Genomic DNA, 576716 nt, shown 5'->3' on the forward strand with positions numbered 1-576716 from the left:
GGGCTTAACGTATTGTCTGTGCAGAGCCTAAGGTGACGCTGTCTCCCATACTTTATGTCCTTACCTCTTTTAGCAACAAACTGTTCTCAGGAACATTGCTCCTTTTAAAAGCATTGCTTTCAAACTGATGTCGTTCCTTCAGGAGCCTCGCTGTGTCACAAACAATACGGCACGTCCTGGGACTTGGTGCTGGTGGTGTGCTTTATAATATGCACGCCTATAAAAATACCTGCAGTTGGCCCCTTGTGTCTGAGATCAACAAGCCGAGGCAGCCTGACCTAAGAAGTTAATGCTGAGGAGTCCAGGTTGTGACAAATTTATTTCCTAAACAGGGCTGAAGAATTCCAACACCTCAGTGAGCACCAAGGCTCTTTTTGTCCCAGGTCTGCAGCTTCAATCTTCCCAACACAGCACAGCCAAAGTAGTATGAATTTGAGAGCAGTTCGGGACATACCGGATAGGAGGATTAGTGGGGAGATATCTAGAACCAGTGTTCCAGCATCTCAGTTTTGGGGCCCCTGTCTTGGAGCAGATAGAGTTGGGGGTTTAGGTATACCGTAATTGCAACTTGCAACATAATAAGAAGTTTGCTTCAGCTTTTACCACCATGCTCCTATTTCTGCTGTGTTTCCTTCTGCCCTGGTGAGGCTTTGACTCAGTCGTCACAGAAGACGATCTATCATTCTGTACACCTTTGCAGAACGCATAGCATATAAAGGCCCTGACCTCACTGGCATGAAACTATGATTTCCCCCTAAGTGCAAAACAATGATGTTTCATTAATCATCCATAACAGAAATCCCCGTTCCCCAGACTACTGGCAATAATCTACATTTTTGCTTGTCTAGGAACTTGAATTAAAGGGGAGAGAAATGGTTTACAACAGCCCGTGGCAGTGATGTAGCAAGAGACTTTATGTAAGAGCTGGCGGAGAGCTGACGGTGTGAGGGTGAGGCGAGCAGCGAGCTGCTGGAAGGATGTTTCTCTGAGGTGTGTTCTGTGCCGGAGCTGGGAACAGCAGTCTCAAGGGCACAAATTCCAGTGCCTGAATGTGCTTGGTCTTGTTCAACTGATTCATTTCTTACAGCTATACCAAGCTGAGCTGTAAAATCGCCTCCTGCTTTTACTCAAAGGCTTTCGCAGCTTGTCGATAAATTATTTTCCAATTAGCTACGTGCTGGCTTGGAGCTGGAGGCTCTCAAAAGATGCAGCAAGGTGAGGGAATAAAAACAGTCACAGCCTTTTGCAATGCTCCCACCAAGGAAAAGAGGCTCTGGTTTCTGCTCTGACGTGGTGCATCTCGGTGGTGCTTCCCAGAGCAGTGTGGGGTGAGTGCAAAGCCCATCTGCAGGTGCATCTGTACAGCTGACAGGTAAGCACCGACAGTGCTAAGGGCTTTCCCTTTGATTTGACAGCGTTGTAAAAGAGCAAGCTTTTGCTTTAGTACATAATTGATGACTAACTGCTCTGATTCAAGCTGTTAAATCAAGTTAAACTTGTAAGTCCCAAGGTTTTCCCTAGTTCAGGGAATCACCCATTCTGAGTCTTCTAACCTGTGGAAAGGGCTGCAGGGTAGAAGCTGTGCAGCACACTGGATGCTCAACAAATGACCTGATATTTCCTGTATTAGTGGCACCTTTTTCCCTGATCCCCCTGTGCCATGAAACCTCTCACTGCTGTGGAAGATTATATGTGGGAAGCATTTGATTCTTTGTTGGTGACACTGCTTTGTGCCTCTGCTTTTACTGAGTTCTTTTCATTGGCTTAATCTGCAAATTGAGATATATTTTTTCCCTCTTAACAAGTGTTATCTAATGGAGTTTTTATTTGATCTCCTTGGGAAAAAAAAAAACACATACTAAACTGCTAAAGCGTTTGTATGAGATTCTAAGATGAACCTTACCTTTAAAGGAAACTCTAGAAGATACGGCTGGCATTTGCTGTAAAGCATTAAGTAAGCATAACCACACACCTGCTGCCTGAATTCAGCTACAACAAAAACTTAAGACTCCAAAGGAAGACACTGAATTGATCAACAGGCAGTTAAAACACATGAATACAATACAGCCAGGTGATGGAGCCTTTGCACAGGCTCTGTTTGGGAATAATCCCGCTATGGGTTCTTTGTATATCTTTTCCTTTGGTTCCTCCTTTCAGCATGGAGGGAATTGGGGTGAACCATCGCATGGGAACTGAGGAGCTCAGCTGAAATCAGGAGCCTCGGCCTCAGTCTGTTGTGTGAGCTGATGAAAAAGGAGCATCTCCTTTTTGCTGCTAACTGTTATAATGAAGTCAAGTGGAAAAGTGCTATTTACCCTATAATAATAATAATAATAAACACATCTATTGTTCGTAGAACGCAGTAATAAATGAAACCTTGTCCTTCAGGCTGCATAAACCAGTCACTTATGTAACAGAACACGGTGTAATTTTCCACTTACAATTTCCAATGCTGTAATAAGAAAGCGATCAAAGCACAAACAAGAAAGCCCTTTAAGTGGTGCTGCAGGTAATATTTCCGTAATGGCCGTCCCAGCAATTGCAACTGTTTCCTTTTTTTGTCCCATCCCGTTTCACATCATTTCTACTTATCGCAGTCATTTAATTAAAAGAAAATCAACTTAAAGCTGATGAAGGGCCGTCACGTCACGCTCGCCCCCGCCATGTTGCCATGGCGACGCTCCCCACCCCATGCGGACGCGTCCCCTTGTTACCATAGCGACGCCGATGCCGTTTCCATAGCGACGTGGCCCCGCCCCCTTATTGACGCGTTGATCCCGTGCCCTGCCCGACGCGCTCGGCGCTCTCGCGAGAGTTGCGGGCCTTGCTGGTGCCGCCATGTCTACCGCTATGAACTTCGGCGCCAAGAGCTTCAAGCCGCGGCCGCCGGACAAGGGCGCCTTCCCGCTGGATCACTTCGGTGCGGTAACCGGGTCCCGTTTCCCTTCAGCGCCTCGAGGGCTCCAGGCCGAGCCCGGCGGCATCGCAGCCTTCCGCTGTGTGTTGCAGGGGAGTGCAGCGCCTTCAAGGAGCGCTTCATGCAGTGCCTCCGTGACAGCGGCTTCGAGAGCGGCCTGTGCCGGGAGCGCGCCATGGCCTACCTGCAGTGCCGCATGGACAGGCAGGTGGCGGCCGGGGGGTTCCTCTATGGCAAAGAGTAGGAAATGAAAGCAGAAAACGATGCTGTTCGGTGATAGAATCTGCTCCGCAAACTCGTTGTTTCTGTTGTTCCCAACGTAGGCAGCTGATGGCTAATGAACCGCTGGAAAAGCTGGGATTTAAGGATCTGATAGAGGAGAAGTCGGAAGCAGAAGCTGGGAAGCTGTGAGGAAGGAAGGCAGCTTTACCGCTCACATGGACAGGAAACGAATCTTCTGTGTGGTACAGCTCACACCCGTGTTGCAATAGGAAATGCTTTCCTGAAACAGGATTGCTGCAGTGAGCCAAAGCACTGCCTTCCTTTACTTTCCTCAGGTGTCTCTAAGCTTCTTCCTTTTAAATCCTCCAGCCTGCCCTTAGAGATCACTGATTCTGCTTCACATGGCAGAGAACTGTGCTTGCCCGAGCTGTTCTCTGTGTCTGCAAGGGCAGTAAACTCTTGCAGCAGCAACACAACAACCCTCCACCTCTGTTGAACACCTGTAGGTTGAGGTTATGTGGGCATTACTAATGTGCTTACAGTACACACTTTTCAGGTGGAAATAAAGCTGTTGTAGTACTTGCAAATTTCTATTTATTAAATGCTGGCGTTAATTTCCTTCTCTGGGATGATCTCCTTCTCACCAGGCTGTTGTTCCAGCCTCCCCAGTAGTTATTCTTTTATTTCCTATGCAAACGTTTGACCTTTATTTCATCATTTAACCAGAAGTCTTTCATTACAGCTGTCTTTGTTTCTCCACGTAGTGCTGCCATGTTATTTTTCACATCCATGTGGTGAAACCGAGGGGAAGATTGCAATGGTATTTATTTGCCTTGGAAGTAAATGTGAATTATTTATATAAATGTGTCTGGACTTTTCTTTTAGAAGCATGTTTTTAGGGATGCACACACTGTGCTGGTGCTGTTCTATGCTTCCTTCTTTGTTCAGTGTCCTCTGGTACATCCAGCCATTCCTGTTTCTGTTTTCAGAGAGATCCAGGAAAGAGTAAAACAACACGCTCTGCCCTTTTATGTTGGTGGGTGGAAATGAGGTTTAAATAGTTGCTCAGGTCTGATCTGATTGATAGGAGTGCAGGCAGCTCAGAGCAGATCTCTGTTTGAAAAGAGAATTCAGTTTGCTTGCTGCAGTGTGTTTTTGTCTGCTTCATTCCGCTGCTTGAGGTCTGTCTTTTGATTAGATTAGTACATTCACAGAAAAGAAAGCAGAGGTTCTATTGCTGAAACAGATGTTAAAAGACTTCACATTAAGCCGCTGAACAAAAGCTTTCTTTTAGTGCTGCCGAATAAAAATTAAAGTAATTGCCAGCATCTTCGGCTGAAAGCAATCAAATTTCATTTTCCCTGCCCCGTGATTGTTGCAAAGTGACACACCTACAAGGGATTCAGAAAACCAGCAGCAGTGGGGAATAATCAGAGGTTGTTACTTCTTTCCTGTGTTACTCTGCACAGGAATACGAGCAAGGGGTTGCTTCATGTTTTTCTTGAGACAGTTGATGCTGTTACTATAGAGTAGAAGGGGGTGGTGGTTCAGAAATCTTCAGTGACTGAATGGAGCCTGCTGAGCTGGAGTGACACAGTGCACTTAAACAGCAGCTGAGATTACATGCTGAGGGAGCAGCCATGTGGGCTCTTCTCAGGGTGGCTGAGGCCCAGCTCTGGACCTGCTGCAGGAGGGACTGTGGGAGCAAAAGTAATTTCTGAAAGCTGCTCTCCATACCAACAGAACAGTGCTTTGTGCTGCCTGCAGTTCTCCCACAGCACCTCGGTGATGTGGCCAGCAGGACCCTGTAAGTATGGGCTGACTGTGCTGCTGACCTGCCAAATGGGAATAGTGTGCTTCATCCTTCACACGGTAACTGCAGAAGTGGTCACTGCCATCCTAGCAGGGGCTGCTGGGGTTGCAATTCTGCACCTCTCACCAGCCTGTAGAAGAGATAACATCATCCAGATCCATGAGTACATCTCATCCTGCCTTCCAGCGAGGTGAGTCAGCTTCACAGTGCTGTTCCTTTCATGCCAGGACAAGACAAAAGGCTGTGAGTAGATGGATGAAAACTCAGGAAATTGACAGGAGCATCTATTTCCTGGCTGTGAGGCATTAGCTGGAGAAGATGGTATGTTCTGTGGAATTGTGAGGTGAGTTCAAAGTTGGTGAGGGCTATCAATTTTTTCAATTGAGATCTAATGTAACTGAGAGGTGGTGGAAAAATAGGTCATTAATCAATGCTGAGCCTGGGGTCAGACAATCCTGACTTGCTCTGGGGACAAGTCACTGCAACACCAGAGCCATGTGGGGGAAGTTCCCGGAATTCTCTTCAATTTATTCCTGCCAGCACACAGACCATTCATTAAAACCTTCCTCTAAAATTTGTTTATTTTAGCTTTGCTCGTGGGATCAAGTTTTGTGCTCCTTTACAATGACAGCAGTACATTAAGCCAAACAAGTCATAAGTTTGTGGCTAATCTTTCCTATTTCTGTACTGAGGGGGAAGCTCTCCAGAAGCTGACGCCAGGTTGGGTAAGTTTATTCTGGAAGTGCTGAGCTGAAGCTCAGTGTGTGTGGTACGGGAGGAGGCAGTTTTGTCAGGGATGCTGATTTATTTATGTAGCTGTTCAGAGTTAACGAGCTGCTCTGCTACGTGTGGCACCAGGAGCGAGGTGAGTCCTACACAAGTGTATTAATCTTCATGTGAGAAGCTGGTGAGTGTGCCTGCTTGCACTGTGCTGCCTTCCAAAGGCTGCTATGAAGCACCACCTGCTGACAGTCCCTGGGACTTGGAGAAATGCAAACGGTTGCAAAATGATGTTCAGCTCGGATTAATGTACAAAATGCCTGTTGAGATGTAATGGTACAGGTGTGGATGGCATAGCCTGAAGCAGGAGGAAGTGCTGACTGTGTTGGAATGAAGATCTATGTAAGCTGTTAAGCAATAATAGAAAACAGTAAGTAAGGAGGCTGTGATAGTCTTTCCTAGAGCTTTTATTCCAGCCAAACCTCTATTATAAAGTAACTAGCTGCTCTGCTGCTTGGGATCCTGTGCTGGGGAGTCCCCAGAGGGCTCCAGGTCAGCAGTGCTGTGTGTGCTGGCACTTAGGAAAACCTTGCACACACAAACCCTCTTTCTTTGTTCAGATTAGAATCAGTTCAACCACAGAGTTTAACCTTGGTTGTTACAGTTATTTACAGAAAGAGAACGTTGCTGCAAGCCAACCCTCTAGGTCTATCTGCAAACAATAGCAACGAGCTGCAGAACAAGGAATAGAGGGTTTAATAAACAATTCCAAGGCTCTAAGAGTTCTTTTGATTAAAAAAAAAAACAAACAATTAGAACCAGAAAATCACACAAGTCTGTGCAAAGAGAGCAGCCTGCTGTTGTGCTGGAAGTGGGCCATGGCCTCAAGTCTTGTACGTTCAGCTTGTGCCTCTGTGGTAAGGAAGGGCTGCCCCCTTGGAAGAGGGATAGCAGGTGTAGCAGAGGGGCTGTGCAGTCAGTGCAGTTATGGACAGGCAGTGGGTGCAGCCAGCTGTCCTTGCAGGTCTTGAATCCTCTCCCAGATTCTTCCCAGTTTGTTCTACCTTCTCAGATTGACTCAGATTAAGAAAGCAAAAGACTCGGAGAAGGTACCTGCAAGGGTTATTTTCCCTTTCCTGGGTGTTTCAATGGGGATTGGATGTCTGATTAATCTTTTCCCGGTTCTTTTATTCTTTTAATGACTCTGCTTCTCTGAATAGCTGGTAATGCTGCATTTCCGTCAGGATGCAGCAGTTTTCTAGCTAGCAGATTTCAAGACAAAATGCTTTCCGTCTGGTGCCATATGGCTTGAAATGCAAAAGTGATCACTGCTAGAAATGAGATCTTAGAAAGTCACCTAAAAGTTAACATGCGTGTACAGGGGACTTGATAAACCTTGGTGCATCTTTTTATTTCCTGGGACTGATAGTGACACAAGGAGAGGTTTCTTCTGACTTTGCATAGACATTGACGTTCTCTCCCTAGCACTGCACAGACTGTTTCACTGCTGGATTCTTCATTCCCTGTATTCCAAGAGATCTTGGGACTTGCATCAGCAGGTACATCAATTGCATATCTGCTGATTCTTGCTGGGCTTGGTTGCATGAAAGGCACCCCAGACAAGCGTGGCATTCACCACGTAGCCCAGCAAAAACCAGTTAGCTGTGATTGTAAAACAGCTCTGGTGGGCTGAATCCAGTCAGTGCTGTTCCAGCTCTGGTGGGATGTGTACCTGTCTGCATGAATAGTCTTCCCAGCTTCCACACAGAGTGAGGCAGGTTCTGCTGACGTGGGAGGGACGTTGTGGTCCATCTGGCTGCATCCTGCTGGCTGATAATGAGCAGTGCCTTACACCACCCAGTGCCGCAGATGCTCTTCTATTCAGGTCATAGGAATTATGACAAACTGATGGCAGCAGTGATGTAAAGTAGCCTCACGAAAAGAAAGCAGGGTAGTGAAGTAAAGGAGAGAATCCAGAATGACTCAGGCTTCTAACTTTATCTTGATGATTTTAAAAAGTAGGCAGTGGTGGCAGCTTCTGCAGCCGTTCCCTTTGGGCAACTGAGATCTTTAGTAACTTTCTAGGAGCTGACAGCTCCAATTTCTGGTGTCCTCGATGCTAGCAAGCCCTGTTCCAGCAAGAAATCGTTAACTCGCCTGGTTTTAATCATTCTTGCAAAGCTGCCAATGGAGGAGGGCATATGGGAAGGCAGTCGCACAGAGGAAGTGCTCTGGAAAGCAGTCAGGCCCAGTTTTGGGTCGTTCAATTTGCATTTCTCCATTATCAAACTGTTCTGAGTTTCAACAAGCTTAGGAGGCACTGCATCCCTCCTCAGGACAAGGCAGGAGATCGCAGCGCTGCAGAATCTGGGATGCTGGCACTGCTGTGAGGATTTGATGTGATGCTGTGGGATGCTTCAGACCTTGCAAGTGCTCAGCTGAATCTAATGTCAAATCCTGACTTTCTTGAGAGGAGCGGGATTTATGGAGACCTCACTAGAATCAGTGCCCCTGTGTGGATCATCTGCTCTCGTACAGACTGTACTCAGATTCTTTTCTCTGTCAGAGGTGGTGGAGCTGCTGCTTTGCGGGTGAGATCCTGTGCTCATAAAGCTGCCGAAGAGCCAGGATTTAATTCCCAGAAAGCAGTTCTGGCAGGAGGTGCATGTGGCTTCCTCATATGGGGATGTGGTTGGTGGGGCCATCCGTGTACAGGACAAAGACACGGTCAGGTACCACACAGCTTTAGTGATTCAAGGTGTACAATTTCTGCTCAGAGAATCAAATGCTGAGCTTACGGTCTGCTGAAAAAGAACCAGGTGGGTGAAAAATGAGAGTGAGTTCAGAACATCTCATTCCACCCTTTCAAGGCTCACACCAGGAGACCTGCAGGTGTGGTGGTGCCTGCTAGAAGGACTCACTGAAGCAGAGAGATGACTGGATTGATAGCTTTATTTTGGCTTGTTTTAGCAAATTAGTAAGGGGGAGGAGAGATGTTTATCACTGAAACTGATGCTGCTCTAATCACAGCTCTAATAGGTTGGACTGGCTGAGACTAAATCATATTAGCAGCACTAATAACACATTGGCTGGTGCAGCAAATCTGCTATGGCAGCTCTAAGCTGGTCCTCTGGTTCCTTGGTTCAGGTTGGTGCCAATGCTCAGGGCTGGTTTGGTTATTAAAGCTCTTTCACAGAAGTCACCTGGGCAGCTGCTTCAACTCAGCACTAAAATGGCTGTTCTGTCACTCTCCCCTGCCATTCCCCAACCTGGCTTGGGCTTGTTTTATAGCCTGCCATAAAGTTGTTTATTTTTGCACCTGCTTATAAAGGCTTTTCAGCCACAGGGGTCTCATGATGTTGTTTTCATGGCTTCTGGAGCAGGGCTGCTCTGTTGTTGCTAGAAATAATTGCTGTTAATTAATTCTTTGCTGATTTTTTCTTTGGCAAAGCACACTGAAGCAAACAAGCGAACAGCACGTTCTGTATACTGATGCTGTGGGAGCTGTTACAGGGTGTGCAGTGACATCCAAACAATCCCATCAGCAGCCAGAGGAAGGGAAGGACATAGTCCTTGACTTCCCATGGACAAAGCTGAGTTGGGGGAGGCTCAAATACCATCTTGAGCTGTTCAGCAGCTTCATCCTGGCTGTCATTTCTAATCTCTTTCTAGAGAAAGAACACAGCTTTGTTTCCACATAATGCCTTATTCAAATCACAGCTGAGTAATCTTACAGAAAGTGATGTGGTCTCAAACCCCTGAGCTGGACGGGCTGCTGAGAGCAGCAGCCCATCCCAGGTGCTGTAGCTGCACCCAGTTTCTCTTTTCCTGTGTGCCCATTTGAAATGGCTGGTCTTCTTTCTGAGAGCCTTGGTTCTGCTGCAGGGAATTCCAGACCAGAAGTGATATGTTGAGCTTCTGCTCCTTTCTTGCTCTCCAGCAGTCCTATGAGCAGCTTCTCCATCGTTCCCTTTGCACTGAGTCCCCTGGGCTGCACAGCAGCTGCCTTGTCTGCTTCATTCTACACCCCACAATGGGGCATCACGCAGTGCTGTCTCCCACTTGAATGTCTCCAAGCTGTTCCTGGAAGGATGAGGCATTTGAGCCAGGAAGAAATTAAGTTATTGGAACTGAGCAAAAGCAATTTCCATGATGAGTATTTGCCCTGCAGTTTGCATGTCAAACCTGTCCCTGATTCAGGCTGAACTGATGATGGTAAGCTCTGAATAACTGCTTGCTTTTCTCGGAGGAGCTGGGGCCCTGATGTATCGATCTCTTCACACATATGTTGGCTTTCTCTGTTCAGGACTTCCTCAGACCTAAGTCTCCTAATTATTGTATCAGGAATAAGGCTAAAAGCAGTGGTGTAATGTGGGTGTAGGTGAATTATTGACTACATTGGTCTAATTTAAACTTCTCTGAGTGTCATTAGGCAGCACAACTCCAGTCAGGTGCACACAGCAGCTGCCTCAGAGCCCATTCCCTGTGCTGTCCCTCTGTGTCCTATGAAATGGATGCACTACAACTGCAAAAGGAGATTTGCAGTGTTGTTTGTTTGTTTTTTCTTGTTTTGAGACTTTCCTTTGTGCAGCAAACAGATCCAAATCCCCAACACCCTCATGCTGCTCCCCAGGACACGTCTGGGTCCCCAGCCATCCAGCAGTGTGACAGAGCAGCCCCTGCAGCCCCGGTGAGGATCTTGCCCCTCTGTATACTGATTCCAAAACCAGCTTGTTTCTGCACTGAGCCCAGGGGAAAAGAAGAGCACTCATGCTGAGGGAAGAAACAGCACAGGCCTGAGTGTGTGATGAGTGAGCTGAGAGCAGTAGTTGAGGTTACTTTCCTTTCTGTGGCAGTGTGGTTGCAGGAGAGCAGCTCTGAGCTCCGGGGTGTAGCCATGGAACAAAACTTGCAATCAATGAGAGTTGCAGAAACCTGAAAGATAGTGCCCAGGTAAATCAGCAGGGAAATTCTGCTCTGCAACCCCTTCCTGTTCTCACTCTCCCTGTTTTGTCTCCCATGAGTAGGAACTCGCTGGGTTGGTGGTGCACAATGTTACCCAGGCAGACAGTAAGTGATGGGAGGAACAGGCTGCTTTTTCACACTGCTTGCTCTGAGCTTTGCAGCAGAGTTGGCCACTGTGCAAATGTGGTGAAACTTTGAGTTGCAAATCACTCCCCGTCTCTGAGAGCTGTGTGACACCTTTTTGTCACTGGGGGCTGCTGCAGGTGCAGAGCTGCTCTGCAGGCATAGGTGTTGGATCTGCTATTTGAGCAGTCTCATACCATTTTCCCTTGCATTGTCCTCCTCAACTCTGTCAACAGATCCCAAACAAGCACACACTGTGCTTTCTTCCTGTCCTACAGAAGGAGAAAACCCTGCAGGGATCCATGCAGCAATTTGCTCAAAATCAAAGAAAGTTGGTGCTGGTATCAGGTTTACACGTCGAAGGTTTGCAATTGCCCTGCTCTGAGCTCTCTGCTTCATGGCATTCCTCTCCCTCCCAGGCATTGCCAGTCTTCATTTAGCTCCATAACCCAATAAATTACATATACACACACATTTTAGTACAGACAGCTGTAAAGGTTTATTTATATGGAGGGGATGCCTTTTTTTGTTCCTTTTCTTTTTTCATTTGAACAGGAAACCACGCTGCAACTGAAACGAGTTGCTTTAGCATGGGAGCGGTCAGTGAGTGCTACAGCTTGTGCACACAAACCCTGAGCTGCAAGAGCTGCCTCTGCTGTAGTGCTGAGGAAGCAGAAGGGACCGAGGCTGCTGTATCTGCTGCTCCAGAGTTGTGCTCGAATGCGGTTGCAGTGGCATGAATTATTGATATTTCTGTTAGGGTTTGCTGTTTGCACAGGAATTTTTAATGTTGTTGCAGTGTGAATGTGCTCCCAGGTCACATAAGGGGCCGAGTTTAATACCTGTGTGTTTGAGTGACTGTGATACTGACAGAGCTGTGTCAGGGCTGGGGCTGCAAAATTAACTGAAAGCTATGGAGGGGCAAGGAGAACATATTCTGGGGAGAGCCTGGACGTTTTCATTGTGCCATCATGAAGATGAAGAGGTGAGCATCCTTTCTGAGCATCCCTTTTTCCTGCCCTCACGCTCCAGCATTTCCAGGCTGCCCTGGCTATCACTGTGCGTAGCACCTTGGGAGGTCGTATAGATATCGTCCGTTTCTAAGACAACAACCTTGTGATGTAGAAAAGACTGAGCTCAAAGTGTGGGTGTTTATAAACAAGCGCATTGTACACATAAATACATGTGTATCTGTGTGCATATGTGTACAGAATTATATCAGACTTGATGAGTCACTCAGCAGCGGAGCATCGGGTGCCATCTGAATGAGGATGGCACATTGGTACAGCTGATCCCCTGATGGTACGGCCAGAGGAGAAGTGGGACCAAGTTCATTAAACTCTCCTTGGCAGGTCCCTTCCACAGGGAAAGTGTGTGGAGAAGCTCAGGTGAGGCGTTGGATCCTAAGAGGAGCAGCGTGATGTGGGTGAACCTGAGCTGAGCTGCCACCAGCCCCTAGGATCCTCTAGCACCAGGAGTGAGCCTATGGAGGTGCCCTTGTTGTGGACAGGCTGTGGCTGAGCCTTGCATTCCCACTGAACAGATTATCTTCAATTCTGGGTGGTTTGGTCCTGTTCCAACCTCCCTCCATTCCCCCTCTGTCCATCCACTTGTGCTGTTTCCCACTTGGATGCTGGGAGCAGGACTTGCAGCGTTGCGTTTGTGTCGTGGGGTGCTCGGCGGTGGTGGTGGGAGCTGAGCGCTGCGGTGGCTGCGGGTTGATCCTGGCTGGCTCCCTTCAGCACCTCCGCTGCGCAGCCGCTCCTCTGCCAGCCGCTCCCCTCTCATCACTGACAACAGGCTCTGTTATATTTGATTTTATTACGAGATATAAATTCCTGTCTGCAGCCCTGGTTTCCAGCACGCAGAGAAGGATTGCCTAGCAACCAGGAGAACAAAAATTAAGAGAATCAATAAGACTTAATGGAAAGCTAAACAGAGACTTTACCCCCCCCCTCCCCCAGTCCCTGCCCCCCTTCAGTTCCCAATGACTCGCGGCATCCTGGCTGTTGTATGAGGCATTCAGCAAGTGTCTGCGCTGGGAAAGCTGGAGGGAGGGGACTGTGTTGGGGCTGAGGTGCAGGTGATAAACGTGCTTTATGATTTGGGTTTAGAGCTCTGCTCCTGTAAGCTTTTACACCGAGGAGCAATCCCACCAGCTCGACATGGCAGGGGTTGGGAGGACTGGGGCTGTGATACTGTGCTGGAACCAGATTAGCTCCTTGGCATGGGTTTAAGCCCCTGGTGGATGTTGGTGTTCTGCTCCAGGTTAGAGGGACTGAACAAGCAAGGTTGCTTGCAGCCACACCAGCTGGAGGCTGCGGCTCCAAACCTCAACAAAAGGGCTCTGTTTGGGATTATGCCTTTGGTTAGCATGGGAACGAGTTTGCAGATGTCATCAGCCTACACGTGTACAAGCAGCAACCCTCGGCGCAGTGCTGCACAGAGTCAGCAAGGAGCAGCCTGACGTCAGTTGGGAACAATCAGAAATTGACTCTGTTACAGTCGCTCGCCTGACAGCACAAATGCAAAGGTCATTCAGGAAAATGTATTCCAGACAAGGAGAGCATTGTTAACCCATCAGGCCGTGATTTTGCCCCTATTTAAGGCTGATTTTTTTCTTTGCACAAGGCGCTCCCTGGAACCTGTGGCTCTGCTCACATCCGTGTAGGCTGGTGAGATCCGGGCAGAGCTGCACTGCTGGAAGGTTTCCCAGAGCTACGTGGAGCCTCCAGGCGCTGCTGCCTTTGCCCCACAGCAGCACAGTGGGGCTTAAGGGAGCAGACAGGGCTGTGTGGACCACAAGCGCTCAGAGCAGCGTCACAGATGCCCACAGCCTGTGTTTGAGAGGAGGAATTCTGCAGGGGTGAGGACGGCAGCCTCAGAGATGCAGATCTGTATCCCTGCTCTCAGAGGGTTTCCCACATCACCACCCCGAGCTGTTACACGGCCTTCGCCCCTTGGCCACATGAGGTGCGAGGGTGGCCGCAGCCCTTGGCCCCAGCAGCGCAGCGGCGATGCCCCGGGGACCCTCACATCAGCCGGTGCCGGCGGTGTGCCGCGTCCCCAGCGCCCGGATGGGTGATGAGCGCCTGGAGGGGCAATCCTGCCGGGGGGCACCTGAGGACGGCGGTGAAGGAGAGCTGGTGTGCAGAGCGGGTGGGCTCGGGAGTCCTTCAAAAGACGTTACCGGGAAAGAGGCGGCCCCGACCAGCGAAGCAGCCCAAGGGCAGAGCGCGGCGGGGTACCGGGCACTGCGGGGCTCCGGCGGAGAGCGGCCGCTGGAGGTCGCGGGCGAGCGGCACGGGGAGCTGCCGGCCCCCGGGGCCTGGCGGAAGGCGGAACCGGCGCCGTGCCCGGCCGGGAGGGAGGGAGAGAAGGAGAGAGGCTGCGGGGCGAGGAGGCGGCCGCGGCTGAAACCGCCCCGGCGCTCCCCCTCCCGCCGTTCACCTTGCGCGGGGCGAGGGGCCGCATGGAGCAGCCCCGGCGCCGCCCAACGCGCCGCGCCCCGCGATGAGGTGCCGCTAACCGCGGCGGACCCGCCCGCAGCCCCCATGGCGAAGGAGAGGAGCAGGAAGGCGCTGGTCGAGCTGCTCCAGCGGCCGGGCAACGCGGCGTGCGCCGACTGCGCTGCTCCGGGTAAGCGCGGGCGGGGGCTGCGGCATCCACTCCTCCCCGGACCTTCGTCCGTACCCCGAACCCCCGCCGGCACCGGGTGGGGGGTCTCGGCTGCGTCGCGGTCGTCCGCAGTGCTGCGGCCGGACCGTGGTGCCATCGCGGCGGGTCCCCTCCGCCCCGCTGCGGCGCAGCGCCGTGCCGCCGTGCCATCGTGCCATCGTGCCGCCGCTGCCGTCCGTGCGGTAGGACAGGTGTCTGCGCTCCGACCTCCGCCCGGCGCTGCCGCTGCCTTGTCCGGGCTCCGCGCGGCGCTTCATCGCTGGGCTGCCCCGCTGGGAGCCGGGCTGCGGTGGGGAGGACGCGTTGGACATCGCTCCTCGCCCCCTGGGGCCGCGTGCGCCGCGGGGGAGCACAGCCCGGCCCTGGCTCTCGCTGGGCACCGCCTGCCTGGTGCGGCAGGACTGTCCTGGGGGAGCCTTAGGCGATCGCGTTGCCAATGACCCCCTCCCCCATCCCGTTTTCTTTTTCCCGATTACCGCATGGGAACACCGAAACGTGCGTGAGCTTACATGGCTCTAAAGGAGGCGCAGGGAAGGGATGTCCTTTTCAACCTCGGTCACGCTGTAGGTTAAAAACCTACCAAAAAAAGAAACAAAACCTGCTTCAGCGGAAGCTTTGCTTTTCGACCATCTGGGTATTGATTTATTTGGGATTTCGAGATCTGTCGGCTGCCACCAAGCAGCACCAGCGGTACCATTACCGGGTGTTTTTATGGCCACAGTCGACATCTCGTGAAGCCGCAGCTCGCGCAGCGCTGCGTCCCCGGTGCCAGCTGAGAGGACAAAGAACTTTCTGCTATTTAGAACTGCTGTTCAGGGCTGCTCCCACCCATCTGCGGGCTGTGGGGCTGCAGCTGCCCACCCCCAGCTGCCATGTGGGCACAGCAGTGGGTGTATCCCTGTTTTCCCTTTCCGGAGAGGGGAGATGCAGTGAGCCCACGCCGTGCGTTTCCATGGGGTGACGCTTCCTTGCCCTGTGTGTAGTGCTAAGCCCCTCTGCAAAATGGGGACTTCCTGAGCATCAGCAGGATAGAGATGGAGCTGTAGGGCAGTAAAACAGGGAAGATGGTTCTTGTTGAAGTCTCTAATTGGGTTTGTAAAGTAACAAAGCCGTCTTGCTTTTGGTGATTCTCGTGTGCAGAGATGTCGTGAAACTCAGAGAGAATTGGGGCCAGTGTCTTTTGTTAGATGAAGTGTGCTATATTAATACCATCCTGCCCTCTGTCACAGCATTACTTCCTTGGAACTACATCTCTGTTCTTAACCCCAATTTCTTTAGTGGTCGCTTTGCTTTGATGCCTTTGGTAAAGGTGAGCTGGTTGCTGTGCTGTAACATGGTCATCTACTCAGGGTGGCAGTGGACACTGGCTGCCCTGGGTTGTTCCACAGGGACTAAGAGGCATTACTGGCATCTATGGGTGATACTGAAAGTATTCAGGCTGAATCCTGTTACTCATCCTGGGCAGGGGCAGCAGGACACATCTTTCTGAGTCTGGTGATGCGGGACAGGAGACTGGAGAGCCTCCAGACTGCAGTGTGCATCTGTTATCTGTTCAGAAATGGGATATGCAGAGAGATAAGGGCGAGAGCTGGTGCCAGGCAGACAGGTAGGGATGGAAAAGAAATGAAGCAGACAAGGTGAAGTGAGAATAGAAAGAGTGGAGAATGAACAAAAGATGGGAAATCGTGCAGTGTTGTGTTCCCACACGGTTGTGCTGCTGATGTGGTGCAGCTGGGATAAGCAGCAGGTCAGGAGCCCTGATGGCTGTGGTTGCTTCTCAGCTGAGCGTGTTCCTTTCCCTGAAATCCTGGGCTGGAGCCGCAGTAAGAGAAGTCAGTCAGTGAAGGGATGCAGATAACAGGCTAGGATGGCTCTGAGGGATAGCAGGTGGAAATTCCGTGTCAGCCAGTTTATTCACGTGTTTGGAAACCAGCTGGGTTTTCTTCTGTTCTTGGGCATATTTCTTTCAGAAATGGACCCATCAGTGGGAGCTTTTTTTCCCTCCCTGCTGTCAAAAAAAAAAACCCAACACATTTTCTTTTGTTAATGAGACTCACCTGGGTGCCAGAACAGCAGCCACAGTCCTGGGCCGATGGCTTGCCCCAGGTGTGACAGGCTCATGCAACTAAAGCTGGGTTCCTGGCACAGAAGAGCTTGCACTGTTGTGACTAAGCTGTGACCATGCAAAAATCAGCCCCCAAATGGTTATGGAGCCCTGGCAGTGCCTTTTCTCTTGGTCTGTGTAAGGTTTTTTGTCCCCTGTAGGTCAGCTCTTGGCTGGATCCTTGGTGAGAGCTCCACAACGCCTACCCATAGCCTGGATCTGAGCCAGCATTTGCCATTTACTGAGGTATCCAGATCCTTGAACCGAGGCTATTTACTGTCAGATCTCAAATGGTGCTGAATCTGATGCTCAGCAAGATAAGGTCTGCGCTCTGTGCCTTCCCCAGGGCTGCTGTGTGGGCTGGCAGGAAAATCTCCAGTACAAAAGCCGAGCTTCCATTGAGTTCTCCTGGATGAGGTGTTGAGGGCATGTCTCAGGCTGAGGGAGCAGGGCTGTGGCGCTCAGGCCTGGATGGCTGGGAGTGTGGAAAGGATGCTAATACTGAAACTGAAAACAAGAGTGATGAAAAAACCACTGTGGCTGCTTCTCACTCATGCAGCTCCTGCTTGTCAAAAGGCTCCTAGCTTGGTTTTCATTAACTGTGTCTTTAAAGGACCTTAGTTTGCGAGGAAAGGTTGTTCTGAGTGAGAAAAATACTGAAGTTGCAAAACATGTTTGCCATCTGTAATGGATGAGACCGCTTTGGCTGCATTTGTGAGACCCAATGGTGGGGTCCCAGCAGTGCTGTTACCTGCAGGTAACATAGGGTGCTGTGCTGTCTCTCTGCTGCATGGAGGTTGGGCTCCCAGGGGCTCATTTGCGGCATGCTTGTTTGGGTGCATTACAGACAGGCCTATTTAAATGTATTTTTCTTCTTCCCTAAATGATTCTTTGTCTCAGGCAATCTTTCCTTGCATCACGAGATGAATGGTTATCTCAGAGCACAACCAGACCTTGAGTGCTTCTCCCTTTGTTCCATTTCTCTATCACTTAGGGCTGTGTTTCCACGGAGTGAGGTTCATTTTGCAGTGCAGGAGGACAGTGTGTCACTGCAGACATAAGGAGGAATCCCATTGAAGCAGTCCTGCAGTTCAGACCCTCCAGCAGTTCATGTGTTTTTTGGTTTGTCTTTAACATCGTTTCCATGTTCCTTATTTGGGATGGATTACTGCAACTTGGATCCTCAAGGGAGAATGGGGAAATTCAGCCTTTCAGGGCTTGTGTGAGGTGGGGAAGGAGCAGAGGTTGAGTGATAGAGGGGAGACTTGTATCAGAGGGGGTTTGGTGTCTTGGTGCTGTGGTATGTATTGGAGCCTGAGGAGGGGACTGTGAGCTGAGGTGGGTTGCAAACACCCTCCTGCAGCCCCAGCACTGTGTGATTTCTGGAGCAGGTGAAGCTTTTCCATTCCCTTGATTTCCTGAAATAAGGGAGATGATTAGAGGAGAGCAGCTGAGTGCCAGGGATCGCTTGATTTGCTCTGGATTAAGGAGGGCATCGAGAGGGTTGGATCTCAAGCCTCTTATTCCCTATCCACTCACTAGCCTAAAAACAGCAATTTGAAGGCAGGTGACTGAGCTGTTGGGTCCTGTCATCCACGCTGACATCCCATCCCTCTGCAGAGCACAGGGCTGTGTGCTGGAGCTCGTGCTGTCTCTTTGCCCCCACCACCTCCCACTGGAAAGCTGTTCCGAAGCTCGCTGCTCCAATGCCGTCTTTTCGTTCTCAAGCTAAAAGTGGAAACTTGTTCCCGCACCTCCATTGTCCTCCAGCTGAAACACTTCTTTTTCTTCCCAGGAATTTTCCAGCTCTTCTACCTTGGTGTAAGCAGAGCAGAGGGAAGGGGGTGTGTGTGTGTAGGGGGGAAGCTCCCATGGCAGCATGCTTAGCTTGATGCCACGTTGTGCAGGGAGAAGGACCTTCTGAAACAAAGGGCATTGAGAGGGGCAGCTCTGTCTGCTCCTGCTGGAGCCTGACAGCTGAATCTAAAGCCTTGGCAAGTTTAATGCCTGAAAAATGTTCCTTCTTAAAGAGGAGTGCTGGTGGGAGGCTGTTGGGCTTCACTTTTAGTGTCTTTTATTGTTATTTTTAAACACGCGTGACCAGGGCCTGCTAACTAACCTCCCAGGTTTTTCCCAAAGCAAACAGCAACAGAACTGCAGTGCTTTGCACGAGGTTCTCCTCACTGTGCTATTTTGCAAACCAACAGCAGTGAGTGGCAGCAGAAAGGCCTTTGCATATGTTGATTACATGGAAATCCCTGTGCTTACATCTATCACAGGACATGTTACCTTTCTTGTGCAGGGTGAGAAGAGGCTCTGCCTTCCTGGGCAGGTCCTCCTCTCTCCTCTTGTTGCTTCTTATTGCCTCAGACAGGAGAAGTTCTGTTTCCTCCAGGTCCCTTCTTATGCTCAGTGATGTTGGGTTGAAGCCGCAGCTGGCTTGCTGTGTGCTGGCTGTCCCTGGGCCTTGCTATAACAGCCAGGGCTGGTTTCTGAGTTAAGCTGTGTGGCCTGAGTGTTTCAGTTTTGCTTTGGGTGCTTCTCTGAGCTCTGGCCTTGTCTTCCCTTGCAGATGAACAAGATGTGAAGAAGTCACCCCCAGCATCCTTCTCTGGAGTTCAGCTTTGTTCATCTCTTTGTTTAACTTCAAGAAGCTGTATCAGGTTTTTATTTTTAAGGTTGCTCTCATCTCTTTGCAGGTGATGAAAAATCTCTGCCATGTTGTGCAGTGGAAGCCTTCTAGAGCAGACACCAGCCATCCTGCAGCAGTGATGCTGAAGCACGAGAGGCCTCCTGTGTTACAGGAGTGCATTTGGTGTAATCTTCCCTCACTCTTTGTTAGCCTTTACTCCTTTTGGCTTGATGTAATGGAATAAAGTCATTTGTGTGGCACTTAGGAATGCCGTGGAGTTTTCATTAGGCTTCACTGCTGTTTGTTTGATGCTCTGCAGGCTTAGAAAACGACTTGTCTTTTTTGATGATGGCCCAAGTTGTGAGTAGCGCACTGCGGTGGCAATGCATCATGATCTGGAAGAGGGAAGGGTGTGTGGCTGTGACCGTCTTTGCTGGATCAGAGCAGATGAAGTGGCTTAAATGAAGTCACTGAATTCCCAGTGGAGAATATGCTCCAGCCATGGAGACATCTGGCCATGCAGCAGCAAAAGTTCATTCCCTTGAGCTAAAAAGATGCCAGCAGATCTACACCAAAATTTCCCTTTCCAGTTGTGTAAAGACATGGATTTAATCATGTGCTTGATAAAACGTTATCTCAGAGTCTGTTTGTGCAGTTGTTTGAAGACTTGAAGCCTGCGATTAGACAAGGGTTGGAGACCTGTTGTTATTTGCCATAAGATGGGGTTTTTTTAAATGTCTTTTGTGCTGGAGAGCAGAAGCAAAGACAGAAGGAGACTGATGTGCTTGGGGAACTCTTCACTGCCATCATCTGCTCCCAGCCCCTGCATGTCTGTGGGCACAGAGGCTGCACAGTTGGAGTCTGCTCAAAACTGTGTCACAGGTGTGTGGGGTGTGTGTGCCAAGGGGACATGGTGTTGGTGCAGACCTCTAGAAGATGGAAAGGGGAATCCTGCACCCTCCTTCGTGCCTTTGGGCAGCATGGGGCCATAGGGATGCACCAGGATGAAGGCTTGCTTGGGTCTGTAACCCCCTGCCTTGTCTAGATGATGCTTACAAATTTGCTAATTGGAGTGGAAATGCTAATTCAGGGCTGGAGGCAGTGATGGAGCACCTGGTGGGAAGGCAGGGCCATCCCAGGGGAGCTCAGGTGCATGCAGTGCAATGCATTGAGTGGCCCGGAAGGTGAATCCAGAATCCACCCCTTCCCAGCCCTCATTTAAGGGCAGGCAGTGGAGGTGAGGGCATCTCACTGTTGATCCCTGTATTCCTAGGCTCTTCCAGCAATAAGCAGTTTTTCTTCCTTTGTTCCTGCATCCAAGGCTGCTACTTTTGGGACTGTCCTCATTTGCTGCAGCCAAAGACTTTGCCACCCTTCTATTTTTGCTTTCCTTTTCATCCCATTATAGTGTTATGCTAATTATTTTACCAGTGGTGTTTTGGAAAGACTTCCCTTAGCATTTGAGCTGGTTTTGGGGGTATTCACTACTTAGCAGTTTCTTGCAGGGTGCTAACTCAGTTCTTGGGGCTTTCTGACCTGCTGACAGGCACTGCTGGGTGCACCCTGCCTGCCCTGCAGTCTGTCTGTGTGCTGGGCACTGCCTGATGGCTGCCTGCAGCTCTCTGGGGAGGAATGTGGAGATGAGGGATGGGTGTTTAAAGTGCTTTGTGTGAGACATCAGCTAAGAGCTGCTTGCGAAGCACAGCTCTGCTTGGAGAAAGCACAGAGCTGCTACTGCAGCCTTTTGCCATTGCAGCAGGTGATGGGACTTGGCCTGGCAGCCCTTTCTGCATTCTCCATGCTGCGTTCCCACTGTAAAACAAAGAAAACAACCTCCCAGAATAAGAACAACCGAGGCAGGGAAGCAGCACAAGGGTTTCCCTGAGCTGCTTGTTTTAGTGGGGCTGTTCCTGCTCTGCACGGTGCTCACTGGGTGGACTCTGCTGGTGAAGGTTGGGTGCTTTGCTCTTTGTGTGAGTGAGGACTGACTTCTGGGGGAGTCTTGTGTGTATATCCTGTGTATTGAGTTTCTGTGACTAAGTGATGCTGCTGGGGTTGCAGGCCTGCTGACACTTATACCAATTATAGTGATAATTAGTATAAACTAACACCTATCTTCTACTTGTGTGTTAATCTGATGCCTTTGCAATGATGGAATTTGAACCCAGTGACTCCAGACCTCCTCTGCTGCTACCTGTCCTGCCCACTTCTCCTTCCTGTGCTGAATTTGATTCACCAAACACTTTCTCCTTTCCATTTTTCTCTCAGATCCAGACTGGGCATCTCATAGCCTGGGGATTTTCATCTGTTTGAACTGTTCTGGAATCCATCGCAATATTCCACAAGTCAGCAAGGTGAAGTCGGTCCGTCTGGATGACTGGGATGATGCTCAAGTGGAGGTATGTGTGTCTCAGGCTTGAAATGCCAGCAAGCATCGTGTCATTGCGTCTCGCATCACTGCTCTTAATGCCACCTCACCGGCAAAGCAGTAAAACTGAGTCCTGTCCAAAGAAGGCACAGCAAACATGATTCCCAGGGAGCATTTCTAAATTGAAGCCTGTGGTGTGTCATACTTATGAAAGCTGATTGAAAAATGGAATAACTATTCCACCAAGAGGTTGGGAGTATTTCCCCCACCCCTATAAATGATCATAGATTGTGTAGGAATTATTGATCCTAAATGGACCGTCTTCTGTTTCTCCTGTTACATCTGCTGTCTCCTGCTGTCCCTGCCCGGCTCGGCTGTTCCTGGCTCTCTTCCACTGAGCTCTGAAGGCTTTTAAACTCAGTGTCATAAAGAACTGTACCCTTGCAGTGCAAATCCTCTCTATTTATGTGCAACGCAACCAAACAGATTTTAGTGATGTTGCTGAATCAAACCCAACCGGGGCACCTGTGTACTTTGACTGTTCTTATCTTTAAGGGCACACAGAATGATTCCAGTCATTGATTTTTTTTCTTACGTTTTGTTTTGTACATTTGAGGTTTTTTTCAGAGCCGCAGCTCACAGTCATGTGTTCTATGAGAAAAATAGGCCTTTGTGTTGCTGGGGCTTTTCCTTCCCTGGTTATTTTGCTTTTTGTTTTGAGTCGGCTGAATATATAAACTCAAGAACCTCAAAAAAAGTGAAAATAGAGGGGAAAAAACCCATTGGAAATAAAGAAAACGACAAGCTTACCTGTAGTTCTGGTTGTACAGTTGACAAAACACATTTGTCACGGGACTGCCCGGAAGAGGATGTTTTTCTTAGGCTTATAAAGTGACTTTAATTAAGTAAAATTTATGAATAGGGAAAGATGTGGCCCCATCCCAATTAGTTTAGTGCTCTGAGGAAGCAAAGGAGGACGGGGGAAATAAACGCAAGCATTAACATTTCTTAATTCTTTCTCTTTATTCTCTTCTCTTTTACAGTTTATGGCCTCAAACGGGAACAACGTAGCAAAAGCAAAATATGAATCGAAAATGCCACCGTTTTATTACAAGCCAACATTTCTTGACTGTCAGTAAGTAAAGAGCTTTGCCGGTAAACAGCTTTTGCTTGTTTGTGCAGCTGCAGCCTCTGTTGTATTTTAGTTTTAGCGTGGTATGTTTTTCAGCTGCAGAGGGGATTGCGTTTATAGGAAGCCCTGAAAATCAGTGTTCTTCTGAGCGTGTGTGGTAGGATTTATTCCACGCGTGGGATCTTGTTAAAGAAGTCCTGTTGAGATGATGTGGAGAAGTCAATAGTTTGTCTGTTCCCCAGACTCTTACAAGTTCCTAAGGCTACAAAGATGCCAATTTCCACCCATTGATTTCTGCCTTTACAAGTAGCCTTTCTGCTCCAAAACGTAACTCGCTTTCCTGATATAGGAGAGGCTGATTACTTCTAAATGTCAAAAGGGCAGATTGTTTTTTTCCTTCTTCATTTTCTCTTGGAGTCACACATCTCCTTCTATGGGGACAAGGAAGAAGCTGCTGTATGCTGTATTCTGTAGTTGAGCCTCCCTGCTAAGCTGGAGCAGGCTTTGCAGAGTGAGGCAGCTGAGCAGGCAGGACAGGCTGCACTGAGCAGGATGGATGGATGTTGTTTGTTCCATGAGGTTGTTTTCTCTGACTCAATCCTGCAATGTACTGATGGGGGTCTGTATGTTTTTGTGTTGGCAAGCAGGTGAGTAGTAGCCTCTGAGAACCCTGATAGTGCTGCTTGAGCTGGGTGGTGTCAGCAGTGGAAGGCTTTGTTCAGCACTGGGCTATGGCAATGCCCAGTCTGTGTGTCAGGCTCTGAGATGCACCAAATGGAAACACTGGAAGCACTGGTAGGACTCCCTCTGTGAGATGTTGGCCCTGGGTAGGAAGGTTCTGCTGTGTTCCCCTGGTCCGAAATCACCCCGGAGGTGAGCTGAAGGGATTCTGAGCATCTTTTGCACCCTCAAGGTGACTTTGTACTCTTATTCCTGCATTTGTCTTCCTGCAGCATGCAGAAAGCTTTTTATTTATTTATTTATTTTGAAAAAGAAAGGACACCTGTCATCTCTGTGATATCCCAGTGGTGCATTCAGCAGTGCATCCATTCCCCAGGCTGGGAAGACCCAGGTATGAGCAGTGCTGCCTGGTATTAAAAAAAAAACATATCATTCCTTTGTGCACTGTTGGTAGATCTCAGTTTTGATCTAAAATGGCTCCTGGCAGCAGTTTCCACAGCATCTACAACTGCAGGAACGATTCGAGCATCAGCCAAACCTGTGTTGTGTTGGTTGTGTTGTGTGTGCTCTGAGCATTGATCTTGCCAGGGTTATTTTTCTTAAGGAAAAAAAATGCTTCCACCTCTTACCTCTCCTACTGCTTGAGCACCTGTGCTTTGTGGGAGGGAGCCCAAGGAGAAGCTGCCAGGAACCTTGCAGTCTCCGCAGTGTGCAGCATTCATCCCAGGGAGATGATGCACATCCAGCTCTACGTGGCAGCTCTGTTGTTTATTTTCTTTCTTCATTTTGGAGGAAAACTGGCTTTGATGAGAGCGGCTTTTCCCCCTGTTTTCCAAGGACAGGGCTTTGGCTTTATAAGGACTCGTGATGGAAAAACCATACCTCAAAGAGAGCTGATGGAGGAGGTGGAGGGTGCTGTCCATTCTACTACTCCATTCAAGAGACTGCTGCTGGAAATACAGTCTTTCCTTAATGATGTTTTTCCTTTGCTCGCAGTTTCTTGCCGTGTTAATTACTAAGACCTTTCTGTTCTAATTGCCAAAAAAAATGATGTCTCCCTGTAAGCAGCAGCCTGCCAGACTTTAGGTGAGCTGCTGAGGCTTTTGGACTTGATCCTGAAAGCTGCGCATCTCTAAGAAACACAAACTGTGTTTGCTGTGTGTCCCATCACCAGAAATACCGTAACATCCCAGCAGGCAAGTGCTGCAGTCACTTCTGTGATAGAGCTATTGAAATCAAAGAGGGTTTGTGTTGCAGGGTCTTGTATTGGGCATGTGATATCTGCCCTGGGTTGTTTTATGTACATCTTCACCTCAAGAAAAATACACTCGAACAAAAGCAGAGAATTCTGTCAGCAGCAGGTATCTAAGAGCCCCCTCAAGGCAGACTGACAATGAAATGGAGATCAGATCTGAAGTCTACTAGAAACAACGTGGAGACTATAGGACTTAAGGGACCTGAGACTTGGCCCTGCCCTCTGGCTGCCTTCAGATCCTGTAGATACCAGGACGAATTCCTGTCCCTGTTTAGATTCATACAAGCATTGCCAGTGATGCTGGGGTTTACCTCACAGACTCAACAGCAGCTTTTTATGGCAGGATTGCCTCTAGTCCTTTGTAGGAAGTATGGTCAAGTGCATACTCAAGCTCTCTGTTGCCGTAAGGGTGATGCTGGACTCCTTGCTGTCCTCTTTGGGTCTTTGTTTTGGTTTCTTCTGCTGGTTCTGCTTTTTGGAAATAACAACTGGAGCAGAAGCTGCAGCTACTGAGCTTGCACTGAACTGTCCCAGTGGTGAGCAGCTCTCAATGTGTGTTGACTTCTTGGGGAAATTGTAACTGAGAGATCCTGTGTTTGTGATGATGCAGAACAGAGGAAGAGCACGTGAGCTGTTTGAGAGTTGTGTGGGTTGGGAATGTGGTATGGCCGGGGTCTTGCCTACCTTGGGACTCGCCATTGGGACCACCTGTGGTCTGGCTTGAGTGCTGGAAATGTTATCAAGGGATTTTTGCAGCTTCTCAGGACACTCATTTGAACTGGCTGCCTCGTGGCTGATTAATCTGTGCTCTCGGGCACAACAGCTGTGGAGAGGCTGAACCACTGTCATTGACAGCACCTTGGGAAATAAGTCATTGCAGGACAGGGTTCCCTAAGGCGTGAGACCAACAGGGTGTATCTGTTGTAGTGTTTGCATGATAGAGCATGAGCATTTTCCTATTGCTGCATGTGAACCTTATTTAAGTGTTCACATTGGAAAGCTTTGGAACAGATGCAGCTCTTGCTGATCCACTGAAATCAGCTCTAACTGAGGGTGGTGTGAATTCTCTTCCTTATCGTTAAATCCCTGATTGTCTTGTTGAAAAGGTCCAAGTTTGGCTATGGTGATAACAAGCTGTCTGCAGCAGCAGGCTGCAGAATGGAAGGAACAGTTAGAAATTTAAGTACAGGTGTTGATTTTGTGATCAAACTTCAATGAGTGATAGAAGTGTAGGAACAGGTGACTGAATTCTGCTGTCGGGATCATCAGTCTTCTACACTTACAGCCTAATGTGGTGCAGACAATGTTGGATCCAGGAAGAGCCTTCTGCTCAACCCAGAAATCTCTGTGCATGTCTCTGCAAAACCCACGTGAGCCCCATGCGAGGATCTGAAGATGGGCTGTACTCAATCCAGGGTATAACAGGGTGACAGCAGAAGAGAGATGCCCCAGCAGCCGGCCATGTGCTCCTGGTCTTCTCAAGGCTTCATAGAATCATAGACTTACTCAGGTTGGAAAGGACCTCAAAGATCAACAAGTCCAACCGCAGCCTAACCATAGTACCCTAACTCTGATAACCCTCTGCTAAATCATATCTCTGAGTACCGCATCCAAATGGCTCTTAAACACATCCAAGGATGGTGACTCAGCCACCTCCCTGGGCAGTCCATTCCAGTGACCAGTGTCAGAGACCAGCTATGGCTTGAATTCCTATTATTGCTAGTTTGGGAGCTCCATGACACCTTGCAGTGAGCTCCAAGTCTCTTTGAGTCACAAGTGTCACCTATGGGCCATCGTGTGCGTACATCAGAGTATACCACGTTTCTATTCTCACAACAGCTTTAGCACAAAGATCTCTTTTTGTTTGTTTGTTTTCTCGTTTGTGGTTCTGTTCTTTTTCTCCTTCATTCATTGATCCCTTTTACTAAAGAATCCAGTCTGAGGAGCTTGGTTAGGATTGTTCGCGTGGTGAGGGAATTCTGTATGGAGGCAGCCTGGGTGGGTGGCAATGGGCTGTTGTGCTAAATCAGTAGATTTTCTTTAGTACAGTTCCAATAAGATAAGATGTGCAGGGAAACAATTGATTTGTTGTCTAACAGAACGTGGAGGGAAGCTCTTGAATCCGGAGTGTGCTATGTAACGTTTGGGAGACTTTTATATCCCAGTTGTATTTTGATTGCAGAATTAATGATTATGGATTCTTCCTCAGTTTATCTTGGACTTCTCTGTGTATTATTTTTTTCCAGGCTGCTGCGGGAACAGTGGATCAGAGCCAAATATGAAAGGAAAGAATTCATTCACAGCGAGAAGCAGGAGCCTTATTCTGCAGGTAGCCAAAGAAACGTTGGGCAGATCAGTGCTTTGATGTCCATCACCATCCCTTTTTCTTGTTGGTGTTCGTATTTACTTTGCGTTGATTATTGCTCATATGTCACTGAGGAAGTGTGATCTTTAGGGAAGGATTCATCCTGATGTTCCCTGTTTTTGATTGGGAAATATTGGAAATGTCAACGCCTGATGGGAGGAAGTCAATGGTTGGGAGTCTTTCTGTTGACTTCAGTTGGCTTTTCACCCACGCTCAGGTTTGTTCCTGGTAGCAGGAGGTGCGAGTTAAAATGGAGATAAGAGCTTTTGTCTTATCAAGGTTACTTTTGCTTTGAAAAGGATGAGGTGGCGTTAATGCTAAGTGCTAAGAGGAGGGGATGAGGCACTTTGATTTAACAAGGGCAGAATTTGAGGAGGTTCTGGGGTTTGGATGGGCTTGCTGTGTAGTTTCACCAGCATAAAGACTGGCATTTAAGGTGCCCGAAATTAATTGGACGCTGTTTTGCTAGATGCAAATGGACCTTAATTTATTCTGCATATTAAGTAGTTGTCACCAGCTATGTGCATGGATGACTCTGGGATAATTTTATTAGCAAGGACCATGTTCCAGATGAAAGGTTAAAATACTATTTTCGTGCTGCTTCTCAGGACTGATAATAAGCGGGTAACTCCAGCAGTTGGCTGCTATTAAAACTGAAATTAAAAATCTGCTCTCGTGCAGACTCTGTTTATGCATAGAGTCTTTCCACTCTGCTGTTCTGTATATATGAAACCTGCACATTGTGTATGTGTGCTATCTGTATTCGTGTACAGTACACTGCACATTTGTATTCTAGATTTTCAAAGCAATCTACTGGAGTTGGACATGTAGTATTGACAGCGAGTAATTGATTTCTTAGACAGATTTGAGATACATCTACTGACACGTGTATGATGTTCACCCAGCAGTAACGATGCTATTTTATACCGTGCGGCTTTTAGGTGTGAAAGCCTGGATTCAGCTGTAGCTTCTTCAGGCAGGTGCCCCATTCTAAGCACACAGAGTGAGCTGTGTCCTCCAGTGCTGTCTGGGCAGAAGGGCAGAGGTTCTGAGCCTTCTGAGAAATACTACAGCAGAGCAGTAGGGTTTTCTCCCCTCTTTGAAGTTCAGCCACTGTTAAATGTGGAAGAGAACATAGCGAATCATTTTAAACGAAGAGCCCTCGGAGGAGGGGAAGGGAAGGCAGGCTGGTGGGCATTCATAGGCTGAGTATTGATATTTTTAGTTATATATTTTCTCTGAGAATTGTATTGTCATTAAATCCAGCATAGGAGCTGTATAAGAGACCTGTGCAACGCTGACCAAGATATTGTTTGTTCATTCTTCTGGATGGGAAATTCCAAAGGGAACATTTGTCTGCTCCCTGGGTTGACCAGGTTTGTGTCACAACATAGCAAGGGGGAGATGGGGACCAAACTTCCACTGCCAACTTTTCCCTTCTACTTCACCATAACAACTCCAAAGTGTGGGTGCATGCCTGTGCCAAACTGTGCTGCTTCCTCTGGATAGCATGGCATAGCTCAGTTGGGGCACTGCTTTTCAGCTCTTTCCTTGTTAGGTTGGGATCAGCTGTTTCTCAGAGCTACGGCTTGTGTGGTATGTGGTGTTGGGCCACCCGTTTCCCATCTGGCGTGAAGCAGTGCCACCAAAGAGCTGGTCTGAACTGTGCCATCCATAAGCACTCCAAGACAGGCTGCAGTCTGGCACTTACAGAAGCAGCTCAGCCATATAATGAGTGCTGGCTCTGCCCATACCACAGCTGGCAGGGGTCGTTTCGGCTTGGCAGCCACAGCAGCAATTGGAAGATGCACTCTGTGTGGGGTGATCCTCAAGTGCCTGCTGGGAGCTGCAGAGCATCTGGGCCATTGCTTTCCATTTGTGACCTCCTGAACTGCACAGGGATGCACTGGAATGGGACCAGTTAAGGCCATTCTCCTGCCCACCTCACACCCTGAGTTTGAGTCTCGTTTAAATGTATTTCTTTTTATTTCCAGCACTGCCTTAGACCATTTTTTCTCACCATTCTGAATTCCCTGAAGGAGTGTTAGATTACCAATTTCTAAGCATGAAACATTTTGTTGTTAATAGAGACGTCAGTATCCATTTTCTGGTGTTTGCTGGAAGATTTAATTCCATTTTCCCATCCCAAGGGCAATTTTGCTTTCTGACACTCGCTCAACAATTGCATAAAAATAAGAAAATGCTGTTTTTGAGCAGTTCTGAGTAACATCCTTTTCCAGGCAGCCTGACGAAGCTCTGGTCAGAACTTCAGTGTCTTGCTTGCAGAAAATTCTTTGGGGAGAGACTGTCCGGAGTCTGTAGATGCCAAGCAGAATCTATTGCAGCTGAACTGACAGACTTGGGAGAAATGAGTCCCAGGATGGGAGTGTCAGATGTGCAGGTCAGCCGCTGAGAGATCACACAGGGCAGCCTGCCAGCAGGATGCAGCAAACTTGCTAGCTGTTGGTGAGGGGTGTAAGTGAGAGACAGAGGAGTGTGGGATGCGGAGGCAGTGCTTGGCTCTTACAGTTTGCCCCCAGGTGCTTTCATAGCCCCTGAACCAACGGGAAACTGCCCTGTGTGGTGGGAGGTGATGCAAGGCAGCAGAACTGGAGCTGGGAAGCAGAAAGACACCTTTCTCACACAGAAATCCCCGTGGTGGGCAATGCTGTGTTCAAGCAAGCTCTCAAGCTGCACCCCAGAGAAGTGCTGTAGCTGCAAACCCAATGGACCCCGCTTTGTGGATGTGCTGCTATACCTGCAGCCACAGCTGCTCTCCCTCAGCCCACCAGTTCAGTGCACATTCCTAGTTACAGTTCCTTGCTCTCACAGGAAGCTGATGGGCACGAGCACATGCACTGCTTGCAGCTGCAGCCTCCAGCTCCTCTGCCATGGCTTAGTTTTTCAGTCTCATTTTGTTCTTCCCAATGAGGTGTCGTTAATGAGTGTTCTGGCACCATTGATTTTAGTGTGAGGAGTTGGTGTGAGTTCAGGTAGTGCAGGAAGATTAGTAAAGCAGTGATTAAATGCTTCGGTGGTCCACTATCGATTCTTAAGTATACCCTGTTATGTGTTTGAGTTCTTAATTCTGCTCTCGTATTAGAGCTAAATAATTTGATTGTCTTAGCCTAGATGTTATGAGGCAAAGCATTATTTACACACCAGTAATCACGATTAACACGGTGTTTTTTCCTCTCATGCTGCTGATGAATCTGTTGTACAACAACACAGTAAAACTGATTTGGAGACCCTCACATTAGTGTGTTTGAGGTTAATTTTATCCCTTCTAATAAATGAACTGTCTCAGTTCCCGTCAGTCTCCAGCTAATTGTTCCCTCTCCAGGAGCTTAATGAGGCACAGGCACTGACTTCTCCTAGAAACAAAGGTTGCTGTTAGTTGCTCTCAAGTTAGGATTTGATAGTCCAGGTAGTTAAAAGGTTTGTGTGATTGCTTTTGAAAGGTTTGGATGTCCTCCCCTGCTGCTGATTGGCAGCAGTTGTAGCAACACCTTCTGAATGTCTTGCTGAAAGTTGCTTCATTTGAGTGCTTTTGATTGCTCTTTACCAGGTGGATTTATGTTAACCAAGGGAAGGTATGGAGAAAGTGTAATGGAAGAGTGGCTTTAGGTTTGGAGCATTATGATATTCTAGATTGTTAAAGGTACAGCTGATATAATGCATCTCAGGCCGTAGACAAGAGAAGGGGATGTGCATGTGACCAAGGGCTCCAAAGGGAGCCCTTGGATCCTTCAGACCTGGCTTTGGCTTCTGATGGACTTGTCTCATTTAGCAGCAGGATGCCAGGAGCACCCAGCTTTAACAAATGAAACAGGAGCCCTGCTTTATACTTGCTGTTCAGTCTCATAACTGTTGTCAGGAAAAATGGCCAATCTTTACAGTTAGGGTCAGGAAAGCACCTATCCTTGGGCTGAGTGTGGCTAGTGCATCCGGATGGAGCTTACGGGTATCTCCAGCAGTGGCCAATCTGTGTGAGAGGAGCTGGCACCTTTTTCTTGAAATCAGTGGCTTTGTCTTTCTGTAATCGGGTGTTACTTTTGGGTAAGTCCTGGATGTTCATGCAAACCATGCAGATAAAGTGCAGTGTTCCCCTGGCCTTGCCAAAGCCGCGTAGGTTGGAGCAGACTGTTCCCTTTGGGTCTGATCCCTGCACTGGTACCCTTCTTTCCAGCAGGGCTGCCCTTAGTGCTGTCCTCATTCCAGGTCTGCCACGAATCTCTGTTCTGTGGAGATGCTGTGAGGGAACCAGGTGAGCACTGTGGATACAAGGAGCAACAGCAGACTGGGCTGTGGCTCAACAGCAGTAGTGGCTGAGGCCATATGAAAGATCATTGGACCAGATACTTGTAAACTTTTAAGCAAAGGCAGGATCATCTCATTTGGGGGAGAAAGATCCCGACTCCCTGGTCTTCTTGAAGAGTCCAAGCACAGGAGAGCAGGGCTCACCAGTGAGCTGCAGATTTACAAGTGGTGTGTACTGCTAAGAGATGATTTATGCCATGTATTGTTATTTAATAGGGTCATTGAGATAGTTCAGTGGTGATTTACTGGCTCAGATGGGAGTGTAGTTGCTTCCCAGCACAGTGTGAACAGATGGTGAGCACGGGATGAACTTTGTGCAAGCAACAGCTTCACCAAGTGCAGCTTTCTGCAACTTTGCTGCAATTACTGCTCCCATGCACTTCCTATAAATAGGCCACGAGTCCTACTGCTGTTAATTTTGCAGACAGTGGAAGAGCAGTCAATAACAGGAGCAGATTCACAGGTAAAACGTGCCTCTACCAAACCTGTATGCCACTGTGATCACATCCTGCTAGGACTGGCTAATGGCAGCTCTCCCTTACTCACAGCAGATGCTGTTGCATCTCTTTCCTGTTGAGACACTTTCCATTCAGGATAGGAATGTATCATTTGGAAAGGATGTAAATGCTTGCAAGCATCATTGCTTCTGTTCTTTAGTCATGGGAGGCTGGAGCTCCTCAACTGGTGCAAATTGTCACAGGTCCCATAGAAACAGTGGAGAAATTCAGACTGACACCAGCTGAAGATGGAAGGCAGAGAAGACCTTGGTTGGTTGGTAGGTAAATACCTGAGGGTGGTGGCCTACTGCTCTGCAGGGTATGAGACAATACAGTGTTACTTCAGCCTCACGTAGCTTTGGCCTCTGCTGCTTTGTATTCCATGTATTTATGGCATGGAGTATTTATTTATGTATTTATGTATGTATTTATGGCTCTGTGGTTACTGAGGGCTGAGAAGAGTGAGCTACAGAGGGTGCCATTTGCCTGAGGGTGTTTGTTCACCTCACTGTGTTCTCTGGACACCCCGGGGACTGCTTTGCTTATGTGTTATTTTCTATTTGTCTCCAAATATGATAAATTATGAGACATAAATGAACGCCCTGAAATAGTGGAATCTGTTAATGTGCACTTTCTATTCCATGTGGCTCTTGCATAACTTGGGAAGCAATCCGAATTAATTTGTCCCCCAGCATTTGCACAGTTGGAAGGTGCTCTGAGTGCAAAGAGAAAAGGCACAGAACATGAATATGTTCCTTCTCACTGTGAGAAAGACACCCTTATTAGCTCAGCCTGACCTGCGGTGATGTAATGCAGTTTATTTTGGGCCTGATCAGACAAAGCGGTGAGCGACGTTGCAGTTTAAAGCCAATTATTTTAACTGACAAACCTCATCCTCTGCTGTCACTTCCTCGTTTCAGCTACAAGCCAGCAGTGCCATGGTGACACTGTGCTCCAGCGTTTCTCTCAGCCTCAGGAGCAATCAGAGCGAGGAAATAAAGCATCATTGGGATGCTGTTTGTTAAGACACTGATGCACACAGTCCTGAAGGAGAAGGGAGTGAAGGGGCTGAAGTGCTGTGTGAGTCATCCCCATCCCCTTGGCTTGGCGTGCATGGTGGGACCTGGCAGTGCAGGCAGAGGTGGACTGAACAGGGCTGAGTCCTCTGAGCTGTGGTTCTTTGTGAGATAAAGAGCAGAGAGAGAAGGGAGGAGAGGAAGGCAGCAGGGTTGCAGCTTTTCAGGAAAAGTGGTTGGGGGTTTTTATCTTTGTTTTGTCATCAGAGCAGGAAATGGGCAAGTTCAGTGAGTTCACAACCTCAGAATGCAGCCAGTGAATTAGCGGGCTTCTCATTTGCCCACCTTTCATTTGTGGGTGGAGTGGAAGATGCCCAAAAGGTCTCATATCCATGTGGAGGATGCAATGTTACAAGCAGTCTTTAAAGCCCATCCTGTATTGCGTGTCTGTAAAGAGAACAGAACCATGTAAATTAAGAGCTTTTCCCCCTTCTTCTGTTTTGATGCTGGCACGTTTCTCTTAATGCCAGAGAACTGAGAGTCTTGATTTACATCATACAGAGAAATTTAGGAAAAGCTCGGTTATAACGGGCTCTTCTTCTTGAATTTCTGAAGATACAGCTTAGCTCTGTCTGCAGTCTCCATCCAAAGACCTGAGTGTGTCAGGAGTTTCTGTGAAGGCAAATCTTTATTTAACCTCAATGCACGCGGGACAGATGGGCCAGCAGAGCTGTCAGAAGGCTTTAGTGAGCCTCAGTCTTAGCCCATGGAGAGACATTTTCAATACAAAGAGACCAGTTAATTTATTTCTGCTGACTAGCCTCCAAGTGGAGCTGCTGCTTTGCTCTGGCTGGTTTTTAATGTCACTGTTATCTGATGTTACTCGCAAAATGGATGAAACTCTCTTCTGATGCTTGAAAGGCTTGAGAATTAGAGCTCAGCTTTGAGCTCAGCTCCAGCACGTTCCACTTGTGTCCTTCTTTGCTGGATCCTGTGTTCCTGGGGCAGGCTGAGGCACAGCTGCAGTGCAGCAGGAAGGTGAGCTGTGCTCAGTGGTCTGCAGAGCATCCATCCCAGTCCAATGCCTTTAGTGCAGCCCTTCTAGCTTCCCTCTGCCATCGCTGTGAGCAGGTCCTTTATGGATGTGGAAACTGAGATGAAAAGAGGACTGCTGCTGAAAAGCAGCACAAACGAGGGCACACGGCGTTTTGTGGGGCTTGGTGCAGATTCCTGTATGCCTGAGCTTTGGACAGAGGAGAAGAGATGCTTTGTGGTAGGAAGACGCGATGGTGCAGTGTGTGCTGTTGCACACATCATGATTGCATCACCACTGCTTTCTGTTAAATCATGGTTTCCAGTAAATCCCCAGCAGCTGCTTCTGCTATTGGGCTCTTACTGGATTTCAGCAAAATCTTATTACAAATCTCTGTGCTCGATCTTGCCTTTCTCTGTAAGATCTTGGCTGCTCAGTCTCTAGCTCTGATAGAAGAGTAGAAAGTGCACCTGGAGCAGTGGGGAGATGCTGGAGGGCAAGCTGAGTGACTGAGCCCTGCAAGGACAGTGCAATTGTTTTGCAAATGATGTCACTGTATTTCAAGGGCAAGCATTACCCGTGGATTTCTACTTGGTGCAGAGGTGCAAAAAGTGCTCTTGCTCAGGCAAGATTATAATCAAAGAATGTTCAGCAGAGATGGGTATGTGGGTGTCTGTACTGAAACTGCAAAACCTGAATGTCTGCCAACACGATGCAGCTACTTTAGAGCTTTATTTATTTATTTATCCAAGCTGAATATCAAGGTTACCACAGTCTGGTGTGCCCTTGTCAGGAGTGGGTTAAAGCAGAAGCATCCCTCCAGCAAACAGCCTTGTGAAGCCTCCTTCTCATGTGGCCAGAGGCACAGAGAGCTTCTGTTCTCTGGCACTGACATCAGCTGCGAGTGGCTGAAAGGTGTGACATGCTGGGAGCCAGGCTCCGTGGGTACTGGCTTTGGGAGCACCTTCCTGAGCCCTGGAGCTGCTGGACATGGCACCGAGCACACAGTGCCTGTTCAAAGCCCATGTGCTCTTCCATGGCCGTGTCTGAACTGCTGGGAGGCTGGTCATGCACAAAACATTGATGGGAAGAGGAGTGCTGGTGTGCGGGTTTGGTCAGCATCCTTCCTGCTGGCCTGGCTGCCGTCAGAGCTGGTGATGGCACTCTGTGATTTGTGTGTGTGTTTTTCTTGGAGCCCAGATGTGGTGTTGTGTGGTCTGGGAGAAAAGCATGCTCTTTTTGAGCATCTTTCCCCAGCAGGACTGAGAGTGTTGGCATCTCTGCTGCTCGGTGCTTCGGTCCTGACCACGACAGCATCTGCATGGCCAATTGCCAATGCTCGGTCTCCTTTATATGTCTTCCTGGTTTAATCCTGCATTTAACATGACACAGCACCCCACCAGCACCTACTCCAGGAAACCTTTCCCCATCCTCTCCTTGGTTTGAGGACAATTCATGCAGTCACTGCTTCAGATCAAATGGCTGCTGCTGCTTCTTCCTCTGTGCATGGTACCACTGCTCCTGTTGGGCAGCAGGAGGGCAGTGTGGCGCAGGGCAGGTCAGCATGCTTGGCTGGGCTCACAGGGGAGGCATCCATCAGAAAAACATGCCCAAGGTAAAGCAGCACTGCATGTGGTTTCCAGCCAGATGTCAGCAGCGGATCCAGCCGGGGCAATGTGCAGAGCTGGGGCTGTTGGAGAGCTGCCTGCACAGCCCTGGCTCTGGGAGCAGCTGCTTTGCAATACAAATGGCTTAAACATCAAACACAGACCTCTCTGCAGCACAGACAAGGTGCATCAAAGAGCTGTTTAGCAAGCCAGACTGGAGAGAAGGATGCGATCACAGCACGGCTGTCTTCTTTTTGTTCCCAGTGACAGGGATGTGCCTGCGCTGTGTGTCCTGGTGCCAGGCAGGCTGTGTTTTGGCAGGGCAGTGCAATGTCATGTGCCCAGGGACTGACTCAGCCTTTTGCTGCTTTCCATCTGTGCTGTTAAGTGCTGATTCTCACACCCGCAGCCCCTCCTAAAATGTGATACCGCCTAATGAAGGTTCCATTCAAATCAAAGGGAGGTGCAATGCCCGGTACCAACAGCACGAGACAACAGAAAAAGCTGCAAGTGCAAAAGCTGGTATTTTAGAAATGCCTTCGGTGCATTTTGACTTTTTTTCTGGCTGTTCTGACTGAGCTGTGGTTAAAGGCTGGGGGCTGCTCTGTGCTCTCCAGGGACCATGAGCGCTGCAGTGACCCAGTGCTGGGGTAGGGGAAATCAGTGTTCCTCTTAAAGATAGCTGATGTGCGAGGAGTGCAGAGCAACGTGCTGATGGCTTCAGCTTCCCTAAAGCACGTGGGCAGTCAGAACAGTAGGTGAGAATGTGTAGCTCTGAGTGGGAGAGCTGGAGTTGGCCGAGTGGGGCATTGGCACTGCTGGCTGCGGGGCGTGCGGCTCTGCCAGCTGAGGCTGCGTGCTCACAGCTACCTGGGGCTCCAGCTGTAATGTTAACAGCTGGTGCTGTCAGGCTGCCTTCAACATCCAAGCTTCTATAATTAACAGCAGCAGCCGCTTTCTTGCAAGAATTGAAGCAGCAGCGTTGGGAGGCAGAATGGAGCGGGTGGCAAACCTCACTCCAAGTGCACAAGGCTGGCTGATGAAATGTTAAATAGCTGTGGTTTGGTCTTTTTTCTTTCTTTTTTCTTTCTTTTTTCTCTCCAAGTGCTTTGTACAAATAGTTTGGTCAGGGTTGGTTCTTTTCCCCTCCAGACAAAGAATGAGTAAGAGGTGCTCTTTCATTTTGCATCATCCCCGACAGAAAGATTTATATCCATCAACTCAACTCGAAGATGTTTAGTTTGTGGTCAGCTCGGCATCAGGTGTGTGTGCTGGGTTAGTTGGGCTTCTCATGGGATTGCTGCTCATTGGGGGCTGAAGGCATCGCTGTGTTTTGGGATGGGGAGTTCCTGGGGGTCCCTGAGCTGCTGTGCCTCTGGGCTCTCAGGCCGCCTGGTGAGTGTGGGCTGTGGGATCATGCGGTGTATGAAACACTGCTGTGACTGATGTCTGTCCTCAGTAGCTTTCTCTGGCTGGGACAGTATTGAAATACTCCATTTTAGCATTGCTCAAACTGCCTGCTCCTCTGATCTTGGGTTTCTACAGTCAATGAATTAATGTTTTAGCTGGAATAGAGCTAAAGAGAAAAAATCAGACTGGTTCTCTGTGCTTCTGGAGAAAGAACAGGCGAGGTGGTCCTTTCTGCATCTGGAGGTTTCTGAAAGCAGTTCTCTGTGTCCTGATCTCTGCAGAGCTTTCATAGCGCTGTGCCCTGGGGCCAGAAGGTTGCTGCAGCATCTTGGGTAGCAGAGGGGTGGGGATGGGGAGGAAGTAAGCTGTAACTCAGTGCATGGAAAGCGCTGGTTTCATGGCAGCGCATCTGAGCTTAATCGAATTGCTATTAAAGATCCGTTCTGTGTTGGAGACCTGTGCAGGCACTTTCTGTCTCTCACCAGATAAAGAACATTTTTTCAGAGTGATGTCATGTCTTTTTCTGGAGTTTGCCTGGGCTGTTGTTGTTGAGCCTTAAATCAGGCTCAGCTGAGAAGTGTGAGCACTTCTTAAAGCCTTTCTGCTCAGCACCAGCCCGTCTCCATGGCGGGTTTCCTAATTCTGTGCTCCTAAAATAAAATGCTGTGAGTTCTGTCATGCTGTGGAGGGATGGGGAAGGTTTGGCATCTGACGCAGAGCAGCGCTGCATGATGGAGGAGCAGGTCAGTGTGCTATGGGTGAGCTTATCGGGCCTTCAGCAGAGAGCTGCTTTGTAGTGTAAAGAAGGAGCAGCAGAGAGTTGAGAGGTGTGCGTTGTGTTTTCTCCTGCTGTGCGTAGTGTTTTCTCCCGCTGGCAAGCTTGTCTGAGTTTTCCCCTTGGAACCTGGGATGCAGCAGAGGGAGAATTGTCCACATCCTGCCCTCTGTTGAATGCAAAATGGGACTGGAAGGTGCTTCCATGGCTCTCCCAGTGGGACTGTTTCTAAAGATGTTGCTGTGGTCAGGGTGGGGGTGCAGCAGCTGCGTGGATGATCCTGGTTTGTTTCCATAGCCAGCTCTGTGAGCAGCCCTTGAGGGACGTGGTGGTGTGACACGCTGCTAACAGCAGCACATCCCCAAAATCATCTGAAAGGCAAGTGAGGTGCACTGCAGGGGGGCAGTTTCAACCTTACGCACGTTGAGGAGACTGGAAGGAGGAATTTTAGTGTAGTGATGTCAGTGGGAATCTTGCTCAATGATTTATTCAGGCCAGGATTGAGCCCAGATTTATGCAATTACAGGAGTTCATAAAGTGGGACCACCCTGCTATGGGGCTGAGGGGCAGCAGGTTCAGTAAAGCCGATGTCCAGATGTGTGCAAACATCCCCCTGCAGGCTGTGGCTGTGCTGCCGATGTCCCTCCCCCCATCCCACAGCACTGGGAGCATCCAGATCAGGGTTTTCTGGGGCAGCTGGGAGAGCAATGAGCCCTAAACCAGAAGTTCTCCATTCCCTGCATAAAGCAATAGCCCTGACTGTGAATGTGTCAGATGCTCAATAATAGATGATCAGGAGCTGTTAGCACTGCAGCAGATGTGCTCACAGTCATTTGGGTTTCTCTTCCAAGCAAACAAAGAGGAACGATGTGTGTGTGAGGATGGGCTTTCCTGAGTTATGGTCATGTTGCAGCACAGCCTGTGTGAGGGGATGCCCTGAAGGGAGGATCCTAAACTGCTTTGAAGTCACAGTGATGAACTTCTCTGCTGGCTGCAGCAAAGCTCTGGTCAGCAGTTAAGTTCCTCTCATCCTTGCTTGGGTTGATCGAGGGGAGCAGCTGCCCATGCTGAGGTTTTATTTGCTGGTACGGGAGACAGAAAATCCATCCAAAACTCTTTGGGGCTTGGAATGTATTTTGGCTTTTTCTGTGACCTGTGGGAAGCCCAGGCCTTCGGGTGCTGCTCTGCAGTCATTTGGAGCCAAAGCCTCAGCAGTGCACAGCTCAGCACAGCCCATCTGTGGTGCACCCTGAGGGAGGGGATGCTGCCCATCTCCACCACTACTGAGTGGGGTTTTGGGCATTTAAAGTTCAGTGCTTTCTTGCAGTCCTCACGCCTTGGCTTCCTTCTTGCCAGTGCATCCTTCTGTGCAGCTTTTGTGCGCTCAGTGACTGCAGGGAGGACTTGCTGGGATGCTCATGTCCTGCCCCGATCTCTGGTTTGGGCTTTTGCTGTAGAACTTCAGCTTGCAGCAGAGTTCCCTGCTGTTGTAGGGAAGCTGCCATGACTTGGTGCTGCGTGCCTATCCTTAAATGTCTTCTCTCCCAGCTTCCCTCTCAATCAGATCTCAGATGCATTCAGTGCTGGTAAAAGGGATGAGCATCGCACTGCCAACCTCTCAGCTTTCATCTCCCTTTTTGTAATAGCAGACTGGATTCACGAGATGAAGACGTGAAGGTTACTTACCTGTAAGTGGTGTTCTCTGAGCAGCCGGCAGCTCCCAGGTGGCCGTGCAGGAATGCCACTCAAGGAGGAAGCATTTGATTTCCAAGTAAAATTAGATTCCACGTTCAATTCTCAGTAACACAAGCACAAGGCTTCCAGTAAAGACGTGCTCTGTAGCAGGGGGTTTTAACCTCTCAATGCAGATACAATCTAATTGCACTGCAGCAGCTAACTATTGCCTTATCTTCAGTATGTAAACGCTTGCTCCGTAATTAAGTTACCAAGGAAGCTGTACTGTATCGATGATCAGTTATGAAGTAACTGAAGATAAAAGGGAGGATGCAGCTCTATTTTCTCCAGCACAAGCCAAACCTGCTCTGCCTACAGCGGTCAGGTAAAGACTTGGGGATTTTATGGCTCGTTATATTCCCCCACTGTTTGTTCCTCCGTAGCCTTTTCAGGGAGGGGAGCACTGACTGGGAGAGCAGCTTTACTCGCTGTATCCAGTGGAAGTTTTTCTCTGGTGAGTGTCCTTTGCACCTCCATCCCCACCAAGGTTGGCACCCCGCTGTCCCCATGTGTCTCAGTTTGGTCGCTCTCACCCAGGCAAGGTGTGATGCAATCCCATCCAAGATACCTTCAGGGAGCATTAAAAGCTGTATGAACATCTTTGTCACCTGAGAGCTACTCCGTAGGGAACGATAGCATGTGATTAAAGAAACAGGCTAGAAACAGCTTAGCAAGATGGATTAGGTTTATAATCTCTTATTATGGTTCCCTTTAGCTGACAGCTCAGTGAAAGAAAGGGGTCTGGATTACACTGGGAAACATCGGAATTGACAGGAGTGTTTTCTGACTGTTAGGCTTAGTGGTGTCATGAATGATTTTAATCAGATTTAAATGGCGGCAAACATCACAAGCTTAATGGATTTCGGCTTTATTATTGGGGCTTTGCTTAGAAGCAATTTGGATTTCCAGCCGTGTGCCAGCAATGCAAGTGTGTGACATTAAAAGAGACTGGAAACCCAGGGACTGACCTTGCATGTAAATACCACACACCATGTATGGGGACAGACTTTCTGGTTTTCCATCAAACTCAGGACCTGGATGCACTGTTAAGCTCAGTCCCATGCATTTCTTTCTGCTGAGGCAATGTGTTTGGCTCTGTTTCACACACTGATCCCCAGCGTGTGGGTTGTCCCAGGGATGATTGTACGACATTCTCTATCCCTTATTTTAGGAGGGGTGGGATTCTCTCCCTGACCATCCCATTGTAAGGCTTTGCCTTGGCTGTGCTGTGCTGCACAGAGAGCCAGGCAGGCTCTGTGAGGTTTGATCAGAGGCAAAGCAGTTACCCAGGGCAGTGCTACCTGTATTTCTGCACTGCTTTGGTAGTGGATCCCCACCTGTTTCTCTGTGCATCTTTTTTTACGTTGTGGGAGAAGTCACCTTGCAAGAGCTCAGCATGAAGAGAGTTTTTTAAGGCCGTGTTTGTTGGGAGGGTTGGTAATGGGAGACAACCTCGTATGTGGGGCACTTGTGGTTTGACTCTGAAGCTGCCAGGGGTGGGAATCGTCCACTGAGGTCTTTCTCAGCTGGTTGGTGCTGCCCGGCCTCAGGAGCGAGAAGGGGGGAAAAAGGGAACGTTGGCATTGGTGAGGTTCCCCCGAGCAGTAGCGTGTGGCATCGCTCCCTTCGTAGCTGTCCTTGCTCCTTGTGTGTGCCACCCCAAACTACCGAGCTGTGGGTTCAGGTACTCCAGGCTGAGTTGGGCGTTAATAGCGATGTTTTCCCCTGGCCAACGTGAGGTCGGTAAGTGTTGTCTCAATCATCACCTAAATCCCGGCTTTGTGTGTGATGTAGCCATTCAAGCGCTAATTGCCTTTGATTAAGTCAATCACTTGCAGAGTGAGTGGGTTAATTGGGTATTGTGGAAGCAATCAATCTAATCAGCTGCTTGCATCCATAGCTGAGGCACTACAATGCAGCAGGACAATAATTGTTTTATGAGCTCCTGGATGGCAGCAGAGGCAGACTGGATGGCAACGAGAAACCTTTCTCTGCAAAATGGCCTTTTAGGAAAGGTAATTTGCATGTTAAGTGCTCGTTAGGAGAGCACTGATTGATTAAGAGCTGGGAAATTCTCCCCTCTGTAATGTGTGCACGCGGTCGGGGTCGGCATGTGGTGGATCCCGGGCTGCGTGTAATGGGTTGGGGATGTCTTCTATTGGGGTGTGCTGAAGAGGTGTCTCAAGGGTGGAACTGCTGCCAGTGCTGCAGAATGGAGAAGCCCCACTTGGCAGGACATGAGATGTGCCGGGCACACATCCCGGCATAGGGCACACAACAGCTTTACCTCCATGGTGCCCTTCCTGGGGCAAGGACGCTGTCTGCATTGCAGGGTCACTCGACATTTGCCCCTTGTTGAGGCTTTTGCTTCCAGAGCACAAAGAAATGCTATTTTTAAAGCAATCAAACCAAACAATTGACACTGTTGTAACCAAACGAGGTTTGCAGTTCTTTCGGGGATGTTTGTTTGAAGTCTGTTCCATTGGGAAAGTGTGGAACGTGTCACTGTCTCTGTCCAGATCTCTGATTATGGACAAAACGGTTTATTGAAAGAAATATCCTTCAGATCCTTTGTGCTAAAAGGAGGCTGTGACATCACTCTCAGGGATTCTCCACTCAGCTGCTCCAAGTAATTACGCCGTTCCTTAACCTCGCAGAACGAGCTGGCACGTCATCTCCAGCGAGTTCCTCTCTCCCATTCTGGTTTAATTAACGCCTTATGATGTTAATACAGCAGATGGCTCTGCTTCTGACGTGCAGAAGTGGTGATGTGCACCCTGTAATTTTAGCAGCAAAGCGATGCGATGTAGTTATGCTTAAATCTTCTTCATCTACAGAGCTCTGAATTGGGGTCAGAGCACTTTGTCTGACTGCTGGGAGGAAGGAGAACCTATTTCTGGAGGTGGAGGTGCCCTGCTTGAACTCGAGGAAAGAGCAGTTGCTCTTGGATTGCATGTATGAGTAAATGTTTTCCTCTCTCTCAGCCTTCTATGCTCAGTCTGGCAGTGAGACCAGGAGAGAAAGACAGCACAGTAGTGCATTTGTTCCTTGGTGTAGTGCTGCCTTTATTACTATGCCTGGTTTGGGGTAGATGAATGTTTCTCCTCAAAGCACCAGGCCCTGTTATGCCACTGACCATCATAGAAACAAGTGGTGCCTCCATTCCCAGCTGAAATAGCAGATTGAGCACCAAAGAGACCAGAGAACAGATAGAGTTTAATTCCAAGTTTAGAATACTTAGTGGGATGAGAGAAAGCAAAGTCCAAGTATGTGTTCTTTTCTCCAGCCGGTGGATGCTGGATCTGATCACCCTCTTTCAGATTCATTTCTTGTTCTCTGAGAACAAAGGCCGAAACTGAAAGAGTAATTTTGTGTACTTCCTATAATCCACATGCACAGAGGGACTAAAAACCCTGTCAGTAACAACGTGCCATAACGGGGTTCTGAGGCTGGGGAAGTGGTGATATTCTTCTTCTTGAAAATAGGGAACTTGAACAAGTGGCTGGAGGAAGTTGGGTGGGAAGATGCTATCTATGCGAGACTGTCTTCGTAGCAAATCCTCTCACTTGCTTCCTCTGTGGCACTGTGATAAAGCTGGGTTAGGCTGAAGCACCCAAAGGGGTCTGGCTGTGTTCAGAAGCTGCAGACGTGCACTCAGCACAGCTGGCACAAGGCCGTCTTGTTTCTGGGCAACCAGTGTGCTGACCCCATTTTCCTTCCCCTGAGGAGCTTAAGCTGTGGTGGTGCGAGGAGTGTAGAAGTGGTGATTCCTCATTTTACCTTGGAAGTGACACAGTGGGTCAATTCTGGGGTGTGATTTCTGGTTATGTGCATGCCATTTGTTGGCCAACTGCCACAACTGCTCAGTGGGTTCTGAAAAGCCAGGTTTGTGCCAGAACTGCCCAACACCAAAGCAGCCCAAGCATAGCGATGTTATTTCTGAACAGTGCTGGCCTTCACCAAGTGTCCCTTTGGCACTCATGGCTGTGTGCTGGTGGCTGAGCACGATGCCAGCAGGCGGCTGCAGCCTTTGTTCTGCCCCTGCAGGTGCTGTGTGCCCCAAAGCTGAGCTGCTGGCTGTTTTGCTTCATCATCATGGGAGCAGCCCTGATGAAGGTCTGGGTTTGGCTGGATTGCTCTGAACTGGAAGCTGATGCTGAGGCAGGGCATCCCATGGATGTGAGGAGCTCTGATACGTGCAGTGGGAGTTCTGCATCTCCAGCATCCTGCAGTTCTGCTCCTCAACACCTTCTCTAGCCATTTGTGCTGTCTTTTAGATCAGGATGTTGAGGACACGTCTTGCTGACGTACTGATTGCCTGGGGAAGCTGGATGAGTTCATGTTCAGTTCATGTCCAGTTCGTTGTGTTTTGCATTTATCAGCATTGACAGGGGAGCAGGCAGCAAGTTTGGGCAGAGCACAGGAGCAGCTCCTGAGGACACAGCCCTGGAGGAAGGAAGGAAGGAAGGAAGAAAAGAAGCAAGCAAAGGATTTAAGGAAATCTGTGCCAAAGTACAGCAAAGTTAGCAGCTGGCTTTGTCAGAGCAGCCGGGAGCTCTTGTGCAGAGACGGTGGTTCTGGAAAGTGCCAGCATTCTTTTCTTCTTTTTTAGTTTCTCCGAAGGAGAACAGAGTGGAATTAATTCAGATGCTGTGGTTTGGCTCGAAGGGCTGGAAAAAAACAGAGATCATAATGATGAAAGTGTCCATACATAAGAGGGCATGGAAGCCTTGGTTTCCAGCCTAGCTTTGACGCTGGCTCATAGTATTGCCCTGGGCAGCTCTCCAGCCCTCTTCTTGCTTTCACTTTCTCATATAAAACCATTGGGGTGCCAGTCTGACAGGGGTTCACTTTCAGTGAGCTTCATACATTTGCAGCTCTTGGAGATCCTCCTTGGGGAAACACCGAGTTTTAGTTTTATTCCATTACCCCTTCAGTGTTAAGAGAAAGTACAAGAAATGTTATTGCAGAGAAGAGAAACAGGGCACCCTTACACCCTGTGCCATTTGGATACTCATAGCGAAGCACTCTGGATGAATGAATGAAGGCAACCCTCAGCCAGGGCTTGCGCAGGGAGCCGCTGTCAGGCTGTGCAGCTGAGAGCTGAGCGAACACAGGTGGGTGTATTTCAACTAAGAGGTTTCTACCCACCAGCATCTCTCCCTTGTGTAAAGCAAATCTTCCATTTGGTAACCATGTCAGCCAGGCAGAATCTGCTGCCTGTGCCTGCTGTCAGCCCCATGTTATACAGCCCTTATCCCTGTTCAGTTCTGTCATCTTCAGCCACTACTGAGCACGCAGTGGTTCTGCTGACACAGCCTGTCAGAATGGTGGTGTTCCCTATGCTGGGAGAATTAATGTGTGCCATAGAGGTGATAAGAGGGGGTCAGCCAGCGCTGCTGCCCTGGGCTGGTTTTGCTGCTTCCACTTGCTCAGACCAAGGATGATTTTGCTCTGTGTGTTTCTTTCTCGTGCTGTGAGTGCCTTCCTAGAGGCTGGTTGTATTTTGTTGTTGGGAAATGTCCACAACAAGTTTGCAGCTGGTGCTGAGGTAGAGTAGAATGGATTGGCCAAGTTCATCAGTGCTGCTTGTGGCTCTGGAGGGGTCTCTCCAAAGCCTGGAGGGTGGTTGGTTGGGCAGGGTAAGAGTTCTGCCCTTGTAATGCCCCCGACATCTCTGGTTTTGGTGCTCAGGTTGCTGGGCTGGTGTCTGTGCAGTGCTGCCACTGGATGTCAGTGCCCTGAGTACCCAGAGTGTGTGTTCTGCACTGCAGGGCTCTAAGTGGAGCTTTGTGCTTTAAAAGAAAGCCCTGCTGCAACGCGTGACCCATATTAAAAGAAGAGCCAAGGGAAGGACTGCTGACAGCTTTAAATATTTCCATTGCTTACATCTGCACCAAGCAATGAGCCCATTGGCAGCAGTGTGTGCCAGCAGCCTGCTGTGCAGCCCGTGGTGGTGAGGCTCTCTGCAGTTGGCATCCAGCATTCGCAGCAGCACAGCGTTTGCCACGGCACTTATTGATGCCAGATGTTGACAGCTTTGCCTCGCGTTCCGCAAAGGTCTCCGAGGATCTGGAGAAAGCATTTTGCAGAGGATTTCATGCATCCAAGTGAAAGAAAGCGGTATTTTTGACTGTCAGCAGAGGCAGGATGGCCAGGCAGGCACTTTCTCTTCAGCTGGCGTCATTAGCTGCTGTCTGTGCCACTCTTACCTTTGTCTGCCCTGATGCAGTGTGTGTGTGTCTGTGCATTTCTTATGGCACGGAAACAGTTTGTACTGTAAGGGTGAGCCCTGAGGGTTGGCTGGGGGATTTCTGTGCATCTTTTAATCTGTTTTTAGTAAACGAATCCTGCATTACTGCACGTCATACAGACCGCGGCCTGAAGAGCTGCTTTGGGTGAAGGTTTTCTGCACATCCTCACATCCAGGTGTTAAAAACGAAGCAGCAAGTCGTTGTAAATGTACAGCTTGAGAATTTTACCTCCTGAGAGCCTGAGCCAAAAATCTGAATGGATTGAAACCAACAGGAAAGGGAACAGCTTTTACCATAGGACTGGTGTGTAGTCCTGCCTCGGACAAATGGGAGGCAGCTCTTCTTTTCCTTACCCTGCCCCTTTGCTGAATGGCAGCTCTCTGTGCCGCAGGGTATCGAGAAGGGTTTCTGTGGAAGCGGGGCCGGGACAACGGGCAGTTCCTGAGCCGAAAGTTTGTGCTGTCGGAGAGGGAAGGTGCACTGAAATACTTCAACAAGAACGACGTGAGTTCCTGGGGCTGCTGTGGGGCTGGGAAGTGGTGCTGTGAGGGCATTGATGGGACATGGCTTTTATTGGTAGGTTCTGGAGTTTCCATAGGTGTTGTGTCCCCTGTGGGTGGAGCACAGCCCAGTTGGCTGCCTTGCTGTGCTCTCATCCCCAGTCACAGTGGTGGGGAGATGCTGACCAGCCACCCACCTACTGTGTTGCCCTTGGCTCTCATTCGCCACCAGTGATGAACTTTTCTCAGTTCCAACCCAACTGATGTGGATTTTGTACCCATAGGTACCTTCTGGGGAGGAAATACTGCCTGTGGCACCACCTCACGGCCCTCAGGATTTCCTCTTTCAGTGCCACGCAGTGAAGCATTCATCCTTCTCCCCAGAGCAGGTTTCATGTACTGGAATGGAGATACAGAGCTGTCACCATGAAAACTGCCCTTGTGATTGATTATTGGATAGGTGTTCTGCTATTCTGCACCGCATAATAGGGGGAGCCGAGGTGTTTTTATGACCTTTTGGTCTTCTCTGGTACCTATAACGATCACCTTCAGAGAGGATGATGCTTCCATCACAGCTGTACGAGCTTCCAGCTCCAGTGGAGCCCTGAGAGCAGTTCAGGCAGAGCCCCCATCATGGCTGCAGCAGTGGTTGTGCTGGATTCAGCTGCTGTTAGCTCCAGTAGCTTGAGGCTACCTGCTGTGCTACCACACTGCCTGTGAGTCATGAAGTTGCTCTTAGCGCAGCATCCTTGCTGTCTTTGAGACCTGACCTATCTGTCTTGCTTCTGGGCTGAAATCTTTATCTCCTTGAACTCTGCTGAGTTTTGCAGAGCAGCGGAGTGTTTTGCCATGTTGGCAGAAAGCATTCGTTGGTGCCCAAGCAAAGGTCCAGCTGTGTTACCACCAGGCAGGTCTGTGGGCTGAGCATCGTATTTTAGGTGATGCCCTCAATTGTGAGGTTTATTTTTCCTGACACGGTAAACTGCTTTCTGGTTTAAAAGCCAATCCTCAGGTGTTTGCTCACTCAGCTGTGTTTTCCAGGCAAAAGAACCCAAAGCAATTATGAAGATTGAACACTTAAATGCAACTTTCCAGCCTGCAAAAATCGGGAACCCGCACGGCCTACAGATCACGTACTTGAAGGACAATAGCACAAGGAACATCTTTGTCTATCACGAAGATGGCAAGGTGAGAGCATGAGGGGTAACAGGGCCCTGTGTGTGCTCCTGGGGGATGGTGCTACATGCAACCAGTCTGGGTCCCACCTGTCTGTAACCCAGCTGTGAACTGTGGGGCTACGTAATGTGGAAATCAGCGGAGTGTTCAGGAATGTGGGGCTGTTGTTTGCCCAGGGAGGACGTGAGACACAATAGCCTTTGCAGTGAGAGTCCCATAGTGTGCCCAAGGGGTCAGCCCAAGTGGAGCCACTGTGCTTGCAGGGCTGTGCTGCGGTGATGCAGTGTATGTTGTGGCTTCATAGCCAGAAGTTAAACAGAAGCCAAAGGAAGGAGCTCTTTCCTGTAGAAGCTGCATCTCACCATTGTGCTTCTGTCTGTGGTTTGTGACAGTCAGACTGCGTTTTTTGGGTTGAAAAAGCTGATTTTTCTGCCAGATGCCCACGTGGAAGGAGTGCTTTGTGGCATGCAGGCAGTTGCTGTGAGCAGGGCTGATCTCACGGGTCGAGCATGGTTGCTCCTGCTGCCTACCCAGTGCTTGGGAAGGCAGCTCTGTTGCCACCTGATAACACCTCAGCTGAATTTCTCTCAACTTGCTTGAAACTGCTCTGCCCCTTTGGCTGAATGAAGATACAAAACTCATCACCGGTGATAGCCTTCACTGAAATGAGGCAGCTAGGGAAATTGAAGCCAAAAGGACAACCTGGGTTGCCGTGCTGCTGCCCCAGAGCATTGCAGGATGGGGCAGCTGTATGCAACTGAGGGCTTCTTAGGATGTGCTCATCGACCAGATGGACCGAGACCATTGGGATGAGCCATCCCAGGCTGAAGAGACGCCCCATCCCTGATTCCCTGTGCAGTGAAGTGCCAGTCTCTATCACAGCCATGGGAGGCAGTGATGCATAATGAGGGTTGTAGCTTGAGAATACATGTGGAATGAACCCAAGATGCAGATTTCAAGTAACCAGGTCATCCCACCAGTAGCATTCCTCTGTGCTTCCTTTTGCATGGTGGGCACAAATGCTCTCAGGCGATCACTTCATTGTCACCAATGGGGTTTCTGGCTCATCAGCTGTGCTGAGCTCCTTTGAAATGAAGAGCAACATACCTGTTGTGTGTGGGAGGAGCTGAGGAGCTTTCAGTGTCTGAGAGCACTCACAGCTGGTTGGATCAATGCAGCTCCTGCATCGCACTCTGTGGCCATTTAACAAAGAGCACAGACCCAGGTTTCCACCTGGCATCTTTCTCCAGTGCCAACAAAGCCTCATCAGGCTCTGTTTTGCTGGGAGCACGGTTTGTTAAAGGGCACTCAGCCTTTGGATGGCCTGAACTGCAGGTGGGGAGCAGAGGAGAGAGTTGCTGGAGTTCCATTTCTCAGGCTCTGTGCACTCGGACCAGCTCTGCTGGCTGAAGGCAGCAATGCTGGCAGGGCTTCAGGCGCACACCAAGTGCTGAAGCTGATTTCTCACCACGCTGAGCTCCTGCCCGGGGCTGAAGCTCCCTCTGCAGGACTTCTCCTGAAGCCATCACAGGAGCAGCTCAGCCTGCTGCCTTGTGCTGCTGCCATCCCCAGGGTGACCATCATCCTTAGCATCCTCAGAGGCTGCATCTCCAGGAAAGGCCTCTCTTCGCTGTGCAAACCAATATCTTTGAGTCTTTTCTGGACAAATGAGCTGGGCGCTCTTCTTTGATGTTCCTGAGCTATAACAGGAGCTTTCAGAGTAGGCAAAGGTGGCATGGGGGTCAGTCTGAGCAGCAGGAGGAGCTGACTTCAGGACTGATGAGATGGAAGAGCAGTGAAATGATGCACTTTCATGCAGGGTTGCTTGCCTGGCACTGCTATGGCTGTGCAAGTGGCTCAGGCATAGAGCAGAGGCTGTGCATCCTGGCTTTGCTTACATAGAGAGATGCGATGCAGCAATGGATTGTCCTGGCTCTAGGAAACAACTGATGGTCTGAAATCAGTGAGAGATTCATCCTCTGCTTTCTGCATGGCGGGACCTGCTGGTCTGAGAGGTGACCCCCATGTAGCACATCATGAAGCCAGAGTTGCCTTCCAGTCGGTGATTGTGTGAATCATCACCACTTTAACATCACAGCTTCTTTTTCATTGCTTCCAGCCTGTAATGGTCATCATTAACTTCAGGAGTCTGTTCCTCTGGCTGATCCTCTTTGTGCTGCTATCTGGGGTCTGCTTAGCTGCTTAAGATAGAAAAGCAAGTGATAAGTAAAAGCTCAGACAAGTAGGTCAGAGTTTTCCAGAGCACTGTCTGTGTGTGTCCTGGTACGTTTTCTCCCCTCTCATTATGAAGCAGGTTAACCAGGCAGAGCAGAACACGGGATGGAGCTGTTAAGGATAGCCGTGGATACCACAGACCATTTTTGAGCACCTCAAGTTGGACTTCTTATAAATGAGACCTCCAGAGTAACGTGTTAAAGAGCCTGATGTTTGTGTGGGGGGTGTTTTATTTGTTTAGCTCAGTTGGTTTTTGAGAATGTATCTGTAAATCTTACTGAGGGCTGAGGTGTGCTCTGACAGAGGGTTAGAGTGGGATAGGGTCTGTGCCAGGCTCCAGTGTGCCTCAATAACACCTGCACCCATAACAGCCATCTCCTGCAGCTCAGAGTGCACACAGGTGCAGCTGTTGCACTCCCTGCCTCTCGTTTTCCAGTGAGGACTCCAGATGCAAATCAACAGAGGAGTTCAAAACTGAGTTATCCAAGCTGTTTTGGAGAGGAAAATAAAAGGGAAAGAGATTTTTTTCCAAGGAAGGAGAGAAGCGCTGCAGCATCTGGGCATCGAGCTGGGTCTTGGGTATTATGGGACTCGTGGGTGGGCTGCAGTGCAGGGATGAAGAGATGTCTGGCCACTCTTGCAGCAGGATCTGGAAGGAATTCTCACTGTGACCTGAGAATGTGGAAGACATCCTTTGTGTTCAGAGGGGAGAGGCTGGGGGTGGAGAGCAGGTGGTGGAGCTGTCAGCCTGGATTTGTATCTGTGTGCAGAGGGGATGCAGTGAGGGGAAAAGAAACCTGTGCTTACAGGACTGGGCTCACCTCTGGGCTTGCCATCTCCACGCTGGGTCTCACCAGCTCTTTGCCCATCACCCTGCCCGTGGTGCTGTGTGTTCTGCTGCCCCTCCTCCCGGAGCTCCCCAGCACTTCAGGCTCTGCTAATCCTGAGCGATGGCTCCGGGATCACCTGCAGTCTCATTTCAAAGCCACCAGCTGGATTTCCCTCTGCTGACCTTCCCCCTCCCACACCCGACTTAAACAGGAGCAGATGGGGAGTGGGGATGAGAAGCGCTACCAGGTCATCATCTTCATGGTTTGGGTTTTTGTTGTTTTTTGAGGGTTAGCCCCAAACTGCACTCAGGGCACTGGGACGAAAGGGATGGGAGAGCTGCAGTGCAGCAGGACGGCGTTGCTTTGCTGTGTGCAGGTACTCACTGCTTTCTGTTCCTCTTATTAGGAAATAGTGGATTGGTTCAATGCCATTCGCGCTGCACGTTTTCATTACTTACAAGTGGCATTTCCTGGAGCCAGTGATGCTGATGTAAGTTTTCCAGATCCTTTTTCTTTTTGCCTTCTTTTTAGCATCAAGCAGGAAAGCTCTGGGGAACATTCCGTCCTTCAGTGTGTGCTGTGCCATTACCGTGCCAAAATGATTGCGATGCGAGGGCCTTTGGGACCTCATTCACATTAAGGGTTAAATGAGCCGAATGCTAAAAGCCAAAGGGAACACCTCATCAGCCCACTGTGGGACCTGTGGTCGGCTCACCTGTGTGGAATTGCAGCCACTTGGTTGGGATCTGATGGTAGAGGGGTTGGTGGGCTCGGGCAGGTGCCCCCAACTGCCTCCAGCTGATGCTGTGCTCTCATTTCTCTCCTGCTTGGTTGCTCCAGCTGGTGCCAAAGCTCTCTAGAAACTACCTGAAGGAGGGGTACATGGAGAAAACAGGGCCCAAGGTAGGCTATAAGTGTTTCTGCAACACCTCCAAAACCAAGGCTTGTTCTGTATGGGATGGGGGTCTGCTGGTGGGACTTGTCCTCTCTGCAGAAGTGAAGCCTTAACACTGTAAGCACATTAATACGCACTTTCCACCTGAAGTTTGGGTTTGGAACCAAAAGACAGTGAATCCAGAAACATCTCACAGATGAACCAGCACATTCCCCTGCTCTCTGGCCATTACCACAGGCCCACCTGGCCTCAGCTGCCTTTCCCAGCCACCCCTTGCCCAGCTGGGTCCTCCAAACCACCTGAGACTGCTCCTGTGCCCTGATACTGCCAGGCTGCATTTGATAAGCAAAGCACTTCGTACTTTGGTGTGTAATTGAGCACTGTCTGACTCTGCAGCAAACAGAAGGATTCAAGAAGCGATGGTTCACCATGGATGACCGAAGGCTCATGTATTTCAAGGATCCCCTGGTAAGACAAAGGGGCCTGGGCTGCATACAGGGGATGGTCTGCAGTAAAGCCCAGGCTGATGCTCAGCAGAATGCATTAGGATTCTGTGTTGCCGGGTCTGGGCTGCTGCTGGTGGAGGGCTCTGTGGGACTGTGATGCTTTTGGTCTCAGCTGCTGCACTCTGTGCTCCTGGCTGCTGTCTTCTAGGATGCCTTTGCAAGAGGGGAAGTGTTCATTGGGAGCAAGGAAAACAGCTACAAAGTCCTGGAAGGGCTCCCACCATCCACACAGGGAAATCACTGGCAGCACGGCATCACCATCGTCACCCCGGACAGGAAATTCCTCTTTGCCTGCGAGACGGAGGACGACCAGCTGGAGTGGATTACCACCTTCCAGAAAGTCATCAGCAGGCCGATGCTGCCTCAGGAATACGCAGGTGTGTGCTCACGAGGTGTGGAGAACAGCCTCAGCCCCTTCATTTCCCATTGGTTGGAGTAGGGGATGGATGGACAGGGGTGAGGAGGGATGGGGTGACTCCTCTGCAAGGCTCTGTGCTTGGTGGAGGGGCAGTGGTGTTGTAGGACCATAGGATGGCTGGGTTGGAAGGGATCCAGTTGTCACCCAGCACTGAGGACAATCAGACCCACAGGGCCGGGCTGTCCTTGCTGGGGTTGTGCCCACAGCTTTAACTTGGATTTTCTGTTCTTTTGTTTCAGTGGAAGCCCATTTCAAGCATAAACCTTAGATGGGACTGGCTGGGCAGACCTGAGGAATGAGCTTCTGTTTACAACACAACATGGTTTTATTTGAAATGTTAAAAAAATAATTATTAATAATAATAACAGTAATAATAATAATAATACTTCCCTTTCCCCTCATCATTCACTTGATCATGTCGGAGACCAAGAAAGGCAGCAGCAAAACATGGGAGAAGATGCTGATCCAACCCAGAACTCATTTCTGCTCCCCCTGCACCTCGTGCCCGCGTGTCTCCTGCAGGTAGGGCACCGTGCTGCTGGAAGGGTCCCCTGCCCTGTGGTGAAGTCTCTTGGGGACGGGACACTCTTTGGACAATGTGGTCTGTGGTGCAAAACCCACACGGGTTCCTTGTGGCAAGTGATGGCTGTTGTGGGGGGTTGTGAGGCTGTGGCCCATCCCAGCAGCAGCTGGCTGCTGGGGCTGGTGCTAAGCTGCTTTTCCTCCTCCATGGCTCATTGCTGCCTCAGCTCACAGGGGATTCGGACTGGGCACAAAGCCTCCTGTGCTCTGGTGACGGAGCTCCCCCCACCTCACCTCACCAGGCTCAGCCATGGCCCTGCTGCTCCCTGGACACTGCCTGCCGCCCTGCTCCCTGCCAGCTGTCTCCAGGGGAGAGGGAGACCCTGAGATGCTGACACCTAAAAACAGGAGAGAAATCATTGTCTTTAAGTGTAGGAATCTACAGCTGAACTGGTGGGGGAGTTTGGAGATGACCGAAATGTGTCCTTGCCTGTGTCCTCCACACTCCCTGAAACTCAAAGGAGAAGCAGCACTGAGAGCAGCTTAAAACACCTCCTGGTAGGAAGCCCATCACCGTGTTACTCCCCATGGACATTGGTCCTGTGCAGTGCCCTGGCCGTTCCCAGCCCTCCACCCATGGGTGCCCACATCATGCCTGCTTCTGCCTTCCCAAAGGGGAGCAGGGGGTGACGCTCATCCCAGCTGAGGCCGCTGCTCTCATGGTGTCATGCAGGTGGATGGAGCCGGCCGTGAGGGCTGTGCTGGGGGTGCTGGTGCCTGCGGGCAGTGTGAGCAGGATGCAGCTGTTGGGCAGGTGTGCTCTCCTGATGTGTCCATGTTGCTAAATGACCGATCCTCCCGGTGTCATAGAGGTACATTACGAATAGGTGACGTCAGTGTGGGTGAGCATCGCACCTCCCAGGTGGTGGCAATGCTGTCTCTAGGCTGATTCTGAGCAGGGTGTAGAACTTCAGCTGTCTGTGTCGTTGGCCTCGTTAGCTGCTTACCAAAGTGCACAGCCCGGCAGTGCCCACTGATGGGTACCACGGGTGGCTGTGGGGCCGGGGGTTGAGCAGCAGGCTGGGCTGTGCCTACCTGTGTCCCTGCTGCCCTTGGCACGGTCCTCTGCGATCCGGTTGGTGCACTTTGTTTTCCAATAATTTTCTTAATATTTTATTTTAATGTTTTTGTTTTTTTTTTTCCTGCAAAGAACACAAAAGCTGCTTGAAGTGACATTTCAGCGCTGTGTTGAGCACTGTAACTGCTGGGTTGGGGGCCGGGGCTCAGTCCCTCCTGTCGGTGTTTGTAACCGAACCCCTCTCGTGGGCTGTGTCCGTCTGTAATGTCACTGGTAAGAACTGTGGTACTACGTGTCATTTGCACCAATAAACGCTGATGTCAGATGGGTGCTGGTGTTGTCTGGGTCTGGGGGGTGCAGGGAAGCAGAAAGGTTGGGGGTGGGAATACCTCCCTTTATGTACTGTATGTATGTGTGTGTGTGTAGAGCTGTGCTGTGTGGGCTGTGCTAGAAACACCTGCTCCTATGTACGTGTGTGTGTGTATGGATGGATGTGGATGCACACATTCACAAATGGTATTTTGTAGCACTCACCCCACTGCACCAACAGAGCACCTGCTGTGTTATGGGATCACACTTATAAGCACAGTGTGCAGAGATAGGCATTTATAGCAGTGTGTTTAACTGACAAGCATGGAAGGTAAATGTATTGAACACACATGGTGCTGCTTCATCTGCAGCCTGCACTGCTGCTTTTTAGTAACTAAATTAACATTGGGATGCATTTCTTATAATTAATTTGCAATGTATCAGTTTATGCATTGTCTGTAATTTAAGCTAAGTACGTGACGCAGAAATGCACGTATACGAGGTGTAGCTTGCTCCCTGTTTGTCTATGTATATATATAATTTACAGAATAAAAGTGTATTTCTTTTTGCTCTCACTTAAGTCAGCCCCATCACAAACAGTGGCTGTGGCTTCAGGCAGAGGGAGACAGACTGTGCGTGTGTGCAAAATGAGGACCTGTGTAATAACTACTAGAAGTTATAACTTATTAAATAGAAAAAGACTGCCCATACATTGTGGGTATGTTATACCTGTGATAATGAATCCTTCCTGGCTCAGGGCTGCTCCATACCACCATGCAATAACGCTGAGCAGGAACAGGCTGCAAAGCGAGGCCATTTGCAGCCATCACAGACTCTCAGAAAGCGGCCGGATCGTAGAGCCTGGTATAAAGTGTTTATTTGAGACGTCACAATTAACACAAAATCTGCCTTTCATCGCCTTCTTTTCTTTTTCGTACAGTCAGTAAAGTCTGATGAAGCCCTCCCTCCCCCATGCATGATTGCTGTTTATGAATCTAAGCCTTCGTATTTCCATCGTGAAAAAATAAAGCGTTTCCCCATTTCATTCGGTCGCTGCACCACCACCATTGGGTGGGCTGCATTAAAGAGGAGATGTGGAATTGCTATGCCTACCACTGGGGTTGAAATTACTCTGTTATTTATTGATTTATCCTTTTTACACAAAGTGTTAAATGAATCAATCAATCACCCGAGAAAAATAAATATATCATAGAGAACCAAAAGTTCTGCAGTATCCCTTTTCTTTACATGTAGCTGCAGTTCAAACGCAGACGTTGCTCGTGGTGGTTCACTGTCACATAGGGTTGTGAGCTCAGAATGAGAAAGTATGTTCCAAAGGAGCAGAGCCACCAGCCAGAGGAGGTATTTCAGCTGCCAAATTTTTAAGCCTAGGCAAGAGAGCTCCACGTGGAGCCAATTACCTGCGTTCCACTGATCAGCTTTTACTCGAGAGCAATTCAACCTTGTGCTTTTCAGAAGTACCAGCTAAACGCACACGTGGGCTCAGCCAGAGCCAGCTCACCAGACACAGGCAGTGCTGTTCTCACTGCAGCAGAGGGAGCTCCTGGTGTCACAGTGTGTCCTGGCTGTGCAGCTCACTGTGCTCCTCACAGCACTTTTGGCACCAGCCTCACCCCTCAGTTACACAGTGACTCACCCTGCTTTCAGGATGTTCCTTGCAGGTGGCAGAGGTCAGGGAGGCCTTCTTGTAACAAAGATGGTAATGGGTGGGTCGTGAAGCAGACCCATATTTATTTAGTTATTGTGCAAAAGGGAATACTGCATCAGAAACCGTAGAAGACTATATTTTAATCAAAGTCACCAGCTGCTGCATCGGAAACCTGCTAACAATCGCTCCCATTGGTTCTTTTGGCTACTTTTTGTTGGTTTCTTTCTTTTGTTTACATAAATAATATAGACCGAACATTATAAACATTTCAGCAACCATTTCTAAAAGACTGGAGGAGCCCTTTTAGGCGCCAAGAAACAACTGCAGGATTCAAATTCCAAAACTGTCTTTGGAGTCATCGAATCGTCAGATGTACGCGGCCCCCTATGGCAAAAATACTCAGTCCAGTTCAATAGGACTGCTGTCTTCCTGACCATCTTCTGTGTCATCGTCTTCTCCAGTTCCCATCAGACTGTTTAAAAGGTTTCCTAGAACCAAGTACATGGCAGTCAAACCTAACTTACCGGATCCATATTCTCATTAAAAGCTTTTTAACGGCTCTCCCACCATCCTGGTAGGGCTGGTTTCAATCACCAGAACTGTTGGCACAAACCTTACCTAGTAATCCTCCATAGGACGATGTCTGCTTGGGGGGGACGCCAAAGAAAAGCTGTCCTATTCTATCTAGGTACTGGAATGACACAAGATGGAGAACAATGTCAGGCTTCATTTACAGGTGGAAATAGCACAAAAGTGAGATTGCCTACTCCTGTCTACAAGCCGTATTCAAACATCCTGCTTCTCAATTTCTCTCATGTTGTTCTCATCAAGAACAACTGAAATGCCATGCCTGATAGATTGATTAATCTATCTAATGACCCACGTGGTTTGTACTCAGAATCATCAGCCATTATTTAAGTAATTCCATGGGCTACATCCTGCTTGCAGTTGCCGGTAACTCACCTCATTATACATGGGATCTCTTTTCAGGGATGGTTGATACTGTTCACACAATACTGTAAATACTGTTAGCTTTCCCCTAGAAAGGAAACAACCAAAAATGTGATCTCAGAAACAAATGAAAAGGAAACTGGGAGCAGAGTGAGAAAAATCACACCGTACCCATCGACAGCCAATAACAGAAACCAGATGAAGTTTAGCAGTGGTTGCACAAAGGGTGGACCCTTTTCTATTGAAGGATGTTTCTGTGTGTACGTTGTAAAAACAACTGAGGCGCTGGTCTTGTTTTTTAAGCAGAGAAATCTGCAAAAGGAAACAGAACAGGGGAAGTTAAAAAGCAGAGAAGAGTATAAAAAGAGTTGGGATGGTATCTGAGACGCTTCTTACATCCTTTACTGGCCTCAAAAATTGCCTCTAAACACTGAAAAAAGAATCCCTTACTTGTAACTGATACTCATAGAAACAAATACAGCATTAAGAGTCTTATGTACAGTGGACTTACAGAAGGGATTTTCTACCACTCACCATCACTACAATCTCTAGCAACCAACTAAGGAAAGCAGGACACATCCGACATGACAGCTGGAGGCTGCCAAGATGCAGCCTCACTCTCGCCCACTCCCTCTCACAGCACCTCCTGTCCGTGCTGCAGTCCTGCTTGCACCTCCTGCTCAGCCTCCCCCTGAGCTGCTTTCCCTGCCTGCAGGAAGCCATCCGCTGATTAAACTCAGTAAAATTGGCTTTGTCAGCCTCAATTGTAGGTGAGCTCTGCAAATGCACACACAAGCTTGCACTCCCACATCCTTCGAAATAAATGCTTCAAGAAAATGAGAGCCACCAGCAGTTCTGAGAAACCACCGGTCTGTGCTGCTCATACACCAGGGTGACACAATGTTAATAATCTCTTAGGACAATGAGACTGAGAGCAAGTCTTGTGCTGCATGTAAACACAGAGCCCATTTAGTCCCAGGCTTGGTAAGCACATCCAGGTAATTCCTAACTAACCAGGCACAAAGTAATGTTAACAAAAAGTAAGATTTATGCTCTGAGGTTCAAACAAATCACATTAACTCTTCAAGCTGTCAGCTTTTGACCTTAACACATTTTATCCCCACTCCACATGAGTTCTGAGATGGGTTTCTATTGCTACCACACATAGTGAGTTTTGGAACCTCTGGCCACTTTCTCAGGTTCCTCTGGAAGGACGTTCAGTTACCCCACAGTTATCTCGATCTAATTAGACTGGCCTCACACACAGCATCATCTCAACACAACAGTTCAAACAACAACACAACACCTACTGTAGGACTGCCTGTGCTACAAACATGTCCACCTCACTGCGATAGCCTCTGGACGAGGAGTATTCCACGAGCATGTTTGCACAGCCTTCACCATCTGTGGAGTGCAAGAAGTGATACCGAGATTCACTATAGTTTTGCTCTATAAAAGGAAAAAGAAAATGGTATTTAAGAAATCAGTTCATCATAGGTGAGCATAAAAACACATTTGCTAGGCTCAGAAAGAGCTGCACACTGTATATAAACAGGACAAGTAGCCAAAAGCAGGGGCACTTTTTCCCCTTGTACATTATAGACAACTGATGAAACCCAACAGCACCTTCAGCATCCTTCCTTCTACATGCACAGAAAGAAGGCATTCCCTATTTTTAGCATAGCCCACTCCTGCTATCAAAATTAACACTGCCTTCATGTTCTGAACAGAACAGCAATTATGCAGAAAAAAAGGTGCAAGAAATGAAAATGTTTTGTTAGAACTTGAAGCCAAGTATTGTGCAAGAGTAAGGCAGAGACAAATCATAACTGGAAACCTGCTCATTTCTGGAATTTAAAAGCTTTGTTTGAAAAATCACAGCCATTTCTGATGACTTCCAACAGCTACTAAGAAAACACACATTCTGATCTGCAGCAAAAGAAGGGCAAGCAGACAGCGATAGAACAGGGGTTGTTGCTTTCAGAATGCAACATTTCCTATGCTCATCACACCACAGCTTCTCACTTTAACACTGAGGAAAACCTTCCCTTGGAGGTGGCAGCCACTGCCAATCCCTGAGAACAGCCCTGGGTCTGTGTGTGACACACAGCCAGGCAATGAGCTGCCACACTGACCACTGTCACTGTCATACAAAGCCATGACCAGCAATCACAGCTCCTGAAGGACGTTAAGTAAACAAGCAATCACCTTGTACAGTGTTTAATTGATGAGAAACCATTAATTATTCAGCTGTTCTCATTCACCTTTCTGATTTGAACTCAAGACTTTAAAAACTGACTATGAAATACAATTATTTTGAGCATTTTGGTCTATTTGACATCCCATTACGAATGGGAAATGCCCGAAATAGGCAGCTCTTCAGCATCTCACGGATACCTGGTGGTCAGACGCTGTAATGTGTATCAATCTTCCTTAGGTTTATCAAGGATGTAATAATAAGCCAAGAGAACAGCCCTGCTCCCCAGCAAGCTTCCTCCTAATGATTCTTAGCCCAACTACCTCAGTGCCTAAAGGACCATCCCTCCTTTTACCAAAGAGCTTCACAGCAGTTGTGTTTTGGGGTTTGCACATAGACATTTATGAGCCTATTTTTTTTGTTAGTGACAAAACCCCGAAACCATCACTTTGTGATCAGCAGGCAACACTTGGAAATGATTTCATCTCAGCTTCCCTAAGTCATTCCCAAAAATACATCTCTTACATATTCTCCACATTTTCAAAATCAAACAGAAGAAAGCCAGTTCATTTTTCTTACCTTTCCACAGGGTAATGGCTAATAACTGGTGTAATTTCGGATGGCCGAGTTTTCCTGATCCCCCGCTAGACCATTTCAGCGCTCTGGATACAAAAGCCACTCTTTCAGGAGAATTTGGATCCATTAAACTAAACAGTTTAGCCAAGTTCTCTACAAGGAATAACAGTCACAAATACATAATGTTAACAGAAGTAGGAAGACCCTGGAGCACCTTCAAGATACGAACTCCTAATAAGATGAGCTCTGCTCTCAGTCTTTATAAGACATCATAAAAAACAGTGATTTTGAACTGCAGAAAATACACCACATCAGTCCCGTCATGGTTTGGGACAGGGAATCTCTGAGCTTCAAGCAGCCCCAGGGAATAGTGACGGCTTTTGGCCACAGGAGTGCTTGCCATTGACAGGGCAGCAGACAGAAGCCTGCAGTTCCAAAAAGGACCACCAGAAGTCATCGGTGGGATACAGAAAGTCAGAGCAGAACTAAGGCAACAACCAAGGGTCTGTCCCAGCACTCTGCTCCTTCTGCCCCCACCCACACTGCAGCCCAGCAAGGCAGCTCTTAAGGTCTTCCCAAACTGTCTGCTCACTAAGTCTCAACTGGGAAGAAAGTGCGAGGCTGACTGACAAGTACTACTGCTATGACAGACACTGCCATCCAACAAGGCCTTGGAGCTCCAAGTCACTGTGCAGACAACACACTCCTCCTGCAGTGAGGAAAGGAGGATGCTACAAGACGGCACATTGATTCAAAGTATATCCATTTGCTCACAGCACTGTCAGTTATCAGGAATGCATTTTTTTCTCTAACAAATTTTTCCTCCCATCCATTTCTACTACCCGGCCACATGGGATGACATACAACAGTGATTTAAGGTTCCAGGAATTAATGCTCACCGAGAAGTGAGAACACCTAAACAAACTGAGTGTAAAGGTCACCATACCTAAAAGGTCATCTGTTACTTTTGCATCTGACTTCTCCAAAGACTCCAAAACCAACATGGACAGATCAGCAGCACTGTTTTGCTAAAAAACAAACACACAGTGGTAGCGATGAATGTAGCAGTGAATCAAAGGAAACATCATGAAAGAGTTCATTTCTCACACAGAATTTTGTCAGAGGCACATTAGTACTTTTATCCGCAGTTACAGGTAAGGAAAAACAGGAAATTTCAGTTGCCTCGTATGAAAGTTTACATTAATTTGATACCAACACATAGAAGCCTCCAGGAAAGCAAAACAAATGTGGTTCAGATTATGTTTGGACATTCACAGTTCCAATTTGGAAACATCTTTTTTTATGGAGAGAAACCCAACAAAGAGATAAAGCAAAATATCACAAAGCAACCACCCTAACATTTGCCACTGGGAATTCACTGCTCACCCCATAAACCCCCAACATCACACGAAAACATCAACATACCTGGTTATGACTGAAGAACAGCAGAGCCCCTGAGTACATTAACTCTCTTGCTTCTGCATATTTTCCTTGTGACATATACCTGGAAAAAACAGCAAAGCCTTGATAGAAGTTACTACAAACAAGTTGCATAAGCATCAATTAATTGAAAAGATTAAGTTATTTGATTCTGCAGCCACTGAGGCCATCAGCCATCCACGCTGAAACCATGCAGCCTGTCTCTCTGATGGCAGGCAGCCTGCAGGCTCTTCTACACCCCACATCACAGTGTTCTCTCAAACACACCTGCAGCAGCTCCTCCCTTCCTCACTTAGGGGTAAACCAAGAAATGAAGGACAGAACTGGTTCCCAACAGTGACCCCAAGAACTGCCTCCTACTACAGCATGGTGATCAGTCTCCTGCACATCACCACAATGGGCAACTACAGCTCTTGGACCATCGCATCTCCAGGTTAGAAATGCAGCACTTCCTACAGAGCAGTTGAAAATAGTAGGGCTTTCTCTGACTAAGCACCCACAGCAGCTCAGAGCCACAGTAAATGCCTTGTGCATCAGTTGAGCAGCTCAGCACCTGCAGCATTTTGCAGCTGGCCTCACACCCAGGTGTGCCTCAAGGCTTCTAGCTCCAGACCTCTTCATAGATCCCCCTCCCACAGAGCCATTTCTAGGAGACTCCTGCTCTGGGAATGCCTACAGGTGACACTAATAAAGACTTTACAATATAAAACACATTTGAAGAACTGTTTTTTGAAATATATATATATAAAAAATAAAATAATAATAATAGAAATATTCACTCTGTGAATCTAAATGGCACTTAGAACCAAACAGTAACATTCTCAGAACTGAAATCCTGGGACAGATGATCCATACCAGACAGACCTACAAGCAATCAGGAAAACAGAAGTCAGTGTCACTACAGAGGCAGTAACGTTGAGCCTTTGATTTGACTTCCAGAGCACACACAGTGATGGGCTCCACCCCGCCTGCACTGCCCACATACTGCTGCATGGACAGCAGCAGCACCTTCCTCCTGCCATGAGCTCAGTAAGGGACAAGCACTGCAGGTTGCAGGTTTGTGATAATCCTTCCTCCCCGCCCTCCTCCAACCTCAAGCATATCTTGGCTTCTGCCTGCTGAAGCTCTGAGTCAGGATTTCAGGTTTGACTTGCACTGGATGACGAACAGACGAGCATTTACAGGCTGGTTGTGATCAAAGTGAATCAAAGCTGCACATCCCAATTACAATTCCACAGCTGAGATCACCTCACTCTGTGCTGATGTGTCTCTGGAAGACTGTTTACATTTAACAAACATTTACACAGGACAGACAAGAGCTGTCTGGGACTCCTTCCCAGTCTCAGTGACTTTCCAAACAAATCTCTGCCTCATTCTATCTGTTTGCCTGGAAGGAAATCCCCTCCGTAGCTACACAAATATCACCTTTCCCTTTAACTGAGCACCTTCCTTCTCTTGCATTTAAAAGGGAAAAGCCAAGAACTCTCACTCCGAATTAATACAGCAAGGCTTAAGCAAAGCATGTGAGCTAATGCGTTTAAAACACGAGATGTGAAACAACTGCTGAACAAAGTCATCTTCCACCACTGCAGCCACCACCTCACGTAATCCCTCCTATCAAATAGGCTGCACTATATCTTAGATTTATGTATATCCTCAAATACAGCTTAAGTCTTCAAACTCCGATGTTGCCCGCACTGATCCCACAGAAGACTAAAGCAGAGCAACCACTGCTGTGTGATGGTGCTCAGTACGTTGCAGGGATGGCAGCAATGGGAGGAGTGCACTGAGGACATTCTACCCATGGCTCCACAGCACCGAGTGTGCAGCACTCCAAGCCCCTGGCTGCTGTATGCCAGTGGTACCCACATACTGATCCCATTCAGCTCTGGGGACATAGGGTACAATGGAGCCACAAGGCTGCTGAGGGCAACATCCCAATCCTGGCACTAGCACAAGGGAACAAAGCCAGGGCCAACCAATGAAGCCCCTACAAGGGGTGCCCCGCTCAGGGCTCCTGGAAGGCACACAGAATGGTCTGTCTTTTAAACTGAATGAGAAAAAGGGTGACAACAGCAAGTCGCCGTGGATGTGAGCAATGAAAAGAAATACTGCAAAAGGTCATAGTAGTGTATCTGAGCATTCAGGTCTCCTCTACTTACTCACTGCCACATAGACAAGAAAGGGAGAGCATCTTCCCCTATATGTCTGGCCAGCCTAAAGCTGCCAGGGAAGGGCAATGGTGAAGGCAGCACCAGCTGCCCAGAGACAGCAACAGGCACAGCAGGACGGCAGCTGAGGAGCAGTGTGGAAACGGGTGCCAGGCAGCGAGCCGGCTTCCACAGGGGCAAAGCCTCAGTGCCTCCACAGTAATGCATGAACTTATAGCCCAATCTCGGGGCCAGGATATCCCGAACCGCAGCGAGACACAGCGGGATGCGTCTGAGCCCGGAGTGCTGCGCTGGATGGCTGCAGGCTCTGCAGGAGGGAGGTGGGGAAGGCCGCAGCGTTAGGGAAGGTCCGGCCCGCACGAAGCTGGGCGACTGAACGAGAGGTTCGGGTATCTGAGCAAGGATCGGGACGGAGGCCGACACGGGATCCGCGTCAGCAGCGCTGCGGCCCTCACAGCGCCGCGGGGGTCCCGCGGGCACAGCCCGCCTCCCCAGCCCCGCAAGCGACGGTTCCCCGCGCGGCCCCCGGAGCGCCGCGGAGTCCCCACGAGTGACGGCGGAGATGGACGGAACCGCGGCCGAACCCCGCAGCACACAGGCCGAGCCCCGCAGGCCGAACCCCGCAGCTCCGTGCCGCCCGCATCCTGCCATGCGCGCGCCCGCCCCGCCCCGCCCCCGCGCGGCCCAATGAGAGAACGAGAGACGGAGATAGACAGCAGCGACGGCCAATAGAGAGAGGGTGTGGGCGAGGCGGGCGGCAGCGGGGCGCAGTGCGTGGGAAGGCTCTGGAAGGCCGCGCGGGGGAGGGGCGGGCGGCGGGCCGGGCCGGGCCGTACCTGAAGAAGAGCGTCCGGTACATCTGGTGCGCCTCGTAGTAGTCGCCCTTCTCGACGCTGGCGCGCAGTTTGCCCTCCACGCGCTGCACGCCGCCGCGGTTCCTGCCGCCGCCCTTGGCCGCTTCCTGCTCCGCCGCCATAATCGCCGCCGCCATCGACGCGGAGCGCGGTCCGGGGGGGAGGGAAGGAAGGAGGACGGGCGGGAGGCGGGCGCAGACGCGCGCAGCCACGGAGCGACGTCGCGCCTCACTGCCCGGCTTCCGCCCGGCGCGACGGCGGCCCGCGAGGCTCAGGAGAGCGGCTGCGCGGAGTCACGTGGTGCCGATGGGGCGGAGCCTGGGATCGCCCCGCCCCCACCCGCTGCAGCGCCCCAAAGCCAAGGCGGCACTAGGAGGAGGGGGGTATTCATTACTTACACATGGAAGATACAGAAAAAAAACCAAACCAAACCTTTATTTTGTTTCAAATATTCCATGCACTTCCAAAAAGAAAAAAAAATAATAATTAAAACTCTTATTTATTTATTTAAACGTTTCAAATAGCATCCGGTCAGTTTGGAGGCAGCAAAGAGAAGAACAGACGATTGGAAAAAAGCATTTACAAAAATACATTGCACAAAGTCCTGTCTGGCTTTCTTACAAAATAAGTTAGTGTTATCCAAAATACTCCCAACCCCCCAATGCCCCGTTCCAATTTATACAGGATCATTCCAAGTTCAATATGTAACATATGAAAACAGCTGTACATATAAATGCAGCTCCTCTGCGCGAGCTCCGGTTCAAGGGAAGAGTTCTCCATGCAGAGACTGTGTTGGAACATCGAGGACTGTTGTGCAACACACAGAACTCTATTCGGAAAACCAGTCAGCAGCTCCGTGTGTAACAGTTCACAGGTAATACAAAGGCATGGGAACGGCCAGATCAAAGCTCTGCACACAGAGTGCACGCGGGAGCCTTGAATGCAAAGGATCCTGAATAGTAGTGATCCTAAAGGGGGTCCCCCCAGCAGCCTCAGCACGTGCTTTGGGGCTGAGCTAATGAACAGCCACACGGTACATCTCGTTCCATGTCCCCATGCTGCAGTACAACATTCACCGACCATAAAATGAACCACTGTAAGGAAACGTCGTCCCAAGGAGAGAATTATTGAGGAGTTCAGACAGCTCTTCTAAGGGCTCCGATCCAAATCAGCCTTGATGGACTAAGCGAGAAGAGCTGATAAAACTGTTCAACTGTGCAGTAAACATTCACGTACAGCAATTAAACAAGCTCATCAAGTTGCCGTGGTTAAAAAAACCCCTTAAAATAACTGGAAGTTATCCCTGAATTTTAAAGCAACTCATGGCCACAAAGTTACAGTAAAGCATTCTCGGTCGCTGGTGTTTACATTAATTTTGGTTGTGTTAACTTTCCCTGACAGCAATATCTATTATAGTCAACATTTATTGAAGAAGCCCTTTAGGATTCCCCCAGCAGGTCAAAACAAAGTCAACTGAAGGACACCGGTAGCCATAAGGCTGTTGAAACTGCACGGCATTATCTGGCTTGCAGTGCTAAGCTAACAGCAGGATGCAGCTGAGTCCTGAATTCAAAGAAAAAAAAAATCCTAGTTGCAGAAAGTGTGGTTTATTCTTTAAAAAAACAACAACAAAAAAAAACACATATACATTCATTTGTAATAAAATAGGAACCACCTGATTGCTAACTGGGCTTTGTGAACCAGAGCCGTTTGCATGCATTATTTCTCTCAGCATGGACACGAAAATATAAAGCTAACTGGCAATTACAAGCTGAGCATTAGAGCAAATGAGTTTTATTTTGTACAGTTGTGCTGACAGTCTTCTGCCTTTATCAGAGGATTGGTAACTCTGTAGAATCTATCTTGCATCCTCGTCCTTTAAAGATTCCAGTGTTCTAGGCTGTCCAGTATATACAAATTGGAAACAAAATGTACAACAAAGCAACCCAAGCTGTAGTGTAGGGGATTACTCAGCAGGTTTCCCATGCACTCTGAACCGATAAAGACAGGTATATTCCGCATGTCCCCAGTTAGAAAGGATTCTCAGTTCCACTATCTGGAATGCCTTTCCACTTTTCTCCTGAAGAAAGAAAGAGCAAATACACAAACCAGAGTTAGGGAACTTCACACCACTTTGAACAGAACCTTCCTAGTTTGTTTGCTTCTTGCTTGTTAAGGGAGCAGAATAAACGTGAAGCTGATCCTTTGTCAGTTTATCATCTTCACACCAGTTGTTTCTGCCATCTGGACACAAACATTTCCTCTTATCTATTTAGATGATGGCTTATGATGCAGATAGGCAAATACTTCCTACATCTGTTTTTATATTGCCCAGCAGAGAATGCAGCCCTTTTCTTCACAGGTCATTGAGTGCTGCCATAGAAAATGAATCTCTCCTGACACTTTAAATCGCATCACCCAGACTTACCACTGTAAATATCTGCAGCGGCTCCCCTTCTTGGTCATAGACAAACTGTCCAAGAAATGTGCCTTCCTCTTGATATTCATCATCTAAGCCCTGTAATGGGATAAAGATTTGTTTCTTTTAAATATGGAAATTGTAGAAGCGTATTTTTGCAACTGAGAATCAACAAGCAGCATCCAGAAATCTACCATGCAAGGATCAGAATGTTTCCTGCGCAGCTCAGTGCTTTCTCAGACAAGCTGTACATTACAGTTCCCTGTGCTCAAATACTTCTGCTGTGTTTGACTGTGAAAACGTACAAACTCCTTAATTTCTATAGCAGGAATTAAGGAGCAAATTTACTACTATTGCCCTGTAAAAGATGAACTGCTCATAACGAACAGAATCGTTACCTCCCTTCAAAGAAGTTCACTACTCTAACAAGCAAGAGGAGAAAAAATACCCCTCTAAACTACTTTCAGCATTTATTTCTGGATCCTGAAGCTCATCAAGAATATAAACAATTTTAACAGCAATGACAGAAACACCAGTTTCTTAGTTGCTCTCCCCTCATTATTTTTCAAGATATACGACAAATATTCCTCATCTTTACAACCATCAACAATGTAAATTTAAGAGACTTACGTATACTGAAAACTTCCTAGGAGCACTAGTGATATTTCCCGATGGTGAAAGTGATTTTGGTATGTGTTCCAATGAGAAGGCAGTCGGATAGATCTTCATGGAGAGTCGAACTACAAGGTATCCCTCGGATCCCTTGAAAGCCCAGCAGTTTCCTGGATACATGTCAGGCTGAACAGATTTCGGGCCAAGTAGACAGAGAGAACAGGACAAGAAAAACCATCACCGTAAATATTTTTGCTTTTTTTTTTTTTTTTTGCAATGAATTCTGAATTATTAGAGAAATTCTTACAATGATAACAAGTGGAAGAACAAGTTATTCGTTAACCAGTCAAACACACAATAACTACTGCTAATCACAAGTCCAATTCTGCCTCCAAACACCAAACGTGAAATGATACTTTGTGCTACAAAGACTACACAATAAAATAGCAGACATGGGTTGCACAGTTTTAATGGCATTCTTCACAGATGCAGCAGATCCACCTGAACTACCAGCACCCTCTTGAAAACTGCTTTCTAACAGAAACCCTCCCAGTGCTCACACTTTGCAGAAATCCAGTGCACCAGCCAAGGCTGCTATGAGAGCCTTTGCTTTGTTAAAGCAGGGCCTTAAGGAAGGCCAAGGACCTTCAAGAATAATCACACTCCCAGAACAAAGTACCTGACTCTCCCCACCCCTGAATTATATATCACAGATAAAAACATTCAGCATCCAAAAACCAACCCAGGACACTCAATACAAAATAACACCGCTCAACTTGTTTACTTAACCTTTAATTACCTGAATAACCACTCTGGGAGACTGAGAGAAGTACCACAGAGGAATTCCAAAGAGGCTAATTAGGGCTGTTTTTGTCCCATAGGTTTCAGAACAGCGAGTACTCAAAATGCTGCCACCTTAAAGATAAAAATCAGGTTAGCAGAAGTAATCACTCATTCCTTCCTAAAGGCTTTTGAGTCCCCCCTCCCCCCCCATCCCTTACAAAACAATAACAAAAACTCAACCTAATATTAAAGGCATTGTTAATCTCTAATTTCCAATTCTCCAATGCTGTGCTTCTATCAAACACAATGCTATTGTAAGTACATAAAGATTTTTCATTCCATAAGACTGAAAGATATACACATTCTATAGTAGGTTCACTAATGCGTACACTCCACAGTTACATAGACATTCAGAGGATCTATTTTTATTAGAAGAGACTATAATATTAGAGAAAGTAGTATAGATTTCCTCTATTTACCTCCAGATTCTAAGGCAAAATCCACCATACCAGTCTTGTCTTGAGAGTACAGCTTCAGTGCATTGTTTACAATGATCTGTGCTTGCTACAGATGGACACAGAAGAACAGAAAGGAAAGATAGCATGAAGAGATGACACATGAACATATCAGTTTTTAAGCAGCAAACATCCTTTTGAGATGCTGTACTCTATCACAAATCTTTGAAAAACTCAGTCAACATAAGGTTTGCTTTTAAGTACTTGACTGAAAGGCTCAACAGAAATTCATACCACATCTTGCCTGATGTTTTTTGTCAGAATTGGAATTTTCTCCCCTCCCCCCACCTACTCACATCACTGGGGAATTCTGTACTCAAGATAACATACGTTTTGGGGGGGGCAAAAGCAGCACATTCAGAGTAGACAACATAACTGCTGTAAGAGTGCACTCAATTTTCCATAGTTCTGCCCATTTCAATTTATTTTTCACGCACCTCCTAAAATCATTAACATTTACATAGACAGTTGTGTTCCACTAAATGCATGTAAAAGAGAACTTTATTTGAACTTCTCTTAGCACTTCAGCTGACTCACTGCTTCTGTGATTCCAGAAATCCCTGCGTTGTTCACAGCATTTGTTACTACTTCTGATGTTATTCTTTGGTTTGTTACAGCCATCTGCAGAGTAATATTCTTGAGAATTTGTAACTCCAGATCCTGCAGTACAGTTTGCAGATCACTTCTGGTCACAAAATTGGATGTAAGCCACTGGAGAAGCGATTCAGGAAAGTCCTTGTGTTGATCACCAAAAAGCATCATCTTGACAGATTCTTTAACTTGGGCATCTACCTGTTCACCAACAGTTACAATAGAAATGATTAGTATTACTTAATGGTTTATGATGACCACCTAGTAAGCAAACATGAAAGTCAATATATCCTTCCAGTACTACAGAGAAACCTAGCTTTTACACGTGATTTAACTACACTGACTTACACTAGAATAACACAACAGGCAAGTATGCAGAAGACTGGATGAACAGGATGCTTCATTGGTTTGGTGAGCAGCTAACAAAGTCCTGCTAATGAAGGGCTTTATGTTAGGAAGCCTGACTGATGTTTCAGAACAGAAAAGTCGACTGCAACAGTTCAAAGGGACTGTGGCAACTTTAAGAGGAGCAGCAGACTTATCAGGCCTAGTTAAGCAAGTCACTTAAGTGTACACTCACCTATGGCATACTTTGATTTCATACACACAGATAGAATATCTCGTGATAACACTGGAATACCAACTTGGACTAAAGTAAGAACTTAAAGACTACTGCATTTTCTTGACTACATTCAAATTGAACCTTACAGATGTTTATTTTTAAAGCATGATTTTTTTAAACATAAGTTTCAGATGACAAACCTAGCTATTGCTTTTACATGAGTTCCTTTTCCGTATTTGCATGAGTTGGCATGCTATGTCAGCTATAACAGCAAAGTACAGTACATTCAATTGATACTGCATTATCTCAAATGCAAATGAAACTACTGTTGTGAAAAACAAACCACAAGCTCACCTAGTAAGGTGCTACCTAGTAATGGGGAAAAAAAAGATCATAGCACCACTTCATAGAGCACTACTGTTTTTTTTCCTTAGATGATTACTCCTATGTAACTTTTAGAGTGCCTTTAAAAAACTTTGTGCACAAAATCTAGTCTGAATTTTACTAGGATGGTTACCAGAACTTACTTTTTCATGAATGACATCTATTTTCTCACAACTTGTCTTCGCACTTTCACCAGTTAATAGCTCTGATTTCACTTGAGACAACTCTAGTTCCAGCTTTTTAACTCTGGATAAGAGTTGATTATGTTCGTCACCATTTCTGACAAAAACAAAGTCAAAAATTAGGAAACAATTAATTTCAATCATTCCATCAAATTCTAAAGGCATGAGAATGTATTTGTCTAACACAAAGTGCTCTCCTAGTTCACTTATCCATTGAGATGGATATCATCCATCTTGCTTGCAGTTCCTTGGAGGCTTTCAGACACTTAAGATGAAGATAACAGAAGCAGGATATTTCAAAGTTCTGAACAAACCCAGAAGCAATGACTTTCAGAACATCTCACTGACAACTTAGAAACCCCAACAAATATAGATTTCTGGTTTGACAGACCAGCCAAGCTTTAATTGCCTGAGCTGGCCACTGATTAAAGCAAGTTTCAAGTCACCGCCTATGAAGTTATTGTTTTCAGATGAGCCTGTAAGCAGATTACACAGCTACTACACATGAGCATTCAGAGTGCGCTATGGAAAAAAGTGCTAGCCAGCATTCCAAAGCTATTTCAATTAAATGTAAAAATAGGAATTCACAGTGTTTTCTCTTCCCAACAGGGAACCAGTCAGTGAAATTCTGTGCTTTTTTTTCCTGCTATTACACTGTGTGTTAGCAGACAGTAGTATAGCTGACAAACCAAAACCACAGATGAAAGCTAGAGTTGATAAGATTATTTTATATATATATATATATAATATTATATATATATTATATATATATATATGTGTGTGTGTGTGTAAGATGCATCAAAACCAACTACTGTGTGCTAAGCAGTTTGAGGAAGAAATCTTATGCATCTGTAAAAGCACAAGAAGTCTGTCAACAACTAATAACCAATAGCTGTACTTCAAAAATGCCCATCACCATTAGTTAGCTTCAAAACTAAAAAAAAATTGAGTGCTCATACCTTATTGTTTTTGCTTTGGCTATTTCAAGCTCCTTCTGAATGTCCTAAAATGAGGAACAGAAGTTTGGTTTAACACAATAATGCAAGTGACAGAGAATAAAAAACATCAAGTGAGAAAGTGAGACATTCTAGCACCAGCTATACGAGGCTGCATTCCTACTTCATTTACATTTGTGCCTCTGTATAGTAAGATTTTATCCCAAAAAACACCCATCTTCCTGGTCAAGAGAATAATTATTAACCTTTGAACTGAAAACACTGCCAAGAATGAAGAAAAAAGAGAACACTAGCAGTGAGACTGGAACAAGCGTTCAGAGATAGAGTGCAGTATACCAGATTTGGGGATAGAGGAAAATAAACTGTTTGTTGTCTATTTCATCAGAACATCACCACAATATTTAGTTAGAAAAGCTAACTTTCAATACCTTGGATTCAGCAGAGAGTTTTCTTAGAAGATCTTCTAATGTTATGATGCGCAAGTTGTGCTCTTGATGTAAAGCCAAGAAGTCAGTCTTAAAAACAGGAAAGAAAAAAGCAACGTACTTTGAGTACAAATAAAACACGGAGATTTGCTAAACACAGCACTTCTTTCATTCTGTGACCACGACTTTCAAGAGTGCTTATTACACAATAAATAACAGGATAAGTCAATTCCGCACCAGAAAGATAATCACTAATAAACTGCATTAATAAAACAGTGCTTTGATCACCCTCAGAAACTGTCAGTAATCAACTTATCTTTACCTTTTCCTCCAGTCTCTTCTCTTTAAGATGCTGATCCATCACGTTTCTTATTAGCTTCAATATTTCATTTCTGTCACCCATCTGGGCAACCTGATCTTGAAGATTATGGAGTAGAAGCAGCATTTTGCTATATTCTTCATCGTGATGATGGCATCTGTCAGACACGAAGGCCATCTGCTTCTCCAGCTCACTTATCCGAGCAGAATCAAATATATTTATGGTATCCTAAGGTGTAAAGATTTACTTTTTTAATTTTTAAAAATAATTTTTATTACTCTTGGGTGTCAAGTGGTTATTGTAAAATGCCAAAGAGAGGGGAGTTAAGAGGTCTTAAGAGGAAATTCTTGCTTAGACTGTTCTCCCTTACCTTTGGAGGCTTTACAGAATGAGAAGAATCAGGATGTGGATCAGGAATATAAGTAGAGTAATCTGTGCTCTGGACTTTATCAATTCTTGTCCGGTTCAACAGAGGCAACAATGCAATAAATCTGTCAAACCCCCAGAACCATAAACCTTGAGCAATGAAAAACAAAAGCAAAAAGGGAGTTCAATCTACAAATTGCGTTTCTATTTACGGACAGAAGTTACCTTATGTTTTGTCACATAGTAAACGCTACTCCAGCTGCAGTAAGAGTTAAATACTTCAAAACTATTAAGTCAAGCACCCAAGAGCATTAGGCAGCATTAACCAGTACCACTTACAGGTGACTTCTGCTTATATATTATGCATTCTTAATCTTATACTACTGCTTCCCTGGGACACAGATTTCATCTGTTGAATAAGACAGGCCATACTAACAACTTTTACCATACTGGAAAATATTTTTGCACTACACCCTATTTACTTCCTACCACATTGCACAATGTCTAAAAGAAGTTGGAGAAAGCTTATGCTTCCATGAAAACACAGAATCTGATAAAGATGATACTTATTTCTGCAATATTTTAGTGAGAAGAAACAGCATTTTCTACACAGCATAACTTCTTGCTTTCTCATCCTCATACAACTCCTTACGTTTCTGAAAGAAGTTTTTTATGATATAAAAAGACATGAAAATGCTTCTCAAAAAGAATTCAATAATTTCAGTAAATACTTTAAATAGGAGTTTCTTTCAAAGAAGACAACTGGCCTGGAACATTGCCAGCTAATCTGTCTAAGATAGCGGTATTTCAAGCAACTTAAGTATGGAGAAAAAGAATGCTTTGGGATTTTGGGAATAAAAAGCCATAAACACACTTTCATGGAGACCGTCAGCAACCAAAAGCAATCAGCTTTTATGCAGATTGACAACAATCAAAAGCCTACTCTTTATGAGTTCAATGTTGCTCCTATGAAAATGAATAAAGAAAAAGAGATTTCGGTGTTTTTACAATTACTTGCTATGTCTGAAAAGCTCCATGAAATTAAAGTTATTTCTTTCATGAGACAAGAGCCTGCTGACTCACCAGTACTTTGAAAGCGTTCACAAACTGTTCACAAACCAAAGCTTGGCCTTTTTAGCTTCTATATCATCTGAATGAACCCAGAGTCCAACTAGAAGTACTTCTTTGGTAAAGCAGTAAGTAAACATACACTGATTGGTAAGAAACCTGTACAATTCACATACCTATTAGAAACAGCAGTGGGATGAGAAACAGCAACAGCCTGGAAACCCTTGGAAGGCATCTAGAGAAGAAAGTTTGCAAGAAATAATATTATCATATTTCATATTATAACTGGGAATAGAATTTGCACACAGAAGTATTTGTAATTGATACATACTTTCTAACAATAAACACCCTCAGCAAAGACATCAAAGTAAGAAGTTGACTCCAGCCAGCTCTAAGCAACCTGAAGATGCCAGAAGCTGCTCTCCCTAGAAGACAAAAGAGGTGATGTTACTGCACCACATGTTAAAGGAAACCAAGCACAGGACATGCAGCTGTGGCTTTGAGTACATTGGAGAGCGGAGCAATGCATGAGCACAGGCAACACAGATTATTTACATCTAGATGCATATCACAGTATGGCAGCACTACAACCTCAGCTACTCAACAAAAATAACAGCCATGCAAAGAGATGAAATGCTCAGTGGTTACAGCAATGCCATCTTCCTGAAAATTCGGCAAGAAATGTTGAGTCCAAGTTATCATGCACTGAAGACCTCAGCACATTTCAAGAAGCACGCCGATTAGCAGAATGAGTTCACTAAGTGGAATGCCATGACAGGAAGCGAATACCAAACCAAACACACACCATTCTTCTCGACACCCCTTATCTGGGCTATTAACATGCTCACTCCCCCATTAAGCAGACTAGTTAGTGTCCCGCTATGTCTGTGAGCAGAAATATACTCTCTCACTAAGCATGCTTTGGTCAATAAGGCACAGCAGCTTGTGCACTTAAGTTATGAAAGCTACAGCCTAAGCACAGCAGAATTAATGTAAGCCACCTACTGCAAACTTCCTACTCGGTCAAGAAGGAACAGGCAACATACACAGACACAACACACACAAATCAGGATAGTAACCTGGGGAAAGAACGGCCAGCCAAAGTAGAGACAACACCTTCTGGGACACAAGCCCTCCAGCTGCTCCCACTGCTTGCAACACGTGCAGCACAAAGTAACCTAGATTATAACAAATTAACTATATGGCAACATATTAAAAAGCGTAAGGTTCTTTGCAATACATGCAGTAGAAAAGACTCCATCATCCCCCTACCATTACGCGTTCTGCACAGTATTAAACCACACCTTTCAATGACTTGTTTTTCTCAGTATTAAAAACCAAAACAAACCACCAATAAATATGAATCTAAGTAAAAGCAAGAAAATTTAGAAACAGAATTCTCTTGCACAGCAATAGATGCAATGGAGAACAACCTCTGTGTAGTAAGAAACCACTTCCTTCTTCACAACAGCCTAAGTTCACGTTTTGTAGCATGGCATTTAGATAAACATGCCAAGCGTAACAGTTAATGGAAAAAAAATTAATTCCATTAAAATACGCTTTAAGCACATCATTTTATAAGCATCTTTCTTGTTCTAGATTTTACATCAAGTTTACTATCCAGAGTCATGTTTAAAAAGAGGGGAATAATTACAGTTTAAATTTCTAGAGAAAAAAAATTGATAATGATATCCAAGATGTGCTGATAAACAGACATTCACTACTGGATGCAGGATGCAAGCAGCAATATATTTTCATTACATGGAATGCTCCCAATGACTCTCAGTATGAGTCTCTGAAAGCAAAACAAATGCAGCACACTAAGACAAAATGCAGTAACTGAAACCCCACAGAAGCCAACAGCTATTGTATCTACAACTAGGGCTGCTCACTCTACAGAACACACTACGTAATACCAACTTAGAAAGTAATCCTACACTTTTAGATTAGCAGCTATGTCTGGGTTAATCTGAGGGATTATAGATATACCAACCCAATATTTTGCAAAGCATTTAGGTGAAGGAAGGGTCTCAAATCATTTTCCTTTGCTGAACAAAGAGCATTCAGCAGATTCTTGATGCCTCTGCCATTCAAGCTAGGGAACGCTCATCTCACAGGGAAGGTTCTATTACTATATAAGAGTCCTGCAAAAATTGACTATCACTAGAACAAAAATAAGATGTTAAAAACCCTTTATTCAAATCATCTGCATTTCAATACCTCGTATCTTGCTTTAAGGCAGCTTTCCACCCTATGGAGAGTACAGACTTCCCCAAAACACGATAAGCTAACAATCTGAATTCTCTTTCTCAAACACAAGGTGTATACCTTCATCACACTTTAACTAGGTAAGCAGTCTACCAAGCCTGTACAAGAGCCAATATCAGCACAATAAGTCAAAATGACAAGCACGTTCAGTAAATCGATTTCCTGAACACTGTACATCTTAGTCTACTCAACAGATAAAGATAAAAACAACAAAACAACATGAATGATTAACAGAATGATGCAAAGTAAAAGCAAAATAAAAAAGGTCCAAGTCAACCTGCATAAGAAAAGATGTGCGAAATGGTCCTTGCTACCCTTTTAGCCCTGGAGGATTGCATGTGCTCTGTGGTGTGTATTTCAAGTTGTTTCTTCCCCTTACAGTCATCACCTGTTGATTGTGGTAACAGATGATTAATGCGACAAAGCCAGGATCAAATTAAGAATGTTACAAGACAACATGAACAAGTCTACTTCATATTAACAGTTACCAAGCCAAAAAAACAACAAGCAAATTCCAACACACTAAAACTTGTCTGGGACAATGGTACAAAATGCCAGGGAATCACTTTTCTATCCTTTGTGTTTAGGCTAGAAAGTAAGCATTTACTCTGAAGCTTCCACACAGGCATGAAGCACAAACCACTATCACAGCAACAGCGTAACATACAGCCCAAGGCTAAAGGCAACACAAATTGTTATACTTACATATTGATTCCTCATTTACATCAAGATGGCTATCCTCTCTGTAAAACTCCTTTATATTCATGCTTCCACAGTAATCTGAGTGAGCTGCAATATATCCAGAAAGGATCAGTAGAATATAATTCTCAACTTCAAAGCCTTTCCTATCAACAGATTTTAAACAAACTCACTTGGAGTGCTATTAGAAGCCAGGTTACCTGAAGGAAAACAGAAAAAGGATCCTGGAAGAAGCCTACCTTGTGTAATCCTGCTTTTTTCCTCTTTAAGAAAAAAGGGGCATTTTTTGTTGGTTTTGTTTTAAAAAGTTCTCTTTTCAATAGTAAAGCTAGTTTAAAAAAAATTCTAAGTAACAACTCATGATATCCTGAATCCCTATTCCCATCAGCCTGTCTGTCAAATGAGCCACATCCTTGTGCTGTTCCCAACAGAAACGTTCAGTAACTGAGAAGAGAGCACTTACGAGTTATAAAGCACTAAGGCAGAAAGGACCAGAATGAACGTCAAAAAGAGTTCCATACAATCACAAAAAAAAATAAATAAATCAATTCCTTTCTGCTTACAGCACTTGATTTCACTCAGAAAGCATATGATGTAGAAGGAAAAATGAAGAAGAATCGAACAAGATGTGCGGAGCAACAACTGCACTTTTAGCTTTGCAAGACAGATATAACGAAGCTCTGAGTATGCATTGGACTGAAGGGTAAGAAGGTACCCAAATGCTGACAGGAAAAAAGTTCAGGCTTCACGCTATGACAGAACAGTTTGGAAAAGCAACTTCTGCCATTTCCTAGTAAAAAAAGAAAAATCAACACATGAATCGTAACTATGACACTGATGTTTCTCACATGCCTGGATCCTGATAATTTGAAAACAGAAGAAAAATATTTAAAGTGTAGCAAAAGTGAGAAAGTTAAAAAATAATAATAATAAAAAGATAGAAGAGCAGGAGCCAGCCAGGACTATAGATAAACACCACAGTGCCATAGAAGTCCGTAAGAAGAAAAACACAACAAAAAGCACACACTGGTTTTGTGTGGAAACCAAGAAAGACAACTGAAAAGGTACCTTTAGATTCATAACTCTGCTTCAGCAAAACCATTTGAAATAGTTGCACTAATAGTGATGCAAGAGAAGCTGCAGTATGTTTGACCAATCGCAGAATCTTACTCATGTAGAAATAGGTGCCCCCTATTGAAAAAGAAGTGTGAACACAAATTATTTACCTGCAAAAAGTGCACCTCTACTTGCCCACGAGCTTTTGCTTGCAGAAAAGTGAGAACAAAGTATCAAAAGCTTCAGTTTAGCCAGGATACTGAACTTATGCAAGTTCAGCAAGCATGAACAAAGAAGTCTAGATGCATTCGGTATTACAGGCCAATGTTTTTGCATGAACTACTCAACCTGTCAAAAATGCCAGTGTTATCTGTCTTCAAGGCAAGAGTACCTTTTCTCAGTGAAAATTAAGAACTCCAGTGAATAGGAATGAAATCCTCGCTTACATAACTAAGGTTTTCTGATACTGATTTTGTGATGTCAAAGCTCCAAACACTATTGGTCTGAAAGGGAGATAACTTTTCATCTTCTCCTCCTCTTTACACTGGAAGAAGAAAGTTACTGCAATGGTCTGTCTCAGGTGCTTTACAGATGCTTCCCCTTTAAAGCAGCAGGAATGAAGCCCTCCATGCTGCTGCTTTCGTAGAAACAGCCACACTCCAGAAGCCTGCCATGATTCTGGGCTCCTCCATCCCAGCACCCATTTCACCCAAACATCAGATTCAAGTTCAGAAGAACATGTGAAGGTGAGTTCATTTTTCAGATTCTCCTTGGTGAACACACACTCTGGAACACAGAACAGCTTTTATCCGGTGTTGCTAAGCAGCTCATTATGTCAAGACAACAGAACTCCTACCTATGCCATACAATTGCCAAAAAGGAAAACTCGCCTCAAATATTTCAAGTTGCACCACATGGTCCAAAATCCAAAGATTTATAGCTCACTGAAATACACATCATTCAAGAATAACACATCTACGGAGTCCTAAAAGTGGCTATTTATTTATTTATTTTTAAATTTCAGGCCACTGGAGTAGTGATCATTGAGGACTACCAGCCATCAAGAAATTCAGGGTGCTATGCAAGAGGCAGGCAGACGCAGCCGAGACATGAGGCCAACTCTGCAGAGAATGGAGATTGTGTTGGAAAGGCAGAGCCTTATTTACAGATTTAGTTCCACGTTTCAGGAATGTAGTCACTGCAAGTCTACTTGAAAACAGTTTTACCCTTTGGAGTAGCTCTTGTAGTGGTTGCACTAGTTGAGGTTCAGCTCCTAAATAAACACTAAGTACACTATAAGGTTAAATGAGAAGAGTTCTTTCTCAGAAATTCCCTGGCCAACAGAAGCACTGCTTAAATAATGACTCTGCTCCATCTTGAAAATTCAAATCACATAAGAAATTGGGACCACACTGAAACAGTTCCTATTTGAAAATCCACGGAGGGACAAATGTAGGTCCAATAACAGATCAAGAGATGCTTAAATGCCTGTGCTGGATGAACAGCCCATTGTGTTCTGTGTCAGTTTAAGCATGTAATCTATTATGATACTAGGAGGTTCAATTGACACGTAAAAGGTATTTCATAAAAAGGTATTTCATAAAAAGAATCACAAGAATTTCATTATTGATGGGTAGGAAAACTACTTAATTAGCACTACGTAGAAAATGTACCAACTAAACCACATACTGTTCTGCTACACAGGGAAAGCACAAGAGAACATTACTTACTAGATGCATGTTTCTGGCTCCTGTCCCTGGAGTAAATTCTGGAAGATGGCACAGAAGAAGCAGAGTATGCTGTAAGAACCTCCTTCCGTTCAGAAAGCATGCTGCAGTCACTGCACGTGTACCCATTTATCATTGTTGTCTGCGTTTCTGCTGTTGCTATATCGCCATTTTTCTGCAAGAGCGTGGCATCACTACCTAGCAAACCAAGAGCAGAACGTTCAGTGCAAGAATTATTAACATCACTAATTACCATTAAACAGAACTCATGGAGAAGCAAAAGAAAAGCGCAGTTACCTTTAGGGTCACCATCATCATCAAGACCTTCAAAGAAGAAAGAAAAAAAAAATTGTTCACAAAGATAAGGAAAAGCCACACATCATAGTTGCTCATGTGATGTCAACACAAAGCAGGGGTCCTGCTAACTTTAAGACTGCAAAGAAAAGTCCCTTAAGATCTAATATTTTTACACCACATGACATGAGAAGATCCATATACTCACGTACTACTGTAGTGGCCTAACAGTTTATGATAAGTGTCCTGTCACAGAAGCAGCCAAGTATGGATGACAATTATACTTTCTCTTAGCATCCATTTCAATTAAAAGCAGCTGATTACAAGCTTACACTGTTTTTCTTGCTTAGTAACTACTTCTGAAACAGAATCTTAAAAATACAGTGCTACCACAGAGGAGTAACCCATGCTTTCTATTAAGATTGAAACAATTCTTCACATTGTCACCCTGGGACAGTCCCAAACATACTGATTAGAAACAAGCAGTCTGAACTGGGTGCTATAGTAAGTTGCTGATCTCTTACACGGCACTTTATGAAGGTGACTCTCACATTTTCTCTTCGGATGAAGAGGTTGGCTCCAGAAAAGAATGCTGATACATATTTAGGAAAAACTCCAATCATACACAAAAACCTCCCAGGAAATGTTGAGGTATCACTAACTTCACACTTTCAGATTAAGGTACTTTAAGTTCAAGCACATTTCTACCTGTAACAAATATGCTTTTCCTTTGGCTTTTCAAGAGAAATCTCACAAACGTAGATGTTGATAGAATTAACACTTTGAAGCAATAAAAACAGAAAAACAACTTCACTTTGCAACATGAACTATGTTGACTGTGCTAACAAAATCAAATTCACACAATGGAATGTGAATTTCCAGCAGGCATCTTAGTAAAGCAGACATCTACAGTAAAAGGAGAGGTACATATAGGGGGCATGATGGGAAAACAGGTGAGTGAGAGAGGGAAGATGCAAACATGTTCACACACAAACTATAAGCAGTCTTCACAAACCAATATGGCCAACAGCATTCATGACCTACCCCAGAAATGATCAACTTCTGTCTGCTCTCGAATCGAAGATTCATCCAGCACGGTGGATACCATTGACGTATCACTGGCACGGCTGAGGAAACTGCTTTGGTTAAAGATGGGAGAGCTGGACAGGTTTTTCCTTGGCACATCTCTCACACTGCCAGACTGTTTGTTTATGCTTTTGCGCTGCTTCACCATCCTAGGAAACAAAGCCATGAGAAAACAGAAATACAGCACTAACAGATACAAGTTTCTGTTTCTCTCACTTTAAAAAAAAAAGGCAATAAAAAGACAAACGTTTTCAACACTGACATAACCAGGCAGTCACTATCAGGTTTCAGAGAAAATTTTTACTTCTATGCATCTACACAGAACTTTTTGCAAAGTATTCACTGTAAAACACATACACTAAGTTCTGATGTTAAACACTGAGAACAAGAAACGAAACAGCAAAGAATCCATTTTTGCATTATCGTGTTCAAACAAGAATCCTCAAGACTCCAACCAAGAAATTATCTTGTGAGGAGAGAAAATGCTTACTTAGAAGACTGTTCCCTGAATGACACATTCCCGGTGTAAGAGCTGTCATGAAGGAGATCATTTCGGGCACTATCTGGTTTATTAAATCCTGCAGCAGCTAACCGTAAACTACGCCGTGACATTCTTGGTGAATCAAACACTGGATCTATTTTGTGTTCGATCTCAAAATCCAAAGCATCTGAAGAATAACTTGAACTAAAACAAAATAAGAACAAGAAAGTTAGAATTCAAGAGAAAACCCCCCTAGAAAGGAGCATGCACTTCAATTAAAAGCAGTTTTTCCAGGGTTATGGAGCAAGTTCCACAAGATACGCGGTATTACCCAGATAACTTGGGAGCACAAAGAGCAATTCCTGTTATAGGTTTAGCAACAGAAAGCAAACCACAGAAAGAAACAACTACCATGGAAACCATGTCTGCAGCTGAGGCAGAACAAGCGTTGTGCAGCCTCAGACACAGCACTTTTAGCACCAGTTTAAGAGATGAAACCATTTACGACATGAAGCTTCCTTCCCATGCCACACTGCAAATAACAAAAATCATGATGCATTCTAAGTCACAAGGTAACACTTGCCTTCTTTTACTTCATTTTTCGCTTGTTTTATCCCACAAAGGCAAATATATACGTAAGCTTCACTCCATTATCCCAGAAATCAAACCCACACTCGTACACTTGATTCTCTCAGAAGCTTCATAAGAACTCACAAAGACAGAGCATGCAATAGCAGAGCAAGGCAAATACAAACAGATTAAGCAGAAGAATCAATAAGACATGCATTTACTAAAACAGAAGTTTAGCCTAAAGCAGAATACTTGTTCTTGCAATGAAAGGAAACATGCAGTTATGTAATGGAGCAGAGCCTGTCATTACAGGACACTGTGCAGCAGAAGCTCGAGTCCTACAGCTGCTCAGCGTGGTGAAGCGAAGTATCACAACACAACTGCTCTAGGCCAGCGTTCATTGGAGTCTTCTTCCTCAGGGATGCACAGGGCTGGAACAGCAGTTACTTGAATATTCCTGGGGTTGGGTTCCCTTCTATTTCCCCTCCCCTCTCTTTTGTTTTTGAGAGAGATTAAAAAAAGAAAAAGGAAGAAAAGAAAACTGACAAGGTATGAAGTGTTACCTAAAGAGGATCCTGCCCCCAGGAGCTCCTGGAACAAGCAAATAAAGCTCAATAGATTCTACTGTGCAATCTGAATTTGAAATGGATGCTTTCCAGAATACAAACAGCTGCTGCAGAAACTATTTTTGCAAAAACAATCTTTTTAATGCAAATACTTTTCTTACGGTGTGTGAAAATCCCAGAACATCACCAAGTAATCATCTGATACATAATGTATTGCTTTACCATGCAAATAAATTAATGTGGGAAGTCCAAGCAGCAGCACTTGAAGCAGAGATTTGGCTTTGATGAGGCTGGTGCTTTTGAAGCGAGTTTCCTGACTTGCACATAGGATACGACAGAGTTGGAGATACAAATGGAACTTCTTCCACCTCAAAAGCCTAATCCTGACAGCACAGTGCAGGCAAACAGCTGGGTGCTCCTGCATGAAGCAGGCATTCAGCCCACAGGACTAGATTGGTTTGTCTGAAATAAGTCCTACTGCTCAGAGGTACTCGGATCTGGCAGCAGGCCCGTGGCACCACCTGTTCCACCTCACTGATCTGCCCTGCCAGTGCTGCCCATGCAGAGCACAACCTTGGGCAAGGCCAGAGTCTCAAACACTGCTTCACATCAACCCAGCATGCTTTACTGCACGAGTTGTGCTGATTGATATTTTGATATATTGATATTTGGGGTGAGGGGTAGATGAAATAGACAGGAGCTTCCTTGAATGAAAATAGATGTAGTTGATATATGGAAAGGCACAGAGTAACAATTTATACAGTGCTTTCAAAAACAATAAACGTAGGCTTGCATTCTGACAGAGCTGAAGTGAGAAGACAGGTCAAACATGGCTCTTCCTGTTGTCCATTTTGAAATTATCACAGCCTCAATAGTTTACAGTTGGGTCCCTCTCCAAACACTTGTTTCAAATCTCATTTTGCTATTTACACTTGCCACTGTGCATTTGCTTATCCTCATCTGCCCCCAGCATTTCTTACAGATACTCAATTCACAAGAACACAAAGTACACGGGGTAAGCTGACAGCTGAAACCAGCTCAATTTGTCTCTGTTTGTGAACACTTGTTGTTATTAGGTATCTCAATGAGCATTGATAACAGCTTGGGTTTCATACACAGCTCAGAGTCAGCCCTACCACCTTAAACAAAAACCTGACAACAGAAAGTCACTGTACCTTTTCCTCTGAGCTAAAAAGACTGTTTATGCAGGAAAATAACTCTCCTTATATTGAAAGAAAGTCTCCAAAGGCAGGACAGGACACCACTGATATTATTCCTACCAAATGCATCTGGCTAGCCAAAAAGCTTAATAAAGGCAGGATGCAATTGGCCTACGCTCCCAGGTAACCTGTAACAGTGCAGATGGGCTCCTTCCTCCTGGCAGCCAGCTCCCCATGGCTGCTGGCACACCTGCTGGCCTTACCAGCCTTACACCTATCCCCAGCTCCATAGCTGTGCTCTTGGTACCTCCTTCACACAGGCTCCTAACAAAGAATGCCCTAGACTCCAGTGGGTTAATTCCAAGTTATAACTTGGTAAGTGGAATGAAAACGATGCCTGCCAGTTTCAGCACACATAACCTTTTCTCTGCAGAACATGAAACATGATTTACTTTATAAGTACCCTTTGGAAAGAAGTGGGAAGTAAGGTTTGTGACTACTTAAGATTGTGATAGAAGAATGCTGTGCACCTAGGAGACCTAGATCTAAACAGACATCACATGCATATAAACTGTGCGTGCCCATTCATACGCTCTCCGAGGAGAGCATCACTTACATTAATTGACAAAGGACACCACCTTGAGTTGTAGTTATGGCTTTGGTCAGCCCCAGAATACGTGTAATAGAAATACAGATAGTCTTCTACCAATTCACTCCTACAGAAAGATGCATGTGATGCAATGCAGTGACACAAAAATTAAGCCAAAATCTCACCATGTTTGGAAAGAGAATAAAGTGCTAAAAGTACCAGAGAGGTACCAAAAAAGGCGTCCCAGAAGATGGGTGGCTACATAGAGAGAGTCTGAGGAGTGGGGAGGAAATTACATGTTGACAGCTGGGTGAGATTCACAGGTCAGACCTGTGGCTTGAGGAGGATAAAGGTTATTTATTACTTCAGTGCTTCTCTGATTTGAGCTGGAAGATTAAAAGCACAAAGCAGAACTGCTACAGTTATGAATACAGAGCAACCACTGTGAGTATTAATAGAAATCCTTTTAATAGGTTATAGCCAACTCTATTAATAGCTCTGTGCTATCTAACGTCAATGAACTTTCCCGCAAAGCTACACACACACAAGCAAGTTTCTATAGAGAAACTCCCAGATTTTGTCAAGATCCAATTGTCAATAGCAGAACAAGTGTTATCAGATACAAAGCGAAGCCAATGTGGACCAGGCAGGCAGGGCGAGGAGGAGCGAGCTTCAGCATAGAAACACTTGGGACTATCAGCTCTGCTGAACTCACCCTTTCCTCACATTACTCAAACATTAGCAGACCCAGCTGTCAAAGGACGAATTGAGCAGCACACTGTGTGATACACGGGGAGCCTGCAGCTCACCCTATGGAGCTCTGAAAGCAGGCACTGCAACAAGCAGCTTTACCCATTATTTTAACATTCTGGATATCTGACAATTTTCCAGGAGGAAGTTTTAGAGAGAACTGTCTGATCTATTCCTTCTGTACAAGGAAAAGTTACACTGATGAAATAATATCAGTACAACTGCATCTGCCTTCATTAAGCCCATTCTTAAACATCAGCTTAGCCAGCCATAACACTTAACGCAGTGAAATACAATGTCAAAAAGCTTAGGAGATGCAACTCTTCCCTTCCACAAAAACTTCTCCACAATTGCTCAGTTTTGCAACATAACCATCTTTGTTTATGTAGAAACTCAAACACTCCAGTTATTTTCTAGGCAATAACTACCACCAAAATGAACTGTACTCCAGATTTCTAACAGGACTCGCTCTGCACTTTCCCCTCCTGGCAGCCAGCCGTGCTCACACAGGATCCCTGCTCGGGAGAGAAGCAAACTCCTACTGGACAGTGGGCAAGAACAGCAATGCAGCTCAGCCTGGTTCCAGCCCCATAATAGTTTGAGCACTTCATCGAGCTTTATTTCTGTAATATTCTTTGGAAGACACAAAATAAGGCCCAGAGGTAACAACCTTCACTTAATATCGAGTTTTATTTTTTCCTCCTCCTCTGCAAGAAAAAAAAATGGTTGGTGTGGAGAAGATTGAAAATAATTGCGTGGTTGAAAATAATTGCATTGTTTCACACAAACATAAAACTGAGGGAAAGAAATCAAATAAAAGGGCAATTTTGCAGCTCTTTTTAAGAAAGAAACGCTCTGAAACGTCAAACCAACCCAACAAACTGCCCAAAGCTCCCAGAGAACCGGGGCATCTCCTGCTGCCCTGCACACTCTTTCCTGATGCTGGAAAGCACACCTGTATTAAGCAATGTGGCAGCGATGCTTTCTTAAAACCCTGGGGAACAGTTGCAATTGCTTTTAGTGGGTAAAACATTGATGCATTCGGTTTTGCAAAAATCGCTGCCATCAGCGTTTAGATAAGAAAATGATCCCCCCACTCCTCAAAATGAGCAGGCTACTCAGCTTCAGAGCCCACAAAAGGAAGAACTATTAATGGGCGATCTCATCATGACACGGTTTCGCCAATTCCTGGTTTACTGGCAAGAAGCCAAGCGCTCTCCAAACAAAACAGTAAATTAGCGCACATCAAATACACAGCGATGATATACAGGCACAGAGGAAACAAAACTCGCTCCATCTTAATGAGCAATCTTGTTTTCTAAAGCTGAAATTAGCCAAAGCACTCACTCAGACCCATTCATGCACTCATGGCTTCAAAACTCATTCAACAGGAAAAACGAGATGGACGCAATCCACAGCCAATCTGCTCTGTTAGCATTCAAAAACTCCAACGGGCATCACAACAATCATCTGCACTGCAGATTGGAGGAACCAGCAACCAATGCAGTTCTTTTTTAGAGAACTGAAATGATTTAAGTACAATCTAATGTCAGATTAATTAAAAAAAAAACACAAGCAAAGTTCATTAGAACACAGATTTTTCTATTCACACAACAAGCGGTTTTGTTTTGAAAGCGATCAGTGTGTGACTTCTAGACAGATCGCACACCAAGCAGCAATAAGGACGTATTAACGACATTAAAGGTCTATCAAACATGGAATAACTGGGTGACATTCTGAGAGAAAACACAAAGTGTAACTAGGTGGAGACTCATCTTTCCGTAGCAACTAAGAAACACTGAGTCATTACCTTAGTCACTGTCCCAGCAGTTCAGCACATACACTCTCCTGCACTGAGGACACGAGCCAATTCGGAACAGACCCATTAAAGCATGTTTCTGTATGGAGGCCGTCTACTTACCATGGGAGCTATTCCAGAATTAACAACATTTAGAGAACATACAGTTTCTCTATAAGAAGAAAAAGAAAAGTTCTCACCTGAGTGCATATGTATAGCCAGTGTTCTCTGGCACACATTGGGGAGGAGTGTACGTATGTAGGCGTGAAAAGTCCATGGTGACAGTTTCAAATCATACTGTAAAAGGTGAAAATAAAGCAATGCAATGACTTACAACTGTATAGAGCCAATGGAGGAGCCCTTGCATTGTTCAGCCTGTGTTTCCAAGTACTGAAATAATTCAAGTGACTGATACCAAAAATGCAGAGCTCTCAGTGCTTCAGCACACAGCTGCCAGAGCTGCACAGCCCTTATCAGCCCGGCACGAAGCTCAGCACACTTCCGCCTGCAGGCCTGGTGGTTTGGTGGTGGGGTTTTTTAATGACAGTCTATTTCAAGTCGTTTCCGAGTTCTCTGGAACCGTGCTGTAATATGAGCCAAGGCTTTATCACAGCTCAACTGCACCACTTCCATTTGGACTCACGATACTGACAGGCCCAGCAGCTCAGTAGCCAGATGTTGGCCCCTCCTTGCCGTGCTTTCAGGTCTCTTCACAGAGCTCTGCTTCAAAAGGCCACTGAGCACAGCACAGCTGTGTTACGCACCAACAAAGCTCAATACATGAAACTTTGAGGAAGTTTTTACATATATTCAAATCCTTTCACACTCTGAATGCCATTCGCCAGCAGCGAGGAAGCTTCACGTGTTTCACATTGACTTGTTCTATTTGTTAGCAGTTAACTGACTGCAGTAATAGAAACGCTGGATACACACCCTTACAGAAGAGCCAACTGCAAAATGACTCACGTTGCTAAAACTGTCCTCAGTGCCAACAGGCAAAGAAAAAAAACACAGTGCCCCCAAACACAACAGAAACACAAACAGAAAACCCTCTATGGAGCCTTCAAAAGGAAGGAAGAAACTGGCGGTGCCGTATCAAGAAACTTGTGTGACTATTGGTGTGGGGGGCCCGCTTTGGCAGGGGGCTGGACTCGATCTCTAGAGGTCCCTTCCAACCCCTACAGTTCTGTGATACTACGTAAACTGACCTTTAATTCCAAGGTATTTGCAAAACAAAAATCCTCCAGACTTTTTCTACCCACTGAGCCATAAGAAAAACACTGCTTTTCTAGAAGTAGTTCTTTGATAGCAGGTTACTCGATGGGGATCAGGCTGTTCTGGATGGGCACAGTGAGCAGGGCGGAATCCTGGCTATTTCCAGCTCATCTATGGCTCCCATTTCAACCACAGGAAAGGATACCCCACACAACTGCGCTGACGTGCCTAACGAAAATATAAATGTCCCTGGCTACGCTTTAATTCTTGTACGCAAAATATCAATGAGCAGCTCATTTTAGGGATGCTGCCCATGATTCTGAAATAGGAGTTTCTATTTGTACAGTAGCCTATGTGTAAAAAATAGAGAAAACAAGCAAGCGAGCCCCAGGCACAGCTAATGGCAGTTCAAAAGGGAGCCTCCGCACTAACACTGACACCCTTTGCCACTCCCTTTGCAGCCTCCAAACCCCGCTGTCAGTGCAGTAGGAGGACACTTCCTTTGCTGCTGACAGCCGAGCTTCCTGCTTGTTTTTAAATCACAACTTACAGACCCAAACGCTGCAGCTTCCTGAGCGCAGGCACCTCCCATACAGCTGTGGGGTTACAAGGAGTAAGGTCTCTCCTCTACTCTTTACACATTTGTTTTGGAGATCACAGAGATGACATTTCCCTTAGATGATCTTTCCCTAGATTTGCTTCACTCGTCCCAGAGCCATCGTGCTTTCACTGGCTTGTGTAACAATCGTGCTGCTTATTTAGTGGAAGCTTAAACCAATAGAGAAGTACGGGCAGGGCAGTCTGACTGCTGGAACAAGCACGGAATAGTGCAACAACACACAATTGCTGCTGTGCTTTAACAACAAACAGCACTGCTTTGAGACCAGAGGAAATGGAGATCTAAGAGCAACAAATTCCCCCTATGGTGAAAGTGAAAACGCAGTGAGTTCCAAGATGAGGGACACTGATAACGGACAGAACTTGTTTTGGACAACAAAACTGATTTCTCACAGATGTATCTACTGAAATCTCTAAACTAGGAGAATGGTTGATCAGCTTGAATTGGGACAGCACCCCTGTTAGTTTGTGCTGACATCCTTAGCCAACAAACCCAGCTCCTAACCGGCAGCTCAGCACCTGCTGTCACGCTTTTGACATCCAGCAGCATTTTCCCATATATTTCCCTACTTCCACAGCTCCCAGCTCCTCCCTGCTGCTCACCTGGATGGGGCAGCGGCAGACTTTGAGAAGTAACACATTGGCTCAGGCTTCTCCTGCTCTTTTCTCCCGTCCCCAAAGCCCTCTCACTACTTGAAATTAAGCGGTAGAACCTGAACTCCTCTTATTTGATAAAGTCTGAAATAGAACATTGAGCTCCATAAAGCGCACACTTGACAATGGCACTACCAAATGAAAAACCTTGACTATATTTATCCCTAGGTCTAGCAACAGCTGCTTTTCATAGCACCAAGATCCCCAGCGTGGGTAAGAGCTTCACCACCCCACAGCCAGAGATCCCCCTTACAAGGGAGCAATTTCATCTCATTCACTCTTCTGATTCTCTACAATTAACTCAGACTGAAAAGGAAAAAAAAACACATTTACTTCATAACTGCCTTCACTGACTTCAATACAACTTCTTCAGGATAATAAGCACGGTTTATTAAAAACAGGCACTTTAAATGTAACTATGAATCTGGACTTTCTTTTTAAACCTGGCTACCAGGTTCAGACTGATTCCAGAGAACCCGCTCTATCTGGAAGTGTTGTATACGTTACAGCCGTGCTATGGAGCAGAGCAGGTGTGGGTGGGAAGCAGTAACTCCCTCTAATTCGTCTGCTTGTGCTTGCCAGCACCCCTTTGTTCAACCAGCCCATTCATTCCTCTTGTTTACAAAACTTGCATATACAACTGAATTGAATAACTGGGAATTTTAAAGCCATGAAGCTTAGCAGGGGACCTGAGAGGTAGACAGAGCATAGCTTCAACATCTAGGGGCTCATGAGACTTACAGCTTAGGTCCCCATGGATCAGCCCGGACCAGATTAGACACAGCTTTATTGTCAGTTTCACTGGGCCCAAACTAAGTATACCTTTTTTCCTTCAGAAAGCCTATAAAACATCTAATTGCCTAAGAATGTACCAATAAAAACATGTAAGACAAGTTAAAAGCAACTGAAGAGAAGCATAAACTTCACCTAAAACACAGGCAGAGATTAGACAGCTGTGCCGTATCACTGCCACCGCTCTTCAACTTTTAAACTGGCCTCACTACTGAGGACACAGCTGGATTGGTGCTGCTTCTTGGGGAAGCAGATGACAACAATCATCTCAAGCATCAGCTCTCTTACAACTCAACCAGATTCCGAGTGGGGCAGAACACAAAGAAGCCCAGGGACTCCTATAATCAGTGCTGCAGAATCGACCTTTTAACAAAGTCCCGTGGCTGGAGAATGTGGAATACTGAGTGTCTGAGTGACACAGGGCCACGCCAACTAATTCAAAAGCCTGTTTACCTGATTTGATCATCACTTTCAGACAGCCTTCACAAAGCCCCAGCAGTACTGCAGCAAGCTTCCTTGGCTGTATTGCAGACAATGAGATGCTCTGATCGCAGCCTTGAAGCAGAGAAGGGTGAGAAGAGCAGAGGCAGCACCAAATGCATGCTGTATATGCACTACAAGCACGTAGCAAGGATAAGGGTGAGCCCCATCCTCATATGCTTCTTTGAGCACAGGGACAATTCTATCTCAGAACTTTCTGAAGTGCACCTTTGTGACAAAGGAAGAGATAAAACACCACCTCACCAAGTCAAACTACTCACCAGGAAGGTGTTATTGAGCAAGAAGCTCGGTTCTGGTTTTCTAAGTCCCAGAAATAACTGTTGTAATTGCTGGAGCATCCTGCAACTGGTGACTGCTGGGCCACAGCAGAGGGCACGAGGGAAGCAAGGCAGCACGTGAGCAATGCTTTGGCAATACCTTTTTTTGGGGGGTGGGACAAATACTAACAGTAAAATAAATCAACTGCCTGTAGCTTTTGCAGTAGCAACACGTTTAAAGCTTTAGAAAGATGCTGATAGTAATTCCTGATGTAGAGCCCGTTTAAATGAGCTTATTTGCTTAAGATTTCATACACTATGGCCTTACAAAGTGAAAGCAACTTTTGGACATAGTATTAACAGCAATGGAAGCAGAGCATGTAACGTACGGTTCCTGAGAGCAACCTATTTTTATTTGTAATTTCCAATTTTGTACTATTTGGAATAACCAAGATTCCTCTTTTTTTGGTATTAAACGCAGATTCCTCAGTCAACAGATGCTTCACGGAGTGTTCCCACACCTCCGGATCACTCCAAGTTCCAACAGGCTGAAGGGCAAAGAGCTCCGTGTTGCAGCAGGACTCGATTAAAACGCAACCGGCGTCATTTTAACAACAAAACACAACGACGCGGCCCAGCAAATTGACGTTTCCAACCGGAAGTTACGGGGAGCGCCATGGCCGCGCTGCTCACCGTGCAGGCAGCAGCTCCGCATTGCCGCGCGGGGCTGAGAGCAGCGGGCGGCGGTGGGAAGCACAGCTCGAAGCTCGCACACACACACACACGGCTGCCTGCCCACGAGCAGCCGGCACGGCGCTGTGCACGGACAGCCCGCCGTCTGCCCGCCCCGCAAAATGGCCGCCGGCCCACAGCGCCGCAGGGCCGACCGGCAAGGCTCGGAGCCGGCGGCCTAATGAGGGGAAAACGCTCTATTTCACGCTCGTGCAACGCGGTCCTCGTGCTGATCGAGCTCAGCTCGCTGAGGATAACGAAAGGTACGCGGTACCGGCATCCCGCATCCTTAGCGTTACTCATAAAGCAACTCCAACAGCAGCCGTCTACCAGAAAGAAAGGGATCCAGCAGGCTGACCGTGCACGGTGCACCTCCGAGCACCTGCGGTCCGTGCTACACGTGCAGCTGGGAGGAGTGACAGATGGCCAAGGGCACCCAGCACCTGCACAGCACCCTGCGGGGCTTACGTTCAGACAGCAACACCGCGCTGAAGGTGAGGGAGGCAACGAGGTGCTCACTCTGCAGAGCGCTGACCTCTAGCAGCGGGCTGCAAAGCAGGAAGGCAAGTCTTTTAAAAATAAACAAAATTAGCAAAAATAAAGACGTCAGGTTTGTTTGTTTGTGTCAGATGTTAATCTGGCAACCAGACAGCGAGATAGAGGGACTGCAAGCACCAAACCAGCACCGGCGCTGCTGTTTGCTGGTCAAGATTCTCTTTTTACCATAACAAGTGACACAGTGCTGCTTTCCAATACACAGCAGACACGCACCAAGGCCAACCGAGCGCTTCTTCCCCTCCATCAGACACAAAACTTCCCGAGCTCGCTCCAAAACAGGCACTGCTTCCAAACAGCTCGTTGCCTCACCGCGCTCCTGCTCCGCCGCTACCTGAGCGCCGCACCGACAGCACGGCGCCGTGCCCCGCAGCAAAGCTACTGTGGGAGCGCACTGCTGTGTTAGTGAGAGCAGGCAGCGCTACATGCAGGGCTGATGCCTTTATGCAGGAGCCCGAGGGGAAGAGGAGGCGCGTTCGGTGCCCCGCGGCTCCTCAGCTGCACGCGAAGCCAACGCTGAGCAACTCTTCACAAGCAGCGCGTGAAGCGGTTCTGGCAAGGAAAAGCTCCGAGATCCGGGCCGGGCGGTCACAACACGCAGCTCCCCGCCGCTCCGGCCTCAGCAGCGCGGATTCAAACAGCTCTGAGCGCCAAAGAGCCCAACGTCTGTCCGCGTCTCACAGCTGCCCGCCTCACGCCTCGCCAGCAGCGCGCAGCCCGCGGCGGGGCCGCCCCTCAGCGGACAAACACGGCGCGGGGACGGCCGGCACCACAAGGAGCCTCTGAGGAAGGGGAAACCGGCGAGAGAGAAAGGGGAGCCGCCCACCCGCCGCCGCGGAAGGCCCCGTCCCGTGGGCTGGACAGAGCAGGGCAGGACAGGGCAGGGCAGCTCCGCCTCGCGGCAGAAGGGCGGCGGGTACCGCCGGGAGCCCGCGGGCACGCGAAGCGGGGTGCCGCCGTCCGGGGCGGTCGTTACCTGGCGCCGGCGGAGCGGAGGAAAGGCCGAGCCCGTGGCGGCGGCGGCACAGATTGCCCGCGCTTCGCCCCGCCCGCCTTACCGACGCCAACGGGAGCCCCCGCCCCGCCCCGCCCCGCCCCGCGCCTCCTGCAGCCCCGCCCCGCGCGAGGATCGCCGCCCCCCGCCGCCCACCTCAGCCTGCCCGCCCCGCCCCGCGGTTTCCCCTCCGTGAAACGGGGCCTCGGGCGTCCCCGGCAGAGAAGGTTGCGGCCTGCGTCGCTGCGAAGCCCGTGCTCTGTCCCGTTCCCGCTCAGCCTCTGCCCCGCAGCCTCTTTGCGATTCCTTCCCCTCACCTCTGCCCGCGCAGCACCGCACCTCGGTGCCCGCCGGACACCTGCGCTAAAACAAACCGCAAAACAAAAGGCAGGTTCGGATCGAGCCCCGCCGTTCTCGTGTTCGGACAATGCACGCAAATAAGTTCAGCTGGCGATCCGTCCCTATCGCTTGTTCCTAAACCCCCCACACGGCGGTGCCGCGCTCCGAGCGGGGCGGGCCGGGAGCTGCTGGGGAGGAGCGGCACGGCCTGCCAGGAAAGAACGGCTCATAAGTACAGCGCTGTTAAATAAAGCAGCTCTGTGTCCTTGTTTGCGTACAAAACGGGCAAGAAGCTAACCCTAGGGAAACAGGGAGTTAATGAACGCGAGGACATCCAAATAAGATGCCAGCCGATGGCAAGCGGTTATTGTTTATCTTAAAAGCCGTACTGCAGTGATGTGAGAACCTGAGGGTGCTGTACCAAAGCTGAGCTGACTCCAGGGCACCTGGAAGCTGAGACGTGGTTTGTCACTAATCTCAGCAGGTGGGTCAACACTTTGCAGCGAGGTGAACCATCTCGCTCTTCTGTCCCTTCCCTTTCTGTACTTGGCACTTATTTTTGTGTCTTTGCAGTAGAAAAATGCATAACGCAGTCGGGACAAAAATCTTCCCTTACAGCTCCAATCTCCCTGCAGCCCGTTGGTGGTACCACACCAGGCCCTCCCGACATCTGTCTCCTCCCGTCACACTGGCGTGCAGCCAGGCCCGGCCCTGCTGTGCTCCGGCAGGACGAGGCACGCAGCGCTACCCGGGCACAAATCCAGCTCCCTGCGCTGCTCCCACTCTGCTCAGGCAGCTCTTTTTCCCCCTGGAGCAGGCTGAGAGGCTGGAGAAGGACGGCCCAGACTCAGCCTTCTCTCTGGCCATAAGGAGAGCCTTTGGGTCTTCATTAGAGAGAGCCAACAGGGAGCGTTTAGCTTCTAGAACTTGAGTGAAATTTGATCCAATATTCTAATTTAGTTAAAAGAAGCTGGTACGCATTGAGAGCTAATTATTTCCGTATTGCAGAAAAAGACTGCTGTGCAGAAAATAAACTTTATCTCCTCTTTTCAGCTCCCAACACCGAGCTCTGGACGTCAAATGGGATCGATTTTATTGGCTGAAGTCTGAAGGAAAATATTCAAGATGAATCAAAATAGATCATAGCAAACATGTTTCAGTTTTGATGCTCCAGAGGGCACTTTGGAATTTAGGGGGAAAAAGAAAGCCTTGTTGCTTGGCACCGGGTATTGGGAAACCACATGACATGGCCAAGGTCTGCATCTCTCAGTCCCCTCTCTTCTCACATTGCTGCTTCCTACCCTTCCTGTTCCTCCGTGATTCCCACTCTTATTCCCAGTGCATTCCTACACTCTCACTTAGCAGGCCTGTTCTGCTCTGTTCTTGCCCCTGCTTTCATCCACAAAGCTACAGGTGCCCACAGCAATTAAAGCTATGGGCTGGTTGTGACAGAGACTGGTGCAGCAAGGAGTTTCTGAGTGGTGATTCTGTGCACAGCATCCAGCTGTGCAGGTTGGCAATGCTGGGAGCACAGGGAGCTCAGCAGCACTATCAGTCAGTCACTGATCAGTCAGTGGTCAGTGGTGGCTGCAGGGCATTGCAGCAATGTGTGGCAGGATGTGCCGGGCTGGGGGACTCTATAGAAGCAGTTTTTAGTGTGAACAGGTGTGGGGATGCTTTTGTCCAAGGAAGGAGATGATGGTATATGTGCTCTAGTGCAAGAACTGGACAAAGCATCATGAAGTCTGATTTCTTGGTAATTAAAGTTTCCCACCAGTTTCACTGCAGTTTACGGTTAAACTGATAAGTGTCTCTTCTTCACATCATCCCTGGTGTCAGCCCAAGGAAAGGGATGCTCCGTGCAGAGCACTTAGGTGATCACTTAAGGGGGGGGCTGCAAAGCACTTCAATTCAATTTTACCACCAGATCCTGCCGTGGTCCTGACTTACAGGGGATTTCAGACATTAACAAGAAAAGCTGATTACATACAAGGCAGACTGACAGAGCAGCCGTTCTCCTCTCATCTGTTGCTTCAACTCAGTTACCGAGTCCCTGAGCTCCCCTGGGGGACTGATCTCACTAAGTGGACACAAGCCTGTTAACTGGACTTTTTGTTGAGCTTCAGCTGCCTAAAAAAAAGACTTTTATATTTTTCCCTCTCTTTAAAACATGGATAGAGTTTTGCTTGAAGGACTGAGGCAAGGAGCAGTCTGTTATGTATCCAGCAGGACCAGCTCTGACCCCGTCTTCTATGGGAAAGCCATAGAACGCATATGGGAAAGTGCTCATTTCCACCAATGGAACAGAAACTGCTTTTCTCAGGTTATGGGCGGATTTCCACAGGCCAGGATGTTACTTTGTGTCTGAAGCACTGTGTTTACTTTGCCTGCACAAAGGACTTCTCCTAAGCAAGGTAAAGCCCATGCAATGAGCCATCAGAACTCCAACCTGCATGCTCCACCGTGCGAGTCACAGCTCACTCTAACAGCTAGCATAGTGCTGGTGCTGAGAGCCACCGTTAGGAGATGCAGACTTTGTTAATAGTGGTCACCACACAGCATTCTGTGTCATGTTTGTCTGCTCTGTTAAAGTTACAGCTGCACTTCAACTGTTTTGTCATCATTAATTTCCACAAAGCTTCCATCCTAACTAAATCTGCCTCTTTAATTGCCAAATGTGGAAGCACAACCCAGCTCTAAGCAGGGTTTGGCTCTGGGGAGCGCAGTGAGCAGAGCAGTGCATTACTGCGTGGTGTGATTAGCCAACACGGGGCACCTCCGGCCCCCTGCAGGCACACTGCCTGCTGTCTGCCTAAGCACTTCCGAGGACATTTGCAGCTTACCAACAAAGACCCACATGGACGAGAGGTGGATGGATCTGAACACCCTTAATACCCAGCCTCCCCCAGAACTGCTCCCTTAAGATGTAGAGCTTCTCCCCAAGTAGAGGTGCACTACTTTACAGTGCTCTCAGTGTCTAATCAGTGGATTCTATTTAAGGTAGACAACAAACATTCGGGAGCCTGTACTGAGACAAACGCATACACTTACCAAAATCCTTTGGTTTTGCTGAGAATCCAGGTCCCAGGATCCTCCACAACAGGTCTTCTAGCTTGCAAGGACTGCAGGCAGCAGCCCATATGTTCATCACAGGAAGGGCGGGGCTAAGTCTGCTTATCTAAAGAGTCTGAAAGTTTGAGATAACCATTCTGCTCAAGAAAAACTGTCCTTGCTTAAAACTTATGTAATGAACAAAATAGGGCTATAAAATGAACCCAAATCAAATCTAACACACCGTAATAGATGAACCAGCAAGACTGAAAACAGATCTATATTTCAGTTGTGTGCCAACTGACACAGCAAAGGGCTGAATCAGAAGGACTGGAACCAAAATAACTTAAAAACCCAGGTTCCAAAATCATCCATCAGAGAATTCATCGTTATTCTGCACAGAGGGATCTGAGGAATTTAGGTTATGAGATGAAGTCTGCAAAACTACAACCAAGGTTGGCACATTGTTGAAGTTCTGTGCCCAGAACACTGTCTAATAAAGGGACGCAGTGGAGGATATTTATCATACATGCACGAACTAAGATCAGCTTCTGTCTTTAGAAAGGCTATCGGAATGCTTTGTTCACACAGCTCTGCTGGCTCTAAAGAAAAAAGCTGTTCTGTTGGATGAAACGGAGATTTTTGTTTGGGAGGCATCCCACAATGGACTGCCCTGAAAGATAACAGAACACGTGCAGACAAAAAACACTTCCCAGCCAACTGAGTATATTGAGCTTGGTGGATACTTCATCTCTGAACACTTGTAGTTAGCTTCAGGTTGCCTGTATTTCACTTAACATAAGATACTCCTTTCTCTCTTCCCTAATCTCATGCTTGAAAGCAGGTTTGTGAAGAAGATCACAAGAGTGATCTACGCTGCACATCACTTGTACTGCAGCTGTCCTGTTGAAGAATCTCACCTTCATCAATGCAGAAACCTAAAAACAATGTTCCAGTAGCGATGTCATTGAGCAGGATGTCTCTGGTGGACTTCCAAGGGAAATTTATAACAAGAACTGGTTTCTTGTTGCTAAAGCCAGACCTTAGGTTGTGCTGGGGGAGCCTGCTGCTTTGCAGTGCTTTGAAACCCTATCTTTTTGATAAATGAATGCTGAAAAACTCATCGGGTTCTGCTGGGATGGCCACGTCGTCTCCTGCATTTTCAATCATTGAAAGCAATTTCACCGAATCATGGAGCAGCTGAGGCTGGGAGGGACCTCAGGAGGGCATGTAATCCACAGCACTGCTCAGGTGGGGGCAGGTAGAACAGGCTGCCCAGGACCGGCTTAAGTCAGGTTTTGAATATCCCCAAAGGTGGAGACCCCACAACCTCTTTATTCCATGCAATTTTTTCTAGTGGTTATTTATTGTACCTTTTGGGAAGCTGAGCTGACCCTCTAGTTACGCTGAGCTACATACTTATAATAATTGTTTGGCAACCAAACCAGCACTCAGTACAGGGATATAGTCTGGCTTTTCATGAAAAGAACACCTTGAAGACCACATATAGAATCTGAAACGTGCATTCTATTCTACGGAAATGCCAAAGAGCTTTTGGACCATGAAGAAATTACTCCTATGTGCTGTATCTTTAGTGTCCCTTCTGATAGTGTCTTCAGAACAGCACAGTATTAGGCAGAGGAGAAGCCATGAGTTTTGCTTTTAGAGGAGGAGTAGGGTCTGCTTTCTGTATCTCTTCTCTCTCCAGTGCTTTTGGAAATGCAGTCAGGTATGAAAGCAGTTTGGTTACCAACTAGATCCTAAGTGTGAAAAAATGCATTTCGCTCAGAAAGACAAGCTGACAGGAGGACTTCCTATAGCATAAGGAGCATTGCCAAACCTTGCAGACCCTATTTTTAGACTTGATGCAAAGCCAGGGCATTTGGGAGATAGGAGACACAAAGCATGTTTGCCTAAAGAGCAAGTAATACAAAAAATCCTGATTTTCCACAACTTCTTTGTGTGTGCAATAAATAGCAGATGATCCACAATGACTTTGTCAGGAATCTAGAAGCTCACTTCATCCCACAGCTGAGAAGGTGAGAAAAGACCGACCACCCCAAACCTAAATCTCATTCAGCACAACGGTCTTAAAATCAAAACCACAAAAAATCGAGCAAAAAAAACCTTCCACCTAATCTTGGAGAATTTCACTGCCAAGTGGGATGTAAATATTGCTTGCCCTCCAAGGCTCTGCAGTATCAACATACAGGTGCAGATACTATATATTTAATTAAGGCAACATAAATACTGAAAGTCTAAATGACAAAAAGCACATTTTCTTCCACATCCAACCCTTAATTTACAAAATGTCAGCTTTATTCTCAGTCATAAAGCAGAATACAATGACAATACAAACCACCCCTTTGGTGACACCTACTCAGAAGATGTCCCTGTTATTGCAGCATAATGAGCACTCAGAACATCACGAAGATTCTGCTGCATTATGCAACAGAAGTTTGGCAGTCTCTATTTCTGGTAAAACCGAGCCTCACCAATGTGACTCTGCAAAGCCTGAATAGCAGCCGCAGTCTGAAATACTCCTTGGGAGACTGAATCCTCACCGAACAACAGAAACATACTTGACACTGGATGATCGCTTTTTAAAGTAAAGGATCTCTCTCCAACAGAAATGGTGTCAAATTCTTGAAAAATATTCCTCTCTTAAACCTTTTATCTAGAAAGTTTCCAATGCAAAGAGAATGGAAATGTTTTATTGCTAGAAAATACAAAGAACTGCTCATATGGCAAAGAATGTACAGTTGTGCCAACCTGAGTTATAAACGAGCTAATACTTGTAAAGAAAATAAAATCTATTTACTGCTCAGCCAACCTTGGGCAAGTGAAACATAAAAGCAATCCATAGCATACAGACTCCAAATGCAGCTCACTAAAAAGACTTGCAGAACTGATTCATGAAGCTGGTTCTCTGGTGCTCTGAATGTGATGCAGTAGTTGGTTACAATAGACCGGGGTTCGGTGCTTATTGATGGCCACTTCAACTTCTCTCACAAGCAGCTCAGGATACAAAGTGCTTCCTTCTTTTAATACTTCTGCAGAGCAAAAGTATGGTTTAAAAATCATCAGTTGCTTTGTGCTTTTTTATTCACACTCCCTCTCAAAGGAGCTGCAGCCCAACCTGGGGGCTGTTGTACACATAGAGCAGTCATGCTGCCCTTTCATTTGCTGAGGTCTGTGTATTGACATTGATATGCCTGAACACACAGTGATATGCCAATCAATTCCACAGCATTGAGGATATGGTCACATCCTGCAATGGATAGTGTCTACGTTCCATATCCTGTTTACTGCCTGTACAGAGTTCTGATGTATCCGATATGCTGAGTTATTCCCACCCTGGTGAACACTACATGAAACATTACATTCTGCATACAGGTGAAAGGTCTGAGCTCACCATCACCAAAACCCACAGGGAAGCTCCTGGTGACACCAGCCCACTCAGAGCAGCCTCTCCTTATCAATACTACTTTCATGTAACACTTGAAAGTGTTGTTTTTGAAAGTATTGTTATAAAATACAAATGGCCGGAAGTCTTACCTACGACTGCATTTTGGGTATCCGGATCTTGGTCATCCAGATGTATCAACAGCTCTTGGTACAGAAACTCAATGTGACTTTTCATTGCAGCTTTCACATCATTGTCCTTCAAGCATTTGAACCAGTCAGTCAAGGTGTGAGCGGCGGTCAGTCGTACATCAGGTAATGCATCATCCAGACGCTTTAAAACCTCTGGAAAGGAACACATACATAACCTCAGAGCAAACAGAGAAGTTACCTTTCCCTTTTTGTTTCAAAGTGTAATTCTATTTCGTAATCACTGGAATTATTCTCTAACGCTCTGCCTACGTAGCACGATGAATGCCTATTCATTAGCTGCAGAAATAGTACTTCTCTGTGGAGCACAGTATTTCTGTAAAACACTGCATTTTCAGTCAACAGATGCATCGCAGGCTACTTGAATAAGCAAGATGCAAAGACGTGCTTTGCTGATGGTCTCGTTATACATTTCACCAACATAAAGCCGTTTGTTGGTAAGATTTCTGCTGTCCCACGTCACAGAACAGTCGTTCAGATGCTCAGTTTGGGAGGGGCAGATTTATTTGTTTACATTGCTGAGAACATACACCCCGTCACATCGCATAGACTGTACTTCTCCTGACTAGTTGTTTAGCAGCACAACATCACCCCGGTAGGCACAGCCTACCTTTTCCTTTTGCTTTCCAAGCCAAATCAAGCCAACAAGTCCCGACCAACAACCCGCTACATATCCAGGTCTATTTATGGCACAGTGACACAGTTTGCTCTTGGCACTCTGAAACACTGCACGGAGAACAATGTGATGACCATTTATATAATGCATTGCTGCTCTGCTTTCACTATAGTTAGAACATTCTTTCATACTGACTAAAGTAAGAAGCAATGCAGATGAACCTCCGGTAAGCCTGGCAGACAATAACACTGACTGAAGTTCCATCTAGTGGTGTAATGTGTAACAACATCAAGAACATTTAACAGTTCCACTCAGTTGGGCATGAGGGCATCAACCTATCTGCAACACAAGGCCTCTGTGACATGAAAGCCTGCAGCTGAAGAGCTAACAGAGCAGGGCCTCACAATAAGCAAGTGCTGCTGGATTCATGCTCAGCAACACCTACTGAGGTGCCCAGCACTTTGATCCTCTAAAACGCACACCTCTGCTTCATACATTTCATGCAGTCTCATCCTAACAGTTTAGGGTTACGTCTTTAGGACGTTAAATGGGCTCTCACAGACAAAACTGTTGCTAACCATACGGTTTTGTACAACCCTTTTTCCAGTCCCTTAATATCTATAGAATTACTTTAGGGAATGAGTACCTGAATAGTTAAAATATACCAGGTAAGAGGATGTAGAAAGACCACCAGTATATATTTATGGGAATAAAATAAGCAGTCAGCATGAAATCTACCCCTGTTTGAAATTCAAACCGTGTAAAGGCTTTTTTTTTGCTCATTCCACAGTTTTAAAGCCATTTGATGCAGTGACATCACACAGACCTGGCATTCCCCAGTCTGTGTTAGTGCTTGCACTGCTAGCAGCCACAGCGAGCCTGCGGGTGAACAGGACAGTCTGCACAACGAATGCACCTACGCTCCACACAACGCCCTCAGTGTTACAAACAAAGCTACCAGAGCGTCCCAGGGAAAAGCAATTCTAACCACACAGTACGGACAGACCTCCCCAGCCCCAAGCTCCTCTACGTACCCGGGTAAGTCTTGCCAAGCTGGAATTCATCAAATTGCCTCCCACAGACTTTTAAAATACCACCAACAATGCGGCAGCCCAACAGCCGACTGATTTGGGAGTCCTCATCCATGGCAGCGATAATTTGGGGCATTAATGCATCCTTGACTTTTAAGATCTAGGATTAATGAAAAGAGCACAGAAGAACAATAGCATTTGGGTCACATTAAAGCACTACACCCATCGCTTACATAAGCTGTTATTTGGTCTGACAGATCCTGGCTTGCTTAATTAAAACAAATAAACAATTATACCTAAAATTCCTGAGTTTACACCGCTCCATTTTTGCCTGGCAGCAAGTTTGGGAAATAAAAACCTACCAACATATCACACAGTCTGTGAGCACTCGGTACACATGCATATGAGTTTTCTGAAGCTGATTTAAGCTCTAGACTTACCTGCCTTTTTATTTAATAAAGACCCCACAAAATACAAATCCTGGCAAGACATTCACTAATTCGGAGTGAGGCAACGTATGTTCCAGTATCACAGAATCACATAATTGTAGGGGTTGGAAGGGACCTCTTGAGATCATCGAGTCCAACCCAGTAGATGGTGCTCTTATTCTAAAAGGAAGTTCTTAAATAAAGACCATTTTATTGGAACACTTCTGGCAAGATTCATTGTCCTCAACATGTACGTTTACTGTAGGTTGATGCAAAAGGGCATCAACGTCGCCCACTGATTGAGAACAACATTTGAACACAACAGCAGCCTCTGACATCTCACACGTGCTTAAGGCCTTTGTTCAATTAAGATCTGTTACTGAGACTGTAAACATCAAATAACATTTAGCACATTCCCAATGCAGCATTTTCAAACACTGTTTTGTGAGCAGACAAGCTCCAACCCCCCTCTCCGATTCCACTGATCCTCCATCACTGTGGCACCCAGCATTTCTTTAAGGACACTCCCTGCCAGCTCTCTGCTTCAGTTTCCATAGATACCCCTCAGGTTCCATCTCAGCTCCTCCTGCCCTTTCCAGAAGTCCTTTAGATGATTTTCCCAAACATCCCCATGGGCTCCAAGGCAACCAGACAAGCTGTCATTGCCACGTGCCAGCAGCTCCAGTCCCGGCCATGTCAGCACTGCACTGATGAAGCTCACAGTGCTCTGTGTCAGCACTGCTGCTGTGCCAGCACAAAGCCCTGCTGTGTTTCGTGGTGGTGAGCAGAGCCCAGCACAGAGCAGGCCTTGGCTCTGCTACCAGGACCCATCATAACCTCACTACCAACCATTTCACTTCTTACCACTCTGTTGCCATTAGTTTAATTATGAAACCTATGCATCCATGTGAAAACATTACGAACAATACGGAGGTTATTTTTGTTTTTACACGTGTTTTCTTTTCCTGTGCAGGACTTCAGGGAACATCTGATAAAAAAAAGAATGTACCTCTTCTGGCGCAAGCATCTGGCAGTGAATAAGGGCCCAAAGGCACGACACAGCTGTGGTGCGGATGGCAGCTGCTGTCCTCCCAGCATGCCACTGCAGACTAGGAGCCAGGATGTCTTTTATCACGATCTCCAGGTAGCTGGGGAACAGCCTGCAGCCAAAAATCAGAAAGCAAAAGGAAGGCTCGCGAGGAAGCGGTAAAGAGACTGACAGGATGGAAAAGAGCATTTTCTGCCATAGAAACACAGGCAGAAAAGGGGAAAAAAGATTCTGTAAGAAAAAAAAAAGATCTTACTTGTCAACATGATGATGACATTTGTGATAAGCCCTTCGTAACTTAATTTTTTGAGGTAATATGTAAGCAAATACCTAACATGCACAGAAAGGAGAGGCCAGATTTCCTCCCACTTCAGACGATGCCCACGACTCACTGTTATCTGGGTGCTCTGCTTACCTTCCCTCTGTCTCATTTTCTCTGTCTGCAGGACTGAGATAACGCCCCACGTGAGTGCTGATAGGATTCTTTAATATCTGTTGGGCCCTTTGAGACTGCCCAGTGAAAAGAATTCACAGTGTGAGTGGTGTGAATGCGATTGCTGAGATCAGAACTGTGACACTGCAGGGAGCAGCCCACATACGTAGCTTTCCCCTGTTGCAGAAGCCCCACCTGCCAGCTTTGTAAGTGGATAACAGAGGCTCTGGTTGTCCACTTTGTCCCTATGCCCCGCACAGCAGCTGGGAGCTGCAAAGCACACAGACCACAGAGCGGTACCCCTCCCTGCTGTGCCAGACCTTGTCACAGAAATGCAACTGGGCACTGCCAGACCTCCAGCACCCACTGCACACACAGCTGCATGGTGGAAGCCCACATACCTGGCTGCTGCCTGCTCACCACAGAAAGGAGCAGTGCATGAGGCATCAATCCGTGCCTCGTGTCCAGCAGGTGGCACATAAGACTCAGTAATAACAAGAAATCCGTGGTCCCAATAAGCACACAGAAATTTGCCAGAAGCCTTCAGCTTTACTATTTTAAGCACATTTCTGAGAGTTCCTAATTCCCCATTCAAAAACTTGATAGCAAAAAATATCATTAATGATCACCATCATTCCAGATTTCCTTTTAGTTCCCAGCAGTTCTGCACTATCTGATCAGTAGCTGCTTCTGTCCTTAATAAAGTCTCTGTTAGAGTGCAAAGAAAAATGATCTGTCGAAACACAGAGGTAGATCCCATCGGCATCACGTTAACCACAAGAATGTCAGATTCAGGCAAATCTGATGATCATGTAACTGTGGTCAGTGTAACAACTGAAACCCTTCCTATCTAAACTGCTGTGCAGCTAAACAAATCACTGCCAGCAATGAATGTGATTCTGTAACCAGAACTTATTGTTATGACTCCAGTGACTCTTATTCTTCACCACACTCATCCCCACTAAGATGTACTTTTTGCTGCTTCAATGTGAGTAAATCCTCCTCTCTGTTTTCAAGTCTCACTGTTGTAAATGCTTGTAATTTGATGTGAAGTACGAACCAATTCCACGAGAGGACACACAGTGCTTGTGCTATTGGTGCTCAAGGACATGGTTTAGTGAAGGGCTGGTAGAGTTAGGCTGGCATGGTCAGGTTGTGGTTGGACTTGATGATCTTTAAGGGCTTTTCCAACCTGAGCAATTCTATGATTCTCTGTAGCCTATGCATATAACAACACACAGGTCTTACTAAAACCAAAAATCAGAGCTCTGCTCACCCCTGGGAATTGATGGTCTCATTGGCTTTCTGGAGCAACTCTGATAAAATAGTGAAGAGTTTTAAGCGCATCTGGGGATCTTTGTTTGGCTGCAGACACGTCTTAAGAATGAGAATAAAGTCATGGAGAACTTCACCTATGACAGGACCTAGAAAATGAACACATTAGAGTACAATTAGTTTCTATTTGGATGTTTCATATACAAGTCCTTTAAAATGAGCACTATGCCTGGTGTTAAAACAGCAGTGAACTTCACACTCACAGGAAAGGATGTGTTCAAAAGGGTCAGCCTCCAAACATGGGTAGTAAAATTACTGCAGTCATGTCATTTCTCCACATTTAAATAATGCTTCTGTGCATTTGACAAGAGAATCTAAAGTGCAGTGAATTCCTACAAGCTATTATTTGAAGCAAAAACATTTTCCAAATTCATGCCCTGAACTATTAACGTTATCACCTCCTCTGATGAACTGTTTTATCTCTAACCAAGAAGCCCCGAGCTGTCAGCCCAACATGGTTCAGGAGTGATTTTGTCAGGGGAAGGCGCTGCTCTTCTCCTTGACAACGGTTCATATCTGCGTGGTTTTGATGAGGAAGACACATGGACTGCCAACTCGCTTCATCCTGTGAGCTGCTTGCTGTGGAATGCTGCTTGCTGTGAACTAGAAACATCTCCAGCTTCACTTTCTTGTGATACACACTGTGCTCGACTCCCATCACTCAGAACCAGAACAAGACACAACACACAGGCCTTTCTGGTGACCAGAACGTCCTTCACATGTGAAATGCACAGACTGACGCATTCACCATTCCAAAACCAGTTCAATAGCATTTAGTAGTATCTGGGAATGTAATGATTAATTAAGAATGAAGTAAAATAAATCTCCGGTGTCTAGACTTAGGCAATATGGGGTGAAAGTTAAGCTGCAGTTTGCTAAATTTCCATGTCGACAAGTAGGTCTTTATTTTCTTAACATTCATTTGAGCTATATTGCCTCATGTGAGTTGTGGGGCATTCTAAGGACACTTATTATACCACACTGATAACACCAAATCCAACAGATGGGAAATAAACAAAATAATCTACCCTGCTTGTTTCAGAGTAAGCACACATTCCTGGAAAGCAGCGAAAACTGAGACATTGGAAATGAGTAAACCTGATTACACTGATTAAAATGCAGCATTCTGTGTGGGAACGATAAGAGAGAAAAGAGAAAAACAAACAAACAGGCGGATTAGCCCTGGGAGCTGCTGTGTTAGACAGAAAACCCAGACAGCAGCACATAACCAGCGTGGGGGGCAAGTCAAAACATCTGCCCAGACGTTTTATGATTTATTTGCCACTAAGGAGAAGCCAGACAACTGTCTAGGAGTTCCTCAGTCATGGGAAGGGGAACGCAAGCATGCAGGGAAGTTGGCTACTCAGAGCTTGCAATGAAAAAACTTCTTGTTCTTTGCACAGATAAGAAAAGGCTGTTGCTGTGCAAAGCAGCAAGCTGGTTGTTCACAGAGGTTTGCTGAGTTGCTGTGTTGGAGAATACATGGCAGGAATGGGTGGTACACACAACTATAAGAATGCAGGGATGCCTAAAAGAAGTGGACACACTTTTGGATACACAGACTACATCAGTTCATTTCCTCACAGCCCATACCCAGCTCACGTACCCCCAGGCACCCCGTGCTTCTGGCAGGTGTTATAGGCAGTTTGTTTAGCAGCAGTGATCAGTATATCAGTTTAAGGACCAATATATCAGTTTAGCAAAAGGAACCAATGAGTTCTAGGTTCTAAACCTTCCCATTTTAACTTTGCTGGTGTCTGTTCTCCTCAGCAACCCTGCCTCACAAGAAGCACCGGAGTCATAACAGACTGCTTTTATCTTTGCATCCATCAGGTGCAAGGACTTTCCACATATCTTGTTTTGGAAGTTGCTCGTGATGGCCCAACAAGCAAATCTGCCAAATTGAGGAAAAACAGCTAAAAGTTTGTCAGAAGTCACAGTGATGACTGTGATGATAGAAAAGCAGAGAGAAAGTAAGTGGTTATATGGCCACCTTAGATGCCACCGCTGGAGCACAGAGGGACATTGGCATGTATTGAGTTCCTGGAAAAGAATGAATATGTATGGCAGTGTGCTGCATATGTGTGTCTTAACTGCTTAAATGCAGAACCTGAACTCTGAGAGCACACGCTTGATTTGTCAAGTCTCCTGGTATGTACCGTGAGGAATAAAGGAAGGCTTTCCAACACCAAACCGGGGTTAGAGAGTTTTCTTCCCAGATTTCAGACGACAGAGGCTCCTTGCAGCCGATGGGTCCTTTTGCAATTGGAGCTGCCTGAACATTTCCATTTTTGCTTTTTCCTCATTCTTGTGGAGCTCCTGAACACCACGTTATCCGTTCTAAAATGCCACGTGTCTGCAGGCTACCGAGATTATTACTTTATCATTCCATTTTTAAGAACTGGATGGGCTATCACAGTACTAAATAAGTCATACCTGAATGAGTTGCAATGACATTGAACTGTAATATTTCTGGAGAATAGCAGGTCCAACTGTCGTGTGACACTGAGACCCATTGCAGAAGCTGAAGGATATGCTGTTTGTAGAGAGAAAGGAAACCATCCAACTGCTGCGCTTCAGCTAATGAACACATTGTTTCTTCTGCCTGTTAAGAAAGGAGAGATGAGATACTTCATCCGGAGTGATGTTTGAGAAACAGGTCAATCCTTGAAACTCTGTTTATTCAACAAGAAAGGGAAAGGATTCCCACACTTGCAATTTGGGTGATCAAGACCAATACATACAGTGCTGGCCTATAATAAATCCTGTAACTGACTTCAAGACAAATAGTTGTTTTGATCTCAGAACAAAATCATAAGGAGCACAGCAATGGAAGATCAAAATTACAGCATCTCTGATCCATTTGAAAACCCATTTAAAACCTAATGAAGCCATGAAACCATTCTTATTACTTTCAGCAATGCAGTGATTTTCTCTCAGCTTAACAATGCTTTAAAACATCTACGTAAAGGCAATTTCCCACACGGGCATCCAGGAGCTACCAAAACTCCTGCTGCTACTGCTCAGACAAGGCAAGGAATTCCCTCCTCTCCTCCTGCTCTTGTGTTTTGCTTTTTCCCATTTCAAGCTTTGATGAGGCAAAATGCCACGCAGAAATTGCTGCAGGCAGAGATGAGGAGCACAATGAAAGCACCACCTGCAGCACTACCAGCTTCAGCAGACAGTGAGTCAAAAACAAGGAGCCAGGCATGGTTGGGAACCCCAACAGGGAACAGCACATCCTCGGCACAGCCATCAGTTCCAGTAGGGAATGCTGGAGCAGAGTGCTGTGAGTGACATCGTTTGACTTTAAGAGGTGCAGCAGGACCATACATCACAGCCACATCTCTACTGGGTTTGAATTGAACTCCACCACACGTGTCAGCTAAAACATGCCTAGGACCATTGGAGTGTTGCTTGCCAGACAAAGGCGTTATTATGGAAGTGCCAGATGTGGAGAAAGTAAATGAGATTTTTAAAAGAAGTCAATCAATCCGGATTTGCTAAGAACAAAGGTGATTCAGAAAGCAGCTTTGCATGCCTCAAGCACACTGAATTCTTCTTTCTGGAAGCATTCTGTGAGGCAGTCAAAACAAAGCAGAATAGCCTGCGTGTAAAATACTCATTTATCAGTAAATAAATTGGAAGATGTTCTATGACAGAATGTGTCAAGAGAGAAACCATTCTCCATTAACCCCCACCCACAACACCTTTTGTTCTTTATTAAACAAAGGAGGCACAAAACAGCGCTTCGTTCAGAGGTGATTTAAAATAAACTATTAACTCGTTTCACATGTGCAATTAAAAAGGAGAGAAATCCAACATGCCAACAGGTTGCTGTGCATCCTCTCATTCAGAATTGTCTTGTAGTGGACAAAAAGAATAGCAAGGATGATTTTTCTTTCACATATTTGAAAGCTAGCAAGTTGAATGATGCATTATTTTCATGCTAGTAATCAACACATGTTCAGAGAAGAACTGAGACAGCACAGGATGCTGGTAACAAAACAAAGCCTTACCTTTAGGTCACCAGTTACAGCACTGACAAGCTCAAAACATGCCTGACTGACTGTAACATCTGATTTAGCTTCAGTCTATTGGGGGCTGTAAACCCTAACCCTCATCACAGTTCCTCAGTGCTCAGTTGGTGGTCCCGATCTCCTCCCTCAGCCCCAGGCAACTAGAAACACTGATGGCTGCAAAGCCGAAGGGCCAAGAATTAGCAAGCAGGAAGAGAGCAGACACCCATCAGCTGTGACCTCCACTATCACTCTGCTCTGCTGTCTTCTATCTTCAAGTCTGAACTGAAATTCAATAATGCAAATCTTTGAATAATCTCTTTTTACTCCCCAAATCTTTTGACCCTGAATTCAAAGACAGCAGCTGGGGAGAAAAGCAAAAAGCAGCAAGCTGGATTCACCTTGGTGACAAACTTGTATTGCAATTATGTAATCTTGTTGCCAGATACTCTATTTGTGTAGCCGAAATAAAGGCTAATGAGCAAAAAGATCCTCATCCAAAGTACTGTCGGCTTGAAAAGTCACCTGTAACTGCAGGAAAATCCTAAACCTTCAATAATCCTGAGAGATAAACTTTCCTGTCGATGAAAATCAGGATTTACCTCCATGAAATGGCTTCCTTTGCAGGAGGATGAATTCACATTGCTTACTTTAGAGACAGCTTAAGGGCTAAAGAGACAAGATACTGGAAAACATATCAGCTCACTCTGTCTGAGGTTTACTTGGACAGATTTTCTGTTAAAAAAACAAATATAAAAACCGCAAAGCCAAGAAATGAAATAAAATAAATCCTGCTCTCACACCGGCTCTCCATGAGACAGATCTTTATGCTGTACCTCTTTGTCCTTCAAAGCACTTTTAATACTTGTTCCTTTTTACCTCTTTCAGAACAGCTTTCTAAGTGTTTGCCTCATTGGAGGCAGCCTGTCAGCTGGGGGCCATAAATACTGATGGTGCACAGGCCTCTGGAATAGCATGCCTGGGAGCAAGAGCAAAGGAAGTAGAATAGCCATCACATTTAAGAAGCACATTTGAAAAAGACAACTTGGATGGGTCATGGTTATACTACACGAGGAAGGCTTGCTGATTTATTTAGTTCGAGGAACTAAGAGGAAGAGAAGAATAAGGGGGTGAGAGAATGTTTAGCCCAAAAGCTCATCTATTATCAGGACATCTATGGATGTCCTTCATTTTAAAGCATTCCTGCAACAACATTTAAGCTTTTTAGTTCTGGCCAGGGGTAAAAAGTTCAACTACTGTAAAATCAGTCAGATGTGTTTAAACAGAAAAAAAAAATAGAAAGAAATTAAAGTATTGATTTATTATTATTACTATTACTATTGTTGATAGTCCCACTTTCGCTCCTGCGCAATCTCAGACACTAAAAAAGAATTTACCCCATGTAAAGACTCTCTTGGTTGTCATAAAGAGTCACTGAGAGATGCACAACGGAGCCAGAGTTAAGGTCAGGCAATAGCAAATTTCAAACGGTACCAACCTTTGTGAAGGATTTCTGTGGTTTAAAGCCCAACAGCCTGACAAAAAATGACGGCTCTGTTTAGATAAAGCACTTTATCAACATTAAAATAAGGAAGCGCAGCAGAACATTACAACAGTTTGTAGCTCACCTCCTCTTTAAGGTACTGAGAACTCGGTACTGCCATCACTGTCACCAAAACCTTCATGAGCTGCAAGCAAATTTCTTGGCAGTCTTCCTGGCATACTTCGATCAGTGCTCGTACAACACAAAGCAATTGCTCCACGTAAAGGACCTTTTATTAAACAAAAGCATACATTTATTATGTTTATTAGAAAATAGATGCCTATAAGAGAGAGATAAGGGAAGTGATAAGACTAAAATCTGAGTGCTGTAAAGTCTGTTAGTCACGCTGACCATTCAATGCTAGTTCTCCTGATGACCTACATTCTACTTTCTACAGAACACAACATGATCTCCCTGCCTTGTCCTGGCAACAAAACAAACAATCCTGCCCTTAGCCACACCACCGCTCCATTGCGAATAAAGACATCAAAGCGTTTTGCTGTGCGCACAGATTGCACTTTCTCATTCTGAAGTGCAGTTTGTTAATTAATAACATTTATTACAACTCTTTCAAATATTATTCCATGTCTATTTTGACTGAACGGTAATGGTTAAATACATGAAACAAGAAAACCTGAGTATCTGCTTTTATCTCTGCCAATTATCTCACTTGCTGCAATATAATGCCTGTTATCTTGATCCAACTGATGTCAATTGAAGTCAATACTCTTGTCAGTTAGCTTGCAGTAACTTCTACGATAAAGGCCACTTGATATTCCATGAAGCGGTCAGACTACATCCAACTAACAGAAGGGGCCATTGTTATAAGTTTATTACCAAAAATAAATCAAGTCTAGGAATAGGTTAGCTATCCGTGTTATTAATCTCATGGACACGGTCAATCCTTAGCTAAACAATGTCTATGCAGCGTTTGTTCTCTATTTTAGAGATAGATTGTTTCCCAAAACCATAGGCTAGAACAGTTTCACAATTGCACCAAATGCTTCGACTCAGATGAATGCATCCTCTGTACACCACTACATGGAAACACAGAGCATAAGACCTCATAGCAATTCTGCAGATATACTTCAGGGAATTGTTATTTGAACCATCAGGTTATAGTGCTTCCAGTTATGTGAGTTCCTAATCATCCCAGGCTTCACGGAGATTAAGGTTAATTCTCTGCATCACTGGTGTATATTCCATTAGGGAAGAAACCTAGAATAACTCCACATGTATATCTTACACTGGCTCGGAAAGATAATTATGCCAGACTCAGTCTACACACATGAATAACTTTTGTAAAGGGACTTTTGAGTCTTGTGAAGTCAGAATTTTCTCAAGGCAACACTGCAGCCTTTTTTGGTCATCTTAAGAACAAAGGCCTAAGAAACTTGTGCTGCAACGAAAGGACAGGACTGCGTTTGTAGGGGAGATGGCGAGGATCCCTCACAGATCTATTTCCACATCCAGGCAAGTGGGGAGGAGAAGAAAAATAAAAGAGTAAGGTAAAGAAAATAATAATAATAATCCTGGAATTCATTCTCCATTGCACACTGAAGAGAAGCTCTCCCCTCCTTATATAGCAACTGATGAATATTCTTCAGCTGGCAGAATGGCACAGCCATTAGTAAAGGTCCATTTAAGAAGAGATTTCTAATTTATAAAGGCCTTCTTGCTAGAATTTAACTTAATGAGAAGCAACCAAGCTGAACAGAATACAGAACATGCTCTTAAATGTTCTGTAAGCTGCACACTGCTATCTTCTTTTTAAAATGGAAAGCAGTATAAAAATTAATACAGAACAAAAAGAAGAAATGACACAAAAAGGGAATCCTTCCCAGGAAGCCAACATGCCACTCTCTGTGGACTGTGGAAAGCTGTCCATCGCTGATGATGATTAAAACACCTTATCCTGTTTGGACTGTGAACCAAGGCATTCAAAGCATGGGTTAAATTCTGGCTGTGGATTGGCCAATGAAGAATGCTGTTCGTACAGCACATCCTGAACAGCTTCTTTTTCCTCCTCATGCCTTTCCATGTTCCTCCCACAATAAGAAGCATCCTACATCAGTTCTGAAACTTGAACCCACGTCTGCTAGGAGTGCCAGCAGTTTTTTGGGAATAGTTTGATCAGGAGACCACAAGTAGGAGAACACAACGAGTCTCAGGGATGACACATAAGCTCCTGTCATTGTCTCAGACAGATACATCCTGAGACAGAGTGGGCTGTGTGTGCGTGGGGAAGGTAAGGGAGCACCAAAGGAGAACAAATGAAGAAGTGTGTTTGCAAACCACTGGCCCAAAACTTGGAACTGCCACGTTTCCCTGAGATCCTTACCTCCTCAGATCGCTGACAGACTCCAGCCTGTGACAGCACATCGCCAAGATCCCTCAAATGAGGCTGCAAGATTTCTTTTGGGCTACCTCGAACCACTGCAGCGAGAACCATTAAACAAGACGGCTTAGGTGTCACCTCAAAGGCTGATGTGATTAATCTCAAAGACACTTTAGGACTGACAAACGTTCCGATCAATTCTGCTGCCTTCACACACTGAAAAAAAACAAACAAACAACGGCTATAGAGGATTCTTCTGGAAACACAAAGACCATTCAATAGACCATCAGGATTTTTCTTTTTATGATTCCAGATGTTTACTTTAAATGCTGCAGCACTTGCCTTGTAGGCCTTTTCCACTCACTCAGGGATGGTTACATGCATGAAGAAATTTTCTTGATGTGCGTCCAGTAAGCACATAATAAGGCATGCAAGCACCATTCTGGGCCTCAGACAAACTTCCATGAGAAAGTAACATACAGAAATGGGGTGTACAGCTTGCAGTGTAATAAAGCCTCTAGCTCAAAATAACCAGATGTTGCAGAATTACTGGTTTCAAGTCTTCTCCAAGTGCTGATCTCAAGCATGTGCTCTCAGAGCACCCACCACCCACTCATTCAAAGCATTGACAATAAACACATCAATGGGATTTTTTGCTATTGTACTGTACTTTGGCAGTGACATAACTGATTTGGCTTACTGTGGAAGCACCACCATGGAGCTGCTCACTGCTTGCAATCTCTGCTTTAGCAGAAAGGGCTGAAATTGCTCTCCATTCCCCGGGACACTTGCGCCCTTTGATCCCATCTCTGTCTGCAGAGCACGCTGTTCTCATGTGACATACCAGCACATCAGGCCTTACTGATGCCTAACCCCAACCAGGTGCATTACACAGACACACTTAACACTGTACCATCAACAGGAACATTTCCTCCTAACTCCTTTTTTGAGCAGTTGGCTCATTTCCACAAACACAAAAGCTTACTTTGCTTTATATACATCACTTTCACTTCAATGATTTAGCCACCTATGTTCAATTGAACCTAATTCACGTTCAAATCAAATCAGGAAAAATCAAGGGAGGGCAACAACAACTGGTAGTGAGACAGAGTATAAAGCCAACAAGAAGGAACTGCAAGGGAAAAACAAAGACTTGAAGAAGGAGGATCATTTCAGACATGGATTTCCTCAGTCTGTCTATGGCCAAAATAATAGTGAGAATGAAAAGAAAACCTTGATTTAGGAAATTCATTCTATTTAATGTAAGTTGGACTACTTGCATCCAGCAAGCAGAAAATGTTCTTCCAACTCCCCAAAGCAATACTATTTGCAGCTTTGAATTAAATTACGTGATGCTTTTGTTATATGCATGCTGTCTTGCTTGTGTAGAAAAACAAACAGATCTTCTCTAAAAATTGTAAAGACAATTTGCATCGTCTGTCTGCCCCCTGAGAAATTCATCTAGTCTTTCCAGTGACATGTATTTTATTGCCTTGTTATTGAAGCAAGCCTTGAGAGCAACAACTGTTTGATATACTATTAGATAAAAATAATACTTATTATTCCTAGGTGTGGAACAAGGTGGGTTATGCAGCAATGGGAGATGATCAGCTGAACCTGAACAGGCATGGCCTGAATGTGTTTTAAATGGAAAAGGCTTTTATACTTCAATCTCCTGCTTATGATTTTTATGGAGATCATTTTTGAAGTTCCATGGAGTTGGCATATAAACTAAACAGTATTTAAACAATTTTGTTATCAGTCTTCGTACCAACAATACAAGAATGCATTTACTTTAACTTAGTAATTGAATACAATTTATACATATTGTTAACACTCATTAAAAGCTGATTGTGATGTCACGGAGAAGCTGCAGTGACCCCATGGTACTGCCATCCCTCATACAATGCACCCAGGTGCACAACAAGTACTGTTTTCATCAAGCACTCAGCAGATACTTACATTCCTAACCACCTCACTTTCTCCATCCAAGCATGCTTGATACAGAGTTCTGAGAAGCAGCTCCATGTGCTGTGTGATGTGGTCCTCTGCATGCAGCAGTAACAAATACAGGAGCTGGGATGCTTTCACTCTCGTGTTTTCAACCCAGTCTGTCAGATCATGGCAGAGAGCTGGGAGGACTTTGGAGAGGTTCCTTGACACGAGTTCCCGACACCCCAGTCCTGGTCGAGTCACTGGAGGGGAAAAAAACCCCACAAATGGTTCACAACATAATGAGAGCCATGTGGAAGGAAAAGCCTCGGAAGAGCTTAGAGACTCCAAAACGAGCTCTGGGAATCTGCTGCAGTGGGGAAGAAGATATTCCAAATGCTGCTGAGGATTTTACACGTGTGAGCTGTATTTCTTTAGCAGAAACTGCAAAATTTTAACTTCACACCACTCTGAAAACATATACATATTTCTTACTACAAAGTGGTTTGAAGTTTATGCTTTAAATTGTTTACAGAAGGGGAAGAGGACAAAAACATACATGAGTACGGCACAGTGCCCACTTTGGAAAACGCTGCCTAATAACTTCCACGATTTCCTTTTAACTGTTCTGTCAGTACAAATGCCATTTAAAGAACTCACTGAATCCAACAAACAGAAGGACTCTTCTGTGCAAGCTCTGTGGAATCACTGAGTTAAATATTATTTAGAAGGGGAAAAGAAAAGGCAATTGCTCTCAGGTCATACACCTTTTTTTCCCCATTTTAAATGCAAGTTCTGTGCAATACTCACCTCCTTTGGGATAATGAGATGGTGGAACACTAAAATCCATCTTATCCTTCAGATCTTCTTCGTTCTCCTTCTCCCACTGCAAGCCTATCTTTTCCCAGTAAGTCCAAGCTAGTGTCCTAGGCATAAAATAAAATTCACAACTCCTAAAGGAAAACACTTTAAAATTAGACTTCTGGAAAATATGATTTCTTGAATACATTTGAAAGAATGGGAAGCATTCCCACTTAATTGGGACTATTAAGAGCTGATGCTTATGTACTCAGAGGTCACTTCTTCCAGAGGGTAATCCCAGCTCTGTCTCTCTTACAACCCTTACACTTACTTCAACATAGGATCCAAACAAAAGTCACCAGAGATTACACTATCAGGAATAGGCCTATAAATGTTTGGTTTTCCTCCACATAATTTATCTGTAAACACAGAAATATTTCCACGCAGAGAGAGTGGAGGGGGAAAAAAAAGAAAACCAGACGTATTTTGCTTACGTATTTTCAGGAATGTCATCAGCAACACTGCTGAGTAACAGAGGGATCAGCTTGTGGAAATAGGAGTATCTGTCGCGGAGGTGCAACAACCATTCCCCAATGACAGTTGTTACAGCCTGACGAACCTGTGCAGATTAAAAACAAAGGAACAAACAAATAATTAATGCTTTTAAAAAGTCAGGGAAATACTTCAAAAGATAAAAAGAATAAAGAATTGCATTTGGTATCTACGATTTGGTATCAAGTGCACGAACAGCCTGGGACAATGATGAGAGCCCAGGCTGCCTCGCTTCCAGCATCTCAGCACGACCCCGTGCTCCCCCTTGTGTTCTCTCTCTGACTCGGCCTCAGACTCAGTACTGCACAAACATCTCCAAGGAGCCAAGATCCAGCTCCCAATCAGAACGCTTTTACTTCTCATATTTAGCCTCTCTCTGAGAACATGAGAAATGTAAATTTCTCTGGAATTTGCAGCTTTCTCCAGAAGACAACTTTATCCATTTACTATAATGGAAGCCAAAGTTAAGTAACGTGAATGCGTCCACTCGAAAAATAAAATACTTTAGTTATGGTTTCATAGCATATTTCTAAAGGACTATTGCAGTTATGAAGGGACACAGACTGTGTTTGCTAAGTATCATAAAAAGCCATAGAACAAAATCCCAGAGTGATATGCCAGAAGAAGTTAGACAGAAGGCCTCCCTTAACATAGAGGTGCTGACATACTACAGCAGCGTGCAGAACTGGACAGCAGTGGAACAGGCTATCTGCTCTGCTTTTGGGTTGTCCACAGCTGAATGGGCCCATAAGTGACAAGCTTGCATACCTCAGATGAATGCAAGGATGCTGAAAACCAAGGGAAAAACAGAAAGCTAGAAACACCCCCCAACCCTCCCCAAAAAGAAGAAAACGGACACCTTGGGAATCTCATCAAATAATCGTTGGGCCAGATGAGACAGAACATCGTCCACAGACTTCCCGTTTCCAAACTGTATCACTGCTCCAGTAGCCTGAATTACATCCACACGAACTCTGTAGTGCTGGTGTGAAATGGTTTGCATTAAGGGCTTTATCAGAGATTCTGACTGCATATGGAAGTGCTCTGTTAGGAGAGAGACAGAAACTTCAAGTACTCCATTCTCTATGCGGGTGATGCAATTTGAGCAGGGTGGTTTCTGCAGCATTTTGAGCAGCAAGCTGATCAATGCTTACAATATAATGGACTTGAATGGCAGCCCACAAGCACTTCTCCCCCACTGAAACATCATAAACCACATGCTATAACTGCTCACAGAATCATACAACTATTTGAGTTGGAAGGCACTCTTCAAAGTCATCTTGTCCAACTTCCCTGCACTGAGCCAGGAAGGCACAGCTCCATCAGTGCTCAGATCCTGTCCCCTGAGCTTGGGTGTCTGCACCACCACTGTGGGCACCCTTTGCCAACACCTCGCTGTCCTTAATGTAAAGAACTTTCTCCTTATAACCAATCTGAATGTGCCTTGTTTTAGTTTGAAACAGCCTCCCCTTGTCCTATCACACAGGCCTTGCTAAATAGCCTGTTCCCTTCTTTCTTACAGCCTCTTCAGATACTCTTCAGGCCGCTCTCAGCCCTTCCTTTTCCAGACTGCACAGCCCCAGCTCTCAGCCAGTCCTTATAGGAGACGTGTTCCATCCCTCAGGTCATTTTGTGATCCTCCTCTGGTTCACAACCATGTTGCACTGAGGACTCCCCATGTGGACGCAGTACTGCAGATCACTCTGGGCACACCATTGATGCAGCCCAGTGTGTGGCTGGCTCTCTGGTCTGGGAGGCACAGTGCTGGTTCATGCCCAACCTACCATCCACCAGTACCCCCATGGATATCCCTGTACACTTCTGCTTCACCAGATCCTCCCTGGGGCTGACAAAGCACACCTGTGAGGGTGTGCACAGCGTATTTCTCTTCCCTGCTGCTGACTGCATCCCTGCAGGCCCCGGTCCCAGCCTGGCCACCCCAGGACACCGCAGCTCACTGCACACCGCGGTGACCCCCGTGCTGCCTCCGAGCCCCACCTGGCACAGCCTGAGCGCAGGCCACGGCGCACCTGCAGCTCTCCCGCCTGACCTCCGCGTAGTGGTCGAGGAGAGCGGCCTGCAGGATGCCGACCACATCGGACAGGTACGGAGCCACGGCGGCCCCGCCGCGCCGCAGCAGCAGCCCCAGCAGCTGGAGGAGGCCGAGGCGCAGCTCCTCGCACTGCTCAGCGCCCTGCGGCGGCCCGAGGCGCTGCGCCAGGACCGGCAGCAGGACGGGCAGCGCCTCTCCGGGCCGCTCGCAGCGACTCAGGCCGTGCAGGAGGAGCTGCAGGGCGAGCTCCCGGCACCGCTCCGCCGCGTCCCCCGCCAGGCAGCGCGCCAGAGGCCGCACCAGCTGCGCCTCGAAAACCTCCTGCACCGCCTCCGGCGAGAGCGGCCGCTCCTGCACCTCGGCCCGGATGGCCTCCAGAGCCCGCAACCGCGCGGCCCGGCCGCACTCGGGGCCCTGCAGGCAGCTCAGGGGCCGGCTCAGGGCCTGCGCCAGCTCTGCCGCCCCGCACGCCGCCATGCTGTCCCGGCGCTACGGAAGCGCGGCGCCGTTGCTAAGGACGCGGCCGCTTTACGACGGCGAGAAAGCGCTTTACGGCCGCGCCGGGCACACTTGGCTTCGCCTTCATCCCTCCCGCTGTTGATGAATTCTTTATGTACTGATTATATCGGACCGACAGCAGCGCACGGCCGGCTTCCGCAGCGGCACTAATCCCAACACACACCGAGTTCAAACGTGCTTCACTTCTATTTCTCAGCGCTTCTCACGTGCAGCCCACGGGCACCTGAGCGGGCGGCCGGGATCGCGGTGTGCGGTAACGCCGCCGGGCTCGGGGCGCAGTGAAGCGCGGCGCTGCCACACAGCGGCCCGGCAGCCGCCATTACACGGCGGTGAGGGGAGCGCCGCTGCGCTGCCCGGCTCCGCGCTGCCCGGCTCGCTGCTCCCCGCCGAGGAGGCCGATCCTGCGGCTGAGTGACAGCAGCGGCACTTCCTGCGGCCCGCAGCCTTTGTGTCCGCGTCCGTCCGTGTGTGCGTGAGGGAAGGCGAGCGGCGGGCCGGGCTGCAGGGGGTTCCGCGGTTCCGGCTCGTGCGGCGAGGGGAGGAGGAAGCGGTTGCGCTGCTGAAGCCGGCGGAGGAGCGACTTCATCCGTCAGGGCGGCACAAAGAGCCGCTCCGCCGGAGCAGCAGCCCAGGTACGGCCCGGCGGGCTCCCTGCGGCCGAGCGCGGGGCAGCGGCGATGCGGGCGCGCTCTGCTGGGCCCCGGAGGCCCAACGAAGGTCCGAGCCGGGCTGGGGGCGGCACCGCGGGGCTCTGTGCGGGGAGGTCGGCACTCCGAGGGCTGCTGCTGGGGTCTGTCCGAGCCAGAAATCCTCCTGAGACACGAACCCGGGTTTGTGTTGAGCGAGGGGGGAGGCTGCGATGGGACAGAAATGCGGGGCTTTAAAGCGGTGTTGAATGACTGCCTCTGAAACTCATGGCCTTGTGTGATTCATTGGCCTTGTGTGATTCATTGTGCCGTTATTTGTAGATGTTGAGGGGTTAAAATGCTAGTTTCGCAGTTAGCAATGTGTTGATCCTGTAGAGATGCCATGGTCAGCATTTCCAGAGCATTATAATGTTCTGATTTGATAGCTCTCGGGCAGTTCTTGTCTATCTCTGCTGCTCCTAGTTCCTCTGATAAAGAATTGTCTCTTTTTTACACCATTTTCATCACCCAGGTCTGTTTACTGTTTACAAGCCTTGAAGATGGCTGCTGCTTCTTCCTGCAGCGTGGAAGAAGACGAGAGCCTGAAGGGATGTGAGCTCTACGTTCAGAAGCACAACATCCAGCAGATTTTAAAGGAGTGCATTGTCAATCTCTGCATAGCGAAACCAGACCGACCCATGAAGTTCCTCAGAGAACACTTTGAAAAGTTAGAAAAGGTCAGTGATTTGAACATGGCTCAACTTTCTGATTTTAAGCTGAAAAGGTTGTTAAAAACATTTCTGATGTTCCACTGTGATTTTCTTAACTTTTGAATTAGCAAGCTATTGTTAAAAAATAAAGGCTGTTAGAAACAAGCAAATAAACAGCCCTTTATTTGCCGATGGCTGCCATGGTACTGTTACTGTCTGCAACACCAAGATTATGTATCTCATCATGTTGAACTTGTTACAAGTGCCCCAAGAACTTGGAAGCGTACTCTGTGTTGTGATGCATGACATTCTCAGCTCTCATCCGCGGGTAGAGCAAAAGATGCTGTTCCCTGTTCATTCTGGTGTGAGGTGAAGTGCTTTTCACATGCCCTTTAAACTGAACAAAGTCATGGAACCAGCAGGTACTTAAAACCATCAAAGTCTGTCGATTTAATTACTCTTTCCTGTATTGCATGTCCTGGTATCTCCAATATAGATGCATCCAGATAGGCTTCATATACTGTGGCTGTATTCAAAAGCAGCATAGTGGGGAAACATACTTTAAAACATTCTTAGGCAAATCTTTACTGAAGCATATTGGTGTCTTTTGCAGGTTGTGTGAGTGCTGCTTTTTGAGGGGATGGGGTTCCTCAAGAAATAGATGCACATGGGCACACAGAGCTGCAGGTTGTTAGGTGTACGAGTCCTTTATTTGTGTATTTAATGTAGGAAGACTGTTATTCTGTTTGAGGTTTTGAGTTTGTTTTCTTCCTAATTAAGCACATAACATTCGTAGGCTTGAGATCAGAGTTTTATGTGTATTATTTTCCTCCTAGGAACAGAACTTTGTAAGGACAGAGCAAGAACAATTAACTAGTGAATAATGCATAGAGCTGCTATGTTACTGATGATAGAATCGTTGTACGCATCTCTTCTCATTTGTTTGCTTTTCTCCATCTGTGGATATACGCTAAATTTGTGTAGCCTGAAAATAAATACAAACATTGTATCCAGGTGGAAATCCACAAAGAAGTCCTGGAATTCTGGCAGGGAATGGGAAGTACAGACTTTTTTTCATTGTACCATGCAGTATTTAAGAAAAAAACCCAAACATCTTTTGATTCTGCCTCTGCTAAACTCCTCGGAGCCAAAACCCATTTGAAGGGAATTAAACGTGTTGAATTTTCTTTGTTGTGAATTGTTATCTGGCTTAGTATATGCAATCCCACACTTCCTGCCCAGAAGGATAAGCACCGCTTTTGTCAAATGCATTCAAATATGCTGTAGTGTTTTAGAACATTCTGCACGGCTGGTGGAATTACTTGAGCTGCTCTGGGGGAGTTTGACTTTATGTATTACAGAAGAATTGACAGTTGTTGTCAGTTCCTACCCTTGGGTATTCTGCATTCTTTTATGTAATCTCCTGTTATTTCCCAAGGAACATCAGAATTCTGTAACTGAATATTGATCTGGATGCAAAAACAGAACTGATGCTTATCACAAGAGATCCTTCAGAAACAACCAGTCCCAGGGCAGCAAGTAGTGTGAATACGATGCATAGTATGGATGCAAGCAGAGATGCCATTGACTCCTGTAGGGCAGTCTGAGATCTAAGCTGCCTGAGCCATTAGGGTGCTTCTGGAGATGTCCTGCAGTATAATTCTTCTTCCTACAGCAGTTTGACTTCCTTGCTTAGCCATTTTTTGAGGACTTTCTTGAGATTAATTGCACTGTGGGGGATTTTCTGCTGAAGGATGGTATTTTGGCTTGGTCAGTTGCGTAATGCTGTTGGAGGAAATCTGCATCCCGGAGGAATAGCTGTCCCTTCTCATTGAGCTGTAGAACCAAAGGGTCTTCTGCAGTATTGTTCATCTTCTTCCTGCACAGAATTGGTCTCAGGAGAGCCATGCTTTCTGACTGCACAATGTCAGGTAGGAACAAGGTCAGTTATTTTTTCCAGCTGTGCAGCACTGAGAAGCAAAATCTTAATTTAGTGGAAAAACTATGAAAACAGTGAGTTTGCATGGACTAGTTGCAGAATCAAGGCTTAGCAGTGCAAATTTGCATTTCACATTTTGAATGACTTGTAATAATAGAGAAATCATTTAAACAAGTTTTATCCTGGTTTTGGACAGTAATTGCCATATTTAGTTACTCTGAGGAATCTTAATCGGACTATGAATTTAACTGTTAGAGATGTTTGTATGGGAACGTGCAGTACACTGATAGGGCACGTTTGCTGTTAGCTCAGCATTAGTCCTTTGCCTTTGCTCCCTTGTGGGGAGAAGGGTGAATTAGTTAATTACTAAGAAATTGCGGGCAAAGCTTTGTATTTTCATCTATACTGAGGCTGCAGAACTTGCATTGGTATCATGATAGGTGTCATGATTATAAGATCAGAGGTGGAGTTGTCTTGCCAGGCCAAGCTAGATTTCTGCTCCACAGAAAAACGTTATGAGTGGCACTAGCAAAGAAAATGGCACAAAAGAGAACAGCACCTTCAGTTTATCTTTAGAAATGACTAAGTATTCTGGTGGAGCCATTTTGTATGCCCTATATTTCAGTGCGGTATCTTTGCAAGCTGAGCCAGGCGCTCCACTACGACCTTCTGGATCTGAGTGCTCACCTGGTTCCTTCTATTGCCCTGTGCTCACACAGGAGGAATGCTGTTATGCACAGGCTGAACGTAATGCCGTGGCTTGCTGTGGATCAGCAGTGGTTTTATGGATCAGACTGATGCTGTGTGCCTTCAGGTACCATCCAAAAAATAAAGAGTTTTGGAGAACACCAGCCTGTACCACCTGAGATTAGATAGAGCAAAATGAGGTTGTCTGGGTAGCTCCACCTTGTGATATTAGACAGTATTGCATACATACATGATGAGAAAAATAAGGGCACGTGTGTGGCAAATTTGCTGTAAGGTAGGATGGAAAGACTGTTTCCTGCTAGTAAATTACAGTTCGTTTGTGTATAATGAAGAGTTTCAGTATTTGAATATTAAACTTTTCTTCTGCAGTAGCAATCCCTGCCAGTATTTGCCTTTTGTCAGAACTTTTCATTTTCTTACAGATGCCATTTCTCTAGCACTTACTTGCAGGCATGTTTCTTCTTACACCAGGTATACATGCACATGTTTGATATTTGGCTGGATTTTACACATTGAAGTGTTGATGACATAAGCTTTTACGTATCAAAATAAGGTCTGTTGTTTTATAAGAGAACATTCCTTTGTATACCTCATAGTGCAGTAAGCAGAGAAGAGGTGGTGATGGGCTGAGCTATTGGAAGACACTGGAAGGGAAGATACAAAGTGTCAACATGGTGCAGGAGGCAAAGGGACTCAGGAAGGCAAGCAGTGAGACAGAGATGCAGAAATGTAGGAAGATTTTTGGCAGGAGAATTCACCTAGATTGGAAATTGGGAATGAATGGTGCAGAGGAACCACCGAGGACACAGTAATGGCAGTTAGGGTGGAGGATAGGTATGAACTGAATGAATTAATTGGGGGGAGAATGTTAAACATTTTTTAGTGATGCTGTGGAAGAAAAGATAGCATTAAACATCCAGAAGGCAGAGGAATGGTGGTTAGGATTGTATGAAAGGTCTTAGGTTACAAGCCTGAGTGATCTGAAGAGATTATAGAGTTGTCTGCTGTGACAAAGAAAAGAGTGGGTAAGGCAGTTAAGATCCCCCAGATTTCCATCACATTCAGTGGTGGAATCAGTGAGCGCCATGCTTCCAGTTTGCTGTTAATCATTGTGTCATTCTCCAGAAATGAAGGGTTGCTGTTACAAACCTTCCTGTATTGACAGTGTTTCCTCTGGGTCAGTTCCAGTGCAAAGAGAGATTAGTTTACTTGTGCATGAACTAGGCTGTACATTTGGTGTTGATAAAATGAAAGCAGATTCCTGGCCTGTCAGTCAGATGACACTGAGCTTGAGAGGTGGGAGAGGGGGAAGAAAAAGAAAATATTTAATTTAGAGTGTGCTTTGTGTTGTTCCTTTTGAACACAGAAGTTGTAGGAAGCAGATCGGAGGTGGTGAGCTGTGATACCTAACAGCTGACTTGCTTTTAATGTCTTCCTGGAATGCTGTTGTAAAGCTGTGCAGTGATTTGGAGCCTTGTCAGATGCTATCCTTCCATGAATTTAAACACTGTGTTTCCAGGCAGTGACAAAGCCTGAAAGGAAAGATGAGGAGAGGAACTACTGGAAGCGAATTTCTGTTTGGAAAGGCTCCAGCTAAGAGACAGGAAAGCTGCTGGTGTGTGCTCTTGAGCAGTAGTCTGAAAGGATCTTGCTTGTCATTGTGGTCACTTCTCTTGCAGTATTTAAAACACATTAAAAACTCCTAAAAGCATTAATCAGGAGAGGCAATGACCCCACGTACTGAGGACAGCTTGCTAAATTCCTGTCTTTTATACATCAGCCTCTTGCAACGCCAGTGTCTTAGCCAGAGGGGAGCGTTCAAAAGATAAATGGGTCACTACTACAGATGTATGTGTTAGCTCTTTTTTCTTTGAGTCTGATGCAAAGATATTATGTTTTCTTTCCAATTTATGGCTTGGTTAGCATACCTAGTGAAGTCAGCTGTGCTATTCTTGTTTCCCAGTTCATCTCCACCAGAAATCACGGGGAGGTCTGTGACCCAGCTCCAGCTAGGTTTTTAATCAGTCACAACACTGCTTTCATGGAAGGGGAATTAGATTAGGTGGAAGTGAAGCAGGGCATTATTGTAACACAGCAGTGCTGGTTTGTACCTTTGGGGTGTGATAGTCAGTCACTGTTCAGCACCATAGTAGTGACTTCAGGCATTGGTCAGCTGTGCACACGTAGCCCCACGCTGCTATTTCAGGTCCCCAGATTGCACAGGCACTGCCTTGGGCTGGTAGGGATGGCACAGGGCTCACACTGCTGAACCATGAACTAAAAACCAGGCAATGCTTGCCTCAAATGGCATGGGCTGTGTATATGGATATCTGCATCAGACCCTGCGTTTTGGAGAGCTGCATCCTGTCCTGCTGCACAATCAGGAGCAGCTCTGCTGGCAGCAGTGCAGGAGGTGAAGAGAAGAGTGAGGTGCTCACTGCAGCTTGCTCAGAGGTCATCACACTGTATTTGCTGTTGTCTTCCATGCGTTTTCTGGAGTCCCTCATTTTAAGGTGGACGTAATTAGGAAATAGGATTTCTCTGCCATCATGAATTATCTGTGTGATTCAAATAGAGCGAGTTCGCTTGTTGTCATGACAACAAAAGATGGTGAGGTGTTTACTTGAGAGTGAGGTCTGCACAGGCATCCACACCAAGCTGTGCCTGATGGCTGTTTGGAGAACTGTTCTTCAGAGTCCGTTCCTCCTTTAACATATTTGCTGTATTTGTGCAGTTCCATCCTGGAGTATATGGAAGACGGCTCGGTGAAAGCTTAACCTGGGACAGAGTGTGCTTTTATTTTCAGAAGGCACTCTTTAGCTCAGTAATGGAAATCTTACCTAGACTACAGATAGCGGCATATGGAAAAGGCAGCCAGTCAACTATCTGCTGTTTATATAAAAGGGGTTTGTAGCGAAGAGCCTTCCTTTTAAAATGAATCATATGGTAACTCACTTTTATAATCCTTTAATATCTTTTTTTTTTTATTTTTTTTTTATTTTTTATTTTTTTACTTTAGAAGATATTTGGGTTTCAGAGCATGCTTTGTGATATTAATTTTTATCTCATCGAGCTTGCTTTCTTGTATAAATCCGTGCTGGGGCAGAGGAGATATTTATTAATTCCTTGGAAGTACCTTCATGCAGTGTGTGCTGAAGAAGTGTCTGTTTGATATTCAAATGTGGCAAGCTCTTGCTTTTCACTCTGAGCTGGTATTAAGAGATCTGCCTAAGAGCTGCATCCTCTAACTAGTTACCTGACTGCTGCCTTGTTACAGTTACCTTTCAGTGTACTTACAACTGCTTTCTGCTCTGAAAAAGTCTTCTTTACCTTTCAGTTAAGCTTATGAAGAAGAGACGTTTGGTTCCCTCGAGGCATAAAAACACACTGTTAACTGTAAAGAGATACAGAAACTGAAACACCAGTAACAATATTTCAAATTCTTCAGTCCTAGGCTTGGTTTTGATGGCTGGGTTTTGAATACAAGGAAAATAGATAGTACGCATATGTTTATCTATAATGTTTGTATTGCTGCAAATGCATAATTGTGCGAAGGGAAGCTAAGGGTAGTTGGAGAGGAGCTGTGCGTGGGGAAGAAGTTGATGAGAATGCTGAAATAGGGCTTACTGAGTCATTTATTTTTATTTTTATTTTTTTTCACATATTCTGTGCTATTATTTGAAATTTGAATTGGAAATGGAGAAGTTCCAGTAAAGATTTAATACATTTGAAGTCAGCTTGTTTGTTTGTTGGCTTTGTTTGTGGACATCATCTAATTCCGCTGTGCTACGGTCCAGCAGCTGTAGTTTAGCAATCCCCATTAAAAAAAAAAGCAAACAAAAACTGATACCAGAAAGAACTCAGTGCCTTCTGAGGCAGGTCGCCTGTCCAGCCAGCCCTCTAAGTGCTATCTCAGTGCCTGTTTCTCAAGTATTTTAGTCGTCTCTTAATCAAAATGAGTGTGTGGGGCCTGTTACTTTGCATTGTGCAGCATGGGAAATACTATTTTGCTGTTTATTTCTACTGGTACAACACACTGAAGGTTGGTATGAAAGCTCCTGAAGTTAATAACAGGGCAGTATTAGTGGTGGTGCAGAACGAAACTGGAATGAGACCAGAAAAGACAAATGGCATGACTGGATTTGTCAGACATTTGTAAATATGGGTGGCAAAACGTATATTAATCATTTGTTTTTCTTGCAAGCTTAAAAATTGTGAACTTATGCCAGTTTTCTGCGCCACTCTTCTGGTGTCATACCTGGTGAGTTAGCTCTAACTCATTTCCTGTGACAATGAGACCAACTGGCAGTGTTGGTGATTTGCCACGTCTGGTGCTGATGCTCCAAGATCCTTCCTCCTCCACTGACACCATTTGCTAGCTCAAATTGCTCGGTCTCGTCAGAAATTAGTTGTGTAAGACAGAGTTCGGGTTCTGGCATTGCTGTCAAAGGGAAATTGGCTTTGTTGGCTGTGCAGGGGCCTTAGCATTGCTGCATTTTCCTTTTTCTTTCACGTATCCTGCAGCTCCACCAGTCTGAGTTCTCTCACAAATACTGGAGCTGTTCAGCTGACAGCCTGATGAGTGCTGTCTGTGTATCAGGGTGCATCTAATGTGTATGGCAAGGGAGTAGGAGACAGCAAGTAAACCACTGGGCTGCCCAAGCAAGGTGCCCACTCACAATGTTCATATCTTCCTTTATGGGACAAGCTGGGGATGATGCGAGGTCCATCCCATGGCCCTTCCTCCTCACCTTGAGTAGTGTCAAAGGCTGGAATGAATAAGCTGGGGCACTGGAGAGGCAATAGAACAACCAGCACTGCTCAGGTGTAGGTTTTTGGCTTTTGTTCCATTGAACTTGCATGTTTTATACCTGAAAACACTATAACTACAGGTAATCATGTTTGTATGAGTTCTTCAGAAATCAGATAAATCAGTGTATGAATTGACAGCATCCTGTAACTCTCACATCCTTCCTTGAAGTTTTTTTCTTGCTCTTATTACCATATTTTCAGGGATTCCCCTTTGTATTTAACTTTGTCCTCCATGGATTTGGCATTTGGAGGATAACCTCCCTATTGGCCAGCTGGTGCTAAGCCAGCCATCATTTTTTGTAGTCCTCTGGAGCCTACCTTGGATCTTGCTTGCTCGGAAGCACAGTCCCACTGGTCGTAAGTCTGTTACGTGGCAGAAATTCTGGAGTAGGGAACATCTTTGTTCTTTCTTGCAATAGTGAGCCAGCAAAGCAGAGCAAGATGAAGAAAGTTATCTAATGTGTTAACATGTGACTTCTGCTCTGTACAAGAGACAAAGATATGTACAAGCCAACTTGGAAAGTAACAGCTGTGGTGTTGGAGAGTTAGCAAAAGAAGCTTATTCTTTTTCTTTCTCAGCCAGAAGTAGCTGCAATGAAATGTCCTTCGTTTATAGTACATTGGTTTCCTTTACGCATAAAAGTATTGGACAGGCCAAGTACTGGAGTGACGGTACCTGTGTACACATTGGAGTGTCAGTCTTTCAAGCTGCACATTTTTAGTTTTCTGTGACCATTGTGTGTGTTGTGCATTTTCAAACATCTAAATGTAGAAATGAAGTAGTTGCTGAGAGTCGTAGAGGAAGCATATTGAGTCTTACATGGGTAAGAGATGTTTCACTTGTCTCTTTTTGCCTTGCAGGAAGAATGCAAACAGATACTGGCTCGGCAGAAGTCCAGTTCCCAGTCTGATTCCCATGACGATGAGATTTCTCCTCCTCCTCCCAACCCAGTAGTAAAAGCCCGGCGCAGGAGAGGAGGGGTCAGTGCAGAGGTGTACACAGAAGAAGATGCTGTTTCTTATGTTAGAAAGGTAATGCATTGTCATGTCTCTGCAGGGCAATCAAGTGACTTGTGTTTTGCTTATTTATAGTGCTTGAAAGCACAGGTCAGCATGTAGAGTATTGTTCTCGTGTCAGCAAACCTTGGCTTGACCATCTTCTCAAGCACATTTGCTGCCTCTTGGATAAAGTATTTTCCCGAACAGTGTTGCTTCAGCATTCTGTGTCCTGTTTTGCGGAATGCTGCTGATCTGTTTCCTCCCATTATGGAGTAGTTAATTCTCAGCCATTTTCTGACTTTTAGCAGAACCTGAGTTTTGGAAAGTGGCCTTTTTTATTGCTGCATTTCCTTCTTTTCCCCAAAAAGTCACATCTATTTCAGCCTTTTCTCCCAGTCAAGGTCATTTATGTTCCCTGAATCATTGCAGACATGTGATTCCCATGTTGATTGGATTCCCATGTTGATTGGGTACTGCCTAACCTGCTGATACTTTTGATTGTGCTTATGCTGTTTTGTGTGGCTGTCTTTGAAGAAATACCAATTGCAAATAAAATAAATGCAGCAGGAGTTAGAATGCTGCAGTAAAAGTAATGTTACTTAAATAAGATCTTAGAGTGTAAGAATGACATGAGGGAACTGCTAAGAGGAGAAATATGCTTAGAAATTGTAATTGTTAATGGAGTAGTTCACTTTGGGAATTGTCTATGTATGTCATTGGCAAAAATAGATATAATAGCACAGGCAACGGTCTGACAGTATCAGAGCTTTTCCCTTACAGTAGTTTTTGACATGAAAATCGGGTCCTCCTTGAAATAATGGGTGAAATACCTGTTTGTCTCTGTTTAATATGGGCTCCGTCTGACTCTCCTGAGAATCAAAGGAAATATTCCTGCTCACACCCCTGGGTAATGTTTCATGTTTTGGATAGATCCTGCAATAAACTTCTTCCTTTTCCTAGCAGCAGGATTAGTAGGCAGTAATTGGTCCACAGCTGGAAGCAACAATACAAACCACATTCTGTGTGTTGCGTGACAAGGACCTACTACAACTTTAATTTCCTAGAAACTGGCTGAGTTTAAATAATAAATGATGTAGGGATGGCTTCCTGTCAGGCCATTGATACTGCAAGGAATGTAGGACTAGCTCTGGGCTGTTTTGTTTCTGTGCTTTGTCTTCTGCCATAAGCAAATGATTCCCCGTGGTGAATCCTGAAGCTGTGTGTTTGTGACAGAGGTTTCTGGAATACAGAAACAAAGGGAGATGCTGGAAGGGTGAATTACGAAATACATGAAGAAGTGTAAAAAGCAAGGCAAGGGTTGTATTGGGCTATTGCAAAGAGAAAGATTTTTAGATAATAGCCAGGAAGAACCATTGGCTTGAATTCAGGTGCTGGATAGAAACACATGTGGGTCATAAGCAGTTTAAAGGATCCACGGAAGGGGTGAGCTGTAGGATGAGTAGTGCTAAAGGGAAAGTGGTGAGTTATGTCACTTGAGAGGAAATGAAAGGAGATTTAACTTGAGCAAACATCTGGGGTGGTTCCATTCAGAAGAGCACAGAGATCACTGCGGCTGCTTGATTCATTGCTTCATCCTGAAACCAGAGAAAGCAATGTTTGTCAACACGTCTGACATAGCCTGTAGTTACCAACAGAATAGCTAACAGAATAGGAATTTTGTTGTAAGAAAGTTTATTTGCTCAAAGAGAACGCTTGGTGATTACTTAGAAAAGTGATACTAGGTGTGATCAAGTGATTCATTTAGACTTTTCATTTTGTTGCTCTGATGCCAAAGGAATCTTCCCTGTGTTTTCTTTGTCCCTGTCCCATGAGACTCACCTAAAGCTCTGCCCTGTAGCTTTCATTGCTGCAGATTGAGACTGGAAAAGGCTGGTCAGCAGTATTTTATCATCAGCTAGAGCTGAGTGTCAGTGATGTAGATTATCCCCTCTTGGCTCAGCAGCAGGCTGAACAGCTAGGTTGTTTTCATAGGACAAAAGTGAGAAGTGCAGGTCAGTCTGGGGTTTCTCTGGTAGGGGAAAAAACAAGAAAAAGTTACTAACCAAATATCCATTTTATTTAATGTAGCAGAATTTAAACTTTTGTTATTATGACCAAATTCACATAGCAGAGAATGTGTGCCTCCTCCTTAATTAGCAAATAAAACGCCTCATTATTCTCCAACATAAATCCTTTTTACTTGCCGAGAAGCACAGTTTGAGTTTTGACCCAGGTGAGCCTTGCAGGAGCTCAGTTCCTTATATCACAACCAGTGCTGAAAAGCATCGTGTAATCAATTCATTTCTTCCTTTTCCTTGGAGAAAATTTACTCATTCATTATTTTTAAAAGTAGGTTGCTTCTGAAACTCTTTGTGGAGAGAGAAGAGTAAGAAATGTGTTTTCTTCAGTTCAGTAGATCTGATAGAGCACTGCACAGCTGCTGGTACCTGCTAATTATGGTATTTTATGGCTGTCTTTCTCCCTCGTCATTTCAGAGCTTGCATTTCTTTTCAGGTTGTCATGTTGAGAACATCAATTCTTATCCTTGTGTTATCAAAACTGTAATTTATTACTTTCTTAGTGGCTTTATATTATAGCCAAAATCTGTCCCAGTGTTTGAAATAGAATTGCATCTGTTATCTTGAATAATGGAATTTTCTATATATTTCAAGATCTACGAGTAAATACAACCAGATGTGTAATTACTCTTCCTTCTTTTCACCCATAGGTTATTCCAAAGGACTATAAAACTATGACTGCTCTGGCAAAGGCCATCTCCAAGAACGTACTCTTTGCTCATCTCGATGACAATGAACGAAGGTATGAGGTGCTTTATGATTTAATGGATTCCATAACTTGACCTGAAGATTGTGTCAGATTTTATCTTAGAATGCTCATAGAAGATCAGAGCTGCCCACTATTGGTTTTAAGTTATAGTAGATGGCAGCCCTCCACACAGACGGTATTATGGCAAAGGGTAAAATGGCACTCTGAAAAAGAAACAGGAGATGAGAATTTATGTAAACATATTTAATAATTGCAAGTCAACTGTACGTGGTGGGCTTCCTCCTAGGATCCATGAAGGTCCTTAGCTGAAGTGACCTCAGATCCATTCACTGTAACTTCAGAGAGCTCAGGTGATGGAAGAGTGGGACAGTAGAAATATAATGTGTACTAAAAGCTAAAAGAGAATTACGGGTAAATTATTATTATTATTTTTGATCTGTTACAAACAAATGATGTGTAACCAAGCCAAGGAGACAAAGGAAATCAGTAGCAGCCAGAGTGATTTTTAAGACCTTGAAAATGTACTTCTACATCTGCTGAACAAGTCTTGTAGCTAGAGAAGGCATTGCAGCTTGAGTTTTACTATGGCTTTAGTGTTTAATGTGTGGAACAGTTACATAAACAATCTAGAGAAATATGGCTTCGATGAAGCCAGTGTAGAGTCTATGCAAAACTGAGTGGATACGTGTACCAAATACCAATTATCAGTGGTCCAGCGTTGTGGTGGAGAGATGCTACAAAGAAGGGAGCCATGTTGAGCATGATGTTCTTCATTGTTCTCTTGAATTACCTCCGTGGCAAACTGGTGTACCAGTCATGAATTTTTAATTGACGTGGAGATGAGACAGACTGATCGAACTGGGAATTATTTTTACCACCAGAACATCAAGCAATGCAGTCCTTCAATGGGACTGTACTCATACGCTTTCGATCAAAGCATGTTCCCAAGTGTGCAAATTTCACTCCCTCTTGAAGCCATTTACTCAGTTTAATTACTTTGCATTCCTAATTATGATGATACTGCATTAGCATGCAGATTTCTGGTGTAATTAGAAGAGAAGTAACCGAACATTTCTTCTGGCTTTTTTACCCACAACAGAGAATTCTTACACAGAACTGCCAAAGATCCTAATTATACCATCTGCATACTGACGTGACTAGTACTGGTAGGGTACATTTTCTGGTTGGAAAAGGCACATTTTGGCAATATGTTGTCTGAGTATGAATGAGAGGGAAAGAGGGAAGGAAAAGCTCTGTGCTAAGTGCACATCGTGGTTATGGCCTCCTAACCATTTATTGACTTGTCAGCCAGATTATCCCGTTACAAGTGTATAGTAAGGGGGAAGAGGTGTGCACAGGGTTACTTGTGAGCTTCTTGGTTTCTGGTTTCTGAACTGGAGGTTATTTAGCTATGTACGATCTTCCTTGCTCAAGTGCCACATTCAGGCCTTGAGATGAATATAGCAAGCTATTACTCGTGTTGGAAGAAAAAGGAACTCAGGGAGGACGCATGCATTCTGCTTTTGCTGGCAGGATTGAGATGAATGAATAAATGGACCCTTGCATTTTATTGAGCTCCTTCTTGACATTATACTATTGCCTTGTTGGGTTTTTTTTGTCAGGTGTGAAGTCCTCAAGTTGGAGCATACCATTGCTCTCACTTACAGTTTGCATCTGGTTGAGGCTAACAGCTAGTTCAGTAAAGTATATGATGTATGACTTCATTTGGGATTCTGTCCTCTTGGAATGGTGGGAAACTAGATAAGAATATTTCATTTTCTGTGCTGCAGTGATGATTGTGTTTATTTACTTCAGTGCTTCCTACGCTGAAGATGGCATTGTTTCAGTTAGTGTTGTGGTTGACAATTCTCCAAAGTAAAGAAGGTCTTCAGGTGGGGTAGGATGAGCTAACAGGGCCAAGAAAGTCTTTGTTTGCAATGGGTAACCTGCACTTTTTCTTCCTCTCTGAATAGATTCATAAGTTAATCTTTCCAGTGGCTATGTCGTCCATGGGACTTATGTTCCATCCACTTGCTGCTTGCAGCTGTGAAGATCCTTACGTCTGACATAAGCCCTTATTTATAAGCACGAAGTGTAATGTTATCTGTGTCAAATATTCACTATGAATTGCATGAGAAGTCCCGCTGAAGTTAAGATAAACATGTACCTTTTTGCACTGGTGTTCCAAATAGTTTTGTTCAAACAGTCTGTGTTTACATTCTGTTTGCATTTCTGGTCTTATTTAGGTATCATCTTTTTATATGCCATAGTGAAACAGGGTTTGCCATCTATCTGACAATCGCACATACATACACACAGCCTCCAGTACAACATTATACTGATAAGCTCAATAAATAAGGAACTGTAAATGCATAAATGCTGAAAGTGACAGAGCTTGTTTATCAGCAACTCTTGTCAAAATGTACATTTCAAGAGTAGGTAATAGTATAAGAGCAGTGCAGCTCTGAAAAGCGACGTGGCAGTCAGCTCTTTAACTGTGGCGTGTTCTAACTCTCCTCTCTCCTCCTTTCTTCTTTTCAACTGCTCAAAAACTCTTGAAAGAGAATTTTAGGAGCGAACAATGAAGCGTGTTGGTTCAGGTGAGATGTAAGGGCAGCAAGATTTTTTGTAGAAGAGCAGTTTGTACTATTGTGCAGACATCATGGAGGAGCTGTGGAGATGGCCACCAAGAGGAGTTTTCCAAGACAGAAAGCACTCTAAAAGCTTGCTAGATATGATCACTGCCAGATCAGCAGCTCTGTGCCTGCCTGGTCCTGAGCTGTTGCTCACTGAATCCTCACATATGCATGCACAGTCCTTCACAATAGATTCTTGTGTTGTGGCTCTGGAGGGAGCTCTTTGCAGCATAGAACAACTTCTGATGCAGAAGGCCGCGCTGTGCAGGCTGTGTGCCCAGAAGAACCAGGAATTGCCCTCCAGCCTGTTCACATGTGAGCAGCCTTGGGAGCTTTGAGATGGAACATCAGTGGATTTGGACCTATAGCCAGGTAAGATACATTCACCCTCTTTTCATTTTACTAGGGGAAAGTGCTGTGCTAACACTAACTGTAAGGTATTTTTGGCAAATTGACTTTCCATACCTGGTGCTCTTTGCCACAGTTTGTTGTTAACTTCAGTTGATGGCAGAAGCCATCTTGTTTCTCTGTTTTCTGTTGTGCCTCTGTTGCATCCTTGAGACAGTCCCAGTAAAACTTATTAAGCAAAACACCAGTCCTTGATGATGACATTTGTACTTAATAAAAGAACTTTAAGAAAATTGGATTGCAGATTTAGATGCACTTTCTGAAAGACATGTCTGCTGTCTTCCTCCAGCATGCTGGTGAGAAGTTAAATTGATACGTGCCAAGGTTGTCTTAAGTGGCCTGCAGTATTGATTCTGGTGGCTGAAGAAGTTGAAAAATTTCCTTGCTGATCTGGACTCCTCCTAGTCTGAACATGATCTCATGGTTCAGGTCCATCTGTGCTCCTATGACAGGCCTAATTCTGAAGGCTGTTAGAGTTTGCGTAAACTTTCCCCTTTCTTTTAGTATGTGACACTTGAGAATTTTGCATGAGGGACAGATCAGCAAGGCAGGGTGTATTGTATTGATGCCCTCTTGGCTTATTTGGTTTTGTTCAGTCAGCAAGCCATGAATGATTTCTATCTGTGCAAAGATAGAATTACATCCATAACTTGGCAACGTTTTATTTCCTTTCCCACTCTTGGATTTCCAGTAGATTAACATCCTCTAAGGTTTCCTCATTGTGAAATGCTGTATAAAGTCAAAACTAGTGACAAGGGGCTAGTTTGGTTGTCCTAATCTCCTCTAACCTAGCAGTGCAGCTAGCAAGAATTTTTATTAGTTCAGCATGTAATTTGGAGTAGAAGTGCACACCCTTGGCTTTACCATGGTGTTGGATAGTTGAGGGAAGAAAGAGCTCAGTTTCCTTCTGAGGATAAATATATAAGATTTCATCTCATCATTTAATTGGCAGGATGTTCAGTGTCTACTGGACAGGGGCAGCCACTGAGAACTCTGACCTGAAGAGGAACAGTGAGAAGGTTTGGAGGTGACCTGCAGTGGGATCAGAAGTTGCTGTTTCTGGATACGGAAGTTTCTACAGCTAACAGTAGTCAAGGAGGAGAAGGAGAAGGAACTGCAGCATAAGTAGTGAGTTTGAGGTCAGCAGGCATGTCAGTCGTGGTTCCAGGATGTCACCCGCACCTGCCTGCTGTGCTATGAACCATGAGCTGTCCTTCTGTCCCTGTTCAGAGGCTTGATGGATGCCTAACCGCATTCAGAAGTAGACTGAGAAAATGTTCAGCTGTATCTTTATGCAAATTGTATGTAAAATTTATATGTAAAAGCTTTGTAAAACTTGTTCATGAGGGAGTGGAGAGAGTACGCTGCTGTTTTACGTGTGTTTTCAGACCAATAGTCATTTTTCCAAATGTTTTACCCTTCTTTGCTGCTCTACCAACAGCTGTGATGCCTGTGACAGCTTTCAGAATATTGTTATGTATTTTATTACTTGGATTAATAATAAATTGGCTTTTTTGGAACCATAAACTGGTGTGAAAATGCTTTGGAAACTATTAGATTATTTAATGCTTTCGCTAAAATATCAAGCTTTTATGGAAGTGCAAAAAAACAGCAGTAAGTGACCTAAATGGTAGGAAAAACTGTTGCATTTACTGCAGGAGGAGGACATGGTTTTACATTACTCGTGTGTTGCCTGCATGGCAAAGATGTCAGAGTAAAGGGCATTTTTTATTTTCTACGCTTGCTAGAGCTGATGCATACAAATGAAACTTGGCACTTGTACCGGGCATGCAAGCCAACCAAGAGTTTTATCCAAATAAGAATTGTGTTTTCCCAGCATCCTCACAAACGCACTGCTGGGATTCTGCAGATAGAACTGGACACAGTGTTGTAGGTACCATCATCTTGCTGTTAACGTTTCAGAGAGGTGTTCCACTACCTTCTTACAGATGTTTTACGTAACCCGTGCTCTGTGATGTGGTCTGCAATTGAGGCAGTTTTGTAAGCCATGATCGGTGCCGAAGTGGGCTCCTTTAGGGACATGCTGAGCTTCAGTATATGCTATTTGAAAGACATTAGGGTCCAAATTAAGATTTCCTCAGCACTGAGACACAATAACGTTCTTAAAATGTACTAAGGGCTGCCACAAAGGGGAAATGAGTAATCATATGTCTCTGTACCCCGAAGACAAAACATCAGAATTAGGCTTAAATTGTACAAGATGGAAGTAAACTAGACATGTGGTAATAATTCCTAGTGGTGAGGTTACTTAAATAGATGGGAGAGTCTCTGATTGCTGAGGCAGGTTGGGCAATCTCTTTGTACGAAGTCTATTTTGTCCTATTTGTAGATGGGAGGAATCTCAGTTGTGTTTTTGTCACTCCTGGATCCTCAGTATTGTAAGGCTTATGTATGCTTCCTGTTTACATCTTGTTTTGTTTTCCTTTTCTTCCTGTTTCTTTTTTGTGTTTGAAGGGTCATTATTTCTTCTGACATCCTTTTCTTTCTCAGATTGAATCTATTTCTGCCCATCTTCCTTTGCAGACCAGGTTACTCAGACCGCTGACCATTTTTGTTGTCCTCCTCAACTTTATTCTGTCAGTCCACATCCCTTTTTGTTCCTTTGTTTTTCACAGCAGCAGCATATTGTTGACTCCTGTTTAGCATGTGATCACCAGAATCATCGGACCTTCTTCTGCCTTGGCAGTGAACATTCACCACGTGTTTGTGCTGTTGATTATTTTAACCCAAATATAAGATGCAGCAGTTGTATCTTTGTTGCAAGGGACTGTATTTTCACAGTCCATTTCTTCAGTTTGAAATGATTTTACATCCTTATCTTGCTTTCTGACGTGCTTGCAGGATCTTTACAGCTAGTTATGGTCTTCAGATTCAGGAAGAATCCTGTATGCTGTCATCCAGGTCATTAATGACAGGGTACTTTTTTCAGTACAGGCATGATTTGAATGTGTAAAAAGTGGTTTTCCGTATCTAACAGATGAATTTTAGTTGTTGTCCTGTTGATTTCACATTGAAATATTTTTAAAACTCGTGGTGATTAGTGAATTTCAAGGACATTATGGTTACTATAAGCTTTATTCACTTCTGCATAATACCATGTTTTATTAAAGCACTGGCTGCAGGCCAGCTGGAAAGCCTCATATATGTGGAAGAAACCTAAGACGGCACCATTCAGGAGCAAGATATTTCAGAAACAGGATGCCACAGCTATGACATATTCATTACACATCCTGTGTTTTCCTTGCATTTGTAACTTAACTCTTTTGTTAAAAAACAAACAGTCTGGCTTCTGCCTGTGCTGCAGTGTGCACAGCAGTGCAAGAAACTTCTGATCAGGCTGCGTTATTATTTTTGTAGCTGCAGGAGACCACACTGTGCTGAAACCACATGGATGTTTAGGTAGAATATTTACTCTGCCTGTTGTTGGCATCTCAGTTGGCTGCTGCTTAAATACACCTAAACCAGGAACCTCAGGGTATGGTTTCACAATTAATTTAACCCAAACTAACTCTGAGCTGGTACCAAAGTGAGTAATGCAGATAGTGCCAGAGCTTGGCTGTGTGCTGCTCGTGCTGCTCTCATGCACTTGTGTAGCCACAGCTGATCAGATCAGTGCTTTGGAGAGTGATCTCTTCATCCTCCTCTTATTGGGGCAGTTTTCGGGCCAGATTGGTTCCCACCACCTGGCCACAGAAATGCTTCTGCTTGCCTAAGAGAGGCAGTGCAAAGACACCCGCTGAGCATAAGACACAGCATCGTCTCAGTCTGCTCTGCATGGTACACAGGAGGATGGGCTGCACCCTGTGCAGGTTTATAGAGGTGTGAACGTCCCGTCTGTGATGGAGCTCCTGGGGATGCTGGCCCTAGTAATTTGGGGGCAGAGGGCACGTGTATATACAAATGACATGTACATGGAACAGGTGTGGTACAGAAGAAACTGGTGCATAACCTCTCTGTGAGATGTTTTTCCTGATGGTCGGCCATATTAGAAAATTAGCCTGTCTTTTATAAGCAATCAAGAAGAGGAAGCTCATCTCTCAAATGAGCCAAAGCATACTAAACAAAAGCTTTCCTTCTCTGGTTAACACTGCAGTATTTTGCAGGTAAACAGTCTGGAAATCCAGCTTTTTCATTGTGCCTTTTATGCCTTGTCTATAGCTTTGATTAAGCATGGCTTTTAAAAGAGCGTGTTTAACTATGTGAGTTGTTCCATTGACTTGCTGTGGATGTCAAAGGAATTACTCGTGTGTCTAAATTGAAGCACATTCTGTCTTGCTGAATTAGAGCTTTCCAGTGAGGAATACTACTTAAACTGGGAGAAGTTATGGATTTTGGAGACAGCAGTCGTCTGGCAGTAGTGATGGAAATGAAACCAGGTAGAATTGCCCAGCCGCTTGGAAAAGAAATGATCCAATTCTCCATTCAAGGATTAGCTGTGGATTTAACACTGACTCTATTTTCCAGTGCATCCATCTCATTTACCCAAGACTTATTGTCTTTAATTACCATTATAGTGCCTGCAGGCAGCAGTCCTTAAATTAGTTATGCAAAGTTCTGCTCTCAGCAGTCATCAAGAGATTGCATCTGCTTTACTATCAATCCCTTTCCAGCATCCTGACAGCATGCAGATTTTGTGCTAGAGAATCCTTTTCTTGATGTCACTTTTTGGCCTGGTAGGTAGGTTATTCTCTTAAACATAACTAAAAGCACACACATTTGGTATTTATGGATATTTTTATCTTTAGAAACAAATACTGTCAGTTCATAGCTTTTTAGAGCTTGTGATTCACCCTCAGTGTTTTGTTACACAGCTTATATTCTTCATCGCAACTACTACTGGCGCCATTCCTAATGACAGTTATTTTTACTGCTGCACTAAAGTGGTTTTCATATGGGCAATATGTCACCAATTCTGAAAAACAAATTAGAAGCAGAGAAATAATTTACCTAAATCCTTTTTAGACCTAGGAAAAACTACCTGTGACAAATACTATTCATGCATGCTTACGAAAAATTATTGAGTCTAAACTTATCTCTGTATATGTAAAATAGAAGAATTAAGGCTGCTGAATTTAACAGGCCTTAAATCCTTCTGCTGCTGCAGTGTATGTGAGTGTGCCTTTGTGGGTTCCTTTACACAATTATCTGGCAGTGGCTCTGAATTTGTGTTACTCAACGCTAAGGCTTTCCAGAATTGAACACAAAGGTTGAATAAAAGAACATCCACTCTTCTCAGCAAGTCTTTGTCCTTCGCGTTGGAGCAGCTGGAAGCTGATTGGGAGCAGCAATTTATCTTTGCACATGGAAAGAACAATGGTTTATTTCAGCTAAAGCGATGCTTCCTTTTTTTTTTCTCTCTCTTTTTTTTCTTTCCACAGAGGTTGTAGGTAACCTGTCAACACTTACTCTTACTCTAATAAGTCTTCATTAGGTGGCTGATTTTGCAACCTTCCACGGCTTTGAAAGCCTACGTGTCTTCAAGTGGGAGTATTACCGGTACCGGTACTGGAGGATCAACTGTGTGATTAAGTTGCTTAGTTATGCATTTAGAAGAGGATGTTCAGAGAGCTCAGGGGAACTAGATATTTGCATTGATTGATATATAGTGGGAAGCGAACATTTAACTCCGCTAAAGTAGTCCTGAAAATCCCCGTCTTACATTGTGAATGTTTCGATCTGTGCCTTTCCATTACACGAGGACATCTGCTCAGTAGCAGGGTGTTTGGAAAGGGAAAGGAGCTGACCTTAGAACAGAAAATAATCTATTATGCGAAGGGATTTCGTGCTCGGGGCTTTTCTGTTTCTTCCCCCTCCCCCTTTTTTTTTCTTATAGAAATAGAAGATTCAGCTTAGCAACCAGATGAAGTTTCTCTGTCATTCCAGTGCACTTAATGGAAGTACCAAGTGTGAGTTATTTGACTGTTAGGCTCCTGACTCCATTCTAAGGAAAAGAAACAAAAACTGACAAACCCAAACAATGATTTAGTTCTTGTTTTACAAGTTCCTTGCTAAAGATTTTGACCTGAAGTACATTGCATCTTGTGAGGTAACAGCTGGTCTGTCTTGTCTTTGGAAAAAGTAACAGTTGCTAAGATTTCTAGAAACAAAGACGGTCTTTGAATTCTCTGGAACAGCTGTAAGAGACTGACACACCATGCACTGTCAGCTGCTAAATTCAGATATTCAGACTGACCGACACGGAACGCTTTAACCCTTTGGCACCATCATAGCCCTTTTCTCTCTGTTTTTCTTCTAAAAGAATGCCATAAAATAAATTTAGTTGTCAAATGCCTTTTGCTGTCAGAAATTAAAGAAAGGAAGCACAAAACTAGTGCTTTCTTTGTAAAGGTTTCCTGTTTTTATGTTCATTCAGTTCATAAATGAGATGAAGACAAGCTTGCTGACAGGTGAAATTTGCATTAGAAGTGTATAGCACCATCCTTTGTGTAGTAGCTACATATCCAGAAAACAGCATCAGTTGCCATTTGAAGGCACTCAGCATCTTTGCAGATCTGTAAATGCAGAGTGTGTTTAGTTTGGCAAAGCAGAATGGAAGGTGGCTTAATTGTGGTCTGGAAGGGGAAGGTGGGTGATATCAAAGGTGTCTTCAATACACAGAGGTCTGCGACATCCAAAAGCTGGTGGGTGAAGTTGGGCACGTTCAGAATGGAAAAGTTGAGTTTTTGCTTTTTTGAGTAACTGGGGAACTGATCCATAAATGAAACTAGCTTGGCATGTGGCGGATTTTCCATTGTATGAAGTCTTCAGATCAAGCTTGGCTCTCCTCTGCTGCTAGTTCTTAAAGAACGTTCTGAAGTGCTCCATTATGTTGTGGGTTTTTTGAAAGATGGCGAAACGTGATGACATGAAAATTTATTTCACTTAGTAAAGAATCAGCACTCATCTCTTGCAAACAAAGCATTTGAAATTACAACTTTGGTATGCCTGAAAGCCAAGCTGCTGGAACTTGGGGCCTGACTGGTTTTCGGGTGCCTGAAATAGGCACATGTTGGGTGTCTTTCTGAACTATTGTTTTAGTATAGTTACAAATGATTGGATATTATTCAAGAGCCTCTGTAGTCTGTGTTAGATAGCATCAGGAAAGCTGAGACTGCTTTAACATGTAGTAGTTGGTTGACTCGGTGTTGCACAACATGGCTGATGGCACTGCTCATGGGGAATGTGAAGCACCCAGCAGTTGGGCTGAATGTAGTTTTCTTGCCCAAGGAGTCATACCTATTCAAGCTTACTCCTACATGATTTGCTCCTAAGCAAGCGTGTAATAATGGGGTTGTACAAAAATTATTCCTCTGATGGCATATAGCCCACTTTGTTGGGCTGTGTACTTCTGTGTCCTGATTCTACTCCATCTGAATAGTGAGAAGATTGGCAGTTAACTAAAATATTGGCAATTATCATCACTGTTTGCAGCATCAAGATTGGTTCATTCTTCTTTTTATGGATACAGCAGCGTTAAAACAAAGTAGAGTTGTGTCATGATCCCATAGGAACTGAAAGTTCTTTGATAATGTGAATGAATATCTTAGAAAAAGGCTGGCATTCACAGAATGACTTTCCGTATAGGACAGTTGAGGTAAGAAGAATATGCCACGTGCTCATGAGCTTTAATTCACATCAGTGGGAAAACACCACTGTTAGGATAACAGTGTACTTCATCTTTGCAGTTACCACAGGGCCCACATAAGGGCTGGGTCTCCCAATGTCTCTCTTTGCACGTTGAAGGAAGGACCAGTTTTGCTGTCATTAAGCCAAACTCCAGTTCTGTTTTCCACATATTTTTTTTTCACATTTCTGGTATTCTGTGAGATCTGTTTGTCATGAAGAGTCACCTGTGTAAAGGTAAAAACACAGGGGGAACCAACAGAATCAAAGCAACACATTTATACATTCTGAGTTTAATTTTGTTTAAGAGATTTGCAAAGCTTTGCTGCTACATTTGGAGTGCTCACTCACTCTTCCCCTGTTCCACGTGTGGTAGATGAACTTTTGTCCAAGTCTTTTCCTAACAGAGGCACATCAATTACCTCTCTTCAACTGAATAGGAATTACTTTTTAATATCCAGAAACAGACTGTGGACTTTTGACATCCTAATAACTCCCAGAACAGCCAACTGAACCTTCACCATGATGGACTGCATTTGCTGTATTAAAATACCGTAGCAGTGCCATGGTTCCAAGTCCTGACAGTTTCATCACCACAGCTGACCTGTGTTCCTTTTGCAGCTGCTTTCATCAGTACTGTTACAACATCAGTGCAGACTTTGCTTTGCTTTTAGTAACGTGGTTTAAAATAGTGATTTGGCATAAGTTGTAGTTCATCCAAGTTTACTTGCAGTTCCTTACTGGTATGGCATGTGTCATGTTCTCTCTCTTATTTATTAAATCCTGTGCTTTGAACTAGAACTTATTTCCAAGCACATGAAATTATTGTTCTATTATTAAAATATGCAGTTTGATTCCATGACAGGTTAACAAGAGCTTTGCAACGTTATCAAAACTGTCCTCTAATACTAAAATATAACCAAAGTAATGCTGCCTGTTATTAATTACCAACCGAGACAGTTTGTTGTGACATCTGGGGCTTAAAGTCCTCCTTTTCAAGCTCAGCCCGATAGCGGGTTGTCTTTAGAGCAGGAGCTAGTGAGATGAGCCTGGTTAGTGTTTGATCCCTTCCGTGCGCATCCTAAGGGAGCACTTCATAGATTCTGACATCTGCAAAGTCTTCATGGCCATCCTACATGCTGTATTAATACAGACTTGTGGTCGGTCATAGACTAGCAAGGCAATGAGCACACTCATTCAGTGCTCCTTAGGATCTTCTGTGTTGCACCTTTTTTCCATCGGCTTCTGCGTGTTCTCATTTACTGCGTTCATTTACTGCATGCTTTGTGTTTGGAACTTCCTCCATCTTACAGCTCAGGATTTTAGCCAAGTTCAGCACTTGAAATCTGATCTTCACTTCATTGTGGATTATTTTTAATTACCTGGGCTGTACGTCATTATGCCAGAAAAATTTAGATTTCTTTTGCTGTAACTTCCTATTAAAACAATTGCCTGACGAATACAGTTACTGTGAGCGTGAGCAATCTGCATTTAGAACAGTTTCGTTTTCTAAGGATGCTTTCATGGAAAACAAGGTTAAATTGTGTGGGAACAATGGAGATTCTGCAAATAGCTCTAATAGGTACTTTCTTTCTTCCTTCCTCCCAATACTTAGTGTGATAAATCAGATTAGAGCACAAGAGATGCAGTGAGAAAATGAAAACACCATCTTTTGTTGTTTTTAGACTCCAGAACCATGTTCTTAATGCCCGTGGGTGACATGAAGCACCGTTCATGCAGAGTTTACATAGATCTTATTTCTGGTAAACTTCACGTTTATTTATCAGTTTTATTTGGTTGCTTGCTTTGTTCCAGTGCCGTAGTGACACCCTCTGGCAATGGCAGGATAGCTCCATCTCCATGAGGGCACTCCAGCAAGTGGGGAGCAGTCTGGCTTGGAAGGCACTGACATATCCTGTGCTTCCTTCTCTCCTTGAGATCTTTTGGCTCAAGACTGAAAATCACACACGTGAAGTTAATTAACGTCCTTGAATTTGGTGGCTAATTGATACAAATTAAATTACCGTGCAATAAATATTGTTGGGCAGCTCTGTTTGATGAGCAGCTTGAAACTTTCCCATTGCACTTAAGTTAATTTGTTTACATGAACTCACAAGCACACTTTTCTCTCCTGGAGCGGAGCCTCTGAGCAAAGCCCTGCAGATACACTGGCTGCTGTTCCAGCCTGAGCCTTGCCCCAGAGCAGAGGAGATGGCTCACTCACCCTCTCTACCTGTGAAATAAAGCAGGTCTGTAAAGATGGAAGAGCTACTGTAAGTTGCCTGTCCGCTGTTAATTTACTAGTTAGCATCGGTGATGCTTTTCTTTGTACTGTTTTACCTTCTGTCGTTGTAAGTCACATAATACAGGCTTTGTGCAGCTGAATTTTTGTCCAAGCGGTATGATGTGAAGAACCAGTGAGCTGTTGAGGCGGTTGGAACAGTGAGGTGGGATGGCTGAGGCTTGCAGAAAGGCACTAAGAAGCCAAAGTCCTATTAAAATAAAAAGGAGCTGGAGACTACTTAGTGTTTTTTGTTGGCTCTAGATCTGTATCTCATCTTTATAGGCAACTTCATACATGCCTACAGGGCACGTTAGTAGTTTGGAACTACCAAAACGACCAAGTTTGGGCAGAGCAACCTGCCTGGCTGTGGCAGGGTAATTTACCTGGCTTCTCTGCAGTGTGAATTAGCCCACGTGGAGGCTGGTGCTGCTGGACTCCTTCCAGTGCTCAAACAAAACTCAGGGCCACACTGTTAGAGAAACCTCCCGGCACAGATGGGGAACGGTGGTTGTAAAACCAAAGCCATAGCGGGACCCGTTGCTCTTTCCCATTAGGACTTTTATTGATCTGCTTGGAATGAAGCCTCCCCAGTCCCATAGGGAGGACCCAATCCTGGCTTAGGGTGCGGGGGCTCCTCAGCTTCGTGGGACATGGTTTGGTTCAGTCTGACAGCATCCGTCCTATCTGCCACCTGGGGTCACTGTGTTCAAGGTTATCAGAAAAGAGAGGTATTGAATAACAAAGAAAATATAAGCGGTAAAAATGCACTTCCAAACCCCAACCCTCGAGGGGTTTTAGGTTTAGAGTGCCGTAAGTATACAAATTGCTTGAAAATTTTATTGTGTGTGAAAAAGAAGAAGGGCTGTGTTTCAGTGTGTAAACAGAAATCTGCTTTGGCAAGCTGGGGTTCTGTTTGAAGAGATACACGAACACAAGAAAGGCGTTATCTCTCATGGACATTTTCTTGCTGCTGTTTATCTTAGCTCTCCTACCTGTTGGTCAGCACTGTGTGCTGCCATTGGCTTTAAAGATCTTTGTAGCAGTGCATTTTGTGACCGAAAAATGCTCGGTGACCTCAAGGCTGACCTCAGCCTCTTTTTGTGCTGGAATTACTGCACGTTGCTCAGCAACTTTTCATATTATTTAAACACATGGATGTGAGATTATAGGTGAGTAATATATATTTTGGATCTGCACCCATCTTACGGTATTTTTAAGTGTGCTATTATTTAAACCTTTATCTCAGCTAACCCCACATGATATATCGCATACCTGCTGTACATCTTACAAGCACTTTAGCTGTATTTTCAGGCTGCCTAAGCTTAAGGTTGTCAAAATGTGTATTTATTTTAAAACTTCATAGAATGGTCTATGGATGTAAATCTTCCCACGGAGGTGCTGCGTTGTGAGAGAGAAAAGACTGGGAGAAAAAGCGGCTCCAGACGATGCAAGTGCTGCTTCGAATCTCATTTTCACAGCGTTGGCAGCATGTGAAGCAGAGCAGGTCTCTAATGGCAGCTGCGCCACTGCTGCCTCTCAGCAGGGAAGGCAAAGCCAAAGCAGTAGGCCACAGCAACCCTTTTCCAGTCTTCTGTTCACAGATGATTTGCAGACCTGTAGGTACCCAGAGAGAGAGTTTCTCCTGCTGTACCTGACCACTGGGTGGCCTCTGCTAGAGCTGAAGAACACACGTACATCCAGGCAGTGCATCTTTTATTTCTTAGCAAAATACTGCTGAAACTTCTAGATAATGGGACTAGAGAAGATAATTCATGAAATTCAGGCTGTTATTTAGAATGGAAAATTGGTAAATGGATATCGTGACCCTTTCTTGTCATTGCTAATTAGGAATGATGTGTGCAATTTACTTAATGTTTTTGTTGACATATCTGTGCTTTCAATTAGATAAGAAACACTTCGGTTTCAGATAGAGCTGAAGGAGCATACCTTTGTGAACAGAGTATTGCACAAAGTACTGTTTCTCCTACCACTCTTTGCAAATGGAAACCATGCATACTTTGCAATACAGGAGGCTCATTTAGGCAGCAGTGTACTGCAGAACTGCCTGCCTAAGGCCTATGCTGTTGCCTTTTGAAATGAACTTTGCATCACTGGCACCATCTCTAAGTAATATTAATTAGCATCCTTTCTAGTTATGCAATCTTTAAAGCATGTGAAAAGACGACGGCTTAGTCTTCTTATAATCTGTATTCTTTGGAGTAATTCATTATCTATGTCATCATGAGGTCAGAATCTGCACATTATGTTTTTTGCCTCTTGTAATGAGGCAGCTCTTGACACAGGCCATCGTGCCGCCGTGCACATGGTTGGCACTGTATGAAGAATGTAAATGAACATGTTAGTTTTGATGGGAATGGTGATGAGGTTGGAAAGGCGTCATTAGTATGCTCAGTAGTGCAAAATAATGCTTTGCTTTTCCTTCCGAATTCAACTGGTTAAGCTAAAAATACGGCACAGCTGCTTTTTCTCTTCACACATGTGAAAATGTGCGGAATGTGAAGAGGAAGAATTGCAGCCCTTTGGGCAAGAAAGCACAGGGATGGGTGCTGAGGCACCGGGTTCACCATCACCCTATGTGAGTGCTGCACACCGGGCAGGGCAGGAGCCTTGGGGATGGAGCTGTGGGTAGGCATGAGTGTGGATTCTGTCACTGCTTTATTAGATCCCAGCTTTCTTGACCGCTCCACTTGCAGCTGCTTACTGCACTTTTTCTTTGCTGTGGCCAAGGTTCTTTTAAGCACTGTTGAACAGTCCTTCATATGAAAACATATCATCTCGTCCTCACTTAACTGCTGCTAATGGGTCGGCTGGAAGATGAAGGCACAAGTGGAAGATCCTCATAGATATAAATCAATGCTTATAGTGATATATAACTGCATTAAGTCTCAGGAGAAAGGAGAATCTTGGCCGTGGGATCTGATGTATAGCTTGATAGAAAGCTGTGCGAGAGAGCAGCAGAAATGGATGGCAGTGAGCTGATAGCTGGAAAGCAACTGCTGGAAAAAGCTGTGTGAAGTGTATTCGTGTCAACAATAGCTGACTCCTCAAAGATTGCCTTGGCCTGCTGTGCTTTGGGCTTTCTGTTGGGAAGGGTGAGGAACCACTAGCTGTATTTAAGCTTTTTGGGTATCCCTCGTTACTGTGATTGAGTAATAAAGTTACACAATAGCTGATCCTGAAAGTGGCTCTATGCAGACAAGCTCTTGTAGTCCTGCGGAGCTCGGTGGATGTCTGTGCAAGCTACTATGAGCAGGAGGGTTAATCAATATTAAATTGACTGCAGAGGAGCATGAGATAAAGAAGCTCTGCGCTGTAAGCAAAACAGCAGAAAAATACTGGTAGAAGAGAATTAAACCGTGCTCTCAGATAGCTCTGCTGTAAGGCTAACTCCATCAGAAAGTCAATTAGTTTTTATGGATTCTGTGAGCGGTTTAAATTTGGCCACCTTTCACAGTTACTGGAAGTCTCACATGAAATGGATGTGATTGACTTGACTGAATCAATGTCTTATTACTGGAGTCTAGTTTTGCTTTTCATTGTTTCTGTTGATGTGATGTGCAGGAGTATAAAGCTACAACAGCACACCAGGTTTCCAGGTGTAGAGCTTTAAAAACAATGCATTTTCCTAAATACTATTTTTTTTTTTCCTATTTTTTTCCCCTTTTTTGCTTGCATCTTTTAGTTTTGTTGTTCCATGATTTGTCCTTTTGGCCGTAGGGCCACTCAGCTTTGCAGCCACAGAAACATGAAAACTCAGAGCATGATAATAAGCAATACCTTAAATCAAATTAATAGCCATTTGTTCTTCTAACATGCAAACGAGTTTTGAGAGAAGACACCCAGGTTTGCTACGTGTGTTGGCCAACAAAATCCATCTGTAGCACTTGGAGGTTTGGTGATTGGTAGAATATTGCCATTCTCGTTAATGAAAATGTAAAGTTTAACTCAAGAGGTACTTTTAGCTCCTGATTTCTATTATTGATCATAATTTCTGGTCAGCTTGGAGTCTCTCTCCCCATTCCCATCGTATTCACGGTAATGCGGCTCTGCCTTTCTCCATTAAATCCACCTGGATTTCATTCTGGTCATTTTCTACTTTGCTTCCCCTTCCAGCCCTTGACACGCTGCCTCACATCTCTCTTCCACTTTATAATTTCTGATTTATTTCTGGCAGCTGTTCAATTTCAGAAAAAAAAAAAAAGAATTCCAGCCCCCGAATCCAGGAAGTCAATATAAATTCCATTTTTATCAACGTTTGTCAATTAAAATCTGATATTACCAAGGCTGTTTATAAATACCTTGGCTATTCCAAATGTATGTGGATAATGCCTTGTACCATTCACTGCACATATATAACAGTTTCATATGGCAGATGAGGAGTCTTGCTGTGAGGCTCTGTACAAGTACAAGTAGAGAAATGAAGCCCATGACTGTAGAGCAGCGTCACGCTCAGTGTGTGTATGCTCACACTTCTACACGTGTGCATGTATGTAGATTTAAAGATGAGCTCGTGTAGGAATATCTGATAAGACAGAAACCAAAGCATGAAATTTGGGCTGATCTCTTTGAGTTTTGGTTCAAGGCCAGATTCTGGAATATGATTTGAGTTTCGATTCAGCCAAAATCCTTTGAATGTGTTTTTCTGGCAATATGTTTGAGAACAGCTGATCTTTCCACATATTTTCCACTTGGGTTGGAAACCTGAAGAGGGTAACCAAGATGCCATTGCAGTCCTGCTGTTTGCTGTTCATTGAAAAAAATGCAGGCTCTGTCTGCGGTGCCAAACTTTGGCACTTTCCCCTGGTGTACCTCCAAGCTCTAGATAATAGATTGATAGGTAATGATATTAAGGAAAGCAAGCTGAAGTTAATTGCAAAGCATTGCTTATTAGGTTTGAAAGAGATATAATGATAGGGCATTCTAATTTTTGAATACTGATTAATATAACAGCTACAGAGAAAACTGGCAGTGAGTATGTTTCTAGGGAGTTTGCAGGATTGCTGGTTTATGCATTTTCTTTTACAGCCTACACAGTTGGAGATAATTCAGAATCTTACTGTTTAAGACTAAGCCAAGTATCTAGAATCTTGTGACCATATTTAGGGATGGATGAAATGTTTTGGTTAAAATAGCTCACACTCCCCTATACATGCCCATATTTCTGTCCTGTCCTCAGGCCGGTGGAAGAGACAGAGAGAGCTCAGAGATTTCCTTTGCCTATCTTCTGATTTATCAGCTGGGTGTTAACAGTCTCACTTTGCTCATTCCAGTACCCGAGTTCTGCCTTCTGTCCTGACCTGGTTGGATCCCCCGATGCCTTTACAAGTCCCTCTGTTAACTTACAAGCGTATTTTCATCCCACGAGCTGAAACTGGAGGAACGCCTGGTGGTGTGAGGTTTGGTGTGTTCTGTGTGATGCTGGGCTGTGCCAGGTATTGTCTGCTGGCAAAGTGGAGGAAAATTCAGAAGATACAGGGATGATGTCAATGCTTGAGGCTTACACCTTTCTTCTTGCTGTGCCACCAGGACTGGCTTACTCAGTTACTGTCATTCCCCACCCATACATAATGTCTGTCTGGACAAATGCTGTCTGAGTCTCTACTGAGAATGTGCAAAATATGGAGAAGGGTAGTGCAGTTTAGAAATAACATTTATTAGCAGATAGACTAAAGGCTGAAGAAGAGTTTTTGGTGGAGCAGTGAGAAAGCAGTCCTGAGCTACCTCTGTAATAAAGAACTTTGTACAGTTGTCCTAGACAGTCTGTTCCCAGTCTGTACCAGGACATACAGCGTTACCCAGGGCTTTGCCAAGAGACCCAAGTTCACCCATGTCTGATGCTCAGTAATTACACACAATGCACACAGCCAGACCGATTTGCCAGCTTTCATTTGCAGATGCTGGAGGATGCTAGGGGAATTTTTAAAGCAGGCAAAATGAAACAGGCATCAGACATATAGGAGGTGGATTCTGAAAGCTACCAGTGGCAAAATGGAAGATTGTTTTTGAAGAACAACATGTCTCATTCCTGACCCTGTAACCTTCCGTGCGAGCCAGGGGAGAGCACTGATGCCAATCCAATAGGCATGCTCAGCAGATGTCCAAGTCTCTGTTTTATATCCAGTGATACTAAAGGTTGTTTATAAAGGCAAGACGTTATTGTTTTGAGTGTTTGGCACTGCCTCTCATCTTTTAAAAGTTGAGAGGAACAAATCTGATGAGGTTTCCAGCTTTTTTGTCTCGGTTACAAGAGTAGGCTGTCAGAAATCAGTGTGTCCTCTCTGACAGTGATCCTGCACTTGTTTCACTCTTCCTTGCCCTGATAGGAAACATCTTTCTTCTTGTCCTTGGGAGGACAGTCTGAGTGGGTTCTCTAGGATCACTGAGTACGGTCATCAGATAGTGTAGGACCCCAAGTCATATTATCCCTTGGACAGCCTAAATGAAGATGTTTTTGTGTTTTCCCCAGTTTATTGGGCTACAGTGGTTGGAAAGCTGCTCCATAACACTACTGTTCCCATGGCAAGACAGTGTCTCGTTTCCAGACTAAATGTTTATATGTGTTGATTCTTCATGCCCTTGTTGTCCATTAGTTAAAATAACTTTTTCAGCTCTGTTGTTCAGCCTTGCCCATACCTCTCATCTTTACGTATTTATAAACCGCAGTGACATCTTTTCTTCTAACTTCACTGCTGTAAATACTTCAAACTCTCTTTCATAAAAGGTAGGCTCTGTGTTGTCATCCCAGAACACCTTTTCCAACATTTCTTTGAATCAGATGAATCTTCTTCCTTTGTTTCTTTTGCACACAGCAGATTAGGATCGTGCACAGGATTGCAGGGAGATCCTTTACGGAAGTGCTTCATTTCAGGGGCATTAACATTTCCCTTGCTCCCTTGGAAGCGACCTGCTTTGTACTGACACAGGGTGCTTCTGCTTTCTTTTCCCAGCCAAGGGTAAAAAGGGTGATTTACAGTTTGCCACCATTTAATAAACTCAGATTAAAGCAGAAATTATTCCTGTAACCTTAACATGCGTGGCGTTTCATGTTGGATTATTGCTTTTCCTTCCAGCTTCATTACTTCAGTCATCAAAGGCGTCCATCTTTTATCTATGATGCCCTGTGCTGTATTTCTGAAGGCAGGATCTTCAGTCCTTAAGGCCAGGCCTTAAAATATTCTTGCTAAAATTACCTCTGATCTTGTTCTTCCAATGTCAGCTGTTGCTGGTCTGCCTTGAGTTACAGCCCTTTACACAATGGAGTTTTTCTTCCCAATCAACTTTGCCATGTTAACCAGCAGTTTTCCTTATAATGCTGAACGTGCTTCCTTGAAGAGCTGATTGATTTATTTTGTTTGGAATATCAGTTATCAAATAAAGGGATTGAGCAGATATTGCTCCGTGTCTCATTTGCCAATTACCTCTGTGACTTTCATTATTCCTTGCTTCAAATGTTGTTTTTAAGCCTTGCATTATTGAGGTTAGACTAATGGACAATCTATAGCTGCACCGGTTACCTTGGGATGACATCCATCTGTAACCGTCAGAGGCGATGAGCAAAGTGTGTTTCAGTTCAGTCTTTTCTGAGTTGGTTCACAACAGGTCAGACGATCACAGTACATTCCTGGTGTCAAGTCAGGAGAGGTGCACCTTCCTCAGCCTTTGGAAGCAGAATTTCAGTCTGTGGGGATGTCTGACAGATTTAGTAGGACACGAGCTGCTCTCAAAATGCTAGCGAAGTAGGCATTGCTTTTGGAAATCTCTATTTCTAATTAGAATAATAGAAGGGATTAATAGAAACCTAGGGAAGTTTCTGCTTCTTCATTTGTTGTTCTCCAAGCAGGTTACTGGGTCAGTACCTCTCTTAAAGTTAAATAGAACCTTCCTTGTTATGTCCTCATCATTTTGTATGCTGTGACATAATTGCCTCTGGAGCTCATTGTATGAAATATGTATTGTGTTGCACTGAGGATCCATAAGGGACTCTTACAATAGCCAAAAGAACTTCAATTCTAAGGGAACGTTTTTGGCTTTATTTCAAAGTGAAAGTGACATTAACTGCAAATATTCTGAGTAATGTAATTGTTATCACCGTTCACTTACGGTCTCTTTGTGAGCATCCTCATGGGGTAAATAGCTTGCAAGAAACAAGATCTGTCTAACTGTTAGAACAGTCATCGGTAGACATATTCTGGACACAGCTTCCACTCTTGGGAGACAGCAGTCCTTTTGCATTTCAAAGTTGTGCTTATTAATTAACTCTATTTTGGCACTGTATTTGCCTGGAAAGGACTGTCCCAGAATTAAGTAAGTCCACATTACACATACGTGGTGAAACACATACGTGGATTTTTGGCTTCTAATTTTGAAAGTACTGGCTTTAAGTTTGATACAGTGGTTCTGTCTGTTGAGAGAACCCTTAGCCTGGTCTGGATCTGGAACACAAACTAGAATGACATTTTGTCTCCTTGCTTGTCAGTTCGTTACCTTCCTTCCTATTCCATTCTTTGTATAGTTGAAAATCACTCTTCTTTTCTTTGCAGGCTAAGAAATAAATCCTCTTAAAGAGTTCAAGCTTTCTGACATGCCCTGAATTACTAAGAACATTAATAAAATGTAATGAAATATGAAGTGTTCATTTTAATGTGACTTCAGAGGCTTCTAAAATGTTTGGAGCAATTATATTTCATGGACTGAAGTACACTTTCTCCAGGTCAGGTGTGATACCATCACTGAAACCTGTGGCTATAATGCAGCCTTAGGAGACCCTGCATGAAAATAAACCACCTCACTTGGTAGAACCAAACAATAAGCAGGATGTAAGGGCAGAACTGTATGCCACAGAAAACCAGTGACATAAGAGAGACCATTAAAACAAATAATATAAATGAGCCTCAGACAGCTATAAGACCTGGAAGGTGATTAATGTCTGCGGTGACAAGTTGGAGGCATAGAAGGAGATTAAAGATTCAGTTAAAGGTAGCAGTGCTAACAGGCCTTTTCCTGCCCAGCAGTTTTAATTGTTCTTCCTTCCTCCAAATTCAGCGGGCAGCAATGTATGTGCAGCACTACATTTTTCTCTTGGACTTGTCGGGCCAGGAGATGGATGAAGATTTTTTAAAGCACTTTGTTCTGCCTCTTCTTCCTTTTTTTTTTTTTACCCCCTCTGTTCTGTTATCCTCCGGCTGCCTTGGAAAAGAATAAAGCAGAAATCATGTGGATGCTGTCCCTCTTCACCTTAGAGCATGTCCTACATTGGGACAGTAAGCATGGGTTGTTCTAACACAGCCCCAAACTGCCCAAGCTGCTGCAGTTCACAGAGTGGACGCCACTGGGAGGTATAGGTAAGGGCTGCAAGTTTCTCTCACTTTGCTTTCCAAAACAGTTGTTCAAAGAACAAGAAAAACGTATGGCATCAAAAAAGCCGGGTCTCCTGAACCATTAAGGCTTTGTTGCAGCATATCTGCTGCTTTATTTGCAGAAGGTTTTAACACTTGACCTGAAAAGTCAACAAAAGAATCACCATCTCCCGTCTTAATAAATTAAGTTCTATCTTCTCTAATCACTTCCTACAAACACACAAAGTCATCTGTTTCCTTTTGGCTTAGATCTTGTATACTGTTCGGAGGAAGAAGGTCTACTTTTGTCAGCACTCCTGTTAAATTTATTTGCTTTTCTAGTTCAAGGAAAAAGCCTATAACTCTGAAAGTCATCCAGTGCTTTTATTTATTTATTTTGTTCAGTTTGATTGATAAGCCTTTGTTCTGAGCACGCACAGGATTGACCACAACTACTGTAGAAGTGCCTCTTGTTAAAACACTTGCGGAATATCCATGTGTTACCTTCCTGTGCTTGTCTTGCTTGGGAAGAACCTTGACCTTAGATAAAGCTACACTGAATTCAGAAGCGCTCCCTTGTAACCAGTACCTACATTCTTTCTTACTGCTAAGTCTAATTGTTAGGTGAGTTTGCTGTATGCACCTATTAATTTAGAAGCATCAGTTCTCAAGGAATAATGGAAACAGGGCAGCAAGTTTGCACTTACAGATGTGAGGGTCCTGACTTCCCTCGATGCCTTGGAAACATTTCACCCAGCTCACTGTGCAAAGGGAGTCGCTTGGTGAAGCATTAATGCCACCCTTAGATATCGTCAGTGTTGACATCTGCAAATAGTGGTATCTGCCACTAGTTCATAATTGGTCACTTGTTCCTTTTAGCATAAATAAGAAAATATGCATTAAAAAAAGATGTTGAGGATCATTTTTTCAAATAATCTGTGTGAATATCTCTAGATAGACTCGTGTCACTGAATGTATACATACATACATATTTATTTATGTTTCATAGACCATCAAGATTTATTGTCCTTAGTAGTAAATATTGACCTTGGATTTATCTCAGTCAATGTTTACCTCTTAGGCCAATAAATCTTGAGGTTCACCTTAACAGAAGTCAATATCTGCTTAGTGTTCGGCTCCATCATTAATATAAATATTTTAGTGACCTTTGCATGTATTAGTCTATTTTTTAAAGTCAACTTAATGTTTCAAATCCCGTGGCACATCAGTAGGTTATTTTTCAGATCTGTTTATTCGTTTGAGATTTTTCTTATTACCTCTGATATAACTGTCAAGCGTGCTGTGGTTGAGAGTGTATATTTTTGAAGAGAATCTCTGGAATGTGAGTGTATGTTGCTGTTTAAAGTGGAGGGAGAAGTGACCCATAGTAGCAGGATATGTTTGTGCATCATGCATTTACCTACCAGCAGGGTGTATGCATTACACTGATAGCCAAAGATAGGCATGCCTCTTTTTCTCCCCAAGATTTTCTTTGGATGAGCAACTCTTCCTGAGCCCAAGTGTTTGCTTTTCTGTATCTTTCCCTGAGCTGAGGGTGAGCGGGGACCTTTAGACCACCTGGTTTGACCTTTTTATCCCCTGTCATCTTTACCTCCTCTGTTTAAGAAACACTTTTCACTGCTTTCCTCCTCTCCACTCTTTTGACCCTCACCAATGTGAAATTTGTCCACAGCGTTCTCATTACAGTTGTCTTTTTAAATTGCACTTGATTTGGGGTGATAACATCTCGGTCTGTATCCAAGCTGAAGTGTCCCAAAGCCTGAAGCAATGCTTTGTGCATCTCCATAGCCGGTCAGACATAAACTCACACAAACATTGCCCTTTTCTGCCTCCAGCTGGCTGTGGTGTACACACAGCTGTGAGCACTGAGTCTAATTAAGGTCTGAAGCCATTTGGCCAAGGGTGGAGTCCCTGCAGACTTCTTCCCCCTAAGGATGAGATGCAAAGTGGGCTCCAAAGCGGCCTGCCTGCCATCCTGTGCTGTGGGAGCACATGAAGGAAGCACACAGGCTGTGTCCCCAGGTCAGGAAGCCCTGTCTTTGCCACAGAGCTGCCCGAAGGCAAGATTCCTGCAGGACCCAGGGCAGTCATTTAATTTGGGCACCGAGCTCAAATTTCTCCTTGTTATTATTATTGCATTACAGAGCACATATATAATACTTGTGATTACAGGCCTCTTCAGAAGTGCAGATAAAAAGAGACGTTCTTTGTCCCAGAATGTTCTCGCTCTAAAACCCTGATTCTACAAACCATTTTTCATTAAATTATTCCCTTTATTTCAGGTCTGAGAGGTGAATGTTCACATGGGTAAGAGCTGGCAGGGTGAGACCCTTTGCAAGTCTATAGAAAATCTGCTGCGAATGTGGAGAGCTTTCTGCTATTCACCACAAAGGTGCACGATCAGGCTGTAGGGGTAAATGCTTTTAGATGTTGTACTATGGAGAATTCTGATCCCTGTCACATGAAACAGCATAAATGTCAGACCGTGGATTTATATGAATATTCCCTGAAGAGAACCAAATACAAGGAATTAGTTGTTCTCTTGTCCTATTTATTCCCTTTAATTGGATTTATTTTAAGTGGGCTTTAGTATAGATGTTTCTGACATTTCTTTATTGTATTCTGGAATTTCATATCAACACAAGTAGAGCCAGCTTGCCCTACATTCAGAATAGATTTTAACAGCAAAATCTTTTGACTATCTATTTTGGACTGTTTTTTAAGCCTAACCTCAATCAGTTCTCAGTTTACAGAAGGAGTATTTTGAGATGCCTGTGCCGGAGCAGTTTGTGGCAGCACATCCAGTTATACATGGCGATTTTGTTCCATCCTTGCTTTGTGTTCAGAAATAAATGTCAAAGATGCGTTTGTGTTGAGATAATTCAGCTCAGCCGTATATCAAGTCTCCAAGTGATGGAACCGTGAAGCGTTTGTTCTCCCCAAAGTTAACATTCAGAGGGATTTGTGTGCTACAGGCCATATCAGCACTGGTTTATGTGTGAGGCCTGATGGAGCAAGCACGGCACTTGGCTGCTTCTCTGTGGTGCATGCCTCGAAGTCAGACTGAGGAGCAGCTTACCGTTGTCAGCATTTGATTCATAGAGTTGTGTAAATGGGCAAAAAGATTCCTTTCTGTCATGCCAGAGGCCAAATTAAACAGAAATCTGTGAGTGAGGAGGGTTATTTAGTTGCGAGGAAACAACACGAGTTGATGATGTACCCTCACAAGGTGTTGCAGTTTGTCTTGCTTTATTTAATGCCATGAAATACAGTTCTTCCTGCTGAGCAGAGATGTTAGCAGTGTGAAGGCAGACCTGGAGCTGGCAGAATGCAGCAGAAAGGTGTGAGCACCACACACTGCTGGGAGCTGGGCTGGCAGCAACCAAGCCATCCGCGCTGATGCTGAGCCACCAGCCTGCCCCGTGAATTCATCATGTTCCCTTTCAAGCAGGCATCTCAAAAATAGGCTGCAGATATGGAGGAAGGCATCCTGGCAATAGTAACGAAAACAAGGTGTTTGTGGCTTGGGTTTTTAAGGCAGCAAAGTGATAGCGCATGAACGTGGCGAGGCTGGAAGTAGCAGGTGTTCCTACCAGCAGTGGGGCTGGGTGTCTTTGGGGTTACTTTGATGTACATTTTAGTGGTTAGTAAAGAGTCTGAAGGAAAATTACTGAGTAAGATGGAACAAAGTAATGCGACTGTGTCTGAACCTATCTACGTATGTATGAAGAAAGCGCGCCCTTAGGTCTGTATTTGTACAGTCAGTAGATTTAAGCAGCTTCTCGTGCTTGAAAAGCTCCTTTGGTTCAGGTGCCGGCACATACAGATCACAGAAGAACCAACCTGTGTATCTGCTGATCTAATCGACCTCTACTTTCTTGTTCTCTGAATTAGTGACGCTGTAAAAAATGAAGCTGCTTTAATTGACGTAGCTGACTAAAATGCTCCCACAAAAGGATTATTTATCGTCTAGGGAAATTTTATCTCTGGTTCATTTTATTGTAAAGATTCTATCTCAGAAAAGCTGTGAATCAGAGATGAAGGGGAGTAATGATAAACTCAGGGAAAACATAAGGAAAACGTGTGGGTGTTTGAGTTTGCACATGTCTGTAAGCTATTATAGATATGCAAATACAAAATCAAGTGCTTGTGGACATGTGGTTTTGTGTCAGCTACGAGTTTTATTCATCAGCTATTTAACACCAGATCTGTACGGTTATAGAAAATAACTCTGTCTCGAGCTAGATAACCTTTATCAGCTTTTTTATAATGATTTCATTTGCTGATCCAATTATATACTAAATTGAATCCTATCCGCTAACACAAGTTCAATGTTTTTATTATATGCAGCTGCTCGATTTCCCCAGGTGTGGGAGAACGTGGCGCGGATGGAAATTAATTAAGTGAGATGTGGGAGATGGCTGTGGCCGTATGTTATGTGCTTGTCAGCCAGAGGAGACGCATGTCAGACTCTGTGTGATCAGTTGCAGCATGCGCTTCCCTGGCTTGCAGGAGGCACACAGCAGAGTGGCAGGGGATGGAGCTCTGCAGCCCTTACCTTTGGTTGCAGATTGCTTCCTTGCTCTACCAGTGCGTTGATACACACCTTGCATGAGGTGCCCAAGAAATCTCCTGATAGGCAAAACTATTTTACGCCAAGCTGATTAAAAACCTGCTCTGACTGCATTTCTGTTTAGCACCTGACCACTAATTCTTGCAGTATCCTAAATGGGGAGGGCAGCTAAGCACAGAAAGCGAACATTTTTCAAGTTTTTTTAACAATATACAAAATTAATTGTCCCTTATTTATTTTTGTGCTGCCAGAGTTGCCAGGCTCAGGTACTGTCTGGTGGCACTCAAGCCTTTCCTATACATGCAGAAGCCATGCATATAAAAATAGTGCGTAGGAGCAGTGAGTGTGTGATTTGGGAACAATAATACAAGAACACAATTTCATTTTCCAGTGTTTATAGAGAATTCTTAGGGGTGAATCTTGCACAGAATGCAGAAAAAGTAGAATAAAATAATTTAAATCGATGAGTATTAGGTTCATTACCAAGTTCCTGCAAGCACAGGTAGCTGTTAGTGGGTATGCTGTGTATGGTTAAATTGGCAAATTAATTGGTAGAATAAGTCTTTGGGAATGGTTTGTTAGTCACAGAGCTGCAAGGAACCGTAAATATATAACATTTGTTTCTCATTAAAGCGTGTCCTCCCCATCTCAGTTTCAAAGGTAAAACAGAAAGCACCATTACTGTTATGGGGGAGGTATTTCTCTTACTTGCAAAATGCAAACAAGAGGCAATACGCATAGCATGGTAGGGTGTTTTTGCATTTACTTACATACATATGCAATGTAATTTATCACAGTTCTCTACTTAAGGTAATGTCTCATAACCCATTATTTGGATGTATGTTGCCGTGTCCCTAAGTTGAGCATCTGCTCCCAGAGATAAGACAGTAATACATTTTGTACCGCAAGCCTCTGGGGGTTGTTTAAATCTCAATATTTGCTAATTTATTTCTGAAGAACTTCAGCTGCAGAGCTGCAGTAACCCTTGAGATCAGTGATCCATATCAGTGCCATTTGCAAGGGCTGCCTTAGCTACATTATCAGTATTCAGGTGAGGATGAGGGGTAGTGCAAAGGCACTCTTGGGTTTAATTGGGATAGTCCAGAAGAGGGAGCTTGAAATTAAAGAGTGAAGAGATTTGAAACACCAGAAGGAATAAATTACTCAAAGATGGGAACTTTGTTATGGTCACTCTCTATCACTGGTGGAATTCACTGCATTACTGCTAACGGATTTCTTGTGGGGTGATAATTGTTCATTTCACGCTGTCTTTCTGTCCCACCAGAAGCAATTAAGTGAAAATGTTTATTTTCACAGCGTGATTCCTGCTGTTTCTTCTCTAGAATGTTTGAGGAAGGGACAAATAATTAATTGCACGGTGCCCACATGTAAATTGTGTACACTCATCTATGACTTACAGAGCCGTCCTCAGTTTGCTCAAACACACCGACCTTGTTTCAATTGCTCTAGAGATGAATCTGGCCCACTTTTCCCATGTACGTGATTTTTCATAGTGATAAGCATTTCCCCAGGTCACTTCTGGAATGTCAGCATGTGCAGAAAACGGCTCTGACTTTGTTACAGTGCCCTTCTCTACTTCTCATCATAACGTATTTGGAGGTTTCTCAAAGTAAAAGCTTCAATATTTAACACTTGCAGCAATGCAGTATTCTTGTGGTGTGTAAACTCTGTAAATGCCTCTATGGTGGAGTTCTGTACCTGCTGGCTGAGGAAAGAGCTTCTAATCACTTATCCTTCCCCTAATAAAACAGAAGGAAGCCTGTGCAGTCTGGTGTGTGTGTTTATATATGTATATATATGTTTGTACATCATAACCGAGTAGAAGCCGTGTGTGACCCAAGTTCCTCAGATTTTTTTTTTCTTTTCTTGTTTGTTTTTCTCTTGGCATTTCATTTCTTTCCCCCATTTTGAGCCTTACTGCCAAGATTAAAATCTTGAGGCTACAAAAAAACAAACCAGATAGGATTAAGGTCAATTGAGATATCATTTTACAGTGTCTTGTTTGGACTGCAACCTTTTACTAAGAAACTTCATTTCTGAATAACATCACAGAGAAAAGCAGATTCTCAGGAGCTATCACAGTAGGGCATTAGACGGCTTCAACTCTTTAAAAACCATTTTCATCGGGAAATGACATCAGCCATTTTCCACAGGAATATTCAGTTTCATCAAACTGATTCTTTCCTGCAAGAAAACACACCGGTGCTTCATTTATAAATGCAGATGTGCTGATAGGCACCCAGACTGTTGCTGCGTGGTGCTCCCGGTGATGTGAAGCTGGGCTATAGTCTCGCTGCAGTTATTTATGCAGAAGCGGGCAGATCTTCCCCCATCTGTACACACAGCGCATACTTTCCGTGCATTACGCTCGGGATCTCCTCCAGCTGGCCTCCTGACTCACGCTCCCCTGCCTCCGCCGTGTCTGCGGCTCAGCCCTGTCCCACCTCATCTCTCCCAGCGAGGGAAGCTCGCTGCCAGGCCCCAGGCTCCTGTCTGTGGAGGGGACTAACAGAGGTCCCTCGTCCCACCTGCTGCTCCAGCCGGGCTCCGTCAGGGCTGCTGGCTCTACTCTAGGGCCTTGCGCCGTCTGACTTTGAGATTCTGCCCTTCTTTGGGCCCCTTTTCTAGTGTTTGATGACCTCTAGAGCAAAATATTTCTTCTTTATATCAGGTGGGAATTTGCCCTGTTCCCATTTGTGCCTGTTGTGTTACATCCTCCTGCTTTGCACCTCTAATGAGTCTGGCTCTGCCTCTTCTACACCGTCCCATTAAGCAGCTGTAAGCAACACTAAGGTCTGCCCTGACTGTCTTAAGAGAACAAGGGCAGTACTCCCACTCTGCCTTCAGCTGTGTGCTTCAGGCCCTGGGTCATTTCAGTGCCCACTGTGGACTCGCTCCAGTTTGCCAGTGTCCTGTATGAGGGAACCCAAAACTGAACAGAGTACTCCATGCTGTCTTACAGTGGCATTGCAACATGCTGGAAGGTGTAGCGCTCCCTCAGCCTTGTAGCATGGCTGCCATGAAATGGTGCTTCTGAGGAGTGGGCAGGTGCAGCGGCTGGGGTGTGAGCCATGGGCTGGGCTGTGCGCCTGTGCCTTGCTACCCACCAGCCACAAGTCTTGGCCTCTTCTTAAGGGATCACTTCTTAGTGCCCTTGACCACAGCAGATGGTTTTCCAGGTGAAGATCCCTGCAGAAGCTGTTTCCCTCTGAAAGCTGTTTTTAACAGGTTGAAGGTGATGTGAACCACTGACTTGTAGACGTATAAAGAGTCTGTAAAATAAATTGATGCTTTACTTAAAAAGTTTCATTCTGGTCGTTGACTGTAATAATTAATGAACCCATAAAAGGACTTCATAGATCATTAAAAATGGAAATGCTTCACAGAAATAGATGGCAATGGTGTTTTATTTCTTTCTGTTTCACAGGCCTGTGAGTTATGTGGATTTGTGACTTAATAAATGTGTTGGAATTAGACACGGACTCTTGTTTTAACCTGCAGTTTAAAATGTGTTCTCATGTCCAATTTCAAAGACTTATATGGTCATTATGGTAAAATTAAGGTATGGCTGAATTGTAATAATAGTTAAATATTGGTCATTATAATGAGGTCATTAAATGTTCTCAATTGCTAACAGCCTTGTTTATTTCTGTAATTAACTTATTGCTCTCCTAACAGGAAAATAAGTTAATGGAGGCAGCTATGTAATGCTTTTATGAACACTTCAGTACAGACTCTGTGTTAGTTATGTGTCTGTGACACCCTGCAGTTGTGGGCTCTGGGCCATTAATTTCAAATGCTTCTAGAAAGGAACCTTTTCCTTTACCTGTGCATAGTGCTGCTTTTATTCTCAGCAGTCATTCGATAATAGTAATTGTTTCTCAGTGCAGTACTGTACATCAGCAGTGACATGCAGCATTTGTAGGAACTAACTGTGGATCAAAGGTTTATACTTTATGTGCACAATAGAGTGAAGCCTCCCATTTCATCTGATGGTAAAGTACTGCAATTAATCCTTCATTACACAGGTGTTAATTGAAGCAAGTTGTCTGTTTTAAGTTCTGGGCTCTTCATCCTTTCAGGAGGAGCTGTTGTAAGAACAATTGCTCGAAAGACATGCAAGAGGAGAGAAAAACCTCCAGAACTTAAAATAGTACCCAGATACGAGTTACAGCTAATGAAAGGTGGAGTTATTGTCAGCCGTGTTTACTAAACTTACGAGGTTTCCAACTTGGAAAGATTTAAAACACTGGAGTCTTCGTGCTGAAGCAGTCTTACTCCAAGAAAAAGTTGCGTGTCGTTGTTGAATTATGCCAGAGCAGCTACACATTTTATAAACCTATCCTCAAGAAGACAGGGCTTTCTTTGTTTTGTTAGAGAGATAGCAAAGGAAGGAGAATCTCCGTGTTGCACACGCACTGAAGGCTTTCTGAGTTTGCCTGCACAGTGAAATTGTTCTGATTGAGCTGTGGGGTAAGGAGGATTTTCCATTTTTCCCTAGCACATATACGTTTTGTCTATTCCGTTTTTCCTTTCCTGTAATGCATTCAGCACAGCAAGGGCTGGAAAGAAATCTGATTGTGAAACTGATAAATTGTCTTACATAGTTTCCCTATTTTGGCCATTGCCATAGTCTGGTTCTGAAAGTGCTTGGAATCCTTGTTCTCTCGCTTTGTTTTAACAAGCTTGTTTTTAGTTGCCCATTGCCTGTACTTTATTACCTGCACTGCACTTTTTTCTTCTGCCTATCTCATATTCCGCACTGACTCCAAGGAGCCTCTGTGCAAAACCAGATGAGACGATTTATTTTTATCATTCACTTTTTCTCACGAGAAAGAGAAGCTCTCGGGCCTGCCCTCTGTGCTAGCTTCCTCTTAGCACAGTCATTTACGTCTTGGCAAGCAGGGTATATAAAATGCTACTGAATTAAATCAGCAAAGTGTTTCATCACATTTATTTTGCAATCAGTGTGATAGATTCTTTACTGGTATAAACAGCTGCAGTCTGGTTGATTCAAGTGGAGTTTTCCTTCTCTGCATGAAGCAGGAGTTGGCTCAGCCCGTGCAGGTGTCACAAAGTCACACAAATGACAGGCAGCAGAGGATCAGACCGTAAGGTTGCAGCCCTGACCGCAGTTGTTTGCAGTTCTCCCTTACACTCACGGAAGAAGCTTCATGTGTTAAAACTTGCTGCAGCTCTTTGATATCTTTGACCTTTCTGAAAAAGTTTCGTACATTTTTATATTCCCTAAGAAGACAGATGGTATTTTTTGATTGCATAGATAGAGATTTCATGTCTAAACACATTCCTTGCTTTCACTTTGTTGGACTAGTTAACTGTTCTGTGTGTTCTGTGCTGCTCAGATGCTTTTCTTTTAATGTTAATTTTATTTATTTTTTTGAATGATACTATCAGAAAGTTACAAAGAATTAAACATGCAGAAATCTCCCTGGAATACATCAGTCCTATCACACTAGCGTCTCCCTTTGGATCCAGATGGGAATATTCATGTACATGCAATCCCATGTACAGCTACAGTTCCCAGCCAGAAATTGTCCTTGATGCCTTCTGGTTGGCTCCAAGCACCACAATCAACCAGCTGCAGATCCTCTGGCAGCAGACAGGGCAGTTGTGAAAAGATTACAGAGCCTATTGAAAGTGTTGACTCTCCAGAGGGCGAGAAGGAGCCCTCCCAATGCTGATGCTGAGCCCAGGAGGCACTGATGCATCTCCTGTGTTTTCAGTCTCATGGAACAGCTGTTGAAATCTCAGAGCTGGAGTCCTGTTTTCTTCTTCCATTACCTTCACAAGTCACCTGGAAACATGGCAAACGATAACATTTCCATCTGAACAAAATAAGGAAATCCCTGCGAGCAGTTCTCGTTTAGAGCACAATAATAAAATCCCTGGCAAAAAATCAAACCCTTTCCATCAGTTCAGCACACAGCATTGCTAGCACAGTTGGTGTCAACAGTTTAGTGCTGGTATGGAGGCAGGAGACAGAGGCTGCTGTGTTCTTGGTGGTGCAGCTCAGACAGAGAAGATGAAATCACGGTAGTTCAACATTGGGTGCAAACTTAACTAGTGATTTTCTGGCTCTTTCTCTTTATGCTGTAATTTAGGAACGAGTATGTGTGTGTCTGTGCCTCATTGTTTAACAATATCTTCCAAGCCAAGAAAGGCAGCTACCTACTTGTGCAGAAATGCAGGAGAATGCCTTTGCTTTGGTGGGGTGGCTGCAGCACTGTGTTTGTAAGGGCCTTGCTTTAACTGTAATGGCCCTTAACTGTATTTTGGCCCTGCCAAGATTACTCGTGCCACTGGTGGGTGTCACTTCTTAGCTCCTTGAGTATTTAAAGCTTCACTTGCTTTCTCAATGTAGTTCAGACCCAGGACACATGGCTGAATCCGAGTATGGAAGATGGGCGGATGGCAGGAGAGAAGATCTGTCTGCTTACTGCAATTGCACATTTTGGCTTGAGTCAGGAACAAACTTTTTTGAATTTCCAGAGCATTTTGGCATGTTGATCCTTGTGACGTGTTTATTTCAGCAACTGTGAATAAAAGCAATAAGAAAATTCTCAAAATGGATTTTTACACTTAGTTGGAATTAAACGAAAAGCCAGATTTCATGCAGGGACTGTAAGTGTTTGCTACATTTGATGACAATAATTTCCAGAGGGCTGATTTTCTTTGGTGCTATTCTAAATGTCCCAGTTTTTGGCTGCCAGACTTGTAGGCTGGGAAACTTTGAGGCTGCCTCCTGATCCGTATCATCTGAGATCTGAGTCTGTTTAATGAATGTCAAACTGGGCATCCGAAAGCAGAAACACCCCGACTCATTAATCACCGTGAGAGATCTTGGCCTAACCATATAAGTTAAGAACAATCGTTCCCAAGTAGAAAGAAACGGGACTGTGTTTCCAATGATAGTCATGATATTGGTGGTCCCCTGTATTTCTTTACCAAAGGTGTGACCTTCGTTTTGCTTTAGAAATACAGATCAGCATCACCATGGCTTTGGATAACTCCTGCATTTGTGTGGTTGAGTTTGATGACGTCCTTCAGAGGTCTCTCCAGATATCTAAGGCTCCATCTTGCGAATCCTTTGCTGAATGACATTGTATTTGTGATGCCAGAGGCAGCAAAATATTCATGTAAAACTGCAGTTGCTGCCAACAGATTTTGGACTCATTACACCTTCAACTGAAAGTTTGAGCGTGTGAGTTCTTATTAAAATGCCGAGTGTTGTGGAAGTGACGTGTGGAACGTTTTGAAGAAGGGTGCAGTGCTATACATAATTTATTGGGCACTGTTTGTACGGTCAATTGTTAAGTTATAAATAAAGTGCAGCCTTAAAGCAAAGATGAAAGGATGAAATTGTGGGTAGTTACTTCCTCTGCGTTTCTATTCCAAAAAAGAGTTTCCAAGTTTGCTCAGTCACATTTTGGTTTGGTTATTGATATTCATAGTGACGTGTCTATTTTTGGATGCATCACACTGAAGGCTTCGTTCTCTACCCTGCAGAGTGCCTTTTCTTCCTGTAAATGTTACAGAACTCTTCTTAAAGCTCAGTGAGGTGACCAGGCACAGGGAAGGGGGGGGCATGGGGAAGCAGAGGAAACTCTGTGTTACCAAACTTCCAGGTTCCAGAGCTACTGAAGAGCAGTTTGACTTGTTTGATTGACAACAGGGTCCCCCAGTGACTGTTTCAGTTCAGCATCGTGGTGCTTTCCCCTATCACATCTGAACCTCAGCTACTCATCTGAGTGTGGGCACAGGAGCTGCACAGCCTGCTGAACACTCACGCTTTTCTGCTAACAGAGAAGTCTTCAACCAGAGAAGTGCTGATCCCATTTAAGTTCATTAAGAATGAGTTTGGTGGCTTTTAAAATACAGGCCACTTACTTTTCAGAATGATTTAATATAAGTCTTTGCATCGGTACTCAAAATGGGGTGCAAAGTTGGTGTCCATGAAATCGCTGAGCTGGCTTGTTACCTGTGATGGACATATTTCCTGAATGTGAGTAGGAATAGCACAGAGTGGGCCTGATGAAACAACAGAGGCAAAATATATTGTCTTAGCATAGGTTTCAGCATCCTTTGCAGGCAGCCCAGAGCTGCAGGAGGTGCTGACACAGAGCTATGATGCTCCATCTCAGCCCTGGGAGCAAAACCATTCTGGCTGCTTAAGAGGAAAGACATGACCAATTTGAACTTAGGAGTGAAACATTTCCTAGAGCTGAGCCTGAATAAATTCTGGAACAGTTGAACAGGAAATAAGCTAATAATGGGATTTTACAATATGCATTTCCCATATAAGGCATTGAAATGCAACGTGGATTTGTTGCTGATCTTCTGGCTGTTTTGATGAAAATGTTACGTTTCTTCACTTGCTTGCACTCCTTTGTGTTAGTGAGGAATGTGCTCCATTCCAGTCTGAAGCATGTCATCTCTTTCTGGTGGTCCATGAATGGACCGGAACCACACCAGACCAGCAGAGACCAGCTCACAGTTCCTCCTGGCTGCCTTTTATTTGTGCTGTTTCCCTTAGCCATTGCTCCTGATGCGTAGGAAGGGGAAGAGAGGTGGGGAGCACCCTCCTCTGTACTGTTCATGTGTCTGAAAATAATAAGTTCCCCAAAATGCTGGTGTGGGGAAAGGAAGCCCAGGCTCCAGGGAGCCTGCTGTATCCCTCAGTAAACAAAGGACTGGATTTGGGCAAGTTGCCCGAAGTGTTGGTGCAGGGTGCATTCTCGCCCTCACTGCTCTGCCTGGCCTTTTAAGGATATGTGACAGTATGCTTAAGAACACAGTAAGGTGTGTAATTCAGCAATGATTAATGAGCATTAGGCTCTTCTGTAGCTTCAGCGTTTCTGTAGCATCGGTCAGATTCCCTTCTCGCTGGTAACTCACCAAAGTGTAACTAAGATTGTCAGAGTTTGGACTCCCATCTTCTGCACTGTAAATGTAATCTCTAGCCAGTCGTTATGCTACATTAATTTAGAGCCATCTACCTTTCCAAACATACTCTGCATTGTGGAACAGGTTTTGCTTGTACGCACGAGGCCAGATGTTCACAAGAGCAGAGCTCCCGTTTAGGCATCTAGCAATTACTGCTGGGACTCACACTGATTGCAGCCGAAAATCTGAAATCTGTCTGCTTAGACAATAAAATACTCAAGCTGCCTCGTGTGTGCAGTGCTATGAGAAGTGGCCTGTGTGCATTTTATTCAGGAGTTCTTGCAAAATAGCATACACTGAATCACAGTTTTAAAGCACAGCTTGTGCCAAACTAGTTATTTGGATTTGTTGCCAAGCAGGGGCTCACTTTCCACTCACATCTAACATTTTCCTTTTCTTTTTCTGCAATATCTCCTCATGAAGTCTCAATGAAACAATGAACGTAGGCCTACTGGCTAGATCAGAAATAAGTCTGATTCATTAACGAACGTTTCTTTCCTTTTCCAGTGACATATTTGATGCCATGTTTCCTGTTACACACATCGCAGGGGAAACCGTCATACAGCAAGGTAATCCTTCCCTCCTTTTTCACCCTTGCATATTTACTGAGACTGTACAATGCACGTCTCATCATCTGAGAGTTCGCCCTGCTTGCTTAATGGGAACAGTGTCCATACTCCAGTGGTTTGTGGGTGTTTTGGCTGTGTGATAAATGCACTGATGTAGGCACAATGTACGTAGAGCCCTCCAACTCCAAACCTGTGTGGTTTCAAAACGCTACAGTTAAACATAGATATGTCCTATTTAAAATGTAGATGTTCATTCCTTAACTTCAGATAGTCAGGAAGAGCAGCACAGCTCACAGTGCATAAGGGTGGCACATTCTAGCTGAGAGTAATTAGAGATGGAAAATATTTTCATGGTTGTTGGGAATATTCAACACCTCATTGTGCTGTATCGTAGTTATCACACTTGGCAACTTACCTGCATGCCTGCAGCGTGTTGTGGAGGACTTCAGTGCCCTCAGGATATAAAGCCTCTTGCATGTTTACATTCAGTGAAGTGTTGAATCAATCAAAAGAGATAAATTAATGCAACTGAAAGATACTGGGAAGAAATAGTAGTGACATTTTGATTTATGAAGGAAAACAGGCACAGCTCTTTCAGAGAATGAATCTCCCTGTAAGTAATCTGCTGTACAAACCTGTACAAATATGTACAAAATTAAACGCGGAGACAGGAAATTATTGACTAATTTAGCAGACCTTCAGGAAACAGCCACCTTTTATATTTTGCTTCCAGGTGATGAAGGAGACAACTTCTATGTGATTGACCAAGGCGAGGTGGATGTAAGTACACGCTTACAGTCTGATATTTATTGTGACCTAATACCATTTTATGCTCAGGCACACGGTTTGATCCAGCAATGTTCTGTGGTTCTGTCTCCTTTGTTCTTGGAATAGATTTCACAGGATTGGTCTCATTGCTTCGCTTTTGTTGTGTTAAGTCATTTGTGCATAATTTCATAATTGGCATGTTTTACATCCTAGCTTATTTGTCCATTCCAAGCAGGAAAATACGGTATCAAAAACAAGCAAATGACATTATCTTCAGAACCCTAACCACACCTGGAGGTGTGCAGTCTTTGGCAGAGCAGGCCACCATGCTGGAATGCACCCGAGGGTTCAGATCAGCCAAAAGGAAAATATTTTCTTTAATCAGTTAGCTGATGTGGTTTTTTCTTTCCTTCCAAACTGAGATGCAGCCTCGGGCAGTTAGTTTCATCTTAGAAGCCTTAATTTGTGTTTAAAATTAGGTCCAAATACGTGAACAATACAACGTATTAATAAAGCAAAGATTACTATAAGTGTAAAGTGATCTGTGAGACCACAAAATGTTTACAGGAATATGTGGTGGGTTAATCAGCAAGGCTTGGAAATGACTCTTTCTCCTGAAACCGCCCTCCAAACTGCAATCTGTTCACCTCTTATCATTTTTGTGCTGTATGAGGCTGACTCTTGTTCAGTTCTGCTGCAAGATTCTCATTTGTCTGAATTCCTACACGCCTTGCATACCAGCCTTGTTGGGTAGGACTGCTCATTAAGCAGTGCTGCTCCTCAGATGCCCAGATGAATTTTGTTCGGAGGGTTTAAAGAGGAAAGTGATTTGTTTTAAAGCCAGGCAGGAGCACGCAGTTATTTTAGTGCAAGTGATTTTTTAGAAGTGTGTTTGTGGCAGGAGACCATCTAATTGGTATGGCTGGGGATTGAGAAACCTCACACGCTGCCTCTGGAAGCTGCTGCTCAGGAAATCCGTCTGACTCACTGTTCCTATCAGACATACCTCTCAGTAGCAAACAGTGCCACATCCACAGTGACAGAAATTAAAAGAGCAATATTTATAGAGCAGTGCTGAAATTTAGTTTTAAAATCATCGTTTCAGGCCCTGTACCTGGCCTGATTACTTCCTTGGCTTTGAATCAGATGCACAGATGTACATAAATGCACATATTGAAGATACAGATTAATCCTCTTTAAAACAATCAGCACTGGCCGAAAACCCTTAAGAAAAGGGTCTTCAGTGTTTGGCCTGGGGATAAGGGGAATATGAATGGCATCAGAAAATGATCTCAGAGCAGTTGCAAGGTGGCAGATGTTGAGAAGGGCTTCCTCACGGCACCAGGGGCTACATTCTCTGCCAGGTAAGATGGAAACCTTAGTTTTCCTCCCAGGTATAACCTGACATAATTCAAAAACAACTTATTGATGGTTAAAAAAACAACCAAGCAGAACCTCTGATAGACATCTAACACAATGTATTATTTGGCTATCAGAGGTTCTGCTTGTTTATTTTTGTGGCTAAAGCTGAAATTCTTTAATAAATACTCTTCACCACAAGTGGCCCAAGAAGAAACACCTACTCACATTATTTCTAAATGACTTCTGGAGTTCGCTAACATTTTAGGCAGAACAATACTACATATCCCAGAGCATTTCAAAATCCTTCGAGGCTTCTGAGATGGTGTTTGAGAAAGCTTGAGTAACTGAGTAGTCTCAGTGCCACTGCAATGCAAGTATATGTAGGCTCTTAAGCTATATAGGTGGTTTTGAAAATGGTGACCAAGACTGCTGGTTTGCTTATGTCTGGTAATGTGCTCCTGTGTAAGGTGGCAGATCCCAGACCCACGGCTGTGCACTGTCACACTGCAGATGTGGTGCTCCCCAGATAAAGTTCTTCCACTTTCAGGGCAGCAGTGCTGTAATTCTTTTTGTCCAAAGAAAGCCCAGATCACTAGTAACCGAGCTGTAGTTCATTTAAGCCTTGCCAGATACTCTTTTGGCATGCTTCCATCCTTCTCCAAGACAAAAAAGCTACTTGGAGAGTAGATAATTGACCCTGGGACTTAAAGCCTCGAGCCATTATCTGCCTAGTTCAGCCAGTGTTGGCATGTGCAGCAAGGCTTTTCACCCTTGGCCAGGCTGTGCTTTCTCTGTTTCCCTGATCAGGTATAATGGGACTTGGGGATTCAAGGAGTAGTTTGCTCTGAGTACACTGTGATTTATAAGCAACGAGTGCACGTGAAAAAATATAGGTAAAGGAAATGGTGATGACCATCATAAAATTCCTGTCTCCTGGATGAAAGTCAGGGCAAAGGTGAAAACCTTTCAACCAAGAGAATGAAACCGAACGAAGTACCAACACAGTCGGAGTAACAAAAGTGGTGAGTGATGATTTGAGTTGGGAGGAAACCCCAAACATTCTAAAGTAATTCACTGTTAGTCTGGGGGTGGGCACCCAAAAGAGTAAGAGGATTCTCAAATTTGCTTAGAAATAATCTGAGTCAAATTAGAACTACAATTTATTGATGTATTTTTAAATACAATAACACTTTATCCTCAGCTGTTGGCCTTTCTTAGAGTATGAACCAGCCCACAGAATGAAGTGTCTGTACATTTCTTTCTTGTTATTACTGTGGACAGCCATATGCAGCCCCCTCTCAGTTAGCAAGCACTGTGCCCTGCACACAGTGAGCTGTGGACTAAGGGAGAAGAGTGCACGTTGTCATACGGAAGGGTTGTTTTAATCTCACTTCCTAATGGCAGTCAGGAAAATTTACAATTACGTAGCAGTGGTTTTCAAGGTAGTAAAAGCAGACATGCACAGGTGTGTGGGTAACACCTCTGGCTGACTTTAAAGAAATCGAAGTCTTCTTCAAAGAATGTGAAAGTCATAGGAGCTAAAGAAGGAGGGTTCTTGTTGCTGGCTGTTATTCTCAGGTCATTTCTTTACAGCAACTTGCCATCTGCCTCGTATACTTGCTCAGCTAAATGGTGCATGAGCTGTTACCTTTCTGCTTTGCAGTATGTCCCAGAACACCAGTAATGGGGTAGGTGTGGGAGAACCCGCTTTCCTTCTGTCACACAGCAGGTGTATGAACCAGGATGGGAAAGGTAGTGGACCAAGGCAGGCACAGGGTGTGAAAGGATGCGATGGAGTTGTCAGTCACAACCCTTCCTTGTCCCCCTTCAGGGCTGAGGGGAACCATAAACTCATGACCTGGTGCTGTATCCACATACAGTTTGTACCGGGTAGTTAAAGGCATGAGGTTGGAAGTCTCAGAGGTCAACCGTCTACCAGAAGGGTTCTGCTCAAGGAAATGTGAACGTATGCCAAAATCTGGCTGAGCTTAAATTATAGTTTCCATTAAAGATCTTGAAAGCACCTGCTAAAGTATGTGTCTTGCAAAAATCTCTAATCCATATTTCTAAATATAAAACGGCTTCCTGTTTATTATTTTAATCTTACAACCTCGCTTTTTTTTCCCCTTACTTTAAAAAGCACCATCAGCTGCTCTTTTAGAATAGATGCTGGTGTTTTTAGAGCCAGTAACTTCCCATTCTATTTAATGTCACAGCAACCCTGTACAGACATTCTCAGGTTTTCTTCTTGTAAAACAACAGCCACTGAGACACAGTTTGGTGAAAATCAAAATGAAAACATTTCAGTGTTTTTCTTCAAAAGCTCCTTTACTGTATTAAGCTATATTTGGAGCTATAAAATAAGATTATCTTTTTATGGGGGGTCAAATCTGCTTGAAACTCTTATTTGTATATACCAATTGTCTGCTTTGTATATACAAAGATGAAAATTACACAGTGCTTAATGTGAGAATAGAGCTGGATTTTAGAACGGGTTCTATTTTATCATCCATAGACTGCTTTTTGTTTGAATTCTTCCATCTTTATGGTTCTTCCTGTTCAACGCCTTTCTAATTTCAGGGTATTTCTTTGAGACTTTAAACAGAACTTTTTCATGTTTGGAGCTTTCTCCTGGATTTTTGGGGGATTCTGAGAGCAGTCTCCAAGTTTGTGTGTTTATATTTAAGAAAAGCACATTCACAGTACAAATAAAGCACTGGCTTTATTTGGGAAAACTACCCACATATAAATATCCCTCATGGCGAAGACTTGGTTATTTTTCCAAGAAGAAATAAGTCTCATCTTCATTTTTGGATAACAAATATTAAGACTTGACAAGACACAAAGCACAAATTATTACAAACAGATTCAAGGGAGGAGATTTAAGATCTGAAAGTTGCAATGCCTGGAACAAATTAGGTTGTCCACAGAGATCACAAACTGACAGTAAAAAAAAAAAAAAAAGCTAAAAAGTTTGCATGAAATCAGCAATACGTGAGTGAGAACTTGGTAAAGTCACTCCTATGCAGCTTCGAGATCCATGTTCCCCTCCTGCATTGGAGGAACGTGGCTCTGTTACTGCTAACGCTAAGGTCACACTGCTTCTCTGGATGAAGATGAATGAGGCCAAGATGCATTCCGATGACACTGAGCATGGTGTGACTCATTGCATGTTCTCTCACAGCACATATGCGTATCGTGGCCTATGAAGAACGGAACTGCTGATGTTCACAGAAGGTTTTTCCCACTTGCCTCCTAAAAAAGCCCTGAATTGAATGAAGTTGCATGATTTTCCAGCCCACAGGAATTGTACTGCTGGTACTCAATGGTGAGAAACAATAGGAATCTTAAATACTCTTGATCTGTGGGATGTAGGTGGTCCTGGTGACTTTATTCCACATTAGATTTGGGTATCTGCAGTCATACATTCCTGCTCGGCTACATGAAAGAAGAAAGTTCCAATTGTTACAGAGCAGGCTGAGTAAAAATTAGGCCTAATTCCCTTGTATCTTTGCTTCTTTGGTTAGAATTCACAACTGCCTAAAAACACTGGAGCCAAAACCGCAGTATTTTTTAGGATAAGGAAGATCACCTGAGCTGCTGCCGTGTAATATTGGCTTTCATAAGGTGTTCTGAGCCTAAAATAGCTTTACTTCCTACACCTCACAAACGGAGCTCCTCTCCCTTTTACTTCTTATCTTCTTTTGAACTGATTTAAAAGGGACTCGTGGAGCTTCTGTTAAAGGGCAGAATGGCACTGTAATGTTTCACCAGTGCACTTCAGCATCGTGGTGAAGACAAAAGTTGATGGATGACTTAGGCCTTTCCAGAGAATGAAGTGCAGTGGTTTTCCTCTTAGAAAACAATAGTTATTCTCAAGCTGTTTTGTCCTTCTGGAGGCTGGTATTGGAAATGACATTTTTATTGGGGTAGTGAATGCTGAGCCCAAAGACTGTCAGATCAGTGATGTGGTTTCTCTTCAGAGTACTTTAAACCTGACACCCTTGGGGTGGAGGGATGACTGTTTGCATAAACAGTTTACAGGCTGGATGTCAAACACGTTTTGGGGAGTCTTGTCAAGGAAGACAGTAAAATTAAAGAAGTCTTAGAGCAGATCTGTAGTAGCCTCTGTTTACAGCAACTGTGCAACAGTGAATGTCTGTCCACGGCTTGCTCTGTCTCGAGGTTTACCATCTTAATTTCCCTCTGGGCGACAGTCATGTAATGCATTCTGCTTTAAAAAGAAATGTCAACCATATTGCTTAAAAAGATATGTGTTGGTGTGAGTTTATAATTCGAACCCTGGTTTATATTCCTCAAAGAAGCTGTCACTGCTTTTAACCAATCATTTTAGCAAACTACCTCACAATAAGTGAGGGAGTTTAAAATGTCCCTGTGTTCAGATATGTGGTCAAGTTTGCCACAGGTGGATCGAGAAGAATCGAAAGTAAGTTCTGTGAGCTTTTCTGTTTGCAGTGAGTGTGAAGGTTTGAGAGGAAATGCTGTTGATACTCTCCTGTGTGCCACTTCTGTGTTGGCAAGGAAAAGAAGGGCAAACACCTTTTGTAGCTCGGCAGCCTGCTACCACCTGCCTGGTCTGGATTATTTTTACCCTTTATATCAACCCCTTGATCCTCAGATGCTCCAGGAGCACAAAGAGCCGCAACATTGCCCAGAGTCCAGCAGTGATGCTAATGGTGTTCCTATTCAGCTGGCTGCCAAGAGGTTTCTTGATGAGCTGAACTGCTCCATGGCCTCATTTAGCTTCTACTCAACCAGGTTTTCACTGACCTCAGGAGGAGCTACATCAGATCTTAATTGGGTATCAGGAAGATAAATTGGGATTGATTCCAGCTGTAGCTCATCAGATGGCTTTTCATCATAAAATGAAAGTAGAAATAAAATTAATACTGACAATTCATTGAATTTTGACCCCAGTTCATTTATTTTGGTCACCACCTTTTCTCATGCCTGGCTTGAGTGAGGCTCTAACTCATATATTTTTAAAACCTGCTCATCTGTTACACAGTAATTGAGAATATGCTACGCTCTTTTGCTTTCCCATAATTTCCTGCTGATGACAAAGAATACCTGCATTTTCTTCACTCTATTTTTCCTCACAAAGTTTCCATAGAAATCGAGTTCATTCTGGTTGATTTCTGTTGTCATTGGTCTGTAACAGATTGGGACATACTGGATAAGTGCACACAGCCCTTCCTACCCTCTGAACTCACTGACACATTAGCAGGATGAAGAGGGCTTGATGTGGAGGTTCATAGCAGCAAGGCTACAAGCAAGCTGCAGAATACACAAGCCATGCTAGCCTTAGAATGCACAGTTATGACTTATGGGCTGTATCATCAAAGGCAAATTGAACCCAGCATAGAACACCTTCATAAGTCCTCTTTTCAGCAGTGAAGGTTGTACGTAGCACCCAAGCATAGGGCTTCTCCTATTATATGTCTCAAATTATAGTGCTATTGACCCATACTGTATTTCAAGAAGATATATTACCTAAACAGCCTCTGGGTGAATTACTGCTTCATACATTCTGATACATGAGTTATGGAAGGATAATTCTGTGGAGGATTTGGGAAGCTACCCAAATCCAAAGCACTCGGTAGTCTTTGCTAAGGGAAAAGGAGATTCTGATACATTCATACGTTGGAGGCACTAAGCTTAGGGAAGGAAAAAAGTTCCTTTTGCAAAGAAAAGGATAACCTTTCTTCAGTGTTTTTCATGGCCATGGTGCTTTTCAGCATCCCTCATTATAAATGTCAACAAATCTCCTTCCTTTCACACCCAACAGTGTCAATAAAGCCGAAGTTGTGACAGTTCTGCTCGTTGACTCTCTGAGCCCCGAACACAAAAGGGAAAACCCAATTCCAGTTAACCATGGGAGCTGGAATTGTGGGCAGTACATGCAGTCACTGTGCTGAGGCCGGTCTCATTTTGCTTCTCATTTTGTGTTTTGCTGTGGTAGGTTTATGTCAATGGAGAGTGGGTCACCAGCATTGGAGAAGGAGGCAGCTTTGGGGAGCTGGCACTGATCTATGGAACACCCAGAGCTGCCACAGTCAAGGCCAAGACAGATCTCAAGCTCTGGGGCATCGACAGAGACAGCTACAGGCGCATTTTAATGGTGAGTCTGTGGAGAACGACTTGTTTATGGAACTGATATTTTTTACTTTCTTCTGTATTGCCAGTGCTACTCTCTGTTCAGATTACGCTGATTATAGAAAGCTCTGCGGTCTCTGTTCCTAAATAAAAGAGAAAGGACAGCACAATAACATTAGGTAACTAAATGAAGCAAAGTAAAAGGTGACAACATTCAGCACAAAGATGCTGACTCAGAAATGCAATTGAATAATGTATATAATAACTGCTATACATGAATAACTGCGGACAGCTGGGAAAGCTTCAGGAAGCCTCCATTACCTTCCTAAGCTAATGCAAGTCTCCTCATGTACCTCAAAATGTCTTTCATCACTACACCTTGCCTGTGGGGCCTTCCAGTTTGCTTTATAAACTGTTCGAGGCAGACAGTGCTAGGGAAACTGTTAAAAAAAGCCTCATGTGGACTCTGCCCTCTATCTCATTGTCCAGCAGACAGCTAAATACAGCACAGGATGTGATGCTGCAGTCTGTGCTGTTGGCTCATGGCTCTGCTCCTTTCAAACTCCCTGGTCTCTGTCCTTCTGGGCACATGGGCTATGTGTTAGCTTATGGATCTGCTGCCAGTTCTTGAGCTGGGAGTTTAAAATGGAAATATTGATGGGTTATTTACTTTAGCAACATCATAACTTTTCTGGGTGGTGTTTGTTTCTGATCTCAAAGTACATATTGTTTCCTTCTCCGTAAAATACTTTTTTCTTTTGACAACTAGCAGATAGCTCTACTGAAATCTTACTCCTTTCTCTATGGGATTTGTCCCTAAAAGATCCATTATTTCATTATGATCTGAAGGAGATTACATTATGGTCTCATCATAATAAAGGATTGTGCATTTTGAGATCATATATATTTGCAGTGGATGTCGCAGATAACTGAAAAATCAGCAAAAGGATTGAGTGGATTTTACAGTTGAATGATTAATTCTTAAGAAACAGAATGTAAGAATGATTTTTGTTTATACTTGTAATGACTGTTGGATGTCCCTATGAAGCATTACTGTTTTTCGCCCCGTATTTCATTACCTGAACTCTGTATCACATGAAAGAACATCACTGTGACCTCGAGGAGAATACAGATGATGGAGGTGCACTCTGTCCCCAGGTGTCACCTTGGTAGCTGAAGGGCAAGATAGAGGAATAATGGTGACAAACATACGGTCCTCTCTCACATTGTTAAGCAGGATGAACTTTTTCAGTGCTTCCCAGTATAGAGAAGCAGGCAGCAGTAACCGAGGCCTTTCTGCAAGATTCTTCTGTACTTCCCTCACAGCTGGGACCATTAAAAATTCAATTACATTCAATGCTCAAACATCATAATTGTAATTTTCCCATTGCTTAGGTATGAAATATTCCAGGTAGCGCGGTGAAATAATTGCTGCAGGTATTGCAGGTGCCCTATTTTTAGTGCTGTCCACTTCAAATGCAATTTCCTTATCCATATTACACGGATTCTGTCATATTTTCGTTTCTTTGTACGTGGATAATTCCTTGGCTGTAGGTGAAATGAGACACCTGTCTGGTGCATTCATGTGAGGGCAGGTTACTGTGGCTCTCTGCACATTTCCTCAAGCCCAAGAATTAATTACATCATGTTTCAGTGGTTGTATTTCATACTTGAAGCTAACTCCACCATTACACGGCTGGTTTTGCTGTAGTTGGTTTTAAGAGGCAGTAGTTGGTGCCTTTCAAGTCCCAGAAACACGATTTCCTGCCATTTAGCCTCTAACCTCACGTTTCTAGAAAGCTGCTGGATATTTTAGATGCAGAAGCGCTCCTGCCTTTAAGCAGCAATGCTTCGTTAGGATAACTCGAAATACATCATTTAGCATGATTTTAAAACTGAGGGGGAACAGCGTTTTTAAAATTCATTTCCTGTTTGCAAATACTTCTGTCCAAGGATGGTGCTTTATTTTCTTTCTTTTCTGCAGTCAGATCAAGCCCCTCCCTGACCCACGATGGTTTCTTTTCTTTGGGCTGAATTCCTTCCCAGACGTGACCAGCCCCATTTTTCTCAAGCTGGCGTTGAAATTTTATTCAAGTTGTAAATATTTATTTGTGAATCATTGCCTTCAGGTCCACCCTTGCCAAAAAGATTTTATCCTGTCATGAGACATTGACTCCGTACCTGGTCTCTCCTTGCAGGCTCTGCTTTGGTTCTTTGCTTCACACGCAGTCAGTTCTGGTTTGTATTTCTGCTTACTGCCGTTTCCCCCACTTACACATCTCATCCATACTGACTGGTTTATGGGACGAATAAAATGTATCACGGGAGGTTTGGGAGTTTTGGTTTTCCATCTTTTTGGGTGGACAAAGCCTGATGCAAAAAGCTCCTGCTGGCTTTTAGTTACAGTTGTCATCCATTTATTACTTGAGCCTGTCCCAAAAGAAGTTCTTCAGAATAGATATATTTCTTTATATTTCACTGTCTGTCTAGGTACCCTGATAGCTGGAGGGTCACATTCAAGTTTGTTTTAGCAGCTGTGATGGTTATAAATGCTGGGATCATTCTTTTTGTTAGGATTTGCAGAGAAACTGCTTGACTTTTGCTGCAGTCCTTGACAAAGTGTTACAGCATGAAATTCATTGTATTAGATGGATTACAAAAACCACTTCAGCGCGTTCCCCCCCCAGTATGCTCACAAATCTCGACACATCTGTGTGTCCCATTTGTTACATAAACCTATCTGTGCTAACTTGCATACTTTTCACACTGTTGCAGTTCTTTATGCACACTTTCTCTGTGTGCGCACCCACAAACACAACTGTATGTATGTGTTCTCTATTTATTTATTTACATTCTTCTGGGAGAGATGCAAAGGAATTTTTGCCTTAGGATCCTCATCTGATTCAGTTGCTAAAACGTTGCTGCTTTCTTCTTTTCTATTGGGATTCAAGAGCATCACGGAGTGGGGAACATCCCAGGGTAGTACAATATTTGTATTCTAAATATGGCAAATACCACAAATACCAGAGAAGCAAATGTCTGTATCCCTACATCAGATTGATCCCCCAGACAATTCAGTTCCCAGACTGAGGAAATTTGAAGTATTAATTTCTTGTAATTTCTTCTGCAAGGGGGCCTGGTTCAGGATGATTTAACTCTCCTATGGTTCCCATGGTCCAAGCTACCTGGCTCTGAGAGTGAAATTGCATTGTGTTCAGCACTTTTTGCTTGTTTGGCAGATTTTGCTCAAGGAAAGTGAACTGTAATACTGGGATATAAGTAGTGACAAAGCAATGTTAGTCAGTTCCTAATGTTGTGTCTCTTTTTTTTTCATGGTATTTTGGCTTTGTTTGCCATCTCTTCAAAGCTTTGAATCTGAGTACATGTTCTTTAGCAAGTGCCTTTTTCCACTGAGATAAAATCAAGTCAGGAGGACTTAGCATTTCCATTAAACGTAGATTGCGTGCTTGCCAAAACATAAAGCGAATGTGAAGCCTGCATTCTCTCTAACATCCGTGCAGCAGGGTCTTGTGGGGTATTCTGTTTTCAGGGCCAGTATCGCATTGTTTTGTTGACTTTTTTTCAGGCTCCTGTAAGAATGTACACCCTAAGCATCGTTCAATATCAGGTTTACTCAGGGATTAACCAGGGCTGGAGCAGCCCAGAAGGCCATTCCAGTGCTTCCTGCCAGCTGCATACCTGCCAGCATAGCTTTTTTATTTGAAACTTGAGCCATGCTTTGCTTTTCGGTAGCCATTTGTTGGGCTTCTTAATGAAGGTGGGGATTTCTAGGAAGAACCCAGTCAACTCCTGCCAGCCTGTCTGCAGTGCCAAAGGAGGGGAGCAAAAAAGAAGACTCTGAGAGTGCTGGAGGGACCAAGCAAAGAGGGAAGCAGAGGGGAAGGAGGGCAGGGACCTGACTGGAGGAATGGGGAGGAAAGTGGAAAAAAACGCAGCGGAAATGAAGAAGAGACAGCTGGAAAATAGATGCATCAGTTCTATTCAACATGATGTGTTGTAATCTCTGCAGCACTCGTTTTTTAGAGCCTGAGAATTTTTAAGTGGTCCTAAAAATGGCTTTGAACACTTTCCTGGTTGGATTTGGCAAACACAAGTGACTTGTTTCTCCTTGTGACTGTTTCAGGGAGGAACACTGCAGCTTAGAACGATAACAGCTCCTCACAGTTAGGGAGAACCACTGCTTGAAGGAATGCTCATTCACGTCAGCTCTGAAACGGGGAGGAAAACAAAGGAAAGTAGGGAGAGGAGAAGCAGTGACTGTTGAAATAAGAAGATATTAATAGGTTGGAAAAAGCTGAAGTAATAAAGACTTTCTAGAACGTGCCATCAAAAGCCCTGCCAGTACAGAATTATTCATGTACATTTACTGTTGTTACCTGGCTCAGTCAGTAAGAGTTTTGCTTCTCCTGGGGACCTTTTCTGGAAGAGAATAAATCTTAAGTTGTGAAAACTTCTTTGATATTCAACTTAAAGTAGATTTTCCTAATTTTCTCCTATTACTTTGAGTTATGTCAAATTATGCTGACTAAATTATCTTCTCTTTCTGTCATATATGTGTAGGTGATTACCGCTGTCTGCTTAAAACCTTGACAAGCGTGCATGCTAGCTATGGACATAACGAACCTATGATCTTGGTGCTGAGCTAACCTACACAGGCTGAAGTTATTTAGCTCTTTCCTTGTCAGCTTTCCCCAAGGGTTTTAGCAGTTCTTCAGGTTTTGTTCAGCTTTGGAGCACTTCTCTGCAGAAGAGGCATACAGGCAGGGTGTCGCACACCAGCAAAGTCACATCAGAGTCACGGAGATGGGACTTCATTCCTGGGTGATGCCTTTGAGTTCACAAACCAAAGTAGCCTTGGCCGTCTTCTTGTTGCAGGATGATGGTGAAAACCACATCTCATCTGCTATCTCCTAGTTTGCAGATACCATTGCAGTCTTCTAGAGCATTGTGAAAATACTGCATGAGATCAAATTTAGCACTTATCCTGGTGAGAGTGCTGGTTGATGCTTCTGCAGAAACCACCTGAAGGGCAGGAGAAGGAGTCATGATGAAGTTCATACTCAGGAGCAGCTAGACCAAATAAAGCAAGTATAAAAGGGGAAATTCTGAATGAAAAGTGACATTGCATGTATGGCCAGGGATAAGAGGGGAATACTGGGCTGATCAATGAAGGTGGGAAAGTAAGCAGTTGACATGTTCTCTTTTTCTGTTTCATGGGGAGGAAAGACGATTAATACCAATGGAAATAAGCACATGCTTTGTTGCTTGTAAGATTTCTACTGCTGTTTCTTTTTTTTGTAGCTTACATTAGAGTAGTGCTCTGCCCAGATCTCTTCCCCTCACTGTGCTTATGAGAGCTTGGGCAGGAAAATGCACTTCAGTGAAAACAAAGCAGTGTCCTGGCCTTGGTGAGTGCATGAGTGTGAGCCAGACTTCTGCCTTCTGGAAGAGGAATGGGGATCCAGCCGTGCTGTCTGGGAACCACTTACACGTTAAGAGCAGTCCCGGTTGTAGCTGAGGTTCTAGATATTATCTCAGTACAAGTAGTAACACATTTAATTAATTATTTCCCTTTCCCTCTTGTCTTCAGAGTGAGTTCTGTATCTCTGCACTGGCTTAGTTCAACCAAGAGCTAACACCCTGCGCCCCCACAGCGATGGGCTCTCACTGCCCCGACCTGTCAGGATGCCAGCAGTTCCCACTTTCCTGGGTCTCGTCTGCATCCCTAAATACTCCAAGCTGTGGTCAGACGGGACTTACGGCCACTGATTACTGCTTCTTAAAATTCATCTGTGTCCACAGTCATTTTAAAAGCATTTTCCCCATCTGTCCCTGGGTGCCCTGGCCCATCACACTAAACCACCAATCTGGTTTTCCACAGCTGTCAATTTTGCTGGTCTAGTTTCCACTCGATTGCAGGGAGGAAAAGCAACAACTGCGCAGTGTCCAGCTTTCCGCTCTTTGTCTCGCAGTGAGCTGTCAGGATTTGGCGTGGTTTGCAGATCCTCCTCCGTTTGAAGTTCATTTTTTTTTTTCTTTTTGGCACTTCAAATGCTCCAGGGGCCTCCGAGGTTGAGAACCAGGTTTGTCAGACAGAGAGGTCAGACTGGGGTTACTGATGCTATCTCCGGGAGGGGAACTGTCATCACCGGGCTCAGAAATTATGGACGGGGTGTAAAGGGGGGACCCTGGGAGCTGGTGCTGCTGCCTCAGAGACCCCGGAGGGGCTTCTGCTGCTGCTGGGGTAATTCCAGAGCAGAGGTAGCCCTGGAGAGGAGGGTAATGTTGGAGGACACCCGGCAGCTTCTGCTGGTGCTCCTGTTGGGAGCTGGAGCTGCAGCTGGTGCTTTGGTGGAAGAATTGCCTGTGCTTTGGGGTTGTTGGATCAAGCCCCACCTGAGCAGCACTCATAGGAGCAGAGAAGGCAGACACAGACATTTGCTTATCTCTTCTTTCTGGCCTGAGAATAAATGCCATCTTCATTTCCCTTTCTTCAGAAGATGAGCATTGTCACCTCCGTGCTGCTGCACTCCTGTTCTGTAGATCGGGCTCATAGGCACCAGGCACCACAGTCTGCACAGTAAGAAACGACATGGGCTGTCATCTACTGGAATGGCACAGTGGAATGAAGGCCCTGGCATTCCTCTTTGCTACTTCCAAGTCACTGCTGTCATTTCAGTAGCTTTAGATTATTAGTAATCTTTGTATTGGTAATGTTGCATTGTATATATTCATAACAACCTGTGACAAAAACACTTTCTGGAACAGCTTCTCTGCAGTGATCAAACTTGATGTAAGCCTAAGTTTACCCAGTAATTTATCACAAAAAATCTGAATTGGGAATGACTGTGCTGCTGACTGTGCACGCATTGACGGATTCTCTGCTCCAAAACATTTATATTGTACTGAAATGGTAATATCAATAGGTCTCTCAGCAGCAACAGTACATACAGCACTGCGCAGGATGCAAGGACAGGCTGGCACACAAACACTCCCAGCATTAGAGAGTTTCTAACCTGAGAGGATGGGATCCACGGGGGGGGCACTTTTATCCACTTTGTCACTGTAAATTCCCTTCTCATAGGGCCTCACTGGTAACAAGATATGTATTGAATTAGCTAAGGAGTTAATTGATGGAGCTAAATGTGTGCCTGTAATAATGGACACAATTCATCCTTGGTGTCCAGTAACACCAGGGAAGTCAGTGAAGTCAGTGAAATTACACCAGGGCTGAACTCGATTCCTTCTGTCTTTGCTTATCAGGAACACAACTTGCCCAGACATTTTATGGGGAAACATTTGCCTTTGGCTGTTTATACTGGCTATGCTTAAGATTTGGAAGGGGAGGGGAGAAAAAAAGAAAGCAGCCGTAGGAAGAAATCACAAAAATACTTTGTAATGCCCTACCTTCTTTTTCTCTCTCCTTTAATAACAGGGCAGCACACTGAGAAAGCGGAAGATGTATGAAGAATTCCTGAGCAAGGTCTCCATTTTGGGTCAGTTGCCCTTTGGACTTGCATGTTACTTCCTCTGTTGTACATGTTGGCTGGGTGAATTTTGGTCTTTGATGGCACAATGAAAGCAGTGGTGGTCAAACAGGAGATCTCACAGCTGCACCGTTTCCTAAGGAATGAAAGTGTAAAGATCTCTTTTTAGGACTTGTTTTTCTCATTCTTTAATAAGCAGTGCACATTTCTTTGAAGGGCAAATCTTTCCTTAAATATGTGAGCAGACACGCACTGGTAACCTTTCAGTAGCTGCTGCTGCAGTAACTGCGTGTGGATAGAAGGGAAAGCAGAACAGAGTGACAGATTTGTCATAAAGTCAGTTACATCCTTCCAGGTGGCAGGTGAGAGGCTTTTTCCTGCAGGAATCCTATATTTATGTGCACTAAGCAAACTAACCTCACAAATCAAAATGGACTGATTTTTTTTCTTCTGCGCCTTTTACAGCCTCTGTCTCACATTCTTAAAACATCTGTTTAGCTTCTTGTCCTTGGATTTTGTTTCCCTTTGATTAATGTGATAGCCACAAAATTCAGACATGTTCTTGATGGCCTTCAGTAGGAAAAACAACAAACCCATAATGCCGGACCAATCAATCACCATTAGCAGAACAGAAACTTCTAATAAGGAGGACGGTGTTAGTCAGTGCAATGAAATGTTGGTTGAATGAGAAACATCATGCTTCTACTAGGGCTACTTTGAAAAAAAACAGTTGAGGATTTATTTCCTACGTAATTAAAGTATTTATCTTCCTATTTAAACACTTTCTGTTTCATGCTTAAGATATTCCTCTGTGATTTGAGCTTATGCACCTGAAATATGAGAGTCTTCATGAGAATAGACTTGAACTTTGGAGAGGTGCCTGAAATATTCAACTATATTTGTGTGCTTAATGTAAGCCAAGTATATAGCTTACTTATTAATGAAGTTTACATCATTTAAATGCCACCTTTTATGCTTAATTTAAAACTTTCCGTATTAAAAGCACAATCGATGCTTAATTACAGTGCGTATTTAAAGAAAAAAGCATCTCTGCACCTGTACTAATCGGAAGCAATTACAGTGAGACATCTCGAAACAATTGCAGAGTAGAACAGTTATTCAGAGCTGCACTTCCTTAAGCACGTGGTTTTGCAAGACAGTTATATCCTGCTTTGTAGGATGGTTTTTCAAACTCAGTAAGAAATGAGTGAGGGCTTCAAGACTTGGATGTGTTTTAAGTACAAAGAAGCACTGGACAGAATAACACATCATTTCAGGAACAGAGAGAAGTTAGGTGAGATGTCTGAGGTTTTATTACATGAATTTAAAGAGTAGATGGCAGCTGGAAAACAGAAGTATTTTAGACATCTCAAAGTGGTGCTAGGAAATCAGCTTCACCTCATGCCTTAGCATTGCCCCTTGACATTCATCAACACTCGCTGAACACTTCTGGAGACAGAACAGTGGATGTGAGCACAGCGAGGGGTGAACTTCAGCAGCAGTGACAGCAACGTGATAGAAAAGCCATGTTCTGGGTGGCCATGCACAGCTGTCCCACCACAAAATGAAGCACGTCTTGATCAGCTCATCTGCACAAATCAGAAGATTATGGCCAGGGAACTGATCAGGGAGCTGAATATTGGCACTGTCACAGATGCTCTTAGCAACATTGGAAAAGCAGGTGTTTCCCACAGAAACTCACATAGGAAGAGAATGAACACCGTGTGCAAGTTTGTCAGGACCAATTAAACCAATACAGGTGACAGTTTCCTGGATTGCATCGTCAGTGATGACGAGTTGTGGTGTCACCACTTTGAGTCAGAGTCAAAATGGCAGCCCTTGGAGTGGCAATGCATGAATTCCTCATCAGAGAAGAAGCTGAAGATGATGCAGCCCTCAGTGGGTAAAATGATGTGCAGTGTCTTTTGGGGTAAGAAAGGGGTGATGTTTCTACATCTCCTGGAATCTGGACAAGCAGGCTCTTGTTCATCACTGCTGAAAATGCACAGATGATGGCGATGACCATGTTGAAAAACAGTGTTTGGTAGCTTAGAATTTGCCCTATCAAATAGTGTTACTCTTTGTAGCAGTAGTAGTATCCATGAAAGTAAATAGGAGGCATTACTTTTGAAGCGGCCTACTTATTTTGTTAATCTTAAGGATTTTTTAGCTGCCTGTCTAAGAAGATGCATTGGAACGAATCAATTGAAATATTTTCCCTGGCCTTTAATTAAATGTACAGTAATGAATTTAAATGAAAAGATTGCTCTGCTTTCTTTGCTGCTCAAATTTAACTCTGCAACTCAAATGTTAAGTTGTATCATGTACAAAGTTCTGCACGGCACCCTGCTTGCAAGAACCATCAACCAATGCATTTGTAGTGGCATAATTCCTTTTGACAAAAGAGAGACGCTTCGTGACTAGAGCTGGAATTAGCTTTGAATTTTTCATAAAGGCAACTGAAGAAGTTTAAAGAGATTCTTTCTTTTCATTCTTAATTACTGAGCTCTTTCTTTAAGAAAGAAAAAAGAAAAAGAAAAAGCCCACTCTAGTCTGTATGAAAGAGTTTTATGCTTATTTTTAGTCAAACAGAGCACTGTTTGAATGTGGCATTGACTGTACGAGCTTGGACTTCTATATCAGTGATTCTACACGAAAGGCCACAAATATACCATCAGTGATTATAGGAGGGAAAAGTATTAGGAGTAATTATTTCTCGAGTTGCAACAGAAAGTGCATAGAAGTATTAAGAGGTATTTGTGTCAAGTGACTCAAAGCTTACCTTTCGTGCACTGATCACCCACTCAGTCTTGTCAGACCCTGTGTGTTCCTTGGGCTCAGCCAAGGGGCTTTTTGGGTTTTAGAGAACAACTCTTTCACATTCCCACAATGATTCTGAGCAGTGTATTGAACTAACAGAGTCTGAGCGAGCAACCCAAGTCTGGTCTTGTTGTCAGAAGCCATAGAAGCCACTTAAAATTGTTCAGTAATTCCTAATGAGTAAAGCAAGAATCAGTAGAGCTCTACTACATGAATTTTAGCTCAACTTTTGAAAGCTATGAGGCTTATATCATTGTGTTATCTTTTCCTTTTAATAACTTTTAATCCTGTTGCTTTTCTCACTCAAATCTGATATAAAAGGCAGAAGTTCAAATGCAATTAATTCTCTTGAATTCTCATGCAAAGAGGCAGAAGAAAGAGACACAGATTACCATCCCTTATCTTCCCAAAAGCAGGACAGGCAGAATTTGTCCCTTAGAAAGGCACTGGGAGGAAGCCAGCAGGTCGATGAGCAGCCCAGGGCCGGCTGCTCTGCAGCCTCTTTTGCTGTGCAGGTATCAGAAGGAATGGCGGCAGCTGCAGGTAGGCGATAAGGACACAAAGCCACGGGAGCCAGGCTTTGTGAGCTCCTTTACTCATAAAACAGACTGTTAATAATTTCTTATTGAAGTTTACTTTGAAGTTTTATAGCTTTTTTTTTCTTTTTTCTCTGAGTGGCAGAAGGAAAAGAAAAGCAGTTCTTGTGCTTCTGTGTGCAGTCCCAATGGTCAAAATTGCAAATGAAACAGAGGTGCAGTTTGACTGAGGCAGGCTGAGCCCCACTGCTGTGCATGCTAACAGAGACTCACGTTGGCTCCAGGAGCTCCTGATCTCACCTTTTGGATTAGCACCTTTGCAGCACTTATTTAGAAGGCTGTAATTAACCATGTGAGAGCAACGCTGCTGTTCTGGTACCTGGGGCAGGATATGGTCAGAGAGGATCTCAGCGGTGTCTCAGAGCAGCTGAGCTGCTCCTGCAGCATCGGGGCAGCGCAGAGCTGATCGCAGACCTAGGGAACTGCAGCCAACTATTCCTGTCCAACTTTTAAGATCCTTATCTGAGTGATTACTAAAGTCGAAGGCACAATGAATAAATGTATTCATGTTTCCCAACTTGAGGTTCATGCAAAGTGCCTGGATGAAAGAAATGTTTCTTCTATAACAGAACCAGGCATTGCGGAGCTGTCAGTTTAGATATGAATCTTCTGCCAAAGTTAGAATCTTTTTATAATAAAGTTTTATGATCTTCAATATTTTAGAGTCCCTGGATAAATGGGAGCGGCTGACAGTGGCTGATGCGCTGGAACCTGTCCAGTTTGAAGATGGAGAGAAAATTGTTGTGCAGGGAGAGCCCGGTGATGACTTTTTCATTATTACAGAGGTAAGTTTGGCACCCTGATCAGCTGTGCCTTTTCCCGGCAAAGATCAAGACCTTGTATTAAAGGCATTTGGTTGCAGCTTAATCTCTTATTCCAGCGTAAATATGAGCTAACTCCACATAAACCAAGAGAATGACTCAAAATTCAGATGAATACAGACACCAGTTCTGTGGAAATATCACAGGACAGTCCCTGATTTACAGGAAAGTGTAAGGCATGGAGGAATGTTGAGGTGTGCCTGCTGGATTTACCATTTGAAGGTTTCTTTCCTACTTTATTTTTTGGACTGTTCCAAACCGTCTGTATTTTACAAGGCTGGCCAGCCACACGGTGCGCTGATCTTTGTTCCCAGAAGGACTTACAAGGGAAATTGCAGTGAACATCTGTAGACTGGAACAGGAGACCTGATCTGAAAATGGATCATTTGTTCTTTGTTTTGCCTTCAACTCAGTCCAAATGGTGGAGCCATTTTCTTGTTTACTCTCACGCAAGCAGACAGATCTGTCAGGCAGCTGAAAATACTGACATCTTTTTGGGAGATTATCTGACACTTCAGTTGCATCATCTCATTTCTGCAAACAGATGCTGATGGGATTTCTCCTCCCTCCCTGGCATAAATATTTGGGTCCTCTGTATCTCACACAAATACTTCAACACTGTGATTTAACAAATTATAAAAAGGCATTTGAGAGACTAAGGATAACAAGACAGCATTAGGATATGATTGTATATGGATTGAAATGGAGTTTGGGACATGTTTTTCAGTGCTGGCTCTGAGTGCTCCTGCACAAATCTTTAGACTGGCATATGGCTGTGTGGTGACAGTTCAAGTGCACATCTCAGGCCATGTGTTACACGACCAGCAGTAAGGCAGTGGTGGTACAAGGGGTAGCAGCTGTCTGAATTTCTCTGGTGAGGGAAAGTGGGTCAGATGGATGGAATGAAGCTGGTGTCACTGTGTTGCTTTAGAATCCACTTGTAGGCACATGGAATACGTCTTGGGTTCCATCAGATGCTGTGCTGTGTCATGACTGCAGGAAAAGAGACCTTGCACAAAGCAGATGATAATGGGTTTGCACAGCACCCATTCCAAATGGTTTAGGGAACAATAGGTTTTCCTTTGCTGCTTAAGGATGAATTTTTGGACAGGTGCCTCTACCCAAGGCAGCCAAAATTTAGTTCATAATCAATATACGGCACTTAAAATTCCATTCTTTTCCCTCCCTCTTTAGTGTTGGACACCGGTGTTGAAATATGTGTTTGATTTGTGAGCACAGTTGCTCTCCTGATGCTCACAAAATTGTCGGTGCAAATAACCACACCTGCAGAGCACACAGTTACACACCGAGGAACTTTAAATATGTGATGAGCCTTTGAATCAATAGTGAGGGAATAAAACCAGATTAACTACTACTTAGATGTTGTTTTTTGTCTCATTAATAAGATCTTTACTGTATAAGAACTGAGGAACTACTGTGCCTCTTTGGAAATATGAATATTTTATATCTATGAGTATTATTGAGCATCCTGTTATTCCTTGCAGCAGCATGAGACTAGAAAAACCTGATTTTCTTAGCCATCAAATCCCATATGGAAAATTGGCAGCTTGCTAAAGAATTACCAAGGGCCTTTATTTCCCCCCTACGAATGAACAGCGTAAAGACTTGAATGGATAAGAAAGTATTAGCACTGCATATTGTGTAATCATAAAGTACCTGCTCACCTCACCCATCCACATCTTGCATAGTTTCTTAGTCTGGAAGCTGCCTGCATTGTTCTGCTTTGAAGAATGAACATCCAGTTATCTGCTGTTTCTTGTGCTGCAGAAGTACTTGTGTCTGCTCACAGAAAATTCCAGATCTGTGTTTTAAACCTGATTTCACAGGAATAATTTGCATCTTTGATGTCAGATTGATCTGCAGGTTTGATACGAGCCACTGGGAGCACTTTATTCTACAGACGTTGGTTGAAAGCTGGCTTGTTGTCACAATATGTCTGGTAGTCATTAGGGTCTTTCATATGTTGATTGATTTCTGTGGCTGTACAGTCCAGAACTCGACAAATGCAGCCAGTCTGTTGGGTGCCATGCATGCAGAAACCATTGCACACATCACCAGGACGCAGCTTCCTTTGGAGCCCAGTATGTGCAGTAGTACAAAGCTACACTTTGCCACAGAATTTTTGGGCAAGATACTGAGTTATTACAAAACACGGTTGTTTGCAGCATGCCTTAGACATACCAGTTACCAATTTATAAGTCTTTCATATACCCGCAGAGATCACCAGCATCACAAATATTGGTTCCAGGTGGGACCTTGAGACTTCTGTTGTGAAAGGTTCTTGCAGGCAGCAAAGTCAGAGTGTGGATTTTCAGTTGTTTGCACCATTCTCTTTGATCTCCATAAATTGCTCATCTGTGGTGAGCCTGCAGTGCTGCCTTCTTCGGTGCCATCCTGTGGGATGCTGCCCTTTCCATCTCCTGGTCCTGCAGAAGGACATTGCCACCAGGGGAGCGGGCACCCTTGTGATTCGCAGCCTGAAGCGCACCTGGTGCACACCTCTTGAAAGGGGCATTTCCAGACTGAGTGGAAAATTCCTGATTGAAACCAGGAATATCACCCTGGTTACTACAGACAGGAGTACATACGCTCCTTTTTCTGCCAGTGAAGCAGATTCACCTGTTCCCTTTCCCCCCCACCCTGAGAATAGCCTTTTTTTGCTGGCTTTCTGTCCAGCATCTGCCTCCAGACCATGGCAGGGTAAGAGCTGCTAAAACAGGCTCTGAGCATGGAAATGCAAAGGCTGCAGCATGAGCTCAGCAAAATTAGTGGAATAACACAAAATGTGCCACAGGAAACCACGCTTTGTAGGTCCACTGCTCACAGAGCTGTCTGTGGTCATTTTCTGGTAGAAACCTAAAGAGAAGAATATTACCCTGAGATTTACAGACTGCCACAGGCAGCAGCGCGTTGTTTCCTTGCAGCAGGTTGTGTGTTCTGTTCCTTTACGTCTGACACAGCCTTCAACAAGATTTAGTTGAAGTATTTCAAGGCTGCAGGTTTTTTTTTTTCCAGCCATAGAATTTTTTTTTAACCTTTGTACCGTGTCCCTTCACTTGAAGACAGGCTGAGAAATGAATGCGCGCTTACAGAAGCAAAGTAACTGCTTTTGTGAGATTGATTTACTGCACTTGAAAGTGGTAATTAAGAAAAGAAAAAAAAAGCAGCAGCCCGGCAAGGTTTTGTATTTTCAGATATTTCCAGGTCTCAGTTTCCCACTCTGCTTTTCACACAACAAACTCGGGCTTTCCCAGACCAGACAGATGTGGAATGTATCTGTTGGATTCCAAGGTCATGGAATTATCCCATATGAGATTCCTGGCACGGAGGTGAAAAACTTTAAGCACCGTGAAACAATTGTTGCCATAAAGAATAATATTTTGGCAAGCGTAAATCATAACAGATGTACAGTTTCTAACAAATAAATTTGCAGTTGTATTGTACACTGCCACACTGTGTACCCAACAGTAGGGAGGATTTATTCATCTGACTTCAGATAAAGCAAATATTTTTAGCTAGTGCCTTAAAGTGGCAGCTTGCAGAAGCATGCGAGCTTTGCGGAGTTAAGCGACCTAGGAAATGCTAAGGCCCTTTAAATGAAATGTTGTTTGAACGGGGGCTGAGTTTTGTTCCCAGCTCGTGCTTTGCCACTGACTTCAGTCCGAACAGTAGTTCAGGCCAGTTGAGTGGTGCTGTGGGACAGGAAGGAGATTTTTGGCTGTTGTCTAGGTTACTGAACAAGGTAGTGACAATAGTTTTAAAAACAGAGGTTGGGATCGTGTACCATTCTGTAACTTCAACTTCAGACTTTGACTTGGTGGCACTGCACCCTGAAGAAGATCCCATTAGGCACCAGCCAGAGCTGATGGGATCGCAGCCCCACGGTGCCCTGCCGGGATTCCCAGCTCCCACCCTTCCCCATGTCACATCACTTGGATCTGCTTGTCGCTGCTGGGCACCATGTATGGCACACACTGCTGTGGGGCTCACTGACTGTGTTCAGGGAGTCTTCCTGCATTGGTCGCACACTGAGTGCTCTCTGTGCTGTTTGCTTGCTGAGCTGCTGCCATATGGCTCTAATTCTCCATAAAGTTTGACATGGCTTGAGAAAAATGCACACACAGATGCAAATGTATGCAGGTGTGGGGGGGAGAACTGCAGTGAGAGTGCCCCGCCGTGCCAGCTTGTGCTTGTCCTCAGCGTGCTGTCCGTGCTGTCATCTCCTCCGAGGACAGTTTGGTTCAAGTGCTGCCTAAAGCAAAGAAATAAAACCGCGTGAGAAGCAAAACAATTCCAATTAATTGTTGGTTGAGCTGCCCAGTGATAACATGCAGCAGTCTAAAAATAAAAGGTCTAAAAATACAAGATAATTGGCAGGAGGAAGTTCAAGGAGAAGTGAACCCATTGTATCAAGCCGTTTCCCATTACAAATTTCATTGGAAAAAGAACTTTAAAACCTACTTTTTTTTTTTTCTCACTGTGGATGGGTGTTAAGTTAAGGTGGGTAGTTCCAGCCTCCTCTGTAACTCGTGTGAAGAGCACAGAAGAGAAGCTTGGGATTGGTGTTCTTCCCTGTTGTGCTGGTGGCTGTCAGAGCAGCCTGCAGGCAGTGTTACCCACCCCACACCTCTGTTTCCACGTCGGTGGGAATAATCCTGATGATGCTCCACGAAGGTGAGCAACAGCTTAATGGGGAATCATTGTAAGTATCCATTAGTACTGAAGGTAGGGAATGGGAATAGCAGAATTGGAAAGTATGGGAAAATTTTCACCCGCAGCACAGAAATCCTTCCAAAATTAGTACAGAGAGCTCCCGATTGATGGAAATCAGATAAACGAATTGATAATAACTATTGATCCAGCCAAGAATATTGCAGATCACATTCAGAACAGCGTGGTGCCTGCTGGAGGACTATCCGTTGTTGCTGTTTCCAGTCAGGGCCACAATCTGGCTCCAGTTTGGGCAGGATCCACCGAGAGTTATTGTGACTGCTGAAAACAAGCTTGAGAGACCATCCTGAAGGTGAAGTCAGCATTTCCAGCCCTGTTGACACTCTTGGCACAGTGTGGAGCATCTCTGCACAAACACCTTGTTAGGTGGAACGGTGTTTGTAAACCCTTTGTGCCATGGTAATGTGAAGGAGCAGAGGAAGATCCTTGGGCTCACTCCTTGTAGAATTGGGCCTTTCATAGGAAAAGGAGACTTGAGTCTTAAATTGCACAAGAAGCAACTGAAGATTTATGATTTAAAAGCTCTTTAAGAAAAAGAAAAGAAAGGAAAAGAAAAATAATAGCCCAATTGTTTCCTGCCTTAAATTGTTGCTCTTTGACATTCTAACCCAAGAGAGACCCCTTTGGCACCTACCCCTACGACAGGCAGGGGAACTACAAAGTAAACTTCTTCCGTACGGTTAATGAAGTCACTGCCTTAGGCACACTCTGCTATCACACCTGATAATCTCTTTAAAAACACAGTGTGATTAATTATTAATTAGGAAGATGAATGTTGTCTAGAAAAGGAGTTTCAAAGGCTGCAATCCGAACTGCCTAGCGTTACCAGGACTTTGTTGATACTGAGTATGTTTGTTAAGGGCAGTCTACAGCAACTCCTCATATGCCTAATAAACAAATTATACCTAATAAGCAGAGCCAGCAGTTACTAAGAGCTCTGTGCCTTGCTTGTTTTTAACTGTGGAGACATCGGTTTCTGCAGAGCTCTTACAGGGAAGGTGGTCTGAGTTTTGTCACTATCACCTGGCTGCACTCATGCAGTTGTGTTTTGCTCCGCTTCAAAGTTGGTCTGCATTCAGTATGGGATTTCTAATGGCCTGATGACATCAAAGATATAAATTGAGGCATGTGATTGAATGCCGTCCTGACTGGGGATGGAGGTGAAGTGTTTTGCTGAGCCCAAGTGACTTAAATGCAGTCTCGGTCTGACTCTTGTTGAGTTCACTGTGGGTTCTGTGAGTGATGCATCAGACTGCATATATGTAAAACCTTGAGCATGCCCTTCCCTCTCTTCTGATGGAAAGGGCCAGTATTTTGTAGAGAGTGAGTGGCTTCTCTCCTTTTTGTTCTACCAGCAATGGAGGAGCTGTGAGTGATGCAGCCATCAGTCCTTCCTTCCAGCTTTCTCCCACCCTCCAATATCCATGGCAATGCCGGCTCCTGCCGTACGTTCTGCAACATCCATAAGCTCAGGAGCAGTGTGTGCTGGATCATTTTCTGAGCGGTTCTGTGAAACTTCACATTAGCCAATATTTCTGGTCTATTTTAGAACTTTGCAGATTTTGTTCCTCGTTTGCAGCAGAAACCAGGACAACTGTATGTAAATTCTGTGAGTTGCTATGAACCCGGAGACTGGAGAATAATGTAGAATGGTTTAAAAAGGCACGGTTAGAAACATGCTGTCAAACCAGCCGTGACTCAATCTCTTGTCCGCAGTCAGCATTAAGCCCTCTTGTATCATCCTTCTCCAACACCATTCTGTTTAGATAGTTCTTATATTACAGAAAAGGAGTCTGCTGGCGGGAGAAACATCTCATGACCTTCACAGAGCTGATGCTCACTACACCTGAGTGATGAGGGGCATGAAGCAACCTCCCCCTTGCATGTTCCAGTCTGAAGCAAAGACACAAGAGTTAAGAGAATTCATCATTCCTACTGAAAAACAGTCTGAGAATAGGACCCTACAAGGTCTGGTTTCTCCTACAGAAGGCCCAGTGTGGAGAGGTGTGGGTTTTAGGGCCAGGATCCCAGGGTACCCCACCAACAGTTCCTTCGCATTCGATTTTAGTGCCCTCAAATGATGGGTGCAGTTTTCTACCGCAGCTTATGTGGAACTCAACTCATCTGCACTTTTTTCTGCCGACTAGAATTTGTTTATTTCTTCCCTTGTTTTTGTATGATAGTCTTTCATAAGTCAAAGGTTGGGAACTAATAAAAACCCGTGATTGTTTTCTGGCTAAAGGAATTTTTGCAGTGTCTTTGGCTATGTAGTTCAAAGGATTTGTCTTCTCTTGGAAAGTAGCCCTAGAACTGCTGATCCTTAACTGTAAAATCAAAGCTGTCCCAGGAATGATGCTATCAGCAGTCCCAAAGGGCCGCAGTGGCAGCTGAGGAGTGACATGCTAGTGGTCGTCCAGGTCACTGCGGCTGAGAACACTGCGCATGCCAGAAGCTCGAGGTACACACAGGGCTTTCTGTGTTATCCTGTCTCACTGAGACAACAGTAAACTTTTATCTTTGAGCACAACATTGGGATGATGCAGTGCTACAATCCAGTTCTCAAAGGTTTAGATACACTTCTCTTTGCATGTCCAGTATCCAAAGCATCTCTATGGAGGTTTCTCCAGTTCATTCCTGACATGGCAACTTGTGTTGGAGCCTCCAGTCTCATTCAGCTGCAATTTAAAACATCTGTAAACCCATAAATGGATGATGGTGCTGGATGTTCAGCCACACCCTGGAATATGTGGAAAACAGGAGATGGTTTGGTGTGCAGAGATGTAGATCCCAGTGTTAATAACTGGCTGTTTCACCCTTAATACATATGTCTCCATTTCAGTTTTCATCAAAACCAGCATGTTAGGTTTTCTTTGTGCTCAGAACTGACTGTGACTTCATGTATGTAATACTTCAAGGTATGGCTTTTGTTTTGAGTGCTCCCTCTTGTTCAGTAGAGTTTGGGAGGTCTGGAGAAGCAGTGGAGGTTCCCACATAGTGGCACTTGCTGCTGTGTGAGTATGGAGAGCAGTCGGGGCTGTTTACCCCCTCCTCTGCTGTTGAGATGACTGAAATAACGCATCCCCGAGGGCTCGGCCATTAGCTTTATCATGTGGATTTAGAGGAATGTGCGAGGCGCTCCGCACTGTCCTTCAGGAAGAGGCACCTTTGAGAGGTTGGTTTTATTTTCCTTCTGAATTTCAGAATCACAAAACGTGATCCACAAATACTCAGGATTCACCAACTTTCAGAAAGCTCCCCACAGGGATTTTCCTGATCTCCGTGATAAGCTCCCTTTTCCCCTTCCCATGCTTTACTCCAAGTTGCGTTTCTTTCCCCCGCAGCTCCTGCCCTGGCTGTCCACAGCTGCCAGCCCAGCCCTGCTCACAGCATTAGGGCTGAGGCTTTAATGATGCTGCCTGTCTTCAGACTTTTGCTTGGTCTGGTTACTTCTGTATCTACAGAATGTTTTCACAAAGAAGCAGATGGTGGTAGGAGTAATTGGGCCGTAAAACAACATCAGCAGCTAAAACCAATTTTCACCAGAAAGGATTTGATGGGCAGGGTGAGGGAGGTGCCCTGTTTGCATGCGCTCGGTCCCTTGTGTGCGATGTCTGTAGGTGGTAGCAGGCTGCACCGCCTGCTTCCAGGGCACGGTAACTGTAAGGGCAGTCAAATATGAACAGTTGATGAATAACCCATTATAGAGTCACTTTTATGTTGACTCTGTGGACATTTCCTGGCTTCGGAGAGAGTAAAGATAATGGCTAGCTTTGTAGAAAGAAAGAATCTCTAAAATGCAACAATTTTTTTTCCTTTGTGACTTTTATGGCTTTGTACGCTGACATGTCAGAGGGAGGAAAACAGTGCATTGTTGCCAATAATCCACAGTGCTTGGCACAGACAGCCTTTAAAGTCTGGCACCGGGAGGAATATTAATTCAGTTGTTTTCCCACAGAAGCTCCTGATTAGTCAAGGCCAAGTATCCCTGGGATGATTCATTAAAACCCAAAGCGGAGCCCACCTTTACTGAGCAGATCTGCTTTGTGTCACCACCATAACAGGTGGATGGGATGTGTAATAAGGGGCAACTCCAATTCTAAGAGCAGAGAAAAGAGCACAACTGGAGCCCAGTGCCTGGGCTGCGGTGTGGCCGCCTGGCGGCTTCCTGCCATCAGCAGCTGGGCAAAGCCAGGCTGAGGGGCTGTCCTGAGCCCAAAGGGCCGCTCTCATCACCCCTGCGCCTCCATCTCCTCGCTCCCAGGTCTCCCAGTGCCCAAAGGCAATTGGGGAGGTGGAGGTGTGGGGCTGCCATGCCCTGACTCTGGAGACGTTCCCTGCTCTTCACTGCACCCCTGGGAGTTCAGCCCTTGCTGAAGGCGCCCAGCTACTAGTTTGTGGATGCATCAGACACCCGCGGGCTGAGCTCTGCTGCTGTATCTCGAGAGCAGTACTGTGAAATCAAGAGACAGCAGAGCTTCAAGTTTTGATTACAAAAAGCATTTCAGCAACAAAAAGAAGCATTTCCCAGCTTTTAGTATTTGTGCAAAACCGCTTTGTTTCACCAAAGTGTTGCAGGGCTTTTCACCCATGAGGTGAAGCTCATGTGGAGCAATGTGTCCCAATTCTGCTGGCTCTGCACCATGTCTGTTGGTCTCTCTGCCTGAATCCTGTCTTGTCCCATCCCTTAACATTTCTTTTGCTTTAAGGGGAGTACATTCAGACACAGAAGATACTTAACGCAGATTGCCTTAAAGAAATACCGAAGGGGAAGATTGCCTGAGTTGAACGAAATGATCTTAAAGGTCTTCCCATGTCAAATGTCTACAATTTTAAATAGTAAATGATCAAGGCAAAGGCATTTCCTGGTGATTAATGGCTGGCTGGGTGTAGTCATGTCTGGGCCTTAACCCCGGCCTCTCGTATATCCCTAGGAAATGCCCTGTGGCTCGGTTGATTCTGCTGTTTTAAGCTGCACTTGGTTTATGATTGATTGTCATTTTGAAAAGCACCTTTCTGTTGGTGGCTATTTTGGTGGCTGCTCTGCACAGCTTTGTTCCACTCTTTCAGGTGTGGATGTTATTTCTAAAGTGGCGCAAATAAAGTGGATAGCAGAATGGATGGAAGTTGAGATGTTCATGCAGTAGTCTTACGCAGGTGTGGGGTGGCTGCATGTCATTTAGAATCCAGTGTGGCTGCAGAGTTTGGGTGTGAGATTCATGCTGGCTGGGAAGGTCTACTTGCTTTCTGCCTTTGAGGATGGCAGCGTGCATTAGTGCTGTTGGGATAAATAGCCAATAAAATGAGGCATACTAATGGTATGACATTATGATGATTACATTACGATAATCATATGCATCGTCACCTGAGTGACTGCAGTGTAAAGGTAATTTCTGCAGCACTGCTCTCTCTCTAGAACCCAGAGGTGTCACAGTCCACTGATGCACCACTGAATCTTAAAGATACTGCCAAGGTGGTGGCTTGCCCAAAACCTGCTGAACTCGATGGGAGGTTTCCAGAGGCTTGCTGAATTCAAAGGCCAAAATATACAGAAATTCGTATCTCTCTGTTCAAAGCTGGCAGTAGCTGACTTTTCCAATGTGGGCATTGTCTCATGTCTCACTGTAAGCTGCACTGAGCCCTAATGGACGGAGAAAACTCACTAGAGATAAGCAAACCAAACAACAGCTTTGAACCAAAGTTGTGGAAGGTTTCACTTAATGGCAACCGAATTGATTTAAATGACCACTTTTTGAAGTCTTGCCTGCAGTTAAATAAAATACTCCCAGAGTCATTCTGTGTGAACAGAGCCACTCTATGTGACAGATCTTCTGATTCATTTGCTATCTGCTGTTGCTTCCATTCAAACCAGTAGGAGCCCTTACATGGAGCCCTGTGTGATTCACCAGGGATGTTTTGTGCCACTCCACAGCTTCTTCCTTCATCTTTTGTAGCAACTCTGCAAAGATTTCATAGCAGCATATAATGAGGGTTTGTGTTACTGTGGAGTGGTGGGAAACTTATCTTTTGAATGGGAGTGTGTGGATTAGCAAAGTGAGAAAGAGCAAAGGTACATTCATAATAGTGATTGATAGAGTTAATAGCAATAGCGGATGGAAAGGCCTGACCTTTTTCATCACTAATTCTATAGAAAAAAAAAACTACTGCATTGCTCTTTTTTACTGAGTTGTGCAGAGGAAAATGAAGTCGACAAAAAAAAAAAAGCCTTCAGAGCTCAAAACCAGGGCAGAAGTGCTACAGGGGAATGGGGGAAAAAGCTGTCTGCTGTTACATTTCTTTTCCTTAAGGGTAGACTTTTATTCCATATACTAAGTGTATTGAAAGGGCGTAGACATTGACACCGCATACGGTCATCATAGAATAAATATTCTTCAATTTTAATCATGATAAATACATCTCTGTGGAGCCTCACTGTATGTTTTAGTGATTGCTGTGTCTTTGAAGCGGGAGGTTTGACCAGTGGGAACAGAACATTAACAGGACTGACTTTTAAATGCCAAAGTCTAAAAAGCTCAGCCTCCTTTCCCACCTCTGTTCCTGGTACCCAGCACTCATTGGTGCCCAGCGCTGCACCATGTTGTGCTGCTGGGATCGATCCCATCTGATCCTCTGAGCTTCCTCTGCTGGAATGGAGGAAAAACTGCAGGATTTCCCCTCTGACCGTCCTGTTGAACACTTGCCTTTTATAGCCGGGCTACTCAGGGCAACTCCTGGCTACAGGATTTGCACTTAAGTGTAAAAATAGAGCTCCTGAAGTAGTCTGTACTTCTGAGTACATGCAGGATCAGGCATGGGAATCTTCTTGTTGATCCAGATGTCTCCCTCACCCATACGGTCTGAGAGTTTAAAAGTGAAACATCTATCAAAATCTCATTACTCTGAGGAGGGTGGGAGCGCATGGATTATAAACCTTATTTTTTATATCTTAAATTATGGTGCCGTATCTAAGCCATAAATTGTTACAAAGCAAACTGCTGATGCACCTGACAGACATGAATAAGTGCTCTCAGCACCGCGGCAGAACTGTTCCAGAGGGAGTGAGCAGGTGCGTGGGGTGAGGCTGGCAGCGAGTGCTGATGGCACATTGCATTTGGAGCTGCTACTCCTGTTGTTTTTGCAATAGGATGCCTGTATTTACTCGAGCAGAGGAGGGGAGGTTAGTGATATCGGTTCCTGCAAATACAGGCACTCCCCAGTGACTGAAAGGGAATATTCCTGGATCCCCTGAAGATCATTTCACTCCCAAGTGTCTGCTAGGAGAAAGACATGCCTGTCTGCTTTCAGTTTCTTATCATCACAAAGTGCTGATTTATTTAATGGTGTCAAACTTCTTCACAGTGTTTGAGCACATGCTCTGAAAGTTCTGCTCTGCCGCGTAGGAGGCTGAAATGACTCGCAGTGTACAAGACTGCGTTTTAAATTGAGCAGCACTAAATAGCCTGATCCTGCAAATCTGGGACTGTGCCGTTTGTTTCACAGAGCTGGATCCTGCCAGTTTCTTCGTGCTGTTTAAGGGGGAATCTTCTCCACTGAGACCAAATGCTGTTGGGGCTGAGAGTGATAAGCCCCTTGAATCCTTGCTAGATAATGCCTGTACCTCTCACAACAGCACCCAGAAGACTTACGGAGTGATACCATTGATGTGAGGCAGTTTGCTCTAACACAAGGACAGAAAGCTCAAAAAACAGCATTAGAAAGATGTGAGAAATAAACTAAAGTGAAATACAGCCACAAAACCCGTGATGAGAGCAGAGATAGGGGCCAGCGCTTATATAATGCGGTATGAGAACTTCATTAAGTGTACCGATAACAGTTCTGTATTATTCTAGTTTTGCCCTGCTCATACTGTTCACGTACCACTGGACTCTTCCGCTAACCCAGCTATAATGGCGTTGTTCCAAGAGATGAGATACCTAAAATGAAGGTGATATGGATAGGTAGTGCTAAGTATACCTTCTTTGTTTCACAGCCTTCCCGTGCTGCAGGATGTGCCGTGGGGCTGTGCCTTGTGCAGGGGCTGAGCTGGCAGTGGGGCCTTACAGTGGGTGCTCACAATCCAGGAGTCAAGAAACTTCTTTTGCTCTGTGACAGACCCATTCTCACTGGGCAATGGGAAGAGCCGATGTGACTGTTAAAACAAGAGTGGAAAAATATGTATCTGGAATATGCGTTGCTTTATCCTGCCAAGCTGAGTGTTTATTGTGGAGGCCAGACACATCTGTCCTCCTCCAACAGATAGCATGGTGTTTCTTGGATTAAAAAGGCCAACTGTAGTGGAACAGTGGAAGAAATTGCTTCAGAAGACTGACTTATTGAAACCCTATATCATACAGGCCTTGTCAAAAGAATATTAACCACCATAAAAGCTGATACAAGGGAGGTGAAAGCGATATTGCTTGATGTTGTGATTACCTTTATGGCAGCGTGCTCGAGGTGAGCAGTGGGGAATTGACACCTTTTCTCATTTGACCTGAACAGTCAATGTGATTACTTAAGAGATTTTTTGTGTTGTTGTATCGAATAAAACATCTGTAATAAAAGTTGTTAAAGAATAGTTTGGGAAAGAAATGAAGGCGTGGATTGCAGACAGCTTTTCAGGTCAAGGGGTTAGGCTTTTGCCAGGCTCCAGATGGGGACTGAGCAGAGGACAGAGGCTGGAAGTGGTTCTGAAACTGATCCCGACTCCAAAGCTCAGGCAATAAGAAAAGCACTGAGCTGGGCCCATGAGATGCACCTGATCTGAAGTGCAGCCAGGGAGAGATTAGTAAGTGCATTGTTCCCCACGTGTTCTGTTCTGAACACTCGCAGGAAATGCAAATAACAAAACTCATGACACCATCGTTATGTTTTCATCCCCTTGCAGATTTACTGGAAGACTTTGGAAAACAGCAGCTTTGGCGAAACAATTTAGTTATATCAAGGATAAGGAATTCTTCCTGGAAACTTGACAGGCACCAAATCACTTTCTTACATGTTACTCTCCTGGATAGCCTCACACGGGCTGCGGGCAGTGTTATGTGCATGGCATGCCTTACACCCAAGCTAAATTGTCATGGCGCACATAATGCCGTGACGGTCTGATATCTGGTAGTCCATGCTCAGCACAGATTACTGCTAATGGGCAAAATGAGAAATTGTAATGTGTCAGATTAATTTGATGCACATCCAAGTACATATAAAAGCCATCCGATGTGTAGCACGTCTGAGATGGCGCTTGCCCATTATTTTTGGCTCTGGTTCCTGCCATCATCAGAAATGATGTGCCTCTTCATTGGTGCAGCACAGGAAGCTTACATTACAAATTAACCTAGAGAGTGGCCCAGCAATTCATAAATTATACGGGCACAAAAATAACCCTGCTATGAAACAGGACGTGATGGAATACAACAGTGATTGTATTCCATCATAGTAGTGCTTGTTCAGAAGTAAGCAAATTACAATAATTTGCCAGATAATAGTGAATATTCTGGGCCCCAGGTCCTAGAAAAGTGAAAGGAGATACTTTCTGTATTCCCTTCCAAAACCGTGATGCCACAAATAATTTAAGGTTTCCTCCAGGTTAGAATATTTCTGCATGTCAAAGCTCTTTGAAGGTTTCAATAGGGTGTTTCTGAGCTGTGACATGTACTGGCACGTGCTGAGCACTGCAGTTCACAGTGGGAGCGGAGACAAGGCACATTCCATCTCCCAAGCAACTGACTCACAGGTGTCCAGATCACTAAAGGCCGCTAAAAAAACGCTTTCTGTTGTACTAAGCATTAACAACTGCCTCTGCCAACAGTCTTGGCGAGAGCCAGCGAATGGTCAGGTGAAGAGCGAAGTCTAGGTGCTGTCTTACAAATTCATGTTCCAAGATAGTACTGGGAAAAGTGCCTTTTTATTCCTTATGGTGAAAGTCTTTCCTGTGTCACTTGCAAGGTTCTGCATCCACTCGGAGTGTATTTTTAAAGTATACTGGAGGATTCAGCTGCACAGCGTAATGGGCAGTCGTTACTGAATTCTGTCCTGTCCCTCTTGCCTTGTGTGAGCTGAATGCCACAATGCCACGTTCATAAGAGTGAAATCAAGTTTGCCATACTGGTGGATTTTTTTTTTGGTATTATTCAGTTCTTTTTATTCATGTATAAGAAATTGACTGAGGTGGTCGTCTCTGCCTTAGCAGAACAAAAGGAATGAGACATGTCCCACAGAGGGGCACGTTGCTCTCAGTGCTTCCCAAAGGAATAACAGGGTCAAGAAAAGCAAGGTAACCTTATCATAGAATCACAGAATCATTTGAGTTGTAAGGGACCTTTAAAACCCTCCTGGTCCCACTGCCTGCACTGAGCAGGGACATGCACAGAGCATCAGTGCTCAGAGCCCATCCCCTGACCTTGGGTGTCTGCAGGGATGGGGCACTGCCACCGCGTTTTAGCACCTCACTAAGCCCCTCTGCTCCTCTGTTCCCAGGGTACAGCCTCTGTTCTGCAGCGCAGGTCTGATAACGAGGAGTACGTGGAGGTGGGAAGGCTTGGACCATCAGATTATTTTGGTAAGAAAATTCAGCGTAAATGTGGCTTGGAAAAATAGCAACTGGAATTGCATGGAGTAATTGGTGTGTTAATTAGTGTTCCAGTCTTTAACAAACAAGGGGTTGTGCCTATGTCAGCTTCCACTTTCAGCAGTACTGAGAGATAGCATGGAAGCTGAAACTATTCCTCAGTTTACAGCAATGTGGCTGACAGGAGACAGATCCAGAATCAGCAAAACAGTCTGAATGCATTTGTTTTCAAAAGCATTTTACACGCATGCATTATGCATGTGTAATGCATTTGTACTGTCAACAGAATTATGTAAAGTGTCTATCAGGATAACATAAAGGGCTGTGTTCTACAACCAAAGCAACTGCACGGTGGCCTCAATATGCACCCTCCGAAGGAGAGGAGGTGTGATGGTGTGTTTGTCCCCATCTCCAGGTGAGATAGCACTGCTGCTCAACCGGCCCCGGGCTGCGACGGTGGTGGCACGTGGGCCCCTGAAATGTGTGAAGCTCGACCGGCCCCGCTTCGAACGAGTGCTGGGCCCCTGCTCCGAGATCCTCAAGAGAAACATTCAGAGATACAACAGCTTCATCTCTCTCACTGTCTAAATGATTCCTTCTGGAAAGCTGCCTTTGTTTGACCTCGTGCACTTACATTAGCTCTGTGCAGCTCCATGGCTTTATCAAGAAAAAATAAAAGGTGTGCATTTCATGTGTATTTTTTCTGTTATGTCACGCACTGGATGTCAGTTCAAATCTTATGTACCATTTAAGAAAGAAGACAACTGTTTGGATAAGACTAGCTTTGGGAAAGTGCTCAGGGAAGAGCAGGCTTTTGGCTTGCAGGCGAGATTTTTACCTGTTGTTGGATCGTACAGATAAAACTGTGTTTTTAACTATTTAAACTACAGATGAACGTCTCTTTCCCTCATTATCTTACACCTATTCTTAAAGTCAGTCTTACTCACCTTTTGTCAAGCTTCTCTGATAAAGCGATGTCCCTCTGCCTGTCTCTCCTAACAGACTTCTCACTGGTCAGGGACTGAAGGCTTCCAAAATCCATGTGGTCAGTAGCAGTTCTGCAATTAAAGAGGGACGATTAGAGAAAGATTTTGATCATTCCAGTAAGCTGAGGGAAAGTAGAACTTCTGAGTCACTTTGTGGTTTAGAAGCAGGGGCCATTACTCCGCTGTGTTAGCGGCCCTTTGGGGTCTGCTTTGTAGCTCTGAGGAGATGCTAAGGCAAACAGTCTGCTCCGGGCCTATGGGTGAGGAGTCCAAGAGGCAGCGTTTTGTCCGATGTAGGGTGGAGCCTTCAGGACTGATGTTATCTGAGTTCTCCCTTTTTTACATGAGGGTTCACATCAGATTCCTTAAAACTCACTGAGAACGTCTTCACTGAACTAAGTGTGCTTTGAATCGTATTTATCTGCACCAGAGTGTCCTCAGCTGCTTCTCTGAGTAGCATACAGAATGCTCAGGAGATGGTGGCAGGTGTAAAGCAGCAGTTTGATAGGACTCTTTCATACAAAGTCCATTTAGTTCAATTCAGATGCCTTTTTTTTAGTGTGCGACCAGCCAAATGCATGCTCCAAAATGCTGCCTCCTGCAGCAGACGTGCACGGCAGAACAAAAGGCACCAGGAGCTGCAGCAAGCTCTGTGTGCCTGCAGCCTTGCTGGCAGCTCTTGCTGCTCTGTGCAGATGTGGGTATCGAGCAGAGCTTCTGCAGAGCCAGACCTTGCTCTGCTGTGCAGCCCTCCAGGTTGGGATCATACAAATTATTCTCTGGGGAAGCTTTTCCTTTGAAGGTGAAGTTTCCTGTGCTGACCGCTGCAAATCTCTGCATCTCCGCTACCCTAAATAGCACTGCTTACCTTTTAGTTGCAGCAAAACTGTCTTTCTTCTTTACGGTAGCACTAACTCTGAGTAAATAGGAACTTCCCATACTTCTTACACGCCAAAGGTTGTATAATGAAACCAGGCAGCAATCTTCCTTCTGAAGCTGTAGGTGTTAGTTAAGAACTTGTCTACAATTACCCGTGCTGACGTGTAGTTTGGAGTTAACGAAGCTCACCTGGCGCTTTCCTGCTGCCTCCCAGCAGAAGGCTCTCATGGCAGTGCCCAGCGCTGCCACTGCGGTGGGAAAGAGCTCCTGGGCTGCACTCAGAGTCCTCTCATCGCTCCAAGGTGCTTAATTTATTTCAGCGTATTTCCAGCGGCCCTGACAGTGTATCTTAGTTGCTACTGTTTATTATGATGACCTTATGCTTCTTGCATGTGTTATTAACGAACAACTATTCACATTTCTCAACCTTGCAGCTTCATGACACGCATTTACGCGGGCAGGTGCCCATTCTATCTATCAATGAACGTGTGCGTGCGTTTGATTCTTTCTTTCACTGTTTTTGTACTCTCTTGTGCTGCTTTTAAGACATGTTTTTAAAGGTCACTCGTGGATGTTATGTAACCTATTGCATTTCTGTTGTATTCGTAACAAAAATGGTGAGTGTTCTGCATAATCTACAGGATACATTCATTGTTACTCCCCGGATTATTAGCCTCACCGCTTAGAAGTCACTTGAGCACCCACACAGACCTTTGCTTTAAGCCTTTACAGGTCATGAAAATACATCTGAGTAAATTCAAGAGAAGTGTGGCCGTTTGGCGCCAGCCTTCCTGTGCTTTACGTGGAACAAAATGATCTTCTATGACATTTTAAGGATAACTGTAATATTTGCAGTGGATGATGGGATAGAATTACAGTATGAATAAAATTCTTCTACGTTATATGTGACCATTGTGGGTTCATTAATACTGGAATTCTGCATGAATAGAAGTTATGTTCTACTTCAAATCTGCCTGTCACACTCTGAACTCTGCTGATAATAATAATCAGATGCAAAGGGACAAGAAATAGACCAAGAATCCCAGCGCTCTGTGTGTAGGAATGGAAACCAAAATGGAGTTCTGGGCATGAAGAAAACAAAAAGCTTGTGTTTCAATGTACCCATATGTATCTACAGGAGGAAGCAGGGATTTGTGGTGTCTCTCAGCTCCTCATGTTGCCGCATTTGGGCTGAAGGGCTGGCGGTGATGGCTTGCTGAGGAGCAGCACTCAGCACAGCACATTCAGTGCCTCCACCTGCGGGCACTCCGGGCTCTGGGTGGCCCCAATGGAGGTGCTGTGGTCCTGCTGGGCTCCGGGCAGGGCATGTGGGTGGCTCCCAGCAGCGGGGCTGACAGCTTGCTGTTTCTGGAGTGTGTTATTTTCCCCCTTTGCTGTGATTCAGGCGGGAAGGACTCATCTTCCCAGAGATTACTCACGTTATGTAGCAATCAAAAGTGACCACTCTCTCTGAGGTCCTTCCAGATGGACATTACCAGCCCACGCTCCCCAAAAAGGGCATCTCACCACTCCTCGTTGTCTTCCTTTTTTTGGGTTGGTTTTTAATCGTCTCGCAGCCATTTTAGGACTCCAAGACGAAAGGCAAGACTTTCTTTTTAATAGAAACTAATTGCACCTCCAGGTTTTTTTACAAGACCCGTTTGGCTGACCGCATTTTGGTGTGTGCAGCAGATGGCTGCATGCAGCTCCAGCATTCCTACCCCTTTGTGGCAATGAGTGCCCACAGTTGTGCAGTGGTGTCAGCCCTGCGATGCCCTGCTCCCCAGGCAGACACAGGTTGACCTTACGATGCCCATTTGGGTGCTGGTGGAAAGCAGCGAGCAGAGAACAAAGCAACACTGATGCATGCTGGCTGTTCTGTTGTTCTTGCAGTCAGTGATCTACGGAAATGGAGCCATGCACAGAGGGTGAAGGTTCACAACAACACGTGGCTCTGAAGCTCCAAATGGTTCAGAAATCCTTTCGCTGATCTGTCTAAGAGATCGCATTCATCCCTTGTGCACATTTCGGTGTAGCAGCAGAGAGGTGATACTGAGCAGAGACAAAGCCATGATGATGGCCTTGAGAAGAGCCTGAGCTCCCTGTGGTGCATCTCCGTGCCACGTGCATGCGGCTGCAGAGCAGGAGGGCGCTGACTTGGTGTGGCACTGCTGACCCTCTGAGCACAGAAGCCACACTGGATCTTTTTGAGTTCACCGTTTAGAGTCAGAACTACCTAACACGCCCAGGCATGTTTTTCAGATTTGTTTCCACTGATTTGGCAACTCTGCCTGCAGTTCATTTCCCCCCTTCTCATGCTCTGGGAAGCTCAGAAGGGTGTTTTCACAGCCAGAGTGGCTCCTGCAGCTCCCATTGCCGCCTGCAGAAAGGGAACACGGACGGTAGGAGCATGGCACAGCCTCACAAAGCAGACCTTACGGGAACACGCTGCTCTGATGCTCCTCTCACAGGGTTTCTGTGCAGGCAGTGCTGCCAGCAGGGCTGTGTCGGGGATGCAGCTTGCACAACGAGCTGGCCTTTCCTCTGACAAAGCTGCCTGGCCAGAGGAGCTGGCATCTGCAGCCATCTGGTATTTTTGTCAAGGCTGAGGATGTTTTTTGTGCTTGATCCGACTCCAATACCAGAGTGATTCTTTTGAGCCCTAAAAATCTGGATGCAGCTTTTAGAAAAGAGGCTGCGCTCTGCCAGGGAGCACAAAGTAGAGTGTGAATGTCTCACTGGGTTTACCCGGTCCGATCTCAGGGTGCAATGGTGACTGTTGTTGCTCTGAGGGCTCCCACCCCTCCTGGCCCTGTTTTAATCCTTGTTTTCATGTCGTTCTCTGCAATAGTAGTACAGAGGATCTGCTGCACACGGCCAAGCTGCAACACTCCCGTTGTCCAGCCCTTGTGCAAGCGTGAGGAGTTCTCTTTAAGGAGCCGTGAATTCTCATGGAGGAAAAAGAAAAATAATCATTTTACCAAAAAAGACTGCTCCTATTCCAGTATAAACTGTCTCCAAACATGGAACAGCGGCGTGCCATGCTGCTCCGCCGGCCAGCAGCGCTGAGTGAATTGGCAGATGCTGCACTCCTGCGCGATCTCTGGTAGCTGCGCTGCTCCAGCGGTGCTCCCTCCCTTCACGTCTCAGGGTCACATCCCAAAGGCTCTATTTGCCAAGGAAGTGCCCCTTGGCCGAGCCCCTTGTGGTGGGAGTGCTGGGTGAGTGCTGCCAGCCCGCGCCAGGCTCGGTCAGAGCTGCCTGTTGGGCATGCAGGCTGATGATGAGGGACGATCTCAGCTCTGCCTGCAGTTCCTGGCTCTCTGGATGTTCATGCTGCTGGCTCTGGGGAAATCAAGCCTTTCTGGGAAGCGGCTACTCCCTATCCTCTTTATACAGACAATGCATTGTTATTGTTTGAAAGCACTTTTGTATCGCCCTTAGACTACAAGCATGGCGATTGTTCAATTAGAAGACATCATGGTGCATAGCAGTGAAATACGACGTACAGTACCATGCAGTATGTATTTTCCAGATAAACTGGAAAAACAGTGAAATGGATCCGCAAAGTGGGGGCACAATAGCTGCTTTACATTCCTCCACATGTGTGGAATTTGTACGCTACAGAGTGACTCTGTTTCGTTACCATGTGTTTAAGATAATCTGATGATGGGCCGTGTTTCTGGCGGCTCTCACTTTCACAGTTGTGTTATGCGCACAGAGTAGCAGAGGCCTCAGCTCGAGCATGGCCATGAATTAGTGCAGGCTGAGCCCTCCCACCATTTATTTCCACTGCGGCAGAGAGAGAGAACAGACGTTAACAGCTGAGAAACACTACAGGCCGTTTCTCCTTCCCATCCAGGGGCAGCTCAAGCAATTTGCCAGAGCTGTGCAGCTGCGGTTGCAGACTGTGGGCTCTTGGGTTGGGACTCTCCCACCTGGAGGTGCTCCCTGAGCCCAGCGATGCTTGGCCACGCATCACCCTCAGCCTAACACAGTGATGGCAGCAGGAACCGCTGCTGGAGGGGAATCTGTGTGTGTTGGTGCCGATAGCTGCACCGGGGAAGGCCCTGCTCCAGCCCTTGCAGCTCCTGCTGGCAGCAACACCAGCCCCATTTGCTGATGTCCAGTGGGCTGCTCTGCCATGAAATGGCTCCTGTCCTGGATGTGTATACCATGCACCATCACACATCACACCCTCTCCTATTGCCTTTTGTTCTGGTGCTCAGCCTGGGGTTTAGCTTTTAGAGAAGTAAGAGAAATGCAGACCGAAGTGAGCAGGGCTTTTACAGCCGCCTTCCGGGGCAGAAGGTCCCGGTGCCGCCCATGAGGCGAGCACCCACAAAGGCAGCCTTGTGCAGGCGGGAGATGCGGCACAACCTGTGTCCGGATGAAAGCCGCCCTATCAAAATAGCCATAAACAAACCCGCCTCCTCCGCTACAGAAAAGCTGTTGTGCCAGGAGCATATTAAATTGTATATGCTTTTTCTCAAGGCGAAAGAATTGCAGCAGTGACGGCAGCTGTGCGCGCTGGAGCTGAGCCACCGCATTCAGCTCGGGAAGGCCTCGCTGAGGGCGGGGGGGAAGGACTGCAAATGAATGTTTTATTCAGAGGGACCCACACTGAAATGATCCGCTGACACCCGGGGGATGAAAATTCAGGAGAAAATGGAGGTGCAGGATCTGGGGCCTGCAAGCAGCAAGCAGGGCTGGTGAAGGCCCAAGCCAGAGCCCTACAGCCCTTTCCGTGGGGAACATGGGGACCTGGGCAGCCAGAGAGCTGCTGGAACTGTGCTGACAACCAAAAGCCTCCTTGTGTCGTGAGCTGCCATTTCCTTGTGGGCAAAGTTGAGAGGTGGGTAAAGAATAGGAGGTGACTTCCATCCATTCCAGCATTCAGAAACATGAAGAAAACCAGCAGCGTGTTCTCCCCACTGACACCAGTGCACAGGGACCTCCACCGCCAAAACCATTGACTCAGGAAGGCCCATTTCTGTGCAAAGCCCTCACAGGTGCCTCCCCAAAGAGAAGCGTATCCTCAGCGGTGCTGCTCAAACACCACAGTAAGGACATGGAGCAGAGGAGCCCAACACGTTCCAGTTGCATTCAAGCCCCTCAGAATGGCTCTGGGGGAAGGAGGAGATGTGGCTGTGCTGCAAGCAGTGCCTGAGGGTAAATGTCCTCTGTGTCTGAGTCCATTCTGTATCTGAAGTCACTGTGTGCATAGAGCTAACACGATTGAGTGAAAGAAACCCCTTTTGATGCTTTTTAAGCAGATTACAGCAGATTAGCTGACTAATCTACATGGAATCCTCTCTCCAACAATGTCAAACTGTAAACACATCCAGCCACTTTTGTAGTGCGCATAAATATTTACCGTGGATTTTATTAAGATTAACTTCAAATGATATTTGTAACAATGGTTTTGCTCCGTGACTTGGTGCCTTTGGTAATGCAGCGCCTTTGGGAAGAAGCACCTTCTGCAATGTGTGGGTATAAGGCTGGGCGGCTGCATGCAGCACAGCGCAGACACAAACAGGGACCTGTGCCTCATCCACTGGTGGGAATCACGGCTGCTGGTGCTGTGACACTGTGTTAGGGGCTGACACTTCGCTGCTATTTGCAGTTGGATCGTTAGAAAACCTCAAATACCCAGGCAGACCCATTTCTGGCAGCACCCTGCAGCCCCAGAGCACAGCAGTGTGTCAGGGACATCCCAAACCCAGGGTTGCAGCCCCTTAGGATGCTGTGCCCGCAGTCAGGGCTCTGGCAGCCCGCAGCTGGCCTGCACCGCGCCGGGACAGGGACTGTTGTGTCTACGGGGCAGTGGAGGAATGCTCAGTTTACAAGACAATGGTTTTTAGGAAGCTGGGAAAACTTAAACAGCCTTCTCTGATGGAAGATGGTCCCTTTCCTCCCTTTGTGTAATGAGGGCAGCTTCTCCTATAAAGAGATGATCTGTTTAATATAAGAGATTTCCAAAGTCTTAGCAAATTAGTATCCGAGAACGGGCGTCTGATGTGGTTTATGTTCTTTATGATAGATTTAGGTTATGGGAATGTTGGTTCCAGAGGCAGTGTGATTCATGCTGAAACCATCCGGTGCCATCTGATCCACACGTCCACTCTGAGTTCTCACTTGCAGAACAACTGCAATGACAGAGAAAAAGAAATGGCTGCATTCTGCCAAAGAGAGGTGATTGCGAGCAGGGCAGCACTCACACAGCAAGCTGAGGGGTTTCACAGCGATGCCTGAAGGCCTCAAGTTGCAGTGCTGTGTGGCAGGACCTGAACCTGCACCGTGCAAAAAGCAGGTCCTGTCCCAGGCTGCAGTGAAGGAGGAATGGGGTGATTCCCCCAGCAGAACTCACAGATTCCCTTTGGACTCCCATAGCTCCTCATGGGCTCCTGTGAGAGCAGGGCTAGGCCACCTGCCAGCAGCTCTGCAGCATCGCATACCTCAGTTGCCATGTAATAAGCAGAAGACTCAGGGATCCTAATTTTGTTCGCAGGCTTGTTTCTTTTTTTCTTCTTATTCTTTTTTCCCCCCAGGGAAACTGGGGTTTTCCCCTCTATTGCTCAAGTTTCAATGACACATAAAACTAGAAGGAAAATCTGTGTCTTCTTTTATATCACCAACCATGTAGCTGAGTTCTGGGGTTCCCTCATTCTAAATGTATTCGTGTGAAGACAATTTCAGAGTCACTGGAGATTCCCAGGCACCAGTAAGCACTGGAAGCACCGCGTGAGCTGCATGTACAGGAGCAGCACTGCAGCCCCGTGCCTATGGCAGCATCCTCATGCACGCAACCAATGGGCTCCATTTCACCTGCAGTCACATCCCTGCACCTGCACAGAGCACAGAACTGCTCCAGGAAGGACAGAAGGCAGCAGGAGGGATGCAGATCTCCCTGCTTCAACAAGCACATCCCTTTCTGCACCACACGGGGTCATGGCCTTGGGCAAAGCACTGCAGATAAAGTCAGACCAGGGACTGGGGCAGTGGCCAGAGCTGGGCCAGCAGGTGACTCCCACCTGAGATAGCACTGTGCTGTCAGGATTTATTGCCTTTATCCACAGCCTGAATGTTTCAATTATCTTTCCATGTTTTGGCATTTCCCTAACAAGCAGCATTATTTTGTTGCTTCTGTTTCAGCAGAGACAGACAGGGCCTTGTTTTCCAAACGTTACATGCACACACACTGAAAAGCAGTGGGCAGTGGCAAAGCATATTTGGTCTGCTTTGGTGGCTGGAAAGGTCATTCACCGACCCCTGCCTCACCACCTTGCCCCTCAGCAATGAATCCTCTTTTCCTCTGCGATGATTTCGTTGCTGACCCCACCAATTAATTGCCATAATTCGTTCAGTCTGAGTTTCTTAGAAGTTAATCCTCTCCCCAGCTTGACTTTCCTAAGGCAAATTCAGTCTTGGGGGAATAAGGAGTTACATCAGCGCTGACTTGAGCCCACGGTTTCTGCTTTTTGGCTCTATTTGTATCTCAAATTGCTTATTGGCATCGGGTGGTTGTTTTGAAGATCTCTCAAAGCTCCAAGCCTTCCTCTGCGATGCTCCACACATTGATAATGAGCCGCTCTCGCTAATCTCCCATCAGGACTCATAATGTCATACGAAAATCCTCGTCGAAAAAAGCCCACGTTCGTCGCAGTTTGTTTGCAGTCCAAAAGGTCATTCTGCCTGAGTTGTTTGTCAGAGAATCTCCATTTAGTGCAAAAGTTTTCAGTGCAAATTGCGAGCTGCTCCTCGGTGACAATCAGTGCTTCATTCCCAGTAGCCACCAAAAGGGGAGATGTTTCCCATGGCTGCTGAGAAGGGCAGGTGCGGCACTGAGAGACATGGACTTGTGGGTACGATGGAGATGGGTTGGGGCTGCCCTTGCTGATCTGAGCGGTCTTTTCTTACCTTGATGATCTTCTAATTCAACCATCCGCTGTGCAGGAGTACAAACCCAGAGGGGGTTTCTTTCAGAGTCCTGAAGAAAAGCTCTGTGTGTCCCTCCAGAAACCCACCGTGCTGTGAAAGCCCCACACGTGTGCTGATGTCCGCAGGGCACACAGCGATGTATGGAAGGAGGCTGTTGTAAGAGAGAATGTAACCAATGAGAACTCTCCTTGTGCTATTTTCAAAGACAATCCTTTGGCATCGGCAGATCAACCTTAAAAATTCTGCCCTCTTGTTTTAATCTCATCCCACCCATCACTACAGGCAATGCTGGGTGGGTACCTAAAGCAATAGGACCACTGTGTGTTGCAAAGTCATAGAACTGTTCCAGTTGAACCTTTAAAGGCCATCTGTCCCCCTCCCTGTGGGACACCTACAGCTCCATCACATGCTCAGATCCCATTGCCTGACCTTGGGGCACCTCCACCTATTTGGGCATCTTCTGACAGTGCCTCACTGCCTTCATTGTGTCTGTAGCACCACGCATCCCAAAAACCAGCATCGCCTCTCACCAGGCAGAGAGGATGCTGACTGTGACGGGAAGAGCTCCGTGGCTCCTGAAAGTAACCTCTGTGATCAGAATGCTTTGCTTCAACACAAAAACAACAGCACGCGAAACCTCAGCTCCCACGAGGGCAGGATTAAAGGAATGGATTTCATCCAAATGGGGAAACTAGATGGAATCTGCACGCTGACCCCCAGCAGTGCAGCCCCGCAGGCACTGTGCAGGTAGGGGAGGGCTGTCTGCAGAGCAGGGCTGGTCTGTAGTGCAGCGCTTCTGATTGTTCCCTACCCACTTGATACGCCACCAAAATAGATCCAGTTCTCCCCTGTTTTAGCCTCTGCTAAAACCCTCAGACCGCATCTTCTCCTATAACAAAAAGTATGTGGAATTGGCTAAAAAAGAAACATTCCTCTTCTCACAACAGTTAAAAAAATTAAAAATAAAAATCCACTCCTTTCCTAAAGAAAAAAAATAGCACTTTATGGGACTTTATAAAACCGCTTCTGTCCAGAAGGCTCCTGCGTCAGCACGGCTTTGTCCCTTTAACCATTGCTGTGCCAAGCCTCGCTGTAAATTATTTATCATCCCAAAGTAGCTGCTGAAAATAGAGGCTGAGGGGAAGAGCGAGAACAGCCCTGTGTATGGCATCGCTTGTTTTCATCGTCCTGAAAGTCCTGCCTGGAGCCTGCAGCCAAAATCTGACCATTAAGGAGGGAGGGCAAGGGGAGATGAAGCTGGGATAAACACGGGGTGAGTTCATCGGGGCCCAGGAGTAGCTGGGGAGAATGGGAGAGGAATCAAGCAGCAAGCTGAACTTGCAAATGTTTTTGGCATGAAATCACAAGGGCAAATACAAAGCTATCCACACACGTGGAGCTGCCACTCTGCATGGACAACCCTATCTATCTGTCTATCTATCTATCTCTCTTTCTATCTATCTATCAATCAGATCAGACTGGATGGGGGGTTCTTTGCCTCTTTACAGTGGAGAAGAATACCTCGGGGCCACCCTCGGGGGTAAATGCAGCTACTGACAGAGGTAGGACACAAGGATACACAAGGATAAATGCAGATGCCATAGGAGTGCTGTGGGATACAAGGCAGATAAGTGCCATAAGAGCAATGCAAGCACATTTTTGCAGGAGTGTGGTGACACTGGGCAGCCTTCAGAGCTGGGATGAGCCCAGTGGATGGGGACACTCTGTGGGTGCTCTGTGTCTGGCTGTGCAGTGGCTGCTGATGAATGCAGAGCCAAGAGAGCAGAGGTGCACAGACCCTGCATCCAAATGGGGGGAGCAGTGAGAGCACCACAGCCAGGCGGTGCAGCCGGCAGAGGGAAGGACATTTTGTTGTGGAAGTTTTATTTCTTTTTTTCTTCTTGGATATGTTTTTTCTTCCAAGTTGCATTTCTTTGCAAGGCTTTGTGGACAGTGTGGGCAGAGCCAAGTGGGAGGAATTTAAAGGGAGAAGCCAGTTCAAGGTCACAGCCTGATAGGCGAACATAAACCAAACAACTGCTCATGGGATGAAGCAGAGCCCCAGGGCCATGGGCGTGGGGTGGGTTGGGTGCCAGGGCAGCACTGGCAGCACACAGCCACCAGCCAGGGGTACCCGGGGAACTGGGGACAGTCTGCAGCCAAAACAAGGGGGAAGGCATGAAGGGTTCCTGCAGGGAGCCCAGGGGCACAACCAAGAAATGAGCCTGACTCTGCTGTTTGGGTCTTGGCCCTAAATCTGGGGAGGGAACGTCTGGGCAGCTTTCCAGATGGGGCAAGTGAAGCTTGGGAGAGAGCAGCTTAAGTGAGTGTGGCTGAGGAGGGACAACACAGAGCCCAGCACAAGCCAAGAGGCCTTGCAAGGAAAACCAGTCAAGCTGTTTGCTCTGTTGTCTTCACATAGAGCACAGGCTTCACCAGCAAGGAGATGGATGTGCTATCATTCATGGCTTTGGTAAAGGAAACCTGCAAGGCTGGATTCACAGAACCACAGAATCACAGAATGGCCTGGGTTAGAAGGGACCTCAAGGATCATGAAGCTCCAACCAGGCCAGGCAGGGCCACCAACCTCCCCATTTACTAGACCAGGTTGCCCAGGGCCCATTCAACCTGGCCTTGATCACCTCCAGGGATGGGACATCCACAGCCTCTCTGGGCAGCCCATTCCAACACCTCACCACTCTCATTGTAAAGAACTTCCCCCTAACATCCAACCTAAATCTTCCCTCCTTCAACTTAAAACTATTTTCCCTTGTCCTGCTGTTATTTACCCTTTCAAATAGTTGACTCCCCTTCTGCTTATAGACTCCCTTCAGGTACTGAAAGGCTTCAATTAGGTTGCCCCATAGCCTTCTTTTCTCCAGGCTGAACAAGCCCAGCTCCCTCTGTCTGTCTTCAGAGGGGAGGTGCTCCAGTCCCCTGATCATCTTCATGGCTCTCCAACAGCTCTCTGTGTTTATTGTACTGAGGGCTCCATACCTGGACTTCAGATGGGGCCTCACAAAAGCAGAGTAGAAAGGGACAATCACCTCCCTCTCCCTGCTGGCCACCCCTCTCCTGATGGAGCCCAGGTTTGCTTTTTGTTCTTGCTCCAGTAGTACCAATTCATCACCGCTTTTGCTGACACCTGCTTTTTTTCTAATGCATACATAGCTAGATAAGAAAATAATCATGATAACGAACCATCACTGCTTAGCCTGGCATGGTTTTGGCTCCTATGAGCATGGCCAGATTTCGTTCTCAAACTGTTTCATCCCGGGGACATCCCAGATGCCACCGTCTTGCTTCTTGCTCTTGGTGTGGCTCCCTTGGCCCAGAGTCCCTCAGCCCTGAGAAGCCTTCTGCTGGGTGCATCAGTTACAGTCCCGGTGTGACCAGGCTGATAGGTTGTTCCCAGAATGTCTTGAAAGCAATTTGGGAGGGAAGGAAACACATTTCCTGCAATCTGAATGTCCCTGCGCACCAGCCACATGCAGGCATGTCTGCTGTCACCATGCAGGACTTGTGCAGCCCGCTTGGCCAGGCCAAGGTGCCCACACACACTGCAGGTCTCAAGCCAGAGCGGGGCTGTTCATTGGGGGAAGGTTTTCTGGCATGACCAGTCATGTGCTGGAAATTGGACTGCAACCACAAAGTGGATCAGAGCCGCATTTTGAAGCAGTGATGTAGAAGTTAAAGACTCCATAGCTGATTCCCAGTCTCTTGAGCCATCTGGCTCCCTATCACTATTTTATCTCGCTCAAATGCTGCGAATGTTGAGGCCCTGCTCTGCAGTAATGGCATTTCCAATTAAATCCACAGCCAGTTTGGGTTACACAACTACCAAGAGAAGAAACACGAGGCAACTCGGAGCGTCTCTTCCAGTGAAAAGCTTTTGATGACAGTTATGGGTGGCTCAGGGGCTGCAGGGGAATTCCAAATGGATGGGAAAGCATCAGTGCCACAGCCAGCGCGTGTGGAGGGTGGGACCAGAGACACAGGGAAGATGTGGTTATGAGATCAGAGGGGCCTGGGGAAAGTCACAGGAGATGTGTGGAAACCCAGTGGGCAGTGAGCAGCGTGATGCTGGGGTGAGCGTGTGATGGGAAGGGTGTGGTAGTGCAGGCTCCAAAAGATGAAGTGCTTGCTGAACGCCAGGAAAAGAAGCAGGTCCATCCTGGTGACGTCAACAGAGCCCTCCAGGCTCGGCATTAGTCATAGGGCTCAGTGCTGGGCTGAACCTGGGCTGTGCTTGACCCTGCCCCGGCATCCTTCAGACAGCCAGCACTGAGTAAGACCACACAGCACACCGCACACCTCCAGGGGGAAGTGATTAAGCCATGAATAAGAGATCCACCAGCTGTTGTGCTTTGGTGTGAGCCGCTGCTGTCGGAGCATGGCAGAAAACTAAACCGTAGGCCAAGTGACCAAGGGTGAGACCTCCACGAAGGGCCACGGCAACGAGACTAAAAGCATGAGCAATGGAAACAGATACAACGCTGGCAATGGGTGTTTGAATGCTGACATCTTAATTTCAAACAAAGGAGGGTAGAAGACTATTTCTGAAATCCTTCTGATGCAGTAACGCTCCCAGCTCGCACTTCAACAGGAGCTGAACTTACACAACTTCTGGACACCCTTGGGAAATTCTACCACTTCTTTGCTTTCACAGTTGTCAGGAATTGCAGCTGGTGTGGGAGTGGTGGTATGCCCTCCCCATCAGGGCACCAGGGGAACATCCCACTGCTGTGGGGCTGCCCCATCCAGCACTGCTGCAGCTGAAGGGAGATGGGAAAGCTGTGGCAGAAGAGGGAAGAAACAAAGAGGCTGGGGAGATCTGGAAACCGCAAACAGAGAAAGAATGGGCAGAAACAAGGGAAAAAATGCAGTGAGAGGAGGGAAGAAGTTATAGTGAAGGAGCAAGAGAAGTAAGCCATGTGATACTAACAGAAACTGTGCAAGCAATTTGACTGTATGCACCATGGCTGGGCTCTTGCCCGTGGCATTTAACTTCACAAACTCTCCCAGCCATTACGCACCAAAGGATCATTAACGCAGCAGATGCGCCAGACATACGTAGGAGCGTGTTAATATAGGACCTGATGTAAAAAACACCTGCTGGTTTGGCAGAGCAGCTCAGGAAAGATACATGTGGCTCATGTGATTCTGCGGTACTTACAAAAGGTATCTGCAGCGTTCTCATCACACCATGTGTGATTCCCATTTGCCTTGCTGGGAGCTTTGCACAGTGATGGTGTAACAGACACACCAGCCTGGAGTTAAATGGAGCCGGCCCCGTTTATGATAGCAGAGAAGCCTGACGTCTTAAACATTGTTCTCCATTTTTTTTTTTAACCCCCATATGAAAATATGTAGGACATGGAGAGGAATTTTCTCTCTCTACAATGCCTACACTCTGAGACCTTCTTGTTTACAGCGGCGGAAGCTTTCATAAGGAACTGGGCTGATGCCACATGGCTAAGAGACACATTTTGAAGATGTTTGCCACACGACCAGCCTTGTCCCAGTCCTGAAACCACACCACTGTCCTGAATGTGTGAAGCCTTAGAGGCACTGGTGTGCTCTCCCAGCACGAGATCACTCGCACAGCACCAGGCTGGTACCTGGAGATGCAGCAGTGTCATGGGGCTGCTTCCAAGGGGCATTGGGCTGTGGGCTCTGACTCACACACAGCCAGCAAACAGCCGCTGTGACTTCAGATGTCACCACCCTACAGCTGTCTGTGAGGGCTCTGCAGGAGGCTGGAGGGAGGCCTGGGCTCTGTGCTGCCAGCTCAGGGCACGGCGAGACACGCAGGGCAGGGCAGGGGCAGAACTGCACAAAGGGCAAAGCTGGATAGAGTGAGCATTAGCTCTCCCAGCTCATTATGGCCCATTCCCCAAGGCCCTCAGCAAACAGGTTTCTGCTCTCTTTCCCTGCTATTCCATGGGATTTTCTCCCTGGATTCTGCCCATCCCTGACCCCCCCCTTGCTGGAGCTCTGGCATCTCCTGCTCCCTGCAGAGGCGGGCAGCAGGGCTGCAGCCGACCCTAGGTATTATCACAGACACAAAACAGGGATGCAGAAAAAGCTGTTCTTTTATCCCTCGTCTCTTTGCTTGCTTCTTGGAATTTAAAACCTTTCCTGCTCACCTTTCTCTTCTCAGATTTTCTTTTAGCCCAAAATAACTGCAGCGACACAACCCACCGCCTTGGATTTCATTCTCAGCCTCACAGTCGCCACTTTATTTTGCCTTTTCCCAGTTTCATGAAAGAACGCAGTCGCATGAATAACAGGATTATTTATCATCCTCTCCCTCCCCTTCCAGGATGACTTGCTGTTTATGGAAAGCACTCGAGTGCAGGAGAGATCGTGCTGCAGTTAAACAGACAATGCTTAAAGGGCCATTGCCCACGCTTGGTTTAACAGAGCCTTTCTCACTGGTTTCCAAGGAAGGTGTTCTGCATCTCTACTGCTGGGCACCACAAATTGATGCTGGAAGGCAAACTAGTGCTACATTCAGTAGGATGGAGAAGACGACTCTGCACTTCAGTTTTGGTGAGAACTGAGAAATTCACTTTTGATATAAATGGGACACATGTCCCCTTGGTAGCCCAGCACCATAGCACGTGCAAGAACAGGCTCCTTGTACATGGAACAGGGCCAACAGGTCACTGACCAAGTTAAGACGTCCACAAGTGGCACAGCCAAGCAATGTGACCACTGTGTGCTTGGGAGATCTCTGCTGGAGAGCAGCGGGGTGGTACCAAAACTTGCCTGCAGGTGAGAGATCGGTTGGGTTAGGAAGCAGCTGCTCCCATCTGCTCATCCACAACCTGCCCTGGTCACAAGACGGGCTGCTGGCCTTCACCACATCCCTCTGCGTGTCCAACCATGTGCCTTTTGGCTACAGAGCTCCCACAGCTCTTAGTGAGACACTGCATAAGCATGAAGCATTGAGGGTGAGCACTGCAGAGCATTGAGTTCCGTGGGCAGTTCTGCTGAGCACTGCATGCCACTGCTCGGCCTGCTTGCTCCGCTCTGCTCACCACGGCCAGTGGGTCTGTGATAGCAGAGTGCCTCGAGAGGACAGAGGTGCTCAGAGAGGGTGGGCTTTGGGTGACACTGCAGCGAGCTGGAGATTTCATGCACGGCCCTTCCAACTGTCTGCAGCCTCCGAGACCATGTGAGGACAAGGATGCTGTATTTTTAGAAGATGAAAGAAAAAAAAAAAAATGAAAAGAAAAAAATTGAAAAGAAAAATTGTACAGAACTCTGCAGCACAGTTTCTTTTTTGCCTGTTTTCTTCTTCTTCTTTTTCTTTTTAAGGAAAGTCACGCTTTCCATTTGCTCCTCTCCTTCCCCTCTATTAACTGGGTTCCTCTGACAGAAAAGAAAAGGGTCAGAAATTCAATTAGGAAACTTCACAGCCATTGCAAACATCTGCAGTTCAAAATAAATCAGCAATCCCACTCGGGCAGCCTTCATACCTCCTGTGTCCTTTGGGCACGGCCGGGTCCTGCAGCCTCTGGTGTGCGCAGTGCTGAGAGCGCGTGCATCACTCTCGTGAGTTTTTATTGTAAGGGAGGGAACCTCACAGGACAAATGTGTAATGTTGTAGAAGCAACAAGGTTGCATGGATACCAGAACACAAACGGAGCGGCCTGCACTTTGAGACTTTGAATTCTTGGGAGGAACAGCTATCTCACTGTGTTTGGATGGTGTTTGGATGGGGCTTAATAAAATGGACTGCTCCAAGCTAGGCCTCCGCAGGCTTCCAAGCTACAAACAATGAAGAATAATATCACAATTTTATGGTACTTAGCATGGCTGAGTTACATCCTGGATGGTCTCCACAGAATCTCTGTGACTGGCTTTGATTTGAGTCAGAAAAGAAAGGTTTTACACCCACATTGTTGAGAATAAATGCACACCACGCTCTGGAGATTGAGCCCATGGCATATTCCTTGCATTACAGCACGGGATAACCTAAGTTGCACTGGTACTTTCACAGTTATTCATCTGGATGAGCTGAGCATTACTGACAAAGCACGGCCCATTGTTAATAGCTCTAACCACAGGGCAGAAGATATCTGTGACTTTCAGCAACTCCGCTGTCCCACTGGGGTGGGGAGTGGGGAAAAACTGCATCTAACCCAGCAAAATAGCGGGCTGTGCTGGTATGCTGGAGCCCTTGCTCAGTGCCTAATCATGGTATCTTGCTACCCAGGCTGGCAGGGCTGCTGGTCCCACTCAGCCCTGAAGGTGAAGCTCATGTCACTCAGCACCAAACAGCTCTGTAGGAAGGGCAGGGGGAGAGCGCATCGGAGTGTTACTGACTGCCTTTGCTATGAAACCTGGGCATTTCTCCAGGGAGAGCTGGGTCTATCCCCACTGACGTCAATGTGGGGCAAGTGCAACAGCTTTATCAGACCCTGCCCCATGCACAGGGCAGCAAACCCACTCCAAAAATACTGCAGCTTCGAGTGCCAAGGTGCACAGGTGGCACGGGCCATGGGCACCTCTCTCCTCACCTACAGGGACGCTGTAAAATCTTTCTGAGCCCCTTCTCATCACCCTGCTGAGCTGAAACCCCAGAGCAGATTTGCGTCTCACATCTATTTAGGAAAACTATCAACCATGAAAAGCATCTGGAAAGTCACACCAAGAAAAGTTTCAAAGAAAACAAAGCCTGGCCAGAAAGATGGAGCTGGCACAAGGATCCAAAAGGAAGAGCTGGAAAAGGAGGAAACAATCTTTGTGGTGCTGGAACAGCAGCTCTCCTGCTTGCTCTCCTTGCAGCTTTCCTGTTACTGTTTCTGGGCCAGGTGTCAGGACTGAGGTGGTTTGCCTGCTGTCAGCACTCTGCTTTGTAAACTGCCGCCTGTTCTGCACTGCACCTGTGACAGCTCTGTGCCTGTTCCTGAAGGCAGGTGGCAACCGAGAGGAGGGAAGAAAACCCTCCCCATGGCACGTGCCTCTCTGAACTCAGGCCAACAAAATGGTCAAAAGCAAACTTGGATCCCCAGCGTTGTCCTGCGAGGCACTGACACGGTGTGGGTCTCAAATGCTGAGAGCATTTTGTGGTCTCTTTCCAGAGCCAACACACTCGTGGCTCTCAGTCCATCCCCAGCTGCTGTGGCAGGATACAACCCCAGAGCATACCAAGCCCCATTCAGCCCCTGCAATAAAGCAGCTCGCTCTTCCAAACCAACCTAACCCTCAACCCAAACACTGCAGAAATGGGAGCATCCCTCCTTGCCATGGCTGTGCCCTGACTGCCCACCTTCCTGTGCTCACAGCCACTGCTCATCACTCTGAAACATGAGTTGGTCCCACACAGCTGGAGCTCCTCATGTCTCTGAAAGCAGAGCCTGCATGGACTAAACAGAGCTCAGCAAGTGGTGCTGGGAGCTCAATGTGGGGCACCCTGCCCTCGTGCGTCACAGAACACTCGGGTGCTGCTGAAGAAGCTGCATTTCATGTCAAGGAGTGCCTGCATCCCTTCCCCCAGACCAAGAGCTGTGCAAACCCTGAAAATCCTCCCTCAGCACTCCATGATAGTGCCATTCTATTATAACTCCTGACATTTGAAGGGCTTCTAGCAGTGCGTGCTTCAAATGAGACAAATGAGACATCTTGCTTGCTGTTTCCAGATAAATAAAGAAGTGCAAAACCTGATTTTCTGACACTCATTGTATGGTTTTTCTTTTCAGCCTATAAATACCACCCCGTCACTCCACATGTGTGGTTACAGGTATTACATAAAAGAGGAACCTTCATGTTTGGTGCACACATGTTCCATCGACTTGCTGACTGGAGGAAGGTGCCATGCAGAAGTCAGGGTCGGCTTTTGCGATGTTTTTGCACTGCTGTGAGGGCTCCTGGACTTCCATGGCACAAAGTTTGCACTGGTCTCTGAAACAAAAGGGAAGGAGGTGGTGGTGTGTTTCATAATCAGACAGACAGCCCAAATATAAATCCTCCTGCAGATCCCATGTGAATTTTATTCATGTTCCCCACTCCTTGGTCCTTTGGGATCCTACATATCTTGCATTATTATCGAATATTTGCAACCATCCATATGAACAGCCTGATGTTAAAAGCTACTCCGAGTGTAACTGGACCCAGAGGAGAGATGCTTATCTGAGCTCTGCAATGACAGATTCAGAAGAGCCACCGATGCAGAATGCTTCTCATCCAGAGAGGGAAGAGCAGGAAAAACCCAAACTGCATCGATTTTTGAACAACAGATACAGCAGGAGTTATCTCTATGGCTTTCATACAGGAGTACCATCGGAGGGGGCTCCAGCACTGCTGACCCCGGGCACATCGCCCGGCTGGAGAAGGAAGGAGAGGAGCACACAAACACTCGGTGCCAGACTTTATTTCACCGTTTGCTTATTATTGCTTTTCTGACATCACAGACTGTAAGAGCTGCCGCTTCAACCCACAGAACTGATAAGTGCAGAGCAGACATTCCTTTTCTTTTTTAGCCAAAGCCGTCGCTTTTTGCTCTGCGCTACCGACCCCGTGCAGGAGGTGGGGGCGGCTGGAGAGCCCCGCAGTGCCCCGCATCGCCTGGCTGGGGCACCCCGAGCTCCTCATTTCATTTATCAGAAGGCATTTGAGAACGGCTCCACACTGGCTCAGCGTTTTCCCTTCTTTAAAAACACAACATGCTCCTTTCTCAAGTGCTTCCAAATCTTTTACATCTCTTTCCCTTTCCAACCCCCACCTTTTTCTTTCCCCCGTTGTGGTCCTGCAGACCACCCTGTAAGCCTACATGACATCACGAGGGAGAATTAAACGTACTTGAAAGGCCACTTCTGTTTTGGTGGGAACTTCTATGCAATTGCAAAGTGCCCATTAAAGCACAGGTTGTTTCCTAGAAGCATGTCCAAGCAGCAGCGCGCAGAGCCCTCCAGGGCTTCTAGAAAGCATTCGCTTTTGAAATGCTGAAGGAAATTCAGAGATGAAAGGATAAGTCTCCCTGGCTGTGCATTTACAGTCTATTGTCTTCCATGAAGGATAGTATCACTCCTCAGTTGTGTTATTGCAGTTAATCCACTTAAATGCTATTGGATTTTCAGATGAGCTGAATTCTTTGCATCTGCTATTAAGATGCTTTGTTTAGATGAGAAAGGGCCGTTATTTAAATCACAATGAGTTCAGGGAGATGTCAGGGCGCAGCAGCACCTTGTGCCAATCTGCGCGGGGAGAAGGGGGCATCGGCGCTACGGGAGGGCGGAGGATGCGAGAGAAGAGCGGAGCCGCCCCGCCCGCTGCTCGGGGTTGGGGGGCGGCCCGGCCGCGGGGGTCGCGGGGCGCAGCGGTTCCGCGGCCGCGGTGGGGAGCCCCGCACCCGCGCATGGCGCAGTCGCTGCCGCAGGGCGCCCGCTGCCTTTCGCTCCTGTTTTAATTTAGGGGGGGGGGGGGGGGGGGGGGGGTGCTTTCTCCTTTGCAACGAAGGCTGCGCTGCGAAAATAATTATATATATACATGTATGTATATGTGTGTATATATATATATATATGTATGCAGAACCAACCCACTGCCACCCTGCCCCTCCCGTTCTGCCAAAGGCGAGCCTCCCCCAATTAAAAACATACATACAAATAAAAATAACCCCAAGCCCTCCGCGATCATGGCGATCTCTTCCGCCTTATATAAAAAGCAGCGGGGGCACAAGGTGGATCCCGTCAGGTTACGGCGGCTGTTGCGCAGCAGCTCCCCCACCCCGGTGCCGCAGAGGGCCCCGCAACCCCCGGCACTGCTCCGGCTTTTGATTGCATTTCTTCTTTTTTTCCCCTTCCCTCCTTTTCTCCCCCCTCTTTTTGCATGTGGGCAGACCCCTCTCGCAAGGCTGCAGCTGCCGGTGGCCCCCACGCCACGACTTGTTGTCGGTGGGGTTGGTGCCGGGGAGGAGGGGCGGGGGAGGCGCCTGGCAGCGCGCAGCGCTAAATGCCGCTCCGGCGGCCGCACGCTGCAGACGGGCCTGGTTGCTGCGAGCCTGGAGTGTGCTCTCCGCCCGGAGTTGCAGTTCGTCTCCGCTCCCCGTGGGATTTAAATCTTATTGCGTAGAGACAGATATAGATATATATATTATTTTTCTTTCCTTCCTCCTCCTTTTTTTCTTATATTTTTTTTTCTCTCCCGTGCAAAGTGAGGAAGGAGCTGCACCAAGGCAGCCCTAGAGATATTGCAATAATTGCTCCGATTTATCGCTGCTATTATTCATTAATTAATTCCCGTTTTTAAGCTCACCCCCTGAACGGGCCGCTCTTAGAGGGAGAAACGTATCCATCCGTATCAGTAATTTGATTTTTCGCCCTTTTTTGCAAGGGGAAAAAAAGGAAAAGCGGAGAGAGGGTGCAGGGCGGCCCGGCGGGGCGGGGGGAGACGCCGGCAAATCCAGAGCTCCGGCGGTCCCGGCGCGGAGCGGCCGCGGGGGGAGGCGGGACCCAGCGCCGCCCGCCAGGGGGGCGAGCCGCCCCACACAGGTGATGGGCGTTTCGGCTGCGCTCCGGATCGACTCCTTGGGTTTCACTTTGGTCTGATCTAAGCAAATATGCAGAAGTACCGGCTGGTCTAGTCCTAAGAGCCAAGAGGAGCGAGCGAGAGCGGCAGAAAGGAGAGCGGCCGCGCTCCCGTTGGAGGGGAACGTACAAACAGCGGCAGCGCCGTAATTCCAGCACCGCCGCCCCGAGGCAGCCCCGAGCCACCCTGGATGCGGAGGACCCCCGAAGCCACCCCGCTGCCTTTCCCCTGAGGGATGGTACTGAATTTCTGCGCGGCAGGAGCCGGCCTGCAGCTCCTCTCCATCAGCGTTGCCTTCCCTCCGTATCTAAAGTGCACTAGACCGCGATGAGGACCTGGGCTTGCGTTTTGCTGATAGGTTTTGGCTACCTGTCCTTTACCTCCTGCGAGGTAGGTGCGAGTGCTTCGCCGCGTTCTCGGTGCCCGAGGGACGCCGCAGCCGGGGCTCGGGGCGGGGAAGGGCTGCGGCTGTGCCCACCTGGGGCCCGCGGGCATCCCTGCGCCTCGGCCCGGCTGGAGGAACCCGCCCTACCCCAGCCCCGCGAGGCAGAAAGCAAGTTGCCATTTCGTGCGTGCCATCGGCACGGGGAATGACCGTGCATTCCGCTCCGGGGCTGCTGGCTGCGCTTGAAAAAAAAGAATAATATAGATGTATATACGTACCTGCATGTTTATAGGATATATAATAGAGAGATTCACGCCCCCCGGGTACAAACGGGCTGCGGTTATTTGCAAACAGAGCGGGAGCGGAGCCGCCCGGCAGCGGCCGCCCCCGCGGCGCACAGCGCAGCGCGCAGCCCCCGCGGCATCGGCAGCGCTGCGGGAACGACACGAGACGGGTGCGGGCACGGGGTGGGTGCGGGCCCCGAGCTGAGCGCAGCCCGGGAGGTGAAGCTCCGGGGGGGTGTTGCTACTCGGCGGGGCCGCGTCTCGGGCTTCGCTACAGGTGCCTTGGGCTGGGGAGTGCGCGCCGCTCGGCGCTGCGGGGCGGCTCCAACTTTCCCCGGCCCCGGGGCTGCGATAACCCTCCCCGCTCCGGTACAGCCGGGATCGCCGCGAACTTTCAGCCCGTTCGGGCAAACTTCGGCGGGCGGCTCTCCGGGCGGGCTCCCGGCGGAGGCGGGGGGGTCCTGGGAGAAGCGGCGCGGCTCCGGCGGGCACCGAGCCCGACAGACCGGAGCCCAACCGCGCCGAGGTGCCCGGCTGAGCCGTGGCGCAGCCCCGTGTGTGCGCTCCGGCAGCCGGCAGAGCCGGGGGCGAATGTTTCCTCCGCTCGGTCCAAACGCCCTGCGGCACCCCGCGCCCTCTTGGAAACCCCGCGCCCATCCCCCCGGCTGCGGAGCGCCGCGCGGGGCTGCGCGCTGACCCGCGGTGTGTGTGTGTGTGTGTCTTTGAAGGAGGCCGAGATCCCGCAGGAGCTGATCGAGCGGCTGGCGCACAGCGAGATCCACAGCATCCGCGACTTGCAGCGCCTCCTGGAGATTGACTCCGTAGGTAAATTAGTCCCGTCCTCCTTCCTTCCGCGCCGGCCGCCGCCGCCGCCCCGGGGGGGCAGGGGGGGGACACCGCTCCGCGCCCCGCACCGCTCCGCACCGCGCGGGGAGCCGTGCTGCCGAGGGAGGCGGCGGCCACGGGGCCGCTCGGGAGTTCAAACTTCGTGGGGTTCGGGGTGGAGAGGGACCCGGTGAGCCTCGGTGTTTTCAGAGCTCTCCGTCTGTCAGCAGAGAAGAATTTCCATAAGGTTTGCTGTTGTTCTTGCATTGCTCTGTTATCTTTAAACTACTGTCCTAGAGGCATTTAAAATATTTGAAACAATATTTATGAATGAAGTAATGTCTCTTCAAGTGCTGGGCTTTATTAAAAGGAAAATAAACCGTCCGCGTTGATTTTGAGCAGGAACCTGTGCATGGAGCTCACCCTGACAAACACACTTTTCCCAAAAGAAAATAGCACGGGGTTATTTTCTGCATCATTAGGCGTGCAAATGGGTGTAGTGAGAACGTGCAGTTCAAACAGATCGTTGCAGCTGTAAATCAGATGGAGCAGCACAGGATTGCTGGCTGGCTTATCGTTGGTTTCACTGGATGCACTTTGTTCCTGGTGATTTCGTGCCTCAGTTGTGAGAGAACAAACCCGACGCCTTTGATGTGCCCAAGGGAAACCCGCATTGCTCTGAGGAGCAAACATGGAGAGAAATGAATGAGTTCTTGCTTGCGTTGGTACGGGGCCATCTCTTTCTAAACCATAAGCTGTGTGTTTTTGTAAGGGCTGTGCCAGGTTCAGTTACCTTCATTCAGTGTTGCAGGATCTTTCTAGAGTGCAACTCATTGCCTTTGGTGTAGTGCTGCATTGAGGACAGCACGCTTGGAAGATGTCTTAGAGGCGTAGCTTTCAATTTTCATGTGATTAGGGAGCAGAGTTTCCCATTATACTGAAAATGGGAGTATTTCTTTCTTGCGCAGTACTTTACCATAGAGACCAATTAGTAATTACCAGATCTGTTGGCATTGCATTAATATTTTTGGAGAGCGGTGCTTCATCATCAGTGCAATTAAAGAAGCTTTCACAGCGGAGGAGGGGGATGCAGTGCATATCTCCCCACTGAACACTGCTCTGGACCAGACAAGTGTGCTACTGCTGAAATCAGAGGAGGGCTGTGCTGCAGGAGGGCTGGAGCTGAGCGCTGGGGTTTTGGAATGCCGTATTTGAGTCAGTGTTCTGTAGCTACCAGAGTACGTCTGCGCTTTCAGGTATGCCGTGCTTCATTTTTAAATACCACTTGCAAGGAGAGCAAAAGTTCACAGGGCTCCACTGAGGCAAGCAGACAAGTGGTGGAGGGAGCCGAATCCATCAGTGCGTGTAGCAGGAGAGAGAAATGTATTTCAGGAAAGAATTATTTACCTCGTGGCAAATATTAACCAGAGGATGTGTGACCAAAAACTGAAGAGGTCAGCCACGAGTTCACAGCTTCGTTCCGCTGTTTCCATGCGACGTGTCAATTTAGAAACCATTAGAGAAACGAGGCATACATATTTCACTATTTCAGTGCGAAATGGTAATGCTTTAAGACGTGAACTCAAAACAATATTAAAAAATAAAACATTTGGCCTTTCAGCCTCTTCCTGCTCTGTTTGCACGCATGCTGAGCTACACAGACAGGGTTGGATCCTCATAGGCAGTCTCTGCTCCTTCCTACCTGCCTGTATGCTTTCTGGGCACGGTCTTTGCTGCCGTGAGTAATGCCTATGGAGGGGTTATCAGAGTGACTAATCCAACATTGGAATTACTGTGTTTTCTTCAGCTAACAGGATTGGGCCTGTTTACTGTCTGTAATACAGGCTTGGTTTAGTACATCAGCTGTGTTTTCCTTGCCGTTGGTGAGATGATCTTTCTGAAATAAGTGCATTTCTTTAGGGCTGTCGTTGCATTTGGGGAAGGGCTGGTTTGGTGAGGGCCTGTGCAGTGGCTGTATGTCTCTTTTATGGCACGTACTGATTGGACTCAAGAATCAGAATTACATACTCCAGCGAATATCTTCTCCTTCATTTCAGTGCATGGTGCTGCCAGCCCTTCTGCGTGCGAGTAGCCCTGTTTAAACTCAGTGGGTGGACTTGAGAATTAAGAATGATCTTGAATGGGAAGAGTTTGCAGGATCATTCATGCACCCAGAAAATGTCTGATATTATTGAGTAACGAGGCAGAATCTTGTGGGAAATGAAGGAAGAGCAGTCATTTTCTTTCCTGCCATGCAAGGCATGCATTTTTAATTGGGAAAGTAAGTTTTGTAAGTCAGAGTGGGCAGGTTTTTCTTGTATTCTGACAGATTTGGTCGCTATATTGTAGCACAGAGATGACTGATAACCCCCTTCATAAAATTAGAAACGACACCCCCAGACCATCTGTCGTATTACTTAAAGAAAAACACAACCCAACACGGAGCTCATCATTGTTTTCATAAAGAGACAATCCAGGCCAGTTTGTCAGAGCCCAGTTCTGTCTCCAATCTGAGGAGAAACCCTTGCGAAGGCAACATGCAAATGGCTACATTCCATCAGAAAACAGCCTTGTATGTTAACTTGCTGTGATTGGGATCTGAGTCAGTGCTGGGTGTTCGTTGGCACGACAGAGAGCAGAAGCTGACCCTACTTAAAACAGAAAGCACGCACGATCCCAGGAAGTAGGCAGCTGCAGCGTGCAGGGTTCAGATTTACTACTAGCAGACTAACTCGCCAAAATGGGGGCATTTCCTACATTCTGCCTCTGAAAGCTCTCCCTGCCTTAGCAGTGTGGTTTCTCTCCTGCGCTTCACCTCTCCCATCTGTCCTGTGGGAGGTAGAGCTCATTTCATCACCTGTTATGTTTGCCTCCCGCTGGGAACAGACTTCCCCCAGTCGTCTCCCTGTGTGGGGAAGCACCAGGCTGAGTGTGTTTCACTGCATGGTTTAAGGGCATCAACCACAAGGTCAGCTTAGGCCATGTGAATGGAGCGGCCCATTAGTAAGAACTAGCAGAGCAGCTTTGTGCTCGTGGAGGAACTTCTAAATGAACATCCCAGTGCTCAGTCTATTGGAAAACCTTCTGTTGACTTTGTGGCTTTTGGGGTGGTGCACCAATTAGGGATGTTGCAGTGTGATGTAAGCTTGCCTTGCACCTCTTAAACGCGATGAGAGGCGGGCAGCTGCCTCCTGCATCCTGTGCTTTTCTGAGGCAGGTGGACGATGCTCCTCTTCTCTTACAGTTGGTGGACCCCATCTAAGAAGGGAAAAATAATCTAAACAAAACAGGACCTTGCAGGCTGCTACTTATGTTTCCTTTATTAGATCAAAGTTGAAAACTTAATGACATCTATTTCTGCATTTGAATGTCAGAAGGGCATATTTTGCATCAGCCAGAAAGGAGATCAAACAAACAGACTGACATTGCCTTGGGCTTTCTGGCTCTAGGACTGATTTGTAAGACAGACCATTTCACTTTATTGTACCTTACACCAAATTCCTGGAAGCAGGAGGCTGAGAATTTCCCCAGCTCCTGCAGTTGGTACAAGAAATCTTGGATCTGCACTTCATGGATGTACATCCAAGTGACATCTAGAAGGGTTTGTGTTAGGGCTGCTTGTGTTGGCGACTGGACCTTGCATGTAACGTTGCTCAGGAAGGAGATGGCAATGTGAAAATATAAAGTGACAAATATAAAGTAACAGTAGTCTCAGGATGCTTTCCACTTGCTTTTTTTGGGAGAAGAGTAATCGTGTATTGGCAGGATGTCGCAGGAGCTCTGTGATTTGTGCTCCATGACCTAGTGGAAAAATGCCAGCCTGACAAAAAAGAACAATTTCAGCTATACTAATGGATTGACCAAGGCTGAATGTGAGTTTTCCTACCCAGCACTGAAATGTTGTCACTACATGAAGGATTACAGAGAAATGTCTTGATCAGCTGCCATGAAAGCGTTTTTTTTTTTTTTTAATATTATTAAAATGTTAAAAAAGAACTTAATTAATCTGGCACAGTGCAGCATCCTCCATCTTTGCTTAGTGACAAGCAGTCTTCAATTTCTAAACTAAGAACTGCCCATTTCTGAGCTTTCTGCTCTCAGGCTCTTTTTGTGAGGTGCTCAGCACCCATAAACCCCCATTTTCTTTGCTAAGAGCTGGAAGATCTTATCCTGCAACTTCATTTTCCCAAGTCAACACATGGGTGAGAAAAACTGATGTAAATGAAGGTGTGATTTGTTAAGGAATCTTTCTGTCAGGTTGTGGGTTAGGCATTGGGTTTCTTTAAAGTCAGACTGGAGAGAGTTATTTGTAATTACTGTAGCACTGTTGTTTTGATGAAGTGAAATAAAGTCCTCTGACCGCCTGTTTAGAGTGATATATGGATTCCAAAGCTGTCTTTCTGATTTCTCAGTGCAGTGATTTGTCTTTGGACTTCACTGGGAAACGGAACTACTTCCAAATGCCAGTGGGGGGGTCAAGAAGGAGACCGAGTGCCTTTAGCACTGCAGTGTTGTCTAGTACCATCCATGTGCTACTGTTTATTAAAGAATAAAAAGCAACATAATGGCTTTGGAGATAGAAATAATACAATTTGTGTTGCATAATGCATTGGGGTTTGACTGGGACTTGTTTGGCAGTTTGCTGTGCTAGCTGCGTCGGTCTTTTTTTAACCACCACAACGAGATGTGAACTTACAAAATGATATACATGCCTAAGATATGTAGTGAGACAGTGAGATACAGCATGAGCCAGAGGCCTTCTTCACCTTAGGAGTCGTCTTATAAGCAACACATGCTCCTCGACATGTCATTTTGCTTTATAAACATGATGATGGAATATGGCTAATTGCAGCTGAGTTGAGCAGTTAGATATAAGCACATGGCTAAACATATTGGTTAACTGATCATACTATTCCTTTAGTCTTAGTTGTTTCTCTAAACAAGACAGCAAGGAATCAGTCATGCTAAAAGGGAGCTATGGCAGGGTGTTGAATAAGGGATTAGGACCTGGGGCTAAGGCTGGTATCACTGGCAGCTTCTCTTTTCAGCAGGATGGCTGTGCCCACCAAGCAGTTAGGGTTAGCAGCTTTAGTGCTGTGTTCAATCTCTTTTTAAACTCTGCCTGAGTGTGCACAGAGATGCATCTTGCTCCGAGCCTTGCTTGGATCTCATGCTGAGCAGTGTTCCTGCTGCTTTCTTTTGAGTATCACTTCATTGCCTCAAAGTGAGGGAGAGGCTGTGACAACCTGAAGTTGCCAAGAAGGACGTCAGTATTAAGGTGTTGGGTGGCTGGGCGTTAGGAAGCAGAAAAAGGCTGGAGGAAGATCAGAACGGATCCTCATTTTGCATAACACCGTTTGGGGTCAGGTGGATGGCTTGCTGCCATTGGAATGGGATGCAGGAGACCTGGCTCTGTTCCCCAGCTCAGTTGCAAACTTCCTGTGGGATCTCAGGCAAGCCATTCTGTTTACCCCACAGATGAGTTTTGTGGAGTATGGGGTGCAATAAAAGCAGAAATAAAATGCATTAGTCATTGCTGCGTTACGTTACAAGACTGGGATTGCAAATAAGGCCCACAACCAGCTAATCCATTTGGTTCCAAAATTTCCCACTGCAGTCAATGGGAAGCAAGTACTCTACGTTGGTGGAAGGAGCCAACTTATCTGGTAGACTGAAACTCTGGATTTCACACTGACTTATTTCAGACAAGGATCTGTCCTGCTGGTGAGGAAAAGAGGACTGATGGGGCTTCCTGGCCTTACCTTTTTGACACTCATTTAATCTTGTTTCAGCTACATACAGTACTGTTTTCCAAATTGTGATGGTATATGTTGAGGCAGAGAGCTCTCCTTAAGATGCTGGAGATATTTCTCTTTATGTCTTAGCCAGCTCTGAAGGTGCTTCCATGGGTTGCATCTCTTTAGGGCAGGATTTCTTGGCGGGTAAATGGAAGGAGCAGGTTTATGTGTAGGGCATGCCTTTATGAAGAGTGCTACTAATGCAGAAGAGGTTAAAGCCACTTGCAGAGTCACGGGCAGCTGTGCATGCAAAGTGAACTGAAAGCAGAGAGTGTGACAGTGCAGAAGACAGAGAGATGTAGGCGTTGCTCACATGGAGAGAGCATAACTGAGTACTGTGTAAGAATCATTTACTTTTTTTTTTGGTGTATTTGGCAGTTTTCTTTGGAACCAGCAGCAAAACCTTGAAACTGTCCGTTGACGTTACAGAGGGCACTCCAAGAAGCAGAGTGCTAAATATCTTCGTTTGCTGTACTGAACTCTGCACGCAGTCCTCAGCGTGCTTACATCTGCCCGACCCCCTGTTTGCAGACTGTGCTTGCTGTTTTCAGAACCCCACTGCATGGGATGCGACCTGGGCTGTTTCACTTAACAAAACCAAATAGTTGTAGCAGTTATTTTGTTGTTTTTTTAATGATAAATTAAATGCCAAGTTTTCAGTCTTTGCTTTTTCTCATGGCCCTTTAACCCATGTGGTAGGCTTATTTAGGGAACAAGACAAGCCTGGATGCAGTCCCAGAGTTTGCAGTAGCTTCAGATGCCCCTCCAAAGGTTAGGATACTTCACAGGGGATTTGTTCTGCAACGGAGAGGCTAAAAGGAAAGGCACGCTAGTTACTTTGTGCTTTTGATTCTGTCCTGGTACAGGCGTGGAAACCAGGCTAGAGAAAACGTACAGAGGCAGCATTGTTGCTGTTGGGTGTGTAGCACTGTTTTCTACTGTAGCCTCATGCCAGAGCTTCGCAAAACTTCTCATAAGAAACATTTCCTGTGAAATACTGTTGATCTCTCACTGGATACATGTAGAAATAGGAAGTTTTACTAAGCCTTTCAGATAAAAGTGCACATGTTTTGCTTTGGATACAGTTCTGTATTACAGAGTGCGTGCAGTTTTGGGGGGCTTTCAGTAAAACAAGTGTTAGAATTATGCTGTGCATGCTGATATTTGTCATTTCATGTTTATGTCTTCCCTGCCTTATTCCATTGCGGTCGTGTTGTAAGCAATTACATTTGATTAACTGCAGCATGATTTGGACTTGTGCAGTTTTATAGGTGTGGAACAGCATTGTTGGTGACATTCCTGCTAGTTACATTGCTGAGGTTTAATACTTTGTCTCCTCTTTCAGGATATGATGATGTTTCAGAGACAAATTTGAGGTCTTACAGTGTTCATTCAGCTAAACATGTGCAAGAGAACCGTCCTGTGCCCATTCGCAGAAAAAGAAGCATTGGTAAGAGACAAGCTATTTGTACTCGGGGAGGAAAAACAGAGGGGTGCTTTTGGTCAGCCAAGCAGGGCGTTTGGCTGGAAGAATGGGATGTGCACAAAAAGGGAAAAAGGCCATTTCTAGCTCCTGCTTTTCTGTTTGCACAAAACGAGCTGTTGCCTGAGCAGCTTTCTTGTGGAGGTTGTCCATAGGAGACAGACGAGCACAAATTCTTTGCATTCACTTTCTTGTTGCAGCATGTTACAAAGCTAGACCTTGGTTGGAAAACGCTGTGATATTCAATGTATAATTCATAGTGTGGGGAACAACTACAGCCGTTTGCTTTAAAAAAAAAACCATCAACAGTTGGTAGAGTTTTCAGTACAGAAGCTCCACAAAAGGAAACAGCTTGACTCCTTATTCAAAAGGGGAAAAAAAACAGTTTATCCAGAAAATTAAAAGCCATTGATGGAAACACTGGGACATTCATTTCGTCCTTGTGTAAAGCACCAGGCGTGTTTACAGGGGATGGTTTTCTTATTAAGCACTAATGATGGCGATCCAGTAAAGCGCAGATCCCTCGTTAAAGAGATGCTAAGGAATGTTAGAGCAGGTTTTTATAAGCAGTGCTCGTTCATCTGATTAGATCTGTTTGACCACTTTACTTGATGGTGGAAAGCATCCACGTTCTTATCTATTTAAGGCAATTCAGAGTCAATACATTCTAACTTGGAGCTGTGCTTGCCCGCAGTAGATAGCACAGCATGTTGTCAGCATGGATTTGCAGTGTGAATTGGCAAGGGTGCTCGTCACATTGAATGCCTCTGGAGAGCAGCGGTTCTGAAACAGTCTGCTGCACTTGGCACCTTGCTCTGCTAGGTGTTGCATTCCTCTCCGTAGCAGTCAGTGGGAACTGTATATGCTCAATAACGTGGAGGAGTTGCCAGCTATCTTTGCTATATTGGATCCATTAATTTTGTCAAGTTTGTGGCACTGGGGGTTGAGAAGAAGAATTTTCACTCTGTTCAGACGACCAAAATGTACCTCTAAAAACCAGGCCTGGATTTTCAAGTTACAGTGCAGGCCAGGCCTGAACTCCTTGTGCTTCAGGAGTAACTGAAGAAGCGCAGGCAGAATTACAGTTCTCTGCCCCATATGACCTGAAGCTATCACTGCTTCCACTCAAAGGCAAAACATCCAAGCTGCCTTCACAGAGCTCACCACCAAATGAGCTGTCCCTGCAATTACTATTATTTTCTGGACCGTTTTAAGTTACCAGTTTGACTTCCTAGGCAGTCCCTAGGTTGAGAATGATGCGTGGCTTGGATTTCTCATGACAGCAATCATGCAGTGCAGCAGGACAGAGCCGAGGGTGTCCCTGCTCATTGCAGGAGAGTTGGGCTCGATAACCTTTAAAGGTTCCTTCCAACTCAGACTATCGATGATTCTGTGATTCCTCTTGTTCTGGTGGTCATGTGGCTGAAGCTGCCAGTGACAAGCTCACCTTACCTGAACCCAGCAGCGAACTAGTTCAGCTGAAAATCACGCTGCAGGTTCCTCAGTCATGCTGCTGTTGTGCTTTTACCTTATTCAAAAACAATAAATGAAATAAAACCCAGAGCGCACAGAACTTTCAATTAGAACAAAATGGCTGTTGCCCACTGAGGGTGTGTGGACCAGATTCCATATGAGGATGTTAAGGTTGTGGAAGTGGAAACCCAAGACTCAGAAGCTTCAAGCTGGCGTGGGTTGTTTCCCAGCTCAGCCAATTTGAGTGTGATAAAAATACCCTCAGTGCAGCTTCTGTGGCTGCATCTGCCAGGTACTGCATGTTGGTGTGATAATGTGTGTGCGGTGATTGCCCCAATACTGTAAAATAACAGCTGCTGTTCAGCAGTCGCTATGTGGATGTGAGGGCTGGCTAAGGCAGAGAAGCCTCTTGCTGTCACTTGTGGAGAGCCAGGATTGTCTTACCTAGCGGTGTATGCTATGAGCTGTGTTGGGAGCCGGGCCTTTGTCATCACGCATTTTAGGGCTGGGTTTTTGGGAGCAAGTCCAGCTTTCCCCCAGGGCAGCACCCACAGTGCAGCGTTAGGCAAACAGTGCTCAGCACCGGCGTGTTGGGAAGTGCTGGGTGTTGAGAACTGTCTCGCCCCGGGCTAAGGATGCCGCTCATAAATCGGCAGTGTACAGTATGTGGGTGCTCTGAGGTGAGAGCAGCTGTTCACCTGGAAGTGTGCATTTCTTCTGTTCGCAGAGGAAGCCATCCCGGCTGTCTGCAAAACACGGACGGTGATATATGAGATACCTCGGAGTCAGATTGATCCCACCTCGGCCAACTTCCTGATATGGCCGCCGTGCGTGGAGGTGAAGCGCTGCACTGGCTGCTGCAACACCAGCAGTGTGAAATGCCAGCCCTCACGGATACACCACAGAAGTGTCAAGGTGAGCAAAGCGGGGCTGCGGAGCCCTGAGATCCTCCTTGTAAGTGTAGGAACTTCAGGTATCGTGGCTGTTCTGCATGACCCGGATCTTTAATACCCATCCTCTTAGCAAGAGGGCTGCCTGCTGTACTCCTCTCTGTGTTGAATGAGCCAAGGGCCTTTTCAGATGACACGACTGCTGGAAAATCTTGGGTCTGGGTTTGGTTTCCACGGGGTTCCCTTTAAGTTTTTTTCTTTTAGTAATGAAAATAAAGTTGGTTGTGTCTTTCCCATGATCTCGCACTGTACAAATCTTGCAGTTAAGAAGATAAAATGACTCAAGGGGCATTGGACTTAAAAACTTAAAAAAAAAAAACCACCCCAAAAACAACAAAATCTCAGTGTGGAATGCTGTTTTCTTAATTAAATATTATGCAGCCTAAATTGGGCTTTTATATTTGACAACATAACACTTTTGATCTGAGAAAAAAAATGTGTTTCAAATTATCTTTACCCCAGGGATAGAAGACTCAACAGCTTCATGCTGTATTTACTCATTAGACAAAATCCCTGTTGCAATTTTCCAGTAAATACCACGTGAAATATTTCTTATGTTCATTAGGCTTCGCTCTGTTCTAATTTTTATCAGTGTTTAAACAACTAATGTTGATTTACATGTGCATGTAGGAGATTAGGCTTAGCACTTACACTGCTGAAGCTCGGAGTTCATGTTGCTTTGAGTATTTTAAGAGCAGGATTTGTTTAAAAGAAAGAAAGAAACCAACCCACATTCTTGAACATAAAATTGCCCCGTGCAACACCCTGATCTCTCTTCTTGGAATGGATTTCTTCTCGATTAACCCACGTAGCACTCTATGTTGTAAATACAGAGCGTGGCATCTGGATTAGCACAGTGTTTTTCATACACACAGGCACGCATCTGAGCAGGACTTCTTTTCTGAGCATCTGAAAAACGTTTTCCCATCCAGATGAGCTGGAGGAACATCTGGAGAGATTTGCTCACTTTTTACAAAAGCAATTATATTTTGCACTTGCTTGCTGCTCGTCCTGTGTGGGGCTTTGCAGCAACCATGAAAGAGAGTCATCCTGTGTATTGTGAACTATGTTGGTGTTTGGTGGTAGAACTGAGTAGTTCTGTGCTTGTAACCTGTCCCTGCAGTGGATGGGGAAGAGAGACTGTGTGGGTTCTCTGTTGCTCAGGGACTCCAGGGGCTCCCTAGAAGCCTCAAGGATGCAGCCTGTAACTGGCAGCACCTTAGTGGGATGTCACTGCTGGAGCTGCTTCCCAGCACACAGTCTTGCGCTCAGTCCTCTGGTAATGCTTTTGAGTGCTTTCTGATTTGCATTCATTTTAGTAGGGTGCAAGCTAAAAGTAGTCTCTGCTGAGCAGCTGTTCTTTGTGGCTGTGTAAATATATTGCCACCAGTGATATCAATATACGTCAGTCTGCTTTGGAGGATGTTTTTTTTTTTTCACCCAAAAAACTCCAAGACTGCTCCAAATAGTCATTAAGTAGAAGGGGGAGGAGGGGAGGACAAGAGGTCAAGCAGGAACAGGATGTTCATTGTAAAGGTTGTAGGCTGACCCCACTGTCACACCAGAAATCTCTGAACAGAATCCATATTTATGCCCTCCAGAGTCATATCCTCTTGTAGCTTTGATATAATTGATGGTTTTATGAGCTTTTTGTCAATCCGACGTTCTGAGCTGAATGTCTGCTCATGCCATTAAGTAGCTGGCCCAGAGGAAGGGTCGCTGGAAAGGTAGGGGGAGTTTTTGGAGAGCCTCTCAGCTGTTCTGCAATGTGGTTGGAAAGCTGTCTTGTATTTTCCCCTGATGTCAGACTGCATAAAAGCCCTCTTTTGATTAAACATTGAAAAGGCTTTCCCCACTTCCTCTTCATTGACAAGGTAGTGAGATCATAGCTGGCCCATTCACACTAGAGAAATGCTCACCCAGAAAGGTCAGCAAGTGGGTTTGCATCATCTAACAGGCTAAAGCAGAGTGTGTTTTCTTTGTCCTTCTGAGGGCCTCTGTATTCAAGGTTAAGAGACAGCCAAGCAGTGTGAGAGGAGCTGCGGAGGGGCTTGTACTGGGGCATTCCTTTCTTGGGGACGTGACTTAAAGGCTATAGGGTTTCAGAGTGTCCTCACTTTGCCTTCACAGAGCCATGTTCAGGTGCCCAGCATTCTGTTACTGGCCTTGTGGAACTGGAGCTGCAGGGAGGCTTCAAGCCAGGAGTGTTGTTGATGTGGGTTGGTGACATGACTTCCCCAAAACAAGTGCCCTGAGGTTTCCCCTTAGTTGGGTGGGTCAGTGAAAGGGAGGTAATGCACTGTAATGTGGTGAGCCCCAGAGAGCACAGCTTCTGGTCTGAAAGAGCTCTCTGCTTAGCAAGCTGTACCTGTACAGCACTGCAGCAATCTGAGATGAAGTACCTGGCTGGGAGTTGCCCTTTGATAGGAAGCAAAGAGTTGCTGTTCTATCCTTCTGATAGAGAAATGGTAACAAGGATTGGTGAGGAGGGGTGTTGGTTTCTGTTACATATGTATTTCTTCTTCTGCTTGCAAAAGCGTTTCAGTAACACCTGCAGATTCTGTTGCTTCTGCACAGTGAGATCATGTATTTACCAAGTACAGCACCGTAATTTATTTGGGGGGTTTCTGGACTGTCTTCCCAGTATGTTTCTTGTATATTCAGTACAGTTATCATTCATGTGTTTGGTCAGGGCAGCAGAAAACAGTTAATACTGCAGACCGAATCCTGCTTACAATGTTGAGTAGCCAGGCTGAGTATTACTGTTGTTTGCAGCAATGCTTGTTTCTAAACACAGAAATGACATAAATCACCTCAGCTCTGCCTTCTGCTTTGCCTTGGGCCATAGCCATAACAACTTCAGCCATTTCTGAGTATTCAGCACTGAGCTGATTGGGGAAATTTAACCTAGTGTGTTCATGCAGTAAATTAATACAGGGGAAAGGGAGCTGGAGGGGAGTGCTGCTCCTCAGCTGTCGCTGGGTTGAGAGGTTGTAAAGAGAAGGACAGAAACACAGGAGGTATTCATCAGAGCTGCCCAGCACACGGGAAGGTTCAGAAGGGCCCTGTGGTGCATGCAGGTGAAATGGTTGTGCATCCTTGCTGCAGCCTTAGGGGTGTTTTTCCTCAGTGACCCCTTCTATCAGTAGGGTAAGCAGCAGTTTGATTTTAGCTGTGACCTAGCAGAAGATTACTGCTGATGGCAGGCAGGACCAGCTGACAGGGAAGACCGAAGGTCAATTTAGGAGCAGAAGAAACAAGGGAAGCCCCAGCCCTCATGAAGTGTTCTAGCATCTTCCCAACATTCCCCACAGCAGCCTCAGTCTCTCACGCCTTTCGGGGCTGCATTCCCAGCGTCCTGCTGCCATGGCATGGTGACATGTCTGCCCTGCCCAAGCCCTGTCTGGGTTTCCCCTGACCCTACAGCAGCGGCAGCACCCAGGGCCTCTCTCTGTGCAGGGAGAGCCCTCCCCGAATGTCCATGCACAGAGCTTCCCTTGGGGATTGGGTTGGAGGAGTGCCCTACAAATGTCTTTAATGGACTTTTTAATGTGGGTGGCAGCCAGGCAGCGAGGCAGCGTGCTCAGTTGGCAGCGTGTCTCCTGGTGGGCACTATGCCCATCTCTGGAGCATGCAGGGACTTGGCAGGTCCCTGCTGGGCCCCTCTGGTGCCTTTACGCCCTGTAGGCCTGCATCTTCCTTACAGGCCTGAGGGTGGTAAAGAGGGGGTTGTAAGGTGCTTGAATAAGGGAGAAATGGCCAACCCCAAGGGGCACCCTCACTCTCATTTTTGGTTTTATTTCTCATCCTTTATTCAGCTGCCAGCATCGCGTGCTTTGCTGCTCTGTGTGTTATGAGGAAGTTTCTATGCTGAGATTTCCATGCAATTTCTGGCCCACGGTAACTGTCAGCTGTGTTGTAGTTCTGGGCGGTGCTGCTTTCAGTGCTGTTTTCATCCCACTCTTACTCCCTGATCTCTGTCCTGCAGGAGCTCTAGAAGATGTGTCTCCGTGATATTTCATGCTAGAAGATGTGTCTCCATGATATTTCATGCTAGAAGAGGTGTCTCCATGATATTTCATGAGGCTGCATATGTTTTTCAGATTTTATTTCTCTTTTGACCTAACCACCAGCCCATACTGTACAATGGTACAATCAAATGCAGTACCACTGGTTACACACCACTTAGCCAAGCTAGTTGGTTGTCTTCTTTCTCTCTCTTAGCCCTTATATTGCAATCTTCTTCAGTTCTGGAGGGATTTGAGGTTGTGGTTTTTAGTTCTGTTGCATTAGCAACAAGTGGAAGAAGCTGATGTTGGTATGGGTGGTTTGTGAGGACTGGCCATCAAAGCAGTTGGTATTGCATGTGGCAGTAACTGAACACGATAAACACTAGGGACAAAAACACAAAGAAGAAAAGAGACACTGACAAAAGGCCAAATCCCACGCTATTAGCATAGCCATCCCTGTTTATAGCCACTAAAAATCTGACCTGCAGCCTTTATCGTTTTAGATTAGCATTAATTACAGATCCTGTTTGGCAGCAGGTGGTAGGAGGTAGCACAAGCATGACAGTTTAACTCTTCAGTGTGCTGCTGCAGTTGTGATGTTTACAGCATACTGAAAACCATCATTCCTTCAACTTGCCTTGCATGAAGTAGGGCAGTGAAACGTATGCTGGATTGTACTGTAGCTACAGTGTAGTGATAACCCAGAGATACAAACTGCTTCTTGAATTCCTTATGGTCCTGCTATTCAAAGCATCACCTTGTTTCGTTTTTGTTTCTTTTTGATGTTGTTTGATACCAGGTAGCGACAGAAACTGCGAAGAACTTCCAGTCTGGCAAACAAAGCAAAACAGGGACAGACTTTAAAATGTTGGATTACATTTTTTGTTGTTGTGTGTTTGTTTCACTAGGGCTGATTTATTCCAACAGCTATAATAAGCATAGCAGATCTGCAAGCCGTTCCACGATTGCTGGTTCTCTCTTTCTTTGTCTGTGGTGATGGAGGTGTCTTAATTACTGTTTGTTTTGTAAATTTTAAGGATTAGTCAGCCTTTATGCCAGATGACTCGGTTGTGCCATACATTTTCATGTCTATGCATTCAAGGACTTGTTGGAGTTGGGTCCTGATAGGAGGTTTTGAGGCACACCCTCTGACCCATTGTTAGTCTTCGGGCTAAAGCATTCTTATATGCCATGGCCAGCTCTTAATCTGTTTATATGGAGATAGGAGAGTTTTTGAAGATACCTTTAGTGTGGACATGTTAGTTAATGTATCTGTCTCACTGCAGCTTTTGATTGCGGGGTAAATGAAAATAGTCTCCAGATTCTGTTGACAGAAGAGGTGGTGACTAAAACCTGGATTTGAAATCCTGGCTCTGCAAGCAATGGCAGACCTCCCATTGACTTTAACAAGGCCAGGATTTTGCTCTCGCTTCTGTTATTGTCATTCAGAGGTCCCTGGTAGTTTATGTACATCCACAGAGCCAAAAGAGTGTTTCTGGGAGCTGGGGATGTGATGTTTTTTCCAGCCACCACTCTTGTTCTTTGAGACTGTTCCATTCTGGGGAGGGCCAGGGGATGGTTTTCATGGTTTGAAGGTTGATTTCAGAGCTTTGAAGCCCCTCCAATCTCACCAGTAGACCATTGCAAGGAGGATGTGAATGCTTTGCTTAGGGAGTTTTGCTTGGATCATCTGGCTCTGTCATTTAACTTCTTTACAGATAATCTGCTTCTCTTGTCCTTCTGCTCCCTCACCTGTCTCATTTATAATGCATACCTGTATTAGGTTGTCTTCCTATTTGCTGGGACAGGCATGATGCAGTCCTTCTGTCAAGCAGTAGACAAATCACTAGTAGAACTGAGGAGCTGTGATTTTATTTTAGTGCTTACCATTGCAAACAAATGGTTACCACCCACTCAACGCAATTGTAAACTAAATTTAGACATTGTCTAGTGCTCTTATCCCACTCTGTGCCATCTTCTGTTGCATGGCCGTGACCATTGTGGTTGTTACCCTCAGCATAGCTCAATACCTGGCACCCCACAGCATATCCATGTCAGTGTCCCAGCCCAGCAGTCCTCCTGCTGCCTGCACTGTGTTCCTGTCCTGCCTGCTGGCACTGGGCTGCTCAGGTTTCCTCACGTTCAGTGTCCCTCCAACCTCAGTGTCCTTTTCTTTTGTGTTGGTTTTCTTTGCACTGCTGCTTGTCCAACATGCTCCTTCCTCCAACCTCACTTTGCCCCCCAGACTTCTCTCATAAAGGGTGCCAGTGCTTTGGCACAAAGTGGGGCAGAGAGCAGTTGGAAGCAGTTGGATGGATCAGAGAGGAACAGCGTGCCTGCTGGCCATCCACATAAAAAGCCAAGGGCCGGATCTAATTTGTGCATGGTAGTTCCCTTGGACCTGACAACAGTGTGTGGGAGCTCTTGTAAGCAAGTCTTGGGTTGCTGCAAGGAATGAATAGGACTGAGATTACTGCTTTCTAGGCTGACGCTTAGGTACAGGGTCTCTGAGGGGTTGAGTACTTTACTTCCAGAGGACTCTGAAGACAACACTTTGTGATCTAGAAAATGTGTTATGAACTAACCAAATGCCTTCGCTGTTAGCCTTCAGCTTAAGAGCAGTGGTCAACATGTACAGAACAGCATGCTAAAAGTGGCATTCTGCAAGAACCAACGCTGATGAGAGTTCCTATATAAGTTTACTGTGATATATGTGAAAACTGAGTTGCTTAAAACATCAAAATGAAATGAATGGGAAATTAATTTTATCTTGGGGGAAAAGAAAACTGTTTCAAAGTGCTGAACTTGAGTAAACAAGTAGTCTGTGCAATAAGTGGTTACATGATGCACAATTAAGATAAAAGAAGATTATCACGCTAACATTTTATATGGGTTTGGCTTCATTCAAAAATAGGGGTATATAGTTATCTGTCTTCAGTCCTGAACTATGTTAATGTATCTCAGAACATACCTCATCGTATTTTATAGGTGGCAAAAGTGGAATATGTTAGAAAAAAGCCAAAATTAAAAGAAGTTCTGGTGAGATTAGAAGAGCATATGGAATGCACCTGTACATCAACAAATACTAATTCAGATTATAGAGAAGAAGAAACTGGTATGTTTTCCTTTTATTTTTGCATTAATGCTTATTTCATATAGAACTTGTTTTTATTTTAGTAAAGAATGTAAAGCAAATCTTGCTTCCAGTGAACACAGTAGAGCCCCAGCTACTTCTGTGGGTGTTGGAGATGCAAAAATTAGAGGCAGTTTGTGCTGGATGAAAAAGTTTGGACTTGAAGTTTAAATTCTGTCAGTTCTCATTAGGTTAGACTTTAAATAAAAGGAAATGCTCAGTATTGCTCAGGTCTTGCTTAATTAAGTTAAAGGTTGTCCTATTGCAGCTTATTGGTGAACTCTGTTGCCTAATTTCTTTTGACTTTGTGGAGACAGAGTTAAGGCTGAGATTTACTTGACCTTGGGGAAAATATTCATGAAATGAATATGAAGCACTTACGAGTAAATTTGATATTCAGAAGTAGTGAGTTTTGAAACAACAGTGCCTGTTCCTGTTGTCTTCTTACTTACACGTAGTCAAGAATTCATTGGCCATTGGTAGGTTAAATGTACGCTTGCCCTCTCAAGACAAAACTGACATAAGCATGGGGAAGGATATATGGGGAAGAGTACCTATTTTCAATGCAATTTTCACAAAGTGCCTAAAATTATTAGCTCAGATCCTCTTCCTACGTGTGATGCAGGACTTGAAACGTATTCAGAAAACGCACTAAAGTAACAACAAAAGTTCACTTTCACCTCCTCCAGAGGCTTGGGGAGGGTAAAGTAGACTCAGCCCCAAAATTAGAGTCAGTGAAGAGCAAGTAAATATAGGAGGAAGGTTGCTCAGTGGTGATGGATTCCATAGGTGTCTGGGTAAGGACTGCCTCTCTCTAGCATGGAGGCGTCAGACCAGGTCTAAGTGAATGTCAACTCCAGTTGCTATGTACAGAACAGAATTAGAGTTTGTATAAAAGCAACGATAGGCCTCTGTTGTGGTTTCTGTTGGACACTGATTTATAATCTAAGCAGAGTGCTTTAGCTCAAACTAGGTTGAATTATGAGTAGACAAAAACACGCTTAAAATGGTTATTTTTGTGTATATGTGGTTTGATATCTTTTCTGTCTCGCATTTGGAAAAAAATGTTGGGTTAGATAAATTATGTGTGAAAAATGGGGTAGAAATCTAATGGAAGGATACAGTTTTCTGGGATTTAATAACTGATGGGAATAAAATTTGTACCTGCAAGTGGATGGTGAGCTGAAAATAGATTATCTGCAGAGCTGAATGCGTGTGTTGAATATAGCATGGTAACCTTAATTATAGATGGATCTCCGTAATGACGTATGCAATGCCAACTCCGTTTATTATTTCTTTGCTTTTGTATAATGACTTTACAAACAAAATGTCAAATCAGGCGTTATGAAGTTACTGCTTTAATGCAAAGGATAATGAGATTTCTTTGAAATGTAAACGGTTTGAGTATTTATTACTTCAGTGTTCAACGAAATGCATTACTTTGGGGCTTTTGACCAGCCCTGCCCTTATGTTAACAGGAAGGCCTAGGGAATCAGGTAAAAAACGGAAACGAAAAAGGTTAAAACCAACATAAAACCTACTGGAACTATTTGATATTCAGGTAGGACCTATATGCTGAACACCCTAATAGCACAAGTACTGGAAAACTTAATCAAATACCATCACTTCAACTTAATCACTGTTCAAAATCTTGACACTTGCTACCTCAAGGCTGCAAAGAGATTAGATTTGATTGGCTTTGATAATTCTACCTGCTGGTATTTTTCCTTTAAGCTCCACATCACCATCAGCATCTGACATTCTTGAGCTACTTCCTTTTCTTGCCTTGGTTTTTGGTTTTTGTTTTTTTTTTTCTTCATTTTTATTTTATTTTTTTTGAAGGTGCTAATACTTCAGCTTCTGAACTCTCAAGTTCCATCGCCTCTGCTTTTGTTTCATTATTATTGATTTCTGAGGTCAAACATCACGTAATAATGCATGAATGAATTGCCAGGTTACAAATTGTTGTGTTCCCATCATTGTCTATAAAACATTGAGTGTATATATGCAGTAAATACTATTCTTTGCATGGCCATCAAACCCCTGTTTTAGCATGAACTGGGATTGATTGTACATGCTGCTGAGGAGGAAGATGCTTAGAAATGCCACTAATGTGTTGCAAGGCTCTGTTCAGTCTCAGTCAGATGATAACAGTCATCAGAATTCATGAGTTTTTCAGCATAGTGAAAAGCTAACACCCTCTCAATGCAAAAAATGCCTGAAATCTGTTGGCCAACGTACTTAGCAGCGTGTGATGATGAGAGAGACATTCCAAACTGAATAGGGAGTTTTCATTTCTTAATGACTTGAAATTATGCAAATTGCAGCACTTGCATTTGGTTCTGGTTTTTGGAGTGGGAATGATTTGGATTTTGCAGTGTGTGTGCCTAGTGCCCTTACCATGGTGAACTGAATTTCAAACACCTCTTTTTGCACGTAAACTCCCAACGGCGGTTCTCGTTTTTACTGATGTGTCTTTTCTAAAGAATGCTAAACTTGATATCCCGTTTCAGATTAACAGGTATTTATTGGGAATAGTATGATAGAAGCAAAGATTTTCTAAAATTCAACTTTAAAAGTGCGCATGTAAACTCAATCAGAGCAGCATTTAGAGCTTCTTGCCCCAGGTTAGTGACTCTTCATGCAGAACAGCTTATTCTTTTTAATTTTTAAGTCATCTGCTTTGAGGATAGGACCTTTGATTCTAATCATAGAGTTATTGTATCTTTTTTCTCTCCTGCAGATGTAAGGTGAAAATAAGCTAGAAAAAAAACTTCTCTCTGGGACATGGATGTACATGGTTTGTTACATTCCTGAACCTACTATGTATGGTGCTTATTGACTGTATACTTTATTTGTTCTCCTGTGTGGAAAAACAAAACAAAACAAACTGGCTCGAAAGAACACTTAATGAGAACAAAGAGACAATGTACATTTGTTTAATGTGACATCAAAGCAAGTATTGTAGCACTCTGTGAAACAATAGGAAGCTTCCCTGTCCAAAAAAAAAAAAAAAAAAAAAAAAGGAAAAAAAAATAGAGAAAAAAAAAAAAACAGAAAAGAAAACAGACAGTTGAATGGATGGATGGAGGATACCAAAAGTACCCAAAAACATGACAAAAATCAGAGTGAATAGTGGATTTCTGTCAGAGCAGCCAACGGTGCTTTCCGTCAAGAAATGTGCCTGCGTTCTTGATGAAGATGGATGGACACTGATGGACTTCAGGCACAAAAAAAGCAGGAATGTATGAAATGATCGAATGCCACGCCAACACTATAGAACAATACATCCTTGCTTGGTGGTATTTTAAAAGTCTATACAAAAAAAAAGAAAAGAAAACCTTCTGGGGAGCCTTAAGTGGATTTTTTTTTTTTTTTTTTTTTTTTTTTTTTTACACACCATAAAGTGATTATTAAGTTTTCTTTTTACTCTTTGCCTAGCTTTTTATTATCTCTTGGACTACATTTGCCAATAACACCTGTAAAAGACTGGTATAACAATAAGAACACACAACGTTGCGGTATTTCTCCTAGTGGGATGCGAACTAATGAGATGTATTAAAATAAAAGTGGTATACCTATGCATAATTTTCTAGACGTTTCTTGGTTTATGTTCCCCAACCTCCCCCGTAATTTAAAGCATCACGTAAAAAGAAACAAAGAGGAAAGAAAAGAGAGACGTGCGTGAACAAATCATAGGATATCCATGCGAGAATCCTTTCTGTTTTTCCTTTAAGACTTACGCCAGTTGCCTACTAGTGATATTGTGTTAGCGGTTGTCATTCTTACCAGTATACAGATACTTTTATTTCACATGTTGGAGCTGTGTGAAATGTACCAGTTCTTGTATCTGCATTGTACAATGTCATGGTGGCATGGGAACTACCTTGCTGCAAATATTTGAACAAAACCTAAAAATTCTTTATTTTTGGTAAAAATGTTATGCTTTATGTGTATTCAACAGAAATATGTGTTTTTGTAAAGGTGAAGTTTGTATTTTTATCTAAAAATTAACAGTTTTATATACCTGAGAAAGCCTGCTATGTTTTCTTGAACCAAAAGAAAAAAAGAAAAAAAAAAAAAAGAAAAAGAAAAAAAAAAAAAGAAAAAAAAAAGCATTTTTGTGGTCATATTTTTGTAGTAGAATAGCCCAAATAACATCAAAATCTATTTTAACTATAGCAGGGCAGATAAAACAGTCTGGCACAAGCTCCTGTATTTTCAATGCGCCAAGGGATTACGTGTTGAGCTCCCCATGGATTGCAGTGGGAGCCTCATGGCTAAATCCTTCTTTACTGCTTTGGAAATTCAGGGCTGTGCCAGATATGACACGGCTACTCGAAGCGCCAAAATCCCTGCCCCACCCCAGTAGTTTGGATTATGTACCCTTTGTTTTATTTGGGTTATCTCATTGGATATGTAAAATGAACTACTGGATTCTTTTCTTTGTGTAACATCGGCAAAGAGATGAAAGAGTTTTCTCCTCTTAGTTTGGAATGAGAAAGAGTTTGTCTTGAGACAGCGTTTCCACTCCAATAAAAAATGCCTTCAAAATGGGAGTGAACTGCAGAACCTTAAAACAGCAAAAGAGAGTTTTAACCTTTCCATTCCTTTACATATGGTTCAGCCATCCCCCACCCCACCCCGTTCCCGTAGCTGTGCCCAGTTTCAGCCAAACAAAGCAATGTTAGCTAACAGGCACTGTTGGTTTCAGATGCTAATGCAGAGATAGTTAAGTCACCGTTCTATTTTGTGGTCATTTTCCCAGTGTATTTGTTGAGCACCAAAACTGGAAGTACATTTAACTAAGATTGTCTGTGCTTGTTTTCCACTAAGTGTACTGTTCACAATGTTATGCACATGAATGTATGTGTCTGCGTTTAAAGAAGTGTATAAAATGTAATTTATATATTTATGTTTCAGTGGGATGCCAATAATGTTGCTCCGTTCCTTTTTATTTTTCTTTTTTATTTTTCTTTCTTTTTTCTTTTATTTTTCTTTCTTTTTTTTTCTTTTCTTTTTTTTTTTTTTTGTCTAGAAGATATCTAATGAAAAAGAAATCATTTATCCATTAAAATCATGTAGATGAAAAGCATTATGTGACCCACTCAGACACTGCGCAGGTATGAAAGGATGTCAAAGTCACTTAAGTGGAATAATTTGCAAAAAAACAACAACACCAAAACCTTTTGGAGGGTCCTATGGTCACACTGGATAAGAGGTTGCATTGAAACCTGTGGGCCAGATTCCCTGGAGTAACTCTGTTGAGTATAATGGAGCTCTGCTGATTTACACCACCAGTGAGTCTGGCCTGTGTTAAGCTCTTGGGAAGAAAGTAAGCTAAGAGGCATGCATTTTGCTGGTGCCAGCAAATAAGCGTGTTATGCCAAATTCAGCAAACCAGGAGAGAATGAAGGCTGAATGGAGTCTTTTCCAGTAGTCGTTTGTTTGAGGCTTGTAGTGTCGAGTTAATTTTGCTACCAGGAACGAAACGCACACGAGCCTTTGCTCTCAAGCACAATGTTTATGTGGCATGCAAGCAGATAACACAAAAATCTCAGGGCTATATTCTCAGCTAGTATGAATTGGCAAATGTTTTTTACTTCAGCCGCCCCTAAGCTAATTTACATCAGACGAGGATCCAGTCCACAGTTTTAAAGCACGAGGAGCAGTGTCATGACATACGTGCCATTTTGCTGTCGTCCGGCTGAGATTTTACCCAGAGCCTTGTGAGCATCGCAGGCTGTGCTGTTGGGCCTTCTGTGAGCTGGCAGATAACAACCAGAAGGAACAGTGACCGTAAAGGTTGTGACACAGGAGACGTTAATTCAAAGTTAAGTTGGACATTTCAAGGGCCATATCCTCAGCTGGTGTAAATCACCGTTGCTCTGTTGCCTGCAATGGAGTGGTACCAGCTTACACCACTTGAGGGGCTGGTCCTTCATTCTTGCTCATCCCTTTCACTCCTCAGTCCTGCAGGGATCTCGGATTGTCGTGTACTGTTAATGTAATCCTGTGTTCTCTAATACTTAAGCACAATAAGTGAATATAAGAATGAGTGTCAGACTTAACTTTGAATGTCCAAGCTCTGAAATGGTTTGTTTCACCATTGTGGCTGTAAATTAAACAGTTCTCTGTGCATCTGTGAATGCCGTGTCATACCTTCTTCCAGTGTCTGTTGGAGTTGGACTCTGCCTGGGCTTCTGAAGTGCAGCACTTGGAGTGACAGAGGGAAGGGTGTGAGCAGTTGGAGCTGCCAGATATGTGATTGATAACTGCTGTTTGTGGGGTGGGGTGCCAGCAGGGTGCTTAAGGAAGGACCCAAAGGTGGTAGTTGTTGGAAGTCTCCTTCCCATGCAGTACTTCCATACCTTGTTGTTTTCGTCCTTGCACAAACTAGGTGGAGGTTTGGGGGCAAAATGTTCTGTTTTATCATTCTGCAGTTGCTTCACCTGTCCTGAGATTCAGAAGTTGTTGGTCTGATGTTATCTTTTTTGCAATCTTTTCTGATCAAAAAGCGTATGTGGAGGGAAGTGTCTGAATACACCTCAGAGCCATCATACGGTGCATGACTGCTGATTCTCTAGTCAATTTTTTTTGCAGTTTAATTCTGTGCTTCAACTTTCAGAGCTGCCCTTCAGTTGTTATTGAGTGAAACCAAGGATTATGTGCCAGTTTTCCTTCCTCCTCTGCCATCTTTCGTCCTACTTGGCATCTGTTTTGTTAGCACATGGCGACTACAGACAGTTGCTCCTCTCCAGCCCTGGAGGTTCCTAGGCAGCTTCAGATCTTCTGCGTCTTTGAGCTTTTATTCTACTTGGAACAGTATCTCATGTATCTCCTCCCTTCAGTAGTCTGCAGCATTCCAGCTTTGGGGCTCTCTTGGCTGTCCTCCTCAGGTCCATATTCACCTTCTGTGGGCTGTTTTCCAGCTACTCTCTGCTTGACTTTCTCATCTCTCTGTTTCTCTCAGAAACAATTTTCCCTTCCTTGGTTCTTTCTCATCACATATCTCTTTGCTCTCCCTCTGCCTGAGAGAACAGTCTTTGATCTGTTTATCTTGATATCAATTGCTTTATCTAGGCATGTGCCCTGAGATCCTGTCTCCTAGGCTTACAAGCTTGTAACTGACCACACACATGAAAAACAAATGTTCTTATACAGACATGTGTTTGTGGAGAGAAGATTCATCTTTGCATGTGGCAAAATAGTGCTGGAGGTTCCCTTAGAAGCTCTGTCCAATTGCAGTAACATGACTCTGAATAGCGGTATAGAAGCTCTTCAGACATCTGATGGCTCAATTAAACTCAGAATCCCCATTTATAATTTAATTGGAAGTGCACACAACAGCAAAGATGAAGTTGCAAAGCTACCTCAGATTTTCATGCTCACATTTTACTGTGAAGTGGGAGAAATAGTGTTTATAAGCCCCTTCCATGGCCTTGAAACTCACCCTGAGTATTGATCTGACCCTGTCTTGGGCTGAAAGTTCTGGCTGCTTTCAAACATAAACAAAGCAGAGGTACCCATTTGTTGTCAAGGAATTTGTTTTCTTGGTGTTTCCAACTCCAACGCTTCTTGAGAAGTGAATCTTAGAAACATAAGAATTGTTGAAACCAATGAGGTTCCCACTTAGGCATGAAGAGGAGAGCTTGTCAGTGTTTTATTCCCTAAAATTGAGCCTGTGTGTGTATATATATACATATATAGATATATATTTAAGTAATTACTGTGTGTTTTCCCACATTTTAATGTCACAGCTTTCCTATGCTGCTCTTTTCTGTAGTGTCTCTCTGTGGCACAGCCTTGAATGGGTTTGTACTCACATCCCACTGACATAAAGAACTATTGTTATCCCATTCTAGGCGAGACCGAGGCATGGAGACATGACTGTGCAAGGTCATACAGCAAGGCTATGGCAGAACCAGGGATAGGACTCAGATCTGAGTGCTCATCCAGTGCCCTAAATCACACGACCATCTTTCCTTTCCAAGAATGAATCCTTGCACCCTTAGAGATAAATACTGAAAAGATTGAGGGTAAGTCATTTTGCCTAATTATTGTGCATTGGAAACACGATCCAGAAACTGCCATATCAAAGAATGTGGTGACTGATGAAAATCCAGCTTTCTGCCCATGCAGTTATGTGGCCTTTTGTGCTATCATGAGCTAGTCATTTCCTGCATCTCTGAGGAGCCAACCTTTTGTGACTTTGTAATGAAAATTATGCACATAGAACAAATTAAGGGTCTGATTTTATGGGAATTCGTGAAAATTCAGTAGACAATTTTTCATTGTCCCTCACTTCATTGTCATTCCTTCCTTTTATGGTGTGGGGAGCATTTCCTAAGGGAGCTGTTTGTATCATAGGCTCAATCCTGAATTCTTTTCCCAGGCCCTAACGTGGAAAAGCACTTTAAGAGGTGCTTGTGTTTACCCTTCTTCAAATCAGTGCCTGAGCCCGTGACTCTGGAGAAATATCCCACTGACTTCAGGCAAATGGGACAGAGTTGGTGCCTATTACCCTTTTTTCTGACAAAGGATCCCAGTTGGGAGATAGGGATCTTCTTGTCCTTAGAGCATTGAAGTACATTGTAGATAACCCCAAATATGAAGTGATGAGAGTAGAACATGCAGCTGGATTCCCCCCTCCTCTGCTCCTGTGCAGGTTGCCATTTTGCCTTGTTTGTTCTTTCTTTTTTAATCTATTTATTAATTTTTTAAACTGCTTTTCTGGCAGGAGTGGGTTCAGGTCTGCAATTATTAATGCCAGCAATTCCCGTTTAAGATGGAATCTCAGCATAGTTTGAAAACTCACCATCATATCCATGACAGACACATTTGAGATGGGAAAAAATAATGAGTTAAAATGTGGCACTTTTTATTAAAAAGGAATTAGAAAAGAAAGTGAAGAAGACCAGAAGACTGATCATTCATTTTTCAGTTCTGGAATGTCACCTATCAGTCATTCCAATTATTTGCTGCATCAGGCCAAATTATGTGCTGAAGTAGCTCGGAATCACCACAACACATAAAAGTTATGGCTGGTTCTCGCTGAACTGCTACCTATTATCATGGCATATGACTGTAAGGTGGGGCCTGCAATCACAGCTGTAAATCAAAGAACGAGTCATAGGTTAGGTAGTGTTTTCCTTGGATATTGTCTCTAAGTTTGTTGTCTGTATGTTAGTTTCTCAAGTGATGTTTGATGAGCTACTTGGATAGTTGTGAAGTCAAGAATACGTCGTACCCAGCTTGAGAGCTGCACTTTCATCTTTCCAAGATCAGGACTGTTTTAGCCTCTGTAAAGTACCTTTGACCATCCGTAGTAAAGGCATCTGTTTTATTGTCCATCTTCGAAACTGAGAGTGGCTGCTAAGATCAGGCGTGTGAAGAACAGAAACACAGATGTAGGTGGATCTGTAGCACTTGAAATCCCATGGAAATCTAAAGAAAAAATGAATTGGTTCTTGATAACAATCAGAAATTGGCAGGAAAGAAAAACATTTTAGACACTTGAAAAGCCCATCCCAGTTTATTCGGCAGGTGAACAATGAATCCAGGAAATCTACTGTATGTAATGATCATTCAACAACAGGGTAGGTGTTGACGAAAAATGTTTATGCTTAAATCTTTCAGCAGTTAATGATCATCTTTACAGACCATAATACTCAAATACTTCACTTATCGATACATCAGGGCTTGGATGGACTTTGAGTCATATGAAAATGAGACACTCCTCAGGCCAATGGTAGCAGCGTGTTCTAGTAACTGATCAACCAATTACATGACTACCTTGCAGAAATAGATGCAACTCCATTGACTCCACTGGGAATGACAGTTACCTGAGAGCTGACCCGAAACTCACAGCGTGCAGCAGATAATGGTTTCGTATTTTGCGGTTTAGTGTTGTTGTAAAAATAGACTCACTTCCTGGAGCAGTTAAAACAAGAAAATGTGGAAGAGCAATTTCCCACAGAGATTCATCCACCCTGGAATTTGCTGAGGTCCCCGGATGCAAACATGTGCTGATAGAAAACATAAAACAGCAACTTTGTTTAGGGAAGCCTCTGACCTGTCAAAAATGCAAGGCATTCATTACCAGACTTTTCCTTGGCAATTAGCGGGTAGAATTACTCACAGAAATTGTTTTGTTTGCTCACGAGGGGAGAAGCAAGACATAAATTCAAGATATCCCCCATTTGACCACAAGAAAGAAGACTCTGTTCAGAGGGGGCTGCGGGTGAAGTGCTGAGTGGCCTCAGCTCCCTTTGGGGATGAACTCAAACTTGTAGATCTCACTGATGTATCCAGAGCCCTCCAAAGCCGCTGGATGCCCCTGGCTGTGATTTTTTTTCAGCAGTCTCAGGGATTTGCACTTCTGATCCTATTTCTTTTTTTCAAGACTTTCAGTAAACCCCAAGTGGTTCTAAAATCCCTCTGTCTCTGCTCTGCAGAGGCTAATTCTGACCCAGGGATGTTGTGTTGAATGTTGCCTTCCTTCTCTGGGTAGTTAGACTCAAACCTCAGCTTTGCTTTCTGCTGTTAGGTGAAAATGTTTTCCAGCAGTGACTTCAAGTAGCTGTCACATAATCCATTCACTGCAGGAACCAGCATGACATTTCACATGGGATGTCCTCCTAATTCCAGCCGTGCTTCACCTTTTCACCCTTTTTTTGCCTGTCTATCCATATAAAGGTGATGCTTGTTGAAGCTGAAGACCAGGGGAGTTGTAAGAGGGCACATATTCTGCCCTGAGCTCTGCTCTGCTGGAGCGTGGTGCTCAGCTGTACCTGCTGTTTGTGGCCAGGGAAGGAGGGACAGATGCTGCAACACTTCAAGGAAGCCAAGAAATGCCTTCTCATACTCCATACTTCCTAAAGATGCAACCCTCCCTGGCTGCCATCAAGCCCTGCAGTTTCCCTCTTCTCTTGTGCAGAGAACCTGTGTTTCCCTGATGCTGACATATCTCTCATGCAGGAGAGGGTCTCATACTGCACAAAATGGTTGAGGAAAGGTGGTGTACCTTCAGTAGGATTCCCATGGAAATTGAGGGCTCACGAACTTGGAAGGGAAGACTCTTCTTGTCCTAAGTCATCCATAGCAAAATGAGCTGCTCAGAGGGTACGCTGGAGCCAGGCAGCTACTCAAATATGTCTTCAGGACCTGAATTCTCCCTTAACTGCAATGGGTTTTTACAGTAAAAGTGACAAAAGATAATCATAGAAAAATAAAGGTTGAAAAAGACTTCTAAGATCATCTAGTCCAACCATCAGCACATCACCACCACGCCCTCTAAACCATCTGTAACAGGCTTTGCGTGAGTCCTCTAGCCTGTGTATTTTACTGCTGGCCACAAATGCAGCTTTTATGTTACACTGTCACTGTTCAGGGATGTCTCTTTTTCTTCTGTGCACTTCAGAAGGGTCCACCTAGATGCTTGTATCCATTGGTTGTGAAGATCCTGCTGGCCTACCCAAACTATTGGCCAGTGTCTGCCTATGTAATGGGGGCTCAGGGACCTCATAGCTGGGGTTAGCAAGTGCAAATGTTTCCCATTAGCTCCCTGAATTCCCCTGAACGGTGATTCATCATGATGCTCAGTGGTAAAGCTGAACTTGAAGCACATGAGATGTTTCTTTGAAGTTACTCACACTTCAAGTTAGGCACGAGCTGAGCTGGCTTGCTTGCTGAGGCCCTGAGGAGCCCGCTGTGGTAACACAGCACAAGCCTGGTGTTTTCCTCTTGTGCATTGCCTGCAGTGATCTCAGTGATTTCAGCAGCAGGATCTCAGAAAACTATTGCATAGCAATGAGAGATATCAGAAACCTTTAACTAGTCAATGGCTTTCTAGCAGTAAACTGCTAGAGTAGAAAGCCCTTAGCAACAACTGCCGCCTCTGGGCCTCTGGGCCTCTGAGGACTCTTCCTTCCTTATTTTCTTCAGCGTTTCTTTTCTAAGGCAAGAGAAGAAAAAAAAATATCTTAAAATAGTTCCTTGAAAAGGTGGGAAATTAAGCAGATCGTATCATCTTGATTTCTTTATCTTGCTTAATGAAGGAGAAGTTTGCCAATAAAACAAGCAGACATGAAGAACACTTTGAGCAACTTCAAAAGAGGCTAGATCAGGAAAAGATAAAATCAGAAGTGGAAACTTCTAATACGCTTTATAGCTCATTACTTGCAGGAAATACATTGTTGTGTGAGATACTAATGAATTTTGCAGGGTGAAGTTTCCAAAAGAAAAAAATAAGGTACCTTCTATAAAGAAGGGCCTTAAGTCTTTAAGTATGGTAGCCATGCAGGGGATGTGAACAGATGTTCAGTGGAAGGATTCTACCCCAAGGAAAAAGCTTTTGAAAGTTGTAAATGTACACGGTGTTGAATTTCTGTAGCAGCTTCCTGGACTAGCTGCTGAAATGAGATGAAAGGAATGGTAGAGGTCTGTCTTGCTTTCAGCTGGCTTGTTCTATGCCACAGAAAGCAGAGTGCTGCATTGCATACATCCAGCTGCAGGAAGGACAGCAGGATCACATCTGTATGTGTAAGGATGAACAGGTTATGTTGTGCTGACACTTTCTATCAGGCAGTGATGCCAGCAGAGTCAGGGAAGAAGCATGGATATTCACATTTAATTTATCAGTGGCACTTGCCTGAAAAATTGCCAGGTTCTTAACTAACTCAATTGAAGAAGTAATGCTGAAATCCTGTTTCTGGACAAGGGGCTGAATCCCGCGCTAATGGATTTGCTGCTAGTGAGTTGATGCTCCTCTGGGCCTCACAATTATTGTGGAACAGAAGTATTTCCTATCTTTACAAAGTACTTGGAGGTCCTCTGGATGATAAATTGTCCTCTGGTGTAAACAAGCCCATCACTGGTGACCAGAGAGCTGAGGGTTGTACCACTGGCTCACCTCATGGTTTCCAGTGTGGATGTGCTGTCACAGCTCGAACTCTTGTATTTCTTCTTAAATATAACAAGATATTTAAATATGAGCTTAGTTGCTCTTTCTGTCCTTAGACACTCAGATGCCTCTAGACTTGCAGCCACTGGAAGGCTGTCTTACTGAAAATCAAGAGGCATTTGTCCTTGTGAAAGTGAGATTTGGGCCCCTAGGTCATGGAGATGCTTTTGCAAATATTCTGTCTGTCCTCCCATTCCTCTGTAGATCAACCTGCTTGGCCTGAACTGAAAGTGTAAATACCAAACAGCTGAAGGACAGTCTGCGTGCTTCCTTTTGAGTGCTTCCCTTATGGAGTGCTGGAGGTCACATAGCAGGTGCTATGACCTTAGAGACCTGCCTTCTGGAGCCTTTTTTAAGTTGCTGACTAACTCCTCATTAATGAGCCATTAAATTAGCTGGTCAGTGGTAACCGTACAGGCCAGGCTTCAGGAGAACATTCTTGCTGGGATACAAGGTGGCTCTTTCCATATGTTGGCCAGGGATGAAGGGCTGGAAAACTGTGTAGCGGAAGAGACTGTTAATGTGATTTTCCACAACTTTCCTTGCAGCTGCATTTTTGAGGAGGGAGAGCAAGATGGCTGGGCTTGCAGTAACACGCTGTGTCGTCATAAATGCTACAGCCACCATCTGTTTCCAGCCCACGACTTGAAAGATAACTGAGCAGTAATCTCGTAATTCACACGAGCATTTTACACTTGTGAACCCTTCCCAACCTTTGTCTAATAACGAGGGGAGTGCATGGTGCTAAGGTTTGTATTTTTCCTGCGCATATTAGTGTTTATTTGTATGTCTCTTTCTGTATATTTTATTTTGTTCCACGGTCCCATAAAAATATATATATCTGGAAGGAAAATCAGACCAGTTCCACAATGGAAAGAAACCTAACAAAGGTGAAATCCCAATTCCATTGACCTTGCCGGCAGAATTCTCCAGGAGGAGGTGCGTTTAACATCCCTCGCTGTGTCTGTCTTAGTTACGTGTTGATTAACAGAATGACATTAGAAATTGAAGAGGCAGGTTGCCGAGCTGCCCTTTCCGTGCAGAAACAGAAGTGCTAGAATAGCTGGACATGCGCATTTTAAACCTGCACCATCAGATAGGATGGTAATGGTAGGTTGGATTTTAATGAAAACAAATTCTTCTGCTAATCTTGGCTCCGGGCTGGCCCTCCGTGGGATTAAGGATACCACCTGCTGTGCCAAAGTCCTGCTCAGGTTTGAGGCTGCTGGTGGGTGGGAAGAACACAAACATCAGAGTGGCTGGTGAGCAATCACAGTCTGTCCTCTTGCAGTGCCCTCAGGAAAGGCAAAGATTATTTAGTTGATGGAAATAGTGCTCCTCTTCAGCCTGCAAAGGAAGGCTAACATCATTAAGGATTTCTTTTTGACTGTTCAGCAAAACCAAGGGCTGCTGTTTCTGTGGACCTCCTTTCGTCTTGGACCCAATTTGCACTCCTGCTCCTAGCACAGCCGAACTGGCTACGTAACTCCAGCTCTCCTCTGGCCTTAGGAACGATGACTTCCATCATCTCAACGGGACTGCAGAGCAGTTTAAGGATGAAACAGCTTCTCATTTCATATACCCCACTGCTGCTAGAACTGTAAATCTTTGTTGGACTGGGTTTATAGCAAGCTGCTACTGCAAGCAAGTGAAATGCATTTTCTGTTGTCGTATGTACGGTCAAACTGTTCAGAAAGTTGCCGAACACGGAACTGAGCTCCTGATGGAAACCAATTCAATCTCTTTCCATTTTATTGAAAAATAATAAATAACTCTCAATCAGATGAACTTTTTTTTTTAACATGTGCTGCCTGTTGAGTGATCCTTGGTATCAGTCTGTGACCGGAATGCTACCACCTATTGCTGGGTCCAGTAGACATGACATGCTGTTCTATCGAAACAGAGTTTGTAGGCTCACTAAAGCTGGGTACAGGTTAAAGAGACAGAACCAAGCAGTCCCTTTTTTTAGCACTACTTGTTGTTCCAGGCGTGTTTGATAAGGTAGTGAGGGTTCATCCACACAGCTCAGCTGTTTGGTCCCTTCCACCACACTGAGGCCTCATCCAGCCATGCCGACCTCTGCTCGCACTGATGACAAAGCTTCACTGACTCATGTCTGCTGTCTTGCAGTTTGATCAGTTATGATTGTTGGTGAATCTTTGGGATCTAGAAGGCTAACCCAGTCTATTTCGATGCTTAATGATGGTTGATGATCTAAAAAGGAGACATTAGAAAAACTCTTCAAGCCAATGGGTCAATCATGTAGATTTCTGTATCATTTTCTTACGGGATGAAGCGGTTGGGAAGGCTACCTTATTTTTGTCTTTTTTACAGACTAATCAGTTATGGACCAGGGGTGCTGAGAGCTGTCAGACTAATGGGCCTCTTCTCACTTACTCCTCCCATCCTGCCAGGTTTGGTCCCTGCTGCCTCCCACCCCTTTGCTCATAGGCCCATCTGAGGCGTCTGCCCACACAACATGCTGCATGTCCCTTGGTATCCTAGGAGGTACAAGCAGCTTTCCCAAGGCTGGTTTTCACATGAGAGGGGGCACACGAAGGGCAGTGGCAGGGAAGGTCTCCGACATGAAATTCCCAGGAAAAGGATTTGCACATTTTATGACTGGTCGGCTGGAAATGCAATGGAGCTGAATTATTACTCCTTAATCCTGCTTTCTCACTTTCCTCCCAGCAGCCTCCCCTCCTCAATCTTAGGTAATACAGAAGCTTATAAACAAATCCCACTGCGTGAAAAATAGCTAAGAGGGGGAAAAAAGGACCTGGGTTAGGGCTGTGATGGATAGACAGGTGGAAGGCAGGCACCAGAAAGGACGATGAATGGTAAAAGCCTTTGATGGAAGCACTAAAGAGCTATTGAAAATCCAAGGGGTGGGGGGAGGGAGGAGAAAGAATAGCAGGAGGAGGGAAAGCAAGGGAGCCGTGCCCCCCTCCCCTCCGCCCTCTTTCTCAGGATGTTGAAAGTATTTGTCCTTCGTTACAAAATGATTGAACTGCCGCCAGGCCAGGCCACCCTTCCAGCCATTGCACTGGGAAGCTGGCACTTCTGAAAGCCTTGTTGCCTCTCAAATTTTATAGCTTTCCTCTTTGTGGGAGTTTTTGTTTTGTTTTGTGCTCCTGGCAGGATTGTTTTCAGTTTTGCTGCATATCAAAGAAACTACATTTTGCTGCTCTGACCAACACAGAACCCAGGTAATGAAAGGAAGAATTAAAACATTGGGGCCTGTTTTTATCAAAGACCCAGCCGTCTGCCTTTAATTGAGTTGGAATTTTGTGCATTTGGTATTCATGATATCGCGTTAATATTCCTTTGGTTCATCTCTAGCACTTTTTGAAGGAGGAATTTTGTCCTGTAAATAAAGCTTCAACCTTACTGAAGTCTCAGTGTGTACCAAAGCAATGCTTGTTCTTTGTAGCTGTGAGCAGTGAGAATGATATTGCTATGTCATCATTGAAGTGTTTGTTTGGGGTTTGGGTATTTTTTTTGCAATAGACGTGCACAGGAGAAAAGGCCATCTTTCCCCTTTTTGGAATGGTCTCTGAGCTTCTGGGATCTCCTACATTTGTCTACAGATGAACTACAGAGAACTACATAAGAGATGGTTGCTGCTGCTAGAGGCTGTATTTATACCGTGTACTTATATGCTTATGTATTTATATTGTCTTGGGAAAGACTAAAGCCATGTGTGTACTCGGAGAATGAGCTCTGGCTGTCTGGATGGCCATCCTCCACCCACAGCCTTGTTAATCAGGAGATGACCCAGGGCCGTGATGTGTGAGTGATGCCACCCACATGCCACTGCTGTCTGGGTAAGCAGAGTGACCTTGTCCTGGCGGGGTGAGCAAGGCCCTGGGCTTGCTGTGCTTAGTGATGAGGGGTGGGCACATCAGCTGCATTGCCCCAAGGGCACTGCTCTGTGTAAACAGCGCTGGCAATCAGCTGTTCCTTGCCTCCAAGATTAGATCCTGGGATTAGGACTCCAAAGAGCTGACCAGGCTGGATCATTAAAATAGGCCCAGGAAAGGCAATATGCAGCACATACACAGCTGATTTTTTCACTGCTGCAAAAAGAAAACCTCTGATAAAATAACTTTGCAATAGCACTTCCCACATGGATGTCTTCAGTACATGCACTGCAGTTTGCAGTGCCCCGAGGGAGGTTATCCTGCTCACCCCACCTCCAAGCAAAGAGAAAGGGTAAGTGATTTGCTCAAGGTTAGAAGGGGAGTCTCTGGGGATGGTGCTTTGGTCTCCTGCCTTCAAAGGAATTCACCCCAGCGACCAAAGCAAATGGCCCCTGCTGTTACAAGGCCGAGCCGTGGCGTGTCATTAGCACTTTGTATCTGAGATGCGGTGTCCGGGAAGGTAATCTCTGTCCTTGCAAACTCAGTCTTAGTTCTCGAGCGTGGGTGAACGCTTGTCACCGTGCCAGAATGACACAAAGTCTAGAAATCATGATGGCAATTAAGGTCATGCCATAGCGGGGGAAAAATGCTGCCTCAGAAGTGTCCCCGTTTAGTGTCACTGCTAATGATTATTTAAACTGCAGGACATGACAGATGCAAAAATCGGGTTGTAGCTGTTATGACTCATGCCCTGAAATAACATTTTCCTTCTTACATTGTGAAAATTGCGGAGCTATGGGAAGTGAGGGAAAATGGGATTTCCTTGGAGGTTACAGATTTTCCTTTAATCAGCTTTCATAATGTTAATTAAATGCTAGGAACAATGGCTGGGTCCTGGGATCCGCCCGCTCTTGTGTAACCATCTCACAATACCGTTTTCACTTTCATGTTTATTTGCCAGCATGATTCAAAGCAGGAGCTGAGCAAGGCTCCCACTCGAGGAGCTCCTTGGCTTTTGGGAAACTCCACTCCCCTCTGTTACATTTCCTACAGAGGCACAAACCCTCCCCTCCTGAGAAAGGGCAACTGAGAGAGCTCACAGCACTTTCTGTACCCTAGTTATCCTATTAGTAAATAGGGAAAATAAAAACTCTCACTGGCTTTAGGGTGGTGGTGGTGGAATGCTGGTAGAGATACATATGAAGGTTGCTCTGAAAGTAATGCCTCCTGTGTTATTTATGTTGACCTGCAGTGTCAGAAGTGGATGTTGGTGGGATGGCAGTAGGCATTGATCCTTCTCACCAACATACCTTCACGTTTGGTTGCTGTGTGACAGATGGCAGCATCAGGATGTGTCCGTAAAAGTGTCCAGAAAGCAAAGTAGCATCGCTGAATTCCTCCATGTGGAACTGACATTCATCAATGCTTGATCAATGTTTCTGGAGACCAAACAGTGGATGTGAGCACAGTGCGGGGTGGGTGATGCATTTCAGCAGTGGTGACAGAGATGTGAAAGACCAGACAAGTTGTGGATGGCCATGCCCTGCTGTCACGCCACTAAATAGAGAGCATCTCGATCAGCTCGTCTGCACAGATTGGCTAATGGTGGTGACCCTGCTGAAAAACAGCGCTTTGTAGCTGAGAATGCGCTCTATCAAATAGTGTCATTGTGCTCTTTGTTGTCGTTACCATGGAAATAAATGGGAGGCGTTACTTTGGGAGTGACCTATGTATATGCCCATCCACGTGGAGAAATAGGTGTGTTTACAGAGATTAATACGCGGATAGATGCATTCCGGATGATGCAGTATATTGCAGTGCCACTTGTTTCCCGAAGTGCTCACTCTCTGCAGTGCAGTTTGTGCCTGTAGGAGCCATCCCTTCTGGTCCTGTGCCACCACCTCACTGCTCTTCCCAGGCACCTCACCCTATGGGACAGGATATGTGCTGGGCAGATTGCCACAGCCCAGAAGCTCCCTGTGCTGGGTTTGGGGTGTCTGTCCTGGTGCTCTGAGTTATGCCTGTGTGTGTCCACAAGCTGCTGCAGCACTGTGCTCACATCAGCACAGGTGTGCCTGCGGGCAGCCTGACTGCCTTTGTTCCTCAGGCTAGAAAAGGGTGTTGTTTTGTTTTGTTTTGTTTTCAGAAATATCACTTTGAAGCTTATGAATTTCACGCAGTATCAGAAAAAAAAGAAGTCGAACCTATTCTATTTTAGTTCAAATCTAGCCCAATATGTGCGAAATGCCATTTCTGCAGGAGTAACATTAATCAGCCATGGAAGATCTGCCTTGTTAAGCTGCAAAGATGGAAACAAGAAGTGGCGAGTGCAGGGCAGCTTCATTCCCTGCAGTGGGGATGCAGCTCTGGGTGCAGGAGGGCACCTGGGCTGAGCCGGCTCCTGCTCCCTGGGCAGCATGTTCCCTTCCCTGAATGAGCTGCTTAAATACAGCCGCGCCAGCTCTCAGCGGCAGTTTCCCTGTTGATACAGTGCTTTTGTCTGCTTGGAAAAGGTGCTCTGCAAACAGGAATGCTGGATGTTGTTTTTTTTTTGTGTGTGTGTGTTACTTATTTCTGATTCATTGGTTCTAAATTAGTGGCTTGGAGGCACATACCTTTACTACGAGAAGGGGAGGAGCTGCCTCTCTCCTCCCCACCTTTGGAAACTTTGACCTGCTAAGATCACACGCTGTAGGAAGTCTCCGAGGTGAAGTCCCAGGTGCTGCCAGCAGCAATGGGCTGGAGCAGCTGATGAGGTGCTGTTGGAGAGTGTTTTGAGGGAGCTGGAACATCTGGCTCCGTTTCCAGCAACCTAATACACCAAAGGCAAGATAGATTTCAAGTCCGATTTTGACTGCATGGAGGCTTCGTCCTTAATATGGGAATTGGCTGTGTATTTAGTGTATAAAATACGTGTTTATTTTCTGCTTGGCAGTGCGGGACACAAGAGATCGAAACTTCCCCTCCACACCCCTTTGATTAGCAGAGGAGTGGCAGGAGGAATTTTTCCTCTCTTGGTCATTCTGGGCAACCTTTGAGCCCACTTTTCCCACCCTGTTCCCATGTGAGCCATGTGAGTGAGCCTTATGCAGGATGGGAGCCGTCAGCTGCCCAACCCCACTGTGCTAAATCCATGGCAAGGCATGTAACATGCGTGGCACCATCCGTATCCCACACAGTTCCCATCCCAGCAGGGACAACACTTTTTTTTTAACATTGAAATATGAAAGTTTATTCCAGATAGCTGATGGAGCTGTCAGGGTTACCGGGCTGGGCCTTTCCGTGCTATTGGCGGTGAAGCTTCCCATCCTTTTGTAGGCTTAAAGCCCTCAAAGCTGTTTATCCCTCCTGTGTCCTCCCTTACAGGTGGTAAAGGACACCATTAATTTACACTCCAAGGAGATGCACAACCCTGACTGCACATTTTCAGCAAAAACAAATGGCTGTTTTGCTGTCAGCCCAGCTTGGCTTCACCTCCTGGTTCTCTTTTGGTTTCTATTCCTGTGAATCATTTCTCCATTCCACTTCTCCTTTGTTTGTTCTGTAATTGCTGGCTGAACCTGGAGGCACAGCTTCCCTGTGGGAGCATCGCCGCTGTCAATCAGAGCAGAGAGGTGGTACAGCTGGTACAGTCCTTCCTCCTGCTCGGGAGTGAATGAATCATCCCCTGAATATGCAGTATCATTCAGGACAGGAGCCAGGATCCTCAACAGACACATGAATTCCAGCATCTCTGGAAACATTATTTCCACATTTTGGGCAGACTGAGGCGCAGTAAATAAGCAAGTCGTGGTATTTGCAATCTCTGTAGTTTTATTTAAAGTGACTGTCTGCTCTAAATGCCCGTACTGGTATTAAAAGTACAAGGAGTCGAGAATGTATCCATGATCTGATTCTGCCCAAGGCAGCTTCACAGTATGGCCCATTTAATGCCATTGAGCAGTCCATTGAACAATTAAGAACCCACCAGAAACAGTAACTGCCTGCTTTCTTCCTGAAGATTCACACAGACCCATGCATCCCAATCTCTGCTGTTGGCCTCTGTGTTCACTCCCACTTTTGCTGTTTTCCCATTATTTCAGCTCCTGATTAAGACACCAAACTGCAGGTGTTCACGCACGTGCTGAATGCAAAGCACTTTGCCTGGAAGCACGGAGCTGAGCAGGTGGCTTTGCATTGCCCTGAGCTCTGGCTGTACAGCTCAAGACCTGGGGATGGAATAGCAGACACGTGGAGTAAATGGAGAGCATGTCTCAGTTAGACTGTGGGTGAGTATAGAAATGCTATAGTGAGGATAGAAGCCTTCATGCCTCAGTTTCCCAATGGGAGGTCAGCTGGCACCCTGCCATCCCAACCAGCCCACCCTTTTTTGCCTGCATTTCCCAGCTTGTCTTCTAGATGAAGAAAATCCCATTGCATCTTCTCAAGGTGACTAACTCTGACAAAGTTCTGCCTCTATATACAACACAATTAGATAGTCCATCATACGGCCTTTATAACATCACCCAGTTTTCCTAATGTCCTGGGCTGTGCTGATGAATTCAGTAAAGCTGCCCATGGTAAAGTCTATGCATGCATCTCACTTCAGTGTGCAGGGAAAGGGAGAGAAACACTGATGCAATAGAGTAGAGGAAGACCAGTCAGGAGGGCTATGATATTGCTTTCAGTACTCCTATTAATACCAATAGGTAGGGTGTTTCTCTGCTTTGTTTTCGTGCCAAGGTTATAGCTACATGTTAACCTTCATCAGTCCTTCTGACGATAACAGTGAAAGTAAAATACCATTAAAATTATCTTTCTATAGGTTTAAACCACCCTGGCACTTCTCCAGGCAGTGTTTGTGCCCCTGTTTATGCTGCAGACCTTTGTGACCCCAGAATACTTTTATTTACGAAAGCGTAAGCATCATTTCCATGGCAACATGCTTTTCAGGCTGCAGATAGAGGATTGCAATTTCCTAAGCAGCAGAAAAAGCAATGCTGATTTTTTTCCCCCCTAATCAGCCAGTAGCAACTTTTATGTGCAAAAAACCATCAGCCATGATAAATCACTTAAAAGCTTATTATAATCAATGCAATTTTAAATCTCAGCATGGTTAACCTAAAAATAAAGGCATTTAGATCCAGTTGTTTAATGGAAATGAAGATTGTGCAACAACATCCTCACTGCTGCTCCATCAAATTGGCTTCAACTTGCCCTGAGATGCAGCCTAATGTGGAGCAGTTTGCTTTGCTAGAACGAAACATTATTGACAGAAGAACTACTGCATGATTATTATCCTCTATGGTTTTGGACAATGCTTTTCCATATTGGAGGATATAATCGAGCAGGTTTGAAAGAAGTCCAAGCTATAGACAGAGGATTGTTATTAACAGATATATTGGTTAGTGGCTTGTGTGAAATTGCTCTTCATGCTTTCTGCCTTCAGAGAGCACTGGGATGGAGCTGAGCCCCTAGAGTGGGAGGTCATGCCAGCAGAACCCTTCCTGCAGTTGATGGCATTGAGGGCAGCTATATAGAACCGGGTCTATAAGGAAATGTTGCTTGGCAGTACCACAGCACTGCTTCCTCCCCAGAAATCATTTTGCAGAAGTGCAGTCACCCCACAAACAGGAAAGCTGAAGTACTGAAAGAAACAATGATGTGTCTGACGTTGCCCTGGTTGGCAGTTGGAGATGTCCTGGAGTCCCACCAGGAGCCATGGCCCACTGACTGGGGTAAGGTGTTTCAAGACTGGAGCCATCCCCTGCCCACACCTCTGGGACTGCTGCAAATTATCTGGGGTGACAGGTAAGGTAATATTAGACTAAATTCTGTAATCATAGAGGCACATTCCTACTTGATAAAAGCAGGCATCCAGTATTTTTTGAGGCAAAACTCCCCATAGTTTTTAAAGCATTAGGATGGATTGAGGACTGGCAGAGAGGGCCTCCATGTTTAGGGGATCAACACACTTGGTGATGTATGGATGGTCATTAGCTCTTCTGGAAGAAGCTCGAAAGACTACTTTCAAACATCAGGTTTTTCATGCTGTGGCAAGTGAATTCAGCATTCTGGGGAGGATTACACTGTGGAAATCAAACAATTTCAGGACATCAGGAACTAGAAGAAAGCCTTAACTAACTTAACTACATGGTTATATGACAAAGGCCAGCCTTAGTACCCAGTGTTCTCTCCTTAAGTTGTGTGTTAGACTTGATTTGGAGTCAAGGAACCACTAAGTACTTTCTACCTTAGGGGAAAGTGCTCACCCTCACATTTGCTGGTGATGGAAAGGAGGAAGGCTTTTCAGCATGCTCTTATGGTTTCAGGCTTGAACTTGGAACTGTTTGTTTTTGCTACGCCACCCCTTCCGCCCTAGTTAATAGTCAACTTTGAAACCCAGCTTTATGTCCCATGTGTTTGATTTACATCTCAAATGCAGGTCCAGCAGGGCAGGCTGTCTAAATTACTTGTCAGCACAAGGGAAGGAGGTGACACAGTGGGAGGAAAAAGTGAGACACGGCAATAACCCAGTATAAACTCTCCAACAGCTGGGCAATGCTGTTACTGGGAGAGTCCCCAGCAAGCAACAACTGCTCACCTTGCTCAGAGGTTGAGGTCTAACCCAGGCAACACACAGGGACTAGCTTGTCTCCTTTGATTTATGCTTGATTCCTCCAGCACTGCAACCCTGCATCCTGTTTTCCTTGTCTGCTGCAGCTGTACATTACGGCGATGGCTTGGAAAGACCTAGCAAGAGAAATTTCTTTTGAAACCAAAAATAGTCCATCACGATCTTATTTTTTTTGGTCAGCATCTTGCAATCTGAAATTTATCACCTTTCTGAAGCTGGACTGACATACAGGAAACCTATCCAACGGCGAGTCGGAGGGCACAGGGCAGAGCAAGTTCACTGGCCACTTTTGAAAACCATCTGGCTGGAAATATCATTTTCAAGTGCTCTTTGATGAGGTAACATCAAGGAGCAAAGCGACTGCACACACCACGCAGGCCAGCGCCAAATGGTTTGCGTGGCCAATCAATGGAGCATTGAGGGAAGGGGAAACATTTGCAGAATCAGTCAAAAATGAATTAGATGTGTTTTAAAGCAATTACGTTCCAGACTGTTGACTCGGAATGACACAAATATGATCAACCGGTACTTAGAGCCCTTCACAGCACGGTCTGATGGACGTGGTGATATCTAATGCTACCCTTGGTGGTGTTACCCAGAGTCACACGTGTGCATGTTTTGACAACTCTGACCTGCTGTGCCCGTACAGCAGGGTGACCTACTCCTTTCATCTTTTAAATTGAGTGCTAGATCCTTGGGCTGCAGAGGGAACAGCCATGGGGATGGCAGGGGTCAGAGCCAACATAGAGCCTCAAGTCCAACACTGTCAAGGGCCGGCGTCAGCCTCGTGCCTCTCCAGTAAGCCCCCACCCACCACAGCTTCTCTAGATTTTACTGGAAATAGCGACATCTGCTTCTCGTGAGCCTGGTAAGAACTACCTGCCAGGTTCAGCCAATGTAAAACCCCATAAATTAATTCACCAGCCTTATTCCCGGAGAACTGCTCAGTGCTCAGCTTCTCCGTAGCTGCACTTTCTCTCAGTTTATTTTAACGATGGTGCCTCGCTCTCACTTTCACCACACACGTCCTCTATTTTGCTAAAAATGTACTGATGAACATGAGCTGTATTACCAGAAATCACATTCCAGTTCCTGTTCCTTGGCTCATTTCTCCCTCATTTCCCATTACCTTCCTATTTTAAGACTGCATGCATGACATACCTGTCAGCTAGATCCACTCAAATATTTATCCAGTAATTTAATCAGTGAATTTCATGGTAGATTGCTGACTACATTGATGGTTTTCTCCTCGTTCACATAGCAGCACGTTAGGGAGCTGGGATACTTGGGCTTATGCAGGAAATGTATGAACTCAATGAAATTTATAAATTGTAAGGAATTTCTCCCTTGGAATCTGCAAGGTGCCTCAGCCAGCTGCTGAACTAAGGTGGCACTGGAAAGCACCTGGGATGGATCATACTTGGACATCAATGTGACCCTGTGTTGGTTCCAGATGTGGGCCAGTCTCCGGCACATGGCACATAAGAGGACAGAGTCCACTAAAACTAAAGCCACCCAAAGCCAGCTCCTTTCTTGGAGTCAGTTGCCAGACTAGAGCAACATCATATGCTATACCAGACGTCCAGGTTGTGTCCCTGAAAATCCACAGTCCCAAGCTGGAGCACACCTGAATTCCCAGCAGGAATGAGCTTCCCAGAGCACAAAGGCTGAACACCTCAAACCATCCAGCAGCATGCCCCAGGGCTGGTGCCCCAGGCTCTGTTGGTTTGGCCCATCAGCCCTTTCTTAACCTCAAAAGGGGCCCTGGGGCAAAGGGAGGAGGAGGTGGCACCCTTTTATGGTGCCAGTAACAGCTCAGCACTACGTTGCCCCGAGGCAAGTCATGCTGCTCACTCAATGATTTCAAAAGAAGCTTTAAAGAAAAAAAAAGAAGGAAGAAAGAATGAGGAACTAAGTCAACACACCCTGTAGGTAGGTTCTGGCTTCTCTGGGGAGGATTAGAATATAAACGTCTAATTCTGTATCTGTTTAATGTGTTCCAAACAGCTTGTCCTTTGTCTCATTCCCCCTCCTCAAACCTGAAAACGCTGCTTCTTTACCAGATAATGCTCTGCTCTGATGGGGTGGGAGAGATGTGGGGTATGCATAGATACAGATAGTCTATCATCCACTTCCATTAATAGGTATTAAGCATAAGGATACAGACGATGCTCTCGCTCTGTTGCATCCTGTGACTACTCTGCAAGAATCTCGTTACTTAATGTTTGAAACATCCTTTGGAGGTAGATGAATGCCATCGTCCCCCACTTGTTGCTGGCTCTGGGAGCATCAGCACACTCAGGCAGGCGCTCACCACAAGCCCTGGCTCTGGCCACAGTCATCCTGCACTTCCCATGCATGTGCTTAAAGGCTTTGCTGGACTAGCTGAGCTAGTGTGCTTGATGTCTTGCAGGATAGGGTAGGAAGGCAGAGAGAGATAACGGATTTTATCATGTTCCCAGGAAAGTTCACTATGGTTTCATTGATTTCTGCAGAAAAGAAGCTGTCCTTTAAGAGCTCTCACTGCTGGGAAGGAAGCCTGGGAGATCCCTGTGCCTTGTCCTCTCCTTGAACTGCTGTGCCATACTTCTGAAAGGAAAAGGGAACACGGAGATGTGGACACTCTCTCTTACTCCAAAAAGAAGAAATATTCTTGTATAACTGATGTAAATCTATAGCCATTAAATAGTGATATAAGTAATCCCGCAGTAGGCCCTGCAGAAAGGCTGCATTAGGTATAAGCACAAGGCTGGAGACTGCATTTCAAATACCTTGGCAGGCTTACCGAAATTGAGATAGAGATTCTCAGAAGTGCGGATTTTTTATTTCTGTTGTACCCTAACTTAGCTGAAATTCCAGACATGACTGCATTTTACATGGGAATATCTCCTGCAGAAGTGGTACAAGCTGTAATAGGAAATAAATAGCTTCAAACTTATTGAAATTCATGGCATTTTTAGTATAACAGTAACCTCAAACAGCTCTTGTTAATTGCTGAAGAAATGCTGCTTTCACTTCTGAAACAGCAATGGCAGATGTCAGCCAAACCAGGAACAGGGCAACATTTCTCAGCTGGAACATCTCCTCTGCAGACTGCTGTAGATGCAGCAGACAAGGTAGTTCAGCATGCCCTGATTTTCTCAAAGCTCTCTCAAGAATAATAATTGCAGTATGTTAGTTAGTCCTCGGGGATAGCTCTATTTTCCATGCATGTAACCTTTACTGCTCTGGGATGCAAGCTATTTGTTTTGGCAGGATGAAGCAATCCATAACTTCACCACGATAACCATTTTTAGTTTGGCCTGCAGTTTTATTCTTTTTTAAGTTTTTTCTTTTCTTTTTCAAATCCATTGGTCCTGAGAAGTCAAATTCCTGACTGATTCTCGCACCCCCTCCAAAACCGCCTTTGCTCATGAGGGAGACCTCAGTGCAACCCTTCTCCCTCCTGGCTCTCTGGCTTTTTCTTGCCTCATTCACTAAGAGATCCGTTGTTTCTGTTTCATCATCTCTGTGTTAAGTATATCTGTCCTTGAAATTTCTGGACTCTGAGGTAGGGAGGTTCCATGTTTATCACCTTGCAGGAACATCTGAATTACATTTGTCAAATTGACAAGTTCTAAGAGCAGGATAAACAACACAGAAGTCATTTTGCTGCCTGCCAGCCCTGAGCATTACGCATAGGGTTTGGGTTGGTGGCTCTTGCATCATTACAGGAAGAGAGGTTCTGTTCTTTGGACGTAGCAGAGCTGATGAAAATAGATGTGTGCGTCTCCTGCTGACATCCTGCTCTATTGCTTTCATAAGAGAAAACATCAAAAACTTCTCTGCAAGACAAAAAAACCCTATTCAGTCTGTTGGCAATGATTTGCCATCCAGCAGGTTCATGCAGGCTGTTTTTATGGGTAAGTCTTTTTTCAGATGTCCAGTATCCGAATATAGCAGATGTGAGTGTTTTCTGTATTTGAAAAGAAGAAAAAGAACCATTTTGTTGAAGGCAGCATGTTAGGTGCAGAACACATGCAAGGTGGGGATGGCAATCAGAATCTGAACACCTGGTGAGGACCCTCCATTGATCTCCACATCATCTTAGAGGCAGCTGTGGGGCAGTAATTAAATTAAAGCAAAAACACAAGGCTCCTTCTCATTGCACCATGACCAGGTTCAGGCCAAAATCTGTGCAAGGCTGAAGTGCCACAAGCCTGTCTTTACTCTCTTCTTTTGGAGTGTATCCTTCATGAACTACGTTGCTTTTGCATGGTGTGCTCTCTGCAGCTGTTCCACTGCAGTTAGGCCTGAGCTGAGCAGGAGGTGGGGGGAGGGATTACGTTGAAGAGTTTGCCTTAGGAGTGCAGGAGAAGTGGCAGAGGTTTGTGTGATGCTGGAAAAATATCTCCAGCAAAACACATCTGTCAGCCTGCTGACAATGCCTTCAGAAACCCCAGCTCTCCACATGGCTTGTTCACAACGGCCCTACAAGGCTGCCTTGCAGGATGGATTCAGCCACTTGAGCTCCTAAGCATCCTTCTGTGGTGAGTAGTGAGGGACGTTTTGGGTCTTGAAGTTGTGCCTCCCTGAGGGATGATCACCCCAGTTTTGTTGCCAATGAGGACTATACAACAAACAATGCTGCTTTTTGGCAGAACCAAATGCGTAGATGTAAAGATGCTGCTCAGTAACACCAATGGGTTCATCCCTATAATTGGGAATGGATGAACTTCACTACTAATATATTAATATGAATCATTTCAATATATTTAACATGTTAATATTTTTCAATACATATATTAAGGAGTTAAAGTTAAGTCCTAGCTAATTAACATCAGTGCTTTCTCTTCCCTGCTGGGTCCCACTGATATTAACTCCCTTGTCCACAGTGAAACTGAGGCTCAGAAGGATCCCAGTGACTTCCCAATTCTATTCAACAACCATGGAGTAAATCAGCCCACTTCCCAGGCAGTCACATTGCTGGTGGGTACAGACACACCACGTCCCAGGCTGCCCTATGAGCTGGAGGGAATAGTTTCCACCACAGGTGTAATGACAGCCCAGGAGATGAAAATCCACCTTTTGTGCTTGGAGATGCAGCATCCAACACTGCTGGCATCTGATTTCTGCTTTGGGACTGCCCTCGTGTCCTCAGGTCCCCACTGCCTACTTCAGTGCCTGCCACTCCTTCCCCAGCTGCTTCTTTTCCTTCTTTTCTCCTAGGAAAAAGTGCATTTTGCCCCTAATATTCCAAATCACTCTGTTTTCTTTTAATTCTGCCATTCCCCTTCCCTGTTGCTACTCCTAATTTAACACTGAGAAGAATTCACCTTCCTGGTGATGTCTAGGAACTGCCTCTGTTTAAGCCTGCCTTGCTAACCCACTGCTATAACCGAAGCTCACAGATATGTTTCCCCACTCACAGGTGTCATTCCTCTGGATCTTTTCAGTTATACTGCTAAACTGACACCCATTTATTCTCTTATCTAGAAATTCTCCCTTTCCCTCCAGCCCCGTCTACCTTTCATCCCAACCATCTGGAGAACTGCTGCTAGGCAATGCTATCTCAGTCTAATTTGTAAGAAATAATTGATTTATTGCTGCTGCATACCTTTCCTGATTTTCCTGGGCATGGCAGAAATAAGAGACTGTTATAGCCTTAAAGAACTTAATATAAATTGCATCCACATACAGCGTATCTTGTTGATAAGGAGACCTGAGCTCAAAGGAAGCCCTGTCATATCTTAACTCTCTGGAGTTTTGGGGGTTTATTTTAATAATAGCCTGACTTTAGCATAAGCAATCCGTGGTATTTGAAAAGCTTAAAACAACAGCCACAGGAGGATCCTGCGGTACGTTTTGCAACCCGTTCTCACATCAGCAGAGTGCTGATCCTGCATGGAATTCATTCCACATTTTATTCATTATCTGAACAAGTTATCAAGACAGCTCTCTGCCTGGATTGAGGTACCAGCATAGAGCTAAAAGGCTTTTTTTTTCCCCCACAGAATTCTCTGAAGAGATGCTGTCAGCATAGCTCTATTTAAGGGGTTCTGCCCATGCAGTCAGTATCTCAGTGTGGAAGACAGAGTTTGCAGCCTCTGAAACTCTACCCTCCTCTCTGCTGTGGAATGGGAAAAAGGAGCATCTTGCCATCATTCCTTTTGCATATTCTGGTTTTGAGGGGAAGGGAAAGCTGATAAGACAATGAGAGCTTTAGAAACGATATTCTAAGAAGTAGAGCAAGGCAACAAATATCAGAAGGCAACATCTGCAAGCAATCTTTAACCACCACTGAAAGATGCCTTTAAATCTACATGTCATGCCCTACTTACCTTTGCTTTGGGCTTAGAACCAGTTTGGAAATAACCTGTGCTCATCAATATATCATTGCTTTTGCTGGGTGGAGAGTTAGGACAAAGAACTGTTATGCATGGAGGTTTTTCTCCAAGTTAAATGCCATTAGCAGATAACAACTGGCATTTTAGATAGATAATGTGGGGCAGCTTTACGTTCCCCCCAAGTTTTCTGTGATGTGCTCCTGCAGGATGCCTGAAAGACCTCTTTGCTGCCTACATTAATGTAAAGGTCATCTATTAGGAAGTGATCACAGTGAAATAAATGTGTGAATGTGGTGGAGAAATGCCATTATGTATTGACCTGGGGTAAGGGACAGGGTAATCTTGTGACCTGCACATGTGAAATAGAAGCTTCTGGGAGAGTGGGAGAGCAACTGTGTGAGGCCCGGGGCTGAGGTAATAGACCTGCTCCATGTGGTGCGTGATGTAAACACTGGGGAGGAAAACAGTCATTTTAGTGTGATTTGGCAGGATCTGATGCTGGAACAGTGACACTGATGACAAATAAAATGGGCTGAAATGACCTGGAAGCAAAAGACCTGGTCCAGGCATGGACAGCAGTGCTGGTGGGATGGAGCACATCTGGCCTAGGAACGTGGCGCAGCCATAGGGGCAGCATGTTGGGGTTGAATGTGCAGTGCAGGCACAGTAGGGAGATGGCCAGGAGCTCACATGAGACTTCTTCCAGCTCTGTAAGCCTGAAAAGCTGTTTCCAACATGTTATTGTTCGAATTGTGACTGAGTTAGGAGGTGTGGAGGACCTGAAGTGCAGACATTTGAAGACTTGTTTCTAGCTCGAAGCTTTTGGAGCAGAGTTCCTTCCCTCTCATTACACCCTGTGTGGTGTGTGAGTGAATGCCTTTTCTTAAAGTCATCAACCGCATGAATTTTAATGGCCCGGCTCAAAATCTGCCTCTCTACGAGGCATATGAATAAAGCTGGCTGCTCTTGTGACACAGTTTAATTCTTAATTCTTTGGTTAAACTGGAAAAAATCCACATTCTCCTTGCCCACCGTGTCCTCCTCCCCCCTCAGTGCAAAAAAATACCAAATGTACAGGTTATAAATAACGCAAGTTATCTAATGTTTTTCCATATAAGGATAGAGCAGAACTGGAAATGCCATTTTCTTTTTTGCTTTTCATACCCAAATTAAATGGACACTGCAGGAAATTTAATATTTCCAGCAAAAAAATGTGTGTTTTTTCTTGTCATACTGACTGTAGGTCTGCTGTTCTCGTGTCTTGCTTTGAACTTTGTTGGCACGTGTATTGATGCTTCAACAGCCAGGAACCTGAAGTTTGACCTTGCATTGCATATTGGTCCTTGAAATTTGAAAGCAAGGAAAACAACACTTCTCTGCTCTTGTGTTATGCCCCATGGAAGGGAAGGGTGCAAATAGGAGGGGATGGCCCAGGAAAGCATGTGGGACAAGTATCTACCTGCTGAAGACTGCCATGAACTCAGTAACAGCACCTTCAAGACCGTTGCTGCTGCTAGCCAGAGGGCAGATATTCTGGGGTCTGCACAGTCATTTCTCTTTTCTCACATAGCTTAAGCTTGGATAAAGGATCGATGCTAATCTAAGGCTAAAATTGGAGTTAAAAGTAATGGCTTCGTTTGTACCTTTTTTCCTTTTTCCTTTGATAATGTATATCCTTCCAGACCCCTTTTCCCTTCAATAGGAGTTGTTTCAGCTTTGGCAAGCAGTTTCTATCCTGCTGCACTTCTCCTCTGATGCCTGAAGTCACCTCCACTTAATTCATATGGAATTAAGAAATGGAATTAGGATATGAAGCTGTTCTGAGCCTCTCTGTCTCGTACGTGGCGATAAATATCAGTTGCTGAAAGCAGTTTTGTTTCCCCTGGTAACACTGAGCTTAAGAACCTTTCTGTGAATAAAGAGTCCGGCTACCTGGTTATTGACAGTCCAGCACACCTGCTTATCTCCTACCCTGTTTGCTCATAAGCAGGTTTGAAAACGTTTGCGTAAACAACTGAAAAGAATGGAGATATTCCCTGATCTTGGGAGTGAAGTGAGTGAAAGCAATGAACTGCAGCACTTGTTCTTTATGCATGTACAGCAGCATAAGGAAACTGTGGGAAGCTAATTTGCAAGCCTGTTTACTGAATACCTGGAACAACTCCCATTTCCCATTTAAATTAGCTACGGGAAGCTGAGTGTCTAATTTGCTTCTCCAGTACCTGCTTTTTCCACTCATTTATGCCCTTACCTCGTGCATTTTAGTAGTCTGTCTCTCCTGGTATTTCAGATGTGTTTATTGCTGCATCTATAGTCTGCAGTGGCATCTCCAGGGAAAAATAAACACAAATTGCTAGCACGCTGGCCTGGCTGGCTTTGTACCTGCTTTGCACTACGTGGGCACAAAGAGCCATTTGGAGTTCAGGAGAGCAGCAGGTCAGGTTTGTAATATCCAGCATATCCCCAGGCCAAAACCAGTGTGCAGCTCTTGCAGAACAGATCCTTTGAGGAAAAAGATTCCTTGCTGCAGTTTATGCTAAACCTGTTCTGCACCTGGAGATGTCTGTACAACCTATATTAAAGCAAACAATACATAAGTAGTGTAATAACAGTATTTAGAGTAATCCCTTCCACACACAACACCACCTCAAAGCTTCTTTCCAACCTCATTTGCTCATGGCCAATCTGAGCTGTGAACAAGGCCCCAGTGTCACTGGCTTTGGTCTCCGCTTGGGAGAGGAGGGGACACGGCTTTGGGTGTGAGAACTGCTCATGGAAAATGTCCTGGGTTCAGTCCCTGTGCTCTGGTCTCCAGAGCCTGTGAGCCTGAAAGCTCAGCTGCACGTCTCTAACCAATTATGGGCTGTGTTAACATCGCTGCTTGCTTTTGCAGAGGTAGATTTCTCAATGGAAAATTGAGGGAAGTGTTAATAATAAATAATGACTGTTTTGAAAGAAATGGGCCAAGTTTTCTTCTTGCCTATGGGCAGAGCCATACAATGGCTCTTCATCATTTGTAGCCCTTCTTAACCACAAATCAGCTTGGAATGTGCTAGTGATCATCCAAGTGGAGGTAAATTCCTCTCATTTAGCAGCGGGTGGCTACTCGGGATTATAACTTGTAACAGCACTAAGCATATCAAGCAGCATTTTGAACCGATTCCCCAACCATTTCTGGTAGGACACCTTCACCTGGCAGCCTGCCCCTCACGCTGGAGTCCTTCCTATAGAACAGTAAATGCCACCCTTTCGTATTTCCTGCATATGTTTGTTTGCTACTGACAGGAGAAGAAAATTTCCTTATTCTTTTCTCTCTGCTCCCTCCAGAGAGGTCAAGATTTATCCCTGAATGATTCCGCGATCTGTTTCATGCTAATTAAATAGAAAGTGAGTAAGAATTTTCGTTTATGGCATCCTTAAGCCCAGAGGTCTTATTTTACATTTCAGTTCAAGGCTGAAGGAAATTGAAAACATTATTCCTTAGAGAACTGAGATATAAAAACACTGGGAAACATTCGTGTAAGCAGCGCACACAGAAATATCTTTCATTTATGTTCCCATTTGTTAAAACAAAATGGTACTTTTTTAAGGACATGATGAAAATTGAACACTTTCCTTACCATGGGGATGTCACTGGTATCAGCCTTATGGCCAGGATAGCATCTCCTTCCAGGCCCTGAAGTGAATCCTTTGCAATACACTGGAGTCAAAATTTGTCTCAATGGGTGACCAGGCTTCTTGAAGCTGCTGTAATTTGCTCTGTATTATTCTTTAAAACAAACATTTGAAGTAGGAGTGGTAGAGAACTGTCGTTCATCGAGTACCAACATTTGATCAGCTGGTTTGACTTTTATGAATGTTCTCCTCAAATACCATAGATAGTAAATGCAATGCCTAAGAAGCAGTCAAGAAATATGTGTTTTTAAATCAGTGATGAAGGCTAAGTAGTTCCATGGGGTTCTAGTATAAAAATGCACACAGACAGATGTATGCACTTACCCAAAATAAAAATCCAACTAACAAACTGCAACCCGCAGCTGCTGTATTAGCTTTCTTAACAATTTAGGCTTCCTTTTGCAGGTCTTATTAGGCTTCATAATCTCTCTGTTCTTCAGTGGGTGAAAATGTGTTCATTGCCATGATCTTCCCATGAAGCCACAGAGCTTAGTTAAGAGAAGGAAGATTGGGGCATAGTTCTGGAGCTGAACTCTTGTGCTAGCTCCTAGAACTGCTCAATTCTATAACAGAACCCTTGAATCTGCAAAGGGAGAAAAATGCCAAAGCAAGACTCAGTAATCAATGAGAGGTGATCTTGGGACAAATCAAAGTACTGATGGAGAAGAGGAGTGATGGAAAGAGCTCATCTTTGAGTGGCTTTGGATAGAGTAATGAGCAAAATCTCCCCCATAACTAAGGTCTTAGTTAACATACATGAACCAGAGATTCAGAGGAAGCTGTATAGTGAAGGCAGCAACAACCCACAGGCATTACGAGAAATTGTCAAAGCCATTAGGGAAGATGAGAAAGTTCCTTTCTCCAGTGGGCGTCACAGCAAGCTCTGGCATACCAATGCAGTCACCCATATTATCACCACGGAGCAAACCGAGGGTGTTCTTAACCATAACACAGAGTCAAATGAAGCCACTTCTGCAGATTCTGGAAAACTAGACCGCGTGAATGTCCTTTCTTCAAATGTGGGAAACACTCACTCAGCCATGCTATCCTCCATGGCACCTTCTTGAAGGATTGTGTATGTACCTATCAAAATCCCTTCGATTTCATGGTTTTTCACTGGCTACTGATACCAATGAAGTACTTCAGGAATCTGTCCATGCCCATAGCAGCTGTTTTGCACCTGGTTTTATGGGAAACTGTGAAATGAGATTTTCTCAAGATTTTTTGGGGGTTGAGACTGGGCCAAGACCTGACACATTTAAAACAACTATATGAAGCTTTATTACACAAGGAAAATTATGCATTTTGGAAGAATTCATTACTAGGAGTCTAATGAACGATCAGGAACTCATAATTCATGTTCTGATTTTTTTACTGGTATGCAATGACTTATTTACTTATTTATTTTAATCAGAAAAGCTGATTATGGTGACTAATCTCAGAAAAATCTTTCACGTTAAGGGTAAATCACAGAAGATTTGCTTTTCCACACATAAATAACTCAGAGAATAAACATAATACTGTCAACTAATTTTCAGTTATTCAAAATACTGTGCTAAGGCTGCTTGAAATCTTTCCATCAAAATGGAAACTGGATTGTTAGTTGGATGTTTTTATTACTATCTGCTTTAGTTACATTTCCTTTTTTTTTTTTTTTTTTTTTTTTTTTTTTGTTAGAAAACTGATATATCTTTGGCTGGAAGTCTTTCCCTCCTCCAGTTCCAAGAGCAGAAAACGTCCAACCATTTTCATCTAAACAGGTTTTTGGTTTTCAGGTTTCCAAGAAACAAGGCAAATATATCTATCTGCTGTAGCCCTTGTCTAAACCATTTGATCACTGCACTACAGCACTGGGCAGATTCACAGCTCAGTGGAACAGTAATGTGCAATGCATGCCAGCAGATCTGCAGGAGAGTCATATCTCTGCCTCCACAGCTTACTGTGAGAGGAGAAGAAGGGGACAGAAAGGAGAAAGACAAAAGATGTGCATTAGCTGAATTTTCATGTTACTTGATCAGTCCTATCATTCTTTCCTGTATAAGAGTTCAGGGAGAATATAAGCCCTGGGGCTAAGTTTGGAAAAGGAGGGTATGAGTGAAGTGGGAAGGAAGAATGGTGGAAAAGTTGTGTAAGAAAATATGTGAAGGTATTAAAACTGATGGAGAGAGGGGAAAGATCATAAAAGGGAAAAAATAAATATACACAAGTGAAGAGAGTGATGGCAGGTGAGAGGTGGGCCTGAGCAAATACGGAGGAGCAGAATAGAAAGGACCCCACACTGCAAACAGGAAGAGCAGAGCTGGGACGTCAGAGCTGGCAGGAGGCCATAGCCATGCCCCCCCCCCATGGCTGCTGCTGTTACCTGTGGGGTCACTTGGCTTCATGTCCCAGGTGGGCTGCTCTAGGAGGGGGAGCTGGGAACTGCAAGACTGAGGCTTTTTGCCCTCCCCAGCCCCTCTTGCTGTCTGGGGGAGATGTTGGTGCTGGGGCTTTGCCTTGTGGAACATCAGCAAAGGGGTGGCTGGGAGCTCTCTGGCTTCCACCACTGCAGGGAGTGGGATAAAGTACATGGTGTCATTAACCTGGTAGCTGCAGATAAAGTATTTACCGCAGTCAGAAGTGGTACAGTGATGCATTTCATTCTACTGTTAAATTGGTAACAGGCAGCACAGCTGAGTGAGCCGGTGCTTCTATTACATTTCAAAAGGTAGCTCAAAGGATTCATCTTCCCCACAGTGCACACTCCCATATTCTGTGTGAATGAGATGGTGTTACTAGAGCTGCTATCTCCTATTGGCAAGATGGGTATATTCCAGGAAAGCCATTAAGCAAAATGCCCAAGTCTGATGCTGACAGCATTTCCTCCCCCCAAGCAAATTTTCTTTCTTCTCCCTGGCTGCATAGTGTATTAGCACACATGAAAACTTCGCTGATATGAATTATACAGATCCACCAGAGAGGCTGTGTGGCAGTAGTGCAAAACAGGGAGGCTCAGTTGTAACACAAAGGCACATCATGGATGAAAGAATGTCACAGAAAAACAGAACATCATTAACAGCTGAAAGGCCAGCTAACTGTGCTGACCATGATTTATTCATATTTGCTTTGGTTTCTCTTCTGATTCTGACTAGACATAAATTAGAAAACCTGTTCAGCCATATCATGGATCCCAGGGAGAAAGATACATGTTGTATTAATGGTCCTTCCCCTTTATAGGATGATAACTGTGACATCTGAGTGATAAACATGCTATTAGTTCTGGGTGGTGAAAATGAAAATCCAACCCCTTTTCCTCAAGGTAGAGTGCCTTGCTGGGGTCCTTTCATACTCACTAGATGCTTTAGTTACTTGGGTCAGATCGCTGGAGAGAATCTGGTTTATATGTGAACACGTTTAACAGGCTGACACAAAACCCTATAAAATTAACCAGTCTATGGTTTCTTCAGCTTTTTCACTTAAAACCTTCCACGTCTGCTGCAAGAAACAAGGGGAACATATGTGAAGACGGGAACAAAATGAAATTGGAGCTCAGTAACTGAGTGGTTTCACGGTCATCTTCCCCTCAGCTGAGGTGGTTGGAGAAGGATGTCAGTGTCAGTGACACTCTCCAGCTAAACACCCGCTCTCTTGCCTGGACCAAAGCCAGAGGCAGAAAGGGAAAACCAAGCAGCCATCAAGGCTGTAGCCCTGCCAATAGGCATGGAGCTGCATGGAGACAGGAGACCACGAGACGTGATTGACAAAGAAGAATATGCGTTGGCAACAAGTGCCTGATTCACATTTTAAACAAAGCACAGCGGGCAAGTTTCCCAATGAGTTCAACATTTGGTCAGGGGATAGGAGTTCCTATAAACATATTTGTAGTTTTGCTGGTGACTAAGTCAACCTCGTCATCTATCAGCAGGCTAATAGCAGCAAATTCACATGTGAACAACAGCCAGCTTGAGCTGGTTTTGGAACCATTTGCCAAATGGAATGAGAGGGTCCTGCAGAGGGTGCAGGCCAGCAGCAACTCTGCACCACGGGCAGGATGGAGCCAAGGCAGGGAAATAGGAGATGCTGCTGAGACAAAACTTTCAAACACACTCAGATGGCTTGGTTGCTTTGGTGATAATTGGTGTGGAGGCTCCTAATTGCTTTAGGTGACTGATGACATTATTTGGAGTGGCACAGGTACTCGGAAGGTTAATTCTCATTGACTTTGAAATCTGAGCCCCAGCACAGAGTTGAGCTGTTCTTAGTTGCTGACCATCTTTTCAGCAAGGCCTGGTTTCCAGGTCTCTTTTGAAAATAGGTCCTGAGTTCTGAGATTTACATTTCCCAAGGAATCTAAATGACTTTGGAGCCTATTTTCTGGTATTATTATTATTATTATTTTCAGTAGTAGTTGCAGCTTGCATGATAGATTAGATAGATTATAGATAGATATATATGATGATAGATATAGATGATAAACTAAATTACCAGTGTAGGGCCTTCAAAAAGCCATGCACCATTGTTCCCATCTGCATCAAGATTTCCTAGTGGTTCTCCTACAGTTTCTTCTATCTGTGATCTGACATTATCAGACTGTGTTTCTCAGTCTCTGGAGATCAGGTGATTGCCCTTTTTTCTTTACTACATAAAAACATCTCAAACTCTTCTGTCTTGAACTGTGGGGGCATGGTGCAGAAAAGGCTGAAAAACACAGACCTATATTTATAATTTCCAGTTTTCTGCTGATCCTAATCATTTTTCTCGTATACAGCACTTTTATCTTCTCAGGGCTCTGCTTCCTTCAAAATATTTTGTTGGTATTTCTTCTTTATCACATTTTTGTATCACCATCATCGAGTTGAACATAAACTTTTTTGTCTGTGTGTCATATAAAATTGGTATTTTCGAGGCAAGCGGTTGCTGCATGTCCTGGGACTTCAAGGTATTTCAGTCTGCTTGTCCTTTATTTAAAATCCATGGCTAAATTCTCATTGACCCAACAAATACAAGTTCTGTAAAGAAAAATTCTACTGAAGAAAGATTTATAAGATTATGAAAAGAATGGGTTATTAGGGAGCTTTTTCCAAAGCTGAAAGGGGTAATTAACCAATTGGATTCCATCTGCATGTCCTGTTTATCTATCAGTTGTTTTGAATGTTTTGATGTGTTTCTCTTATCCATTTCTAATTCCCTGCTGAGCCAATAATATTTCCAAAAATACTAATGCAGAGGATGAATTCATTGGTGTCCTGCTGAATGATAGCTTGCCTATGTTTTGTGTTCCAGCCAGAGCAGGAAAGTTAATGTCTTTAAACACCAACAAAACTGATGTAGCTTTTTCCCTGCAATATCTAGGCCACAGAGTGCAAATCACGTAAGGAAGAATTCTCCTGGGAGAGTCAGGTGGAGCAGCAGGAAACAAAACAGCAGTAATGTTGTGTTGTGCCCAAAGGAGCAGTTGACAACGGCAATAACCGCAATGACCTCAGACATCCCCATCTACTCCAAAATTGCATTTGATATTGACAGTGAAATCATTGCTGAGTCATTACCCTAAATGCATTCTGTTTGGTGTCTACTCAGCAAGCAGAAGCTGACCACTGCTTTGCATATTTTGCTCTAAATCAGTTTGCCATCAAGCAGGTTGCCATAAATGAATTAGACATAGAAGAACACTCAGACAAATTTTGGCTTCAGTGTCTGTGTTCAACTGTGTGGCTCTAGGTGCAGTCAACTTGTTGGTTACCCCATAATGAGATCAGGAGTAGCTGTAATTTGATGGATTTTACATTACAGGAGCTATTATTTAGGAGAAGTTGATAAACTCCTTCTTTTGCCCACTTGTCATTTGGGCTTGTGCTTTGGCAGAGCAGCCGTCCCCTCCAAGGCATTCCAGCAGCACAGTGGGGCCGTGGCCTCCTCCTGCTGCTCTAATGGAACTGGTTAATGATGGCAGCAACAAACAGATTGAAAATGGTTGCAGCCTGAAATACGCCCCTTGCATCAGAGTGTCTGTTTTGCAATGGGGATACCCTGTTGCTCAATGTCCTTAGTGGCCGTGGACATTTAGAAAGCTGTAGCAATAAGTAATGTTTGGAGGCCAGAGCTGGCAGCTGGGCCAAACATTGGTTTAACCTCCCCATGTGTTGGAATCGATCTTCCTGTGTCTTTTGTTCTAAATTTCCATTTCTCCCCAGTCTTGTCAGCCTCAACTCCACTACCAGGGCATGGCATGATGGCATGGCCTTGAGGATAGAGCTGCTTCTGACTCAGAGTAGAGCATTTCTGCTAAAATCATGTCATTTTATCCAGGAGCAAAGCCACAGAAAGTTGATATTCAAACAAAGGTGTGTGTCATGGGTTACCTAGATCTACCTGCGCCCATGACAGGGGGCAGCTGCCCTGTAAGGCCCCCGGCCCAAAAGGGAAGGGAAAAGGGGAATGGGAAAAGAGAACAGTTCCCTGATTTCCCCAGTATGTCCTTCAGCTTTTTCTTCATGGAAGTGCTCTGAGGCACAAGACTGTTACATTTCAAGAAGCCAACACTTTAATGACCTTTCCAAAGAACTAGCAGGTAGGCTGTCCTTCTGGTCTCCTCCCCTCTTCCAGCCTTGTCACCCCTTAATCCTTCATAGAAAGAGCACTGGGGAAGGGTTGCATGGAAAACAAGCATGAAGCTGTAGAATTTTCCTGCAGCTTCAACCTGCTGTGAGGTGCGCAATAGCAGGGGGCTGAATGTACTTTCTTGATTCTTCTAAAAGAATAGTCTCATGTGAGCTCTCAAAATAGGACTGCAGTGGCATACAAGCCAGAGCTGAACTTCATCCCAGTCCCGCTCTCTGCTGGAGAGGGAAAAACTTGATATTATTAACGTAAGAGGTGAGGTTAGCTCAGGAATCTGTGCCAGAAAAGGCTGAAATCACTGCTGTGCATTCTGTAGAGCTGGAGGACGGCGGTCACAGGATGGGGTAGGTGCCCAACTCTGCTCAGTTTCAGCTGGAACCGAATGGCTGATGTGCTCTTCGAAGTCCCAACCCACGTTTCTTCCCTGCTGCAGTTACAACAGCACAAAGACAATGTGGTAATGTCTGCTGTGTTACAGAATCTCTTTATCTAAAAAAAAAAAACAACAACCACCACAACCAAAAAAGCAAAAATACAACATCCAGCCCTGTCGGACTAATCAGGGAATTAGCAGCATTACAAAAGTGCCCCTCACAAATGCTAAAATGCAGACATGACTCAGATGGGTTTTCAGATCTGGAAACTTATCTTTCTGGTGCATGGCCCCAGCCTGTAAGGGAGCTTTCTGGCTGTATTGCTGACTTGTTTGGTGGCACTTGGCATGGAAACACAGGGCTTTCTTTTTTTTAAATTATTATTTCAAAATCTGTTGGCAGAGATTTAGTGGTCTTCTGGAAACATCGCGTTTTCTCTATTTTAGGGGAGAATTCTGACCTTTATTAAAGACTTTAATTGTCCAGGATTGTCACATCTGATTTCTTTAAATACTCATAAGAGGAAAAACTCACAAAGCAAAGGAAAGGTTAGTGAACTTTGCTTTATTTTAATCACGATGTGAACTTTCAAATGACTGGAAAATAATTTCCTTCTATTTTGAATGATAGAAGTTAAAGATAGGACTGACCTATTAGATCACTCCAAGCATTTCCTTGACAATGTGAATCTGTTTTGCTAATTGGAAGAGAAGAACATACATTTCTGAAGTGGAGCAGTTCCTAAGGCCAATACTGGTTTGTGGAGACTCTCATCATGAGCCAGTGCAGCAGGGACCGGATGCCTACAGCACCCAGCTTCTGTTTGGTGGCCTGATGAACTGAATGAGCTGCCTCTGCCCAATGTGGGGTGACCGGAGATGAACAGCACAAAAAGCACTACTATGTCTGCTTCTTTATATTGGCTGTGTTGGCAGCATGGCTGAATAGCAAATAGATGTAGAAACTTCTGTCCCTTTGCTCAGAAGCTCCCAAACAGGGATCTAGCTATGTAGAGGAACCTGCACTTCCTTCACCCTTTGACATTTTATTATTAATACTAATTCTGAAAGACACAATCCAGTTGCTGGGCACAAAGAGAGTGAGCTAAGCACAACGATAGCCTTGTTGCTTAAAAACACGCATCTATCCTCCAGCACTCATATGACAAAAAAATGTTTCCACAATGTTTCCTACGCATGGTTTAACAGGAGGTTTATTTATCTATTTATTTCATTATATTTTTTCGCCCCCAAACCAGTATTACATTAGCAGAATGTATTTCCGATGGCAGGAAAAGACTTGTTCTAGTCTGGTTTGGAAATAATCATGGAAAAGTCTCTTTGCATATCTCAGAACTGGAACAAATTGTTGCACTGCAGTGAGCAGCTCCTGCACTGCCAATCCAGCAGCTCCTAGGGAGAAACTTGCTCCATAGGAGGACTTTCCAGGGCCACTCTTCCCAGCAGCTTAAAGGTCCTTAGAATGCATCAGAGGCTTTTGCTTTCTCTGCATCTCCTATGGGCAACAGACAATGCCTGCTGTTCTGACTGGAATTTACCCTGAGCCTTCAGTGCATGAGACTGGCTTTGGCTGAGGCTGGTGCAGTGCTGCTATGTGGCAGCGGTGATGCTGGCACCTCTTCAGGGAGCTCAAATGCTATCAGTGGCAATGTTCACAGAGCAGGGCTGTATCCCACAAACATGTGAGACCTATTCCTTCTTCTCGTGGATCTAGATTAAAATCCTCCTTCTTTCGGAAGGTAGGAGTCAGATATAGTTTGAACTGTGCCAAAGGAAGAGAGAATTCAGTGGAAGCCAAACTGTCATAATACAATGGCTACAGCCAAATGAGAGAGTTGCACAAGCAGCCATTTCCTTATCAGAGACTTGAGTGTGATATGCAGAGTTTGGAAATGTAGTGCAGCTGTAGAGGATCACATCTGAAATGTAATGGGATCAGAATAGGCTGAGCTTATTTGGGCTTTGTTGTGCCACTTAGAACACTCTGCTGGGTTAAGCCCAGACTGTACTGCAAGCACTGGGGAGCAACATGGAAAAGCAGGGGAAGGCTGCTGAGGGGTAGGCAAGGAGTGCAGTGTCAAAGAGCAGTGTTGTGTCCTGATTCAGGTGGCCTCCTGGTTGGGATGTGGGCCCATAGACTCCATGGCCTCTAGAGTAAGGCTTTCTCTTTGTTAAAAGTTGGGTTTTCCCTGTGGCTATTGCTTTGGTCTCACTGCTTGTCTGAGGGGGAGATTTCCCCTTGCCACTGATGACATGGCTGATGTAGGGCTTTCCCAGTAGCTTGAAACACAGCTGATCTCACCACAAGTCCAGAGATATCCTCTCTGGTGACCAAGCCTTGTCATGGTTGATATAAGGATATGCATATGAGAAGTACCAGGCCACAGAAAATGGAGAGCATAGGTGTAGTGGAAATTGTGAGTCACGGCCTGAAACAGTGATGGAGCACCTGGTGAGAAGGCAGGTCCAGCCCAGGGGAGCTCAGGTGTAAGTAATGCAGCTGAGTGACCAGAAGGGTGGAGCCAGGATCCATCCCTTCCCAGACCTCATTTAAGGGCTGGCAGTGGGAATAAGAAGGTCTCTCTGGAAACTTGAGGTTCTTTTGAAGGTAAGCAGTAGCATTTTTATTTTTTCTTCTTCTCTTGCCTGCTTCTGTTGTGTTTGCATGAATCCTTGCTTACTGCAGCTTGTGATCTTGCTGTTCTCTCATTGTTGCATTTTCTATTGAGCTACAACAGGATTGTTGGTGTTGTTTCAGGTACCATATGCAAAGTCTACTAGGGATTTCAGAGTTGAATTTCTTTTTGTTCTCTCTTTTGAGTGTGGTATTGCTCTCTTGAATGAGATGCTCTTTTAGGGCTGAGCTCCCCTGGTGTTGTACCTATTGTAGGTGTCAATCCTCATTTCATCAGTCTAGGATGATGTCTCCATGTGTGTTATCTGGTGCACGCAGCAATTATCAGTGGAAGTCTCCATGCTCTAGGATGACTATCATGTGGATGAAGATTTATTTCTATGTGTATGATGACCCTTTAAAAGACCCAGATGGAAGAAATTAATGTGATAACAAAAATGCCTTTTATCCAGTGCATGCCTGTTTACAGGCAAGCTACAAGGTATGGTTTAGTGGCTTGTGGCAGCAATGATAATGGGAGGATGGGTGGACTAGATGATCTCACAGGCCCTTTCCAACCTTGTGATTCTATTACATGCTTCAATGGAAGATCTCAGTGACTTCTGAGTTGCTTTTAGAAATTTAGGCCAAACCCTTTCCTAAAAGACCTTATAAAGATCCTGGTTTGATTTAGAGTTTTCCCACTGTTGCCTTAGCTGCAGAGCATTTGATTCCCTTAGAGTAGGTAGAGTTTGTCTTGTTGTCTTGCTGGCTGTTTATGTCCTGTAGTAGTTTCTACTGACTTGAGTTTTACTTGATTTCACCGCTTCATTTTCATAGGCATGTCAGACAGCTCATCTCCTCAAGAATGTCCTGAAGGCATCTTCTGACATAGTAAATAGCAGAAGTGATAGCTAAAATATACACATATAAATAGTGGTTGCTCTAGTGTGTGAGTTTGCCTTGCAAATATGAAAATGTGACTGCAGGCCTGCACCTCTGTGCCCAAACCCTTCTGTACAACAAAATGAACTGGAATGTGCTACAGAGATTTTTCTTTGATAATGTCTGGCTTATAATTTACTTTTGGCTGAAGTAATTGGTGAGGGAGATCCATTTGAATGGCTTTGTAAGAACACTTTATTTTTCTGGTGCTGCAGGCTGCGAGTTTCGCACTCTGAGACTAAATCCCATTTGTATCGTCCGGGTCCTGGGGAGAGACATTGATTTAAAAGTAGCTAAAATGGAGCACAGAAACAAACTGTAAGTGATTTTTGGCACTGGAAGTGCAGTGACTGTAAAGCAGTGGCTCAGCTCCATATTTTAATAGGCTTTAACGTATCAATTATAGTGCTGAGTAGTAATTAGGGCTATGTAGCAAAATGCAGAGTGACCCCTAAACTGTTCCAAAGCTGTGGGAGTTGGTGGGAAGGGGGATTTGGGAGCAGGCTGAATTCTGGTTATAATACCATTGCGTAGGGGAGAGAAAATAGAACTACTAAAAGATGAATTCTGATTCAGAAATTCAGGTAAGCCTTACCTACCCTCTGGTTTGTCCCTGTGGATTAAAGCTAAGGGCTGAGCATTGGGCAGCCCTTTGGGGACCACCACCAGCAGTGTTCTTGCCCTGCCAGGATGCAGCCTCTGCTTGTTCCGTTACATGAAATGTATTTGGAAGCTGCACCACTTGGCTGCACTCAGTTGCTTGGGCAGCCTGTAGGAATGGAGGGTGACAGCTGAGAGATGGGGGATGCTGCTTCTTGTTGCAGCACAGCTTAAGTACACCTCTAAAATTCCACTGTACAAAGGGATGCCTGGCATCCAAATCTGCTCCTGCTGTCCTTTTCTCAGCAGGTGAAACTGCACTGAGACACTTTGAAAAACACCCCAAAATTTTTGGGGCAAGGATACTGCAGCCTATTAGTAATAATTATGTTTACTGCTGTAGGGAAGGTGTGAACCACAAACTCACTAGTGTACTTATCTTCTCTTACTGACTATTTTCTGCTCAATTTGCCCTTGAGACAGAGTGAGATGCCCACTGATACTGGGGATGCTCCTTGTGGGGATGGCAGCCTTCATCTGCATGAGGCTGCTGCTCAGTCCCACAGCCCTGGATGAGCAGAGCTCCTGGGTTCTCCTCAAAATAAGTCTCCGATATTTGTAGCCAGTGATCAATTGTAAGCTAAAGAAATATTTATTTTGAAGTGTAAACCGAGCAGTGTGGAACTTTTGCTCAGGGTATTCCTCTTGATGTTACTATTTTAATATGCCTAAGTTCATTGGTATAAATAGGGTGCAGTTGTCATCACATATAACTAAATAAAAAAAACCCTCCTCAGCTGACAGCATAGGCATCATGGAGTCACGTCACCCCTTACTAAGTAACATTCACCAGGCTGAATGTAAGCCTCTGAATAACAATTGTGCTCTTCTAGCCTTGGCCGGCACGTAATTTAGGAGTAAGGGAAGGCTTTCGGGAGCAGAGATTTGTAGGTTTGACACAGAGCACCCATGAATCATATGCTTGAAAACTTCATCTGCCGTAGCTGCAAACAAAGTCTCATACGAGCCAGAAGTGCCGTGTGGGCCCCCTGGATGTGACACAGCCTGGTTCATTGCCAGGACCCTTCAGAGATGCAGCATGGCTGGAAGAGGGCCAAGCAGTGTCCTTCTTGAGGGTGGATGGTATGAAATGTTCACGAGAGCTCATTCTGCCATGTAAGATCCAGCAGAGAAATGTGGTTGTGTTCTCCTAATGGAGAGTGAGATGAAAGATTATCCCATTTTAGGACATGCTCTTGCCTATCCAGCAAAGCGCTTTTATGGGCTCCATTACTGCTCTGCCTGAGTGTTCTGTAATCCTTAATGCGTTTATTTTTGTGGGTAGGAAGGTCTGACATTTCTTCTTCAGAAGATATGAATGGGAATTATGCTGCATGCTGACAGAATAGGTATTAGTATTGCTAGTCTCAGCAGTAGAGTAAGCAAGAAGTTTCACTTGAACCAGCGTATCTGAACATAAAAAATTAAAGGGGAGTCAGTCTGTGTGAGGGTAGGGAGAGCTGCCAAGACTCAGCTGGATAAGTAACACGTAGTAAATGCTTAGAGTCACCTTGCCAGACAAATATTTGCCTTTTACTTTGAATGAAGACCAAATCATGTCCTGACTAGTAGGACCAAGAAATTCCACACATTCTAGTAAGCTGAATGTCCTACAGAAACTCCCATGGTAAGTGCATGAACGCAGGCCTGAGGCGTTTGCTGGACAGGCAGAAGCAAAAAAGACTTTGGGAAGGTATTTCAGAGCAGGAATATCAGAGTAGGAATATCAGTACTGGGAGGGAAGGTAGAAAGAAAAGCTTTGGAAGTGAGTGTGGTTAAATACAATTGTATGTGGAGGATAGGCTTCCTATTTAGAGATGGTCAGGGAGGTGGAATCCAGGTCAAAGTCTCTGGAGAAGACCTAAATAAGATCAGCTCTGAAAAATATGCCATGGGAAGAATCAGAGAACTGAGCGAAGCTCACAGTCCCTGGATGTTTCCAATCACTTCTAATAACTGTGTAAGCTTCTTTCTCTTGTTTAATGAACCAAACGTGGAAGACCATGGTAAATGAAAGACAGCAGTAAAACTGTCATTTCTGTGACAAACGTGACAGTGTCATTATTTAAGGACCACACTTGAGGGCAATATTCAAGTTGTTTGTGGGTCGTTTGCGTTGTCTGCTGTAATAGACTTTTGTGACTACTTTTTTGGAAATAACTGATTTTATTAGTAGTTGTTAATACTGTTGCTTTGATTTCCACGTGACTAACCCAGTTCAGATAAAAATACATACAATAAAGGGAGAATAGGACTGAGATAGGCCAGCTACCTAATTGCAGGTCTAAGCAAGAGCAGAATTCAGTGACCGGTTGTGAGACTTGCTCAGTGCAGATTTCTCTCTTACAGGCTTTTATTGCTTTAAACTGTGCCAGAAATGACACCCTCACAAGTTCCCCTGGGGAACCTGGGATCCAGAGCTCTCTGCAGTCAGTAGGAATCTTTCCACTGACTTTGGCCTTTGGATTGGATCCTAAATTTCCATGGCATTTCTGGGACTAGAGTCTGAAGTTCACTTGCTTTCCCTGAGCTTTCTCATGCATCCTTCTGGCCCATATATATAATCATAAATGCAGTGTGGTGCACAGTTAAGCAGTCATACGGTTTTTAGTCAGTAGGAATCACTGTCTGATAATCTGCCTAATTTGCCCTTCCTCTTACAGCTTGCTATATCCCCTTGGGCCCCCCTGATTTCTCTCCTTCCTAGCACTTGTACAATCATGTTTTGTTACCTTGTATCATGTATGTAAACACAGCAGAACTTAATTAAAATGAACAAATATATCAAATTGTTTCACAACATACAATCTAAGTACTTATGTACCCTTCAAAGGTGTATCTGAACCACCTGAATAAAGCAGTGTTTAGCAGCTATTAATTAAGTGATGTTTATACAATGCTTTGAACATGTAAAGTGGTGAGAGTTTCCAAGAATATCACGATCATTGTTATCACTGTTATAGAAGAATCAGGAATGTATGGAACTCCTGTGAATCCTTCCCAATTACTGCGGACTTCTTGAGCTGCAGGCAATCAGACATGACAAACTAACAGATCTCCTTTCTTCCATCTGGGTTGTCCTTTTGTTTCCAGAAAATGGTGTAAAGTGTAATTTTTCTTTTCTTGGCCACCTTGTTTATTTAAGCACGTTTGTCAAAACCTACCGCAGAACGGTTATCCTAGCTTGAAGAAATCCTTCTGGGTCAGAAAGCCCTTTGGATGGCTGGGATCCAACTGCTCTCCTTCCCATTCCTCTCTTTTAAGTTCTTAGATTCTGTAAAAGTCTGGGCTGAATTCCTGAAGCCAGTTGGAATGTAGCTGTTCTTTTGTTCCCCGCTGCCAACCACAGAAAGCAACTTTCATCAGTTTTTGTAGTCACCGGCTTTAAAACCTCCAAGTCCCATTGCTTCCTTTGAATGACCTGATGCAAGGCTGTGTTTTAAACCTAGGAATGACTTTACAGAGCTTTTCCCTTGTATTGCTGTGCTGTCCCTGATTTCAAGGAAGAATGCATTAAGCAGGCTGTCAGTTTCTTAAGACTGTCAAAGGTAAGGCTAAAATTTGCAAAATAACATCTGGAAAGCCAAAATTCTCTAATAGGAAAAAATACTATTTTCATTCTTGAGGTTTGAAGGCTTTATCTATTGGGGTAATTAATTCAGCTTGAAGGCATGTCTTCCATTTACAAGTTATACCCATTACCATGTGGTTCTTGGTTTAAATGGAGCTCTACTTCAAGTAGTAGCTTTAGGGCTACTAAGTTTTTCTGCACTTGAAGTTTCTAGATGTTTGGTTAATTTTTGTCTTCTTACCATTCAACAGTGAATTAAATTACTGTTCTGCTTAAGGATAGAACTACAATCCAATTCATTAATCATATTGAGATTTTTAAACCTGTCCTAGTCTGTTAAGACTTGTTCTTCATAAGGCTGGAAAATATTTCTTTCATCAAAATGGCTTAATGCCTATAAACATATTCTAATTATGTTTTCTTGGAATTAATCGAGTTCATTATGTTAAATTTGGGGTTTACATCTGAAGCTTATCTGAACTGTGAGCAACTGCCCCATCCCTTTCAAATGTTACTGATAAATAATGGTGTTGGACTTCCAAAAGTACCCATTTTTGGCCAGATCCTGTTCCTCTTGAAGTCAATTGGAGTTCTGCTCTTCCTTCAGTGGTGTGGACTTCAGCCAAAACTGAGCACTTCTCAGAACCACCTCAGAAAAATCTACACAAGGTGTCATTTGGTTCTGTATAAGTAGTATTTATTCCTTTTCTTTTTAAAAATAGATATTATTGTTCCTATTTGATCTGTTTTCTGAAAGAGATATTTAGTGAGCATTTGGGGTGAAAGGTACTGTCAGAGGTTTCTGGCTTTTAAATGAAGAAATTTAAAGAGCCCATTCCAGACTTGAAAACATACAATGGCTTTATACATAGAAGCCTCACTTGTACAGAAACTACAATAATACTTTTGACTGAGAACTCTCCAAGTGTTCGGTTTTTATCTCATTAGCAGTGCCATGATTAATTCAGTTCTACTTCACAGGGACTGTATCTTGGGGTCCTTAACTGGGAATCGGGTAAAGGATTTTTTCCTGATATCTGACATTAAAATTCCTGATCTTTCTCTTGAAGACAAGTGGAAACATACTGCTGCTTGATGTTAAGGATAGTCCAGAGAGAACTAGTTGAAAATAAGAGGGGGAAACGCTTTCCTCATTAAAACCCATGATGTATGGTATCAGTTCCGTATTTTAGTGGGTCTGACCTTAAGACAGAAACATCTAGGAATACTCTATCTATCTATTTATTTATTTATTTATTTATTTGAATTCATTTATATTAACTGCTATGGAGTCAGCAGTGGAAGTGATTCACAACAGTGCAGTTCTGGGAAGTGAGAGACAAAATTAATTTCCCATGGACAATTGGGCCTGTCAATGTTTATGAATCTCACTAATTGCATTCCAACAATACTGAAGTCCCCTAGCTGAGATCAGTGCCTGCCAATGTCAACAGGTATATGGGGAAGGTTTCCTCTCACTTAACTCAGAACTGGGTGTCTGGCTGCAGGTAGGTGTCTAGACTCTTATTATAATCTGTAGGGGACTGATAGCTGCCTCCAGGAGCCAAGTCACTGCATCCAACCCATAACTGAGGTGTGACAAATCACCCTCTGGCATTTCCTACCTCTCTCCATTGATGACAGGAAGCCCAAATGAGGAGAAGCTTCTGCGAGAGGCAGCTGGAGTTGGGTGGGATCAAACCCACCCAGGATGCTCTCCAGTCAAAGAAACAAAGGATCTTGCAGATAGACATGTATTTAAAACAGCCAGCACACACTGCCAGTTGTAGGAGCCAGCAGGCGAGCTCTGGGGAGTTGTTTTTGTTGTTGGAGACCACATTGGGAATGTCCCAAACCCTTCAATGGCCATGTCGTGTCACTAGTTCAGCTGCTGGGCCTCACACTGAGAGACCACTCCCCAAACTCAGAGCAGAATTGGACAGCAAAGGGTGAGGGGAGGAACCAGTACCCATATATTTGGAGGTAATGGTGTCAACAGTGTCTGAGTCCCTCAGCTGTCACCACTGGAAAAGGCTCTGCTGAAGTGTCAAGGCATGAGTGCTGCTGCAACCATGAGACATTGTTTGCCACCAAACTTGAGGCCTTGCGAGATGAAAACTCTCCTTTTGAGCTTTCCAACACGGCTTCTAAGTGGCTTGGCTGCAAGTGACTTATACAGCTGATGCATAATTAAAAAGCCATTTCCATTCATTTCTCAGGCAGTGTGCAGATTTCTCAAGTGTCCATTGGTTACTATCAGGCTTTTGCTGACAGACCATTAAACTTGCCCCTGGGCTTTAATTCTGTGCCTGCCTTTTTGTTAAGCACATGCATTTGGAGAACTGTCTGTCAATAATTACAAGGGACTGAGTCTCGGCTCTTTTATTCTGGTAGCTGCCCTGCTGCTGGAAGAAAAATCTAACAGAAACATACTGCAGCAGAGTGTTCAACATTGTGACATTGCTTGGCATGGGAGATAGCTCCTTCTGACAAGTTAAATGCTAATTTTTATTGAAGGTAACAGCGAAATGTGAAATTGGTCTCTGCACTTCACTTATGCAAGAAATTAGGAAGAAAGCCGCCAGCAATTGCTGTTTCAACATTATGAGCTTTACTTTACAACATGCTGTTGTACCAGAGGAAACCCTTTGATTGTTAGAAATCTGTGAGACTTGCTGATCACTGGGAAAAATGTTATTTTTTCCTTCACAAAGAGAAAAATACTCATTTCTTTGTGGTCAACTGAAACAGTAATTATCATAGTTATTGCAATGCAGGAATAGAGTAAGCCTGGACCAGCAGTCCAAGACTTTAATTGGTCAATGACAATGCCTTCTGCAGGAGGAATGTATTATAAAGGACCAGTCCAAGACCAGGGGAGGATAACTGACCTTTCAGTGAAGAAAAGCTGCCAGCATTTTCAGCAAAACCCAGGAACAGCATCCAAATCCTGCAGTCCAATGCCCAGACTGTTTCCTATCCCCAGTTATTTCACTTTGTGTTTTGATAATTTGTGATGAATATTCACATGTCATAAAAAAGACCTTTAAATAAAATGAGACGAACCTAAAGGACACAGTGGGTATGGGATGAGAAATATGAGACTTCTGTCACTCAGCTGCTAGGCCATTAGAAACATTCAGTTTTTCTCCATAGGCATCAGGATTCAGAAACTTGAAGTTTCTTCTATTTTAAGGAAGAACTCGGATCTTCATGCGCTAACACTTGTCTCCAGGGAGACTACCGAAGGAAAAACAAAATACCAAGACATGGGAGAGAATTCAAAAGAGTTGGAAGTAATGCGTTTGTGTTAGAAATATGGATTGGTGCTTTTGGAATTTAGTTTTCCGCTCGGTACTCCAAAGGCTTTGGGCACGGAGAGGTGCTCTATTACTCATCTTATCTATAAAGCTCTCCCCCTCACCACATCCTGTAACAGCAGTCGGCGTGTTGTATGGTAATTAAAAGGTGATATATTTGCTGGCATGCTCTGTAAAATATCCCTGATTGTCTTCCTGTAGCTATCAAACACATGAAAAAGAAAAGGGATATAGTATAAACAGGGAAAGAAAATGATTGTGATGGTGATTCTCTATCAGACCCTGTGAGGTTTCCTGACTTTTTGCCTGAGAGTCCTTTCTTCTACTTCTTTTTTTTTCCCCCACAAAAAGTAAATCATCTTAGTTTTCCTGTCTGCACTGTCTCTTAGACTAAGACAGCTAAAATCTCCAGATGCTGATGTTTTTCAGGCTTGTTTCCCATTTGGAGCCTCACGGGCAAATTACCCTGTCAATCAAATATTTTCAGTAAGAAAATAGAGGCATTTATTCCACAGAGTTCAGGTTTCTCCAGCCTTTGTGCTCTCCTGGCCACTGGCATCTGAGATGCCTGATCTGAAGTGCAGCGGTAATTTTTGGTGCTTCTGTTGTGATGCAGCCTGTAGGGAAGGAGACCTGCCAGGTTTTCACATCACTTGTCCTTCCTGAATAGGGGAGAGAGATGTAACTCAGAGCAGTGCTCTGTATGAACAGTGTGGCTGTGAAATAAGGTCACAAATCCAGGCTGGTAAAGCATTCCTTCTTTTACAAAGTGCATAACACACTGAGATTCTTTACAGACCAGGCTTTGAAAGAACGGTTGCAGGAATGGATCCACATGTCAGATCTGACAGGCTCAGTGCTCTGAACCTCACAGCAGGGCCAAAAGATTCAGGCTGGTGGGAGGGACCTGAGCTTAGGTTGTCATGAGGCTACCTGTTCTCCATTGGCATTTCTTTGTGGGATGCATTTTGATTTCAAGCTATTAGGAACTAGTTCCTAAAGGAGCCTGACAAATCACTCTCTTGGGATTGTTTTAGATGTTGTCTAACCTCAGAAAGCTTCAGCCCTGTTTTTGATACTGTTAAGCCCTCTGCACATTTCTGTGGTGATAGTGTCTGTACATACATTGCACCTGGATTTCATCTGTGTTCCCTTTGACTGGTTTTGGACTGCTGCTTTCCCATTGCACTGAATGTCACCTTGTCCATCTGTGGCAGCAAAACAGAGGGCAGGGCACATACTCTTCACATCAGAGATGCACATGCGGTGTTGTTTCAGGATTGCTTTGGCCTACTTTACTCACCTGAAAGCTTCAGCCACCCCTTGAACGTTCACCCTTCCCTGACTCCCTTTCTCCTCCGAGTCTGGTGCATGTTTGCTTTCTGCTCTGCAGCTCTCCATCGTGCTGAGCCTGACTCTGTACTCAGTGATTCAGCTAAGCACTTAGGCCCGTGGCAAACTTTAAACTCAGGACAGACTGAAGTGCTCTACTTAACAGAGATCAGATTCTTTGTGTGCTTGAAGATAAGCATTTGCTTAAGTACTTTGCTGAATCAGGCCTAAACACACACATTAAATTCATCAGCAAATTTTACCCTGAAGGTGCCTATCTCCTTCCATGGACTATAAAGGCAGACTAGATGCCTAGTTTAAACTAGATAGCTAATCTTTAGACAGCTACAATGAGGTGAGAGGAATCCCATCCTCTCTATCTATCTATGGTGACAGTCACTGATCTCAGCTGGTGGCCCTCTGTGTTTCTTTAAGGCAATTAATGGGAATCAAAAATGATGATGGGCCCAAGTGATTGTAGAGAGTAAAGCTGTGGTTCCCTCCCTTCAGCAGAATGGCACTCACTTGCAGCAGGTCTGAAAGTTAATGACCTATTTAATTCCACGTCTTGATTTCTGCTCTGCAACAGCACCGTGTGGTTTTCTAACCATCTCCTGGAAGAAGTGAGATTTTGAAGTCCCTGTGCTTTGAAGTGAGCTTCACACTGGCTTCTGAAAACTTACCAGAAAGATTCCAGCCTTGACCTAATGGTTCAAAGTGACGGAGATTGAGCTGAAACGTGACTTTAATGTTGTCTCAGCTTTTTGTTTCAGTTTTGATCTTTAAACTCGGGGTTTCCACATAGTCAGGAGTGATACTGGGTTTCGGCCAGACCTGCCAGTGGCACAAAGGCATGAAACACCACATGCACAGTAACTCAAGAGTGTTCGAAATGCTTGTGTACCTGCAGAGATCCCATTTTATAATGCAAAATTCCAGTCATGGATGTCAGCATAATAATTACAAACTGAGATCTCAGGAAAATGCCCTATGTGAAAGAGCGTGTCAGTTTTAGAGTGACTGAGTCTTGCATCTGGACTCTCACATTATGGGTCCTGCAGCATCTAGTCCTGATGTGTTTGCAAGTCTCACAGATCACTGTAGTCAGGGAGAGCAGATGGTCTATTTTTCCGTTGCTTGAGGGAATCATCAAAATATTTCCCCTCTCTTGTCCTTTCATTCTTTCATTCTGCTCTGCATGCCCCTTTTTGTTTGTATTCACTTTCTGTCTGTCCTTCTATCTTCTTTTCTCCCACCATAATATCCTGCTCTCCAAACAGGACCCTTCCTTCTTCTTGGTAGGACAAGAGATGATGGCCTCAAGTTGCACCAGAGGAGGATGAAGTTGGATATCAGGAAATATTTATTCTCAGAAAGTGGTGCAGCATTGGCACAGCTGCTCAGGGAATGGGGGGGGGGGGGGGGGGGGGCACTGTCCCTGGAGGTGCTCCAGAGCTGTGGCACTGAGGGACATGGCTGGGGATGTGGTGGGGATGGGCTGGGGTTGGGCTTGGTGATCTTAGTGGAATTTTCCAGCCTTAATGCTTCTATAATTCTATGATTGATCTGGATATGATGATCTTCACTTGGCTTATCCTGGATAAAAGGAGCTCCATTCATCTTTTTCCACTGGTTACCTGCACAAAACAGTGCTACCAGCTGGGTAGCTTTTTAACCACCAGTACTCCTTGCCTTTCTCTTGTGATGCTCAGCATTCCCTTACTACTCATCACTAACAATAATTGCAGTTCTGGTAGTGGAAAGACCTGGGGTTTCCACCGTGCAATGGTTCATTTTAAAATGAATCAGAAACTCACACTTCTTGAAGCCAAAAGCATTATGTTGGCACTGGCGCCTAAGAAGGGAATTGGGGAAGTCTCTCTTGGGCTGAAACACTTCCTGGCTGGTCAGCAGGATTCCTGTGTATTCCCCACTGTGCCCTGTTTCAGACAGAAAAGGGATAACTTGGCAGCGGAGGATCAGATCCCTCAGTCTGAGTCCTAGGAAAGAAAAGTTTGTGTCCTGACAATGTATTTGAGCTGCACAGACTGGGCAATACTTCCAGGTATTAAGCTGTGCAAGGCATGGAATGTCATAATGACTCAGATTGGAAAAAGAAGTACCAGCAAGGGAAAAATTAAAACTGCTCATCCCCCACCAAAAAGCATGTCATTTTTTAACCATGCCTCTGAAGTGTTAGTTCGCTTTTGGCATTTTTCCTCTTTATCTAAACCTCTCAAGTTGGCCATAATGACAGCATAAGTTGCATGTTACTTCATGCACGACCTTGCAAAGCTCTGGAATTCCTTAGGTGTCCTAAGTTATGAGCTCCTTTACAATAAATGACTTATACTCTGCCTGATATTTACTAATATGCTGTGAACGGCACACGCTTTGGGTTGAGTTCATAGTACTGAAAGACGTTCATTGGTCTATGCATGGCTAAAACTTCACATCTTTTAATGAAAGTGGATTTAACTGTCTAATGAACCCTCACATGGGATACATGCAATGAAAACACTTGCAGATCCGCCTGTGAGAACCAGCAGAAGGAACTGTATAAAATAAGGAGGAACCTTGACAAAAAACGTTGCCCCACATTTGAACTCAAACCTGAATGAAAAAATCTGGGACGTTCGGTTCTTAATATTTCCTTTCATTTTTCTTCGTGGATTTTTTTCCTAATTTTATGGAAAGGTTTGTCAATAATTTATTTATTTTCGCTGTATTTCAATTGGGTTCAGAGCAGGATAGAGGGGAAATAATACAAGAAAAACCTAATCTTGGGGAATTTCTCTTCATTAAAAATAAATAAAAAATCAGTGTTCTGGGGAGTTTCAGTTAAACATCTGCTGTGATGGGTGCAACTTTCCCCCAGCCTATAGTAGGTGTTGTCATTTATGCTTCTAGAAAGTGGGAAAGCAGGGATATTTCCCTGATGTGGTAGAATTTATAGTCAGCTTGCATGCATTTAAATGAGCACAGGAAGGAGGTAGGGGTGGGAGTCAGGACTGTGATTTTGGCCCTGTCTGGACCACTGAGCTTTTTGGTGATTCCCAGAGTGAGGAATGACTGCTGGCACTTTTTCCTCCTTTTAGTACTAAAATGGTTATGAGAAATCCAAACTGCAATTTTTGGCAATCATGGAATGCTCTGGTTTTTGTTACCTTGCTAATATAATAATTTTGTTTGTTTCTCTGTTTGTTTGTTTTAATTACCGCAACACCTTTATGTTCTTTGGTACTATTAAAATGTTTTAAGCCTTGAGAAAGAAGTCTGTAATCTAATGAAGGGAGCTCTTAGCATCACATCCTTCATTTCCACGGAGGCAGAGTCCCACCAAATATGAAGTTTGAAGAGATCATACTCTTAATGCTTCCACTGATGTGAAGCCAAATTCTGCTCTCACATGAACTATGTAAAGTTTAGACCAGTGTACATTAAATATACTCCAAATGTGTGGTTTTCATAAATGCAGGTCGCCCCGATATATGAGGGCTCTTTGCAAGTGAGAGGTTTTTGGCACCGCCTCCATATCTTCTTTTTGAGTATGACTCCATTTGATAACATTGAACATGATCTTCACGGAATTGCCAGCTGTGCTTTGAGGTTCTCAGGTCGTGAGAAGTGCTGTTGTCATTCCTGGGTTTACCTCCTGATTTCAGATACAATAACTCCATGGGACACTCAGATTCCAGTGGTGCTATTGCTCATGCACTGTGCTGTGCTGATTTGAAGCTAAATGGGAACCTCAGGAGCTCATTTTTAGAGGATATTGTCATTTTCTGAGGTATTTTTGAACTTTTATTAACAGCTGTGTCCTTCAGTAGTGGTTAATAAATCACTGTTGTAGTTTCAGATACTCTCAGACTAGATAGGAAACCAATTGGGCTCTGAAAGATTATTTCTCTGTTTATTTAGTCACTGACTCTGCTTGTAGCTGATAGGTTTAAGAGCTGGGAACGTTGCCTTTCCCTCTAAGCTTCAGTTGACTTATTAGAGATAGTTGTTTGCGTTTGATAAACGAGGGGATGATGGGGGGCAGGCTAAATGCAATGGGATTTGTTATCTGCAGAGGTTTGGGATGGGAATTCCTCAAGTAGGCAAAGCTGCTGGCTTCTGGCAATGAGTAACTGTTTTGTTTCGGATGCAACCTGAGCTCCTCAGTGCTCGCTCTTCCTTTCACACGTGCACACACACCCTCTTGGATCTGCTCCAGCTCTGTGTGATGGCTTAGGGGAAGCCAAACTGTTCCTTCCCTTCGGTTGGCTTAGGAGTCTCAGAGTCTGCAAAAGGCACATGTATATCTGTAAGCCTCCGACTGCTTGAAGACACGCTTGATTGCACAGGAAAATGTGCAAAATTGCAAATGGAAATGTGCTAAATGTGCAAAAAGTGGAAAATACAGGGAAAGTGGAAACCTGTACGAGGGAGCCAGTATGGTTTAGTGAAGTGTCAAAATGGAACAGGCAAATTTAGGGGCCAGATTTGTTTTCAAGTTCAGCAAACACATGGGCAATTGCTCACAGTTTGCTGCAGCAGTAAGCAGATAAAAGGGAACTGAGAATAAGTGGTTGTGACCACTTACCTCTTACGGCTTGACTGTGACTATGGGGGTTCTTATATGGATACCTAACAACTTAAGTTACCTGGACAATTTATCACCAGGAGTACCCTCAGCTTTTCTCAAAGTCTGTACGTAACAGCGCACCATGAGAAATGTAATATAAAAATCCTACAGCAAATGCTGGAGTTCAAAACAAATCCCTCTGCTTTGTACTTTCACAGCTACGTTCATAGTATCTCATAGCTGAAGTGACTGCAGACATTCCCATTGCACTGGGTGATACCCAGAGCTGCCATCCAACATCAGGTTCTGCTCTGGGACATTGCTGTATTGTGAGCTGGTTTCAGTTTGCAAGTTGTCTGCAGTTTGGCTTTTCTGGCTTCTTGTATGCAGGTTATTTGTTGTGAGTGTTTAACATAAAAACAATGTTTTGAATATAGTGAGTAGAAGTGGGCCAAAGGGGCTGGGATGTAAATAGTGCCATGAGAGTCTGGAGGCAGCACGTTGGCTGGTAGCTCTCCAGAGACTTGTTTTATAAAAAAGGGTATAAAAAAAAGAAAAGATTGTTTGATAATTGAAGTGTCCAATGATTGAAAATTGTCCCCTGTAATTATTAGTGGAAAGGAATGGTTTGAATTACGCTATGTTGCCTTAATCGTAATACGGCTTAATGAGCAGTGAATGCACAGTGTGAAAACATGAAATAAAACAGCTTCTTTTCCCACAAGGTTATTAAAAAAAAAGATGATTTCCAGTGGAAAGCGGATGTTTAATTGTCCAAGACCAGCAGCAGAGGAACACATGGTTGGTCTATCTATGTACTCTACAGCTGTGATTGCTGTTTGTTTTAGCTGCCGTGTTACAGCTGATGGCTGCAAATTGAATTTGTTTATATGGTAACTGAATTTAATCCTATTGTCTGAAAATCCAGACTCACCTGCTACTGTGGGTAGAGAGGGAAGGGAATTCACTTCTTGCCATTATTATTACATGCATCACAAGAATGGGGCTAAGTCCACTACGATGCCAAGTGTTCATTCTGTATCCAAGTACAGTGCAATAACTTCAGTGCCCTTTTGTAGAGTAGTTTCTTGAATCCTCTTTCCCTTCCCATTGATTGTCCACAAGCATTTCAGCAACTCCAAAGTTCTTCCACTGACAGTGACCTCTGGGGTTGAGGTACCAGAGAGAGGTGTTGCCAAGTTTGTAAGATGGGATAAAGCTGTGGAAGGAGCAGAAACCTATTTGAGTCAAGTAATGAGGCCAGAAAATCCTATGTAGTTTTAAATCCACATAAGCAATTTGCTGACAGTGGGGCTGCAATCACCGCTGTTAGCGTTCGTAATGGGCAGTGGCAGAGCAAGCCCAGCACTTACCAAGGCAGAGATTTCAGCCAAATACACCCCCCTTAATAATTCCCTTTGTGTCCATCAGGATGGGGAAGGGAGAAGTCACTTCACTCTGGGTGCAGCTGGCAATGGCATTACAAGAAGCAGAGGGACATCTGGGACGACAAGCACCCTGTGTGATTCTTTCAGGGACTGAGCCAGTAAAGATTAACACCTGCTTCCAACATCCATGTTCTAAGTAGCAACTTCCTTCCACAAAAGCTGAGTTTAATTTCTTCCCCTCTCTTTTATTTTGTTGCTAGCGGTGCACAGTTGTGCTGACAGTAGAAGCTTGTGTGTTGCAGTAGGGCACAACTGGTATCCCGTATGCCCTGTAAGTCTCTCAAAAGAGCATGCAGACATTCTTCCCCTTGGAAACTCCTTCAAGGTAGAACAGCCAGGATACTTTGAATGTCAATGTGACACGATTCACGAAATGGGAGTGAAATGGGATCTCTGAACTTCAAGTCTATCGTACAGAGAAATCTTCTATACTTTCAATTCAGAAAAAAAAAAACAAAAACCCAATCCCACGCCCAAATAGCCCTGTTTGGTGAATATACTGGCAATTTTTACTTGAAAATGTATCTCATTTTCTTGACTCTGAAACCCTGGGAAAGGCTTAAGGAAAAGGCAGCAGGAAGAAGGAAAAACAGGGGCTTTTGAAATTCACAATAAGGGAAAATATCATTCAATTGTATCTCATTTCAGAGCTTCTTTATATTAACGCACAGTCCCAGTAGCAGGTTGCCATGATAGAGGGCAGTTGTGGCAGAACTGGGAGCAGTTTGGGGGTAGGAGGGGAGGACACCAGGGCACATTGTGCTTTTTATGGTTTTACAGCCTCTGACCTCCTAAAGCTTCTTGCTTTGCATTGTCTGTTTTGAGGAAGTCTGTCTCTTTATCTCCTTTTCTGCTCAGACATGAAGCTCCCTGCACAAGAGCAATGTCAGTAGCCAATTTTCCAAGCCTATTCCTATGGCAGGCAGCTTGAAAACTGCCCTTTCAGCTCTCCTGGGATTAATAACATTAATGTGTATTGGAATTAATATATGTAATGGCAAGACCACTGGAGAACAGTGGAAGGGCGTCTACTTCTGCAGGCAGTTGGCAGAGTGGTGATGGGAAGGAAGTGGTGATAGGAAAGGAGAAATATAAGGAGCTAATGAAAGCAGTGTCCTGCTATGCTCTAATGACATGCACATTGTTTCTGAAACAATAGGATGCTTTGGCTGGCATCTTCCTAAACTTATTCCTATGGTTTTTCAAACCTCAGGTGGCAATAATGGCAAGGAAGGCAGCTCCTTCTGGCTTGCCATTAGAGCGTGTCATTTCTGTGTGTGTGAGGATGGGCTTGGAAATTTCATCAGTGCTACCCTGCACACTCATAACTAGCTGCATCTGGAAATTAAGGCCACAGCAGAGAAGGCAGTTCCCAAAATAATGGATGTTAATGCCTCCCTTTCTCAGCAGGAAAAAGAGAGAGTAGCAGGGCCTCAGAGTCTCCCCGCTCCCCCCAAAGGTCACTGCAGCATATGAAGAAATAGGTGGACGCACCTTGGTTATAAAGACCCTCCTCCTCACTATTCCTCTAACAAGATATGGCGTTACTGGCGCCTGTGCTATTGCATTGCTGCTTTGCAACTCTGTCCCTGCAAAATCTGGGCCTCAGCCAGCACACCTTGCAGGGCTTGAGTTTCCCTTACCAGAGCGATACTGCCCTCAATGAAATCAGATGCAGTGATTCTCTTCCGAACTTGACCTTTCCATACTTGCAGATGGCTCGTTTTCCTGCTGGCTAAGTGTAAATTTTTCATTGTGGGGATTTCTATTGGGTATTGCTTTTCAGCATGAAGCTAAAGGAGGTTTATGGCTCAGGAGGGAAAGCAGCCATTTGTTTAAGTCTTACTAGTATGATCCCACCAAGTGGCAATCAAAATAGCTCTGTAGACAAGGCAGCTATTTCCTCTCCTCTTCCCAGTGATGATGGTAGTTGCAGCTCACCAGGTGAGGATCTAGAAACTCCAGAGAAGGAGCACTGTATGTGAAGAAAGAACAAATATAACTGCATGTCTGTATCATTAGCTGTATCTAGATCAACTCAGTGGGCAATTAATTAGCATAGCCTGTCACCTGCTATTAATCTGCATATGTTTTAAATGAATTTGGCAAGTGCTAACACTGAAGATAGCACCTAGGCATTTGTATTTATGCAAACACACCCGCCTTTGCTAATAAGGTCACTATTTTCAGCATGGACTTTATTTCTCTTCCACTTGGTTGCATGTATTTCCTCATACAGAGTGTTCTAAATTATTTATAGAATATGCTTAGATCCTTACGATATTTCCAAATGAAGCATAAAATCAAACATTGTCTCACATTTTAGAACACACAATCTCCATTACTGTTTTATAATTGCTAATTAGCAGATAAATGTTTCATACTCCCACATTTTTTATCCTCCAGATACAGCAAAACAAACAGATTAACAGAGGAAACCTGAGGACTGCAGTATCTGTTTTATGATAAGAGCGTTTTGTAATGTAATCCCTACTATGCTCAGCTCTGAAAGACAATGTACTGTGGCTATGTGATACAGAATAATGAACAAATACAGAGGTACATTGTGTTGTTCACTGGTTAGAGTGGGAACAGAGCTTTACACTGCTTGGATTTTATTCCTGGGTGTGCTACTAATTTCAATGACTTGTTTAAGGCCATAGAATCATTCCAATTATTTTACGTTATACTCTGTAAACTGGAGTGAATGTGTAACAGTCTGAGATGTGCACCCTTGTGTGTCGTTGCATGGGAATATCATCATTCTTAGACTACAATAATAACTTCATGCAAAAGTCTAGCATAAATAATGATTAGCAGTTACACAGGATATCAAATAATCATCTTCAGGTGACAAATACAGGAAATCTGAGAAGTACCAAGAGCAGAATGGGACTTCTTCAGTTGCTACTTAGAACTAAATTACCTAATAAAAACAGGATGTGATTGTATGATACTGAGTCAGGGATTCAGTGTGAGACACTGTGCTAAATTAGTGGATGAAGTAAAAAGGTATTTTGAGTCCCACTGGCTAGAAGTAACTCTGGTATCTGAAAACCACATACATTATGGTTTCAGATATCTGCATTTTTACAACCTAATTCTTGCTTGTAGCAGAGGAGATAATTGCTTAGCATGGGTCTCTTTCCAAAGCATCACCGCTTAAATTCTCAAGCTTGCAGCAACACACTTTCTGTTTTGGCAAGATGAATCTCCTGGTATCTGCATACCTCTCCTGTTCCTTCCTTCCTGTAATTAGGGCTAAATCTGCTCCAGGACCTGTTCTTTTGTAGAAGGCACCATTTTTAGAGCAATACATCACTGGCAAGTCATGACACTAACAGGGCTGCCTTTCCAAAGAGGTACATTATCACCTTGATCAATGTCTAAACACCATGCAGTAGAGAGCTCCATCAGTTGGTGAAGCAATAGGAATCAACCCATTCGATCTCTGAGAGTGCAGGTGGAACTTGCCTATCAATTCAGTAGCCTTAACAAATAACCGTTTTACAGTTTCCAGTTATTTGTCAACATTCCCAGTAATCGTGGTTTGATTTTAGGGGTTCAAGATGAACTGGGTGGATAAATACTATTTTTTTTCCCCCATAAATATTTATTTGGATCTGAAAATGAATCACTTCTATTTCTGCACTTCCTTTCCTTTTCATTATCATTGAAACAACAGGTTTTTATTGGCAGATAAAAAACTTGCTGAAAGAGCCTTGTCTGTGACTCCCTTCAAGGGACCAAAGAGTTACTTATGATTACTTGGTTTAGCTTCTTCTCTCCAGTTATTTTTCCAGAGAGAGGTTTGTGAGTAGGTTACCCTGACTAGTTAAGCTGCAGTTGAAAGTCAATGCTTTCAGAAAATGCTGTTTCACAGGGGGGTCTCCTCTCCATATCTCACCTTTCTTCACTGAAGATCAGCATCAACCAACAAAGATGATAAAAATGAACCACGTGACAAAATTTACCCATTCACCAATGCAGTGTTGAATATTCTCCAACAAATGGAAGTCACTGCAAAAATTCAAAACCAAAATGGAAGGCATTTAAATAAATAGGAAAAAAAATCCCTTGATATGTTGACACGTTCATCCTGTGATAAAATTGTTAGGGGTCAGGGCTTTTTTGTGCTGCTACTGGAGCAATGTAGAATTGCTGAGTGAATGCCTTCAGAGATGATTTAAGATCAGTTAGGGTGACAAAAATAGATACCCAAAGTTAGAGACTCTGAAGACTGCCAACCTGTTGGCAAACTTGGCCTTATCTTTAGTTATCCAGTATCCACTTGAGGAAGCGGATGTGGGAAAGTAAAACCTTTCTTCGCATTAAGATGATATTTCCTTTTCTAACTGGTACTTAAGGGGAAACTTGATGGATTAACACATTTGTTGTACTGGCAGAATGACTCACAGGCTTTGCATTTTCAGTGTTTTGAACATTTGAATGGAATAAAGACCCGTGGCTCAACATCTCCAAGTTATTCTTTTGGCTTTAAAAAAAATACAGGAGGATACAAAAGACAATCAAATCAGGTTTAATCAAAGATCAACACCTGACTTTTGTGTTTCCTCAGATACCAGCAGCTCTGAAAGCTGAATTCGTAGACTTAAGCACAGTCTGTCCAGGAAGGAGTGTTGCTGTAGGCATGTCCTTGCTTTACCAACTAGCTGATGGAAGGCACAGGATTGCCCCCAGTATGATGTCCTGAACAAGGAGAATTTTTTTTCTCCAATGTATATGACCAAATTTTGGTAACATGTAAAATTTGAGACCTCAGATCCACTTTTCATAAAAGAGTGATAAAGAAATTATGTTAGGTTTGGTAACTTTGTAGGTGTATAAAAGATGTATAAATACATGTGCAAAAATGTGTACCCCTTGTCCACTGCCACTCCAAACAAGATGTCAGTAATGTCCTGACAGCAGTGAATATCATGGTCAACTTCTAGTTTAGTCTTTTTTTTTTTTCTATTTTTTTGTGTGCTCACATGCAATTCCCCAGTCTTCTTCTGAGGAACTGTATCAATACCACTAGGAACCATTATGGCTGCTTCAAGTATCTGAGTAATGCTCTGACTTTGTGCAGCAGAGGTGATTATCTCAATTCCCTGCCTTCACAGCATCCATAAATGGTTCTTTAAGCTGCATCTTTGTTAGCTAGCTAAAATGTGCCATATTACAAAACATGCTCCCCTAGCTCTGCTGACATGTTCCATCCATCCATCCATCCATCCATCCATCCATCCATCCATCCATCCATCCATCCATCCATCCATCCATCCATCCATCCAGCAGCTTGACATGAGCTGTCCCCACAGAAAGCCCCGAATTTTCATCTTCTCAGTACACATTCCTGAGCCCAAAGATCATTTGGAACTACCCAGGGCTGGGATTCCCTTCATGACACCACATGGAGGGGGTCTCCACCAACTCACTGGACCTGTCCCAGAAATAGCAAGTTCTGAATAGACACCCTCATACCTTTTCTGTCTTGGAAAATGCATTGTCATGAGCACAGAAGTGCACTTTAATATACACCTTTTGTTGTAGTAGGACAGGAGATATTCCAATAGTCTATTTTTCAGAGAGAAAACCCCAAGTCATCTTCTCTAAAGTATGTGCTGAGCTTTTTAAAGCCTACCCCTTCCCCCCCTCCCTGCCCATCCGTACAATAAGTACAATTGTTAGACAAGGCAGGTCTTTGTGCTCCAAATTTAATACATAGTTTTTGACCCACAGAGTGATAAGCTGGAAAATAAATGGTTGGATTTTCCCCAGCATTGAAGAACGCCTTTCACGATGACTTGGGAACTTGCCTATTCTCGTCTGCCCACCTGGCTTTCACTTTGATATCCCTAACATTATCATAACTTTTATTGTCTTTTCATGTCAGTCAAACCTTCTTCACTAAATTACTTTCATTTATACATCCTCTCCTGCTATTTGATCTGATCACCAGCTAAGATTTAAGGTGAAAAAGCTTCTTCTATTTGACAGGATGGGAGGAGGAAATTACTATGTGAACAGTAAACTACAGGTTACGTAAATACTATGTCGTATATCACCCAGTGGAGCCTCAAATCAATTCATTAATTTGTATAAAGCATTTGTGTGCTTTTAAACAGCATCATATCCAATTTGGTCTAAGTTCCTCTCTTTTCCTTTATGTCATCAACTTTCATCTTCTTACATAGTTAATGCTGAGCATGTTTCTAAAGATTGTTTTTCTTTCTTTTGAGACTTGGTTTGTATTTTTTCCTTTGCTTCTTGACACAACCTTAGCCCAAGGCTAAGTGTGCATTTTGCTTCTGGAAGGCAGACACAGGGATATTCTTCACTGTGCAGGGACTGAAAGGCAAGCTGAGATATGCTGGTTGAATGAAAGAGGTACAGAAAAGCAGCTCGTTGATTCATAGTGAGCATTTGCTTGCTTTCATGCTGCTTCACAGCAAAAAAGAAATCTATTGACTGAACTGTACTATGCAGATAATGTACCCTAATGCTGAGGAGCCTTCTACCTCTTTTTTTTCATGGCCTAAAATCTCTTTCATAGCCATGTCAGGAAAGGCAGTTTCTTTGGTTGAAATTCAGGAGAGTAAGACAACCTGGGAGAACTTCGTTTTGGAAGAGGGGAGTATTAGTGGAATAATATGTACAGATATAAATTTAACGTGCTTTTGTGAAAAGCCAAAGAAGTAACTGGCATTGGGAAACAAGTAATAGAATGACTAGGTTTTATTACACCATGAGTAACTTCCCATGTTAACATACCGGTCTAGCTTGACTGCAAAGGAAAAACAGACTTTGCTTTGATACAATGATCTATTTCAGTGTTCCAGCTGAGATTTTCTCTGTTTTTCTGCAGATCTTTACTGCTTAGTAAATCAAGAACTGTACAAACCTCCTTTACAAGGTAGACATAATGGGCATAATATACAACAATATTAGCCAAAACAATATTCAAACAGTCACGAAACAATCATCAAAAGTATGGCACCGTGTTTAAGTCCCTGCAAGAAAACAAGACCTGTCAGATGGAGTCAGGTTTTAACGCAGATTGGCTGCTTAATGCTGAGGCCTTGGCTGTGCCTGGACTTTTATTTGTACCATTAAATATTAATAAAAGTCAAATAACCCAACCCCCAGAGCAGATGAAATCGGTACAATGAAAACAAACACGCTGTATAACATGAACCACCGTTACCCACGATACCAGATAAATATGCAAACATAGACCCTGATTTTCCTGACCAAGTTTTCTTATTGATGTTCTGGGAAACCAAAGAGGAAAATATAAAAATTAAACAATAGTCAAGGAACTGAAACTTTTAAAAGTTGATCCAGAACTCATTGACTTCAGAGAGCTTGGTCTCTGCAAGCTTAAAGAGAGTGGAGTGATGAAGCACCTCAGTCACACAAAGTGAGGTCATGAAATGGTGTTACAGAGATACAAAGAGTCAGTGTCATATTTGGTGGCAAATATGTCCTTAATGGTTTAGCTGCAGGGATGAAAAGGAAAAATGTGCAGCAAGGATGGAAAAGTTTCTGGGGTTTATTAGTATGAATGCATTCTCACCGTCCTGGAGGACGACCAGTGGGAAGGCCTTGCCCTTGATCCTTGGATTTCATTTAACCTGGACATCAAACCTGGCATGAGGACTAGAAGCTGTGGTGAGACTGGTTAGATGCGTCTATGCAGGAGCAACCCAAATGAGTGCAGTCAGGGCTCCAAGAGATGTGTGAGCTTGCATGTGAAAGGGCTTTGAGTTTGAGCTGAATAGAGAAGCTGTAGGAAAACCCACCTTGATGCCTCAGCAGATTAGGAATCACATCATTAGAATTATGGTGCTGGCAATGAGAGTTTTTGTGGTCATGATAAGGAGAGAAGTTTCTCTCCCAGCTGTAAGACTGCATACAAAGCAGATTTATTTATTTGTTTTTATTCCTGACTCTGAGGATTCGAATCACATGTGCTGATATTTTCTGCCTTGTTCATATTTTTAATGAATTCTTCAAAAAAAATGAAGGTGTGAATCCTATTTAATCCCATGCCTCAGGCAACTGAAGAGTTAGGAAGCATACTGGCACTGTGAAATTTAGAAGCCTTCGAAAAGTGAAAGAGGGATTACTGTACCCAGAATATTATGATAATACACCAAAAAGTCAATGCAGAAGTCCAGTTTTACAATCTAAAAGTGAACGCTTCCACTACCTCAGCTGCAATTTGCCATTCTTTTGTGTGAGGAACATACTGTTATCCAGCTGAACAGCTAGTAAAAATGATTTCAAATCATTCCCCATATCAGCTCAATTTAGCTGCAGTAGGCGATCATATTTTGTGCAGATCGTATGGAAGGACATTTATTAACTTGAATGGTGTAGGAACTGGATTTTTAGCTTCCCATCTTGTCCTGTACTTGAGAAATACGGACATTCTCACTCAGTAAGGAAATAAAATTGAAACCATAGAAATATTTCCTCCAGGGAGAACAGTTCAGGTTGCCCAAAATAATTCAGATGTTAAGTAGAAATATTTAAATAAAATTAAATATATATATATATTAATTATTCAAGAAAGTTCTAAAGCAGATGTTAAGGAAAAATTTACACAACAGCTACTTGCCACAATATTTAATATTTTTCAATATAACCTTCCTGACTTGATGAAATCCATATCAAAAGGGATTTTTCTCTTCTTAGGTGTTTAGACTAAGATGTTAAACCAGGTTTTCTAATGACTTGCAACATTCTGCTTCTCAGAATGTAACCCAAACAACCTAAATACTGCATGTTGGCTGCTGATCTGAATGTGACAGTGCTTGCCTGGCTTCCAACCAAGTGCTCAGCCCTTCCAAAGCACACTGATTGGAGCCGTAACCATCAAGCTAAATTGAAGCCGGTAATTAGAAATATGCAAAATGGTTTGAAAATAATGTGGATCTCTCTGAATGTGGATTTTGAATACGGGTGTCTCTCACATGGATAAAGTGGATAATTGCTTGCCTATCCTGCTCCTATTCATTGTGGGTAATTGAGTTGTTGTCAAACACTTCTTCCTCTGCCTATCACAGTAAATACGAGAGAATGGAGAAGCTCTGTGAATAATCTCATTTTTGTGGCTGAGGAAGACATTTGCTATGTTTTTGCCTGGGGAACAGCATAGCAACGGGAAATGAGAAAGACAGAAAGAGCAGAGAAACCATCAGACTACTTATTTTATATCGCTATATCTGGGTCTCAGTGGGGCCTTCCTTTGTGCTGAGCTGTGAGGTTTGTTCATCACTGGAGTGTTAGAATGAGCCTGGGGGATGCAGAGGGTAGGTAGGAATACCCATCATCCATAAGCTCTGGGTACCTTCAATAGCTCCTCACGGACCACCTGAGCTCGTCACAGACCACAGTGAGCTCCTCTTGCTGCCTGCACAGTCAGGCTTCATCCCATCAGCAGCCTGTCCCACAGCAATCCCCCTTGCAGCTCATTGAGGTCTATTCCATGGTACTGCCCCAAAGGGTTACCGTGTTTTGCCGCTTTGGACTTTTCACAGGGATATGTAGATGATGCAGGCTGGGTCACTGTAGCATAGGAAAGCGGAAAGCAATGATCCCAGTGAGCTTGGTAAGACAGCTGTATTTATCCCCTCCATCTGGGGCTCCCTGACAGCCTGATGTCTGGCAGCGGCGGCAGGAGGTGGCACCTGCTCTTCCTCCTGTGCTCCCTGGAGAAACCCTGACATTTTTTCCTCCTGTTCTCATCTCATGTTTGAATTTTCCTTTTGCTCTGTAGTGCCGTTCTCCACGTTCTCTCAGCCTCTTTCAGATGATTTCTTAAATGATAGTGCAGGCTGAACCTGAAGAACAGAGTCACACACACTTCTTCCACGTTTTCCTCAGGAAGAGCATCCTGCCTGGGCTATTTCTGTGCAAGGGGTGATGAATTTCACAAGAATTCCCATTCACCATTAGGATCTTGACATTTCATTTCCCCCACCCTTAGTTATAATAACCTGCCTTTAGCAGCAGAGATGTTAACCTGGAGCAGCTGCAACAGCAAACTCTTTTACCTTGCAGCAACCAGAACAAACCTCTGGAATCCAGGAGCCAGTTCAGCTGTCACCTTCAAAGGGCTCCCACCAGAAGAGCTTTTGCCACAGCAATAAAGCAGCAGCCTCAGGGCCTGGAGATGTTGGTGTTTTTTTTGTGTGTGTTTTTTTTTCTTTTTCCTGTGTGCACCATGACTTTTATGGAGAATAAAGTGCGCTGGGGACCTATTATAATGCCTGGCAATTAGTGCAACATCTCCAAAACATTGCTGTCCATGCAAATGAATTAATCCTGTACCCCTGAGACAAGCATTGTTCCTCTTGTTTGCCTTGATGGCAAAGTTTAGCAATTGGCATGCGCATGTAGGAACTAATGCTGCTGCAGAGTGAAATGGTGTCTTCTGTTCCTGAGTTTGCTGGTTGATTGCAGTGCTGGGGAAGGGACAGCTGCAATTGTTTCTTTTGGTGATGGCTTTGTTGGCTTTAATCTCCTTCTGCTTGGACACAGTCTTGCATGAGCGAGGCACCTGAGAGAAAAGGGCCAGGCAGTGGTGCAGGCAGCACCAAGGTGCACGAGCCAGTGCTTGTCAACCGTAATTGCATTAAACAGCCCATGGCTGTTGGGGAGAAGAGGATGGGCTGAGTTCACCCTTGCCATGATTCCCAGTAGCCAAGTGACTTCCGGAGGCCACACAGCAAGCAGGTGGCACTGCCAGCCCTGGAGCTCACCCAGCACCTGGCTGCGAGCAACTGGCCACAGCATCTCCTTCCATGCTGTAATTGTTAGTGTGCTTAAGAAATTTCTCTGGGGATGTATGCCATAAAAAAATGTTGAAGTCAAACAAACCGGAAAGCAGATCAGCTTTGCACTGTCGTTTATATTGGAAGAGCAGGCATGTTAAATCCCCTTTGCATAAATCCTTTTCAGTAAATCAGTTTGGGAGCAATACAGCTGGTTGTCAGGTACTTTAACTTTTCAATGACGCTCTGTATGAAGAGTCTTTCTTGAAGGTTATGCTAAAATAGACCAAACAGCTTTGGAAAAGAAAGATGTGTATCCAACTAGCTGGAGTAAATGAGTTCATTCTATGGATTGGGAAATGCACAGCAGGCAAAGGGCGGCCAACATTATAGGCCAGGTAATTTCAAAAAGTTCTTGGCTTGCTGTGCAAACAGGTGTAAATCTGCTGGATGAATTAGAAGCAAATGTGATTCACTTGCAAGGCAGGAGGGTTTGAGAAGCGCTGGGTGAAAGCCTAGCTCCAGCTCATTAAAAACCTGTACTTGGGATCTTGCTGGCTACACCTGCCCTGTAGCACTACTGGCACTGCTTTCTGCAGCTCACAGGTTGTGCACTGTCTTCTGAAAGCAAGTATGAGGCACATCTCCCAAAATAATAATGCATGTTGTATTCCAGATGGTGCAGCAGCCATCGGCAGTGGCTGGTGTTGCTGGGTGGAAACATGGAGAAAACATGAAATGGAGGTAATGAGAAAATCAGGCAGCTCAGCATTGTTAAAATATCTTTCGCTGGCTCTGCTCTAATGAATAACCCATTATGGCTGCTGAGCAGCCCCTCCATTTTTCAGAGCTTATCTTTTCACACGGTAGTGGAATTCCAGGGTTTTAATCTGAATACAGCTGATCCAGGAATATTATCAGCCCTTGCTGATAGCCTCCAGGGCAAAATACTTTTCTTTATGCTTCATTTCCATTGAGCCACCTTCTTGGCTTTGAGGTGTCTGAGCAAGGGACGAAGGAGTCAAAGAGCTCCAACTAAACCTTGCAGGATTCCATTTTCTTTTTTCATTTGTGAAGCCTGAAGATCTGCGCTGTATTCAGTCACATAGCTACACAAATTAAAAACTTGAATTGGCAAAATTCACCCGAGTCCTTTATTGGCATCCTTCCTGGAATGCCAGCTGTTCGAGCAAAGCAGAGGCCAGGCTCTGCTGATTTCCCTACCTTTGCAGATACCTGCTCCAGATTTGTTTTTTGAAGAAATAACTTAGCATACAGGTGGCTTTTTCAGTTGAAAGTCACTGTTTTTTCGTAGATTGCCAAGTCTGATGCGACATCATATTTGGATCCAACTGCTAGCATCAGGGAACTGAACTCCAGTTTTAGCAAAGGATGCAGTTTGAAGTCCATCTTTGAACCCAATTGCAGGTATTTTGGGACAGGAATAAAACCAATAATCTCTTTCCTTTGAACTGTAGTTCAAATGAGGGAAGTCCCATTGTGAGCAATAATTAGCAGAACTGACTCTATTTTGACAAAGAAAACAGCAATAAAAAATGCCAGCATCAAAGCCTGGGAGTATTTTCTGTATTTGCATATTGGAAGATAAATATATTCAAAGAGCTTGGTCCCATATGCATCACTAGATGCTCCAGGAGCTTTGCAGTGTTCTTGCAATGCATGAGGGAGAACTAATGCAGGTGATGCATTGACTCCCATCAACATGGACAAGGAACAACTTGCTGCTGAGCCATGAAGTAACCACTCAGCTCCTCTCCTCATCTTCCTTGATTTTCTGCTCTGATTTTCATTCTTAATTAAAAGCATTAAGGAGTTACTTTTAGCAGAATAATAGGCAAAGAACATAGGTTAAAAGCAAAGTATTTGTTTCTGATTCCAACAGCCATAATTTTATTGTTGTTGTGGAATTAGGATCTGTGTAAATTCCAGCAGGGAATGTACAGTGTATTCTGTGTTAGTAATTACTGACTTGATTTCCAGGTGTCCTACAGCCAAGAGCTATGGGTGCATGTTAATATAAGACTTCCAGCTTTCCTTTTGAGTTAATTCTGTAACTTACACATAAGAAATCAGCCATGAATACCATGTAAATTCACAGATTTTCATTTCCTCTTTTTTATTCAGAATTCTGTCAAAAAGGTGATGTTGGGTGGGCACAGCAAGGACAGGGCTGGGAGATTTTGTGCAAGCTGCAGTCAACATACAAGGAAAAAAAGGTTAGTTGGCAAGGCCTTGATTCCAGCTACAGGGAAGGGAGAGAGCACAAGTTGCAATCTCTCTCCACTATGTTTATGCATAAGCTCTATGCCAGAGGTTAGCAAAGTTAAGGCACCTAGTGCTAGTGGGTTGGAACAGTGCAGTGAAGGTACAACCATGGCCTTTATCTGCACAGGCAGAAAAAAACTGGCATAACAACTTTGGAAAAGATGAAAGCTCACTCTTGATTCAGACCAAATGAAAGCTTTCCAGTGCTCGCTGTCTATGCAACACAGGTATGACTCCTCCTTACAAGACATGGCACTGGCAAAACAACTCCATTGGCGAGAAGGTACCATGAGATGTGCACAGCAAAATGGTATTCCCACTGAATCAATCTGCACTTTTACACTGTTTTTTGTTGTTGCTGATGCAACACTTTTAAATGGATACCTCCTTGCTTTTGGAGCTGCGCTGGCTAGGAAGGTGCAGAGTAGCTGTAGGAGGTCCTCGGTATTGACAAACCTGAAGACTTTCAAATCTGAAATTCACTCCAGTGAACTGGCACAGTGTAAGGTTGAATAATATGAAGATGGTAACAAAGATAATTCAAAAGGTTATTTGTAAAGGAAAACTCACCGGTATGGATGCCTTCACTGGGAAATGCTGAGGCAATCTCCACCAGAGAGCAATCTCCAAGAGATGCTGACTCAGTGGGGGTCAGCCCTTAAATAAGGTCTAGAGGAGGTGGAGTCAAGCACCACCGCTTTTGGGAGCACAACTACATTACTCTCACCTGTGCTCCCACAGCTGGGGACCCAACACTTGCCTCAGCTGATTAATCAGAAGTTCAGGCTGTGATTACCAATTTCCCATACACACAGCCACAGGGCTGCCAAAATCCCCCTCCTAATACTACGCCAACGTGAGCATAAAAATCAAAAGAGGTGACCCACTCCATGGACACTTTATGCAGATGACTGTAAATAGAGAGTAGCTAGGACACACCACAGTGGCATGCAGCCAAAAAGTAGTTGGCCCTTGCAGAGCCCTCGTGCTGCCCCAGATAAAAGCCTGAGCTTGGTTTCCCTGCGAGCATCTGCTCCGCTCCACTGCCACCCCCTATGGCTGCAGCAGAAGTGCTTCTCTCTGAGGCCAGCTTTGTGTTGTGCTTGGCACACAATAAGGTCCTGAAAATAATCTCTTGTATTAGCTGAAACCCTCTCATGCCAACTTCGTGATCCCTCTGACATATTTGCTGCCAGCTCTTGGTGTCAGTGTGTTGGCCGGTGTCTCAAAGCAGATACATTTTTAACGCCGCACAATGCGTACCTTCTCTCTGTGCTTCCCTCTTTTGTGGATGAGCAGGACTCTGGGAATTTGGCTGGATTGTCATTTTCCCCAGTAAAGACTGGGGGGGACCGATGGAGAAAATGATCTGTTATCCCCCACAGCGTGTACCAAAATGGCATGTGGTCTCATTCTGATTTCTGAAATGCTGGAGAACAGCCAGTGTCTCCGCTCCTTCAGCCCTGTACAAACTCTTTGGGGCTGTCAGTTCTCCAAGGCCTTATTTGAACAATTCACTGAAGAACAGGAAAGGATAAGGTGATTTTAAAACATGCTGAAATTCTCCAAAAAACCCTGGAATGTTATTGTTGTCTTTTGCCATATTAAGTAAGAAATAACTCCATCCATTAAAAAATAGTATTAAAGTATTGAAGAGAATTAAATAATTGTCCATATAAAAACAATTCTGCAGTACACACACTGAAATAAAACTACAGTAGGTGTAAGAAAACAAAAGGTGTAGAGTCCTCCTATAATCTGTTGCCAAGGGCAGATTTTCCCTCCATCTTTAGGGAAGCCAAATTGTTTGCTGGGTATTAAGAAGGACAAGGCAGGTAACTTGTCCCTGGTGGCCAGGACCATCCAATATAAAGATCCCTTTAGTTGCTGGGAGGTAGACGCTGTTGTCAGTCCTATGATGGAGAGTGATTTCAAGGCAGCTGTTGAAACCACTGTTGACAATGACCTGCAGAGTTAGTGGCCATAGGGATGCAATGCATGGTGCCAGCCATTGGAGTGCCAGGAAACCCACACCCGAAGGTACTGAAATGATGGGCCAAAAGGCCCAGCTTTGTAATAACAAGTGGCAGCAGCAAAAGGGTGAAAGTATCACAATAATAAAAAAGAAAAAGTAAAAGAAAAAGTGGGGAGCCCTGGTGACCCAAGAGCATTCTCCAAACAGCCTTGTTTTCATACCATTGGATGTGCACCTGCAGAGCAACCCAACCCATTCATCAACTGGAAATGAAACAGCATCTGTGTTATCCTTTAGCTTAGCCTGCTTTTCTGTAATCAAGATCATCACAGAATATTTTGCTACAATAGAGTGATGTCTCAGTTGGTATTACAATAATATAACAAAAACAGTGAAGGGTACACAATACTAGAATAATCCTTCTGGCTCAGCACCTCTGCTCTCCCTCATAGTGTGTTTTATTTTCCTATCAAATAGCATTTGGCCTCATGAATTGAGAGATCAATCTTAATTTTGTTCAAAGAGGGGGAGGTTTTGCTACTTCTATGTGTTTGTGCTTCATGCACAAAGAATAAAACCAAACTGCAGTTTATTTTTTGTGGATGAGATGAGTTTGGGTTCTCTGACTTTTCTTTTGGCATTCTCTCCCGTTGACAGTATGATTTGCACAAAATTACATTCTGTTGATAAAAATGTGCTGAAATGTCTTTAAGTTTCATTGACGGAAAGATTGGAAGTAAGAGGTTTGACAAAATGCACGTTGTCAACAGAATGAAATGGGGTGGATGGAAGGAAGAGTACACTGCAGACATATGGAGTGAGCAGTTATATATGCACTTGGTTTGTTTAAAACTCTGCTCAGAATCTATTGGAAAGGATTCTGTGGGATTCAGTGAAGACTTTGGAAAATCTCACTTGCACAGATATGTCTGACAGTGGAGAAAGGCATAAAGAAAGTTAATGGGTGCAGAATTTGGCCAAAGATCATTGCAAGTGCTGTTCTACTTCTTTAGATGTCTTTCCATCCAAATACATTTCCTCCATTAAGTTTACAGATTTCCTCATTCAGCTTTTAAGGGAATACTTGTACTGGAAATGAATGAGAGAGAGAAAAGAAGTATGTTAAAATTTATGAAAACATCTGTTGGAAGTTCTGAGAAAGATGCTTTTGTTTTAATCATCTAAGCAAGATGGATGGATTTTATCGGGGCTAAGTACCGAAGAGTCCCAAATGGGCTCTTTATCCCAAAGGCAAAGCACTTAAGCATATGCCTAATTTTAAGCATGTGAATAAATGGCCTTATTGACTCCAGTGGAAAAATGAAGTGCTGTAAGCCGAGTATCTTGGATTCTACAGTACTGTATGGGAGGGTTAACATTATGACAAAACTGTATTAAAAAATAATCTTGGGTATGACTTTGCAAAACGATTAGAATTAGACTAAAATTAGACAAAGAGTTTTCTGTAAAATAAACCTGATTAGGTACATGCGGCTGGTTTTGCAGGATAGAAGGGATAGAAAGACAGTTGTTACTTGTGAGATAAACAGTCACTGGGGGAGATTTACATGTTGCTAAACCTTCACGTGTTATCACAGAAAGGACCAGCCTGGTGGGTGAGCAGAAATCTGTTGTCCATAGTGACAATGCTTCAGTTTAGTCAAACTTGTTCATTACACAACGTATTTATTGCTTCAAGTCAGTTCTGAAAAGAATTTTAGCACCTTTTTTTTCCTTAGCTGTTTTCCTGCACCAGCAGCCTTTTGTTGAGCACCAAGTCTGGCTGTCAGTCAGGAGAAGGAAGAACAAGAGTCAGATTTGTGCTCTTCCAAGAGTAGCTCTGTAGGTGTGGTAATGAGCTGTGGATTCTTCTGGGACATTTGAGCTGTGAATTAATTTCTAGATGGTGCTAAATTTCCATTGCAGTGTTCAGCTCAATTTTCTTTAAGGGTTGCGATGGGTATCAGGATGTGGTGCTGAACTAAACTGCCTTAAACCACTATTACAGACCATTATTCTCATTTCAGGATGCAAATACCTTTATTCCACCCCCACACTACAAAAGCTCCTGGTGGGAGATGGGTCAGAGGAATAAACAATAGAACTTCATGTACACGCTCAGTTCACCTCATTCTGCTGTCTAAATGGATTGCATTTCTCTGTTCAAGCAAATACATCAATCTAAAAGAGCACCTATGCAAAATGCTGCTTACACAGGTATGGTCTGCTTGTGCCTGGATGTGCTGTGGCACTGCAGAAGCTGAAGAGCAGAATGGGCTGTAATGGACAGGCTGGAGGAGAGAGGGAGAGAGGTGAGAGTAGGCCTGAGTTCACTTTGATGTTTGTGGTCTTAAAAGAACTAATTTTGGGGAACTCTCAGTCTGACAGAGTGCTTAACCTGGAAGCTGGGGATATGAGTTGAGGTGGGACCAAATACAAAAGGTAAAAACATCTTCATGGCATATATCATCTCTTCTGTTCTAAAGAGGAGACCAATATATGTAATCATTCAGGGTAGGTTTTGGTCAGCTGGTCAAATGCTATCATGTTTGACTCATTCCATACTTGCACCTGGTGGCTACTGATCCCTATTTTTGGAAATCCTTAATATACATTGCAGATGCCTGTTTGAATGGAAGTGCTCTCTGACTGTACTTAACAGTGCAGGAGTCACAGCTGCAAAGGAAAATGGTTTACAGAAAATTTGGAAGTTCGTTTTCTTTGGCTTTGAAAGAAGTTTTTCTACTTTGCTTGAGTTATACCATCATTCTTCTAACTCTTAAACAGTAATTGCCATGCATCTTATCAAGAGTTGAAGATGCAGGTTTGCCATCAGACTTAGGACATGATGGTGTCTCAAGGAGCTAAGCACATCTTTCTCTTCAACATTGTGTGTGCTTAGAGCTGATCCTATCCGTAGGGCAAAGGTGGGTGCCTGTCTCAGGATGACAGTACTCAACAGCTCGTGGTCTATGAGGTCATTAAGAAGTCAGCTGGAGGGAGGATGCAATGCAAGTACTACTATCAAACACATTCTCTGGAAGGAAACCTGTATAGTAAAACCATATACGCTAAAATCTGAATGTTCCGAAGACATGGAGAATGTGGGAGTAACAGAACTGATGTGAAATGAAGAACATAGATCCAATTACTTCAAAGCAGTTTATACAAGCTATAAATTTCCAAAAGAAGTCCATCAAAGCAAGCTTTACACTTGAGTGTAAAATATGGGCAGATTTTGTTGGAAGAGGAGAAATGCTATGGTACAGTCACCAGGCATAGAGCTGGAACTCTCTGACTGTGGAAGAGGATGGATTCTGTCTGACCATTTTCTAATTCTGTTTCTATTATCTGAGCGTAGAGCAGATGACAAATCTGTTAGTTCAGAGTGTTGACACAATACGGTTTTATCACTTTTCGCCAGCAGAACATAATTGCGTTCAGATTACCCAGTCACAGGGGAATAGCCATAAGATCATACTGTCCACTAAAATAAATGTCATGTTCTATTTCTGGGCAAAGAAAAAGGAAATGGGAAAAGCAATGCAAGTAAAGAAAAAACTTGAACAAACTCAGTTTTTTTTTGACAGAGTTTTAGTTAGACAGACACTGTGATAGAGCGGTTCACCCAGATCTGACTTCCTCTAACCTGTCTACATTAGATGCCCAACCCTTCTGTTTGTAATACCTTCCCCTCCACACCCCAACAAATCCAAGCAGTTCTTATTTTCTAGAACTCTTCTGTAACTGAAGCCAGGTACAAGTCACAAGCAGCATGTCAACATCCACAGTGACAGAAACCCATCAGGGAGGGTCAGCAATGTGCTCCAGGGCTCAGGCCTGGTCGTGGAGAGGAGTGAGACTGGTGCACAGCTGAGATGGCACAGAGGTCTCTGCTTGAGATATTTCCCTGACTGCCTCCTCTGTTGGACTTCAGGAATCACCTTGCCAAAAACCCGAAGTGCGGCCCTTTTCTGGAGACATTAATTGCAGGCTATCAGCTCTCTGATAGGTTCCTACAATAGAGAAAGGACTACATTGCACCCTGCTCTGTGCCCACAGAAAAACATTCTGCCTCAAGCATCCATTCATTTGAAAGACAAAATGCAACCTCAGCTGCAGAAACATGTTGCATTTTTTCAAGATTAAGCAAAGCAAGAAGTAGTATTTTTAATAAAGCAGATGGAAATATTTAGTTGGCTTCGTTCTAATGGAAATAAAATTCTGCCCATTCATCATCTTTTCTTGTGACATTCTGGAGACAGCTGTAAAAGGGAGTCTGAGGGCTGAAGGGCTTTTGGGCAGGTAGCAGTGTTTGTGCAGAGCAGACGAAGGGGATTAGTCAGTGTGAGGAGGAATCAGCACCGTTTTGTGCTTCCTGGCTATCGGGGGTGGCTGCACTTCATGGTCCAACACAGGTGCAGCCCCTCCTGATTTCCTGTAGCAATTACAGAATGAATCACAGCAATGCATTTGGATTTAAAAATAGAAAGATATTCTTGGGGGAAAGAAACAAACAGAAAGAAAAAAAATTCCCTTTCCAAATTCAAACTCCATCTCCCGTGGCACAAATTTTCTTTCCCTGTAAAGTCATGTCATGTCTCACACCTTCCCATTAGATTCTGACATTCCTCTTTACCAAACAAGAGAGACCCAGAGGGGCTGGGGGTTGTAGGAGCCTTAAAAAAGAAATAATTAATCTCCACTGAGAGTAATGTGCTGCCACACATCACTCAGCATCACATCAGTAGCTCGACAGAGTCAGTATAGGTGACTGAGAAGGAAACAGGAACTAGCCTGTGATGTCTAATGATGAAAACTGAGATATTTAAATCTCCAGTGCCCATTTGCTATACAGGCGGCTCAGACTTGTTCAGTGTGATTACAGCACCCAGACAGGAGTGTTTCGTCTTCTGCACTCTTGGTGCCACTTTCATGGCAACTCACAAAGTGATCACACAGAGACAGAAAAACTGATTAATTAACACACAGAGGCTTTGTGTATTCTGCTTGTGCAAAGCTTTGAACTGCTGGAAGCTGTCATATTGAGCTTGAAAATGTGTATCCCAGAGGTAGCCGTGACTATGTTGCTATCTTTGTTACTGAGTGACACTGGATGGAAGCTTCGTGCTTCCAAACAGTGGGTTTCTGGCTCCTCCAGATGCAATGGAGCTTCTTAGTAGGGAATGATTCTTTGCTTGTAATCCTGGAACAAGGTAGGAAGAGAATAAAAACCCTCCAGACCCAAATAATAATTGAAGTTCGAAAAAATCCAAATATTGCTGAAGAGCAGTACTGCTTTAAGTGGATTGCTGGAGGCACAAATCCATTGCAGGGGGGTGGTAGGTTGCAACCTACCCCTCCTGACGCCCACTGATCAGGTCCCTTACCCCATGCCAGTATCTGTGTTCAGTGGGGGACACCTCACTTTGGACCCTACTCTGTGACTTGCAGCCAGGTTTTTATCTGTTTTCTCCACAGTTTCTATCAGTGAAGAAGCAAATTGTTCCATTTCCCCTTCATTCAAGTGCTGAGATATTTATACAAGGGATGGAAAAATGGCCGCGTGCACAGCTAGATACCCAGAGGAATGCAGTAAGTGAGTAGATGGGAATTAAACTGGTGTTACAAAGAAAGCAGGAGATAAGCTGTCACATAGTCACAGCTGCTCAGACAACACACAGGGGGGTTCTCAGGTGGAGCAGGCAGGCACTGAAACATACTTTCATCTTTGCTTCTGGAGAGCCTGAATGAGATCACAGAGGAGTAGCAGCAACAGATGTTCTCTCCAACCACTGTGTCAACATCCAAAAAATCAGTATGACAGGTAGGTGTCACCCCCTGAAGTATCATATTTGACAAAGTGGCCCTGGAGCAGGTGGGGAGCTTCAGATAATTGTTTTTGCTCTGTGATGGGTGAGAACTGTCCCAGCTCTTGGGAGATGTGTTCAGGACCAGCTGCTATCTGATCCTGATGAATTATATTCGACATAACCCTCACATTGTCATGGGGTCCAAAATGTCATTAGGCAGACCGTGGAAGCTCGGCAGAGAGACATAAAAAGCATAAGAAGATTTGAGACTGCAACAGCATGACTGGTATGCACTGAGAAGAAAGGAACATTCCTCATCTCTTGCTTTGCTATCTAAAAAGGAAAATTTCCCTGTTAATTTGTGAAACTTTCCATGAAGTTTAACCTACCAGAATTTTGAAGGGAAAACTTTAGCTCAAAGAAGCTGAAGGCAACCTCTTATTTTTGCAGAACAGCTGGCGCCAAGGGCAAAAATACAGCACTTGTTTAAAACTGGGAGTTTTAAAAAGATTTGACACCTATGTCTTTCTCCAGTTTCACTGTCACTATTGTCCATCATCTCCCCTGCTTTCACACTTTATTACAAAAGACTGATTAGTCATGCTAGGTTTATCTCAACTGAACTTGGAATGAAGCGCAACTTCTCTTTATGAAGACTTCAGTAGAAAAAAAAATAAAAATTAAATAGAATAAAAACAACTCCAAAAAAGGAGAGAAGAAGCTAATAAATGATTCTCCTTGACACCTGGGCTAGTAATATGAATGTCAACACAGCCACAGTTCAGTGAGACACTTACGTATGTGCTTGTATTTAAGCATGTGTTTAAGCCTGTTTGGGCTCAGCTCCCTGCCAAGGACATACTTCAGTTCTGGGACATGTGTGACTGAAGAATATGTGAAGTGTTTTAGTGACTTGGTACCAGACCGATGAATGCCCATATGTGCAGTTATTGGTTGGATAGGGGATGTTCACAACTGCACTATTTGGCTGCTGTGATATCAGCCCAGAGGATCTTCAGGTGTTGCACTGATCGAAGGACACCAAAGGGAATGAAGAAAGCTCTGATAATCTGACTCTGTGTTTGTCTACCTAGACTTCGTTTTGTGAGCCCTATTTAGTTTGCTTTGATGATTGAGGAGAAAACCAAATCTGCACTGCGTATTTGTGAGTTATGTCTGGGAATGGATTTATCTAACATGGTGGGCTCCAGTATTGGCCAAACATACTACTGTAGAGCTTAGGAAAGCTTGTAACAAGACAGATGTGGCAGACAAACATGTGAACAATCTCAGAAGTGGTCTGGCATTTCAGTGACCATCTTTCCAATGAAGATGTCCAAAATTTCCTTGGGTTTCCAGATGTTTCTTACATGATTATGCTTATGGTGAGCAGGACGGGACCATAAGACCTATATTTGATACAGAAAAGAGAACTGGTAAGCTGGAGCCTTTCCTAAGAATCAAATCATGACAAATGTTTTATGGAACTTACTGGAATCTTACATCTTTGCAAATGACATTGCTTTGTCACTGGAAATTATCTGAAGTTGTGCACTTTGCATCTTTTTTCCTCCTAAGTGGCTACATTTGTGTTAAGTAAGTATGCAAAGGGCCCTGCTGGGCAGCTGTAGGTGGCCCTACTACTTGTTAAACATGACTGTTGAGCATGTGGAGGCACAGTAAATGAGGGAAGTTCATCATGGCCCTTAGGTAGCTAATTGGCTCGTAAGCTTTTGAAGGGTCAAATACATTAGTATTTAGCCCCAGCCTGCTCTTTGAGCAGCAAACGGCTAGGAGCAACTCTGATTAGCATGCCTCTTCACTGTCTTCCACTTCTAATATGTGCTTATGAGTGACCTTTTGCTGCAGTGTGTATGTGAAATGGATAGAGAAAGACTCAATCCCTATAAATAGCTTGCGGGCTGAGAGTTAAAGGTTGTACTTTAAAAAAAGTGCCCAATATTTTTTAAAGTAAATAATTAGAGCTAGCTCTGTGGGTCTGCTTTATTCAGAGTTTGAAGCAGATGAAAGTCATCAGATTTGATTTTCGAGCCTCATTTCAGCTCACATAAGAGCCATAAACAAACATGAATCCGGTCTGTTGATAGCTGGAAATCCATCAGGGCTATATTTGCAGAATGTATTTTTCACTGTTACAGACTTCCCTGAATGATACGTGACTGCTGAATCCCTCACTTTCAGACATATGTGTTGTGGGGTACTCCTTAACAGAATGGACCCTAATTAACAATGCCAGGAGAAATCAATTACTTCTGAGATTTCTGAAAAGGTGGCAGGACTTCTAATTGGCCGCAGGAATTCTGGTTAGTTACTCACCTCGATTCCATTTTAAAAGCAGCATGGCTGCAACTGGGAGAACTGCTTGTCTTGAACCTTCCCCAGAACTCAGATAGATACTTATTTATTATTAAAATACAAGCTAAGAGCGGGAAACTCTTAACGTTCCCCAAAGCTCTCCTCCAAAAATACAAATCCATTAGTTCAGCCGTGATAAATAATTCTTAATTGTTCCCCAAAGTGAAACCAGACTCCTTATTTCTATCTATCTCCCTGAGTTTCCTCCTTGGCTTTCTTTGATTGTGGGTACAACATTGTTGCCTTGTTCTGACAGTGATGCTCAAGCGTTGAAGCCAAATTTTGTGAAGCCATGCAGAAGGCAATGTCAGTTCCTGATGTAATTCACACAGTAGCCTGAAATGACCCCCGTCGGCTCATGGTGACTTGTGTTTGTTTTGGCCAGTGCCTACAGCTCCAATTTTCTCCTCTGTCTGGAAGTTATCTTGTGTATCCTCCCTGTTTATGGTCATACTCGCCTGTGATGTTTCCTCTTTACAGTTATTATCCATCTTCTGGATTAGACATAAACCCAAGATCTTGAATACTCTTAGTCACTGAAGATCTGACAACGCTTTTCACAAAAGGAGATGACTAACCTCCACGTTCTGGCCACAGGCCAACTTGGCTCTTGATGCTCTGCCTACCAGAAATTCCTCCTGCCATTTCAATGGCCACGTTGTTTTTCATTTTCTGCCCTAAACAACTACTGAATAGCTGCTATTTTTCGCTCCATGCTACAGCTCAGTAGTGAATGACACTTTGAGCTGCTGGCACTTCTTCCCACTTGGAAAATGCTTTGGACCTTGGGGGTATGTTGAGCTGCAACATTTCATCTTCAGGAGAGGTGTCCATGCAGGGATGGTCTCAGGCCACTCCTCACTGTGTTGCAGCAGGGTTGGGTGCCTGTCCTCCCTGTGTAGCTCAGTTCCCCCTGATGCTCACAGAAAAGCTATCTTTCCCTCAGCATTTTCTTAAATAATTCCAGTCTTTATTCGTTTTCCCATCTTGATGAAAGAAGCACTGGGGAAGGCCTTTAGCTGGTAGGAAATGATCCATGAACTGAGAGGAGTTCTGTGCATTTCCAGCTGCTGAGAAGCCAGGCCAAGGACTGTTTCCATATATGGGAATAATTCTAAATTAAATGAGTACTAGTAACTCTGGTTGTCTTCTGATTTTTTTTTTTTGTTGTTGTTTTGTTTAAAATTAACAAAATATATGACTAAAGTTTTCTTAGAGTGTGTTCCAAAAGGATCCAGGGAATCGGAGACAGTGGTGAGACATGGCAGGTGGTAGGGCTGCCCTGCATAGCCTGCTCACTCCTGCTACAGAGCCCTCACTCACACTCATCTTATTGCCATCTTACCAATATTTTCACATCTCAGCTTTCACGCAAGCAAATAAGATGTGGTGTGAAACAAAGGAGACCAGGTCATGCCAAGATGTGGGAAGAGTAGAGAGGATGTGTGAAGAACCAAGAATTATATGCCCAGGGGTAATCAGATCTGTACCATCTTCTCTATTCTTTTCTATTTCTATTTGATCACAGTTTGCCAAAATCAACAACTCTGATTTTAATACAGGTGTCTTTGTTCCCAGAAATGGTCTGAATGAAGCCTGGGATTGTGACTTTTTTTCCCACAGTCAAACTGAACCTTGGTGAGGTTTCCATGCAAGAAGCAATTCTTTTAGCATTCATTCTCCCTTGGTCTGCTGTTAATAGTTTCCCCTATCCAACTTTGATACTGCCATTGTAGTGTTTTGCTCTGGTACACCATGATATGACAGAAGGGCAATATCCATTATTATCTTGTCAACATGCCTTTGATTGCTAATGGCAATCCAGCCATTAGCAAAAACCAGCCCATAAACTGTTGACATACTTGGAAGCCCATGACCCAAGTAATTCAACCCAAATAATATCTGAGACAATATAATAATGTCAACATAGGATATCCTGAGATGTTAAAAATTTTGCATGGAGGGAGTTGGAATTTGGGATGAAGACTGAAGCAAGGTAAGGCCTTGGAGATCTGCATGTTGCTTTCTGCTCAAGCCCTTCAGGCACATTCAGACATAGAATGTGAGAACTAAGTATGAAAATTGCAGTAATGTAAAAAAAAAATGCCCCAGTTTTTCCTTAAGAATTTGAATCACAGCCCAAGATCACAAATAGGTCCTTTCAGGTTTATGGACCTATAAAGAGACCCTGAACACTGTTTTGAGTAAACCTGGACTAGCTGATGGCTTAGTATTAAAAAATACATTAAATCTGTAGTTCTGGACAGTTCTAATATAAAAGCAGGTGAAACTTGCTAAAGGGAAAAAGTAGCTTGTGGCTAATCACACACACGAGTAGCAAGAATGAGAGTCCCTCTTGGGGAAGTTTTTTTAGACAAGTTGTGTCACATCTTTGTGTATCAGTTTTTCCATCAGTAACGATGGGATGGAAGGACTTATCTGCTCTAACTGTCTGCTTCATTTGCAAAATAGTCTGAAAATCACTGGGGATGGTGCAATATGTGTTAAAATTGTCTCATTCAAAACCATTTAAAGTTTCTGTCCCTGGAGGAGTTGGAGATCTCACCTTTTTTACAGCAAAGAGGCAATATCTGACTTGCTGTCAGGGTCCTATATGCAGTGATCCATCAACACCAGGATCAATTTCCCGAAGGTCACTAGCTCCTTTAAATTCTGCCATCCTCTTCAAATTCAAGCAGTGAATTCACAAACGTGCATTTTACTTCTCTTCCTCACCTGTATTTTCCCTTCTTTCTCCCCTGATAAACACAGGCATTGCAGCTTTAAGATTCTGAGACCTTTCCCAGATGGAAAGGTCATTTGTCTCTCACTACTCAACACTTCCTTCATGAGTTCATTTAAACATTGCCAGACATCAGAAGAACAGAACTCAGCTGTAGGGTTATCTATGTCTTATTCCCCTTTCGTGTAGGTGGCAGAGCTGATCTAGAACAAAACTGTTTGGTTCCCATAGCAATTTACAATGTGTAGCTACCATAGTACTGTGTTCTTCCCACTCCTTATCTACACCTGTTATTTCGTTCTTTGCCACCCAGCTAAGAGCTGTAATGCCAGCATTACTTTGAATGGTGTTAAGTAGGCCATTCCCTGAGTTTTGTGCAATTTCTCACTGTTTTCAGTTAGGATGGGATGTGCTTTTAATCTAAGTAGTAAAAAGCAAGTACTGTATTAATCAGCCACTTCCAGTTGGAGGCTCAATGAAAAGATAATTAAAGGAGTGGAATGAAGAAATATTACAGTGCATCTACTAATCCCAGTGCATTATTTATATGAAATCAGTCATCAAAATTAGTCATGTGCATTATCTTTCTGTGTGTGGTCTGGTTTGACATGGCGTGTTTGATTCCGCTCAGTTCCACTGGATATGGTTGAGATATGCATTTGATGTGTTACGTAGTTAGGTCATATTTTGAAAGTTTATTACATTCTCTATCTCTCTGTATCTGCAGGCTCAGCATCAAGGGACCATTAAAAGCTTGCAGCTGAACTTTGCAGTGTGTCTGAGACAAGTGACAGAAGTCACCCTTTCCCTTAAGTTTGCAGGCCCAGCTGCCCAAACGTCAGCCTTGATGCCAGGATGCAGCCCTGCAGCCTTCTGCTGCACTATGAGAGCTGCTGGCATGCTTGCAGAGGGCAGCTGGGAGCAGTGCCTGTGAGCAGAGGGGTGGCTCAGGCCCATGGGGGCTGTTGCTGGGGAGCGAGGTGTCTCAGCTCTGCTGTTAGATACTGAAAAACTCTTACCAGGCATCACATCTCCCTCTTTTTGACTTCTCCCGCTTATCTACCAGGAGGTGCACCAGCAAGAATCAAGGCTGACAAAGTTATTTCAGGGCCTTCTGTCATTCTGGGTGGTCAACAAGTTGCTCCTTCCCTTCCCTCCTTGTCCCATCCTCTCCCACAGAGGAAGCAGATAGAGTTACAGATTTCAGGCGAGGAGAATAGTTTAATGATCTTTCTTTAAGGTCACGGTCAATGCTGTTGAATAAATTCACCTACTAGGGTGTGCTGCAAAAGAAGTGCCATTAACTGAGGGCAGCGGGGTGTAGTGTTACAAAGCTGTGTGTGGAAGTCACCCGCTTCAATCACTGAAGCATTTTAATTGATGCAGTAACGGTCTCCTTTTTGAGGCCTGCCTTTAATAGAGTGAGCGTGGCTAATGCCAGTCGTGGGGTTGCTCTGCGCTCCAGGCTTGAGCTGCAGCCACAGCACTGACTCTGAAAAACGCATCCCAAAAGTTCATCTGTTCACTGCAAGAGGGCAAATGTAGAAACTCAGCCATTTGTTCAAACACAATCTGTGGCCATTAGCAAGTTCAACTTGAATAGGAAGAACCAGGCTAAGAAACCAGTGGCTGCATCGGCTGTGGGCTGGGGCCAACTTGTAAACTTTTCCCAAGAGCTGTGGGAAGCAGGGAAAGAAATGCAGGGAGGTGGGGAAGGATTGCAGCCATGCCCTTCCCTTCTGTCCTCCTCAGCTTTCCTCACTGTTGTTCTCCAAATCTACTCAATTTTTAAACTGGGGAGGTGCTCCTGAAATTTCACATCAGCGCCTTACTTCTTAGAAGGCAATATGTTTTCACCTGTGTTTTCTTAATGTGGCAACAATTGCATTATCTCCAGCTCTTCAGTACATTATCCACAGCCCAATACGTTTGCAACCACACTGCTTTCCTCATAGGCAGTTTAACAGCTGATATAAGGAGATGATGGGAGGTTCCTCTTGCAGCCTCAGACAAAGCTCTTTCATCCTACAGAATGAGAGTCTATGCTCTGTGCATTTGAGTATCGTCAGCTTGGTAGACAACAATAGAAATGTCATCTTTAAGCTGCAAAAGGACAAAATGGGAAAGATGAAACCTCAGGAAGGCTGCAGTAAATGTCAAAAATGGATTTAAGATTGAGTTAGTTTTGTGTAGTTATGATCCTCATGAGGGACTAGAAGTAGGTTAAGACACTTGACAAGTCTGGCGAGCTAGGAATGGTCCACCCTTGCTCAGGTCAGGTATTTCTTCACCCTGTAAATAGTCTCAGTTTTTTTTTCTCAGGGTTTATCTCCCTATCTTCTTTCTCCCAGAGGGCACAGTCTGTCATCTTTTCTTGCCCTTCCTGTAAATGTGGCAGCTGGGGGTGAAGCTCTCAGCCACCGTATTAATTAATTTGAAGATGCCAGACATGAAAAATTGTCTTTATAATTCAGGACAGTTTCCAGCAAAGCTGAAGGAAAAGCCACAATCTAGATGATTTCCCACATTTTACAACAGTTTCTCATTGGCTTTCAGGTTATAGTGGCTAAGAAGAGGGTCAGTATCTTCAGCTCATCATGGAGCCAGGATCTCCAAAATGAATAACAGGAAGTATAAAATGGATATCTCCCCCCTGACTTTCCTCATAAGATATTAATAAGATGGAGGCATTATCACGTTGCATTTAACAGGTGTGTGGAAGCAGGAGAAACCTCATAATCGTTTAATTCCTTCTCCAGTAACATAAGTAATTATGAAATTGAAGCCATTTTCTGTTTTCCATTTAAAGCTGAGGACAAACTTCAGGAGATATCAACAGCAATTTATTTTCTAGCTTGTGCTTCCCTTGTGTGAATGAATGCCAAGGTAACCTCACCAGGTTTCCTTTCAAAACAAGAGATCAGAGCAAAAATACCATGGCTTTAGACCACTGTCTCTGTGAGTTTATTAAAATATTAGTCTTGTAGGTGTGTTAGATTGATCTGCCTTCCGCGGTGTTTAAAAATAGCTGTGAGAATAATGGGTTTCATCAAAAATCATTAACTGCGTTGTTGCTTTCATTTTTTAACCACAGAACAAGGCGTCACAGCCAGATTAAACAAGCCAGAAAGCATTTGGAGTGCACACAAACAGCCAGCATTTCTTATGTATACCTCAACTATGGAAAATCCTGAGGAATATTAACCATCTTCTACAGCAGATTGGTCAGAATCCCCAGGAAAGGTCAGTTTGTTCTATGGGTTGGGGTTTGCACCAGATGGCATGGGAAGGCTCCTTTATTTATAGTGGTTCCCTGCACCCCAGCAATGCTTGGGAACTGAGGGAGATTGCAAGGGTGAAGGGACGTTTCAGCCCAGCAGCCACAAATAGCTGTAGCTCAGCAAATCATAGAATCATGGCATTACTGAGTTATGCACAGGTTTGAATCCATACAGAGGTAAAGAGATTGCATGGAAACTTTTGTGTGTGTGTGTTTTATTTTGATAACGTGTAACTCGCTGTGCAGTGCAATCCAGAGCTAAGGGCTTCCATTCCAAGTTTTCCTTATAAGCTGAGCGGTCTTTATCTGTTTATGTCAACTAGCCACCGTCTGAGGCTTGGTATTTTAGCTATAGAACTTGGAGTGGGAAGGCAGGAACTGGGGTCATGCGAGGAGAGTGGTGGGACTGGGAAGAAATATGGTCCCAAGTTCATGGGAATGAAAGCTCGGCCTTTTGCTGAATATTTCATAGCAAGTGACCCACCAGAGATCAAGAGGGAGAAAGAGAGGAGACATTTCTGATGAAAAGGAAAACATTGACAGCACTTATGGGAGAAGATAAGAGCAGAGACCACAGCCAAGAGGAACAAAAGCTGCTGTCGACTGTCATGAAACTTCAGGAGATCTGACCTGAAGAAAAAGCAAACCACAGCTTCCACTTTTACTGAACCCATCAAGTCGGTGGAGAAAAGGTGCTCTCTCCTCACACACAGGTCCCAGATCAGCCCAGAATGATGAAATGGTAGGTCCTCCAAAATAGGAGAAAAGAGGTTCTTTCAGCCAGCTTGACCTCCTGGGGAAGCTCTCGTTTTGCATGAGAAGCAGTGGAGCAAGCACAGCTGAGCTGTTGTTTCTTTAAATCAACGCTGTAGTTTGATGTGTGCTGATGGGGCTGCATGTGAGCGGGGTGTTATCTGCAAACAGCTCATGAGCCGACCCGAACAGAGGGCCTGGAAGCAGACCCAATGACTGGCCCTAATCCTAAAGCCTTCCCCTGCTCAGATAAACTCCCTGCAGCGAGAGGGGCAAAGGAAATTACTGATATTCACTCATCTATTTATATTCAGACAAAAGATAAAACAACTTGGAACTGTAATGATATGTCCATGGCACGGCTCCTGCAAACATGTAAGCACTTGCAAATCTTCTCTTTGTAGGCATAACTGGAAATGGACTTGTGATTGTGGAAGTTTTCCAGCAGAATATACTTATTCAAAGAAGGAAAATTATGGTCAAACTTTTTCCCCCCTTTTCTTGAGGGGAAGTTACAGAAAACCACAATTTTGCTGAAAAGAAAAGGTTTTATCTCCTCTCCAAAACTCCTATTGAATTTCTGTTTTGATGACTGTCTCAACAGACCCATTAGAATCGAAACACTGTGACCTTGTGATGATGGTAGGCATGCTGAAACAAATATCTCCAATAGTTCTGATGCTATCAGAGTGAAATCACTCAGGATTTTCATTTCATAGGAAATTTCAACTGCTCCTGTTGTTTTCCAGTTAATAATAATAATAATAATCAGAGGATTGCAGTATTCCTGGCTTCCAAGGGAAATTCCAGGCTTCAGCCAGCTTTGATCAGCATCCCTGCAGCTGCTGAGTGACACTAAGCCAGTGCCAAGGTAGGCACCTGAAAAATGTCATAGCGTTACAGTGTCATTTCATTTCCCTTTCTCTGAGTAGGCATTTCCTTGCAAATAACACCCTTTTTTTCATAGAACTTGCTCTGGAAAAAAATGGAAGAGAAGCAGCACCTGTGTTCCTGCTGTGCCCTTCCTCCTGATGTGTAAAAGCGAGCTGCATTGAGCCACCAGGAGATGCTCTGCTTTCCATCCTCATGCTATTTCAAAGCAGACAGAGCGAGAACCTGTGGTTAGATCGTGCTGATGTGGTTTTGAGAGCTGTCTCCAACAAGCCATTTCTGATCATTGCTGGCTGCTCCAAGAAAAGGCTTCAAGGCAGTTTCAGTGTTAAAGATGCTAGAATTTGGTTCTCAGGTGTTTCAGGCTAACTTATGAGAGATTTACACTGATAAGACTATTTTCCTTGCATTACTTTATTAGTACGTTTGTTGTTATGCTCTCAGCATCATTCCCATCTGTCTCACTTGTCCTTCACCTTGTCCCTGAGCTCGAAACCTCCACCACCAGCCTATGCTGGGAATCCTGAGTGCAGCAAAACAAGGAGTGCTAACTCCCACATTGTGGGGCACCATCCCTACCTGACCTATTTCTGCAGAATTGTTTTTTTCCCATGGCAGATCTGTGATGTTGCATGGGATGAACCTTTGCAGTCACCACAACCATCCTCAGTTTTTCTCCAAATCCTTGGGCTTTTTCAATGTAAGCGCACAGCAGAAACAAACAACTAACAATTTGGAAATCCAGTCTAATGAATCAGATTTGCCCCTGGGCTCACAAGACCAGGATACAGCCTTCTTTCCCAGAGATGAGGGAGGAAACTGGTGATAGATGTTAATTAGGCTGTAAATATCACCTCTGGAAAGAGCTCAGATATGATGGGGTCCCTCCCAATATGCTTTGATTTGTCTTGGAATTACTCAAATGTCCTACAGTTACAGTGGAGCCTCACTCACTGTGAAGTGCACAGCATAAGAAAGGTGGCATTAAGGAGTGCCTGTTTTCTTGGCACAGTTGTTTTCCTCCTCACTTTCTGCAGAATATGCTTTATGTTAATTGTAGCAATACATCTGTCCTCAGACTTTATCAGATTCAAGGAGATAAGCTACTGCCATCAAAGCCTATTTTGAGCTGTGAGCTCCTCAGTAAATCAGTGTTACATAAATTAAGATTGCCTTGAGATTGGCTGTATAACATTTCAGCTGTCCATATCTGGAAAGAGTTACTGATCAAAGCTCTTTGTAAAATACGGCCTTAGGAATTTTCTCATACAGCTACAAACTCTGGCCGTTCTATCTCAAACGAGTTTTAATTATCAGGGCATTAATACCAGTGATTTTGTGATGTTTCAGAAATGAAATGGTTTATACCACAGTGATAAGGACTGCATAAAAGCCAGTCAGTGGGGGGATGAGAACAGCTGCCACCACAATGCAAGCCATACCACGAGATTTGGATGCTTTGGAGATTGGCATCCTGCACTGACACAGTGGCCACAACAGAGGATAGGTCAGGAAGGTGGACTTGCAGGTCAGAGCTGAAGTAAACATGTGGTAGGGTTGGGTTAGGCTGAGTCTGCCGGCACATATAGGAATAACTCTGCCATCCGGTGGTGCTGAGCTCTGAATCTCTAGGAGAACAAATATTTACTATGTTAAATGAAACATGTGTCATGAGAGCATTTCTTACATGTTTTTTATGTTAAGGAAAACTAAAAATTACATAATTGTTAAGTGGCTCCTGAGCTGAAAGCTTTCACCCCTTTAAGGAGGTTCTGCTACATGATTCTACCAATAGTGCACATTTTCATCTAAGGGGAAGCTAATTTCATCAGAAAGACTCAGTTCTACCTAAATGACAACACTGCTGTCCCTGAAGGCACTGTAGCCTAGGGCAGACCCTAAAAACTGGCTCTTTGGGAGCCTTAAGACATATTCTTGCTTTTCCACCAACTTCTCTCATTGACAGGACAAATAAAGAGATAGCTGAGCTGGACTACCTTGAAGGCATCCCCATTTCCTCTATAAAGTGCTATTACTTCTGCACAGCAGGGAGCCCAGACCCTACCAAAACATGGTAGCTGAGGTCTGTGTGGGTGCTGCATGGATGAAGGTGGAGTAAGCAGGGTAAGGAAACAGACCATGGTTGCGGTTCTCTGTTGGTTAGCCTCTTCTCTCATTTCTCACTACTTTTCTACTTCAGACTGATCGCTGTTCTGTGACTTGCTCTGACTGCATGCCGAGATGTCTCCTAGGAGACCTACTACAATGCATGTAATCATACCACAACTTTTTGCAGTTTAGTTTCATCTCAATTGCAGGAGTGGATCTGACCTAGTCCTGGCCTCAACAAGCCTCTGTTGTGTGAAGGTTGCTTTGATTTATACCTGCACTTGACAGGCTCCAGGTGGCCCAAGGAGAGTGTGAGTCCTCATTCCTCCCCACTTCAGATGAGCCCTGGGTTTTTCTCAGCAGGATCCAGGTCACCCAAACAGCAATGTAATATTGGTCATTCCACAACACTGTAAATCAGGCTGCAAAACCCTGCATTTGGAACAGTTAATGTCATTGCCTAGGGCAATACTGCAGACAGGACTATATTTGCTTTGAACACAAATGAAAAACTAGAAATAAAAATGCTGCTTTTGAAAGCAATTTAATTTTAAATAGATGGCATATTAAATAATGTTATTAGGACAACGGGTTAATTATGCAACCTCCTTTCACTACATTGTGTTTATAGGAACAGACTGAATCAGCCCAGCTTGTTGTGCTTCACATCTGTTAAGGCTGGCAGAGAAGCTGCCCCTCTGCAGTGTTGTGATACACATCACAATGTTTTTGTCTGTAAAGTCATAGCATCAGACTAACATTCTCAGACAACCTTTGGGCCGAGTGGGTTTCTGAAGCTTGGCAACACAGACATATTTCTATTTACCCTGTCCCTAAAAATAAGGGTTGTCGTCGTGAAGAGATTTAATTGTACTGAAGAAACTGCTGGTTTACTTCTACCACAACTTCCTTAACCCTTCTACCGGTTTGGGCATGTCTGCAATCCACAAGCAATCGTGCTTCCATGGAGTATTATCTCACAGCTCAGTAATGGTGCTTTGGGTCCTATTGACATGCAAGGGATGTGTGGCTTTTCTTGTCAGCTCTTGCTGGCTAGTATCAAAATGTGGTCCATATATGTGGACATAGGATTAAAAATGTATCTCTCACAAGATTTCATTTTTAAATAACATTAAAAAAAGATGAAAGCCAATATAAACACCTGAAAAATCACAAGGCTATGGGCCATCCCAGTGTACGTACATGTTTCTAAAGCAATCTAGAACAGTCACAGGCTGGCTGTGTTCGTATGCATCTGTGCACGTGCACAAACACATGGTGGTATTCTTCATCCTCTTTATCAGGTACGTCTCTTTTTAAGGAGTCTGGATTACATTGATAAAGCCTAATTTTCACAGTCTGGAGAGAAGCATTTTTGCACAAAACAGCTTGTATCAGAATTTGGCCCCAAATACAGTTTTGCCTATTTTTTTTTTTTTCCCTCCCAATGATTCATAATAAATCTTCCATCTGAAGGATTTTCAGACATGCTCCTACTTGAGTCAGGAGTAGCACTCATTGGAAACAGACTTTGATGGAGAAGGTGTTTTTTTTTTTCCATCAGTAAGACGCAGTAGCACTAAACTAGTAATAATAAAAAAGCATTTTCTGAGCTCACGTTGCTTTCAGGGGGAACTTCATTTAAAAAGTGATGAAAAAGTCCCAGTAATGTTGAAACATCCTAAGTTATCTCTACACTTGAAAAAATCAACCACTGGATACATCATTTTCTTCTAAAATTGTGTCATTTGCTCTTTAATATTGATACTACGTAATATATAACTTCAAATGAGAAAACAGCCATGAGTGGAACAGCATTTGATTTCTATCTAAGTAAAAGTTTTTCATCTGAAAGAAAAGAAATGTTGCTATGACTGGGAATGGTATAATTGCTGGAGTCCCCAAACCTCCATGCGATGAGACTTCAATTCCCCATTTCATTTTGTTTGGAGGCAAAATGATCAGTAGTGAAAAAGATCCCCAAAAAGAAAATGATGTGTTGATTCATCATGCAGGGCAATTATTTCCCTAGGTCCTGCAGTCTTCTGGGCTCCAACACCAGTTACTTTGTTTCAGATGACACAGTTCACAATTATGGAAAGCTTTCTTCTTCCCATTTCAAGATTTGGTGGCTGAAATTTCAGTGGATGAATTCACCCATTCCCTTTTCTTGATCTCAACAGACTCTCTGTTCAAGTTTGCTGTACAGAGGCAATAGTATTGAGGGGAAAGCCTTAGGGCCAGCAGGCTCTGAGATGTTGAGTTCATCACCATCTTAATGAAACTACTGGCTGCATTTTCCTGGGGAAAACCTAGTTTGGGGTTATTATTGCGATAACTTCAACTGATGTTTCCTCTGAGATCTTTCTCCAAGCCAACAGTCATCCTCTGAGCACAGAAAACTTGTGTTATTGTGCTGTGCGGAACTCCAATGTTTCCCCTCCTAGGGAGGGAAGGATTATTTCTCTCTCCCTCAGGGAGTGATCTCTTAAGGGAGAAGAAATGGACTGTGTTCACAAAGATTGGGCAAGAGGCTTTTTGGAGAAGTCCGTGGTGCTTGATTTTATAGTTGAATTGAATGAACTAACTTGCAGTAGGAGGGGTTTGTGAATGAGAGATGTATGTTAACTTGCAAGCTGATGTAACTGAAGACTTCCATCCTCGTGTCATAAAAATCAGTAAGAGATGCCCTAATAATCAGCCTTATTAACTAAGAATACCTTTATCCTGCCAAGGTATTTTTCTTCAGGCTTTTGCCAGGTCCCCTATTCTCTATACTGAGTATTTTCTGTTTGATATCTATATTCATTCCTCCCCATCGTCTCAAAAACTGCTCGGAGGGAGAATGTCAAGGGCAAAGCATTTGATTTTTTCCAAGTACTGGAGTTTGTTTGTTGTGATCTGCTCGGGTTTTGAGTGGTGTCAGTGAATGCATTAAAACATTCTCCCCTTTTTTATGTGATTTTCTATTCAAGCTTGGCAACAGAACAGCTTAAAAAAAAAAAATCCAGAAACGCTCCTTCTAGTTGTTTTTGGGCACACAATGCAAGCATTGTGCATTGCTTAAAAGGAGCAGATTCAAGTTATTTACACTTCTTCATGTGGCATTGTTAGGCTTAAGCAATTTGCCTGCTGATAGCCCCATATTAGGAGTTCTCATTTGCAGTGTAACTGGAAGATATGATCAGAAACAGATCTGTGGTAGTTCACACGTCATTGCCAACCATGTGAAGTGATAGACTGCCTTACAAAAAGTCCACAGGGCAAGCAAGACAGAGGCGTTTTACTTCCCTGAGTGAGGCTGTTCATGGAATCTGAGATTGGAAAAGATCTCTATGTAATCTCCAAGCCCAACCCACCCCACCATGCCCCCATCCATGTCCCTCAGTGCCACATCACTACTGCTATGGAACATCTCCAGGGACAATGCTGCACTGCTCTTCCTGAGAACAGTTCCTGATTCACTGTAGTCATGAAAGCAAGCACAAAAATGTGTCAGATGACATCTGAAGAAAAAGTAGCTAAGGAGAAAGATGTGACAGTAAAAGATAGCCATGAGAATAATTGCAGTAATAATGGTAGTAAATTCTTAAGCCATTTCATGTTGGTGTTTGTCATGGACTTTGAACTCGTAATTCTGCTTCTGGAGATAGAGATGGACATGCAGAGAACAAGGGCATTTTGACATGGCTTTTTCACTATGGAAAAGCTTTCTTGGAGTTTTCCATTTTCAGTGGGCTGCCTACGAAGCTACTCATATGGTCTAACTAGAAGCTTATGTGGTTGAGGTGGATAAATAAGGGGAGGTTTTGCTTAAGAAATCCACGTTTTAGAGCGCTTCTTAGCTGAAAGACACTGTGATCTTGACTTGGCACATCCTTCAAATATTTGCACCTTCATGCTGGCCCACAGACAGGTGATACCGATCCGCGCTCGCAGCCGTTTCTGGGACTGGATCTTTGTTGTTGCAATTCTATTTGCATTTTATAAATTTAAATGCTAGTTCACACCAATGTGCTTTGCTGGTTGTCAGTCCCTGCTGTGCAGCCCAGGTCACCCTGTGCTCAGGCTCGAGGCTTTGACCTTGCCCTGTGGGAAGCCAGGCTGCTAGAGCGCAGCAATCCTGCCTGGGAAAAATGCTCTCTGATTTCATGACACAAATTTCCTCATTTAGTTCCATATTTATAGTTCCCCACAAGTGTAATCCACTTATTCAAAGCACAAATGTGACTTGTGTTATCATTTGCTAAGAAAAGGTTTGTTTTCTGAGAACAAGCAGAAGTAATGTGCAGCATCACTCAACAGTACCAACTCCTGATGTCATTCCACATGGAGCTGACATCAACAGCTGCTGCTGCAGCAGCCTGCCTCTTCCTGAAGCATCTGGCAAAATTACAAGGAGCTGAGAACTAGGCCTTGTAAATGGTCCCTCCTGGAATTTTCTGTGCTGGGGAATGCCTAGCAAAAACACTTTCATTGTTTTGAAAGGATGAAATGAGAAAAAAATAGTTTGAACAAATTTAAAACACATTTTCAGATCTTTTGTCCAGAAGTTTGCTTTGTTTTGCTGTGGAGTAGGAGCTTAAATATGAGCTTGGAAGCTCACCAGAAAATGGTGAAACTCTTGAGGACACCATAGTGATCTCAAAGACTGCAGCTTCAGTAACTAAATCATGTACTTACATGGGCTGTTCCAGGTTGACATATGCTGTTCCATAGGGGGATCTGGGACAAGACATCTTTCAGCCTCAGCTCACCCAACAGCACTGAAGACTGAAATGAAGAAGTTGGTGGATTTGAGTGAAGCAAGAAGAAGTCTGGGATGCAACATGAGCAGACGGTAAGAACTGGATGGCTCAGCAGGCATTTAGGTTGCCATTATGTCCTCTTCCAAACTCAGAGACCAGTTTCTGTACTTGTCTGCAACCTTGCAGATGGACAATTCATTTGCCTCATTCCTCATCAGGGCTCATTCACAGCGGAAAGTGCTGCAGGTATACCGATATTCAGTTCCTCTCTTAGGTCAAAGTCCATACCTGCTGGTTGGGCAGGTGAAACTCTGTAGGCTTCTACCACTGGGAAGCCTTTTTTTTTCTTTTCCTTTTTTTAAAAAATAAAATAAAATAAAATAAAATAAAATAAAATAAAATAAAATAAAATAAAAGAATACTTAGAAGACGAATCTAAGAGTATTCCATTAGTGAATGTTAGAAGAACTGAATTGTATTGTCTCTCATTTTGGCCTTTAGCACACTTTGAGAATGATACTAAGGAAATGAATCACGGTTTGTGCTGAAGGAGGCTGTTGTTCACCAGGCCGTTGCCTCACATATCTCAGGAGCTGGAATGTAGGCAGCCAGTGAGGCAGGGCCCCTCATGAAGAGCATAGAGGATGGTGGGGCTGAGGGAACCAAAACCCAGACCAAAATCCTAGGTTTTCTTCTGGTGTTTGACAGGGAGCTGTGCGCTACTTTATGTATAACTTAGAGTAAAACTTCTATATGACTTCACTTGTGGTGAATTACTTCTTTCCTACGTTCCCCTGAGACACAGAATGATCTAGCCTAAAAAACAAGAAAAAGGAAATGGAAGGAAGGAAGGAAGGAAGGAAGGAAGGAAGGAAGGAAGGAAGGAAGGAAGGAAGGAAGGAAGGAAGGAAGGAAGGAAGGAAGGAAGGAAGGAAGGAAGGAAGGAAGGAAGGAAGGAAGGAAGGAAGGAAGGAAGGAAGGAAGGAAGGAAGGAAGGAAGGAAGGAAGGAAGGAAGGAAGGAAGGAAGGAAGGAAGGAAGGAAGGAAGGAAGGAAGGAAGGAAGGAAGGAAGGAAGGAAGGAAGGAAGGAAGGAAGGAAGGAAGGAAGGAAGGAAGGAAGGAAGGAAGGAAGGATTTCACCTAGATCTGGAACAAGGAGATTTGTGCTTTTTACATAGATTGCCCTATCAAAGCTCAGGGTGTGTTGTTAGTCAGCCCCTATGTGACTTACATCAGAAAATGTGACAAGTTTGGTTTTAATCCATCTGGGCCTTATCTCATGGGGGATCTGTAAAGATGAACTGATGCTTGTGAAATATTCTAAGCTATCATGGCACTATAATTGGAAACTCAAAGAATATATGAACATACCTGGTCTGGTACAATGCTTGGATATACAGAATGGTAGATAAGACCTGAAAATACTTTTGAAATTATGAAGTTACAAGAGAATATAAACCACACGTGGATTCTGTACGCCTTCACTGCCCTTTGTGCTAAATCAAGTGAGAAAAATAGTCCATGTTGAGATAATTCATCAAAGCACTGTAATAGATAAGCAAAAGGGCAAATGACAATCGTGCATGCTACTTCAATGGACATTTCCTGCTGTGCAAGAGTGAGAACTGCCAGCCTTATCTTTCTGTAGTATAAAACTGCATGTGGGTGTAACTGTAAAAAACATATGAATTTAGCTCTAAGCAGTGTGGAATACCTCAACATGACCTGAATATGTTGGCATACAGAAGCTTTTCCTGTGTAGTGTTGCTCCATGGTACCAGGAACTACAGCCCCAAGGCACTGCAAACCTGTGCCTGTACTTCAGACTGGTTGTAAAGGAGTTCCTTGGATTGTGGCCTTGTGAGCTGTTATCGATATCACGTTAAGAAAAGATTTCTTCAAAAATAGAAGGATTATCACTCCAGATCTGAACAACTTCTGCAGCAAGCATTCCTCTCATACCCTCTGAGCTGATGGGTCAGAGGGTGGAGGCAGGGAGAGCAATGTCCCTGTGTAAGTGAAGATCCCTTCTGTGACCATCTGAGGAACATGAGCATGTATACTTCTATGGTCCTGATGGGGTGTGTCCTCGGGTCCTGAAGGAACTGGCTGATGTAGTCACCAAGCCATTCTACGAGACATTTGAAAAGTCGTGGCAGTCAGGTGAAGCACCCAAAGGGGACAGACTCTTTTCCAGGGTCTCCTGTGATAAGACAAGGGGAAGTTGTTTCACATTTAGATTGAATAGAAGAAAATAGTTTTTTTTTTTACAGTGAGACAGCGAAGCACAGCCACAGGGTACCCAGAGAGGTGATGGTGCCCCATCCCTGCAGACAACTAAGGCCATGGGACAGGGCTTTGAGAAACTGATGGAGATGTGGGAGTCCCTGTTCACTGCAGGCAGTTGGACCAGGTGGCCTTTCAGGGTCCCTTCCAACTCAAATGATTCTATAACTCTATGAACTTTGGGAGAGAATAATGGGTTATTAGAAGGACTTAAGGACTCCTATGATCTGAAGAGACTTTAGGAAGTCTTCCTCAGAAAATAAGTGGAAAGTTTTTCCCTCACTAGATTTCCTTTTCCTACATTTTTCATTCACCGTGAGCCAAAATAGACCAGAATACTAACCCTCAAATTATTGGCAATTTGTTCAGCTCTCTAGAAAAATGCCTCCAATAAACACAAACCCAGCTAGTCAGCGTAGCATTAAATCAAACCCTAAAAGATGAAAAATGCTTCTTTCAGTGTTTTATCTGAAGCCAAAAAGGATATTGCTTTACATTTTTTTGAAATAGGAGTGCATAGCTTTACTGCTGCCTTCCAGCATCCAGAGATGTTCCCCCCCGGTAAGAGCTCATTAATTTGAGAGTAGGCTTGATTAGACTAGAGCTGAACAAGACTGAAACATTTCATTTCATTCTTTCATGCTAATCTCTTGGCAGAAGAGCCACTCTTTTGCCCATCACCCCCACTCAAAACACAAACAAAAATAAGAGCTCCCCCTCCTTCATCTGTATGGACCACAAAACAGCCAGAAGAACTCTTTTGTTATTACCATAAAATGCACTGCACAAGTGAATAAAATAGCTGTTGGTAGCTCAGGTCTATGGGATACTAGTAATCCTATATAATTGCCAACCTGTGGGGTGATTGGTGAAAGAAACCTTAAAGCCTTTTTATTTTATCTTAGTAATGATGAAGGAGTTACCCAAAACATATGAATGCACCTCTCCTCCTTTAGACCATCAAAGGTTCAACAATGAATTCCTTTCTTTGAGAAAGCTGGGCTTTAGTCTGCCATGAAACTCAATCCATGGCCCTCTAATTAATTTTGCTAAATAGATTAGCCAATTGGAGTTGCTGCTTCAGAGGGAAGCAGCCCCCAAAAACAAGTTTTTCCCCATTCTCAAGGTGAGATGTTTTGCTCACAGGACATCCTTTCAAGTGCATTGGAGTACTTTTAGACTGGATTAGCTGAGGCAAATGGATTAGCCTTTGTAGGTATTAGAACCAAGGGCCTTTAAGAAAGGAAAACAAGGTGCCTAGTTTCACCAGTATGCCACTAAAAGCTACTTAGTGCAAACATCCGTAAAACTGTCAAGAATGAGGACTTGTAAAAGCAACTGTAAGCACATCCTCAAGCTAATTGTAAGACACACATTTACACAGAAATATGCAAACTGCAAACATGGGTTGAATGGGAACTGTCACACACGCATCTGATCTTAGTGAGCATAAAGAATTTTTGCTGGTGTTTGGAAGGACACTTGAAACTCTGCAGCATCTGCTAATTTTTCTTCCATCCAAGTCGATTGATTAAGGCATTAATTCTCTCACGAAAGTAACCCTGAATGACTCTCCTCTTTACCAACTTTCTAAAGGTCCAACCCAGAAAAGTGATAAACTTTACAGAATGGGGGACTCTGTGCATCAGTGGCAATTTGCAGCCAGGGGTTGTCCCAAGGTATGTTTCCATCTTTTATTTCTTGTCAAAGTGGAAAACAGTAAAATTTCTGCCTCTCTTATCCCAACAAGCGCTGACTCGACTTGGCATAAGTGAAAACCAAGTTCCTATTTCCGTAGAAAAGTAAAGAAAGAAATTCCAAAACATCATTTACGGGGATAGACATGATGCCCCGCAATAATACTGTTTATTTCCTATAGCAAAGAATGTGATGAAATCCTGCTTACCCAGTGCCATGGTTGGTAACCAAAATTGTGTGGTAACATTTCACATAAGTGGCAATATCAGCATTGAGAAATAGAAAAAGAAAATCTCCTGTGAGGGGTATCTAATCTTCAGCCTTACCCAATGGGATCATCAAGGAGTCAATAACTGTAAACAGCACATAGTAGATATTAGGAAATTCAAAAATGCCTGTACGTTGTTGTGTATCAGTAAATATCCTACACACAAATTCAGTAAACAAAGCTTCTTATGTTGGGAAAGTAGCTCCTCAGTCAGTGACCCTTAAAGGTCTATCTCATATGCCAACTGGGTGACAGCACACAGGACTGACAAATAAGTTTGAGAATGTGTTCAAGATATCATTTTCCTTCTCCATCTCATGAGTATTGCAGAATGTAACATCTACCCACAGAAATTGATCTGCAGTTCAGTAGCACCTTCTGTTCAAGGGCTCACGGCTTATTACAATCAGTTACAGAATCTTACAAAGCTCTGAAGAAGTGAACATGTTTTTCTGATCTCGATACGTCCTTTTGGCAGACATACCTGGCATAGTGTATGTCTCCAAGGGATGGTGCTGGACTTCGGTCTGGTTTTGGAGCTAATACTCCTGTAGTGCTTACTAGGCAGAATGGAAGTTGCAAGCGTCACTTCCAGAAACGCTGAGATAATGTTCTGGTTTGGTATACATGCAGACATAAAGTATTGATCTAAATTGTAAATGTAGGTTTTGGAACCATGGAGTAACTACACATCCCATCATCAACACTGGGAAATTTGGGTGCTCCATACACCTGAAAATGCAGGCCCTTGGGATGTCATGTTCCCTGCTGTAAGACTGGCTGTCACACAAGAGACTGAAACAGCATGGGGAAATCAGAACAGACCTTCATTATCCCAGTGCTTTGTGTGTGACTGCTCTGCAGATAGCAGAGTTGTCATTCCCCAGATATGTTTACATCGCTATTCTCTATAGGTGTTAGAAAGACCTGCTATCAGGAGAGCGAGCATCTGTGTGAAAACAAACTTGCTTTATGCAGTCCTCTAAGCTACCAGAGCTGCTGGAAATCCAAAAAAGTGTACCTTATTTACATGCCTTGTCTAACACGCATCCTATTTGTTTGTATGGTGCAAAGGACAGCTTCCTGTTGAAGATACAATGGGGTTTGTGTCTGTTCTCATTACTGACCTTGGTGACAGAAGAGCAGGCTTTTGGTAATACCCTGAAAGCAGATATGAAGCAGTTTTCCAGTATAAGAAGTTTGCACTGAAGTGTACCAGCTACATTGCAGGGAAAGCAGAAGTGCCACATGCAAACTGATAATGAATATAAAGACACTGCATCAGAACTGCTAATAGATCAGATCATAGATCAGACCAGCAAGCAGGGACAAGCGATAGCAAAGTAACATGAATGAAGGTAATGAAAAAAGACTGGAAGCAGATTTAGGATGAACATAATTAGAGTTAATGTTAGCATTGAAAGCAGAGATTTGGGGGTTGGTGGTGCCTGGGGCTAGTTGACGTTTATCAGCATAGCTTGACTGTCTCTCTAAGTGGGGTTTTGTACCTGGGAAGGGATTCTGACATTTTGTTCACAATTGGACCACCTGCTCACGTCTCATCAGCTAAAAAGAGCTTAAAGGCGTCTTAGCACACAGGAGGCATGGATCAGGCATGCAAAAACACTTGTGCCTTGGATGCTCCATCTCTCAGGCATGGCCACAGGAATAGATAACATTTATTTATGCCCATTTATTTTCAGTAAAATCAAGACATAAATATCTAAGTAAGCCAATGTCCAGCTAGTAGCATGTGAAAAATTCAGTCATATGTTTGCAGCTGAAAGCATGCTGAAGTGCTGGGATTTGTCAAGCTGTCCTGAGTTCTCATCTTCACATGTTTCATCTCAGCCCACTATGCCTGTGATCAGCCCTGATCACGGGCTCCTCCACACTGCTCTTTGGTCCATGCAGTGTTTGGAGTGTAACCCTGATCGAGTGTGTTGGATTTGTATGAGGGGTTTCTTCGTGCTCCTTCCAGTTGAGGATGCTGGAATAATCTTAATAAGAAACCAATAATTTTTTAGCAAGCAATCAATGGAAAACTGGTATGGGGTTATAATTCTAGTCTTGGAACATTTAACAAATGCACTGGCGTAAAAATGGACAGACCTGGAAATTTATATATGTCACGGGATCAACAGAAACTTCCATTTGAAGCCCTTGAATCTCTCCTCCCCCTTTTACTCTCCCCTCTCCCCCCTGCACCCTTTGCCAAAGTTCAGCTCAAGCTGATGAAGAATGTGTATTTTTTTGAATGGTAAATGCCTGGCAGGCCTAGGAACAGTCTACAAGCCAGGTGTGTGGCTCAGTCAGCTTCCAACTCCTTGCCTGGGTCTGATAGTGCTTTTATAAGAAAGCAGCTTCAATCCTGTCCTGGAAGAAACATTCCTGCCCCTGGGGGACAAGTGATTCATTCAGTCAATGAGGTCAGTTCTGCTGCAGATCTGCCTTAGAGAAGCTGCCAGCTATATTGTACTTAACTCATAGTCACAAGCAATTTCTGAATGTGTGCTTTCTACCTCTTTGCAGAATGGTAGAAATCATGACCTTGGACTAAGCTAGGATCAAAAATTCACTGTCGCAGAGTAAGTCATTGATGCAGCTTGAGTGGGAGAGATTCGTTCTTTGTGAATGAACACAGATGAACTTGCAAAGGAATGAATCTCTCCAAAGCTGAGAGAGAGTAAGAGGAAAAAGAGAATAGTTAGAATCAACCTGCAAAGTTTCTGATGATTTTTTCCCAGTGGAGGTCCTCTCACTGTGGGAGGGTTCCGAGGGAAGGGGATACTCCATTGCAAAGGGAAGTAACTGGGGAACCAGTTGCACTTAGAGAAGAAGATCCTGAAAGAAGATCAACATCCAATGAGATTTACAGGATGTGTGGTGCAAATTAAGCTGTGGGCTGAACAGAGCAGGTTGCTCAGAACTGGCTGTGTTACCACAGCAGATGCATCAGAAGGAAGAATGTGTATAAGTAAAGGCTATAAATCTCTAGATTATGGCCCCCAAGGTAACTGCAGTTACATGATTACCCTTTCAAGAGGCAACATTTAATGCAACTCACGCCCAAGGGATATTTTCTCTTTGGCACCACTGGAAGATCTTACAAATGTCTCACCAAAACCCAATACTGATTGCCATCCTCAAAGAAGAGACATTCAAGACATACTGTTGCTTTTCACATACAAAGCCAAGTGTACTGATGGGAGAATAGCTGGGTAAAAAGGAATACAGCATTTCTAGATTCACATCAGAATTATGGGATTCAACAAAATACGGGGGTTTCTTAGGTGAGGAAACTGGCCAAGCTGGTTTAGGTTATAAGAATCTTCCCCTTCTGCTTCTTCTGAAAGACTACTGATCTGGTATGAAATAGCACAAGGCTTCTTTGTCCTTTTGACCCCACTCCTATAGCTGAAAGCTTTCCTTGCTTCATCTTTTTGAGTAATGAGGGCGTCAATGTCTTTGTGTGTTACATCCCCACACTAGATACGGGACAGTAGCTGCATGGTGGCTGCTGGGTCATCCTTTGCTGCTGTGTTGTCTCCTTGGATCAGGATCAGTAAATATCAATATTTTGGAATGCAATTAATATGGTCAAATCCAAAGCAAGTGGCATCGAAGTTAATAGTTTGGAAAATTCCTGTTAGAATTTGCTATTTCATCAAGATATGAGTCATAGCACGTCACATGTTTTGCAGAACCTTAAAAAGAATGAAAATGGAAAAGCAAAACAGGAACTGGTTTGGGGGAAGTTGCTTTTACCCACATATCCGGGGTAGACAACCGCAAGGAATTGTATGACATCAGTTCTGAGTGCAGGGCCTCTACAGGTGCCTAAAAACAAACAGTTGCTCAATAAAACACAACCTTCCAGACATTCTTCTCACATCTCTTCAGAATTCTTATTATGTACCCGAATTGCTGTTCCCTAAACCTTCTGCACTCTCCAGGACTGGGAACTGACATGTTTACACTATTTAGATAATGGCTTAGGAAGACCTCGGGGAGCAGAAGTTTTTAGTAATACATCTATATAGGCCAAAATTCACAACAAATATTCACCTAAACAAAAAATGCAAATGGGTTTTATCCTGTTATTCATCTGGCTATTTCTCTACTAGTGTGCAAACCAATTTCCATACTATTATTCAGGCCACTCTTTCTTCTAGTCTCCAGGTGGCTCCATCAGGACCTGGCCTGGAGTCTGCAGAATGTGACCGTGGTTGATTTGGTACAGAAGTGGATCTGACTCTTGGTGATGCCAATGTAGCTGGTCAAGAGTGTTTTTAGAGTGATGGTCTTTCAAGATTTAGGAGGCATTTTGGACCCTGCAGCTGTGACTTCTCTACATTACATTTTGAACAATTGATGGGATCGAGAAGGTTTTAAAGGCAAAAGTTCCTATGAGTTTATTCTCTTTATCTTCTGTGACTCAAATCAATTGTGCTGGGCCTGACACAGCTGAACCGTGACCTGCCATGCTAAGATCTCCTGAGCCGTTTATCAGCACAGGGCAGGAGAGTTCAGTAAGGGCAGAGAGCAGCGCATAGCATGCCACACTTCACAGCTACCTCTGGCCCATGTCAGCCTCAGCGTAGCTGCTTGGCAGAGCGCTTGGCATTCAGCCACAAATTATGGCTTTGGAAAGCAAAAATCATCCTGCACCAAGCCACGTGTTAATTGCCTTCAGGGTCTTTCAAGAATCTGCCCAGGAAAGCCAAAGATTTTTCATCCTGTGTGGAAATATCTGTTTACAAAGCATAGATAAAATACAGATCCTTGTCTGGAAGATCCCCTAAGTTGATTTTCTGAGGTATGAAATGACAGACAGTCCGGTGGATTTGTGATTAATTTTGGCTAAGCGTGGCTTCAAAAAAGATGCAGGCATTTCAGTGAAAACCCTGTAGTTGACTACTGCTCATCAGGGAATGGTGCTGTGTAATGATGGGATATACCTACTCAGACTTTGATAGAGCTCAGTGAGTCAGCAAGGAGCTGTCTGATCACCTCACTCATGTCTCAAGAGCTTATTTTTTTGAGGAGGGTGACTTGAATGTAAACATGTGGACCAGAAAGGAAGCACTGCAGTGTTCACTGAATTTCTTGAAGATCTGTTGGCGGTTTAAAATCCGCCATTCCAGGACATTGGACCTGGTGTGGACTCCAAAATAGACCCACTCCCACCAATGCCTGCTGTGTTCTGCTGTGGGAGAGCAGGACCTGCCCCTCAGCCATTCAGCCTCCCAAGAGCCCTTCTCCAGCTTTATGCTTGCTGATTCACACCAGTGCCTGCGAGGGCAACCCCGTCATCCTATGGAGAACGTATGAATGAACAGCACTGCAAAAAAAAGTGAGGTTTTCCTCAACATACAGAAAAGTTACCATCCTGTCTCCTCCTGTCTCACTCCCACCACCCCCTCCAGCCTGGGTGCCCTGTGTGAGGGAACTGGTGACTTGGGGAAAAAAAAAGCCTGTCATGAGGTCATACCATTATCACATTTCTATTCCAGTGCTTTCTCACTGCCTACAATTATCACTCTTTTATTCTTGTACTTGGCTTCTTAGACTTTGATCTAGTCCTTCGCTTCATATCCTTTGATGCATTTTAGCTTACATTGTCTGTAACCTGACCCCTTGCCATCTAATTCCACCAACTTCTCACAACCCATATCAACCACTCTCTCCCCTCTTTCATCTCTCTTTTGTATAAATGCATACAGAGCCGTAACAAAGAGACTACAGTGTAGCTGTAGCACTTCCAAGATCCTTAGAAGTGCTGGATAAAGTCCCTATGCATTTATTTGGCTCACCACTTAAAAAAATATATAAATAAAAATCTTTGTTTATTCCTTTTCTTTCCCCCTAGACAAAAAAATATGCTAAAGAAAGGAAGGTAAACATATAGATATATTTCTGAAGTGGTTATGAAACCCTTTCTTTAGTCATTTTTCTTATAAACCTACCTTCAAGTTCACTCCAATGACATTCAGGCTACTGAGACACGGCATGTTTTCATCATTAAATACTGGCAGGCTTTGATCATGTTTACTTTCATTGACGAAAAGGGAGGAAAGGCCAGTGCTTACGTTGCAAATACCAATTAGTGCAGGACTGCAGTCTGTGCATGTGTATTTATAAGTACATACTCGGAGGAAAGAAAATAATTCGGTTTCTGCAGTGTAGGAAATGTGGGAAAAAACATACGGTCATGTCTTGCGATGTCGAAATAACACAGAGACAGAACTTCAGCTCTCAAAGGCGATTCAGGAGATTGAAGTCTCTTTAAATGGATTATAGGATGTGGGCATGTCTGAACACTTGGGATTATTCTGAACTCCATCTTTGTGTACCTACAATTTTTTGGCATTCTGGTCCTAAATTCCATTAGATCTTGGATTCTGAGTTCAGAGTTAGGGTGGCAGTTTTATACAGTTCCATCCTATAGTTCTGGGTGTATATTTAGCAGCAGGATGGAACTGATAGAATGGAGAGAAAAGAGATTTTTTTTTTAGATGCCTCTGAATATTCAGAAAGATATTTACAATAATATTTCTCACTGTACATGATAATAATAGACTTGTAAGGGCAGAAAGAGGCAGCTGAGAGCAGCTCTGCATGGTGGCTCTGACTTCTGGATCAGGGCACCTACTTGCTTTATTTTTAGCTGCTAGAAAGCAGTGAGAAAGACAACACACTGAACCAGGTGAGTTCTGGTAGTTCCTAGGCAGTCAGACAGGTCCCACACACACTGGTGCTGCTTGGGATTTGTATGTTCAAGCTGTAGCCACCCACCAATAGGCGTGATCCTGCTGAGGGCTGATAGCTGCTGGGCTTTGCTTTCTCCTCTGGAAATCTTGACGTTGACAGCTGCAACCTGCCAAGCCTTGAGGGCTTTCTGACTGACACTTACTGGTTTTCTTTTGCCACATGTGTCCCTCTTCCAGGAAGGTCACAAACCAACACAGTGAGATGAACCAAAAGGCTCTGTTTGAACTTGAGACGTACAGCAAAGGAGTTACTCCCAAGGAGCTACTGAGGACTTGGTCTCCTTTGCGTGTTTGGTGAGCACAAACCAACTCTTCTTTCTCCCTACACCCTACAGAAATCTGGTGGATGTTATCGTTAAGGCAGCTGCTACTACTCCACAGATTTGACCCATGGTTTTCAGATAGGACATTGGAAAGAAACAAGATCCCTCACCTATTCTCATTACTTTCTTTACCCAGAGATATCGGGCTGCCACTGCCTTGACCAAGCATATATAAATATGCCACGTTGTGCTGCTTGCACAGCCTCCCCATTTGGAGAAGTGGGACAACCTCACAGCCTGACTTGTAGTCCTTCTCCCTCCTGTGGGTTCTTTTCTGCCTGCAGTTCTGTGACTGTGAATAACATTTCCTACAAATACTGTGGGAAATTTCTAGCTAATAAATTTCTCCACTGCAAGCATTTCCCAGTGTTGGGCAAGCAGTATCACAGGTGCCAGGGGAAATAAAAAGAACAACAAAATGAATAAAAAGCAATATAAAGAAAACCTTGAATTTTGCTTTGTCCTGCAGTCTCTGGTTGGTTAAAACACCATTTATGCTGACTGATTTCAGTCTCTAAATTCATGTTTTCCATACCAGTGGGCCAAATGGTTCCTGGGCAGTTTGAACACCTGTGAACCTGGCATGCTGAGCTCTAAATAATGCAGATGCAGCAGTTTGCTCTGCACCTCTCTGGTTCGTGTCCTTTTCTAGCTGGCAAAAACCTCCAATAGTGACAGTATTTTGTAGCTGGAAAATAGGTCACTTTCAAAGTTATATATTTATGCACACATGTATGTGTCTGTGGTTGTGTTGATATGCCCTGTGATGCCCCACGGTTGAACAAATAAGCAGTATAGTTAAATTCAAGGGAGAATTCCAGTTTTGCCAAAAATGAAAATTCCCAAAGGGATGGTGGGATTTGGTTGGACAAGCAGGTTACAAATATGCATGTGGCTTCAGAAAGAACTCAGATAAGCTGCTTTCTTGGAACAGAGCCTTTTAAGAAAGAGAAGTCTATCAGTAGCTGAAAGTACGGTTCCTTCTTTGCTGAAGGTTGGGTGTTTCACCAAACCTGTGCTGGTGGCCGTGTGTATGCATGCATGTACCCAGAGAATGTGTCCTTAAGACTAACTGCAGGAACTCTGCCTCTGAATAATCAGTTATTTTATTGACAGGTTCCTACATACAGTGGTGAACCAGCAGGTTTATTTATACTACAGAAGTTTCTCATCCATAATTGATGCCTAAATCAGCTCTGGTCTTTCCATGGCCTGCAACTCCTCTAATGCGGGTGTGTGTATGAAGCAGCTTTGAGTTCAGCATGGATGGTTTGCTTACCATCAATTATGCATGTGATATGCACAAAGGAACTGTTTAGGGGACAGGGAGAAGCTTCTCCTTCAGCTCCCAAGTTTTCAGGGGCAAATGCTGCCAGTCACAGAGTTCCCATCTCCCTGTACTTTCCCTTATTGCACCCAGCTCTGTCTATTCAGCAGCAGCTGCTAATTCAGTGGCAATAAAGTCTAGGAAAAGCCCTTGGGTTTTCAGAGTTGAATGGGAGGCATTCAGTTTAGAGTTACTGCCCGTGACTTTTCTTTGTGGATGTATTGTGTAGTGTTTACTCCGTTCCAGAGCACGACTTCCATTTCAAAAGAAACACCGTCCATGCAGTGATTGGCTGCCAAATCTATCTGTAGTTATATAAAACATGAACTCAGCTTTGCTTTCGGAATATCTATGAGGCTTTAAATATGTGCTGCCTCTCTGCATAACCTCTGTAACAAACTGAACTTCTGCTGGAAATCATGTAGAGTTTTCCCTTTGATTTTGAGCATCTAGAGGGCTCCCCAATGCTCCGTGTGGCCCTGGCACAACTGGTGTTTGTTCAGACATGCATTTTAGCATGACTGCTAAACCACCTAGAATTAGTGAAGTGAATAAGAACACAAAGAGTGGGACCTTCTTATGGAGCCAGCCCATCTGCACATTTGGTCCAATCCCTGAGAGTGTTGCCAACCTGCAGCTCCAAGTTCCTTTTCAAGTCCCTTCTCACGCAAAACTGATGAATATATGGAGAATTGTTACCTTTGTGATTCCATGATTCCATGATTGTGGTGTGTGTCTCTGATCTAGGGCTGGTGTGCTTTTTGTTTTGTTCATCTACCCCTCCTTTTAACTCCACAGCAAGAAGCTTTGCAAAGGAAAGAGAATCAAACCAGCAAGAAGGCGCTCCCCATTTCCTAGTTCCCACGGGGCTTTTTTAAGCTCTTTTTCTGCTCTCTCATGGAAAGGAGCTCCTATTCTACAGCCCAGTCCTCCTGGTCCAAGAGGTCAAGCAGCCTGCTGAGCTCCACAAGGCCACTGACACAGAGCAACTGTTGGCCACTTTCTTCTCCTGGTATTACAGGGGATTGAACTGAGCTGTGACTGTTTCACAGGAGCATAGCTGAAAGGACATCTATACGGCAATAAAAATGGAGCCGCCCCAGCCATTACATCAAGGAGTATCAGATCCTTTGATGGAAACATGAGTGTCTCTAAACTGGAGGTAATCGAGGACTGCATTTGGCACATGTGGTGCTGCCATCTCGTAAAATGTCATGAATGCTTGACCTGAGATTCTCGAGCTGCAGCTGGTTCTTTAGGGTGGGACTGATGCGGTGGTGGGAGGTTGGGGAGATGATGGTTAAAGTATCTTAAAGACTTGGCCAGCTTAGGAGAAAAAAAACAGCAGTCCCTTATTTAGATGAGTTGGGGTCGTGTATTACAGCATTTCTTACTGTCCGAGCTGTGCCCTGTGAAGTCAGCCTTGAGTATTTATAGGGCAATTAGTTGCTGCAAATATGTTTTTAAAACAAATTGTAGGGTTCTTTTTTTTTGTTTGAAATAACTTATTAGTACTTAACAGAACTTCAAATGTGGTAGATTTCTAATGGCATATAGACTCCTAGGCTGGGATTTTTTCCTCTTTTAACAAATCTAAATGCCAAATTCCAATTCCAATTCCAGTTATTGGTAACTTCTTATCCAAATCACTTTAACAGCTTTGAACATCTCAGCTATAACATGGCAGATCAGTATGACCACAAATTAGCTGTGAGGGACGTGGAATAAAAAGAGTACAGCAAACAAAATCCATCTGTCTTTGCAAGATCTCCCCAGAAGCCACAACTTTGCTTTCTAAATGGGTGCAAGTTCTGTTTGCTTTTGAAAGTATTTCCAGGACCATCTTTCTAACTGAGGTCACTGTTTTTTGCTTAGCGCTCGGCTTGTGTCATGTGGATGAACACTCAGAAGCTGTGCAGGGGGTAAATGGGGCCTGGTAGGCTTTTCAGCAATGCTGGAAGGAATGCAGCTTTCAGCAGCACTCCAGAGCAGGGCCCAGGACAGGAGAACTAGATGGTCTCTGTAGTGTCTTGTGGAATGATTCTGCTCCATCTCTCCCATTGCACTACCCCACCTTTGACAAGCTGTTGGTGCCCATGCTTTACAAGACCATGTCCTGTTCTTCCCCTGGGATCTGGGACAAGTTACACAAATGTGTGTATTTCAGCGTGGTCCCAGTTCCATTTTCAGTCCAACCAGGGTTATTAGATTCTCCTTAGCAAGCAGCAGCTCATGGCACTGTGAAGTGCTATTCCTCGGTCACATGGCAGATTGCAAATGTTTCCACTTGGAGCACCTCTGCCTCCTTGTAAAAAGCAGCCTATCCATGACCATTTCTATACATCTCTATTTTTAACATCTGAAAAAAAGCAGCCCCTTCTATTTTTAGATACAGCGCAGTTCTGTAGGCTGGCTGGTTCTAATAAAAAATCCCTCACTCTCTAAAAGAAAATCCTGCTCTGAAATCACAAATCCAGGGGAACGTCCTGTACTACGAGCAGACCTACTAAGACGAAAACCTCAGCTCGTTAGCGAGAGCTCCAAACAAAAACATTTACCCAGACGCAAGAAGAAAAACAGGCAAGGAAGAGGCAATAACCCCAGCAAGTTTTCTACCATGCCTTCAATCTGCTATATAAAAAAATCAAAGAGAAACATACCCACTGGTTCAGACAGGAGGTCAGGATCTTGGACATCTTTCAGATCTCTTTTGTCTGGCCCACTTGGCTTGGTTGCTAGACATGTTTCCAACAGCTGTATGTCTTTTGGAGATGATGCCATAGTGCTCTCTGCTGCTGCCTTCTCAGTCCCCATGGACCACAGGCTCCCAAATAAGTGTCCCTCACTGTCTGCTCTGGGGATGGGCAGTAGGTATTCCTGCTGGAGGGGTTCTGTTTTCAGGAGGACCTGGTAGTTTGTAACCAAGTCATTGCAATGCCAGCCGTGCATTGCTATGGTTTTCCCAATGCTTTTCTGTCTCCAGCAGGGAAGTGCCACCTCCTTCACTGCCAGTCTGGCCTCAGTGCTATGAAAAGCAAACTGGGTAAGGTGGCTTAGAAACCAAGAGGTCTTTGAAGCCTCATTCTTAGCTGCAGTTCTGTAAAGCTGAGATGCTGTAAATATCTCAGCATGCACTGCAGGGAGAAACGTCCTAAGGAATGTGTGAGCAACTCTGAAACTGGAAGCAGGGGAACTAGGAAGACAGAGACAGAGATACTTTCCTGATGTGTGTGTATGCTAATCCCCAGGGTATAGAGCAAAGTACATTGTGTTTCTCTGCATGAAAACTGCACCACAGGGATGTGAACAGGAGTGGAGTGTGACTGACAAGTGATTGCCCTGCAAGACTTGTACAGCAGAAAGAAAGCAAAAGATCTGTTCTGCCCTTGTGTGAATGCTGCCGCATATATCCATCTTTCAACTGTAAATCATGTGCCAAGGAAGCGCACCAGGAACAGTCAGAGGAAACCTGCTACAGTAACCCTGCAGCACACCTGGTCATGGGACTGAACAGGGGTGGAATGAGAGGGAGATTGAAAAAGATCAGACTGAGTCATGGCATGTTGTGGTGTCTGCGTGTTACAGTGATTGACAATAGAGAATTGCCTAAGCTAACGCATGGCCTGTCAGGGTATCACCTGGATACCCTTTAACTTCTAAGTCAGTTTCAGACAATTAAAGCTTCCAGAAGATAAAAAGCCTTGTGAACAGCACTTCACAATGAGGGTGGTATGTCTAGCATAGTTCTTGCTATACCCAGGTTCTTGCTATATCTTTGGGCAGTCTGGCTGATCAGCCATGCTGCCAGCCTGTTTCTTTCCCTACTAGAGTAAAAACTGGAAGCATTTTATTCCTTTCAAAGGAAACCAATCAGTCACTTTCTTCAGCCTTTACTGCAGGAAGCATTGTAGCTAGAAATAGGAAAAAAATGAGGTGATCTTTTTCTTTGTGTGGGTGAGAATCAAGGACACATATCAAAATGCACCCCCAGCCCAAAGTGGCACTGTGGCCATCCCTACTGCCACGTTACCATTGCCCAAATGGAGCCCTTTGTTTCCAAAATGCAGAGTTTATCCCAGTTGTGAGCAGGGCTTGGGTTTGTGTCTTACTGTCCACTGGGGGCTAAGCAAACACCGAGGATGTTATCCAATACCATAACTAACAGAGGAATTCAAAACCTGCGAGCAAAAACACTTCTTTCTCCTCTGACCCTTGGACTGCCCTGGCTTGCATTTCAAGCCTCTGTATTTTTATCTGAAGAAGGAAAGTTCTTCTGCTCCCTACTAGCCTGCTCACTTTCAAGGTGTTACAGGCATAGCGCATAAGCACTGAGTTAGAGTGTGGTCCACATTACAATACACAACACTTGGAAATCATATTTAAATGCACTAAAATAATAGTTTTCAGGATTAGGAACAGAACTAGTTAATGGCATGATACTTACTTAGAGAAGGACAGAATTGTGAAGAAAAAGTAATTATCTCCCAACCTCTACCTTTATCTGCCATACATACAAATGCCATCCATGGGTGAAATAAAACCCGAAGCTTTACAAACAACTCTGTCAGGCAGGGTGCTGTCTCGGACACTTTGCTATTTGCTGCTTCCAGCCTCTTCTGCTGATGGATGTCTGCACAGCCTGCTGTCCCAGGAGTTGGTGCAACTCCTTTCTGGTTTGTGACCAGTATTTAGTAACTGCTATGGCAAGAGCAGGCACAGGTCCAAATTCAATCATGCAAAACTAAAAGCTGGAAGGCTGGGCACGGTGTGTGCTTTGGGCTGTGGGAGGAGGCACGTGCTTTCTCTGTTCTCATACCTTCCAACAATGCTGTGTGATCAGGATCTGGGCTGGCCGGTGCTCTGACAGACTGAAATGATAGAGGATGTTTGATAAGAGTTTGGAAATGCATATACCTGAAGGTGAGGGTTAGTGGAGGTGTTAACACGGACGCTGTGCCTGACGTCCATAGTACAGAAAGTCCCAGTTCTTGGCACCTGTGTTCTCCCATCAAGTAACACTCATTTGTTATCATATATACACACCAGAGATTTACATAGCTTGTAGGGATGAATCATGCATAATTGTGGCTTCTTATATGACAGTTGGTATATTAACAAGTGACTTATTTGTGCTCCATGCTGAATGAGTGTAGTGGGAGCATGTGGACCTCTGGTGTCAGAACCATATTTGTCATTATCATTAACTGCTGTAAAACAGCAGTTTGGTGATTAAAAACAAAATAGAAAATAATTGCTGATTTTATTTGCCTGTACCTTGAGAAACCATGTTTTGATTTATACTTGCCTATTTATACATTACATATATACATATATGTCTAGTGAAAATATGATAGTAGGCATTATTCAAACATTCTTACACAAAATATTATGAATAACATAAAGAGGTGGATTTATAACCATTTTGCCCATAGCCCACAGTGCTTTTTTGGAAGACAGCAGGAGACATGGGCACAAAAAGAAGGTGTTCTCTGTTAATTAGAGACTGTGACCAGGCTGAGGCTTGAGGAAGTTCAGTAGGCAGTGGTGTTACGTGGGGTGCATTGCTCACTTATGACATCGGTTCTTCGGTGTGACAACACTCCTAGACCCCACCTGGGTGCAGCAGTGTCTGGCACCTTGTGGGCCAGCATCAGCTCATTATGGGTTATCCTACCCCAAAATATCCTGGGGATGGAAAGTTACATTCACATCAAGTTCTCCACCAGTCCCACCAAGTAGTTTGGGACTCACTTCAAAGTTACTTCTACTATTGGTGTCTCCCAGGGGGCTGTAGACTGTAGGATTCCAGTAAAAGGGCTACATGCTAACAGAGCTCTTCTCTCTGTGAGCTGCATGGAGCAGAGCAGGCTGCCAGCTCTGTCCCCTGCCAGGTCTCACACTTTGCTCTCAGACTCCCAGCTCATGGGGTCTGGATGGGGCGAGGTGGCACCGTCATGGCTACGTCCCACTCTGATGAAGTGTGCAGAAAAGGGCACGGTGTCAGAGCATGCAGGCTGCTCGGCCAAAGTGCAGGGAGCTAGAGGAGAGACCTACAAGTGAGCAAGGGGAGAAACCACTGCACATTCCCATTTGCTGGGTAGGACAGTTCTGGCCACAGCACATAGCATCCTGGGGAGTGGGACCCTTGGGCTGTTGAGAGGTTTGTTAATGGATCTCCTAGGATTGATGGATTTAGTGGGTGAAGTAAGTCTGCTTCTATTTATTTTATTTTTTTGGCAGCTGCTGCAAGTGGAATTTTATGCATTTTTCTGGCTGTTAGTGCTTGTCTGGGCTATTTAGATGTTGAGGTACACTTGTTTCCACCTTGGTGGACCTTTTTTAGAAAGCAGCTGGGACAACTTCTGCAAGGACACATTGTGGTACACTTCCCTTTATAAGATGTTCTGTGTAGCTTTACAAATGAGCTCTGAAATGGCCCTGGAAGTGCGAATGGCAGATGATTATAAGCTCAGCCATAGATTAGAGAAGTTATGGAGGTAAGCCATTGTTGTGCATGGTCTACTGACCTCTTACTTTGTGACAGTGTGACAGTCTTAAAAAGCTGGGGGGGGGGGGGGGGGGACACACATTATGTGTGTATATTCATATGTAAGGGTGAGTGCTGCAGACCTGATTTTCCCTCTCACTTTAGTATTCTCCTCTATTCTGCTCTTTTACTGCCCTTGTCAACTCTGAGGGGTTTAGGTGGCTTTCTGCTTCTGGCTTGAAGTGTATTATACAGATCAGGTCCAGGGGGGATGAATTGCTCAGCCATTAGTAGGTCCTGTTCTCTCTCAGTTCACTGAAAGCTTTTTGATAGACAACGTAACATTCCTCAGTTTAAGGCCTTCAACTGTTCTGTGTTTGAAAGCACTTTGCGTGGCTTTTCCCTTCTTAATTTCTGCAGAAATCGCTGCTGCTGCAAACAGCTTTATGTAGTACAGAAACCAAAAGGACCTCCTTCTGTTGATGCACTCCTAACATCTTCTTTTTTCTGTAAGAAGCATTCGTTTCCTCTGACTTCCATATAAAAATCCAAGAAATGAAATGCTCTGTGCAAAGCGAACAAGGGTGTCAGAAGTTAGAATCTTCTCTAATATAAATCAGTGCAACTGTGCACGTGTAAAGCCTTGCTCTAGGCACAGATCTGGCCTAGAGCAATATTTCATTTTCCTTATAATCTTGCCCTATAATTCAATTCCTCTCAGCCTGTAATACTTTCTCTGCACTCTGTGAACACCCTCCAGCTTGTTTCTATCTTTCTCTTCTTTGGTTATTCAGGACAGAGATGGGGCAGATGCTGAAATCTGCGAGCCTCCAACACTGACGGTTGTTCTGCTGTCCAGGTGAGGCCAGATCAGAGCTCCATCCACACCGCCTGTTTGTTCTCTGCCTCCTTACTGCACAGTCTCTGCTGAAGGGAAGCAGCTCTCCACAGAACTGCCTTTTCTGCTACCTCATCATCTTGCAAATTCTTATCTAGTGTGAAACGCAGTTATCCATAAATCTCTTCTTCCTATCAAGACTTCTCCCTGACGCCTTTTCTAAGATCATGAGATGGTTTATAAATACACGGAGCTGTAGATACTTCACTACATTTGGTAAATGCCAGGATATGGTGCATACTTTCCTGCAGCCTCTGTAGTAATATCAGCTAGCAGTCCCACTTTATAGCACAAACCATTTCTTCAGCTGCTTCAGTGAAGGATAAGAAGGCAGTCACATCTATAGGGAGTTATTCCAAATGTAATGTCCTTTTCTAGTATCATGAATACAGTAAGACCCCAAATTAAACTCTACTGTTTTCTCAGTTGGAACACTTAAGAATTTGCTGGGAGATTATGATCTTGTTGTGAAATTATGGCCTGGAAGATCACTGTTCCTCTGCTGCTACACCCCACTGAGTGCTACTGATTTTCATAGTTAATCAACTCTTGCCCTAATTTAATTGATGTCCTCATTATGTCGTATTTAACTGCAGCTTAGGAGAGTCTTTAGCCATTAACTTCTCTTATACCAGTTAGCCATATAGCTTTGGAAATAGTGAAGAAAGGATCTCAAGAACAAATTGACTGTTATTGTTGCCATTGTATCACCAATTAAATACTCAATTAGAAGGAAAAGTTATCACCACTCTACATATTCCTCACTCTTCAAATCTAATGAATGTTCAGTAATTAGCAGCAAACAAGTTATTTCTTACTGGCGACACTCAAAGAGATGCAATTGAGGGTTTAGAACCCAGTACCAAGGAACTGAGGTTTTCATATCAAACTTAGGAGTCTCGGAGATATCAATGGTCTAGTGAGAAAGCCTCATATCCTCACCCTACAGCTCCTTTGAAGGACTGAGTGTGCTGAAATTTGAGGATGAGAATATAATTCCCTCTCTTTGGGCTGTGAGGATTGAAGGAAAGGTGATATTCTGTTACCTGGAAGGGCAGATTTTTAGGTGGGGGATGGGAGAAATGGGATGATTAGGGCTTTGGCTATGAAAGGAAGTTAACTATTGTTTTCAATTAACAGGTTCTTGAGTCTTGGTTCTTTGAATCTTTTCTCATTGCTGTAAACTTGAGTTAGTGAGATGCTTTTCTGATTCCCTCAGTTCTCAGTGCTTTCTGCACCCTTTGCTGTGACAGCCTCTGCAAACTCTCTGCTTCAGTACCACAATGACTGACCCTTTTGCTGAGTGCTTACTTTTGCTCTTTCCTGTTCCATTCACCTCTTAATCCTAGTTAAAAGCTATTCGAAGGTTTGATCTTTGTAAGCATTTTACCTAAGGCGTGATTCCATCTCAAATCTTAATCCCAATAATCTTGGAAACCAACCTGTCTGGCCAACCTTAAAACCTCCCTTGTATAACAGGATGACATGGACACTGCAGATCAGTATCCTTACTAACACCTGATGCTTACTCAGGAGACTCAACTGAGATCCTGGCCCAAGGCTTCCTGGCAGGAAATCCACGTTGTTATTCTTCAGATAGTTAAAACTGCACTTTGAGTTGTTGCATCAGGCACAGTCTATCACTAATATTATCTTTCAAAATTCCCAGCCTTACATATCATGATGTGTCATGTCTGGTGAAAAGCAATGCATGATTTGACTGATGTGCAGTAGCTGGGGCAAACTTATTAGTCACAATGAGCCTATTAGTCATGTTACGTCTGCCTCAGTGCAGAGTGGTTCCAGTACAAGTACAAGAAATAGCTTCTGTATATAAAGCACAGTTGAGTAAAAATCTGCCTTTGACAGCAGGCATCTTCAGTTTCAAATCACTTTATGGCTGATAGAAGATATTCCAATGAGTGTCTTGTGTATCAAGATATTCCCTATAAAATCAACAGAACAAAAATAAATTAATTAATAAAATCTGCAAATCTTTTTATCAAAGACTGTAGGAAATAGATGCAAACCCAGTGACTTATGAAAATGGCATCGTCATGGTTTAAATGCTTCCCTAAGGTCAACTGTCATCCCTCACAGCCAAAATTCATGGGTTGAGCATTTTACTACACAGCTCATGTGAAACAACCAAAAGCTGAAATTCAGCCATGGCTGGAAGAGCAGCTTCACTTCTGAAAACAACATTCTGTGGGTCTGGGTCCATCATCAATGAATTCATTTTTCAGACTTTATTCGATCTCCATCTGGACACAAACATTAGCAGGTAACCAGAGGAATTAATATTGCAAATCTACTCATAAAAATGTTTCCAGGCTTAATTTCCACCTTTGTTCAAGAAATGGAGACTCTTGTTTTTTTTAATTGGATTTGTCTGGCACTGATTTCAACTGGCAATCTGTGACTGATTGGAAGCTGGTCCCTTGTTGCGTACCAGTGGATCGAGCTTTTCAGACAGTGAGGGGAAGAAAGTGAAGAGGGAAGAGGATTTGTCTGAATGATTTTTTGTTGTTGTTTGTGTTTCTTTTTTTGCTCTGTTTTGTTTTTGGCAAAAATTCCCACAATCTTATCACTGAACGGCAAAGATTTATGCAGTTTCTCAGGGGCTGCTCTTGTGGCCAACATCCTGTAGTAAGATCTCAGCTTCTGTCTATATGGAGCTTAGCAAGCCATTGGTATTAGTCCTCTAACTCTAGGTGGTTTAGTGTCTGGTTCTGCCATATGGTGATGGCCAGTGTTGAATCGGCTTTTGTATCTAGAAACCCCTGCAAAGAGGTATCTGAGCAGGACAAAACTTCACCTGGCTCTGTTGATTGCTTCCAAAATCTTTGCAGAAGACATCTCTGCTTGAGCTCCTGGGAAATCTGAAAACTACATTAACATAAAATCACCTACCAGCAACACCAGTCTTTTATTCTTTCCAAGGCTTGGATCCATGTCTTAGATATTTAGGGCCTGAAGAATCCTTATGAGTAGAGGATTTTTGTTGTCTTCCCTGACTTTATGGTGGTGCTCTCTAAGTAAGTTTGATCTTGCTCAAGTCATTAGAAAACCTCTTGTTGATCTGCATGCTGCTGGGTTAAGTCTGCCTGTTGTCCTGGGGAGGGCAGTATTTTATGCAACAGCATGAACTTCTTTCAAAACTTGATCTTTAGCTCTGCCAACTTGGCAGTTCCGAATCAGCACGACAAGCTCATCCTCTCCCCCTTTTATGAGGCCATCTGGGAGGATGGTGCTCTCATAAGTGCTACCTCTGCATCAGCTCCATCATTTCAAGCAGAAAATTCTCATGCCAAATATAAATGTGGGGAAACAACCCCCTGCAGCTTGTGATAAGTGGCTGAACCAGCCAAAGGGAGGGAGAATCTGCCAGAAAAGCTCTGCAGTGTCTGAAGAGGAGAGAACTTGGATCCCCCTGATCTTGGAATGAGGTCCTCTGCAGAGATGGGACGTGGTTTTGTCCCTGAATTTCTTGTTTATCTATTCCGGGCTCCTGGATGCAGGTTGCTCCTCCCATTAAGACACTCTCCATGTAAGTGAATTGCATTCTGTAAGGCCCAGCATTTTGTTCTAACTTTACAGCCAATGACCAGTTCTAGCTCCTCATGCTGTTTAATGAAGAAAGGTCATTCCTTCTTTTGATCCAGTCCCAGTCAGGGCAGATGATGGAAGTCTTACTTTCCTAAACCTTTCCCAAGAGACTTTTTCCAGCTGGCACAGCAGTTACTCTGGTGGTGATGCATACAGTTTAACAGCTTTATTTGTGGAGTGTTGACAATGCACCAGTTGAACTATTAGAAGATATTTTTGCATTTAATTTTGTTCCTTATTAGTAAAGTTTCCCACCTGGACTTCTGAGGCAGGATGTGTTAAGTCTGGCAGATCACTCAGACTCTATGCGCTGTTTCAGATAACAGCTCCTCTGTCTGACTTCATGGATCAAAAATGACGTGTTTTTCTGTGTCAGTTTTAAATCTGAAAACTTGGACTTGTTTCTGAGCCCTGCCAGTGAGATCATTAACCCTCAAACAAAGATGCTTTGTTGGGTGGCAATCAGGGTGCCTTTCCGAAGCTCCAGTCCTTGACTTGGATCTTCACATTGCCACCATAAATAGCATAACTTATCTTCTTCCCATATTCACATAGAAGAATGATAAGATGAGCAGTCATGAGTATTTCAGTGCTTCTATAACAACACATACACAATTTGGGGTGAATCTAGCTTTCTCTGTACAAGGGACCACAAGGCGACCCAGACCTTTTATTCCTTTTTATATTTTCTTTTTAATTTGAGTAGTTCTTTAGCCTTTTGTAATGCTAGATCTGAGAATCTAACAGACTTTCTGGAATTAAGACTTTGTCAGAGACCCAGGATGGGAATAGTTTGGAGACTGAAGGACTACTTCTATTCCAGCCAGGTTTAAAATTCATGGAGATCTAAAATTGTTCTGAATATGAATCCATTGTCCTCATTAGAAATGAGTAACCAGTTGGGATGTTCAGGTACCACACATCAATGTGGCAGACACAGAAGGATTCTGAAATTGCCATGTGACATTCAAAAAACATCAGTGCAGATGACAAATGATCATAAATATCAAGGTTCTCTTTCCCTTTTGGAAGAATACAAATGGATCAGAAATAAAGTAAGTTATCCCTCTTCCTTCCTTCCTCCCAAAAACAAAGCCAAAAATCACCAGTGTAGTCAATTTCACACTTGACAGCATTATTGCATGAATGACAAACTGACAAGTTTTGTCCCTCTTTACTTGTTCCAGCCTCACATTTGCTTGCTAATTCATGCAAAGTTTTTCCAAGTGCTCCATCCTGCAGGATGCTGACTCTCCTGTGAAAAGCAGTTTCTCAACCAACCTATCATCTCCACCTTCCAACTCAGTCATCTGGCAAAAGTGTGAAATGTTACCGTGGCTCAGGCCAAAGGCTCTGGAAGAAGAGAAGCGTGACACTCAGCTGGTATGAATGCTGGCATCCTGATGGCACTCCAGTAGCTCTCTGTCCCTCTGCCACCTCTTTTTATTTAATATGATTGCCCAAGATATCAAAGTTGAAAGGCTTAGCAATTACATGTCCTTAATTAAGGAACTATTAACAAATTATTTGCATGGGAGCACTAATTTACAATGCTTATCATGGCAACATTTTCTGTTCTAAAGTCACTGCATCCTCCCAGTGGGTTCGACCCTACGTATACAGCCCATCAGCACATTCCTGGGTAGGCTTGTGGAGAACCACTTGAAAATGGCTGTAGATAGTCAGTGCCTCTCAGGAATGTGCTAAACAAGCACTCTCCCCTGCTCCCAGGCAGCTGCCTGTCTGGAGAGCTTGGTTTCCAGCCAGGTCATCATGGAGCTTGTAGTTCACTTGGCCTGAATGAGATCCTGCCTGACCACCCAAATCCGTAGACATGAACCAAGCAAAAAAATGAGGTACACTTGTCACAATAGCAGGGACTGACATCCAACACCAGGCCAACACAGAGGACTGATCCGAGGTCTCATGTCTCACCCCTGCTGTGGGCAATTAGAAACCTTGGTATCTCTAAGAAAGAGATACCTTATCTTTTCTGTTCTTAAAAGAAAGCATGTCTGAGATGCAGTCCTGATATCCGCGCACCTAAGAAGGGTGGATTAGTAATTACACACTGTGTGCTGGTCAATTCTTTCCTTCACACGTTTGCTTTCCAAGCTTGTGCCCAGTTTTTTCTTGCAGCGTCGCCCTTCCATCTGGAGTTGTCAGTTGTTCTGGCAGACCCCTGAGCTTTGCCCATCGCTCCCACTTCTCCTGCTCAGGTGCTGGAGATGTACACCTCATGTTAGTCCAGCCAGTGTATGGCAGTGTAAGGCAGAAGGTAACCCTGTGCTGTGCGGGTGGTTCTCACACCAGTAGTATGTTGGGGAATGGATGGACTCATACTGTTATATCATGGCCTGTCATTCACATTCATTGCTTGCTTTTTACTAAAGCCCCGAAGTGGTCTTTCACTCATCAGGTCTAATATTTTCTACTTGTGTAGAAAAGGGGCTGCACAGAAACAATTCTGCAACATCTTGACACATTTAAAAGCAGTGCTGCGTTTCTGTCTTTCCCTTCACACTTTTAGTGAAAAGTCCATATTTGGCCAATAGAAATTCCAGATTCCAGGGTGTTAATGGCAATATTTATTTAGTCATCAATGTCAGCATTTGTTTTTCTTACCTGGACTTGATCATTAACATCCCATAGATAATGATGTTGGTCCTAATAGGTTGTGATGCTGGACAAAGGAATGTGAAAGCATGATCAATACCTTTCAGTGACAGTTTTACTCCTAACCTGTGTTTTGTACATGAACCTTCAAAACATTTTAATGGCCAAGACAAACGTTGTCTGCGCACGGTTATGTTTTTACAGTATTTTAACTCCACTGAAACGGTACAGTAAATATTGATACACTGTTTTGCTTTCAGTATTTTTGGACTGTGGTCAAATTAATTAAATAGTAAATAGCAGAGTGGATATCCCAGCGCACTGTCCTGTGAAACGCTAAGCAAGATTAGAATGGCTGATAAAAAGATCTCTATGCTAATGCAAATAAAGGAAGGACACGGTGTTATATCAGTCTTTGTTGGCATTTCCCATGTGGTTTTCTGAAGTGAACATTTACTCTGTGTTCTTTAACAGATGAGAAAACTTCACGGCTGTGTGTATGTGCAACATACTTTTATAGCTCTCTTTCCATTCTTGGTGTTTATTTTTGCATTTTTCACAGTGTTTCCTCCAAATTACAGGTTTGTTTTTTTCCTTCTTCTTACAGAACTTGAAAGAGACACCCATGGGTTGCTGACCTCTGTCAGTGATGCTGTCTGCAGAGATTGCAGCTGCTATTTATCTGCCTGCACATGGATCACTTTGCAGTTCTCCCAGACAGTCTTCAACCACGCATAGTGGGAGCTATCCTATTTTCCTTCTTGTTGTCCTCATCCTGCTACATCCTGTTGTGTTGTCAACATGCAGAAAGCATCAAGCAGAAGTGATTTCTGTAGATACTGGCTATCTCCTCCACGGTCCCCTTTTCCTGGCCAAGCCACAGGTGTGACCTGCTGAGATAGGAACTTGGAGAGAGGTGGCGTTAGGGAACATGCGTGCTTCCTGCTGGGCAGCAGCACTGCGGTCAGCAAACAGGGCAGAGCGCTGACAGCTGGCGAACTGCAGCCGCCACAAATGCACTGCTGAGGAAGACAGCAAAACCTGTTGTCTGCAGCATCGTGCTTAGTCAGCTTGCTGCGGCCGGCGCTGGAGGCTGTGAGAGTAGAAGTTCATGCTTTCTGACCTATTTATTGACTCTGACTCTGCAGGCATCTGCTTTAACAGAGGCTTCTGACCAAGGAAGAGATGGAAATCCAATGTATTATATGGCTCAGTTTTTAAAGCTGATGACCCGAGTGCCTCCATCTCTCTTTTGCGTTTATCTGTGTATATCTTCTCTGCTTCTCTTGTGCCTTGAGAGGTTACAAAACTCCTGACTGGCTTTGCTTCCCTGAATTCACAGCCTGCAGAGGTAAGCCCTTTGTCGCTCACTCCCTGTAAGCTTGCTTCTTTCTGTGCATAAAGATCCATCACAATTAAGTCCCAAATGTGATTTGTAGGCGAAACTGGAGCCATGTTGACACAGAATAATTAATTGCCTTCTATTGACAGATACTTAAGCTCACATTCACCATATCACAGCATTCCCAAGTAAATTTTGTTCATGAAAACAGATTGAAAACCTGACCCAGAGAGACTTCATAAGAAAGTTTGTTGTCACCAGGATCTGAAAACAACTCTCATGGAATATCAAACAGACTAATAAGTAGATGAGAATCTGTTGGGAGTCCGTATCAGTACCTGTTTGGATAATTGCAGCCCATGCATCTTGGGTTATCTGGTTTCTGTAAAGCATGGGATAATTGGAAGGCAAGGTACTTGGCTAAAAGATTACAATATGTTCACATAGGTGAAAGTAGGAGGGCATATGTTCTAGTAGATCCAGATCTCGTGTACTTTTTCTTGTAAGTATAGCTTGCTCATGAGCATTAGATACGTTCCCCTACATAATCCTGCAGGTCTTAGCCCCTCCAAACTCCTCCTGGTACAAATGAGAACCTTCAATCTAACACAGAGGGACTGCACAATCGAGCTTCTTCCCCATTGTTCAGAGCAAGCAAGGCAAATACTTTCGTAGAGCCTGTTGGAACATGCATGTTTTTTCTCAGCCGGGAACATAAAGCCATTTGACATGGTCTTGTTTTTTCCTTTGGAACATTGGATCTGTCTGTACTCAGTTGTTAGGTGTTTTTTTTTAACTTTCTTTTTCCACATGAACTAATTCAGGAGAGAGCAAGAGAAGTCCTTCAGCAGAAGGAGGCACAGTCGGGCGCTGGAGTGACCTTGGAGGCTTTGCCTCTGTCATTGCCCTCTCCAACTCCTGATAAACAGCAAGTGAAATGGATTTACAGGCTTGCAGAAATCATTTCATTTTCTCTTGTTTTATCAGCACAGATGGAAAGCAGGCCTGTATCTAATCTCAGTCCAGAATCAGCTGGAGTTGGACTGATAGTGTATAAAGACAGCAAAAGCAACAGACATACACTCACTGAGCTCTATCTTGTGCGGTAAGAGCTAGCAGGAGAGTTTTTCAGTAGTTTATGCTTCAGGAAGATAGAGATCCACAGACATTTATTCTGACATTCCATGTCTTTAAAATACTCCCTAGTCCTGTACCAGATGCTGTATTTACTGACATTTCTAGCAAAATCACTCCTGGGAATGCTGTCCTGCAGGCCAAATCCCCAGGTCCTTCCTCAGCAAGGCACATAGGCACCGGTACAGAACCATCTCACCACCCAGTCCAGTCAGTAGGGTTCTCCCACAAGACCTGCAGTTCTTTGCACAGATGCCTTCCATGTTTCTCCCCTTCCCCACTATTATTCTTTCTCCTTACCCTGAGTTCTTTCTGCAGCATTTGAAAAATGAAAAAAGTTTAGTGAGACAACTAAACTTTGCAAGCAACCAACCACACTTCCACACCACCACACAGGTAGGTGTTCAACCACAGCTGGCAACGCTTTCTGCAGAAAGGAGCTATTAGGGGTGGTGGAGAACCAGGACTGAACTGTCCTTCTACCTTAGACTCTGGTTCCTGTGATTCAAGGTTGAGTGGAGGGGATGTCAAGCATACTTGGTAAGAGTAAGTTGTTAAGTGGCACCCTTTGACTTTGGACAGGGTAGCAAGATGCTATGGAGCATTCCCATGGAAATATGAAGGGGACACTTTGGATAATATGGAGATCCTACATATGCTCATTCATTCATGCACAGAAACTCAATTAGCACAATACCTCTGCAACACAGCTAACACCTCCCCACAGCAAGGGAAGCTCTGACACATTGCTGTGTGGATGAAGAATCAAAACCATGCACAGTAAGGAGAAAAACATGTAAAAGCAGCAAGAAAGGTTGTGAGACAGTGGTGGCTGGCTCTCCAGCAGTTGTGGATGACATTGAAACAGAACGGCTGAGATGGAGAAGAGTGGCTCGTGGCTCTCAGTGGCTCTTTGGCTTGAAATGGAAGAGACCTCAAAGTACTACCTGGCACAATGCTTTTTACCCCTCCAAAGATCCCCAGTTGCTGTAATAACTCTCCATGGCTATAATGGACGTTAATGTTTCTGTAAGTAAGTGTTCTCCTTACACAGCTCTGAGTCAGATTTCTGTTGCCTGCTCTAGTTCCTTCCTGGCTTTCAAGGAGCAGTTTGGAGCCAAATATCCAGCAGATCTCTCCATCTGATATTCAGTTATGGGGAGAGGCAAGATTGAAAATGGTGCAGTCAGGACCAGCAGCATGATTTTAAATGAATGTCAGTTGTTTCTGGAGGCACTTGGAGGCTACAAGCAGGTCTGATTTTACAATTCTGTAGAAAAGTATTATTTTATTGCAACAGAACTATAGCCCCTTTAGGCTAAGGACTTACAAATGGCAATGGCCCTGGGGTGTTGGCTGGGTAGGGGTACCTTCAGGCTTCCTGTGTGAGGGCCCTACATGCCATCACTTCAGTCAGTGGTGATGCACTGGGCCTCATGCTCACATACCCCATTAAACCAATCCAAGAATCAGGGAAGCAGGTCTGACATATTTGGCATTTTCTCTTCTCCTCCTACCCTGGGTTTCAATTGAAACTATCCCGATTGTGAGCTTTAACGATGAGATAAGTAAAGAAAAATACTCTGTAGTTGATGGTAAGGTCTAGTGGCAGAGTTTTGTTCCAACTTCATGCCTTTATTCTCATTTCTCTTCTTGCTGCTGGATCCTGTATCAAATTGCCTTCATCAGTTATTAAACACAAATCTGGAGCAATCCAAGTCCCTGAAGAGCCTGGTGGGAACTCTGATTTCTTCCTAGCAGCTTCTCACCCTTAATGTGAAATCTGGGAATATTCATTTCCATGCTTCCCCTTTCAAAAACCACACTTTTTTTCACTACCTGTCAGCAAAATCACATAGCACTCATTTCTGATCTAAATTTCAGAAGTCTCGCCTTAAGACTCAAGGATTACATCAGCAATTAGAGCTTTAGAGACCTTTTGTCTTAAGTGATTATTACTGCAGAGTTTATTCTAAAACTTTATCTAGCCTTACCCAACCCATATACATCTGGACTGCATTCCAGGAATGCCATTCCTTCTCCATTGTTTCTCTTGCCTTTTTATGTAACTATCCGAATCCAGAGATGCACTCACTTTTACATTGTAGACATGGTTTTAACTGGCACAGCAAACATTTTCCCTCACTTATCTTTTAAAAAAAATATATGTAAGAGATAATCTAATCTTAAATTTAAAGTTTAACACAAATACAGGGATTGATGACAACTTGTGAAACTATTTCACTCTAAGACATGCTAACACGGGTGATAGGACAGGGTACACATTATTTCTCAAATGGGGAAAAATGAATATTTAAGACCTACTTAGAAAGTTCCGCATTGCTGTTGACAGCAGCATTGTGTCTGAGGGTGATCAAATAAAGCTCGTTGAATAATTCATTGAGCACATTTTGCAAAACTGTTTGTTTAAATTATTTATCCATTTCTATGTGGTAAAACTCAGAGAACTTAAGCCTCCCTAAAATACTGCAAATGTATTACCGTATTTCCAAAAGAGATCCACCTTCCTACAGCAATAATAATAGCTGGATGCTATTTAACTTGCCTTCTGTGCAATACCTGATGCTGAAATGAAGCATGATTCACTGCCACCATTTATCACACGCATCACCAAAGTGGACACTTGGCCCAACTCAGCAATGTAAATGGGTTGTGGAGAGGACTGGATTAGTCCTGTGAGGGTACAAGTGAGTGAGCCAACCTCGGGCAGGATTTGCATTATTAGAGTAGTGCTTCCCATGGGGCAGCGATTGATGAGGGCAGCGGGCAGAGGCTGAGGAGACAAGAGCCCCATTTTGCACCTCCAGCTTTGCCCATAACTTAGATGAACACTTAATGATCAGGAGCACCCTCAGTGCTCTCAGATGCCCAATGTCTGGGCCGGCCTGGATTGGCAGGCGCTCATCAGGTGAGTAGAAAGGAGGACATACCAGAAGTCCTCTCTTGTTGCCCTTCTCTAATTTTCTGGCAATTTCTGGTGCATATCCAGAGAACTGAGCCCCTGTATGAAAATACAGCACGCCTGTGTGGATATTAACAGGGACACACTGCTTATTTAAATCAGTTGAAAATGCCACTGGATGTTCTTGCAAGTGAAAGAGAGGGCTATAAATATTTGCCGCAGAAAGAAGCCAAAATAAAAATTAAACTCTTGAAATCCAGCAAGCTCTTTAATTATATAATGAGAACCATCTTTACAGTGGTAATTCTGGCGTGTGAATTTTTCGCTCTTTCGTTCTCTCTCTCTTTTTTATTTCCAGGTTCAGAATAGCCTCATAATGGTGTGAAAGTCCCTTGGTCCTCCTGTCTTGTTCTATACTTTCTTCTCTGGTGACCTCTAAGATCCCTTCCAACTCACACGATACTGTGATACTGTGATACTGTGACCTGAAATTTAGTCCCATTCAATGAAGAAAACTCTGCAAACTGCAAGGCCTGCATGAAGAAGAGCTTTCCAGAAGTATTTAGACATATCTTGATGGTGCGAAAATGACATGTAACAATTAGTCAGGGTGCTGCCATCTATAAGCAGCCTAGCTTAGCTTTTTCCTTTGAGTTGATATTTTAATATTTATCTTCCTGACAATTTGATTAGCGTGAACTCCATTCAGAAAGGGTGACAAGCCTATCTTTCCCATAGGGCAAGATGAACATCATATTATTCAGTCAAAAATACTCATGTTTTATTCAATTAATATGGAGCTCCATAGCTTACAAATTAATGCAGAAAAGGTTAAATCTTCAGCACTCAATTGCTTGTGGTCAGATGTAGCAGGTTGTAAACCTCTGAATTTGCTGTCTGTCTGACCAGCTTTCCTGTTGGTTCTGCCTGTAAAGTGACTCCCAAGTTAACTTCCTTTTAATAGTTGTCTGGGTGCTCAAAAACTCAGTATTGCCTTGAACACTGGTGTCATACACAATAGTGTGCTCCAGGAGATATCTGCACTGCAAAGTGGCTCTGTATTCCCCCTGTCCTCTCACTCAAGTCAGCAGGACTGGGGACTAATTTATAGGTACTCCATTGCTGTGAATGACTTTGCCTTTAAGAAAGCAATAGTGTAACTATTTTGTTCCTCAAAATCCCTAGAAGATCAATTAATTTCTGTCTTGCCCTTCAGAGCTATGTGGAGTGGGTCTACAGTATTTTGCTACAGGATATTTTCTCATGTTCATTTGCTTCTTGTCTTACTTGTGCAGTGGCACACCAGACAGGCTGGGAGGGACCTCAGGAGGTCATCTGGTTCATCCCTCTGCCCAAGGGGAGGATTACTCATCCTCTGTGCTCTGCTAGCACTTCAAAACCTCCAGTAATTGGAACTTCACAACTTCTCTTGGCAATCTCTTCCAGTGCCAGCTATCCTTATCACTGGAAAATTATCCTAATGCCTAAGCATAATGTTCCATGGTGCATTCTGTGATTATTTCTCCTTGTCCCATAACAAGGGACAAGAATTTTTGTCTTCCCTTCTCGTAGTCTTCTTACATACTTGAAGACTTTCTTTCTCCTACCCCAGACTAAACAATCCTATAACTTGTCCTTGTGGATTTTATTTTCAAGACCTTTGGCCATCCCTGTTGTCCTCTGGACTCTATCCAATGGTCCATATCTTTGTGGTGCTAAAATAGGATGAAGCATCCCAGCCAACGCTATCCCAGCACTATGAGGAGGGCAATGAGTTTTTGTGTGTGTATGTCAGAGACAGGACTCCTGGGTACAATTAGATCTCATGAGTGTGTTTGTGCACTTATTGTAATAACTTGGACATTCCTAATTTGTGCTTGGCTTGTGATCCGCTGTGAACCTGACATCATTTTGTGCAGATCTGGTATGTAAAGTACTGGTCAAAACTTGCCATCGGCCAATTGATCACAGAATCACAGAATGACCCGGGTTGAAAGGGACCTCAAGAATCGTGAAGCTCCAACCCCCCTGCCTGGCAGAGCCACCAAACTTCCATGTTTACTAGATCAGGTTGCCCAGGGCTCCATCCAACCTGGCCTTGAACACCTCCAGGGACAGGGCATTCACAACCTCCCTGAGCAGCCTGTTCCAGGACCTCACCACTCTCCTAGTAAAGAACTTCCCCCTAACATCCAACCTAAATCTTCCCTCTTTCAAGTTAAAACCATTTCCCCTTGTCCTACTATTATTGGCCCTTTCAAAGAGTTTACTCCCCTCCTGATTATAGGTACCCTTCAGGTACTGAAAGGCTGCAATGAGGTCACCCCACAGCCTCCTTTTCTCCAGGCTGAACAAGCCCAGCTCTCTCAGCCTGTCTTCATAGAGGAGGTGCTCCAGCACCCAGATCACTTCTCCACTGTTTCTCCAATCTGTAAGATCCTTTTGAATTTCCAACATATCACAGACCTTCCTAGCTTGATGCCATCTCCAAAGTTAACAAGCATATTCTATAGTCAATTGTATGAGTTATTATTTTAAGTACCAGACAGTACCGTATCAGTAACAGGCTTTTAGAATATCCTAACCCTGACACTTCTCTTCTAAGGGTAATCTTTAGATAGGTCTTCCCGAGAACAGTTTTCACACTTCGCATTCCCATCTTGCATAAGCTTATTTTCAATCTGTTTCCCAAACTGGCTGATAAGAGCACCACGAGACGGTGTCAAAAATTTCAGTGAAGTCAAGGTATATCTCCAGACGGTCTGGAAGATTTAAATCTTTAATTTCTAATATTTCTGTAGAAGGTGTGATTGTTTTTGGCTCCAAAATTCATCTTCTGAGCTCAGATCAAAAGCCTCATCCCCAGGGTGACCACTCTGCCAGGCTACACAAGTGTGTTTTTACACTTAGCAATGATTCTGCTACAATATTAGCATTTTAGATCCACACATTGAGTAAAAATATCATTAATCTGCGCATCCTGAAGATTAATCTTTTGCCTCATTAAGGATATTACTGAAATACTGGTATAGGCCCTTCCCTCCCTCCTTCCTCAGCACAGAGAGATGGGAGGGTTTGGTTTGTGGCTCTCCGGGAGCACTGAGAGCTCTTCCCACAATGAGGTCCTCTCAGGGGGCATAGGAATTTTGAGGGAAGCTGTGCTGATTCCTAGCTACTACCCAGTGTCAAGGTGGAAGTCATCTATCTCCCAGCCTCCAGCCAAAGAGATTAATTGTGTTCAGCGAGACTTGTTTGATTACTTGGTCCCGTGAGTAATAACAGGTTTCCTGAAGATTACTGAAGAGAGTAATGCAGGAAAGTCAGAAAGAAATATGGAATGGTATTAAAAGGTAACGATGAAAGAGAGAAAAATACATATGAAACCACAAGGCATGTAATTTGCTTAGCATGGGACTAGATTTATTTTCTTAATTATTCCATGCAGCTTCATAAAGCTCTGAGGGAAATTCATAAGTGGCTTTAAAAAAAAAAACAGCAGAATTTGCTCTAACAGAAGGTCATTAACAACCTGAATGAAAATTGTGGTCTTCTTAAGGTCAGTGACTCCTGTTGGTTCATTCATACCGGGATCTCTCCTGATGCCAAGTGTGGAGTTCTTGACGCTTTGGGAAATATTCACGTGGCTTAATTTAGGACTTTTAACTTAGGTATCCCAAATTGCTCTCTGGAGGCTGAATTGACATGAGAGGGAACTTGGCTTTGAGTAAGACCTAAACTTAGAAGGTGTCAATGCTCCGTGTGTGCAAATCTCGAAAGAAAAATATTCTGCAACAGACCTATGCCTCTGTGAGATGGTGCATTCCACAGGGAGGTGACACTGTAAACAGGAACTCAAGGAGGCAACTCGTATTTCCATAGATATGCCAAACATCAAATGCCTTTTAAAAGGTGTTATACATAGGCTTGTCACATCTGGGGGGAATAAAATTCATGCAAAAGAAGCCTGGTTTGACAAACTAGAGCATCTATCTACATAGGAACATCCAACTCCCTCTGGAGATTTTACCTGTTGTAGTAGCATGCTTTATGCATGGGTGAGGTTGTGAGCACCTGGAAATACTCCTGCTCAGGGGGTGAAGCCAACCTGCTCAACAAAAGCAATGCTATTAGATTGCATCCGTGGTAATTATACAGAATTAGTGACACTGCTTAGGATACAACCTGTCAGCACGGGCAAGAAAGAATATAATCTTATGAGCTGTGTTCAGAGAAGAGAAGGGAGTGGAAGGAAAACCTCTCTGCAGGTGGAGAGGCTCCTCAAGCACCCCTGGGGACTCTGACCAAGGAATACTAAGGAGCAATAAGGAAACTTTAGGCTTGCAGGTGCACTGGGGAGCTGGGATGTTCTGTCAGATCTACATATTTCTTTTAGTATCTGGCTCGCAGCACAATTATGTTACAAAGTCCAGGTGTTATGTGTTTCAGGTGCATCTGGAAAGCCTGCAGCACCCCAGAGCTGAGGAAGGACCACAGTGGTGACGTGTGTGTGTGGGGGGGGGGGGGAGTGCTGATGCAGCAGTTCTGCTTTAAGGCCCAGCTCCTGCAGAGGGAAACAGAGCCTCACACAGGTGCAATGCCAGGGAGACCAAATACAGGCATCTCTGGAGTCACTGGGTGGCATGTCTTCATACAGACACCATCAGATAATCATCCTACCTCACTTAGAAAGCGAGACCAAGCCCTGAACTACCACGTAGGTTTAGAGCAAAAAGCAGTGCATCCATCCCCACCATCTTTTTCACAAAATCATACATACGTTTATTTGTAAATTACAAAAAAAAAAAAAGATGGGTCTTCTCTCCTCAAGCACTCAGTTACTCACAGGACATCAGGCATGTCTGTGTGTACACACCTAGTGGATGGGAAGGTCCAAAGGATGCAACACCAGTGCCTCCCAAACGAACCCACTGCCAATGGCTGCTCAGTCACATCAACTGCTTGACAGCAGGCTGACTCTTGTCTACATCTCTCCTTGCTGAGGGTGAGGCTGCTCAGATCTGGCCTTTCCACATCAGCTTCTCACTGCAATATTCTCCTCCTGCTGCCTACACTGCAGAACCTCATGCTGGAAAGCCTGACCTGGTACAGTACCAGTAGGACCAGTGGCATCCCACTGATGGCAGCGAATGTGCCATGGGCAGGAGGAAAGCGCAGTTCTTCTCTTTGGAAGAAAATTCAGCCTCACATCCAATTGACGCTGTGGTGAATTTTGCCCCCTGCCTGGGAGTGCAGCACCAAGTCCTCCAGAAGGGGAGTATGATGTAGTTTAAGGACAAGAAAAAAAAATAAAGAATGACAGGCCTAATTCATGCCCTTCCAAAATTATTATTATTTTTCAGCTGGGGAAGTAGGAGACAGGATGTGGTGGAAAAACATTTACAGGAGTTTGGCATGTAATAACCTGAATGATGGATTAACAGCTTGTGCCAGATTTTACCTGCCTTGAAGCAGGTAACATTTCTTAAAGCTCGACAAGCTCCTGCTTGCCTAGAGCTACACCTTTCTTCTCCAGACAGGCGCAGCCAAGGAGCCCCGTGCAGCATTCATTAGCTCCAGCTTTCTCTCAAATGTTCCCTTCCGCAAGTTTTTGCTTTTGAAGGGGGGAAGTGGTGGCCCTTGGGTCAGCGGGGATCATTTCTTCCCCAGGGGATTGGCTGTGAGGTTTTTTTTCCTGTGGGGGGGACTTGAGGTCGGTAGAGTCGCATGCACACCGTCACAAGGCTAAGGGCAGGAGCTGGAATGCAGGGGATAAAGCAGAATGTAAATCCATTCAGGGCAGTAATTTAAGGTGTGGGAGGTCTCCTCTTATGCATAGAAAGGTCTGTCAGTAAAAGAAACAGGAATCTTTAACCTGCAAAACAGAACTGCCTTTTGAATCTCTGGTTTCCCCTCTGCTTTGTGCTCCTGCAGAAGAAACGTAATGCAGCTCTTTCTCCCCTCCCCACTTTTGCAAAGTGTTTCCAGAACAGTCTGAGATTGCAAATGGCTACTGTGTGTGTTGGTAACAGCACAGCTTTTCCCTCTGCATTTGAGGAAAATGGATCCTTTTCTGCCTTTTTTTGGCATGCCCCGTGGTATCTCTCATAGGAATGGAAGTTTATCCTCCATGTCTTGCCTAATTTTCCCCTACATCATTTCAGTTTTCCCACGGTAAGATTAAGCTATTCTATATACCATCAGTCCCATAATAGTCAGTGAACTTTAAGTGAACTCTAACATCTAGACTCGAGTCATTACATTATCCTAATAAGTTCATCGGATAGCCGAGTGTTTTAATATTAATCTCCCTACTAAATGCCTGCATACACTGCACAGATGTCTGTACCAATGGCTCTCCTCAGAGCGAGGGGTATCTGAAAAGGCCGACTCTGGAAGCAGCACACGGTGCTCAGTAACACATACCAGGAGGGAGGTGGGATTTGTCATCTGAACTGAAAATCGAAGTGTAAGTAGCTCCAGCCTTTGCAGACCTGGAGGGATGTGGGTGAGCACAGAGCAGGGCTTGGCTCTGATGGGGGGAGCAGTGCTGGCAGTGGGAGCGGATCGCCCCATTGCAGGAGGGTTTGCATCATGGTTTGAAGGACATTTCCCTTCCCCCCCCCTCCTGCAAACTATGTCTTTGAAATCCTTTCATGTTCCATCTATAAGCAGATGTTTGTGTCCTCTGTTTCCCTAAAGTGTCATTTAAAATCTAGCCCAATTAAATTAAAAAAGCAAAGAAATAGGGGAGAGTCATCTTTGCTTCTATTGCTTGGTCCCTTTCTCCTGGGGATAATGTAGCTACTTGCTATTAAATGTTCACATGAATGCAGCTATCTCTGTATCCAAGGTTGGCTCCTGTGAGAAGTGAATGGTTTATCTATTTCCTAACCCCACCAGCACCCCCTGTGCCTGCACTTCCCTCCATCTGGCTTGGATGGAATAAGACAACAGGTGGAAATATCTAGGACCCAGCTCCGATACTCCTGCATCCCCTTCAGGGGCTCACGGCTAAAAGAAGATGTGAATGAGTATTGGTGCAGAGCAGTTCAGCTCATGGGAGCTCCACACAGTGATCCTCCTCCCAGCTGGGTGCCAAACCCAACCCATTAACTCCCAGCTTGGAATTTAAAGTCTTTTGTTCTGCCTTTAGAAACCTAAAGTATCAGCTTGGATGTTTTTTATCCAGCTACATAAAGAACACAGTCTGCACAAATGTGAAAGGTTACATTTCAGCCAGTCAGGGAGTGGTATTACTTTATAAATATTTTGGAAAAGCCCGAAGCTTAGATAAAGGTCCCTAAAGCTATTTGGGATGAATCCAACACCCATTGAAGCCAAAGGGACTTTTTCTATTGGTTTCAATGGGCTTTGGATGGATCCTTCTCTGCTGCTACTACCGACCAGCTTGTGAATGGAAGGTGGATGCAGCATTTCCTACCCCTTTTGGTGAAGCAGCAGAGGAGGAGGGGAGTGCTGCATGTAGAGAGATAACTATATTAAAACACATTTGGCTTCAGATGAAAGGCAATGCAACTCCCGTCATTTTAAGTGTGTGCAGGACTTAGAAATTACACTAAAACATTGGCAGAAACAACTTACATAAAAACAATAAGAACACTTTTGCCACTAAAATGCGATTTAAAAAGATACTGTGAAAGGAGGTAAGAAGCGTTAGGCAGTGCAACTCCAGAAAACAGGTATTCTTCCTGGAATTAAAGAGTATACCTGTGAACACTTTAGTTAAAGGAGGTCATTTATGTTCATTCTTGGGTGGCAAAAGGAAGTTTAACTCCTTCAGTTCTCACTGAGTATGTGCTGATGTTCTATGATGAGGAGAAGCGATAACTGACTTGTGGTTTATGTGTATTTCTTGCCCCATGATTCCCCATTTAAGGTTCTTGATCTGCTCCAGTGCAGGCCAAGAAAAGCTCCAGCTTTTTTTGTAGAACTGTTCAGGATGGAGTAGATGTTCTCCATCACTTTTCAGGTTTCAGTTCCCCTCTGCCCATCCCTGGGACCCCCCAGCCCATGAAGAGTCTCCAGACAGGAATGTACCTCTGGAGAACAGGATTTCTGCACCACGGTGTGGATAAACACCAGCAGAAGGAGGACAGGTGTGAGTTTAAAAATATCCACGTCCTTACAGCTCCAGATTGTGAACACTGCAGATGTGCAACCACATCTTGTGCTTGGTAGACAAGATGAAGATATAAGCATGCTTGTGTGTTCTAGTTAACCATAGAATGTCTGAATGGCATCATCGTGAACACGGCTCAGCATTGTTTCTTCGTTTCTGTTCTTTCTCTGGGCAGCTGTGCTTGAACAACTGTCCTTAGGAGCCACTTCCACGTGCCACAGTCACCCCATTTTGCCTAGTGGTGAGGGTTGTACCGTGGAGGGGCTGCATTGTTCCTTGTTTCCTGTGACAAGGTCCAAGAGGAAGGACAGGAAGTGACTAACATTGCTGATGCACTCCAGCTAGAAACTTAAGAGCAGAATAAGCTAAGAATTGCCATTTTGGGTAGTCCCAGCTAGTGCTGGCAGCATAGATCCATATCCTGTTCCTGGTGGTGGGCAGAGGTGGATGCTAAAGTGGGAGCAGAGGCAGATTTATGGGGATATGTCCCCAGATATTTTCTCCCATGTGCAATTGCAGTTGGGAATTCCTGACCTGGGTAGTTTTCAGGATCTCATTCAGGTCTCTGAGTGCTGGGCTAGCAAACTTCATGAGGAAATCTGGATGGGAGCATTGTTCTATGTGGCTGGAACAGGAAAGCCAGCAACTTTCCTGGAATTAAAATATAAATGAAAACACTGCTTGTAAAAAAGTACTTCCCATATAGTTATTTGTAAAGCATAGAGAAGTTTATGACATATAAGGCAATCTGCACTGTGGCAGCTCTATTAACTAACTGACATTGTTTCTCCTAATTGCTGCTTTCATAAGGAAACGATACCAGTCAGAAAGGACACAACGCTTGGCTAAGAACAAACTGGATCTTCCCCAGGAGAGTCATTCAGGGAAGAAAGCGGGAGTTCCCCCATCTGTAGTGTCACTGTATGATTAGGGCAAAGCCTCTTGCAGCCACCGCCCAGAGATGCTGACCTGCCCCACTGCTGCCTGGGGAAGGCTCAGCACTCAGAGCACAAGGCAGGGCAGGTCACCAGCTCTGGGGAACAAGGAATCAACAACCAGAACACAGAAAGGAAGAGTTGCTTTTAATCCATATTTAAAGCGGATTTTCTCCTGCCTGGGAATATTCTTGCTTTTAACAAGTGCGTCATTACCATGCCTTGTATCCCCCAAGCTCTGCAGTGCAGACTGCATACCTACACCGAGAAGTGGTGTTAAAGTGTTCCTTGCAATAATTCACAGGGGAGGTTTCTGTGCGGTAGGCATCAAAAGGAAACATTCAAAGGCACCAACAGGAAGATAGCTGATCTCTAGGCCCTTTTATTGCTTGTAAAACTTTATTGGAGGTAGAAAGAGCAGGGATAGATAATGCCTTCACTGTGAAATCATAGAGCATTATCTTTGTGTCAAAACAAAAATGAGTTCACTTCTCCAAAGATTAGCTCTTGGTACCAGCTGGAGCAGCGCCTGGCACCTCCAGGGAGTGTTATTATTTTTATTTTTTCCTTACAGAATTCCATTTTAAATAGTGTCTTCTGGAATTTGCAGACCGACCACCTATGTCTGGAATGCTTGCACAGAAGTTATAAATAAAATTATTTGCTAAAAATGTTTCCTAGCACAAACAGACTGGGTTTACCAATGTAAATATACTATATGTACTCACACATATTTTACACTGGTTGCTGCCGTTCTTTTAACACTGGCTTGCAAGATAGTACAGCGTGAGTACATTATGTATTGCTAACTTTCTCAGTGTAGACTGACACTTAAAGACTGGGACATTAATGGAACAACAAGTTTTAATTATCCTTTTAATTCTCCACCTACATTGTCTTCTAAGCACTGGACATTCATTAGCAAGTTTCAGCCAACCAATAGTACTGTGAGATGGATAAACTATTTCAACTATGGGGAAAGCCAAAACTGGGCAGATAATGATGGTGGGTTTATGTTATTCAGATGGGAGCTGAATTTAAACACTGTTCACCTTATAGAACGTGTTACAGCTGCTGTAGCCCTGATAGAATTGATCACATCATAGTTACTTAGTGCTGATGGCACCTAAAGTGAGGCAAAGATGCTTCATCAGAAGAGAGCAATCTTGATTTTTCAAGGTATAGAGCTAAAAAGGGAGCTATGGGATAGTGGGATGGTATGTAGGGATTTTATTTTTTTCCCTCAGATATAAGTCACACATGATTTCCTTAATATACTGAGACTGGTCACATTGCATATCGCATTAATTCTCATGATTTGGTGAGGAAACATTCATTCTTTTCAGTAAAAATGTATAATAATTCGACAAGTTTCCCCTTGCAACTTCTTAAGATGAAGTTGTTGGAGAGATAACAGCACACATACAAAGTCATGTTGCAGATGTATTCATGCACTCACATATGGCCATGACCAAATAGAAAGGAAAAGCTTTGAGAAAAAAGACACCCTGGTAATGCTCAAGCTTTGCACAGACTGCAGTCCTAAAGCTGTGTGATGCTCACTGCACCATTTCCATCCCACATCCCCATGCTCAGCTCCCACCCTCTGCCCACTTCCCTCCATTGGAATCCTCTCAGCCAATATTGGGTGTCCTTTACCTCCTAACCAAACAATGGCCCTTCTTAAGATATAGCTCTACATGTATAACAAAACACTGAATGGATATGGGAGGCAATGCAGCTTTGCTGGTTTTCATGGGCTGAGGGTCTGGCTCGGTGCTGTCACATTATACCATAAAAGCCAATAAAAGTGAAAGGTAACCAGCTTTCTTGTTCCAAACACTACATGATCTTCTTTTATTTATTTATTTGTTTTTTCCTGGAGGAATTTTGCAATATGTGATTTATAAATTTTACTTTTGCATGTAATGAACATAGCAATGAATGTTTTCAGAACTGTAACTTTTTCTCTAATTTTGGTTTCCTAGTCCAGCCAAGTCTTAGCAAAGAGCACAGCATCAGAAGAAAGTTACTGCAACAAAGCTGAAGTTGACAGCAATAGAATAATGCCAATAAAATCTATTAGGAACAGAGTTGCACAGTAGTTTCCTCTTAAATATTGGGGGAAAAAGAGCATTTGTAAGAAACAAGAGGATTCAATATTAATTGGAAACACTTTCATAGAGGCCTTTTAGGGAAATACTGAGAACAATATCACTTCAAGAAATCTGAGTCCATTTTATATATCAATGAAATTAATTCAGTATACGCAGCATGCCTAACTGCAAGGGAAAGTGGTCCTCAATACATTACATATTAGTTTTTATTTGGAGGGAGACAGAAGAAATTGATGGCTAAAGCATATATATGGTGGTAATGCACATTCACAACTTCACTCTACATACTCTGAAGGGCAACAGTTTATCTGATTTATGCAGCAAATTTGCTGGTCTGGCCTCTGTAAAGACAAGAGAACAAACAAGAAGTGCTGTGTTTCAGAAATAACGTATATCACATCAACCATGACAGGATCTGTGCACACCACATAGCACTGCAGGTGTGTGAGGTATGTGAGTGATGTCTAACGGGACAGCCCAGCTGTAGGGCAAAACCCAGCCCTGGAAAGCCATGATCCACATGGCAGAAGACCAGCAATGGCACCAGAAGGACCATCTTGTCCATGATGTGTCCTGCAAGGCAGTGGTTTTGGATAGGCTGATGTGGTGTTGGATAGATTTTTGGGCAGGGCAGTCAAATTGCTGAGCTCTGTCTTCAAGAGTCACGTCTGCATCTGGATGTGAAAAGCAGCTTCACAAAGCCACAGCAACAGGCAGGATTTGACTTTGGTTTGAAAGATTGCAACCCTGATGGTACGTATGCCAATTTCTGACAACCAGGCTGCACTCTGCATTGGCTTTCACTAACAGGGGTCCAGAAAGCAGAGCAGTTCCCTTGGTGTTTGCTAAACTTGAAAAAAAATAAACATTTGACCAATTTTGAATTATAAACAGTGAAAGATGGATTCATAAAGATGAAAAAGTTTATTTTCCACAATATTACAAAGTCTTTGGGCATCAGAGAACTTCCTTTTCCCTCTTGAGCCATTACAATCCATTAAATCAAGACCACAGTATCTAAAAGCTGTAAGTAATTAGGCACTGACCAAACCAAACCATTTTGCTTCGGTGTCTGTAGTGTCAGCAACATTCACATTAATGTAGAAGACCCAACAGAAAAGCTGATATGGTCAGTAAGCCATGAACTAAAATACTTTCTCCTCCCATAATTGCTCCATTATGCTAGGAATTTGCATTTTAATAACTCCCTAATTATTTATTTACTCAGTGTAGTCCATAGTATGCAATTTAAGTGTTTTAACTGCATGTTCAATTGACTGTACATAATAGATATTGGTGAAATGTATCTAATTAGGAAGACTATAAAATCTCTATTGTATGTAAGTAATAGTCACTCTTCTACTTCAGGGCTGTTTTTAAGAAGATTGTAAAAGTAATTAAAAACCTCCAGTTTTTAAGCATCTTCATTTGCAAAAACAAAGAGAAAAACAAAACCTTCAACATCCAAATCATTCTGATCTCTGTTTATGTCACCATGCTTCTTTTCCACCAGCCATTCTGATGGGCAGAGGTTGCATCTGTCAGCCTGGACGTTTCTCCTTAACTGATCTGTCTTTGCTATTGTAGGCTTAATCCAGCCTTTTAATTCTACCTGAAATGCACTTTCTTGTTGTTGAATTAATGATTAAAGTGAGTATCTTGGCATCAAATATGTTCTATGTCTGGAAATTCTGATTCCTGGCGTCAAGAGGCTACAGTCACTTCCACAAGTTCTAGAAATAGCCATGACCTGCTTTTTGCACCATTTCTCTCCTTTCAGGCTAATCCAAGCACCTAGAAACAGAACTCTATTGAAGTGTAAGCTTTTTTAGTGTTCGCTGCTTGTTAACTTCATTTTTCCTATTTAATTGCAGGTTTCGTGTTTATAGAACGAAGAAGGACATCTTGTAAAGGCGCCTTTTCATGTGCGGAGAGACCATAAAAATGTAGGTAGGGGCTTCTTTTCCACAGTGGGTGCCCCTGTGGCATTCTGAAATGCCTCACTGCTCTGTTATCAAATGGAGCTGTTTTAAAAAAGGAAGAAAGAGCCCAAATACAACCAACTCCTACTTGGGTACCTCAGACCGGACACTATTTGGTCGTGTGGGTCCAAATGTCAGGCTGGACAAAGAAGGCAAGCATACAGTGAGTCAGGCTATTGTGGAGATGGAGAAGGGATGGAAACAAAGAGGACAACAGTGACATTTCTGTCAGTGCAGTGGGTGCAGCACACCCACTTGCTAGTTCCAAAAAACTTGTAGGGTGCAAGTTAGCATTGTTGTTATTCACATCCACTGCAGCGTATGTGAGCCATTGGCTTTCTTATTGTTAATAACTGCAATTTTCTTAGTCTGCCTAGATGAAAATAGTTTAATTAGAAGTTGCCCTAATTAGTATGATTATTGCATCAAATGAAGAGGTAACACACTAACATTCCTCTGAAGTATAGTTATTTTTCAGCTCTCCCCTTCTGATGAAAGATTTACCGCATGACTGACTCAGTGAACTGCTGATTTGTTGATTTATGCTTGGGAGGATGAGAAAGCTATTTTGAATAGAATAAAATCTACAACATACTGACGTAAGAGGTGCCTTATGAGGTTTTTCCCACTGTAAATCAATTCATTTATCCCAGTTCAGGGTTTTGGAGCGCCAGCTAAAGGGTCTTTCGTACCACAAGGACTTAAGAACTGATTATTTTTCTTCTGGATGGGGTAGAAGGTGCTTGTCATTGGTCAGCTGAGAGGAGGAACTGAGATGGATGTAGAGTGAACTTCTGAAATATGAAAGCCATTTAAAGTCTTCTTCCACTCAAGACCACTAACCTACTGGCAACATAAAATCAAATGTGAGGACTCCTACTCCCATCATATTAAATCTCTTAAATTTATTTATTTATTTATTTATTTATTTCCATGTTGTGGTATCAGTATCTTCCTACTTAGCTTTGCACTGTGAAGGCATTCATCATAGTAATCCCATTAGGTAGACAATATCATTGCCAGTGTCTTTGAGGAGAGCTAATCACCATTCCCATTGTTTGTCTCCTCTTGATTGCTTAGGAGACAAGAAGTAGATGGCTCTTCCAGCCCATAGACTCAGTCTCTGAAACCTAAGACTTAATTGGATCCCTCAAAGCACCTTGGAAGCATTAAACCACAAAGGTACTTAAGCTGATGACTCATGTAAACCATACTCTACCTTTGCAATAGGGTCTCACCTAAACCACAGTTACAACAAGGGGAAGGGATCTGGTTACAAGAGCGTTATTCCACCAGGTAAGAAAATGGTTGTAACTTGTAGGGTGGATGGGGTCCATGTAGCCTGAACTGCCTCCCAGCTTTAAAGTCATTATTACTTTCATTTATTCTTTCTGAAAACTTTTCAGAACAAGATCCCAGAAAGTTTAAGAGAATCACAAATGCACTTGGAAAATGCTACACTTATCATTGAATTTCTGCTCCCAGAGACTTCTGTTTACTGGAATACACCTGGTCCCAATGAGCTTGGAATATGCCAGCAAAAGTGTGCAGGTTCATTTGCTCAGGTTGCCTGTTGGTGTTTCATGCAGGGCCCTGAAGACAAATCCTTCCCTGCTTTTGTGTGCGTGGCCACAAGGTGGTGTGCTCAAAGGTCAGTTGTTCTGAAGTATGTGCATGTTTTGTATATTTTTCCTTTCAGTCAATGTAGCAACATATTTCATATAAAGAACACACTTAACTCTTCTTGAACAAAAAAGAAGAAGAAAATGAAGAAGAAAAAAAAAGAAAAAGAAAAAGAAAAAGAAAAAGAAAAAGAAAAAGAAAAAGAGAAGAGAAGAGAAGAGAAGAGAAGAGAAGAGAAGAGAAGAGAAGAGAAGAGAAGAGAAGAGAAGAGAAGAGAAGAGAAGAGAAGAGAAGAGAAGAGAAGAGAAGAGAAGAGAAGAGAAGAGAAGAGAAGAAAAGAAAAGAAAAGAAAAGAAAAGAAAAGAAAAGAAAAGAAAAGAAAAGAAAAGAAAAGAAAAGAAAAGAAAAGAAAAGAAAAGAAAAGAAAAGAAAAGAAAATCTTGACATGATATTGGTCTTTATTTTATGTTCAACACCATTTGTGTTTCATCAGTAACTTTGAAGTATGTTGGTACAACAATACATGGACAGCCCCCCAACATTTATATCACATTTTAGATCAGAAAGCCGCTGTGGAGTACATGTTGTGAAGGAAAAATACAATACCCATGAGATTCCATGCAGCTCAAGCAATAACTAAAGGGGGATTTATTTTAGCAAATACCCTCTCAGTGAGGGTAAAGAGGTCTTTCTGTCTGAGAGCAGAGGACAGAGCACTGCTGGAGGACTCGAGGTCAGCTCCTGTGGATAAACTTGAACTGTACTGTGGAAACAGGGCTTGGGAGCTAACTGGTGGTGAATCTGCATTATTGCCTTGCATTCAGCAAATGTCTCTGCACTGGACTGGAAGACTTTAGAGATGCTGCTGTGAAGATGTTATAGACTGGCCAGAGAATACCTGCAATGTTTAAGAGAATGGGAATGTGTGCAGCCCCAGGGGAGCAGGGATTAAGCAGTTTGTACAGGTTTGTGCATGAAACCCCTGCAGTTTTTGAGCTTCTTGGTCCCCATCCAGTGAATTGATCTATGAAGCCATCCTCTTCTTGAGTAGACCAGGAGTCACTGCACATGTGGAATTCCGGTCTATTTGCAAAATATTTGCAAGTGCTGAAAGGTCTGGTGGAAGTGTCTTATGATGCTGTGAAATTAGCACCATATTACTAAAGAAAAACCAATTTATCAACAAATTGCACTTTGGGAGGGCAAAAACTGCTTGTTTCATTTCCTCTGATCATTTCCATGAGTCACACAAGCTCATGAGAAAGAACCCCACATGATGAATTAAATTGTAATGCCCTGTGGTCCAAGAAAGAATTAATAAATAATAATACTAATCTGAAAGACGTTTTAATAATTGCAAACAAATCCCATCCTTCCCCAAAGCTCTGTTTCCCAGTTAGATTAAAGCAGTTGTCCCACATTAAGTTCCCACATTGGGGTCTGTAAAGGATCTAGAGAAGGACAACTGAGAAGAAGAAAACCATCTCCCAGTTTGCAAGCCATTTTGATCCAAAGTCTCTCAGAAACTGGACTGTAGGAGATGCAGTAGGGGCTTTGGCCCCAGCTCTTCTCAGGAGATACCCGACAGTTGTTTAGCAGTGCAGTTTTGTTTTCTTGTTGATGAGATCTAAAATGCAAACCTTGACCACAACCTCAATAAAGCTCCAATACAGCCCTTCTCCTTGGAGGCTCCCCTCCAACATACCCTGGTTGAGGAATCTCTTTGGCAGCCCATCACTGAAGAAAGCTGTGGTACTTCTCTTGCTGGCTGGACTTGATTTTCATGGCAAGGGGAATTCCTTTGGAACTTCAAGATCCATCAAAGGGATTTAGCTTTTATCCATCACCCAGCTGGCATCCAGGCTTCAAATTCTTAACATCAGTGCCAGGCAAACAGCTTTTCTGCTCTTCAACTTCACTCACGGCCCCTTCCAGAGCACAGCATCTGGTGACTGAGGAGGCAGAGTTCACTGCCATCTCCTTTTTTTATAGCTGTGGTGAAATAGCAGGGCTCTCTGCTCAGCTTATGGTTCCATGCACCATGAATAAACATTTCTGGCCATGGCAAAAAGGAGACAGAATAATCACAAATTTCCAGAATGGAAAAGGCAGAACACAAGTATTGTGGCAGAAGTAACATCTCATAGACCAGCAACATATGGGCAGGAATGCCTGCTAACATTGTAATCAAAACTCTAACTCCATTTCTTTCTATAAATTGCTGGCATATGGCAGGCTATTAAGAAACACAGTAGAGATCTGTTAAGCGCATAACTTCCCTGCACAAGGATACATTCTTTCACCAGATCTCTTCCTTTATCCCATACTTCCCTCTGGAAGCACATTCTGCCATTGCCAACCACAATGTTGCAAACTTCATTTAAAAGTTTCAGTGCAGCCAGTTACCTCGTTTGCTCCCTGCCACCCTCACAAGATTATGGCCACAGACCCTCTTTCTTTCAATCTGAAACTTCCTTTTGCTTTCCTATAAATCTCACTATCTTGGTTTTGTTTCAGGGGGCAAACCTAGAGGTTTCATCCCAAAAGAACAAACTTTTGGCAGTGCATTCCAATGCCTGACTACCCTTTCCGAGAAGTAATACTTCCTAATGTCCAGCCTGAACCTCCCCTGTCACAGCTTGAAACCATTCCCTCTAGTTCTATCACTAATTACACGAGAGAAGAGGCCGACCCCCAGCTCAACACAACCTCCCTTCAGGAAGTTATAGAGAGCTATAAGGTCTCCCCTGAGCCTCCTCTTCTCCAGGCTGAACAATCCCAGTTCCCTCAGCCGCTCCTCATAAGGCCTGTGCTCCAGACCCCTCACCAGCTTCGTAGCCCTCCTCTGAACACGTTCCAGGGCCTCAATGTCTTTCTTGCAGTGAGGGGCCCAAAACTGAACACAGTACTCAAGGTGCGGCCGCACCAATGCCGAGTACAGGGGGACAATTACCTCCCTGTTCCTGCTAGTAACACTGTTTTTGATGCATGCCAGGATGCTGCTGGCCTTCTTGGCCACCTGGGCACACTGTGGGCTCATGTTCAGCCGAGCATCAGTCAGTTCCCCCAGCTCCGTTTCCTCCACACAGTCCTCCAGCCACTCCGCCCCAAGCCTATAGAGCTGCCTGGGGTTGTTGTAGCCAAAGTGCAGGACCCGGCATTTGGTCTTGTTAAACCTCATCCCGTTGGCTTCGGCCCAGCTTTCCAGCCTGTCCAGATCCCTCTGTAGGGCCTCACTACCCTCAGACAGATCGACACTCCCTGCCAATTTGGTGTCATCTGCGAACTTACTGAGGGAGCACTCAATCCAAGTCATCAATAAAGATGTTGAAGAGGACAGGCCCTAGCACCGACCCCTGAGGGACACCACTCATTACTGGTCTCCAACTGGATTTAACTCCATTTACCACCACTCTCTGGGCCCGGCCCTCCAGCCAGCTCCTTACCCAGCCAAGAGTGTACCCATCCAAGCCATGGGCTGCCAGCTTTTGCAAGAGAATAGCATGGAAGACAGTGTCGAAGGCTTTGCTGAAGTCTAAGTAGACCACATCAACAGCCTTTCCTTCATCCATCAGATGGGTCACAGGGTTGTAGAAGGAGATCAGATTGGTCAAGCAGGACCTGCCCTTCATGAACCCATGCTGGCTAGGTCTGATCTCCTGGTCATCCCACACCTGCCGCGTGATCTCCCTCAAGACAATCCATTCCATTACCTTCCCTGGCACCGAGGTCAGGCTAACAGGCCTGTATTTCCCCAGATCCTCCTTACAACCTTTCTTGTACCAGGTGTGTTATCTAAATTAGAGACCTTCCCACTTAAATTAATAACAATCAAAACCTAATTGCCTTGTAAATAAACACATTCTCTCACAGTCAGCTAGGCAGCATGCTCCTGAGATGGGTGAATGTTCCTTGTCTCCCATTCTCTATGTTTTCCTGCTTTGCTTCACAGCATGAGAAGATTGGTAGGAACCTCAGAACAGGGGTCCCTATTCTTCCTGTTGCCATCAATACAGGGAAAGGGAAAGGTCTGCCCTAACACTGAATAGGCAGATCCTTCTGAATAATGAAAGAAGCATTGCAGAGAGGCTGTGGTCTCCTGTGTTTCTACCTCTGTTTACTGACTGTGTAGTGAAACAGAGAAGGTATACTAGGTTTTTCTATGGTATCTATAATTCACACTCTTTTGCATTTAACATTTACAATCACAGTGGCTGAAAAGGAAAACCATAGATCTCAGTGTTATCTGAAAAGGTGCCAGTAGTGGCTGTGCCAAAGCAAACATGTAGAAGTTGTGTGAATGGACATAGTGGCTCAGATCTTGGTTTTGTCTGAGATAGAGCAGGCAGGATGTTAGCAATCAGCCCGTGTCTTCTACTCTTCCTTTAAGGAGAGAAATCTGGAGTAAGCATGAAGATGGGAGAAATTAGAACTATATAGAACTTAACAGGGACCCAAAGAGTGACACTAGTTCTGAATAATGCAGTGTTTTACCACCTGCCTTAATACAACTGCTGCTGGTTTGTCTGTAGAAGAGAGTCAAGAACATCAAGATAAAACATAAGGCAAAGAGGAGAATCTGCCTCTTGTAGCCCTGTACTCCCACTACAGTCAGTTTCTACATCAACTGATAGGTAAGGTGTTTACAAAAGCTATCTGCACAAGCACTAAAAAATCTAATGAGTCTGAAAAAATGATGACAAAGTAAAACAGCATTGCAAACTGTGAAGTTTTGAATGTATCCATAACTGATGCAGAGAGGGAACTGTACCTTTTACTTGGACTGTGGAGTGACTAGAAACAGCTTGTTTAGTGCTTTTGGGTGCTCTTCCAGCAGCACAGCACGTCTCCTTAACAAGACATCTTGTATTATGCCATGATATATCTTCAGGTTCTTCATCATTATACCACACTCCGGAGTTTTAATACTCCCATTTGCATAAACTATGGAAGTCAAAGCAATCCTTTTCCTTAGAGTTTAAATCAGGCCCTAGATGTCTTATTTTCACAGGCATTTGCTTTCATAGAATAATTAATTTGCTATTAATTCCTTTCATATTTCAGACCCACCTGATGCTGAAGCCTCTGCAGTCAGGGGCACCCATCTTCTGGAACTGTATCTTAACTGGGAATGATCATCTGGGTTATTCAGAAGCCTTTCTGTAAATACGCCCCTAACAGATGTCTGTATAATTAGAGCCCCTTATGAATATGATAACTTCTGTCTTGGGATAAAGTACTGCTTGATCTATGAAATGTTCTCATATCCAACTGGACTGTATTTTATATCCCATGTGTTTCTCTTTCTTTTTTTTCTAATTCTTACATTGCATTCAGATAAATTCATCATAACCCTGTTAATCAATGTTTCCTCCTAACAAGATTATACTGTTCAAAATTCATATCAGCAGTCCTAAGACATTTCCAGATAGCTTTGACTTGTACCATCTACTGCAGGGCATACATAATTTGCTCATTTAATAATGATTTTAAAATGTTTTAAATCTAAACACAACGACACATTTCTACTCTTGTATTCGGGTGTGATTTATCCCACTTTCGTGATGAGACAGACGTAATAATTATATAAGCCCTCAAGCTAGTATACATGAGCATTAAAGTGAATTATGACATGATCAGACTGCTGAGGAAAGCCACAGTAATTGTGCAGAGATGGGGCTGGATATGCTCCTGTGTATCTGATTGCAATGCTATGGAAATCAGCAGAGTTACCTGCCTACAAGGTTTGGTCCGTGCAATCTGATGAAAACTTGAGATTTTAGCACTGTTGTATTTGTGTGCTCTGCTGCCAAGATAATAACACTGAAACAACACGATAATTATTTTATTTTACATTGTAAATGCACCTCTAACACTTTGTGGAATAATGGGAACAAAACAAGAGATGACTCAAATACACAGATATAAAATATGTGTGGTTTCTGGATTCAAAGCATAAACGAGGAAAGCAAAAGAATCCTGCAGCTACAATGGTTTGACTTAAGATCAGAGAAGTCAATGGCAATCTTTCCATTTTTCTTTCAGTGAGATTTAGATCAGTTCCCTTTGGGGAGTCACAACGATGTTTATTTGCATTATAAATATACTGTTGATATATCAAATTATACTACCATCATGAGAAAAAGATTACATATGGAGTCACAGCCTAACTTAATTTCACATGAAAGAAAAATTATATTAAGTTACTATTGCCAGTTTCTAAAGGGAATGACATTTGACAAGGAAAACATTCATACTTCTTAGATATAATCACTAAGTTTTGTTCTTTCTGTGGTGATAAGTCTATTGCATCCACTAATGAGCAATCTGCCCCTCTAAAGAGTAATCCTTGCTGACCTTTCTCCATATCTCCCTCCTGATCTTGCAGTGTGTCCTAAACAGAGGAAAATATTACGTGTTTTCACTCTGAAACAGTCAACTGCTAGTGGAGATTGGGTAGGTGTAATAAATGTGACTAACTCAATTTGAAATAAAAGGTGTTTGTTGTCTCCATGGATTTATTGGCAATAACTAATAAATCAAGCCAGTAATGACTGAATTGGTTTATAAATTAGCGTCTTGTTTTCCTCTAGTGAGGACAAAGTATTAATGCAAAGGCAGTTTCTTCTTTTTCTACAGTCAGAGAATAGATGTCTGGTTCATGGCTTTCATTCTCTGAGTATATAAACCTTTCCTCCTTCAGGATGAACCACAACTAATGTACCTCCATACATTAAAAAAAAATACTGTTAATTACACAGCAAATTGATACAGAAAAGACCTTTTGACAATATTTACACCCCAAACTCTTCTTTACCTTTTGAAAAATGAAGTGATCAGTGTACTTTCATCAAGCATTCAAACTCAGAGTTTTCAACCATTTCTCCTCATTTATAAATGTAATTTGCTTTTGGTGAGTGGAATTCTCATTGGACTCTGAGCTGTTTGACATGTTTTGATAACTCAAAAACAAAGTCAAAGTCTCAGCAATGTGAAAATGAGCACATTTTTTTGTTTTCCCCAGTGACCTTATTGGAATTCTCTCCCGGAATAAAAAACATTGTAATATGCAGTGATAAGTTTCACATGTCCCTGGTTTTGAGGGAAATCACTGATTTCAGTCCTCAGCTACTATGTTCTCCTTAAACTGCAGTTTTCCTCTTCTATATTCACTGACAGGTGGGGAAGAGGACATAACAGAATGAAAGCCAAGAAGAAAATTGCAGCAAAGGGATGGAGGAGTGCTGCTTAACCGTCTGTCTCCTGAAGTCTTCAGATGGTGACTAGATGCCTACAGATAAGACATTTTTTAATCAAGAAGTTAGAGAACTCCCTAGCTGAAATGACATGGAGTGAGTCATATGGTAGATCAGACCAAATCATCTAAAGAAATATTCAGGCTTTCAAATATGCATCCCTTTGAATTCAGGTAATATTTTTTTCCCCCAAGAAAAGAGTCAAAGACCAGATCTTCCTTAATCAGATGTTTCAGCAGGAAGAGGAGCTTTAGGGGACCTACATGACATTTTAAAAAGACCCAAACATTAGAGTGAGGGTAGGACAATTTGATAGGAGATGCTGATTGAAATGATGGCTTCTTTGAGCCCAAGTGGGAATTTGAATTCAGGGGCCTAAGTTACCACCCAGTGTGTGTCAATGGGAAAATTGCCAGTGTGAAACTAAAAAAAAACCCATAACGATATGAGATATTTAGCCTCAGGAAACAAAATAGACATGATGAGAGTCCCTGGTTCCCACCTCCCCTCAGAAAAAAGAAAGAAAGAAAGTAAGAAAGAAAGAAAGAAAGAAAGAAAGTAAGAAAGAAAGAAAGAAAGAAAGAAAGAAAGAAAGAAAGAAAGAAAGAAAGAAAGAAAGAAAGAAAGAAAGAAAGAAAGAAAGAAAGAGAGAAAGAGAGAAAGAGAGAAAGAAAGAAAGAAAGAAAGAAAGAAAGAAAGAAAGAAAGAAAGAAAGAAAGAAAGAAAGAAAGAAAGAAAGAAAGAAAGAAAGAAAGAAAGAAAGAAAGAAAGAAAGAAAGAAAGAAAGAAAGAAAAGTAAAAAAAAAAAAAAGTAAAATGAAGAGTGACATCAGATTCAATGATCTGCACAATGTATGTGTAAGGCAAGAAGCTGTTTTTTTCTTCTAATACATAAGATCAATAACGGAGGGACTGAGAAATTGCACAGATTGAACAGCATGAGGTTAATTAGTGAATTCACAGTCATGGAATGGTTGAGGTTGGAAGAGACTGCTGAAGGTTCTCACTCGAGCTGGGCCACCTTGCACAGCTTCCCATGACTCTATCCAGGTGGTTCCATCCCACAGAAGCATCCAAGGACATATTCTGTCCTTCAGCAAATGTGTGAAAGATCATCGCTCCTCATCAAATCCCAGCAGTGTTCCTATGAGGCCCTTCTTCTAGGCGTGAACTCTCTTCTAGCTCTCTCAGTGCTGCTCTTTCTCACATAGTCATGGTTCTTCCATGGCAAGATCAGCTTGACTTGTGGAAAAATAATAAGTCCACAGTTGTGATGAGAGTCAGGGCAGAGCATAATTCTAATTACAGGAAGCAGGAGAAAGAGGGGGAAACTTTTGGAGTGTTTTATTGTAATTTAAGTAGGTTTCTAAGATATGAGAAGCCAACAATTTTTTCAGAGGTTATGAGGAGCTTTCATGCAATCGCAAATACATATTTCTCTGTCCTAACACACAATCTGGGAGAAGGGCAGCCAGAGGTAAGTGGCAGAACCAGGAGGAGGAAGAAAGCTATTAGCTGGCTCTGGTTTGTCTCTCCTTCTTATCAGATCGTAACTTCACAGTAGCACTTCCACTGCAAACTCCTTGTAGCCCTTCCAGATTAACTTTCAAGCCTGCCGCCCTAACCTTGGGAAATTTTAGACACACAAGATCAGCTAACAAGGCAGGGGAGAAGTTCTTCTGTCTGCAATGGGATATCTCCATGCCACACCTCAGCCTTCTTTGCATACAAGCCCTACTGATTCCCCAGAGAGATGGAGTAAGCTAACTGCTCATTTGCTATTAGGAACATCCCAATAAAGATCCAACGGTGAATGTTTGATGGGCACCTATCTATGACTTTTCTAATTGGCTAAGATTTCCTCTGCTGGATATGTATGTCAGACTTTTACAAAATTAACCCCCAGTCAACTACTCTGAGCTGGTAGGCATCCTAAGTGATGCTGCTGAATAAACTGAAGTAATTTGGGATACAATTTGGCATAAGAGATCACAATTACTGTGCTGAGATTATTCCAGCATTACATCCACTTATGAAACTACAAAAGAAATCTGTCCACTTTTAAGATTGAATTATTGCTCTAATTTTATTATTATTATTATTTTTCACTTGTCACCCAGCTTTTCCAACATTTTAGCTGATATTTCCTGCTTTAATCCATCTGGGCTACAATTGATTATTTTTTTTTTCTTGCAGTTCCCAGGGCAGAGTGAAGAAAATGGGCATCAATTTAGACTGTCTCTGCCAGGAAACATATAATAATGCTGTCGTTTCTAAGAAAACTCTGCAGCAGCAGGCTCAGACAGCTACAAAGTAAAGCACATGCATGGATTTGTCATCCTGCCTTACTCTGAAACAACATTAGCTTCTTTGTCAATTGTGAGGAAACGAGGGAAAACCCCTTGGAGGTGTGCCACACATTTATTTGTTCCTGAGCTCTGATAGCAATGTTGGCTACAACACAATCCTTTTTTTAGAAAAGAAAGGTGAGCATCTGTGCAACTTGTTCTGAAAAGTCAACAGACGTGTTTGAGAAAAGCATTTTCTTGCCATATGTTGACTTGTGACATCCAAGGACAGGATGCTTGTGACCGCACATATCCGATGTTCATGACAGATCATGAGCGCTGCTGCCTGTCCCCTCCAGCTCTGCTTCTGGTATGAAGAAGCCATCCAACATCAGAGCATGCATGGGCCAGGGGTGCTCTGCTACTCCAACATGTAATGTTGCAAGCTTCAGCGATTAGGTCAGCAGAAACACCCTTTTGCTCTTCTACATCAATGTTAACAATGTTTTAAATTGCCTTTAGATAACCCCATACTGCCCCATCACAGCTGCCTTGCTATTTGAGCTGATGTTGCTCATGTAGTATGAGAATGAGGACAGGGAATAGTGCTGCTCTAAGCTGTAATGGCAAAACACGTTTCCCTTTAGAAACAAATGTCGCAATGGCAGATGAAATCTAGCAGAGTGACGCATTTCCACATACATTAGCGCATACTTTGCCCAAAATAGAACCCTCTGTTTTTAAGGAATATCTCTGCAAGGATAGGGGGAGAAATACTCCTCCCTCCTTCCTTTGCGGTGTTCTAAGAAAGTTCAGGATTTCCCCACTCTTCCACTTGTTTCTGGAAATTCTTCTTCTATGAAAGGAAGCACTGATTGTCCATTTCCAGCCTACCTGCCCAAAGATTGACCTATGTGCTGGATCCCAACAAGAAGAGATGACAAACAAGACAAACGCATTTCATAGTACCCATGACTCAGACGGAGCAGATCAGCTCTTAGGCTATTGCTTCATTAACCAAGGCTCATTTGCTACAGACGTCACTATCAAGAGTTCCCAGTGATGCCACAGAAAGATGAAAAGTGACAAAGGCCAACTGATGGTCTTCAGGTATAATTCAGGTCCTCCTAAAGGAAAGATGGTCAGTAAGAAGCGCTTGTGCTCCCATTGCCCAGCCTCTCCTGGCCCCTACATCACTGTTTAGCTGCCACATGTTCTGTGTCACCTCCCAGGAGATGCTGTGCTGCTCCAAAGCTCCCTCCATGCAATAGATCAAAACAAAAGTCGTGATAGAGAATTAATGACCAGTGAACTGGGGTTTAGAAAGACCACTGAAATCATCACAGATTGAAGGAGCTTTGTTCAGAAGGACAAGTTGACACATGAAGTACCTTTAGTGTCTGATCCTCCTAACCCCTTGCTCAGCCCCATTGAGATAATGATGGCTCTCTTCTCCTTTGCACTTTACAGTGTTTCTCCTTCACTTAGGGCTTTTCCTTGGGCAACTCCAGCTCTCTCCCCATTCAGCCTCAGGGCTGGGACTCTGGGAAATATCTCCTGGAACTTTAGCAGGTGTTTCCCTCATTTCAGTTCTTGTTCTTCTCTGCCTTTAGGAAACATCACTCATTAAAGATCAAGAACAGTTCAATTCAAATATAGCTTTTATTTATAGCATTTTTTTCCTCTGTTCTCCATCTATATTTCCAGTGCATTTTTCTCTGTACATTCTATTTTCTCCTGCTGGATTCTCCTCTCAAACACAGCTTTCCAGCAGTGTAGCCCATCAGTGTAAGCAGTTATCCTTTGTGCAGAGAATAAAGATCCCTATTTGATTCTTGTTTATCACTGCACCACTAGAAACTGACATTTATCATTTCTGCAGTTTTTCAACCTTTCCTTAATAAGGAGTACTTACACTTGTCCCAAAAATGTAACCTTTGGGTTGCACAAGAGTAAAGCTCTTTCTGCCTCTCCTTCCAGGTGTCCATATGTGTGCGGTGGGGAACCTGGCCAGCAAACAGAGCCGCCTCTCCTCCAAGAACTGCATACTGAGGCAAATTCCCGGCTTATTAAAAAATAGTTTTGTTATTTTGCCATCTTGTTTGTTCTGCAGTTCCACCGTGCTTTTACCCTTTTACCCTCCTCTCCTTATTTTGCTTCTGGCTTTTGAGAAAAGAAGAAGAAGAAGAAATGATAAAGAAAGAGAAAACAATGAATTCTTATAAATGTCATTATTTTGGGCTTCTCAGTGTCACAGAAAAAGCCAATGTCACTTCCAAACTGCCATAGGAATTGACAGGAACATTCCACATTCAGGTGCTGATAGACCAGTGAAAAGTAGTTCGTATGAAGAACCTCAAAAGAGCTTCCAAAAAAACAAAAGAAAACCTTAAAGTACATTATTCAACTTTTCTTCAGCTTGTGATGAACGTACCTTAGTTTTGCTACTGCTTAATTCATTTCCAAAATAAATTAAATACAGACCGGAATAGCTAAAACTTGAGTAATGTTGCCCTGGAGTTTAATGTGGTAGAATTATTCCTCTCCCAAATGTGGGTTATTTGTTTCAGGTTAGTTTTCCTGAGTGATTCTGAGAAAACTTTTCATATGTCTTCTTTTAATTTGTTTTCCTTTCTTACGCATTTCCTTCAGCTTACGACCTGGAGGATGTTTGTCCAGATTTGTGAGGTAAAATGCTGTTATGCTTCAATCCAGAAAAGCGATCCTTCAAAATAAAAGAGAATGTTGTGGTCTGTGGGTTAGTTCATGAAGACCTCGAGTTTACCGTGGTAACTCCTTTTATATTTTAACTATAATGCACCCTTAATATTTTGAAGGAAAGGATTAGCACTGAGAGCAGAAAACCTTATACACTTTCCTCTTTGAATGCTAAAAACTCTAGAATTCGTTTAAGTTTCCTGGTATGCATTTGAGAAAAAAATTGAGATGACAGCATGATGTTTGATCATGACTCATTAAAATGGTGCCCAGGCTTCCTGCACCAACACAACAGACAGTTGTGTAGCTGTTTGCAACCTCAACTTAATAGGATTATGCAATACAGTTTCACAACGCCAGTTTCTACCACTTAACATTTGAGAATCCAGTTGCTTGCTGTTTGAAAATCCCAATAAGCTTCTGAGAGGAGACGTTCACCTCTCCCCACTTGCAGCTTTTCCTCATCTTTCACCAGCCGACATCTCCCCTGTGCCTCGGGCCAAGCTCTCTGAGCAGCACATCCACAGACGGACGTTGTTTGAGTTACGGGAGTTGCACCTCCCAGTCGTAACACATTCTTATCCCTTTACATCACAAAGTGAACCGACAGCCCCATTCAATCACTGACAGTCTTTGGTGTCTCTTCATTGCACAGTGGTTATTGCTATAAACTGACTCCACCAAAGTTCCTATGTTTTTTGTGCTCTGCCATAGTGGAGCCACCAAGGTTCCTGTTTGTCACCTGGTGACCAGCACTGTTTTGGTAAACTTTTCAACCTATTTGATGTGCCCATGGAGCCAAGCTGTGGGAAGCGCTTGTTCCATCTTGTTGGCCTGAACGCACTCAGTGTAGGGCTGGGAATACTGGGAGTACAAGTGATTATGAAAGGAAGAAAAGCAAAAAAAAGGGTTTTACTGAGAAGTATGATGTCACCCAGATCACAGTCTATTTCTGGAACTAAGCTGTGAAACCCGTGACACATTTTGACACATAAATGTTGCCAAGTAAAACTGATAATATATAATTGTTTAATAGGGTCACAGCCAACTGTTTTCCAGATAAGGAGCTGAACTCTTCCATGCAATATAGCATTTGTGGAACGTTACACCTAGTTGGTTCCATGCTTTCATTGGCTTGGGGATTACTTCCTATCATATTTAAATAAAAAGACTAGATTATTGGGTACCATAAGAACAATGGATTGCTTAATGGTCTTATGGCACTTATCTTAAGTCAATACAAAAGTTTTGAGTTTCTAGGGCTATGTCAAGGGCAGTGAAACAAGGACTGCATTCAGCGAATTAGTCATTTGTTTATTTTTCAATGCACATTCAAGTATCTTATTTTGGGGACTGAGATATACATAGATGATTCAGCTAAATGCAGATTAATTTACCACCCCCCGCCCCCAAAAAGAAAAAAAAAAAAAAAAAGAAAGAAAAAGAAAAAAGAAGAAAAGAAATGATGCTTGTCTGAGAAACAGAATCTGGTAGAAAATATTATTATGTTATTATGTGCAATTTGTTCTAGATAAAAGTAATGATCAAACAGCTTCCTTGTCTCTTTGCCGTGGTGCAAATTTCCTGTGATAGAGGTCTATTTTGTATAGAATTCTTCATCCAAGCTTTGTTCCTAGAAGCTTGACAGGGATCCATAATATAATTACAGTTATTAGGAGTAAGTAATACCAGTAAAAAGAGATGCTATAGGAGTGTAGATATGGAAGGGAAGAGATAGGTTCTGATATGAAACAGTGAAAGGCTGTAGCCCAGAAATGTATGAAAACTGCTCAGGACACAGAGGCAAAGACCAAAGGCCAGGTTCCAGGTGTGCAAGAAACAAGAAGGGGACAAAAAGGCAAAGCTTGGGCTTCAAAAGCCACGTCAGAGTTTCAGAGAACTAGAATTCTTGGGCTATCCTGGAGTCTAGAGTCCTAAGTTCTTCCCATAACAAGTTTTCATAATGTCCTTATTTCTATCTTTACAGACAGTCATACAGTTTTAACTATAAGGTCATAAAACCTTATGGTGTTTCCTTTTTAAAAATCAATGCTTTCTAATCCTTATCTTCTGAAATGTGTGATGAAAATGAAACAAAATTCTTTTCCTTCTGGATCTGGTGTGGACTACTGGAGTTAATTTGCAGCTATGGCCAGTTTGTTCCCTTATAGAGAGAAAAATAGGTTGATTGTTTCCTTCAAACACAAAATCACATCTCTTTAGTGCCGACTCTGCCCTCACCCAGTATGAGAAAGGAGGGAGTGGTTTTGGCCACTTCTCTGCCCTTCTGACTTTTATGGTGTCTGAAGGTCCATTAACAAATGAAACCAGAGCAGTTTGCTTTGGTGGTGTTCCCATTTCCTTGAAAGCAGCTTCTCTGTGATGACATGAGGGCAGCAGTGTGGAAGTGATGCTGTTATCACTAGAGAGGAGCTTGGGGCCAGGCCTTGGCTATATGGGCTTTGGCCAGCTGCTCACTTGGCTTCCAGTACCATCTTGCCACGCTCATGCATCTTCAACTCCCACTATTGTGGAAAGTGATCTGATCTTCATTGGACTGCATTGTATGTAGTTAGGGAAAGAATATATAAGAAAGAACCACTCATTCCTCCTTGAGTCCAGTTCTTGAGTCTCTCTTCACCATGCCAGCAACTGCTTGCAGGAGAGCCTATCTTTCCCTTTTCCCTTGCTTGATATACAGAATCATGCCATTTAACTGACCTGACAGACTCAGGTCCCTGCCTTGAGCCAACGCTTCCTGTTATTTTTCTACCACACACGGATTTATCTTTTGCTTTCTCAAGTAGTGCTTTCCCAAAGAGCATGTCACAGGCTGAATGGGAGCATGGAAGTGGGATTCCAGAAGGCACTTATCTATTGTTCTTCCTTACCCAAGATGGCATATTAATGCCAAAGGACTCAGTTCAGCTGACAGCTCTTCATCAGCTGAGTCCTAACCTTTACCATGCATACAGCAGCCATTTGCTGGAGACCAGCTAGCACCAGAGTTCAAATTTGCCTGCCAAAGCTTGGATTTCTATGTAATTGGTTTCCGTGTCACAGAGTGTACAAGGTCCAATTACATCCCCATGCTGTAGCAGGAGCCTTTCACTTGCTGTGGGGCTGAGTTTGATATTTGCCAAGCCCATCACAAAATTAGAAGCTAAGCCAGAGGAATGCAGATCTTGTTTATTAAATGGAGAAGGAGATGGTCATTTGGAAAGCATAGAAATGTAGAGAAATAGATGTGTTTCTTGGTGGATAAGGTTTGATGGTAGGCATCCCAGCTGAAGTTGCAATATAGTGATGGAAAATCTGTGTTTATATCCTGAATATCAACTCTTCATTCCAGCTGTGGGAATCCATACATTTGTGGAAACAGGTGGTTTGCTGCAGTGTTCACTGAAGGGCTCTCTTCCCTACGAGAACCTCAGGTTGCTGTGAGAAAACTGTTTGTACATAAAGAACTGATACTTATTTTTCACATTCCTAATACTTATGAAGCTTCAATTACCCAGTAAAGGACCAAAACTGCCTCCCCCCCCCCCCCCCCCCCCCAATACAGTATCATGTGACCAATTCATTTAAGAAACTGCTTGTCCCCTCAACACTTGAAGATCTGTATGTACCTGGACCTACTATGCCTGTTTTCCTCTCATTCTTGGCATCCTCTCTGTACTGATGGGGACCTTAGAAATGAAAAGACTGAATGTCTTCTGATAGGCAAGCAGGGAGTCTCTGGCTAAATCATGGAGAAAACTCAAATGTCCTGAGGAATAAACACTCTGAGCCATTTCTAGGTGACAGAAAACCATCTAGGAAAAATCCCAGCAGGCCACAGAAAACCAGAGATAAGGGAAACATCTGAAGGACTGGTGTAAAGCTACTCTGAAGTTGCCTTTCTGTGTGATTAAGCAACTCCCATTAGCAGCAGTATCACAAACAGAACACACGAGGGCATTTCTGCCATTCCTGAGCCACTTGCTTTGGTATTCCATGAGAGTCCCACCTCTCTTGGAGCCACGTTCAAAGCTCACAAACATCAGCAGGAATTGGAACTGTTCTTATTTCCCTTGCAAGCATGGTAAGTAATTGGTGTCGGGGAAATGAGTCAGGAAGAAAACAGTAAAAATAAAAAGCAACCCCAAACATCACTCCTTGGTTCTGCCATCTCCTAAGGTGCCCAAGGTCAGTATAAGTGACAGAACCTTGCGGGTGTTGGGAAATTTTGCTGTAGGTCTCCAAAGTGGGATTTGCCTTGGATGGAGACAGCACTGGTAGCTGCCCTGCCTGCAAGGCTCTCCTCCATCCCCACATCCAACAATCTCTGCACCAAGAGCCCACCCCAGTGTGTGTGCCCACAGTCTGAAAACCAGGTGGAGTCCATGAGCAGGGAGAAGAGAGAAAAAGCATTGGCAACTGGAGATGTGAGTCTAGAACTCTTAACAACAATAAACTTATTATCCTTGCCACTGGTTACCACTGGGCAGAGATTCCCTTGGCACAGCAGCATGACATTGGGCCACACGCTGGTGGAGGCAGTGCCCAGTTGCCCACAGCCTGGTTGGGAACTCTTCCTTGATGCATCAGGGCAGGCTCCAGCCTCCATTCCAGAGACACAGGCAGCCAGACAGGGGTTTCTTTTCCTCAGGAGCGCAGTGCTCACACTGCTTGCTTGTGGCTACAAACAGCAGAGGGGGAAACAATGCGATAAGTCTGCAGAATGTTTTTATTGTCATGTCAACAAAATATTTTCTGCCTCCGCAGACTGTGGAAGTGCTCAGCATGCAGCATCCTTCCAGTTTTGGAAAACACTTGAAAACCACCGACAGAATCTCACTCTTCCTTTTTATAGCTCTGTAATGAAAAAAAAAAGCAAACAAGAAATTCGCTGATCCCCAAAAATGAGCTTATTTTCATTTTATTTTATTTTTTTTTTTTCAGCAATTTAATTTTTTAGCTTTGATCTGATACCAGAACCCAGAGGACTTGCTTGCTATTTCTAAATAATGAGTCTAATGTTTATGCTCTGAGCCTGAACTTTTCTGGTTTTGGAAAAAATGTGACTTTACATAAAAGTCCTTTGATTAAGAGATCTGCAGTCAGAGGAGTTTTCGATACAATAATGAAAAGGCCTTTCAGATTGCTAACTCGAACACTGCTCAGCACGATATTACTCGAGAAGGGGAGAAGCCGGCAGAACAATCACACTATTAGTCTTTGCTTTGCCAAGTGTTGTGTTAGTCATATTGCTGGTAAAATCTCCCAGAAGTGCCTCAGAGAAGCCTTACATTGCACGGAGTGATGCATGCCTGATAAACGCACCCTGACCTGGGTGGTCTGTCGCTCTGGCTCTCTCCTTTTATTTTTTCTTTAACCCCGTTTCATTGAGGCTTTAAGAGGTGATTGTTACACAGAAAGTGCCTGGAGGAGAAATAGAGGCTATTTCCTCCTGCTGTGGTCCACATTCCCTTGCAGCAGGGCTATAAGCAGGCTCTCCTTCCAAGAAAGCCGCAGCACAAAACATGGCACTCCCTCTCTTGCACAGTGAGGTTCCATTCATTGCCACAGCTGAACTTGCAGCACTGGGCATTCGGAGCACCCAGCACCTGGGCTCACCCATAGCTCAGAAGGTGACCTCCTGTCCTGGCCCTCCTGGAAGTGGGATGGAAGGGGTGACTTTCCCTACTTCGCCCTGCTAAGTAGGTTGTGGTGTTGAAGCTGGATGCCTGTGTTATTTATGCAGAACTGACACGTCTCTTTGTCCTGAGCCGTGTGGCCCAGATTCCAGCCCTTGTATCTACAAAACATTACTCATGTGCGCGCTCCTCTTTCAAGTCCTTGATTCCAATGGTATTACTCACATGTGCACGCATACCGCGGCTGTGCGCCTGAGTGCCGCTCACATCTCTGCAGGGCAGGGGTAAATCCTGCTGCTTTCAGCTGATCTACACCACTACGCCAGAGATAAAAATCTGAAACCAGAGCAGCTCTCTGGGAAAAGGAAGATCATCTCGAAACCTGATTCTCCTCCTCTTCCTCATTCTCCCTGCTCATTTCCCACTTCTGTTGCCACCAGGGCAGCCCATGGGAAGATCTGCTCCTTTGGACTGTCACAGTACTGCTGCGCACCAGGGGTTAAAATGAGAAAGCACTTTGATTTTGGAGATTTATGGCCTTCCTCTTGTTGTATTCATGGAGCTCATCATTGCAGTCAGCCCTCCCCACCCCTGCAGCTGTCTGTACATTTTTTTCTCCGGTTCTAGAGTTGTACTTTACTTAGGAAATTATAATTATTAAAACACACAAGGTCACGCTCTAGATGAACTTGGAAGCAGTTCAAATATGTTTCAGGTTTGAAACTATTCAGCGGTGATGGCCAAGTGGTGATTTCATAACAAAAGAATGGTTAATTTCACACTTCAGATAACATTTCCCCCGGAAAGCAGTAAAGCATGTTGGTACAGAAATTATTAAAGGTCAAAAGACTGGAGACGTATAATCAGTCATTAGTGCCAATAATGAGATATTAGAGGCAGGCGTGGGGCGGAGGCGGAGCTGATGCCTGCCCCTTACCTTTATATCTCTCGTTTTCTGAAAGGTGCTGTGTCTTTGTGGGCTTCTAATGTGGGAGATCCGGAGTGCTGCTGCACAAGTGGGCTTCTGCCCCTGCTGTAGGTAGCATAGCCATTGGACCACACTGACACCATCCCCATAATAACATCCTGCAAAGCATCCACTGAAGAGCAGCAAAGCCAACACTCACAGTACCCATCTCCCTGAGTCACCTTCTTCCATTGCTGGCTGCTGGGAAGAAAGCAGTGGCAGGAGATACATGGCCTCCTCAGCAATTGGCATCGACATTATTCACCACTCTTCTCTTGCAAAGGGATTCTGACAAAGCAAGTTTTGAAAGATCAAACCTCTGTTGTGCAGATAGCAGCCTGAAGGCTCTCTGTATGCCTCAGAGAGATACGTGGCCAATGCAGGTTGATCCTGATCATGGTGGGATATCTTTTCCCCCAAACCCAGCAACTCTGCAGAGAAAAAATACACAAGCACACAAATAAACCACTAAAAAGAAAAAGAACAGGAGATATTACAAACCCTTCCTTGGCAGTGCTCCTCTGCAAGCAGCTCTAGCCCAGCGGGTCAGCTGAGCAACCTCAGCCATGCCCTTGTATCTCCGGTCTCATCCTGCACTGGGGAAAAACACAAAGTACATTTGACTTCTGCAGCTGGAGCTGTGGAAATCAGCTCTACCACAAACCAGGAGGTGGATGACTTTATGAGTGCATCTTGTGTGCTTCTGCCAACTGAATTTGCCACTGCCATGGCTGGGGTGGCACTGCACTCAAGCCTGTGGCTATTGGGGGAATCAGTAACACCACTGGATGCTCAGGGACTGGAGAGGTGATGCTTCACTGGGGCCGTTGTGCCAGCTGAGCGGCTTTGCAGAGGAATGGACATGAAAACTGTCTGTATGACAGGGCATGTGGTGTGTGCACCGCACTGCTGTGGAGAAGCTGTCACATCCTGGTGCTGGCTATAGTGCTACCCAGAAAGGATGCCATGAGGCTGAGCCCAGCCTTACCCTGGTGCCACATTGTAGTTTTCACTTAGAAAGATCTTGCTCATGTCTTTGTGAGGAAAAGAAAAAGAAGGAAAAAAACCCAACAGGAATGGTAGTGAGCATTCAATGCCAGTTTCATTTTTCATCATTGTTATCAAGGTTTGGATTGTACCTTTGGAATGTCCTTATCTAAAATGAAATCAAATAAGCACTTAGTGGCGGGGGGTCCTACCCTCCCTTGGCACCTAAGGGAGTTTGTGCAATGCCCCACCGCTGTGTGCTCGGCTCAGTTCACCTAAGTTGATGCACGTACACATGTACCTACAAGTAGTGCCACACGCACGTACAGCTGGTAATGTATCCAAGCAAAATGAAATGCACTTAAAACCCAAAGCACTTTTTTTTATCGCCACAGTGGCACATGGCAGGACACAAGCGGGGTCCCATCCTTCTGGCTGGCATGAAAGTATGCTCTGCAGGATCTGGAGAAGGCTTTCACATCATCCAGCCATGACCCATGTGCTTCTGAAGCACGCTGCCAGCTCTGGCTTCTGCCAAAAGCTGGACAGGGGAAGAGAAGGGCCAAAGGACCTGCACCCAGCCCACGACAAACCCTGCTCAAGAGTCTGCCCCATGGGTCTGGGCTTACTTGTATACACGGATGTGGGCACCTAGCCTTCTCCCAGCACCTTTCATACTATAAAAGCCCACAAAGAAAGCCAAGATGACTCCTCCCTCTGCTTCTACCACACAAGGGATGGACATGATGAGTCCAAGCATTATGTCATCTGCTTTCCGTGGGCTGAGGGGAGCTCAGCTGAGTCCCACGCTCAGATGTGGGAGGGCTGGCAGCCTTCTGCTGTCTCTGCAGCTTCCAGGCTTTCTTTTCGTCCTGAACCTAATGGGTGGATGGCAGCAGAGTTCACGAGGATTTTTGGATGAGCTCAGAGGAGCTTGTTCATGAGAATTTGAATTTTTGGCAAAGAGCCCACAATAGCTGATATTTTCCAGCTTATGGGGGAGAGGGTTTTCCAGCTATGCGTATATTCCTTAATTCACATAACCAGCATTTGATGTTAACATTAATTCCTCTGCATCCCCTTTGGAACCACGTGCACTCTTAGGAAGGACACATGCCCCTGTCTTAAAGATTCATGGGCTTTTCACATCTCTCATTGCCATGTATGAGGTTTGGATGTTGGATAATCTATCTTAGCCACATGGAAAGAGGAGCTGCCACAGGATGGCAAAAGGAAAGGGTGAAAACTCTAGGAGGAGAGTTAATGTACACTGAAATGAATAGCTAAAGGACCTGACATAGCAAATAAACAAAAAGCCTCAAAAGTGGAGGTGACTGAAGGGAAGTAAAGGGCAGTCCCTTTCAGGCCTGTGTTGAGATTGCTCTCCTGATCAGTTGGCTGCAGACCACATGGACCTATTGCCTATATGCACCCACATTTCTGATTTCTCTGGGTCAGTGCTGCCCAGGCTTCATGTTGTTGTCTGAGTAAATCTTGCTTCTTTTGTCTTTTATAAACATTGGAGTCATTATCTGTGATATTCCACCCTTGTGTCATTGAAGAAGAATGTTCTGAAAATGAACTGCTGAAGGCTATAGGCTTAGTAAATACCAAGAGCCAAGAACTGGCTCTCATGTAAATCCATTGCCTTGGATAGAGTTACTGCAAGGGTGATGCCCCCCACCCCCATCTTAATCACTACCATTTCACTCTAATTTCTTTAATAGTTTGGAAGGAGAGATGGGAACAGCTCTGGCTGTCTCCTTTTTTGTTTCTTCCTTTTTTTTTTCCCCTTTTTTTCTTTGGCAAAAAGACAGATTCAGCGGCACAAAAACGTTTTATGAGTTTGCCACATTTCCACTGAATTGTTCCTGCTGGTGCAAATAAACAACCAGAAGAAGCATCCTTCAAAACAGAATGTTTTGACTTTCCAGTCAGAATAAATACCTTAATACTTGCCACTGTCCTCAATGACAACTGTGAAACATTAAATGTTGATCAAACTCCTCAAACTCAGTCTAACATTTGCCCCAGACAAGCTCTTCTGTAGATCTCTGAGCCATCTGTAAAATGTATCAGCCTATTCAGTTTGCTGAAAAATATAAAACTTGTTTTCTGACCTGATCCATGAATTTCAATATTGTTTTGTGAAACGATCAGAGACACAAACCGAGAAACCACAACAAGCAAACAAACAGGGATTTCATACAGCAACACGTGGAAGGCTGGAAAGAGTACAAAGGAGAGAGCTGAGTTCAGGCATTGATTTACATGGTTACAAATTCTATGTGCAGGATCTGTGAAGTGTGATGGGAAGGTGAGACCCATCACATCTCAACAATATTCTCAGCAGCCTTTACAACATTTCAGATCTTAGGATTTTCTTTGTGATGTGGGTCAGGATTTGCTGTTGCTAATTCAGTGCACTGATTTTAAACCTTCTCAGTTTGCAGAGGTTGCATCGAATCTGCTGTGTCACTTCATTTTGAGCTCTAAGCAGACTCGTGCTGGTTTGGTGTTTCAGCAAGTCTTGGTCTTACCTCAGTTCCTTGGCCTGAATCATGACATGTGACTGCTAAAAGCAGGATATCTTCATAAAGTAACCCTGGGACAGTCAGCTGTCCTTATTCCAAAATCAGGGCTAGAAATTCAGCAGCAAGCCCTGACTCAGAAAAGACTGCTTTTTCTTGGATTTCCTTGCATGCCAGGAACAAACTGAAAAGCCAGGACCTTGCCTTGACTCACACATACAGGTTGCTTTGTTAAACAGTATCAGAGTTTCACTCCATTGCTTCTTCTTCCGGAATCAATGAACCGACAACTTTAAGATGAAAAGCTGTACAAACTTGTACAAACAAAACAGTTCACAGCACAGTTTGCACAGCTTTCATTCAGGACCAAAGATCTCCACTCTGACTCGCACCAAGGCTCCTTCAGTAATCCTCTTCCACTCCACATTCCTAGTAATTCCCACTGGTTTACTTCCCTGCTGAATCTCAGGACCTTTTCTTTGTCATATCTGTGTATTTTTTGAAATCTTGCATTCACAAGCTGCCCTTTTGGGCACAGGAACTTGCATTTCTTCATCACCTTTGGAGGATTCTTTCTGAGACACAGGAGAGAAATACCATACAGTTCCAAAGGAGCATGATGCCTGCTTGCCTCACACAGTGAAACAGAGCTCTCGCTATATGCTCTTTGCTGTTCACTGCCCCCTATAAAACAAATCTCAACCTCTTTGCAGTGTAATTTAACATCTTTGTTGACCTACATAGATACCCAGTATGGACACAAATCTGGTTTGCACTTCAGAGAGGTAGAACCTCTTATTCACTGAAATTAAAACACTACAAAAATAATATAAATGAAGGCAGTCTAACCTTCTCTATTTTGGTAAAGGCCATTAGTCTGTAAAATGAGGGGCTATTACCTGCTTTTGGAAGAACCTACAGCTTCCCAGTTGGGTAAGTCTTGTTCAAGTTGTGAAGGCAATACACTCCCACGGCAGCTACTTTCTTGGTTTCCTTATTTCACTTCTGGTAGAAAAGCATGCTGGAGAGAAGACCCAAAGGGAAAGCATCTTTGGAGCCCATAGTCCAGTGTAGGTGGGCATGACTATCCATTCCTCCATAATCATTTTTCGATTAGAACAAAGTGAGTCAATTTAACTCATTGAAGAGGTGCTGCTTTATACATAGGACTAATTCAGAAACCAGAGGAGGGAGCTACTTACTTCTCATATGTAAATAAAGCTCCATTCATTGAATGGAGTTACACTAACTCACTTCCTCCAAGGATTTGCTCCCGTTCTCAGAAGTATCAGCTCACAGTAGTGGGTGCTTTGGCATGGAGTTAGGGCTGCCTGAATATTGTCCCAGGCAGTAAGTGATGATATTAAAATTAAAAACAAGATGATATTGAACAGGTAAGCCATGATTTTGGTGTTATTCAGTACGTGTAATCTGCGAGATAATAATTGGTTTATTAAAACTATACTAGAACTGGATATTGCGAGTGCTGATACAGTCTGTGTTGTGTCAGCCAGATGACATCCAAGTGGGTAATTCACTTTGTGTCTTGTCAATCCACAGACAGCCTGCTGTTATAGAGCTCTAAAATTGATCTGTTTAACTTTATCATTATCTTAAGAAAGAACCTGAGGAGCTGAACGAAGTGCTGTGAACTCCGTGTCTCCATCCATCATCTTGTCCTCAGGACCTCGCCGTCTTGCTTTCTTGGAACTGGCTCCTGTTCAGAAAGAGATTAAGCAGCAAGTCTTCAAAAGCAAGATAAAAAGCAGAACTATGGTCCGTGCTTGGCTGTGTTCAGCAGCTTCTACCTCCCTTCTTGTGGAGCAAGGAGGAGCAGCTGGAGAAGCTGGGCTCTGCGTGAACAAGGCATGAGGTAGAAGAAATCAGAGTTGGAGAGAACAGCATGCGCTGGCATGCATTCAGTTACAACCGTGTGAACAAGCGGATGTGGTTCAGGGGAAACATGGTAATGAGGTTTATCTGCAGTGCTGTCCCAGTGTAGGTTTCACAGCCATGTCCCCTTGTCCCCACAGGAACTGGCTGGGACAGAGGCTACCAACAATGGGAATAACCAGGCACTGTGCACTACTGGTGTCAGCCTGACCCCCCCTTACTCTTTTATCACCATGTTAACTAAATGTATTTACAATAAGGAAGTTCCAATAGATCTAAAAGTTTCCTGCTGCCTGAAATACTTTCTGTCCAATGCAGCTGAGACAAGAATGGAACTATGAGAAATGCCTAAAAGAAATCAGGAATTTTTAATGCCCCACGCAATGGCAAATCAGACAAGTTGTTCATTAAGGCCTTGCATGCTGGGAGAGGCTCTAAAACTAAAGACTATTTTCTGCTTAACACTATTTGATGTAGGAAAATGGAAATCTTTTGGAAAGAGTTCCTTCTATCTAATGAATGACCAGAAGTAACATGTGCAAAGCAGCCTAACAGCACCCCATAATGATATTTATGCCAGGAAAACATACAGTAGGCCTGATTTCAATGACACACACCTAAATGATGAGGCTTAAGGACAGTTTCAGATGTGGGCAGTGTGAGGCTGTGCAGCCTTCATCTGTTGGTCAGGATTCAGAGAGGTCTCATATTGCTGACTCATGGCACTGGTACGCACTTGAAGGTCTGTAAGGCAAAATACCCAGGAACTGCTGCTCCTATGAGCGCCATATCAAAGCATAAAATACTTCAGTGCATTAAATGAATAAAGAAATAAGTGCTGTAGCCTAACTCTCACCTAACTCTCACAAAGGAAAAAATAGGATCCCATGGATATTATAGAATTATAGGATCGTAGAATCATTAAGGCTGGGAAAGACCTCTAAGATCCCTGGATCCAACCCAGCCCACTATGCCCACTCACCATGGCCCTCAGTGCCACATCTCCATGGCTCTGGAACGCTTCCAGGGATGGTGACTCCACATTCTCTACGTCTTCTTAGGTGTGTTGTTCAGTTGCCCAAATGACAAATCAAACATCAACTATCTGTAAACAAGTGATAGAAAGTCATTAAATTGCCTCATTATTCTATTTGAATAGCTTCCATTTACTCTCTCCAGCGTATTCATAGCCCTCAGGAAAGAAAAAAAATAAAAGATAATTCATTTAAAGTTACAAATAGAGGAACAATACTGAGGGATTTGTTCTGCCCCGAGCAAGATGTGAAAGACTCCAAACCCTCCAAGGCAAGGGATATCACCAGAGGTGTCCAAGCTGAGGAGATTCCCATCTCTTCTTGTTCCAAAAGCAGTCTGCAGGCATACCCCAGAGTTTCAGCTCCTACACACTATTTCATCTGTGGTAATTGTTAACTGGCTTAAATGAGGCAGTTTCAGTAAGAGATTCCAGCACTATTCTTTTCTGGTCCTTCCTGAGTGATTTATATTAATTGTTAAGGAAAACCAATACAAAAATACTGGCCCCTTGAGACTGCAGGCTTTGTGGCAGTGGTAAGTGCAGCACAAATAAGTGGTTGTATATGGCTTAGCAGTAGGCATGCACTCTTACGCAATTCAAGTGGCCAGAAGCAGAGCTTTTTCTCTTTCAGTTTAGGGCATCTGTCCAGGAATTACATGTTAAAGGGTTGAGAAATGAAATCCACTGGAGTAACTGATGTGCTGTTGTTGTTGGATTCATGGGGGAAGATTTCAGCCAAGATTCCTCCTCAGACATAGAGATCAATTTAACTGATGGCTCCTTTCTTGGAACCATCGTGCATCAAACATCAAACATTTGAACTGCAAACAGTTTTATCTCCAAAACAGAGCTTGGGACAGCCCGAGCTGCACACATAGGCACAGCAGCTGCAAGGACATGCTTAGTGGGCATGGAGGTGATGGGCTGGTGGCTGAACGCCAAGGAATGGCAGCAGAAGGTGTTGGACTGATAGACATTTTGCACCACCTCATTTTGCTTCAGTTTTAATTCAATTGCTATTTTAAAAAGCCAGACTCGAGAGACATCTCATTTCATCTTAGATACTCCTAGACATTGATGGCAATAGGGGTGACAGCCATATCTTTCTAGCCATCATGTGTGTGGCCAGCACCAAAAGAGTGACCAAAGAGGCTGGGCCTCAGTGACAAAACAGAGTGTGCTACTCCTGACGTAGATGAGAATGGCTGACAGGAGAGTTCAAGTGCTTTACAGGGACTTCCCTGCTAAATCTGCACCTGTCTACTAGAGCAGTAAATGAAGTGCCTGGAACATATAAATAAACTGCTTCCCGGCAGGTTACTCAAGATGGTGTAGGATGGTATGCTTTTATATCATTCCTTCCAGTCCAGCAGATATGAGCTGATTTAATTGCCAAAGATAAGCAACATCAGGTCTGGTCAGCACGGAGATGAGAAACCTCCAAGAAAAACACAGGTGCTCCAGGAAATGCCACTGCTGATCCAGACAGCGCTGCATGGGGCTTCTGGAGCACGGCTGCAGCAGTAGCAGGTCCTTTGGGAGAGCCATAAATCCACAGCACTTCCCAGAGGAATGGGGTGTTAACTCCAGTGTGTGTGCTGCCATGTTGTAATTCCTGTCTGAAAGAGATGATCCAGCTCTGCACTTTACCTCATGCCATAACTGATGTACCAGCACCCTTGGAGCCCTCTGCCATGGCTGCAATGTGCATCTGTGGGACATGAGGCACTCGGAAACAACACAGTGTTCCTAATTATTTGGCTGCATAAAATGCCACCTGCACCCTGTTCCTCATTGCTTCTGTCCCCCAGCAAAACCAGCATGCTGTGGTGGTGCAAACAAGTCACCTGCTCTGTCGTGCGAGGGGGGGGGGAAGGGGGGGGGGGGGGGAACATTGGCACTGCATTCATTTTTCTGCACAAATAGGAGCTCATTTTTACCTCCTGAAGTGATGTTGCAATGTTGGCCAGTCACCACTAGCAACTGACTCTGGATTTACTCTCTTGTTTTGGGAGGGATGGATGGCAGAGTAGTACTCTGGTGATGAAGTCATGATATATTTATTATTATTATTATTATTTTTCTGCTGGCAATTAAGCCGATAGGGAAATATCTGACCTTACTGGAACATTTGGGCAACTCTTGTGCTTGGAAATGTCCCTCATTTGCTAAAGAAAACTTGCATGTTGCAATTTTCTCAGTTCTGAGAATACAACCTTCTGTGCATTAACAGTTCACAGAAGCTGCAGTTATACATTTTGGGGAAGGTAGGAGGGGAAGGAAAAAAGAGACATTCAAAGAAATCTCAGAATCATCTTTGGTTCTCAAAGATACATGAGGATGGGAAGTGGACGCAGTTTCTATTAAGGCAGCTGTGACAGCTGATCTCTCCAGACAGAAAAATAGAGCTATATTATGCCACAAGGTAAACTGAACAGCAGCCTGGTTTATACTTTGAACGGCTTGGGAGCTTCCAGAAAAATCTTCTGTCTCAAACCTTTACTACTATTGCCACCAAGTGGTGAAATCTGACTAAAGGTTCCTCCAGCTGCCACAACAGCTATTTCCTCATTCTGGAGTGTCACGTATGAACTGTGCTCTGGGATATTTAAAGGTGATCATCTGGTGATCATCTCTAACCAGCAATGCCATGGGCACTCCAACAGCAAAATGCATTTCAGGGGGGATCAATGAACCCGAGGATGTGGGGGGGCACAGTGAGCAGCTGTCCCTATTAATCCCTCTGGTCATGGGGATGTGCCGCCAGGCTGCAGAGCTGTAACCCCATCACATGCAATGCTGTGCTGTTTGGACAGCAAGATGTGGGATAGAAGGTAACCTGCTGGGACAGATATCAGAGCATTTCTCCTGGCAGCCATCTGCAGAGCTTTAGCACTACTTTGCATCCTCTTAAAACACATGTAGTAGAGATTTACAGAGAGGAGAAGGGAAGCCAGGTGCCTTACTACTACTGGGAGCCCATCAGCCTATATTTAAGCTTCCAAAGGCCGTATCTGTGTTATTTCACGTCTGCTTAAAGCTGTAGTCAGTGAGCTGGGAAATATTCTGCAGTGTGTCCCGCTTGGACTTACCCATTTACAACCAGGTCTGGTTTCTCCATAACGACCCAGCACAATTTAGCAAAGAAGTATTTATCAAGCATTAGAGCCATGCACACCTGCCCTCAGTTTTCCTTCCATGTGACACTGGCCCCTATCTCACCTCTCTTTCCTTCGCCATTTAAACCTGCCAGGTTTCAAGGATTTAAGCTGGGCACCAATCTTGCTCATCTCCCTCTCATGTGGCAAAGGAAATGTGTTGAGTGCAAGGATAAACGCATGGAGCATGGCTCATATTTTCCTGTGCTATAAATTAGGTCTGAGAACAAAACTGTCTGATGTCTGATAATCTCATTCCTACAGGTGGTTCAGTGCCTCTCCTGTTTGCCCTATTCACGAAGCACCATTTCATGGTTCCCTGGGGGTCTTTTTTGAATGGGAACTGAGTTCATCCTAAGTTAGTGTCTGTGTTTCATTACTCTCCATCTCCTTCGCAGTCCACTTTTAGAAATGAGCAGTCTGTGAGGCACCTTTCAGCTGACCCAATTGAGAAAGCAGCATCAACAGAGATGAATCACACTTACACAGCAATGAGTGTGTTGACTACATCTTGCTTAACAGTAGAGAAAACCCACAGGGGGGGTGTTTTACATAGACAACATAGAGATGCATATTTCTGCATCCAGCCCACTGCAATGAGCCCCATTTTGAGGAAGCTTTCTCCTCCCTCCTTTGCAAAAGATGTCACTGGAAATCTTGGCTGTGTCACCCTTGGCTTAACACAGAGCAAACCAAGCTGGGGCCTCCTGTCCTCCTAAACAAAGAGATCCTCCAGGCACCAGCCGAGCTGGGCTGCCACATTCCCACCACCATGGGAACAGCCTGTCCCCTGCTGCCAAACAGCTCAGCTCCTGCCCTCCTGCCCTATAAAGAGTTCAGCATGTGGGAGGAGAAGCTACCACGGGGTAGACGTGGGGGTGTGAAGGACCTGTGGTGCTTCTGAGGCCCAATAGGGAAAAAAACGCATTTTTCATTTTGGTTAACCAGATCTGTTTTTGTTTGACTTTAAATGCAGTCATATTCAGCCTTTCATTTTCAGGCTGTTTATCCTTCTAAGGGCTTGAGAAGTGATTTTTTTTTTATGAAAAGAAAACCACTGTTTGCAAAACAAGAAGTCAAAGAGTTGAACTTCAGGAGGCATCGGGAAAAAAAAGAACAGCAAAGTTTTCTTCAGAAAAAAAAGTAATGTTTCATGTAAGAAACACTGAAGCAGTCTATTTTGAAATTCATTAATTCATTAAAATTCATTAAGAAGTTGGGGCCGTGCAGCCTGGAGAAGAGAGGGCTCCCTGGAGACCCGAGAGCAGCCTTCAGTGTCTGAAGGGGATGTAAGAAGGGGACAGACTCTTCAGCAAGGTCTGTGGGGTAGAACAGGGGGAAATGGTTTCAAACTGAATGAGGGCAGATTTAGATGGGATGTAAGGAAAAAGTTGTTTATGATGGAGGTGGTGAGGCACTGGGTGGCCAGTGAGATGTGATGCCCTATCCCTGTCTGCGTCAAAGTCAGGCTGGATGGGGCCCTGAGCACTGATGGAGCTGTGGTGTCTCTTCTCAGTACAGGGCAGTCGGACTAAATGACCTTTGAGAGTCCCTTCCAACTCAAACAGTTCTGTGAATATTATTCCCTTTGCTTTTTCTTTTTGACCCAAAAGGTTTCAGATTACTTTTTGTCCCGTGTATAGCAACTGACCAAACTGAGAAATGACCAGACTGCAACAATCTAAACCCTTCCATCCCTTGGACAGGCTAATATCTGTGCTATGCATGGTTATAGGTGCAAGGGAGAAAAGGGGACCCTGTGGGGAAAATGAGCCACAGCAGATGGCTCACCCTCCTAACACACAGCTGTTGGGCCCCAAAGTCACTTCGCTGCCCTCACTTCCCCCTGTCTGCTGACCTTTGTGCTTCTCACGATACACATCATGTTATAACTTCTGCTAACATGCAACTATGCTTCTGCTCAGATCAGCTCCCTACCCCCAAAGTTTGGGATGAGGGTCGAATATTTTTCTCTTATTTTGCAAGTTGTACCCATGGAACCCTCTGACTGCTCGTAACAGCCAGAAAACCCCATCATTCACAGAGAAAGCCTGCAACAACCCTCCTCAGAAGATAATAGGGCTTTAATCACAGCAAGACTCACTCTTTTGAACTGTGCTCACGAGCAAAAAAAGTCCATGAGGCAAACACAGACTTTGGCACGTGGACATGGAAAAACTTGGGAGCACTCCATGACTTGGCCTCCTGAGTGCAGGCTGAGCTTCGCTCCGTCACTCTGATGGGATTTTTTTACTACAAGGTTTTTTTTGGTTGTTCCATTGTTGGGAGAGTGGAGATCTATGTCTGCCAGATCCCAAAATGCATATGGTCTTACTGAGCAGTCAATGGAAACAGCACAGTTTCCCTTTCTATACATGGCCATGAGAGAGCCGGCTCCTTCTTCAGCCTGCAGAGAGCTGTCTTTGGGCTGGGCTGGCAGTGGTTGAACTTCATGATGGTTTCTCAGCTTGGGCAGGTAGGAAGATGTGCCTTGAAGTTACTGGCGGTGTTATCGTGACATCTCAGGGGCACTTCCTGCTCTCAGCAAGGAAAGCTGCTAGTGGTGAACCCAGCAGCTATTCCAGCTGAAATAACATCAGGACTTTCCTCTTCAAGAGCTGAACTTCAGCAGTGTGCCTCCAGCACCTTTCCTTCAGCATAACTCACCCTGCTTTTTCTGTAAATATCAGTACGTATTAACATCAGCGTGTTTAAGTATGTTAAGCAAACATTACAAGTTCAATGCCACTAAAAGCAAAAAAAGTAAAAATTTTATCAATAAAAAGAAAGAAAGAAAGAAATTAGCACTGAAACCATTGCTTGACTTCAAGCTCACTGTTTGCATCTGGCAGAGCACCAAAGCATCTCATTACCAAGGTCGTGCACTTCGTGAAGTTCCCTGGCACAGTGGGAGAGTTAAAATAATGTATCAGAGTTCCTTTTGCTGTGGGGTAATGTTACAGGCGCTGTTTGTTTGGTGAGTCTCCGGCCTCCCAGCTAGGAAGGATTCAGCTCTCACGAGTTAAACAGGGTCAGGACTGGTGAGGTGTTGAGATGTGAACGGGGGGAAAGTCTGTGGTCAAGTATTTAATGAGCAAAAAGGAGAAAAATGTGGACGTGAGTCGTTCTGACAGGCTTGTAAATTAACTCTGATTTCTCAGGTGCTTCAGCCAAGAGAAGATGATCGCTAATAACAATAATTCAAAACAGTAATTCACAGCACTCTGACCTTGGCTTTGCAGCGTTCTCATGATGCAGATTTGCTTTGCTTTGATTCCAACTTCTTCTTTTTTTTTGCTGGAATTTCTATTTAGAGATGGTTCTAAACATGCTTGTGCTTCAAGGAGGGAGGAATAGTGGAAATTAAATATATCATGTTGGTTTTTACTTGGAATGTTTGAAGTGGAATTTTAGATATATGTATTTTTTTCAGTTCCAAATGACATATGTTAAAAAATCAGATGGGATGCCATATTTCAAAGCTGCTCAGGAATCTGAATCCCCTTCTTTCAGCATTGTACAGCCAGTTCTGCTGCCCAGGGATTGTACTCCTGGAGGGCCAATGAGTGGGCCCTGTCCCTACTGGTTCTGTGCTTTGGGAATTAGTCCCTGACACCATGTTATTCAAAGCTGAAGATGAGGTGCTCTTTCCTAACCAGCATTCATCCCCTGGCTCTTTCTCAGAAAGCACTTTTGCCAACCAACGTTCAGAGCATGGGAACTTCACAGTCTTTCTCCAGCATCCTGCTTAGTTTGCACCCTCAGACATTCCTGCCCTTTGGAACTCACTGACAATCTCATTGTACTCGATATATAAAAACATCTCACCTACTGGATTTAAGTCCCCATGTGACAATTGCAGTTTCTCTTTATGAGAATGTTGTTTTCAGCCACCTGGATGTATGGGGAAAATATTGTTCAGTATGTCCCAATCTGTCCTGCATACTCAGATAGCAAATGGGACAAAAAAGAGACCAAAAAACCCAAAACACGGAGAAGATGTTGACCTGGGAGGAAAGACTGGAGCAAAATCACATGTATTTTAAGCAGTCATTGGGTTCAGTTCTCAAAGTTTTGGATGCTGTAAATCAGGCTCCATTCTTCCCCTGTTCTCTGCCTGCTGCTCACTACACCGAATGAGGCAGTGGTTGTTTGCCTGGAAAAAGCTGCCTTTCAATGGCCTTCCATGGTTTTCTAGTTTGTTGAGAGGTGCTAGAACATACCTCAGCACAGTGAGTTTGTATTTCATGTTGTCTGTCATGGTAACCTTATTTATACTTGATTAAAGCTCTTGGTGAGGGAGGCTGAATTCATACAAGCCATTCTTGGCTGCTCTGCATTAAAGAGAGGCCAATATTTATGGAAAGCAGAATATGGCAGAAAACTAGGGGATTTGTGGTTACTACAGAACATCCTCATTGTTTTCTTTTCTGGTGCGCTTCCCTCACAGCTTTCCCTCAATGACCAGGTTTGCTTTTGTCTCTTGACAGAATGGCTTGCCAAAGCCATTATTTTCTGATTAATGTCACAGTTTGACAGCACTTTGGGTGGATGGACAGAGCACTTCTCTCTTCTTAACAAGCAAGCGGCCCTGAAATCTCCATGCTAGTCCTGCTGAGGAGAGTGATGCTGCAAAACTGCTGGATTTGCATCGAGTTAAAAGCAAAATCTCTCCTAGGAAAAAAACATCCTCAAGCCCAGAACTTTCTGGCTAGAGTGTTGCCTTGCTTTCTCTTTTGCCTTGCGGAGGTGAATATGGAGCCAGCTCCCCAACTCCAAGGGCAGTTATGAGGAGTCCTTTGCATTGTGGGGGCTGCACATAGGACCTGTAGCTTCTGGCATATGGGTAAAGGATGGCTTAGGTTGGAGGAGACCTTAAAGACCACCCAGTTCCAACCTCCCTGTCTTGCAGTACCACCCACTTGATTTTGCTGCCCAGGGTTCTGTTCCAACCTGGCCTTGGGCACCTCCAGAAATGGGCCATAAAGGATGTGGTGGATATCCTAAGTTGGCCCTTCAGGAGGTAGTTCCCTTGGAAGACAGTGGTGAGTTCTGCCCAGTTTTTGTTCATACACAGCTGGGATTTATGGGGGCCCATGAGAGCGGTTGTGTGTATGCAGATCCATCATACACCCTGCTAGCAGCAGTGTCCCCTTCCTCCCGGCTGCTCCTGCTGCTTGGCCCCTGTTCTGGCACCAAAATGACATCCCGCTCTGCCTCACACACTCCACCACACTGGCTCAAAACCCAACCTCAACAAATGCAAACCTGCAATGCAAAGTGACCCTGCAAGCCCATGCTAGGGGCCCTGCTTTTAATCAGAGGATTAGTCTGAAGGAAGAGGAGAGATCCTTGCAGCCCTCCTAATTTTAACCATAGTTAGCGCCTAATTAATGAAACATTTAGCTTGTCTGGGACATGGGTTTTGAGGGGGAGATACCTCAGGCCAATCAGCACTGATGTATTCTGTTTCTCTTGCACTGAGGCAGAGCATTTTTAAGTGATGTGTGTGTGATTGCTTCCAGATTTACGATTTACTTCCATCCTTTTAATGCTGAATTAAAAAAATTACTCCAAAGAAACTGGTTTGGCATAACCTAATTTTCTCATGTGAAACAATTTGCAGACCAGATGACCCCAAACAATGGGAGAGTTTGTCTCAGCCTGACTGTTCTTGCTGTAGGCAACCTTCCTCTCAGCTGCCTTTCTATAACCAAATGCGATGACAACAGTCCCTTCCTTAGACTTGTCAGCTCTGGCTGGGGACTTCAGTGCTGTTGCCCCCACTAGGCTGCAGTGCTGGCAAGTGAAGAGCATGAAGAGCACAGACGGTAGGACTGGATGTGCCTCATGCCAAAAAGAGGACTCAAACTTAAGTGTGAGTTGGGTTTTTTTCCCTGCTAAATACCAGATGTTAGAAACTCTGTTAGACATGGGACATGGAGCTGTTGATAAGGTACAGATGAACTCAAGAGGTTTTAAAACCTATCTCATGGAACCTTCAATATCTCAGTTTGGGTAGGATCTCCATCAGAAAAAACTGGTTCACCCAATAAGTTGTTGATAGGTTTCCACAAGGACTTCTTGTTCGGTGTTTAGGAAAAGAAGAGCCTGAGGTGTGAGAAAGATCCAGCAAACTGTGCCCGGCTGTGAAGACAATCCTTTGCTGAGATGTGTCTCTATCAGTGTGTGGGAATTAGCTTGGAATGGAGAACACAATTTCTATAGGGCTAAGGAACTGTTCACTTGCCCTGCCTTCTCCCTTTAATTTGTTTACATATTTAATGTATTCTTCTTGGTTTTCATGCAACATCTCACATGTTTAAAACTGGGTAAGGAATTCTGCTCCCTGCACAAAATCCGTGGAGAGAAAGAATGGAGCTCGGCAGAGCGGTGCCCTTAATTGGGAATGGCTCACAGGTGCATTGCAGTGATTGAGATCATCCAGGGGCTGAAGATGGAGCAAGAGGGAATTCTTCTTCATCCTCAGCTGATTGCTATGAAAGTCTGGTAACATCCACCTTTGGCCAATCATCATGAGATAAAGCTGAAGCTCTGGGCTCAGTAGGGCAACTTTCTTCTCATTGAGAAGAGAAGCCAAGCCAAGCCAAGCCAAGCCAAGCCAAGCCAAGCCAAGCCAAGCCAAGCCAAGCCAAGCCAAGCCAAGTGTCTGCCAACTTTCATGCCCTGTTTGCGTTATCCTCACCATTCATAGAAACTTGGATGACAAGAATGTGGCCAGGACAACTGGAAGGACAACAGGCCTCAGTATTTTATCTGTGTGACAGTTGTTGTGTAGGATTTCCCAAAAGCTGGTGGTTTCAGAGGTCCCTCTCCATCCAACACTCTATTATTCACATCCTTGAGGTTTATCCTAATGACATGCCTTTTGGTGTTTGTCTTTGTAGTTTATTTTGCAATCCTTCCAATTAGCATCTGAGTAAATGACACTGTGAATATTAATATGACTTTTGTTTATTCCCAGAGACAATAGCCGTGCAAATCAGCAGGACTCCACCAATCTGTACGGAAGAGTTTGGAGTTGCTGAAGCATGTGAACTAGTGGCTGTGGAGCAGCTCATTATACACCCATTATAATTTCATCCTTGCAGGTGAGAAATACTGAACCTCTGATTACAGTATTGTATATTAGTAGGGTAAATGTAGTTGAAAAATCCATGAAGTATGGTTTTACTTTGGGAGAAAAAACCAAAAGCCTGAAGAAAGCTACAGACAGGGCTTTGACAGAGGGCTGGATTTACTTTAGCCTGAAGATTTGCAAAATAAGTTGTAATGTTTGTCAGAAAGCTTTTCCTGCGTGTGGCACTGCGATTCGTGTTTGACTGCAATGCTTCAGATTACAAAGACATTTTTCCACTTCCTTCTCAGGACAGAACACGGAGCCGTGGGAGCAGGCTGGAGGTCAGGGTGGTCTTAATCTCCTGCTGCATCTTTCCTTCCCTTCCTTCTTCCGAGGACCTAATTTAGATAGCCACAGCAGCCTGTCCCCAGGGCTTAGTGAGTGCCAGTGCCCTGTAGATCTCCCACCCTGCCTGCAGAGCCCCTGCACGTTTGATTGCATTCCTGCTCTATCCCAAAGCCTTCTGTCTTTCTGAAGCCCTTTCAGCCTCCCTGCATGCCTTGGAGCTGCCATGGTGGAACAGGAGGTATTTTCCTTTATTTGATGTTCTCTTAATGCAGCGCTCTACTCTGCACCCTTCTTGGCCTGAGCCCCAGCAGATGTTGCAGAGAAGGTTTCATGTGTGTCTGTGAATTGTCCTCCCTGCATTTTCTATATAGGCCAGAATCTGCTGGTGGTGCATGAAATACAACTGGAAAAATACATGTGAGCTGAGGATGTGTTTCAACTCCTGCAGGCATCTGTATGCAGAGATGAAAAATAGGTATATAAGGATGCACTTTCTTTTTTGTATGAATGAGCAGTCAGCGGAGAAGTGGCAATAAAATCACCTTTTAAATTTTGGATGGCTTAGAGCCATCAAGAGTTCAATGGCTTGTCCATATGGGATGTGCTGGCTGCACGGCCATTCACCATTGCTGAAATAGCTGTCATTGCTGAGCCTTGCAGAGAGCTGTTGCTGCAGAAGGAAGACAAGTGAGGGCACTGTTTCACTGACCATGTCTCACATCATCCCTCTCCTTAATCTCACAAAGGTGTTCTGGATGCCTGTTTGGGTCAGCGCCCTTCAGGAATCCAGGGGAAAGCATTCCCACTCATGGCTAAGCTAAATGAAGCAGAAACAAATGACTGTGGTCTTTTACCTGACTGCCTTTAAAGCTCTGCTCCCATGGGCTTCTTGCAGTGATTGCTGTGTTCATCCATATCACTTGCGATTCTTGAGGAAGAAAGAAGGCATGAGGACTGATCCACTGACCATGCAGTTTTTGAAAGTGCAGAATAGTCCCATCTTTAGCAGTCTCCAGTGGGCTGCCCACTAAAGCACCAGGTAGTAAACATACTCAGTGCCTTCAGTTTGGGGCTAATAGTGACCTGGAAGTGATGCTCCTCTCTTTGAGAACTTTCTTTTTGCAGCTTCCTTGGGTAGATAAAGCACAAAGGGCTGTTCTTATCTGTTTGTATTTTGAGGTTTCTTGGCCTGATTCTCATTTGCACTGAGTGAAGAACTGCATGGCCTCACATTTCTTTCATAAAGAGTGGTGGAAAGAAACATTTCTGTGAGTGACCACAATGATCTTTTCCTTGCTGTTTTGGCATCAGCGGCTGTATTCCATTCTGATCTAATTTGTGGCATTTCCTCCTCATATTTGTTGTTTTATATTATGTATTTAAATATGATGTATCCATATGTAATCGGGTTATCTAGATTTATCCGTGATAGAGGCTGCTGCCCCTAGAAGGGGAGAAATGAACAAAAACAACGGCAGCAATCTAAGGAAAGAAATTATTTTACTAAATACGAGACACAATATGATACAATATAACTACAACTACTATATCAAACAAGGCAGAGAAAAAAGAAAGAGAGAAAAAGAGTCCCGGAGAACCGGGGGCCTACTGCAATCTCTAGGCGACAGGCTGGAACGTTGCTGATAGAGCGAGACGGCAGGGATGGAGCGCTCCAAAGCGAAAGACAGGGCGAAAAGAGGGACGTTCCAGCCTGGGAGCGAGATTATATGTGTGTCCTCCTCCTCTGGTGATTCATCTCTGGCCGCGTTGTCCCCTGGGATATGTAGTTTCCTCCAAGGGCTGAGTACTCGGGATGCTGCCATTCCACAGATCTGGAGCATGAGCCTTCCACACTTCCGCATACCCTCTGTTACACTTCCACATACCCTCTATTACACTTCCACATACCCTCTGTTACACTTCCACATACCCTCTGTTACACTTCCACATACCCTCTGTTACACTTCCACATACCCTCTGTTACACTTCCACATACCCTCTGTTACACTTTCTTATACCACCAAAACAGTTCATACCGCACATGATGTCATGATGTAGAATATTGACAGCACAAAACCATGACACCATAATATAGAAAATATGTTCTGTACTTCTGAGTACACGTCTACAAAGGCTGATTCTTATGCTGTAATTCAAAAAACATGGATCAAAAGCAAAAATTAAAAGGAACAGCAGCCTCAAACATATTTAAGGTAATGGCGTACTTTCAGGAGAAACAAGAGCACATTCATTTTCATACCAAGCCCAAGTACAGAGCCCTGGAAGAAGACTTGGATGGTACTATTCACTTGTTTTAAAGTCAGTGATATATTGCAATGGAAACAGGATGAGATATTCAATCTTTATACGACCATATAAATAAAACAGATTACTTAATTTCTTTTAAGTTAAAAAGACCCAGACTTGAAACAGGAATCACATGCATTTGTGAATTTATGAAACAAACATATAACTACCAACACCAAATTACATCTCAATCAATGTTAAAAGGCATCTGACATTTCCCTTTGATTTATGGATTAACCTTTACAGTTAATACAGTCTAGCATTTATTGTTTTCATCAGTTTGTGGTTTGGTAGCAACCCCAGAGCTCATTGCAGGGAACCAACTAAATTAATAGCTTTTCCCACCATGATCAAACAACGAATGAAAAAGGCCTATTTTGCACTGCTGGTGGATTCTAATATTTAAACAAACCAAAGAAACCTTTGGGAAAAACAAAGGTATCTTAGGTCCTGATTCTGGCGAATGTGGTTATTTATCTGGGGAAACATGTGAGGTGCCAAAACTGAGGTACACCTCCTGACTGGGTTTAAAGTTGGCTAAAAGGCAATGCATTAAAGCTAGATGATGTGAAAACAGTCCTGAAGTGGCAGCTGGAGGAATACATTTTGTTTCTGGATCATTTTGCAGGCAAAAATTAGAAAGTCTGTACACTTCATTGTCTGTAATGCTCTTTTTTCGTCTCAAAAAAGATTGGGGGATAAGAATGATGGGTAGTTTTGCCAAGTTCTGCTTCCATTAATGGTGTTCAGATGCTGAGAGGCTATGTATTGGAATGAGTAAGCATTAAGCAATTATCTGCATCACTTTGTACAAATAATTCAAATACAAAGCTTTCTTGAATAAAACACAACACTGCCTTTAAATAACTAAGCTGGTCTTCCAAATGACCCTAAATGAGGGCTAATTATTTTAACAAGAAAAACATTATGCAACTTAAATTAATTTTAGTGACGAGAAGTCATTTAACTGGGAACTTTTTTATTTCGAGCAGCATTTTACACACATTTAATCAACATGAAATTCCCATTAACTTTTGTATTGCAAGCAAAAAGGGATTAGAAGCTGGTTGAGCATAACACAGCTTGGCTCCACTGGGGCTGCTGAGCAAGGTAGGGCAGGTTTGTCCAATTCCAGGTATGGTTCTTTTCCACTTCGTTGGGATCAGAGATAGGCTGAGCCCAACAGTTTTGAGAACATGGACAGGCTTTGTTACATCTGTACAACTTCTGCATTTCTCTTATTTTGTTCCAGACACCTCATGGTAGTGGTGAAATTTCTACTCTGTTCTATATGGAGGAAGGAAAACGTCAGTCAGAAGCGTCATTCTTATCATGTTTTGGCATATCTGCTTCCTGAATCTCTTAAACACTCATTTTTTCATAAGGATCGCCCAAGGTTTCCAAGCCTTACAGGTCTGGGTTCATTACAGCTAAAGTCTCGTCTGAATTGCAAACATCTGGTATTGCAGAGAGATAGAAAGCCCTATACTTTATCCTTATTACAGTTCATAGTGGCTCCAACAGATGCTACCTCCCCCCCTTGGGCAGTGGCTGCAGGTAAGGATGTCTGTAATTACAGTGTGGTGGTATCTGCCTTGTTCACATGCACACCTCCGCCTTGCTGCGGGTGGGCAGGCAGACATACAGAGCCCTGGGGATTTCTGAAGGAGAGAGGCGAGGAGAGCTCATTAGCAGAAGCACTTTTCTCACAGATCACACAGGGAAGGGAAAAAACCCATCAACTTTCCCACTTTGGCTGAACTTTTCTCTGGTAAAGGTTGGCCTGTCGTGGAGCCACGATCTATGACAACCCACTTGTTCTCAGCCTCTGTGTAATGGATGGCTATGGGTCATTACTTCAGGATGGCACTGCGGCTGGATGTGTAGCAAATGCTAACTAACCAGCTGGGCTTGGCATGGGAAAGTTCTCCAAAGGCAAAATCAAAGCTCTGTTTTCACAGAGCTGGAGATATTGAACGCCTCCCTCTCCCAATACAGCTGGACTGTCTCAAGAAGAGCTGGCCTGGATTCTGCATCCAATTTTGCACCCAGGAAATTTTTGCAGGCTGATTTAATTACCCATTGTAATACCATCATCCCCACTTATAGGGACTCCTCTGTAAACTTCAGGAGTCTGCTCATTTAGTATAGGGTTGGAAAGTTTCGTACGTGTAGTTGGAGACATAGGTATGCTTTACTTCATATTGGAAATGAGAAAGAAGATAATTCTGAAGAAATGAAATCTAAGTCTTCTGTTCTGATCACAGAATCACGGAACCATAGAATGGGTTGAAAAGGACCACAATGGTCTTCTGGTTTCAACCCTCCTGCTGTGTGCAGGGTCACCACCAGACCAGTCTGCCCAGAGCCACATCCAGCCTGGCCTTGAATGCCTCCAGGGATGGGGCATCCACAACCTCCTTGGGCAACCTATTCCCTCTGAGTGAAAAATGCTTGTTCTCTTTGTCACTGCTGTTGTTGTTGTTTTGGTTGTGTTTTTATTTTTACATTTGTTAAAATTCCCATTCCTGAAGTCTAATGAAGGAAGGATGGCTGATTGCTTGTACATGTGCAAACTGGTCTGTGGCAACTGGTCACTGACAGCAGGCCTGAATCACTCAGGCTCTAGAGAAGACTAAAGCAGAGGCAAAAGAGGTGAAAGCAAATGAGGTGAATATAGAATGTTAATAACATGAGCTTGCTATAGATAGCGTATTTAAAAACAAATGCTCTGCACAGATGAATTCTCTGTACTGCCTTGCTGATGGGGATGTGAAGGCACAGGAAGAACATGACTTGCCCCAAGGCATTGCTCCCTGTTAGGATCAAAATGGACCTGAATCTCTGAAGCCAGAAGGTTTTCTTCTTGTGGTGCTTTAGTGTAAAGCCTGAAATACAGAAACAAACTGTTTTCTTGGCTGTATTTTAACAGCAAAAAGTAGAATTTCCTGCTATCTCAGATGAATGCATCATAATCAGAATATGGTTACATCTAATAAAGGAATCCACGTGCCACCACCAGCAATGCTCCTGCTGTAATTGCCTCTAGCTATTGCTACTAGAATTCAGATTGCAATTTCCTTGTACCATATGTCAATATTACTGGATCACAAGTGAGGAAACAGGAAGCCTGATAATCAATTTCAGTAGCTGTACAAGCATTAACTCTCAGGTCTGGCAGATGGAAGAACTTTAGCTCCAAGTAATTGCAACCCAGAATTAAGACTGAGATACCAATTTCATGTGTGCCATACCGTGTCCATGTACCCATAGAGCCTAGTACACAGAGAATTTGCTTGCTAATAGGAATATTCCTTACGAGAGGATATAGCAGTTGGGTTTATGTCTCAAGAACAGTGTTTGCTCTCCCAGAGTGAAATGGCATACGTGCTGCAGAATCAGGGTTAGGAGTAAAGAAGATTTCTATCCATTATGGCATGCTCCTTCCTTTAGCGGAGGAAGTCAAGCTGGTGCACCCAGCAACCCACTGCCCTGCCAGACTAATACCACCCTGCTGGGGCCAGCCCTGGTTTCACTTTGTCCCCAGCTCTTCTGCCACCACAGCAAACCTGTCTGAAAGTATGTGCTATGTGCTTCCTGCCTGCTCTGGTTTCACGCACTGGAAAGCAGAAAGAGCCGAGCTTCCTCTTGACTTTAGAACCAGAACTAAAACTCAATTAAAATGTTGCTGCTTGAATTTTAAAGTGTTGTTTTCAGTGACATGATTATGTGACCTACCTTTGTTTGTTATAAATCTAATACCACAAGTTACAGTTCAATGAATTCATATTTTATTTGAATTTTTTTTGTGTGTGTGTGTCTGAAGTAGCCTAAAGCTCTTTGAGAAACAATTGCACAAAACCATACGAGAGCTGCTAATTTACAATCTGCAGCATCACAGCACAGCTAGTTTTTCATTTGGTTGAAAGGAAATGGTTACTTAGAACAACAAAGCAAACCATGTGTCCGTAGTTTATATTAAATGCCCTTGGTATTTATTAGGGATACACAATGTATCATCTTGAAAACATTTATTTTCCTGTAATTTCATCAACAGCAAAACAAAATAGAAAGTAATACAGTGTCACTCCCTTGCCAAACTGTAGCAGATTTGGGACAGTTTCCCATTGAAGGAAAATTTGAGATCCCAAGTCTGGGCATGAGCTTAATGTAACTTGTGTATTTGGATGTGTACACCAGCCCCAAAACAGAGGTGCCATCAGAGAACACACAGAGGTCTTTGCACAGGGAATTCTGTCCCCAGCTGACAACATCTGGTTTTGCTATGTTCAGCCCTTGGGCTTTTGGGAACTTCTTCCCTGTTTGTACATATCTTCCATTGAATTCAAGGAGTATTTTGTCTGACTGAAAGACAGAGCCAAAGAAACCTGTGGAAACAAGCTTCTACTTTGTCTTGAGAGGACACCAAATGACTTATGGAAGGTATTTGATTTTCTCTGCAGTCAGCGCAGCATTTAATCTGAACAGTCTCTAGTCCTGGCAACAGTGAATGAAGTTTTGATCACTTGAACCCAACGACAAACTCCCATTCATTTCTGGAGATTGAGGACTCAACCTATGAAGCCAGTCCCAGATGTTCCAGTGCAGAATGATGTTATGGGCTGATTAGTGCTAAAATGCCTCCCAGGGCTTACTAATTGCTCATGTAGTCCACAGCCTCTGTGAAGATTAAGACAGATTAATCACACAAAACACAGCTCATTGCACCTACTATTTTCCACATTCATTTCTGCTTCTTTTTCTCATTCCTATAGAGTCCATGCTGGAAGGAGAAAGTGGCAGCAGAGGATAATGGTGGCAGTCAATACTAGCACAGTGTCATGCCTCAAGCTGAAGAGGGGAAAATGGGAAGTAATTTTGATGTAGTCATAAATATCCATGGCATGAAAACCTCAGAAAGGATTTTCAACTGGAGCAGATGTGCTTGGGACAGATGGCTAATGGTCAGCAGAGCCTTTGGGCTCAAGGGGAAAGTTGATTCCATCCTAATCTTTTTCCCGGGCAAAGGAAAACACGACAGCCTTTCACCATTAGCAGTGCTGGAAACTGCAGCTACAGGGGGCAGTTAGATCCACATACATGGAATCGTAAGGCCAAGTGCTGGTACCAGCAAGCACCCCTGCAGTGAAAGGTAGCTCCCATTGCTGAACAGCACAATTCCCTGCAATGGACTGACAATGAGCGGCATGGAAATACTGATGTCAAAAAGAGAGTTGGTTGGGTTATTGCAACTTCTAGTTTTCCTCTCCGACAGTCCTCTGCAAGAGCTTATTTTCAGTTTCATAGTTATGGTGAGAAACATGGGGTGTTTTGATTCCTAATTTAGACTGTTTATCCTGAGAGATTCCAGGATCTTCATTTGAAAGATAAATTCAAACCTTGTTTTTCCTTTGCAGCGTGCATTCCATAACAAAAACACTGCATGCCATACTCTGCTACAAGGGCTTTGGAAGACCTTCATAACCATAAATTTAGGAACTTGTGGAACAGAATGGACTTTGGGATGGAAACAAGCCAGCTGGCCTATCTGGTCAGGTCCATCCCTTCTGTTTGAATTAACAGCTGGATTTCACAGTGGGAGAAATTCTGCAGTTCTTTCTCAGGCAAAATTCTCACAGTTGGATCTGCCTCCAACTATTGTAATAGGGTGGGAGGGAGCACAGCTTACTTTGTTATTTTATGTTAGCTCTCTGGGTAAAAAAATTCCAATGTGAGTTCTGTAGGGCTTGGACCTACCCAGATCTTTAATTTAATGACCTGACATGCAATGTGAAGGACGTTCCCAGTAGAAGAGAGACAGAGGCATGCACTAGGATCTTTGTGCCTTGCAGTGCAAATAGCAGCCATGTTCTGGAGAAAGAAGCTGGATGCTGAGGCAGAATAAGGAGGAAGGATCATTTGTTGCTTGAAGGATGCTGTCTTGGAGATGAGTTGCTGACACATTTTGGCAGACTGCGTGTGCAGAGATGTTGGGTACAAAATGCAATGTTCGTATTCACACACGCTGTTTCAGTTCCATAAGTAATTGAACCAAAGTTAATGGGTTTGCAAGGATTTGCACACAGCCCAAGAAACGGAGTCTTTGGAAGTCAAGTTGCTGCAGAGTGACCTGTTGTTCCTTCAAAATCTTTGATTTATCATAGGAAGCCTTCCTTTAACAGGATAAATAAATACCTGGGATCCCTCAATGAGACTGAACTTAGTTTGTCCGCAGACAAAAAACTCTCACCTTTCCCTTTGCAAAGGTATTCATGACACTATAAGCACAGGCTTTCTTTCCCCTTCCAGGCAGCTCCAGCCTTGGGACAGCCAGCATCGGCCCCCAAGGGAAGAACATCTTTTAGGGTTAGGATATCCAATGCTCCTGAGTTTCCGTTTGCAGCTAAGAAGAACCCTGAAAATGAGTTCAACCAAAACACCACTACCATTGCTCATGTTGTCTGCTGTGCACGACCATCCCAGTGATGGCATCAGTGGGGTGCAGACCCCTACCCTCACCCAGCGGAGAGGGATGTTCCTATCAGATTTTTCTCTGGTGTTGACTGTATAGAAGTTGCTGATGGGCTCTAAATGGAGCTGAAGAAATAGCACCAGGCTCAGAGTACAGGGATAAAAAGAAAAACCTGGACTTTTTCCCCTCTTCCTCAAGAAAAGGTAATTTACGTAAATTTATCCACGACCAGCATATGGCAATAGCTCACAACTTTGTTAATGGAAACCTGGTGATCCATAACACTTGTGTGGGAGACATTTGCTCGGGGGTAATACAATATTAATGGTAATATCAATGATCGATCAGAGGATTTGCAAGAAAGGCATAAAGTATTTAATTATAATTACATTGGGAATGGCTTTGTAATGGCTACGACATTTGAATAAGGTCACGTCTAGCCCTCACCCCTGTTATGTTGTTCTATATTAAATGCCATTCACTTTAAGTGCTGGAAACCTTTCTGGAGTCGTCAGAATATAATACAGTGGGTAAATTGAAATATGTCCCTTCATTTTTTGAAATATGATTGATATCCTTTGCAAAACAAATGTTAACACCTATTGGTACACAAATTTCTTTGATTATATGTTAGAGAAATTCAAGTAAGACAGTCTCTCCTAGCAGGTACTTTACTGTGAGCAGAGGAAATGGCTATTTGTGAATATTAATTCATCTTATTGTAAATGGTTTTGGATCTCCATGGGTATATTTCTGCCTTTCCTAATGCATTTATGCTGCATTGCTTAGCAGCCATAATGGTTCCTCCATTGGTCTCAGCAGCCCTCTGCGTTCCTCTGGGTGAGATGTATGCTCGGTAGGAACTTCTGCTGTCATTTAGTTACCTTTTGCAGGAACAAAGACCAAATAGTAAGAAATATTTGCACACTTTGTGGCAATAAAAGATATATTTCAAATGTAGTGCTGATGTGTAGGATAACTATTGGACCAACAGCAGCACTGTCACATTTAAAGCAATCAAGAAAAGGAGATGAGCATAAAGAGTGAATACGTAACTGTGGGGTGGAAGCAAGAGGAGCACAAATACCACCATGCATAGGAGTGCATGCAGACATTGAAGTACCCATGGGGTCATGCTTCCCACACCTACATACCCATGTGTGCCAAGGGGGCAACATCTCACCTCCCTTCAGGTGAGAATCCATCCACCAGTGAGCCTAGAGGTTTTCAACATTGGTGCACACGGCGCATGGGCCAGGTCTAACCCTTCACATTGTGTGTTCAGATGATAGCAGCCAGAATAAGTGTGGATTTGCAGAGAACAGAGAGCTCCCTTTGGAGGCACAGTTTGGTCACAAGAAGTCATCCCTTGGAAGCTCGGAACACACACAGCAAAGCAACTTTGACATGATTTTCCATTTGGCCTTTCTTGAAGAAGCAAAAAACTTTGGTGTGCCACATAAGTGCCTGAAGACAGCAAGTTGTCTACTTTCCCCCCCCAAAAAAACAAGCATTTATTACCAATCAGTGTGAAATACTGCTGATGGTGAATTGTGAGTAAGCGGCAGGACTTCCAGCAGCACGGCTACATACATCATGCATTTTTACAACATTTAAGTGCAGTGATATCGCTCCCTTTCTCAATAACAATATATAAGAATTTATAGTATAAATGTACAATATATATTAGACACAATGTAAAATAACTTAGTGAAATGTCAAAGCTTCTGCATAAAAATTCAAGTCATGCCTGAGCATACCTCTAGAGCAATTTGCTCAGTCTTATCTTGTATACCTTCATTTTGTTCATGTTGCAAAGATAACTTTATCTCTCTACATAACTGCTTAAAACCACCAGAATCCTTGGCTGTTTTTTTGTCTTCCTTAGGCTGTTTCTGGTTGCCAAGCCAAAACCAAGGCTTTGTGGCATCTCTGCTGATGCTGCCATTCAGTACCAGGAAGCGGTTTCTTATGGACAAGTTACAAAATAAACAGTTCCTAAATGTCACGTAGAGCTCAGCGTTGTCCTTCAGGTTCTGTTCTGAAACATCCCACAGTGTGTAGATGGTGCTGGAATGGCTTTCATTTGGAATGATCGGGAGCTAACGTGGCTCTCTGAACATTCTTCATCTCACCAGCTTTCCTGAAATCCCATCAGGTACCACTTTGTCAATTGCTACCAAGAAGGATCAATATAAATCTTTTTAGTAGGAATATACAACTTGTCTCAGAGCAGGTAGGTGGAATTCTGGCTTTGGCTGACACAGAATGCAGCTTCTTGCAGCCCCAGGTCTCTCTTCATACTTGTTAAACAAAATGTGACCAAGGGCTTTCCTGCAACCCTGGAGACATTTGCTGGTAGTGCAAGAAGAGAGGGGAAATTCTGTTTTTAAATGAAGGTATCAGGAGACCCCACACCTCTGTCACATCATCTATTGGTGTCTGCCAGTATTCAACAGCCTCACAACCAGCATTCATGTGGTTAGCCTGAACACAGCTTCTACAGTTGGAACAATTCTGCTCTGAACGTCAACAAAAATATACCTTAAGCACGTATTAACAGCTATATTTGCTAAATAACATTGGATTAAAGCTGCGTTAGTACCCAACAATTTGGGACATGATGCTATAATCAAAACTCATAGAAGACAGACTGATTTTCTGTGATTCATTTTTAAGGAAACAAATCCCCACCCCCACCCCGTTACATTCTTAGCCAGTGTAAATTGACAGAATGACACCGTTGTAGATCAGCTCAAGAGCTGAGCCACACATGTCAGGGGAATTAACCCAAATTTCCACCAGTGAAAGTGGAATCAAATTCACTTTGTCTCTAAGAAAGCGCTGGGCTGGGGAGCAAGTCTCTTCTGTCAGATTCTGCTTGAAGAAGGACTCTTTGTAGTGGTAGATGGTGTCTGTGATAGTTCAGAAAACAAAGCGAGGTTATGATGAATTTCAGCATGGCAAAAACTGATACTGGTGACAGTTATCTGCACTTCAAGCACAGCACAGCTCTTTGGGTACAGATGGAGAAGGGGTAACCCCTTCTGAGTGCTGCTCGGGAGGAGGAGGCAGACGGCTGATGGCAGCGATGTCAGCCTGTACTGCAACCTGGACTTTGATACCACAAATAACTTCACATTGTCCAGAGCTGGAGATTGATCTGCTGGGCCTCCAGGAGGTGATATTTATTTTCTTGCATATTATATTGAGATCTCAGGACAGGCAAAGGGTCAGGGGCTGAAAGAATGTAATCGATGCTGAATTTTATTTCAGAATCTGATTTTGCTAAGGAGGAGCTGCTCAGGCTCTGCCTGCTGGCTGTGCTGTTTGGAGCAAACCCACGGGGCTCCAGTAGTCTTGGTTCTGAGCCAATTCTTTCATGTAAGCTTTCAGAAGAGGAAGCACTGTTTAAAGCAGTGTCCGTAGGAGACGTATCAGGGGACGAAGACCCTTTCCCTCTGCTTGATCTCTGCTCTTTATGTTCCTTTTTCATGTTCCTCCTCCTCCGTCTTCTCCGGTAATTCCCATTTTCAAAGAGATCCAGCATGGATTCACATCCCGTTGCAAAGCTCCAATAGTTTCCTTTCCCCTTCTCATTCCCTTCTGTTCTGGGAACCTGTATTTATTTAAAGGCAGTTCAGTATTTGTATGTGTTACAGATGTTGCTGCTTAACATCTGCATTCATTTACATTCAAGAATGGTGTAAACACATATGACAAGACTCTTAAGCCTATCCTGTTTCATTGTATGAATAGGATGCAAACTATAGCCTCTTCTGTTTGTTATCTATTAGCATGCATCAGACAGGGATATACTCTTTATCTCTGTAATTGACAGCTTAGGGAGATTTAAGTGATTTGTGGCTCAGCTGTTCTTTTGCCTTCCTTCCTAGTGATGAGACTATTCCTGCATAATTTTTTTTAGCCATGCACAGTTTGTATGTAAATGCACAGTTACGGGTCTTACCTTTACAAAACAACTGTTTAGTGATAAGTTATGCCGGATGGAGTTCTGCCAGGCTCTTTGATTTGATCTGTAGTAAGGAAATTTCTTCATAATGAAGTCATAAATGCCAGAGAGGGTGACTTTATTTGAAGGACTTTGCTGGATGGCCATTGCAATTAAGGCAATGTAGCTGAAAAAAAGGAAAACTTGCAGTTACACCATCACCTCACCCCCACACTCTTTCATTAGGACCACACAGGTCTGTGTGTGTCCATGATTCTGCTCCCAAAAGTTCCCCTTTCCTGCACACTGACCTGAGGTGCCCCAGGATGAGCCCCGAGTATGGTCACTGCAATAACCAGCATGAGAAGTAGGCAGCACTTCCAAACAATTGAGTCCCAGAGAGTCAAAGGAAGATCACCCACCTCCCAAACCCCATCAGAAAAGTTTCTGTGAGCCAAAAGGCTGCAGAGAGATCCCTGACCTGAGCCTTGCCTGCTCAAGGAACGTACCTCAGCTGCCCCAACAGCACCTACCGCATCTTTCCACCACACTGAGCACTACATCCCACTCCCCTGCTGGCATGCTGCACATCTTAGACCACTTCTCCTGGGGCTCTGGGAGGTCAGAGGAGATCCATTGAGCTCTGGTGGCTCAGCACTGTGACCCCCACATGAGACAAAACAAACCGTGAGCACTACAAGCACAGGAAGGGGGAAAAGTGCCCAACCCAACCCCATCACACACACATAGGATGAGGAGCCCCACTGCCACACACACTCTGATCTCACCATCCCATAGCTCAAAATCCCTCCCCAGGGCTGGGGGACTTGGAGAAACTTCCTCTTACCTATATGCTGGTCTGGTGAATTTCTTCTCTTCGTCGGAACTACAGGTAGGATAATCATCGCCATCATAATTAAAGCAGTTATAGGGGTACTGCGTGTTGTCAAACATCGTTCTGCTCCTTGCTCAGCTCCCGTGGAGTGAGAGAGATGGAGTGATGTTTCTCAGAGCGTGGGCTCCCTCCTCCCTTCTTCCCTCCCCTCTGTCTGCCTCATTCCCTCTCTCCCCCCTCCTCACTCTCCCTCTCCTGCATACACACACACACTCTCCCTGTTGGGGTGGGGATTGTTTTTGCAATTCTCTCGTCCCAGACAGCCCGTCTGTTAGGATATAATTAATTTATTTTTTATTTTCCTGGGGGGCGGGTGGGGGGGTGGGCTGTTACTGTTATTGCTGCTCTCACCCCCAGTGGGGCTGCAGAACCGGGCTGGAGCTGCTGAGTTGGGGTGACCCATTGCATCGGGCTGTGCCCGCCAGTAGCCGGCAGCTCGCTGGGTGGTCTGGGTTGGAGTGGGGCCACTGCTTCCCCCGCCACATCCCAACGTGACAAAAGCAAACAGCATGGTGCTAATAAATCGTGCTTCAAGGTCCCCGCTTGGAAATTCAACTTTGAGAGAAGAGTCCCCCTGCAGCCCCCAAGCCCTCCCCCTTTGGCATTTCTCTCCCCCCAGCAAAGCGGGGTGCCTTCCTTATTTATTTATTTCTGGAAACTCGACGTTCGATGAGCGGACGATCCGTTCATTCATCCCAATCTGCAGCCTATAATGCGGGATAATAGACATAAATTATATTTCCGTGACTAAAGGAAAATGTGTATGTTCAAAGAGAGGAGAACAGAGGGATACGAGGGACTACTGTCAAGCAGGAAAGTAAAAGGAAAATAGCTGTAGGCAGGAGAGCTGCCTGTGTGGGCTTTGATCTGAAGGATGAATTAGACTAATAGCCCTGTGTGTTGGCATCCAATACTGTAACAATTTAATAGTTTTTCAATGCTTTGGAGTGTTTTCCAACAAGTGATGTAAACTGAAGACATCACACGCCGTTTCAGAGGGGGCTAAAAAGGTGTATGCCACATGATAATTAAATTATCTGAAGACAGCTCTGTCCCAGGAACCAACCCTGGGAGAAAATGGGTATTGGAAAAGAGAAAGCAAATTGGTGTGCAGAGAGTTGTGTGGATCGAAATATAAAGGCAGAACCACTAGCAATGCAACTGTGTTTTCTATAGCATCTTTCATACAAAGTGTGTCCCCAAACCCCTTTTGGAGTTAAAGGATACAATTAGAGGAAAATTCATCCAAATGATAAAGAGCCCTTCAAAGTGATGTTTAAGGGGCTCCTGGGGTTGTGGCAAAGATAGACATAAGAAAGCTTTTTCTGTGGAATATAACAATGCAATATAGCAGGGAGTAGGGAGAAACACATGACATGAAAAAATAGATAGAAGAGGTGCTTTCTGAGGAAGGCGAGGCCAAGCAGAGAAATCCAAAACAAAAAATTATCTTCACTCTAAAATACATCAATGGGCATATGCATGAAGCATCCACTGCAGAGGAGGTCTTAATACAAAGGGTCAGCAACTGCTGCCCAAGGCACAAGCAGGGCTTTGAGTAAGATGGAGCAGGTTCAGCGATGAAGAATGAAATATGCAAGGTCTGTTCTTCATTCATTCTCTGTCCAGATAGACTGAAAAGGTTTAAATAAAGATGTTGGTGGGCTGTGGACTCAGGAAGATTTTCCTGCACTGCAGCATCCCTCCCTGAGAAACAAGCACACCTCCACGTGGGTTTGTAGCAGTGGTTCTTCACATGGGAGAGGTTTTGCCTCTCTGACATTCCCATGACACAAGCATTGAGGTTTCTGACTTCCAATAGTCTTTGAAAAGGAGCGCTGGGGTAGCTGCTCTTGTTTTACACAACCTGATGGTACCCTTCATCAAACTCTTAGATACTCCATAAAACTTGCTTTGGTGAGAAGAAAGTCAGGCTGTGCATTTGGACCAAAACCTTCATGTGCTTACCAAGCTCACCCTTTGCTGTGGAACAAAACCCTTCAGATAACTACTTCGTGCTTCAGAGATTGCTTTGTGGCTCTACATCCAGCAAATGCCTGTGATGTGCCTTGGGTTCCAGTGCTGGTGACTCTGGAGAGCATCTCAGGAGTGAGACTAAGGGTGGCTGGAGCAGGGCACAATGGTCAGAGACATAAGGAAACTGCTGCCTGTGCCATCTGTCTAGTTGTTTAAAGCCCAAAGACTGATGCTTTATTCCCATGAGAATGTTTATGGTCCAATTATACTCCTTAAGAATAATGTTCATAAAGAATCACCAACGTGCTCTTCTGGGCACTGTGGTTGTGCTGGCAGGTGCTGTGCTTACGGTGGCGAAATATTGTATGATAGTTTTTTCGTAGCATCTGTGTGGCCGTTACAGTTTAACTAGAAGAACTGTAACTCATTGCTGTCGTTACCATAAAAGCATAATTATGCCAGGCTAGGGTTTCCTTGTGTTGTATATTTTCAAAAACATAAAGCCATAAACCATCTGATTTGAGCTCGTAAATCGGTAATAAAATCACTGTGAAAGATTTGCCTATTCTTTTTTTCTTTTTAATGTCAATATTAAAAAGTTATCTGCAATTTTTGTAAGTATGATACAGGTTACAAAAATAGTGCATGAAATGCAGGCTGGCAGTAAATCCAAAGAGGACTGAATTACCCTTCATTTTAGTTTCTTAGTGTAACAGTCATTTCGCTATGGGATAGGGAAGAGATTCCCATGGACTCAGCTGGGGCTGTGGTTGTGGTGGCACCTGGCAGCCCAATTAAGAGCTCTGACACTCAGTTCAATGGTGGCCACTTCTAGGAAAGGCAGAGTCATGCCACACTGTACACCCATTTCCCACATTGCTCTCTTTTTCACCCATGTTCATCTGCCGACTTGTTCTCCTTTCTCCTTGTCCTTCACGTGACTGAATAGAACTTCATGGAAATAAATACAGTTTTCACCACAGTTTGCAATTTTCTGCCAGGGCTTAGCAAGGATTGTTTATGATTACTATAGAGAAGATTATTTGGAGAAGCATTCTTCATCTGCATGCCTTCTAGCTGCAGCACTTGGAAACTCGTGCATAAAACACAACTTAGGTTTCTACCAAACAGGAATGTGAATAAGAATCCTTGGCTGACAATTCATCATGTCAGCCTTGGTATTAAGAGAGCAACTATATAAACTAGCTCAGATATATTATTTCTGCCTTAGGTAGATGCAGAGATTCACAAGATATATGTGAAAATCCATTCCTGGAGATGTTCAGTGTCTTTTCATAGTGAAAACAAGGAACAGAATTGTTTAAAGCGTGAAAAGCTTTCTGTCATACCTGCTTTTAATTTAGGACTGTTGGACAAAAAAGCAACGTTGTCAGGAATTCCATCTGACCTGTGGGCTTTCCATGGTCCTGTGATGTCCTGCGTGCAGTCACCAGCATGGGCTGTTATTTCTGCTTGGTGTGCAGCCACAGTGCCCCACATCAGTTACCATGCATGGGGGAGATGACACATGCAGTGCTAGGCTCCTGGTGGGGCTGATCACAGAGTGACCCAGCCATTACAGGAATCAGCACTGTGTTGTGCTATTTGCTCCTTTTCTCCCACGGGGTTGTGGTTTCAAAGTCAATGCAGGGAAATGGTAAGTCTCAAGTTTTAGCCATTTGTTAGGCTAAATTGTTGAATATTTTGTGTATTTACATAAAAGCAGAAACAATAGGGAGAGGAATAAAAACATCAAAAATAATTGTTTCTTAACATGTATTTTTAGGTTGATCACAATGGTTTCGGTTTACCTAAAATGATTTCAGAATACCCCAAACCAGAGATACTCCATCCTCGGTTTGACCGGGACATCTCTGGAGGAGGGATGCTGGTGATTAAAAGGCTGCATAGGAGTTTCTGTATTTGATACAGGGAAGTGAGGCATTTGTTCAGATTTTGACTGTTCATGGCTTGATATTCTCCTTCTCAGTGACACGAAATGAAATCCAACTCTTCGACTCTGCAAATAGATGGGATAAAGCACACTGGGGATGTGCAAGACTGCATAGGAGACCTGGCCTTCATGCTGGCAGCTTTGTTCCTCCCTCATCTGCGAAAGACTCACTGATCCACGAGACTTCTGGAGACAAGAGAGGAGAGCTGGAGGATTTGCAGATGGGATAAATCACGAGGTGATGCCTATTCTTTGCAGCACGGTGCACCTCTCAGACTGGCACGGCATTCACGCCTTGACACAGTCTAGACTTGTTTACCAAAAATGGACATTCTCTTGGCGCAGCTGCCATAGCTCATCCATCTTTGGTCATTTCTCATTTCAGCTATGTACAAAATCATTTGGCTATAGGCCTCACTTTGTACGTTGTTTGAATTCTGCACCAGACACAGCTAATAGCTCAGGCCAGGAAACTTGTTCCAGATGTTAATTAACTCCCCTCTGCATTAACTGGAATCACACAATTAAGGCCTGATTATTTATAAAATCATTTTGTCCAGAGAATGATGGGGATGAACACAAACATCCTGGCTCACACTTCCACACAAATGTCCATGTGCTGCTAAATGGAGGAAACTGGCACCAGTTGTCCCACACATTGATTTTCGTCCGTCTTCATTATTGCAGAGGATAAAGGACAACAGTCAGCCAGGCATGGAGGAGCAGTGCTGAGGTGAAGAAGCTAATCCCCAGCTGAGATAAGGTTTGCTATTGGGACACCAGAGGACGTTGCAGATGTCTCTTAAATATCCCATAGGCCATGGGTCTCTTCTGCACTCGTGAATCTAAAGGACAGAACAGTCTCGTTTTACCCACTCAAAAATGACAGTATTTAGGGGTTTGGTAGCCACCTAGGGGCTGGCCACTGTGTGATGTTTTCTGTTCTCTACCACATGTCTCACTGTTTAAGGGGCTGTCTGGGGGTTGCACAAGCATTTAACAGCTCCATGAGACAGGAAATCTAAAGTGGTTCAAAGTCAGCCTTGCACACAGCTTCGAGTCAGAATCCATGATTGTTTATTATGTGGTGCAGCAAAATGGACAAATGCAAGGCTTTCTGCAAAAAGGTCCTAACAAGCTTTGCCTTAATTGGCTGACTGCATGCGGCCTTGTAAGAGCAAACAGCAGCGTGGCAATGCAGGTTTCCAGCTTCTTGAAGGATGTGCATAAATTCTCTGGGAGCTGCATGACAAATCTTAGAGCCATGCAGATCAAACTGGCAGGAGTGGAGTAACTGGAACCTGGGTCTTACGCATGTGCAGTAGCTGGAGAAGAGGATGGCAGCCAGGGACTGTCCAATTATCTTTCCTTCAGGTATTTTCTAATTTCTCTACCAGCTAAAACCTGTGGCTGCACAAACCTTCGAGAATATTCCAATTTCCTCCAAAGCCCATCTTTCAAATGGGTTCATGCCTTGTAAACTGTCTCTCCGTTGCCAAATGGTGATAATGTTTCTCCATGATCAATATGATTTCTTATTTTTTTCCCATAGAAAACACATCTCTCCAAACTCACCGATAGGATTTGAACCAAGTTCAGTCATCAAGGCTTTTCTTTCCTTAATTCTGAAATAATAATAATAAAAAAAAGAAGTAAATATGTTTTGATAATCCCAGTTAAACTGCTCTCTTTCATTCCAGGACAAACACTTGACAGCAAATGTGTCAGGGACATCTGATTACATTTTCCACAATGCCAGACATAAGCCTTCTTTTCTTCCTCTGAGCTAGAATAATCATTCAAAGTTCAGCATTTATCATCCTTGGAGTATTTGGCAATCTATCACATGAAAGAGTCTCAGCGGAGGGCCATTGGCTAACACTGCGTTTTGAGGTTTCTGCTGATAGCTCCTTAAAGAGGTGTAAGCTCCCTTCTTGCTTTCCCAGCCTTTTCATCTTGTGAGAGGCTTCCCCATGCTTGCAGTGAAGTCTAAAGAGAAATAAGCTTTGATCTTTGTCTCCTGAAGTGTTTTCTCACCATCAGTACAGTTCCAGGTGAAAATATTGGGAGTGCAATGCTCCTCTCTCGGGCTCTGTTGTTGATAGGAAGGTGGGAGAGTTAATGACAATCTGTTGGCAAAGTCATATTTTGTTTGAAATATTCAGTGTGCTAAAAATTATTTGTAGATATTTAAAAGAAAAACAAACAAACAAACCACCAGCACTGATTTTGTTTCCACCCACTGATTTTTGACCTTTATTAGCATTTCAGTTTGATCATTTTGAAACGCCTTTGGGATTTCCAAGTGTCCGAAGCCCAGTTGTAGCACCAAAAACTTTCTACTTTCCCTATGATCAGTGGGAAGGTCTTTCATCCAGACAACAGAATTTAACCATCTCCGAGACCCCGGGCATTTAATGGAATGAATCCTTCCCATTCATCAGGCCCCAGTGCTTACAGGTGTATGTAAATAAATTCTCAGTTTACCACATATTTTGACTAAAAGCTGAAGGTTGTGTGATGTGAGAGTCAAATCCTGTGTGTTTTCTGCCTAAATTGCTTCTGCAGCTGCCTGTTAGAGTGGATACAGAAGAGAAAGTGTTGTTATTTGCAGCTTACCTCTCCGCTGATGACTATTTGTGAACGCAGTTTGTTTTTCTTTTGCATCTTGCTTATTTTCCAAGTTGTTCATCAGTTCTTACAAATAATTCTCAGGACTTCAGGATTTAGAAATACAGGTTGTGAATGATGTGCCATGAGTCCATCTGTGATGGCAGAGCCTGCTGTTATGATGGCCTCCAACAGGAGCTGTAGTGTAGATGATCCACGACTGATCAGTGGCGCAAGTGAGACACCGGGATGGTTTCAGCCATTCTTCCTTTGCAGCTTTCCGTTAGTCTTAACATACTGATGTATTTCCATTCTGTCTCTTCACTCCAAGGCAATCTGGAAAAAAAAAAAGAAGGCACAACCACAAAAAGGAATTTTCCATGCTCCGATCCACATCCAAAGCAGGTGCTCCTACTGTCCAACACCCAGCACTGAGCTGAAAAGAAGCAGTGGTACAAGAGCGGTGGCTATTCTGCTTCATGTCCCAACCAAACCACCCTGTGTGTGTACTAAAACAAACAGCAGAGATCAGCAGTAGGAGCATCCCCCCATGTCAGCTGCCTGACAGCAGAACAAGTACAGCGTTTACTGACAAAGCTGGGCCTGGTGATGCTCACTGTTATTCCTTCAGCATCCTTGGGAAAGGCTCGAAGCAGCACCTACCTGATGGGCTCTGAGCTGCTAAAGGCAACTGACACTGCAGAAGCAAGCCAGAAATAATCTTGAAGGTCACTCAGATGTGGAGATGTGTATTAGCACTGACAAAGGTTATCAGTCAGAATCAAGAGTTATGTTTTCTAGGAAGCAGGACACAAAGTAGCCATGTGATCACCTAAATGAGCAGAGGATCCTATTCTGGCAAGTGCTGCAGAGTTATCTGCTGGCAGTGCACCACGTAGGCTGAGAAACTGGAGCATGGAAGTTTTACAGGTCACACGTTCTGAGCACTCTGCAATAACTGTGTCTGGGGAGAGAACACTTCCATTTAGCTTAATAAATCAAAATCAGACACCAATATCATGGGAGGGCAATCTGAGTAAGGAGTTCTTATTTGCAATTTGAAATAGAACAATATAGAAATTTTGGATCCCAGTAACTCTAATTTGAAGCATGTAGCATTCATCTCTGCCCTTTTTATGGCTGAAGGCCTCTGTATCTCTTGCTAGCTTTTGTGGGGAAAAAAATTCTTCTTAAAAATGTCATTGCAACTACTTATGTCTTTCTGTTTGGGATGGGGTTGAACAGCACCAAGCAGAAAGCCAGAGATGTATTTAGATTCCTTCCCCTGGAAGACGGGTGGGGATGGAAATGTTCTTGATTAAAACTGGGACTTGGGAAGATTGTTTCCCAAGGTTATTTTTGGTTGCTGGAGCCTGGATCTAAAGCTTGTCGCCTGGCTCCAACCCCTACACGATCCTATCTGATTTGGCCAATTTGGAATTGAATCTGTTTTTAGAAGTAAAGGAGAGCAACTGCTCACAGGTTTTAAGGGATGTCCCCAGATTTCTTCAGGACAGGGCAAAGGGTTTTGAGGCCATCTGCATCTGACAGATGTAATTGTCCTGCAGCTGTTGCCAGATAAGGGGTAGACTGGGAAGCCTCCAAACTTCCTTGGGGTGTCTGGGGTTGGAGGCTTTGGTGTAAGAACACCCATCTGAAATGATTTTGAATCACACTGCTGTGCTGCGGCATCAGCTTCTCTGTGTGACAGAGCTCAGTGGGACAAACTGTGCTGTGATGGGAGAAGAGAGGTGAGATGATGACATGCTGGGACAGGAATGAGGGGTTGCTGGGATGGACCTCAGTGCTTCACATCTGCTCCTCTCTGTCTGCAAAGGGGAAGGAGATCCACAGGTCCTGTGGGAGGCAGAACATGGCATTTATGAGTGATTTTCCATTCAGGGGTTATTTAACATGATTCAAGGGGGCAGGACCAATGACACTGTTCATTGCTCAGGAGATAGAAATGACTTGTCAGTCCTGGAGACACTAATCCTGAGCAGATAATGAGCACACCTGCCTTACTCGAGGCCATCCACGGCAGTTTGAGTTGAAATTGCAATGACAAAGTGCATTTTCTGAATGAAATGCCCCAGCTGGGGCTCAGCTGCATCCTGGAGCTGCACCAGGGTGATCCCAGCACAGAACCAGGATCTGATGGGACACTGAGACCAGGCAAAGGGAAGGAATGCAAACCCTGCTGTGCTCTGGTGCTCTTTGCCCTGGGCAGCAGAGGGCCTCCTATTGATTTGCCCTTGCTTATGTGTTTGATCAGACTTAAGCTGGTTTTACTGAGAACCCAGGATGTGGCAGGCTGGGAAGTGGGGCGGTTCCCTCTGCAGCCTTGCTACATATTCCTTCAGGATCAGCTGCTGCTCCTTGCTGGGGATGACATCTCCCTTTAACCCCCTGAGGGCAGGACCCTGGGTGACTGCCTGCATGGTTCCATAACGTATCAGCTCCTCCCACAGCTGTGTAGCACCTCACAGCTCTCAGCTAAAGCAACAAGCCAGCAATAGTCGGTCATGGTAAACAAATGGTCGGTCGTTTTAAAGAAAATGAAGCAAAGGGGAGACAAGAGGGAGGGCTGCATATGGCATATAGTATGAATGCTTACCAGTTAAGGGTTGACCATGCTAACAAAGGTCCATTAGAGTAGCCTGATAATGAGGGTGGGGAAAGTTTCCTCCTGCAGCGATGAGCAGAGCTCCTTGCTTTGGTGCACCTTCAATATTTGCAGCAGCGTATGTTTCTGCAGGGCTGCTCCAGCTGCAGTGAGGAGGCAGTAGGGACATAGAAACGTTTCCTATACAGCGGGATGTGGAAACATCTGCGCAGCATGGGCGCTCCAAGGGGAGGCTGAGCGCAGGGCCGGGTGATGTTGCTGCTGCCCTCTAGATGGTGCAGTCTGATAAAAAATTAGAGAATAAACCCAGCTTGCTGCGTCTGCGAGCTCTCCGACTTTTTCCAGGCAGAGGTTTTTAATTGCCTTTGCAGGAGGGCGGATTGCCAGTGACAGAGAACTGGAACGCTGCAGTGCTGGTAATTCCCTTAACAGCTGGGACGAGGGCCAGATCCACGGCAGTATATGCATATTTCCTATAACCTGGCCCAGTGCACTGTGTCGTGCCTTGAACTATCCAGCACGTTAAGTTTATTCCTAGGCCATTTATTTTGATTTTTCCTTTTGAACCCGGGAGTCTGTGCCAGGAAATGCAGCACATTTCAGAGGTCAGACTGGGAAATATCACAGAGCTAAGAAAGCTGGTTTAATGGTTTTCAGTATTTACAGTTCAGAACCACAAATTCCTGACTGAGAGTTTTGTGCTGAACAATGCCAGCAGTGTCTGTGCTGTGCCGCAAAGGAGATATTGGACAGAGCTGACCACTGCCAAGTGAAACTGATTGAAAAGAAATACGAAGAAAAGAAAATGTGGAAGAATCTCCTATTGGCAACCCTTAATAAGTGAAAACTCATGCAGAGAAATCTATCTGAGGCAGAGGAGAGTGATTTGATATGAGCCACCTTTTGATTCACTGATAGGACAAAGGCACCAGGAGAGTGAAAGAAGAAACGTAGACCACATGAGAAAGAGAGTGTGTATGATGGGCAGCAGCCAACACAAACTGGAAATCATTTGGTTCTCAAAATGAATGTGAGCGGAAGATATATAACTGCAAAGCCAGAGCAGGTTATGGAAAATAAGAGGGAGATTTGTTTTTAAGCAAAACATATCCTAGCAACATCACAGTCCTAATATTAGGTGGAGATACTGAAGCTGACAGAGCCATGGGAAAGGGAGAGGTATCCAATCCCTGTGTGGAAAGTAGGTCTCTTCTCTCATGGGCTGGGCTGGTACCTCCTTGTCTGTTTGACATCTGCTAGTGCAGAAGTCAGACTGGACTCTAACTGTCCCTGCTTGTCCCAGGAGAATGGGCCAAAGAAGTCTCTGATTCATGAAAATTCATTTTGGGTAGTTTGAATGGGACTGGAAGGATGCTACCGCCATGTGAGTACTTGAATGGGTCCTGCTGGTCGTTTGGGTAGGGCGTCTTGTCACTCCAAAGTATGGTAATGAATCCTATGAAAATAAAATGCATGGGCAGGGCACAGCTGTGCCATGTTGGGGTCTGTGCCCAGGTCTGTATGCTGGACACATCCCTTGCTCACAGAGGTCCCTTAATGGGGCTTGACACCTCCACACCAACAACCATCCCGCCTAACAAAGAGCCGAAATAAGCTCCAGAGCTGGAAATTTGGGTCATTATTAATATAATAATCATCATTATCATTGTTGTTGCTATTATTATTTTGAGCTGCTGGCCTCTCCTTCAGGCTGCAAGGGAGACAGCACCATGTGTAACTTTACTGAGGCAGCCAGGACTCTTCAGATCAACAAACATGGTGGTTTTTGCCATGGACTGTAAGCTCCAGTCCAGTTGGTTTTTCAAAGTATTATCAGAAGCGAAAGGCTACATTTAAAAAATGTATAAGCAGGGGCTTTCAGCTCTGAGTGCCTTCATTCATAATTTACCGGTGCTCATTTCTAAAGAAGAGTTGGTATTTTCACAAGGGAAGTGTACTTTAAAACCTTTCTTTACTTTGCAGCGAGTGTGAAATTACCTGAACTTCTTGACAAGGAGAGGGAAGCAGGAGTCCCTCAGATAGCCACAGGTTGCTTGTAACTCTCATGTAATTCAGCTGTGATTGGGATGTGTTGTTGCATTTCTTTGCAGTACAGCCCTTGTATTGGTGTTTTTAGGGCAAATTTTCTGAAAAGATCTCCGAATTCATGTCAACTTGGTGACTATCGTGATCCTATAAGCCTGAAGCAGAGCAACTGCTTGGTCATTCTCATCTCCCCCTAACATGCCAGTCCCACGCTGCTGAAAACTGTTCCACAGATACATCTGCTGGTTGCACTAGTGTGTCCTAAGCCTAACCCAACTCCAAAGGCCTGTTGATATACATAGGAATGAGAGAGGCTTCAAAATGTGAGGAGCTGAGTGTGGATGGCAGCATGGAGCTTTGCTCAGCCCCATAGTGCTTGGGTTCCTGCTGGCTCCCGTACCTGCCATGCATACACCTGTCTGCCCAGGCCCAGCACTGGTATGTGCGCAGATCTTAGCAGGGTGGGGGGAAGGACTGGAAGATGTTTACTCTAACAATAGATGCCCACTGTGTCAGTCTCCACAGTAATTAGGAGCAAAGCACTTTTAAAGCACCTTCCGTGCACCTATTACCCAGGCACAGTGTGAGGTGCAGCCATTAATCAGATAAGCTGCTGGAGATAACTGCTAATTGAGAACAGCCCGACTCCCTGAAGCTTCCCTCCCTCTTTCTGCTCACGCTGAAGTGTATAATTTGCTCTGCACAGTGGTATTGGTGAGCAGGCTGTGGCAGGTTGTGGTTCTGCATGGCTCCTGTGGGGGAGATTGGATGAGCGGGTGAGCAGTGCACATACAGTAACAAAACATGTGATATGGTCCTGTCCACATCTACGTGGTGGGGTGGATGCTGTGTGCTCATCTTTCAGTTCTGCAGAGGGGAGATAAGAGTGGGTGGCTGATAGTGAGGAACAGGGAAGTTTCCATGGATGACCACACTGGTGGCCTCCAGCTCACCAAAGCAGACAGTCCAGAGTTTGCAGCTGAGCTGGTGCCAGGAACTCAGCTTACTCATTTCACTTGCACAATGCAAGACTGTGTTGTAACACACAGCTCTTAACAGAAAGAAGGCTTCTGCACTGACAGTCCTCTTGAAATGGTACTTCTGGGTGAAGGTGCTGCTCGCCATCAGACTTCCAGTGCAGGCCTAGCTGGGAGGGCAGATCTAGAAATGAAAACTAACTTGTCATCTGACAATCAGCACAATAAATCAGGAGGAAATGCACAGAAACTGCTGGAGTTGCAACACAGTGAATCATTGGGCCCCACGTCCCGGATGTGCTGCACCACGCTCAGCAACCTGAGGACAAAGTTCCTCAACGTTGGGAATGAACACCTGCTGCTTTATTTTCCAGTCTGAATCAGCATTTTCTCCTCATTTCATTTTCTGCAGATGGATGCATTTTTCCCCCTCATGATCGTGAGTTAAAGATGCTATTAAAAACTGTGCTAACTCAGAATGAACTGCAGGAGAGTTTGTGCACCCCTCTTGGTCTCCCTCGTCCCCCTCTGCTGCTGGTTTGGGTAGCATGGTAATGTGGTTCCTTAGAACACAGGCAGATGGGACAGTGATAATCTCCTGTGTGGCACTAGAGCAGTGCAGGGGTCCATTGCTGGATGGATGCAGGACAAGTATTTGTAGCGGGTGTTCCTGCTGATCTTTCTACTCAGCACAGCTTTAATATCCGAAGAGCAGGCTGTCTGGGGGAAACAAAAAGAAAAAAGCCTCTCTCCCCAACAAGGCCATTTGGGGACACTCTCTGCCTAAGGGTTCCCACGTAATTCCCAACCAGACTTGGCTTTTTTCCCTTCTCTGCTCAGTTTTTCATCTTTCAGGAGATGCCTCAGACTTTGTGATGAAAGCCTGCCTCATCCCGTCAAGGGATTCAATTTGGCCCGACTGATGTTTATATCTATTAATTGTTTTTCCTCTCATTTTCTGATTTCCCACTGATTTCACAGGAAGCCCCGAAGAAAACAACCTTTGATGCAGAATAACATATTTCAAAAAGCAACTTCCCACCTCCAGTGTTTGGGGATAATTAAAAGAACTGAGCCTAAATGGCAAAGCTGCTGATCAACGTGTTTTCCTTTCACTATCTAAAACTGTTTGCTTTCTCCATATGTCAGACATCCCAAACTCAGGCATTTTTCCATAGGAAGGACAGAGGTGTTCCCTGTATGCTCTGAGCCCTGGTGTTCTTGTCCTGCTAATTTGTACTGTACAGAATGTGGAGTTTTTAGCATCTACTGTGACAGTCTTTCCCCGTGTTTCCGTATTGCTTTGTCTCCCGCTTGCATTAGCAAGTGAGTTTAAGTGAATAAGGTTAACCCACGCACTTTCCAAGGCAAATTTCTACAGATGGTCCAATTGGGTTAAAAAAAAGCAAAGAGGTCATGAGATCACAGGAGGAGCTGAGATGAATCCTGGGACTGGAGGTTCCTGGAACTGCCTGGTCCTTTGGCTCCAGATGGGGCTACACATCGATCACAGGATGTGGCCGTATCTGAACCAATTAAGGTTATCAACATTTAATAAAGGCAGAGCTGGGAATGTAGTAGAAAAAGCCTTTTGAGTCACAATATATGGCCAACTCATATTCAGGACAGATGGTGCTTTCTAAAAGTAGCTGCTTACTCCTAGAATTACTCTTCTTCCTTCCTGTGGCATATCGTCCTCATTCATTGCTGCTCCTGCCCACAAACTTCTCCTTCTCAGCATATTTATTTCTTGTGGTAATCTTAACGATCTTTAAGAAAATAAATTAAAGAAGCAGCTGGAAACAACCCTCTCTCCCCATCTTTATCTTCCTAACTTCACGTTCTTCTCTGGCAACGCTGAGCCCTAATCATGGATAAACATACAACATTTAGTTCTTTTGGAAAGTGCTTTCTGTCTTCCTACAGGAGCTGTAGTTCACCTTGTTGTTTGTTCACCTGAATGTCACACTCTCCATTTGAGTTTTTCCTTTGTTTCCCTCTAACTAAGGAAATCAGGGATAAATGGCAAAAAATTGTGCCAGTGTGAAAATCAAGAGAGATTCAGATTTGGCCCAGCAGACTTAATAGAAACCATGCATCAGCTCTACTCAACCTGTTAGACACCTCGTGGGGTATAGCTGAATGCCATTAAATAACTCAGAGGTCCCGATCCATGTCAGCCTCCCAGTGCTGTGAGAGGACTCTTGTATTCCTCAGTCACAGTCTGAGCATTAGATCTTCTCCTATTTAAGCCATACTCTCATTCTGGGAGATGGCAACTTCCACTGGCACCACGTTCATTAAACTGCCTATATGTCCATAACAGTATCCCAAGGTGCTGCTCATGCTGCTGCTTTCCTCTTGTAAGCTGGGGAGAATGAAAGCAATTGCATAAGTCTTCCCTATAGAAAGAAAGCTAGGCTGAGAAACAGAGGCCTTCTTCCTGCTCCACACAGGTTGCTCTGCTAACGACTGCAATCAACACAGATTTGCAGCCGATGTGTACTAACCAGCACTCAGACCAACAGTCCACTAGCAGCACTTTTTCCCTCTATTGTTCACACTGATGCCCAAGATTAATCTCTTTGCCCACAGCAGACTCCTCATCTGATTTATTTCTCTGTATGGAAGGGGACCTACCCAGGGCTCTGTCTCAGGGCAGTCGTTGCAAGGATATCTAATGATCAGTTCATCACATTAGTTTGATTAAACGATAGCTGTGATGAATGGCCCCACCATCACTGTGCCTGCCGCTCTTCTCTGTGGCTGTGAACACACTGAGAGCTGCATGGAGACCCGTCCTTGCCTGAATGCAAAGCTGAACTCAGCACGAGCCTTTCAGCAGGCCTTGGATCAGCTCTGCCATGGAGTGTTGTACACTGTGAGGTTTGGTAATTTGCTTATTCAGTCACAGGAAATGCCGCACTGCCATACAGCTCCAACAAACACACATCCAAATGAAAGCACGCCATAGGTGGGACGATAAATATAATTGCACCCAATTTTGCATTCGCACTCGTTTTCTGAAGAGCTAAAATGAGATTTCTAATATACTTATTATGAATATGTACATCTGCTCTGCCATTTTTGCATAATGAGCACATTCCTGATACTTAAAGAATCAGCTTCCTCTCTCTCTAGGAGATAGGCAAAGCGAGGCATGCTGTTATTCACAAATCTAGTTATTCGTTCTTCATATTTATTTATTTTTTTGGCTTGAAACACGCTGGGCAATCCATCATGTTCCCAGGAAAAGCCGGGGGGATCTGGAGAAGGCTCAGCATTCAGCTCTCATCTCAGTTATCACAAATCTCATTCGATACATTTGAATCTGTTGCAGAGGAAAGAGAAAATGCAACTCTCCATCGCACGTTTCCTAGAAGAGAGAGGAAAAAACATGTCTGGGCACAGTCGCCTTGAGAAACACATGGAGGAGGTTCCCATTCTTCCCCTGGATCTGTGCTGCATGAAGATGAGAGCTCCTGCAGGTGACTGGTGGGAGCAGATGGGATTTATGAGCTGGGCGATCGCCGTGGTCCTCTCGATGGCTTCACTTACAGCAAAAGCCAGACACCCACCTGAGTTCCCACCAGGGAACATTTGTTTTCAGGTGTTGCAAAACTGAGCCCCATGCACATAGCTGAGGCATTACTGTTTAATCAGGAAACACATGTACCGCTGCTGGTCGGAGGATGTGCTGGTACAGCTACTAAGCCCTTTTAATTTTTAACATCCCTGTTTGGAGGCCTCTTAGCAGCAGCTCTGTGCCACTGGCCCCCAGCAGGTGCTCTGGGCTAGATTCAAACAACTTGAAACCATTGGGAACAGGTCCATTAACTTCAGATTAGGTCCTCTGATGGGAAAATACCGATCATATCTGCTGAGTGAGGAGGTTTTGTGCAATGGCTGTTATTGCCTATTCAAAAGGTAAATAAATCTACTGTGGGAGAGCAGAACTTTTCCAATGGAAGCATCCAAGCACCTGAGCCATGACACAGCCTTCCTAACCTCAGCTCAGCTTCTTCAGAGAGAAGTTTCCATCAGCTTCTTGCTGATCAAACCTGCAGACAGCCCACAGGCTCCCAGTGCCAGCCCTGCATTTAGCAGCTGCTGAGAGCCTTTAGGGCAGCGAGGAAGCAGGGAGGCTCAGCTGGGTGAATGCTTCCTTAATGCTTTCACTTTCCTTGCCAACACAGGGAAGGAAAAGATGAAACAGCCACTATGAAAGAACCACCACCTCCAAGCATTTCTGCATTGAAATCCAAACCACTCATTGAAGCGTAACCTCCAGGGCAGCGACTTGAAGGCATGGAATCCACCACAATTGGTTGCAAAGATCAATAAGGCACGGTCTTCAGCTGTGCAGGTACAAACAGTGCAGCAGATGTCCTCAGATACAGCCCTCAGGTGGACAATGAGGGTGAAGCACTTGGAGGGCTCATTATGGGGCTGTTAACAACCTCCTACAGATGGCTACTGGATGAGTTGCAAAGGGAGGACTCTGCAGAGATGAACATCATAAAGAAACTCATTGCAAACATCCAGGTCTACGTGCTGCTGTTAGCATTATTAGGAAGCTGCTGTTTCAGTGCGAAGATTGAGCTACAGGTGCTTCAATATATAAATAATTGAATTCAGAGTTTATTCAGGCTAAGCAAGCACCCTTTACAAATGGAAATCTAGTGCAATTCAGTGAAGCAAGCAGCTAGCAATCTAGAAAATACATAAACAATAGAATATATAATCTTGTACCCAAGAAACCTGCGAGGAAGTCAGAGATTGTTCATCTGCCAATGGGGCAGCCAGGAGGGAACAGGCCTAAGGTCTGACCTGTGAAACTCTCACTGACTCCACTGGTTAGAAAGGAGTTGTTGCTTGAAAAGAAGCAAAAAGAGTTTTAATTGGATCTGGAAAATGCCGTGAACCTCACTAAGTGGTCCAACAGGAAAAGCCTTTTAACTCCACCATTTATAAAGTACTGCCTGTGGCACAAATGGGAACACGGGAGGACAAAGGAGGTGATGCAGGAAGGAAAGCCATTGCAGCTCTGGGTTGGCTCAGTTCTCAGCTCAGAAGAGGCTTCATGCCCAGCTTCCAAAGCTCAGCCTGAGCAGAACAGTGAGCGGTGCTTCTGGTCCACAATCCAGCAGCTGCAAGGAGGGGCTGAGCATCATCTTGCCTTTGTCATTTTTTAGATATTTTTACCCCCACTCGGGCTTACACAGCTGCATTGCTTCCATTGTGCTGACAGCTTTAACTTTCATTTGTCACTTAGCTGGGCACAGGGGCTCAGAATTTGCACGGGGATTGCAGTTCTTGTGTGATTGATGGCACCTGTGCAGGCAGCCAGGTGCTGCGGTGTGTGCTGTGGGCACAGAGCACTGTGTTTCTGCATACCCAGCCACCACCGCCGGCTGTGTTGGTACAGCACCAGGAGTTGGAAGGATGAGATTTTCAATTGTCTGTCTTTTGGGGTAGGATCTATCTTAAGTCAGCCTGGGATGTATTTTGAAGTTATGTCAGGGTCAACTAACGCACGTAGGTGGTTTTGGACATATGTCTATCAATCAGCGAGCTCCTTTCCAGAAGAGGTGGCAGAAGAATTTATGTAAGGAACCTAATGTCATTCATTACAATGGCCAAGGCATGACATGACCCAGATTCCCACATTCATAGAAGTGGAGAGTGCTCTGATCTGACACCTCCAATTGTGAGATGCTCTGCTTTAGCTCAAGCTGCCAATTCCATCTGCAAGCTGTTGGGTTCAGGCCCAGGTCTGAGCAGGATTCAAGGCATGACACATGCTGCTTCTGACAAGGGATGGGGACTGTCGTGTGTGAAGTTCATTTGAATGAGTGGAGCTGATCTCTCAGCACGTAAGTCTTCACGCAGGGCACTGATACAAATGCAGACATTCCCCCAGCGCGTTCCAAATCCCCTTCCTTCCTCATGCCAACTACATCAAAAGCTGCAGAAACGGAAGCCCTTGGAAAGTATTTAAATCTCTAAAAAGATGGAGCAGCTGATGGCATGCATTCCGGCATCTCTTGAACAGTTACTGGACAAACTTTTACTCTGACCTTGCATTAGAGGAAAGGGTACTGCTGTGCCAAATCAACGACCTCCCTGTTTGCTTATGCTTCATTTGCTGACCACGACCAGGGCTGGCTTCTTCAGACTTTTTATGCCTGTAGACCCACCAAAGCCATTTGCTTATCATTATTTTTGTTCCAGGCAGTCCCCATGAACACTGGATGAGTACTTTCCTGATGTGAATAGAGAAGTCAGCAGATAACTGACTCTGATGTGGTCACAGTCTGAGTTCTGGCTAGGAAGCGACTGATGAATCACACAGGTCCAGCGTGAAAAGTATCCTCAGGAAGATCCAGCAGCTTCTAACTGGTAATAACTTGAAATTCCATGTGACAACCTGTCCCAGGAAACTCAACACTTTCCTCAGACGCTCAATCTACATCTTAAAAAGAATTTTCCTTCAGTCTATTCATTTCTCCTTGATGAGCCACAAACATTTCAGAAAACAATCACTGGCAAGATAGTCCATGGGAACAACTGATATCCGAACTCATTCTGGAACATTATTTTTGCAGTTTTCCATTCAGCATCAGAAGAAAACTCACTCTATAAGGATGCACATCATCAAGGCTCTGGTGTGAGCCCAGCTCCAAGCTGGGACCACAAACACCTTGGCACAGGGAGAGCCTGAAGGTGGAGGTTGTGGGAAGGCGATAGTGTGCTGCTGTGTGCACCAGGGTATGGCATGGGCTGCCCAGGGAGGTGGTGAAGTCACCGTCCCTGGAGGTGTTCCAGAAAAGGGCACATGTGGGGACGTGGTTAGGGGGTATGGCAGAAATGGGCCGGGGTTGGATTTGGGGATCTTAGTGGTCTTTTCCAACCTTAAATATTCTGTGATTCTTAAGCAGACCCTGGGGTACCATGCAGCCACATATGGCCCCACCAGCAGACAGCACAGCGCCCTTCGGACACTCCTCCTTCCATGCCCACAGAAGAGTTCATTTTGAGTTCAGTGCCTGCAGGCACCATTTGGGCTGAATTCCCACATTCCCTCCTCCTGTGCAACGCTTCACAATATTGCTTACACTGCAATCTCCTTCAGGCTTGTAGCTTGTATATACATTGTAGGCATTGCCCGCTGCCGCTGATCACAACAGCGATACCTAATTCAAACAATGAGAGCTTTTTTAAATCTGTGTGAATTTCCTTTGATGCTTAAATAACATAAAACCAGCAAAACAAAACAAGGCTCTCATCTGAATCGCTCAGGAGAATACAGTAAGCTGCTCGAGGCTGCCAGATGCGGTTGTAATTAGGTGCTTGCAGAAGTATATTATCTATTTTATCTGTTATTTACTGTGCATACTACACTTATTGTGCTGAACGTGTCATGCCCCTGACAGAAGACTGCAGATTTCTCAACCTGTGACTGTCTGGATGCTGCTGCTACACAGTTTTTGAGAGTCAGAGACAAACCAATTGGATTCTGACATTTATTTATCTCCTTAGAGCAAATCTTTTTGTCTGAGAGATATGTAGGACTCCTAAAGAGATGTTACACCGCCTCGTGCTAATCCTCCTTAGCTCCCGGATTACTGACCTAACGCACAGTGACAGCCCTTTGGGAGCACCGTGCTGAGCTGCTGCAGAAGTACACAGCTCCACACACTGAGCCCACAGCTCTGCTCCATGAGACCCCACCGCTATGGACTGTCCTCAAAGGGGGCCCTCAAACCATACTGAGTAGTATGGCCTGTTTAATTAATCACCCTTTCCACATAGCAATGCCCTCTGGGTCAGCCCCAAATCCTCAGCTCCCCCTACCTTACAAAGGGCAGGAGCTCAGCTGCTGCCACTTATTGGATAAGCACCTTGACCTATATTTGGGTTTACACTGCTCAACTGTGGTTAATTTACTCCAGTTTATCACCTGAGGACCAGGAGAAGGGAAATGTCTCACAGCTTCTTAGCTAATACCTTTTTCTAAGGTGTTTGTAAGCCTCATCCTAAAGAACAACCCCTCTCTTAGCTTTTCTTTAAATATACAGGAAATATATACACAGAGCTATGTAGGAACAGAGGTAACCCAAGATTGCCTCTTGCTGTAGACAAGAACATTGTTAGAGGATTACAACCAGTTGTAACACAAAGCCTGCAAAGGGAAGTGCTGAAGTTAAGGAAAGAAACTGGAGACCCAGTGGACCTGGCTACAGTATGGTAAAAACAAGCAACCTTCAGTTGATTATCCTACGTAAGTACAGCTCGTTTAGCTTATAGAAATCCGGACTCATAGCAGTAAGGTTTCATCTGAGTTCCTATCTGCTGCTGACTCTCCAGCCTGCACCCTCCTGCCAGGAGCTCCTGACCTACAACTCAGCTTCTCCAGAATGAAAATATCTGCCATCTCAGAGGCTGCCAAACACTGCTTTCCAAAAGTACTTCAGGTTTGCACCAACCCCAGAGGCAGAAAGCAGAACTGCTCCCATAGGAGATGCTTTTATTGTCCTTGCCTCATATTTTCACAGTGAGAAAAAGCTGCACCTGCAGGAGAACCGCAGCCAGGCACTGCAAATGGATTAAGGGAGAGAACTTGAGATTTTGCTGAAGGAGAGAAAGAGAGGACACATAGGCAGTCCTCTGTAACCCCTCAGGGATGAAAGATACAAACAAATATGCATCACCCAACTCGCCTTCTTACAATCCTATATTTCGCATCTTTTGGGTAAGGGAGAGGGAATGGCAGAGCAAGTGCTATGTTAGAGAGCACATCCCCAGATCACAGCTGGATCTCAGGCAGTGTAAAACGCCACAGGGTAACACAGCAATTTTCTGAGTGCATGGACAGCTGCAGAGTCTGAGCTGCACTGACTTCTTTGCATACCATGTATGTGAGGGTCATGGGAATTGGAAATGGGGAGAAAAACAGTAACAAAGGCATTTGTTGGTGATTATATATCAAATTAAGAAGTGAATAAGACTGCATGGCTGTTCTTTTTGTCTGTTGTGTTAAGGCTGCTGAGTTACCCTGCACTGCCTACCTGCTAGGCTGTCTGGCTACAAGCTTTTAAAACGCACGTTTACAAACCCTTGAGAAGAGAGACATAAAATGAAAGAATTGTCAGCAGTGAATGATGACTGTGATGAATATCATCACAATAAATCCTGTCCTCTGCCCAAAGGAGCGGTGAGGGACTTCTTCTGTACCACGCCATGTTTCTGCATGTCAGATACAGCCTCTCCTACAATTTACAGCTACCTTTTGGCCTGAAAGTCTCAACACACTCTTCACAAGCTCAGCTGTGTGCAATTCAAAACTATTTTCCTGAGAATATTGCATTTATTGATAATTTAGGTTGAGATTTTCAGGCCTGCTCTAGGGCTTCTGCTCCCTAAGCCAGAGGAAGTGATGCATCTAAACCCTCTGGGAACGCGTCTTTTTGAGGTGCTGCTGCACAGCTTGCTTCTACAGCTATAACTGCAACAGGAAGGGATGCTGGAATGATAGTCAAAACAATGCTTTCCCATGGAAGATTAACTATCGTTACCACTGTGGTCCTTAACGGATTTGTAATGTACATTAGTCATATATTGCAGTGACAAATGAATTCACCTACACATGAATGGCTACACGTCTTGCCATATCTTTATTGCACTTTTACCACGTTGCAAACAATTCCACAAAAATGCTGCAAAAGTAAGCCTAGAGCTGCTGAAAACAGCTTTTTACCCATATATGTATATATTTACACAAAACTATCAAAAGCAAAGTTGAAAAGTAGCAGCTCAGCTATGATAGTCTAGAAAGATAAGAGCTGCCACCTCCTTAAGGATAAATAGTACAACTTGTCATTTTACATCACTTTGTAAAACCAACATTCAAGTATTCCTGTCAATGCACAATTAGTGAAATTCCCTTCTGGTAATCACTGTATTCATTATTATTATTAATATTATTTTTTGCCTTTAAAAGTTTGCAATGCCTTAACCCTTTAAATGCTGAATAGCTGGGGAAAAAAAAAGAAAGTGTTCAATTTAAATAAGATACAGTGGATTAGAGCACTTAAAGGGTTAACACAAAATGCTATCTGGACTGTCACCACAAATAAAGTGTGAGTCACAAACCTATGCTGTCCCTCTTCATTAAATTTGGTAGGTAGGTCTGGGGATTCGTAGATATACCGTATATAAATACAAAATATTAAGTAAAGGCCTCCTTGCTATACAAAAAGGACAGGAGGTGTTTTGCTATCAGACCACTGTCTGTCGACGCTTCGAATGTTTTCTCAACCCTTCCATAATCTCTTCTCAGGAACTAATGAAAAGCATCACGTTAGACTTATTTTTCTTAATGAGCTAATCCTTTGCAGAGTCTACACATTACCTACTCTGGGAACAATTATATCTCATTTCTGAATTCACTGAATTCACAAAGTGGCATACCAGTCTTTTGCAAGACTTTTTTTTATCCTTTATGAATCTTCTTTACTTGGCTGATAAAAACGTAGTCTTGCGATTTCACTACCTCTCGGTCGCAACAGTGTTAACATCAGTGTTAAAGTCATTTTCAACCACATTGTCATAACCATCCTTTTCTATACAGTCACCGACAGCCTTGAGGACAATCCGCAGCCGCCTGTCCATCGCCTCCAAATGAGGTTGATAGAGAATGGGAGCTATTTTATCTTTTAGCAAAGATTCCTTCATCAGGAGACTGAGTTTGTATTCCTCCTTGGCTAACAACTGTAATCGCAGATAGGTAGACTTCCTTATTCTAAGAGAAAAAGGAAAAAAAATTTATCTGTATCAATGTTTTCATCACTGTTGATCTCAATGAGGGTAAAAGGGTAAAGTCATAGAGTTGATAGCAAAAAAAATGTTACAATGTGATCTGAAATGCTAAGAACCATGCAGCATCACATTCCAAACGTGTGCTTCCATTTTCACCTGGCTGGTGATCTTTGGGAGCCTGCAGAGAAGGAGCTGCCATGCAAAATGAAACTCTATAGATATCACTCATCTCAATACTCCTGGCCATGGGCTTTGAGGAACACATCTTTAAGAAACACTCCAGCTGAGGGAAGAGTTCACCCTTGACTTCAGTTTTGCCTTAATAAAGCCAGATTTTAGCAGAGCCTCTCACAACAGCTCAGAGCCACGCTCCTGCTGGCAGATCTTAATTCAGTAAAGCACTTCAGCGTGTCAGTGCCAATGCTCAGGGACAGCTCAGGTCAGGCTCATCAGGCAGGATCACAGCATCCCCTGTCTCTATGGTTTGCAGTGGAAGACGCACTCAAACATTACAGTCCTAGTAAGTAACATTTCAGCTAGTAAGCTGAAAAATCTGCACAAAATGGAGGACGACTACAGAGATGAAACATACCTGCAGCACTGGTTTAAAGGCACCAATATGGAAAGTTCATCGTGGGAGTATTTTCCAAACCTATTTAAAGGTAAGAAGAAGAATGTGACAAATGCTGCTTTAGAGACTCACTTGCACACCTCTTTTCATTTCAGGAAATGCAAGTATGAAATTCATAGCTGTGTATATTCTGCTTAACTGGACTGGCACTGAGGAAATCCAGACTCCAAGCCCAGCCACTTATTCTGAACAAACGACACAGTTCTGGCAGGTTTCAGTTTTTCTTTTCTGAAGCAGGGATGCAAATATTTATTCTGCACTTTTCTTTGCTAAGCTCCTCTCCTTATAAACTCTGAGATAAGGACCAGGAAAACCTGTTTCTGAGAAGCAGATAGCATGCAAGAATTTGGCTCTGCTTTGGGGCTTCTAATACTGCCTTAGTATACCAGTAATTGCTAATAATTCATAAATTACAGGATGCAAAATTGTTTCATAATGGCTACTATGAAGTAAATAGTTTGGCCTAAATTGTTTCATTGTTCAAAAAGATTATTAAAGGTACTTACCCTCTTCCATTATCTAAGTGGATTATAAATGTTTCATTTCCAAACTTTTCAAAGGTTTCATAGTGATGTCGATCCATGTTACCTATGGAGAAAAAAGACCATTCTCGTTAAGGCTTGGCTTTGCAGGGGGAAATGGACTCTTGAAATAGGGATGTTCATCCATATGACTTCACTAATGCATTTGATCCACATCAAACACCCCGCTTTTTCTTGGTTAAAAACTTCTTTCCAAATTTCTGCCCGCCTGGAAAGCCAATAAAATGTTATGGCTCTAACATACGGAGCAGGATGCTCCTGGTACTGCTTTGGGCATCCATGACAGATGGACATGTGATCAACATTTTAAGGTCAGTGTGTTGAGCACTAGTGCCAAGTTGGAGTTTTTATCTTCATAGTGGGGATCCTGAGTCACTTCTAGATGCCACATATGGCTGCTGAGCTGTGATTTGGCCTCTCCTGCTGCAGTTTATTGCAGAGATCTCAGTAGTAGAAATGGCACAGGCTCTGTCCTTGCTCACTTGTCTTCAAGGACCAAGTGCGTATGTTGGCACCTTGCAGTTATACTGGCGCAGCAGGGCAGGTTACACATACAAATGTCTCATTGTTAACCTCTGAGTAGGCTTGGAATAGGTCACTATTAAATTCCTGCTTATAATTATTTTATTGTGGGCAGGTTACCTAACCAGGAAAAAACCTTCCTAATACAAACCATAGTTGTCTTTGTGACAAATCAATACTTCTCCACTCCCCAGTCCCAACCTCCAAGTCTGTGGAGCAAGCAGCAGGGAATACTACTGCAGGATGAAAGCAATGTGCCAAACTGAGCAGTCTTTGCAAGGGTATGCAGAAGCTGTCCATAACAGTGCTAAGGCGCTCACTACAGCAAATTGTGAAGCCCCTGGCAGCTTTGAAGGAGACTAGCATGACCTGCGTTTATCACTGTGCACTTCTGAGCATCTTTATTCCTTTAATCTGCACTGATGGGAATACATAACCATGTAAATGTGCATTTTCTCATAATCATCTAGAATGGCATATACTGCAAATGCAGCTTCAGCCACGCTTTAGCAAATTGCTGAGCTATGCAAAGCGGTGTAGAAAGAAGTGGTTCTTATTCTAATTAAATGTTGCATTTAATTTTTGAAAGAGATGAAACATACCCATTAGAAAATCAAAAACTGTCATATCCATTATATCCAGAATTCTGGTCCCACTGTCATACGGGGGTGTTTGTTTAACCTCTTCACAATAATCTGGATCAACTTCCCATCTGGAAAAGCCAATATTTCAATATTTTATGTGACATGCAAAGCTTACTGAGTATTAAAAAAATAAATTGTTGTTTTGTGAGGATTTACAGGAGCATGAGGAGGCAGCAGATTCCTCAGGCTGCTTTCAGTAGTGCAAGCAACCGGTAACGATTGTGACTGATGAAAAAGGAAGAAAATCACAACACTGAAAACTATGTGGCCAACAGCTTCAGGATTTAGGAGACCAGCTGCATTATCAGTCATATGGTGAAAACATCTGGGACTTGTTTAAGGCTGCTGATAGCAGTGAATCTTCTGTTCTCTGATAGGACGTAATACAGGTCCCAACACAACCCATCAAAAGCCATCGCACATATCTATCCCACAAGGGGACTATGACACTGAAGGTCATTTCAGGTCCAGGACTGTAGCCCAGAGCTCCTTGCAATTGTAAGTATTCCCGTTCCAGGAGCTGGAGCCACTGAAGAAATGCAAATGTTCTCCTACACCACAGCATATTAAGTGAGATAGAGAAAGCACTGCTTAATCTTCCTCTTGGCATTTGCTGCAGGTGAACTTTGCTCAGTACTACTCACTCTGCTTTCTTGCGCTTGTGGTAGGAACGCCTCCAAGGGTTTCTCCAGGTTTTCCTTTTAGCTAAGGACAAATCAGGAAGAAAAGCAGCTAGAGACCCTTCGATCTGATCTGGTTTTCCACACAGGGCATGCTCGGTTGAGCAGTAGTAGGAGCATTCGCCATAGAAGCAGATGTTGTTGGCTGACAAATAAAGGAAAACTCTTTTAAAACCTACTCTTCAGTTAGTTTTCAAGAATCCACAAAAACACTGCCGTATGTGAAAAAACTTAAGCAGAAGCTCTGACCCAGAACCCGCTGTTACCATGCATAGCTCTCTTCCACTGAAACCACTAGAAAGGCCGATTTATTTCAGTGGCTGGGATCACACCCTATGCTGAGCTGTGACTGTTTCCATGTTATACTCCAAAACAACAAAATATATGGATTTTTTTCCTTCCTTCCAGCCCCAGACTGATATGTGTCCTCTTGCATGTGTTGCCCTACATTAACTGGGGTGGCTGAAACCCAAGTCCTGCAGCTGAGCAATGATGCATGACCAAAATTAAGCCACCTTCTAAAATCTTGACTTGTATTTAAAGAACAGACAATAACATTTTATCCATTTACTTGCTGGGATGAGAACTGGCGGTTTTACTAAGGAGAGCTATGCAGCATGCAGACTCATGTGGGGGTGCATGGAGAAGGTGAAAGCTGCACAGATGTAAATCTTTCAATACACATCCCAAATAGAAATGTTCTCCTCCACACACCACATTACCCCAACAACCACAGACAAAAGACCTGCAGCATGTTTTGGAGTGTGCATTACCTTAAAACTTCCCCAAAGCTGCCACCACATTTTCTGTAATAAGAAGAACCATCCACCCCTTTACAAGAAGCCTTTCCCTTCCCACAGGACCACAACCAAGAAGGAGAACATGATGCTTAGCTTGTTGGTTTGCAACAACTCTTCCTAAAACTACTGTATGCACATAAAATGTCATTAGAGGGAGATTGTGCCCTTTTCTTATGGCAGCACACAAATGCAGAAGTCACTTTGCCTCCTAATTCCTACTAAATTCAATGTTCCTTCAGAACGACTCTCCTTGCAGGAGAAGTAAACAGGTGTAAATGAGGCAGGGAGGGCTGGTGCATCAATGAAGGTTGGTTTCTACCTACTGCATGTGGCTCGGAAGCACAGGCTGGCAGGCTGCCACTGCAGCACACCCATCAGTGGGATGGATGTTTGTCCCTCCTAGCCTACAGATGTGTGTAAACCCAGCCTAGGGCTGGCAAGGCACACAGGATTTGAGGCAATGCTGGTGCGAAACAAGGGAGATAAGAAGCAAAGAGGGCAAGGAGCAACGTGGGTCCCATGGCACAGAGATAAGGGGAAGAACAGAGAAATAGCATGGGGCTGCAGCTGAGGGAGGAGTGGGAGAAGGTGGAACAACAATAAGGTCTCGTGATGGCTTTGATTGCATTAATTAGCTGTATTGCATAGGACTAACCGCCAACCCTGGAATTACAGCAAATAATCGGACTAAAAGGCTGATGATTTGCTACTTGACAGCTTCAATCAGGGTTTCATTTGCAGCCTCTATCGATGGTCATCGATTTGCCCACTGAGGTGCGGTTCCTTTATGCTGGGCGCACACTTTTCAAATCCCTCTGTTGACAGCAGCTCTAAGGGCTGCCCACGTGTCCGCCCTTAGGTACAACTCCTGCCCAAACAGTATGTTCACATTCACACGTTAAAGCCCGATTCACTCCAGAAAATGACTGAAAGAGAAGTACTTGGGAGAAGAGAAAATGAAGATCAGAAGCAGCAGAAGGCAGAGGGGGAGCACGCAGTGCCAGCTGCAGGGCCTGCAGGCTGAGGCCTGGCTGCGGGCTGGCCCTGTGTCCCTCAGACCAGGCCTGCTTCTCCTCCCCATGCCAAGCAAAGCTGAGGCCCTCAGCTCCTCATACACCAGCCTCTCCAGCCCCAGAACCATCTCAGTGGCCCTCACTCATTCTCTTAGCCTAAAATCAAGTGCAAAGTCAACATCTGAAGAAACCCAATGTGATGCAAGCTGTCGGCTCGTGGCCCTGCGGCCTGTGATCGCTCAAGGGTTCCCTTTCCACAAGGGCTCTTGCAGCACAGTCTTGATGTATTTATCCCTGGGCTAATGGAGGTACCTCGGCTGCCTTTGATCATCCTGGCAAAACCAGGAGGGCTTCGTGCCTCCTTGCAAACCTCTTAGGATGAAAGTGCAGAGCTGTGGATCACCTGCGGGCAGCACAGTGTGCTGCTGTGGGTCTGTGGATGGGAGGAGCGGGTGGGTGGTTAGGGAGGCTGGGGTATGTTCAGCCAGCAAAGAACGGGGGAAAACATCTGTGGTTTATACCTTGAAAAGAAGTGATTGCAGACAAAGTGTTTCAAGGGGCTCCAGGCTGCCACAAGGGATGGTTTACAAGAAATCACACACAGATGCTGTGCCTGCTGAGGGCTAGCACAGAAGAATCAGGAGGTACAAAGAGATGCCTGATTTCCCAGTGCCTGCTGACACGGTGGGAAGGCAGGGCTCTCCCCAGCTGCAGCCAGTGCCTGCATGGAATCGAAGCTGCGGTGAGCTCCTGTTTGGTTCGGCTGTGTCAGCATCACCTGCTGCTCTGCGCAGGGAAGGAACCCGTTCCTATTTATCTTGATCACCAGAGACAATTTATCTCCCAGGGGCCGGGTGACCTGACTTCCCAGCTGGCAGCAGGAGGCCAGCACTCTGTTATCTGCTGCTGCATGGGTTCTGCAGCAAGCAAAAGGCACACAGAGATGCCCCTCCTGTGCTATCGCAGCCTCTGCTGCACACTATGCAAATCTGACCTTTCAAAAAAAAAAGGAATTATAATAAACACAGCATTCTGCACAGCGGGGAAGATATATGCTGTGTTTAATAGTTTGCTCTGGAATTTAACTAGGGGAACAATGAAACCCTGCTTGGTATTGTCAGCGGAAGCAACTGGGAGTAACCATCTGACAGTAATCACACACTGGAACCCAGATAAATCTCAGAAGGCTTTGGGGCTATCTCCACTGTCATGCTGCTGCTGCTGAGGGGTGACACAGCTGGCACATGGGCTGCTCTGCTCCTGCCGTACCCTCCAGCTATTGACTTTCCCACAGAGCCCCATTGCTGCAAGAGGAGCGCAGCCACAGCAGGATACAGCCCATCATTAGGGCAGTAAGCATGAGGTAAAGGCATAATGTGTTTTCTGACAGCTGGTGTTCTCTCAGACATACAGAACTCACTCTGCGTCACTTCTATCTGTTTTCTGGGTGTAGCGGAGGTGACAGGTTGATGGATCTCAAGTGATTATTAACGAAATTAACTTATTTGATGCATACAGAAGAGACATGCTGAAATGTCTATCCTGGTTCTTATATACAGAGAGTGAGATGAAGCAGCCTAAATGATCTGGGGAAATAGACTCGTTTTTAAGGCTTCTTAAAAATGAAGAAATAAAGAGCTACCAAAGACAGAAAAATGCTGCTCTCATTTAGGGCTTCAAGGTGCAGCAGCAAGCTTCTTGGAAGCCTAAGTAGGTGACCCACATTCTGCAGGGCATGCTGAGTGGGAAATTCCAGCCAAAGACACAAACCCAGAACTTCAGCAGGAGTCCCTTTGGAAGGCAATGAGAGCCCCAGAGAGTGGGAGCAGCCACCAGGACTGCATGCAGGAAAGGCAGCAGCAGCACAGCCAAAGCAGAAAGGGATGTTTACATACATGGAAATGCTCAAATAATTGGAATCTGCAACACGTAAACCCCTTCTTCATTAAAAACAGACAAAAAACCTGTTTCCCTCAAAGCACAGTGGAGGAAAGAGAATATTGAACCGTGTCACAAATGTCTAACTTCCAATATCTGAGGATGGATGCACACAATTCATAATGAAATCCAACAAAAATCACCACATTCGGTGATCAAAACTTGAACTAATTATGACAATTAAGAAGCAGAGAGTGTCTGTGTATTCATCTGCACATTTTCTGTGCATCACCCTGGTAGCTGAACCATAATTCTTCTTGGGAAGAAAAGGAACAAGTGGAAATACCTTAAAGCAAATTGCTTGGCAGGGCAATTCTTTTATTGAGATTTGCATGACTCTTAATAGAGGACATTTAGCAAGCCTGTGCAATTCAAGTGCTGGAAAGAGCTCTGAATATTTACCGATGCAATGCATGAACAAATCTTTCATTTACCTGCTCAAAATAATAGCTAATTCCGAATTGCTATTGTTTGCTGAGAGGAAAAAAAACAAGCCACCAGAATCCCTTGGAATTGGTTAATATGAACAAAAACACAGTGCTTACTAGCTGTGCAACATTGATTTCTTTAAGCTGCTGCCTCAATTACTTCCAAAACGAAGGCTGACATCATTAATATGACTCTTTTTTCCTAGCAAATTACCATTCATTTGTAAGAGTAGCAGGGCTACTGCAGTCTGCCCTACTGCAAAGGATGTAAAATTAATTTAAATAATTACTGACCTAATTCCATTTCTCATGTTCAGTCCAAACTGCCTGAAAGAGCACTTTTCTGCAATCTGCTTTCCCTCTGAATGCAGCCGATTGCAATGCCCGACCCCAGCCCTGCCTGCTCGCAGGGAAGGACAGACGGACACCACGTGCTGTGCAGCAGCATCTGCCTGAGCTGCCTGCAAGGAACAGATCTCCATTTCCATTTCTGCTGGAACAAGTGTGGAAATTCAGGAAGGTCCCTTCTAACATCCCTCATGCTGGTCTAGGGAAAAACACTGTGTATTGGGCTGCAGTCACAGCGCTCATAACAAACCCAGGCAGGGTTTTCACTGCAAATGATGGCCTCCCAGCCCAAGGGGAAGAGTTCTGTAAATAATGAATTACATTCAGTGCTTGTTGCATGGATAGGGACACAGTGCTGGCAGAAGCAGTACATCCCCATGAGCAGCCATTGTCAGCAGACACTTCTGTGGAGGGGGATGCAGAGATACCAGGCAGTCCCAGAGGGGCCTTAGTGGCCATATGGCCACATGCAGACTGATGCTTGCAAGTATCCATGCAGCACTACAGAACTAATTGCTTAATTTAGGACTTTTATCACTTTTTCATTAGGCATTAATTAATGTCTGCCTTTTAAGGTCAGTATGAAATACAAGATGGAGGCTGGGCATATGTTAATGAGGCTCCTACTAATTAAATAAAAGCTTTGCAAGGAAGAGCTCTGACAAGTAACCGGCATGATTTGCACATGGCATATAGATTCAGAATACGTAAAATGTGAGTAAAGCATCTTATATTTGAAATGAGCCAAAGTATCTTTATGTGCACAAACAGCTCTAAGATTATTTTTTGTAATCTTTTATGGGTAATTATTTGCCAGAAAACAAATCAAACAATAATAATAATATATATATATATATGTATATATATATATATATACACACATATGTAGGCAGAGAGAGCTAGAAGAAAGGGAGTGAGACAAGTGCCTGGCTGGCGCCTGCAGCGTGCCTACAGACCACATTTGTGCACACCATCAGTCATATGGGCACAACTTGGGCTCGTATAACATGGGGAAGGTGAAACATCTTGTAATTGTGTAATGTATTGCACAAGTATAGTTACTGGAATAAGTAACAGTCTGCTCAACCGTATCCTGCAGAGCCAAATATAAATATTAAGCTAAAAATAACAGCCACAATAATGACTTCATTGGTGCTCACAACAGTGTGATAAACACTTTAAGAGAGAATGCTGTGCAGTGCAGGCTCTGCTTTCCAGCTAGCAGCAGTAACACGATGCTGCCATGGGAGAATCTGTGCTGAAGGCTTTGGGTGTTGCTTTCAGGGATCTGGGCTAAGCACCTGCTGTCCACGCACACCGAGGGAAGGAGAGAGCCCTAGAGATTCTTACTCCAGATTTCCTGTTACACAAGCCACAGCCCAAGTTCAGGAATGCACATTTGCACACAGCTGAACTAATATGAGCTAAGCTCTGTGGACACAGCTCGATGTTCTACATCAAGCATTTCCCTGTATATTCTTTCTGCACAAACATATTTAACCATGTATTTTTATGCCTTAATTCAGAGCCTGAACCTCAACATTTTAACACCCCAGATGATCCGTTTGACTGTCTTCACCTATTTTTGTTTATTCTGGGAGCAGGATGGGCTTTTACCTCGTATTTGTACAGCTCCCACCCCGTGGAGCTCTGTCCTTGGCTAGGGCCACTGGCCTGGGCCTGGGCCAGTCCTCAAAGCAGGTTCAAGGGCTGGGACCAATTCAGATCAGTTCTATTCTAGACTCCGCACAGCACTGAATGTGAGCTGGAAGCGGGATACATTACGCATCTGCTTCATTTTGTTTCAGACTCCTCTTGTAATAAAAACCAAGGTATGTGACTCTGAGAAAAGGAGGCTTTGGTCCTCCAGTAAAAAACAAGAAATAAATGCATATGACCACCAAAAGTGACAGCTCACACAGCACTAGAAAAAAAGGGTCTAAATAACTAATGGGCTGAGTAATAAGGTTTTGGGTAAACTGAGAGTAACAGAAGAAATTGCTTTAGAAATTGCTCTGCGTAAAACATTCGTTGAGCACGTTGCTTTTGTGAAAATAAAAGCTTGTCTCTGTGGATAATTTGTCAAGGGGAAAGGCACTCAATTCAAAACAATAAAGTCTTCTTTGTATGCTATGTCTCCACATTTATATTTATTCAAAGGTCTAGAAGACAGTTCTATTAGAAATATCTGAGCAATTAAGCAATCTACACATTGCTCCCTTAAGTACGTGTTCAGCGGGATAGAAAGAACACAGTGTTGTTTCCAGGACTACCTGGTGAGATGAAAAACGTCCTCCACAGCTTCTTGTCGCGAGTAACATCTCGTATCTCCCTTGTCATGTTAACCAGTCTACCTGCAACTGGTGGGACGCGACGGAAGTCCAGGATCCTGGGAGAAAAGGAGAAGAAGCAGTTTAGGTAAAGGATTAAAACACAACTATGTTAGGTTTCAGGAAGGCTCATCACACTCTGAAGGCACATTAATCTGGGGCCTCTAAGGAGTGAAAAGCCCATCAGCTTTAAACTTGATCATCTGTCTGATACTATGCTACAAAATACATCGTGACTATTATCAGCTCTGACTCACCTGCATAGTATGGAGCAGACACAGAGCAGTGTGGAGACATGATGTCCCATGGGAAAAAAAAGAACAGTGACATAAAATTCTAGAAAGAAGAGACAGGAGGGACTTGGTTTCCACCTGGTGCCAATTCAGGGTTGTCACAACATGCTTTTTGCCCACAAATGTTTTAGTGACTGGATGAATGGGATTTCAGCCTCTTTCTTCCATGAACACCATCTAATAAACCTGTAAAGTAGTCTTTTTTTTCTTTTTTTTCCTTTTTTTTTTTTTTCCTGACAGTCTTCGTATTTGTTTCATTTATTTCCTTCAGCTCCTCCCTGTTTCAGTACCCTCATACCAATACAAACAACCTCCCTGAAATTAAACAGTTTCCCACAGGCAAAGCCTGGAGAAAGAGCCTTTCTCAACCACAAACTCCCCAGCTTTAGTGGGTCATTAAAATCTCCCTATGAAGCAGTGCCATTAGACACAGTAAAAGAGCAAAGTCTCCATACAAAGCCTCCCCATAGGTGGGATTTTTATGTCCACTCTACTGATAGGATTTTCTACACTGGGTAGCAACTGCTTTTTCTGCTTAACATGTGGATGTTTAGCATTACTCCCTGCAGGAACTCCATTAATGCCTTTTACTACAGCACCATCTGCTTAAAATGGCAATATAAAATATAAAACAGAGGGGATCAGCACCAAGATCAACATTAAAATACAGAAGACCCTTTAAGGATGTGACCAAGATGGCTCTGCATGGCCAGTCTACTCTGTGCCACCCACATACATGTTCCCTCATCCTGACCATCAAACCAGAAGGCATCAATACTCCATGCACCTCTAAACAATCTGTGGCCCAAAGCTTCAGACTTCTGCAAGGATCTTTCTTGGCACTGCAGACTGTGAAAAAAGCTTCAGTTCTAACTCAGCCTGTGAAATGCAATGCTTTGTAGCCTTTTTGTCACTAATTCCTCGTTAATAATTAATTCTTGCTCCTAACGTGGGCTGGCTGAGACTGTCCTCAGTCCATTTCCAACACAGCCCACACTATTTCTGCTTCGAGGACATTTTCAGCTAACAGGAACATGAGATGACCATCAGCATCCTCTCTGTCCTCCTGATATGGGATAGCCCTAGCTTCTGGCTGTGACACCAGGACTCCTTTCCTATGGCAGTTACTCTCCTCTGAACACTCAGGAGATTCCCCATGCCTCACTTGGATTTGCCCATCCTGGAGCTGATTGGGGTGAGCCAGATTCCCATTGTGCTTATGCTACCTCTCTCCCAGGAGATGGCTTCTCCCACAAGCACTTGGCGATCACGAAGAAAATTACTTTCTCAGCCTCCTTTTGGGAGCATTTCTCTTCCTTTTTGAAAATTACTGCTCGGTTTCTCACTCCCAGAGCAAGTCACATTTCCTGATCATTAATCTACCATTTCATTATCTCCTATTTCTTTTCTTCATGGCTTTTGCCCACTTTTGTTCCATGTTCCCCCTTTTAAAAAGTAATTCAGTTACAGAGCTGGGCAAGTGCATAAACTTACTGCAATATTCCCACTTTTTCTTTTAATACAAATCCATTTTACTTGCCTGTCCAAATGAAATGCTGCTATTTCTGCATTATGTCTTTCATAGTCTGAGAAATAAAAAAAATCAGGTGGGGTTTCTTGTTCTCTGGTTTGCCTGCAAAGAAAAACAAGGGAAGTGTTTTAATGAAGGGTTAGCATTCCTAAGGAGCAGCACTCAGACATCAGCGTGTTGTTCAGGGGTTCAGTGTTGTTTGCTTACTGGAAGGCCTTTAAATACTTCATGTGTGCACTATTTGTCACGTAGCCTTCATTTCAAGTTCTGTTTTAAATTACTGTAACAAAAAATAGGATTCCAAGACTCGTGCACACAGGCTGCTGTCATACAAGCTCCTCCACTCAAGGCTCTCGCTCTATTTAACAAGATCTATTTTATCACTCTCAAACATTTCATTAGTGATAGCAGTGAAGACAATGCCATTTCATTAAATTATCATTAACCGTAATTATGAAATTTCCAAAAGTAATAACATTTTTTCTTTCATCTCTGGGAGCCGTGCAGCTCCTATCTAAAATATGACTCTCCCTTTGTATTTCTTGGAGCCAAAAGTGACATGTTTTTCTCATTTCAGAAGAAATGGGATCATTGCAGTTTGACGGCCACGACACATGTCATGTTTCAAAGAACATTAACAAGCCCATGTTCCTAAGAAGATGCAGAATTTGTTGTTTCCTCAGCATAAGAAACAATAAAAAATGTCATTCTGATGGAAAGAGAAAGGCTAAAGATTGAACACCGAACTCCGTGGCAAACAGAAAGCTCTGCATGACAGGAGCAAATCTGCCTCATTTTAGGCAATTTCCAGTCCTGATGGCTTTTGGATGGAGAGCAACACATGCAGTTGACCAATACAATATCAGGGCCCCACCAAAATCTGCACCATATTCTATTTGAAGTTTTAAACATGAAATATGGACTGCAAAGCTGTTCTGTAGAACATCTGCAAGGGAGGACAGTTACCTAGAAGAGGAAAGTGTAATTTTCCCAAGCACTTTCTCATTCTGTGCTGTTCCAGGTGGCCAGCTGACAGCTCATGCATCACCCGTGCTACACACCAGCCATTAAAACACGTGCTCACTTCCACAAAGACCATGATATCCCAGCCTACAGCAGAGCGCTGGAACCAGATGACCTTTAAGCCTTCCAACCCAAGCCGCAACATGATTCTAGGATTCCATGGTAAGTGCTGAACTATTGCCATCACAGAGAGAACATCCAGGTATTTGGTGGGTCCAGTATAACAGGAAGTCAGAGGGGCAGAAGGTCAGAAAGTAGAAAATAATATTGTGCTTTGTCTTCACCATACGTGGAAAGAGAAAGGATAGCGTGTACAAGGAGGGAAACAGAGGGTCCAAAACCTGAGGCAAGTCACATTGGGTGCTGAGTAAGGAAGGTGAAAGCTAGGAGAGCTGCAGGCTTCCTGGATATATTCCCCCCAAAAATGAAGAAATGAGCCTTAAAAATAAATGCAAAGAAAAAGGTTATGATATTTCTGTTAGGCAGAAATTATGAGTCTGTATATAACTTTCCCTCCCTTCCAGATTTTAAAACAGTCAATTGCTTCAACAAACCAGAGTAAAAAAAGACTCATCCTAAGCCTCTGCAAACTTTACACATATCAGCACAGCTGATAAAGAGGCAGAAAATATTATTAATTAGCTAATCAATGCCATCTGCTTTTTATCTCCAAACGACTTTAAACATGTCATGGCTGTTTCTTTACAAGAAAATCTTGCTCTGGAAAATGAGACTTAAAAGAAAGGGTCAATCTGAATCTTGCAAGCACAGCTCTTCCCACCGCCCCACGATGGCCCCCAATGCGCTGGGCAGTTGGAACATCACAACCAGGATGCTCTGGTCTCTCTCATTTCATTTTCCTCTTTGTTCCCTGCCACCCCTGGCAATGGTTGGAGATATTATTTGCTTTCAAGTAAGTACAGCTCTCCTGCAGGCTTCTGCTTGTTTGTATGTACTTCTGTCATAGTGTGTTATTGAATGGTGGCATGGGCAAACCCTCCTAGAAAATCATGAACTTGACTGTCCCTAAAACTTTCAAAAACGGATACCCAATTGGCAGTGCAATCTAAACAATGGAAATACTGTGTTTCTTTTAAGCCTGACTAAAGAACATGTAACAAAGTTGTATGTTCCTTCAGTGCTTCGGGTGTTTCACTCTCGTCATGAACAGATGAACACTCACCACTGTTCATCACAGTCACCACGGGCTGTGCCCACAGGCATGGCACCCACTTTGCTGTTTCTGGGCAGTGCTGGGTACTTCTGAATGAAGACTGGAGTGAAACTCTCTGAAATAACCTTGAGAAATCCCTTTGCATAACAGGATGCAATATTCCACTTAAAAGAAGGAGAATCTTGCTCTTTGGATCTAACCTAAGCAGGCTACAGTTCTATTCAAACAAATTATCATTAATTTGATGTCTGCAGCAGCTCCTAAAGAGCTGCTAAACCACCAGCAGATGCCAGCATGTGTGATGACCATTGCCTTCAGTACAGTACTGCATTTGAAAGGTCTAATGCAGTGCTGAACTGATGGAGTCAGTGGACCATTAGGAATGGCTCCTGTAGTGTTAAAAGGATACCTACATCATAACCATAACCTTGATTGTTTTGTTTAAGTAAATTTGTAAATGATTTTATTATATTTGATAACTCGATCGGTTTAATGTGTGCAGTCTAATCAGCACCCAGTTTGCTGTTAGTTCTTTTAATAATCTCCTTACATGTACACACAGTCTTTGGCCTTGCACACCTGATGTGTGTAGGGAGCAGTGGGAAATTTGAGGACTCTATGAAGCAAAGCCTGCTGTCAGTAACACAGGTGGGGCAGTCAGCAAGCACAGCAGTTACTCGGTTACTCTAGCACAACAGCCTCAGTCTCTACTGAAAAGGCTGGGAAAGGAGCGTGCGCTCTGAGCCAGAGTCAATTAAAATATCTTATAAAACAACACTGGAGCTGATCCATCCCACAGCATGTTTTAAATCAGAGCTGCATTTTAAGGAAAAAAAAAAACAACCAACAACCTAAAGACAATCCCAAGCCAGAAACCCCTCTCTGTTATTTTATCACCCGGTGGTTATTGAAGGCTGCTGCCTAATAAAAGGACACGTGCAGCAAAGTATTTGAGCACACAGACCAATACACCAGACGCTCACACAATGCTTGTGTCTGATGGACAGCAAACCCCAGAGCATGCAGGACTCAGTCCTGCACACATTGGCAACAGTGGGAGAGCGCTTCTGGCTGCGGCTCTTATTTTGCAAACAGTTGGAATCTGGTGATCCTCTCTTTGGAGGAGGATTTGGCAGATATTGCTAACGGCAGGCTGGGAAGCTCTGGAGGAGAGACAGATGGAGGTCTGTTGGTGCTGCACACAGTTAAAAATTACACAGTGGCACCAGACCAATTACTGCATGAGGAAAAGACAAATCAGCCCCGGTAACGCTCATAGGGGAGGAATAAGAACTAAGGGGAAAGCAAAGCCCATGAAAATTTCCCAACTTGGAGAAATCACAGGAAGTAAGGAAGGATTTTAAACAGGATAAGAACACATCTGCACGATCAGATGGAACTGTCTGAGCTTGCAGCTGGAAGAGCAAGTCATGCCTGAGAACAGAAGCAACAGAGGTACTGTGCTAAATGGACGCGGTCGTGAGTAAATTGGGTCAGCTCACTCTGACCGTGGCTGGGACCTGTTGTGGTGCTCAGGAGTTTCTGGATAAGCCAACACAGTGATGTGTGTGCGGGTGTAACTGCAGAGCCCCAAGTTTTTTATTCTATGTTTCTGCAAGCCATTGTTGGCCAACTTTGCCCAAACTCAGTATTATTCATTTCTTGGATTCTTGTTAGTTGTTTTTTTTACAAAGCTCATCAGCACGCTGAGGCTGCAGGCTCTGTGACATTTCAGGAAGCACTATTAGGATACCTTTAGCATGGAAATCTCTGTTTAGCTTCCAGGATCTCCTGCGTGCACCTGCCTAAATTACCAGGTTTAATCCCCGCGAGGGCCACGCATTGCTCGAAAGAATCTTCCCTCAGTGCCAGACTTCCTCTGCACTGGAGGGATCCTATTATCTGTGCAGCATCCAGAAAGCCAGAAACTAGGGCAAACAGCCCAATCTGACTCAATTGCTATTCTGACAGACACACTGTCTTCCTGTGCCCCAGTCCAAGGTATTTCAGGACACCTTGGTCTCAAAGGCGCGTAGCTCAGCTAATCAAAGGACACACTGATGACTGCAAAACAGCTCCTCCTAACAAGGCTGTGCTCCTACTCCCACATGTAATCAGGGGAATCAGCAAAAGGGATTACGGATGATTAGGGATCTCGGGTCTGCAGCAGAGAGGGGTCAGCTTGGGTTGTTTTGGAAGACAGAGACCCTGATCCTTCTGGGGAAATCTGGCAGCTGCAAAATGCAGCAAGAACGTAAGTGGGGAAGGAGGCACAGTAAGTGCATTGGCAGGGATAAAGCTAACATTGCTAAGAGAGCAATGTGGTTATGGGAAAAGAGAACTGGAGATTAGCCGGGTCTACCCACAGTTACAGGTCTCTACTCTCCCATGGAAAGCTGCTTTCCTCTATTCCTGTTAAGGTGCATAACTACCTGCTGTGGAGCCAAATTGAAGGCTTGACAGTTAATATCCAGTATTATCTAAATGATAAAATACAGTTAGCACAGGGGCTAACCCAGGAAGAACCAGGGACTTCTTGTGTTCAGAAGCACCGTGTGGGTCTTTGGCGTTGCTTTTACACCAGTAATCAATTGATGTAACCACAGATGCTCCACCAAGTCCAGAAAGCCCTTCTGGCGCAGACAGGCAGGTAAATCCGCAGCCTAGGAACTTCTTTGTAGTATGGAAAACACAGACTGAGAGTCTGGTGTCTGCTTGCAGGATTTTCTCCCCCCCCCCGCAACCCTTGTGTCAAATTGGATTGTGCAGCACTGGGATCCAGAGTGCCCTGAGATAATCTAAGGCGTATTATTCTAACTGAAGGAGGCAGCCCGTGGAAAAAAATGAAGAGAGAAACAGAACAATGTCTCTGAGGCTTCTGCAGTGCTAAGGAGCACACTTAGGTTTTGCATGCAAAGTCCTATCACCAGGGAGAGCTTTCCATGCATTTGGCACCAGTTAGAACAGGTGGAAAAAATGCCACTTAATTTTAGAATACATTTTAGTAGTTTAATAAGTCCTTAGGAAGATAAATGACACTGCTAATGCAGTTACATCTACAGTAGCAGAGCTATCTGGTGCCTGTTTCCGACTCCTTATGGAGTCTTGGCAGCTGATGGTTTTGGCTTTATCAAAGTGCTCTGCTGCAAAAAGCACTCCCAGGAACGATATGAGCTGTTTACAAGAGCAGAATATGGTCCAGAAAATGAGTGGCCAATCCAGGAATGCAAAGACATGAGTTTTAAGTGATACAGGAAAGATGTTTGGCCCATGTCATTGCTCTCATCCAAACAACAATATGGGCCTCTGCAGAATATTTAGGTTTCTCCCATTTAAGCTAGCACTTCTGCAGCTAGAAAAACGAGAGAGTATTTACTGTGGCAGAAAGACAGAAATTCGCAGAGGGATGTGCTAGGAATAGGAATAATTAGCAAACCGCCAAAAGGATAAATACTGAGATGATGCTATTGCATGCCAGCCCCGGAGTGCTTTTCTCCAGAGAAGACAAGGAGAGCTTGACAGCAGCACATGCTCAAGGACCAGTCAGAGCCAGAGAACTGGCAAACTTCTAAGACAGTGCATAACAATGAGCTTCAAAAAGAGCATTTGTATGTATGAGCATCTCTTTACCTGGCACAGGAGGGTACTGGGGGGAGGAGAGAAAGAAAATCCTCAGGGAATCAGCATACTGAAGAAGTTTTTTTCCATTTCCGATTGCAAAGACAAAGGAAAAAGGCTCAGGAGGTCACCTACCCCAACCCCTGGCCCCAAGGCGAGATCAGCCTGACCCAAACCATTCTTGACAGGCATTGCTGTAACGCGGTCTTCAAAACATCCCCTTCCCTGTCCCATGGCTACTGCCCTCTCCTCCTTGTCCCCACATGCTGGCCTCTCTTCTTGCACACTTCCTCTCCGTCTTCCCCTCCTTGCCCCACGACCAAAGCAAAGCCATCGCATCGGACTTGCTGCAGCATAACTGAGTGCCTTCCTGAGGAATGAATACATGTAAGAGATTTGCCATAGTGACTGGCTCCCATTCCTGAAAAGCACATCCCAAAGCTGAGACCCAGGAACCACACCTAAATGCCTTTATATCCCTCTGCTCAGAGACCCCTTCTTTAGGGAATGATGAACCATTCATCTATTTCTAATCCATTACAGTTCTCTCCAAACCAAGGCCTTGAAATACTGACTTTTGCCTTTCCTCTCAAAACCAGCACTGTTTCTAGTAGACAAGGAAGCAACCTCTGATTCCTTGACACAGATCAAGGAGTTTGGGAAAAGGGTTTGCAAAACTGCAACCTGGCTCAAAGCATCGTCAGGAAAAGGCTCCTGCCAGGCTGTACATGAGAATATATCACTTGTGAGATACACAGCAGATTTCCACCTGAGCAAAACACAAGCTGCCCCTCCTGACTACACAGGCAGATAGGATGCGAAGGAATGAATAATCAAAGTAACTAGAAGGATCTGAGATTACGAAAGATTTCTTTATTCTCCAATAAAGATAAAAAATACAATAAAACCAGACATTTTCCTCCACCCTGGGGCTTTTCTGTTCCTTCTAGAGATCTGGATTTGGTACTAATGTCTCAAAAGGCACCCTCTCTATACCATCACCTTTACTGACATTGTGCTGACAGTAGAGTCAAGGCATTATCTCACCAATCATCATTTCACTGTCTACCAGCTCAGGAGAACAACTATCTTTTTTCATTCATTCTCTTATGCTTTAGGATACGTTCAACATGCAGAGAATCTTTGATCACTATAAAATACACACTGAGTTTGATCAACCAGGAAAACTTCTTTCAGCAGTTCTGAATATTACCTCCAGTGCTGCCCAGTGAGTGGCTGCCTGTCGTGGGAGAAGCAAATGGAAAAATATCACTGGTGAAAGCATGTTTGTCAGGATGCTGCACTGTTTGGTGCAGCAGGCAGCAGTCCCTTTCCCCTTCCTCAGCTAGAGGGGATATCTGATTCACAGCTCTTTATTACTATTATTAACTGTTATAATTAATTATTATTATTGTGTAGTTAGAAGATGTCTGGAAAGAAAGCCAGGTAAAATGCTGTTACAAAGCAGGTAACATGAGAGCAGAACTCCAGCACTACCAAACTCCAGGCAAATGCACACAGGTATACTTTATGTATTGCCCAACACTTTCACCACTGCCTTCTACCTCCATTGGGGTACAGGATGCATTGAGATCAGACAGGCAGGATCTTTCTCTGTAATACTTGCTTATATTTCCCCCTTGCCCCCCAGATATCTCAAAATGCAGGCACTGTGCAAGCATGCAAGTTTAAAAGACTTAAAATTAGATGAGTTTTTCTAGCTCCTCTCATTTTATGGGATAGTGTGGTCTCAGTTATAATCGAATCGGAGCATCACTGAACACCAGGGTAAGTGCAGACCTTCCCTCATGCTTTTCATGACTGCTTCTGGAAGCCATGTGCAAAGCTGCTTCTGCTGTACATATCAATGCTGTACATGTGGCTGCTTCAGGGGCTGAAATGTGTGCTTCCAAAATTAGAAGCTCGTGTCTCCACACACCTTGATTTAAAGAAGCCTGCTGTCCGTGCAGGTATAGAATCTGTTCCGCTCCACTGATAGCACAGGAGCTGACACAGAAGCAGAAACTGCAGGTGTGCAAATATGTGGGACTCGCTGCAATTCCCCTTCATCTCCCTTTTTTTGGGGGATGCTGATGTGGAGACGGGATGTGGGATGGAGAATGAACAGATGTCACTGTCCCGGTGGCTAAATGATGGGGCACAATGCCTAGGATGTTTTTATTCCCATCCAAAAAATGCAAGGCTTGTACAGAAAAACAAATGAGTCACAGTGTGCAGAGAACAGAAAGTTCTGGGAAGCTCCTGTCACTAATTCACTCTGCAGATAAAAGAAAAAATAAAGTACTTAATGCAGAAATAAGGTTTGATTCATCCCTGAGATAGAAACTTGCCTCAATGTACAGGAGCTGAAAGATGAAGAGGTACTCAACAGCACCAGAGACCAGGCCCCAGCACCAACATTAACACGGTCAATGCTGTTGCCACAGCAGGGAAGAAAAGACTCACAGCGATTAAATAAGCAAGAGAGATAATTAATGAAGAGCTGCGGTGATAGTTTGTGCTGTTCTTTAAGGTCTCTTCATTACCTCTGTACCGCTGTGGCTGTTTTCTGCCCAGCCTTTCCAATCTGGATTTGCCTGTGCTCCTGGATGAGCGGTGTGAGCATTTTTGCCATGCCAAGCCCATGAAATCTGTCATCTTCCCCCTTGATTTATCCCTCGGAGGCTCAGCCTTACACTGCCTGCTGGCCATAAATTGCAGACGCGAAAAACGATCCAGCTGCAGAAACTATTTCTGAAAAGGCACTCAGTGCAAGCAGGGCTCAGTGTGAGCCCAGGTACTGCCAGCCTCTCCTCAGGAGAAAAGCTGCACAGTGTTTTCTGCAGAGAAGGTTTTACAATATCGAACATTTTTAGAGCGCGGGAGGAAAAACCGGCATGAAATTAGAAGTCTGAAGCATTTCTTCTGCCCTGAGAAGGATTTTAAAGATGTCTGCGGTCATTAAAGGCAGGGATTTAAAGGAACAATAACATTAAGTGTATCAGAAGCATCGCGGAGCTCAAATTTCTTGGATTTTTTTTTCTCTTTTCTTTTTCTGCACAGGATGTAAATGCCATTGAAACCTCAGGGTTCACAGAGAGTTGGAAAATTAATTACTCTGAAGCTGATACATTGATACGTAACATTCTGTACGTCACTTTTACTCATTTCTAGTAAGCTCCTCTTCAAAATATCTCAGGAAGCAAGAAAACAGCAGCCCCATTTTTTCAGCAAAAGCTGCAAAACATGGAGCTATTAAGGATTCAGCTCTGCCCTAAGCAAAGCACTCTAGCCTCATTAAGCACATGCTTAACTTTGGGCATGCATATAGTCAGTGAACTATGCTGTCCTTGACAGTCAGGCGCAGACTTAATACTTCCTTGGAGCTCTTTTGTGCTCAGCACTTTGCAAGAACAAGGCAGTGATGAGCGGGATCCCAGGAGCAGCTCTCCCCCTTTGCTTCCAGATTCAGGGCTGTTTTCTCCTTTTTCTTCCACCCCTGACAATGAGTACTTTGGGAAAAGCATGTAATTGCACCAGAAGTACAGATCAGCTTTGGCCATGGGCTTTAGTGGCACCCAGAGGTCACCTCTCAGGTTGATATAACCTATAACCAAATAACAGCGCCATCCAAAGCACTGCAAGACTGAGCCAACAATTTCCATTTAGTCCAAGGAGAAGTTGAGTGAACCAAATACTGATGGATTGGGAAGCCATGGGAAGACTGTAATTCAGCTGGAATCTCCTCTCTCTCTCCAATGAGACGTTTACAGCTCTTAAGGTGGTATAATGGGACAAAACCCAATGTGATGACACTTCTCAATTAGCCATACAATGAGGCCATCCTTTTATGTAGGAATAAATAAAAGGACACTCAGGGCTGTAGCCATGAAGTTCCAGTTTGATGGCATGGGTGACCTGTACATCTGCATTCGTACAGGGGAGTTCCATTTCCTCACAGACCCCAAAGAACTGTAACTCACATCACTCCATCCTCGCTCCCCTCCTCCCCGTGCAGACGCCAAGTGCTTTTGGCTTGTATTCACTATGGGATGTTGCTTTACACTGAATCAGGCTCCTAAGATTTCGCAGATAAATCGATATTGTCAAAAATCCGCAAGTGTGAACTGAAAGATTAAAAAAAGACAGCATAAAATCCCCATTTGTGGAGCAAGCACTGCACTGCCCAGCTGCTGCCAGCTGCGGCTCTCCAGGTCTGCATGCTGCTCTCCCCCCTGAGGCAAACAGAGCAGTGTCAGAACAGCACAGAGCACCTGAGGACGCTGTGCCACATCCGTGTGCTTGGTTATTCCGTCAGAGAACTGCAAGTTTTGCTTTTCCATCGTGTTTCAGTCCCGAATTCCAAGAATAATTATGCCACAGAGGATAGCAGGCATGTGGTTACTGTGAGCTAATCGCTCCCCAGGGCTGAGTGTTTCTAATTCCTCGGAGGTGTGATTTCCCAATAAAGCACATGCACCCCTGAACTCGTTACTGCGGCTATTAACATTCCTTAATGTGTGGCAAAGGGTGATGTGCCTCTCTGAGCTGGAAAGAAGATGTAATTGACTGTTTCAGACTACTTTGTGGTTACAAAAGAAAAGGGAATTGCTTTGATATGGTGAGGTATTTCATTGCCCCAGTAAAGGAAACTATTCCACCTCCCTCTTCTTTCTTTCCTCCCAGTTTTTACTCCTTTCTCATTACTACTCCTCCCATCAGCAACCACAATCTCTGTGAGGACCACTGAACTTATTTTATTCCCTAAGGAGCTTCATAAGTAACACTTTATTTTTCTTTCTTTCTTTTTTTAAATACTCTTTCTTCAATTTTTTTTTTTTAAATGCATTTTCTTCCCCCAAATAAATTCGCCTGAACAAGGAATACAGAAGAGCACTTTGCTGCTCACTGTTTCCCTGTGTAGGATGGGCCCAGACTCATGTTGCTCACTGGCACCAGCTCCATCCCACTGCCACGTCAAGGAACTGGGCAGCACATTTCTGAGGCTGGTTTCATAGATGCGTCATGAACATGTTCCTCTCTGCCTTAGTTGTTTATATATATTGCATAAATCATAGGATTCCATAGCTGGAAAAGACCACTAGGATGTCCTTCCATCAACCCATCCCCAACACGCCCACTAAGCCATGTCCCTAATGATATACGATGGGATGGGAGATCTATTTCAGAGATCAGTTGTTTTGCCTTATGAAATTATGAAAAGATCTCACTTTCCTCTAAACATCTCCTCTTTGAAGCTGGAAACTCTCAGTGCTAATCCATGTTTTATATTAGGGGCACTGCATGACTCACACATTAGATTGGAAATTACACATCAGGGTCCTTCCAGCTTGTTAAATGTCTGGACTAGGAGTGGGTTAATACTCTGCAGCCCCCAGGGAGTCCCTGTGCTACTCCAGGGGAAAAATCAAGCTGTGTTAGCATCTCCTCCCTCTCATGCCTTTGCACAGGGAAGGAGCATCTTAACCTCCTGGCCTCTGCATGGGCCCAGTGCTGGAGGCTGCAGTGGAGTGAGAGAAGCAGAGCAGCACTGCTGCCCATGCAGCCACAGCCCCTGATTTCATCCTGGCTAAAGAGAGAGCATTAAAAAACCTGAAAACCTGAAGCTGAAGGTTTTGCATTCATTGCAAGGACAGTAGATGCAAGATTTAAAAAGGGCTAAGTATTGTGGTTGTGGATTCCCTGTCCCTGGAAGGGAGATTAGTTTAGCCTAATATAAACCTAGGAGCCTAGCCACATTTAGGTTGTTCAGTAAGATAAGAAGATGTTGTGATAGAGCATGCAAGGGTTGGTAATGAAAGTAGAATCCAGGAAAACACTGTAGGAAAGATGAGAAGAGCAGAGGATGAGTGGGGAGGAAAGTCCTGCAAAAGATGTGCAGTAAAACATTGTGTGAGATGTCACCACTGCCAACTTTTTTATGGACCTAATTTACAACATGCAGCTGCTTTTCTCCAATTGTGCATGTCTGGCTGCTTCGCCTTGAATTTTTAACTGTGTTTAAATGTCAACAAAATATGAAGCTTATCTCCTGTACAGTCTGATAGATATATGTGCTCAACTCACATGAGTTTTGTGGGAGCCTGGTTTCAAAGAGAGGACAATGTTTTTCCAAAGGCAAGGGACCTTGTATTTCACTGTTTTCCTACCTTTTAATGTGAACCGTGAGGACAGGTATATGGTGTAGCAAAGTGATCCCAAGACTTAACCACTGAACCTCACTGTTTCTTTCCTTTAGTACTTCAGTACCCTGGGTCTGATCCAACTTTCCTTCTACTTAGTGAAAGGTCTCAGACTGTGGTTACAGTGACCTGGATCAGGAAATGCAGAGCCATGGGAGCCAGCCTACCCATGCTGAAATTCAAAGGCCAGTAAAGCCATGGGAAAAGCTCTCAGTGACTCCAGAGGAGTGTGGGTCTGATGCAGAATGAAGGGAACAACCCAAACAAGGCAGCTATGATAGTAAATTCCCCACTCTTGTCTGTGCCTGAATGTGAGGGGAAGAAGACGTAACATTTGCCGTTCGTGTTTAGTGTAAAGACGTCCTTGGCATCTTCCATAGCTCTTACTAATATGAAGGCAGAAGTAGGATTAAGCAAGAGTACTGCATAGCATCTTAAATTAACATTGGAGTCTTGACTCTGTACAAAACATGCTGCACATTTGACACCTTCAGGACTCAGATAATGGATAAAAAAGAATGTGCAGACCTTCTTGTACTTCAGTATAGATCCTTGAAATTCCCTTGCCAGCTGTGGCCAATAGGCTGCTATTACCAAATGCCTGAGTAAATTCCAGTAAAGTTGAGTGAAGATCTTCATTTTATCAAAATATTGATAGGAATGAAAGCTGTATTCTTTGCCTGGACACACTATTTTCCACGCAGCTCACAGGCAAAGACTTTATCTACCGAAATGCTCAACAGCAATATGAACATTAGGGAGGTGTTACAGGATTAGTTACAGACAGTCAAACTACTTTTGGACTGAATCAGCTTCTTGGTTGAAACAAGCAGAAGAGGTTAACAGAGAAAATAACAAAGTGGGTTTGCTCACCTACCAGCAAAATAACCAAAGGAAGGAATGCAGGATCAAGTTTTCCTTTCTCTATTCTATGCATAGGACAGAGTTATTTAGTTGTGCTTACAAACTAATGCTTTGACCTTTGATTTCCAGCACTGCACACACTGGAGCCATCCCATCCTATCAGTGACAGCCTTCACATTGGAGATTTCACCTCCATAACAGCTGTGTGGTCCAAGAGGACGAGATGAACTCCCTGCAGATCTTGGGGCATCACCAGCTCCTGCCCCACCAGTCATCCCTCCTCTAGCAGGGAACAGAATACGGAGCATTGTGAGCACTGGAGATGAAACAAGACACTTTGGGAAAGGCCTATAAAAAACAAGCACTCGATTGTTCTTAATCTTTTACACCCTGAGGAGGGCAAGAGGAAAAGAGAACAAACCACACCTGACACATTAATCTTCTGTCTCTGTGCTATTGGAAGGCACTGGAGTAACCTGTACAGACCAGATTAGACCTAAGCAGTCTCAGGCAGAGCTGGAAAAAGTGCTTTCCAAAAGCTCTGCAGTTGTACAGATTGCTTCACAGCTTGCTGGAAAGGATGAGAAGCAGTGGAGCATTTAGTGCAGCATCAGCCCAGTTCCTCCCCTCTAAATTATCTTCATTGGAAACCTCTTGTGAAGGCAGGCCTTTGAGGACATATTTACAGTTACAGCTTTTCTTTCCCAGCATAGAGTAAGCCTAGAAATGATACTCTACATTGGATTTCCTCCATAGCGGGCACACAAGCACTGCGGCTCAAACCTTCATGCCAACCTTCATGCCAAAATCGGATATGACCGTAACAGTTCAGTCCTGCCATGAGGTACATACTCAGTGCTCCCTGAGCCACAGCAAAGCTTCCCCCACATCTTGTAGTGTTGATTTTGCTAATGATTAATGTGCAGTTTTGTAAGTTTAATGAAGACACTGTTTCCGCTTATCTGCAGGTCAGATGGCAACTGCAAAACAACTTACTTGCTAGATGGCTGCAGAGTCCCTGCTGATACGTCTGCTTATTCATGCACAACGTGCATTTCCAAATAGGTGACATTACTAAATTATTTGCTTCTGCCTTACTATTTCATAAGTTTTAATGGTTTTCCATGCGTTTCATATTAGAAAGAAGGGATAGTCACTCATGTTAATGACGTGTTGCTTTACATCTGTGTCTCTAATGTTTGTGATCTTTCTTTTTTCTGAAGCCATATCAAAGAGCAATTGAGAGAAACTGTTGATGTTTGTCATGAAAAGAAAGGGTAGAAAGCAGATAGAGGCCCTTTTTCCTAGGACAATAAATTCTTTTGGCTTTTTGAACTGTTCTGACAGGTCCAACAAAAACTTTACATCCAAGAGCCTTGTGTTTGGCTGAACTCACTCCTGTACAAAGTTCCTTTGTACCAACTACAGCTAAACCCCAGCTCTGGAAATTAATCCATTCCAAAACCTTGGGGCAAACAAATGCATGCACTCCATGTGGCCACTGTATTTTAAGGATGGAAAAACCTAACGTGGATTGCCAGGAGTAGCCATGCATCCCTTCCAAACCAGGGCTCCCAGCTGGCCAAAGCTCGCTGTCCTCAGAACATAGCTGGAGAGGAGAAGTAAAGCACAAAGGCACACAGAGATGCTGTAGGAAGACCAAAGTCTAGCTCTGAGCTGCAGCTCATTGATCTGCAATTATCCAGGCAGAAGTGGAGATTCCACTTCTCCATGGATGCTGAGCCTGCAGACATGAAGGTTGGAAATCAGACCTGAGAGTCGCTCCGTGCAGCAGTGCCACGTGACAGGAGGATGTTCTGCTCCTGTAGAAATGCACCCATTACTGTAATGTTATTTCACTAAAAATAACAGAGTCACTTCCAGCCCATAAATAGTTAGATAAACTCTTTCCAGGCTCATAATGTTCTCAATTTCCATTTGCAACATGTACTAAAGCTCCGTTTAAGCACAAGGAATGCCTACAATGAGTAGATGGTAAATTTACCTATCACACCAAACACTCCTACCTCGCTGAGAAAAGGGGCCTTTACACACAGCCTGATCTCTGCTGCCTCAACACAATGGGAGCAACCACCAGTTTTGCAGCAGAGACATTTTAACGTCTGCATTGCACATTTCAAATAGCAACGTGTGCTCTCAAACAAAAACAAGCCTGTGCGGAGTTTATGGGGACCTTGTCGTTCTCCAATTGTTCAAATGAAGTTTTATTTTCACCAGGGCTGTTATTGGAAGTGGAAGTTTGGAGTGGCACACAAAGCTGCAGAGCTCTCCATTTCCCTTCACTTCATTTTGCACCTCTGAATCTTAAACCTCGGCCATAAATTCAGAGCCCTCTTTGATGGATCACGGTTTGACTACCGCGGTGTTAAGTTAAACAACAGTCTCATTCCATGCTGTAATTACTGCAAACAATTTCATTGCCTGAGCTGCTCTTTGCCGTGTGGTGTATTGGCTGATGCTGCTCCTGTCACTGTTCATCACATGAATATTCTCTTTACCTGCTGTGTCTGTGTGTGCCTGAAAGAACTGTGGCATTACTAATGGCATAATTTCCTAGGAAGAACTGAAAAGCAGCGCAGCATGGCCTGCATTATTTATATGCCGAGTCCTACAAATGGCAAGGAAAAGGCTGTCGTTTTCCTGGAAATAAATACATTCATTATCCCAAAGCCTTGTGCGTAATAGACTCCATGTCACCAAAGGAATTTAATTACTACCTAGAAAGTATCTTCATTTTGCTAAATTTGTGTTAAAAAAAAAAAACAACAAACCTGTCTAGACTCATTTTAATTCAAAGACAAAAGACTCCGTGCCCACCCTAAAATACCCGCACTGATAAGTCCCAAAACACGCCCAACTGCTGCTGTTAATCAGTAGAAAATTCGTAGCATTTTTACAGCATGAAATAAATTGCAGATCGAGCCAATTGGGAATACTAATGACAGGAGCCATATAAATCTGGTATCATCGATTACAACCAAGGGAAAAAAAAGATTTGCACCAGAGATCAAGTGAATATTTTGCAACTATTCTGCTTCGTTTGAGGCCGTGAGGCCTGAAGAAGATGTGGGAGATGATTTGCCTGGAAGGATGTTCAGAACAGGCACCGTGCAGCCGTGCAATCACGGTGCTCCCACAACTCCACCGTAGCCGCAGGATTAGCTCAGACAGAAGGGTGCAGCATCACTGAGCGCACCTGACAAACCCCAGGCCCTGGGGGAACGTCCCAAGTTGTGCCAGAACCCATCATAAAGACCCTGAATTTGGATGAAGCCTGGGGATGATGTGTTAGCTGGAGCCCTAAGCAGTGATGTGATAGTGGGGCTTGTTTTCACGCAGTCCCCATGCACAGAGCACAGAGCCATGCTGCACAGGCACATACCAGGGAAATGGCCGTTCCCACCCCTTGACAATTGATCAGAGCAGCTGCCTATTTTCTGCTTTGCACGCTGTCATACTCAGTAAGATTAATCTCAAGACATCACATCAAATGTCATCCAACTTTTTTTATTCCTAAAAACCTGCTTTTGCAGGGCCTTGTTTCCTGAGGTATTCGCCACTGAATACACTGAAATGGGGCCGTGGACAGAGGGAAAGCTTAATGAGAAGAAAAGCAAGTGCCAGGTTCACATCTCCTTCCCTTCCTTCTCTCCATTATATGACAATTGAATCCTTGTCCCGAAATATCAGTGAGTCCTAATATGATAAACCCGAATGATTTTGTTTTCACCCCGATGCAGAGCAATCAGGGCTGCATATGATCCTAACAGGATCTCCCCCCCAGACAGAGCTCCTCACACTGGACTTGCTGCAGCTCCGCTCTCAGGACAGGCACTCTCTGGTCACAAGGTGGTTAAATTCCACCTCTCCTCAACACAGAGTAGCTCTCCCTGCTCAACCTACAATGTTCCAGCCAAATAATGCTTTGCTAATGATGTCTGCAGTTAGATGACAAATCAGGCTATTTAAATTGCTTCAGCACATACATCCTTTCCAGGCAGGGTATCCAGGTAACCATTCTGCCACGGCATTGAGGTGGGAGGGAGAAAGCGATAGTTAATTTCTTCAGCTAGGTGGAAAATTAATCCCAAAGAGATTTGTCTGGTTTGTTATGGCCAATTTGAAGAAAATCAATTTAAAAATAATTATTTTAAACTGTATTTTAAAATGTGTAGTTATGCAAGAAAGGACAAAATAATCGTCCTTGAAAAAATACAATCGTGGCTGGATTTGTTCCTACAAATAATTAAAGATATTTTAAAGGCCTCTGTAGGAAGGTTTTCTGTCCTTAATGCATGTTAGCATCATCACCCTTCGAAGCACAGGTAAGACATGGGTGCAGATCTTCAGGTGCAGCTGCCAGCCTCCCCTTTCCAATAATACTAACTAAAATAAATACTAGATTCTCCTTCTCTCTGCTCCCTGCCCAAAGTGAGCTCAATAATCATTCTGTTTGGCAAAGCAGTGGAAATATTCAGACTGTTGTTGGTGCTGGAACCGTCTCTGGTGACACAGACCGTGTTCAGCTATTCCCGCTATCTATTACACGGGAAAATACAGACAACCTTCTGATATCGCTTTCCTTGCAAACTGCTTGGAAAAAACATGGCTCATTTATTTTTCTTCTAAACAGAAGTGCTGTTTTCCAGCACTCCCCGAGGACGTGTTTAACCAGAAGGGAAGTGAATTGTAGGCATGGATGCAGAAGTTCGGGTTCTTTTCATAAAAACAAAAACAAAAAAAAGGAAGAAAAAAAGTAAGAGTGGAGGTTGTGTTTTAAAGCACTGCTGGCCTTTCGATTACCCTTAAAATCAGATCAGATCACAGAGAAAATACAGCATGTGACTGGCTAGGGAAGGTCACATTGCAGAAGGATGCAGGTGGTCTCATTTTTTAACAGCTCGTGTAATAGAAGCACAAATCTTCTCGCCACCAAAGGGCCTCTCCTGGTTTGGCAATTGCCGCCTATAATATCTGATGAACTCCGATGTCTCACTGCTCAAGGATAAAATCCCAGCAGGCAGGGGCTGAAGGAACAGCTACACAGTCAGAGGGAAAAAAATTGTGTATTATTACTGCAGCCACTTATTTTATTCACCAGAATTAAAACCTCTTCACAGATAAAAGTGGGGATTTTTTTTTTCATCCCACAAAGCAATTTTAGATTTCTATAGAATCACTCAAAAGCAATTAAAATCCCGCTCCTGTTGATGGATTTGTATTCCTTGCTCACAGTGATGTCAGGCTTTGAAACTCGGGGCTGCTGAGTGTAATTCTTTGGGTCTTTGGAGTCATTGCTGTGAGCTAGAAAATACCTTCCTTATGTTCGCAGATAGTAAAGTTCTCAGTAATACCAAAACAGTTGGAAGAATGTTACCTCTTCAAATCCATAAGATACCGCAATAAGGAATTGGTGCGATATCACGCGGTTCAATACACTGCAATCCCACTTTTTATCGTGAATTTTTAGGGGAAGGGAGAGAAGAGAGAAAGCCATAATCTCATAAGAGCACAGTTAGATAAGAGGGACCATGGAGCATTTCCAAACGGTCCCATAGGGTCAAGAATATTAGACACAAAACTTCGCACAACCATCAGCAAAATGCCCATCAGAGGTGATGGCTATCGGCCTGTCAGCACCACTGATGTCTTATCAAGACTGGCATTGCCCCAGGAACTCACATAAAGCTCTGATGTCTGTGGATAAACAGGACGGCTCCTTCTCTTAGGCCACATATAGTCCACAGATTTGCCGCATTGTTGTTCCTTGAAAGGCGAATGCAGACGAAGTTAAATAAAGCAATCGCCATCCCATCGCCTGACATATGATGTTGTTAGAGGCACAACTGGCGGAAGATACGGGCTGGCTCAGAATGATCAGAGCCAAATAACATCTTCAAGGACACCGGCAAAGTCCAGCTGAAGTCAGCAGGAGCGGCATTGGCCTCTCGCAGTACGGCTCTGGCTGCAACAGGACTCTGATCTCAGCACAGCTGGGGCTATGGCAGACAGGGGAGGTCACCACACTGCAGCTAACCTGGAGGAGAAGCAATGGGTTTTTTTTGTCCTAATTTCAGTTTGAAACCTTGTGTAGGATGGCGAGCCTTAAAGGAGGTATGCAAACATCCACTGGCAGAGCTGGGCTGTACTGCGCACAGAACCTGAACCCTTCCCATCCTACACAGCAGGCAACAAGGAGATGCTCAAAGGCAACAACAGATCTATTTCTACACCTTTCTCCTCCTCTGCACTCAGAGGAATACATACAAACAGTCTCACTCCTGCAGACCATCGGTTTGAACTGTGGCAGTCAGGAAATAAGGGTGACCCAAGGAGGGGCAGTGAAATCAGGGTCGCTCCTCCTGCTGTCCCTACGAGCTCCATCAGCCCCAGAGGCAGAGAGCTGTGGGGTGCTGCGGAAGGGTGGGCTATGCTCACACAAAGATGGGACACAGGCCTGCAAGGAGCTTCTCTCTCCCTGTCTCCCTCCCTTCAGATTAGGGAGTTAATTCATAACATTTAATTAATGACCAGCAGCTGCATCACAGAGCAAGCCCAGCAACCTGCATTGCTGCAGCCTACCAGGTGCTCAGGTGCACACACAGCAGTGCCATGTCACCATTTACAACCATGAATAATAACAGAATTCCCTGCAGAAAGACCTGCTGAACTGAGGACAACACCGCAGCCTCTCTTCAGCTTCTTTGAATCAAGACTGCTTGAACTCACTGCATCAGCAGCTCCATGTTAGTGGAGCTCAATGAAGCCGTGGGGGCATCACCCCACTGCAAAACACCCCGCGCCCCAACCAGAGCCCCACCACCGAGACAGCTTTTCTCTCGGTGACTTCACAGGACTGGCATTTGGCCGAGGAGCTCTGCCCTGCCTCCCCTCTGCCAGATGAACATCCCGGGCTCTTGGCTGCCAGGCTGTCCATGCCCATCTGCTCGTGTGGCACAGTGCCTGCCTGCAAGTTGTCAGACAATTTCACGAGTGCCAAAAGAGCCTGGCTTTGAATAGGTGGCCTGGATATGCTGCAAAACCCTGCTCTTCTGCATGGTCTCCCTGAGTGCCAACCCACCAGAAGCCCTGGGGGTCTCACACCTCCTGGAGACACATGCTTGCTGCGGGTTGATGCTGCCCTGCAGGGTTGTAACAACACAACAGAGGCTTCACCAGTGCTTTGGGCAGTGTTGGTACCTCGAGTGCTACAGATGCATACAAAATGAAGCTTCTGTCCTAAAACACCCAAGGCGCAGCAGGGTGACTTCAAGGCGCCGTGATGCAGTAGGCAGCCCGAACGGCTGACTGCAAAGCAAAGAAGTGAGAGGAGCAGAACTCTGCAGCTGCTGCGGGCAGTGACAAGTAGGTCAGGCAGAGCAAAAAGGGCACGTTTTGGGCTAAACTCCCAGTTACCAGCTCCTGTACCTGAGGCCAGGAGGCTGCAAAAATAGATGGCTTTAACTCAGAGCTGGCTTGGAGAACAACAGTAATTAGGCAGACAATGAGGAAGGGAAGCTCTCCACTCTTTTGGCAGTCTGTTTCGCTGGTGTTGGAGACCTGAAATGTTAGGTTGGCTGCTGGTGTGGATTGCAGGGAGACAGAAGCCTGTGGTGGCATTGGGTCCATGTGGTTAAAAACAGCCACCTTGCCCTGGGCTGGCATGAGCCCTCCTGGATGTGCCATATCCTTACGTCAGCATCAATCTGTGGTCCCAGCCAGGACCCACATCTCAATCTTATGCAGAGAAAACAGAATTTTGCTTTAAGCTGCTTCTGCCATCAGCAGCCTCAGGAGGCAGAGCTGGCAGCACCGTGCTCCCCTCCTCCCTGCACAAAACCTGGGCTCGCAACATGAAAGGCTGAAAAACCTCTGGGTTTTAGGCCCTGGGAATCAGATTTTCTGCTTCATAAATCCCTAAAGAATCGGATGCAAAAGAGTCTTGTTAGAAAATTTTGCACAGATTGTCATATTGCGGCGATTCAGGCAGACACGAAATGCAGAGAAATACAAATAGACCAGGTAGAAAAGCTCCTCTTGTGCATCACGAGGTAGAACCAAACAAAACACAAATAGGTTGCATCAAAAACTAAAGACAATAATAAGCATAAACACAGCTGGATCTTCCCTAATCCTACACATTAATTCAATGTCTCCTTTAGTGCTTCATGCCAACACATCACAGCAGCTCAAAACCCATTGACCAACTGCGTGCTGCAGTCTGTGGCACCGCCGCCCAGAGCAGTCCCCACACACAACCATGGCACTGCTTGTCCTCTGGCCTGGTGATCAGCCTTGCATGCAGGACTCAGACCTCCCATTAATAAGATTTAAAGAAAGAGCTCGAAGTGCTAACAGGATCAGCTGGACTCTGCTGCTGGGAAGGATCCGGATTAAGCACCGGGTGGGGTATTTTGTTATCCTCAGCGCATAATGCAGCTCTTTAAATTGCTTCTATTTACAACAGTTTTGCTGTCCTCCCTGCTCCCCAGCTCCCACACATTTGCAGATGCTATTTACTCCGGCTTTCTGCTATTTCTTCACATGTAAATGAATCTTTCAGGCTTTCTCACTTCCATTTGCCCACATGCAGAACATTACAGTGGGGTAGAAAATGTTAAGTTAGAAAGAAAAAGTAATCAGACTATTGAAGCAGACACTGAACATGAAATCTAAATAAAAAACAACCAACAACTGGAGATGCCCAGCATGTCCTAAAGCTGTGTTATTAGCAGCTATTAGGGCTATTTTAAACATACATTGTTTGTTTACAACAGTGAGTCACTGACAGCACCATGCCAGTGGCATAATCTGGATGTACTCCGTGCTCTTTCTCTTCAGCATCTCAGTTCACCAAAGCCTCCCTGTCTCACTTTGCAAGTCACTGTCACTTCAAATGCAGGTGTCCCCCCCCCAGTGTCACCATGCTGTCACCTTGTCACTGACCATGGGACCTGAACTGCTGCCCTATGGCAAAGCTCAGCGCGGGGCCTCAGACACTGAAGTTGATTCATCGAACTTAATTCACTGCTGCTTATTTCCTGCCCCTTCCCACAGACGTTTGCAGGGAGCCGTCCCTAACATGAGGTACACACAGAAATGCTGAGGGGTGCAACAAGGTGACTGTTAGAAGAGCAAACGAATTTCCAGTCTCAGCAGCAGTGGCCAAATCCCTACTTGCATCCTCCAAATGGTGGGGATGCTCAGACCACAGGGACCAACGACGCTGCTCCATAAACACCTCCCAGATCTACTCCCCCCAAGGGAGGAGATGAACACAACACAACTGGTTGCCAGGACAAACCTGTGTGTGCAGCTCTGGAGATAAAACACTGCACAGCCCAATGGCTTCAGCCTCTGGTTTATGCCACAACTCCTGCACAAATCATTTTCCCTTCCTGAATTTCGGTCTCTTGAGCCTAGTTTAAGGATTATAAATTGCAGAGCAATGGAGAAAAAATCCCATGAAATATTTCAGGGTAACATTATCTGCATATCCTACTGAGAACATTCTGAACACATCCTTTTTGCTTAGATTTACTAAGGGCATCTTACCTCACTGCGACACCGAGTCCCCCGTGTGCCAAACCCTGTTACTTTGCAGTAAATCACAGGTTATGCATTTCTTGCCAGCTCTTCCCTCAGTAACGTTTGCTGCTTTTCTGTACTGCCAGCACAGGGCAAGATGTGTTAGACAGGAAAGCGAGGAACTAAAAATGATTAAAAGGTAAATCCACAGGACTGCACTTCTTGGTATGTAGAAAATTAAAAGGGAGAAATAGCTTGATTAAAATCAGACACTGAAAACGCCTCTTTCCTAATACACTGCATGAAAAAATAGCTGCAGCAGTATCTGATTGTTAAAGAAAAAATGCAGCAGTAAGGCTCTGTTCCTATAGACTAATTAGCGACATTCTCTAAGCACTAAGGTAGAAAGCTAATCAATAGCTTCATATGTGCAGACACGTTACTGTGAAATAGGACTGCCCACCCAGTTCTCTCTTAAAAAGGTGATGAGGGACAGGTACAGCCTGTGGCCATTTGTGTACAAGACAAGAGCCCAAAATGGACATTGAGCATCATGTTGTCAGATGCAGAATAAACCCTAACAAACAAGGTGAAGAGAAAACGCAAGATTTGGATTATTCATGCAAACAGCTCCAGTCACAGAGATTTCTGAGGGCTGCAGAGTAAAGCCTTCTCCTGCCAGGAGCTGCAGATGCCATGGGGAGGTGAGGGATGGGGGAGTTTTGGAGAATTCACCATCAGTGAAGGTGGCTGCCTGGTACTCTGCTCCCATTATGAGATGGGGCAGAACTCCATGGAGGTGTGGTACCCTGCACAACAGCTCTGGTTTGCGGGAGGAAGCTCTGCTCCCAGCAGCACCAGGTCACACCATTCAGCGCAGGGCAGTTCGGCATGGACAGTAAAACAGAGCTGCTGCCAAAAAGAGGAAAAGAGGTTTGTTTTCCTCTTTCTGGCTGGCGAAATGCCTCTGACATTGGTCCCTACAGACCCTAAACCAAGCAGACAACCTTTGAGCTACCTGGACTTTGCAGACTTTGACTCTGGGGTCATTTCATAAACACGCTTGCAGAACTGCAGAACAGATTGCTCTTGGGCTGGATGGGATTGATCAATATTTCAGGCAGCAGTTGCTGAATTGTGGCAAGGGGGAACGCGGTGCACATTGGCAGACAGAAGACTGAGTTTCATTACTGTCCAGTGCTATCAGTCAGCATCAATCCCCATCCAGCTCTCCTTAAAGTCACTGCAAATTTCCCAATTTGCATAAATGAGATTTGGACCACCGGCACCGCAGAGTGCTAAAACACAATTTGCACTGAGATACTGCAGGATGGTTTGGTGAACAGGATTAGCTAGAAAAGAGAAAAACAATTCATTCATAATACACAACACGTTGAAGAACTAAAATACTACACGGCAACCTCTGCTGTCTTCATTAAGTCCCACATTCAGATCTCACACAACTCAAGTATCAAGTGATACAATTCATCTAGCTTACTCCAGGCTCATTCCTGAGGTAAATGGAAGCAGAATCTGCCTGTCAATCTGAGCGAGGTAAATATTTCAGCAGGGATTTGGTAGGTAAAGATTTGAATGCATCTTTGTAAAGACCAAAATCTCATGGATGAAGTCCACAGAATATCTGATGATGGTTTGGTACTTCCAGCAGCAAAAAAAAAGCATTTATTCTCTGTGATGTTACAAAACAGCACTTCTCTTGGTTTTAAAATGCACTTATACAAGATGGATATTGGGATTACTAACGCCAGCATTCCAAACCAGCTCATTCATCCTTGGGTCTCCTGCAACCCGCCTTGTGCAGAAAGTGAGTTCTTAGGGGAGCAGCACAGTAACACAGCTCAGCAACAAAACCGAGTTACAAAACCCGATGGCTGGATTTGCACTTCGACCAGTGACTGCTCTGCTGGATTTCACACAGCACATTCTGGCCTGCCCAAGTGTTAATCCTGGAAGGCTTCTAGAGTAGCAGCTACTGTATGCATATCTCACTTCTGTAGCAGCTCAAAGAAAACATTGCAATTTGATTTAATTGCCATGTTGACTTATAACAGCATGTTTATACTGGATGCCTGCCAACTGAAATGCAACAGGTTTGCAAAACGTATTTCCTCAAAACAGCATGATACGCAATGTAATAAGGAAAGCAATCTTCCAGCCACCCGGATGCTAAGTTCACTTCAACTCCTCTGACTTGGACTATGTCTTGACTTACGACTGCACTAAGTTGTAAGAATTATGATGAGCTAATTGGTCTGCTTGCCTTTCACAGGTACAGCAGTCACACTACAGCTTCAAGAAGGGGATATAATGGTAGGGAGACAATTAACAGTTGTTTATATCATGGGGGTTGTTCCCCCTATTTAATAACCCTATCAAAAGATGCATTATTTGTTGAGCACTCCTAAAAGAAAATCAAAGAGAAACTTCAAGAAGGCTGTTAATCCTTTGTCTTTATGACATTTGAAAGTCAATAAAAAGTGGTGCTTTGCCAATGGAAGCACATATATTATCTTCCCCATGACCTTGGCTAGTAGATTTCAACCCAGCTAACAGTGCCTATATCTTTGAGCTTTAGGAGTGTTACAGATGCCAGAAGGCAAGCGTGCTGGGTTTGTTTCTTTAAAGCAGCACCTTTGCACATGCTGACAACTTATCTTGCAGCTGGCACTAAGAAGGGTGCTGCCTTTGGGGACTGGGGATTTGTCCATGCTGACACTCCAGCAAAATAAGAGTCAGCGTGAGGCATTTCTTCTACATAGTCACAAAAACATAATTCTGTGATTAAACTGTTCAACTGCAATTAATAATTACCTTGCAAAACACAACAGACACCACCGCAGTGGGTTTCAGGAGGAGCGGAAGGGACAAAGGGTACAAAAATGGGGTCAGCGAGGTTGGATCTGTTTATGAGTGAGATTTCCTGAGATGATTGCCTACAATTCAAGGAACCTGGGCTTCATGACCCTAGAAGTCTCTTCTGGCCTGATTTCACCCTGATGCTAATTAGTTCTGCTTTATTAAAGATTGTAACTGCGAGCAGCCACGTGGCTCTCACCAATCCTACATCAGGACTTGTAAAAACAGGAGGAGAAAGGGAAATAAGATGTTAAAAATATCAGGCAACATTTGAACTTGGAACAGAATTGGCTTTAACCTCTTCTGGTCAAAAGAGGGTTCACAAGATATAGTAGTATTTCTTCAACAGAACAAATGAACCTCAAAGATTTCCTAATGAATACCCTTCTTACACATTCATATAAAGCAGCCTATAAAACTGGAGGTGAGAAATGCCATTGTTTAAACACAGACTGTCCGACACTTTGCTCGCAATTCCTATCACAAGATACCATTTTCTTCTTGATTCTATTTGGCTTCTCCATAAGGAGCTGTAAAAACCTCTCTCAAAATCCTGGCATTGAGAGGAGTCCTGACACTGACTGCTGGCGCAGGATCCCCCTCTTCAAGAATAAAGCACTGGGAGGGATAAAAAGTATGCTGGCTTTGTTGCTGAGCCAGCTATTTAACTCCACCAGCTCGCAAGAACAAAAGGAAACCAAATAAAACTATGAAGCACATGTTCTTTTTGGACAAATAAGCCAAAACCCTTTGGAATTTATGGCTGTACACCATCCTTATCTGCTAAGTCATGCAGAAAGCTGTGGCTGCAGTTATTGGTGATCACGTAGATCATTTTTTTATGCTCTACAATACTAACGAAGTTAGACACACTAATCATGGGAGAAGAGGAGGCTGCTATTTTTTTCCTGTCCCATATGGTAATAATTTTGTATGATTGAAGTCTTATGAGCTAAATAAAACTACACATTAGCTGTTAGATACATTGCAAATACATTAAATCTTCCCTGGAGTTTTAGCAAATATTCACTTTTTCTATGATGCACTTGGAACTAGCAAAGGGATCTACACTGGGCCATAGGATTTATAAATAGATTTGGCTTCCTCTGCAATCCTTTATGGACAATTATTTCAGCAATGAAGAAGCAGAGCCACAGATAAATAAAATAATTGCAGCTGATGGGGCTTTATTTACCACTATCACATTTCCCTGACTGCTAAGCTCCCTGCCTCTCATCTGCTCCACTACCCTGAATCGATGACCAGATGAAGAGCTGTCAGTTAACGCCAAGTACTGAGCACAGAAGTGCCGAGGGCAGATTCTGTTTCCCCCATTTCCAAAGCCCTCCTGGGTATTTCCAGAGCTGGATTACGCTCTGGATGAATGCAACATGGAATTAGGAGGCTGGGACAGGGCAGAACAAGTCCTACATGTTCTGCACGTTCCAAGAGACTACCCAGGAAGGACATTTTGCTTTGACTCTCCTAAAGAAAACACTGCTGGAGGATGGAGACACCTCCTCCCATGAGCAGATACCTGACTGTGATGGGGAAAGGCTCCCATGTCTCCATTCTGTGCAGGTATCCTCCTCAAAGAGGCATTAGCTCAGTTCAGGGGATGCCAAGTGCAGCTATATGTAGCAAAACCAGCTTTCCAGGTAGTTCAAATGAATCAAAACCAAGCAAACCAGCCCACCCCTGAATGTTACCCTCTGTGGACCTCACGCCATTCAGCTATCAGAACTCCAGATTCTAGACAGGGTGAGAAATGCAGGATTATCAACTTTCCTTGTGACCAAGCTTGAAATACTACTGATGCCAATCCTGTCCTCTGAAAATCAGTAATGCAGTTCAGTTCAGTATGGATGTAACCCCTACTGCCTCCTCCAGCACTGAGGGGATGAACTCAAGCTCCGGTTTCTCATTTGCAGCTGGGCACTTCATGCTATTTAACAAGTGTATTACCTGGGATTTGTGAAGGTTGCTTGTTTGAAGGGCCGTATCAGCTCCAGAGAGAGAAAAACATAATTTCTGCTACTATGAAAAGCCACGGAGCTGACAGCACAGTGACCATCCACTGACCAACTGATCTCAGAAGTAATCACTAAGATGAGGTTTCATGCTTCTCTAATTAACTTATTCTTTGTTAATGCCCTTTACACCATCAGTGCTGTGACAAGAGTATATTTAGGAGACGTATGGCTCTGATTTGTGAGTTTCCTCTGGTGTTCTGCACTGGGAAGGCCCAGATAGCTGTGTGAAGCCTGAATCAGTGGGGTACCCTGCAGAACAGAGGGAGCACCAGAAACAGTCTGTGTGCTCAGTAAGGTCCTACAAGAAGTCTCATTTCTTTAAAAGACGGACTTTGTTTGCTCCCTTGTTTTCAGTTCCAGGCTGCTTATTTCCATATCAAGAAATGATGCTACAAACATTTCTGTAAGTTGGTGAAAGAGGCCAATGGGACCAGATGCCAAAGAAGCTCAGAAGATTTACACTAGGCGAGCATCTGGCTCCCTGCTCGCCGTTACCAGAATGAAGACAAATGCTTGCAAATATCCTTATTCAAAATCACTAATGTGCTTGGCAATGATCAACACAAAGCAGCATTGCTGCTGTAAGGTGTGGTGCCTGGGAACACAGATGCTGAATGTTCTAAAGCTGCTTTTTCCAGATGTGTATTTAATCCAAAGATCAGGGAGAAAATAAGATGTTGCTGCCCTTCGCATTAAGCAAAGGGAATGATTAAGACATCATCATCTTTTGTTGTCGTACTGGTGGATGGTAGTAATTGCTTCTGTACAGGAAAGTGGCTATACATCTACTGTCATCCATCATCTTGCCAAGGCAGGGTAGAAGCAGTAAACTTTTGATTTAACCTCATTAGCATTCCCAGAATTACAATGTTATACCAAAGACAGAGATTGAAATTATCTGCATCTCAGCAAATGGAGAAGAAACAAATCACACGCTACGTAAAATCCAACCGCACAACTGTGATTCTTCCCTGTTCTTAAAGGCTCCCTAGATGTGATGTGCCCAGTTCTTAGTTTGCCATGAAGGATGGGAAACAAATAGGAATTGTGTTTAAATGCACCAAACTTGCAGATGTAGGGGTTGGACTCATGGACTGATGCTCTGATGATCTAACGATTCAGAGCAGAGGCAGAGAGGGAAAGGGAAGATGCTGGAGTAGATGCTCTCTGATGGCACTTTCCCTCTGACCTGATATCTCTGATTCCTCTGAACTCTTCCCAGGAATTATGGACCCACCAGAAACATGGAGAAATTTGTGTGTAACGAGAGAAATAACATGGAGGCGTCTTGTTTTTGCACAATATCTTTGTGCCTGGAAACTCAACAGATTTCCACATAAACCCCAGGATAAACGCACACAAGGTGAGCTCCTGCTCAGGCTTGAGTCAAAGGAAGCAGGAACCAATTATTTGTCCCTTCTGGCAGTCAAATAAGATCAAATAAAGTCTGCACTTGTCTGAGGTCAGTCTGCAGCAAGATCTGTAGTAAAACTGACAATTTATCTCAGGCCCCAGCCAGCAGCTTGCCCCACGAGCTGCGTTCCCCACTAGAGCCATAATACAATGCCAGTATGTATTTCAAACCACTCATTCTGAGTTACTTTACTCTTTTATGGGCCATCCTAGAGATAATTAATGTATCTTCTCCACGTTGGGAACAAAAGAAGGAAATGAATTTATTATTCCAGTGGTACCCTTGACACAGATATTGAGTAGCTTCATTAAACATTTTGCAATACCCAGAGTCTTTGCTAAACCATCTACAACAAGCACAGTCATCCTCCTTATTACAACACAAACACAGAGGTCAGGTGTTGGAACTCTTTAACATCTCTTTTATGTCTGAATAACCTCTCTGATCTCAGTGGGATCTGGACAGCTTGATGCAGGTGCAAACCATCACTGCCTCATCCCAGTCCTTCCCCTTGTCTCCAGGTCCATTACCTTGCAGCACCACTCTCAAATGAACACATTTCACAGTCAGCATCACCACAACCAAATGACTAATGCAGCTCTTCAATACAAACAACCAGTGGATTAAATTGTAATTTATCAGACAAATACTATTCAGGTCTTCCCAAAACTGTTTTGAGCCATCTCCCACATGTGATCATATTCCAGAGGAGAACTGACATTAGATAAAGCTCAAGCCTATGGAATACATTTACATACAAAACAAATGCTGAAAACACCCTGTATTTATAATGGGAGATTACACAGAGATCAGAGTGCATAACACTCCTGAGAAGACTAAAATGCATCTGAAATGTAACTTCCAAAGCCCAGTCCAACAGAGCAAGGTTTCCATATACCCTACAGCCCTACATTGAGCAGCCAGCCTAGCCAATCAGCCACACCAACCTCGAGCAATACCAGAGCAATCTTTTAATGGCTTTGAAAGAGGCAACAGGCTATACAACACAGCCAGACATCGTTTCACTTACTTCATTGGTTTGAACAATGCTTGTCCATAATTCTGGAACGTCATGATCAGCTTCAGTTGGGTGCCTCCTGACTTCATTGCTGTGGGAAAAAGCAAAACCCCTTTAAAATGCTACATATGGATCTACTTACATTCAGCTTCCTTGAAATGAAAGCACGTATCTTTGCTCTGTACCAAATGCAGCACTGCGGCATCTGAGCACCAAGCAGGGCAGTCCTAACTGGATAACAGATTATCCAGTGGGTGCAGAGAACAGGGGAGAGTATATTTGTGCTACTGGCCAGCACTAAAAATGGATCATACTCCCTGACACATCTTTGTCCTCTTCGGTTGGTCATGGGTAGATCCATGGTGGTCCCTACAAGCACCCTGACTGGGGAGCAGGTATAGGAACAGCTCACTGGAGTCCTGCTTTCTCCATCTTCAACTACTTTGGGACTTCCTGCTAACAAGAGGTATGCAATGGGAGGCAGATAGAATGGTTTCAAATCCAGCTGTAGCTGGGATTACAGTCCAGTGCACAGCAGACATCTCCTTAATTAAAAGTATGAGCAGATACTAGAGCAGCCTCTGATCTCTGCTGTGATTTTAATCATTGCTGCTGAGCAGTGTGTAAATCCATCTCCTCTCTCCAATGGAGATTTATCCAAAACCATCCACTAACTTTCAGGGGACCCCACGGTGGTTGCAGAGGACAGCAGAGGTGTGCAGAGGCCCTTTGGCTGTGTGGGGAAGGCAGCGGGGATGTGGGGTGGCAGGGGCTGCAGTCCATCCCATGCACCTGGGGCCGACTGCTCAGACACTGAATTCACATCCCAGCTGGGAGCTAATGGGAATTTAAGACTGACATTCATTCATACCAATCTGCACAATGTGAACAATATCGTGTTAACAGCCAGATTACAGTGTTTTTAAAGTCAGAGCCTTTTTTATTTTAATGTAACAGTTCCTAAAATGCATGCTACTTGATGATGAGGTTACTGGAAAAGGTAAATATATACTTTGGCAAACCAGCTGCTTATTCACCGTCTCAATCAAAACTGCTCTGAATAAATGAAATGACCCATACCCTAACTCTTTAACTCACTTCTTGTTTGGGAGAGCCATGACAGCCCTATCTGTGGGGATGAGTCAGTCCTTTCAAAACGCTTCCCACAAACGATCACATCATCCATCCCTTTCTTTGCTGTTCTGAAAAAACCTGTGTCGACTGGAGAATGAGATGAAAGTCAAGTTACCTCCCTCTGTCAGTTTTGGTGTTGAGCCACCCTTATTCAGCCTATATAACCCGTACCTTCTCTTTCTCTAAGCAATGCCACTAGCTGTAAAGCCTTTTTAATTACTCCTCTCCATACCATATTACTGGTAGGTCGACAGCTCTCTTTCAGCCTGTGTAATCCACGTTTTTGCAACAGAATGCTATGTAAATCTGGTCAGTGTGATTACACTTCCCTTAGAACAAAATCCCTTCTGCCTTGCTGTTTTGCTGACCCCTGCCTTCTCTTGCATTACCAGTTGATCCCAAAGGAACAAATAAATAATTAGTAATTAAAGGGCATTAAATAACTTGCACTGAACAGGTAAAGCGGAAGTATGTGGTTTGCATGTGCCAAACTGTCTCTCTTGTGCAGAGCACGTCAGTTGATCTGCACCTGAGGGAAGGATATAGGCATTTTTTTCTACCAAGCCTAGAGCCTGGAGGCAACGAAGATCAGCAAACATCCATCCCAAAGCAGACACGTGCTGCCCCAGGAACATCACAGCCCAGCCATGCACTCTGGAAACATTTCGGCTTGGTTTGGACAGCAGGCAGGCAGCTGGAGCTGCCCTTGCCTCATGCCTACAAAGATCCACACAGACCCACTGCTGTTCCATGAACATCCCTGCCCAGCTGCTGCCAAACGAGCAGAGTCTGCCTGCCTTTTTAAGGCACAACCTGTAATTGCAACCCTATTCATGTGGGAAGTCTTCAGTTAGGTCAGTAATGTGTCTTGAGCCCAAAGGGCAGAACTTTGTCCTTTCTGTCAGGTATAATCCTCCCCAGATCACCAATCTCAGTACAGCTGCTTGCAAACTGATCACAACAAATGAAGACTGCACGGTTTTTCTTTCAAATTTACATAATGTATGCTTTTTGGTTGAATTATGAATAGCTCAGGGCTTAGACCCTGGCTCCCTCTCCTCCCTGAGCCATATAAGTCCAAAATATAGCAAATATCCTGTAAGCTCATCAGAGAAGTGGGAAGGACAGAGCCTATTTTGAGGTACAGCTGGGAAGCCAAGGCTTTAGGAAACCACAGAAATGCAAAGAAGAAAAAAGGATGTTCCAGCATGCCTATTTCTAAGCACAAAGCATCAGATGCATTAAGCTGACTGGTTTCTCAGCAAATTGAAGCCACTCGACAGATAATGATTTTGTTAGCAGCTGAACTCAACAGAGAGTGTGTCATCACTGAGAAGGGGAATGTATGAAGAAGATTAACAATTCAGCATAATTCTTCCATGAGACACAGAGGCTTGGTTTCCTGTCAGAAAGAATTGAGCTGAAGTAAGACAAAAGCATCTCTCGGCCTTTTTAGATCCATCTTATTGTATTGTCTTAATTGGCTGCAATAGTAGCCTCAGCCCAACAGAAGTTTGGCTGGGATGCTGTCCCACTGCTGCTGCCAGGAGAAAACTACGGGCCCTTCCAAAACAGAGGGTGACGTTGACGGGAATAGCGTTGCATGGGGCCTTGTAACAAAGTATGCTGGCAGTCATCGGCACTGTGGCCAACGTCATATGAGCTCCATGTTGGCTTCCCTCCACGTTCTTCAGGCTCCCAGACATTCCCACTTCAGCTAGTCACTGGACAGGCCAGAGGAGATTCATATGCAGCAAGTCCAACATCTAATGTTCCCTCCCTAAAGCGAGAGAAACACGTGGTGCTGAGCCCAGACTATCCTGCTGAACTCAATAAGATCCTCAATGCAACTTTAAATTAAATAGAATGGGGAGCAGAGCCTGAGGAAGGTGCCCAAATCATGGGGGTGGCAATTGGAGAAGAGCAGGTCTCACTGGAGGTAACTCACTAGAACTTCCAGGCTTGATTACATTCCTTGACCCTTACTGTTACTGTAGAGTACTGGCTTCCCTCTCCTTTTCTGAGCTGTATTTCTTTCCTGCTCAAACCTCAGTTAAATACATCCCTTTGGTCACCCCAGGCAAACAGCAATAGCCACATCACCTTCCAGGAACTTATCCTGGACAAACACTGTTGGCTTATCTGCAGACGTCCTTGTGCTGTCACTTACTGCCCATAAGAATGATTATGAAGAATCTATAATTCCCTGGAGCAGAATACACCATTTTACAAGAAACTGGAAGATGCTACGCCATCGCAATCTGTCTTGTCTATGATCAGTGAGCTTATATAATTTGTAAGAGGTCTCACAATGTCATGCTGTTCTGATTCCAAAGGGAGCCTCTAGTCAAACTCTGATTTCATGTTTGTTTGTTTTTAAGGTTTCTGAAGATACTGTAACAACGAGAGCAGCTCTGGAAAAGGAATATCTCAAATTCCCTCTTCTACAGCACCTGAACATTCCGGCACAGTGTTCAAACCAAATCCCAATAGAATCATTGCTATTTTACCTCCAAGCAATTCAAAATCTTTCTTTTCCCCCAAAGTAGAAAGAAAGGGAATGCAGCATTAAACTTTCCTCTTACCCCGGGGCAAGATCTTTTGGGAGCGATAAGAAATCTTCCTAATTTTAGGAGGCTTTGCAAAAAATCCCCTGAGATATCCTCCTCCTGGAGGGTCCGAGGGATTAGAAACCAAAGACCAGTAAAATCAGACAGATTCTTTCTGTTTTCTCTGATGGACTTTTGAATCATGCCTCTAAAAATGCCTTCAGAGTTTTCTGACATAGCCACACGTCGCGTCTGCTACTTCTTCCATCCTGTCCCCTCCTTCTCTTCCTGAAAACTCATCAGTACAAGACATCCCAGTGAATACCCCTCCCAATCCACAGATACCATCAGTATAAAAGATGCACTACCCTTTATCTTTCAAGCCTGTTTTTATACCTGTATGCTACGTGGTTTCTGTCTCCCTCTTCTAAATCATCTAGTACAGACTCAGTAGAAATCCAGTGATGCCCATTGTGATTTGACCCAAAAGGACTTGGAATTTATCTGCCTTTCCAGCTCGGTTTTGCTGCATGATAACTCTGGCATATATGGTCTTCTGATAGAAAGTGAGAGTTCCAAAAGGACCTTTGAGCACTTTGTTTTGGTTATTTATGCAATGCTAATGACTGAGCAACAAGATCCAGTCAAAGCCTGGGATGTGCAAACAGCTGAAATAGATGTCCAGATCCATTCAGATCCTATTGTATAGGTCAAGCTTAAATCTAGAATGAGAGTGCTGACTGATTCAGTGGGAGGTGTCCCTGCCTATAGCAGGAGGTTGGAACAAGATGATCTTAAAGGTCCCTTCGAACCCAAACCATTCTGTGATTCTATGACTCTACGACTGGCTTTAACAAGCAATACTCTGCCCTGGGCTAAAGACATGGCCCCAGACAAGCTGTAAAGAATAGATTTCAAGTTCAAACTATCATCATCTCTTAATTTGTTCTGGCTCAGCCAATCCTGCTAACTTGTTTTTAATGACCTTTCTAGCTTTAGTCGAGATAGTAAAGAATTCTGATAGGCAAGAGATCTGTGAAACCATTCAGCGGCTTTGTTGTACACTTTAAGTCCTCTCTTTTCATCTGGAATTGTACACTTAATCAATCTGTTGACTCTTGGCTGATTCGCTGTTTCCTTATACAGTAAATCAATGGTGCTACACTGCATTACGTTTTCAGCAGCACTTTTCCCTTTCCTTTGATGAGATTTTTATAATTCCCTTCAGCACTAGAATTTAAGTTTAATATTTATTGTCTACCTCCCTCTTTCTTTTCTTATTCCTATGTTGAAGCAGAGTCCACCTTGCCTAACTGCAGCATTCCTTCACTGCATGAGTAATCTCATGCGCTTACTTCCTAATTACTGTCTGTACAAACCAAAGGCACTGCAGGTTCAGAAATGAACTCAATCAGGTATGTTTCCAAATCTTTCCAGCCAGACAACTAAAGAAGAACCCAAACCTCAAACCCAACTCACTCAACCCATCGATCACCAAAGCCTGTTCTGCTCAACCACAGTCCCTCAGCACAGAGACAGGAACACGTGAGAGATGAAGATCTACAATGCACCATGCCATATTTGTTGTTAAACTGCTGACAGCACTGTGCAATTATGCACAGACGTTTTGTAAATACGCAAGAAAACAGCCTACCATGGTTATTGATGCATGCAATAAACAGTTCTGAAAGGCAAAGGAAGCGTGCAGTTGCCTGTGCGTGTGCTTCCTCTGCAAACTAGAAGTCGGTGCCCAATGGAAAACAATTCTCTCCAGGCTCCTATTTATGGCAGGGGGAAATTTTCACTGAATTAAATCAAATTAAGAGCTATCCCTTTATGCTGCTCAGAATGAATAGGAGCTACGTCTATTGATGCAGGGCACAGAACACATCCTCAGCTTCAAAGCTCTGAGTAACCTTGTCCTTTTCAAGGCCAGCTCTAGGTGTCACTGTGGGAGCTGAATGTGACGCTCCTTCCCATCCATGCTTTTGTTCCGTTTAAACTTTAACATCAAGAAAATGTCACCTTGGTGCTCCCTGCTCTTGGGAATTGCTTCTGTCACCGTTTTCATTTTAAAACAACGCTGCACATTACGGAGCCGTGTGAGCAGTGCTGATAGATGGCGTAGGATCAATCCGGTCACCACTCTCCTCCATAAATAATGCAAAGGGAGCAGGGAAAGAGCGGAGCGGCGAAGAAAGCTGTTTAGCCGCAGTTTGGATCTAATTACTGAAGGTATCAAAAACCCACACGGCAAATCACCTAATTCCATTAGAGCCACAGCAAATCTGAACGCCGGGAAAAGACTGGATAGAGCAATATCCCATTTCATCTAATGCATGTAAGCCTGCGTATTTAATTGTCCTGCTTACAAAAAGGAGCCTGAAGATTGGATGCCACGAAGAGTCCCATTTATTTTTACTTCTAACCTAGAATCTGTGCTGCTGCCTTGAAGAAAAAAACAAATAGAGAGCAAAGAGGATAAAGAAAAATGCAGCCCAATTGGAAAATCTGCAGGACTGTAAAAGTCCTATAAATGTCCTTTGGTCAAATATATGACTCTTTATTAATCAGCTTACATGTTTTTGAATCCCTGCTGTGGCTCTGCAGTAAAGCTGAAAAATGGCAGATGTTATTTTAAAACATATTTTTAAACATCCAAAGAATTTGCGAAGGGAAATAAAAGATGGATTAAAAGAAGCATATTAGCAAGACGCTCTTCTTGCTTTGCAATCCGACCGAGAGCCCCTGAAGCCCCACAGAGGCTGTGGAAGCACCCAGCTACATTCCTATCCGTCTTCTTGACCCAGGCAGAAGTTTCCTTCCACCTCCCTGCTCCATGTTATGCTGGGATTGCTGCCCAGTTCCCACAGTGACTGATACCTCTATTAAACGCACTTCATATTTCAGCTTATGGAAATAATACCGAATCGTTGATAGAAAGCACAGTTCTGTGCTTTCATGTTGGGGCATAAGAGGCCCTGACTTGTTTAAACATTAGCAAAGAGACAGTCCCATAGGAAACGGCTGTTAATCATCAGCCCTCCTCTGCAGGCTCTGGCCTTTTCTCCACATTGATCTCAAAGCTCTATCAAAACCATAATTAATGAAAACCTCATGACACATCTATACGATGCATTGGTGAAATTGTGGCCTCAGGGAAGCCAATGACAAAACTTCCACTTACGTCACTACTGTCAGGACTTCACTCTTTTTATTGTAACAACACTGCTGCTAGGTTAACTGAAGCATAGAGAGGTTAAGCAACATGCCCAGAAGCTCAAACTGAGCAAAGAGTAACCTATTATTTCTCTTTCCCATCTCCCTTCTTGAGCATCCCTACATCAACCTTAACCATCTCACTGCTCCATCGGCAGCCATGCAGTCCGAACCATGGCTGGGCCTGATGTGTTCTGTGTGAACCTCAGCAGCTGAGCCAGAGGGCAGTTTGGCTTAGCATCCCCCCTGCAAGAACCCGGGCACAACCTGCTCACTGCTCAGGGCTCTGCAAGGGGGGCAGGGAAGGGCAGAACACCTTTTTCTCTCCCAAAGGATGTGCTAACAGAGCATTGCTAATGCTGAAAAAAGCTGGCTCGGACCCTGCTCACACATCACTGCTACTGCAGGAATTGCTATGTGCATGCGGGGCAAAGCACTGGCACTGTGCTGCTGCCTGCAGTGCCATTTCTGAGCCAGAAATGGGAAAACACACAGCTTAGCCATCGCACCTGTGCTCCCAATCCAGAGCTGTAGGGATGGAGAACCCAACACTTGTTAATAAACAAGCTGTGTTTGTCCTCTTTCTCAAGCCCAGCTGTCCCCCAGACCCTGTCCTCCCACCTGCAGGGCAGCAGCTGGGCACCATGCACTGCAGCAGCAGGTTTCCACCCCACAGAGCTCAGAGCAGACCTGCCAGTCTTGCACACATCCATGTTTGCACCTGATGGTCTCAGTGGTCTTTGCCAACCTTTCCAATCCTATAACTGAATGTGCAGCCCCCCCAGGGCATCCTGTCTTTCCCCCATCCCGGCTGATCTGTGCTCAGCGCACTCCTGATGACCAAGGAGCTCCCTTAGTTCTGTTCAGCAGCTGCTGGGATTCACGTGATGGAAATGTCCACCATAGGCCTACGGGTGCTATTCTTGCAGGGACCATTTCCTGCTGAAGACAGGGGAATTTTTGCCTTGCAGGGTTAAAGACCTGGTGACCTCATCCCGCGGTGGCTCCCTGCAATCAGCACTTTTACAGAGCTGCTATTTCATGCCCCTGAAACAGACTTAGCAGCTCTGTGGTCAGCACAAGGCACTCCATTTTCTTGGAGGCCGGTGGTTGTGCAGCTCTACGCTGCAGCCCACGGGCTGTGCTTGTTTAGCAGTGCAGGGCTTTCATTCAGGCTGCGGGTTTTTTTCACTCCCTGTGCAGCTCCGTAGCTAAATTCGAAGAGACACACGCTGTCATTAAACAGCCCCAGAGAAAAAATAAAACAACAACAACAAACTCTGTCACCTTGTTTAACCGGAGCCAAAGGCTGACAGGGGCACATCCCTGTCGTGGGTTTCCAAGTGGAACAAGCAGAGCTAAGCTGTGCCCAGGGGGATGCAGCCCCTCTGAGCCCCCATGCCCGATGCTCCTTGCATGGCTGCAGGGCTGTGGCTCATTGCTGCTCTCCTTCCTCCAGATTCAGTCCTAAATAATGGCCAGCAAGCAGCAGCCGCTTTGCTCAGGCAGGATGCTATCTGCTTTTGGCTGTGATTTTTTCATTAACCTTTTCTTCCTTTTTTTTTCTTTAAATAGGGTGCTTTCAACCTGATAACCAGAGGACATCAGAAATGAATGAGGGCTTGCCTTCCTGGCAGACTTTTCAATTATTCAGGTGATACAGAGCTGGCAATATCTCCTTCTGTTTAACAAGGAAAATGAGCACAGAAGTCAGGAAGCAACGTTGTAGGCACAGAGAGAAGTCGTGCAAAACAGCCATTAATATTCAAACAGAGATGTGAACGACAAGCAAATAGCCATAAAAACCATTAATGCCCAAACATACCAACACTGGTGATCTTCTGGGAGACCAGGTCTTGTAGTAAAGCCTCAATTGCAGGGTTATGTCTGGAATACAGCTCGTACCGATTGATGCCAATGTGGAATTTTAACCAGTTTGGGTAGGAGTCTATGGAGGTTTCTCCAGTTGGCAAAAACTCTTCGTTCTCTTCATTATGCCTACCACCAAAAAACAAACAAGGGAAAGGGGAGGAAAAAAAAGCAATACCATAAATGAGGAGAAAGAAATATTGTTACAGATTGTAGCAGGCACCAAGAAATGGGGCTGGGGAGGGCCATGCAGGTGGGGGAAGCCAGATTGGCACCTCCACTCTTCATGCCTTATTTGAAGCCCATGAAAGTCAGGAGCTAAACTGACAGTGACATAACCAGGAACTCACAGAGGCCCTTATACAGCTGAAATGTGGAGCTGCAGGGTTGACATTGTGTGTAGACTGCATCATGTTGCAAACATCTCTTACAAGTTGGACCCAAAGAAAAGCATCGTCCTCAAGTTTTATTTAGCAGAGCTGGGGCTGGAAGTCAGTGCAGCAGAAAGCTGACCTGTCGGACTCAATGTTCTCCCTCCTTCCTTTTAATCAGGGAGAATAAGAAGAAACCCGCTCAGCTGAACCTGCTGCTAAAGAGTAACTCGGGGTGGGTCGCCCCTTCCTTGGCAGCACCATATTGATATGGAAAAGGACTGTGAGAACGACACCTGAGTGCTACATTCCATGTTTGCTCAGGGAACTTGGGGGGAAAACACTCAGCAGCAGCTGTGTTGCAGCCATCAGGGACAGCTTCGCCCTCCACCTATGTGACACAGCCACATTTCTCCCACCCAAAAGCCTCCCATGCTTTTAGCCATCATTCCATGTTCTGACATTGGACTTTTTTTCTCAAGGAAACCAGAACTTTGTCAGTTATTTCCCTTCACAGCCGCTTCTGTTAAGCAGAAGGGCCTGGACCACTGACACATGCAGGAGGTAGAAATCAGAGATATCCATCCTCTCCCTCTGAATGTTCGGATCCCATTGGCAGCTCCGCAGCTTCACAGAGCTTTTGCTTGGTACAATGCAGCTGTTTAAACACTACAATGTCAGCGTGTTTGGAAGAGGGTGCTGTTGGATTAGACAAGCCTTTGGATTTCTCACTCATTGAGATTTCCCAGCGTTTCCCACCAGCCAACAAACCATTCGCAGAGGCAATGGAGCTCTCTGAAGGCTGGAGGGCTACGGAGGTGCCAGGACACCAGGAATTAATTGAGGATGAAAACTGGAGAACCGATCAAAGCCCAAAGGCAGAACTTTGTGACATTAGACCTCACTTTAGAGAAAAGTGAGGCTGTTGGTGGTGGGACGGACTGCTCAGCCCCTGCAAATGAGAAGGTGCAGGGCAAGGGGGTTGTGCTGTGCCTGAGCCCGGCCTCGCACTGCTTTTCGGCTAGCATCTGCCTCTGACTGCAGCTGCAAGCAGCATCCTGGGGACCCTCTGCTCCCGGCACTGCCGCGTTACGTCCCGTATTTCGGGGCAAATTTGGAAGGAAAACAACGGCTGCGCCTGCAGACGGTTTCGCTCCCTTTCTCATACCCCTCGAGCCCGAATCCCTCCCTTTCACCCCGAGCCGTGACACCAATTCTTCGGGAACAGCCCCGGAAAAAGGCAGCGCCGCAGGGCAGCACCGCGCCGCGTTCCGCCCCGACCCCGCGCCCCCTCCTCCCCCCGCTCCCCGATCCTCACCACTCGCTCTGCTCGGCCGCCCGCGGGTTGAACCTGATGTCGCTGTTGACATTGAAGAGGAGGTCGCCGTCGGCCAGCGGGGGCAGGGCGGCGCGGTACAGCGGGTGCTGGAAGAGGGCGGCCAGCGGCGCGGCTTGGGCGGGGGGCGGCGGGCGCGGGGCTCCGGGCGCGATGAGCCGCCGAGGCCGCCCCGCCGCCCCCCCGTCCCCGCCCGCCGCCGCCGCCGCCGCGTCCCCTCCGCCGCCCGCCGCCCGCTCCGCCGCCTCCCGCGATTGCGAGGAGAGGTTGGAGGCCGGCTCGGCGCTGAAGTCCTGCAGGATCCGCAGCGTGTGTTTGCTGGGCCAGCGCGGGGCGGCGCGGGGCGGCGCGGCAGGCGGAGGGCAGGAGCAGCCCGGGCGGCCCTCGGCCCCGCGGCGCTCCAGGCGAGGCAGCAGGTCGATCATGATGTGCATGGTGCAGGCGACGAGGAACACCATGAGGATCAGCACCCGGAACTTGCGGACCAGGAGCATTTTCATGGCCGGGAGCGGCTGATGAATTAGCGGGGGAGGGAGGGAGGGGAGGCGGCGGGGTCGGCCGGCAGCGGGCGCGGGTCTTCCGCCCCCCCCGGGGCTCCGGTGCTCTCCTGGCGGGTCGAGCAGCGAGCGATCAAGTCAATAAAGTTATCTCCATAGGCGCCGCGACAGAAAGAGGCTAAAAGCGATAGGTCCTCATTTCTCAGTATCATCAAGAACTTGGGAGGGGGGAGGGCGGGGGGGGAAGGAAATCGGGGAAAAAAAATAATAATAATCGGAAAAAAAAAAAAAAAAGGAGCCTTTAAAATCGGTAGGAAAACAAAGGCAGCGGCACTGCGATATCTAGAGCCATCTGTTCGCGGTTTCTCTCGCTTTTTTATTACGGGGATCACAACAAATAGGGAGAGCTGGTTCTGGAGGAGAAACCGGCGTCTGGTGCTGGCTCCGATTAAATCATAATCGTTCAAAAAATGACGGGGAGGAGGAGAGGGAGAAGAATATTAAGAAAACCTGTACGGAAAGGCGACAGAAGGAAAAAAAACATCCATAACGTTTGGCAGTGCAGGAAACGCTGACTCCTTCCTTTGAATGTGCCCAGTGATGCAGCAGAAGCGCTCTCCGCTCGCTCCCTCTCTTCTGTGAGACTGCTTAAGAACATTGGCTGCAAAATCATTTTCTCCGAGCGGTTCCAGTTCCTTTATCCATCGCTTTGTCCGCCGCTCGGGAGAGATGAGCGCTCAGCTGAGATCCAGCCGGTGTGGCTGCTGTATCCGAACTGGGCTTTGCCTTTGGCGTGGGTTGGGTTTTTTTGGCTGCAAAACTGTCGGATGGCACAACTGCAACATAAAGGTTAAATATGGCACAGGGAAAGAAAGAAAATCGAGGAGGGGGGGGAGGGGAGGGGAAGGATTAGAGGAAAGAAACTAATAGAATTCGGTAGCGTTTCTATATAGCAAAGAGGTCCCGTCTTTGATCTCTGCTGGGTCCTACAGATCTGCCTTTAGAGAAAGGAAGAGAGGAAGGGAGGGGGGAAGAGGAGGGGAGAGGGGGAGAGCTGCTTGGCAGGTGCAGAGTGAAAACCTCTTTCAGCCACACTGGGTTCTGGAGACGGGTTGGACGGGTAGCTCTGCAGCTCCAGCTTCCAGTGGGTGTGTTAAATATTATGAGCGAGCCATGATTCCTGCCTTCCTCACGTCACAGTTAGGAGATTGGCTAAATAAACGCTACAGTGATAGTAACAGGAAAACCTCAACCAAAAGTGTTTTTTTTTTCTCCTCCTCTCCTCCCTCCTTCCCACCCCCACCCCCGCCCCCACCCCCCCTTCATTCTATTGCAGCTCCAACCGGAGCAAGGAGAGGGCGTCTGTTCCACGAAGGTTTGCAAAATAAAATTTAAAGAAGAAGAAGATAATAACCGAGCGGTGACGGAGAGGGGAATCTGCAATAACGTTGCAAAGTGTTGCACGCGTTGCGGGCCGTGCTGGGAGCGGCGGTTCTGCTCCGTCATTGCCGGGGTTGCAGGGTGGGCACGCGCGGCTCTCCTCGTGCTCAGCCCAGAGCCGCAGCAAGGGCAGAACGCCGTGCGCTGCTTCCTTCGGCCGAGCGGTGTTTATTTTGTAATCCCACATCCCGTGGGTTGTGATAATCCCGAGGTAATCCGCGCTCTCTGCCTGCTGGTGACCACAGGGCAGCGCCCCGAGGGTGGTGGGAGTGGGTGCTGGAGGAGGGGATGGGTTACTGCGGTCGTGCTGGGGTGGTGAGGTGCGCTCAGGTCTGCTAGTGGCACGAGGCTCCTGTGCTCGTTAGCGAGGCTCAATAAGCTTTAAGTGGGGATGCAGCAGGAAAGATAAAGGTATGTGCTTCTGTCCAGCCACTACCACCTTTACATGGGATCCGAGAATGGCCTGGGTTGAAAAGGAGCACAGTGCTCGTCTAGTTCCACCCCTCTGCTGTGTGCAGGGTTGGCAACCACCAGCCCAGGCTGCCCAGAGCCACATCCAGCCTGGCCTTGAATGTCTCCAGGAATGGGACATTCGCAGCCTCCATGGGCAACCTGTTCCAGTGCGTCACCACCCTCCGAGTGAAATTCTTTGCATAGGATCCTCTCAAAGCTGATTGGGATGGCCCGTTTTTCTCAGGATTAACCAACATTAAATACTGTTTTCCCCCCTTCAGAAGTGTTTTTTTACCTCAGGATCCATCCAGCACCATTCCCCCACTGGGAGCTTCTGCAGAGCACACTGCACTCCCCTGGAGCACACCCATGTGCTGACAGCAGCATCCTGCTCTGCAGAAGGGAACTCACAGCTTCTCTAAGGGGCATAAGCCAAAAAAAAGCACCAGGAAACAAAAGTTGCACAGGGCCATCATGCTGTGGACTTATGTGTGTCTCTGTGAGGAGCAAGACTTACTTGCTGTCTTGAGGGCCGTTTTGGCACCAAGGTTCAGAGACAGTGCTTTGATTCCCATTAGGTCACCCAGCACCCCTCAGCATGTGTGTGCTTGATGACAGCAGAAATTCTTGTGGAACCAGAAGCAATGTTTCCATCTTTTGTGTTTTCACCAAGGTACACTCAGCTAAAGGGCAGCTCTGAGGACCATCACACACTGTCCTCACATGCTGTTGCCCTCCACTCAATAGCACGCTGGTATAGTTGGCAGAGTAGTTTGGGCCGTAAGTTTACTGCCTTTCCATGCAGCAAACTGAAACCCAACTTATTTTAAACTAAATTAGGAAGTTTGTGCTTTAGCTCCTCCAGGGAGAACACGTTGCTTTGGTTCAACTGAAGAACCTACCTCTGCTGGAAGGAGTGTGATACGTGAGGGGGCTTCTGCAGGAATTATGTGGAGAAGAACATTTCCTTGCCATTTTCTGCCTACCACTGGCTATAGCCTTTCTCCTGCTCAGCTTGGCGTGCTGTCCTTTGGGCTGCCAGCTGGGCTGCATTAGCCATCAAGCCCAGGGAGACACAAGCAGGCAGCTGGGAGCTGTATTACTGTTGTGGTGGAGGAGAGCAGATAGAGGTGGTGCTTCATAGGAGGTGAGTGCAAGTGGTGGTTCAACTGTGTTTGCTTTATTATGATTTTTCTTGGACTTTAAGCAAGTTGCTTTGAACTCTTTGTGACCTACTGTGAGGTAGGAGGGTGCGGTGTGTTATCTGCTTTGGTGTGGCCCAGAAGGACTTATATGACACATGATGTATCTGCAGGGTTCTCATCTTCCCTTCTGGTCTGAAGGAAGGTGGCCTTAGTAGGTACCAGGGAGGTGGGGAAAATACTGGAATGTGTGAAGTTGGAGTTGTTTGAATACATGAAGTATTCTGCAGAATGAAAATGCTGCATTAGGTGTATCATATGCATGTTCAAGAGTTATGTAATGGAAGTGAGATCAGCTTTGGTGGCTAATGCAGAAAATTAAATGCAACTAATTACGTGGCTTTCAAAAGGTGAAATAAAAGCCCAGTATCACGAGCAGGCAAATGAGTCCTTGAAATTGCTTGTTGTTCTCATCAGAATGACCTTTTGTAAATATTGGCTATTAAATTAAGGATGGTTTTATCTAGATCTTATCTTCTTACAGACTGAATCCTGTTCTGGGCTTCTTGGTCCTTTTGGTCCTTTCCAACAGTGCAGATCTGTGTGGGGGTTGGAGGCTGCTTGGTGGATGTATTACTCTCTCTGTAGCTGGTCTCTGTGGATGGCTTTTTCCAGGCCTGGAGATGTGCATAAAGGAGAGCTGCTTAATTCCTTACACTTCTTTAAATTTCTTTGGTGGTTTTCAGAAGAGCTAAATCTTTTTTGCAACATGGGCCCTTCTTTGAGAAACTCTTTTTATAGTGTAGACAACACCCATATGCTAGTCTAGTCAAGGTGTTGAAATGCCAAGCAATGCCAGCTGGAGAATCTCCTCTGAGGATCTGCAATAGAGTTGTGACTCCATTCACCTGCAGCTAATTGCTTCAAGAGATGTTCACCTGTGGTCCTGGCCTTCTTGGGAGCTCTGTGAGGTACTGCACACTGGTTAACATGGGCTGCCTTCCTGGAGTTCCCTATTCCCCTTTCCAGCCCGTGGGTGTTTTTTCCTTATATTTTTCTCAGTGTCTTTCCTGCTTTGGACTTTCCCAGCAGGGATGAGCAGATGCTGTTACCAGAATCACATTTTCCTTTGGTCTTCTGAGTCAATGCAGTGAGAAAAAACTTTAAGGGGAAAAAAAAGCCTTCAGATAATTCTTTGTCTCTTGATTTCTGTATCAACAAATGCTGCTTTTCACAGATGGCCACGCTGATGGGTAAAGATGGGTGGGTCTTTAGGGCAAACACTGGCAGAGGGTGAATGTATGGCTTTGCTTCAGAGTAAAGGGCACTGTGTAATTCCCACTGCTGTATTCCCTGAGCCTTCCACCCTCCATCCTGAAGGATGCTAATGATTGGCATCAGTAGTGTTTCCCATCTCCTGCATGCCTCTGAGCTGTGCTGGTTGGTAATGCAAGAGAGTGAAATCGGGGTGCATCCAGCCTCCTCTCTGCAATGTGGGTTCCATCTTCAGCACATCTCAGGGCAGCAGTAGCTTCCTTGCTTTCTTATTGACTTCCCCCCCCCCCTTAATAAGTGCAGGAATAAAGCCTTGATCTTGTTCTAGGGCCATCAGAACTTTGGTGTGAGAAAAGACACTCTTCTTTCTTCTGTGAGTAGTACTTTAGGAGGGCAGAGCAAGTGGTAATCTTATGTTTGTGTTCCTTTTGGAGGTTCTCCAAGGCTGGTGAGCAGCCTGGAGTTTGGGCCATGCTGTGAACCTGAATATCTGGTGGGGGGGCGGCTGAGGTGACCTGTGACCAAGAAGCCACAGTCTGTGGCTGCACAGAGCTGAAGGGTGAGGCCTGAGTGCAGTCAGGAGCTGGGCTGCAGGTCAGTCCAGATGGGAGACTGGGTAGCACAAGAGAAAAGGAGCAGGCAGGGTTAGGGCAGAGCCAGAGAGGTTGAGGAAACAGGGCTGGGCAGCCCTCCAGGAGCGTCCCATTGCTTGCTGTGAGCAAGTGGTGCAACAGTGCTTTGGTGCTGGAGCCCCAGCAAGGGATGGTTGGACTTGAGCCCTGTCTCTGTGCCTTGGCATCTTCACTCTAACATAAGTGCAGCATAGGGAGGTAACTGGCAATCAAACACTTGCCTTTCCAACTTGGAGCTGCTGGGGAAAACACTGATTTTTGGTAACTGGGGAATGTGAACTAGTGTTGAACCTTGTTCAAATCAACTTTTACCTGCAGAACTGACTGATGTAGAGCCTTAGGGCCTTTCTGACACCGCCTGGTTTGGATAGTTTCAGAAGTTGCTTGCTTACTGTCTTACCTCCTGAGATCCCAGACTCAGTAACAAAAGTGTTCTTCCCTGTTTGAACTGTATTCTTTCAAATGGAGTTCTGTATGTGGCCAACAGCTCCGAACTATGGTTGTGCCAAGCTGGACCAGTGTTGCTCCTATAAGAGCTAATGCTATGTTAACAAGGAAATAACTTCTCAATGCCATAACAGTCAATTAAGAAGCACACAGCTCGTTTTAATAATTTCAATAAAATAGAGTTCCTTGCCATCCACTTTTTCCTGTTTGGACTATTGAATTAAAATGCCCTTCACTTTCTTGAAAGTATATGAATGCTGTTGGAAGTGTGACATTAAACCACTACAACCACAAGCTAGGATTGCTTTGGACCTAACATGCTTTTTCTGATGTTTCGAATTAGCACTTAAAGGCAGAACATGCAAAAATGTATTGCTTTTATTTAACAATGCAGTCAAGAATTCAGGAGCAGCAGTCGTATCCTGGCATTTCTTCATTGTTTTGTACATGAATTAATAGCTTTTCTGCTGGGGAGGTCTGTGCCAGAGTTGGTTTCCCCCACTTTGCCTGCTCACTTCACTGAGCAGCGACAATGGTCAGTGTGTGTGATGAAGTATTCAGGTGAATAAGTGAAGCGTGCTTTGGGGTAAGTAAACAGACCTGGCTATTTTGTGTTTTTTTTTTAACTGCTTACAGCCTTCTGATGTAAAACCTGAGTGCAGCAGGACAGACCGCAAGGCAGGCCTGACTGCACAGCTTCTTTCGATGTGGTTTTGTTGTTCCATTGAATGGGAAAGTGGGGTTTCCTGCATTTTAACCTCCCATGCTGTGAAAGTCGACTGTATTGCTGAGAACTACACCTGCTCTGCCTCCTGAACAGAAGGCAAGACTCTCAGTGCTGTTTCAGTGCTTCTCATTGGTGTGCGAAAGATCACAGTGCTTGTTTAAAGCAGTGTGATGTGTTAAGGCAATCGCATAGGTCTGTCTCTTTATTTGGGTTGCATTCCAGCTCAAGATTCTGTGAGTTAGTTGATACTTTTGGTCCAGACCATGACCCCATCTCTTCCCAAACCCAGAGATGATGCAGCCAGCTTTTCCTTTCCATCATGGCTTTGCTAAGGCTGACTGGAAATGCACTGAGCTGTGAGCTGGAGCTCAGTAGTGCTGAAAGGAGGCTTCCTCTCTTCCCAGCAGAGCTGCTGCTGAGTTGTCAGTGCTGGGCAAGGTGCAGCCTGTCCTGGAAATGCACCACCATCCTCAACTGATTGCTGAAAGCCCAAACTTCCAGCCACAGCCTGGGGTGCTTCCATCCTGTAGGTTGGGCTTCAGATGTTCTGGGTCACCCCAGGAGTTGCCGAGGGACCTGTTGGAAGCAGAGACCTCATTATGTTAGGACCATGAAGCAAAATGCTTTTCCCTGCCCCTTTGTTACTCCTCAGCTGTTGCAGATCAGGAGTTAGCTCCTCGGCTGGTATCAGCTGGCCATGGCTTCAATGAAATGCCATCTCACTGTATCAGCTGAGGATCTGCTCCACAATGCTCAATTCTTCCACTGGCCGGAACAGAGGGCTGCCTGGCAGTAAGGGAACAGAACCTGGCATTGTTGTTGCTGGAGCAGTGGGGTTGGCCTGGGGCAGCATTGCATTTCTCCAGTTGTTCAGGCAGAGTGGTGGCCTGCTGTACAGCTTCAGCAGCTCCTTTAGGTCCCTCCTCCAGTAGAAGGATGACGTGGAAACTAATTGTTGTTTACTTATCTAAAAGTTATTTGAACTAACTCAGATTATCTTGGTTTGCAAGGTGTAAGGCCATGCACTACTTCAGTTACTGTAATTTCATCCTCCTGTAATAACTGATTCCCTTAAAAGATTTATCAGCAAAAGTTCTGCAATCCATGTGGACCTTCAGTGTTCAGGTGGATCTCTTAAAAAGCAAGCCGTGTTTCAGACCTGAGTTAGACCATCATCTTGCAGATTCATTCCAATTGAGGGAGCTATGTGATCTATGCCAGGGGAAAATGCACCCTGATGCTAAAAGCAAGGTGCAGCCCACATCCTCGTGGGAAGGCTCTGCGTGCTGATGTATGCAGTCACAGAGCCACACTTCAGTGTGTACCAATAGATGAATGGATGCACACATGAGGAGTTCAATTGTATACTGGAGAAACTCTTCTGGGAATTCTTTTTTCGTTGTTGCTGTCTAATTTGGGTTTCTATGGATGTTTTGACTTCTTACCTTGAGCTTTTTTTCCCCTCGGCTGGTTAAACTTTCAATCAGAACATTAAAAAAAAAAACCCTGAGGAAGTTGGAGTAAACCACAAAGACACTTTAAGCATCCCACAGCCTGAAATAGAAATTAAAATACTAATAAAGGAATCTCATGGGAGAGCCCTGCAACCAGGTGGTGTAATGTGGGCTGTGAGTTCCAGTGCCCTGGGGAACATGGAGGCTCCTCTGTGATGCTGGGAAGTCCTTTCAGCCTCATTTGTTGGGAGGGAGACCTGAGAGCACTTTGTGATGTGTTAATGAAAGTACAGGAGAGAAATGCTGATACTTTCCATCTCTTTTCTTTGGAGTGTAATTCATGCTCTTGACTTCAACCTCTCAAGAAACTCAAACCCTTGAGAATACTTGTGTGAAGGGAAAACCTGAAATGCTGGGGCTCTGCATGAGTCTGGATGGAGAGATCTCTTACACTCAGTAGTGCCCTCAGAACTATGGGGTTGCTCCAATATGTGAATGCTGTGTGATGTGACTGGGAATGCAAAGCACAGCAAGCCAGGGGCTTTTGAGAGCCCTTTGCACTCTCTGCGCCCCAATCCAGCTTGCCTTCCTACCCCCCCTGTGATTCTCTTGCTTGCTGTCCCTGCAGAAGTGCTTTCCTGAACGCTGATCAGAATAATCACAGCTTTGCTTCTGATGACTTGATATGAAAGCCACTGAGAACTTTGGCAGTGGAGAATTCCTGTACAGTAATTATCACATAAGGAATCCCTATTTCCCAACAGATGATGACACTTTGTTCTCTAATCAAGCCTTGCCACAAAGCTTACAGCAAGCACAGGAAAGTGTGAGCAAAGCTGGTGCTTGTGAGGGTCTGAGTCCCCATCAACCCTCCTTTCCTACCACCTGCACTCAGCTCAATGGGTGCTGGTGTTGCTGTTGGTGCATGTTTTCAAGCAAGCATTTTCTGTGCTGCATTCACTAACAAACAGGTATATCCTAACCAATGAGCTTGGTGTCAGCTTCCTTTCCTAAGTAATTTTGGCCCTCCTGGCCCACTTCTGGTGCTGCTGTTCTGTGCTCTCTATACCTCAACTGACAGCTCTGCTTTCTCTTCTTCCTGTCTGCAGGATGGGTTTTCCTGGAATTTCTTTGCTAGTGGAGATTTTCACTCTTTGATAGCGAATGTGTCAGTTTCCCTAAGGGATTTATCACACATTATCACTGTCTTTGGTTGTTTTTCTACTGATGTGTTGCAATAACAAACTCTGGCGCTTAAAGGGAACTGTTTGGCTTTTGCTGCTGGAGGTGGGAGGATGTGTGTGGCCCCTGTTGTCGGAGCAGCTGTGCTGTTACAGGGCAGGGATGATCTATGGGTGCAGGAGTGTGCTGTGGTGCTGCAGTAGGATGTATCTCTGGCTGTCTTGTTTTCTGTCAGGCATTGGGCTTCTCCTAGGGATGGAGCCAAAGACTTGGCTCAGATGAAGGGTCTGAGCTGGAAACATAATTGTTACATCCCTTTTAAGTCAAACCTGATGGCTTTTGGGATTGTCCCTATGTTGATCTCTCTCAAACTGAGACTCCCACCTGTGGGCTGAGGTGGTACATCTCAACTCATCCACTTCTTGAAGATTTGGGAAGCTTTGAAGCAGGGCCTGTCCTTTATTGTGCATTTGTGCAGTGCCTACAGCATGAGAGTGATGTCCTTGGGTGGAACAGTGCTGAGGAGGAGGATGGGATGATCTGAGTGCTCAGCCACAACCATCTAGCAGGGAAAGCAGCTGCTTTATTTTTACCTGCTCTGTCAGAAGATGAACACTTCAGGCAGTTGCCAGGAGGAGTGTTAAGGTTGTAACGCCTGTTTGGGCTGTGCTGGGTTGTTGGGCACACAGGGAGAGGAGCTTTGGGTGCAGCCTCTTCCTTCTCCATTTCTTAGAAGATTTAAAGTAACTTCTGAAAAATAAAGAAACAGGAGGTTTCCATGGGGATTTCAAAGCCAAAGCTGTGTGTATAAGTGTGCTTTGTTCTGTGTGCCTCACAGCTGTCAGAAGTTGCAGTGTAAATGGACCTAACAGTGCTTGGTGACCTCTGTCCAAAGCAGATAGGAACTTGGCAGTGGTGGTGAGTTCTTTTTCCCTGCAAGTTCTTCTCAGTGGAGTGTTCCACTGGCTTTGGCTGAAACCTGGAGGCAGGGATGTGGTGACAAGATAGAGAGTGCAGTGAGTAACAGGGCTCGGTCAATTATTGACTAGCCCATCTCGACACCTTTGTTTTCTTTGCTGACAAAACACCACGACCTTTGTATGGGGAGCTGAGCCTGCAGGAGCCCAGTGCTGACCATTCCGGGTGTCACTGAAGTGAACATTCCTTGTTAGTGAAGTGAATTGAATTCTCCCCTTGCAAAGCGTTTCCCATTATCTTTTAGATCAATGTTCTGCACATGGCTGTCTGCTCTGATTTCTGTCCTTTCTCACAGGAAAACATGCAGAACAAGCCAGTGCAATAGCTGCTGACTTGTAAAATATTTCAGGAGCTGAAGTGAAGTTAGAGCAGTGCCAGGTGTGGTCCAGACTTCTTAAACATAACTGCCATACGTACAAATACAGACACTGTATTCAAACTCTATGATACAGTGACTTATCTTTATGTGAATGCTTCTTCAAATGACATATCAGCTCAGTCTGAGAGCTTGAAGTTGAAGGGTGTGAAGGGGCTTTCTGTAACCATGGTGGTAGTTCTTTGTTCACATTTGCTGTGTGAAGGAATCCTTCTCCATTCCTTTTCCATCTGTCTTCAAATACAGGCTGTGCTCACCTGGTGTGTCAGTTAGGGCACAAGGGCTGGACTGCTCTGTCCCTCTTTCATAGGTGCTGCTCCTTTGGACACGGGTGTAGCTGGAAAACACTTGAGAAAGAGGCAAATGATTGAGATCTTCAGAGGGGCAATGCTGTATCCAGGGTGCTCCTTGCCTTGATGGGATGGGGAACTGGAGTGATTGGATCCTGTACTGGAGGTGGCAGAGGAACAGCTGTGCTCAGGTGCTTGCTAGAATCAACAGGAGCTCCATTGGTGATATTCAACTCGGCAGTTTGATGTTGGATAACTGAGTGTGTTGAATTGACAGGCTGGTGGAGCCCTTGTTGTGATACCTGGGGTTAGCAGTGGGAATAGAGGGCTGCTTAGCCCAGCAATGCTGAGTTCATTGATAGTGTTGGAGACCTTCATAGAATACAAAGCTATAAAGGACTACAGTAAAATTCCAGTCTATAAATGGACGTGATGCAAGTAAATTGAGAACTGTGGGTAATAAATGGAGAACCGAACATTTGTGTTTCTCTGATACAGTGTAAAGCAGTGAGGCTCTCAGTACCTGGTGGCTTCTGGGCCTGCAGATAGCAAGCAAAAGTTCAGAAAAAATACTCTATGAGAAGTTGTAGCAAATGCAGGAGTGCTTCAAAGACGGAGCATTGAAACTGGTAATCTTTTTTCCTAAGAAATAAGGACTTTGGGGGGAGGAAAAAAAAACATTAGAAGGATCCTCATCAAAGAAAGAACAGAAGGAAATGGGGATGAATAAATTAAAGAACAAAATTATGAAGCAAAAGAACACGATGCCTTATACAGAAGGGCGAGAATGACGGATGATAAGAAATAAAACAAGGGACTCGCAGTGAGATGCAGCTTTGAGTATCGTTAGCAGAGGTGCTCGCAGTCCCATGTGAGCACTTGCATCATGCTTCCTATTTTTGTCTTTCATTTTATTGTGCTTTACCCTGGAGAAGATAATTACAGGTTCCTTGTGATGATTACAGACAGGCTGTGCCTTCTGCCTCTGGTCTGCAGGGCAGCTGTGCTGTGGGGAGCTGCTCAGAGGTTGGTGTGCTGTGCACCATTGGCAATCACAGAAGTGGACTGGGGGGTCATAGGTGGTAAAGGGCAGAGCACTGCCCTGTGCTGGGTGTGGGTGGACCTGGCCATGTGTGATGGCTCAGTGAGGCCTGGGAGGAGGCTGCTTTCCCTGGGGAGCCCTGGAGATCTGTAGAGCATGACTGGTCCTGTCTTGCCACCTACGGAGGTGTGGAAGAATGTATGTAGTGCTGCTGCCAATGAAGTCATAGGGTTATTTTATGTGCCAAGGAAGATGCTGTTTCCCTGTATCTTGGCACACACTCAGTACTTGAGAATTTGGTGTGGAGACCAGCATACAAATGAAGGCAGGGAGGTCCTGCTAGGCAACCCCTGCGAGCCCACTTCCTCTGCACAGAGGCTGCAGCCTTGAGTGTGCTGCACACATACAGTGTGTGACAGATGCCAAAGCACGCTCCAGGGTGAGCACATCATAGAGACAGTGCAAAAGTCAGAGCTTAATTGTGTCATTTCCCACCTGTTTGTTACAAACCTGTGTTGAAATGGCCCTTTCACTTCCCAAATGATCTCATGAATCCACACAGACCCAAATTGTTTCTCTTGTGAAAGACTTGAGGGAACTTGACTGAAAACTCCTTCCCTCCCTGGTGCAATGTTCTTGGCTTATTTCCTGAAGAGAGATGTTGGCATTGCTGCAGAACGCTTCAGGAGGAATAAGGATGCTGCAGGGCAGTGCAATACAAATCTCTGTCCCAGGTAGCAGTGCTGGCAGCTTGCATGCCCCAGTAGCCTCTCTTTCTCTATCAAATTTATAGAGGTTGTGTTCTGATGCAGCAGCACTTTTTCATCTGCTTCTTCATTGTGGTGGCAGCAAGGAAATGGGTCGAAGCTGCAGACATGCTGCTGTTGTACCCACACTGAGTGCTGCTGGAGTAATTGAGCTCCTTGCTGACTGGCAGCCAGAGCGGCTGAGAAAGGAGTAAGGAGGGGAAAAAGGAACAGAGGCTTAGAAAGATGAGAGGCACAGCAGTGGCGATCACCTCTGAAGTCTTTTAATGGAAAGATCTGGAAAATGACTTTCTCTTTTGCTTTGCTCTCCAGCCCCAGTGTTCAAAGGGCAGCAGCTCTAAGCGCTGCCAGCTGGATCCTCTGCAAGCGCTGTGCTTTTGGCTGGGGCAGATTGCTGCCAGCACGGGAGGACTTGCTCTGGGTGCTCAATGTGCACGTTTGCATTCTTGAAACCTAAGCTGTGCTCTTATTTAGTCTTTGAGTCGTTTAAAAAAAAAAAAACAACAAACCCCATGGACTTTGCAGTTGTGAAGAAAAGAGGCAGAAACGGCTTTCTTGGCACAGACATCTGCAAACTGTATTTCTACAGAAATAACTCCTGTGGAGGTTTAACCTCTGAAGGACACTCACATTAAATTAAACTATATGTCTGGTAACACGATGGTATTTTCAGCCTGGCAAGCCTGATGGTCACAGAGCAGTAGCACAGCACAGAATAAAGGGCACACCTGCACCCAGGGAAAGGATATGCTCTTACTGGAGGCCATGTTAACTCTGCTACCCGTGTGTGTCTATAGCCATGTCACTTAATTTCGTCCCATCCTCTGAAAATGTGTGTGAAATCAGTGCTATGTGTTGCCTGCATACAGAGGCTGGGGGGGATAAGTTGCTGAGAGATGATCACTTTGTCTGTAAAGGGGGAAGAGTGATGTGCATCTGAAATGCTGCTTTCTGCTTTGTCTGGTGGGTGAGCTGACACGTGGAGTGCTTGCTGCTGTGGTGGAGGGACCTGGTAGGCAGGGCATGGGAAGAGATGCAGAAAGTGTTCTGGTTCCCTTATTGGGGTGGTGTGTTGGAGTGTGGTGTGGGTGTGATGGGCAGAACCTCCACCTTGGCTGTGTGCAAGCTAGCTTTAATTCATGTCAACAAAGGGATATCCATGCATTGTGGTACTCTGCTGGAAGGCATCAGAGTTCTTGCACATCTCTACAGGAGTTGAGCAGGGCTCTGCCTGGGCTGGAGCTGACAAGTTCTGCAGAACTGTTCCATCTCTCACAGCTTCCTGCTCATCTGGGCATCTCTTTATCACACTCCTCCACCCTGCAGAGCTCTGTCTGCTGACTGCTGTGGGCTGGGACCTGTGTGTGCTGGATGCTGCCTGTGGTTGTGTTGGCCTGGGCAGCCAGATGTGCTTATGCTGATAGCAACAAGAGTTGCCGTGCAAGTGAAGCTCCATCTGGGTTGCTTGCGTCAGCCATGGGGCATCAGCCCTGCCTTCTTGCTGGACAGGTTATGTAACCACATCAGAAATCAATGCATAACTTGAATTTCACCTCCTCTAAACATCTGGCTGTTCATGTTTTAGGCTGGCTGATTTTTGCAAGGATCTTGGTTAGAAATTGCTCTCTATGCATGCACGGCATGGAAAACAATGCTGAGAAGTTGCCAAGACAATGACCTGGAAATTCACTTTCAAATTCTAATGGCTATCATATTTTTTTCTGCTGTCACCTCAGCTCTGAGTCTTAGTGAGAGCAGTGTCACGTTGACCTCCCTAGCCCTCATTCATCACTTGTGTAGAGGATTCCCTCTGCTCTTTGCACTGCTTTGCCACCTTGAAAGCCAGGACAGCAGTGCCCTGTGAGGAGGCAATGATGTGACCCAAGGGCCGTGGTGGCTGTGGAAGGAGTCCGTGCTGCATTGCATGGAGCTGATATAAGGCTGCTGGCTGGGTGCTTGGCTGTGCCCTCCTGGTGTTTTAATTTCCTCTCTTCCCTGGACTCAGTTGGTCTGACCCTACTGCCCTTTGAGTGTGGACTGAACCTCTTCTGTTCTTCACCAGGAAAACAAAACCCAGGACAGGTTTTGCTGGGAAGTAGTGGCAGCTTTGAACTGCCTCAGCTTGCTGGCCAAGCTCCATCTTGGCAGGTATTTTGGCAGTTCTTTTCTGCTGGAGGCTTTTCTCAACTCATGTTCATTTGAGCTTTGCTTGAGATATCAGGTACTCCTCAACCCCTGTCCCTTCTGCGGTCTCGCATCCCTTGCTCAAGAGATGAAGGCAATGGACCAATGGACTTTATGTCACTGTAACAGCATGTGACACAAAGGTTTCATGGCTGTGTTCTTAGTGTTTTTAATCTGGAGACTTTGAGTAAGTCAGGCAGTCTGTTTCTTTGAGACTGCCCCCCCCCCCCCCCCCCCCCCCCAAGAACTTTCAGCTGCACTTCTTAATCCCATGGAAGATGGATGCAATGCATGCAGCCATGCATGGAAGGCAGTGCTGTGTTGAGCTCAACCCATGTGTTCCACACAGGATGCTGGCTGGCAGCCAGATCAGTAAATGGCTCTGATTTTTGATGGAGATCAAGAGCACAACAGATGTACTGTATACTGAAAAGAGTTAAAAATAACTGTTTGCCATCTCTGTGCTTGCCTTAAAACAGAATCCCAACATACAGAGGGGTGGTTGTTTGGTGTATGGAGATGTTAACTTTAATAATTGCCTCTGCTGTTTCTGAGAGCTTGCCAGGCTTGCACAGGGGGCCTGTGATGTTAATGACAAGTTTTGCAGGCAGATTTTTTGCAAATGTTTTGAATGCTGTGAAAATCTACTTGTGTTGCAGTGACTTTTAAGAGAAGTGATACAAGTACATAAAATCCCACCCCTGTCCTACCCGGAAGGTGGAAGCTTTGATATTTGCTTTGCAGCTGGAGCAAAAAAGTCAGGGTCACACAGCAGACTTCTTCTCTCTGGCTGGTACCAATTGGTTCTCATTACAAACCCCAACAGCTAGCTCAGCATGACACAGGGGATTGGCTGCATCTGGCAAAACTGGATTAATTCCAGCATGCTGCATAACTCCTGGCTGGCTGCGATCCTTGGCAGAGGAGGATTTCTCTTTAAGAGTTAATTCGAGTGCTCTCTCAGTCCATATGTACATCTTCCAGTGTGGCTGGCTTTGCTGCAGCTGTCAGATGAAGGGGTAGGGGGGAGGCATTTCTATGCGTTGTTCTGACAATACCCATTTGTGTGCTGGTGTAATGGAAACACTTTCTTCCTTTATTCATGTTATATTGTGGGGTAGCTTCATCTCCTCTTCACACTTCTGCTCAAACACACAGCACTCCTATGAGGTCTGTGTGAGAAGGCTCCATGGAGGCTCTGTGTTAAGGCCCGGTTTATCCGGAAGGCTGTTTGTTTAAGAGGAATACCGCTATTTCTGCAAGCTTCCATTCAGTGTGTTTTTTTTGGATATGTTACTCTTGAATTTCTTTTATAAAATGCTAAAAAAACTAACAAGACCATTGAAGTGCCATGAGAGCTTAGTGATGAGTTACACCAGAGAAACCAGCGCTCTACCTTTCATCTGGTTTGTCTGGTGTGCTGGCCAAGCTTCTAACTTAGCTGTGCACAGTAGTGCACCAAAGTGAGTCATGAATTCTTCAGTGTAATTACCACGCAGTGCAAACCCGAGGCTGCAGAAGTCTGAACCTCTTCCTGTCTGTCGTTCTTCCCCTCCTACTTGCTTCTCAAATATGATGTGCTGTGCAGGAAGGCTGTGCTTAGCATCACAGCTTCGACCATGTTTGGAGCTGATGCAATTAAAAACCAGGTTCTGATTTATGGAGTCGAGTTCCTGTTTGTCAGACAGTCACAAGAGGGAGAAATGACCTTTTTTTTTGTGCAGCTGGAGTTTTATTTTTAGGGAGCATGCCCTGGCAGAGACACACACACAGCAGGGTTGCCTTGATGTGAGATGTGTAAATGCTGGGAGACGCTCTTGTTGGTTCTTTAAAATTAGTTTTTTCCTTGAGATTGATTTTTAGATCCTCCTGTTTGTCTTGCCTGCATGTTTTGGTAAACATTCATGGCATCAGGCAGCTGCTGGACAGATTGGGAAGGCTGTGTGTTTGCTCAAGATGTGACCCCATGAAGAACTCATTGCAGAGGGGTCCCAATGGCTGTGTGCATTGATACACTGTGAGGTGGTCCCTGCAGCCTGGGGCTCCAGAACTGCAGCTGTGCTCCAGTTCCTGTGCCTTTGGGTGGGTTTACAGAGCGTTGCTAATTTTCACTTGATTTGGAAATGTAAGTGCTCAAATTGCTTCTAAGTGAGCACAAAGTCAAAATTCTTCATAAAGTTGCTAAAAAAAAAAGAAGCTCTCAGGAGGAGGTGGGATATCAAGGGCATGTTCTGTGGGTCTGGTAAAGGACCTGCAAATACAGAACATCCTGAGTTGGAAAGAACTTGTGAGGGTGATTGAGTCCAGCTCCTGTACTCCAGATTAACTTATGTGCTTTGAAACTCTATGATGTACACGTGAGAACACCTTCCAGAAGAGCATGCGGCCTCGAAACAAGTATATATCAGGAGGAGGTAGCAATGAACAAGACATGCTTGATGTGGTGTGCCACACAGTTATGTGAGAAGCTAAAGTAATCACTGAAGGGGGGGAAATCAATGTCTCAATGAGAGCTGCATTGGATGGGAAGCGTAGAGGGGAACTGCTGATAAAGGGCTTATGAGAGATGAGGCAAAGTGGATCAAATCCATGAGGGTACTCTAGGCAGCGGGACAGCACAAATAATCCCTGTCCTACTCACTGTAATTATAATAGCTGTCTTGGAGAGATGGGTTTGGTCTAAATGCTGCCTCACTTTGATTCTGTCAATTAAAGTCTGATGCGATTAAATTGAACCCCTGCTCGGTGTAGTCGACACTGCAAGATGTTGAGGAGACTGGCCCCAGTCCAGCAAAGCACTTAAGCCATTCCATTAGCCTAAATGGCACTACCTGTATGCTTAATTTTAAGCACGCACTTAAGTGCTTTGCTGGGTTGGTGCCAGTGTGTGCAGTGGGTGGCGAGATCGGGTTTGTAGTGAGCACTGAAAACTCACTTTGGTTTTTGCTCACATGAGATTTGCGTGGTTTCACTTATTGCCTCTTAGGCCGGCTCTTCAAGTTGGGATTTCAATTAAAAACAAGTGGTGATTCTGAATAAATCACCCCCCGAAAGTGCTGCTTGTGCAGAATCTTTACAATGCATGCTATCAAAACCTGTTCACCTAGAGTAGTGCCTAACGGAGCCCTCTCAGTTACCAACACTAAAGCATCTGAGCTGATTATGTATGGAGTCTGACACTGTGCAACCTGCGAGTGCTGCCTGGGAGCAGCCAAAGAGTGTTTGCAAGGGTTGATGTTCTTGACTGAATGAAGACTGCGTGGCCAGATGCTTAATGCTGCTCTTGGATCAAAGTGAGCTATAGTTTATATACAATTGTGTTTAAAAGTGTATCATAAAATATAATTATTATCACTCTGTTTATATACTCTTCTCCCAAAACCCCAAAGGCACCATGGATTCAGAAATTAAGCACATCCACAGAGCCTGGAAAGATGGAGGTCATACAGGTGGCAGAGTCTGCTGAGGTGTTTGGAAATGATTTACTCTAAATTAAAGACAATGGACTTGAAAAGGACCTCAGGAGGTCATTTAGTTCATCTGTCTCTTCAAACCACCAGCATTCCCTGGTCTCCCTAAGCTATCTGTTCCAGGGCAGAAGTCTTTTACCATTAGAAAGTATTTCCTTATGTCCAAATTGAGTTTCCCTAACTGTACTTTCATCTCATTATTTCTTGCCTAACCATGAACCATGAGGAATAGATCCCCTTCCCTCCCCTCTGCAGTGTCCCATTGCAGTAGTCTCAGGGTGGTGTTGTGCTGCTGTTCCTCAGCATGAGTCTCTTTTCCTTCATTCTAGCAATTATTTATGCTCCTCTCATTTTCAGCCCTCTGGGATTTGACCCTCAGAAATACCCATAGGGGATGAGTTTGAGACTGCTCTCAGCATTTAGGCCATCGAGTCTGATGGGCAGAGGGAATCCTCCTGCACTGCCTTGCCATACATCACAGTACAGAGCTCCCAGTTGCTGTGCATGTGACTCACCATTTGAGATGACCTTCATTAAAGAAATACTTCAGCAAAAAGACAGATTGAATTTTGTTTTCCTTAGCAGCAAGAGATGCAAGTGATAAAGCTGCTGTCAGGTGCTGTGCTGCTGCAAGCTCAGTGTTTCCTCAGGGAAAATGGGGTCCTGGCTTTGTATTCTCACTTTCCCTGTGACCACTGTAGCTCTGTGCAGAGCCTCAGTTCTGTTGCTGGATGTTGTGTTTGCTGGGAGGCTGACAGGAGGCTGAGGTAGAGCTGAGCACAAGGTGCAACCCTTCAAGCCTGGGCTGGAGAGCCCTGCAGGAGGGATGTGACAGTGAGGGGTAGGAAAAGAGAAGGGGAAGCCGCTACTGGAAGCACTCTGCACCGATTCAGCTCAAATCCATGAGTGCTTTCAGGCTGGGGATACTTCAGTACCATTATTTCTATTAGTCTTGAAGCACCCCAGGAAAACTGCTGCTTGGGAAGAGCTCTGGTGGCAGCAGCTGACAGCCACGTGGCTGCAGAGCAGGTTATATTTACACCCCCTGGTGCAGATGTCACCACTCATCAGTGGTCACACCGGGCAGTGTGGGGTGGGCAGAGAGCTGCTTTGCTGCTGCAGAGTGTGGTGTGCTAAGCAGGGAGCTGGGTGGCTGTGATTATGAAGATGTGATCAACATAAGGCGTTATCATTAAGGCAATTACTTCCATTACTCCGAGGTGTTCCCATAAATGAGAATTGGCTTCTTCATGGCAGTGTTTGGGGAAACGTTTCCTTAAGCCTTGCTTGAAATATATACGTTCTGTTCTCAGACAGCCTGCTTCCTTTTTAACTTGCTTCCTATAAGACCTAGTAAACAAATTTGCCTTATATAACTTATTTTAGATCCTTCTTAAGAGCCAAGGATTAGGAAATGATGGATAATAGCAATAAAGTTGGATCATGTTTAATATTTTACATACTTTTCTCCTACAGCAGGTTAAATAGCGACCACCCTTACCTTATAAAGCCTCATTTAAGCCTAATACTCAAAACTGAGTGCAGAACAGAAAGTTGTTTAATACTTTTGTTTGATGTTGACTTACAGTGTTTTCTCAACCGAGGGAAATGAGGAAAACTACATGGAAGTGATTGAATTCCAGTATCTCTGATTCTGCTCTTTTAAAAACAGATCTCTTCACCATTTGCCTAAATGACTCCCTTGAGTCTGTTAACCTTCCTAATCATACAGTTTAATTTTATCTTGCTTGAATCAATCTGTATAGTAGACTTGAAACAACGTCATGTTTTGAATGAAACACTCTGTTCCCACTATAAGCCCAGGATTCTCCACCTTGGAGGTCCAGTGTGGTGCTTTGCCAGTGCTGGTCTTGGGCTGATTGAACCACAGTAACATCCAGGCTCGCTATTTCTTTTGGGGGTCTCAAAAATAACTTGGTAGAGGAACACTTTTCATTTCCAAAATGATGAAGTGAACTGAAGTGAAAGGACTTCTATGGAGTAACACAGGGTGTCATTGACAATGAAGGCCTCATTGTCACTGGCAAGTTCATTTCAGTTCAATCAGTTCTTTGAAATGGGGTAAATGGGATCAGGTGGATGCCATGGGTATTTTCATTGCCAGCTCTCAGGCATGCACCTCTCTCCGTGTCACAAGGCAACTGTAAAATTCAGTTCCAAAACAAGTCTGAAAAACATTCTTGCCATCACTGTGTGGAGCCCTACAACCCCTGTAACCAGGGTTAAGAATGCTTTCTGCTACACCACGAGGAATGTGGATCTTGCTGCTAGAAAAATAAGTCACTCTGGCACTTGTTTATTACAGTTAATTGCACATACACTGTTTTCTTAACAGTTTCATTTCCAGCTGTGAAATATCTTGAACAGAGAGGAGAAGGAAATTATAGGATCAACGTTTCTGTTCCCTTAGAGCCGGCAGGATGTTACGACTCATTGCCTGGCCCCTGTGTTCAGCTCCTGGTGTAGGGAAGAGCTCTTTTAAGGCTGGGACCCCCCTGTGCTCTGACAGCCCTTCCCTGCAGGACAGGAGAGGGGAACCTAGTTTCCTTCTCCCAGTGCCATGCTGGAGGGGGGGAATTTGCCCAGACTTCTTTTGCCTCTCCAAAAACACATCATCAGCTTCACCCCTGGAAGTAGGGCAGAAGAGAAATGCTTTTTTCCCATTAATTATTACATAGGAAATCAGATTCATCCTTGCAGAGCCACCTTCCAGCTCTTAGGGTTGTCCTTCAGCCATACTTTCTCAACCAGACAAAGCTTGCTTAAAGCCCTCATGGAGAATACCCAAATTAAGAGTATTACTTTCATAATGAAATAACAAGTCTTGGCACCTTCTGCAGCAGCAGCCAAAGATTCAGCTGCGATCAGTTTCATTAAGAGGAGAAAACAGTGGAAACAACTGTAGCACAAATAATTGATGAGAGAAGAGCAGGATCTCTAGCTGGCTGCAGTAGATGTGTCTGGTTCATGTACTGCAGGTAGGAGCCCTGTGTGGTGATTAGGAAAGAGAAATATTTGGGGGCAGAACAGAATGTGATAATTGTCCTGGTGAATTGAACAGAAATTGCTCTTCAGGTGGGTAAGTGGAAGAAAAGGTGCTTTTATTTGAACAGCCTGAGTTGCAGTCATGTCTGACGGGGCGTCAGGCACAAGCAGAGAAAGCACAGTGGTCTTCAATGGGACAGCATGGGGCTGGAAAGTACAGGTAGGGCCCTTAGCAGCAGCAGCAATGGAAAACTCAGTTTATCTGTGCAAGAAAATGAGTAAATAACAGCATTGTCCTGAGAATCATGCCTAATGTTCCTTAAATATTGATAACTTTGTGTAGAATTTAGCATGCTGGGCTCTTCCATCCCTGGAGTTCCTTCCAGATGGGATAGCAAAAGCTGTCAGTGCTATTGGCGTGTGTTGGAGTGAGCATGGGAGCTGTTGAATGATGCCTGCTTGCTGCCAAGCATCTCTGTGTTAACACAGGGCTGCAGAATTGCACCATTCATCACCAGTGAGCATTGTTTGAAAAGATCATTGAGTATCTGTCAGGGCTGCTGTAATTTTTGGGGGGATAAGGAGTTTAAGTTGGGAGATGCTTGCGTGTGCATTTCTGATTAACTGTAATTGTAATCTCACATAGTGCACTCCTCAGCCTGACATTTTTAAAGCAAGGGTAGGTTGGTTGATTCCTGGAATTAATTACAATTCAGATTTTGGAGTGTGAAATGGATGGAGAGCTTTCTATAAGCCCCTTAGCCACAGCTAGAATGTGGTCTGGTTTATTACATGCTTCTACTTTGCTCTGCTGCATTGTGTCATGAAATCTTTATTGCAGGAAAATGCCTGCTTTTCACAATGTTGGTGCAAGGAAAGGATGAAATTTGTGTTAATTATATTTTGATAAAGAAAAGTGAAGCCATTTAGGCCTCCTTCGTGGTAGACCTATTACACTGATTTTTGTGGTCTCCCTCATTCAGAGAGAGCAAGAACAACTTCTATCTGCACAAATTCCTTGTGAGTTTTTAGCAATTTAAGAGCTCCCATAAGCTGGGCTGTCCTTTGCTTCCCTTCCGCTGCAGGAATAAATGACAGATTCCTAGTACTTCATCTGGAGTGGACTTCCTGTGCTTCCCCTTTGGGTCCTGGATTTATTAATGCTCTTATTGAAATATCCTCGGGAGATCCTGGGGACAATGGCAACAGAGATCCTCACTTCCCAGTGTGGTGAAGGCATGAACTAAAGACACAACTGCCAACAGCGGTAGCAGCAGGAGGATGGCTGTCTTAATTTGAATTACCTTTCATGTGTAAACACAATCTAACTTTGTCACACTTCGTGACCATTAGTATTAATGGAAAAAAGCCTTCCAACTGAGAACTGCAACACAGTGATACCTGAATGCTGTGAAGTCAAGAAGGGGGAGGAGAAATGAAGTGAAATGCTGTTTGGGCTCCTGTGGAATAGGTAAGGTGTGTGGTTTGGATCTGAGGAAACACTGGCAGCAGAGTGATGGGTGTTGGCGCATATCCACAGTGTAGCAAGCTCAGTGGGAGCTGCAAGCAGGTCCTTGTGTCCTAATGACAATAGGACTTTGTCATTAGGCCCATCCCTGACAGCTGGGCGAGATAAGGGAACCTTTCCCCTGCTTGACTTCTGCAGTAGATAAGATAAAGATCTTTATGAGATAAAACCCAAGTGCAGCTGGAACTTGGAAGAGCCACTTCCAAGGAGACAAACCTGAGCTGGCTTCAGTTTGAAAAAAGAAAACAGTGAATCGATTTATGCTCTGTTCTATGAGAATTATGGTTTTGGTAGTAAAAGCATATCCCAGTTGTTGGTTCCAGATGTGCATTCTTTTGGACTCTGCAGAGCTGGACAGAGGCATCACCTGCAGGCTGTAATTCTTTCCCTTGGATTTTGGAGGCTGGGGAAGTTCAGCTGCTTGCTTGGAGATGGCCTTCACACCACATTAACATGTGTGGCAATCATCTGCAAAAGCTGCTGATCTCAGCAGGCTGCAAGGCTTGTGTCTTCCATGGGTGAGCGTTTCTTGAATCTCTGTTCTGTGGTGAGAGAAGAGCCTCTTGCAGCTCTATCATTCCTCAGCATTACCCATCAATGCAGTGGCAGCATCCCCAGCTTTTAGGTGAACTCACAGCTGAGTGCTGGGATGTCCTTTTCCTGGAAGGTTCCCTCTTTGAAACAAGAACAGAGGAAGAATTCACGTTGTCCATTCTTTCTTTTTTCCTTCCTTGCAGATTTCTTGCTGTTTCCTCCCCACTAATTATCTGCATTGCTGGTCTCTGTATATTACCTACCTCACCTCTCTCCTGAGTATGCATTCTGGGGATTGTGCTAACACGCTTTGCCTTCTGCTCAGAAATCCAGCTGGTGCATGTGCAATATCCTAATAGCACATACAGGGCAGGCTGTGTTCAGAGTCTACATGATGAGCTCTGACTGAAGCCCCAGGGACAGATAACCCAGATACAGCCCTGGACTCCTCCAGTAGCTTGGTGGTAATGTACCATTCATTATGCGAGTGCTGGAGCACCTCTGCTTTCTTTGATTAATGTTATGTAGAATATAATTTAGGTGTTCCACCATCTGCTATTTCAGGAAATATTTCCCTTCTAAATGAATAAATACTTTTGTCAATAACCTGGATAATGCAGGTTTCCCATTACCCACATTCCTGGGCTTTCCTCCTCCTACAGCCTGCAGGGTGCCTCTGTGGAGGATGGCAGTTGCACCCTGAAACCCAGAGCCAAGCTCAGAGGTGAACATCTGAACACTGAAACAGACACAACTCTCTATTAAACATCTGTTTGGAGGGGCCCCATTGAAAAGGCACAATGGTCCTTTAGTGGAAAGAAGTACATGAACCAGAGAGATGCATTGCAGTGTGGAGGGGTGGAAGGATGGCTTGCTCTTGGTTGGGCTGGATGGACATGCTTTGGACTTGCTGGAGTGCTGGGGCTCCTTGCACGAACACCTGGCTGTCAGCAGCTGGCTGGAAGAAATGAAGCACATGGGCTCAAGGCTTGCTGAAAGCAGCTAATTAATTGGGTTGAAAGCACGAACCAAGTGGAAGGATGTGCAGGTATGAACATCAGCTGTCTTCCACAACGGGTTGTAATAGAAAGAGGCAGAATGTGCTGGCAATGAAACACAAAAATGAAGTGTGTTCATTAAATCTATTAAGCTCAATTAGTGGAATGAAAGGCTCTGTATTGGTTGCAGCTCATACTGAATTTAAAGATATATATATATTTTTAATGCTAGTAATTAAAAAATTGGCTTAATCTCATATTTCAAATCTGTTTACAGTATTTGTATTCAGGGTTGTAAATAATGAAATAATAGTACGAGTTATTTAGCATTAATCCCCCCTCTCTCCCAACTGCTGGAGTATGATCATAAACACGAGCCCTGCAGTTCCCAGCAGCCGTTCTCACTGCCTTTGTAATTCCTCTCTTTAAAACTCTTTCATAACAGCATCCCCATCCGTGATCTCCTTTTATTGAGGCAAAAAAGGAACAGAATTACATATATTCCCTTCCAAACAAATCTGTTCTTGAGTACTGACCCATACTTTACTTTTATATTTACTCACACTTTTATTTACTTACTTTTACTTTCATTAGGGCAGTTCCCAGTTGGCTGGGGAATGAAGCCCTAATTGGAAGCACGCATACAACAGCATCCTTCTGCTGAAATAGCTTGTTGGCTCAGTACTCACTGAGCTGTCTCAACAAAAAGACTTCTGTGGGTGTGAGCTGTGTATCCCTTGGGGTCAGGTTGTACCAAAGCTTCCCAGGGCAAACCAGCCCTGAGCTTGGGGCAGTCAACTGCACTGGGGCAGCCCAATGGCCAATGGGTGCTGTGCTGAGCTGTGGTGTGAATGTGGAATCAGAGGGAGTTCTGCATCAGCAGCCCCGGACTCTGAGGCCCCAGTAAAGTGTTCCCCATTTCTGGCAATGTCAGATGAGAAAAGTTTGGCTTGCATGGAAAGGTTTGAAATGACTCTTGGCTTTTGGACCTGGACTCCACCCTGTTCTGTGAGCGCTGATCTGAATGTGAGACTGGACGGAGTGCAGCTTGAAAAGTCAGAGTGAGATTTCAGCTAGGGAAAAAGCTTCTTGCCTTTAATTACGCTTTCCATGCAGGCCTTTTCCTCTTGCTAGCTCTGAGAGCAAATGCTTCTGGTCCTGAGCACTGTGCGTTCCCCACCTTGGCACAGTCAGGCTTACATTTGTGTCCTGGTTCAGCTAAAACCAAATGCAGTGAGAAGGGGGTTTTGTTGGTATTTTTTTTTATATGAGCAGTTGGGTTCCTGCTGCTCTCTAGGAAGTCGAACTATATCTGCTATATATTTTTAATATCCCATTTCATATTGATAGTTCACTGTGGGGAGGGAGGGGGGTCAGGAACCACCTCAGTATTGCTTCTGCATATTAATTGCAAAAACAGGAGGGGGAACATCCAACGTGTTTGGATGGTCCCATCTCTAAAAAGACCAGATGAAATCCTGGTCTCTTTTAAGTGATTGGTACAAACAGATTTCCTCCTTTTCCTTTCATCTGTATTAACAATGAAGAAGCATGTATCCTCCTTCCTTTAATGGTGCTTGTACAGGGGTGGGAACTGTGGTTTACACCAATGTGAAAATAGCAGTAAAAAAGCCTAATTTTTCTTTTCTTGCAAGGAAAACAAAGCTGATTTGTACTTCCATGTGCCAACACAAGCAGGGTGTGTGTGGATGTGCCCTTGGAAGATGGAGACCATGAGACAAACTCTGATGCTTGTTCCTCATTTTACTGTTGTGCAGCACTGCAATGAATTCCTTGTGGTCTCCAGGCCTACAACTAGACTGGATCTTCATCCTGCTGATGGTCTTGAGATAGGAACTGCCTTTATTTCTGAGAATGGGCTCCTCTTGGACAGAGCCTTGGGATGGTTGGAGCTGGGTACTACTGCTGGTTGGAGCTTCCTGGTGGATGCCCAAAGGAGTAGCTGGAGATCCCAAAGTATACTATCATCAATTCCTTTCTTTCTTCTAAATTAAATTAGTACCTGTGTCACTTTTGAGATATATTTAAAATGTACCCTCAATAGGAAAAAAGTGCGGCCCAGTAAGATGGAGAAAATACATAATGGCACTGCTCCGGACTTGGTTAGGATGTGATTTATTCTGGGAATAATGACCATCATTTTAGTATGTATTTATAAGGGTGGCGAGAGGCCTACTAGGGAGTGTGTTGTGAATCTCCAAAGCAGGGCAGCCCTCCAAATTCATTTATACTAACTCATGTGTAGCAAGGCAAAGAACAGTGAGGTAAGAGAATTTCCTCTAGTGTAAATGAGAAACAACTTTAAACCCTATTTCAGAATGATCCTGATTTCAGAGTGCGTGTGAACAAACATGCTGGTGGGAATGAATGGCTGCGTGTGGGAAAGAGGTGTTTTTCCACTCCAGCTGCTGAGTTTGCTCCGACCAAAGGCTGGAGCTCAGCAGCACAGTTAGTCTGGACATGTCCCAGCTTTGGCAGCTGAGGATCAGCAGCAGTGCTGGCAGGGCTGCTTGTACCCAGCCCTGCCTGTGTGCTAACCCGCTCCTCAGGGGATTTGTCTGATGCGGACTTGGGGCAGCTTGCATGCTCTGCAGCCCAGCTTGCTCCTATGCTGTGATTTTTAATCAAAAATGCTGGGTGGGAAGACAGCTGTTTTGGTTGGGGAGGTGCTGCTCTGTTCTGCTGTGTGTGCCACGTGGAGTGCAGCAGCTGCAGGGCTGAGGCAAACCCATGTGGAGCTGTAGCCCACCCAGCTGTGTGCTCCATATCTGACCTGTGGCTGCATGCATCGTTGGGTTGTGTGGCTTGGAGGGCTTCCTCTTGTTCCATCATACTCTTCAAATTGCCCCCATGGAGTGCAGTTGCTGCTATGAGCATGCATAGGGATGGATGAGTGATAAACTATGGACTGCAAGAAGGGATGTGGGCTGTATGTGCATGCCTGGGGTGGGAGGTGATGGATGGGGGTAATACCCAAACCAGGCGTGGACCTTGTGCAGAGAAACTGTTGCTTATGAGGGCTGTTTTCTAAATACAATGTTAAGAAAAAAATCTGTGTCAAATTTAGGGCAGGGAGAAGTTTGGTAATGTTTGTGAAATGTCACGGAGCATTTCAGGGGCAGCTTTGACTCCTTTTGAAATGGTTCTCATTGTGTTTTGCAGTTAGAAGTAGGATTATGGTGTCACCTTATAAATTAAGCAGATGCAGTGGTGGATGCTTCACAACAAAGGAGCGCTTTTAATGGTGTGGATAGATTCTCAAATCCCAAATGGGGAACTTCCATTCTTGGAGCAGCTAGCAAGCAAAATGCAATGGGTGCAAAGCTGTACCTCATTGTGCTGAGCATCTGCCTGCTCTTTCAAGGGCACTCCCAAGAAAGCACTGCTCCCTTGAAATTCCCATGTGCATAAACTGAGAGGGAATGGTGTTGTGTGGTAAAGAGGTGGGAAACACCCTGAAGCCCAATTGATGAGGAGAAACCACACACAACGCAGTTACTGTCTATTCTGGGATGTTCTCTTTACTACAACATCTGAATAAAAGCATTTGCTTATATCCTGCAGTGCTGTGCATCTGAATCTGCTTTTGCTGACATCTGTGGTAAGATGCATTATTAAATCTGGGCTCGGGCCCACTGATGCATCCTCCAAGCACTCGTTTCCTTGTGGAAGGCAGAGTGCCCTCTTTGGCTCCTGTGCTCCTTCTGTGCAGTCAGTCTCCACCAGTGTCTGTAATAGTGGAGGTTCCTGCCAGCACACTGCTGCAGCTGTACTTCAGGCAGTTGGGGGTGCTGGGCTTGTTATGATCACTTGGAGAGGTGGAATTGTATTTAGGATGTATACACAAAAGAGATGCAGCTTGCAACATACCTGTGGCTTTAAGCTGATGAAGCTTTCCAAACAGCATTCCCAGCATGGGCTTATTTGGGTGTGATAGCCCTGCCTGGCATGACAGCAAGGTGGGCTCCAGCCCAGCACTGCCTGGTGTGCTCAGCATCCTCCTCTGTGCTCCAGGCCATGGCAGAGGGATGCAGGGCAGGCAGCTGAAGGGATGCTGCTGCTTGCTGCATTTCCCTATAACTTCTGGATGCTTTTCTGCTTCTCTCCACATCTGTGGCTGTGCCACCAAATTGCATGAGGAAAAAAAAAGACAAACCTCTGGGAAAGGCCTCCAGCAGCAGCACAAATTATGCAATGATTCAGGCGAGTCCAAACTTGCTGTTTTTCAAAATGAAATGCAAGGCCTGCTGCTTGTTGATTGCTTTTCCCAATAACAGCAGCTGAAGTGCAAACAACATCATCCCCCATGGACCATAAGAGAACAGAGGGTTGGGGAAGAGACAAAGAGAAAAACATTGAATTGAATGGTAGAGGAAAATAAGAGTTCTTTTGAACAGTTTTGGTGGTTACTGACTGGAAATCATGGTGATATATTCACTGTTCATACCAGAGCTAATTGGTGGATGTAGAGGAAGATGTAATTATGTCCATCCTTTACAGGGCTCATGTGTACTGCTGGAGCAGGACAAAGGGAGACTGGAAGGAGTCCTGGGATGCTCAGGGCTGACCCTGTGAAGTGTTTTGGGTGAATGGCATCTGCTTTATGCTGTCTGTATTTGTTTTACCTCTTTCCCCAAATACACCAAGTGAGCAGCCAGCCAGATCTCTGGAAGGTTATTTCTCATGAGAGTGAACCTGTGATTGTGTGGGGATCTCTCACAGAGATGTCACATCTCCAAGCATTACCCAAACCTTACAAAATTAACTTCTAAAGCAAAAGAAAACAAGGAAAGGGAGGAAAAATTGCATGCCGGTGGAGCCAAAGACCATGGCCTCTTTAAATGTTATTAAGTCAATAATTAAGTGAATTTGGAGTGTGAACTGTGTATCCACTCTAAATGGATTAATGATATGAGAATTCATACGAAATTGCTGTGTTGATTTTTATGCTAATGGCTGTTTGAATATAAGCTGAACTATTAACCAAGGATAAGTGGAACTAATGTGCCAGCATCGCTATAGAAATGCAATGGAAAGGATGGTCTGCAATTTGCAGAGGGCCTCGTTTCTATGGAGTGGGCTGGGGGAACAAAAGCTCCCTTGGACAGATGGGAGGGATGTCAGTTTGGGTGGGAGGGCTGTGAAGGGAGGGGTGCTCAGAAGAAGGAGGTGTGGATGAAAGCCCAGGAGAGGGGCAGAACTCAGCTGTTGGTGGTGAGGTGGAAGATACCCCCAGGTTGTGGTACCTGGTGTGAGATCAGTGGTTTGTGCTGAGACTGCAGTTGGTGACCAAGGAGCAGATGCTCCCAAGATCTTGGAGATGGTTGAATCTGTGTTTATCTCTGTGTTTTAGGCAGGTCAGCCTTTTGCTGGCTCTGTGCCTTGCTGAAGGCAGCATGGTGAGGATAGGGAAGCTGCTCCAAGGGCCCAGGAAATGTGCTGGGTGGCAAAAAGAGGCACTGTGGGTAGGGATGGCATGAGAATGAGCCAAGGAAATGCCAGCTGGTTGCCAGAGTGTTTTTCCAAACAACAAAGCTGGTTGATCGTGAAATCCCCGTTGCTTGAATCACTTAAATGTAAACTGGACAGAAGCACTTAAGAAAATACCACAGAGCATATTCCTGCCTTGGCAAGTTGGGATGATTGAGTCAGTCTGTTCAGCTTTTCCTTCTTGGAGGAGGTGACTGAAATAAGGGTTGGGCTGAAAGCATTAGCTGCCATCCTGGTGCCTCACATCCCTACCTCCCTTCTCAGAGGAAGGGTCCAAGGTGCAGGCTGGAGCCTGTGTCAGGCTGGAAGAGGGAAAGGAGAGAGATGTTCCTGCACATTAGATTAGGAACAGCAAACTGATGGATCTCTTCACGTGTGCCACTGTAGCTTCATGTCCCCTTTATCTATGTGAAAATCAAGGGAAGAGGTGTTTCCTCTGCCCTGATCATAGAGTATCCCAAGTTGGAATGGAAGGAACCCATGAGGATCATTGAGTCCAACGCAGATTTCAGAGCCAGATATCCAGCTGTCCAAGGAGCAGATCTGTTCCTTGTAGAGGAGTACCCACCTGTGCTCCCCAAGGACTGGCTGTAAGCTGTAGATTTAACGTGGTTTTTGGTTTGGAAATGAAGCTGTGTGTTGTCTGATGCTCTCCTGTGATCATCAGAGACTGGAGAAGCACCAGAGCTCTCTGAGAGCCATCAATTCTCTGCTAGAAGCAAAGCTAAATTGGGCTCTATAGACTCACATGTGTCTTGTCAGACTGTGAATCAGTGCTTGGAGTTTATGTGCAGGTAGTGCATTATAAACCTGGAGCTGGGTAGGTGATTGAGGGCATTGTCCATGATATAATGCTGCTGATATTTAAAGAAAATGTAAATAAAACCTTAATTGTGGTTTTCATCCTTTTTGAGGCAGAACCACAAGCAAACAATAGCAATATATAGTTGCTTGGGAGTTAAACTGCTTGATTAGCTAATCTCATCTGAGTCATAATGATAAACTGGATCGTAGGCATTTTGTGCTTTATTAATGTTATTTTGGCTCTGCTTCAAGGTCAGAATTTTTATTCCTCTAAGTTTATAAAAATGCACACTTGAAAGAAACTGTATTATACACTGCAGGAAATACCAATATTCGTTGTTTAGAAGCATGAAATATACAACACATCATACAGCTCTGGGTGAGATTCCTCCATTATTGATTTGGGTCTGATTATTGATGCACTGAACTTGGTTTTTTTTTCCTATTCAGAGCCCAGTCTCCTCATACTGTTTTGCATCTGGGCTGTTGAACCCTTTGACACACAGAACCATGTGTGAATAGCTCTTGTGAAAAGAGAGGATGGCTGAAGCCGGGCTGTGAAGGACCTCATCCAGCAGCACTGAGCCCTTCCATGGGGGTGAGGAGTTTGGTTGGGTGGGATCACCAGCGGAGAAGGTTGGGAACAGCTTAACATTGCAGGCTTCTTTTTTATCCTGTGTCCTTTCAGTGCCAGACATATGTGCAGCCCTTAATGAGGCTTTCATTATCGCTACTTAATATGCAAGTTGTTTTAGAGCTAGTGAAACTCACCATGGTAATGAACACTTAAGGAAAACACATTTTTCTTCGCTGGCCCATTACTATCTGGAGATAGCTAATATCTGTTAAATGATTCTTCTCCCAAAGATAGTGCCCAACTAAGTTGTTAATGCCTCTTCCCATGCAAAAATGTTGCCAGGTCCTCTAAAAGTAGGAGCTTGGCTTTGGGGCTCTTCTATCTAAAAACAGAACACAAAGTCTTGCTACCTTTCTTCTTGCCTTTGGTGCCTTTGAGAGATGCCAGGGTTATGCTTTTGAGCTTTTCTCCAAAGTCATCAGAGCTCAACAGTCACTTCTTGTTTTGCTTTGCTTGTTGTGAAGGTTAAAATTCTCTGTTAATTAAATGCTTTTGGTAGGTGAGGCTCTCAGAAAGGTGCCAAGAACAACAGGCCTCGTTGTGGCTGCCAACCAGTGGTGGTGTAGCAGCTCAGTGAGACAGCAGCACCCTAAGGATGCTCTGCCAGTTTCTTTGGGCAGAGGACTTCCCTTACAAGCTGCAGTCTCTTTTCTCTTGTCATTGAAGCAGATCCTCTCAGAGAGGAAAAGGTGACTGGTGCACAGCTTCCTGCCCAAAGCACTGCGGTGGCTGCTCACCTCTGTAGGGTTGAACCTGGTTGTCCTCTGAGCTCAGCTATAGGGAGATGCTGGCCCTGACAGCGGCGTGCTTTGGCACTTTGGCCACAGTAGAATTTAGCAAAACCTTTCTGAATGCAGAGGATTAAACGTTCCCTTCCCCCACTCAAGTTATTTGCTAGCCTTTCTGTTTTGTAGAGCAGTGACACTGTGGATGTGTGCCCAGCCCTGGCACTGTGAAAGGCAAAGGGGAAACTCAGCTTGGGAAGGAACTGTAAGAGCATGTCATAATTTCCCTTTCTAGTTCTAAGTATGCAGGTTGCTCCAAAAGTAATGCCTTCTGTCCTGGTGTGGTGCACAGACTCAGTCCTGAGCACAGGGAGCTGCTCTGCAGGAGGTGCCCCTCTTCCCCCCAGCACCAGCCCATTCCTCACCCAGCAACATAAAACCCTCTGCAGACTCCTGGAAAGAACAGCTCTGATTGCTGTTCTGCATCCAGATGCAGAGAGATTGTGTCCCCTATTTCTTTATTAACTGGATATTAAGGGATATATCATTAGATATATCATTAGAATGATATTAAGGGGCAGCTCAGTAAGGCTGAAAAGGAAAAAGTGCTGACAGATTCATCAGAAAAGTATCATGATTCAGACTTTCATGAATTGCATGGAGTTCTGAAAAATCACAGATAAATTGAATAAATTGGCCCCTTTTTGCTTTGTGTTCTGATTTCTGGGTCTGTAGGGTAAGATCATAATGTCTAGAAAATCGTTGTTAATAAAAGTCAAGAGCAGAGCTAGCTGAGATCCTCATGTCATTGCACGCTCCTGGCAGCTGATGCACACTACAGGAAATCACAAGGCTCAAGATGGAAATGGTGTGAGCCAGCTCTACCCTCCCCATAAGGTCCTGTACTTCTTCAAAGGAGGTAACCGTGCTTTTGAAATTAGTCCATTACAACATCAGTGGAAATGATCAGATGGAATAAATGGAAGGGTGTTGTGCGATGGCTGAGATTGATGGCTGCAGGCTGCTGACTCAGCCCTTCCTGCAGTGCTGTGCGCTCCTCACAGGGCTCTGGGACAGCACGCTGTGTGTCCTGGCTTCCTTTAGAGAGCTGGCACTATTGGTGTTTCCTGGGCTGGGGAGATGGGGAGGGTGGCACAGCAGCTGGGAGGTGAAACCTGTATGTGATCACAGAGCACAAAATGGTAGTTTCCTTCTCTTGATGAAGGAAAAGCCCAGTTTCTGTCTTCATCTGGCCCAGGTGACGTTTGTGAAGTTAGTGAAACTCGTGTTAGTATTGCAGAGTGATTCTTAGCCTGTCAGATCCTATTGATTTCCACTCATCAACATTTTGCGGCGATGCTGTTAAGTGTATGATAGCTGTTCAAACTGTGCTTCCCGAGGCTTTGTGCTCTGTTTGATCTGTGAATGATTTACAAACTCTGCTGCTCTCTGAGCTCACCGTTAGGTGCTGGGCTGTGCGGTTATTTGGAAATGGGTATGATTGGAGCCAATCACTGACAGCACACGAAGCGCTCCAATACAGGGGGGATGTAATACAGGCTTGGCTATTTGACTAATTACGCTCTCAGAGTTGACAGTTGGAGGAAAATTTAGCCAAAGTGCCTGAGGCTGCTCCATATTGACACTTCATGTCTCGTTTGTCCCTGAGTCATAGAATTATAGAACTGTTTGAGTTGGAAGGGGCCTTTAAAGGCCATCTGTCCCATGCTCTGCACTGGGCAGGGACACCCACAGCTCCATAAGGTGCTGAGATCCCATCTCATGACTTAGGGTGCCCCATCCCTGCAGACACCCAATACAACTGCCTCACTGCCCTTATTGTAACAAATGTCTGTCTTACTTAGTTTGAAACCATTTTCATTGTCCTATTTTGTCCTGCCTAATGTTTGAAGGAATGCTGGTACAAAGTGTGCAGCTCTGATGGACTCTGCTGTGTGCTTGTTTCAAATGTACCTAAAACAAAGCGTGGAGAATGAGGATTTGGTTTTGGACTTGAAGTGCTGGGCAGGTCAAGAGAGCAGCTGGAAGTGCCCTAGTGGGAGATAGAAGGAGAACAGTATGTTGGTTAGGGATAGGTTTTGGAAACACAACGTGTCTAGTTCTCCTTTCGGCATTACTGGTTGTAATGGAGCCGTTCAATACAGCACGGAGTAAAACCAAAAGCAGGAAGTCTTACCCCAAAAAAGGCATCCTGAGGCAGAAGGATATCGTCTGTGGCCTGTAGGTTGCAGCAGAGAGTATGCTTTGCATTAGGAGATGCCACTTCATCCTTTGTGTGTTCCCGAGTTGGAATTCCCCAAGGAGATAAGGCAACACATATTTGGCCTTATTGCTAAAAATAAAAAGAAATAACCCAAACATAGCATGCTTGCCCTCACTGGCCAGATGACTGGCGGAAGGATGTTGTTTCTCTTGCTTTTCACTCCGTGGGTGTGAGCTGTGGGGAGGGATTCAAGGCATGTGGAGCAGCCCAGTGCCTTCTTATGGGCTGTTGTTGTGCCTTCTTCCTGGGGACCCCAGCTGAGACCCCAGGGCTTTGCTCAGAGCCTCTTTGCAGGGTCAGCCCCATCAAAAATGGTGGGATGGATGGGGGTATACCTTAAGAACCTGTGGGAAATCGTGGTCCTGTAGGTCCTGCTCCATTTGCTCAATCAAAATTCTCCATTGTATTTAATGTGCTTTGCATCTGGCCCAACATTTATATAAATGCTGTTGTTCCATGCAGTTGTCTGCTAAGCTCAATTATCACACAGCAATGGAGGAATGCAAAATACATGACTGTGTGCAGGGCTGTGGTGAGAAACTGCCCCGTGTTCACAGGATCCCACCATGTGCTACGGGCGTCAGAAACCTCAGCAGATGGTGGTGATGTCACTTCCTGGATGTGAAGGCAGGAAGAAACAACCGCTTCATACATCAATTTTATTCATTGATTACTCACATATAGGCAAGGAAAAAAGAATACAAAACAAAACTGTACGGACATTTTGATGACAAAGTGTTCTGGTTTGCGCCAGGAAATGCTGAGAAGAACCCAGCACTCTATAAAGTTGGTCGTAAGCATGTAAAAATATATGAATGCCAATGGAAATTATTGACCAAACAATCTCCTTTTTGGTGGGAAATATGTTTGATCGATATTTGTACTGACCTGCTTGAAATACTCAAGGCAGAATGGGAAAAACAGGCAGAACTCTGAACAGTTTAAAGCGTATTTAGAACTGGCTGGGAACCAGAAGTCATCCTACCATTTTATTTACAGAGAAAGCAGTCTGTTTCTTCAGGGATTCGATTGGTTTAAGGCCAGAAAGGACCATGAGAACATCTACTTTGACATTTTGTTTCATGAAGGCCAGCTACCCCCATACTTATTCTGCAGACACATGGGTGGATCTTCTTTTTTCTTTAAGAAAAGTTACCTGCATTTAGTTTTGTCTTTTTATGTGCTTAATCAAGCATTTCCTCAGTAGATCGTGCAAGCAGTTTGTATCTTTTTCTATTAAACTGCATTCATAATTGCTCACTTAAAATTCTTTGGCTTCACATTTAGGACCTTGGTGCAAGTTGTGCCTTGCTTCACTTGATGAACAGTTCCTTTGATACCTGCTGCTTTCTTTCGCACGCACAAATGTGGTATTAAATCACCTTCCCATTGTTTTGCTGCTTAATTAAACAGATTGAACTCCACAAATAACTTATAAAATATTTTACCGAATGGTTTCAAACTTTACCCACACAAATCCTTGGCAGCCGTAAGAAATGCAGGTGATAAAACACAGCAGGTGCTGTGTGTTGAGATAAAATCTCCCCCTATTCTTATTCTTTTCTTGCACTGAAGGATCAAATTTGCTTTAGGGAAAGAAAGAAAGAAATTAGAAAAGAGAGGGCTTGCAGTCCGTTTATACAAGAGCTTTATTCTGTCCTAAATCACAGCTTTTCCATGTACTCCTCCTTGCAGTGGTGGCCTATGTTCCTCTCTGTTAGCTGTGAAGCTGTTTGCCTGCATTAAATAGCACTGTAAGTGCCCAGAATCCCCCAGTAACACACGTTGCTCTCCATGATTAACTTCTTACCTTCTGCTGTTGACTTCTGCTGGTTCAGATCCCAATCCAGGCAGCGTGTGGCACACCACGGCCTTGTGCTCCAAGCAGTGTTCCTTCAGCAGATGCTTCACAGTGTCCATGCAATCAGCACTCAGTGTTCTGACTCACCAAACTCCACACGTTGCATCTTTGCCATTATCTTCATCAACCAATCTCATAATCTCGTCATAGAATGAAATTAGATTTATCTGACAGGCCTGTTTTCCATAAACAGTGGTTACTGGTGTTAATTATATTGCTATACTTTATTATTTTAATTAATTACCTTTATTAGTTGAAGTTTGTATCAGCTTTGCATTGCTTTGCTCAGCGCTGTGCTGGCCAGCTGGCTCACAGTTACCTACATCATCTCCATTCTACTTCTGACTCTTGGCTCCATGCTAGCAGTCATTCAGTGCTTTGGAGTGCCCTTGGTTTTGGTGCATTTATTGCAAGCTATTTTCAGCAGCTGGATCTCTGAGCTCAGCTCCCTGATATCACTTGTGTTCCACGAGCTTCTGCTTCAGTGCCAGCACTTTGCTTTGAAGGACTGGAGGGGTTCTCCATCACAGCAGCGTGTCCCTTGGGATTCCACTGCATCAGGGGAATGTGTTTGTGTTAAACTGGCAGAAGTTCTCCCCTTTTGGCTTCACTGTCATGACTGAGTAGTTGCTGTAGTTCTGCTTCTTACTTATGGATAAAATCTGATGGGAGAAGCCTGGCATCCAAAGCATCAGGACAGTGGTATCTGTATCCAGCACATCAGCAATACCCGCCTCCAGAAGTATCTCTCCTGTATAGATTTCTGCTATAGCCAGCAGATTACTGGGATCTACTGCATATGCAGCTCAGAGCAGTGTTACTCTGCAGTGCTGACCACCCTGGCCTAAAAGTGAACCAATTCCTTTATAAATTGTTGGATGTTTCAATGATCAAGTGAGCCCGCTCAGTACAACACGTACTCTGGTTTATGTGGCTAAGGGAGGAAGAAAAGCGTGATGAAAAAGCACTGTTTGGATCCACCTCCCAGACATGATGGAAAAGCAAAGAGATATAAAATTGTCCAGATTGTACCACCAGGTCTGCATCTCCTCCCTCTTGGAAATGCAGGTGACATAGTGGTAGATTTGGGAATATGTTCCAAAACAGCCCGGTGAGTGAGCAGTGCTGCATGTAAGGCAAGCAGTTCAGTCCAGGTCTAAAAAACCTCCACCTTGGGAGTAAGAAGCAGTGGGTGGAGATGCTGCTAATGAGGTTATGTATCCCCTGATGCCCGTTGTTCCATGCAGACCTTAACAGGACAATGTTGTGTGTAAGCAATGGTTGCTCTGGCTTGGGCTGTAGCTGTGTAAGTCATTTAAATCAGGCGAGCAAATACCAAAATCTTGGCTGCAAGTTTGTGATAGAAGAGGTATGCACTAAAGGTGCCTGCAAACACATCTCTCATTGCCCATGTTTGTATTGTCATAGGTTAACTCACATAATTGATGATGTTAAGTGTGTCCTCTTTATGCTATAATTATTTTACTCACGTCTATTGTTGTCATACTGGTATTCTCCTGGTCTTAAGATTCCTCCTGCAGACACGAGCTGTAGAAACATTTTTCTTGTGTGAGCTCAGGAGTGGCTGGAAGAAGCTGCAGCTAAAGAGAGCTTGGGATCTGCACAGCTGTTCTTATTTCCAGCTGTTTTTTTGTATGTTCACTGGGTGGAGCAGACGTTGATAGCTGTTCCCTTATAAAATATGTAATACTGTACTTTATGACCTAATATATTTTCCAGTCCCGGGGCCTGATCCAGAGTCCACTTAGCTCTCTGAGCAGGCTTCCAACAGCACTAGTGGAGCTCTATCAAATTCTTAATGAACCAATGCAAGTGAGAGGTAATTTTAGGGCCGTTATCTTTGTGGGGTTGCATATGGTTCGGTGATGCTCTGTCGTTTGCTTCCAGAGTGGTCTCCCTGCTGCTTTACTTGCTTCCTCTAGTTATGTTTCAGCAGTCTTTGGAGATTTATAGGCAACAGCTCAGGGTCTCTCGCCCTAGCTGAGCTATGTGCTGCTGTGCTGCAGCCCTTGGACTCCTCCTTGGTACACTTCCCTGGGAAAGCCCCGGGCACAGTGACGGTTGGTAACATCTGATGACATTTGGTGGCACTCCATCTGTCTCATCAGTCTTGCCACCCTTCTGTGTGTGCGTTCTCAACGGCAGCCTCCTAAACCCTAACGTGATATTTGAGTTAATCGTCCAAGGTTGTTTGCTCGTGGGTTAGCGTGTCTGCTTTAACAGCCTTGGAGAAGGAAGAGACAAGGAGAGCACAGCAGAGCTTTTTGTTAGGCTACACCTCCTATCTTATGGGGCTAATTGCTGTAATTGAGGTGCAGCTTGAATCTGGGACACAGGAAACAAAAGGAAGGCAAAAACTTGACTGCTAAAAGTGTACCAAGATGGGGAAAACAGCCAGAGGGAAGGGCAGATGTGCTTGATCCTGCACATAGTGCTCAGTGTGCTTGTTGAAACCCATCTCTGCGTTCTTGGGATTGCAGAAAATCTAGCTTTAAAAATAGGATTTGCTCTTTATTGCCAAGGGCTGCTCATCTTTGGTGCCATTTCTGTGCATCGCCCCTCTCTGTGTGTGAGCCACTTGAACAGGTATTGCTTTGTCTCTGCTGCAGGAGATGAGGTTGCAATGGCGTTTTCCTACTTTGGATGTGATTCAAGAAGACCACAGCAAGTTCAAAGCTAGCACCAGTGCGCCAAGTACATCTATACATCTTGCAGGTTTGATGTGGTTCTGCTGGGGACTCCAGCTATTTCACACCTACTGGATGTTTCTGGGAAACTGCTGTTTCCATTGCTGTAATTTGCTGGTTTTGCTCTTGTTTGTGCTTGTCCCATTCCATCAAACGAAGCTAATGAGTGAGGGATAGCTGCGCTTCCCAAGGTTTTAAGTGCTTGGAAGCTGTTAGCAGGCATGCTCTGCTGTGGAATACATTGAAGCCTTTTGCTGCAGGGGATCATCCTAAGGGCTGTAAGAAAACAGCCACTCAGTATTTTGACAACATCAGCTCACAACTTCCAGTTTGAACAGTCTTTTCTGATCTCATTGTAGGTCACGGCTGCAAGTTAATTTGTTCCATGTGCTGTCATGATGTAGGACACAATCAGAAATCCAGGGTTCTCCCAGGGTGAGAAATATTTATGCTGAATAAACAGTTACAGCCCATTTTGTATTTTCTCTCCCAGATTTCCCATGTCCTTTCCCACGCTTTGCTTTGCCCCCCTCCCTCCTCCTTGCTCTCCTGCACGAGCAGCCTGGCCCCATGGCCCTCAGGCTGTGCTCTGCAAAGAGCAGCACGTTGGGGCATGCAGCTCTGGCAGTGTCTACAGCTGCAAGCTGGGGTAGGGCCTGCAATGCCCCTGCCAGGCAGTTTGGGGCTGCTGGATAGCAACATGGCATCAGCACCCAGCTCCTCTGGGCTCCTTACAGACCTGCCCAGGTCCTCCTCATCTCTGCTGGGCCCAGTGTATTGTGGATGCTTCCAATGGCTGTTGGCTCTGCTGAACATTGCCCAAACACTGATAAGATGCATTTATGTTGACTCAGTCTGAGCTGTGTACACAGATCTTTTGCTGTCTGTCTGCTCTGGAGCTGGAGGAGTGGCTGCACTTACACTGTCATACCCAGGTGACTGGTAAAGCTGTGTTCCCAAACCCGAGCGTTGCCCAGAGCAGAGGCCTTGTGCTTTAGACAATGCATAAATGGAGGTGGTGCTTTATTTCAATGGAGCATGCCTTGGATGAGTAGTCCGTAAGGCTGGTTGGCTGTGATGATGAATAGAGTGTGTGCAGCCTTGGCACTACTGCAGTGAAGCTGCTCTAACACAATGTATGTGCACAGAAGAATGGAAAACCAAACTAGCATCACCTGAGTTGAAAGCTCAGTAATCACAGAAGCAATCTTGATGCGTTTAATCATCCACCCACAATAAGCCACCAGGCTCATTTCTGTTGCTTTCCTCTAACTCCTGGATCGTGCAAGCAGCTGATGTGGGACTTGGGACTCCAGCTGCGGGCTGCTGGGTGCTGGCTGTGGGAAACACAGTGGGAGCACAAGCACAGAAAAGGGCTGGAGTGACTTAATGGTCTCTGGGCCTTCTGCTGTCCCTTTTATGAGCTCTGCGTGCTTGGAAAGGCAGCTACTGGAAACTTGAACTGAGCTAATTCAGCTGCTTCAAACACCACAGGGCATGGAGAAAGAGGAGTTTCCCTTCCTGTATGTGTATATACAGGTTGAACTTCCATCTGGATCTCAATAGTTGTGCTAAAATGCCATGAGATAAAAACAGTGTAGCACGGATCCTTGTGGCAGAAAAACATACTGAAATTGTAGAGAAACTGGCAGGTATATGACACTTAAGCCTCTTACTTGGAGTCTAAAGCAGTCCTATGAAATCATGGGGTTGCCATGATGTTGGTGGCTTCATGAACTGGGTGTGTAGTGAAACAGGAGTGTGAAGGATCCTTCTCCCTTTTTAGTGTGTAGGCTCATTGTGCTGTGCTTCCAGGAAAGCTTGGTTTTCATACTGTATTGGAGGCTGAGTCTTCTGTTCTTGTAAAGTGAGGCAGCTCTACCTAAGTCAATAGATCTCTGATGCGTTGTGTTAATTAAGGATTGCACTGAGCCTCCAACGCCCTGTCAGAGAAAGCAAAGTGTTCCATTTCTCTAAAGCAAAACAGTAAATTTATTAACTATTAAAATCTGGAGAAACAAAACTCGTGAAACAAATTAATTTGATGTGCTCTTTACACCAGAGAAAGGGGGGATTTTAACACTTTCATCCTACGTGTGAAAGTGTTGTATGGTTTTACAAGCAATGAAAATGTGACCAATGGTGAGATGGAGACAGTGTGACTCATCCAAAAGAAACAGCAATATGAGAAAATGTAAATATTTGTAACAAGGCAAAATAGTCTGTAAAAGTACCTTACTTTGAGACATATGGATAATATCGCCAAGGATAATAGAGAAAGGGGTGGGGGAGGAAGAATGAAATTCCACTTATAGGACCTTTGGAATATAAGGTCTTTGGGATAATCTGGTAAGATACATGTGGCTACAAAGAACAGTTGGTTCTGTGATTTTAAGTTTGGGAACAGTGCAGTTCAGGATTACATGAGCAACATCTCCTCAAGTTGGACCCAAACTTTCACTACCTATTAAGACAAACTCCCATCACACTCAGTGGGCAAATTCTCTTTTCATTTGCACAGAAACAGGAGGGCTGACACAGGCTGTGTGTGGGTCGCTATGTCAGGTTTCCAATCAGATCATCCAAATTAAGAAGTAGTTTGATTAAACCCAACTGGAATCTCAGTAAGTGATTTCTGACCCAATTTTCACGTGTAAATGTCCTTGCAGCGCAGACCTTTTTTCCTTTCTCTCTGCAGTGGCTGTTAGCAGTTTCTGAGTCACGAAGCATTATTGCATCAATGATAGTTTTCTTAGAAAGCAGATCCGCTGGGATTATTAATTAGAATCTTTGTTGTGAACATCTGAAGCAAGCAGCAGCTCACGGGGAAGACTGAAGCGATGCTGAACTGCGCTGCTCACGTTTCATTTCCTCCTTGCTGCTAGAGCTGCGTGACGGGGATGTTTCCAAATACGTCCCAGGCGCATAAGAATTCTTGCAAGGAGGGAGCTGAAATATATACAAAAACCTTCTTTGGTAGAAGGAGAGGGACAAAATGAGCAGCGAAAGATTATATTACAGAAAAATCTTTAATTTATTACACGGGCAGTTTTCAGATAGCTGTGTCAAGGTCCTTCATGTTTATGAAAATAGTCCACGCTCACCTCATAACTGAGAGTCAAGGAGAATCCATCAATTTAATTTTAGCTTTGGCTGGAGAGTTGGACTTCTTAAAGAATGTTAATGATTTTGTCCAGACGTTAACAAATCTGCAGCAAAAGCCAGTGTGGAAAAGACAAATGCAGGGACGTTTTTGTCCTTCGTTCCCTTTCTGGAGGGAAGGTGTCATTAATCCACGTTGCTGGGACTGGGGATGGACTTCTGAGTGCACGGAGCAAGATTTGAATGTGCAGTGCAGTTATAGGCAGTAATCAAAGCAGATTGTTGTCCTCTGTTCCATGTAAGTGGATCAAACCCTTCACCATCACAGAGCAGAAATCACCTAAGGTGGGCCTGGTGGGATCCTTGCTTTATTTGCTTTGAGCATCTCCTGCTGGGAACAGCCTGCTTCTCTGGGGCAGCCATGGTGGCTGTAGGAGCTTTCCCATGGTTGTAAAGCAAGCAGAACCATCAGCAGTCCTGCAGGAGCAGAGACTGCAGCCCAGTGCTGTAATTATACAGAGCTCTGAGTAACTCAATTCGTGAGCTTTTACTGAGTCCTTCTGTAGGAGCAGTCAGTTCCCAGAACATTAGGAAACGAATGCTGGTGTCCAGCCCATTGCCATGGCAGCTCTAGGAGGGTGTATGTGGCACATAGAGACCTCTGTCATTCCTCCTCAGGTTAGTAGTGAAAGAAGAGCTATATATAGTCTATGGCTCATACAATGTGTAGAAGTACAGGGAAACCTGGACAGGCACAGGGGAGGAAAGCAGTGGCCAGAAGCCCAGGTTTTCTCCATTTTTGTTTCTTCATGAACAGTAATACTCAGCATTCACTGTTCGTTTCTGCATTGTCACAGGTCAGGACTGAATGCTGAGTATCTCAAATAGCTCACGTTGTCAGCCTAGTACAAACCACTGATGAATTGCATCCAGACGGGTGGAATCATTCAGGAGGATCCCTGCAAACTGTTCAAGGGATGAATGGAACAAGGCACAGCAAAGCCAGCAAGCCCTGGAATGTGGGAGCAGGGAAAGGAAATTTGTTCTGGAAAATGAACCTGAGGATCTTTGCTACCTCTACATACTGCTTATTTTTAAGCTGGAGTGCTCTTTCTATTCACGTGGGTTACGGGTGTGGAATCTTTTATGGTAGGAATCTTTTTCTCAATTCCAGCTTTTCTGTGGAATGTTTTCTCCATAGATATGACATATTTTCTCCTTCCTGGACTAAGTAAGTTAGGAGCACAGTCTGGGGATGAAATCCTTCCAGAATTATCTGATGCAAACACACAGTTGGATGGGTTCCCAACTCCATTCTCTTTTCTTCTGACTTGCAAAGCTGTGGCAAGGCTCCAGGAAAGAGGTGGAGCACCCCATAAAAACGCACAGCTACACCCAAACAGCTTAAAATCCAGAGATGCTGCTTAAAGAGCTTGCTGTGCAAAGGCGCTGGAGGAAAGGAAGCAAGAAAGGTGAACAAAGTTAAGTTGAAAGACAGATGTTTATAAAACATTGCTCCTTTCCATCTCCATGTCCAGGTGATGGGCCCGCAAGGAGCAAGCACTGCAAGTGTGTTTCTCCTATATACCTAATTATAAAGAAAGCTCTCAGGGCAGAGCCCAGCATACACAGCTCTGTGCCCCACGGTCCGCATGGCTCTGTATGGGAAATGCTGTGAGGTTCTGCCCTCCTGCAGTGCCATCACCCATGGGGAAGCACCGCAGTTTGTTCCAGTCCTATGAGCGTTCAGGCAAGGAAGAGCTGAGTGTAGGGGTGTTTTCCATCAAAATACTTTTTCAGTAGAAAATACATTTTCTGAGGTGGAGGAATTGGTGTCATCTTGAATATTTTCATTGGGGAAGAAAACAAAATCACCTTGAGAGTTATAGCATCATGCTGCCTTGATAAATGCTCACCTAATGCTGGCTAATGGCGCTGTCCTGGGGTGTCACCTCCCACCTTGTTGTCTTGTGGGTGAGTAGCACACCTGAGCACCTGTGAGAAGAAGCAGACAATTCTTTTTTGGCTACTTTATGCTAGTGAGAACTCCCTGCTTGAGCATCTTCAGTAGATACTCCAGCACTTCCATAGAAATTGTTTAGAATTTGTTTGGTTTGGGTTGGTTTTGTGGGGGGGGGAAGGTGTAGAAAAGAAACCATTACCTGGTGCTGGTTGATGTCACATGAAGTCCATCCTGCTAGGGAATATGGTACCAAACTTTGCTGTGGGTTTCTACATGAGTGAACCAGAGCTGTCAGTGCACCAATCACGCATCTGGCCAGGAGGTTAGTGCTGAGTGGGGACAGGACTCAGCCTGTAGTGTGCAACAAATGCCCTAAAAAAAAAAATAATAATAATAATAAAAAAAGGAAGTGTTCTCTATTTCAGAATTAAACTGTGGGAGAAAAGAAGGGAGAAGGGAAATTAAAAAAGGGCAAAAAATTGTTTTGTTTTTCTTACGGAAACCATAATCCTACTACATGATGGGAACAGAAAAACAATCAAGCTTACAAGGATTTCTGATGATGGGATAACCCTGGGTTCTTCTGAATATAAATTGGTACATTATAATATGCTTGTAAGAATGGCAGCTGTAGTGTTAGTAGCCGAGAATAAGGAACTCAGCTTCATAAAACGACACCTGATGTGGAAGCTGTCTGAAAGATGTGGTTCTGTATATACCCCCAATTTAGGACCGTTTGCATTTGAAGCAGAAGACAAAAAGGGAATAGAAATGTGGGCTGCCCTAAAAGCTTCTGTTCAAAACTGGGCACTTACACATATTTCTCAGTGTTGGTGCTTCTTTATGGCAAGCCTTTGTAAACTCAGTCCAACCCATCCCAATGAAAATTAGCTTTTGTTGCTTTTACGGAACAATATGGGGCAGGAAAAAAACTCTTCTAAGTGGGTGGAATCACTGCCTCTGGTTCCAGAGAGAGCTCTTGGTGAAGTTATTGCCCTGTACGGCCAATTAAAAGTTGAAACCAGGATTTGACCCACGTTCCCTGGATATGGGTAGATCTGCAGGTCTGCTTTCATCCATACCAGCACATCTAGAGCTGTTCTACCAGCTGCAGTGAGAATGCTGTATCTGCCTCTGTGCTATGGAGTGAACCCAAGGTCCTGATAAATACAATTTTCAATGATTTAGATTAAACTTCCTTTAGTTGATTCTCACTTATCTTACGCTGATTTGATGCCAGTATAATTTCAGGGATATACAAACAGAATTTGAAATGACAAAAGTATTCTGGGAGATCAGAATTGAAAGCAAAGAGTAATTTTGTTCAGATGTAAGTAAAGCTGGCTTGAAAATTAATTGTATTAGGCTCTATGCTCTTTCTGCTGTAGCAGCTGAGGATATGAATGTTTTAAATGAGCAAAGGCAATTTCTTAGTGGAAATGAGCCTCAGCAGCTCGTTATGGACAGGTGGGGAGAGTGAGCACAGTGCATGGAGTGGCTGTGGGTGGCTGGGTGTAGAAGAGAAATCCTATTAGCGCCCAGTTAAGAGAATGGCTGTGTCATGAATTTAGTACTTATTAAAGGACCCAGAGGGAGCCCTGGCACAGGGATGCAAATCCATAGGAAATCAGGGCCCTGATTTCTAGTGCTCAGAGAATCACTGGTTTTGTGGAATGATGAGAAATAGGTCTCATTTATTTCTCTGAAAATCTAGAATAATCCCAGAGCAAGGAGATGGAGTTGTTGGTCTTAGATATACATACAGCTCCCGTGACCTAGCATGTGAGTGCTTTCTATATCTGTATGGATTGATTATTGCCTGTAAGCTAGGGCAATGCTGATATCCTCATTTCACAGCCTGCACCCAAGACATTGAAGGACTGCAGTCCTGATTCCTAACAAGGTTTAAATCGATACCATCTATTGGTTTTGTTACACATCAAGGGACTTAGGATACTAGGTAGATTCCTCCAGAAAACATACATTGGAGAATGCAATTAGCTGACATGTTTTGCATCCATGGTTACCTCTTTAATCACAGAGCTTTCCTTCCTGGCTGGGGAAGGCTGTGGTCCTTCCCTGCTGTGTGATAGCCTGCAGAGCTGATGTGGGAGGTAAATGGGAAGGGGAGGGAGCAGGAGAGAGATGCCTTTACTTTCACTTTATAATTCTGGGAGGTGATCACATACTGCAGCCATGAGTGGTCTGCAAGAACAGGGTGAATAACAGAAGCCATGGTCTGGTGGCAGTTACTCATTTGCAGTCTTGCATCAGGGCGTTGTTTCTTTCCTGTGTTTTCAGAGAAAATTCTCCCCAGGGTATCGATGAAATGCTGGTCACAAATCAACACAACTCAGAATATATGGGAATCAGAAAGTATTGCAAAATAAAGCAAACAATACAAAAGCCCAGTGCTTTCATCGTGCACAGAAAGACCTCCAGAACACCAAGGAACTTTGGAACTGTTTCAGAGACCCAGAAATCCTGCAACTTGGCCATTTTCCCTTTCCAGGCTTTTCCTTCCTTTTTTCCTCTCTTCTCCCCAACCGAAGCGCTCAGTAATAGAATTCATTACCTGGGATCACAGCAGGAGTCTTGGCCTCAGAATAAGAGAGGTTGTAATGAGTATCATACTAAAGGAGAAGGAGTAGAGCGCATCAATGACCAAAGAAGATAAGCAATTTGTGGCATACGATGCAACTCAGATAAGATGTCAGTGATGGGATGGAGATAAAACAATGTCAGTCATTGCAAATTAGTTATTTGCCTATGGAAACAAATCAGCAGAGCAGCACACCACACAGCTGGACCACATCATGAGGTTTGGCTGTCACTGGGAAGTGGTCATTTCACACTGCCTGAGGGCACATGTGCTTCTCTGCTGCAGTGCTGGGAGTGTCATTGCAGGGCAAACAGGTTGTCAGAGCTGAGCCCAAATTGCCATTTCCATTATTAGCCCCTTATAACGAGGAGTGATGAACTCAGTCAGAAGTTTTTGCTTTAGGCTGAAAACGAGTTGACAAGGTCTCAGCGCAAGAGCAAGCATAGCCAGTAGGCAATACTCTTGGTTGTGCTGAGAACAAGGTTTGATTTAATGAATGAAAGGAAGGAAGGCCGTAATTATTCTCTAACAGAGAAGAGCAAGCAAAACATTAAAATCTACAAGATCTATCAATCGTATATCGGTATATATGCCCTGTATCAGTAATAGTCACACCTGCAGTGCAAGGGGGCTGTTGCTTACGGCAGAGTTTGGGTTCATGCACCAGTGGAAAACATTTGATAACAAGACTTTGTGTTGTTGCCCTCAAGTGCTTAACATTCACAGCAGCAATAATTGTCCAGCAGAGAGCTCCCAGTGCTGGGCATTTTTGTTTCCAGCACACAGTTGATGTCAGTGATATATGAGCTACACTTGAGCAGCAACAACCTGAGCTGCTGTAGATGTGTTGGCATCTCGGAGTCCTCCCATCACAAAAACAGCAGCTGCTTGCTTTTCTACCCTGTCTGCAGAAGAATCTTGTGTTGATACAGCCCTTCTGGCCTGCAAGATCGCCCTGCTGGCTTTTGATCCATTGGGACTCCCAGGTCTTTCTTTACAGGACTGTTCTCAGTGAGTTCATCTCACAGTCTGTATTTGTACCCAGCAGAATTGCAGTGACTCAAGTGCAGCTCCTTGCACTTTGCCTCATTAAACCTCATTAGATTCTCACGTGCCCACTTTTTGAGCATGTCCAAGTCCCTCTGGATGGCATCCCTCCCTTCTATTGTATCAGCTGCACCACTCAGCTTGCTGTTATCCATGAAGATGGATGAAGATGTTGAAATATTCACATCCTCACTGTGTGAAACCTTGGCCAAGCTACACGTTTGGTTAATGCTAGAACCATTAGAACCAATAGAGAATAAGTGTCTGATGTATCTTATGTTATGTCCTAAATGAAAATATTAATGTTTTTAAACGGTGTAACCAAATCTCCATCTTAGATGAGATGACAGGAAGTATTTGGTGAGTGGTGATTGACCTGAAGTACCATCAAAGGTTTCTTTCAGTCAGATGTGCAAAACCCCTCTTTTTTCCTCCTTCTGAGCACAGATATTTTAAGCCTATAAATGAGGAGAAAATCTCTGGAGAGCAAGATATTGCAGATAAAATTTAATCTATAAATGTCTGACTTTAAAGGCACAATCCAAGCTCTCCATTTTATCTTCTTGACAAAGCAAAACAACTCAATTTTGAACTTGCTCACATTGATTTTACATCAGGGAATTCCACCAGTTTCTGGGAAATTATTGATGTAAGTGAGATCAAAATCCATCCTTCTCTTTCTTTTCCTTCAGAATTCTTTTTCATCTATTGATTATGATTGTGCAATGTGGCTTATTGACTCTGAGCTAATAATGACCAAGAGCTCTGGGATAAACCAAACTGACTTAATGGGCCACAACACTAGAATCGATCCCTACAATGACCCAGAAATTAATTAAAGTAATTATTCCCATCTTGCCATCTACCAGGAGGCCTCTAGTACTGCCATCCACCTGACTGCAGTATTTAAGTTCCTGGAAATTAAACTGTTCAGAAATACAAAAGGATCATCCATCTCTTACATCTGTAAGTGGGGTCAACACACAGTGATACTCAAGTGTGACCCTAATGGCACCAGATCTCCGTGCCACGTTGTTAGGATTGAGCCAATTGTATGCAATAGCACTTTCTTTGTTAATTACTCTTTCCTCCTTTGAGGTCGGATGGTTCACATTTATGAAGCGATGCATTTCTTCTTCATCACTTAGAGACAGTAATCACTTCTTGAAGTGTTTACAAGTCATGTTTTCAAAATATATTTACAGTGCTTTACTTCCTCAGTGACCAGATCCAGATGTGGAATAAAAGCTGCAGCCCAGCAAGGTTGTGTGCTGAGTATGCCTGTAGTTCTTCCCATTGCAAAGGGAGGGGGCTACAGACTCACTGCGTTACAATGACGTCCACTGCTGGCAAATGGCATGCAGGAGCTTGCAGTGCAATCCTGCACCTACAGAGTCCCAAATCAGATCTGAGACGTGCTAATGGCAGATGCAGCTCTGTCTCCATGGGAGGGGGAAGGCGTGTTGCAGCCCTTCACTGCCACGTGAAGCGACAGTGCGGTACTTGGTGGCACTAATGGTGTACTCAGTGCCCTCCTTATTGCCTCTGGATAATCTGGTTTTTGCAGAACAATTTTTCTGTAACTCCACATGGGGATTTGTCTTTGTAAAACAATGAAATGCCCCCTCATAGAGCAGCATGGTGGGGAACGAGACCTGGTCCTCAGAGACAAGGCTCTGAAGTGGGATGCACTTGGTATGCCTGGGAACCCTGCGGCTGAGGGGCAAAGTGCCCTCAGGGAGTTGGAGATGCATCTCCCTTTGCTCTAGCATATTCACAGTGAAAGTGCACAGCCCATTCCACATTTGCTGCCTCCCTTGCTGCTTTGTTTTTGCAATTACTGGACACAGAAGGAAATACTTCTGAAGAGACCCTAACCTTCCAGTTCACATGCCCTGCACCTCTCTGCAGAATATTTGGGGGTCTTTGGGATGTTGTCTTATAGTGCCTGCCCAATTGGAATCACCACACCAATGCAAACCCACCATCTGTTCTCTCTGTTCTGCTCGCTGCAGATGTACTGAGCCCAACTCAGCGCTGTTTGGGAACCTCAGGGGACTGTGTTTTATTGCCAGGTGATGAAATCCCAGAAAATAAGAAAATTGAAATTAAAACAGGCAACCAGAATGGCATGTGATGTGGTCACACTGCAGGGGGAGAGTAAAGTCTGGCAATAGTTTCTATTTAGAAGTTAAATCTGTTTCAGCTGTGAAGTTGATAACAATCATGCACACGAGGTTACATAAGATGCCATTGGTCTTTTTGTCTGCTCTCTAGGTTCTGTAGCCTTCATTTGGGGTTAGTAGGGAAGGGGTTAAGTCCTCCTCTTTAGCATACAAGAGACCACAGCGCATGCATGCCCTTAGCACAGAGCAGGGAGTGCTGGGACAGGGACAGCTGCCATTAATTAAGGGATTCCCTTACACACCACAAAATGACTTTTCTCCAGCAGCCTTGTTTGGCTGTGTGGAGGGTGGACTCGGTAAGGGCTTAAAGCAGGGAGAAAATGGTGCTTTGTTTTTTCGTCTCCCTTTTGTTCCTTGTGGGGGTGACTGCTGTTAAGTAAAGGAATCTATTGTGAAAGTTGCTTTTTTTTATTGCAGCGCTGTAAACCTTGTTGCCTTGTTTTTGAAGGCCTGCTTGGAAGCTGATGCTACAAAGCTATGTTTGGAGCTATGTTTGCTTCTTGTGTCTCTGTTAGAAAAAAGTCAAACAGGGAGAAGACAGATCAGGAGATCAGAAGGCAGAAAGGAGAATGGGAGGGAAAGAAGGAAACACTAATGAAACGTTGTAATAGATCTGATGTGAGATAAGGCATCTTAGCAGAAAGCTTTACTGAAGAGTGTCTCCGGACCTTGGGGTTGCTGTCCTCCTTTTAGTTTGGGTGCTTTTATTGAGGGCTGTAGCACAGGGCTGTAACACAGAGCTGCCTGCCCTGGAATAGGGCCCTGTGCTGACTGAGTCCTGCTCCATCTCTATCTGTCCCGCAGGGATGGAGGTTGTGCTCCGATGGCTGCAATGGGAACGGGCACCTGGAACGGCACCAGGAGCTGTGTGAGGTAGGGCTGAAGCTTTCAAGCTGATCAGGGCTGGAGAGAGGGGATTTGTTTTGTTTACTGTGTCTGTGCCTTGGAAATACTCTGCTCAGTGTGAATGAAGGATGAGTAACGATGTGATTTTTTTTTTTTTTCTCTTGGAAGGAGCAATTGACTGTATGGGGCTCATTAATTAACAGCGTACATGTGTGTAAGGGAGGTTTTTTGTGTGCGGAACAGAAGGAAGCAGATGCTGGATGTGTGTGTTCAATTCCACCCTGGGGCAGATGCCCAGGGAATGGGTCTGTTCTGTGTGCTGCAGGTTAGCCTTGACATAGAATAACTTGAGTTTAAAAAGCCATCCAAAGCTATGGACCACCCTTGCTACCTGCTGTCTTAACTTCAGGCCTGCTTCATGTCTAATGCTGAAAACGAGTTGTAGTTGAGCCAGGAGAGCTCTGCTCACAACCCACATCGTTGTTCTGTAAGTCAAGAGTAAGAGTGTTGGTTGCTTATGAGGTGTGTGTCACAACACAGGCAGCTCCTGTGTCCCGGGGTGGGTGTAACCTCAGGGGAAGGCTGTGGTGATGGGGGAGTTGAAAGAAAAGCCTTTTTGTGTTTCCATCTTTGGATAGGTCAGAATTCTCCTGTGGTCAACAGAGACCTGTTTTAATTTTCTTATGCATAATCATGACTCTGATCTGAAACCCAAAGGAGCAGCCTGATTTCTGCTTCTGAATCTGAAGGTGCAATAGGGCTGTTCTCACTCAAGGCTAATGGGCATAGGCTCATTAGCTCAGCCACAAAAATTAAACATGTGGGGGGGGAAATGGTTTCTGCAGTCTTTTACCCCATTAAAACAACAACAACAAAACCACTTTGGGTTGCATTCAGTTTAATTTGGCACTGATGTATTTTAAACCAATTTCATGCAAGTGATTTTCAGTTTTAGGGGGAGAAAAGGATCTATTTACAGTTGTGTTCTGAAAGCCTCCTAGGGCCAATTGATGTTCCATCTTCCTGTGGCTGGCAGAGACCCACACGGTGTTGTCTGTGCATTGTGACCATGTCACAATACACGAGGAGCTTGCATTTCTGTTCTTGCTGCTTGCTGAGGTTCTGTGGGGATCATAACAGAATCATTTCCAGAGAGATGGGCTTGGGTGTAACAGGAAAGTGACCAAAGACTGAAGCCAAAAGCAAGTAGTGAGGGTTTTTGCCTTGTGGGAAGCTGGCTTTGATTAAACTGCTATTGATTCGCTGTGTGTTAGCAGCATGTGCTGCCTCCTGTGCCAAGAGATCTTTGTTGCTAGTTTTGCTCTGCATGCTTACTGTATTGGGATCACTGAATTGTGCTTAATTAGCTGGAACCCATGCATACTCTTGATTGTAAGTGATGGCATATAGAAAGTTGGCTTGAGTGGTTTGCTCCTGGTTTACACCGGTGTTAGTGGGTGCAAGCTGAATTCTGCTCTCTGAAGTGATGATGGAAAATATTACTTGCAAGCTCTTGTGTCTGAATGACTTCTTCAAGTGGGTATGACTGAGGTGATAAGTGAGGCCCTTGGGTCCTATAAGCAGAGGTCATTAAAAACATCTCTAAGTCATGTCCATGTACAGCCAAATAATATTTCAGAAAGTACTCGTGTATGTGATAAGGACCTGTTTGTTATGAGAGGAAGAACCTCTTGCCTGATTTGACTGAATGAGGAGGACAGATTTTTGCCTGCTGGGGCAAAGGGAGTTCTTGTCCTACTGAGGTGGGTTGGCTGTCCCAGCTGCTCCCAGTGGGTCAGAGACAGGAGCTCCCAGTGGATGTGACATCCAGCTTCAATATGCACATCCAAACAAGTGGGAGAGATGCAGTCAATAAAGCTTACCTTCTTTCTTTTGTTTCTCCCTCCTTTTATGTGCTTTTGTTTTTGTCTTGAGTAAAGTCAAAGCATTTGTTCTTTGGCTGAGTTTATGTTGTCATGGGTTGATTTTGTTACATGATGCTCAGCTACCCAATGAAACTGCCACGTGCCCAAGGGAGAACAAGTCTGATAACAGGATGATGGTAAAGAGTTGCTAAAACCCTCCAGGACTGAGGAAGGATCAGAAGAAGGAAATGCAGAATTACACAGATATTGGCTTGCAGATGACAGAGCACTCCTAGTCCCATTAGCATACGGGAATCCAACAGAAGTGTTCATAATTGCTAATAACAAAAGGCTGGTCTATCATAACGACTCCATTCAAGCCAAAGCACACATCAGGCTTATATGGTAGCGAGTGTGTTTTGATGATAGGTCTTGTTTAAACCTAATCTACTGAAATACAGGCGGGATGGGAACAATGCTTCCTCTGGGGATCAACAACTTTGTCCCTCAGCAGACTGCCTTATACAAACACCCATAATTGAGTCAAACTTCATGCAGACAGCTGGATTTAAAAAGAAACAAATATCACGCAAATAAACAAAAGTCACGAGCAACAGGGGTTGGCAGAGCCATTGTGGGGAAAAACATCCTTTGAAGCATGTGCCAATGTATAGTACATAATGGGAATTAATATTGAATGCTGTGGGTCACAACAGTGAGCATTTGTTCCACCTTTCTGGAAAAAGCAGCTGGAATCCCTCCTTTCTGCAGCGGGCATCTCTTCTGTGTGTGGTGCTTTTGTTTTGAGAAATGGGCTGTTAGATCTTAACTGCCATTTCAGCTTTTGCTCCTCCCAATTTCTGTTTGCAAGGTCTGGGTTTTTTGCTCCGCTAATTTAGCCAGCAGGGAATGAAGTTGTTCTATGCAGAGGGCTTAGCTGTAATGATGTTGGGTATGTATTAGTTTAGTAACAACAGAAACAGAACCTTTGCATTACTTCTTTTTTTCCGGACATCCCTTATCTCAGCACAAGGCTGAGGTGATCCTGGGCTCTGCTTTGCCCAGTGGCATAAATGGGGCAGAATCCCTCCTCGCCACCAAGGCTGTGCTTGGCCTTATAGAAGAAAGCTCTCCTGCTCTGTGCCCTTCTGGGCTGGTTTTCCCTTTGCACTTTCATCAGAATAGCTGATGGACAGTCTGTTCCTGTGAGCTTGGCTCTATTGCATGTGCTGAAGACTGCTGCCGTGTGCAGGTTTGGTTTCCTCCTGTAGAAAGCCCTGGGAAAGGTGTGCAAGAGATCTTGCATCAGAATCCTCATTTTAGAGTAGGCTTTGAGATCATGGGCATCCTGTTGAGGTATGTTGGCATTCATGGCATGTCAGCTTTAACATGGGTGTTTGCAGAGAGCTCTCTGCATGTTGGTGGGTGGAGGAAGCCTGTAGGAAGCTGGAGGCAGGAAGCAGAAAAGTGGCTCCGTGGGACTGATGTCCGGCACATGGAGAGAAGTGTCTGCACACACCATGTTCCTCAGCATGACGTGAGCCCTCCTGCGCCAGCAGGTGATCTTCTTCTATTGTGCCTGCAGCAGGCAAACTATATTTGCAGACAAATGAGTTTATATGAAACGTGTACTCAGTTGGGTGCTTGGCTTCAGTAACAGACAAGGGGGAGGAAGAAAACCAAGCTTTGAAGCCTGGAGTTTTGACCAGTTACACTTGTAAGGAGGAAAGCTTAATGATGTTTTAAGTAGCTTCCTCTTTCCAAAGCTCTGATAGAGGGGTTTTGTGGCTTCTCCCAGCTGGGACCAACACAGTGACTGCAGCCCTGAGCCAGCTGTGCTGTGCCACCTCCTTTCCTCCCTTACTTCCAGCTTCTGTTAGCAACCTTCAGATCAGACCCTTCCCTGAATCAAACCTGGGTTTAAATCATATATGAGAGCCCTATGAAATAAGGCTGAAGAGAAAACCCTGCTAACCTTGAATTCAGGGAGTGTTCTCTAGAGACTTGGTATTTCGCTCAGGTTTCAGCTTCAGCTGCTTACTTGTGTTGGAAAAGTTATTTTTGGTTGCTTTCTGTGCTTCATTATCATTCCGAAAGTGACTAATTTGATGTGACATTTTCTAATGTAGTATGATCAGACGTAATTTGATCTTATTAACTTAGATCGTACCGTATTAGCAAACATCGGATTCTATTTGAGAAATTTACACATGCTGCAAGTGTGGATACACCTTAAAATCTTACTGTATTAGTACAATTTGTCAGCTTAATGTTGTATTTGGTAAAAGAGTGTCAGAGCATACTGTAATTTATAGCTACCTACATAGAAATGACTGCAGAGCCTCAGATTGGCTGTGCTGTTGTCATATTGCTTTCTCTTAGGCAGGAATAAACTCGGTGCTCCACTATCACTGCAGTTCCAATGCTTGATGCTGTCTTGTTTGGAAACACTTTTGCTGTCGTGTGTCTAAAATCTAAGTTAGCTAAGTGGAATAAAAAGCTTATCTTCCTCAGTGTGTGATAATGACCAATGTAGCCTGAGGTCCACATGAACTGGAAAGCAGTGGGTAATGAAGTGGTGCTTCTGTACCAGCTCTAAATCATCCCGTTAACTTGTATGGTACTGCTTTTTGTTTTCCTGCAAGGCACCAGCCAGTTTTCTTGGACTGAATATTTGTTGGTGTCTGTGATGGGATGGAAAGGTCAGTGCATCCAAGCCTCGTGCCACTGAACTCCACTACTTGCAGTGCTGGGGTGGTGTGTGTATGGAAATGAGTTTATGGACTTGGAACAAATCAGCTGTTAGTCCGGGATGTCCAACAGGAAGGGAAGACTATTCCTCAGCAGTATTGACAAGACCTGCTGAATAGGAAGGGTGATTGCTGTTTATCCACACCTAATCCTGAGGATGGGGCTGTAGGGTGGTGAGCCTTTGCCTTTGGGCTGCAAGGTGAGTGATGGGTGCCATTTTGGCCTATGATCTGACAGTGTATCTGGGGGCTACAGAAAAAGCATTCCCTTTCCCAATTTTCAACACCTGTTGGATTTAGGTGACTGCTATCCCTTCGATGTAAAAATTAAGTAATAAGAAATCAACCCCTCAATAAACTGATTAGAAAACCCATGCTAAATAATGAAAGTATCCACTAAGTGGGAAAACTGAGCACTACCTATGGAAGAGGTGTTGAGCACTTTGCACTGATCGCCATTCTGAATTGAGGCATTCAGTTCTAAACAGACAATGATTCTGTTTCAAAACCAGGAGTGCTGTGCCTTTCCCAGTGGATTATTGTGTGCTGTGTTCTTCATGCTCAGCTTGGGAAATAACAGTGAGAAGCAGCTCCAGCCTCTGAATTTCCTTTTGTTTGCACCAGAATGTTCCAAACAGCCTCAGTGAGGGAAAGAGTTCTGTTCCCTGCAGTGGGAGCTGAAGCAGAGGTTGAGAGGAGCTGCTGATGTGCAGACTGAAGTACACTGAAGTCAGTGGCTCATGGAGGACAGCAAACAAAACAGAAGGGATCTACCATTCCTGCCATTTGCCCTTCTTGGTGTTACAGGACTGACTCTGTTACACCTTCTTCTTTCTTCTTCTACTCAAAAGTCACTCCTGGCAAGGGAAGTGGGGTGGGAGCTGGTTCAGTTTGATGCAATTAAATGATTCCTCCTTTGTGGAGAAGTCAAGGGGACTTTGTGGACTTGCTGCTTTTGAAGCTGCTTGTTCTCTGTAGTCAAATCCTGTGCCACTCCTCCCAGGCAAGGAGCTGGAAGGCTCTGTTCCTTTGTACTGCTCTGATCTTCAAACAGTTCTTCATTGCTCTTAAATACTTTGAACGTGGACTGATGCGTCTTGCTATTTGCTGGGCTGAATAAATCAGATGCTTTGTTTGAATCTCCTTACTGTAAAGGTACTGCTTTGCCCCAACGTTCGGTGCTTGCATTACAAGGAAAGGCAATGGCTTGTGAATAGCCCAAAGTTTCTGCAGTAAACTGTGATCAAAATCTCCATTTATATATATATTTTTTTCTTTAAAGTTGACCTAAATCTTTTAGTCTGGCTGCAGGGCAAAAATCTGGTAGAATTAGAAATAGGTTCTCAGTTGGACTAAAGTCACACTCTTTCATGTTCACTCCGAGGGGTGCAGCTCGTTAATGCAGCGACTCGCTCCTACAAGTCTTCAATACTGAATTTGAAGTCACGTTTTAAATGTTCTTTTTCGATACGTTCTCGGGCACTTCTGGTTGTTCAGTTGTATTAAGGAAGTTCTGTTACAGGCTGACAGTCCTGTGCCAGAAAAAGGCTAATGCACCATTTGAAAGGCAGCCCCTGGATAATCCCATTGCTAAATCTGTTGGTGAATAGGCACATTCATATTGCCTCCATGTAACGCTGCAGTCCAATCTGAGTTACCATAATGGCTGTTTTGGTGCCATCCATACACATGCACAAATTGGAGCTGTTTTGTGGGGCTCTTAAAATGTATCTAATGTGGATACTAGCAAGGTATTTTCAAATCATCATAGTATCATTGTATCGTGCGAGTTGGAAGGGACCTTAGAGATCATTGAGTCCAACTCCCGGGATTCGAGCCCTCTGTGTAGCAAAGCAGAACTTCTACCACTTGTGCCACAGGGGGGATTCGAACCTGGGCCTCTGGTGTTGCAAGCGGCAGTTCTTCCACTTCTTAAATGTGGGTACTGTAAGATACGGCAGTTCTGGACTTCAGTCCTGGTGCATTTGTCTGTTCTGCTCTGTTGCATGGTGTGATGGACAGAAGTGTGTTTGTAGGGTTTGGCCTCTTCTGATTTCAGTCTCTTCAACTCAAGCACCCTTGTTTGTAGGAATAAAGGAAGGAGGATTGTGGGACACCCATTGGAGCAGGGTCAGTGTGGGGGTCATTGTGGCGCGCTCCTTGGATTAATCAATTAGTGTTTTTGGTGTCTATTCTTTGTGTTTCCAGGGAGCAAATTCTGCAGTTCATTTTAAGAAGAATCGTGCTGCAGGCCTAATGGGATGTTTTTGGAATGGGAAGAGCTCCCATGGCTCTTGCAGGCAGCAAGACCCTCTTTACTTTAGCAGTAACTGGAGCCAAGAATTGTGGCCAATTTCAATTTAAATTCAGAGATGAGAGGTGGGTGCTGATCAGAATGAGATTCCTTGTTTGAATGAATGGCAGCTGTAATCATTATTTATTCGAGAAATTGGCTGCTTCATTCAGAGAAATTAAGGCTTAAAAGAGGCTTTTGTTGGATCACTTCAAGAAATTGAATGTCCTTTTAGGGAGGGGGGGGAGAGGGAAAAGCAAAGGCATTAATGGAAAGATAATGAAATAAATACAAAAATACTGTTATGATTTGAAATTAGATTTTCTTGTTGTGGTGTACAAAGCTGGTTTGCACTACATCCTGTTCAAAATGAACGGTGCCTGCAGCTAGTTCTGCTTGCACAGTCTATCACAATAATAGCCAAGCAATTCAAATGTTATTCCTTTCATCTTAATGACTCACTTAAAAAAGTTAGTTTTTCTCATGTTTGGGGAAAGTAAGTCACAGTGCTGTAAAACTGCCCTGGTCGCAGCTCTGCTACATCAGCATGAGGGTGGATTTTCCAAAGCCTTGCATATGAGATTTAATGGGTGAGAAATAAGATGGTCTGAAGACTGAGCAAAATGGCCTTAAAACAAAAAAGGGGGAGGGATTTTAACCTATCCTCTTTTTTCTGTTCCATCTCTAATCCTAATCCACACTGTGCTCCTTTGAACCACTTTCCCAGTATAAACTGAGCAGAGGTTGAGGTGCGTTGTGATGGCTGGGAGCAAGGATAGTGTGCACAGCTTTCTGCATGCAGGATGTTCCTGGGGAAGCTTATTGAAAGAGAAAAGGCCTCCTTGTGGCCAAAACAACAGTGTGGGCCCTGTGAACTTGGTATGTTTATGAAGGAAGCTCAGCATGAGGGCTGCTGAAAGGAAACGAGAAGGGCATTGCAGTTGGTGTGCTTCAGCCAAGTCAGTTCCCTTAAAATCTGCTGCTGGAGAATGACAGCTCTCGAGGTTTTGCCAAAGACGCATGAAAATGCATGGAAATGAACCCAGACTGGTTGTGTAGAAAGCTCCAGTTGTGTAAGAAGCCTCTGAGGTTTGAGGGTACTTCTCATAAAGCAGAATAACCCTTATTGGCATGAGCAAAGCTCCCGAAACAACCTTCCTCTGCTTTTCTCCTCTCATTTCAATGGACATTAGAGGATATATATAACCCCATAGCTTCAGACTGCTGCAGGGATCCCTACAACAAATGCAGATGTTCCCACAGTAACTCTGGAGGGCTGAGCAGAGCTTGTTTGCTCCAAAGCATTTCTTCAAGGCTTTTCTTTCCCCCTGTAGCAGAGCTTTGCCTGGTGCTCTCCCAGCATTCTGCTCTCAGAGTGTTTACCGATTTCCAGCTTTTCCACTGGCAGCAGAAATTCAATCAGAATTTCATATTAGTTCAGCAACCCACAGCAAAAGTAAAGGCCAGTAATACTGGAATGTTATAATAGTCCTGTGCACAGGCTTGCAAGAACTTGTGTTGTAACGGCTCACGCACACCACTACTGAATATCTCAACTTCTGTGCACAGCCCAGCTGTGCAGGGTAAGGAACACCTCCACCCGCAGAGTTTTTTTGATGGCTGTTGGACAAACATCTGCTAGGAATTGCTTCTGTGGGGATTTGGATCTACAGGCACAGATTAAGACCTCTTAAGCACTTCTCTGTGATTTCATATTTATGGGTTAGGGTCATGATACATATGTGGTATGATGCAAATATAACGTTGATGTGAGGAGTGTGTCTCTGAGCATCTGGATGGATGGAGGTGGGCTTGTTGGGCTAGCAGGGCCATAAGGGGCCCACTGATGGGTGTGAGTGGAGGGGAAAGTCACTTAAGGGAGGACAAAAGAGTGCGAGAGGAGGAATTAGGGATATTCTTTCATAGGAAGGAGAAAAGCAAAAGGTAGAAATGCATCAGCTGAAATAAACTGACAATGAGGATGAAGGAAAGCCATGCAGGATGCTCAGAGAAATAGCAACTAAATGCAGCTCTCATTTATCTTCCTGCTTGGCACCAGACCTACTGGTTCTCTTTTCTCACTGCCAGCCCCATGTGTCCTGGTGAGAGCCAGCAGGCACCATGGGGACATCGCTGTGGGACATGTACCTGAAATAACACACTTGGAAGGTGCTGCCCATGTGTTGTGCTGGCAGCTGTGTGCAGGCTGCTTGGTGCTCCGGGCATGGGGCACTGGCTGCAGCCCCACAGCTTCCTGCAGTGCTTGGTGCCTGCCAGCTGGGCACTCAGGCTGGGTGTGGAGCAAGTGCACTGTGATGCTGTCCCTACCTGAGAGGCAAGCAGTGAGGTGGTTATTGCTGTGCTAGAGAAGAAGACAGCAGCTGCAGCTCCTTCTGGCCGTGTGTTGCTGGGTCAGGTGTGAGTAGTTTTGAAGACCATAGTGTGACTGCATGCAGCTCCAAGGAAGGCAGTGGAAATTGGCCCTATGGATTTTGTGCTTTGATTACTCTCCCTCATAGGCAGAACCAGGATGTCAGATGGAGATGGGGAAGAGCCTCACCCAGGCAACACATTTATTCCAAGGGAAAAAATACTGCATTTTTCAACTACGGATCTTATTAATTTGCAGTAAATGATTTAATAGTAACTTTGCACTGGTGCTGTGGCTTGTGAGTTTGAAGCTGGGGGTGGTGCTGACTCAGACAGCTGTGTAAAGCACTGCCTGCAGGGAGGTTTCGTGCCTTAATGGACTCCTGAAGGTGCAGGTGGTGAGGAGCAGTGGTTCACCTGGCTTTTGTCATGGATGTGATGAAAATCTAAAGCTGCTATAGAAAGGGATCTTCATTTCCTTCACCAATATTTAGTGACTCGGGTAATTATTTGAGCTTTCCAAATTGTAAATTATACTGCTAGAATCTTCTCCTTTCTAGTTATGCAGGAGCTTTATGATAATTTACAGCATGTTCACACCCGTGAAAATCCCTCACTCATTTCTGTTCCATTTATTGTCATGTTTTCCATGTTGAGTTAATGTGTTTAGAATGAAGCTGAGGTGCTTGCTGTATGCCTGTGCCATAAGCACTGCTTCCAGCTCCCATAGCAGCGGGCTGGCAAAGCCCTACAGCTCACTGCTGCTGCTTCAAGCTCACTCTGTACCTTTACTGCTTGCAGAAGATGCATGTGGGTCTCACCTCATTGGGATGTAGAGCAGAGACAAACATAGCAGCTGGTGCTCAGAGCTTTGCTGTCCTGGAGAATAGCTGTGTATGTATCTTCCATGAAAAGCCTTCCTGCAGTTGTGCAGTGTTTAGCTGTGCCCAACCCCACCTGCTCAGTGCCTGCAGGTCCTGGGAGGAAGCTCTGCTCTATAGATTTTACATGATTCAAGTCTAAGGAAATCTTTCCTATTGACTTCTTAGGGGCAGAGGGGGCTCATTCAAAGATCACTGCTTAAAGTGCATCCAGACTCCTGGGTAGGTGGTGTATGTGCTCCATCCTTGATGTACTTGTTAACAAAAAATGATGAGAAACGAAGGTAAATGGCACAGACCCTGGCATCCTACCTGCAAGGCATGTGGGGCTCTTGGAATATATAAGCATTTCTGCTAATGGTAAGCCATCATTCGAAAGGATGTTTGCAGCTGCAGGTGCTTTATTATTCAAGACAAATCATTACCTTCATTTGTTTCTATCAGAAACCAACTTAGAGCGTATGTCTCTGAGGATGGGAAACAAAATAAGTGACTCTTTTGACAAGAATTACATATTATTGTAGGTTTGGCATTATCAAGATCTGATTTACTGGGTAACAAAATTATGTGTTTTAATACCAGGCCAAGATGTATTTACTTTGGAGGGAATAGTTGTGAGAAATATGAAGGTAGAGAATGATACAGGGGGAAAAAAACCTGCAGAGCTCTGGCTTGGTTAGGTGTCTGGGTAGGATGGATGCCTCATTTCAAAGCAAGAGGAACACTGCATCTGGATTTTGCCAGCAAGATGCTCAGCCGAGCCCTTGGGGTGCATCATGCACAGCTCTGGGTCTGCCAGGCACAGAGGTCTGTGTGCAGCTCAGCCTTCGGTGTCTGCTGAAGTGTTTTGCTCAATCCTGGCCTGCAGTCTGATTTTTAGTTCCCATCTTCACAAGGTACCAAGTGCCTTTAATACCCCCATGAATAGCAATTAATAGCACTCAGCTCCTTCAAATGCTGGGATAAATTGCAGCATCTCCCAAAGGTGGCTATTAGAGCTAATCAGAAAATGCTGCACTTCCTGCCGAAAATGTCAACTTCTTGTTCTTGAAAACCAAAAGCAATCAGAGTAAGTCGGCTCTCTAAGGAAAGCTCCTTTAGCATAAAACTGCACAGGTTTCATAAACATTTCCTGTGGTCCCAACCTTGGGTTTGTCACAACTTTTTGGTGGCCATGGTTTTGTTTCCAGACCTACTGGACCCTGTGGGGCAGCTGCACAGATGTTTGTTCTCAGAGAAGTGTACCCTTTGGGACCAGTTCTGGTTAGGAGTGCTGTGGTGTGTTGGATTTGGGGGAGAAGGGGCACAAAGCAGAACAGCAGCATTTAAAGAGGATGACCCCTGGAGGCTTAAAACTTACAGCCATCAGTACCACGAGATTTGAGTCAAGGGGGAATTTTGGTGTGAGTGAACAAAATGCAGTTATTTTCACTGAGCTTGAGGCAGGTCTGGCTTTTCCTCAGCCCTGGCGTGAGCTCAGTTCTGACCTCAAAAGTCATTTGCCTTCACAATTTTGAAGACCTCCCTATGAATTTCTGCCCTACAGAAGCAAACAGGCAAAGCAGGTGCTGCTGCTGAGCATTTGCAGCTCCTTCTGGAAAGTACTGCAGCTTTCACTTCATTAATTTCAACTCTTCTGTTAAGAAATCTCTTCAGCTGCTCCTGAAATGCACCTATTGGCCACGTTTTATTTCCATGACTTATATCTGCTGCTTCAGACTGGACATCTAGGGTGTATAATTGTATCATTAATATTCTTAATGACTTCTGGGACAGTACTTAATTGCTAACAAGTTTTCTTCTCCACCATCCTCAGTGATTTAGGTTATATTAGTAAAAGGTGCGGCCGGCACTGACTTTGTGTCCTGGGGTTGCTATATTGCAGCATTAAATAATAGAAGGATGCATGCTATGGCAGAAATAGAACCACCTGGTTCAAAAACCAACGTGAATGCACATATTCACACTGCTTTCTGGAAGCAGCATCTATAAGGGAGATGTACATTTGACCATTTTATCAGACACTTTTCTAGGGACAAAATGAGCACGAGAAATTTCTTGCCAGAGAGTAAACAAATCCAAACGCTTCAGTCTTCACCTCTAGCTTTTAAATTGAGGTCACAATCAATGTAAATGGGAATTGTTTCACCTATATTCCATGAACTGTTTGATACGCCAAGTGCTTTGAATAACAACTCATTGGACAATATGAGCTGGAAAGGTTCATTTTCAACATAATAGTTCTACCAGTGACATTACCTTCACACCAGATCTGCTTGGCAGGAAGGCTGGAGCTCCAATCCAAGTTCTTAATGAATATGATAAAAACTCAGAGAAGCCAGCAGCTCTAAAAAGAAGTTGCCAACAGAGAACAACACAGTAAAGAAAGGAGAACATCACTGTGTGAGGCTCCAGCTGGTGGCTCCTGGGCAGCTCCACATCCTGCATCTCCTCAGCATCTTGGCCAACAGCTCTGTGGAATTCATATGCTATTGTACGAGGCAATTATCAGTGGTTTTGGGCACGGCTGGGCTGGCCAGCATGCTGGTTTGCTGCCAGTGCTGGATGCCCATTTGCTGGCTGCTGCTCTGATCATGCTGCCAGGTGCAGAGCTGGCTGTGTTTGGCAGAGCATGCTGCAGCAGCGTCCTGCATAGACAGACACTGCTCTGAGACATGCATGTCTGTATGGAGTTATGTTTCTTCCCATTGATTGTCTGCTTCCAGGCGTCAAAGTAGCTCTGCTGGGTGTGATCTTTAGAGATGTTCTGGCAGGCGGAGTGCTGGGGCTCTTCAGCCTTTAGAAGAGAAGGCTCCAGGGGGGCCTCATAGCAGCCTTCTGGTGCCTGAAGGGGAGGGCAGGAAAGCTGTGGAGGGCCTTCTTACAAGGGCAGGTAGTGACAGAATGAGGGGGAATGGTTTTAAACTGGAAGAGGGCAAGTTTAGAATAGATATTAGGAAGAAATTACTCATTGGGAAAAGTAGTGAGATGCTAGAATAGGCTGTGCAGTGAGGTTATGGATGTCACCTCTCTGGAAGTGTTCAAGGCCAACCTAGGTGGAGCTATCAGCAACCTGGTTTAGCGAGAGGTGTCCCTGCCTACAGCAGAGGGATTGGATCTGGGTGATCTTAAAGGTCCCTTCTAACCCAAACCATTCTATGGAAAAGGGATTTTTGGTCAGAGAAAATGGAGCTTTTAAAGCTCAGATTGGAGAATTCTGTGGCTTTTGAACAGGACAATCTTATGAAATAATCCCAGTCAAATTAACACAAAGCAAGCTCAGCTCTTGCCCAATTAGTTCATAGGGAGAGCTGGCTAAAGCACGCAATGAAAAGGGATTAATTCCTGAGCTAGCTGCCTTTCTGCACTGTGGTCTGAGGTGACCCTGATTCCAGCCAAGGGATTGTTCCTAGGGGCTCTCTACTTAAATCTTGTCAATAAATTTCTGTTTGTAGATTGTTTGCTTTTTGACTGGCTGTTCACTGTGATGTGGCTGTGTTATGTTTAATCAGGCTGTGCTTGGAAGCAGAAGCATTTCTCATGAATAATGGCTTTATCCAAATGTAATGAATCCAGATCTTCCAAATGCAGTGGATTTTGGGCTAGGGCCAAAATGAATGGCACATAGAAAGCAGCAGTGAGAATTTATTCCACTGTGTGTGTTTCTCATTTTTTCCCTCATCTCAACTTATTGTCATTTTTTACACCTACTTACAGACAGGAACCAGACAGACCCATAGCTTTGCTCCTGGCTTTCAGAAGCATCCAGCTGAGAAGCCAGATGACCTGAGTTCAGAGCAGAGGTCTGTGTAATAGGACAGGAAAGGCAGCTATACTGAATAGCAGCACCTACTGTGGGGCAGCTTTGCCTGAGCAATCAGATGGGTAATTCGGAGAGGTGTTTTGAAGGGGTTGTCTTGGAATACCTAAAAACCTGCTGTTTCCTTTCTTTGCCTCAGTTTCCCAGTGTTTCATGTTGCAGAACTAGCCATGATACCCATTAGTGAGTGTGGTGGGGATGGGTTGATGGTGATCTTAGAGGTCTTTTCCAACCTAAACGATTCCATGGTTCTGTGAAATTATTCTCATTTGCAAAGTGGAAATGGTATCATTGGGAAGCATCACTTATCTCCAGGTAACGTGGATTCTATTTTCAGTGGCTTTTAATGAAAGGACAGTTAACTTCATGGAAACTCATTGTTGCAGCCAAGCTATGCTCAGCTATCTAAAGCCTCATCTTGGTTTCTCACGCTCCTGGCTCTTAATTTGTGTAAACGAATGGATTTATCCCCAACATGTATGTTATGCAACACTACTGCTTTCTTTTTTTCCCACAGAGAATAGGTTGGTATTATGAATGTTTTGAGATAAAGAACCCTTTTAATGCAAAGAAGAGAGCTACTTGAAGATTCCACGTGTGATAAGGAGCCTAAAGCTCCCTTCCAAGGCAGCCTATGCTCTTTATTGCTTAGGAATTTACTGCTACTGGAGTAAACCTGATCCCGCTGAGTTCAGTGGAAGCTTGCTATTGGCTTTGCCAGCAACTCCTCCTTCCCTTTCTTCATTTTAAATCTAGGATAAGATGTAAAGGCTTTGGGATATATGACTGAGTTTCAGTTGTGGGTTTTTCTCTAGTGAGTCTTTGCATTTACTTATGCCATCTCCTAGAAGTGTCGTGGCAAAGCAGTGTTTCAATCTGCAGCTTTAATGGTGTATGATTATTCATAGCTTTCTGAAAATGTCATAAGTAGATCCACTTCACATGGTAACACATACTTCCCAAACAAATACCGGTGAACTCTCTTGATTTGTGTTCTCTTATGGTGGATCTGCAGACGCTTGAGTAAAGAAGGAGGAAACCCTGTTTGAGTTATGGGGGGAAAAATGGAAGTCCAAATAGGTGAATCATTTGAAAATGCAGATGTCTGTTCTTTTGAGCTGTTGTTCCAGGATTTCGCATAAATTCTTTGAACTGCTCTGGTCTGAGAAATGGTTGCTTTTTACTCTTTGGAATGAAATACACTGTGGATCTTAGGTGTAA

At 44.6% G+C, this 576716-nt stretch overlaps 9 protein-coding genes and 1 long non-coding RNA gene across 27 annotated transcripts; 4 read left to right on the forward strand and 6 right to left on the reverse strand.

The window, feature by feature from the left end:
- The first annotated feature begins 2771 nt into the window (after positions 1–2771).
- COX19 (cytochrome c oxidase assembly factor COX19) lies at positions 2772–4486 on the forward strand. Its single transcript, XM_072349303.1, has 3 exons — positions 2772–2920; positions 3010–3125; positions 3245–4486. The coding sequence occupies exons 1-3, from the start codon at positions 2839–2841 to the stop codon at positions 3326–3328; spliced, it is 282 nt and encodes a 93-aa protein (XP_072205404.1). The 5' UTR covers positions 2772–2838; the 3' UTR covers positions 3329–4486.
- A 9504-nt stretch (positions 4487–13990) lies between these two features.
- Positions 13991–54109, forward strand: ADAP1 (ArfGAP with dual PH domains 1). The gene is made up of 11 exons (XM_072349713.1): positions 13991–14399; positions 21443–21573; positions 22586–22677; positions 26857–26939; positions 46013–46125; positions 47163–47309; positions 50769–50852; positions 51203–51265; positions 51654–51725; positions 51912–52140; positions 52421–54109. Exons 1-11 carry the CDS (start codon positions 14315–14317, stop codon positions 52447–52449), a joined length of 1128 nt encoding a protein of 375 aa, XP_072205814.1. The 5' UTR covers positions 13991–14314; the 3' UTR covers positions 52450–54109.
- A 1102-nt stretch (positions 54110–55211) lies between these two features.
- Positions 55212–64239, reverse strand: GET4 (guided entry of tail-anchored proteins factor 4). Of its 2 annotated transcripts, none has more exons than XM_072349714.1 (9): positions 63931–64239; positions 60909–60987; positions 60430–60511; positions 59487–59636; positions 58021–58159; positions 56882–57022; positions 56723–56798; positions 56378–56450; positions 55212–56247 (listed from the first exon to the last, which is right to left on the reverse strand). In XM_072349714.1, exons 1-9 carry the CDS (start codon positions 64083–64085, stop codon positions 56159–56161), a joined length of 984 nt encoding a protein of 327 aa, XP_072205815.1. In that variant the 5' UTR covers positions 64086–64239; the 3' UTR covers positions 55212–56158. The 2 variants fall into 2 exon arrangements, with proteins under 2 accessions (XP_072205815.1, XP_072205816.1); XM_072349715.1 differs by lacking the exon at positions 63931–64239 and adding an exon at positions 61191–61421.
- Positions 64240–64431: 192 nt separating this feature from the next.
- On the reverse strand, positions 64432–92773 carry SUN1 (Sad1 and UNC84 domain containing 1). Of its 10 annotated transcripts, none has more exons than XM_072349684.1 (23): positions 92649–92773; positions 86375–86471; positions 80751–80945; positions 80219–80409; positions 79178–79204; positions 78884–79078; positions 77166–77288; positions 76104–76187; positions 75676–75786; positions 74210–74308; positions 73462–73555; positions 73307–73365; positions 72067–72212; positions 71700–71924; positions 71381–71467; positions 70956–70999; positions 69958–70093; positions 68815–69069; positions 68242–68326; positions 67779–67894; positions 66998–67165; positions 66377–66466; positions 64432–66028 (listed from the first exon to the last, which is right to left on the reverse strand). In XM_072349684.1, the coding sequence occupies exons 2-23, from the start codon at positions 86449–86451 to the stop codon at positions 65915–65917; spliced, it is 2721 nt and encodes a 906-aa protein (XP_072205785.1). In that variant the 5' UTR covers positions 86452–86471; positions 92649–92773; the 3' UTR covers positions 64432–65914. The 10 variants fall into 10 exon arrangements, with proteins under 10 accessions (XP_072205785.1, XP_072205784.1, XP_072205787.1 ...); XM_072349683.1 differs by lacking the exon at positions 92649–92773 and adding an exon at positions 92475–92599; XM_072349686.1 differs by lacking the exons at positions 77166–77288; positions 92649–92773 and adding an exon at positions 92475–92599.
- A 5408-nt stretch (positions 92774–98181) lies between these two features.
- On the reverse strand, positions 98182–118173 carry DNAAF5 (dynein axonemal assembly factor 5). Its single transcript, XM_072348861.1, has 13 exons — positions 117572–118173; positions 116433–116617; positions 115516–115640; positions 115031–115146; positions 114251–114483; positions 112292–112504; positions 110036–110179; positions 106825–106993; positions 104330–104477; positions 102582–102732; positions 101148–101304; positions 99441–99632; positions 98182–98935 (listed from the first exon to the last, which is right to left on the reverse strand). The coding sequence occupies exons 1-13, from the start codon at positions 118101–118103 to the stop codon at positions 98796–98798; spliced, it is 2505 nt and encodes an 834-aa protein (XP_072204962.1). The 5' UTR covers positions 118104–118173; the 3' UTR covers positions 98182–98795.
- PRKAR1B (protein kinase cAMP-dependent type I regulatory subunit beta) lies at positions 118173–205277 on the forward strand. Its single transcript, XM_072348862.1, has 11 exons — positions 118173–118777; positions 119304–119508; positions 127802–127972; positions 130668–130759; positions 167141–167202; positions 167936–167982; positions 175316–175474; positions 182906–182966; positions 187037–187158; positions 202414–202495; positions 202920–205277. The coding sequence occupies exons 2-11, from the start codon at positions 119332–119334 to the stop codon at positions 203090–203092; spliced, it is 1146 nt and encodes a 381-aa protein (XP_072204963.1). The 5' UTR covers positions 118173–118777; positions 119304–119331; the 3' UTR covers positions 203093–205277.
- Positions 205278–218520: 13243 nt separating this feature from the next.
- LOC140258689 (uncharacterized) lies at positions 218521–225638 on the reverse strand. Its single transcript, XR_011905281.1, has 3 exons — positions 225511–225638; positions 222085–222225; positions 218521–219508 (listed from the first exon to the last, which is right to left on the reverse strand). It is a non-coding gene; the product is annotated as an uncharacterized lncRNA (long non-coding RNA).
- PDGFA (platelet derived growth factor subunit A) lies at positions 224311–258096 on the forward strand. Of its 8 annotated transcripts, none has more exons than XR_011905277.1 (8): positions 224311–225237; positions 226245–226341; positions 233485–233589; positions 235823–236010; positions 243044–243170; positions 251054–251227; positions 256701–256901; positions 257548–257995. XR_011905277.1 is itself a non-coding variant. In XM_072349206.1 (7 exons), exons 1-6 carry the CDS (start codon positions 225175–225177, stop codon positions 251185–251187), a joined length of 714 nt encoding a protein of 237 aa, XP_072205307.1. In that variant the 5' UTR covers positions 224311–225174; the 3' UTR covers positions 251188–251227; positions 256701–258083. The 8 variants fall into 8 exon arrangements, 4 of the variants coding, with proteins under 4 accessions (XP_072205307.1, XP_072205311.1, XP_072205310.1 ...); XR_011905278.1 differs by lacking the exons at positions 251054–251227; positions 256701–256901; positions 257548–257995 and adding exons at positions 244667–244749; positions 245702–245815; positions 245932–249597; XR_011905279.1 differs by lacking the exons at positions 251054–251227; positions 256701–256901; positions 257548–257995 and adding exons at positions 245702–245815; positions 245932–249597.
- A 175915-nt stretch (positions 258097–434011) lies between these two features.
- FOXL3 (forkhead box L3) lies at positions 434012–435958 on the reverse strand. Its single transcript, XM_072349423.1, has 3 exons — positions 435809–435958; positions 434980–435148; positions 434012–434628 (listed from the first exon to the last, which is right to left on the reverse strand). The coding sequence occupies exons 1-3, from the start codon at positions 435913–435915 to the stop codon at positions 434146–434148; spliced, it is 759 nt and encodes a 252-aa protein (XP_072205524.1). The 5' UTR covers positions 435916–435958; the 3' UTR covers positions 434012–434145.
- A 21746-nt stretch (positions 435959–457704) lies between these two features.
- On the reverse strand, positions 457705–511450 carry FAM20C (FAM20C golgi associated secretory pathway kinase). Its single transcript, XM_072349486.1, has 10 exons — positions 510801–511450; positions 509068–509240; positions 500353–500431; positions 470577–470669; positions 468687–468802; positions 461851–462031; positions 461165–461274; positions 460005–460086; positions 459460–459519; positions 457705–458850 (listed from the first exon to the last, which is right to left on the reverse strand). The coding sequence occupies exons 1-10, from the start codon at positions 511316–511318 to the stop codon at positions 458598–458600; spliced, it is 1665 nt and encodes a 554-aa protein (XP_072205587.1). The 5' UTR covers positions 511319–511450; the 3' UTR covers positions 457705–458597.
- Between the last annotated feature and the right edge of the window lie 65266 nt (positions 511451–576716).

The sequence above is a fragment of the Excalfactoria chinensis genome, chromosome 14 (genome assembly GCF_039878825.1).
Source record: "Excalfactoria chinensis isolate bCotChi1 chromosome 14, bCotChi1.hap2, whole genome shotgun sequence".
Classification (NCBI taxonomy): domain Eukaryota; kingdom Metazoa; phylum Chordata; class Aves; order Galliformes; family Phasianidae; genus Excalfactoria; species Excalfactoria chinensis.

Excerpts from the sequence above, each read along its gene's own strand:
- COX19 (XM_072349303.1), top strand. The coding sequence starts at position 2,839 with ATGTCTACCGCTATGAACTTCGGCGCCAAGAGCTTCAAGCCGCGGCCG. Across the intron at positions 2,921-3,009 it reads CTTCCCGCTGGATCACTTCG|GGGAGTGCAGCGCCTTCAAG; the intron begins GTGCGGTAACCG and ends TGTGTGTTGCAG. Across the intron at positions 3,126-3,244 it reads AGTGCCGCATGGACAGGCAG|CTGATGGCTAATGAACCGCT; the intron begins GTGGCGGCCGGG and ends CAACGTAGGCAG.
- ADAP1 (XM_072349713.1), top strand. The coding sequence starts at position 14,315 with ATGGCGAAGGAGAGGAGCAGGAAGGCGCTGGTCGAGCTGCTCCAGCGG. Across the intron at positions 21,574-22,585 it reads GGGATGATGCTCAAGTGGAG|TTTATGGCCTCAAACGGGAA; the intron begins GTATGTGTGTCT and ends TCTCTTTTACAG. Across the intron at positions 50,853-51,202 it reads CTGGAGCCAGTGATGCTGAT|CTGGTGCCAAAGCTCTCTAG; the intron begins GTAAGTTTTCCA and ends TGGTTGCTCCAG.
- GET4 (XM_072349714.1), bottom strand. The coding sequence starts at position 64,085 with ATGGCGGCGGCGATTATGGCGGCGGAGCAGGAAGCGGCCAAGGGCGGC. Across the intron at positions 57,023-58,020 it reads GTAGCACAGGCAGTCCTACA|ATTTCTCTGCTTAAAAAACA; the intron begins GTAGGTGTTGTG and ends TTCCTTTTGCAG. Across the intron at positions 56,451-56,722 it reads GAGATCCCATGTATAATGAG|TACCTAGATAGAATAGGACA; the intron begins GTGAGTTACCGG and ends GTGTCATTCCAG.
- SUN1 (XM_072349684.1), bottom strand. The coding sequence starts at position 86,451 with ATGGACTTTTCACGCCTACATACGTACACTCCTCCCCAATGTGTGCCA. Across the intron at positions 71,468-71,699 it reads AGAAGAGACTGGAGGAAAAG|ACTGACTTCTTGGCTTTACA; the intron begins GTAAAGATAAGT and ends CCTGTTTTTAAG. Across the intron at positions 67,895-68,241 it reads TTTTGCCTTAGAATCTGGAG|GTGGCAGCATTTTGAGTACT; the intron begins GTAAATAGAGGA and ends TTTATCTTTAAG.
- DNAAF5 (XM_072348861.1), bottom strand. The coding sequence starts at position 118,103 with ATGGCGGCGTGCGGGGCGGCAGAGCTGGCGCAGGCCCTGAGCCGGCCC. Across the intron at positions 112,505-114,250 it reads AAAGTGAGGTGGTTAGGAAT|TGTGTGAAGGCAGCAGAATT; the intron begins GTAAGTATCTGC and ends GTTTTTTTTCAG. Across the intron at positions 104,478-106,824 it reads TGTCATTGCAACTCATTCAG|GTCCTGTCATAGGTGAAGTT; the intron begins GTATGACTTATT and ends TTCATTTTCTAG.
- PRKAR1B (XM_072348862.1), top strand. The coding sequence starts at position 119,332 with ATGGCTGCTGCTTCTTCCTGCAGCGTGGAAGAAGACGAGAGCCTGAAG. Across the intron at positions 127,973-130,667 it reads CTGTTTCTTATGTTAGAAAG|GTTATTCCAAAGGACTATAA; the intron begins GTAATGCATTGT and ends TTTCACCCATAG. Across the intron at positions 202,496-202,919 it reads TGGACCATCAGATTATTTTG|GTGAGATAGCACTGCTGCTC; the intron begins GTAAGAAAATTC and ends CCCCATCTCCAG.
- PDGFA (XM_072349206.1), top strand. The coding sequence starts at position 225,175 with ATGAGGACCTGGGCTTGCGTTTTGCTGATAGGTTTTGGCTACCTGTCC. Across the intron at positions 226,342-233,484 it reads CCTGGAGATTGACTCCGTAG|GATATGATGATGTTTCAGAG; the intron begins GTAAATTAGTCC and ends CTCCTCTTTCAG. Across the intron at positions 236,011-243,043 it reads TACACCACAGAAGTGTCAAG|GTGGCAAAAGTGGAATATGT; the intron begins GTGAGCAAAGCG and ends CGTATTTTATAG.
- FOXL3 (XM_072349423.1), bottom strand. The coding sequence starts at position 435,915 with ATGTTTGACAACACGCAGTACCCCTATAACTGCTTTAATTATGATGGC. Across the intron at positions 435,149-435,808 it reads TTCACCAGACCAGCATATAG|CTACATTGCCTTAATTGCAA; the intron begins GTAAGAGGAAGT and ends CCTTTTTTTCAG. Across the intron at positions 434,629-434,979 it reads TAAACAGTTGTTTTGTAAAG|GTTCCCAGAACAGAAGGGAA; the intron begins GTAAGACCCGTA and ends AAATAAATACAG.
- FAM20C (XM_072349486.1), bottom strand. The coding sequence starts at position 511,318 with ATGAAAATGCTCCTGGTCCGCAAGTTCCGGGTGCTGATCCTCATGGTG. Across the intron at positions 461,275-461,850 it reads CACAAGCGCAAGAAAGCAGA|ATGGGAAGTTGATCCAGATT; the intron begins GTGAGTAGTACT and ends TGGCTTTTCCAG. Across the intron at positions 459,520-460,004 it reads CACTTAGATAATGGAAGAGG|GTTTGGAAAATACTCCCACG; the intron begins GTAAGTACCTTT and ends ACCTTTAAATAG.